At 40.6% G+C, this 536,987-nt stretch overlaps 2 protein-coding genes and 1 pseudogene across 2 annotated transcripts; 1 reads left to right on the top strand and 2 right to left on the bottom strand.

Moving 5' to 3' along the window:
* Positions 1 to 25,795: 25,795 nt before the first annotated feature.
* HS6ST3 (heparan sulfate 6-O-sulfotransferase 3) lies at positions 25,796 to 361,113 on the top strand. The gene is made up of 2 exons (XM_054386477.1): positions 25,796 to 26,352; positions 360,408 to 361,113. Exons 1-2 carry the CDS (start codon positions 25,796 to 25,798, stop codon positions 361,111 to 361,113), a joined length of 1,263 nt encoding a protein of 420 aa, XP_054242452.1.
* Positions 361,114 to 409,201: 48,088 nt separating this feature from the next.
* Positions 409,202 to 410,176, bottom strand: OXGR1 (oxoglutarate receptor 1). The gene has a single exon (XM_054389322.1). The coding sequence runs from the start codon at positions 410,174 to 410,176 to the stop codon at positions 409,202 to 409,204; it is 975 nt and encodes a 324-aa protein (XP_054245297.1).
* Positions 410,177 to 431,025: 20,849 nt separating this feature from the next.
* LOC128973077 (2-oxoglutarate receptor 1-like) lies at positions 431,026 to 432,034 on the bottom strand (annotated as a pseudogene).
* Between the last annotated feature and the right edge of the window lie 104,953 nt (positions 432,035 to 536,987).

Below are 536,987 nucleotides of genomic sequence, written 5' to 3' on the forward strand. Positions count from 1 at the left end.
ACAATTTTTGTAAGCTTCCTACCCTGTCACTTTCCTCTTACAATCCTTAAACTTCCTTTGCTCTTAAAGCCTCTAGGATCTTTGTATTTTCCTCTTTCTTAAAACCCAGTATTTAAAAAGGTTGAGTTTGCTGTAATCTATCAAAAAACCCCAAAAATCCAGGATTACAAATGTCTAATCTGCATTTCCAGAAAGCTGCCTTCCTGTAAACTGCATGAGATCATTACATTCCAACACTACATTCAACAGGCGAAAACCCCGTCTCTTCTATGTTTTCTAAACCTACACATAGCCCTGGTAGAACTCAAATGAGATAAATTTAGCTTCACACATTCCAAGCACTGAATGTAAAACTTAAAAAATTGAAAGTGGTGAATACTTGCAGATAGAAACATTTTGTGCAACAGCTACACTTTCAAATTTTGTTCAAGTTCAATCTGAAATTTCTGCCTCTCCACTCATCCTCAAATAACATCCTGTTGAACACAAGGAAGAGTTATTAAATGAATAATTCCAAAGATGTTGTCTCAATCATTGTATTTTTAACCACAAGTCTTTAAATTCTTTGGCTTGCAAATTCCAGCTATGCTTTTGCTGTTGCTGTATGTAAAACAGCTGACGTTTTTGCTCTGAAAGATTAAGATAATGATGATTTTAAGAAGTAAAGAAAGAAAGAAAGAAAGATATTTTGTCATCTGCCTTCAAAAGTGATTGTACAACACACTGACAAGGTTACATTTATCAAATCATGCAACCACTCCCACTACTTCAACTTAAATTAACACTGCTGGCTTCATTCAGATTATAAATGTACCTTAAACTTAAGCAAGATACCATCTACCTAATGCAAAACAATTTTTTTAAAGTATATTACATGCAGGCCTATAGTTTCAGTTTTTCAAATTATTTTCACACAGTATTTGTCCCATGAAACTTGATAACTACCTGCCCTTCATGCACATTTTAACACTGCCCTCTAAGCCAAAGAGTCAAAGTCATAATAAATGTCTCAGGATATTGAAGAGAACCATGAAGAAACACATGTTTCTGGACATAAAAGGCTACACAATAACATATTACAACTAAATCCATTATCAAAGTTGATTTAAAACTAAATAAATCAGGAAATACTAACAGGATGCAGCTCCAGATTTCAGATATCTGAACACATGTGTATGAGCTACAGATCTCTAAACTTCTATTCTATATCTAAGAGAGATATAGCCTAGCAGCCAGCAAATACTGAAAAGCTACTTAGCTCACTCTAAAAATGCCTATATTTGTCAACTGAATAGCTGTTAACTCCATAGACAAAAATTATTAAATTGACTACAACAAGCACCAAACAGCTAGCTAAGCAGACTCGTATTTGAAAATCAACATTTACCATCCACAAGCTACAGCAATACCTCACATCACAGGTTGATTAAAAAAAAATGAAAGGGAGACATACAGGACAGTTAGAAAAGGAAAGGTTTGTATCACAGCTACTCAGACACCATGCACATGCAGCACAAAATTAATCTGAATAGAGATTAGTGAGAGAATTCAAACTACTGAGACAGAGGAAAGAGGAAGAGTAAACATAAGGGACATTAGTCAGAAGAAGACAGAGTGATGGGGTTATTTTGAGGGATGAGAACATAGGGATTGTTCCAACCATACAGAGGTGGGTATCTGTATGTACAGATAAGCTATGGAATTGCAAGTAACAGCAGTTTACACAATCACTGGTCAGTCAAATCTCTAAGACAGTGAAGAAAGATGCCAGTAGAGAGATAACACTTTATTTTATTACATGATTACTATAGCAGTGCCATGCTTGTGAAATTGATTCCTCTTGAACCTTTAAGGTTGATATGTACACAAGTCCAAGTGCCGGGTTCTGCACTTTGGCCACAACAACCCCATGCAGCTACAGGCTGGGGTTGGAGTGGCTGGAGAGCAGCCAGACAGAAAGAGACCTGGGGGTACTGGTTGACAGTAGGCTGAACATGAGCCAGCAGTGTGCCCAGGTGGCCAAGAAGGCCAGTGGCATCCTGGCCTGCATCAGAAATAGTGTGGCCAGCAGGAGCAGGAAAGTCATTGCGCCCCTGTACCCAGCACTGGTTAGGTCACACCTTGAGTACTGTGTCCAGTTCTGGGCCACTCAGTTTAAGAAGGACATTGAGATACTTGAACATGTCCAGAGAAGGGCAACGAGGCTGGGGAGAAGCCTCGAACACAAGCCCTACAAGGAGAGGCTGAGGGAGCTGGGGTTGTTTAGCCTGGAGAAGAGGAGGCTCAGGGGTGACCTCATTGCTGTCTACAACTACCTGAAGGGAGGTTGTAGCCAGGAGGGGGTTGGTCTCTCCTCCCAGGCAACCAGCACCAGAACGAGAGGACACAGTCTCAAGCTGTGCCAGGGGAAGTTTAGACTAGAGGCGAGGATAAAGTTCTTCATGGAGAGAGTTGTTAGAGACATTGGAATGGGCTGTCCAGGGAGGTGGTTGAATCACCATCCCTGGAGGTGTTCAAGAGGGGATTGGACGTGGCACTTGGTGACATGGTTTAGGAGGCATGAGGTCTTTGGTGACAGGTTGGACTTGATGATCCTTGAGGTCTTCTCCAACCCCATTGATTCTGTGATAAAAAATATCCATTTAATTTAGTTGTGAATAATGTGCAGTCTTCTAGATTACAAAAATAAAATTTGCATGATTGTTGCTTACATGTAAGATACTTCTTTCAGAGAAAATAGTTTCCCTATTAATATGTTTGCATGTTGGTTTGGGGTTTTTTTCCCCTAAGATATATATTTAAGAGGCTTCTGAAAATTCAGTGTATAAACAGAAATACTCAGGAAGACAAAAAACACTCAAGTTGTAATTAGTCGGCAAGGAACCTGCTACTTACCTTCACTCTGTGCTCTTAAATTAACCATTTGAGATATAAAAGCAGCAGCAAGTTTAAAATGCAATCTTCAGTGTTTCATAACTGTGCTTCGTACAAAATTTTTACAGCTTTGATTTCTTTATAACATATATGCAGAGCGAAACAGCATCATCTGCACTTCCAAATCTTCCACAAGCTTGGTGCTGAGTATGCTGCATATTAACCAGACATACACAATATTGTCTGTGTTACCTGAAAACCCCACTCTCATTTACTATAGTGTATCCCATCATTAACTTATGTTGCTCACAGTGTATAATCTCAATGACGTCCAAATCAATTTGAGTTCATATTAAAGAAAACGTTACAACAACCAAATACACCAGACTAACTGCTTTACCAAATGCCTGACCCTAATCCTAACCCTTTTCCTCTAAAACTAACTCTTCTCATCCTGTTCATAACTCGTTTGCTTGTTATAGTCCTACCTCAACTATGAACTGACTTTAAGGAAAGCTGCGTGGTGCTGGCACTTTACATTTTCCTGCATTACAAACACAGCAGTTTGTTGGCCATAATGATAATCTCACACATCAGTTGCTTAATATGTGTAATTAAAGTAATATTTTGGTACATTCTAAAATGGTTCCCCACTACCAGTATCTAATTCTTTACCAGCATGGTAGGCCATGCAGATAATATTGATAATTTACTTACTCTCCATTGTACACGGTTTATCCAGGTGAAGTAGGTAAAGTATGCTAATTTCAACAGACATCTGTGTCACCAAAGCTTTAAATTCCTTGGAAAATTGGTCCAAGCAAGCAGACAAGATAGCTGATAAAAACCCCTGACACATCATCTAATATACCAGTCTTGTTCCAAGGCAGTATCAGTTTATCTAAACCAGTCATAGAAAAAAAATTAGTAACAATTCAAGCCAAAAGTGACTTCAAGAATGACTTCACCTCATTTAGTCTTTTAGTTATATGAAATCTAATTTCAATGCCAAATTGGGCTTCTCAGGGCTTTGTGGAAGAATAGAGACACAACAGCCTTGTGGAAAAGCCTGTTCCACTGCTTACCCAACTTTGTCAGAAATTTTTGCTAAAAATAAAATTCCATGTTTTAACTTGTGCCCATTGTTGTGTTTGGGTTGTTTTTTGTTTTGTTTTGGGTTTTTTTTCCATATTAGTGAGTACCTTCTGGAATGGTCTGTTTCGATCTTCTCTACAACTTCCTAGGAAGCTGAAGATACAAGGTCTGTCCTTAATCACTGAATCATAGAGCAGCTTGGGTTGAAAGGGACCTTTAAAGATTATCTAGTGATGCAGTAAGCACAGACATACTATATCAGACTGCTCTATGTATTGAATGTTTGCAGGGACAGGGCAACTACCACATCTCAGGGCAACCTGTTCCAGTGTTTCACCACACTAATAAATTTTTTCCTTATACCTAGTTTAAATATAACCTCTTTCACAGAATCATAGAATCAACCATGTTGGAAGAGACCTCCAAGATCATCCAGTCCAACCTATCACCCAGCCCTAAGCAATCAACTAGACCATGGCACTAAGTGCCTCATCCAGTTTTCCCTTGAATGTCTCCAGCGATGGCAACTCCACCACCTCCCTGGGCAGCCCATTCCAATGGGCAATCACTCTCTCTGTGAAGAACTTCCTCCTAATATCCAGCCTATACCTCCCCTGGCACAACTTGAGACTGTGTCCCCTTGTTCTGCTGCTGGTTGCCTGGGTGGAGAGACCAACCCCCTCCTAGCTACAACCTCCCTTCAGGTATCTGTAGACAACAATGAGATCACCCCTGAGCCTCCTCTTCTCCAGGCTAAACAACCCCAGCTCCCTCAGCCTCTCCTCATAGGGCTTGTGTTCCAGGCCTCTCACCAGCCTTGTTGCCCTTCTCTGGACACGTTCCAGTTTAAAACCATTACTCCTAATCCTGTCACAACACACCCTGCTAAAAAGGCTGCCCTCATTTTTCTTACAGGCCCCCTTCAAGTACTGGAAGGCAACAGTAAGGTCTCCCTGGAGCTTTCACCAAGTTGAACAACCACCCAACTCTCTCAGCTTTTCTTCATAGGAGAGATGATCCAGTCCTCTGAATCATTTTGGTGGCTCTCCTCTGGACCTGCTCCAACAGGTTTATATCCTTCTTGTGCCTCAGCACAAGTCTCTAGAGCTGAACACAGTACTTCAGGTAGGGTCTAACCAGAGCAAATGGGCAGAATCACTTCCCTCAACCTGCTGGCCTTGCTTCTTTTGATGCAGCCCAGGATACAGTTGGCTTTCTGGGCTCTGGGTGCACATTACCAGCTTGGGTCCAGCTTTTCATCTATCCCCAAATGCTTCTCCACAGGGCCACGCTCAATCCTTTCATTCCCCAGCCTGTATAGATACCAAGGATTGTCCTGAGCCATGTGTAGGACACTGCACTTGACCTGGTCAAACCTAATGAGGTTCACGTGAACCCACTTCTCAAGCTTGTCCAGGTCCCTCTGGATGGCATCCCATCCTTCAGGCATGTAACTGCAACATTCAGTTTGGTGTCACTTGTAAACTTACTGAGGGTGCACTCAGTCCCACTATCATTGACAAAGGTATTAAAGCACATTTAGTTCTTGCTTCCTCAGACTGAATAAAACCTGGTTTTCTCAGCCTTTCCTCAGAAGTCCATTCTAGTTTCCTAAGCATTGTTGTGATCGTCTCCTAGTCTTATTTTTAATGGGGAGCCCCAACATGAGTCCAGTATTCCACAGGTGATCTTAAATTACCATCTTGACCCGCTTGCTATATTCCTGCTGATTTAGCCTAGCACATAGCTGGCCTTCACAGGCATAAGAATTTAATGCACCTGACTGCTGAGAACAATCCCTAGGTCTGTTTCTCAAAACATGCTTTGTAGTCAGTCAGTGCCGAGGTTGTACTGTTGCTGAGCTTATGCCAGCTCACATGCAGGACACTATGATGCAGGGCTTTACCGATTCTGTTTTTGTTGGTCTATCTCTCCAGCTTGCCAAGGACCATCTAATGGTAGCCCTACCCTCCAGATTCTTCTAAACTCCTGCCAGTTTTAATTCACAACTTTGTGGAGGGTGAATTACATGCCACCATCCTGCACACTGACAAAGGCCTTAAATAGCATTAATCAACAGCATCTGCCTCAAACAATGCTACTAGCAGATGGACACAGGTCAAATTCTGCAGCTATTACCATTTTCCATGTCCTCATGCCTTCACACAGAACAGTTCTGAGTAGCATTCACCACCTCAGACTATTCTCAGGTACTTTCTTTGGTTTTGTTTACACTTCTGACCTCAGACCATCCCCACTTGTCATCATTTACAGTATTCGTTCAGGTTTTTTTTTACCTCTCCTGTTGATATCCCACAACTACAATCACAGTTCTTTGTACATCATCTGCTTCTATTAGAGCCTTTCTAAAGAAATGTAGAGGAAAATACAGGGAGACAGTAAAGTAGAACACCATGCTTTACTCAACACAAAAGTGCACCACATACATTTTGCTGCTTCTGTTTATACCAAGCACGTCCCTGCTGCTTTCCTACAGATTTTTAAGTCTGTTGGATGCTTTGTGCATCGCCAAGCACTCAAATAACATTCTCACTGACCTATCCATACGGACAGCACAACCTCTTCCTAACTTATATTCAGTCCCAATTGTTGAAGCATGTCACATAGACAGAATTTTCATGTACCAAGGATTCATTTCTGTCATCTCACTGCCATTTCCTGCATGATGCTTCTACAATTTGTTAGTTCTTGATGATTAACATTCAGTTTACCTGAAGTCCCTTCTAATGGTAGTGTTAGGTGCTCAAACACCTGAAGAGCTGTACCATTCTAAAATAAATGGCAAAATGAAACGGCCTTACCTTGTTCTGAAGCTTTTTACATTTTCTTGGTCTATTGAATTAACACATAGATCTAATACTGACCAACATGTTATAAAGCCTGGTAGGGCTCCAAGATTTTTATTAATGCAGCTATTTCTACTAAACTTCTCTCCAAGGTATCTTCTGGGGTGGCTCATCTTTATGCTTAATTTGTTGGATTTGTTCTTCTCTTCAAACCTCAAACAACTTTAATATTCCTTCCTGTCTAATCACGCAAGGTTTTCTTATTTTGGTAGTCATAAACACATTCTAAAACACCAGCTGCTATGAAACAGTCTCTATGCCATCTGCAAGTATTTAACTTTTTGGTTACTTTTTTTTTATTTTTAGCTAGCATTTCCGTTTTAGTTATTTGTGGGGCTTCTCTCCCCTACAAACATCCACCTTACACACAACTTTAGGTCTGAATATCCCATAAGCTCTTGTTGAGTAGCACAACAAGGCAAATACCTTCACCTTTATAATTCTGTTCCACACTGTAACTCCAGTTCAGTCCATCTTTTCCTTACTTTTAGAACTCATCTACTGATAGAGCTTTCAGGGGCTCTAGACAGAGCTCTCAAGAACATTACAGTGTTCTGAAAAAACTAGTAAGCAATAGTGAAAGAGTGACGTTTTACCTGACTGGAACTTGTCAATATGCTAGCTTCATGGTTGGAATTTAAATACAGGGCAAGAAAAAGTATTAAAACTAGCATGCTGTTCAACTTACCTCCTTGCTTATAAACTGTTAATTCTCGTACAGTTTCCAAGAACTGCCAAAACTTCTCATTACCATCTTCTGCAATAAATTCACTGTTTAAAAATAAAAATGAATTGTCCATAGATTGATTTTGTCCAAAAATGTACCACAGTAAAAATCTTGATTAGTTTAAAAATAAGACAAAATTATAAAAAATAGTCATCATTCAATGACCATCTAACATCTCTGTATCATAGGGTGCCGAACACTGGCATTTTTTTGCTAAAGGAAGTTTTGAACAAAATACTACTGATCTGAACTCAACAACCAGCAGTGAAAGCAAGTACACTAGTCTCCAACACAAACACAATTTGCCATTTTATTTTTCCACAGGTATTCCAATACACAATTATAATTTAAATCAATTCAGCACATGGATTTTATTTAATGGCTAAATATACAAATAAGAACACAGGCTCCATCAGGTTAGAATTTTTAACAAAACCACAGGGTTCTATTGATGAAAGTGTCTACTTAGCTATGTAGGGGAGGTTCCCTATCTCTGAATGGATTTCAAAGATGGGTTAATCCTTACAAAGCAGAAATGCAAGGGTTGATTTATTCCACATACCAAACCGTCCCATTTACTGATAACACTTTCCAGTTTTGTTTATTTTTTTTTCTTTTTATCAGTTGCCTTTTCACCCTGTTACATCTACCTAAAAGTTTCACTTGCTAGCATGAGCATATTGTTCTCTAATCTTTACTTTGGAAGTTTGTCACTCCTTTGATTACAGAAGCTTGAGATCCTCCCTTTAGTAAGAATTCTCCAAAAAGCAGTAAATCAGTTTAAAAACAAAACAGCAAAAAAAGTTTTTTTTTAACACCAAACCGGCAGAGGAGCAACAAACACTAAAAATATTGAAAAAACATTTTTGTTTCCTATTTTGAAGCTATGATTACAAGTTAACAGCACCTTTCTTTAAAAATACGTGTTTTGCTACTATAGAAACACATCTTTACTACTATTTTTATATGTATTACTTCATCCGTGAATGAATGCAAGCTAATGGGGGGGGGAGATGAAGAAATAACTGGGAAGCAGAGATTGTGTAGATTGCCCCACAGCACCTCCTCAACCTACGCCGCAGAACGTCAGTTAGATACAAAGCAATTTAAATAGTTAACACTTAAAAGGCGGCAAAGCCTGGCAACACTAGCCGTAACATTTTACAACGGGAGAAAGTAGTTACGCCTTCTACCAAAGTAGTTTAAAACATCCTCCGACAGAGCAAGAGAAGAGAGAAACATATCCGGTAGTACTTCTAACACACCCTCTGGCAGAGAAAGAGATGCAGTCATCCCGCTCTAACAGGCCACCTTCCCTCTCAGCCCGCGAAGAGCAGAAAGAGGCCCCTCCCTCGTCCTGCACCCTCAGTGTGGCGCCCGCGCCACCCCCCCCCCCCCGCCAGAGCAAGGCAAGAGGGGAGGTACGGCTGCGGCTCCCCGGCTCCCCTGACCCGGCCTCACAGCCCCGCGCGGCAGCCGAGGAAGGCAGCCGCGGGAGGAGGCTGCACGCACCTCGCCTCCAGCAGCAACGGGGTCGCCGGCCACTTCGCCGCCAGCCGGGCCGTCACGGCCTGGGAGGAGACGGGAGCCCTGCCGCAGGGGCACGGCTGGGCACACAGAAGGGCAAAGAGGAGGGCAGACAGCAGAGACGGCCAGCACGCCATGAGGAAGAAGGGGCGGTGAGGGGCGATAGGAGCAGACGCCCCCCGGCGCTGGTCAGCCTCAGCGTGTGCGCGCGCGCACGCCCGCCCCCACAGCCTTGCTCGTACTGGCTGTGCTGGCTCCTCACTATTGGACTACTGGTGAGGCCAGAGACCAATCAGGCGTTGATGCCAAATAAATAGCGGGGCTGTCCAGCCCGACGCCCTGACACGCGGCGGTGGGGGCGGGGCGCGGGCGGTGCTCCCTCGGCTGAGTGGGCAGGCTGCCGCGCAGCTCGCGCCTCCGCGCAAGCGATGTTAGCACCGGCGGCCTGGGGCGGGGTAGTTCCGTTTTTTTATTTATTTATTTTTAATTTCTCGTGTTTTTTTGAATGCGAGTTTTGTGTAGAGCATCTTGAGATTTCCTGTGTGGGGATCTGTCGTTCCTTCCGAGCGGTGCGTTCCGTTAGGCGGGCGCTGTGGATTACAGCTGTGGTGGCTGCTCGCACTTGAGGAGAGGCAGGCAGGGCGGTGTAACCCTGGCGCCAGCAGAGCAGCTGCCTCCTTGACCTTCCCCAAGCTACCGTCTGCCTGTGCTTACGCTTGGTCCGGAATGGCTGTTCTTCGGACTTCAGGGAATTAGAAATAGGATCCTGCTTACTGTGAGCCACTTCGTACAGAATATATATGTTCATACATAGTGGTTGCTGGAAGGGAGAAGTAGTTAATTTTTCTTCCCGTCAAAGTGAAAGTTTTCCAAATTAATTTCTGTTTTGAAATGAGTTTTATTTCTTGCCTACATAATCCTCCCCGATAGAATCATATTATAGAATCATGGAATGGTCCAGGCCAGAAGGGACCTCCAAAGGTCATCCAGTCCGACCTCCCTGCAGTCAGGCAGGGACATCCTCAACTAAACCAGGTTGTCCAGGGCCTCATCGAGTCTCACCTTTAATATCTCCAGGGAACGGGCCACCTCCCTGGGCAACCTGTTCCAGTAAGCCACCACTCTCATAGTAAAGAACTTAGATGGGGCAGATCTGATCATTGGAACTGTGTCCTACCTTCTGCATAACTTACCTTGCAATTTTCAGGCTTGTAGTTTCTAGTTTTTAATCTGCTCTTGAAATGTCAATTTGATTTCCCAGCAAAGCTGCTACACCTTAGAGCTGTATAGCAAAGCTATGAGAGCCCAGTGTGGGTGCTTCTGGAGCAGCACCATGGAATGTGAACTGCTTTGAGTGGTTTGTGGCAAAAAAACCCTCCAAGTGTATTAAAAATAGAGGATAATGCTTCTTCCAAAATGTGATTTGCAGAATTTGAAACTGGAACCTGGAATGCCTTACTGCTGCATGTGCCTACAGTTTGCTAAGTCACTTCTTGCCTGCTTAAAGCTGCTATGTAGGTGGCAGGAGTCATTTAGGGCACTAGTCTAGGGAGCAGGCTTTGGGTTCCCATCAGCAGACGATCTTCTGTCACTCTTGGGATGCAGAGTTCTACATGTAATGGTTAATCTGCAGGCCAGATGCTATGGATGAATATTCTCCCACTTCCTTCTTTCACTTGGTGTATGTATCTGAGCTGACATCATACAGCATGGAATATCCCTTTGGTCAGTTTGGGTCAGCTGGCTTGGCTGTGTCCCCTCCCAAGATCTTACCCACCCATCAGTGTACTCTTGGGGCAGGGAAATGCTGGAAAAGCAGGGCCTGGGTGCTGGTTCAGCAGTAGCCCAAATGCTGGTGTGTTATCAACACCCAGACACAGCATTGCAAAACAAAGCACTAAGAAGATGCTCTGAGGATAACTAACTCCAGCTCAGCCAAACCCAATACACCACTTCAGAAGCTGCTCCTGCTGCTAACGGGTGGCATGGACACAATACTCTGTAGATTAGTAAGTTTGGGCCCATGTGTTTCTTTGCTAATAAACCATGTGTGGGCTCTCTAGCCAAGTTCAAAATGTCTTTGATGGACTTAGTGGAACTCATGCTGCACTTGTTCTGCACAGTTTAGTCTATGACTGTATTATACTGAGCATCAAAAAACCCTGCATACGAACCAAACAATCCTATGGTTGAAAGAGTTACTAATGAGTTGCTTTTTGCTTTGTCTTCAACCAAAACTGAAAACTGCTAAGCATCTTCCCCATATATAGACATTTACCTTGCATTTTTCATAACTCCATGTGATATTATGTATTTGGAATGATTAATGCATCTATTTTACCCTAATCTATCTATTCTGCTTTTTTGTATAAAGTTGCTGCATTACATTTTGGTTGATATTGATACTGAAGAGACTACTATTGTTGCTTAAATGTGGATTCTTAACAGCTTCTATTTGTTTCATCTGTAGTTGTGACAATTTATGATTTGCCATACAAAAACTAAATGTTGGCACTGGTTATAGAAATACAACTAGCTTTGAATTCAGTAGCAAAATAAAGTAGTAGCTCTGAATCAAAGGTCACATAATCTGTGATGAGCTATAGATTTTATTCTTTCTGCTTAAATTCGGAGATCTCCATGTGACAGAAAGAATCTTCCTGCCAAGACACATCTCTCCCTCCTATTTAGGATTACTGCTTTATTAGATGCTTAAAATTTAGGATCATAGAGAGGGTAAATGGGAGGGACCTCAAGAGGTCTCTAGTACAACCTTGTGGTCAGACCTCAGCTCTGAGGTCAAGTCTTGGAAAACAATCCAAAGCTGGTACCTGCACAACCTCTCTGGGCAACACAATCCATTGCTTAAGGTGCAGTTCTGATTGCTCTTCAGAAACAAATAATCTTCCTTATAAAAGTTTTGCATGTTTTTCCATCTTCCCTTAGATTCAGTGTGTTCTAGCCACAAAGGGCCAATACATACTTTAAAAAAAAAAAATCAATTTCCTTATATTTGGACAAAGGCAGATTTCTCTTAAGCAGTGTGCAAACCTAGAGCAGTCTTAATCTTCATTTCTACAGTAGAATTTTATTTAAGTATTCCAAATAACACTTGATCATTCTTGTACGTACATAAGTGTGAGAAAACACCTTAGTTGTCTAAACCATTTTTACGCAAAACAGAAAAACAGTTATAGCAAAATTTAAAAATTATTCATATCACAGCTGTGCAAATAAGAATTTATTATCATAGCAGTTTCAGCGTGAATAGAGGAAGTGATTAATGAATGCTTCCCAGTAAGACGCTGTGATGGTTTGAAGCTGTCTTTTAAATTTTTCCTTGCAAAGTTCAAAACAGAGAAAGAGTGTAAATAAGTCACTATTGGGTGTAAGAAATCAAAATACTGTTTGTTCTAAACACTTCCATTGGATAGATAGAAATGTTTAAGAACTATTACCCAAAACAAAGTAGGCACTCTGCACATTCTGTGTTCTGCAGTCAGGGCAGTTGCTGGGCTGTCTGGTTGCTGTTTCTTCTCTTCTGACTGAAGATAACACGTACTGACCTTGGCAGCTAAGTTAACAACTTTCTGCTTTAACTAACTCTGCTTTCTGTCCAAGGGGAGTCCGGGGGGGAAGCTCCTGGGAGGGAGGCCCCTTTGGGGAGGGTCCCCTTTGGGGAGAAGCAAAAGGAGATGGGTTGTGATTTTCTGTTGATTATATATATATTTGTAAATGTTGTGAATTTTGTATATTTGTACATATTCATTGCATTTCATCATAGATTGTAGATTCTGCTTTGTAAATACAGCTTTCATTTGCTTCCAGACTGAGCTAGCCTGGTTATTGTCGGTGGGAGAGGGAATTTCAGCTCACACTGACACAGACGCAAATGTTTTATAGTATAAGTTGCAGTGAGCTATGTATTTCATAAAAATAGTAGCAATAAATGAAAATAAGTTGAGCTTCATCAGCGTATTCAGTTAGCTGAAAGTAAAACTTTATTTTTTTAACAGACTGAAAACGAGTTTTGAGGTGAAAGGCTCCCCTTCACTCTAACTTGGAGGTAATGTAAATGTCAAACACTAGTCCAAAGATATACCTGTTGCCTGGTTATTAATTGACAGCCTCCAGAGCAGTGACTGCTGGCATCCTTTTATCTTGCTGTGAGATTGGAGGCTGATCTCTTCAGAACCTGTCAATGTCACTCCTGTGTCATGCATTCGGGGTGTTTCCTTGGAGAGATTAAGGATGCTCTACTTCATTGCTTTTTGTCCATTCCACTGAAAATAAAGAGCAACTTGGATTATTTGATTGGCATATATCAATATAGTGGTATGATGTAATAAACAATGCAAAATATATTTTTAGTCTGTTAGCTCTTTGTTTTGATTCACAGGGACGAACAGGTTAAAGAAAAATTGATACAGAAGTAACTTACACCTGGTTTCAATAACTTGCAGAAGCCACTGAGTGCAACTTTCTGACAATCAAAATTTAGGCTGCTTTGCTCTGCCTACACATGCAGCTGCAGTGACAGCAAATGGCTCTCTTCCAGTATGTTTCTTTCCAACTTTTATTAAAAAAGAAAAGAATGGAAGAAATATTTTGTTTTGTAAAATAAAATAGACATTACAGCTTATACTTTAAAATGGTCTGCCTCAGAAATATAAAAAATACACTTCCTGAGCCAGATCAACAAGCTGCCATCTTTGGGGATGTCTGTATTGCATAGTGGAGAAAAGTAAAATGTGGCTGTAATGGGGAATACAGCTTCCTTTGGATACACCAGATCAAGTTTGTAAGAAATGCCACTGCTCTGTTCTGCCAACAGGGTAGTGTGGTTGTACTGATTTCTGAATTGTACTGGCTCCTACCATAACAAATCTGAGCAACTGACAATACCAATGGTTAGAAACAGGGATTATCTTTAATACCACAGGTTTTTCTGGGTGTGACTACTCTAAATCCTGGCTTACTGGGTCAAGTTCATCATGTAGCCTGAGCTGGTACTTCTGATGGTTGTTAACTGGTATGATGTCATATTTATTCTTACACTTACAGAACCCTGTGAGGTTCTCAGGTGTTGAACAGAAGAACATTTTTCCTTCTTTACCTAATTCTAACTTGTGAATCTGTCTGTGTATTCAGTGGAAAGAACACAGGTGATGATAACACCAGTGATAAAAAATTAGCCTGAAATGTACAATAATGCTATTCATTGCTAGAGATTGTGATTCAAATAACAGCCACATACTCTTATTTTAGACATGGTTTGTCACATGCAAATGTTTGGAAAATTGTAACTTCAGTAGATAGAATATTTATGAATAAAGAGTACTAAGTTAAGTATTTTAATTTATAAGCTGATATGTACAATAAAGTTTCTCAGGACAATTAGAATCATAGAATGATTAAGGTCAGAAAAGACCTCTAAGATCAAGTCCAACCATCAACCCAACACTACCATGACCACTAAACTATGTCCTGAAGTTCAAGGTCCACACGTTTTTTTAACACCTCAGACACAGTGACATCACCACCTGCCTGTTCCAATCAATGTCTGACCACTCTTTCTGTAAAGAAATTTTTCCTAATATCCAATCTAAACCTCTCCTGGTACAACTTGAGGCTGTGTAGTGCAGCAGCAACAAAAATAAAAACACTTTAGTGTGAAGGTACAGGTGCATTCATAGAGAGAACAGAGTATTTCCCAGAACAGAGGAATAGAATTTGACTTGCAAGCCTCTCATATATGAATCAAAAGGTGCTATTGCTGCATCCAGGTAGAAAAGATAAAATACCTGTACAACAAAGTATATCAGTGAGTTTTCCCTTTTAGTCAGCTCAGTGAGTTCTGAGTCCTTTCCAGGATGTCTAAGAAAATGTAAGTTGGAAAATTAGCCAGTAAGTTCTGAATGTGCACTCAACCAAGCCACCTTAGACAGAAGTGTGGACTGCAGAACCATGACATACTATGTAAAGTGGAGTGTAGTTTTTCTTTGAAGAAACTCTTCTATCTTTTTTAATCTGGTTCAGACTTGCAATTATATTTTCACTTGTGCAACTTTGCGTGTAGATGGCACAATCCAGTGTCCTTCGGTGAAAGTACAAGCTGGGAGGCAGGGCTGTTCAACACAGCAGGCTGAACAACAGACTAGGCAGGGGTGAGGAACCACTGCCATGCAGTCCCTGTGTGTGATGTGATGTTTGAGCCACAGCAGAAGCCAGGCACCAGAACCAACTGGCTCACAGGCTGTGTGTGGCTGAGCATCGGGAGAACACTATCCTTTACTTCATAGAATCGTTTAGGTTGGAAAAGACCTTACAGACCCAACTGTTAACCTATTGCTACCAAGTCCACTGCTTCACACTGAATCTATTGCTAGTGCATTTTAATGCAAGAAAGAAAAATATACCACACTTCTTAAAAGGATGCTCCCTTCTGCATTATGTTGTTCTGATTTTCAGACTAATTTCAGAGAGGTGATATTTAGGATTATCCCCTGTCTTCTCTGTGGCTGTGACTCTTGACTAGACAAATCTCTGAGCAGCCTGAGGTAGCTTTGAAGCTGGTTGGTCCTGCTTTATGCACAAGTAGAACAGGATGACCTCCAGTGCACTCTTCCAACCTAAACTATTCTGTGACTCTTAAGTGTAATTTATTTTAATTAAAGCTTTGTGTAGCTAAAGCAAAACAGAACAAATCATGCTGCTTTGTTGTGTGAAACACAATGGATTTGTTTCCAGTGGAACAATTTCCAATGCTGCTTTTCAGATTTCGCTGTATCCATTTTTGTCCATCTATCATTTTGGTAATGTTCATAGCAAACTAGTAGATAGGTTTCCTGCCTGTCAGGGCTCATTTCAGCTCACATCCTAAATGTGAGAAAGAATACAAGTCTAAAGATGACAAAAGAAGACAAGTCATCTAAAGCTATTCCTTCCAATAATTTATGCTGAATATCTTTAGAGGGAACATAAAAGTATTGCTTTTGAATTATGCAAATTAATATTTTATGTCCTTTTCAGTTAATCTGAGTATATAAAATTTTCAGGTTTTATGATTTATACACAAGGCTAATTACAATCCATTGTGAAGACAGCTTTAAAAATCAATGTAAAAAATAAGTTACACATAAATGAAAGAGAAGCAAAAAGTGCAGCCACAAGCTATTACACACATAATGAAAATGGATTTATTGCTCAAGTCTTTTATTACCTTCCATTATTAAACCATTAAGAAGGTCCCTTAAGTTTAATCCAGACTGGAAAAGACACCATGCACATAGATATGATATTCCAAGCAAATATATACTAAAGGAACATAATGAGAATTAAAGCTCTCAGAAGACAATTAAAAAATATGTAACCCACATCTCCTGTTACGAAATGCGTACTTTAAAATCTTCATGAACCCTGGGAAAGGCAGAAAATACAGATTTTTTTTTAGTACTGGAACATGCAGTCCTAGGTTTGTAATAGCCTAGCACATTTCTTTGGTTCCAGTGGCACTACCCACTCAAAAATCCAAGGATGTGCTGTCCCAGAGAAATAAGGGGCCACTGAACACTTAAGTAGCTGCAAAGTTGTGGGTTATGTCTATGTATGAAGAGATTAAAATATGCATCTTTCTGGAGCTTTGCACCTGTGTATTGAAGTGATTGCACATAATTAGCAATGTGATTATCAAATATGTTTTCACATACCGCATATAATTAGACTTACAGAAACATACTACATTTAGAATATTTTAATGTAGATAAACTTTGAGAGCAAAAATGAAGTGTTATTAGCAAAATGCAAATTGTTTAACCTCTAATATGCTAGCTTCTGCTGATGCTACTGAAGCAGTGATGTGCAGTTCTAGGCTATGGGACACTGAAGATGCAGGAAGGAAGTAAAAGATGGCAACAGGATTAATGCTAGAAGCATGTCATCTTGATGCATACTCCTTTGCATATATTTGACACTAAAATAAAGTGGTCATGTATCAAGACAGGTACTTGGCAAACTTCCAAGATTATACAACGGTATATATGGTAATCAGATACAACTAATACCTCATCTAACCGTAGAGGAAAATTATGGTTATCTGTTAGTTTGTAATAAAGCTAGGTTTCTCACTGGAAACTTCAGATTTAGTTTTGGTTTTCCATTATTCTTTGATCGTGACTTCCGAGATTAAATGAAGTTCAATCAGAAATATGCTGCTGGTACTGGCTATTCACATTTGAAAACTTCCATTCATACTCTAATGTTGATAGTTATCAGAAACAATTTACTGTATTATATTAGGCTTCATATACATAGGCCTCTTGAAAGGATTAAGATTAAATAATTGGCCTACTTTATCATACTAAAAAATGTAAAGTGAGATCCTGCCTGCTGGAGGCCCCAGCAAACTTTTCCAAAAGAGTCTTTCCAAAGAGTCTTCCTTCCAAAAGTGTAAGCTCCCATTTTCTCCACGTTTTTGCTATACACTTCAGGTTCTCAAACACTTTATAAAAGGAATGCAATTATAAAATGTCTGTATAACTTGTATCCTACTATTTTTTGTCAGTTGGGAGAGTGGATCGTAATTATGTTAGAAATATCCGTATTTAAATAAAATAGCTTCACAGCATATGAAATTCCATGTTATAAACGTCAATATTTTTTTAAAATGCTTGTTAATTCCCAGTTATGCTTTACATAGCCATGGATGAATGTGCAGTAATTGTGCTGGTAATTGTTTTACAGATCAAATTCTGATGTTTTGCTCATGATTAATAGTCTACAAGCCACAGTGTGACTACACTGCTGTGGGACACCTCTGTCCTCTCTTACTCTATTTGAGCATTCTTTTTGCCACAAATGATAAACAACATTGATCGTTTATAGGTACACGCTTCTTCTCACTAAATTACTTCAGCTTAACGTGCCCTTAGACTTCATGTTCAAACAAGCTGCTTTGACGAATCTGTATTTTGATCTCCTGCTAGCCAGAGATTTCCTCATTTTTTGCTAGTTCTTAATCTGAACAAACACTCAAGCAATCTTCGCCTCAACTCTCCTGAATTTACAGTTTATTCATCTCAAACCTGTCACAGTGTTGAACAATTTTTCTTCCTTCTCATATTTCTTCCCTAGTCATTGGTCTGTCACAGACAGGTAGCAAGGCCTACAGATCCTTCCCTCTGCTGAAGGTTAGGGGAACTATTTGTACCTTGACATTCGCTGCCACCATTTGATGCTACAGGTTAAAAATCCCAGTTCTTCTGGTAATTACAGTTCCTAGCATACTTTAATCCAAGACCATAAAACAAATCAGTGCTGGAGGCACATGTCTCAAAACAAAGTTTCAAACTGAGTAAGAGTATCCAACCTGTCACCTACAGTATTTGTCATTTTCTGCACTGTGACTTTTGTAGGCCAGCCATATTTGAGGTCATATGAGTAATTCAACTGTAGCCCCAACGGTGAAATAACTTACATCCCTTCATAAGAAAACCAGATTCCTCTCAGCATTTTCCAGAAGTCCAACTGAACTTTTAACTGATGACAGGACAGTATTTCACTAGGTCTTGGTAGGATAATTTAGAGAATAAATATCACCGTTTCTACATTTTGTGAATACATGAAAAGAAAATATTTGATCTTTGTATGACTATATGTTAGGGAAGAATCACTGATTATATGCCTTCAGGTGCTAATACAATGATAGGTAAATAAGAAAGAGTAAAGAAAAATCCCCAAATAAGAGATGGAGTTCTTCTCAGAAAGGGGCGAATTGTTCTAAAAACTCCTCTAGCACACATGAAGTGCAGTTCCTGAATTCAAACTTCAAAGTAACCAGGTTGGCTTGCTGAAATGAATCCAAGAAAGGTCTAGTAAGAAATACTGGCAACCTAGAAAATGATAACAGTTCTGAACTTGCTGTGATTTTCAGTAAGGAATTGGAGGTCAGTTACAAAAGAAAGGTTCAGACTTGCAGACAGCTGTGAAAGCCAGATAGGGATGGTAGAAGTTGAGCCTGAGCTACCATTTGCAATGCCTTTCTTGATTTTCCATGTGTCCCACAGAGACCAGATGAAAGAGATGAAAGAGTCTGAGATCAAATACTACAGAAATTTTTTTTTCCATCTGGGAAAGGGAAACTTCTTGGAAGATTTGTTGTTGTAGCTACTGGGGCTTTTTGGTTTTGGTTGGTTTTTGTTTGGGTGGTTTGTTTTTTTGTACATCACATCCCAAAGCCCCAACAGATGAACAATAAAAAGGAAGGAGGGGAGGCCTGATGGATCATTTCTAATATTACTAGAGATTTATTTGTCAGAAGACACTAAATTTTCTGGACTTCATACAAAGTTGTGATAGGGATTTGAATCAACTTAGAACATACCTATGCACGGCATGTCTAAAAGTCAGTTCTGTAGGACAAGATAAGATTCAACCTCAAAAACTTTGACAACGTTAGCAATTTGACTTCTAGACATAAGCAAATGTGCTCAAAATAAACTGATAGTGAGGTATGTTATGTTTGATGGGGACTTGCAGCTTAAGACCACCTGAAAGGAAGAAAAAACATTTTTGTGTTATTGTGAGAGGAATCAAATATTGCTATGATGCATATCACCAGGTGGCAGTGTTACACAGTCCTGCAACTCCTGTAAGTTACTGTATGAAAAGTTTTTGGGTCTTGGGAGGAATACTTACAGAGATATAAATATCAGTCTTTTGCTAAGCAGAAAGAAGCATGTAGCAATTTCAGAAAAGACAGCTCTCTCTACATTGTTCTCCTGACCGGAGTCACATCCTGGGAGGAAGTTACAATCTGGGAACTTGGGCACTGTCTTCAACAGCTTACTGTTGAAACAAGGGAATTTATTGCATGCTGTTGGACTGTTCTTTACTGGGAAAAACAAAAGACAATATGCAAATGCAGTAGCAGCACATGATTGACAGTGACTGAGTCTGAAGCATTTCTACTTGTACCAAAGTCTGGAAAAAAAAATGTGGACATGGTACAGATGACATGACTGTGATCTGTAACAAATCCACAAAAGCTGCTCTCCACTCTAGAATGTGCATCATAAATATTGCAGGATTCAGAAGGCTGAGGGCTGGAAGGAATGTGTGTAGGTATGTCTAAGTTCTTCTGTGCACAGAACAGAAATGGGAAAGCAATTTGCTGTGTCTGTCCTTCTCAATGCTTTCCTCAGGCTGTCCTCATGTTGCTGAGAGCATATACAAACAACTCTATGTTTAGGGTCTGGGGGATTACAAAAGCTACCCTGTGTTTCATACTCTTTGTTTTCTTCCTTTGGTGCAGGACCAGCATTTGCTACTGGTCATTTGATATTGCATCTTCCAATAATTGGAATATTGTAACTTCACTCAAATTATTTTCCCACTCACCAGCTCTGGACATATCATGAAGCTGCACATGTCTTTTGAATGGCAACAGCAGCCAGAGGCTCTTTGGGCTAATTTGCAGGCACTGGTCACACCATGCCTCATCCTTGCTACAGTTCTGGTTACAGCTAGGTATCAGCAAGGTTCACTGCTGCTTGCCCCTAATGCCACCCCATTCTCTAGGCAGTTAGCCCCATATGTGGCCCTACATGCTAGAGATTTTCTTTGCTAGCTAACATACTGTAACTTCAGCCTAAGTTTTGTAATGCAACTTGGCTATGCCACAGGGAAGAGAGAAGAAAAATTTTTTCCCTTAAATTAAAATCTGCAAATGTTTAGTGGTGTTGCCTACATAAATAAATTAAAAATATTCAGGAACTTTCTTAGATACTGAGACAAAATAAGGTGATGTGGTCTGTCCTATATTAGAACTATAATCTTGGTCTCTGAGTTCTGGTTGGAGATGATGTCTGGAATAGTTTGACATCAAAACTATGTCTAGGAGTTGTCAGGGAGAGTGCACATTGGTGCATGCCCAAACCTGGTTATAGCAATTTCTCACTCTTTACTCTTCCAGATGCCAATGTTGCAAAACCCAAGAATGATCCCTGGTGCAAAAGCAAAAGATGACCAAGTTTATGTGGTAGAAATGAGACATACCTATAAGCCTCTAGTTTTGGCTTTGATCTAAAAAATCCAGCTCAAAGTTTTCAGAAATGTTCTTTTTCTGGGTAACAACTGTAACGAAACCCAACATGCTGGAGTATTTTTGTGATCAGTTATATGGTTATAAATGAAAGAAAAATTATTAGAATGCTGGAAGTGATTTAAGATGTTCCAGTTGTCCAGGTCAGCATCTTACGCAGGTGGAATGATGGAATATTTAAAGCAGAATATAGTTGATCCTTTTCCTCATAAGGAAAACATGCAGCAGCATGTAAGGAATGACCTGCAGAAACCACCGTGTATAGACTAGCACACATGAAACTGACTGAAAACACTGCTTCTATATTGTCTGCATTCATACTAAAGGAAATAAAAGGGGGTCATACATCTAATAAAGTTATTATATGCAAAAAAGAATGGCAAGCAGAAGAAGTGAAAATTTACAAGCCTCATAATGAACTGCAACTTTATAACATGGACTGGTGAGAGTATAATGCATCAATTCTTTCAGAAGAAAGAATACAGCACTCAATGTACTATTGAAATAGAAGGTTCAGCAAGTGCATATGCTAAAATTTAATCTAGGGGCTTTATGTTATAAACCTAGGAACAAATTAATCCCAGAGAGATGACTGAAGTTAGCATTAATTTAACAATTCTTACCCTTGTGACAAGGGAGACACCTGGGACTTGGTGCACAATGAAAAATTGGTTTATTGGAAATCTCAACTGGCTGCAAGTATTGAAACAGCTTAGGCCAAGCAATGATAAATACTTTAAAGAAACCAGCATGAGGTAGATGTCACTTTAATTTTTCATCAAAAGACCTATTAGATGTTAACCTTGTCAGACAGATAATTACTAAATGAAATAATAGTTTTTGTACCTTTGCTTCATAATATCATTTGCTTACTCATGCATTTTGTACAACCCTTGACGTTGCCACTGCCACGTTTCACATGCCCATTGCTTCCAACTAGCAAATACTGTACTGACCTTTAAAATAAATGGTAAGTTTGCCAGATTTTATTTTTAGCAACTTGGAAAATGTGTTGAGTGTTACCTTGGAATTGGCAAAGAGAAGGGACATACTGTGTTGGAATTGAAAAATAATTTTGTGTGCACATTTCCACATGTCAATACATCTCTGGTAGAAATGCCAGGAGAGCTGGAATGTAAATTTTAGCCAGTGACGGTATTCTCTCTGAAATTGTTACAAGGAGTAGGTCATTTCAGGATTATTTTATTTGAAGGCTCGGTGAACTCTGAGCAACATGTTGACAGCATGGATCTTGGAGAATTTGTGAGAGTTTCTCAAAACTAGTATGTAATTGACTTTGGATTTTTCTTGCAGTGAAATTCTCATTGAAGATTTATAGATGAGTTATATTTGAAAAGGAAAATATTGGGATTGATCAGTGTTTGCAGTTTTTAGGGCTTTGTTTTGAACAAGCTCATGTTCCTGTTAAATCGATGGTCCTTATCGCTTCATTGATGCTAATGAGTTACAGCCATTGACTTCTACAGAAACTAACCGATTTTATGAAAGCTTAATCCCACAGGGCCTTGCATAGTAATGTTGACCTCTAAAAAGGGAACATAAAGTGCTACCAAATGAAAACTCTGTGTTCTCTGTGTAGGCATACTTAGCCTCAGATGAATACCATGAGACTCAATTTCACTCTGGAGACCCCCAATTGCGACTGAGACTAGGACCCCCTTTCAGTGTAACTTGGGATGTAACTGCATCTCCTGTAAGCAATTGTGAAGAACTGGATTGTGGTTGGAAGTGCCATAATTCATGACTGTACATAAAGAAAGGTCCACAAACTGTCATTAAGAATATTAAAATTTGCAAGTAAAAGCCTTTCTATGAAAACTGCATAATACATTAATTCAGGTTGGCCTGCATGTATTTTCTGCTAGTTTCAGAAAAATGATAGCTTTTTAAAAGTCAAGTTTTTAATCTAACCCTCATTGTAAATATTTTTTTCTCTCACACGTCCTTTCTGTCCAGTAAAAAATATTTTTGCCAGTCTTCGCAAATCAGTAACTGTCTTAAGTTTAAATAAAAAGGAATTTTAAATTTAACTGAAATTCACAGTTTCTGTGTGTAGCAAATTTAGCTTTGATCTTTTCATTGAGACGAAGGTACAGTGTCAACAATTTGGTATTTAACAAGAAAATCTTAAATTATAATAGCATTTCTGTATCTTACTAAAAGCATTATGAGAGATACTTCAGTCTGAATCCTTTTAGCAGTGCTCTGATGGCTAATACAAATTTACCCATGAGTCTTACTAGTGCTATTCTGTTACTGAAGCAAGGCTACAGTTAGTGCTGCTTTTAAAAAATACTTTATGATTGTTTGTTACTAATGAATAGGCCAAGGTGATAAAAAAATGCTTCTGTATCTTACATGTGTAAGTATTTACATTTCTCTGGGATAGGCTTCCTATCGCCTAGTAAAAGAGAGTGATTTAAAGGCAGCTTCATTAAGCCCACACTTGGCAAGCACAGGGAGTCTGAAAGAAGGTGAGCATGATTGTGGGCACAACAGAGTCAGGTCTCCCTAGAGAGAAGATGTATACTCTGTTTCTCTTGATGGAAAAGAACATACATGCTTTTCTCCACTTTGGTAAGAGTGCACACCTCTTGTTATTACAGGAAGAAGACTGAACAGGTTTGTTTGACACATATGGAAGTGTGAGCTCATTTCTCACGTTCTGCCAGAGGATGGAGGGGCTGGGCTTCTAGTATCACAAGGTATGGTTCTATGAGGGTGAATTTCACCAGGTTCTTCTCACAAAATTTCACAGAAGATAGAAGTGCATCTGTTTTTGATGTCTTGGCAAGACCCAAGGATTTGCTACTCTCTTTTACCAACATAATAAATGAACAGCGCTGTGACATCCCTGGAAATGCGTCTTAAGTCAGGTGGTATGCTGTTGTTCCTGAAGAAGAAACATCTGGAACATCTCACAATCTTTGAACTTCTTTTGTTTACTGTTTTGTGGTAATTTCTATTATCTCTGGCAAGCTTAAATGGGAGCAGATACTCTCTTCCAAGAGTCCAAATAGCCTTACTTTTGGTATTAAAATCTTTATCTTAAAATACTTCAACTGTTTTTTAAAAAGTTTTAAATAGTTCTGTGGGAAGGCACTACTCTTCTATCAGGCTTCCAGAAGTGGTCTTTAGAGTTGAGCAAGAAAGTTGCATTAGCACTGTCAGATGTCTAATTAATCCTTCAGTAAATAAAGGCATTCTGTAATTAAATAACTGAGATGTGCAGTCAGTTCTAACATTGAATGCTTTGCATATTAATATGCTATAACCCAGGAGCTGTACATGGCTTGTATTTGGATATGTGGTATTTGTATTAGGCTTCTCGAAATACTGAGAAATTTGTTGCAGACAAAACAGTGTGTTTGTTTTTGGAAAAACTCAGCTAAGTGTGACCTGCAATGAAAAATTTGAATGTCTATTTAAAAAATAGTTTTCAATAAGGAAAACAACACCGTTTCAGACTGAGGATTGTTGTAACTATGTGAAAGGGCCTTGAAACTCTTAATTTGTTGTTGAGGAATCCATGTTACTGCCTCAGGGAGGAGAAACTTTTCCACAAAGTCAGTGCATTTGGTACCTTGTGCTTTGAAGACCACAGGAGGGAACAGCGCTGCGGATCATTTAACCTACAATTAATTAATCTGTGTAGTCCGACCAAGTTGTATGAAATACTCAAACGCTGTGGTTATGAACACAGGCTTGAAACCACAAACGGATCAAGACACCTACAACCCCGCACCCCCCGTGCACAAATTAAGGGTATTCAGCCGTTCAGAAGGAAAAAAAAAAAAAAGCTATTTATTTCCGCCTCGCTCCGCAGGTGCCAGTGGCAGCAGCGGCATGCCAGGAGCGGAGGCGGGGCGGCGCGAGGCAGCGGCCGCGTTCTGGAACCGTGCCAGCACGAGCGACTGCACTAGTACCGCTTCCCACCGCCGCAAGCCTCTTCACCTGGAAGGGACCCCTTGTCAATCTCATTGGCTGCCTTCCGCTCCGCCCCCGACGTCTTGTTGGTTGCTTCTGTCTCACTCCCTCCCCACCCGCGCGCGATCGCTCTCCACCCGATACCTAGAGGGGAGCGTGGAGCGATTCCCATCACTCTCGTTTATTCGCTTTCCACGCTCATTGGCGCCAGAGCCGGCGTGCTTTGCCCACCGATTGGCTGCCCAGGCGGCCGACTTTGCCCCGATTGGCTTGCTGGCAGGGGCCGCCCCGCAGGGGGCCGAGCGGTGTGTTTGGGCTGGAGAGTTGTCGGCTGAGCGGAGTCGGGAGCTAGTGCCGCTCAGCAGCGCGTGCCGGCGTTGGCGCGAGGCGTTCCCGCCACGGCGCTTCCCGCTCGGCAGGCGGCTGCCCCTCGCCTCAGCCGCGGGGTCTGGGCGCGGGATGGGCCGCCTCGGGCGGGTTGACGGGCAGCGCGCTGGGCTGGGCTGAGCGGAGCGGAGTGAGCTGCGACCGCCTGCGAGGACCATGCCGTCGGAGAGGGAGCGGGACGCTCCTGAACTGCGGGATCCGACTGGGCCGGCTTCACTGGCAGCGTCTGGCAGCGCCTAAGCCCGCGCCGCGCTGCCCCCGTGCATCGCCATGGACGAGCGCTTCAACAGGTGGCTGCTGCCGCCGCTGCTGGCGCTGCTCTTCTTGCTCATCGTCTACCAGTACGTGTCGCCCGCCTGCCCCGGCGCCGCCTGCCCCAGCCGCCCGCCGGCCTCAGCTTCCCTCCGCCGGGGGGGTCCGGCGGAGCGAGAGGAGGAGGAGGCGGCAGCGGACGCCGCGGAGGAGGAGGCGGCGGCGCTGCCGCGACTAGTAGCCAAGTTCCCGTTCGCGCGGGGGGAGCTGTGTCGGCGGGTGCGGTTCGACATGCGGGGTCGCGACGTGATCGTCTTCCTCCACATCCAGAAGACCGGCGGCACCACTTTCGGGCGGCACCTGGTGCGCAACATCCGCCTGGAGCAGCCGTGCTACTGCCGGGCCGGGCAGAAGAAGTGTGCGTGCCACCGCCCGGGCGGCGACAAGGACACCTGGCTCTTCTCACGCTTCTCCACCGGCTGGAGCTGCGGGCTGCACGCCGACTGGACTGAACTCACTAGCTGCGTGCCCGCTGCTATGGAGCGCCGCGGCTGCGCTGGCAACCGCACCCTCAGGTCAGTGCCGGCCGCGGGGGGGAGGGCGGCGGCTTGCTCTTCGCCCGCCGTCCCGAGAGAGAGGAGAGGTGGCGGGGAATCCCGTCCGGGATGGCCGCAGCGAGGCGGCGGGTGGCGGCCCACGCGTGCTCAAATGCCTCGCTGCGGGGCTTGATTCCCTCCTTCTCGAAATCTAATCGCGCTTTTCCCAGCGCTGCAGGAAGGCTGCCTCCCGGTAAGCGGGTCCCGCACTCCGCAATTCGCCAAGAATTGTCCGTGGCCATCGTCATTTAGAAGTAAACGGGGAAAAAAAGGCTTAGCTTCCAGAGGAGGTTGTAGTTGGAGCTCTTCCCTCCCCCCATTCGCTGCCTGTCTTGCGTTCCTTCGCCTCGAATTTGTGCTGATTCTACTTAGCACGTGTGCGGCTGTTTTTTGTACAGATTAGAGAAACTTGGTTTTATGCAAGTTTGTGCTATACATTTGCCCTTCTCAAAGTTGCTTTTAACAAAGCATTACCCTTTTCGGCATAAAAAGGGGGCTTCTGCAGAATCTAGTGGATCGCTGAAGCCGTTACGTGATGTCGAGTTTGAAGTATCCAGAAGCCCTCCAAGTCTTTCTTTCTTCCTCCGTGATTCTCATTGGCAGATAGGCTAGGTTCTTCGCTACCCGTCGTGTACTCTCTATGTATGCGACCTTCAGGTCAGGAGAGGATGTATGTCGGGCTCTGTGCAGAGCACTAAGTACCAGCAGAAAGCACACTTGATGTTCTCTTGGTGATCGGATGACAGGGGAAAACTTAGGAATTATGTGTGCATGCTCGCTCTCTGCATGTTACCTCATATTGAGCTTTTGGATCTTGTCCGTTTTTAAAATGGAAAAATTGTCAGATGAGTAGATTCAGTAAGTTTGAGGCTTTGTTCTGATTTATTTGCCATTAAATCAGAATTTCAGGCTAATATTAGATCCCATCTTTATTTGTATGATAGACTTTGAACGTGTGGATTGATGTTAAGATTTGAATTCTCTTAAACCTTTGCACTGTTACAACTGTAGCTTCAGCATCTGTAAAAGAAACTGAAAAAAAATCACCTTTTCTAAAGTTATACAGTTCTAAAGACAACGTACATTCTTGTTGTTACCCATATTAATTTGATTAATTTGCTGACTTGAGATTTTCAGTAAGACAATGCATTCATTGTTTTGTGTCTTGTCAATTAAAGCCACGTACAGTGTGACATACATGGACTCGTTTTCACAGGGCCTGTTCATCAACGCAGTAGAGTTGATTATTGTTGTTGAACAATTTGAAGATTATTTGATGTGAATATTGAAGACTCTCCTATACTAAAAAGCTAATCACATTTGGCATGACTCCAGTGATAGTAATTTGACTTTATTGCTGATGATTGTGGACTTGGAGTGTACTTGGAGGCTACTGTTGAGATAATTCATAAAATTTTGTGAAAAATGTTTAGTGAAAGATAAAGTATATGTATTTGTGTGCTACTGGAAGAGAAATGCTGTGAATGTCTTCAAGGATGAAATAACTTTGTGGTAACTGTACAGTCTTAAGGAATATTCAATAAACTTGTAAAAAGGGGAGAGGAGAAGGACAAATAATGCTTATAGAAATGTCTGAAAACACTGCCACTGAAGTTTTTGTTTCTCATGAAGAATATTAGCAGGTAAAAGTAAAACTCAAGTAGTGGCTTCAGTACTTTTAAATAAAACCGCAATTAAATAGATGTGAATCTTTGAATTGAGTTGCAAAGCAGATCACAGGAGTTATTTAGTGAATAATTATTAATTCCTTTCATTGAAGAAAGACATGCAGTGACATTTCACCTTTATAGCTGAATAGTATTTTCTTAAATTTTATTGTTTGGTGAGTGATGGTTAGTGTGACATTTTATTTCTTCATTCATTTTTATGTAAGTGAGGAAAGTGCTGCAAATAATTATTTGTTGCATCATTCTAATACTCATCACTTCCTGTAATATGTCCTGTGTTGGGAAGACACCTTTACAATTTTGCTTTCTCTTTAAATCATGTAGCTTGACTTCAGTTTTTCCAAGAGGTATAAGATGAATCAGATAACTCTGAGGTATGGATTGTCTCTTCTCTGAACATCTGTACTCTTTGTAAAGAGGGAATGAAGCCTAAAATACTTGACGAAAAGTGAAGGCATTTAAGTCTCTTAATGTTTGAACAGAGAATTGAGAATGAGGAGGCTGTGTGCCTAAAATAGGCAAGAAACTAGCAGATGAGTCTAACATTAAAGCACATTTTTGTTTTAAGTCATCCTTTAAAGCTTCTGCATGTATTTGAATCATTAGACTTCTTTGAGAAGCTCTGCTTTTCTACTTTCCAGCTATAGAGTTAGAAAATTAGGCTGAATTGGTTAAACATCTGATAATACTTTTTGTGGCTAGGAGGGCGGAAAGAAAAAACGTACTATAAATTTGGTACCAAGGAGAATGATCTCTTGTGCCATGTATTTGATGCAAGAGAGTGATGTGTATTTCTAAGTTTAGTTTTTGTTTCTTTTTCTCCTCATAGCAGCCTGTCAATTTAACAGTTCTTTCAGATTTCTATATATATGCAGTCTGCCTCATTATGTAGAGGCAGAAAGTGATTTAGAAACTAAATCTCCATATTCTGACAATCTGCCACTTAGAGGCTGGTAATAGTGTAATGTAAGTAAAAATTAAAACAAGAGACTGTTTGTTACGAGTAAATTTTTGCTATTTTGAGTCAGACTAAGTCTCAGCTTTCAATACAGGTCTTTAGAAGGGTTCGTGAAGAAACTAATTGGAATTCATGTGGGCTAGGTGGTAGGGAAAAGAGGGAGTGGGTGATGGTCTTAAGGATTTTAGAAGGTGCGTGAAACACTACTTCACCTCACCCTGGGTTCCTCGTCTTTCATGGGCAGTGTTTAAAGATGTTTCACTTAAGAAATCTTACCAGGGTTTCGAAGAGATGTTGTCTCAGCTTTTATGCTTTCTAATGGTATTTAAAAGTTTCAGGGCCTAAGAAGGAACACAGGGTGGAAATTACTGTTAAACCCCAGCAATTTGAACTTTTTCAAGTCCAAGTGCCATCTCTAACTTTGATGTCACTGGCCCTTTATGTCTGTGTCATTTAGTGATACGAAGAGTCCTGTGCCTATGTCTTAGCTTAGATATTTTAAGTGTGAGAATTTTTTTATTGTTAATGTATTGGATGCTACTGTGAATTTGTAGAAATTTGTTTTTTCCTTTTTTGGTTAGGAACCAAAGTTGTGCTTTTGAATGGCATTATTAAAAAAAAAAAACAAACACACCAAAAACGAAGCAACACAAAAAAGTCAACAACTTTAGACTTTATTTCTCCAAACATTTGCATGTTGTAATATTCAGGATGCCAGATGTTCTGCTGAAGTGTTTACAGAACCAGGCTATTAGTTTTTCATACTAATGTGTACCTTTCACTGTAAAAGTTACTGCATGGAGAGCGAGGATATTGAGAAGAGTATGCAGCTAATGCAGTTCTAAATTACTTTCAGCTCATGGCTTTCAGCTTGACGTTACAAAGCATTAATATTATTAGAGCAATGAGAATAGACTTTTCCCATGAAAATGTGGTTAGGTTCACATGAAAGTTCTTGAATCTGTAGCATAGCTCCCTATGCACTTAAGCAGAAGAGTTATTGCTATGCATTGTGTCTACAACTTGGGTTATTTTCTCTGCCTTACAAAAATGTCTGTTATAATAAAGTAACAGACTGGTGTGAAACCCTGACTGTAAGGAACAGTTTCTTGTGTATTTGCTTTGCCCTCTCTGGAAGCAAATGAAGTTGATGATGCTTGTGTTTAGGTCCACCACTGCAACTTGGTTTTCCTTCAGAGCCCAGAAGCTGAGAGGATAAATTGAGTAATAGAGGCAGTTCTTTGGAAGGTCTAAGACATGCCCAAGACCTACCGAACTGTCTTCTGGAAGGGCAGTTCTTCCTTTCACTGATGACAAAAAAAGACTGTAATAACTGATTGGGACTTGATGTCTAAAACAGACAAGAAGAATTCCACATCTGTTGTGAAGTGTATATTCTCGCCGGAAATAAGAGGCGGAGATATTTATAAAGGTTTAATAAATATTTATTAACACTATATTACAAGTGATATACAATTTGTATTTACAGGTTCTAGTATTAAGTCGGAAAGAATCAACTCTGCAGAATGTGTATATACAGGCACTTTGAACAGTTTGAGGAAATCTGTATGTTTAGAAAGTGAAACTAAATTGGAGTGAGGTAGAGAGAGAGAGAGCCGGGGGGTGAATGCTTGTCGGGAAACGGCAAGCCCACAAACAGGCAGTTTGCACAAACTGCCCCAGAAACTCTATGAAGAAATGTTCTGTTTACTCATTAACTGAAGAAAGTTCTCGAGGTCCTTTTCTTGATACTGTTTTATAGTCCCGGAAATCGTAGCACGGATGTATCGTAATAACGTGATACAAATGGCGCCGGCCGCGTGGTGCCGTGCCGCGTGGTAGCGGCTTCTCTCGGAACAAAGGGTCCTGGAAGATTCCCGGTGATTCCCGGAGGCTTTGCAAGTCAGTTCGCCGTTGCGCTGTGTAAACAAGCTTGCCGCTCCAGGGGAAAACCCTTGTCGATGCGGCCGCAGGATACGGCCAAAAGCGGCTCCTCTGCGAAGCTGGAGCGACCCTTTCCGCGATCTTACGGAGATCGGCTGGGGAGGGTGCCGGTCCATTGGGCAGAAACGGCGACCTGCGGCAATGCGCTCGAACGCTGCTGGTTCGAGTCTCGGGCAAGGCGGATCTCTCGGCGGCAGAAGGCACGAGGCGAACACGGGCACGCACACGGGAACAGGCGCAGGTATTAACACGGAGCACCGAAAAGGGATACCGGGCACGGAACACGGAACATGAGTTGTCCAAAACAACCCCTATTTAACATTTGCCGCACGGACACTGGTCCAGTGAGCATCCTTGTTAAACAGAGCAACTGACCAATGAACTGGTGTTTCACCAAATATAATGTGAACATAACTTGTGAACAAAGCCAAGTATGGGCATGTCGTCGGCGTGCCATTGTCCCGAATGACCCAGGAGATGGTCTACTCAGACAGAGTGGCGCCCAGCCTTCCCCATCCCACTCCAGAGGGGAGAGGGGGTTCCAGCTGAACACATAGGCCTTGTCTCACCACTTTAAGGATATAGCCTTGGGTCATAGGCTTCATTCACCACAACATCTGATGTTGTGGACATGTACAAACGGATGCTCTGCCTCTGTTAGGTTACCAGGTAAAGCTTAGTGTGTGAGTTAGGGCTTGCTTTGCCCGTTGTACTTTATCCATGAGGGATTGAGAGGGGACATTGGAAGTCCTAATCAAGGCACATTTTATCCCTTGCTGGTGTGCCTGCAATATCATTAATAATTACTCATTATTATTTATTACAAGTTTGATTAAACTAGAAAGGTAATCCTTTAAACTACACCTGTGAAAGAACACTGCATTGAAAGTGTTGTCTAATTTTCTTGAATAAAGCAGTGAAACCAATCTAATTCTCTAAACCCCATGAGCTTTATTATCGGTGCAGTTTAGTCTTCGAAACTATTGATTTTCATTAATTTGCTTCCATTATACTCTTCATTTCCTCATGTCTGTTTAACTTAGTGTGTACTGTGTTAGTCTTATGTAAATATAAACCAGTAGTAAACCCATGACCCAGGGAGTTGGGAGAGTTGAATAGAAACTATTAGTAGGAATACATTCTCTACTTATGCAGTCCTTTATTTGACTACTGAGTGTTCTTAAAGCAATAACGGAGCACTATTATGCAAAGGACTCAGCTCTTTGCAGCCATGGTAACTAAGATAATCATAAAAATATAAGAGTCTTAATTAAAAATTACGAGGATAAAATAAAAGAGTTGCAAATGCTTAAACTGAAAAAAGCACAGGTTTTCTACCACACTATGGTGTATTCTTCTGAAATTAACAAACTAAAGTAAGCTCTGTTTTTCTTTTTTTCTAATAAATACAAGGAACAACAAAGTTTAAACAATTTCCTGAGGTCCTGCTACTGTGTGAGATTTTTTTCCTTTAACCCTCTTCAGTGTTGGATGCTTTGAAAGAATCTTGGTAATCTGCTCAAGGGTTTCATTGTCCTTACTATGGGAAAGGGATGTTTCCTTCTCTCAGTGCTTAGTGTGAGTCTTTTTAACTTCAATTTTAAGGCCATTACTAATTCTGTCTTCTGAGAAACTGGGAACAAATCACACTATCACAGTAAATTAGAGGTTGGAAGGGACCTCAAGAGATCATAAAAACCAAACCCCCTGCCAAAGCGGGACCACTTAGGGTAGTTAGCACAGGAATGCATCCAGGTGGGCTTTTTCTGTGCGGTAGACCACTAGGTACTTTGATTCTTTGGAACTTGTCATTCAACCTCCTTTCTTAAAAAATAATGAAATCCAACTAATTCTGTATATATTGTAGGCCATTCTTAGTCTTCCTCTTTTCTGGATTTGTATCAGTTTTCTTGAAATACGATGCTTCATTGGGGGGTACAGTATTTAAGTAGTACAATGTGGAGCAAAGATTATTTTGCTTATTCTAAAAGTTGTGCTTGCAGTTGTGCACTTGGGTGACATTTGCCTATTTTGCAGTTGCCTAACATAACCTGTGTATCTTGGGATTTATACACTATTCTTTTTCTTAAACACTACTACGTGTATAAAAAGACAATGCACGTTTTATGCTTATCCCCACTGGATTTCATTCCTCTTGTTAGTTGTTTTAATTTGTAAAATTTATTTAAATTTTGATTTTTGTCCTTCCTTTCATCATTGACATGTTTTATAAATGTGTTTTGTATTCAGCATCCATGTTGCTGGTGCAAATACTGAATAGAAGGAAATCCCTTTGTAATGAACCTTTTCTTTCACGTAACTCTCAGAATCACTCTCCAGGGAGTTCTGCCCATGCCATGTATTTTTTTTCTAGAATGTGTTTTTTGTTTTTTTTTCCAGCTTATAATACTAATTGGAAATGTTGTCTAAAATCAAAAAGCATTTCCTTCCTACTGTTCCTGTTCAAAGTCAACTATTGCAGTTTAGAGGGAAATTAGACTGATTTGATCCAACTTGATTGAGATAGTAATGCTGTCTGCTAATGTATAACTTAAAACTTGTGACAATAAATAACTACTTCTCTTAACTACTTTTTGAGCTGTACTTGTCACCTGTGAGATTTCTGTCACCTAGCAGACAAATGATTGATGGGAACAGAACTTTTCAGTGTCAGGGTCTTACCTACTCTGGGAAACTTCTGAACCAATGTCTTTGGACTTGGGAAGCTGCTGCAGTAAACCTCAGCAAATTGCCTACAAAAGTGACTGGAACTCATATTTACTGTTAATAAAACAGTGGTCAGCACTAACTCGACGGGGAATTAATTATTCTTATTAACACATAACTGTAATTTGCAGGTAACTGAAACTTAGTAAGTTTTGAGACAGGGAGATGATCATCTGTTGTTGTCCAGAAGAGAACTTAGTGTTTACCCAAGTAAATTTTCTTCTTCCTTTCATGCAGACCTTACTGCTTGCTTTTTAATCCAGCATAATGTGTCATGGACAAATGGGGTTTTGGCTTCTTTTGCGATTTCATTCAGGAAAATAGGCTGTCTAGTAAGATTTCATTTAAAATGAAGGAGTGATTCTCTTTTTTGTGCAGAGGCCAAGCAGAGAAACCCTGAGGGAGAAAAGAGAGTGGAAGTGTCAGTAGCATCCCCTGAGACTGTACAGACATAGAAGCTTTTGTAACCCTTGTGTTATTAAGACGCTTTTTAATTTCTACTAACTAGCTGCCTAATTTAGAGTAATTTCCAATCCTCTTAGGATACGGCTTGAATTCTTACATAGCTTTGCCTGCATTGGTTTGAGGTGGAATGGGAAAAGTTACTGTGTGAGTGGGAAGAGTAGCTGTGTAACACCATTACACAAAGATTTAATCTGTAGACCCAGTCAGTGGCAAAAATAGGGGTAAAGTAGTGAGCTTACTCTTGACTTTTTTTTTTTAAGAACTATTTGTGGAGGGGAAAGAAAAGTCTGTCAGCTCAGATCTAGTGATCACAGAGAAGCTCAATGGGAAGTGTAGAGAACTGATTGAACTGAGTGATTTCTCACTTCAGGTGTTTGGGCAGTTTTCATGTGTTGCCTTCTAAGTCAGCAAGAGTAAAGCGTTTCGTTTCCTTCCAGAGTTTGATGTAGCCATGGTAGTGAATTGAGGTAGTAACATAAAGACTCTGCTGCTCTCTCTGCAGAATGAGACCTAATGAAAGCAAAGGAACCTGTGTTCCTTGATGTATTTAGTATTGAATTCAACTTGCTGCCTATTCTCTGCAAGTATTTATAACCCAGACTTCTAGTGCTAAATTTATTGGATGTTCCTGGCTGCCTTAGAAGGTAACTTAAAGTTGCGTCAAAGTTCTGTTACTGCTGAACAAGGTTTTAAAACACAGTGTAGGAGGCTGATTGTATGAATTAAGGACTAATTTGGACTGCAGTTATGGTGAAATTATTCAGCCTTGAAATAGCTACTAATTTACAGGCAAAAAAATAACATAACCGTCTGGGAATTTTATTCCTACGGCATGGGTTCTGGAGTGGCAAGATCAATAATTCTTAAAGTACTTGTGGTTTGTTACATGATCAGTGCTTGAGATCTTAATATGTATTGACTAAAAAAAAGTATAAAAATATAAAGGGGGTTCTTGTAAGGTTAGGGCCTTTTATCTTCAAGCTCTGAGGACTTTGTTTCTGCTATGAAACTTAGTGTTAGGTGGCCTCTTGTATACCCCTACAAAAATCTAGAGTTTGACTCACAGATTAAAGTCATCTTAGAAAAAGGAAGCAAGAGGAATTGGCTTTTAATTTAAACTTAATGTCTTAAACCCATTCTTTTCTTTAAGAATCAGTGATTTTTGAGAAAATGGTTGATGTAAAATAGATTTTGGACATAGTGTTGCATTAAAACATCTATATGGCAGTTATACATGTGCATTATTGCAGGCTGAAGTGTGTCTCTGAGTGTCTCCAAACTGATAAAGATGCTAAACATGCTGACTTAGTAAGGAAACTTTTAATACCATTTGAAGAATAGTGTTGGCATGGGGAAAGCAATGAACTGAGGCCAAAGTAATGAAGGGAACTGATTGAAAACAAAATCGTGGGATTACTCCCATAGTTATGACCGCCGAAGTTGGCGCACTTTCCTAGGTTAGTCTGAGAACTAACTTAAGGTTGGGGAGAAGGCTGGCCATGTGGTTCCTAGTGCTGTTTGGTACTGGAAAGAAATGGCTGCTTCAGAACGTTAGAGTATGTGGGGAGCCAACCTCTCTGAGATCAGATACTTCATGCAAATAAGTAAACTTCAAAGTAAGGTGAGTGAAAGAAGGAGCCATACTTCACAAAGCCATATTTTAAAATATCATTTGGTTTCACATTTTCATCTACAGTCTAGTAATGTCAGCGGAAAGAGCTTGCAGACTCACAGATTTCCATTTGTAAGATTGGGCACATTATGCTTTTACTTGTATGACCTTTTGGTGTAATGTAGGAAAATTCTCCCCTCCTTCCCCCCCCCCCCCTTTTTTTTTTTTTCTTTAACTAAGTAGCTTGTTTCTAACTTTTGAGGTTTTTGACCTGGCTTTTGTTTAGCTAGCAAATGCATTTGTATCTGTGTGTATTTTCACAATCCAAAGTAAGTACTTGCAGTTTTGGACTTTATTTTCCTGTGTCTCTGCACACAGGCTGTGACTCAAAATATCGGGGGGAGTGGAATAGCAGCTGGTGGTGTTTGCTTCCCCTTAAAGAGGGGGGAAGAAAAGAAGCAACATAGAAATAAACTACGAGTCCAAGGTGATAGCGAAGCCTGACAGAGAGCAGAAAAGAACAAGAGAGCAAAACTAAAGCTAGAGCCTTTCAAGGTGAAGGAAGGATCAAAATTAACAATTTCAAAGTCTGGGGTTTTTCCCAAATAAAACTTAGTTTGCTGCTTAAGCTTGTTTGAGCTTTTGTCTTACATAGATCTTTTGGGTTTTTTTAGCATTGGTTTCTTAAGTCAGATAATAAGACACCTAAATGTTGAATTAAGTGTCTTGATCTCCTACACCGTAGCACAGTAGTACAGTTGTCACGTAATGTTTCTATCCTTTAACTCAACCTTCATTTTTAGTGATGGGAGTAGGACCGTTAGTTTTCCAAGAAGCTTCAAATGTGAGTGATGAATACCTTTTATAACTGCAAAAACTTTGTTTTCACATCAGAAAAGCCTCTCTCAGGCGAAAGCTGTATCTTTTCTGTTGCTGACTTAACAAGGTTCAGATGAGAAGAGTAGCTTTATGAAATATTTTATGTTCTTCTCAGATTTATTGTAGAATCACATTGGTAGGAAAGGACCTCTGACAGTCATTTAGTTCAAAGCCCTGCTGAAAAGTTAGTCTAACTGGAGCAGGTTGTTCTGGGCTTGCCCAGAAATTTTAACTCCAGGGATGGAGAAGCCACAGTGTCTTTGAGCAACCTCTTTCAGTGTTTTACCACCTTCATGGGAAGAGAGCTTTTCTTTTCACTTAGATGAAATTTGATATTTTCCAAATTGTGGTAATTTCTTCCTGTTTTATCTCTGTGTGCATCCAGAAAGAGTCTGATTATGACTTTTCTAGAACTCCCAAAGGAAAATTGAACAGGGTAATAAGGTTTTCCTACTACTGCCTTGTCCTCAGGCTGGACATATCTAGCTCACTCAGTCACTCCCTGTGTGTTGTATTCCCAGCTCCTTGGTGTTACGAAATGAAGAGGGGGTGAGGCAGGGAATTAATAAAAATTAAATTATTTATTAATCCAAAACCCCATCTCCACATAACTATATACAAAGTTAGGAAAAGTTACATATTCCATTTTCAGTTGGAAAATACTTTCACAATTTGTATATAAACAACAGCAAGCAGTTTAAGAGACCATAATTGGGAAAATATAAGTTCAGAAGGAGTGAACTTTGCCCCATTAACAAGAGCCAGGCAATTCCCTGGAGACTCTAAGAAATACTCCAGTTATACTCATGCGGTGGTATTGCAACTGTGAGGCTGCTTCTTATGGTCTCCTGGTTTTGGGAAGCCTTCCAGAAACTGCAATTATAATCCACAATGTGCAATGCAAAATGCCAGACAGAGCTGGCAACAGTGCTTTGCAGCAAGGGAGCACTTTACAGCGAGGGAGCTGTGCAGCTAGGAAGAACACTTTGCCATGAGGGAGAAGCTTTACAGTGGGAAGAGTGCATTCTTTTTGGCTCACTCCCTTTTAATATCTGTGAGAGTAATTATCACAGTATATCAGAGGTTGGAAGGGACCTCAAGAGATCATCAGGTCCAACCCCCCTGCCAGAGCAGGATCGCTTAGGGTAGTCCACAGAAGAACGCATCCAGCTGGGTTTTGAAAGTCTCCAGAGAAGGATACTCCACAACTCCACCTGGGGAGCCTGTTCCAATGCTCTGTCACCCTCAGTGTAAAGAAGTTTCTCCTCATGTTGAGGTGAAATCTTCCGTGTTCAAGTTTGAAGCCATTGTTCCTTGTCCTATCACTGTGAACCACAGAAAAGAGCCTGGTCCCCTCCACTTGACACCCACCCCTCACGTATTTATAGACATTGATCAGATCCCCTTTCACACTTCTCTTCTCCAGACTAAACAGCCCCAGGGATCTCAGACTCTCTTCATAGGGGAGATTCTCAAGTCCCTTAATCATTCTCATGGCTCTCTGTTGGATTCTCTCCAGCAGGTCTCTGTCTTTCTTGAACTGGGGAGCCCAAAACTGGACACAGTATCCCAGTTGTGGTCTCAGCAGAGCAGAGAGGTAGAAGAACTTCCCTAGCCCTGCTGGATGCACTTTTCTGGATACATCCCAGGATCCCATTGTCTCTCTTGGCCACAAGGGCACATTGCTGTTCCATGGAGAACTTGCTGTCCACCAGCACTCCAAGGTCTTTCTCTGTGGAGCTGCTTTCCAGCAGGGCAGCCCCTAACCTGTACTGGTGCCTATTGTTACTTCTCCCCAGATGTAGGACCCTGCACTTTTCATTATGAAACTTAATGAGGTTTGCCTGCACCCAGCTCTCCAGTCTGTCCAGGTCATGTTGGATGGCTGCACAACCTGAGGGGGTGTCAGTCAACCCCCCCAGTTTTGTATCATCAGTGAACTTGCTGAGGGTACTCTCAATCCTCTCATCCAGGTTGTTGATAAAGATATTGAACGAAACTGGACCCAGTATTGATCCCTGGGGGACAACACTTGCCACAGCTTGAGTATTGTGTCCAATTTTGGGCAGTTCAGTACAGGAGAGATGTGCAGGTGCTGGAGCGAGTGCAGAGTTGGGTAATGAAGCTGGTGAAAGGCCTGGAGAATAAATCTTACAAAGAGTGACTGAAAGAGCTGGGGCTGTTTAGTTTGAAAAAGAGGAAGCTGAGGGGAGACCTCATCACTCTTTACAATACCTGAAAGGACATTGTGGAGAGGCTGGTGCTGGTCTCTTCTCCCAGGTAGTGATAGAACAAGAGGGAACGGCCTCAAGCTATGACTGGGTAGATTTAGACTGGACATTAGGAAAATTTTTTTCACAGAAAGAGTGATCAGGCATTGGAATGGACTGCCCAGGGAGGTGGTTGAGTCACCAACCATGGATGTGTTTAAAGGTCGTTTGGATGTGGTGCCTGGGGGTATGGTTGAACCTTGTAGAGCAGGATTATTGGTTGGATTTCGTGATCCTGAGGGTTTCTTCCAACCTGAATGCTTCTGTGTGATTCTGTGTGTGATTATCCAAGTCTACCAAGTCTGGTGCTAAACCATGTTCCTTAGCACCACATCTATGTGTCTTTAAAAACAGTCCTAGGGATGGTGATTCGACCACCTCCCTAAAAAGCCTATGCCAGTGTCTGATGAGAAATCTAAACCTCCTCTGGTGCAACTTGAGGCAATTTCCTCTCATTCTATTAATTGGTACTAGGAAGTATTTTGGGTTTTGCAGCACTGCCTCAGACTTCTTCTTGGATTTTTCAGATTGTTTTCTATTAGTGTATATTCCTTTTTGTTTTGATTAAATGGCCAGATATCTCACACTGGGATAAAGAATTCCATTGTGTTATGGAGCAGTAACAGGCATCTAAATGGCTGCTGGGCATTGCTGCAGAGTAGTAGTAAAATTGATGGACTGCATGTGGGTTGACTGGGAAGACTGTGGTGGGTTGAAGCTTAAGTGTGGCCACACAGAACTGCAGCTTTGATAGGAGATTCCTTTGATTAAGAATGGTAGATGTTTATCGCTCTTTTTTCGTGCACTGCTACTTGTATTTCAGTCCACTATCAAGTAGTTCCAAAGAAAATGTGAAATGCAAACAAAACATAAAATCAAGAGAATTAGAAAGTATTCATAGCGAGAAGGTAATTGTAATTGCATTGATATTTTGAAGAAATTTACAAGCTGTGTATCATGTCAGGGGCTAAATTTGGTACTATACGAGTAGAGCATTTTCACTTCGTGCCATATATATAGATAACAGAAGAGTGTAAAACGCTATATGAGCAAACAAAAAAATTCTCTTCCACAGTCATGTTATCTTTTTTTTCTTTAATGATGCCTCCTATTTATTGTGTCATCCAGGTTACATCCGATACTTTTGATTTACCTTTGTGTCAGCCTGATGTTGCCCACTGTCCCACATCATTGTCCTTCTGATCTTGCCAGCTTTTTGCTTCTGTTTCTTGAGTGACTTGCATACCTTTTGCATTGTACCTACTTGCTTTGTGTACAGAATGAGCTACTTAGAGTAGTGCTCATCTCTGCTTGGCTTGTTTGGTAAGCTGCAGCTCTGTTGAGCTTGCCTGTGGTGCTAAGGTTCAGAGAGGCTTTTGGATTTTTAGGTGTTTGGCCTTGGAAGGGCTAACAGCATTAATAAATTTTAATCTGTCTGTTTTCTTGTTCCCTCTGATCTTAGCAGTACACAAAAAGTGTTAAGGAAAAATAACTGTTCTCCTCTTTTTACCTGAAAAGACAGAGGACAGAAAAGATGCATTGCTGTATAACAGTTCTGTTTCTCCATCTAGTCTCTTATGCAGCTGCCCAGAGGGCTTTTACAATTCCTTCCCTTTGGTTCGCATTCACTTTCTCCTAGGATAAAATACTAAAGCAATTGCAATTTGTCTCTGTAGCACATGGCTCAGTCTTTCACTTTTGTGATGTCTTGGAGAAGAAGATGTTCAAGAGTAGTGTTGACAAAGTTGGCAGAAAAAACCCAGTTGGCAGTACTTAAACCCAGCTCTATAGCATGAGCCACCAGTTTTGTCCCAAGACATGGAGGAAGAGAGTCCTTTCCTGCAGGTGAAGGAAGGGAGATAAGTCCTGCCTTTGTCCCCCTGCCACAGAGGGAAAGAAGGAAGGTTGCTAATGCTTCTGTAACCTAGGTGAAAAAAGGTGATGGTTTAATGGGATTATAAATGTATAAAGTAAATAGGAGAATTCAGGTACAAGTAGGGGCCTATACCCTTCAGGTACACAAAGGGAAAAGTGTTTTCATGAAAGAAGTGATAAGCAAGGAGACCAAATGGAACATCAGTTTTCATCAAAACACAGGAATACACAGGGCTCTATCAAGTGAATTTTCAGTGGATGTTTTGGCTTTGCTGTAGCTGATTCAATCTCAAGTAGTTAAATTTTGATTTCCTCAAAATTTTGAGAGCTAATTTTAAGCAGTTATCTTATGCATTTTTGTTATCTTTTAACAGAGATTTAATTGCTTTCTGTATTTTGAATTCACATATAATATCTGAATTCTTGGTGGTTTTGGTTGGTTGGTTTGTTTGTTTTCCCTCTGCAGTCATGGATTAGAAACAGAAAGAAACAGTGGCTAATGAAAAATGATAAATATTCCAGGACCTGGAGCCCCATGAGCATTGTGGTATATAAATACAGAAGCTGACTCTATTATGTGGTTGATTTCTTCTTCTTTCTCTTTGGAGCCTGTTCATTCTTTTATGGCCTCTTAAGTTGTATTGCTCCCTGGTCAGCCTGATGCCTGCATGGTACTGGCAGTGGCTGCAGCAGTGATTCATGTGGAGACGAAATTGCTAGACACGGTTAGTGAGTATTTCATAGAGCAATTAGTCTGCAAACCTGAAGATGGAGAAGCAAGCTTTTTTATGTGGTTCTGACCATTTTGTGCAGTATCTGATTCAAAGTGTTACTGCCAAACAGTTATTCTATAAAATGTATTTAAATCTCTTACAGGATCCAACACTTCTACTTCTGAAAATCCTCTGTTTGGGGGGTTTTGGTTTTTAGAGAAGATTACTTAAAAGGAAAAAGCATATTGAATGCAATTTGTAAAAATTAAATCCTTGCAAGTGGTATGGAAACTACTTGAAGATGTCTTGGAGAAAATGCATGCACCTATTGAAGAGAGTAAGTCCATTAAAGAAACTGGTGTGGTATAGCTAAGCAGCAGGGTAAGAGGTAGTTACAAAAAGTGGTTTTCACCATTTTTTAAAAGGTTAAGTTTTGTTTGCAAGGGCAAAGTACAGAGATTTATAAATTTTGTCAGGATAGGGTAAAAATGCAGTATAGCTAAGAAAAATATTTATGGAACAATTTACAGAAGGTATAAAATTAATTCTTCTTGAAACAAGCTGGAAATTGGAAACCTGTTAGAGAATGCATAGGGCTAATACTTGATCTCTCCTTCTGTCCTCTGGTAATAAAGCTCTATCAAAAAAGAAGGTTTTGTTTTGCCTCTTGCATCCGTGTTCATCTTTCAAGAAGACTGGATCTAGAACCCTTCATTATGAAGGATGCATCAGTCTCTCTTCAAATTAAAGTGTTAGTAGAAAAATTATGGAATAAGTTGTGGTGGTATTTAAAGGAGCTCAGGAATTAAGTAACCAAATTGCTAAATGTGGGTGTGACCTCCTATTTAGAACTTGGTATTATTAAAAATGAAAAGTAAATTTTTAAAAGACTTCTACTGCTTACCAGTAAGCTTAGTATCTACAGTGGGAAAACAGGAGAAACTATTACATGGAATACAGTAAGTGGATAGTTGCGTAATGCAGCACAGTAGAAATCCATGTGGCTTTTGCAATAGGAAATCATACCTGAGTAATCTTGTAGGATTCTGGACAGTAGCCAAAAAAACTGCTGGGACACAAGGGACATCTGGTGGCTGTAATTTGGTTGGGTTGCCAAGGCCATTCAATAACACTTTCCATCAAAAAGGTCTGTAGCAACCTAAGCTGTTATGAAATGAGAAGAGAGGTCAAGCCATGGGTGCAGAAATATTCTTCCTCTATTTTATTTTTAATATGTTGATTTTTCTTTTTTTACATTTTCTAAAATGCTGGCAAATTAAGGTAAAAGGATATCATCTGGAAAGAAGAGAATACTGAGATAATGGTACTATGAACTGTGAAGAAAGCTGACTGTGAGAATTTGCAGGAGCACTTTATTAGGTAAGTGCTCAAATGACAGTTGGCTTGCTTTGTTGGTAAAGGTATAGTGATGCATACAAACCTAGTTTTACTTGCACAGTATGGGCTCTAAGATGACATTATATATATTCTTCTCTTAAAGAAGTGCAGCAAGGAGGATCCAAGATGCTACAGGCTGGCTGGCTTCACCTCTGTCCCTGGGAAAGTGATTCCATTTTCCTGGAAGCCGTTTCCACCGCATGAAGAATCTGAAGGGGACTGGAAACAGCCAGCACAAAGCTATGAGGAGCAAATTATACCTGAACAACACAATTAACTTTCATGATGAGAGGACAGTGCAGACAGAGGAAGTGGATGTTGTTGGCATTGCCCTCAGCAAGGACTTTCCACAGTGTTACTTGAGTCATACTGATAGACATGAGTGAATTGACAGGGTGCTATAGTGAGCTGCCTATTGAGCTGCAAGTGGGGGCAAGTGATGGTACAAAATCCAGTGGGTGACTGATTATTTGTTGTGTCAGTCAAGAATTGGCAGTGGTGCCAATGCTGTTAATGATTGCTCTTAATGATCTGGATGATGGGACAGAATCTAGTCTCAGCAGGTTCATGGGTGATCCCAAATTGGAGGCGAGAGTTGATTTCCAATTGAGAGTATATAGACAGTCAGAACCAGACTCTTTGCGCATGCACAAAGTGACAGGACAGGAAGAAATGAATACAACTTGGAAAATGGAAAATTTCAGCTAGATGGCAAGAAAAATTCTCTTCCCATGAGGGTGGACAAACACTGGAAGAAGTTAGTTGGAGACACTGGGGCATCTTTATCCTTGGAAATTACTTGGAACTTGTGGGGAAAGCACAAAGCAACCTGCTCTAGTTAGACTGACTTGTGAGCAGGGGTTTGAGTTATATGACTGCCAGAGGTATTTCCTAACCTTAATTACTTTATTATTTGATGCTTAACATTCAGGGACAGGCAGGAATGGCTTTTTGACAGGCTAGGATAAAGATCACTGGGTGCTGAGGGAGCTAGAGTTATTTTAGAGTCATAGAATAGTATAATGCTTTCAGTTGGAAGGAACCTTTAAAGGTCATCCATTCCAACCTCCCTGCAGTGAGGAGAGTCATCTTCAACTAAATAAGGTGAATCAGGGCCCTGTCCAATCTGAGTCACACAGAATCACAGAATTATTGAGGCTGGAATAGACCTGAGATCACCAAGTCCAGCCTGTGACCCAACACCACCACATCAACTGGACCATGTCACTAAGTACCACATCCAGTCTTTCCTTAAGCACCTCCATGGAAGGCAGCTCCACCACCTCCCTGGGCAGTATATTCCAGTGTCTAATTACCCTCTCCATGAGGAAGTGCTTCCTAACATGCAACCTAAACTTCCCCTGGTGCAGCTTCAGGGCATGCCCTCTTGTCTTGTCACAAGTTGCCTGGGAGAAGAGCCCGACCCCCACCTTAATACACTTCCCTTTAGGTAGTTGTAGAGTGTGATAAGGTCCCCCCTGAGTCTTCTCCAGGCTAAACAACCCCAGCTCCCTCAGCCTGTCCTCATAAGACTTTCCCTCCATTCCCTTCACCAGGCTCGTCACTCCTCTGGATCCACTCCAGCACCTCAATATCTTTCTTGAAGTGATGTGCCCAGAACTGCACACAGTACTTGAGGTGAGGCCTCACCAGTACATCCCTAGTCCTGCTGGCTACACTAGTCCTGATACAAGCCAAGATGCCTTTGGCCTTCTGTGCGTGAGAAACGAGCCCACACTTCTAAAAATTTCGCTGAGGAACAAAGGTGGTGGAGCAAAGAATTTTAATTACAACGCTGGGTGCATGCCTAACAAAGCCTGCATGCACACCTTACCGAAATTAACAAGTCATCCACATACTGGAGGGTGGTTGTCCCTTCTAGCATTGGAAATTGTTCCACAACTTCTCTCCAGAGCTTGCCCAGACAGGTTCAGGGACTCTGTAAATCCCTGGGAAAAGATGTTTGCTGAAGATGCTGCTTTCTTCCTGCATCTGGGTCTTGCCATTCAAAAGCAAACAAATTCCATCTGTTTTCAGCCAGGGGGTAGCCCAAAATGCGTCTTTTAGGTCAATTACACTGAACCACTTCCATTCGTGGGAAATCTTGCTCATTAGAGTGTATGGGTGGCATACCTGCACCAACTTATTTGTCACCGTTTAAGGTTTCAGGGCAAAAACTCCACAGGACAGAATTTGGATTGCCCCCCTGTCCCCCCCTTCCCCCTCAAGGAAAAGATAGGCAGAGGAGGTAAGGGGTAAACAAAAGGGCTTGCATGGAATTGGAAGTTAAGAAAGTAATTTATCAAATAATGAAAGGTATTAAGGGAAAAGGGATGTACAGAGAGATTGAGGGAAGGGATATATACAGATTGTACTGGTTTTGAGTTTTAACTGGAGTTTAAAAGGTAAATTCATGAAAGAAAGAGTCTGGAATCAGTTTGGAAGTAAAAGAGGTAAATTTGTAAATTTTTAAACTACATATATATATATGTATATATATATAGCAATAACAGGGAGGGTTCACAAAGGTAAGGGATAAGGATAAGTAGGAAAATATACAAAACCAAGCCTGGATGGCCTTGTATTCCTTGGATGCAAGTGGATTCAGTTGTTTAGAAAGCGTGGATACAGCTTGGAAAAGTAGGCCCCGACCACATGGTCAGTGCAGGAAGCAGCAGCAGCAGCAGATTTCTCTCGAGCAGGCAAGGCAAGGAAAGAGAGGGAAATAAAAGATGTCCACCCTTTTTATAGGCTTGCTGGACAGAAAGGGCAAGTGGAATAGACCACCTTTGACCCAGGGGACCCTTCCTCCTGGAAGGAGGAAAACCAAGTCTCTCTCTGCCCACCTGGATCAAGTTTCTTTTGTCCACCTGGGGGCTGGGTTCTTTGAGCCTCCCATCAAGGATGGGTGTAACCCAGTACAGTCCACCCCTCTATTCCACTTCCACTTTTCTGTCACGCTCTCTTCATCCAGTTGGGAATTGTGGTGAGTATTAGACTTCTTGCTGCAAGTCCTTCTTTATCCTGGCTGTCTCTCTCTCAGGGCAGTCTGTCTCTCCAGTGCTGGTTGATGCAGGTGGTGTTGGAGCTGCGCAGGAATGTGGAGAAGAATCAGGAAACCAGGAAACAGTCTTTGTCTCTGAAGGGGAACTGGGAACAGTCTTTGCTGTAGAGAAACAGGAACAGGCTTGCTGTGGGGCATCGGGAACAGGTGCAGGTGAGATGATGCAGAAGTCCTCTGGATTGGTGCTTGTGGGGGGTGGATTCATGTTGAATCCTGGATGCCACATTGTTCTTAAACCAGGAAGGAAAACTTACAATGACTTATGACTATTACACAGTGATTATATTACATTAATTGGTGTTTCCCTCTGAGGCTATACCTTTTCAGCCAAAGTCATGTTTCGTTGTGGGACACATTGGATATCCCCAGTCTCTAGCATGACCCAGTATGTGTGACCAGGCCCCTCAGCAGAGACCACCCCTGGGGTTGGTTTGCCCCCACCAGCAGCAGGGTGTGATGGTTTGAAACTGTCTTTTTAATTTTTCCTTGCAAAGTTCAGAACAGAGAAAGTGAAAGAATGTAAATAAGTCACTATTGGGTGTAAGAAAGCAAAATAACGATTGTTCTAAACACTTCCATTGGATAGATAGAAATGTTTAAGAACTATTACCCAAAACAAAGTGGGCACTCTGCACATTCTGCGTTCAGCAGTCGGGGCAGTTGCTGGGCTGTCTGGCTGCTGTTTCTTCTTCTCTTCTGACTGAAGATAACACGTACTGACCTTGGCAGCAAGTTAACAACTTTCTGCTTAACTAACTCTGCTTCTCTGTCCAGGGGGATCTGGGGGGGAAGCTCCTGGGAGAGGGAGGCCCCTTTGGGAGGGTCCCCTTGGGGGGAAGCAAAGGGAGCTTGGTTGTGCTTTTTCTGTTGATTGTATATATTTGTAAGTGTTGTGAATTTTGTATATTTGTACATATTCATTGCATTTCATCTGCTTGTAAATACAGCTTTTCATTTGCTTCCAGACTGGGCTAGCCTGGTTATTGTCGGTGGGGGGGGGAATTTCAGCTCACACCGACACACTTTTTATTTTTGGCGCTCCAACTCGGGGCTCGATTGCTTGTGATTTATTTCTGCTCAGATTAGGAAGCAAAATGAAGCTGTTTTGGATTTTGAGTAATTTTATTTCCTCTGTTATCAGTGTGATTGTCTACAGATGGGCTGTTTCCTGCATGATAGACAAGATTGTGAGATATGTGGCATATAAGTTGTTTCTTTGGGTTAAGAACAAGTTACTGAATGCTGTTGAATTCTGTTGTGGTCTTATTGGGCTTAGAAGATATGGTAACTCAACTATGAATCTGCTAGCAGACACATTTGAGTTTGTTACTCCTCTTACAACTACAGAGGGTCTTTGGAACCAGTGGTACCCTAGATATCTTGTGCTAGCCTTGATTTTGTTGTTTCTTGGAATAATCATATGGCTGCTGATAGCACTGTGTCAAGAAAGACATAAGGCTACTTGCTCTTCCGACCTGCGTAGATGTAAGAGGAAACATAGAAAAGCTCAGAGATGTTCGGAATTGGTTTCTGATTCTGATTACGGTGACCAGGAAATCACAGTTCAGGTTTGTGAGAAAGCTGCCGATAGTTTTGACGCAGAGCCAGCAGCAGTAGCTGCGGGACCTTTGCCAGAATCTGAGATAACAGACTCGGGTACACAGGCAGACATAGTTACACAGACAGACTCGGCGACACAGACCTCGATTACACAGGCAGAGAGGGGTGCACGGGCAGACAGGGGTACACAAACAGACACAGCTGCACAGAGAGAAATGGTTGTGCAGACAGACATAGTTACACAGAGAGAAATGGTTGTGCAGACAGACATAGTTACACAGAGAAAAATGGTTGCGCAGACAGACATAGCTGTGCAGGCAGACGCCATTAACGAGGCACAGTCTCCTCCTCCTCCCTCTGCTGCCCAGACGGACGCAGCAGTGGCTGCAGGATCTCAAAGCACACCTCCTGCCAACCCTGCACAGACTCCCTCTGCTCCTGCTAACCCTGCGCAAAATTCCTCTACTCCCTCCAACTCTGCTGTGAATGTGAAAGCCAATCCAGTAAATTTGGTGGCCACTGTAAGCAGAAAGCGTAAAGGAGCTACAGGAGGAGATGCAGATGCTGCAGGAGATGGTGCAGATGGAGATGAGGGTCCTTCTACTCAGGGTCCCTCTGTTAAGAAAGATCCTTCTGGCGAGGAAGAGAAGGTTAGCCTTAAAACTCTGGCAGACCTTTTGAGACCCCACATGGATGATGGAGATGTAGACCCTGCTGAATTAGCAACTGCAGGCAGTGCCTCTGAACTCAAGGAAATTCAACGGAGGATTACAATAGGATTATGGGGACAGCGACCTCAGGATGATGATGATGAGGATGACATACAGTCAGCTAATGCACCCAGACAGGAAATTAGACATGTGAGGAAGGATTACATCAGAGGAGATAATGAGCCAGTCCTGTCTTGGCTAGCCAGGTGTTTTGATATGGGAGCCCCAGCATTGGTGGTAGGCGACAAGTCGGCCTCTCAGTTGGGGATGCTCTCAAAGGATACAGGCATAGACAGGCACCTAGGCAAGTGCATTGGTAAAGTTTCTCTGTGGGCACGCCTCCTACTGGCAGTCTCGCTGAGGTACCCCAGCAGAGATGATTTACCATGGAACCCTAAGCCTTGGACCACAATAGATGAGGGAATCAAGCGTCTGAGAGAATTTGCTGTGAGAGAAATAATATACGGAGATCATAAGACTCTGAATCCTGATGAAATTCCTGTTGGAACAGGCCTTGCCAAAAAGCTCATTAAGCTTGCTCCTCCTAATTATGCTACTATTCTGGCAAGCAGGATTGTGGCAAGAAATTGTGGTGGAGTGCCTCCCACTGTTGGCCATTTCACTGACCAAATGAGGCAATTGGAGGATAGTCTTGCACGTACTTCTTTGGTTTCAGCCATTGAAACTCTGTCTGGAAAGACTGAGAATTGCATGAAAGAGCTGAAGGAGGAACTTAAAACCTCCATATCCAACTGGATGAAGGGGGATGATTCCGATTCCTCTTCCTCCAGATGGATACAAGTTTCAGCTGTCAGAAACAGACGTACTCCAAGAAGGCCATTCCAGAATAGGTCAAACCAAAACAGACAGCAGAGGCAATCACGTGGCAGTATCTGGATAACTCTGCGTGATCAGTTTGGTGAGAACATGAACAGATGGGATGGTCAACCAACTTCTGATCTTTTCAAGAGGTTACGGGAGCTGCAGAGGGGCAGATCCTGAGGTAGCAATACCAGGAGGGTAGCTGTCGCTTCCTCAGTTTCCCAGAACAACTCTGATAGCTCCAACAGTGATCCTAATTCTGGTGCTGGACGTTGTGCCAGCTGTACATGTGGAGGTAATCCCCACAACTAGGGATGCCCTGCCTTCCGCCAGGGGGAGGTAAGGGATAATGGAGATAACAGAATCTATTGGAATGTGTACATCCAGTGGCCTGGCACTTCAAAATTTCAGAAGTACAGGGCCTTGGTTGACACAGGAGCTCAGTGCACCATAATACCATCAAATCCAGGGGGGTCTGGGAGGGAAGCTCCTGGGAGAGGGAGGCCCCTTTGGGAGGGTCCCCTTGGGGGGAAGCAAAGGGAGCTTGGTTGTGCTTTTCTGTTGATTGTATATATTTGTAAGTGTTGTGAATTTTGTATATTTGTACATATTCATTGCATTTCATCTGCTTGTAAATACAGCTTTTCATTTGCTTCCAGACTGGGCTAGCCTGGTTATTGTCGGTGGGGGGGGGAATTTCAGCTCACACCGACACACAGGGAAAACCCATACTGATTTTCCCAGTAGGTTTTTCTGATAGATTACAGGAACTCCATCTCCATCTACTGTTTGCAGCAGGTTGGACTGGGCAGGACCAGACCAGACCCTCTGCTATTCACTAACCAAGTGGCCTGAGCTAGGTGTTTTTCCCAGTTCCTAAAGGTTCCACCCCCCATGGCTTTTAGGGTGGTCTTCAGCAAGCCATTGTAGCGTTCAGCCTTCCCTGCAGCTGGTGCATAGTATGGAATATGGTAAATCCATTTAATCCCATGTTCCTTTGCCCAGTCTCTTATTAGATGGTTCTTGAAATGGGGTTCCATTGTCTGATTTGATCCTCTCTGCGGTGCCGTGTCTCCACAGGACGTGTCTCTCCAGGCCCAGAATAGTGTTGCGGGCAGTAGCATGAGGTACTGGGTAGGTTTCCAGCTACCCTGTACTTGCCTCTGCCATAGTCAGTATGTACTGCTTGCCACTGTGAGATCGAGGAAGGGTGATGTAGTCAATCTGCCAGGCCTCTCCATACTTATACTTTGACCATCTCCCCCCATACCATAAAGGCTTCATGTGCTTAGCCTGCTTTATGGCAGCACAGATGTCACACTCATGAATAACCTGGGAGATGGCTTCCATGGATATGTCCGCTGATCTGTCATAAGCTCACCAGTATGTGGCATCTCTCCCTTGGTGACTTGGAAGTATCATGAGCCCAGCGAGCTAAGAATAGCTCACCCTTGTGTTCCCAGTCCAAATCTGTTCGGGAGATTATAGCAGCCAGAGTGTCCATGTCTTCTCTGTAGTCACAGAGAATTCTCCATAGAGACCCCCACCTTGATGTCCCCTGATTAGCTTGGGGTGGTCTCCTAGGAGGAGGACCTCTATTTCTGATGGCCGAGACCATTCCGAGGAAGGGGAGGGGGAAAAAGAGGTGTCATTACCCTTCTCCAATTCGGACATGGAGGCTTTAATTTCTTTGATGATGTCTTTAGTCATAGTCTCTATGCCTGAGATTATGGACCTCTGATTGACACTGTCCTCATATTCCCTCAAGTCACTAGCAAACTCACAAACAGTTTTAGGACTTCCATCCTGTCCAATCGGGAGCATCCCTCCCAGTGTGCATGCATGTTTTTGAGAGGCACCCTGGGTGAGTTTTTTTACGAAGGACCACTTCATGGGCACCTCATCTGGGTCTAAGTGCAGCTGGCCATTTCCATAAACTATTTCCAGCACAGCCATCTGTCTCAGATACCGAATGCCCTGTTCCATAGCTGCCCATTTAATTTGGGCCCTGGGTAAGTAATCTTTGGAGGGATACTGGCGCCTCACAGCATCAAGAATCTGGGCCCAGAGAGTGTGTGTTCCATCAAGTTTTGCTAACTCTTTGTCCAGACTGAGACAGGAAGCCTAAAAGCTTCACCTTCCTCTTACCTAGATCTACAGTTTCTGTACCCTCATCCCAACATTTCAGGGTCCAGTTTGGTATTGTCTCACCATCTTTCCATGCGTAATTCAGACGAGTTTGTCTTAATTCCTTTCTGGGCAGAGAGGCAATGGCGATGATCTGATCTGAGTCATCCCCATCCATTGGTGGGTTCTAAGATGAGCAGGGTCCCGTCGAAGTGCTTTCTCCGGTGTCCATGTCTGGAACTGATTTTTGCATCTTTTTCTGGTGTGTCGTGACAGGTGCTAGAGAGACTATGTGGGTAGGAGCATCAGGGGTTAAGTGGGAAACAGTGAGGGGACAAACCTTTGGGGCTGAGGCTGGGGGTGGGCCATGGCCCCTGGGTCTGGGCAGCAGTCACTGCAGCCAGACCCCTCCCCCGTTGGGTCCCTATTCTCATAAACATTATCACAGTGCCAGCAATGTTTACAGCCTCCCACCCCTCAGCAATCAGAGCCCATGAAGGAACTCCTTTCACCTGTTGTCCCTCTGCAGAGAGTTCTTAATAGGTTAACACCTCCTCCTCCCCATGCGGCCAGAGCTGATCTAATTATAAAGATTACATTTAAGTCTATAGATATTGTTATAACCATTTTCCTTCAAAAACATTTTTATCTACATGGTTAGTTTCGTAGTATGCTTCAGAAAAATTCTTTGTCAGACAAGTTCCCACTGCCAGGAAAGTTGATAGAATTCAAGAGATACATGCAAAACTTCATTGGTAAAGTTTCTACCCAGTTGAACAGCATCTCTACCATTAATCAAATTACATGGTAAATTACTAGTTTATAGGTCCAAAAAATCCAGCCAACAGCCCATCTGAAAACTTGGACTATTAGAGTCTGTAAAATTAACATCTCTACTTCCAATCTTTTCTTTCCAAACAAGGTAATATTTTTTCAAACAGAGTATTGCTTTTTAAACCCCATGTTGGTAATGCCAAGAATATCTGTACTGGTTTGAGTTTTAACTAGAGTTTAAAAGCTCAAATGGTAACAGATTGAGATTCCTCCCTCTGCTCCTTTTTCCTCGTGAGGTAAAACAAAAAAAAAAGGGTAGGGGAAAGGAGAGGTAAGTTCACGAAAGAAATAGTCTGGAATCGGTTTGGAAGTAAAAGAGGTAAATTTTTAAAACAAAATATATATATATAGCAATGACAGGATTCACAAAGGTAAGGGATAAGTAGGAAAATAGATGGTGGTTGCACTCTTGACCTCGTTGCTCCTGGCAATCTCCAACGCTCCATGGCTAGACAGTCGCCGATGTTTCACTCCCCACCAATACTCTGCTTGGATTATGTGCCCCTTCCCTTACCCAGGGAGGTTTTACCAATTTCTATACCCAGACTATCTCAAGCCTCCCCTTCTTTCTAGTTTTTTGTGCTTTCAAGCAAGGATCATTACAGCTCCTGTTTTCTTACCAGAACTCGTCTCATAACCATCTTTAGGTCCTTCATTTGGGGTACCACAGTCCATTTGGTGGGTGGATTCATGGGTCCTTTAACTCTGATTGTGTGTATCCATCCCTTTTTGTCTGTCCATACTGCAGTTTCTGTGGAAGCAAGACCTGAAACAGACCTTCCCATTGAGGTCTAAGTGTTTGTTCTTTCCACATTTTTATCCTAACCCAATCTCCTGGTTTAAATTAATGGATTTGGAAATCTAAAGGAACTGACTGAGGTAACATCCCTTGAGCCCATAAATGTTATAAAGTTCTCCCAATTGTCATCACATAATTTCTAATGATTTTGTCCCCCACTTCATAATCAGCCATTTCCTTCCCACCTTGTAAATAAGGTAACCCAAACATCATTTTATAGAGTGATACACCAACATCGGATCTCGGCTGTGTCCTGATCTGGAGCAGGGCCAAAGGTAGGCGCATAACCCGTGTCATCTGGGTTTCAATCATTAATTTGGTGAAGGTTTGTTTCAGTATTTGGTTCATTCTTTCTGCTGTCCCAGAGCTCTGTGGGTGCCAAGGGGTATGAAGTTCCCAGTGTATGCCCAAACTGTCCACTAATTGTTGGACCACCTTTGAGGTAAAATGAGTGCCTTGATCAGAATCTGTCCAGTTCACCAACCCATATCTGGGAATTATTTCTTCCAGTATCACTTTAGTTACTACATTGGCGGTTGCTCTGGAGACTGGCACAGCTTCTACCCAATGTGTCAAGTGATCCACTAGAACTAGGATGTATTTCCATCTGTTAACTTGAGTAATTCAGTAAAATCTACTTGAATGGCTTGCAATGGGCATAAGAATATGGTATGTCCCCCAAATGGAACCTGTCTCGTCACTCTCTTACTTAGTTTTTGACATACTAGGCATTTACTAGTTACCTGCCTAGCTATCTGGTAATCTCCAGTACAGCCGTAATCCTGTAAGAAGTGATCACACAAAGCTCTTGTGCCCCAATAGGTGTTAAGGTGCAATCACTCGAGGATTTTTCAGGCTAAGGCTTTTGAAATCAATTGTCTCCCATTCTCCAATTTCCAGAACTGTTTATCATCTTTCCTTCCCCCTATCTTTCAAAGTGCCTCTTGCTCCATAGGAGTGAATACTGGCAATTCCTCCTGTTCATCTTGTGTTGTTACCCTTACATGGAGAACTCTTTCCTCTCCTGCTACTTGCTTAGCTTCACTGTCGGCTAAATTGTTTCCCCTAATGATTAGTGATAGTCCCTTCTGATGTCCTTTTACATGAATCACCGCTATTTCTTCTGGTAATTTTAATGCTTCTAAGACCTCCCTTTACCGTCCCCCTTTCTTGCCAAATTTTTCCAGTCGGGTCTTCCAGGAGGCCTTTTAATTCCCTTTTAAAGTTTCTGACCTTAGTAGAAGTGAATGGGGCATTTACATATCCAATTTCCCCATTCTTTCCCCCCAGGGGTGCCTCCCTTTAAGGGTATAATGGTACTTCTTCATATGGGTCATTTGAATCAGTAGACTCGTCCTCCAAAACCATTACATTTGTCTTTCTTCTAGTTTGAGTATGTGAGCTTCCCAGGACCCTACTTCCTCTCCTTTGGCGGGTGGATCTAGACAAGGGAGGACTAGGGGTTGTGTTAGTGGGTCCTTCAAGGAGGACGGGGGCTGTTGGTGGGGGATTAGGGAGGATGGGGGCTGTTGGTGGAGGATTATGAGGTGGGGGTAAATGTTTAAGTGGTTCCTACTTCTCAGGTTCTGGCTCTTTTCCTTCCTCCACCTTAAAAACTGTTACTGCCACTGGTGACCAAACATTTCCTTTCCAGCAGGTGGCATATTCAATTTCTTCCTGGTTAAATGGCTCCTTATTGTTAACATAAAGGTTGAGAGCCGGACAGATCCATCCTTTGGAGGATCTATATTGTGGCCAAAATAAATTGTCTGGACTGATTTTCTCTTTAGCCCATTCCTCTGTACAATAATTTCTCCTTTTTGCCTTATCCTTATGTCACCTAACAGGACTATCCCTCCAATATGCTAATTGTAACCCCAGAGTACTGTCTGGGGGTATATCCCTGGGTACCCTTTTGCTCCCTTTTCCCCTGGGGCTGGTCCGTTTACCCAACCCCTGCCCCATTTCCCGAGGTCCACTCTTTCCATCACCACTTCATCCCTTCACCAGCCAACTCCCTCGTGGGATATCAGAAATGCGGTTAGAAGGACCCGCTCTGGATTGTCCAGTCCATGTCTCACGCATACACATCCACCAACCTCAGTTACTGCCCAACCCCGGAATACAGTCCTCTTCTTATCTTCATGCACAAGAATTACAGGCCCCTGTGGACATGGGTAACTCCCATCCTGTCCCATTTTTCCTGGGGGATCACAGTCACACTTTATGTTTGCTTTGACCCTTCACTGGTTGGTCTCCTCACAGAGAAACAGAACCACAGTTAGAAGGACTCTGCACTTGCTTCATTGAAATTCTGCATCTCATACACACACTTTCAATCCCCCAATCCCAGCCCCCCGAGTAATACTTAAGAGTCACTTTTCTTATCTGGATCCCATGCACAGAATTTACCAGCTGCTGTGGAGCAATGTGGAACCTCCCTCTTTAGTCCATGAGTTCCTTTAGCCCCTGCTGCCGTCAGCCATTTCTGGTCAGAGAGGAAATCCTGGGAACTGCTGAAATCAGCAGGGTCTGCCTTCCTCGTGGAGACAGTTCACCAGGATGGTGAAGCTTCAGGTTCCTTGCCAATGCACTAAATTGCAAGAAATGAGCCCACAGTGGAGCAAAGAATTTTATTTACAGCACTTGGTGCATGCCTAACAAATCCTGCACGCACACCTTACAGCTCCAAGTGGGGGTTTTTGTAACATTCTCTAGTTACATAAATCCTGTCCTGCAACAACCTAGTTGGCTCCAAGAAGAAAACCCTGCCCTGCAACAACACAATCCTACTTTGCGCTGGCCAATGCAGCCGCAGTTCCTTCCTGAGCGTGTTCGGCAGGGGTCTTTTGGTGATCGAAGGATCCCTTCTAAACAGCCTGTAGCCATCCATTGCAGCATTCCAACCATGCGAGTCATCCCACCAGACTTCCATGATGGCAATTATACCATAGTTCCCCTGGTGTACCATAGTTACTAATTCTTCCCGCTTATTCCCCATACTCTGTGCATCGGTTTATAAACATTTCAGAGAGGGAGTCAAGGCACTAGTTTTTACTCCTGCTATCAGACCATTCTGGGCCATTTCCATGGCTACTATCCTATTAGTGAGCCCTCTGTTTTTATTGTTACATATATCACCATTATCCTCCTCAAGTGGGAAGCAGATTGAAGGCTGCCCTTAGGCTCTTCTCTAGCGAGTTTGATTTCATCCCTTTCTCCTTTCAAGCCTAGTTTAAAGCTCTTTCAATGAGCTCCGCAAACTCCTGTGCAAGGATCCTTTTCACTCTTTGAGAAAGGTGTACTCCATCTGCAGCCAGCAGACCAGGTGCCATATAAACTTCCCCATGATCAAAGAACCCAAAATCCTAACAGTGCCACCAGTCTCTGAGCCACATGTTAATTAGGTGTGTTTTCCACCTTCTTTCTGTGTTTTTCCTTACTGCTTGAGGGATTGATGAAAATGCCACCTGCAAACCTGAGCCTTCAACTAGTTGCCCCAATGTCTTGAAGTCCTTAACTGCCTTTGGACCTCTCTCTGCAACCTCATCATTACCAACGTGGGTAACTAACAAAGATTAAGAATCAGAGGGCTCTACCATAGCAGAGAACTTTCTTTCAACATCTCTAACCTGAGCCCCAGAGAGGCAGCAGACTTCCCTGTGGGATGGGTCTGGTCAAGAAACAAGCCCCTCTCTTCCTCTCAGAAGAGAGTCACTACAGTTACTCTCCTTTTCTTTCTCATTGAAGACGTCCTAAGGTGTGGGGGTGAGTGACAAGCCCTGGCTGACTCATTGGATGGATCCTTGTTTCCATCTTCATTCCCTCTGTCTCCAGAGCCTCATACCTATTCTGTAAATGTATCTGATGGGGAGAGTAGAAAAGGAAGGGAGATGCCTGCAACCTCAAGCAGGAACCTGCTTCCACCTTCCCTCATCTTGGCCTGATGGCAGGAGGGAAGAGGACTTTTCTGTCTCCTGATGTACCTGCCTCAAGGATGGTAGAGTAGCACTCCATCAATCTCCTCAGAGTTTCTGATACTTCATAACGTTTTAATGTCATTTTGTAGCTTGGCCACCATGCAGAGCAGGTCATCTACTTGCACACCTGTTGTTAATATTATCATTGGAGATAGGCCATGGCATTCCCTGCTTCTGTGGCAGTGTTGTCTGGGTTGCTGTGTCTTTTTTAGAAGAGGTTACCACTTTTGACCAAGTGGATACCATCTCTACCTGTTTGCCTGCTGCTGTTTGGCAAACAAAACTGAAGAAACAAACCTGCCTGCACCAATGGCCACGCGCTCACTGCTGTCCAACCAAGCTCCTACCCTCACACGCTCCACTTGCTGCATTCCATGAGCAAGTCTTCTCTTGTCTGTGTGGATGGAACAAGTCCTGCAGAGTGAAAACAGCTGGCTTGGTGAAGACAGCCTGTTGGATGAAGGAAATGCCTTTTGCAGATCCTGTTTCATTTGTGCTTTCAGTTTTTTAATATAGCTAACTTCACTTTTAACAAAACAAAACAAAAAACATGAACCAAAAAAGAAGGCAAGAGTGCTTTTTGTTTATGTGACATGAACAGAGAAATCTGTCTTGTGGTACTTGTATTCATCTGTTTGTTAAATAACCAATAAAAGAAATTTCTTGGCCAAAAGCCTGGTCAAATAAATCTTTAAAATGAGCCTAGTGGGGTGAAGATGATGGCCCATCTACTCAGAGCAGAACACTGGTAGGCAGGAGCTGTAAGGAAGAAGAGTTTGGTTTTGAAGGGTTTGGTTTTTTTGTAAACCATAGGTGGCATGGAACAGGTAACCGGGGAGTGTCAGTCAAATGGGGAAGTACAGAGTACAAAGTAAGATGAGGTGAGCCTTCCCACTGTGAATTCTAATAGTAAATCTGCATTCAAATAACAATAGTACATCTATAAAAGCCTGTCAGCAGCCTTTAAATATGCCATTTCAGAAAGTTCCCAAATTATGCATTTTTGAAAGGGGGATGAGTGTCTATGTTTAGGCCCTATCTGGGGCTAAACTATAGCAGTTGCTCAATCACCAGTGACCCTTCCCCAGTGGAGAAGGGGAATTGGGGAAAAGGATAGACCACCTGTGGATTAAAATGAAAACTGCTATAGTGGAACAATGAAACTAATACTGATGCTAACAAAGTATACAAAGCTATGCTCTGCACAGCGATGTACTGTAAATAGGAAAGTAGTCTTCAGGAGCAGAAGCCCAAGCTGAACGCTTCTTTCTCCTCAACAAACTTCCGATTTTACACTGAGCATGACATTTATGGTATGGGATAAACCTGTGAGCCAGCTCAGGGCAGCTGTCCTGGCTGACACAAAACTGCTGAGGGCCTGCAGACCAGGCCTAGGATTCTGTCCTGGTAAAATCATAAAAATGAGTACTTGGAATAAACTAGGTGTAGTCCTTGTTGGTTGCATTTCTTGTCAGTCAGTCTTGTTAGAAGCAAAGATACTGAACCTTTCATCTGGGCTGGTATGTCTGTCAGAGGTTTGCCAATTCCGGAGCCAAGGCTGCTACAGTTCTGTATCACCAGGTCAAATCAGGGCCTACAACTACTAGTGAGACTAGGCATGTATTCCCACTAGGCACCTGCACAAATCCATGTCATAGTAAGCATGGAAAGTCACAGAAGCAGTGTGGATGTGGCTGATCATAATAACTCTCTCTGTGCTGTCTGTCCAGGAGCTGGCCCCTATACTCCCAGTCTCTTTAGCTGCTGATGTGTGGATGTTTGAGTCCCTGAGGCCTGTAGCTATTCTATAGCTATGTGCCACTTGTTGACCCCCCCTTGCATACACGAACACGGACATACACTTCCCAGTTGGCCCTCAGACCTTATGGTCTCTCCAGTTGTTGGTCTGGACCTTCTGGCCTCTTTGGTAGCCAGGTCTTCCAGTCCTCAAGACACACCAGTGTTTCAATTGGCCACCAGACCGTATGGCATCTTTTGCAATTGCTTTATCTGGAACTCCTGGTCTCTCTAGTGGACAATTTTTTCAGGGAACACCCCAGGCTTATAGCTGTTCAGTGCCTGGCTTCCCACTCAACCTGCTCGTTGGCTAGTTTGTCTTGGTACTTGCTAGGGATCCTCACCATGACTGTCCTAAAAGGACGAGCCCCAAAACATGCCCTAACCTGTGAATATGCAAACCTGAACATGCCCTGGGATCCAGATGGTCCAAGGAAACCTGTACCATATGTAATTAACCTTATAACACACCTGTGAACTGTGTGTACTCTGGCCATGTTTGGATATGCCCCATTCTAGAGGTTCAGTTATCAGGTTTGTCTGTTACCAACAGGCATTAAACTGTCTTCAGACAGCATTTAAACCAGCTGAGATGGTAGGCAATTTGCCTTGGTCTCATCAAGAAAGCAACAAGAGCCACATGCTGCTGGAGTAGTAGCTGAAGGGCTTGTCCTAAGAGGCCACACCTGGCCATTGCACCTGGCCCAAGGCAACCAACACTCTTGAGAGCCCTGCACTGGAAGCAAAAAGGGGAAAAGCCCTGAGAGAACTGAATCTCAGAAGAGCTGAGGAAAGGCTACAGCCTGGTGATGGAGTGTATGAGAGAGGCCCCTTAGGCCTCTCTGAGCTCCAGAACATGAACTGGGAATGGGAGGAGAGAACCTCTTAGCCCTTTCTGAGCCAAGAGCCACCTGAATTATAGTTACAGCATCTGGGATGATACTGGACAGAGGAGCAAGCTGTGAGTACCCAGATAATTTGCTACAGTTTCCTTTTGTGGGAAACTGCAGATCGTGGCACCTTTATTTCCAATTTGAATTGCTGTATTGGAAATTCTCAGATTTGTGGTTAAGTCATTTAACTGCCTTCATATGTAGAATGTAATACCCACAACTGAGTAACAGAACCTGTAAATGTACTTTATAAAATTACAGTGGAGATTGAAGACACCACCACCAGAAATATTAAATATAAAATATATAAATATATATTTTATTACAATGACACATACATATCTTTGCTCACTCTAGTTGCTGGCACCACAGACATGTGGGCCCTATGACGTGTGGTACTGGTCCAGCTCCTGAATGAAGATTTAGTCTTCCTTTATCATCTGAGATACAAGCTAGTTAGTGCATGTGAAAGTGATTTTAAGTAAGTACAGTGTCACTTTTCAGGGGCTGTCTCTTCAAAGGCTGCAGATAATAAAACCAGATAATGCTGTTTGTGGGTTTCTTGTTTTGTTTTGTTTGCTTTTTTTATGTTACTGGTGGTGTGGTTTTATTTTAATTAAATGTATTGTATACTAAACCCATGATGTTAGACTTGATAGTCCAAAACCTGGGTGAAATTCAGCCTTACAAAATTGACAAATTATGATGACAAATTGGCAATTCACACCATGGTTCCTTAAAAAAAAAAAAAAAAAAACAAACCAAACACAAAAAAACACCCAAGAAACCCAAAAAGAACCCCAAACAACCCACCCATTCCTAAAGCAGATGGTTTTGACTACTGGTTGATTTGTTTAATTGTTTATTTATTCCTTGTGATTTAGAAGAGTGAGCGAAGTGTGGGAAAAGATGACAAATTTAGTTGTGAGAAGGTAATCATCAGAAATACCTGGTTTAAAAGAAACTGAGGGAAAAAATCAGTTAAGGATAATGGCGTGGGTGGAATTATGTAAAATTTTTCAAGACAGGAATTCTGATTTTGATATGGGGGCTGAAGGACTTGGAAGGCATAGAGGTGATAGAGTATAATCAGTATATCCAAAGTTCATTTTATGAACACACATGAGCTGAAGTTTAGGAAATGGATGAGAAGGATGTGTGACTATTTAAATGGGTGAGCGATTAGTAGTTTTTTAAATATGTACTGTTGTATTTTGTTCGTTGTCATTTGGGATAAAAGTAAAAGCAGATTTTTTTCTAGGCACCATGAACAAGGAAGCTTACTTCTTGGCTGCAGCAATTCTGTTATATCAAGAGCAAGTTCCCTACCCTGTGAGAATTTGTGCTTGACGTGAAGGAAGGGATGCAAATGTAGAATTTAACTGGTATAAAATAATATAATTTTCTTGTAGAGACTGGGTCCAGTGTTGATTGTCTACATTAAAGAAAATTGTGTGCTCCTTTCCTGCAAAATCTTTTAAGTGCCTCTCAAGCATAGGATGACAGCACTAGCCTTGTGATACAGTGATTTGTTATTTACCACCTCATTTATGTGGCCAGAGAAAGAAGTAAACAGGCAGAGGAAGCTCTTAAAGTTGACAAATTCCTGGCTTTGCTTAAATGCAGAATGGCTAGTGGGTCTTTGTTTTAGGAGTGTATGAGGGAAGGGCAGTGGAGAAAGAAAAGGGACATGGGATGCACTGACTACATTGTAAAGATTACAGTGGAATCAGAGCAGATGGAGGTAGGGCTGTGGGTGTTGCTGAGAGACTAGGGCCTTTCAGGACTGAAACTGAGTGGGGAGAAGGAGAAAAAGGGTATGTCTGTCTCAGCAGTGAAGTTGACTTGAGACTGCAGGAGGCGTTAAGAGTGTCAAGGGTTAAGGCTGGGGCATCTGCTAGATGAGTGACACTCTATATTAACCCCCTCTCCCTTATTCCCAAAGGAGAAAAGAAAGAGAATAAGGGAGAGAGGCTTATGAATTGGGAAAGAAAACTAAACCAGCTGTAATGGAAATAACAATAAAAAGAAACATATTCCAAACTAGTATGGAACCCAACCCTCCTTTTGTCAGTTACATCACCATCATCACTGAGGCTCCAGGTAGGCCCTGGGGTGGTCCTAGGCTAGTCTCAGTGGCCTATGGGAACTGGATTTGGGAACACATGAATTGTGATGAAAAGCAGAATGGACAGAATCCTCCTTGGATGCTGGCCTTTGAGGAAGAGAGCTTGGCCCTTGTGATCCCTCATCTTTATGCTGAATAGGATGTATATCATCATATTTAGGGTCATCCAAACTATACAATTTTCTATGCAGGTGAGGCCTTTTACTTTCCGCACCCTCAACACGGTACACAAGATTTAGCAGTGCCCTTGCATACCAGTCCTTGGTACTAACTATAAACATAAACTGCTAGAAGCAGACACCATCTGCAAAAACATGCCGTTAACTTTAGAAAGTGCACTTACTTAGAAGAAACTTAGCTGGAAAGTAAAATCGTTGGACAGAATTAGTCCTGTTCTAACTCAAACAAGGACAAAGAGGAGTTTTGAAAACTGACTGCAATGTTCTGTATTTATTTTAACAGGCAATTCAATCCAAATCGAACTGCCATCTGTAGAACACAAAGGTAGGGTAGAAACCTACTGTTATTTCCAGCATTTAAAACTAATGTATTTTACCTATATTCAAAAATAACTGAAATCCTTGAAGCACTAGCAGTTGTCTATCCAAAACTTGTGTATTGAGGGACTCCTAAGTTTCTTTATGCCCTAATTCTTTCATACCTTACAGGTACTTGGTTTGTCATGTAAGTTTTGAGTTTCTTGGCCATGGCTGCTGATATAGCACTCAAAATCCATTGAATCAAAATAATCATCATGGAATGCAGTAAACTTTGTGTGGAATTTCTCTGAGCTGCATGTATATGCGCTTTTAATCCTTTCCATAATGAAAAGGCATTTTTGGCTTGATGAGATGTCGGTATGAAAAGTACTTGCACATAAAGTGATGGGCTTAGATACATCTGCTATGGTAAATCCCATTCAGCTGAAGTTCTGAATCTGCAAATTCTGACAGCTTTTCATTCGGTGGTACAGCTGTTAGCATAGGTGCACATGATAGTGATGCTCAGAAATACTACCTCTGAGTTCTTAAATATGTATAAAGCAAAGAAATTCTTTACCTTCATTTGGCACTTTTAAGATAAGCTATTCTGGCTCTTGAAACTGTAATTTTAAATCTTCAACTACAAGGCTTTTTAAAAAAGGTTTTTAAACTTTTTTTTTTTGTTTGTGTCTTTCTCAGAAATGCAGTGCAATCTCTTAGGACCCTGAATCAGCCCGTTTAAGTGGAATTACTTCCTCTATGCATCTTCATCTCTATGCATCTTTTATATTGAGCATGCCAAAAGAGGCTAAGCATTTAAATCCCTGAAACTAAAGACTTTGCTAAAGCATAACACATCTGACCATGATGAAAATAGGAATACCTCATGGTGAGGAAGATAGTAATAAGACTGGAAACCAAATTACTGCTTGCTTCACATGTCATTCAAGTGTGTGAGCTTTTCCATAGTCCTTCTTTCAAACCTTGTTCGTTCTTGCTTTTCCCAGAGGCCCCATCCTGAGACAATCTGCATTTTCCATCCTGAGGTTTTTCCTCAGTGTCCCTGAGAAAATCACAGAATATATATATCACAAGGAATAATACATCTCATTGGAAGAGACCTCAAAGATCATCCAGTCCAACCCTCAAACCAGCATTGAAGGGTCAGCACTAAACCAAGTCCCTAAGTGCCAGGTCCACATGCTGCTTGAACACCCCCGGAACTCCACCACCTCCCCAGGGAGACCATTGCAATGTTTGATAACTCTTTCACTGAATAAGTATTTCTTAATATCCAGCCTAAACCTCCCCTGGCACAGCTTGAAGCCATTTCTCTAGTCACACATACACAGAGAATCACACAGAATCAACCAGGTTGGAAGAGACCTCCAAGATCATCAAGTCCAACCGAACACCCAACTCTAACTAATCAACTAAACCATGGCACTAAGTGCCTCATATCCAGTCTTTTCTTAAACACCTCCAGGGATGCTGACCCCACAACCTCTCTGGGCAGCCCATTCCAATGGACAATCACTCTTTCTGTGAAGGACTTTTTTCTAAGATCAAGCCTAAACTTCCCATTGCACAGCTTGAGACTGTGTCCTCTTGTTCTGTTGCTGGTTGCCTGGGAGAAGAGACCAATCCCCACCTGGCTAACCAATCCCCTGTCACTTGCCACCAGGCAGAAAAGACTGTCCCCTCCTTGCCCCAACCTCCCTTCAGGTAGTTGCAGAGAACAATGAGGTCTCCCTTCAGCCTCCTCCTCTCCAGACTAAACAACTGCAGCTCCCTCTGGCACTCCCCTAGCTTATGTGCTCCAGGCCCTTCATGAGCTTTGTTGCCCTTCTCTGGACACGCTCTAGCACCTCAATGTCCTTGCTATAGTGAGGTACCCAGAAGTGAACATAGTACTTGATGTGTGGCCTCCCCAGTGCTGAGTACAGGGGGATGATCACCTCCCTGTTTTTGCTGGCCACTGTGTTTCTAACACAAGCCAGGATGTCATTGGCTTTCTTGGTCACCTGGACACACTGCTGGCTTATATTTAGTTGACTGTCAGCCAATATCCCCAAGTCCCTCTCCTTGTTCAATCACCTTTTGAGGCTTGACTATGGTTCTGCTTTCTGAAATTGTCTTGAACACTGGCAGTCTTAGCTGCCCTGTCACTTCCATACTTGCCACCTCTCCCTTTCTGTCACTTGTGTTCCTGTTTTCTGCGGTTTCAATATCTAAGAGTGCTCAGTATTTAGGGAAGAAGTCTTTCTTCCCTATCCACCTTTCTTCACCAACTCATTCCCTGGTTCAGTCTTTCTTTGTCACATGACATGAATTGCAAAGAGTTTTATGGTGTTCTGTAAAACGTAATCTCATGAAGAAATGGAGATCCTGAATTCTGTAAAGCATCATTGTGAGTTTATACGTTTAGCATAACGTTAAGTGTGGTTTTAACATGCCTTTTTTCTCTTGTGTGCTTGCCCACAGATGACCGTACTCAAGCATTTACACAAGTTACACACAAGAAATTTGTGTACTAATTGTGAAACTAGGGAATAGTGAAATCAGTCACTACTGTGTGACTTTGTAACTTTGATTAAAGCAGTCAGGTCTTTTATTCAATTTATGTTACTCATATTCCTTTGCACCTCAGGTCTTTCTTTTATCTGTGTCTGTATTTTGGAGAGAAGAGGCAAGAAGTGTATTGTGGAGAAGAAGTAGTTACAAAAGAACTCCTCAGTATTTTGAAATGCATAGGAAGAAATTTTAAGTTAAGGATACTGCAATCTGTATTCTGTTTTCTGTTGTAAGTAGGCAAACTCAGATTTTGGCCCTGTTAAAATAAGAGTAGATTATTATTGTCTTACATAAAGGTGACTGACTGGAGTAAAGAAAGGCCTGGGGAGAAAGGGCCAGAGTACATCTCTGCTGCTGTTTTCCAGACACAGCTGTTCTTAGTATTGTGTAGTACTGTGTGTCTATCTTAAACAAAATTCCTTGCAGTAGAAACAGCCAAGGAGATGCAGGTGGGCAAGCAGTTCCAGAGCTGGAGTGGTATTAAAAGGCTTCTTTGTTCTTCCTAGGAATGTAGGTGAGAAATCTCTTGCTTTATTGTCTTTTCTCCACTGCAACATGTGTACTGCCAGCATTAATGGTTGTTTTGGATATAAACAGCAATGGTGTAATGACACTATAAAACCTTTTTATTTGACGTTAATGGAAGCAAAATTTGTACCTGCAGTTGATGGTATGGATGTGTAATGCTTCCACTGATTGCAACAATTTATCTACTCCTAAATTCCATGAGGAAATGTTGAAATATACAATTAATAAGTGTAGTGAGTGTAAACTTAATGATGCTGACATATCTTACTTATGCAAAAATAACACACACACTATATTGTGGGATTTGAGACTTCATTTTGATTAAACTTGAGAATGATTATATTACCACAGATTGGTCTTGTTCTGTGTTATCTGATGGTCAGTTTTGAAGACACATTTAGGCATCATCCTGGTAGGAGAATGACCACCAGTTGCTAAGGTATTTTACCATCGCTGTCTTAGCATAGTTACTTGGTTTGCACATCTGGGAAGGATTTGGAAAGATTTAGTTCAATCTCATTAACAGACTCTAATTTTGTGACTTTCAGAAAGGAAGGAATGATAATTACCTGTAGTAAAAAGATAAATCAATTGACAGTTGTTACAAACCTAGTGCAGTAGCTCTCCTATATCTCTCATACTGCCCTGTAGCAGTAGTCAGACAGGGGCAGAACCTCCTTTTTCCACCCCCTTTTCTTAAGAAGAGTCCAGGAAAAGATTATGGTTCTGTGTGAGTATCTGGCAAAATCACATGTCATTCTCGGGAACAACAACAGAAATTCCTACTGGCACAAAGGCAATCCATCTAGGTGTTTACTGATGTGCTGTTGATGTATTTTAAAGAGGTAGAACTTTTCAAAAGACTGTTTCAGTGCTGCGAAGTCAAGAAAAACATGAATTCTAATGTATATGAAATAAGAGCCATTGATGTTTGTAGACATGGGTAAATCAAACTCTCTGAAGTTCATCTGTTCTAATATAGGAAATGCTAAGTATGTGTTTGTTACTGTATAGCCTGTAGGCAAACTATTCTCCCAGTGTGTTTTACTGCATGTAATGTTTTACTTAAAATTGCATCAAGTGCCTCTGCTGCATACTTTTGCAATTTAGTCACATAGCTTCTGCAGTCCTATCAAATAACATATCCAACATTTACATCTTCTGGCTGTTGAGTGAAAGGGAAGGGGAAATAGTTCCCTCAAAACAAAGTGTGAGAGGTGGTTTTTTTTTTTTTTTTTTTTTAAAAAAAAAAAAACAACCCACACTTCTTGCATGAAGCAGAGAATGCAAATTTCCACAGCTGGATAAGATTTAAAATCCCGATGTCAGCAGCATCTCCTTGTTTCAGGAGATGGAATGAATGCTTATCTCTTTCTTCCCATATGGCTATGTTGCAATTGAGAAATAGTAATAAATGGGGAGGTCACGTCACTGGGCAATCTTAACTACTTTATTGCTTGTTTCCACTTATCTCAGTGTTTCAGACTACTTGACTCAAATGCCTCATCTGGAAAAAAATCACACTAACAAAACTTAGAATTTCTGCTATGAAGTTTCAAAGGCCACCCTGAGATCTCTACCAGTGATACCAGTAGAAGAAAACTCTTCTCAAATAAAAAAAGTTTGCTGTTATTTGGTTTCCTTGATACAATATGAGGTATACTCACCTCCTAATGGAAATCTTCACACAATTTTCCAAAAATAATTTGCCCGTTAGTCAAAATAACTTGCTTATTACTTTCAAGATAAGGTCTTTTTATTCTTCTCTTCTTAAAAACCTCGGCTAATTACTTCAGAGAGATGACAGAATCGTGGGCTTCAGGTCATTTGATAAATCTTCTACAACTTTATCCTTTCAAGTAGAACCTAAAATGACTGAGGAATAGCTTCTTTAAACATGTACTTCTTTGACCAGCTAATTTGATATTGACAGTTTTCTGGGGGGTGTTGAAATTAAAGATTTACACAATTGGTAGTTTAAGCTGTTTTGGTGAGCGACTAGATGACAGCTGGCAGTGTTGACCTTCAGTGAAATGGGTACTGGCCTAGCCTTCACTCACTTGTATGTGGTATTAGTAGCAAGATAGTAATTGATTAAGGTTATGTGTGTGTGTGTTTGAAGACTATGAAGGACTTATGGTCTCAGCTGTGGTTTGTTTTTTTTTTTTTTTAAATCTACTGGAATTTTTCCAAACCTGCAATTATGAGTATTTCAAAATTTACCCAGGACAAACGTTTATAAACCAGTCCTAACAGCACAAGGGTCTACTGCCCTCACTCTAGTAGGGTTCTGTAAGTGAACAGGCAAGGAATTCTGTTCTTCTTGTGTTGGAAACTATGCATAATGGTAGTTGTTCAAGAGTGCTACGAATTTCACCTGGTTTCTTTCATTACATACTGTAGTATTCTAGGTTTTAAACGATTTTTAAGTTTTTCAAATCTAGCATTTGTAAAACATGGAACAGTGTTCTAGAATGATCTATTTGCAAGTCCACATGAAATCATTTATCCTTTTAGAAGATTTTCTTTTTGTAATGTGAATCACTGATTTTTCAGAGAAAGGTTTGAAAGCTACTGCTCAAAGGTCTGGTTGGTTTGCAGTAGCAGTAGTTATTTTCTTGTTAGAGAAAATTGCAGAAAACATATTTGATCTATTTGGTAAAGTAGCAATCAGATAACTTTTTACCTCTTCTCTTTTGATGGATGTTATTTATGAAATAGAGCAGGAAATAAATCAATGTTGAGATACCAGCTAATGACTAGCTTTTCTGTAATGTTATAGATTATAAAAAGCAAAATATTGGGCAGGGCTTTTTAATATACTCTTTTTATCCGCTCTTTTGACCACAAGGAATAGTGTTACAGTTTCAAGAGCTAATAAATTATAGTACAAATGTTTCTAGAAATGAGCAGTCATCTTCAGAATTGCACCGAGGGCAGGAAGATGATTTTTTTTTTTCAGGATTGCAAGTGAAAGTGAATAGTTATGGCGCTTAAAACGCAGTTCTGATTTGTCCAGTTCCTGAAATATTTAGCCCTTTGTTTTTTGTGATACATTTTATCCTTGTTTGGCATTACTAAGCAAGGCGCTTTTGTAATACACATAGAAGTATAAAACAGATTCATAGAATGCAGGGATTGGAAGGGACTTTTAAAAGTCATCTAGTCCAGACCCCCTGAAGAGACCAGGGACATCCCCAGCTAGATCAGGTTGCTCAGACCTTCAGACCTTGACTGTCTCCAGGGATGGGGCCTCCATCACCTCCCTTGTCAACCTGTTCCGCTACCATCATAGTAAAGAGCTTCTTACTAATGTCTCATCTAAATCTACCCTTACTGGATTAAAACCATTGCCCCTTGTCCTATTTCTTCATGCCCTTGTAGATAGATCCCTCCCCAGCTTTCTTTTAGGTCCCTTTCAGGTACTGGAAGGATGCTATAAGGTCTCTCCAGAACCTTCTCCAGGCTGAACAGCCCCAGTTGGCTCAACCTGCTTTCACAGGAGAGGTACTCCAGCCCTCCGATCGTTTTTGTGGTGCTCCTCTGGACCCTTTCCATCAGGTCCATGTCCTTCTTTTGTGAGGGCTCCAGAGCTGGATACAGTACGTTTCTTTTGATTTCTCTAAGTGGCAATTATAATTTGGATTTGTAGGCTTAAAAGACATTAAGTGTATTTTGTTTCTATGTGGAATTAATCTAGTATACTTCCTAACTGGTGATGGTCTGTAATGCATAACCTTTTACGAGAGTAAAAGTGGTTGAGGGACTGAGACAGGACAGCAGAGTATACTCCAGGGGAAAACAGTCATTTAACAAAAAAAAAATATTAATGATAGAACCTCCAAGAAAGGAAGAAGGCCCCGTTGTATGAGATCTAAAAACCAACCTTGTAATAGCTTGAAGAAGAGATGCGAATAATTCTGGAATTACTAACTTATTTTTAAGTAACATTTTTTTTCAAAGTGATTAGAAATTATGGGTGCCTAACTTCAAACAGGGACTCAGTTTTCAGAGCTGGAGGCAGGAATCAATTATATCAACATTCTTGTTGAGAGGCTTTTAAAGTGTCTTTAAAGTACCCTATCTAGTCTGATAGCTGATGGTTCTGGTTCCCTTAGGGTGCATCTGCAGCTGGCTGGAATATGACATGAAAATGCAGATTTTTGGTTGGAGACTTGAAGTACTTCAGAGTATAAAACCTGGAGGCAGCGGCAGAGGAAGGTGTTACCGTAGGGTGCTTGAAATAGAACTGATTGTCTGCATTTAAGCTATTGAAACTTATTTGTCCCCAAATGTCTTCTAGGAATCACTGGACTGAGTAAAAGTAGCTTTGCTTGCCCGGCTGACATACAGTCCAAGTCCACTTCTGAAGTGGTGTGAAATATTGCAGTATTATATATGTAGGCAGAGAAATAATAACACTTCTGTTCCGTCCCTGTAAGTTTGACTTTGTGGATTTTCTAGGGCTGTATTAATTTCTGCTTCTAAAAGTTGTGTATTATTGATGCCTCAGGATTTCAAGGTCATATTACACATTCAAGATGCTATTGTGATTTAACTACAGAGAAAGGCAATACCTAAGAAGAGAATTCAGAATACCCTATCTTTTGTAGAATCTACAGTTGTTTGTTTGTTTTTTGTGTGTGTGTATGATAACAACTTAAATATCTTTTTAAAATTTCCCAAAATATATAATTTGGCCAGAAGGAAGGAAACTGCTTAAGAGGCAACACTGAGTGTTTCAATGTTTTGAAATCTGCTTTTCATGTTGATACTCGTAAGTGTCTTACTAGCGGAGGCTACATATGTCTCTGTGGAGAAACACAGGCACATTTAGTTTAGTTTTGTACACATCTGTAAGTCCATAAATGTTCCTCAGGCAAAATGCTTGTTATTCTTTAATGCTTGAGCGTTATGATAGTGTGAGTGTTTGCACTTATAAATTACTCGAAATCTAATGCATTCAAACAAGAACTCTAATAAAATGTGAGGTTTGTTTCTAATAGGTTACATTTGGGCCTTTTAAAAACTGAAGGTTAAAATGTCGATACAAATAGAGTAGAACAATATGATGTTCAGGATTCTGATGTCTCCCACCTGCCTGCATAGTACTATAATGAAAGGTACAAGATAGTTCAAGAAGCTTCTCAAGTAATTGTTGATCTATTCCAATGGTAGGAAGGCAGGAATGCTGGTTACAAGAGCAGATTATATTAAATTGACATTACACACCTTAAGAAATGCCATAACTCAGGTGGTAGGTGTGTGCTTAAGTTACACCTTGTGCCCTTGTGCATGAGCAACATGAGGCAGCCTGCAGTTGCATAATCACTTGTGCATTTCTTCCCCACAATCCTGTCTCGCTCAGTGGACAGGTGATACTCGCTTCCCAAGACACTAATCATTCTTAGTCTGGTCAGTCATTGTGAGCCGTAAGCCCTTTAATTTCTGTGTGGACTTTTCTGTGGTGCTCATAGTTGTAATGTTTGATGACTTCACAAAATTCAATACCCTTTTGAAGTCATGGATGATCTGGAAAGCACAAGAATATAGAATGACAGAGTCACAGAATGGGTTGGATTGGAAGAGACCTTTATGGATCACTTAGTCCAACCCCCTTGCCATAGGCTTTGACTAGATTAGGTTACTCAAACCCCACCCAACCTGGCCTTCAGTATTTCCAGTGATGGAGCATCTGTGGGCAGGCTGTTCTTTTGTGATCTCTGTGGTGTTTCACCAACCCCATTTCTTCATATCCAGTCTTAATCTACCCTCTTTTAGTTTAAAGCTGTTGCCTATTTTCTGTCAGCACAGTGTGACAACTGTGCCATTATTAGTGGTAAAAAGCTGCTCTCCATCTTTCTTATAAGCCTCCTTTAAATACTGAAATGACACAATAAGGTCTCCCCAGAGTCTTCTTTCCTCTAGGCTGAACAACCCCAGCTCTTTCAGTCTTTCTTTATAGGAGAGGTTTTCCAGCCCTGTGATAATTTTTGCCCTTCCTTCCCAGTCTCCAGCATAAGACATAGGTCCAGAGGAAGGCCATGAAAATTATCTCCTTTGATGTGCTGGTCACCCTTCTTTTTATGCAGTCCGGGAGACAATTGGCTTTCTTGGCTGCAATCACATACTGCTGGCTTATGTTCAATTTTTCATCTACCAATGTCCCTAAGTCCTCTACAGGGCTGTTCTCGATCCAGGACGACAGATTAGAAGGAAAAGTACTGTGTTTTAGTGATTGAGCCTTTACTTTGCAGCTTATCCCCTAGGCTGGCACAGAACACCATTTTAGACACTTGGAGACCTGCCAAACTTGTTGCAGCATCTGGCTTTTGAAGATGCTGGTTTTGATTGCTTCTATTGCAGACTCACAGGAATAGATTTAGTCTTGCCTGAAGAAGACTCCAATTAAATCACAGACAGAGATAAAAGAAGAAAAGAATAAAAGGTGGGTAAAGAAAAGAGGTTATGAAGAGGGAGGCAAAAGAAATAAAAAGCATTACATTTCACGTTCAGGACCTCTGCCCCTGTTCAATTCTGATTCATCCTTGGGGTGGATATTTCCTAATCAGAGGCCAAGGCAAAGGTTCTCTGAAGATCACAGAAGATGTTTCTAAAGTATAGCAAACTTCCTTTGTCTGGATTTTATCCCTAATCAGATCACTTACTCCAGCATGCAGCTGGTAAAAACTCGTGAGCAGCACAGTGTGTGAACTAGCTTTGGCCTCTCCAGAGCTGGGAGCAGCAGTAACACTTAAGAAAAGATGTGAAGAGGAATTATGTGTTGACGTTACCCTCTCATATGAGTAGGGTGAAAAAGTATGATACATCGAGCTCAGTGACTTTGCAGACAGAAGAATAGTTGGTTCTAAGTCCAGAACTGTAAGCAGTACATCTTGTGTTTCTCTGGTAGTAGGGGGAGCATGCTCAGCAGGGGGAGCCGATGTGCCAGCCACCAAACCCAAAGAACCTTGGCAAGCCAGAGTGTAGCCATAGGTGCTTTGTTTCAGTTGAAAATATATGAAGATCTTGTTAAATTCTAGTTACCTTAGGAGACTGTTACTATCCATCAGGTCTTATTTTTCAAACTTAGAATCACAGAGTTGAATTGTTTTGGTTGGAAAAGACCCCCTAGATTATCAAGTCCAACCTTCAACCTAACACCACTATGGCCATTAAATCATGTCCTGAAGTGCCAGGTCTACACTTTTTTTTTTTTTTTTTTTTAACACCTCCAGGGACAATAACTTTACCACCTCCCTGGGCAGCCTATTCCAATGCCTGACCACTATTTGAGTAAATAATTTTTTCCTAATATCCAACCAAAACCTCCCCTGGAACAATTTCAGGCCATTTCCTCTCATTGTATCACTTGACCAACACACTTTTAGAAGGATATCAGGTTCGTCAGGCAGGATCTGCCCTTCATGAACCCATGTTGACTGGACCTGATGACCTGGTTGCCCTGCACGTGCTGTATAATGGCACTCAAGATGATCTGCTACTGACAGGTCTGTAGTTCCCTGGCTGTTCTTTCAGCCCTTCTTGTAGATGGCCATCATGACTGCTAATCTCCAGTCAGCTGGGACCTCCCTGGTTAGCCAGGACTGCTGGTAAACGATGAGCTTGATGAACACTTCTGCCAGTTCTTGGAGTGCTGTCAGGTGTATGCCATCTGGCCCCACAGATTTGTGAATATCTAAGTGGTGCAGTAGGTCATTAACCAATTAATCTTGGATTATGGGGGCATCTTTCTGCTCCCCTTCCCTATCTTCTATTTTAGGGGTCTTGGTACCCAGTAAAAAAAAAGGTCTTTGTCATGTTTGTATGAATTCTCACTGAGATTAGAAAAAGGCAAATTCCTGACATCCAAGTCATCTTCTATAAAAGTTCTTATTTTGTTCATATCTTAAGGATCTCAAGTATAGACAGATTTTTAAAAAAATTATTAATTTTTTCTTGGGGGTGGGGAGAGAAACATATTTCACAGATTTATTTCCCCCCCCTTACACTGTTTCTTGTACATCTGTGTCTGATTTTGTTGTTCCGCTCTTCTTCCTCAAAATATCCCCTAAGCCTCATACAAAGAGAGTTAGCAAGATGTATTTTATCCTTATTGGTGAAAGCCTGGCAAATTTTATTAGCAGATGATAATGGAATATGATAGGAGTTGTTTAGCCATACTGTATAATCTGGTTTTCCTCTGATAATAAAATACTGAAAGAAATGCAGTGGCTTGAGGAAAGTTGTGTTTAAGGTATTTGGGCCCAAACTAAGATAGATAGATAGATATATACAGAGAGAGCCTGGAGTTAGGAGATTCCCATTAGTGTTGCATTGCCAAATTGGAAATGCAAACCTGCTATTTTTGACTTAATTCCTTGGATACTCCTCGTCCAGTTTTATTGTGTACTATTAAGAATACTGCCACAACTACTTAAGGGAGTGAAAATAATCAATGTCAGAATAAATGAGTAACCATTGCAAACGGATACTTTAGTAAATACTGGATCTGTATCTTGTCTTAAAGACCTGTTTATATGATTGTGTCCTTGGTAATGGGTTTACCTTTAGTTGGGATGTTCTTCTCAAGGTAATTTTGAACCAAAATAGATGTTTTTCCAAGAATTGGTGGGAAGTCCCATGTTTGTATGTTGTCAGCAACTGAAGCAAGTTGCAGAAAAGCATTTAACCAAAATGTCTGTGGATCTTCACCCTATCTCATGTGTAACTAGACAAGATGCAACAGAGAAGAGATTGGTAGACAGAAGTGTTATGAAAAGTCTGAAAACTGTTATACATGTGAAGCTGCAGTTGTGTAGTTTTTTAAATAAGCCAGACTAGCAATTTAAAATCAAATTTCATTGTTCTTCTTTGCTTCCAAATACTAGGTTGAGACATTTTCTCCAGTCAGACAGAGCTGGATGCAATGAGGAGTGTCTGAAGAAGCTGAGGTTGTTCAGTCTGGAGAGGAGGAGGCTGAGGGGAGACCTTATAGCTTGCTACAACTACCTAAAGGGAGGTGGGAGCAAGGAGGGGGCCAGCCTCTTCTCCTTGTTGGCAAGTGACAGGCTAGAGGAAATGGTTACAAGCTGCACCAGGGGAGGTTTAGGCTGGATGCTAGGAAATACTTCAGAGAGGGTTATCAAACATTGGAGTGGTTACCCATGAAGGTGGTAGAGTCGTTGTCCCTGGGGGTGTTCAAGCGATGTGTGGACCTGGCAATTAGGAACATGGTTTGGCGTTGACCCTTCAATGTTGGGTCAAGAGTTAGACTAGATAGTCTTTGAGATCTCTTCTAACCAGATATATATGCTGTGATTCTGACTCATTGTTCTGTTCAAGAACCTCCCTCTTCACCATACTGTGATTCTTGCCACTGTTTGTGTTTTAGCTTCTAAATGCCTGTCCTGATGCAAACGCACATATGAGGAGTATGCTGTTTGTAAGAGTGAAGTGTGAAAAACAGAATGCTCTCTGCAGCCTTTTTCAAAGCTGGAAGGTGTGTCTCTTTTGAGGGCTTGGCAGTGCTTGAATGATAACATGTTGTCATACTTAATTAATAGAAAAATCTTCATCTCCCAGCTCTTTCGCATTTTAGATATTTAGGTTATACTTCTTAGTTTTATACACACCAGCAAGAGTGTTTTCTTTTTGACAATTCTTAAGAGATTCTTGTCTTTGTGTGATTAGGAGTTGCACAAATAACAGCATGAAGTTTATTTTATGTCTGATAGGAATGCTGTTAGTAATCACTTGCAACATCCAGGCATCTTGTATTTATAACATTTTATTATTCCTGTGAGAGTGTCATCATGAAATTATTATGGAAAGGCTTATCATTAGAAAAAAATATTTTCAGATGTGTATTGCAGAAAATGCTTTTAATGCCATCACAACACTTCAAGAAAGAAGCAAGCTTTCAATCTCTACAAGTAAATCTGGCAAGGAAGTAACCCTTAGCTTCTTCAAACAAATTCTCGAGCTGTAAACTTCCCTGAGTTTGCATGAAGAGTTCAGTGTAACGTAAAAAAGAAAACACCTGTTTCAGTATTCTTAGCATGCTTTTGTGGCTTTAAAAATGACTTTTTGTGTTGTAAGATCAAAGAAGTAACTTACTTAGGCACCTTAGGCTTTGCTCCTTTGGAAATCAGCCTCTAAAAAGTGACTGAAGTCATGAAAAGAAAACTCATTGAGAGCTGTACAAAGGTGCCAGAAGCGCTTCTGGAATCACTGGGTGCTGAGAGAGTGTTTAGGGCAGGCACTATTATCCACAACCTACATTTGCCTTGTTTTCCTGTGCACCTGTGCAGCCCAAGCTACATCTCCAGTTACTGAATCTTAATAAGACTAGCAATTCTTATGTTATCATCAATGCTATATAAAATCTAATTATAAAAAGTTAAATTAAATTCCAGTATATAAAACAATATTTGAGAGGGCCTTCCTTTGCTTAAAATACCCGGGAAGGCAATTTGACCAAATAATCCTCTAGGCCTATAAGGTAGGTGTTCATAGTGTATTTGCAGGAAAGAAAACTCTGGTAAATCTTTAGCATTTACTACATTTTAGACACTACTGTATTATAAATTAAAATTAAAATAATAGAAGATGATTGTATCAGTAGTCATCTTTGTATCAATATTGAAGTCCATTCCTGGTGAAACTGGTGTTACTGAATGGAATTGGGTTTTTAAAAAACATCTCAGTAGGAAGTTAATTGACTCAGTGGGCAATAAATTTGGAACATTTAATAGTTAAGAAATGCATTTGAAATTAAGGCTAAGAAAGTATTCCAACAGTTCTGTCTTTTATGTGTTTTAAGTAGCTGTTGAAGACTGAAACAAAATTTGAGCTAGCATTTTTTGTATGTTTTTTATTCAGCATAATATTAACAAAAATGCCTTGGCTACTCTTCAGCTGTTATAGGTACACACTGCTCCCCAACCAATGGACTAAAATCCTCCCTACCTGACTGATAAATGAAAAAAATATTTACCGTACCCTCAAACTAATAAAGTGGGGTTTTTTTGCATGTACATTTCAGTATCACTTTTGTAAGCTAGACTCAGTAGTGAAAAAAGTACATGTCAGAAAAGCAAAGATTTGTTTGACTCATATAATAAGGATTGGTTGTGCAAGAAATTTAGGTTACCACCCTGAATAGCAAAATGGTAAAACTTTTTTTTTTGGTAATAAAATATATTAATATCTGCTCTGAATCTGCCATGGATAACTTCTAGAAATAAAAAAAAACCCCACCATCTACAAATGTTTAGTTGGAAGATTATTGAAATGTGGCAATCTTGCATATTTTTTTTTAAGGGTGTCATAAATTAATTTTATGTATAAGCATATGGAGAGTAAGATTAATCAAAGCCCTTCATGCCTACAGCAGTTTATTAGAGTAGTTGATGTCTTTCAAACTGTTGCCTCATGAATTCCTTAGTTCCACAAAGTTTACACCTTCTAGATCCTTGAGAAGTTAAGGATGCTGAGTCTTTCAGAAAATCTCCTATTCTGACCACTTCTATAATAACATACCCATCACAGGAGCTGCTTTTCTATTTTTAGTCTGCAGTGTTTTCATATATTGGATGATAGATCAAATAAAAACTGTTGGAATGATGTAGTTTTATTGTGTTTACCTCTAGCTGTAAGAAATTTTGGTGGACTGGTTCCCCAGTGCAGTGAATGTCAGTTTAACTACCTGTTAACTCCCTTCTCGTTTGTGGTAGCCTATGGTGATATCAGAGCACGCAGGAAAAACACTCAGTGTATACTTAGCATGAGTTCAAGGTACTCGTAATGTGGAAAGGTAAAGGGAACACTTTGTTCCTTTGTTCAAACTCCTTTGTCATATAGCTGGAGGTAAGCACTTGCTTCATGGCAGTATGAAGTTTGAATAAGTAGTGACTGGTTGCAGGAACAATGTGGCTCTTCAGCTGTGGTTGCTTTTCATGACTGTAGGAGGAAGAGGTTTTTCGACTGAGGCAAAACTCTTGTAAGAACTTATTGGCACTTGCAAGCATTCCCTTTGCTTTCTCAGCTCAATGTGTGTTTGAGCTTCCTGAGACCTGGCTGTGGAGACCTGTACGCTTCCCTAAAAATTAAACTGTGTTGGTTTTTGTTGTTTTGTTTTGTTGTTTCCCCCTCTTGTTTTAGCCTGTGCTAACAGAGATCTACACTATCTGCTCTCATTTATTTCTCTTACAGAAATACTTGCGTTCCCACATCTGGATTATCCTTGTGTGAATGAAATCTCTACTGTCAGTGCAGAAAAAATAGATTATTTTCTTGCACACATGCAAAGCTCAGAATGGCAAGTGATACAAAAGAGATAAGCAGTGTTGATTGTACAGCTTCTGTATAAACCAGGGCTGGTAGGGCTTACTTGGTTCTAAACAGTGCATATGAATCTAGGTGAGAAATCTGTATTAACACTAGCTGGAGTATTTCCATGTCCTCAGTGAAGCAGCATCACTGGCATGTAGTTCCTCCACTATATTTTTACATGCCTGATAAGTAAAATCCCTTATACCTAATTTATGTAGAATTTATCAAGGTGTTCTCTTCCCAGTCTGGGAAGCTGTCTGTCTATGCCCGTGACTTCTAAACAACTAGATGTTTCACTGAATGCTTTCATTTCTAGTGCACCTTTAGCTATTCACAGCTGTTTATGGAAATGTGGTCTTGCAAAGGAAAGGTCCTTGGTGCATGGTACAAGATGTCTTCCTTACTATTTTGTCTTTAAAAAGTGTTTGTGCTGTGGTAAAGCACATTATTGTTCCAGAGATCTTGTAGGTGTTCATAAAGATGGTAATCCTTTGAGCTGCTTTATAGTGGGTATGAAACTATAGTAGTAGACTTTAAGTCAGCATAAACCTGCATTCTCTCAAAAAAAGTCTCATGCATTTCTGTTCTAGATTCCAAAAATGGGTCTGGCCCCCCCAGACCTGCAGACAAAGGCACTCATGCACATGCACTCATATAAGCAAAGCATTCAGCATGTCCCAAATACATACCAGCCCTAATGTAATTACAGAAGTGAGGGTCCAGGAGAGTCCAGGTGCTATGATCCTATGCTACTACTTCTCCCCATTGCATCTGCACCGGTTGGAGGCCGGTAGGTGTGATTCTTCACAGGCATCCCTGTAGGGGCAAGATGTCCCTCTGTCACAGCTGCTTGAGCTTCTGTGGAGAAGTCTCCCTTTTTGTTGTACAGTGGTCTAGCACCTGTCCCTGCACGTTTGGCCAGCACACGTGGGGAGAGATGCCAAACCCCATCTCTATGTACATGAGAGTGAAGGTTCCTGCGCATGCATCGGGTAGGTTTGGAGGGCCACAGGCACTCGTGGGCATACTGAAGTTCTAGCTGTTGTTTCCCAGTTGTCCTGGTATGCTTTCCTAATCAGCCTTGCCTTCAAGATTCCCTCCTGCCAGTTCCTTATCTCAGAGTGGTGTTCTCCCTATGCAGTGGAGAATATTGGTAGGCCAACAATGGACCATTTCCCAATTAACCTGTTCTAACACATGCCGTGTTAACCTGTCGTAATACAATTTCTCCCTTACCTAAGTTACTGTGCCCTTGCCTATTTCTCTTCTCCACCTCCCTCATCTTCCCATAGCTTGTGTAGCTACAAATTGAATTGTTTTTGAGATCTGTCTTATTTAAAACTAGCTATATTTATATTCATGCAGCTGCATATTAGGGGAGGAAGACAGCGTGAGGATACAAAGAAGGCTATGAAGTTATGCCTCTTGTCATGTTTTAGCATTCACCATTACAATCTGCAGTTAGGATGTGCCATTTTTCACAGGTGACATTTTCAGGCAGAGGAGAAGCATGCATATGGAAGCATGAGGCATACAGTCTTTAAGGAGTCAAAAGGCATTACAGAAATTTACCATCCTCCAAAACTTCTGACTAATCTCTTCCTTCACCATAGAGAAACAGACTGAATATGCCAAGGGAAAAAAGAAAGCTACACTCCTTTTCCCAGACAATATGAAGGTTGAGTTGGTTTTGGAGTGCTGTATTTAATGTGAATCCACTTTGGTACTAGAAAAATGTGCATTCTACTTTTTACCCAAAAATTTTTGCTATTTCATCTTTGTTATTTTTTCTTTTTCTCCTTACTTTTTTCCACCTCTTTTTTTCTTCCTGACTGAAATTTGCAGAATCTCTTCACTGATTTTTTTCAATGCCACTATCTTGCTATTTTTACCATCTTTTAAAACGTTTTTCTGTGTCATTTACCTCCCTCACCTGTCCTGTTTTAGTCTGGTTACTTCCTTGCTCCTTCTGTCTCCATGTATGTCCCACTCACCCAAGCATCGATCCCACCACCCAGTCATAGGGTTTGAAAAGCCTACCAGACTGAAGACTTGGTGTAGCTGGTGTTTGAAATAGAAAGCCATTCTGTCTAGAGGCAGTGCTCGAGTGAGACAACAATAACAATCCAAAACTACTTCTCATATCTATCAGAAAAGGGGTGATCCTGTACACATTCAGACTTAGCTTCTGGCTAGTAAGTGTCTGATTAAATATATAACTGTTTTGCACTTGTAGGCAAGAGGTGCTCTGGTGGTTTTTTTTTTTGTCTCCATACGCTGTTGAGCTCATGTTCCTGTGCTGCTCATCCCCTTTGATAACAATGGCCAAGGCAGCAGCAAAAATAGTTTTGTATCTTGCTTCTCTCCATCAGCTCACTTAGACAATTTGGGATTTTCTGTGGGTTTTGCCACTTCCTGCAGAGCTCTGTCAATGGAATGTGCTTCTCCATTGTTTTGCACAGACATTGCTGCTGTTCCTATGTACGTTAATTATATTTCAGGACATTAATTCTATTTCAGGATTTTAAATAGAAGAGATTCCCAGAATGTATGTGAAGTGGCTGGGTGTTTCGAGCTGTGGGCACAGGGTGCTGGGGTGGACCTGGAGGGACGCCTCAGTCCTACGTGTGTGAGTAAAGTGAGTGGTGAATCTTACAGTTGGGTTTGCAGGTTGCTGAGAAGGGAAGATGGCTCAGGTTGGGAGAGTGTTTGGGAGGCCTCTACCCAGAGCTGCCATTGATCTAGAGTAGTGTTTCAAGGGCAGCTGTAAAGGTCAGATTGTGGGGTTTGTGGGTAGCCGTAGCCCCATGGGTGATCAGGTAGGACTCAAGATTGTTGAGACAAGGGAGCAGGAGTCAAGAGGCCTCTGGGACAGCAGCATGGTGCCAGGACAGCCTCAGCCATGCTGCTTCCTACTGGTGGGGTTATCTTGACTGGGACTGGCTGGTGATGTCAAGAGTGCCTTCCCATGGCAGACTAGCAGGGCTGCAGTATAAGGTCTTGGGAACCTGTTCAGGGGCTTGGCAGCAGCAAGGCATATGAGATGTTGTGGCTGGAGATGTGGAAACTTAAGGTTTTTATTTAACCAAATGGGTGGTCAAAATACTGTGGTGGGATGTCATGTACAGTGGTGTAGTCTCTGTGGTTGGAAATGTTCATGAGTGGACACCTCCCTGTGCCATCCGATCAGACTAGCTTTAGGCAGGTTTTTATATCTAGATGACCTCCAGCGGTCTTGTCAAGCCAAAATGATTTTATGATTTGGTGATAACAGCTAGCCATCTGTGTTCAGTACCAGACCTTTAAAAGAAAAAGGAAAGAAACCCAAACAAACCCCCCAAAAACCAAACTAGAACAACCAAACAGAAAAACCAGAAAAAAAAACCCGAAAACCCAAACCAACAACAACCAACCAACCAAAAAAAGCTGAAGGACTCTGACAGGTCACTGTGGGAAATGATCGTGCTCTTTCTTCCTCGGTTCTGACTTGCCAGAAGCAGTTAGGTACCCATATTTTCTTAACTGTGATAAGCCCATTAATGTCAGTCCTGTCTGAGTTTTGATGTTGGCTAAGTTTGGCAAACATTGCAGAAGTCCTACACAACACATAATGGTTTTCACAGCTTGAAGCTTATTTTGTTGACTTTTTATTGTCTTATTTTCTTCTGACTGTCCTCCCTTGTTTGGAGAACAGATGGGTATCTAGTAACTATCCACACACATACCACAGAGGCTTACAATTTTTTAGGAAGATAATAGATCGTTCTTGTTGCCCTTGTTGCTCTTCTGTGGAAACCATTCTAAATATTTTCTCTCTGTATTAGATCTATTGTGTGGCCTTTCGTTTACTCTGATGTCAGGATTTTTAGAGATCTGTTATGGTATGCAGTACTGAAAAGGAGGCTGCACTGATGAATTACATAATGGTTTATATGAATCCCGTGTTATTCTCCAGTCTTTTATTTTTGTTTACTTAGATAAAGTTTGTTTTAAACAGCAACTGCACTTTCAGTTTTATTGAGCTATTCATAGGGGAATTTTAAGTCCCTTTCCTTGTTTGAGAACTGAATTTATAATCTTTAAAAGGCTATAAAAGCTTAAATTTTCACTCCAAGGAGCCTCAGTACTATCAGAAAGAATAAAGGAATAGGAATGTCTTGTCCATTTGGATGTCATTTGTCTTGATAGTTGCTTTCCAGATGCAGTTAAGATTGAAAATAATTCTGATTATAGTGTGCACATTTTCTCTTTTCATAAGTAATTTCTGGACAGAACTCTCCTAAATGTATTGCCATGTGTTTATTGTGGACTTTCATTGTATGCCCTGTGTATAGATAAGTCATCCAAATTCAAGAAAGAGAAGGCATGAGATTCATAACAAAACAGAAATCCACATCTGATTCTTTGAAAATGAAAACTGTTTGTCACAAATCCTGAAGTTTGAGTTTTAATTCAGTGTAGCTACTACTTGGAATCTAGACTGTCTTCCTCCCACACATATGCCTCATTCCTTTCCAGATATGCTAATCACTGTAGGAGGGAGGCAGTAGGGAGGATCAAAAGTGACAGTAACATAAGTTTGTGCATCTATATGTGGTAATAAGAATCCACAGACTTACTTTATCAAAGTTACTCTGAACTAACTTTGTATTCAGCAGTCTTGAACACTCATCTCTTGAGTTTTGTCTGGAGATTTTGCTTAAGTAGGACTTTGAGTATCAAAAATAGAATACAGTATTTATTGAGAAAAAAAAAAAGGCAAAAATAATAAATCCAACCCACTGCAGACCCTGACTAGAAGGGCAGTGAGATAATTCTGATGCCTTATTTTAGATATCTAATTCCGCTTTTCCCCCCCCTCATACTTCTCTATGTGGACTTTTTATCCTAGTACAGATCCTGAAACAGTGAAGCAAAGTATCTGTCAAAGATTTAAAGATTATCTACAAATAGTTGAGAAGAACAAGTCAGGAAGGCGTGTAATATTGTCACTTACTTGGTTAAAACGGTTTTTAGTTGATGTGAGTAAAATGAATTTCAGATTTTTTTAGTATTTTTTTTTGTTTGTTTGAAAATGCCTTCATCTAGTTTGATATTTCTGGAAGGCTGTTTTGAGATTAAATAAATTTAACTACTTTTAAAGTTTAATTATATGTCCATGAGATATTGGATTGATTGTATGGATACCTTAAAGTGCTTCTCAACAAATGAGGCTTTAATTGCATTTCACGTCCAGTTTTGCTGGGACAGAATCCCAGGCTAGCCATTGGCTACAGTTCATCAGTAGTTCTCAGTCAGCTGGGACAGCTGGCTCCAGGTGGCTCACAGGTGTATCCCATACCATGGGCATCACACAGTATAAAGACAGAAGTTTGAGGAGGAAAGGGAAGTCTCTTACTGTGACCTTTTCTTAGAAGTTTATACTTGGCCTCCCTCTCACTCTGCTCCTTCTCCTTCTATTGCTCTTAAGAGCTGCTTATATGTTGTGACTGCTGTACTGTAATGGCTTAGTACAAGGGCTAACCTGCCTGCTCCTCCAATACAAAAGTGAGGGCAAAGGTGACACAAAACTCCATGTTGTGATAAAGAGATGAGAGTTTAATATAACATAAGATATCATAAGCACAATGCATACTTTAGCTAATAATCTAATTAATCTAATAATGCAATGCATGATTACCGTAGCTTAGCATATTTGTAGAAGAAGCAGAGTGAAATACAGGAGAAAGAAGCCCAGCATAAAAAAGAAAACCAAATCCAGCAGCTACCCAACTCCTACCCATCTTGCCACCATGCCCACAGAAAGGAGCCAATGCCCAAGACCTGGAATCCAAAAGCAGCAACAGGAACAGGATACCTCTTATATTGCAATCTGAACTTCAAGCCCCATAATACTTTGCACTTTTGTTTTTGAAGCTGGCATGACTGCAGCATGTTATGAATAACAGCAGCAGGTTCAACTCAACCCATGACATGTACTTTTGCTGGGATGAATACAACTTTATGTACCTGGTACTGATTTTGTTATTAATTTGGCTATTTCATTAGATCTGTTTTTATTTCTATCTGTGTGTCTTCTTTTCCTGATTCCCCTTTTCTGCTGGAGAGGGTTCATTGGGTGACAGAGCAATTGCTGTAGTTTAGCCCCAAATACTGGCTAAATGTAGACAATTTCAGAGATAGCCCTCAAAGTAACAAACTTTATGTCTGTATTGGAAACTCGTGTGGATTGATTGAATTGAGAACCTGCTGTAAATTACTTTGCCTTATTAATGGTGCTCTTTAATTGGATGCAGTGCTCCTCAAAGCTAAATGGTGGTATGAACCTAACTGGAAATGCATTAAGATCTAAAATTGTGCATATGCTTTTTATTAGTGAGTGAAACCAAGCCCAGTTATTTACCTTTGTAGAAAAAGTCAGCAGAGGAGTGCACTTCATCTTATTAGTCTGTCATGTATTATTCCTCCAACTTAAACACATCTCTTCCCCTTTGTCTCGTATTAGACTGTGTGTTTTTGAAAAGAATGCTAGACTTAAGAGAAAAATCTCCTCCTCTGCTCCTACTTTTTCTTACTTAGCAATCCTTTGTTAAAAATATTTTTCTTCCATGATATCTGCAACAGTCTTACTGATATTACACTAAGAACTCTGCAGCTTTTTCCTCTATTTGTGAAATTGCCTCTGCCTCATGTTTCAAAACTCTCCTTAAAACCACACTACATTAATTCCATTGTTTCTCAGCAGAGATGTGTTTTTGTACTGCTCTGGGGGGAGTGCGTGTGTGTGTAGTGGGTGTCTGCCTCAAAATAACTTTATGCATCTTCAGGTGAAGAATTATTTTCCTTGTCTCTTCAGTACCCAGTCAGATCCTTAATTACAAAGGAGCTAGGTGATGAATGTAACCAGCTGCACAAAAGAAAATGCAAGGATGCCAATGTAAACTCTAGGAAGAAATACCTCTCAGAAGCTTGTTTTAAGAGGTAAGTTAGCAGGCTGTGAAATAGTGATGGTAACTTTTTGCTTAGTGAAAGTTGGCATATATATGCTGCTGTCACTTTCCTTGATATCTACCTTGTGCTTTTGATATTTACAGCTGAAGGAAATACAAGCATTTCTGAAACAGCTCCATAGTCTTCATCTTCATCTGCACATTCCATTGTGCAGAACATGAACACAATGGACAGAACATGAACACAATGGACTAGTGAAAGGTTTTGGTTAAGTGCTCTGAATGTTGTAAGTTAAAGTAATTGCAGGCAGCCCACGGGATAAAAGTTGATTGGGAGGTATGTAAGCTAACAGCTATTGTGGGGTTTGTGGAGCAAAAATGCTGTGCTGAAACAGCATTTGTTAATTGGCTAGTGTGTTTGAAGAGGAAATCTGTCTAGCTTTAAGGTGGAGCATTTTTCTTTCATTTGTACTCGTCTAAATGAGAACTCATTATTTAGGTTTAACAGCTAGTAATTGAATTTATGGCTGTAAAGTGTTCCTGAATCAGCATTAGAACACTTAAAGTTATTTATACAGATTTACTGTGTTAGTAACTTTTTTGTGAATAACTGTGCCATTTAAAACTTGGGCTATTAAGGGGTCTTCATTTATATCCACAACAGTAAGAGTGCTCCCTCCTTTTCATTTCAGTGATCTCTTAAGTACTTTTCTTCATTTATACCACTATCTGCTTCACTTGTCACTGTTGAATAGTAAAATTCTCTAGTTTTAGTCAAGAGGCTTTTATAGCAGCTTGTACATAAATATTTTGGTGGCTAATAGTCTTTGAGGAGGTAACTTAAATTCAGTGATAGAAATGAGCTAATAGCTCTCTGCTCCAGAAGTTAATACTTAACTGATATTTTTTTTAAGTTTTAAAAAGTGTGTTTTATTGAAAAAATATTAAATGTTTTGTAGCTTTTATATCAGTTAGTTGCAAAGCCTAAAACCCCTCCTAATATTAATTACTTGAATATTCATTAGTAGTCATACTCATCATTGTAATAATATATCAATTAATTTAGTGAAGTGCTTGCTGTTTTTGATCTATGTGATTGCCCTATACAGTAAAATAGCTGCATTCACTTTAACAAATCCATGTAACCTCCAGAGTAGCATTAAGACATTTTATAAATACAGCAGTAAGATTGAAAAAAAAAAAAAAAAAACAAAAAAACCAAGCAGCTAGCAGTCTGACCTAAGAATATTGGAAAACAAAATGCTCAACTGTTTTTAAGATGTGTTCATGCTCATGGAACCTGTATGAAAATCGTCCTTGACTTCCTTGCATACATAAGAGTTTCCAGGAGGGAATACAGTCAGTGTAGTCAGTGTTTGTTTGCCGGGGCCTGTGGCTATTTGCAGACATCTTGAGGTTTTCTCCATGAAGTGAATATTCAGGAAGCTGTTATGCATTAAGTTTCTTAAATTAGTACATCTGCTTTGACACCTCAGACCTGAGTTCCTGTGTAAGATGGTGGTCATGGATTGAGTTGAACCTGCTGCTGCTATTGATACCATGCTGCAGTCATGATGCCAGCTTCAAAAAATGAAAGTGCTAACTGGAGCAAAGTATTATGGGGTTTGAAGTTCAGATTGCAAGACGGGAGGCTTCCTGTTCCAATTGCTGCTTCTGGGTTCTTGAGTGCTGGCTCTTTCTGCAGGCATGGCAGTGGAACTGGTGGGAGTTGGGTTGCTGCTGGTGTTGGTTTTCTGTTTTATGCTGGTTTACTTTTCCTGCATTTCACTGCAATTCTTCTACAAATAGGCTAAGCTAAGATCATCATGCATTGTATTATTAGATTATTAGCTAAGGTAATTCCATGTTGTGCTTATGACATATATTATATTAAAGTCTTATTTCTTTATCTCAGTGCTGAGTTTTGTGTGTCGCTCTTCCTCTCACTTTTGCATTGGGGGAGCAGGAAGGTTAGCCCTTGTGCTAAACCATTACAGTGGTACATCCTTTTCTGATGCCACATGCCACAGGATTGTCACGGTGTATGCCTGAACTTGGTCAGGCGTGAGTTCTGTTGCATTTGTAATGTAGAGCTGTCTATAGGGAAAGAGTAGGGTAAAGTGCAGAGCTAAGGAAGCAAGATGGAAAGGCTGGATGATTGTGGATGCTTATAACTTGCTGCATAATCAAAAAAAAAAAACCCAAAACTACCAATAACTGAAAAATTCTGTTTCCCTGCGTTCTGTTGGAACATGACTGTGGGTATTAGACTGACAGCTTTTCGTGGCATGCTTTTGAAGAATCTGTTTTAACCTCAAAAGCATGGGGCAGTGCAGAGTTCTTCTCAGCACCTGACAATCTTTTGTGGATCATTCTTGCTGTGGCTGCTACTATTAACCACAAGATGGTGCAGTAAAATGAGTTGCAACTCCTCATGTATTCTTGCATCCAAGTTGCTAAGCAGGAATATTTAGTTACCTATGGTGGGGAAAAAACTTTCAAAAGTTTTTGAAGATTAAGTCTCAGGAGAGTCCATTTTTAGAAACTGGTCTGATTGGTACTTAGCCCTGAGATGCTTTTTCCATTGAAAACTGATTAAACAGAAGAGCAAAATTACCAAACTAAATAGTGGAACGTTTCAGCATCACGTGTTATTGGTACTGAACTCTGCTTTTTACAGATGCAGTATGTGAGAAGGACTATTTAAAATAGATTTATCCATGATTAAGGTAGAAGTTATTGTGATACAGAAACTTATTTTTTTTTGTTCTGGATTCCAAAATTTGAACTCTATTCCTGTATCTCTTATGGCCTTAGCAATTTTTATTTTTGTAATTAATAAAAAAATTCTTTATTGTGTGTTTCCCTTATGATTTGCACTTTATTATAAATTAATATGTGCAGGATTGGAAACAAAAAAGCTAATTCTGGGCCAAACTGACATGCAGGGGTACCCTCCTTCAGTACCACCTGAGGACAAATGTATCTTGTGAGCATGGTTCTGGGGGTGTCTCCTCCTCAGTACCTATACTGCTAGAATAATATGATATATCCCTCTTTTTCCTTTATTTTTTTGTATTAACTTTTTTGTTTGGTTTGTTTTGTTTAGAGCAGAAGATGTGTTCCTTCCCTCTATATAAAAATGTGTTGGCCAAGTTCTCACTGAAGGAAAGCATCAGATCATATCAATGCTTCTGGTCTCTTAGACACTGTTCTAACTCCATCAGAGAGACCCACAGAAACCTGTGTGTTACTGCATTTTCTTTAATGGAGTCTGTCTGTCTTGGACCTTCGCAGTGAAGACAGGGAAATTCAGGGATAGCTGTCAGCACCTGTATTTTCTCGGCTTGAATGGGTCATTTTGTGGGGAAAATACTATTTATCTGAGATTTTAACCGCCAGTGTCTGCAAAACTCATTGCAGCTGTGTCAGTAAAACATTCTTAGTATTGAGCAGTTATTAACCACTCACATCCCTTCTGCAGGCTGCCACTCCAGCACTGCAGACTGGCACTGTTTCAGCATCACAGCCAGGCAAAGCTGTTTGTTGGGTGAATGTGCAATGTGATGCTGGTTTGGGAAGAAATGAAAGCATTTATCCTCAGAATGTGTCTTGAGTGATTAGTGGAGTTGGTTCTGTCTCCAAGTCAGCCCCTACATACGACATGCTTCCCTCAAGCTGTGTTTGTGGACACAAGAAGCTCAATGTTGTAGTTGGTGATAAGTCTATAATTATCTGCATCAGCAATGATGGTATTACTACTAGCAGAACCTCATATTTAGTTGTCCTTCTTGCAGGAAGCAACTATGCAATCAGGATTAGTTCCTCCAAGAAAAGCAGCAAGAAATATCCTCCATACATGGAAAATATCAATTATCTCAAATGACTATTTTTTTTTTCTCCCCACAAGTAAGATAAAACTCAGCTTGTACAAAAACTGCTGAGATTCCATATGTTAACAAGTTGAGCCATCTTTGTAAATGAGACACTTAGAAATCCTTGTCTTTCATTATTATACCAGGAACATGGGTCATTTCACCTGTGTAACTAGTGACAGGATGAGAGGAAATGGGTTTAAGTTGTGCTGGGGAGATTTAGATTGGACATTATGAAAAAATTCTTCACTGAGAGAGTGGTGAGGTGTTGGAACAGGCTGCCCAGGGAGGCAGTGGAGTCACCATCTCTGGAGGTGTTCAAGAAGATTGCAGACATGGTGCTTCAGGACATGGTTTATTGGTAGCTGGGTTATAGTTGGACTTGATCTTAAAGGTGTTTTCCAGCTTTAGTGATTCTATGATCTGGTACTATTTGCAATGCTTTGGTTCTGTTGAACGAAGCTTTATCTAATTTTCTTTGTAGTTTCCCTATCTAATGGCAAGAGTGAGCATGAACAGAAGAGTGGATATGAATGTACAGAGCACTATCAGAGGAGAATGGAGAACAAATGTTATCTGGAAAATAAATCTTACGAGGAGCGACTGAGGGAGCTGGGGCTGTTTAGTTTGAAAAAGAGGAGGCTGGGGGGAGACCTCATCACTCTCTACAACTACCTGAAAAGGACATTGTGGAAAGGCTGGTGCTGGTTTCTTCTCACAGGTAATAAGTGATAGAACAAGAGGGAACAGCCTCAAGCTGTGACTGGGTATGTTTAGACTGGACATGAAGAAAAGTTTTTTTTCATGGAAAGAGTGATCAGGCATTGGAATGGACTGCGCAGGGAGGTGGTTGATTCACCAACCATAGATGTGTTTAAAGGTCGTTTGGATGTGGTGCCTGGGGGTATGGTTTAGGGGTGAACTTAGTAGAGTAGGGTTATCAGTTGGACTTGGTGATCCTGAGGGTCTTTTCCAACCTGAATGTTTCTGTAATTCTGTGATTTACTAGGACTGCTTATGATCTTGCACATGAGTGTATCTCCTTGGCTGTAGTACTAGTGCTTAGTGATCTTAAAGTATTAAGACATATTGACTGCCTTATAAGATCTGTCCACGTTGGAACAGCTGTTGTGAAGGTAGAGACATATTTGACTCCTAATACACTTCGTCCACTTAACAAGATTTTATGGTGATGTTAGGTACCCTACCTTTTTGGCAAAACTTGTAGAAAAATGAAAACATTTTTAAATTAGAAATATCCTGAAAAAAATAATCATATGAGCAATTTCATAGTGTTCCAGTGCCTCGCTGGCATTTTTATTTGTGCTGAACATGCAAAATGACAAGTCAAAACAATTTTTCAAGAGAGAATACACCAGTATGGAGTTATAGAGAATGCACCAATATGGAGTTGTGCAATTTTAATTTGATTTGTTCCTATTGTTGACATCCTGATAAGAGATGTTCAAACCTAAGAAGAGTTGTCAGATACTAATATCTGCTAGAAAGATGCTTCATAGTTGAAGGATACTTTTAAGTTCTGCTCTGGGTGCTTTCATCCTGTATTTCTGCAAATTTTAATTTTCAATACATCCCACACTGCTTACATGTCTGCTCTCATGATAAATGTGATAGTATGTATTTTTTTTTTCTTTTCTCATATTGTGATTGTGCTAGAATTACTTTCTTTTGTGGGTTTTTTGGTGGGGCTTTTTTGGTGTTTTTTTTTTTTTTAGGTTGTGTGGTTTTGGTTTGGTTGGAGTTATTTTTGTTTGTTTGTTTGTTTTAGTGGGTGTATCTCAGAACATGCAGTTATTGGGGAAAATTGAGCAGATGAACTATGTCTTCACATGACCACTTAAAAGTGAGATTTTTTTAGTGTTCTCATGCTTACTTTGTGGATATAAATCTAAGTTTGGTAATACTATTAACTATACCTATTTCTTTGGTGAAACTATATAATTTGCCCTGTTTTATAGAATGATGCCTGAATATTCCATTATGTTGTGATCAGAGTATTTTATTGTTACATTCACCTGAATCTATTGATTTGTTTTCCTCCCCCGTCTTTGCTCTTTATGTGGCTGTCCTCATTACTGTATAGAAGTGTGCATTTTTCTGTGGTGTGAAGTTTTCATGGTTTTTTAGTGGTTTTGTGTATGTGCGTTGCGTTGAGCTTTCTGAGTCTGACGGAGCCATGGCTGCCTGAAGTAACTTCTGTTGTCATATCCCTGGTACATCCATTTCTAGACTGGCTTAGTTGATGTGTCAGCCTGAAAGATGTTAAAAGTATGGTGACTGATCCCTGCCTCATGGTCTGTGAGTAGACCATGAGTATCCTGATCTCATGTCAAGAATTTTTCTGTGGGGTAAACACCTAGTGGAGAATATGCTGTTTCTTGACAGGTAGATATGAAGAACAGAATCTTTTTTGTATACCCCAGAGAGAAGTTTTTCTGTGAACCTGAAGAAAATATGATAAACTATTTCTCTCAGCTGTCTTGCAAGCAGAAACCCCTGAGGAGATGGGTAATTGGATACAAGAAGCATCAGAATTTACTTTTGGTGCATGTGTTTTTTAGCAGGCCAAACTTCATGAAAGAAGGGAAGACCGTTTCCAAAGGGCCAGGGTTTGAGTAACTGTGGTGCGGTTCTTTAAACTCTCCTGGAATTTACTGCAGGTAGGAAGTGCTTTGTCACTTTCAGTCTACATGCTTCTGGAAATGTTTCCAGTAAGATTTATTTTTACAGTGGAAAGGAGCCTTTGAGTTAGGTTTCTGCTTGCTGCACAGCAGGGTGGCAGTTCATTGTTGATTCCAGAATTGTGTAGCCCTGTCTGAGGAAGGAAACTTATCTCAGAAGCTAGCTCAAGCCTGTATTGGATTGCTCCAAACTTAGTGATTGAACTGCATGGCCTCACTGGTGGTTGTAGTTCTCTACCTGTTTTAACTGCTCTTACCGTTGCTTGAGCTGTGAGCTGGTACTCAACAGTCATATCTGTCATGGGAGAGCTAGGTAAGAAAGCAGCTCCCTCACTGAAAAAGTTGTTTAGGGTTACAAAGGACTTGAGGGAAAAAATGGGAACAATTGAGACTGCTTTGACTTGAGAGCAGGTGACTAGTGGTTTATTTTATCTGCTACTGCTGCTCCATGTAAAACAAACTTGTGTTTCCCAACCATGAACCACGTATCACACTTCCACAGCATAAGAAAGAATACCATAAATGTGTGATGTCATTTAGTCTTAACAAGACATCTGGTAATTAGTTTTATGTAAATGCATGGTATCTTTTAGCCTTAACAGGGCATTCTGTAATTAGATTTATGTAAAAGAGAAGAAACACAGGTTTTGTCTTTTGCTGTTTGAGCAAGGTTTTCTAAACAAATGTGACTCCCTGCCCTAAGTACTGTGCTGCTGCTAGACTAATTAATCATTTCCATGCTGGAGAGGTATCATCAAGGAACAACCTATAGCTTTGAAACTTCCTGGAGCTACTACTTGTGTATGTTGCTGAATAATTAAAACTTAAAATCAGCATTTTCTTTCAGTTGCTGAGTTGTGTAGCTTTGATCAAACTCCATGAACGCAAACTGAGTGACTTGCGAAGTAAATAATGTACTGCTGCTACTTTATTGCAACATCTGTACTTGTCTGACTGTAACTAGAGAGGTGCCAACACATTAATTCAATATGCTTTCTACCTGAAATATCAACTTAATTAGGATCATTTATCAAAATGACACTTGTTTCATAAGGCCAAATCAAATTGATTACTGTTGTTTCTGCTGCACTTGGGCCAGCATTAAAAGCAATACTTTCAGAAACAAAGGTGTATAAATATGTCTTCTGTTGCATGAAAATGCACTGCTAGAGGAAGCTCAAACATTTAAACTATTAAAATCTATAAGAAAACACAAAATTTAAACCAGTGCGGTTTCTCAGTCTCTGTGATGATCTTACCTGACTATTTTGCCCACAAATGATAGGAAATAGAAGGGAAAAATTGTCACCGTTTTCCAGATGGGGACTTGAGAATCAGAGATCAAAGCTCAGACTTCCAAATGTGTCCAATCACCTTAATGGCTTTTGATAAGATGAGGAGTTAAGTATTTATCTTACAAGATTCAGGACTCCAGTGACCTAAAGATGAACTGAAGTTAAACTAAGTATTTCATGTTTTGGGAAAGAATTCCTCAAACAACTAAACCATTTAACATTTAAACAGCTAGAATGGTAGTGTTACAACAGTGCTTTTCCAGAGTGTGAATGAAAGCTGTACTTAGCGCAGCCATCTTCCTTTAAATGAAATCCTTTTGGATCTTCTTCTAGGTGTGCTAATGTCATGTGTGATGTGCTTAAAACTTCTTGAATAGCAGTGTCTGAACACTGCCTGTGACCTGACTTGGATGTCTTTAGGATTGTATGTCTTAACATTATGAAGTCAGTGAGTTACTCAGCCCTCCAGTTCCCTTGCTAAGTCATAATCTGGACTATAAAAAGTGGGTAGGATCAGCTGGGGGGATCTGAGTGGTTAACAAAATCTAATAAACCCCCAGGTAACTGACAAAATGGTTCATTGCTGTTCTGAGTAAGGTAGTGCTTCCTCTTTAAAGATGAGGACCTCTGGTGGGAAGGAGACTGTTTGAGAGGTGAGATTTGAGTCTCCTGACTTTGGCTTTCTGAATCTTGATGAAGGTATGAAAAGAAACGTGATGACATCCACCTCTAATAAGATCTTGGAATGGGATATTCATAAGGCAAACATGGGAAGAATAGCTTAGAGGAGAGAAATGTAAGTCAGGTCCAAAACTGGTTTGCAAATTGTATCCAGCAGAGTTTTCAGCATTCCACTTTTCACAGGAACTACTGCATAGTCCTGAGGCTCATCTGTCTGAAGACAGAAACAGTGTTAATAATATGGATGTTTGTGACAGAGTTGAGAGCGTCTCCTGAGATGCTGAAGGGATGGTTTCAGAAATTTCAAGGGAGCTTGATAGTTTGGAGAAGTGGTCTGAAGTAAACAAGGGGCTGAGTTCTGCATTGTTCCCTGCCTAAGCTGATGGCGTGAACCCCACAGATCAACCATGGAAAGAACTTGGTACTTTTCAGTTCTGCAGAAAAAGGTATGAAGCTGTAGATGATCACAGATTGAATGTAATTGATGTCAAGCTCTTCTGCTGGAAGGCAATGTATATTGGGCCTTATAAAGAGGAGCATGCTGAAGAGCAGGCATGGTACACAAAGTTTCTGCTCTGTTCAACATTGGTAAATCCTCTGCATTACTCTGCCTCATTTTGGGCATTGTATTTTAGGAGAGATAAGTACCAGTTAAGCATGATGCAGAAGAGAGGAATAAGAAAACTTGGGGTCTGGAGTATGTGAATCACAGAAGAAATGAAGAGTAGAAATAATTTATCCTAACCTATAAAAATGGGTATATTTATATAAATACTTATATTTTAAAATACTTTTTTCTCTAAGCCATTTTTTCTGTACCTGTCTGGTGGATATCTCATTTCAAGAACTTACAGAGCTATTGTGGAAGACACGTGGATGACATACATTGTTTCCTTTCATGCTTTCACCAAAATCTGGTAAAGAAAAGTCAGATTCATTCCCATCACTGAACTCCTCATCTTTAAAAATGAAGCATTACCTTATTCAGAAAAAAAGTATGGAACTTCCAAAGGAGTGAAGAGGTAGAGCTAGTTTATCCTAACCTATAAAAATACAACTTAAAATCATAGAATCAGCTAGGTTGGATCAACTTAGAAGTAATTTGGGAATAATATTGAAGTGTAGAGAGGAAAGAACTCCATTTGTCTCTAATAGACCTGGCAAGAAGTAACAACGATAAATAGCAATAAAACTTTTCTTTTTCTCTTAAGGATCAGCATGTAACAGCAGTACAAGTTAACTGCTGGAATGTTTTGCCTAGATATTTGTTTCCAGTGTCTGAGGACTTCGGGAACAAAACAGTTTCCAAATTTATTTGTCTGATTTTTGAATTTTATGACCTGAGCTACTGCCTTTTGGGGCCTATGTACAGTCACTTTGGAACAAGCACTAAATCACCTATGAATAAAATACTTGACACTAGAAACCAAATGAAGCAAGTGTGAACTTCGTTTTTTAAGATGCCTTTAAGTATTCAAGTAGTTCTGAAGATTAATTTGTTTTATTTCAGTAGAAACTCAAATAGTCAACTTGTGCTCTCTTAAAACAATAAAACACAAAACCCCTTTGTTGTTCAGTCTTTGTTTTATGTTGGTGACATTGCAATTTGCCAGCATTCTTTTTCATACTAAAAGAAGAGAAAATTGTTGCTACATTGGATTTGCAACTGAAATTGAAAATATGCTTTGTTCTGGCCTATTTATTTTTAATTGTTTCTCTTTGATTCTCTTTGCCTCTAGCGAAATACCACTTCACCCTAGTGAACTATTAAAAGAAGCAATATCTGTGCTGCTTGTTTTGTTTGTTCCATCAATGCATGAATCTGCATCAAACCGTCAAATAGACTTTCCTGTTGCTCTCACATCACTTACTGAATTGCCCTTTTGCTACGTTATTCTGCACTAATGTCTTGTTTACCTACTCTTTTTGCCTTATCGCAGAGGAACACAGCATTTTCTTTGTATGTCCAGTGGCTGCCCCCCGTATCCATTGCTGGAGTGTGTCCAAAGAAGGGCAACGAAGCTGGTGAAAGCTCTGGAGAGCAAGTCCTATAAGGGGCATCTGGAAAAACTGTGGTAGTTCAGCCTAGGGACAAGGAGGCTTAGAGGGAGAATATAATGGAATCTACAGCTGCCTGAAAGGAGGTTGTAGTGAGTTGGGTGTCAGTCTCCTCTCCCAAGTAACAAGTAGTAGGACAAGAGGAAATGGGCTTGTACCAAGGAAGGTTTAGATTGGGTATTACCAAAAAATTCCTTATAAAGGTTTAAGCATTAGAACAGGCTCCCCAGGGAACTTCTTGAGCCATTGTCTTTGGAGGTATTTAAAAGATGTGTAGATGTGATGTTTAGGGGCATGGTTTAGTGGTGGACTTGGTAGTGCTCAGTTTACTATTAGACTAAGATCTTAAAGATCTTTTCCATCCTAGTAATGCTATGGCTCTAGGCTTACGCTCTTTAGTGTGAGAATTAGGACTCTTAACTCCTATTTCTTGAGCAAAAGGGGTTGGCAGTTTGAAAAGATCCCTGGTCTGGCTACTTGCTGGTCTGAAACCTTCCATTGGTTGTATGAGTGCCAGTAAAGGCCAAGTGTGTGATGCACATCCACTTGACTTTGTAGGAATTCTCCAGAATGCAAAATCCATCAGCACCAGAGATTTTAAATGATATGACTGATAGAACAGAGTGACTGAAACATGGGCAGTATGCTCTCTATATTTGTCTAGGCTGCTGTCACTATATCATGAAGCTAGTATCTGAAAAAAGCTTGTGAGGCCCTTTCAGAAGTAGTTACTTAATTTGTAAACAGGAGGGAAGCTAAAAATACCTAACATTTAGTAATTTCATTTCACAGCATTAACCCTTATGTTTATCCAAAAGCCATAAAAGTGCTAGAAAAGATAGCATCCATTGGCAGTTCAGGTACATTTAAACTGTCAACCCTTATCTAGCTGTCTGGTTTCTAGAGCTTGAAGATTGCATGTGAGGTAAATCTGCAATGGAACAGATTAATGTAGGGGACTTGAGGAATGCTGTTTCTTTCTCCTGGTTCTGATAGTGTTGGGGGGAAAATTGTTTTATAAAAATGTGTAGTCCTGAGTGCATTCATCCACTTAGATTTTAAGATGTTTGATTTGGATGACTTGGGGATGTGTGTCCCCGTGTGTCCCCATGTGTCCAGTCAACTAGTAGTTTTGCTAAATACCTCAACCAGATTTAACCATGAAAACTGCACTTAGAATTTTTCTGAGTTCTTTAGAAAACTGCAAACACAAAGAAGAGTACTCTCTTATTGCTCTTACTGTCTGAATCTTTCCTCTTCTCATTTATTTTATGTGGTATCACTCAGTACTTCCTGTGTACATCTGACAGTGACCTTCATTGTGAACAATAAGAATGTAAGGAGCAGGTGGAGTGGAGAAAGACCCTAGCTTGTCAAAATGAACACTGCTTACTAAAACATGAGTTGACAAATGCCAGCAGAGCACTAGGTCTTTCTTTCTGAGTCCTGTTACACATCCATAATGTGTATTTTAGCTTATTTCTAAGGTAGAATTATTGGTCCATCCCTGATGATACACAAACTATGGAGAGTAAGTTGTTAGGAATACAAACTTGAGCATAGAAGGTTTCACCTTAACATGAGGAGAAACTTCTTTACCTTGAGGGTGACAGAGCACTGGAACAGGCTGCCCAGAATGGTTGTGGAGTCTCCTTCTCTGGAGACTTTCAAAACCCACCTGGATGCATTCCTGGGCAGACTATCCTAGGTGATCCTGCTTTTGGCAGAGGGGGTTGGACTCGATGATCTCTTGAGGTCCCTTCCAACCTCTAACATTCTGTGATTCTATGAATGTATGAAATTTTTAAAAAATGAAATTTATATGCAGAGATGTTGCTTTGTATGAGAGGAGAGTGCAATGGTAATCAATTTGATAAATAATTTGATAACAGTTCAGTTATATCAAGAACATCCCATAACAGAAAATCTAGTGACACATGTTTACTGTAATCTCCCATGAAAAGAAGTAATTTCTAAGGTAACTAAAGCCATCAAGCCTGAAATGATAAAGACTGGGATAATTCACTTCTAGTGAATGTAATTGCTGTACTAAAAATTTAGTAATACTCATGTAGTAGGAAAGTAGCTATGATGACATTCATTACTGCTGTGAAAGAAAGTTTATTGTGATTTTATGCAGATGATACTTACATGTAATGTTAATGAAACAGAAAGATAAAAGCTTGGTTTTGAATGGACTCTCAATTTGGAAATAACATGCAGGAACCTATCTACAGTATTTCGATAGAAGGAACTGGATTGGAAGAAAAAGGAAATCTTTGCTCTTACTTAGAAAATGAAGAGGTATCAAGCTAGCTTGAGGAAAAATGAATAGAATCATAGAATCAATCAGATTGGAAAAGACCTCCAAGATCATCCAATCCAACCTATCACCCAGCCCTATCCAATCAACTAGACCATAGCACTAAGTGCCTCATCCAGTCTTCTCTTGAACATCTTCAGGGACAACTCCACCACCTCCCTGGGCAGCCCAGTCCAATAGACAATCACTCTCTCTGTGAATAGCTTCCTCCTAACATCCAGCCTATACCTCCCCTGGCACAACTTGAGACTGTGTCCCCTTGTTCTGCTGCTGGTTGCCTGGGAGAAGAGACTAACCCCCATCTGGCTACAACCTCCCTTCAGGTAGTTGTAGACAGCAATGAGGTCACCCCTGAGCCTCCTCTTCTCCAGGCTAAACAACCCCAGCTCCCTCAGCCTCTCCTTATAGGGTTTGTGTTCCAGACCCCTCACCAGCTTCGTCGCCCTTCTCTGGACACGTTCCAGTACCTCAACATCTCTCTTGAATTGAGGGGCCCAGAACTGGACACAGTACTCAAGGTGTGGCCTGACCAGTGCTGAGTACAGGGGAAGAATGACCTCCCTGCTCCTGCTGGCCACACTATTCCTGATACAGGCCAGGATGCCATTGGCCTTCCTGGCCACCTGGGCACACTGCTGGCTCATATTCAGCCTACTGTCAACCAGCAACTCCAGGTCCCTTTCTGCCTGGCTGCTCTCCAGCCACTCTGTCCCCAGCCTGTAGTGCTGCTTGGGGTTGTTGTGGCCAAAGTGTAGAACCTTGCACTTAACCTTGTTAAATCTCATCCCATTGGCCTCTGCCCACCCATCCAGCCTGTCCAGGTCCCTCTGCAGGGCCCTCCTACCCTGCAAGAGATCAACACTGCACCTAACTTGGTGTCATCTGCAAGCTTACTGATGATGGACTCAATTCCCTTGTCCAGATCATCAATAAAGATATTAAACAGGATGGGGCCCAGCACTGATCCCTGGGGGACACCCAGCTGGATGTGGCACCATTCACTACCACTCTCTGGGCCCAGCCCTCCATCCAGTTCTTGCCCCATTTCAGAGTGAATCTGTCCAAGCCACGAGCTGCCAGCTTTGCCAGGAGCTTGTTGAGGCAGACGGTGTCAAAGGCTTTGCTGAAGTCCAGGTAGACTACATCCACAGCCTTCCCCATATCCACCAGGTGGGTAACCTGATTGTAAAGGAAGACATGGTATTTGCTGTTTTTTTTGAAACATGACTGTCCAGGGCTCATCTGTAAGTATCCTTTAGTGGGCATGTAGTTTGTGACCTCAAAATCAACCTTGAAAGTGGTATAGTTCTATCTGTGTTTTGGGATATCTTTGAACTCTTAGGGTAATTTATCATCACTTTTATAACAAAGCAAAACAAAACAAAGTTGCAAAGCAGAACTGAGCTGACACAGGTTGTTAAGAGATGATGGAATGTATGTTGTGAGTATAAAATTCTCTGGTACACCAAAAGAACGAACCTGTTGAGGAATTATATTAGGAATGAGTTATCTAGACATCTAATAAGGCTTTCACTAATTAAAAAAAGTTTTAAAAATAACCAAAACCCCCCCAAGAACCCAAACTGAATCAACCCACAAAGCACCCAAAAAACCCAAACCCAAACAACAAAACTACCACAACCACCAAAACCCACAAACAAAACCCAAGGTCTTGTCTGTGTCTGCTCAAAATAACAGATTTAGTACCTTGAGAAATTAGTTACATTTGTTAAGTAATTGGTTAAACTGTCTTTTTAGATTGTTGCAGGAATTAAGTAGTTGATGAAGCTTTGTTGAGAATTGGTTGCAAGTGGTGTTCTTAAGTGCTCAGTTTTGGTGTTAGATCTGTTTAATATCTTTATCAATGGTCCGGATGAGGGGATTGAATGCACCCTCAGTAAGTTTGCAGATGACAACAAATTGGGTTGATGTGCTTGAAGACAATAGAAAGGCTCTACAGATTTATGTGGAGGCTTTATGGGCAGGCTGGATTTATGGTCTGAGGCCAATGGTGTGAGGTTCAAGGCCAAGTGCCAGTTTCTGCACAACAACCCCATGCAACGCTACAAGCTTGGGAAAGAGTGACTGGAAAGCTGCCCCACAATAAAGGACCTGGTTTGTATCAGGAATAGTGTGACAAGTAGGACCAGGGAGAAGTGATCATGCTTCTGCACTCAGCACTGGTGAAGCCACACCTTAAGTACTGTGTTCGGTTGTGGGCCCTTCAGGTCAAGAAAGATACTGAGGTGCTGGAGTATGTCCAAAGAGCAATGAAGCTGGTGAAGGATCTAGAGAACAAGTCCTATGGAGAGCAGCTGAGGGACTGTTAAGCAACATTTTTTAGATACAAATGAGTTTTAAACTCTTTCTGAAAGATGAGTGAGCTCTTGATAGGAACCTCATTCTTAATTGTCCTGGTTTGCATCTTTCATCAAGAAGTGAAGTGTTTTGAGGTTTTTCATGTTTCTTCTTTTTCAAGCCCCAGGAGCAGGTGAGGTTTCTGTATCTTGCCTGTCTTGCCAGATGGAAGTTTAATACAGCTCAGAAGTTTCTGTATTTAGGTAGCAGTCACTGCTAGCTAAATTCTGAAGATAGAATTAATCTGGATAGAGATGAGGGATCGCTGTGTATCTCCCTAGAGAAAAACAGTATGAATGTAGCACTCTTCCCTCTTCCTTCCAGCCTGTTCAGTCTTTGCAGTGTAATGTATTTAAGTTTTATTCCAAGACGTATATATGGGACAGTTCTGAGGGGGCAAGAGGCCATTGTTGGCAAGGAGTGTAGAGCTGAAGCAGATGTGTGGAGTGATGTGCCAGTATGATCAGAACATGCAAGCATATAGGTGTTTCTTGATCTGACTGGTGCCCCTACTTTTTTGTAGTTTGAGTGTATGGATTTCCCTTCAGAGCTATATTTGAAAAGATACTAAAGATATGAGGAGCATAAAAGGCATGAAAACAGCAGAAAGACTTAACATTTACATTTATTCCTGGAACACATGGGAACTTGTCTTTTGGCCCAGACCAGATAGTTCAGAGGAAGTGCCTTAGATGCATCAAAAAAAGTGTAAGGGTTGGTTTTTAATGGGGTTGGGGGGGGTGTTGTTTGTTTGTTTGTTTTAAAGTTGAAGTGAGCACTATATTGCACAAATGCTTCAAGGTATGCATGGGTAGTTGAGCGCAGAGTATAGTAAGCAGAATTTTGTCCAGGTCAATGCCACAAGAGATTTTTCTGTCCTATGTAAAACAACTGCTAGGTGCCTTTTTACATGGTATCACAACCATTGCTGGCAACTCATTTAGCACTTCGCAAGTCATGACTTTTTTTTCTTCAGAACACCAATTGGTTGTGGCTTTGCTTTTATGGGGCTTTTGTTTGTTTGTTTGTTAATGTCTTGGGTTTTATAGGGAGCAAGACAGTCTCTAACTCTTCTCAAAGTAGTTAAAGAAGAACTCCGCATAGTATTGGATAGAAATACAGAATATTATTGGAAGTCTAAACAAAAGTGCTATTCATAACTAATACTACAGTGCAAAGCATGTAAAATACACAAAATCCATAGTCTGGGCTTAATACAGAAGTCCATTAAGCCAGAGTTCTCCCTAGCCTCTACCAAACCAGGCCAAAAATCTTAGCCTCAAATGCCCCCTCCATTACTATGCTTCTCTGCACCACCACCCCATTACCAAACAAGTGAGATACAGCTAAAATTTGGCTCACAAGCTCCAGGCCCCTGCCAAGGCTGTTCTATGCCTTGCTCCCCCTCAGTTGCAAAGATAAGGGAGCAGGATCAGGAAGGAGAGAGAGGGAGGGAAAATGGAGAAGCGGGGAAGAGACAGCTTGTGCTGTCCCCTTATAAAGGCAAGATGCAGGCATTCTGGCAATGAAATAAAGAAAGTTTCCGATCCACCTCCTGAACCTATCTGTACCTCCTGGAGGTCCTCTCTATGTTTTTTAAAGGCACCCAATCTCAAACCATGAAAGTTAAAAACTGAACAACCCCAAAACAACCCTACAAACCAAAACCCAACCAACCAAAAAAAACCCCTGGCCAAACAACCCCCTTTTTTGTGCTGGCATTGGAAAGAGATGTGGTATTCCAGGGAATAGCATAGATAGATGTGAGGTAAAGGAGTAGGTATTACAAGACTTATTTCTGATCTGTAGTTCCTGAGAGGTGTTAACTTGAAGTGTTAGTTCTAGTTGGATTTGCTGTTTGTAAAGTACATCTGTATGTGTTTAGGAAGGCCTGGGATCTTTGTTGGCAGTGTATGTCTAAGAGAACGGGGCTATTTAGTCTGGAGAAGAGAAGACTGAGAGGGGATCTGATCAGTGTCTATATCTGAGGGTGTCAAGTGGAGAGTGCCAGGCTCTTTTCAGTGGTTCACAGTGATAAGACAAGGAACAGTGGGTTAAAACTAGAACATAGAAGATTTCACCTCAACGTGAAGAGAAACTTCTTTACAGTGAGGGTGATGATCACTAGGACAGGCTGCCTGGGGAGGTTGTGGAGTCTTTTTCTCTGGAGGCTTTCAAAACCCACCTGGAGGCATTCCTGTGCAGACTACCTTAGGTGATCCTGCCTTGGCAGAGGGGTTTGATCCAATGATCTCTTGAGGTCCCTTCTGACCTCTGATCTACTGTGATACTATGAATCCTTCATGGCAACTGACCATGTACTCTGTATGTGCCTCCACAGTGTGGGCAGAAGAAAAAGAAGCAATCTGGACTCAGTAGTGATGACTGGGGCATTCTGCAAGTTCTGAAAAGGTTGATGCAGCAAATTCATGCTTGAGGTGTATTTGTGTTGTGCAGTAACCATGAAATTTTTCATATGTTTGCTTGACACTTGCAAGTATCCAACTGTAGAAAATGTCAGTTTCTGTAACTAAGGTGGATTTTTGCAGTGGTTCTAGTTAATAAGCATGGCTTTGTGGAGGACAAGCCTAGATGGCTCAGAAAACGTTGGTTTATATTTTTTCTTTTTGGACTGTAAAAAAGGGAACCTAAGGCTTGTCTTAGGGCTCTTCTTTTGTTGCGCTCTTCATCACAACAATTATTGGTAAAATATTCTCAGCACATTTAGCCTTAGTCCATGAGGCTTATCACAGTCAAGTGAGAATTGCCTTAGTTGTAGGTTCCTGTGGAAGGATTTGCAGCACAGCAGCAAAACTGTCAGGATGGTAGGAGATGGGTGAATGAGGTCAATGTGTTGCCAGTCTATCTGAATACTTCCATGCAAATTCACAGGTATGAATCAAAAGCCCCACACGAATGGCATCACTTAAAGTCTTATCAACTATCAGAAGAAAATTCTGTATGGAACCAGTAAAGCTTAGAAAGTAGTTAGACAATGGTTGGTTAAAAGCAGGGTGCTTTGCTATATTGCTTAAATGCAGTTTTCAGGTTTGGAGGAATAAGATCTAGCTTTTATAGAGAGCATATCTCTGTTTACTCTGTCATTGGCAGCTGTGTCATACCTATAGCAGTTTTGAGCATTTCCATTTTGGTATCATGAACTGGAATTTTTTTGGGAGATTCCCTTGCCTCAACTCATGACTGCTCTAGATCTTTCCTAAAGAGAACTGAGTTTCCTTTGATTTTTTTAATATTATTTTGATACGCCTATTTATGATCTACACAGGAATACTTTTTCTGGGAGCTGACATTTAGAAAAATAGCAAAGCTTAAGGAAAAGTTTATTAAAGTTTCCGTTGTTTTTTTTTTTTTAGCTTCTTAGTTGTCTAGTCTGAGTGGATAAACTATGAAGCTGAACGTTTCATTATGGTCAAGCCATTAGTTCAGGATGTTGTTCTGTGTACTGTTACAGCACAGAAACACTTAGCAACTAGAAAATGAACAGTGTTCAAAACAGCAGGCAAGTTAACTCCAATAGAGCATTAGGAATTGTACTAGATAATAACGAGTCACTATTAAAAGGCTATGAAAAGTTACTACATATAAATCTTTAAAAAAATAAAACACTGTTTGTATCTGGAAATTAGAAATTAAGGGAATCCAAAAGTGACTGAGGAAAACTTAAAAGAATCAGTGATGCAACAGAGTACAGGATTCTAGATAATGGGAGGTGGGTGAGGGGGTCCAGAGTTGTTTTTGTAGTTACCTTGCAATAACACCAGATCTCTGTTTGGCTATCAAGTTGCTGGTTTTTCTGAATGTGAATAAAAAGTCAATTTTATAGGTATCCTCAAGTGATTCAGATAAGCCTTTTTATAAAAGCACTGGAATTATTGAATACTGTAATATTGCTTTTGCTGAATAGTCAAATTTGCTGAATTCTGTGCAGAATGTTTTCTGTTAGCCAGACTAGTTGAAATTTGGGGACTGGTGGTGGTTAGTAATAAGGTGACTAGCTGTTGAAAATTCTGCTGGCATATACTTCTCGTTTAAATGAAGCACTAATATATTTGAAGAAAGTTAAAACAACATTCTCTTCTGCATCCGAAGGTGGTGATGATTAAGAACTTTGTCATGCTTGGAGTAATTGCTTTAATTAGCTATTAAACAGGTTTCAGGGTCAATGTGAGAACAGGTTTCTCTCTTTTATTTGATTTAGTAGGAACAGTTAATGATTTTGTTTTTATTATCTTTACTCTCTTCTTTAGAATTATTTACTTAGCACATGGAAGGCAACAGATATTTGCTATTACAAAATCAATTTCATGCCTGACTGAACTATCTCTTCCACCTCTGTCATTACTCTTGGTGCTTGGGGTGTTATCTTAGACTTATTTGTGTTTATACAACTAGATGGCAGTGGGCCTTTCCGATAATTATTTGGGGATTTTGGACCCTGCAGCAACAAACAAATGTTCAAAATAGCAGATTTTTAGGTATGCTTGCACATGATTGTCATATCCCTTCCTCACAGAAAAATGACTACTTAATTTTTGGATAATGTCTAAAGCACGTAGACACTAAACAATTTCAGCTGCGTCTTTCCTTTTTAACAGGGGAAAAACAGCTCAGAGAGGCAAAATATTTATATAGAAGCTTCTATTTAATGAAGTAAAAGTTGTAAGACAGTGTATACAAAGCAAGATTTCACAACTAAAATGTTAACATTTAGGGCTTACCACATTCCATGTATTTCTAATTTATATCTACTGTGTTCATATTTCTTCATTTTTGAGCTGAGGTATCTAGCAATTTAATAGATTACAGAACAACTTTCAAATTCAAAAGTGTGCCCCAGAGTAGATAAATTTAGTTGTCAAAATGCAATGATGTTTCCTCTTGAATGTCTGGCATCTAGAGCTTAATTAAAATATGATATACAAAGGGGTAAAAAAGGAGATCCTGCAGAGGCAAGGAACGTGTACCAAATTTACCACAATGATGAGCTGTGTTTGCAGCAGGTTTTGGTGTTGGGTAAGATGAATTAGTTTTGAGAAACTCCAACAGTATTCAGGTGAATACTCTAGAAGACATGGATTTTAGCTGCACTTCACAAATACTAGGTCATCTTGTGCAATAAAGTAGAAGATGAGGGTTTTTTCCTTTTCATCAAACTAATGTCCATATTTTGGGACTTTAGGATTGTTTTCTTTTTGTTGATGGTCTGTCTGGTGCCTCAGAAATGATTACTTGTACTTGTGATTTTTTTTTGTTTATTTTTAGAGGTGGAAAGTAAGTGTACCTGGTATGAGTAGAGTTGTGCTGGTTCTTGTATTCTAGCAGCCCTGAACTTGTGGGCATTTCAGAATACTAGAATTTTGAGAAGTAGAAAAATTCTGGAGAAGTAGAGAAGCTTGGATTGCCTGGGTTGCGTTGGCTGTTGCAACTGAGAAACCAATAGATCTTTGAGATTTTTAAACCTGTTGCTCCATCTAGGTTGTGGATGCCCTGGAGGTGTTCAAGGCCAGGTCAGATGAGGCCCTGAGCAACCAAGTCTAGTTGAGAGGTGTCCCTGCTCATGGCATGGAGTTTGGAGTAGGTGATCTCTATGGTCCCTTCCAACTGAAGCTATTCTATGATGATTGTTGCTCAACTATAAATTAACATAAATTTTGACATAAATTTCGATTTCTAATCTTCTATGAAGCTTCTAACTTTCCTTATTTCTAAAGCCTATCTACATGATTTGTAGATGTTCATAATGCCAAACAGAGTCTTTTGGAAGACTAAGAATTAAAAACTAAACAACGAATCCTTACCTGAATTGTAAAGGAATGTGTCTATATGAGAAGATACTCCTTTTGACACCACACATATATTGTAGTTGCTTGCTTGTTTGCAGCAAGGGGCTTCTTCCGGGAATAATTCTGATACTTTGTGGTATTACTTTCACTTGGTTTTCTTCCCACATTAGGAAGGTTATTCGTAGAAGAGTAGGAGTGGCCTCTCTTCCAAATAGTTGATCAATATAGCATTTGTAAATGAGCTATTGATAGCTCTTATTTGAGGAGGCTTGGATTGGTTGTGCCAGCACAATACTAGATAGACCATGAGGTTGTTTTACATGATAGTGCTCTTCATGGAATTCTGGTGGGACATACTTCCACACTTCTCCAGTACAGTCAGGTGCAATCAGGAGTGAAGCAATGCTGAAGCAGGGAATGTTTTAGAGCTGCTGTTTCCCTTTGACTGAGAGGTTGGAAGGAAGGAGCAGTAGAAATAGATGTAAATTGTCTAACTTTCTACCAAACATCTTCACTTTCTGAATTGGTTTTGGAGAAATGCCAATTAAGCATTAAATAGAAGGAATCTGAAAATGCAGTAACATGGTAATCATATTAGGAAAACCCAAAGAATTTATGAATCCCAAATAGATGGTGGTTCTAGTGACTGCTATTGGACTTCCTTCTCCTTGAATTGAGCCTGCTGCCTTGGTCGTTGAGGGAAATAGCCAGAGACAGTCATGTAGAGCAAAGTGACAGCAGCAACTAAGTGTTAGAAAGTTATTTGCTATAAATGTTGGTGATGCTGGGTGTGTACTATTTAATTATTTGATTTGGGATGTGCTATTTGTGTTTTATTCTGAAGCTCAGTCTTGATGAAAAAGATTATAATTCACTGACCAGTTTGTGTGTTGTGCCTGAAAAGGCTGAGGGAGACTGTAGTCTGAGGATGGTGAGGTGGAGAGCCAACTGTGAGTGCAAGTTTAATTTGATGGTTTTTACTATGTAACCTTAGACCACCATGGTTGTGGTGACTGTCTTGTCTTAGTTTGAGTGCTTAATGCATAAGCTGTTTTTGACAGCTGTTTTTTGACTTCACGTAACAGATGGTGACACTTCCAAATTGTTCTGTGCTATGATTTTTGCAGTAAATTGGGAATGGAGAGTACTTTTTAAATCAAAACTCTTCTGTGCATATAATTTTGAGGACAAATGATGCTTTCTCTTGTTCAGGAACTCTTCTCTAGGAAGCATTAATGTGTTTAATGTGTTTTCTTTGGAGTTCTGCTGATCGTGTGTGTGGCTTAACCTTTCTGTCATTGCAGCTACACATTTTAAGCAGCAAGTGGCAGAGGTAGAAATCCTGTTTTTATTAACATTAATTTAACAGTGAGAAATTATGTTTCTGTGTTCTATTCAATGGTTGGTTTAACAGTGAAATGGCAATAGATACCCTATTTTATCTATTTATTTGTGGTTTTTTAAGACAATGGCTTAAATTATAAGATATAATTTCACCCTAACTGATTAATAGCAGCCAAAGTCTATATTTCCACACCAGTTGTTCAGGAGTAGAAGCTCCACTGTCAGCTTTTCATAATGAGGTACAAAGTCTGGAACACAAGACAAGAGACTGGAAAAATCCAAATAATTTGCTTATATAAGGTGGCATAGAAAAGCCACAGAGACAGATCTCAGCTTGCACTGTTTTTGAGTTGCAGATCAGTACCACTCAAGGTTGCTCCTACAGAACAAGAAAGCTGTCTTTGTTGTGCACTTAGATGTCCTAGACTGGTAAATGTGCAGCCCTCTTTCTTGTCCCGCTGCAGGATTAGTACATGGGTAAGAATGACAACATGGTGTTAGAGATTAGTGGTTTCCAAAGTGGAGTGCAGGGACATAGCATTTGGGTGCAGTAAAAAAATAAATGGTATTATTAATAAATAAAAGGAGGTAAGTCTGCTGACTGACTCTTCCTGCAATAAATTCTTCCAGTCCTTCTGGGTTCCACTTTCTGGTTTAACTTGGGGCCTGAATGTGAAGATAAGTTGACTAGAACAATAATAATTACCTATCATTTTATTTATTGATACAATAAATCTAACAGAAGTATCCTCTTCCCTTTCTGTCATCCTTTTTTTGCGATTTATCTAATTCATGTGTTGGCAGAAGTCAGGAGCAAAATTTCTTTTGACTTTGCGTGCCAAGATGGCTTTGTCAAAATATTTATTTAAAGGAATGAGCAGTTAACTGATCATTCTGTCAGTGCTTTTAGAATATTTAATACCATTAATGAAATATTTTAATGTAAGTAAGGTTACCTGTGTTGAGGCTTTTTCATATTTTTCAGTGGGAAGTTATTATTTGTGTGTTGAGTGTTAATGAAATTTTGTGAGAGATTATATATATTGCCTGTAATGTGCAAAAAAACCCCAAACCAACAAACCCCAACCAGAATATGGAATGCACCCAACGGTTTTATTGTTTGGTTTGAACTGTTGTCAAGTATGCCTTGTGTCCTTTTGTGTTTGGTAAGATCTCTTCACTTACGACCATGCTTTTGTGTTACTTCCTCTTTACTGTGGCTATTTATTCCTGCCTTTTTGTTATCCTGAAAAGTTAAGATGTGTATAACTTAGGTCATGCTGGTTTTCTTTTGTGTAGTTCAATAGTTTTGCCTTCAGTAGGAAATAAGTACCTGACACTGTTTCTGTGAAAGTTTCAAAAGACTGTTGCTTGTGTGTATTATTAGATAAGAAGAAAGAACTGAGCACACTATAAGCTACCTTTTAAGATAGTATATTCTGAAGAGAATCAGGTCAGTAAAAGCTGATGTCAGGCAAAACTGGTTTTTTATTGCTTTCTTTGTCTAAAGTTTCTGCACAAATGTTCTTTGTAAAATGATGCTTCATCTCTTTTCTCTATTTTTTTGTTCCTGATTTTTTTTCCACACAATTTCTGTGCTGCCTTAGTTGTTCTTAGGAACAGGATAAAGCTGGTGGGTCTGTGGGTAGAATTAAGCTTTATTTTTTAAAAAGGAGATGGTAACATAAGCAACAGCTTATCGTCAACCACCAATCAAAATTAGATTTTAGTAATTCAACTAAATCTCCTTATGCAAAAATTAGTTCAAATCGAGTAGACTGATCAGTGTTGCAAGAGTACTGAATGCCTTGTGAGTTTCTTCAGATTGGTTAAATTGATTGGGCTGGTTATGGAGATTACTTATTCCAAAATCTTATTGGTTTGTTACTGATAATCCCACTGTGTGTAGGTCTTCACCATGTTGCGTATCATACAATCTTACTTCAAGCAAGTTATAAACAAATGGTTACAGAACACAATGTATGTGAACCACACATGGATTGAAGCTGAATACAGAAATCAATGTGAGAATTTGATTAAAAATAGTAACTCTTCTATATAACTAATTTTATGACAAATCTGCGTTAGTACTTGGGGTTCAGTTGAGTAACTGCTGTCTATATGTACAAGTTTCGTTGACAGGGATCTGTATTGTACTAAAACATCTACTTGAACGTTCTTACCTGGTGAATGTCAACATAATGTGGTCTGCTCTACATGATGAACAGAACACCCTAAATCATGGGGTGTAATGACTTAAAGGAAGTAATACAGTAATTCCTTCAAACTATTTTTTGTATACCAAAAACTTGGGTTTAAAGCTGTAGCTACAAATATGAGGGCACAGTGAACTGCATCTATCACTCCCTTGTGTACTGCATAAAGTTCAGTTGTATATTTTCATCAAAGGTTCCTTGTTCTTTTAGAATAAACAGACTAACTTGCACTCAGAGTTATTTGGGTGTTAGTTTGTGATTAACACAGAGTCTGTGACTAGCAGAGTTTATTTAACACCAAACATATACTGACATAATGTAGCACCACAAAATGGTGTATATCAAGAGAATTTTCAAACAAATGACATTAATGTAAGTGTGAAGTACCTGTCATGAAACTGATGTTGAAAGACAACATTTTCTAAAATGTTACCAAAATCAATAACAGAGTACATTGATTACATTGGTGTTTGTTTGGCTTTGTTTTTCTTGAAGGCCTATTGAAGTCCTGTGTTAGCTCTGGCTTTGTATATGGCGTTCTTGTTTTGTGCTTGTTCACTACCACCTGCATCTCCCTATACACAGGTATTATGTGTATACCCACTCACACTCTTGCCTCTGCTTGCATAGAAATGTCACTTGTGCTGAGCTTTCAACATGAATAGCCGGTACATGGTGTGCCAGCTGGCTGGCATCCTTGTGAGGCTCTTCTCCTGCTTAATCCCTCAGAGAGTTTGAGCAGACCTGAACCACAACAGATGTGCCCTGGTGTTACGTCCTGGTGTGTTTAAGCCTGTGGCTGTCAGTGCTGTGTGTGTTGCAGGTTTCCCTGCCAATGACTCTTCAGGGAACAGGGACTCTTAACAAGACAGCTGAAACTGCTCCAATCAATTCTTATACCCCTTTTCATTGAACAAGAAGTGTGTTTTTGCAACTTAACATTAGTACTTATGCTGGTCCCAGCTTCAAAGAAATAATTCATGCCTTACTGTGTGGATATGAGTAGTAACTGTGAAGATGAAGGTTATATCTTGACATCGTAGGTGTCCTGTTACAAAGTACGCTGTGGCTGTATGGGCTGGTAGCTTAAGCTTCAACATTTTGATAAGTACAATCATCCTCCCTGGGAACTGTCAAGTGTCATGGTTCTTAGAGATGGCTGCCAGTGCAGAAGAGAGATTGTCTTCTCTTTCAAGTCCAATCAAAGGGCAAGGAGATGCCTCTGCTAATATAAAGGGGAATGCAGCTCTGCATCTCTGTCCAGTGCCTGCTGTATCACTGGCAGCACCTGAAAGAATAGTTGGGTGTAATGTACCCATTCTCTCTTGGGACTTCAGTACTTGCTAAGTTTCTTGATTTTTAGCCTACCTTCAGAATATGGGAAGGCTCTAAATCTATTCCAGCTGTGTTATGACAGCTTCTTGGACTAATTTTCTAAGCAGAAAAAGTCTCTAGGAATGAGTGTATATATTATTATCCAGCCAGAAGTAATTATGGTCCATCAAAACCCATTCTAAGATATTATGAGATTGTGTCTGAATAGTGATCCAGGGGGCTAAAAAACTGGCAGAAGACCTAGCAGTTAAATTCAAGAGGTTTGCCAAGCATGTGCTGTATGCAAGATAACATGCAAATCCATCATGTACTTGAAAGCTGTCATTTGGTTAGCTCTGTGCGTTTGTCTGTCTGCACATACAGTAAGTTGAATACACAGGTTCTACCTGCTAATGACGTTTTTGAATGTGCACAGACTGAACAGCTAAATTAGTCCTTCTATGACAAGCCAACCTGCTTAGTGAAGTAAAGGCTGTGGATATTTTTTATCTGGACTTCAGTAAAGCCTTTGACACAGCATCCCACAGCATCCTCCTGGCTTGGATGGGTCGATACTTTGCTGAATAGAGAACTGGCTGGATGGCTGGGCCTAGAGAGTGGAGGTGAATAGAGTTCAATCCAGTTGGTGGCCAGTCACTGGTGGTGTTCCTCAGTACGGGGGCCAGTTCTCTTTGTTATCTATACCAATGATCTGAATGAGGGAACTGAGTGCACCCTCAGTAAGTTTGCAGATGCCACTAAGCTGGCAGGGACTGTTGATCTCCTAGAGCGTAAGAAGGCTATGCAAAGGGATCTGGAGAGGCTGAGGTCAATTGTATGAGCCAAATGCCAGGTCCTGCACTTGGATCACAACAGCCCCATGCAATGATACAGGCTTGGGGCAGAGTGGCTGGAAAATTGCTCATCAGAAAAGGCCCTGGGGGTGCTGGTTGATGGCTGACTGAACATGACCTAGAAGTGTGGTCAGGTGGTCAAGAAGGCCAACAGGATCCTGGCTGGCAGGAGTGGGGAAGTGATTGTGCCTCAGTACAAAGCACTGGTGAGGTGGCACCTTGAGTACTGTGTTTGGTTTTGGGCCCCTCACTAAAAGAAAGACATTGAGTTGCTGGAGCTTGTCCATAGAAGGGCAATGAAGCTGGTGAAGGGTCTCCTGAACAAGTCTTATGAGGAGTGTCTGAAGGATCTGGGATAGTTTAATCTGGAGAAGAGAAGGCTGAGGGGAGATCTTATTGCTGTCTACAACTGCCTGAAAGGAGGTTGTAGTGGGGTGGGTGTTGGTGCCTTCTGCCTGGTATTGGGGGATAGAATAACAGGATGTGGTCTGGCCTGAAATTGTGCCAGGGGAGGTTTAGAGTGGATATGAAAGAATTTCTTCACTGAGTGTTCAAGCATTGAAATAGGTTGCCCAGAGAGGTGGTGTAGTCACTGTCCCTGAAGGTGTTCAACCAAACACCTCCATGGACATGGGGCTTTGGGACATGGTTGAATGTCCATGGTGGTTTTAGGTTGACAGTTGGATTCCATGATCTTAGAGGTCTTTTCCAACTGAAGTAATTCTATGATTGTGTAGATATCTCACATATGTCACTGACTTGGGGAAAAAAATTAAGCTTTTTTAAAAATAGCAATATATATGTTATCCAAACATAATTTTGAACCCTTTTAATTCTTTCTCTCAATTGAGACTGAGGAGTCTCAATTACCCCTTTGCTTTAAGGGAAACTTTAAACTTCCTGTGTCTGTGGAACAAATTTGCTTTCTAGTTGGAAAATAATCAAAACAAAGCAGTAACTTCATTATTTTTTGTTTTCCTTCAGGAAGCCTTAATAAGGAACATGTTTTTATTGGTTTTGCACAAAAATACGAAAGTGACTGTGCATCAGGCAGCTTACCAACATTCAGTGATAAATTTAAATTCAGCTCTTGAGAAGGAGGGTGTAGTAAGATTAAGTACAAACACAATGATTTGTTCACATTATTGAAGGTATAAAATACTGTCATGTATTGCTTCCCTCCACTCCTTTCTTCCCTTTGTGTCTCCAGTTACTTATACTGTATTGGAATTTCATTTAACTGCCTTACTTTGTTAATGTAGAATATATGAAGATTTAAAAGTATTTCTTTCTGTGGCATTGTCTACACTGCATATATTATAGGAAAAGGTGCAAACTTGGGACACTGCGCATAAATTACTACGTTGATTCTTCCCTACTTAGTCTGAAAGTTAAAGCCAAGAAATATAATTAAAGCATTGCTTTGCATATAAAGAGCTGAGATAATTCTCTTGATGTCTTCTGAATTTGATTGCACAGCTTGGTTATTATTAGCTTATTATAAAGACTTCCTGTAATGTACAGATTTTCATGGAAATCTGACATGATATACATAATCACCAGTATGTCTTTCTGAAATAGTCATAGATGAAAACCAAGTTTTCTTGGCTTGTTGGCCACAAATCTGTGTGTCTTATTTTGCATGTGGTGAATAGAGTGCTGAAGGCTAGAACAGAATTAAAAGTGTCAGAGGTCTGAAGATGGTCATTACTCCAATGCTTTTTACTTGAGATGTGGTACTGAATAAATAGTTGCACTGACTTAACCCAAAGAGTGGTGACTTTCATTGTTACTGGACAGTCCCTGAGGTATTGTGGTAGTTATTGTGGAGTCTGTGGTGGGTTTTGTTTTTTATAGCTTGGAGGAGTTTTAGCCCTAAAACATGTCTAGTTGCTTTTTACACAAATGAAACTTCTTACGTCTCTTGCAGGTATTTGAGCAAGGAGATTCACAGGATTAGACATAGTGAGGAGTGCCTTCTGTGAACTTTCCATGTATGAGCTTAACTTAATGTTCCTTGGTGATAACATTTGAATATGCACTGAATGGTTTTTCTGTCTCCATTTTCTTGCTCTTCTGTATCTTACAAATTACTGGCTGTTTTAGGCTAAGGGAAATCAAGAGTGAGTTGGTATCACCACAAGGAAAAGTCCTCCAGAGGCTAGAGTGTTCCAGGGGCACAGGCAGTTCGTCCCAGAATATTGTAAGCTGTTCTCTTCTGTTTTCCTGTATTTCTCTATTTAAGGGAGTGTACAGCCAAAGCTCGCTCTCTCTCCTCTCTCCATCTGGGGGTGTGCATGCGCCATTGTCTTTTTGTGGGGGAGAGGCTTTCTCCTGGCCTTGTCTGGCAGTGAATTTCCAGCTACACCACTGGGCCTCTTGAAGCCTGTGGCAGGCCTGGGTGTAGTGGGGGAGTGTGGGGGGGGAGGTAGTTTGGCCTGCTCTTGAGCCTGCTGAGGCTGAGTGGGGTGGAGGTTTCTGGAAGGATTGGGAAGGTTTTTGGCTTGGTAGGCCCAGGTGAGGAACTGATCCTAATTTGTGAATGTATTCCTTTTACCTGAATGCCTTTTGTATATATTTGTAAACAGACTTTCCATTTAAGCTTCCAATCCAGCGTGGAGCATTTTTTGTTTTACTCCTTGAGAAGGGGTAGAATATCTTTTCTGTCCCTTTTCCCTGGGCAGCTCATGGCTCAAAAATAGGACACTGGCGTATCTGAGTTACCTTCTGGACTGAGGAGTCAAGTGTTTTAATGGTTCCCTGGATTAATCTGTTCCCTGCATTTAAAGGCGCTTGCTGTCCTTCTCAGCATCTTTCCTGTTTACATCCATTGTGTGATAAGAACCAGAAGCATTCAGCGTATTGCAGACGTGGTTGCGTGGTTGCTCCTTGAATTTATACCAGGTCTCTGCTGATGTTCTCTGCTCCTGCTGCTGAATGGTTAGACCTCTTACAGATAGAGTACAACATATCTGAGCTCATTGCCATGAAGTATTACTGGGTGAATGCAGCCTGGGGTTCTTTTTCTTGGTTGTTTTTTTTGTTTGTTTGTTTGTTTATTTGTTTTTTGTGTCTTTCATAAAGTTACCTATCCAAGCAAGGATGTTCCTTATGCAGTGGCAGCTTTGTGTCTTTTAGAGCTTTTTGTGAAGGACATTACAAGATGTGTTTGTCGTTAATAGTGCCTGATGTGATTCCTAATTTACTTTCCTTGCATGCAGAACTTTTTTTTAAGGTTTTTCAACCATGATACCACTTTACAAAAGCTTAAGTCTTATGCAGTACATCCTGTTTGTCTGTATAGACATTACTGTTTTCCAGATTAGTTCCTCCCACTTTGGTATAATTTGTAAGGCTTACTGCTTTGCATTTAGACAGATCTTCTCAAAACTTAGTGTCCCGTTAGTCAGTCTTTTGGTGTGAAAAGAGTTTTAGTTGAGAAGTGGCCTTATTAGATTTTGTGTCTTTCTGGGAAGGTTTTTGGTGTCTAATTCAGACAGGCCAATGAATAACTAAATATATCAACAGTCCTGTTAAAATTTTTTTTGTCTCTAATAGCCTATGGTGTTCTTTTGCTTATGCATATAGTTTTCACTTTTGTCCTGCAGGAGTACTGAATCTAAGTACATTGTGCCAGAGTAGCTCTTCAACAGTTGCATTAACCTCGGTGTGCGCTGATCCAAGCCAAATAAAGATTTGCTTCTGCTTTTCCAAATTTGATCTCTGTCACAATTCTCTAGGTACTCTGCCCCAACCAAGCGTTCACCCACTCTGAGGTCTTGATGTTTTTTCCCAACTGAAACAATTCTATGCTTCTGTGTTGTCAGCATGCAGGCCATGGTGTGAACGGCAGCCCAGTTCTTGTATAGAATTTCAACTTACAATTTCTGAAGTTTCTGAAGCCATCTTCTGTGCTGTTTGTTGGTGTGGTTAAGTTCCTCATTGGATTTGAGTGTGCAGTGTGGTTATTCCAGTCTTCATGAATAAATGGATTTGATGGCCCATTGCTTGTAATAGTTTAAGATGACAAGCTCACTTGCAGATACATTTGTATGTCCACAGTTAGGACTAATCCTACTCCTGTGATCTAATGTTTTTCTTACTAGGCTTCAAACCTCTATCTGCTGTACTCTCACTACATAGCTGTCTATACAGTGTCTTCCTTTGAGATTCTGTTTACATCCCTAAAGGAGTGTATGGTTTCCCCAAGAGATGTCCTTATTATGGTCTGCTGGTGGGGAGAATTCCAAACATGGGCCCCCAATATTGCACTCTTGCTCTTTTGCTTGTACAGTACTTTTCTATAGCATTCAGTTGGGCTGGATTTGTTTGATCATTTCCCTAAATTCTCCATTTGCTATAGGTTTTCCCTAGCAATTGTTTAAAAATTTGTTAACCGATACTCTCCTTCATGAAAACAGCAGGTCAAAAGAAATTTTACTTTTAAGCCTCTTTCTACACTTCTCTATTAATTAAATAATTTGATAAGGAGTATCAAACATTGGGATAGTATGCCTAGGGCAGTGGTGGAGTCACCATACCTGGAGTTATTTAAACAGTGTGTGGACCTGGGGTTTAGGGACGTGGTGTAGTGGTGACCTTGCAGTGCTTGTTCAAAGGTTGGACTAGAAGATGATCTTGATGGTTTCTTCCAACCAAAGATACTCTGTGATTCTGAGTATATGTTTTTGAAAGCTATGCAACTCAGCGTGGGTACATTCACATTAGTGTAAAAGGTTAGGGGGATGATCTTTGCTATCAAAAGTATTTTTACACTAGTAATTACAGTTGTGTAGCTTGTATCACTAGAGATGATTTCTAAAATGATTCTGCCAATAGCACATAAGCAGTGGAGTGACAAGTTTTCAGTGAAATTCTGAAGGTCACTGAAGAAAAAGGATCATTAACAGTATAATTGCAAAAGCTCACTTGCCTTTAGATGTATGTCCTTTACCTTCTAAAGAATTGTTCTTCCTTTTCCCCCTGAGTTTGTCTTCTGACATCTCTTTTTAGTATGGCTTGGTGCAACTTCTCTGAAGCCACTCACACCATACACCATCACCCCACTTCAAAATTACTTAGGTTGCATGGGACCTCTTGAAATCATAGCATCATAATGGTTTGGGTTTGAAGGGACCTGTAAAGATTGTATAGTCCAACCCCTTTCTTCAGTCAGGGCTGTCTAGACAAGCAAACAGATGTGGGAAGGCCTAAGCTTCATTTTCTTGCAGCCACAGATAGTCCAGGTTGCAAATGTCTCTATTTTTGGGTTCTTTTTGTGTTACCAGAGTGAAGCATGAAGCTCCTCAACTGTGCTGGTAAGTTAAGGGCTGGAGTCTGCTGTTGAATGTGCATTGTGTGAGCAAAGTTTTTCCTTCCCAGTGATGAAAGCAGTATATGTGAAGTCTGTCCTGGAAATTGTTAAAATACATCTTTTTCCAGCGTTAATGATAATGCTAACAGACTGTGTTTTCTAAATCTCATGGCTGATGCAAGCATTCTTTCTTGCTGCCACAGGAGTCTTTGTATTTAAATGAAATGTGTTGGGTTCCATTGTCAACTTGTGATGCTTATTTCTGGTTTAGCCTGTTTAAGAGTTCGCTGAAGTCAGCGAGAGTGTTTCCTATCAGATTCAATTTATTGAGAGCATATCTGTTCCATATCAGAGGTGGACAGAAGTAGAAGTCACTTCCTAGCAAGTACATTGACTTCAGCTCACCAGAATAACAACCCTACAAGGGTTTTTGTCTTAAACAGTAAATTAAGTTGTTAACCACAGCAAAAAGATGAATGTTGTGACTACTAATAATCTTGTACTTGGCATCTCTTAAGTTAAAAAAAAGGCAGTAACAAACCTTTCTGTAATTAAGGCAGCCTCAAAGAAAACTCTGTAAATCAAGAGACTGCACAAATCATGTGCCTATATTTAAGCAAAAGTGACACAGAGTAGAATTTTTTTTACAATAGATTGCAGTTGTGGTACTGTCGTGAAAGGAAAACTTTCCTAAGGGCTGAAGGATGCTTTTGTATGTACAACAGATAGCAGTGCATATAACATGTCCTTCTGATGACTGGCAGCTTAGAATGAGAGATGTGGTTTGAGCTTTGGATCTTGAACACTGCTTGAGGGATGGAGTGTTCTGTTTCCCTCATCTAAACAGTGACATGGCAGGAGCTTATATCACCAGACACGTTCAGGCTAAAATTTCTGGTAAGGAAACCCTTCATTGGCTGCTATTGGTTAGATTGGTTGCTGTGAGTGAACATCACATGACTTTCATAGTATTTATTAATTTTGGTTAGCTTTAAGAGATGACTATTTATTTGGGGGGGTGGTGGGGGTGGTGAGGGGTGTAGGAATAACAGGTTAGTTAGATGCGCATCTACCAGATTTGTACAGTACAAGGAAAGCTGCGTTTTAAAATGCCTGGTTTCAGAAGTAAAGTGTGTTTACTACTGGACTCAAAGCCAGACTGTGAAATGCTGTTTTGACATGGTATGGAGAGTTAGATGTCTCTTGAACTCCTTGGTTAGCTGCACCTTTTTATTTCTCCTCTCTTCCTTTTTTTTTTTTTCTTTTCGTCTTCATCTTCCCCTTCCTTTTACCATGCTGCCCATACAAGGTGAGTGCAACTGAGATGAGGTATTGAATTGGTCATTTGAGGTATATGTAATAAGAAGGCAGCATGGATAGAAGTAGGTGATAAACTTGTTTCTGCTTTGTAACAGTATTTTAAAATAGTGATAGACAATTAGAACAGTTTGACAAATAGTTGGGAGAGAAAAAAGTGAGAAATGTGGTGATTATGGTTTAGGTGTGCCTTGAGATAAGTTTAAAACTGTTATTTCAGGTACCAGACAGGCTTAAGTATTTCTTAGTGGAATAGAGAAGTCTAAACTTTCATTCCCAGAATTATCCTCAAAGTTTCTTGAAATCTACCTTTGGCATTTCTACATTATTCTTTATTTTATGTGTAGTTTGGATATATTTATCCTGCAGGAAACACTGCTCTTAGGAATAAAAAATGACAATCGACTAGAACAAATTCACACTTGGATGGACATGATCCAGGACATGTTATCCTAGATTTCTGATATGATGAGGTGTAGGTCAAAGACTTGCTCTGTCAGCTGAGTTGTGAAATGCATCTTCTTTTCCCTAAAAAATTCTGCAGCTGTTTCCACAGATGTAAAAAAAATAAGATTCCCCACAGTGTGAGATTTCCCATTCTGTGGGTGGTGAGAGTAGAAACTAAACCAGCACTTTGCCCCTGTTGATGGGGAAGCTGAGCCTGTATCCTGTTCCATACAGTGCCAGCCAGATGACTGGTTGTCATACACCTGCTAGATCCCTTACAGAATGCGTGATGTTCAGAACATACTGTTTAGTGGGGATGTCCTAGTCTGTGTGAGAGGAAAGCTGACCTAAGGGCTGAGCTGCAGATGTTCATGGGATAAAGAAGACACATTTACTGGAAACGAAGTTCTCTTGTTGCATTGCTTGTGCTATGCCATTGTTACACAGGTTGTATTTAGAGTCTTTACAGAACCGATTTTAGATACTGAAACCCCTTTCTCTTCTGCTTTTATTCATGTTCAACTGGAAGGATTTACAGCCTTTAAATCATCTTGATGTATGACAATTTTGCACTTGAATTATTTTCCTTTTTGTGTTTACATTCTAAATGAATGGTTTATGATGTGAATTGTGTAGAAAATACTGTATTTTCTGATACAACACACTTTTTTTTCCCTGTGATATACAACAGGATTATTATTTCAGGTAAGATTTTTTTAAGAGGGCTAAAAACACAAGACACTGAATAGGTGACTTTTAATATATTTTTATATTAAAAATAAAGTTTCCTCAATAATACATATATCATTAGCTGTTCTATAACCTAAACAAAGTCTTTTGGGGATGGGGCAAGTCTGTTCTGTGAATGATTACTTTTAGGACAGTGTTTTGCCCTATGAATAACTAACTCTTATTTTACATCCTTTAATATGTTGTTTTGACTTTTCAGCACTGAAGAAAGATTCTTTTACTATCACCAAATTACCCCAAAAGCCCCTTTTGGGTGTTTTTAGCTTTTTGAACTGAAATGGTTTTGTATGTGATATTTTTATAGGTAACAAAACCTACAGAAGAAATATCCCATATCATGCTTTGTAGGGTTTTTAAACTATTGTTGTTGGTTTTTTTCCTATTAGCTTGTTGAAGGTTTTTCAGAGGTTCTGCGGGCCTCTTCTACAGGTTTGCATATTTGAGTCAATATTGTTCTTTTCTATGTTTTGTTTATAAAAACATACACAGTTACACACATAATAGGGCAGAGAATTGTTTTTGATTGCATCAGAAAGCATTGATATGGTTATTGATAGATGCAAAAGTAAGAAGTTAAAATGAAACTTGGGGTATTGAGTAACAGCTCTAATCCTATTTTCCTTGCCCCTGTTAGCTTCGGGGGCACTGGTAGTGATGGATTTCACAAATTGTCAACAATTATTAAAATCATAGAAGTTGTATTGACTTACTCTAGTAGTGAATGTAGTTCTGCTTTATCTTTGTGAAGGATCATTGTGCATTATGCTGAAAGTTATGTTTGATATCCTCGTTTTGGGATGTTTTGTTTTGCGTTTTTTATAACGTAGAATTATCTGCTACCCTATTTAAAATTTCATGATAGGATCTGTGACTATATTATTTATTCTTGCTAAGATGTTTTTACTGTTACTCTGGTTTTTTGTCAAGTATTTGAAGTACATATTTTTCTTTTAATCCTTTTTCCTTATGCAATGCTAGGATATATTCAGTGGATATCTTTAACTCATTTTACAAAGTTTGACTTAGTAAAAATTTGTCTTCAAATTAAGTATCATATGTTATATAAAATATGTTTTAATTTATACTTGGCAATTATAGCTCTGCCTGGAAAGAGAAGGTTGATTTGATTAATCACACTTAAAGACAGTTATAGTGAATAAAAAGGAAAATGGTTTGACTTATTTCTGACATAATTGCTTCATTTGAATTGGCATCACCTGCCACCAATTGTTGAGAAGGAGATTGATTTAATGTAAAAAAATTGTGAAAATTATGAACCGACACTGACGTTGATATTTTAAATACAGATTTATATGAGGATCAAGGAAAATGGGATAAAACTCACTTCACAATGCCACTACTGTAGTGCATACTTTCTATTAATCCAAACCCCTAAATCACTACTATAACCCTGCAGTAAGCTTATTACTACTATTGTCCCTGCACCTAATACAAATAAAAGAAATTACGCTGTTTTCTGTTTAAAGCTGTCTCACAACATATCTTTGCAGCTTCCCCCCCCCCCGTCTTGGCACTTGAAAAAGTTTCTTGATGCTCACAGTTATGTACTTAACCTCTTGCACAGAGTGTGAGAGCTCCCTTTTCTGGTACTAATCAAGTAACAGTGCCAATTGTGTTGAAATACTGCCTTCTGATCTTCTTTTGGCTTTAAAAGAAAGTGTCATTGCCTTTCAGAATTAATACCATAATTTCAATCCAAATGTCTGTAAGCTTCTTGGATGTTTTAATTTTGGAGGCTTTTCTGGACTCTTGCTTGCAAGGAGAGGGGCCACCTTATTCTTTTGTGTCAGCCTGTTTAGCTGTTTAAACTCATGTATTTCCTTGAGTGAGATGTGCAGGTCTTGCATTTGTACACTGCAGGCTGTCAGCTTTGGAATGAAGCCTTGGATCATGGCCTGGTGGTAAAACCCAATTTGCCAGAGTTCCAGCTTCCTGTGCACCCACCTCCACTTTGCAAGTTCTTTTGAGTATTCTGCCTCACTACTTAGGCTTTGCTCTTGGTAACAAAAGCCTCAGCTGTCTTAATTCTCTTCTCATTCTCTCTTCGGGTGCCTTATACTGTTCCCTATATGTAACAACTCTCATCACTTTAAGTGCTAACTTTTTGGTTTGAGCCTTAGCATATTTTTTTTTTCCTCAACTGTATTGTATTTTTTGAGGTCTCCTGTATATTGTGAGGAACATCTGTTATCTTTTCGCTAACTCTTTTTATTCCAACAATTTTCATGTGTAGGCAATATCAGTGGCAGACTCATTCTCTTGTAATAACTTTTGGAACAGCTGCAACAATCATCTGGTAGTTGCTGCGTGGGATATGAAAAGAGCCCAGGAGTGACTTTAATTGCCAGTGTATCTGTGGCCGCATGGTCTGGGTCTTCAGCTCAATTTCTGTTGCTTTGTGGGATAATTTCCTGTTGCTCTTTTACTTCATACTGTTACTTTGTAGGGAAGGTATTGAATCTTGAGTGGATGTATTTTCTTTCTTGCTCTTCTCCTGCAATCACCCTGTGTTTCCAAATCTTCAAATTCTGCTGCTCAGCAAAGGAAACTTTACAGCCCTGCTCACTGTGTGGCCCCTACTGTACAACATGTGGTTTCTGTTAGGCTAGGGGCTGTCACGTTTGACTGACAAATTGTGTGAACCCATTAGGCATGGTCTTTTCTGGCTTTGGCATGGGTGCTGTCATGGTTGACGTGCCCTGTGCTGTCCTCTGTGGGATAATGATGGCAGATGTTCACCAAAAACTGGAGCAGATCTAATGATGGTGGTCTCCCTCCTCTGTGTGTATTCACAAAGCAGGCATTCATGTCACTTGTACTAAAACAAGACAGGTTTTGCCATGACCAGTAACCATACAACTAACTGACATCATGTGTGTTCTTGTAGCACTGCTAAGCATTGGTTGGATGGTAACTGGAGTGCAATGCTTCTGGTGAACACTCTAAGCCTTTCTTGCTGTATCCTCTAATCCTTCAGATACTTTTACATGCAGACTTAACTGTAATGCTAGAAGTGCTTCAATATGGCTAACTCAAAACTCCAAGCTAGAAATCAAGATGCTGCTCCTAATTTTACATTCTTGACAAAGATGTAGTGAACTTGAGAGTGGGGACAAGATTAAAAAAAAGATTCTCTGGCAGTAGAAAGCCTTTCTCCTGAAGGGAGAAAGAGAAATAGGCCACAAGATACTTGTTTCAATTTTACCAATTTGACATCATGAGTACCTGTAGTCCAATAGATCTTTCTCAATGTGCTTGACCTTGCAGAGGCATGAGGAAGTCTAATTGCTTATAAGGAGGAAGTTTTGACATCCAGTGGATATATTGTCAACCACTTCAGTAACAAAACAAACAAAAAACCCCCAACAAACAAACAAAAAAACACACAAAAAAGCCCCCAAAAAACAGAGAGACAGCTTTATGTCCTGTCTCTGCAAAGGATTTAAGTTATTCATTATTGGGTAGTTTAGGCATACTGTATGCCTTTCAAGTCTTGTCAATCAGTATGTTTTGGCTGGGACCTTAACTGGTCGTGTGTAATGGAACTTTTGGTTCGTGGGCAAAACTAGAAGCATGATAGCTACCAACAACAGTAATATATGGTGTATTTTGTTTATGAATATGTTTTCTGAGTAGTAGGACTGTTTTTCCACCCAGGAAAACCAAGAAAGAGCAGAACATCAAAACCCAAACATCACCTTTCTTCATCTCCAAGCTGCCTGCTCCCTCCCTGAAAGCCCCTAAACACCAAAAAACAATAACAAACCCTGCTAAATCCGCAGAAACCCCCAAATGACTAACAACCAAGCACAAATAGCAACAAATCCACATGAAACCCCAAAACTTAAAGTAGCCCACAACAAAAACCAAACCCCACACTGAAAAAACAGGATCAGGAATTAAAAAGGTGATTAGCATAATTCTCATACCAGTAAAATTGATCCTGAAATCACAGAAAACAGGTTGGAAGAGACCTCAAAGATCATCCAGTCCAACCTTTGACCCAGTGCGTCATCACCTACTGCATTACTACCATTATTAAAAAAAAAAAATGCCCGTAGGAAAAACTTCAAGAAACTAAAGGTCTGAAAAAGATGTAGGAGCAGAACATAGATAAAGCTTAGAGTGGGACGGGCAAAAAAAGAAAAGGAATCTTAATATATGGAACTTGGCTTCCAGCCATACCAGGTCAGAGTTGATCCCACTCAGTTGTGATTGTGCAGTGTTTGTAAAGGGTTATGAACTGTGAATGACAAACAAGTAAATGAAGAATCCTGGACGGTTTGGTGTGGGATTTCTTTTGGGTTTGGGTTTTGGGTTTTTTTTTTTTTTTAGTCTTTATGACCACTTTTTGTAGATTTTCTGAACAATATGTAATCTGTATACAGAACTGTTGTGTGTTGATTAGGAGATTCTAATTTGATACCGTTGATTATAGACATTGTATGAGACAGGGTGAATGGGTGTTATATTTGTTTCTGACCTTTCAGTATATTTGTTTAAAAAGCCACCACTAGAATTAAGAGCAGTTAATTGTGAATTTGCAGCAGCATATAGCACAGAGAAAAATATTTTTTCAAACTATGAATAAGTTTAAATTTTAGACTCATGCCTTGAGGAATTTGTTGCTATGATAGAGCAATTGCAAAAGAAGAAGTGGAAGCTCCTACTACCAGAACCCTCAGGTGTTTAAGAGGTTAATTGCCTTTCATAGATTCATAGAATCATTTTGGTTGGAAAAGATCTATAAGATCATTGAGTACAACCATCAACCTAAGATCACCATGACCATTAAGTCATGTCCCAACATGCCACGTCCACACATTTCTGAAACACAGCAGCCTGTTCCAATGCCTGACCACTCTTTCAGTAAAGAAATTTTTCCAATATCCAATCTAAACCTCCCCTGGCACAATTTCAGGCCATTTATTTGCATTATTCTTTGGTGCTTGCGATACTCTTTATTGATGTAATTCTTTATTTTCCAATACCGTCTGAGGAAATGTACAATCATATGACTTAATCACTGAACTAAAAATGAGGTGAAGTTTTGATATGCCAGTTGAATTCAGACTTGGTTAGAATGATTATGTGGGATAATTAGGTTTCCAAGTAGCATGAAAAGAAGCGTAAGTAATGTCAAATGTGAAGGCCATGTAAGTCAGCAATAAAATGCCATGTCCAACTTCCTTGAAAAGATTATTTGCAGTGCCTTTTAAATTTAAATGTTATCTGCAATGCCATGTTAGTCAGTTTGTGCTGAGATTTGTTTGCAGCTTTGGAAACAATACCACTCTTCTCTATTCACATTATCACTGTATGGGCAAGGCTCACTCTTAGGTGTCAATAGCATTAACTGATGTTTAGACTTGATACTGAAGCCTTGAGTAAGTAAACCAGCATAAAACAGAAAACCAAACCCAGCAGCTACACACCTGTTCCGCTGCCATGTCTGCAGAAATGAGCCAACACCCAAGAACCCAGAAGCGGCAACTGGAACAGGAAGTCTCCCATGTTGCAATCTCAACTTCAAGCCCCATAATACTTTGCTCCAGTTAGTAAAACTTTCATTTTTGAAGCTGGCATCATGACTGCAGCATGGTATCAATAACAGCAGCAGGGTCAACTCAATCCATGACAACTGCGATGTTTCCAACATGTGTCTTGTACAATAATTTTAAATTGGATTCTAAACTATTTAAAGAGAAATGCAACATCTTTATTGGTACTTATATAAAAATGTGAGCCAATTAGTTCATAAGTAGTTGCTGGGTACCTATTTAAAAGGATGGACCTATTTAGCTTCTTAGAGGAATGACATGCTTCCTTTTCTAGTAAAAATGAAAAAAAAAATACTGATGTTAGGAGTAAAAAATGTTGCATCTGTAATTTCTTCCTGCAAGCAAACACTACGTATTTATCATTACCATGATTGCTGATGGGTAACAGATACCAATCTTCCAAGAAAAGAGTTTCCTCCTCTAATTAAAACCCTAAGTAATTTTCACCATTATAGTTTGAATATAAGCTACCCAGTTTTCCCGTTCACTTATTTGCTTTTATTTGGCCTGTCTTTACAGTCAGATATATTGAGAAATAGTTTACATGTAGCTGAACAGGAACTATGTGAAATCTGCATTTGGGTTGAGCAAATTTACTATGTTTATCTTAGCTTAAATAAATTTGTTCTAATGGTAGTGATGAATTTTTAAATGGCTTATTCAGTGTTTAATTATTAAGGGATCTAGTATACTTTGAGAACATTAATATTTGCATCAAATGCAAACCCAGTTCATCTGGGTACATTTTTTGTCTTTCCACTACATAGAATATCAGCAACAGCAGGAGGAAAAAAATGGTGATTTGATTACTTAGAGACAGTAAAAGATTCATCTAAAAAGGCTTTTAATGACATGGTGCATTTTGTTTCCTGTGATATAGTGTGAAAGGCATAGTCACTGTTAGTGAGCACCTCAAGCTGGTGGTCTTTTATTGACCTCGCTGTAGGAGATGCTAAACCAGTGTCAGAGAAGGTTCTCAGAGGAGGTCATGCATTCACATGAAACTTAAAAGGTTTTTTAATAATTTGCATTTATCTTCTTTAATAAGGAGAATAGTCGCATTTTTATTTATGGAAAAGATTTCCAGTTCTAAAGTAGTTCAGTGGTTTTTAGGCAGCCTTGTTGATGAAGACCTTATCTGTTTGAAGAGGAGATACAGTACAGAACCATGTTACGGTGCTAAAAGTACATGTACCAATACTATACCACTGTGTTAACATGGTATAGTACTGTGGAGAGTGATACACGTGTAGAATTACACATTTTCTCTGAAATCATATTTACCATGCTTCTTAGAGAGCCTCACCTTTGGTGTTCTCATTAGTCCATTTTCCCAGGAACCTTTTCTGAAGTGTTTAGGGTGTTCAAATAGTTATTATGGGGAAGAAGGGATGCTTTTTGGCTTATATGGAAGCCATACATACATGTATTAAACTTTCTCAGGTTTATTTAATTTTTTACCCTTAAAACATCTAGTATGTACAAGCATAAAATAGTGTACATTGTTATGAGTTGCATTAAGACTTACAGGAGTGGGGAACATAATTGATTTAAACATTTGTACAACTCCACCTTTTGCAAAAATGATCCCGATAATACTTCTAGTCCATCCTAAGCCAACATAGATGTTCTCCTTTCCCTCATCTTCTGTCCTTACTCAGGATCATCTAGTGTTTTGAAGTGATACCACCTCCACAGTGAACCTCAGAACAACTTATACTTGTTTGAATCTAAGGAAACTATCAGTTCATTTGGTGGCTTTCAGTTGGAAGTGTTGTGCCTCCAGGTGTAAATAGTAAGGTCACAGCGGGGAGTTGCTTCTTGTGAGTGAAGATGAGGTCTGAATGCAAGCGCAAAGAGACAGGTTCATATTTTCTGCTGAAATTACCTTCAGGTTACAGTGTGACAGGACTATAAATTGAGGAGTGACAGACCTGTCCAGTAGTGCACTCCTGCAATGTGAGGGTAGCATACCTCATTAGTAAGTCTTGCTCCTCAGTGGCAGGGAATGATTTCTGGTCTCATTTGCTTTCCTGGTGTGGTTTAAGTAGTATTTAGCTTTAGTCTTGTGATGTGACTGAGAGTGTTAGCAGTCACAATTATCACGCTAGGAGCAGCTACATTACTGTTTGGCACAGCCAGCTGAGAGTAATCACTGAATTTTTGTCAATAGCTCCCAGGAGGTCCTTCAGGGCTGTGTCTGAGGTTGCCTTTCTGGTGCCTCCTTCTTCTCATTATCTTCCTCTGAAAACACTGTTGAAATGGCTTTTGTCTAGAGAAGAAATCAGCCTCTTCAAGTATCTCTTTTTTTTTTAACATGGTGTGCTGCCAATTCCTATCTATAAGATACTTATATCTATTTTTTACAATGGCCCTTGCAATTAAGCCATATATTCTTAATTTTTGATGAGGAATATTTTTTTGCAGTTTAGATTTACAGATCTTGTATGGCCAGTATGCAGTATTTACTCTTTGTTCTAATATGCTGTGTTCTTATACTTGATCCTTACTTCAGCATCTAATGATGTTTCTGTTGCACAAGTCGTTGGTACATCTGTTAATTTTATGTAACCACCATTTAAACATAATTTGCTCATTTATACTTTTTTCCCCTACAATAACTTGAGTTTGAGATGAATAATATTTCAGACTACATGCAAGTTTCTTCATTAAATTCTACTTGATATTTACTGGTGCATAGTCTTCTAACAATCAGTAGCAAAGTCTGCCTCTCCAGAACCTTCTTGCTTCACCATTCAAAGATGAGTCAACAGTAACAGTTGCTTTAGGGTTACGAAGATGATTGGGGAACTGGAGTGTCTCTCTTATGAGGAAAGGCTAAGAGACCTTGGGCCTGGAGAAGAGAAGACTGAGAGGAGATCTTACTGATGCTTATAAATATCTGAAGAGTAGGTGTGAAGAGGATGGATTCAGGCTCTTTCCATGGTGGTGCCCAGCAACAGGGCAAGGGATGCAAAGTATAATATAGGAAGTTTCATCTGATTGTAAGGGAAAACTGCTTTACTTTGCCCAGAATAGCTGTGGAGTCTCTGGTGATACTCTAAAACCTACCTGGATGCATTCTTGTGCAACCTGCTTTAGCTGCAGGGTTGGACTAGATGATTTTCAGATGTCCCTTTCAACCCCCACCATTCTGTGATTCAGTGTTCAAATTAGTATTTTTTCCCTGAAAAACTTCTTAAGATTGAGGCAGTGAGCTGAAAAGGTTTTACATGAATAAAGATTTGAGTGCTTACCATTGCCCAATTTTGATCTGTTTAGATAATGTTTCTGTATCTTCTGTCTGAAGTGAGGAGACAATCCAAAATAAAATAAGCAATATCAGGTGATCTTTTGACACTATGTTTTTCTTTTTTTCTTTTTTTTTTTTCCCCATTTCTTATTTTCATGGCTAACATTCTGGGACCTTCTTGTGCTGTACAGCATGTGGTTTTGTTCGTATTTTCATGAAATAAGCAGAGCCAACTTAAACCAGTCTAAGAAGTCTTCCTAAGGGTCCCTTCCTCTCTGATGTGTTGTAACTCTGCAACTGTATAAAAGGCTAGCTGGTAACACTTTGTCCTGTAAATTGTCAGTTGTTTACTAAAAAGCCAAATTCTGTAGATAAAACCTCATTTTTCCTTAGACCCTGCTTCTCAGAGATGTGAAACAATCCCTCTGCTATTGAAGGATTCAGTGCAGTTTTATATACTCTAAGTTCAAGATTTGAAAAAGTTGCAAGGCTGCTTCTCTGTTAGCATATCTGCTGAAATATTTCAAGACTCATGTAAAGTTACTTCAAGTTGGCTGCTCAGCCCCAAAGAGAATTTTTGAAGCACACTAGATCAGTGGAAACTGCTGAGAAAGTTGACTTTTCCCTTTTAACACTAAATTTTGCTAACTCTCCTCTTTTGAAACATCTTCATTGTTTACGAGTAATATCACACAGTAAATCTGTTTGAAATCTTATTTGAATCTACAACCCATTTACACTTGTAATGGGATACATGCATTTTTCTTTTTAACTTGGGCAATACTTGGTTTCTGTCACTTGAATTTACCAATTTACTTTGGCAGTTCCATTATCTGGATATATAGTTGTGATGTTGCTAGCATGACTGCTTGCATAGGGTGTGAGTACAGTTGCTTTTCTTTGGCTCTTGGACATGCAGTAGAGATACACCATTAATTTTATTTGCTCCAATTCAGTGGAATTAGGTTGTAAACCTGCAAGGAAAGTTTGGCTGCCTTTGTCTGTTCCTCTAGTTCAGTAGTAGAAGCTAAGAGATTCCCTTTCCTCTCGGACAGCTACTACATGATTCTCTATGTTCTTTTTAGCAAGTAGGACTTCCAAACATTGATAACAGGAGTGCAACATGCAGTGCTAACATCAAAGTTCAAAACCTAACTCCAAATCATGATAGTGATTCCTAGCATGACTAAACCATTTTCTTTCTCTTTGCTTTTACTGTTTTTTTTCTATATGTTGATTGATTACTAGTATGGTGCTCAAAAATTTATTTTTATCCTTGTGTTTTCACCATTAATATCTAAATCTCACATGATGCTTGCTTTGCTTTTCTCTTGATAAACTTTTATCACCTATTTTTTCCATATTAAGATGCATGTTCAGTTATGACGGGGAAATAATAACCTGTAACAAACGTACACCTTAAAAATGCTTTTAAATCTTCAACTGTTTTGTTCTCAAATCATCAGAAAAATAAAGTCATAGAATGCAAGTGGTTTTATTTTTCATAACAATGGATAAACATCCGTTTAAGTGCATAATGGAGTGTTTAATGCTGCAGTCATGAAGTATGTGTAAAGTGAACTTTTTCATTGTGGGATTTTCTTTGTTACTGTGTATGCAGGATCCATTTATGTAGCTATTTGAAGTGTTGGGTTTTATTTTATTTTATGTATAAGCATCATGGTACAACATGTATAAATTGAAGACAGGTAATCTATTTTGATGACTAAGGTGCTGGGCTGCCAAAATTTTGGGAACAAAGTTTGCCAGATTTCTAAGGACAGCATTATTTAAAGTTAGGGACAGATTTTTCTTATGAGTGCTTACTCTGCTGTGTCCCAGCATGTACTGAGCTGAATACTGAGAATTTGTTCTTGTGCTTGTAGATCCTAGCTAGAGCCAGACGTTTTTTCCCTCAGGTATGGTACACATGCAGTGCTGCAGGCCACTTGCTCAGACAGAGGAGACCCATCTAGGTGCCCAAAATGTCGGGTTGTTGTCAGTTTGTTGCCCACTTAAGCTTGTTTCAGTGGGTAACTATACGCAGGTACATATCTGTTTGTGCTATTTCTGTTTTATGGAGAGGTGATCCCAGATGTGGGAGGGGAAACTGGAACAGGAACTTCTGGTTAACTTGTTCTTTTTATTAGTTGCCTTTTTTGTTTGTGTGTTTGGCTGTCTTTGTGGGTGGCTTTTTATTTTTGTTTGTGTGTTTTGTTTTTTTTAATTATTTTGGTTTGATACCACTGTTCTCCTCTCTAAATAGCTTTGTTAGCTTTGCCTGTGACCCAGTCAGGAAAGCTCAACCGCTGGCTGTTGCTTCTCCTGGCTGTTCTCTACTGGTTAACTGGGATCTGGGAAGCATTAAGTAAAACTTAGCAGTCTCCACTCTTCTCCTCAAGTGGGACAGAGAAGCTTGATATGAAAGTACAAAATCATATTGTTGTGGGAAGTGGATGCAGCCAGAAATCCAACTTTTACTGTGCTAAAACTCAGCATCACAAGCTGGATCCCATTTTAAGAAATTGTACTGCTCAACTACAGGAGTGAAACATCCATCTAATGCAAGAACTTTTAAGAAGTAGATACACAATGATACTAGATAGAAGAACATTGCTCTCACTAGTGAAAGCAAAACAAGTCCAAATGACCCTTCTCCTCCAGTTTCAATCTAAAAGCTGACTTGTAGTCTGCAGTTCTCTGTCCTGTTCAGTTAGGTGTCAAACTGAACACTTACTGTATTCTGTCTGTATGGGAATATTGGATCTACAGAATGACAGACAGTCAGTAGGCTTTTAGTTGAGCATTCTGGATCTTTAGCTTCATAACTGTTTAAGCTTTAAATACTGCTGCAGTCTGTGTGCTTGTTCTAGACTTTTCTACCTTGCACAAATAATGCAACAGATTGCACCCAGAGATCATAGTTTTTTTGAAGACAAAATATTGGTTAGCTTACTTTCTTTGGCAGTAGGTTAGGAAAGATCTTTATAGATGCTTTTTATTTTAGTTGTGGTAAATCTCTGCAGCTGAGCATTTTTTCCCTTTGAAAATTAGAATAAATGACAGATACAGAAAGCAGCAATGCTGGACCTTAAAATGTCCCATGGTGACTGTCTATTCTCCCTTCAAATTCGTTGGCAGTGGAGTATGTAAATTAAGGTTTTCAAGCTTTTGGGAATGAATTCAAGATGCAAGTCAATAGGTTGCCTCCTCCCCTACCCCCCACCCAGTTCTCTGTATTGCTGAGGGGAAAGTATAATTATTAAAATGGCCACATTCTTGGAGTACAGCTGCTTTATTGTTGCTGCAAGTCACAATTGTCTCTGCACTTGCTGACTGATAAAGTTAGTCCTATTGTTATGGGCACAGAGTAGGTCTCTAGAGCTTTTCCCAAAAACAACTATATTCCAGTCCTGAGTGTTGAAGACTTTTCTGGGAATGACAAAGAAAAAAATATTGGCAGTTTTATTTTCTAGTCTGTGCCCCTTCTAGTCATACTTGCCTCTTTCTTAGCTCCTTGCTGTGGCTTCTGTCCTCTCTTGCAGCAGCAGAGCAAAAAAAAAAAAAAGGAGAATGGAGAGGTTTTGACATTTTTGCAAAATGATTTTATGTTGCTTCGTTACACTTGAATAAGAATGAAATGGAAGGAGGACAACAGGATCACCAAGTCCCTTCAAAAGTGGAAAATGTAGAACTAGGTTTTCAGAGTCTGAAAGTTGTGCTTGAAAACAACCTCTAATTTTTTTCCTTTATTATTTGGACTAAAAACAATACATGAAATCTCATTGAGGAGAAATCCAGTCTGCTTTTAAGTGGAAATAATCTGCATTTATTTTTACATTTTAAACTGTCATACACTGTGTACTAAGCAGGTTGAGTTCCAGAATATGCAGACACTGTATAAGGTATGTTCATATAAGGGTGTTGGACTTGATCTCTTTGGGTCCCTTCCAACCCCTGACATCCTGTGATCCTGTGATCTGTAAATGTTTCAAGCCAGCAGACTCATCAGCAAGAATAATTTTGATTTCCAAATGCTAGCAGCACTGTCTTGTATTTATGAGTCCCTCAGCTGGAGTTAGCTGTTTGGTAACAGCAAACAACCCAGCAAACTGGCTCTTCTGTTTCAGGTTTATTAAGAACAATTAATATCTTGGAGAAAAAAGGGCTTTAAAGGAGGGAATTCTCTCTCTTGAACAAGATTATATGATTGAATAAAAGATATCAGACTTCTGAGAACTGTCCTATGATTAGATGTGTGAATATAGTATTATATGATGGAGTGTAAAACATGTCATATTTTATATAAATAAACCCCAAAATCATAGTAACAAGTCTGCCTTTGATTATATTCCTCCACAAATAAGAAATCTGTGATATAAAACTGAAGTGCTCTGCTACTTACTGCTTTTCACCATGCTGCCAGTGTTCCAGCAGGGGGAGAGGAACAAAAATGCAGGAGTTGAGAGGTGGAAGAGTGGGAAAGCTGAAATGGTTCCTTCCCTTTGGGGTGGGACTGAGGTGATGCCTTTACCCCTGTGAATCATGTTGCTTCCAACTAGTAGTCATGTGTGGAGCAGCCAGAACTGCCTTGAAGCTATTGGTATTTTGAGGTGCTGTGTCCAAGTGTGCTGTTCTGTGCTAGGTTCTTCTGGTTATAAGAGTTGTCTGTCTATTCAAGGCAAGATTTTATTGTAAAGAGATGTTCAATGAACAGAAATAAATGTTCAGTGCCTCTAAATGTCTTATTTTATGATTGAGTGCAAATTGAAGTTTAAAGATTCATATATTTCCACATGAAGTGTTTGGGTGGTATAGTATGGAGAATATTGTAGGCATGGGAGCTTTCCCATGAGATGCTAGAATTAATTTCTCTAATATAGAATTGAAAAGCATAGAAACTGCCCTACCATTCAGCAGCTTTTCAACTGATATCTTCCCATCTCCTTTACCTGAAAGTTAATTTGTCTGTGTACATACATATATGCATTTTGAAAAGTACCTCTGTAATACTTTGAAGTCTGTGTTTTTACTAATGAATATGCAGTTATTTATTCTGGAAGCTGGGTAGTCATTTGGTCTCTGACCAATGTGCTACTTTGCAATGCAGTGAAGCTGGCAATGAATACTGAAAGCAAACTGTCATTTTCTCAACTGGGCTGCACATCACTTCTTGATGGTATTGCAACTCTCCTGTTTTGGGGAGTCCAACTAGATTAAACTGTGCCACATGGCGATTTGGGCAGTAAGTGGACACCGCATGCGCCTGCATCTGGAGTCAGGGAGGGTTTTGCTGGGGACCAGAATCCTGCAGTCGATATTGTTGAACTGTATTCTTTGTGTCTTTCTCATATATTTGCTTTGTATACTAGTGCCTGAGTTGTAGTAAGCAGTGAGGAACAATCAGTGTAAGCATCAGAGCCAAAAATATGTCTAGAAGTGATAGTGATATGTCTAGTAAGTATTGCAGTCTGTCTTCTTGGAGTGTCCTATATATTGCAATTTGAAGAAGATTCAGCTCTTGCTGAAGCAGCAGGACTTGCACCGTGTAGACAATGTCCTTTTGTGATCCCTAGGCTGTTAATAGAGCACAGGAACTTGCTTTATGAGTGAATTTGCTCTTGGCTGATTTTCTCAAAAATTATCTGGAAAGAAATAGTGAAAACATGTTCAGTGCTTAATTTCGTAGTCTCCCCTGAATTCTCTGTGAATTTAGCAGAGACAGTGGCCTGCATCTATGCTTCCAATTACTAGTGCAAATAGGAATCACCAGGGTCACAACCTGATCCTAAAGGACACATCATATTGGCAGAGTCTGATTCTCAGGCTGGTGCCAGAGGCTCACACCTGCTGCATAAGAGTGTGCAGCAATAGGAGGATGGAGGGTAAACATGGCTTTTCTAGGCTAAAAACCACCTAAGCCAGCATTCAATGAAAAGTAGCAGACAGTTTCTTCAGCATAAAAAAGTTTAAGAAGGTTCAAGAATCTGCTGTGGAAGGTACAACAGATCTTCCTAGTTTTGAGCACTCATTTGGAAGAGTGAAGCTCATGGTCAGAAAAGATTGAAAGGGCTAATAGTGATGTTGAGGTTTTTTTTTTTTCTTTCTTGACCTTGACTTTAGTCAAGGTATCAGGGTTATTGAAGTATACTCACAGGGAGAATTTGAAACTTTATGGCAACAGCACTTTATCTGAATAGTATCTCTTCAAGTAAACCAGGTGAAAAGGAGGTTTAGGGGAGTGCAGTTGTGGTCCCCTGAACAGGCACTGATCCAGGGACAAGTAGAAGATGCTGTAGCTTTGGAATTTGTGGTCAGGTTTGGTTGTCCAAACGTGCTGCCTTCTGTACAGAATCTTCCACAGCAAGCTGTCTATATTCACCTCATACAGTCTTTGTCTTGTCAAGTTTATTTTGAAACCTAATGATGGCTAAGAAGAAAGCTGAGATGCGGGATGTGTGCCTGAGCTTTTGGTCTGTCCTGAAGGAGAGCAGAGGCAGACAGAGCTGAACAGTAGTTCTGGAAGGCCTTGCTGGGGCTGATGGATCTGGAGATCAGTCACCAGCAGTGGCATCAAGATGGAGTATTGTGTGGTCTTAAGGAGAGGCTGAAGCTGGTGCCTTTATCCAAAATCTGTGAGTGTCCAGAACAGCTCAGAAATGTACTTGTGTCTAGTTGTCACTGTGGAAGTTCAGAATGGCAATCACAGCTCCTTCTTGGGTGTCTGTGTGGTACTCCACAGGTAAGGAAGTTGTGGTTTGAAGATACCATAATAGTTGGGCCAGAATAGCCCAGAATTGACTGTGGCATGGATATGTGTAATTAAGCAGCTTTTGAGTTGCAAGACACAATGAAGCCACAGTGCTGTCAGCAGATTCAAGTGCTGAACATCAGCCTGGGGTCATGTCTGTACTGCTGCTCTGTTTTCAGGCCTGTGAGTAGCTGCCTGAGATAGATTAGTGCTGGTTCAGTAGGCTTTCTCTGTCTAGTTGCTGTGTAAAACTTGAATGCTATACAATTAGCTGGAGATCGTGGTGGTTTCAAAAAGAATTACTCCCCCTCACACCCCATTTATATTTAATTCCTCTGGATTTTGCTTATTGTTCTTGTTTTCACATCTCTAAAGTAATTATTGCAAGATAAAAAGGCTATAAAACAAAATTAATCAAGCACAAATATGTTAATGGCTTATTGCTTTTTAAAATAGTCATTATCTTATTATTCACAATTGTTACATGTAGGAGTGCTGATGAACCAAAGCACTTATTTACATTAAGTATTTTCAAATTCCACTAACCAAATGTGGGAAACTATAAAAATTCAGTTAACTTTGCACAGGTTATTGTAACAGTCAAGATCTGAAAACTGTTGTTGATAATCTAGTAAGGGGAAGCAGCTTGTACTGCAGCGTTGCACTGATAACTATGTGCTGGTGTCTGTTTTGCGGGGGGAGGTTGTGGTATTTTTGGTGGTAGTGGTGGTGGGGTTTTTTGTTTGTTTTGGTTTGGGGTTTTTTGTGGGTTTCTTTTTTCCACTTGGAATGTGAAAAGAGTGGCTGTGAAAGCATACACTAATCAGACTGTCAGTAACCTGATCGTGATTGGATTCCTAGAGGGTAGGAGGTGTGACTGCTCTTGTTTGAGCAGCTGGAGATAAAACAACATGTAAAAGACTTTATGTGAAAATTAAAGAGTCCAAGTGACACATGATTAATTTTTACATATGCTTCAATGGTGTCCCAGTTGCTTGATGATGATATAATAATGCATTCATTTAGAAAATGGACAAATAAACTTTGTCATATTGTACTATTAGACTAAAATTTTGCCTTAAATAGCTATATTTAACAGCAATATTACTGAATATGAGGTGTTCTCAAAACCTCTCAGATCATCACAAAGGTCGTAACTAACTCTCCTATCTTTATATGAGGAAACAGCAGCAGGTGTTGACAGAGGGTAGTCAATGGGAAGAAGTTGGCACTGGGTAAGGGCCTATTGTTTTATGGAGTTTAGTGAAGATAAGATACAACAAAATGTTTTGCTGTGTATTTCTGCACCTACTTATGATGTATTTTATTCGTAGGATATGAGTATGTTGGAGCAGAGGGATTTTAGTTGAGTCCTACAGTGTCTGTACTGCCTTGAGAAGAAGAGAAAAGTTGAGCGTTGCTGTTATTACTGCCACAGATTTTAACCCTCAAGTGTACGTAGCAGATGTAGGTCACTGCTGAAGCTGCTGGCATTTTCATTTAATTTCTTTTGTGCCTTCAAGTAGTTTAGTAGTTTACTTTAGGCTATAAGTTAATTAACTTGCTCTAATGTATAGATATACAACCTGTTTAAATTACAGGCTTTCTAACTTAAAGGTACTGTTCTCAGGTGGAAAGTTCAGAGTCTGGCTGACTTTTCTGCTCTAATTTTCTCAATCTACTTGTGGGTTACCTAATTGCTTATTGTAGAGACAAAATCATTTCAATTTTGAGTGTCAATGGAAAACACCAACATTTTTTTAGTGCATGAGAACATACTGAAATGAAAGGAGGAGCCTTTCGTCAGGCCTCACTGTGTTACTTGGCTACTTCCACAACCTTTATGTGCAGAAGCAGCATTAGTCTAGCAACATTAGTTTATAGTAGTGGTATCAAAATGCGTGGCATTTCCATATTTTTAATATAATAGAGTGGTAATAAAAGATTTGTCAGTTGGAAGTTGGCACATTCCTTACCAGAACATCTTTAAAAAATATTTTTCCTTGAATAAATGCTGGAGGCTATTGAACATTGTTGATACTTTAACACCATCATGGGAAAAAATACGAAGAGAGCTTACAACAGTGTTGTTACCAGGTACCAGAATGACAGGACTGGATAAAAATATGGTTATTTACAGTGAGGTGCAAAGGCAGAATTGGCTCTAGGGACAGGCAAGGTTGTTGTCCAGAGTGGATGTGTGGACACAATGGCCAGGATTTTGCCACCTGTGCTGTGTAGGAGGAATCCTTAGTCACTTGGCCTGCTGTTGCTGCTGGCAAGACTGGGCTGGGGGATGCACTTTTGTTTCTGCAACAAACAAAACTTGGTTTTCTAACAGTTCTTACCTAGGGAGTTGCTCACTGCTGGCTCTGCACAGAAAGTAGTGATCATCACATGAGGCTATTAAGGAAAGGTAGGATTCTATTTCAATGACTTCACCAACATCAGTAGTAAAGCCATTATATTACTTAGTGATTTTTTAAAACTTATTTATGTAAAAGATGTGGCAAGCCTACACAATTGGTTTTCAGTTAGTTTAATTTTCAGAAAATGAGAAAACTTTTCCAATGTTGATCACAGGGCAGTACAAAAACAGAAGTGTCTTTGCTTGTCAGCAACCAACCAGCAATAATAATAATTGTCATCATCAGAATATTAGAATCATAGAATGCTCCTGGCCAGAAGGGACCTCCAAAGGTCATCCAAGTCCAACCTCCCCACAGTCAGTAGGCACATCCTCAACTAGACCAGGTTGCCCAGGGCTTCGTCGAGCTTTTCCTCCAATATTTCTAGGGAAAGGACCTCAACCACCTCCCTGGGCAACCTGTTCCTGTGTTCCACTGCTGGAGAACTCTGATTTTTTCAAAAGCTTATTTTATTTTAAAAATATATTCTAGATTAAGGCTTTCAAGGAGTTCAAATATTTGGATTGCAGTACAACTAAAAGCTCAGAGAACAAGGATCTTGTCAGCTTTTACCTTGTGCAGGTTTGGTAACATCAACACCATTTCACACACATTTTTTTAGTAAATAGTGCCTGACTTGATCCATTGAAATCAGTCCATTGGTTCAGGTCACGAGTGAGTTAGTACTGGCAGAGCCTGGTTTGGTCTAGCACCTTCGGTTTGGCAGCTCTGCTAATGTGAATGTGCCTGGTTCCTTCTGGGGTGGTGTTGCACCAAAGAATCAGATGCATAGTTTTGGCTGTTAAAGTTCTACCCTCTGTACTAAATTAAAGACTGCATGGAAACACCTGTAATTTAGTTATCTATCCCTGATCATGCCATTCTAGTCAAGGGATGTGAAATCAGTACAGTGATGGAGTGTAATAGTGATGTAGCTTAGCAGCCATAGCAATACGCTAACAGAAGAGCTGAGGTGCTCCCTAGGATTCACTGGCTATAGCAACTAGACCTCCACTGAGAAGAGAAATGCAGGTGCTTACAGTTTATCTGTCTCTACCTGGAACTGAATCATACTCAGTATGGTACAGGGAGTAGATGATTTATAAGGCAAGACTATTTTTACTTAGACTTTTAAAAAGTATTCATTTTAAATGAAGTCAGGATTTGTTCTGCTCATTCACTCTTGCTTTTTAGCAGACTGCCTTTTAGTGAGCATTCTGAAATAAATGTGACAGTGGGGAAGATAAAGCTTTTGTTAAAACTAAAAGGAAACAAAAAAAAATCCCTCACAAAACTGAGAATGTGAACAGTCAGAGAGAAAGGTCATGATCACAACCAAGGACTAGTTGTGGTGCCCAGCTGACAGTGAAGGGAAAGACAGCCTCAGTGTTGTATATGAAAAGAAAAAAAAATATGAAGCTGATTGGCTCATTGGCTCAGTTATTTGACCAGTTCTAAGCACAATGTATTTTTAACTTTCTGTGATAAAATGTGTGTCAAACCATAGAGAAGGAAGGCCCTTTTGCCTAAAGATGGGGTTCATTTCTCATGGTAATTTTTGTGCTCTTGATATCCCTTCTAGCCCCATGAGTATCTTTTACCTTTTCAGAGTCATGTGTTGACGTGTATCTGGTATCCATATAGAGTCCTCCATTTTGATTGTATCATGCTTTTAACCAACACCTTGTAGAAGTAATTCATAATCTGGCCCCACATTTGTGCCGCTTTTGTCTAAGAATAGATGAGCTTTTGTTTTTTTCATAGGAAAAAGAAGGTTTATTGTCCTCTTTATGTGCATAAATTAGCACAGGCTCTTAGGCTTTAGTGTGAAGTTTAACTCTCAAATTCCTTGCCAGATGTACTCCTTAATGTTCAAAGAAGCTTTGGCCAAGAGTCCAAACTGTTCATATCCATTTTATCCAAATGGAACTAAAACCTTTGAAAAGCATCTTTAATTATCTTATTCTTTGATCAGCGGCAAAAGTAGTGGTGGAAATCTTTGTGCCCTGGTGTTCTGTGCATAGATTACAAGGAAACAAGGGTTTTTGACAGGTTTGGTTAAGCATTTAAAGCTTGGAGTGAGGAACAAAACCAGACCCTGGAAGGTCTGTCTTCCTGCCTAAACGTCTGTGATGCATGATTTTCATTGTCATCTAGTGTACAGTGAAGAGAAAGGAAGTGGGTTAGATATTTAATGTTTGAGGAATGCAAAGATGATTTATTTCATGTGGATCACAGCAAAAGTTATCTTTGTATGTGGCCTCTGCACATTCTTATTTAAGTCTGTGCATACTGGGATCCAGATGCCCTAGTGAGAGGACTGAACATACCTTTGGGTGAAGTCACTGTTCTTATAGGGGTTATGGGTGCTATGGAGTTATGGAAATCAGCCTATGAGAGAGACCGCTGTGTGCCCAGGTCTTGCCCTGTGTGGAATGTTCTTTTCTGAGCAGGTCCTGGAGACAACTGAAGCCCCTTTAAGTTGAGCAATATGTCTAGAGTGTTTTGTGAATGGAAGTATAGGCTGAAGGGGACTTGCTTGTGGACAAAATGAAATTATGAGGTCTGAATTAAAGAGAAAGACATAGGACATCCGTGTGTATATGTATCTACATATGTGTGTGTATAAATACTCCTGTTTGAAAGGAAGAAAGATAGACCAGACTACATGTAGATTATCCAAAGCACTTAAAGCTTTGAATTATGAGCCCTTTGTGGCATCACCCTCAGTCTGAGACCTAACAGCTGGGTGGGATTAGTCCTGTGTCTCTGTTTTGGTGCAAAGGACAGGTTTATCTAAGGAGATATCAAATGCCTTCAAGACAACATTATAGATATTTCTTCTGTCTCCTAATGAACTTACTATGATAATTACTTTTTCTGTAAATTCTGAAGTTTGTCATGACAACTCTGCTTCCTGTCACTACAAAATCTGTGTTACAGGAAGGTTTCTTAGCTGTAAGTGCTCATCTTACGATTCTTTGGACCTGCCTTCCAGCTTTGGAAGAGAGACAACCCCACACCTCTATGCAGATACTGTAAGGGCTATTCAGTCTCTGTATAGCCATGCTGTTCTCATCTTCCCAGACTGACTATGACATGTTTGAGGTGGTCCTTCAAGAACAGTGACTACATTAAAGCTCAGGGTACTCTGGAGCTTGATTGCTATTTTCCATGGATTCATGTCTACATCAGATGACATAGTGGTGCAAGATCCCTTCTTTAATCTCAAGAGATTTGATTTCTGGAAATGCAATAATGCATGCTCATTGTAGTTGGTTTTGGTCTGTGTCATGGACTTGGAAAACATTTTGGCAGATTGTCTTGGAAACATTTTTCTTCTGGATCAAAATTAGGAAAGGAGTCTTTCTGGTGGTTATCATCTCATACCACAAGGAGTAAGCTTTCCCAGTAATTTTTCATCTTCAATCCATCCATGATGTTGTGCTTGACTCTTGTTTGCTTGGTTTGTTTTCTTTCTGAGTCACAACATTCGTCTGTCTTTGCTTTTCTCCAGTCCTCCTCCTGTGGAGCCAGGGGCTGGGACATGATTCTCGTGTAGACCATGTGTGGAAAGCAGTCCTTCTACTTGCCCTGAATCAAGCCTTTCAGATGATCTTCCTGCAAATGTGTCAGAAACTAAAACTTCAAAGCTCAGCAGTCTCAGCAGCTATTCGAAAGGTGCACACAAGAAGGCAAGGAACAGTGAAAATTAGTTGAAGTTGATTGAATGTTCAAGAATTATCCTCTCTGGCTAATAGCAATAATAGCCCTTTGATGAGAGGGGAAAAATAACACGTTGCTGTATTTTTAGAGCAAAAGGAAAACCCTAACACTTTGTAGATACTGTGAAGACAAGCTTTCTGCACAAGACTGCATTATCTGGATCCACTGTATGGCCAGAGACATACTGAATGCATCCTTTATTGTCCCTCTGGTTTAATTGACTGTGTAAAAGCTTACAAACTGCAGTTGCTGAGCTTTTTAGTTAACATATTTGGTGTGCTTATTCAGAACTGAGACATCCTGTGCTGAAGTCTGTAGATCAGATGTTTATCTTGCTGAAATGCAGTCAACACTGCTTATAAATTCTACTTGTACAGAAAAGGAATGCAGGCATGAGTACAGCTTTAGCAAATAATCTTTGGAAATAAAATGCCTGAAGCATGATCCTATTGTGAGGATTTGTGCTGTTGCAGTGCTCTTTCTGAGGCTGTTATGATAGAATATCAAAATAGGCAAACCTGGAGCAAAGAATCTGATTTTAGGATGTAAAGAATGCTGTAAAAATTGATTATCTTGTTGCATAGCATCATTGTAGACATGACATTAGCGTAATGTTTTTTTCTTATACTTTTTTTTTTTTTATTTTTCCTGCAGATGCGCTTGGCAACAATGCCTTTTTTCAGGTCTCATTGATACAGAAGTTGCTGTGGCTATTTCAGACTCCCATTTTTTTAAACATCCTTTTTTTTTTGAAGTTGGCTTTGAAGATGAAACTTTCTTGTGTCTTAATTGTTTTTTCCAGTACTGCAGGCTATTACAGTCAAGGTACCTAACTCCTTTTCTGCTCCTTCATGTACTTTGTTGCTCTCATAACTACATTTCTGTACACCAAGTGGGGAGAAAAGGTGGAATTCAGATTAGATTTTTCATATAATGTGATCTAGATTGAGCCCTCTGGTTTATTATAAGCAGTAAGAAGCTGCACTGAATCTGAGATTCGTAATTGCCATTTGTACTTGTAAATCAACAGTCAAGTAACCCAACAGTTACTGAATTGTGTAGAGCACTGTTTGTATAGACTCACCTAAATAACACATGGATTTATGAACATAACTTATAAGTAAGGGGATGTGACCAAGAAGGAGCAATCTGCTGCTTTAATTTCCCTTTCTACAACACAGTCTCACAGTACATTAGAGGTCAGAAGGGACCTCCAGACATCATTGGGTCAAACCCTCTGCCAAAGCAGGATCACCTATGGTACTCTGCACAGGAATGCAACCAGATAGGTTTTGAACGTGTCCAGAGAAGGAGACTGCACAACCTCTCTGGGCAGCCTGTTTCAGTGCTCCATCACCCTCACTATGAAGGAGTTTCTCCTCATGTTGTGGTGAAATCTTCTATGTTCAAGTTTGAACCTGTTGTTTCTTGTCTTATTACTGTGTACCACTGAAAAGAGCCTGGCCCCCTCCACTTGACACCCACCCCTCAGATATTTATAGACATCGATTAGATCCTCTCTCAGATTTCTCAAGACTAAACAGCCCCAGGGGTCTCAGTCTCTCTTCATAAGGGAGATGCTCAAGTCCCCTTAATCATCCTCGTGGCTCTCTGTTGGATTCTCTTCAGCAGGTCTCTGTCTGTCTTAAACTGGGGAGCCCAAAACTAGACACAGTATTCCAGGTGTGGTCTCAGCAGGGCAGAGTAGAAGGGGATAAGAACCTCCCTAGACCTACTGGACACACTTTTCTTGATGCACCCCAGGATCCCATTGTCTCTCTTGGCCACAAGGGCACATTGTTGTTCCATGGAGAACTTGTTGTCCGCTAGGACTCCAAGGTCTTTCTCCATGGAGCTGCTTTTCAGGAGGGCAGCCCTTAACCTGTACTGGTGCCTGTTGTTACTCCTTCCCAGATGCAGGACCCTGCACTTGTCCTTATTGAACTTCATGGGGTTTGCCTGCACCCAGCTCTCCAGCCTGTCCAGATCTTGTTGGATGGCAGCACAGCCTGACGGGGTGTCAGCTACCCCCCAGTTTTGTATCATCAGTGACCTTGCTGAGGGTACTCTCAATCCCCTCTTCCAGGTTGTTGATAAAGATATTGAACAAACCTGGACCCAGTACTGATCCCTGCTTCAGCTATCTGCAGGATAGGTTGTGGCTAAGTATGGTAATGCTCCCTCAAAGTAGTACCATGGTTCCTGCGTGGTTGAAATGGATGCTAAAGCAGAGGAGATAGCAGTACTGTTTGAACAACAGGCTCTCAGCAATGAGTTTGGTATGCACGTGTTTTCACAGAATTAACTGGTTTAGAAAAGAACTTCAAGATCATCAATTCCAACCTAAAACCCAACACGATCTAATCAACTAGACCATGGCACTAAGTGCCTCATACAGTCTTATTTTAAGCACTTCCAGGGACGGTGACTCCACCACCTCCCTGGGCAGTCCATTCCAATGGCGAATCACTCTTTCTGGGAAGAATATCTTCCTAACATCCAGCCTAAACCTCCCCTGGCACAACTTGAGACTGTGTCCCCTCATTCTGTTCCTGGTTGCCTAGGAGAAAAGACCAACCCCCACCTGGCTACAGCCTCCCTTCAGGCAGTTGTAGTGACAATAAGGTCTCCCTGAGCCTCCTTTTCTCCAAGCTAAACAACCCCAGCTCCCTCAACCACTCTTCATAGGGCTTGTGCTCCAGACCCCTCACCAGCTTTGTTGCCCTTCTCTGGACATGATCAAGCAACTCAACATCTTTCTGAGGGGCCCAGAACTGGACACAGTACTCAAGGTGTGGTCTAACCAGTCCTCTTATTAAAGAGCAAGTGCTAATAGTGCCCCTTCCCAGACCTTCCCCATCATGGGAGCAGTAGTAGACAGGGCAGGGCTTGTGGATGGAAGGGGGAGGTGGAAATCTTAGGGTTGTTATTTCTTTCCCATTTCATTGAAGGACATACTGTAGTATGGGATAGCAAGTCACATGTCAGTTTGCTCATTCTTTTTAGTGTTTCAAGTGAATGAAAAAGTCTATTTGATTGCTATATGAGGGTATGGGGGGTTTAGGTAAAGCAGCTATTACTATCCTCTTATTGTTCTAATCCTTTGTAATTGTACAATAGAGTGCTTCTGGTTACAGACTTATGATTACCCAGTTCACTTGAAATAATGTGACTTAAGTGTTTCCTTACTTATTTTATTTGAACTCCTAAAGAAAAATGAGCACTTTTTTTACAATAATTAGTTCACTAGAAATAAATTACGTGAGTTGGCTTTCCTAACTGTAGTTACTGTAGAAAACAAGTACAAGGCAGAAGTGAAAGTTGAATACTTTCATTACCTCAGATTCAGGGTCATTGCATAGGTGACAGCTAAGACATGTTAATACAGGCTAAGAATGAGTTTGTTAATGGGACTAATGCAGATGCAGGGACAAAGCCGCCTCATGTTCCACAACTGTAAGACATATTAATCTCTTTAGTTGATGGATTCTTAAATGAACAGATTGAGTGAATAATTAGGTTGCTCTCTTAAGCCTTAGTTTGAAATATGAATGAGAAATGCTTTGATATTTATATTTGCAGAAGATATAATCTTCTAATTGATTTATTTAATACTTTTATATGGACATAATTATTTAGTATGCTTGTTCTCTACACTTTGGAAAGAAATTATAGAAACAGGCTTACAGTTTTGCTCTTTTTCACATAGCTTTCAACTGCATAATAAGGAGGTGAGGAGGCAAATGAAACTTCTGTGAAACTGCATGATTTCCATTTTTGCTAGCTGTCACGTTTCTGGTGTGAAAGCCCACAGCTATTGCCTGACGTTGCTGGGGAGGAAGACGCAGAGAGATGTCATACTTGGCTTTCCAATTGCCTTTTTACAGTTGTAGTCATGCAGTCCTCTTACAGTTATTCATGTTAAAAGATTCTTAAAATTGGAAGTATGATGATTTTTGCAATGGTAAGCAGGAACAGCTTAAAGACTGTACTAGGCTGCATGTTTGATAGTACCTTTGATGCTTTTCTTGCTGAAACTAGGTATTGTAAGATAGGATGTCAACAATGCTTTTTCCTGGTTTGTTTTCATTTTGAAAAGCCTCACTGGTGTGTTATTTTTTCTGTAACTAAGAAGAATCTTGTAAATTTTGTAATGTAAAGATATCCAGTGATCACATGGGTAGGGTGAGACTTCCCACTATATTCCCAGAACATAAAGGTTAGTGGGCCTGCTTGCTAGTGGATAATTGTGTTTTATATTTACACATGCAGAGTTCAGCAAATGATGAGAACATCGTATTACCCAAATACACTGTGCAGAATTCTACAGCAATGACATTGGAATATTCTTCTTAAAGCTTTATACAAGAGTTTTTCTGAATTATCTTTGTGCTGGGAGGGTTAGGTGCTTCAAGTAGGCTTTAGTTTTTGTTATATTTCATGTTGGTCTTAAGGATACCTGCAGTCCCCATGTTGTCAGCCCTATTGCTGCTCTCTTGCTCTGCTGTACCTATCAGTTCTAGCTTTATTTTTTTTATCTGTCCATTTTTGGCAGTGTTTCAATTTGCTTCTATTTTTTAAAAATTAATTTACTTAAGCTACTGCGCTATTCATTAATGTTCAAAATACTGTTTAATTCATACATGCAAAAATGTTACAATTTTCTGAAAATCAGATTGTCTTGTTGAGCTTGAGTGCTTCTTGGAGTTCATTTTCACAGTATAAAAGATTGTGCTCTTATGTCAGAGTTGGAAGGTTATGCTTGTCTTGTTTTCTGTTTTTCAGCTTCTGTGTTTCAGCCTCAGAACAGCTCTTAAGTCCTTTGAACTTGCTGTAAAACTGTTGATTTTGTAGACCTGGAGCTATAGAAGTGGAGGGGGAAAAGAAATGAGACACATTATGGGAAAAGGGACTTTGTGCACCTGTTAGTCTCTTCTGTTACTGCCTAGGTAGATTGATACCAGTTGGTGTCAAGTTCTTTCCTCAGTGTATTGCAGTTTTATTAGTCTTCCTCAGAATCTGTCCTGCATCAAAATTAATCTACTTCCATTTTTGGTTTTCCTTTAGATACGGATGGGAATGATCAGTGAAATCCAACCTAATGCTGATTATGTTTATACCATTGCACTAATATGATTTGTTCTTACTTCATAAGGGCTGGCTTTTCTTTTGATCTTTTTACTACAGTGGATTTACAAGTTCATAATACCCCAAGCTATTCCAGTTTTTTCTGTATTCTCTGGGACACTAAGTATTGAAGATTTTTTTTTTTTTTCCACCCCTGGAGTTGCTGCCATCTTAGTATCTCTCAGCTTGTTAAATTTGAGGAATAAGCCTAGATTTGGTCTGCCTATTAAGCTGTGGTACAATGAGCATATGTTAATGTCTTCCTGACATCTAATCCAAGAGTTTTCTTCTGTGGGGTTTTAGGTGATAGATTTCTTTTTTCTTCAGTTAGCCACATATAAAGATGTACTATAGAGGTTTGTTTTGTACTCTGTTCTTGTTAATTGTCATTGCCTATTACCACAATTTCTCTTATTTATATCCTCTGAGAAGAAAATAAGACTCAGTATGCTGTATTCTAAAACTGGATGTTGGTGTCTGTGCAAGTGTCACATTATCTTTGTAAAATAAACACACAGCTGATACCATGGTCTTTAGTGCAGTGGTGGTGAATTACCAAGAAGCACTGAAGCTGCTTTCTACCGAGTTAGTAATGGGGATAATTGTTGCAGGGACAGCCTCACTCTGCCTGTGTGCTTTCCCAATTTTTCAGAGAGCAGCCATGGCACTGGAGCACAGGGATCAATTTGTGGCTTTCATGACCTTCAGTGCTTCCTGCCTGCATGGTGTGCACTGAATTTTGTCATGGTAGGGCTCTGACAGCCAACTGATTAACATGTGTGTGGCTCTGTGGAAACAGACAAACTGTTATTGAAATACTTAATCGAATGCTTAATTGAAATGCTTATTTTATGAACTGGTTTAAGTACCTGAACTTAATAAAGCAAGAAAAGCAAAGAAAGAGATAGGTAAAACAATAACAAATAGCACTTCCCGTAACTTCTTCTAGTTGCCTACTCTGCTGTCCATACCATGGCTACCCAGAAGTGGTCTTGCCTCTGCTTATTCATCCCAACGAGCGGCTGAGGGAAGCTACCTATGTTGGGTTCTGATCACTGATCAGCATGGGGTTGTCCTCACCATGGTCTAGGTCAGGGACCAACATAGTTTTGTCTCAGGTCCGGTGATTTGAAAAAGGCTCCAGTACTTCTGAACAGTTGTTGGTCGTTTGGCTGATGTTCCTCCAGGTCTTCAACAGATCTTTTCCCTCTCCCTTGCCAAAATTGCTTTACTGTGCCAGGTGACATCACCAGTTTCTTGGTCTGAGTGTTATATGAGTCTCTGAACCTAATAGTACTTTGAATGATATCATATCTATTCCTCTTGATTATTCCTGAATTTTACTGTTGGGCAGTGGTCATTAGGATTATTTCTTCATGTTACTTCTGGGATGCTGCCATCAATAATATCCAGGCAAACGTTTACCTTCCTTCCATCAGTCACACTCAAAGTCTGTTCCCTTTCCCTTACTGCTGGGAAGTGATAAAGAAGAAGAAGAAATAAAGGAAAGAAATAAAACCTTGTCTCTGGCAAGGCCACAGTGTCAGAGGCATCAATCTTGATGCATCCATAATTATTTAAGTATTTGGGTTTTTCTTTGGAAAGGCTTCACGGAGTAATATAGGATATAATATTTTGAGCAGATTGAGTGAAGGAAGAGGAAAGGATGTTGCTAGGTCATGTAGGAAAAAAATTAGAGGGGCAAAAGCCCATTTAGAATTTATGCTGGACACTTCTGTGAAGGGAAGTAAAAAATGTTTTTATAAATATATAAATGGCAAAAGGAGGGGCAAGGACAACCTCCACTCCTTATTGGACATGAGGGGAATATAGTAACAAAAGACAAGGAAAAGGCAGAGGTACTTAATGCCTTCTTTGCCGCAATTTTCAATCGTAGGATAGGTTGTCTTCAGGACAACTGGCTTCCTCAGCTGGCAGATGGAGTCAGGGAGCAGTATAGTCCCCCTGTAATACAGGAGGAAGAAGTAAGGGACCTGCTGAGCCACTTGGATCCCCACAAGTCTATGGGACCAGATGGGTTCCATCCTAGGGTGCTGAGAGAGCTGGCAGATGAGCTGGCCAAGCCACTCTCCATCATTTTGCAACAGTTCTGGTTCACTGGTGAGATCCCAGATGACTGGAAGCTGGCCAGTGTGATACCCATCCACAAGAAGGGCCAGAAGGAGGAGCCAAGGAATTACAGGACTGTCAGCCTGACCTCAGTGCCAGGCAAGGTTATGGAACAGGTCATCTTGAGTGCAATCACACAGCACCTACAAGATGGCCAAGGGATCAGGCCCAGCCAGCATGGATTTAGGAGAGGCAGGTCCTGCCTGACCAACCTGATCTCCTTCTCTGACCAGGTCAGTCACCTGGTGGATGCGGAGAAGGCTGTGGATGTAGTCTACCTGGACTTCCAAGGCCTTTGACACCATCCCCCATAGCAAACTCCTGGCCAAGCTGGCAGCCCATGGCTTGGACAGGAACACTCTGTGCTGGGTTAAGAACTGGGTGGAGGCCTGGTCCCAGAGAGTGGTGGTGAATGGTGCCACTTCTGGTTAGCAGCCAGTCACTAGTGGTGTCCCCTAGGGATCAGTGCTGGGCCCCATCCTGTTCAATATCTTTATTGATGATCTGGATGAGGGGATTGAGTCCAACATATAGTAAGTTTGCAGATAACACCAAGCTGGGAGCAGGTGTTGATCTGTTAGAGGGTAGGAGGGCCCTGCAGAGGGACTTTGCCAGGCTGGTCAGAGTCCAACAGCATGAGATTTAACACATCTAAGTGCTGGGTTCTCCACATTGGCCACAACAACCTCATGCAGCACTACAGGCTGGGTTCAGAGTGGCTGGAGAGCGGCCAGGCTGAAAGGGATCTGGGGGTACTAATTGACAGTAGACTGAACATGAGCCAGCAGTGTGCCCAGGTGGCCAAGAAGGCCAATTGCATCCTGGCCTGTATCAGGCATAGTGTGGCCAGCAGGAGCAGGGAAGTCATTCTGCCTCTGTACTCAGCATTGGTTAGGCCACACCTTGAGTACTCTGTCCAGTTCTCGGCCCCTCAATTCAAGAAAGATGTTGAGTTGCTCAAACTCAAGACTGGATGAGGCACTGTAGTGCCGTGGTCTAGTTGATTAGATAGGGTTAAATGATAGGTCGGGCTTGATGATCTTGGAGGTCTCTTCCAACCTGTCTGATTTTGTGTTTCTGTGATCAGAAGTGGCTTTGCTAGATTTTTAAGATTTATTGCTGTGTAATACTGAAAACCTTACAGCTTTTCATGCCTGTCCAGACAGGACCAGACTGCTACAGGTTCCTCTGATTAGATTTACAGACTTATTAAGGAAGCTCTGCAGACTTCTGTCTGATACAACTAGTATGATTTTATTTCATTGGCAATGTTGCAATATACTTTTCAATGTCGTGGGCAATGGTGTTGCAGCATATTTGAACTATAATATATATTTTTATTGTTTTTATTAATAGTATATTTTCCACTTTTTGCTCTTGAAGGGATTAGCCACTCTTATTTTAGCATTTTCCAGCATGTCTCAGGCTCTAGGCTTACCCTTTAGGCTTCATTATGAATGCATGCCATGCTTACAATTACATTAAACATAAGCAACAAAATGCTACATGAGTTAAGCTGGACAATAGCCAGCTTCCTTTTGGGGAACAACAAAGTCAAGGAGATAAGAGCTGAAAATTAAGCTAGATATTTTCTTATCAAAACTGGGGGGCCAGGCTTCTGTGGTTTTTGATTTTTTAAAAATCTGTAATGCTAGTTTACAAGAATGAAGGTTTTAAAAATTGGTGCTAAGAAGGATTTAAGTATAACTTTTAAATTAAACCATGTAATGCAATTCAGTATAGAAGACAGGATTTATTTATTCTCATTGTAATATTCCAATAAATCAGTCTTACTCTCGTTTATAGTATGTGATCAGAAAATCTATGCCTGTTGATGAATTTCTGTACTATCACTTGATTTCAAGCTATCTGTCTTTTTAAATGAGCGTGATCTGCTTGAATAAGGAAAAGGGAGCATTACTGATCTGTCACTGATACTTAGTAAAGTCAAAGGTGTGCAGCATGCGTGCTCTTGACAATTCCTGAAGGGGATATCCTAGGAAGATAGGTGTATGCTTTCTATAAAGAAAAGAGTAAAAATTAACTCAAAACTCGCAGGATGATTTTGATCTGTTTGGAGATCTTTTGTACATTCCTTCTTCTGTGACTTGGAGTGCTGGAGGTTTAAGCCCATGTTACTTTGCTCGAAAGTCCTTTTTTGTGGAGCTCTACATTTGCATCTGTAGTTGGGGAGAGCAGAGAAAAATGGTATTCTGCATCTTGCAGGAAGAATGTTAATTATCTTGGATGAAATCTTCATACAAAAAAAGTGGGTTTAAACCACTGCTTTCCATAGGAAGTTGGTAGCAAAGGCAAATACATATGGATTACAGTTTGCTGCATCTAGAAGAAATGCAGTGTGAAGCTCCATATAATCTGGAGAATATTTTTTCAGTTTGTTTTTCAATAATGGTAGATGTCTAGATAACAAATAAAAGGTATGATGTGAAATTGTGTTATAACTGATAGAATTGATTGAAGTGAATTAGAATCATGGTATTCAAGGCAGAGAGAATAAGAAGTCTAGTAGCACTCTGTTTTTTTGAAGACTTCATTACCCTTTGTAGAGTTACTGAGAGTGTAACCACGGGTTTTTGAACATGTATGGATCGATATGCTGCAAGAGGGATCTGTTACCAACCATCAAATGATACTATAGAATAGAAGAGTTACTTTAAGTACCTCTGTAATTCACAGTTAATAAAATGGTGGTGTTATGGGGCAACTTCAGTTTAAAAGACATTTAGTGGAAAATGTGTGCAGTTGGACATAAAACAAGCTATTGTTGCGAGAAAATAGAGGATAATTTGTTGAAGCAAAAAAAAAAAAAGTATTGCATTGAATATATAAGTCAATTCTGGGTTTTATTTTGATGGATAAAGATGAACTAACCATTGGACTAGAAGCTGATGGTTGTCTAGGGACCACTAATTCTGACCTGATTATATTTAGAACAGGCAGAGAGGACAAGTGAAATAATAAATTTGCGTCAAAACGGCTAATTTCCCAGAACTGAGAAAAACTGTTTTTGAAATTGTCTATGAGGAAGAAAATTGGGAATTCCTTTAGAAAGAGTAGGAAAAGGGCACCAAGGAAAATAGAGGTGGGAAATAGTGAATTTTAACCTTTTTTTTTTTCTCAAATGTATTCAGATCAAGAGAGATTAGTACTATGTTGTAGGTTCGTGACTAGAAAAAGGTAGAAAAATTTCAATGTTAGTTTAAGGGGAAAAGAGCAAGACTGATAATTAAATGTTTTTCTGTGTGGTGCATCACAGGATGTTCCAGTGAGATTACAGAAAGTCCTCATCTTTTCAGATCTTTTGTAACAAAGGACAGTGGTGATAAATGGCATAGACTTATGGTACAAGAATTATTGTTACACTTGCACCTTTGCTAGGATGAAAGATTGAGAAAATCCATAGAAAACTGTTGTAGTCAGTTATGGGACTGATGAAAAAGCATTTAATCACTCAAAAATGGTTTCTTAGTATCTTACCTGTCCTTAACAACTTCACTGCTTTTGAGATAAAAACTGCCAAGGCAACACTGCTTGCTGAAGGCTTTTATGGTTGTCACAAGATCCCCACCTTGAAGGCCTACAGCTATGGTTAAAAAAAAAAAAAAAAAGAAAATTAGCATAAAAAATTTTAAAACTTTTAAGAACTGCTAGTATTTTGTTGCATCAACATAGCTTGGCCAGCTATGAACAAATGCAGAACAAATCCTGACGAAGTCCACCTAGAAGACAACTCGGAATAACTGTACTGTAGTTCTGCATTACATTTTGAAATCATAAATTCATTATAACCCTAGGAATTGGGTTCTGTGGGTAGACTGGAGTCAGAGATACAGCATGTCCTGTTCTCATACGGATTATTTTGTCCTATTACACAGGGTCTGGAATTTTTATTTTGGGTGTGTAACGCATGCCCATCCTTAAAATCACAGTGGCTTTAGGTGTTCACTTCACCAGAAGAAATTAAAAAAAAAAAAAAGGAAAGAAAAATAAATCCAAACCCCCAAACAAACAAAATATATAAACCAAGCTAAGAATCTGCTTATAATGCATCTGTGACAGCTCTAATGAAGGTAATAAAATACAGGATCCCCAGTGTGGTGGGATGGTTGCAAATGAAATTATGGTGTGAGCTTCTTAGAAAAATAGAGGACAATTTTCCTGCAGTTTGGCAAACAATTTAATCAGCTGTTACAAGGAAGCATTGGGAGGATTACTTACCACTAATACAGCAGCCACTGTTTGTGCTATTTTGAATGATCTATTTTTTTTGTTCAAAGTAATGTCAGATCTGTTGGCATGTAATTACTGATGCTAATTTTTCTTATCCTTTCCAGTCTTCAAAATTAATGCAGGGGAAGAAAGCACATCTTCATGTGAAGTTTTATCAAACTTGCTCAAATAAAAAAACCTGCAAGAGATCATTGTTTTCAGGTGATCCAGTAAATGAACTCAGTGTGTGATTCACCTCATGCTTATTTAAGTCTTGCACGTCTACAATAGCATGAGTGCATTTTAAGCACTGTTTATGTTCTTATGACTAACTTGTTAATAGTATGATGATGCAGTGGTAGTACAATACAGCAGTGATGCAAGGTATACTGCACTAAACCTGCCAACAAGATAAATAATCATGGCCAGTAGATCGAGAGAGGTGTTTCTGCCACTCTGCTCTGCTGAGGCCTCACCTGGACTACTGTGTCCAGCTCTGGGGTCCTCATCACAAGAAGGACATGGACCTGATAGAACAGATCCAGAGGAAGGCCACAAAGAAGATCAGAGGGCTGGAGCACCTCTCTTGTGAAGACAGGTTGAGAGAATTGGTGTTGTTCAGCCTGGAAAAGAGAAGGCTCCAGGGAGACCTTGTAACAGTCTTCCAGTACCTGAAGGTGCCTACAAGAAAGCTGGGGAGGGACTACTTACAAAGTCACTAGGACAAATGGCAATGATTTTTAAACTAGAGGAAGGTAGATTTACATTGGACTTTAGGAGGAAGCTTTGTATTATGAAGGTGGTAGAACACTGGAATAGGTTTCCCAGGGAGGTGGTGAAGGTCCAGTCCATGGAGACATTCAAGGTCAGTCTTGATGGGTGCGTATGACCCTGCTTACTGCAGGAGGGTTGGCCTAGATGACCTCTAGAGGTCCCTTCCAACTCAGTGCATTCTATGATTCTATGTGTCATGGTTTGAGGCAGGTGCCTTTTTGAAAAAAAACAAAAACAAACACCTCCCCCCCCCCACCCCCACCCTCCCAGCCTAAAATCCAAACAAAAAAACAAACAAAAAACCCCAAACCAAACCAAAAAAACCCCAAAACAAACTCAGAAAACCATGGAGTTGAGTCCTCCAGGAGTACCAGAAAAGTCCAGGAGGTGGACCCTGGAAAATTGTAACTTTGTTATTCAATCCCACAATTCTGCTATCTCTTTATAAATTGGCAGCAAGGCCAACTTGGTCTCTCTTTCCTCCCTTTGGCTCTCTGGAGGGAGTCCTTAATCTGGTCAGATCAATTCAACATCTTTATCAATGACATTGATGAGGGGACAGAGTGTCTGCTCAGCAGGCTTGCTGATGATACCAAACTGGGAGGCTTGGCTGATACACCTGGAGGCTGTGTGGCCATTCTTGCCACAGACTGGGGAGCTGGGCAAAGAGGAACCTAATGAGGTTCAACAAGGGTAAGTGCAGAAGGAATAATACACTGCACCAGTACAGGTTAGGAGGTAATCTGTTGGAGAGCAGCCCTGTGGAGAAGACCCTAGGCATTGGGGTGGGTAACAAGTTATCCATGGGTCAGCAATGTGCCTTTGTGGCCAAGAAGGCCAATGGTATCCTGGGGTGCATTAAGAGGAGTGTGTCCTGCAGATCGAGGCAGGTTTTCCTCCCCTTCTACTCTGCCCTGGTGAGACCTCACCTGGAATATTGCATCCAGTTTTGGGTTCCCCAGGTCAAGAGGGACAGGGATCTACTCAAGAGAGCCCAATGGAGAGCTACCAGGATGATTGAGGGACTGGACACCACCTTATGAGGAGAGGCTGAGACACCTGGGGCCATTTAGTCTGAAGAAGAGAAGACTGAGAGGGGATTTGATGAATGTTTATAAATATCTGAGGTGTGGGTGTCAAGCGGGAGGGGACAGGCTCCTCTCAGTTGCACCCTGTGATAGGACTAGGGGTAATGTATATAAACTACAGCACAGGAGGTTCCACCTCAACACCAGGGGGAACTTCTTCACTGTGAGGGTCACAGAGCACTGGAACAGGCTGCCCAGGGAGGTTGAAGAGTCTCCTTCTTTGTAGACTTTCCAGACCCATCTGGACGTGTTCTGGCGTGACTTGCACTAAATTCTGTGGTCCTGCTCTGGTAGGGGGGTTGGCCTTGGTGATCTACAGAGGTCCTTTCCAACTCCTAACATCCTGTGATCCTGTGAACATGTGGAAGTAGGCCTGTTTATGGCCTTCAGAGGCGTAACTAATTTTCTCCTACACAATTATGGCTGGCTTAGGCCAGGGGGACAATGAAAAGGTGGGGAGAAAAGGTGCACTGGGATTTGTGGTTTACTCTGGCTGCAAGAAGGGTTTTTTCGATTTTCATGTATCATATATATGTATTGGGTGTTAAGAATTAAGATATTTGGTATTTTCCTGTAAATTTTGAATACAATTTCTGTATTTCTCTCTGATTCAATGAGAGTGTCTTTATTTCACTTTCCTTTAGGAGTAAAATTATTTCTGTCCACTCTTTAAACTAAGACACTATGATAAAAAGTTCCTCTAGCCCAAGTTTGGAACAAGACTTCCTTCATCTTTCCTTCTGCAACAGGGAAGAATATCTGCTATATACACATTTTTTCTTACTCTGGGGTAGATTATCTAAGGATGGAAGCATATTAAAGTACTTATGTTTTTCAAGGACATTTTTAAAGGTTATCTGAGAAGTATGATGAGTACACAATGATGACTTGGTTCTTACATGGTTTTAGTGCAGCATATTTACAAAAGTAACTATGATATTTGTGAACAGAAAGGCTTAATTCTGCAATAGGTGATAAGAGTTTGTACTTTCTTCCTAAATTCTCATAGGAAAAACCTAATCTTAAGTCATGGTGTTGTTGAATCAATACAAATCATGGCAATTAAAAGATAACACATGGGCTTATCTTACTGCTTTGTGGCACACAAATTTGTTCATTTACTTATGAAAATAGAATCCAAAAATACTGACTCGACATTGGCTTGTAGGTTTCCTAATTTCATAAGCTAATATAAACCACTAGTTTATGAATGCTTTTGTGAACTGTTGCAAGACAGTCAAGATGGTTGTGACTGCTTGAGGTTTTTGCAGGATTATTGTGGTTGGACTTGATCTTAAATCAGTCCAACTGATTTCCAGTCTAAATGATGCTATGATTATATTTTATGTAAAATATCAATTTTTACTTCTGATTTTTTTAATTTTGTTTTCCCATTACAGCAGTTAACTAGATTTTGTTGAATGCTGTTGGTTTAGTAATCATGAAAAAGTACATCTAGGTTATAGGGAAACAGATTTGAACTTCAGTGGCATCACTGTCTTGGCAGGCTTCATAAACTATCTGTTTTGGTTCTGGAGATTCATTTAGATGAGTTTTCCTGTTTGATATGAGAAGTTCATAGCTTTTTATATTTCACTGTAGTTGAGTATGAGAATACTAATGAACACTCACCTAATTACCACCACTTGTTACCATTTGGTTATTGCAACATCTGTTTGCTGGCCTCTTTGCATTACAGTTACACTTCATAGGCTTCAGGGAGAAATATTTAATTATTTATGTCATATTTTACTGTTCTATCAGCAAGAGATACACTTGGAAATGTCTGCCAAGCAAACTGCAGAGATGACTTTTCTTCCTCATTCCAGCATGTGCTTTGGTTCTAGGTCAGTCTTGAGCCTCAGGCAGGGAGTAGGACAAATGCTCTAGTGCCACTTCAGATGGTAGGCACCGTCATACCAATTCATCTATATTTAACCACTCACCTGTTGTGCATACATCTAAATCTTAATTAGATGTACGCTTTCGCGTGTCAGAAAAAGATGATCCGATTCTGCTCTCTTACTGTTATTCCAAAGCTCAGGTCCACTAATACCTCTGATTTATTTTTCCTTCCTGCAGTCTAACCTTTGATAGTACTACATGTCTGTTGGCCTTCTGCCAAGTCTGTTGAAACCTTTGGCCATCTACCCCTGCCAGTTTCACAGTCGATTCTTTGAGTCACTGACTAGTGCATTATGAAAGTAAAAGAGCAGCTTGATCTCTTCCAGTCTGGACTCCCAAGGAAAATTACTTTCTTATCTTGCTAATAGGAACAACAGGATGTTGCATTTCTGTGCTTATAGTTCATTGCAACTGTGTAGAGAGTACAGATGGCTGGGTGGAATTTCTGTTCCTGTCTCAAACTGCATATAAGTCCAGGCATTAAAATTATTCTATTCTCCAAGCAGACTCCTAACCTGGGATCTGTAGGACAAGGCAGGAAGATGGTTGAGATTTTAATTTTTTTTTTTTTTTCTCTTGTGCAGATTGTTTCTGGGAGAGGGAGGTAAGTTATGCAGCACCTACAGATAACATTTGTTCTCACTTTCTTGTTTACCTTCAAGTAGCATCTCTGTAGGTTTCAGTTTTGTTCTATTAAAAAAATAATAGTTTTTGTTTACTTTCACTGTACTGGGATGCTATTTCTGGTGAAGGACCTCAAGAGCTGTGTGTTTGTCAAACAGTAAACTTGGTCATGTTGTTACTATCAACTTCTGGTTAAGCGATATGTAGCTCCTTTACACATTATGAGTTACCAGCATCTCAGGTCATCATGACAGGTAAAGAAAATTGTGGCCTCTCAGTGAAGCTTAGATTTGACAATACCTGCTGAAAGCTGAACCAGATAAGAAGAAAACTTAGATATATCAGAAAAACATTCTTCCTTCTCCTAAGCAAGATAAATGGGAGACGGGGTTCAGTTAACTGTGTCTTATCATCTGCTGTTCTTCTGTAAGTCTGTGTTGTGTCATTCCCGTTCTGAATGGTTATGGTGTTGATAGTAGCTTGCACTTATTCTGTAAGACTTGCAAGTATAATGAGAATTAATTTGAAATCTTGCTATAGATGAGCTGCAGGTGATAAAGTCACAGAAAATCTTCCTGGAATGAACCATCAATTCCTGTCCTCAATCCCAAAGCAGAATTTCTGTTTCCTGACAGATTAAAAGCAGGCTATGTAGACACCACAGCTAGGGTGATGATGTCCTTCCTAAGATGTTGCATCATTCCTTAGACTCTTCCTATTTTGAAGATACTAGTGTAAGCATATTGATTATTTTGAAAGTTCAAAGTTACAGATCAAGTCAAGGAGGATGTAACCCAAGTGTTATATTTGTTGTGCTGCAGTATGTAGAGTACACCTCTGAATTTTGACTTTTAACTCTGAAGGATCACCCCTTTTATCAAGTTTGTCCATTCAGTATTGGGCTTCACTAGTTTTTTTTCACCTCTGCACTGGATTGTCCCCCTCTGGCTGTATATAGAACAATGAATATTGTCATTATATACAATATATAATATACAATATTCATTGTTATTCAATATCTTTCTTTTGTCTATGAGTCTGATGTTTCCTGTTCAAAATTTTTATTATTTTCATTTATTTTGATTAATGAATATCTCAGTATGTGAAACCCAAAAGTTACAAATGAGAATGTAGACACATCTTCTAAAGAAACATTGGCAGTTACCTGTAGATACTTTTACAACACTAGTGTCTGTCTCTAGCAGTAGTGTCTATTCTATCCCTGAAATAAATAGGTCCAAAAGGCCATAACTGACAGGAATTTGGGTTGATTCTATCAGGTGTAAACTGAGCTGTTTTACAGTTCAACTCTCTCACATTTGTAGAAAATGACATCATTGTTCCTTTGCTAGAAAGGAGTTCAGTTCCTAAAGTTGTTCTCCCAGGTAAACCCACTGGTAGTCTTCCATACTTTCTGTAGTTTGTAAAGTTTTATGAATGTGGTTAACATTATTTTGGCATTTTATAAGTGAAGCAGGCAATTATTTTCCCTTCACGTTTTCCCTAATCTCTATTTCTGAGGTTTGGGAAACTTGGTACATTATTTTAATGGAAATTCAGTGAAATTTAGAAGAGTTAGAGAAACTCAGTTCTTTGACACTTGCTTGTATAGGTGGACATAATATAGGGAACCAAGTGTTAACTCCAGACTAAATGAGTTGTAAACCCCTGATGACCAGATGCAATGGGGTGCTAAAAGCTACCTAGTACAAAATTTAGAGTGCAGAAATAGTGAACAATTCCTACTTGCAGCATATATAAATATGCACAGGAAAGAGACAACTTGATTCAACTGCTGAAGCACATAGTTTTATTTTGAACACTTTGCTTGCTATGCATTTAAGGAAAATATTTAATAAGCCCCCTGAAGGTGGATCAATTAATGTGTGCACAAAGTTTTGCAATATAAAGCAAGGTAAGTTCCATGTAGCTAAAATCATGAGAAGATGAATTAAATGCTACTTTACCATGTATGGAATAGCTCAGGAGATGTGTAATTTGGAAATGTCAACTTCTAAGTAACAGTTTCAAATACATTAGAAAATACTTTAAAATGGCTGCCAGAGATTATAGTTGAGGATGAGATTACTACTGTGCACCTAAATGATCTGCTTATGTCAGTCCCCGAGCAGCTTAATTTCAAGACACCAAAGGTCAGGCAGGCTGTAGTAATAATCTAATATCAATTGACTGCACGTTTCTGGGAGATTTAGCTGCATTAAGGCCTGGTTGCTGTGAGCAGGATGAATTCATTGTTACTTAATTGGCATAACTTGAAGCAGCATCAGCCATTTGATGTGACTCATACAATGTCATGGAGTAGCCAAAGGTAACTAATCCTTGGTCAACTGCTCTAGAAACTTGGAATTACAGCCACTGTGGCACTTGAGCAGATTTGTGTGTCCCACCTAATAAGAATGCAGTTAAAAGGGCATATAGATTAGGTGTCAGGCCATGGTTCTGGAGCAGAATTAGATGTTGAATTCATTCACTTTGGTTGGTTGTTTTGTGCAGATGACAATTCTAATAGCAGTATGAATCACTGCAAAGCTTGCCTCCCTCTGAATGTTACCATGATCAGATTGCATTATGAATGTGAATTCACTTTGAGGTGCACAGATATCTTTATAATATTAATAGGAAAAAAGTGTTCTGAACATGACACCTGATAGCAGCTTCCCTGGAACACTGAATGAACATTTAAATCTCAAGACCAGAGGCTTGTTTACAGTTTAATTAAAGAAAATGAACATTAGTAGTGATATTTATTAGTATTCACTGTCTTGGAGAATTTACAGCAATTAATCTTCATATTTCCTTGGGGAATAAATGATAATTTGAGGATGACTAATTTGATACAGTAATTCTACATATGGTTTTGAAATTTATTAATTGTATTTTAAAATGCTTCTCATTTATTGCCTGCTAATCTAGTGAAGACTTATCTTAAGAATAAAACTTCTGGTCTCAAGTGAGTATATTTGTCCCTTGAGTTGGAGGTTAAAGCACATATGTTGTGGAAGAGGCAGCCTTGCTGTTGAAATTTGTTTTCTCCCTGTCTCCTGATGATGTGAGGCTGTGTGAAATGGGAGGAGCTCATCTCAGCTCAATATCTCTTACCAAATAGTTTTGCCTAACAGTTAAACTCACTACCCCAAACAGAAACTAGAATAGCAAAATAAAATAGATTTCTTCCTGGTTTGTGAGTTAAATTAGCTCGTGGAAAGATACAAGAGCTGATGTGAAAGGATTATGTGAGTGGAGGAGGAGGAAAATTGTTGCTCTTGTTATGTTAGCTGTTAGTTGTGGTATTGCTGCTGTAGTCTAGGCCAGTTTAACCAAAGCACTTCTGTGTGAAGACTGGTGCTTTCTAAAAACAATATCCACTTGTTTATATTGGTGCTGTCCAAAGTATTAAGTCCTGTTTGTGAAAGCAGGAGGATCAGTTCAAAAACTCTGAGGAATCACAGCAGTCACTGGAATACACTCAGTCCTCATATTTCCTCATCTTCTTTCAGGGATCATGAATTCCATTTTTCAAGTCATTAATTTCTTTGAGGCTTTGGGATCTTGGAGATAGCATCATTATTTTGTTGAGCAGGAGTATACAGAGCTGAGTTTTGTTAGCAAACTCAACTTGGGGATAATATGAGACAGTGTATGGATTTAACATGATATATCTTTGTGGGGGGACGGTACCACAAATCTGTCAGGAAATTACAGTTGGAATCTAAGACAGATCTCTGCTATGTACTGTTCAGCATATTCCTGAATCTGGAAAAAGGATAAATAGTGAAAAGACATAATTTTTTTGTCATCAAATAATTAAAACATTAAATTAAACCTGAACAATTACAGAAGAATCTCCTGATACTCAGTGACTGAGCAGTAATGCCACAAATGGAATTGTATCAATAAATTCCAAGTAGTGCACAGGGGATAAAACTCTTGCTGCTCGCACAGTGAAGGGCTGTAAATTATCCATTAGCACTCAAAAGAGGTCTGGAAATCAGTGTGACAGGAAGCTGAAAATGCTGGTGCTATGCTTAGTACCAGTCAGGACAATGTTAAAAATTATTAGGAAAGGAGACAAGAATAAAATGAAAAGTGTTTTATAAATGTATTGCCCACTTACATAGCTACAGTACAAGGACAGACTAAGTAGACAGGGGCTTCCCAGCTCACAAAAGAGGTGACTGAAGAGAAACTGATTTTTATATCTATATAAAATTTTTTTTAATGCATTCAAAACCTGTAAGTATCTTGGAGAACACTAGACTAGGGCATCTTTATTAAAATTAACAGGAAGCCTCTCTAAAATTAATCATTTTCACACTGTACCTAATCATTCTTTTGATCTCTTTGCAAAGAAGAAACATCTAAATGTCTGCTGAATGGATTAGGTTGGGAGGATAAATCAAGGACTGATAAACATAAGACTGTGTATAGATTCTACAGTTTCAGAAGTCTTTAAAACACAGATGACTGAAAATTTGAGGAGTGGGTTGCATGCTTCCCCCACATTTTAAATGCCATTTTCTTCAGCATCTCCTAAAACTGCTGTTAGAGTTGGTCAGACTGAGATTTAGTTTTATTTAGTATAGTTTGGCTTATACAGAGATTAAATTTTTAACTCCTGCCTAAATAGTTTCCAAATAGCACTTAGCAAATGGAGCAAATAGTAATTGTAAGCATCTCTGGTGGTCCTTTGTCCAGACCTTTAAGTCCGTATGATCTGTAGTGTTGAAGGCGTAGCAGAAATAAAGGGCAATTTTGACAAGAGGACATTAATACAGTGTTTATAAAAAGCTTTGATTCTGGTGAGTAGTGGATTATTAGGAAAAGCTACAAACAAAATTGGTAATTTCAAAGAGAACACCTCAACCTCCCTCTAGACACTTCTTCTCCCCACTTCCTTACCTGCAATCTCCTCACTGCATGTTATACATAGTCCCATTGTTGAGATGACAGACAGTGCAGAAGTGCAGGGACAGTGTGATGGTTCATTAACTTTTTGCTCCTTGTTACTTAGCTGCTCTCGTGCAGCCTCTTCCAGTGGCTGCAGGAGCTCTACCTGCTCCAATGTGGGTTCCTCCATGGGCTGCAGTCCTTTTCAGGGGTTGTTCCTGCACAGGTGTGTATTTCTCCATGGGCTGTTTCCTCCTCAGAGGTGCTCCTATTCTTTTGTTGTCTTCTGTCGGCCCCAGCTTGGGCATCAACTCTTGTTTCTCCTTCTCTACAGTGCCTCTCCTGCCCCTAGAGGATTTTTGGAGAGGCACCCTACATTCCTCTGATTTGTCTAGTTGTGGTAGGTGATGGGTCTGTTTTGTCTGTTGCGAAAGTGGCTTTGACCAGTGCAGAGCAGTCCCTGACCACCTTTTCCACAGGTCACACTTTCAAGTTCCACTTCACCTCCACTGCTTGTTCCCAATACATCCACCACGTGCCATGGCTCTTATATTTGTTGTGGCTTTGCTAGCTGACTCTCAACAGGATTGGGAGAAGTTGCCCTTTCCAGTCTAACCTTGGGTCTGCAGAGCTGGTATGTTGCTAAGATGCATGAGTTTTAGTTTTGCAACCTTGGGATGGGAATGAGTAAGGAAGGCTAATAAATGAGGAAACTCTTCTTCTAACAGCTCATTTTTAACATGGAAAATTAGCTCTGGTTTTGGGATGCTCATATGAAATTGTTCCTTACCATAGTGCCATAGTGACTGGGTTTTTGGTTTTGGTTTTTTTTTTTTTGTTGTTGTTGTTGTTTGGTTGTTTTTTTTTTTTAGGGAGCTCTTGCAGTGCCTTCTTTAGTTTCCTGGCCTCAAATCTGATGAGTAACCTGATGAGTAGCCAGTTGCTCAGTTCTGGAGACAACTGAACATGCATACAACATACCCTACAGATACTTAGGAAACTGTTATGTTCAAAGACCTGCGAATTTAGGAACTGCATTGCAGGGAGGGGAAGAAGAGTGGAGGTTGCATCAGGCTTTTGGTTTGTGCACCAAAAATCCACTACATGCTCTTGTTCTGCATATATTAAATGTAATGTTATTCTTAAAGAAACAGACTTGCATGTAAAAGCAGAAGTATAGTGACAATTCCTTTATCCAGATATTCATGCAAAGGTTAGTGCTTCAATATTCCACTCCTTTATTTTCTTCTAATTATGAAGTTTGTCCCAGCAGTATTAGTCACTGATATTTAGTGTTGATTTATCTAAGTAGTAGCGCATAGTAGGAGATAGAATCTTCAAATTATTTTAGTATCTTGCATTCATAATTAGCTTATGAAAGCAATTCAATAGCTTAGGTAGGAGTGGACACACTACATACAAACTTAAATCTTATATTGAAATATTTCAAGTATGTTATCAGAATTTAATTGTTATGTATATCACTGGGATGTTGTCACTTCTCAACTGTATTTATAATATGATGGTAAAAAAGGTATTGATGAGACTAGTTGTTCATGTAGCATTTGTTAGTAGATTAAAGGCAAATGTTTTAGGTTCTAGTAAGTGGCACCTTATTTTCCTTAAAGAGAGACGATTAATAATATGAACTCGGAAAACCTTCAGTGTCAAGATCTAAAAACATATCCACCAGAAAAGAGTAAATGAAGAAATGGATAATGATCTAGATATGCACTGTGCTCAAACTTGTTCATGTGTTCAGAAGTGAGTTACTGTGTCTCAGTGATGCCAGATGGTATAATGTGTTGTGGAAACTGAAAAGTAATAGATTAAGAAAAAATCTGGCAAGCCTATTTTCTTCTGGCCTTTGGTGTAATTGTGTGCTGTGAAGCATTGAACCAGGATCACCTGATATTTACAGAGAAATAAATCAGAGTGATTGGCACATTCTGTGTGACAAACTGTCACAGGATTTTGATTAAAATATTTAAAGTAAAATTAAGAAGGTAGTTGTGAACAGGAGAGAATATTCTTCAAGGTTTTCATACATTACTTTTCCTTTACAGTAATCTATCACAAATGTTTCTAGGTGCCTTTCACAATCCCATTGCTAAATTTGTGAATTAATTCTATCCAAACCAGCACACAAGCCATGACTAAAACTGTCTTCTAAAAGTCCAGTGAATAACACTGAATCGCTCTACATCATCCAACCATTAGAGAAAGTGGCTGGTGTTCTTGGGTGAGAATTTATCTTGTTCCGAGTGCCTTAGGATTTATTCAAGTCAGTACCCTGAGATAAAATTTAATCATCACCAACCATCTGACTGAGCTACATGCAACATAGGTGCTTTGAGTAATATTTATTTTCTTATGAAGCAGTGGAGGCAATACACACTTTGAACTGACAAGTGGGGTTTGAAACTTGGGTAGTGTATTCTCCCATTTCACTGTGCTAATGCTGTATAGCCTTGAGTATGAGAAAGATTATGGCACTTCTTGGAATGGGGTAGTAGAAGGTAACTGTTTTCAGATAGTCTATTTTCAAATAACGTTTCTTATTTGTAATGTTATGCAGCATTCATACATGTGATGTTTGAGGTTTCTGGTGCAGGATCAGCAATTGGTTCCACTTCTACCCGAACAGATACAGAGATTTATAGGCTATTTTTATATCCTTGACAAAGCATTGAAACTATTAATGTCTTTTAAAATACACTGTGCACACTTCTGTGATTATATGCTTGCAGCCACTTTGGGAGCAAATGCAAAAACAAACAAACAAAACTAGCAACAACAAAACCCAAAATGAAACAAACCACCACAAACCAAACCAACCAAACTAAACCAAACCAAACCCCAGAAAACTAGACATGCTTCCATAGTAACATGAAATTGTGAAAATTTATAAGCAGGGTACATTCCTTTGACGTTTCTAGCACTACTGACTCAGACATCTCAGCAGGCTTAATTTATAAAGTAACCCTCAAGAATTAAATGGACCAAATTTGTTACTCAGATGATTCACTGCATTGCTTATTAAGTCCTGCTGAGTTTTATATACTTATTTTTCAGAAAGTAGTAAAAATTCTGCATTCACTGAAGGAACTGTTTATATCCATCAAATACAGATACTTAAACCATACAATGTTCTATTTAATGAGCTATTCTTAGGGTACTTGGTTTTATAACATACTTGTGTTTCACTGGGGGATGACTTCCATGTGCTATAGAATTATGAAATCAACATGGCTTGCTAATATTTATAAATACATATTTTTTTCTCCTACTCTGTAAATAGAAGTTGTATTTCTATTGTGATAAAAAATTAAGTACCTTTTTTGGCATTTTACCTTGTTTCTACTGGATGCTTAGAAGCAAAAATACAATTCTTTATTGTTCTTGGTACAAAAAAACCCTTGAAAACATTCAAGAAAATATTATTGAAAATACGAAGACTTTACAAGCATCTTGTCATCAGCCAAAATTCCCATCTCATTCATCCCAGAGGGTTAGTCATGGTGACTGAACACACATGTACTGTTTGCTAGTATTCGTTTTGCATTCTTGTGAGTCATTTGTGTAGGACAGCTGCATCCTGCAACAGATTTATTTACCTTGCAACCTTCTTATTTTCCTGATCTGTGGTTCTTTGTAGCCATCATTGTAGGAGTAGAGCTTGTTTAATTCTGTGAAGATGGTGACAGCAGTGTGCCATGATCTCATAGGAATTTGGAGAGGCAGTGCACATGGATTCTTGAGAGGATGGAGTTGCCCAGATCTTCATATACACAAGCCATCTTGAGCAAGTGGCTAAAGAAGTGTCCATGGTGTTAGAACATGGTGACAAAGCTGTCAGAATGAGGAGAGCTGGGCAGGTGTGTATGTGGCTAAGCTAATTGCTGGCTTTCATAATTTGCATAAACAGTACCTTAAAACATACTGTCTGCCACTGCATCATTTAATAGTGATAAATGGTCCAACACATACACAGATGTTTTTCCAAGGTGGTATTGACTTTTTATTAACCTCTGTGAACTGTTTGGCTGGTATTTCCCACAAGAACATCTTCAGTCCATTCTGAGATTTGTTTAAAAGGCTGTCTGTTGATTGGAGTGAAACTCAAATATGTTCTCTCTCTATCTGCAGCTGTTCTCACATTATTTCAACATCATCTTACTTTCATTAAGCAAAAACTTAGATTTGAAGAATTGGGATAAAAAGAGAATAGTTCTAGGTGGTATCTGCCTTTGAACAAAACAGAACTCCATTATGTTACTGTGCATGGTATCTGCTTGGATGCAGTTCTGATCTCCCAGCCTCTGAAAGGTTGTAGGAGTTGTTAGCATTATCAAAACTCACATATAATAATCAGATGAAGAGGAAAGAGCAGAAATTAAAAACATTATGCTCTTGTATAAATCCATAGTGATCTTGCTTCATGGGAAGGAACAACTCTGTGAAAAGATTTTAAATAACAAAGAACTCTTCAGTTTAGAGAAGGAATAACTGAGAAGATCTAGGAGTGAAGTACATAAAAGTGAATGTCATGGAGAAGGGATACTTATTTGCTATTTCTCTTCATACAAGATTGAGGGAATATCCATTGGTATCCCATGATGATCAAGTGGTAGCTTTAAGACAAATAAAGGGAAGTCATTCTTCATGATGTGCATAATTAAATTGCAAGATTCATTGCTGCAGAGTGTTGTGAAGACTTAAAGTCTGAATGGGTTCTAAAGCATTTACAGAAATTCCTGATGGATACTTCCATCTAGGGCTATTAAGCATGATGATGGGAATTGGGAATCCCTAAACCACAGTTCATGGTAAGATGAAAGGTTGTGTTATGGATGAGATCCCAGTATCTGCCTTTCTCATAGTCCAGGACTCCTACTGGAACAATCTGATGGAGTTAACGTTTGCCTCTCTTTTTCCAGTGCCCCAATAAGGCCTCATACTGACACAGCTTCAGAAAGTTGATCAAATAGTTTAATTTATCAAAGTGACAGAACAGATTCAGAATTGCTGGTGGTAAATGTGCTAATTGCGAGGTGATTGAGCTCAGAATTAGTAAATCCTGAGTAACAGCTGACAAAGTCAGAGATGCAAATCTTTGCAATACATCTTACCCATAACGCAACAAAGTCTTAGTATGACAACTCTGAACAATATGCAATAAACACTTAGGATTGTGTGCCAAGCAATCAACTAGGATAAGGAGGAACTCAATATACTTAAAAATATTTCTATTGTTACTTGTCTTTCATGCTTGCTTCAAGAAAAAGGGATCTTCTGAGCATTTATAAAACCATGTTCTACCTGGATATGGAATGATTGCCATTACCTTTTGTAATATAAGAACAAAGAGTTATTAAATGTCAGCAGGTGATAGGTTCAACATAAACATAGTTTTTCACATGAATTCATAAAATGGTGACATTTTTCACCAGAGGATGCTTCTACATGCTGAAAGTCTTATTGTGTTGAAAAAGACAAGTCGGTGAAAGAAAAGTCACCTGAGGGCTATTAAACACACAAGATACCATCTCTGGTTCAGGAAATCCGTGAGCTAACATGTCCACTGAAATTGGAAGGACATACTAAGGAGAAAATGTTACAGGGTTTGTCCTATTTTTGTGATTTAAATTTCTATGACTGGGCACTGTCAGAAACAGGATAGCAGACTAAAAATATTTGGTCTTAGAGAGCATCTTCGTTTAGTTGAGTAATAGCTGCATTGCATTTCAGAAGGAAAAGGGTTAGTCAGCATTATTGTCACTAATTATTTACTTGGATTTTCACACCAATTTGCTGTTTTTTTTCTTCCCCCCCATATATTGACAGTTACACACGGAACATTCCCAGTGTAGAGTCCTTGGCTCTGCCTCACATAGTTGCTATTTCAGTTTCCTTTTATTTCAAATAAAGAGTTTAAAGTTGGAACAGCAAAATTTCACCTTTTTCTAAGAATGATTCTTATTTGTTCTTTGCTAACTTTATCTATTTCTACGTGATGTTAGGGTCTACTGGGTTACTCTAAAAATACTCCCCTTTCTTGAATACAAGTAGTTCATGAACTCCGCAGGACTCAGTAGCATCTTCCCGTATTGAGTAAAGGGTTCTCTTTCATTCCTAGCTATCCTGCTAAGCTTGCGATAAGAGTTTCCTCTTCTTCCATACACAGCCATTGGTTTTTAATCATAACCAAATTTTGAGTGGATTCTCCTCTACTCTTTAAAGAACTAAGAGCTCAGTCCAACCAAGGCTCATAGATATAAGGTAGGGCCTGGGAGGAATTTAAATGTCAGTCTAATTGTATCATCCTAATCTTTGCCAAACTGCCGTCAAGCCCCAAATCCTTAAGCACTTTTAGCTAATGTAGCTCCTGTTAAACAGCCTCAGTGCCTAAAAGTCTGCTTGTGCACACTTGGCAGTGCAAGCAGCTTTAGCAGAGAGGATTTGGGTATTTTTGAATCTGCTTCTCTCTGAAGAGCCTTCATAGTGTATACAGATCACTCTGTGCCCAAGTGACAGAATGGATGATATACATGATATATTGGCCTTGATTTCCTGAGAAGCAGAAGCTCACTCAGAGTATAGCACTTCTGAGGTAAAACAAGAGGGAGCAGTTGTGCATTCTCTGGTCAAAGCCCATTCATACCATTCCTTGACAAGGTAGCCGTTGGATGATAAATAAGGCAGGGCAGTTAAGGAGCAAGAACTTCCTTCACTTCTCAGAGACTGGCAGATCTACTCTGCTCTAGTGAGACCCCACCTAGAGTACTGTGTCCAGCTCTGGTTTCAACATAAGAAAGACATGGACCTGTTGAAGTGAGTCTAAAGTAGGGCTGCAAAAATGATCAAAGGGCTGGGACACCTCTCCTGTGAAGAAAAGCTGAGAGAGTTGGGACTGTGCAGCTTGGAGATGAGAGGGCTCCAGGGAGACCTTTTTTGTGGCCTTTAAGAAAGACAGGCACAATCTTTTTTGCAGGACAATGAGTAATGGTTTTAAACTAAAGAAGGGCTTTAGATTTAGACTAGGTGTAAGGAAAAAACTTTTTACAATGAGATTGGGGAAATACTTGACAGAGGTTGCCTTGAAAGGTGGTAGAAGTGTAATCCCTGGAAACATTTGAGATGAGGTTGGATGGGGCTCTGAGAAACCTGACATAGTTGAAGATGTCCCTGCTCATTGTGGGGTGATCAAACTCGATGACCTTTGAATGTTCCTTCCACACCAAAGCAATCTATGATTCCTACCAAGTGCTGTTCCCTGATCTTACTCTTTTGCTTTTTAAGTTGTGCTTACCTTTCTGCCTTAGGAGCAGAAGGAACCTCGTTCTCTTCCCCTCTGCCTGTGCATACCTTGGGTTTTTCTGTAGGGAATGTGTGTATGTTTTTTGGAGACAGGATGCTCTTGGTCCTCTGTTAAACCATCTTTGGACTTCAGGTAGGGGAAGTCACATCTCTGCATCTATATTAACATGCACATAGTCAGTTCTAATTTAATCTTTCCCTGAGTTTCCCATCCTGTGTTTACTTAAAGCAAATATTAAACCAAGAACAGAATTTTCTTTAAGATCTATGAATTTGATATCATCCTGAAATTACAGCAGTGTGCATTCTTAGCCTAAAAAACTATTGCTCTGTTCTATAATGCATTAGCTCTATACAACAAGTAAGAACTGTTACATTACCTTAGTTAACATAGATTAATTCCTAGCCAAATCATAGTATTAAATTATCATTAGGCCTGGTATTAACCATAAATACTGGTTTAAGCTTATTTGTTTCTAATTGGTGCTTTTCTTTACATTCCCTTTGCTAGGGACCTACCCTGCAGCTGATTGAATATTGGTATGGAAGAATAGTCACATAAATGTTTTATGATCTTGGAGGAACTTTGTCTTCTGATCTATAGCTAATGTTTCCTTTGCTTTGTTTGTCTTTCCTGATAAATGGAAAACATCTCAATCACATGGGTCTTATGTAATCTCATGATGCTCAATTTCCTTTCTTAAAGAACTTTTCCATAGCTTACCCTTTCTGTTTTACAGCTGAAATAACCCTCTCACTTGAGCAATTGCTTTCTACCCAACCCCCCTTTCCTTTTTCATAAAGTTGATGATGTTCCTTGAAGGAGCTGCAGGACTTCAGGAACCTCACATTATTCAAATGCTTGGTGAGAAGAAGCAAGTCTACAAGGCAACAAAGTATTAATGAATAAAAAAGCAAAATCACAGTAGTTCATTTCTTGTAAGCTGCTGTGCTTTATTACTCACTCTGAGAAGTCTTGTCTATATAGTCTTCCAGGTTCTGAGATACACGGTGGAAATGCATTGATTTTATAGGTAAATTTATCCTTTTATATATATATATATATTTAATAATGTGAAAGCAGCTTTTCAACAAGGAGTACATGTAACAAAAATAATTTGCCAGTTACTGTGTTTGAAACTGAACAATTCAATCATAAGAGTTATTAAATAATCAATAGTCTTTGCCAAGACAGGTGGTAGTTCTAAAAATAAGTCATGTGAACAAGATCATTTGATTGAAACATTTGTCATACAGTTGTTTTTGAGTACTGTGCTGGAAGATGAACATCACTTTACTTTATTTCTGTCCCTCTACTTTAATGCTTATTTCTAATAAAATGAGTTGTAACTTTGAATTCTGCCGCATTAGAGATGATTTATAAAGCTGTTTCTGTTTCATATGGGTAAACTACATCTAAAACCTAAAAAAAAAAAAAAGAAAAAGACCGTGGTAAGGCTGTTCAACTCAAATTCTTTAATTTTTTTTAGAATTTTAAGGTAAGCTTATAGATTTCTGTTTCTATCAGTAACCATTTCTGCATTTCTTTTTTGAAATTTTATGTGTTCTGTGGAGGGAAAACTGTTTCCCACCTCAAAATAAGTACAGAGAGAGTGAGGCCATCATACAATATTCTGCAAATTTCGTATCTCAAGAGGGAAGTCTGTGATGGGACTGTGGATGGAATGGGTACTCTGTAAGGGATGTCACAGCTACCGCTGTAATTACTGAATAAGCTTTTGGAGTGTGTTGAGACAGAACCTCTCCTGTCAAACACCATTGCAGTTATTAAGCAGATCAATAAGCAGCGTTACCTCTGTGGATTAGAGTAAATTTCCTATAGTTCTGCAATGCAGCTAGGTTTTCCTACACCTCAGGGTTATTACAAAACTAAAAACTAGGACTAATTTGACTTTATGTAGTTTATCTAAGTTCTGAGTTCTTCATGATGATGTCTGTTTAAACCAAGGTAAATGAAAGGCAGTTCTCTTTGAATCAGCAAATAAAATTTAGTTGCAGTGAAGACTTTTACATACCCTTAGAGTTTGCATGGGCGATGACATTACTCAAACCCACCAGGTATGGTGTTAACTGCATCTCAGAAACTGTCTTAGACTCTCAGTCTTGTGTACAGTGGTTGACAGTTTGAGGGAATTGCTTCTTAATTACAGGGCTGTCCTTGATAACAGTGAGGAAAAAAATTGGTTTGGACAGTATCGATTCCAAGCACTTCTGTTTCTCTTTGGGGACATTGCCAGCCAGCAAAACATTCACTGATGGTCAGATAAAACAGCTTAAGTTCACCCCATGCTTAATTTAATCAATAGGAGCCTATTCACATTGCAAAATGTTGGCTATGTTAATTTAGCCCTGGAAATGTCATTATCATGTGTCTCTGAGGTAGAATGGAAAACAGGTTTTGGTTAAATATGTATACGTGTATCCAAATCTCTTATTTTCCCCAGTTGTGTTCTAAAGGAGTGTAGTTTTTTCATATTAACTTCAGCGTGTTTTATCCATCTTCATTAGCTGCATGTAATGATTTTCTCCTTGTAAACATTTGATTTGAAACATTTGATTTTATCAAGAGCCATGTGTCATCCCTCTGATATTACAGGGAGAACTGGAAACAGCTGTTGTGGTCTAACACTGGGTTTGGGTTTCCAAAGCCTTTGATGCAAAATTTCCGCTTCAGGATATTTACCAATGTTACTCACAGATTCTGTAAGGTCAAAGAGTAATAGTACAGCTTCTTAGAGAGAAATCAGGATAAAGTGAGATTAATTGCTTTGTCTAGGGCCACCAGTCAGCTCAGTCATGTGGTCCAATAGTAAAGCTTCACAATGGATAGAGCTGAAACGTTTTATGTAGGTAGGCTATCAGTCCAATTATAAACGTTCATCCATGTGATGTATTTTCTCATTATCTAAAGTGATCAAAATTCAGAATAACCAATAGTGCAGGTTTGAGACACAACATGCCACAAACAGATAAGGATTCTCATACAGGTACATCTGATGTTCAAGATGCAATGTCCAGTTTTGGCTTTTGGGTTTCTTTGATTGGTCTTGGCATTTTCTGAGCTCTGAACTTTTTTGCTTCCTATAGTAAGAACACAGGATAGAAAGCGAAACATTTGAGAGTGTATTTTGGGGACCTGAAATTCCCTGATCATATTACTGTTACTTTTATGCATGCTGTGGCAGCAAGTCCATTAACAAAACAAACAGGGACCAGGGTGGGAGCTGGTGAAATGAATACAGAATATAGGCAGAAGCAGGTAAGACTGCAATGCAATTTGTAGGTTAACACAGTGCTTGAGCTAAAATCTCTTAGAGGTGAGAAAAATCAGTGAGCTAATAATAATTTTATTTGTAAGCATAAAAATTACCCATAATCTTAACATTTTCTTCCAAGAAACAACATAGGAAAGAAAAAAGGTCTGTGGCTAGGTGGGTGATATCACAAGCAGGTATGATTGTATTTTACTGTAATGTCTAGTGGAGTTCCTTAAACAAGTGACATGGCTCAGTGTCAAAAATCAAATGAAGGTCGATTTGGCTGCAGAGCAGATCTTGTCACTTGTGTCAAGATGCAGTACAGGTCAGCATTTATGACACTTCTTTCATAGCTGTTTCCAGCACCTGATGCGATGAGGAAGGATATACAGAAGGCAGCAGGATAAGTTTTGTTATAGACTGTGTCTATAAAAGAGAATTGATGTTTTAAAAGGGAAGAAAAAATACTCCTCCTTTTATGGTTGTCTTCCACATAGTTATTTTTTTTCTAACCAAGTAGAGCCTTTGTATAGTGACTGGCCCTGGGGCTTGTAAATAATTTTGAAATTCATACAACAAAATATCTTGCATGCCACTAGGAGCTGTTAAAGAAATTATAATTGAGTGGTGTCATAGTGTGCTCATCTTTCATTTTTTTCACCTTTTAATTTCAAGCTATGCATGAAATGAAAATGAAGTAATTTATTTCTCCGTGTGATCCATTTCTTTCTTCTTTTTAACTATGAAAATTAAATTAATGCTCCTTTTTGGCTCTCGTCTACAAATTTCAGTGTTACATCTGACTTAAACTACATCTAGTAGCATCACATTTAATAATAACAAAACCTTACAATTGCAGGAATGCTATATAATTTAAATGTGATTTTAAATTATCTTTCTCTGGTCAAAAGACTTGTTTCTTTGGTAATAAGATGCGTAAATGAGAGGAAAAATACTACATTTAAAATGCTATTTTATACATAATTTTTGTAATGAAGTTTATCATTGCAAACATAAATGAGCATTAACCAGAAATTTGTATTTTGAATGGCACTGCATGCTTTAATTAAGCTGTTAGTTAAATGCATTTACAGTTCTGTTTTTCTCTCATAATCCTCCTTTTTTTTAAAAAAAAAACTATATATATTATGCTACTCCTCAGTTTAAAATACTCATGTACTAACAATTTAACCTGGTAGTAAATATGGTAGCAATCAACTATCTCTAGTGGTATTTTCAGCTATTTAGTGTTCTAGTCAAAAGTCAATGTCATTATTTCAGAATGCCAGCTATTGTTCAAACATATAATATTTAGCTTGTGGAGAAGCACAGATTTGAAAACAGAGCTGTTCTGTTTTTATCTAACATTAAGCTGCTGTTCTTGGAAATGTTTTGCTGCAAGAAAAGGTGCAGACCAGTCCCCCATTTCTTGCTCTACGAATGTGCAAAGTTTTGTTACAGCTGCCTTGACAAGTTTTCTGCAGTGGTTGCTGGTGCTGTCATACATAGAAGCCAAACCACAATTTTGTATTTGTTCGAAGGAACTTCTTGTAAGCAGGTGTTAGGATTCACATTTAGACAGCTGGCTTTTTAGTTAAAATGTTGTTTTCAGTTTTTCATTCCATCACATTTTTCTGTGCCCTCTTAAGAGGAAAAAAGAAATTCTGGCTAACCGAGAAGCAGCACCTCTTTCTATTCTTTCTTAAAAATAAAATCCAAACCAATACAGTGAAGGAAGGAAGAAATATTCTTCTCAGAAAATTGTTTACACAAAATACCATAGTCAGAAAGTGATAAAGAATAACTATTTTTTTAGCAGCTGGAGAACATCAGAATATAGTCTTCAGCTCCCTTAACGTGTTTTGTAATGCTGATTCCCTTTAAAGTAGCCTTGCCAATGTACCTTAAATATATTTTAGAATTATTTTACCATGAAATTAGTTTTTCTCCATCATTGGCTTAGTTGAATCCTTCTTTTTGATCTATGCTGGGACATTAGAAGTGAAGCCATGGCTGCACATACTATTTTAGTAGGTTTCTCTCAAAATGTTTTCTGCAGTAGACCATACCCATTGAGAGCAGAGATTATTATTTGAGTAGTCTGGCTGCTGTGTAACTGACTTCTCCAGCTCTCACCATGAGTCTTACTTAATTCACATACTCTATGCTTCTGCCACCATGTTGTATTTACATATTTATTAACTGGAGGAAGAGCAGAGAAGAGAATTTCAATCTTGAAGTGCAGAGCAGCAGGAGGCTCTTCAGGCTGTCCTCCTGCACTGCTGGTCATCCCTTAGCTTGATTTTCAACTCCAATCCCTGGATTTTCCTCCGTAGTAAATAACTTGCAAAATATTGCCTGCCACTTAAAGCCTTATAAACTAGAGAATGGAAGCAGTTTCTGGTTGGGGGTTTTTTTTGAGAAGGGTTAAACGAAGCACTTTGAGGAAATAAATTGGTCTGAGTAGTCAATTTCGCTTACTAATATTTCAGTATTCTTATCCCATTATTGTCTGTTGTCTGGTTTTTGTTGTTAGGGTTGTGTTTTGGGGTTTTTTTCCCCTATTCACTTCCAGGTAGCTCATTTTATAACCTTTATTATTGTGTTTGTAATGTTTTACCTAATAGCTGTGGAGGAAAATTGTTTTAAAGGTAGTCCACAGCAGAATTTGTGGACTAGATACATGCATATAGGAACGTGATCTTTTATTCTTGTGTATGCTTAGCACTACCTGTGTTAGTATAGTAATTTGAATATCCATGAGGGCCAGGTTTTCCATGACTAGTGTTTCAAGAACAGAAAAAAAAACCCCAAACCTTAATTTTTTTAGTGATCTTACCTGGGCAGCACATACAGAAATCGCCACAGCTCTGCAAAGATGTTCTCTTTGTCTTTACTTCCTCCACCACTGCAAGGGAGAGACTAAAATTCAGCCTCTGTTGAGAATAACAACCTTGGCTCAGACATACATCAAAATTAGTTGGGTAAGTACGGAAGGCTATTTCTCTGAGCAGCTGTAGGCAACAATTTAGTAGCTAACACCTAGGTACTGCAGTGTCGTGTTGAAAGAAGAGCAGGAAAGTGGTTAAGAAGGTGATGCTGACTTGTCTTTTCATAGGTATTTGTGGAACAGGAAGGTAAATTGACATAAAAATTAACATTGTAACCTCTACTTATGAATAAAAATGCTGTTAGTGACAGATACTAGCTTCATGTAGTGTTTAGTTTCATGGTTTAGTGGTGGATTTGGCTATGATAGATTAATAGTTGGACTCAAAGATATTTTCTGACCTAAGCAAATCTGTGATTCAGACATCTAATTTTCACTTGAGTTTGTAGTCCCATTTTGGCAGGATCTACTTAGTACCATTGCCTGTGTTCTAAGTACAGGCATTTCTTTCAGAAATGCTCAGCCAGAGATCTCCACAGGGTGTGCTTGCCCCATGGCTCCTTTCTGGAGGCTCACTTACCTTTCCTTATCAGGAAAGCTGAACCATGTCCTGCAAACTTAACCTGTTTATGATCCATTGTAGTGCTGAAGTGTCACCTAACACATATATTCAGGAATTAAGAGAAGGATGGTATGATAGATGTAAATTTGTTCCTTACATTTGACAGTCTGTATCTTATTATGAATTTAAAGACGTGTATTTGTACCCTACAGTTTTCCCACACTTTAATATTTTGAGCATCATGCATGATACATGACTTAATACTTCAATAATTTGTAAATAGATTTCCATTTTTTGGACAGCCTGCTAGTGGCAGAGCAATTTGTCTGCTGTCCAGCAACTAAAATGTGACATAATGCATGAATGTACAATTATTTTTATTTATTTATTTTAAATACTTATTCATATCTTCAGAAGATGTGCACATCAGGACAAACAGCTGGCTGGGTGCCAGCGAGGTGCTGCCTGTAAGGTTCTACTTTCTAGATACCTCTGCCTGTCACATGTATACTGCAGTGGTGAGCACAGGAACTGCAAAGAGTGATAGTGCCCTGTGTTTTGTTTCTATGTCTACTGCCTGGACAGACTCGGCTTCTGTGGTTTTGCACATTTGTGAAACCTCTTCTACAGATGTCAGGTGTGTCTGCAGGGCTTGCAGGCTTGACATCCTGAATGCTTAGCTACAGTTGCAGAGCACCTGGTTTGTGCATCCAGGAACAAGAAGCGTGGATTCATTTTACTGGGGCTTTGACTTGCTGTTTGAATAAATCAATTCTACAAGTAAATCAGCTCTCTGCCTCTTGAGTTAGTTTTTCAGTCAGTTCAAATTAATCATCTTTCCGAACCTGCTCAGGCCTGGTTCTTCTGTGGTTCCTTTGCTTTCACTTTGCCAATTGCCCTGGCAACTCTGCAGATCTAACTGCCCCTGGATTCCTGGCCTTTCAGTTTAGGTTTCAGGTGTTTTCCCACCTGTCCTGTGGAAAAGAAAATGCAGCAGCAGTAGTTGTTCTGCCTTCTCCCAAAAAGTCAGTGGTTTCTGGAGTTTGTGGCCCTTGCTTTTCACCCCACCCCTCTCCTCCTGGCAAAGGGGAAGTACGGTCAAATAATAGCCCAGGAATGAATGGGCTCTCTGTTCAACTCTTTCCAGCTGGAGAGAGTTGTATCTCTGTATGTGAGGAACAGTGACCAAGCAATGTGTGCATTGCTACCGGCCCAATTTGCTGAAGCTGTAAGATGGAAAGCAAAGCAGGGCAAAATTTGAGGTAATTTTTCGGACAGTGGCAAGAACTGCCCAATAAGAGAGTGCACCGCCAGGTGCCTGGCTGCTTCTGCACCCTGCTGCAATGCCGTGGCACGTGGGCCAGCTGCATGGCTTGCATTTCAGGGGCTGACTCCTTGGATACCTTGGCCCTGTAATGTTGATATCTCAGGCATGGTTCTCAGCTCAGTGTGATTATTCCCAGGAATTTCCAGGTGTGAAGAAGGAAATTAACAAGTAAATAAACCCCTCACTCCCCCAGCCTTTGGCACAGGAGAAAATGCAAAGATTTAAAGTCCACAGATAAAACGTTAAAGATTCTAGTACAGCAACAGCTGGGTTTTTTAGAAACTTTTATTTATTTAGGATAGATTATTTGTTTTTAGAGGGTCACAGAAGGGAAAATTATTAACTCAGCTCACCTCTCTTCTCACTAAATGTATTTTCTTACCTATACATATTGATCACCTTCTTTTCTGTATCTTCTGGCGTGTCAGCTGCCGTGTATTGCAGGCAGAGAGTTAGGTTCAGCTGATCACAAGGAAAACAAAGCTTCTGTGAATATTTGAAATCATTCCTGTGCATACTTGTTAGCTTTCCTGGGTAATGTAAATGTAGTAAGCTGTTAGTGTTGTTTTGAGCCTGTCTGAACAAATTTACATGGAGGGAAGAAAGACAAATCTACCTGGACTGCACCCAGGCAGAATGAAGCACACTAAGGTATTACAGTACTGTGTAACATCAGACTGTGAGTAATAAATCAGCTGAGTAAACTTGGACTGGAAGGGGAGCAATACTACATGAGCTAACAAGTATTTGTTTTGTTTTTTTTTTTTTAGGGTTTTTTTCTTGCTTAATGTAACCTGACATACACAAGCTCACTAAGTGAACACTCATGTGTAAGAAGGATGTTTATCCAATTTAATACTAATTTGAAATATATTGTTAAGTGACTGGGTGACAGGTGGCAGGTGAAGTTCACTTTTTGTATGAAATGTTAAAGTGGGAGAGGTAGAATTATCCTAACTTTGTTTGTGGCAGTGAGCTTTGAAGTTTCTGTTTCTGTTGAAGAAAAAAAAGCCCTGCTTGGCATTATAACAGGTTAATTCCATAACAGCTTTATCTCTATGCTCGAGTAGTCAAAGAAATAGAAAATTGGGCGTGATTATGTGGAGAATGAAGAACAAAGCAGGCAGCACTGCAGAAACCTATGTATGAGTCATATGGTTTTGAGCCCATGTCTTGAAAAGAAATGAATAGAGCTGCAGAAGGTACGATGCAGAGTAGTAAAAAAAAAGTATGGAAGAGCTTCTGCACAAGATTAAATAAACCAGGACTTATCATCCTTGGATTTGCTGGATTGGACAATGGAAAGGATAAGCAGAAATTGTAAAGGTAAAGAGCAAGTGGTATTTGTCTCCTGACAGATCTCAGAGGCAACAAGTGAAGCTAACAGATGAAAGGTTTAGAATATGGGGAGATGCTTCATGTGTTGCTTGATCAAGGATACTGTACGTTCCAGATGTTTATGTGGATTTAAAAAGCAAAATGAAATAGAGTAAAATGGAATAAAAATGTGTCACAAAACCCAGAAATCTCTTAAAGCATAGAGGTAAAATTGTGAATCAGGACGGTGCTGGTCTGCATATGGCTGAGAGCATATCCCTAGAACATACCTCTACATGATCACTTGGTCCTTCTGCTGAAGATCCTGAGTAAAAAGACCCTTGGTCTGACTTAGTAAGAACGTTCTTCCATTTCCTTCACTGCGTGTGGGAAGCTAGAGTTCAAAAGAGCAGTGCAGTAGGTTCATTCAGTTGTAACAGGCATCTGAACAAATCTTTACAGTGCACCAGCCCTTCAAGGATTCTTGTCCAGAGTCTTGTCATCTGTTGCTTATGTTCATTATCAGAAATTAAGCTTCCTTTCTCTGTCCTCAATAATGTAAAGGCTGTAGGGCATATTAGTCTTGATGTTTAGCTATTTTTAAAATTTATTTAATTTCTTTTCCCCCATGGATTTTACACTCTGAAAACAGTGCAGGCCAAAGTAACATAACTCTAGAAATATGTAATAGAAGATGTGTGTGTGTGCAGACAAGCTTTTTATCACATGATAACAAGAGGAAGGAAAATTTCAACAAGTGTAAGAGAGGGGGGAAGAAAGCCTGCTGAGATGTGAAATGAGATGGAAAGTGATTAAAGCAAAGGGAAATCTGATTAAAGATAAGGAATTCTGATGATGTGACCTTTCATGCTAGCTGCATCTTCGATGGCCAATGCAAAGTGAAGAAAAGGGTTGATCTAAAGGGCAGCACAAGCTAAGGCTGGTTGCCACACATCAGTAAAGGAGTTCAGAAACAAGAAAGCAATTTTGATTTGTACATTAAAGCAAAGGAGAAATAAAAGGATATGAGAGGGATCGGTAGTGTTGCAGCACTCATCTTTGTCTGAGGGTTTCAAAGCTGGAGAGCCGTGGCATGGACATAACAGAGTTTCAAGCAGACAATTTCATTACAGCTGAAAAGTGTAGCAGGGGCTTGTACGGAAGGTGTTAGAGGGGCAGTAGTGAAATGGGGACAGTTTGCTGTCCACGCTTTAGGTTTCAGAGACTAAAGCTGTATTTCAGCACTGAAAGGTGCTGAAGTGGTTCCCAAATAAGACATTAAATTTGCCTCCACTGACTTGGCTGAAAAGCTGTGCTTCTCCCCCATTAAATGACTTACTGAACACTGGATATGCAACTGTGGCATGAATTTGTGGAGAAAAGGGGACAGAGCAATCTATAGCTGACTGAAAGCCCAAGTGTTTGCTATTGTACATTTTAGGTCTCACTCACTCCATTCTGTTCTGAAAGAAAAAAACCTGCTCTTAAAGGTTGCAATTTCATGCAACCATGATGTCCCCAGGCTCCTCTGGGGGACCTGCAGGATCCCAATGGGTGCTGGTTGGTGTTTTCCTGACTGAAAAGCAGAGGCAGGCAGTGCTGCAGGGAAGAACATACATCTTTACTGATCTGTGGAGGCTTGGGATTCAGCTGCATTTCATTTTCAGTGAACTTCTTGGGGGAAATAATGAAATAAAAATCCAGTTTCTCTACTGTTATATATTTTTTTTTTCTTCACAACTCAACACATATGCTTTCTCTAAGTAAGCTCCCTCATGTGGCAGGAATCCATGACTCAAAATTGAAGGTGGATTTTTTTTTTTTTAAGATTCTGACTTGATCCCTTCCTGACACAAATGGCCTCCCATTGTCTTCTGCATCCTAAAGCTCTCTTCTGCTATCTCGTTTGGCTGGAAGCCAGCAGGATTCCTGGAGTAGTGATGCTGGCCTGGCTGATAACAGCACTGGGAATAGAGAGTGTTGTAGTGTGGTGGGCTGAAATTCCCCTCCCAAATTAACACCACCAGACTAGCTCAATTTGGAAGCAAATGTAGCTGTGTTTTACAAGCAAAAAACGACAGTCTACAATAGAATGCAATGAATATATACAAATATACAGTATTTACAGTATTTACAAATATGTACAATTAACAGAAATAGTATAAAACCCTCCTGGCCAAAGCCAGGAAAGCTGCCCCTCCCCCCCCCCCCCCCCCCCCCCCTACCTCTTCACTGCCTTCCCCAAATCCCCCTGGCAGAAGGAAGAAAGACAAGAAGCAGGGAGGTTGTTAGAACTTACCTTTTCAAGGTCAGTATGCCAGTATGTTATCTTCGAAAGCAAAGCCAGAAGAGAAATGCAGACTGCCCAGCAGAGAAACACCGGACAGACTAACAGACAGACAGAGACTTTGTTTTGAGTACTGACTGTTAAACATTTCTATCTCCTCAATGGAAGTGTTTAGAATAATCATTCTTTTGCTTTCTTACATCCAATTGTGATTTATTTACATTCTTTCACTTTTTCTGCTCGAACTCTGTGAAAAGAAATTAAAGGCATAGCCTTAAAACCACCCCACAGGAGGGGGTGATGTTGGACAGCTTTCCTCTGCTGACGACATCTCTAAAAATGCCTTCCTTGTGAGGGAAGTCAGCCTTCGGTGCCTTTCAGCCTTCAGTGAACTGCCATCAATCCTTTCTTATCCCTTCAGGCTTTCCATTAATTAACAGATTTTCAATTGTAAATAGATGGTTCAAAAGCTTTTCGTGTGTTATCCTCAAACATCTCTAGTATTCATATGAACTATTGTCTTTTTTTCCCCCTCAATCTGAAGTTGATTATTGCAATACTAAAGAATCTTTTCTTTGTGGATCTTCTTAATGTCTTTTAAATGCTTTTATTTGGATGCTTCAATATGGTATTATCCTTTCCTGCATCCATTTCTTTCAAAACCTTTTTCAGCTTTGGGATATTCCCTGAAAAGGTCAGGTTTTCCATCTCCCTTTTACACAGAAAAAAGTGATCCATGCGTGGGCCAGCAAACTGTCTGTGGGGAATTAGATCCTGAAAATTTCTGAGAATATGAGGCCATCTGATAATGCCGAAGTTTTAATCTAGGTGAAAAATGGTCAACAAGCCACACACCTGAATTAGACCCAACAAGTTCAAACCATCCAGAGAGGTTATAGAGCCTCAGTCTCTGGAGGTATTCAACACCTGCCTGGATGTGTTCCTATGTGATTTATTCTAGATGATCGTGCTCTAGCAGGGGGAGTTGAACTAGGTGATCTTTGGAGTTCCCTTCCAACCTCTACCATTCTGTGATTTTGTGAAATGGAAGACAATCAGGAATGGCTGTGTCGGAGAAAGCCAATAACATCTTCTTTCCAATATCCCACATCTGGTGGTGCTGCACAATGAGCATCTGTACAGCACTGCAGGGATTTATTATGCTCCTTTTATCAGATCTGTTTTCATTTTTTACTCGCGTCATTTTATGCGAATGTAATCTCATTTCAAATCCCTCTAAGCTTTTTGGATAACGGATACACATATGTCGATATCTTTTCCATATGTTTATATGTGGAACAGCTTCCCTGGTTAATTATGCGTGGTTTAGAAATAAGACCAACTTTATTAATTTATTAAAATAAGATGTTAAAATTAGATCTTTATTATTTTAAATACATTACCTTTGCCTGTCAGTTTAATTCTTTATTACCTTGTTCTTCTGTGATTATAGAATAGAAAACAGTCAATGCATTATCTCTGCATGGGTTTTTTACATACCCTACATGGCTTTCTTCTGTCCTTCCTATCTCAGATTTCTTTAATGCCTTAAATACCTCTCTGTTTTCTCATTGCTCACTTCTCAATTTTACATACTGCCTGCTGTTGCCTTTTGAGATAGATGACAAGAAATACCAATTGTTTCTTCCATGTTAACAAAGTATAGTGTGATAAAACTAGACAAAATTAGATTTTATTCATTTGCCAAGAATGATCAGTTTCTTGGTAAATACATTGTTTTAAGTGCAGAGAAATTGTGTGCTCTGTTACACAAAAGCTCATGGAAAAAGTGATCAACAAACCTAGATAATTTGCTGAGGAATTTTAGGTTCTTTGATCAGGTTTTTAAAAAGGTGTTCGGAGAGCTCTGTTTTCATGGTGATCTGGAAACCCCAGGCGGGTTCTGTGGCAAAAAGGATGATAATACATTGCACTGATGTTGATCAGTTTAAGAAATCTGATGCTTCAAGGTGTGGGGACTCTTCTACCACACCTCCTGCATGTACTTTTAAGACTACTGCTGACCAAGTGTTGCATAGTTTCATAGGCATTCCTAGGGAATTAGATGGCACATATGGTACTATTCTGATGCTGCACACACCTTTTCTGTCTTAATTGCAAGCTTGATTGATCACTGCTGCTTTTATGCCTGTCTCCTTGTTTCTCCAAGACACAAAGCAAGTAAGCTCTGCCTGCTGCCTTTGTCCATGACTCCTGCTGATTGCATCAAGCAATACCTAGGAAGGATTGCAACTTTCAAAGCACGAGTAGTAGCAACTTGCTGTGTCAAAGAGAAGTGAACTCTTAAATTAGACCTTAAATGTACGGAATGAAAGGGAGATACCTTGTTATCAGTACCTTCAATGCTCTTCCCCTCACTTTTCTCTATAGTGATAATAAAAGCCTAAATTTACTTTCACTAGTTTCATTTGAAGTCAGCAAACCATTTTAGCTTACAAAATTGTAAAAACACCTGGTAAATTATAGCCTGAAATAGGTTGTTACCTTTTAGTAGTTAGAATCAAGTGCTTTTGTATTTACTAAGGCAAAGTATTATGTGGAAGTGTAAGTGGTATTTCTGATTATAGAACTCCTAATTTAATTTCATGTTATCATCTGATTCTTCTGCATGACAAATCTGTCTTCTGTGTGAACACTGGGAACACTGATATTTACTTTATGTATTTAATTCTAACAGGCAAGAAACTTGCTCGTAATTATTTCTGCAGCATAATTTTCACCTATGCCCTACTTTGAGCAGTTGACAATATTTTCATCTTATACTATGCAAGACACATTAATTAGCGTAGTGTAGTTGGCTATGAATCATGTCTTGCTGAAATTGGTGACTGTCATGATATTCTGAAGAGGTGTGAAAGAATCCAGTTAATGAAATAGCCATTTGGGCATCCTTATTGCTCCCATTTAAGTTTTTCTTTCAGCAGTGGCAATAAAAGAGTCTGTGGTTGGCAGGTTGATCAAACAGCTCTTCTTACATGTAGCGTGTAAAGATGTACATGCAGACAGTTGTGAAAAACGTTATCCAATTGTTTCAAGAAAGTAATGATCACACAGGATGGTGATTTTCTGATATATGAGAAGGCAGTAGAAAGCTGCTGACTTAATACTGGAGCTAAACTGGTACTATGGAGACTAACTGACCCAGCTATTTTCTTTCCTCACTTTGTTTCTTTGGTTCTCTCCTGAATATGGTTTGTTCAGAAATGACTTCACCTATTTGAAAGTGCTCATTGTAGTATACAAGCATTAGAGAATCATGAGATGGTGTGAGCTCCTGAGATGATACAGGTTTTCAATTCAAGATGAAAACCCACTGGTTCATGTCACACAACTTACACATTTTAAAACTCTGTGCCCAGGCATGCAAGTACTGTAAAGTACTGCATTGCTAAGGCTATAGGTACTTATACAACGGGACAGAGCCTCAATCAAACTCTGATCTTTTGAGGATATGTTAAAACATGTTTGGCTTAGCATCATCTTTTTCTTTTTTTTTTTTAATCTGTATTATTGTAAGAAAAATCTTTGAAATTAAATTTCAGAGAGACAAATGTGATCTGATTCACTAAATAATGTGTTTACTTTTTCAACAAGGAAATAGATTTTTCTGAATTTTATTATTTGAGTTATGTGCTGAAACTGAAAGTCAGGAAGCAAAAGAATAGAGGCATGTATTTGATCAGTAGTTTCAGTAGATAAGATAATGCATATAAAAATTAATTTTTTTGGTTGTTGTTGCTTCATTTTACACTTAGGATGTTACAGAATAGTTGCACAGAATACAGTATTTTTTTCAGGCAGTACCAAATGGGGAGTAGGTGTGAAGGAGACTATAACCCTTTACCTTCACCATCTTCTCAACATTCTCTCAACGGCATTTGTTGTAGGTGCTTCCATGTGGCTTTGCACTTGTGTCTGCCATTGCTTTTGACGTTAGATCTGTGATACATATATGAATTAATAATGATGAAGAAGAAAAATGCATTCCTTTTCCTCTATGTCTTATGATTATGGTTACTAATATTTAATAGGCAGAACGATTAATAAAAAGATTAATAACTTTGTTAATAAAAAGTCCTGCAGAAAATACTAATAAAATCTATTTGCTGGTTCAAAATATTCGGTTGTGGAATAGATATATCACCAGCAGGAACATGTAACAATTTAAACAATATTAGCAAAAAAACAGAAACAGCAAACGGCAATTTAAACTGTAAAGAAAAAAAAAGAGCATCAGCAACATGCCGGCTTTGCCCACAAAGGGGGGAACTCTAGAATTCTCTAGGGCAACAGACCTTTCAACAGATACTTATAAAAAATCAGATTTGCTAGATTATACTCACTGCAAATCACTTCAGTACATTCAGTGGCCACGTTTATAATCCGCAGATTACAGTCCCACACAGCACGTGCATGGATTTAAACAAAACCAAAATGGCATCAAACGTGAAAGCTCAAAGAGTACAGTTTCACTTCCTGTTGGCTTTTACAGCTTGTTGTGGAGCACAGACATGGAGAAAGCTTTTATCTCCAAGGGCTTTGTAGCTGAAAGCTTTGTAGAAAAGTGGTTGCTGCTAAGGCTTGCAGGGCTTGTCAGCTTTGTAGCTTTGCCTGTTGTGAAGAGGTTCTTCAGCTGCATTTTTTGCAGTGGTTCTTATTGCTTCTTCCAATAAAACAAAATTATCCCGGGGTCTTGGCTCCTCCAGGGTTTGTCTCTCAGCCCGGCAAGACAGATCTGTCTGCTCCTGGGCTTTACAACTCATTACCGCGAGGGGCACTTGCATCTTTCTGAGTATCACAGTCTCACAGTATATCAGAAGTTGGAAGGGACCTCAAGAGATCATCAGGTCCAACCCCCCTGCCAGAGCAGGATCACTTAGGGTAGTCCGCACAGGAATGCATCCAGGTGGGTTTTGAAAGTCTCCAGAGAAGGAGACTGCAAAACCCCCCTGGGGAGCCTGTTCCAGTGCTCTGTCACCCTCACTGTAAAGAAGTTTCTCCTCATGTTGAGGTGAAATCTTCTATGTTCTAGTTTGAACCCATTGTTCCTTGTCCTATCGCTGTGAATCACCGAAAAGAGCCTGGCCCTCTCCACTTGACACCCACCCCTCAGATATTTATAGACATTGATGAGATCCCCTCTCAGTCTTCTCTTCTCCAGACTAAACAGCCCCAAGAATCTCAGACTCTCTTCACAGGGGAGATCCTCAAGTCCCCTAATCATCCTTGTGACTCTCTGTTGGAGTCTCTCCAGCAGGTTTCTGTCTCTCTTGAACTGGAGAGCCCAAAACTGGACACAGTATTCCAGGTGTGGTCTCACCAGGGGAGAGTAGAGAGGTAGAAGAACTTCCCTGGCCCTGCTGGACACACCTTTCTTGATGCATCCCAGGGTTCCATTGGCTCTCTTAGCCACAAGAGCACATTGTTGTTCCACGGAGAACTTGCTGTCCACCAGCACTCCAAGGTCTTTCTCTGTGGAGCTGCTTTCCAGCAGGGCAGCCCCTAACCTGTACTGGTGCCTGTTGTTCTTTCTCCCCAGATGCAGGGTAAACTGAGGCATGGCACAGATTCCAAATTGCAAGGCAAGCAAGGCTTGGCTTTAGGCTTTGAGGATAAGGCTTGTGGCCTCTCTCCCAGACCTTGAACAAGGCAAGGCAAAGAACTCACTCTTTGGGCTAGTATTTATAGATTTTCTGAGACAATGATAGCCAGTGACAACAAAGATTAAGAGACAGAAACATGCTACTTTAACCTATAGAATCAGTTTTTCTCCAATTGTGGCCAAAGGCACATGCACCTGGCCCACTTGGACCCCAGGGCATTTTCAGACAAACCTGGGCAACTGTGAGCAATCTCCTGGAAAAAGCAGACTTCCTGGTTCCTGCTCCATTGTTCAGGGCATATCTGAGGCTTTGTCACTTCAGGTCAGTATGCAACAGGCAAGGCACAGTGCAGTATAAACATGCTGTAAAGGATAAAACCCACAAGGACTCATCCTAACTGCTGAATGATTGGTAGTTGTTAAATGTTTACTCGTTTGTAATCTGTTTATATTTGCTGAATTTAAAGAGGTAGAAGAAAATTTGAATGACATCTGTATTCGTCTGTTTTCCCAAGCCTGTGCATTAAAAATTAGGATCCCCAAACAGCATGGGAAAAATGGGATCCCTAAATGTAATGGTATTGGACAAACAGATATATGGGCACCAAATGAGTTGAAACAACTGATTTTATATGCATCTGGAAATGTTCAGTAGCAATAATTGGGAAAACAGCAAGAACCTGCTGTAGAGGGAGCTTCAAGTCTAATGATTTAAAGGAACGGCTACATGTTCTTAAAGAGTCTTAACGGTCTGTTAGCACAGGTATATTACAGTATTAAGTGTTCTTGATTCAGCACCCAAGGGCTTGTGCAAACATTTCTCTGGTGAGCTTTTGAAGCATTAAAGTGAATGTGTGACAAGGAGACAAAGGCAATTTGAATTTAATAGCTGCTAACAGTTTGAGAGGAGAATACCAAAAAATAATGTAGAACAATACAGCCACATTCTGGAGTTAAATTCTTGCTAGCTGTTTAAGAAACTACCAAAATGATGGATATAAATAGTTAAACATGGTAGTATTCACATATTTTGGAAAGACTGTAAATAACAAAGGTGTATTTGAAACCTCAGATTCCCTGGGAATTGTCTGAACAGAAGTGTCTTGGTTTTACCTCCTCCTCTCAATCTGGTCTGTGCAATCCTCACAAACCTCCCCAACGTTCTTTTGTAGCACTGCTTGGTTTTGGATGCACTTATGTGACAGGTTTGGTACTTGATCCTTTTCAGTATGATGAATCAAACAACTGTGGTTAGATTTATTTGTAGCTAAATATAGGCAGTCTTGTGCTCCTTTCTGTGCACCATGCAGTGACTCGGAAGAATAGAGCTGTGGAGGACTGGTGCAGTAAATATCTGGTAGTCTTGCAGCTTCTTCTGTCAAATGGAAGGCAGCTAATTTTGTAGTTTTTGGTAACTGAATGCAGCTGAATTGGTAACGGTTTTGGAAACTACAAAAGCCTTCTTCACAGATAGAAATAACAACCCTATTTTAATAGAATGTTTTGCTAGTCCTGGAACTCCTGGATATAAACTCTAGGTAATAGGAGGCAATGGCAATCTAGAGCAAATGAACAGGTAGTACAGTGGCTCCTTAGGAGGGGGAGAGATACTGAAACATGAAGTGAGTTGTCTGCACAACAGGGAACTTATTTTTTGTAATTTTTCTGGATCTATATTTTATTGCAATATCTGGTTGTGAGTTAGATTTTGTCTTTCTGCAGTTCTGCTAAGACCATCATTAAGTGTGGAGCAGTTCATTTGATTTTCTCAACATCTGACAAGATAATTTCAGCCTTAGGGGAGCTTCTCTAATCTGTACCCTTGATGACTACAAGACCTAGAATTAATGTGTTTCAACATTGCAGCACTAAAGCTTTACACATTTGACTCACTGGACTGAATTAACAATCTGCAGTTGTGGGTATTCATCCTGTAAGGAGTGAAAGGGTGCTTTGTAGTGGTAACATGACAGGTGGCATACTGAAAACCAAAGCTAAATAAGAATGCATCTCTGCAGCTGGAATGCTTTTACTTCGGATTCTGATAGAGTAGGAAGAGAGGGTTGTGACTGCAGTGAGCATTCAGTGTGGAGTGTGGCTCTGAAACCCAGTGGCTGGACATTCATCAGAAAGAAAGGGCTATATCTTTGTTCTTACTGCTTATTGCAGTGTCCTGCTTCCATCTGCTTGGTGACCCTGAACCTGTTTTCCAACTCAACACCACATTTTAACAGAAGCCATTAAAATACCTACTCTAACTGAAAATTTGGGATCACTGTTCTTCTAAGTTGGTGAAAGCAGACAATGAACTGGAGAACTATTCCAGTCAATACAGGGTATTGTTAAAAATGTAGGAGAAAGTCTTAGTTCTCTGAACTACAATATACAAAGCTGTGCAAGCATGGATTCAAACTGGGAGTCTGTCCTTCAGTGAAAACTTCAGTGTATACCACAAAGCAGATGCCAGGCTACAGCAGCATACACTTCTATATCTCCTTTTTCCCAGTATTTCTTGCTAGCTGGTTTACTTCACTTTAGGGCATGTAGGACCTGAGGATGATGGGACGTGGTCGCTCTTGATATTACCCCACCCGAGCAATTTGTGCAGCTCTCATGAAAGCTGTCACTGGTGCTCACCAGAGCTTCTGTGAACATGGAGCACGCTTGGCCAGTGTCAACTGTTCCATCTTGCTTTCTTCCTATTTCAGTAGTAATCATCAGAACAAAACCAAAGTCATTGCAGGACAGTGAGCTTGGAAAGTCCATAGGAAGTTTTTGCTTCTCTGCATGATTCCACTAATAGTAATTCATAGCAATTTGGTTAGTCTCATAGAGGTAAATAACTTTGCTGCCAGCTGAGATATTTGTTAGCTGATTCAGCACTTTATTGCTTAAGAAGTAATCATCTCTTATCGATGTGCAGACTAACACAGTAATACTTTTATCTATGCTAGGAGAATGGTTTGTCTACATAGGGTAGTTCAGGAAAACTAATCCAAATTGATTTTTAAAGTAGATTCATTAAATTATGTTCCATCTCTTTGAATTCACTAAATGGCCAAATTTAAGTTAGTTAAATTAGATCAAATCCTTGTTTAACCTTTCTGGTTCAGAATTGCAATGGCCTTAATTTGATTTATTTTAATTCACTTAAAAATTGAGATGAAGCTAGGTGTGCTCATTTATAGTTAAAATCGGAGACTTTGATCTAATTTAACTAAAGAACTTTAAAGCCCAAGACTTGGTTAATGGGGATTCAAGTTTGAGTGTCAAGTGAACAAGTATCTGGAAAAGATGGAGTTTATTACTGTAAAATATAAATGATGTCTGATGGAATTAACATACTCTTGTTGTAGCTGAAAGTCATTTGCGTCCTCAGTATTTCATACATGAATTTAAAGATGAAAGTGAGCACTAATATTCGGCAAAAAATAAATTAATGTTATCTGCTAATAAAAATCCTACTATTAATTTATTGTAATTTGAAACTGTGTATGCAAAATATGTGATGGTAGAGCTATCCGAGCTTGCCTAACAATAACAACCAAGAGTTATCAGATTGTATCTAACATCAGTATCACTGATACAGTGTTACTGTATCAGTGTGGTGTTTATGCTTTATGTAGTATATCGTTTAACCTGCCTACATTTATATTGTAAAATATGATGTGTGTTACAAGCCAGATCATACAGGGACTGGTAACAATATGTATGTGATGATTCCCTCATTCCGGGTGCCTTCCGCCTCTGACACTCTAAGTGGCCAAGGCAGCTGGCCTGACCTTGACAGGACCTTGCAAAGCAGAAAGGCTAAATATTTGGTTACGTACACTGGGAGTGAAGTGAGGTTTCTGATGTGGATTGTTAACTAAGGTATCAGTCAGACCTAACTTTGTCTCAGCCAGTTCTTTCCTGATTTATGTAGCACACTGCAGTGGCGTATTGCTTATTTATCACTGATAAACTGTTCTTGCACAAAACTTTTTTTTTATATTCAGTCTCTTACTGCTGTGGGCTTTTGATAACATTATGATTTATATTTACTGATGTTTTGCCTGACAGTGGCTGAATAACGATAAAATTCCTGTTGGTTTTGGGTGGTCAGATGAAAACTTAGAGCTACAGCTGATGTATTAATCAATGCCATTCATTAAAATGCTATGGGTCAAAGCAAAAAATTGATATAAATGTTATTTTGTTATCTTAGTAAATGGCGTAAAGTATTTCCTGTGTTTCCTTATCACTGGTAATGCATTAACATTGGCTTATCCTCCTTCATAGTCCGTTGCTAATTGATAAATTATTTTGATTTGTGTCGGTGTTTTGGTTGGTTGGTTTTTGTTACTGCTGTGGTGTTGTTTGTTTTGTTTTTTTTCCTTTTTTTCCCATTTTTTCCTCTTTTTCGCAAGGCTTGTATTATCTAGAATCAAATTAATCTTTGTGGGAGTGGACCTTCATCTTTTCTGGATTCAGTTGTTTGCATTTCTTTAAATGGCTGGAAAACTGCCTTCTGAATTTACTGATGATTTCAGAGCATTATCATTCCACTGCATAGTGACAAAAGCAGTTTAAATTTACAGATTATTTTTGACATGGAAAGTTAATTGTACTGGTAAATTGTACATATTCTTCTCACCTAAGCAGATAGGTTGCTTGTAGAGTCAAAAAATGGAAGCAAAGCAAGCATAGTATGCAATGCATAATTGTTATTATCCTAGAGAAATACACCATGGTCTCTAGAGCCAAGATAACAAATTTGTTGCATTCATTATTCAACACCTTAAAGGTATGCAATGCTGCAAGAATAAGTTCAGCTAACTGTGGAAGTAGATTTGTGTTGAAAAAGAGTAAAAAAACTCTATAAAGATGTTTGTTTGACAATTCATGCTGATTTTTTTTTTCTTAAAATAAAATCGTTGAATGGCCCTCTGAAATTCAACTCCCAAGCTACTTTTTTTCTGGCTTTCTAAAGTGTTGGCTAATCAATTAGAAGCAGTAGGATATGGATTGCTGACAAATCAGGCATACTTTGCAATGAAAATGTACATATTAAATGTTCTGAGGTATAGTCTGTGTGCTAAAGCTTATTTGTTTTGGAGCATTCTTTGCTATGAAATTATAAAAATGAAAACGATGGTCTTAAAACACAACAATTAAAAGGTAAAAAACCAGGAGCAATATTCACTCTCTGAGCGCACATCAAAAGTGGTGAACGTCTCGTCAATTCACCCTTGAGTCTTTCACTATTTTTCTTTGCAATGTTCTCCTAGCAGACTGTGATTACCCTCAAGTATTGATCATAGAGTTGGTGTTACGTGTTAGAAAAATGCCCTTTTCTGTCTTCTGGTGTTTGATGCATTTGCAGGCACTGGGTGCAACTTTTCCATGCTTCCATTAAGGTGATAATATGAAATATTTTGTTCCTTACTGGAATCCTAAGGTATGAGGTGTAAAAGGCAGGATTTCAGTAACAAGGTGCTGCAGGGGTACTCCTTTGTGCTAGTTTAACACAGTCTTTTCCCTACAACACAGAAGTAAGAGAAAAGTAACACAAACACACAAATACATCTGTGTTGAGGTAAAGAGTTGAGAGTTTAATATAAATGAGATAGCATAATGCACAATTACCTTAGCCTATTTACAGAAAAAGCACTGCAGAGAGCAGCAGCAAGCAGAAAGCCAGTGAGCAGAAAATCCCTCAGGGAGCTACTTCCCCATCCCTCCCTATCTGGCTACCGTCCCAGCAGGAAAGAGCCAACACCCATACCCCCAGAACCCAAAAGCAGCAGCTGGAACAGGAAGCCTGTCATGATACTGTCTGAACTTCAAGCCCCATAATACTTTGCTCCAGCCAGCACTCTCATTTTGAAGCTGACATGGGCAGGATGGTATGAATAGCAGCAGATTAGAACTGCTGCTGTGTAGGAGGAGGCAATGAACTGTCCTGTGTAAGAAAAGCAGGTCAAACTTATTCTGAAACACCCCATAGTGGCCAAAACTTTATCCAACTAGAGGAGCATAGGGTGCCTACGCTTAGACATGTTTCAGTGTCCGTAGTACTGCTTAATTTCTATGAGTAGGAGACACGTGAGGAGATATGTGAGGACATATCTGGAGAGGTGTGTTGGGAGAATGGGAAGGAGGAACGGAAGAGAGGTGTGGAAGAGGACATCATTGGAGATGCAGCTGGAGATACTCTCTTGGAAAAAGATATCCCTTGGTAGAGGAGGGACACTCTCAATAGGACTGTGGCCTGTAGGCAACTAGTACTTGGAACTGGATGTAACCCATACTGGAGCAGATACACCCCCAAAGGGATCCATGGAGGACCCACATTAGAGGAGGTGCATCTCTGAAGGAACTGCAGCATGTGGAGAAGCCACACTGGTGCATGAACACACTCAAAGGGTCTGTGACCTGAGTAAGAGATCACAGGAACCTGCAGAGGAGCAGGAAGAAGCAGTGAAAGAAAACTAAAGTAGAAATTACTTGTACAGTGACCATCTATTATGGCTGATACTGCTGGCATGATCACTATATAATTTTTCTTAGCCAACTAAATATTTCATCCTTGCTCAAAATAATTTTTGTTTTTCGTTTTGGGTTTTTTTCTTTGTTTTGTTTTTAATGGCTCTTTTTTATTTGGTTGGGGTTTTGTTTGGGATTTTTTTTGTTTGGTTTTTTTTTGCTTTTCCCCTGTTATTCAACAGGGGAAAAGTCTGGTATTCAGAGGTTTACTTCTGTTGGGTCTATTCCTATAAATTTACCTTAAGGAAAATGGTTTGGGCTGATAACTAGAGCGGGGTAGATATAGGCTGGACATTAGCAGGAAGTTCTTCACAATGAGTGTAGTGAAACAGTTTGTCCAGAGATACGGTGGCAGCATCATGCCTGGATGCATTCAAGGTACAACTTGATGGGGCCTTAGTTGGAAATGTCTCTGCTCACTGTAGGGATGTCGGACAAGATAACTTTCAAGGGTCCCTTCTAACCTGATGCATTCTATGATTCTATGGCATATTTGGATTTTTTCTTTTTTTGTTTTATCTATAGTGTTTTCACATAGTGGTTTTCTTCTTTCAGTACTTTGCCTCCATCTCTCCTTCTGTCTGCAACTGGTGATAGTGTTTTGTTCTGTTTTCATTAAATATTACCCTGTTTTTCCTTTAATTACAGGAGGTGTTCCTGTTTTGTCAAAGATAAATTTGCTAGTTCTGTTTGTGTTGGTGTTGGGAGAAATGCTACTGCTTCATGTCTTCTGGTTAATTTATCTCTTAGTTTTAATGCTAATTTGGTTAAGAGACGATTAACAGTATTCCATGATTCTTATTTGTTTTTTCTGTCCAGAGCCTATTTTGACACTCAAATTAACGTTTTCCTGTTTGTTATATATTTGCACAGAACTTAAGTTTGATATTTTTCTATACTTTACCAGTGGTTTTGGTTCTTCAAAAATCTTTCAATAATTTCAACTCGAAAAATTTCACGGAAATTTAGGCAGATGAGGCAATTAATTATGAAAGTATTCTTGAAACTTACGAAATTAATGACAGAGGAGTTTAAGAACCAATTTTTAAAGCATTTCAGAGAATTTTTAATGATATAGTATATTATTGTGTAAGTGCAGGTGATGAAGGTGTCTCAGGTTTCAGTGATAAATTATTGGACTAAAGTCTTTGACCCTTTTTTTTCCCCTGTGAAACAAAACAAGAGGGATCCAGTCAAATATTTTAATAGTGAAACAACTACATGCTGTTCAAACTATGCCTTTCCTGCCATTAGCCAGATGGAGGATGGTCAGCACCCTCAGCCCACTGCCATCCCAGAGCAGTTAATGACTGGTGTACCTTGTCTTATTGATGAAGACCATGGAGGCCGCTTTATATTTCTGTCAGTTACATGTTTGTTGCAGATATGCTTGTGAATGTACACTGGTACAAAATATAAACTTCTGGGGATGGAGATTCTTCAGATTGAAATGAGTACATAGACTTATGTAAGTGACAGAGGCTGGAAGAGAGAAACTGTGAATGAAACGAAGCTGTTGATTACCTACTTGAGATGACACCTAATCTAATGTGGAACTTTACATATCTGGGGAAGCAAGAAGGAGTTATTTTCAAGCAGTGGCAAGACTGTCTCCTGAATAAATTGCAAGTAATTCAGTTATGGGGTGTGTGAACAGAAGTTGTAAACAAATTCCAAGGAAACTTAATCCTGTCTGGGTGCAAAGAGGACATTACCTGTGAAATGAGGGCGTGCTACTAGGAATGGGCTCTCTGTGGTTAAAGCTATCTCTTCAGGCACAGCATGCAGGAAGTCTCATAGTTTGTGTTGGAGTCACCTGGACAAAAAGGGAGAGAACGCCTTCAGATTTTATCTCAGTTTAGGTGGACTATGTTATTCTTCTTTCAGTTCTTTTTGTTTGTTACAGCTATCTGTAGCTGCATTGACTGCTTTGGATATGGTAAATCAGTACTTGGGTTTAATCTCAGCCTACTTTGAATAAAGAGAGATGTCAACAGAGCTAGCTGAAAATCAAAATACTCAGAAAATTTACAGAATGTCAAGAGCCATGCTTATTCAGCTCGTTCTTCAAAGTGGATCAGAGCTGCCTTGAGCATCTGCATCCTGTAATTCATTACTTGCTGTGGATGTGCCTTCAGCAGCTTTAGACAAGTTTGACATAAAGTCTATAAATACAGCTGTTTTTCAACAAGTCGCAAAACACAGTCAGCAAACTTAAAATCTAATAACTTAGGGTCCTTTTGTTTTGGGTTTTTTTGTGTGTTGTTTTTTTTTTCCTTTTCTCTGCAAATAATGGTGTTCAGAACAATGTTTCTGAGTTTAGGCTTAAATCCCAGCCTTAAATCTGAGTCCCATCTGTACATATTTCTGAATCTGTACACTAAGCCCTGAAAGTAATTTTTTATGTCAAGATTAATCTTACTTCAGAAAAAAATGTGATTTTTTTTTTTTTCTGTAAGATTTTTATTAATTTCTCCTGCACTTTTTGAGTAGATGGATGCTGGGTCTTTCTAGCATGCATTTTCATGCTTCATCTCCAAGTAACATGATACCAAGTCAAACCACAAGCAAACAAGAAAGCAGACGTGTAGGAGATTGTCCAGAGTCAGGACACGGACTCAATATGAGTTAAAGTCCTGCTCAGCCAGAGTCAAGACACAGGCCCAATATGAGTTCAGAATCTTGCTCCTTTATGATTACAAGACACAGGCTTTTACAGTATTATGTGCTGTCCACGCAGTAACATTAACCTGCAATTGGCTAACACACATTGGTGACGCGTCCGTTACTGGACGCTGATTGGAATATGCTATCGGCAATGTTTTTCTGCCTTGCAGCTTCCGCACCTGGCTTCATCTCCTGTTTACTGCTCTGCCAAGCTTTCTCTTATCAGCCTCTCAAGGACAAGTCAGCCTGTGTATAGACAGTATAGCTTGGCTTGTGCATCTCATGGCCTTTTATCTTCTGGCCATTTCTCTACACAGACGTTTCAAAATGATGCAAATATGCTTACAAACATGCTGAAGTGATCTTGTTTCAAGCTTGAATTAATTTTCTCAAAGGCTAAAGAAAATACTCGTGTTTCAGGCTTGGGTTTTTCTGTTCTGTGTGAATGGTACCATATAAGCAGACTGGCAGATTTTTGATCTTGGTAAAATTTGAGATACAAATTGTAGTTCTGTTCAGTTGGTATAATTTTCCAGTGTTCCTCAGGGCATTACAGAGCTTCACATAGTATTTGGGATGGGAAGGGACCTAATCCAACCTCCTTACTAGAGCATGACCACTTAGAACACGTCATAAAGGAATGCATCCAGGTGGGTTTTGAATGTCTCGAGACTCCACAACCTCTCTGGGCAGCCTGTTCCAGTGCTCTGTTACCCTTACAGTGAAAAAGTTTTTCCTCCTGTGCTCCAGCTTGCACCTGTTGTCCATTGTTCTATCATAGGACATCACTGAGAAGAGCCTGGCCCTGTCCTTCTGACACTCGCACTTCCCATATTTATAAACATTAATGAGGTCACCCCTTACTCTCCTGTTTTCCAAGCTAAAGAGACCCAGATCCCTCAGCTGTTTCTTGTAAAGGAGATGTTCCACTCCATCATCTTTTTTGGCTCTTTTTTCAAGCAGTTGCCTGCCCTTCTGTAACTGAGGGGTCCAGAACTGGACAAAATATTCCAGATGTGGCTTCACCACGGAAAGTAGAGGGGAAGGAGGACCTCTCTGGACCTACTGGTCACACTCCTTCTAATGCACACCAGGATGCCATTTGCCTTCTTGGCCACAAGAGCACATTGCTGGTTCAAGGGCATCCTGTTGTCCACTGGGACTCCTAGGTCCCTTTTCCCAGAGCTGCTCTCCGCAGATCAGCCCCCAACCTATACTGGCCCATGGGGTTGTTCCTTCCCGTATGCAAGACTCTACACTTGTCTTTGTTGTATTTCATTACATTTTCCCCCTCCTAGCTCTCCAGCCTGTCCAGGTCTTGCTTAATAGCAACACAGCCTTCAGGTGCGTCTGCTTCTCCTCCCAGTTTGAGCTTTCAGTTCATGAACGTTTTATTAAGCAAGACCATAGCCAGAGAAACTGATACAGTTATGTTTTGGACTGGAGTGCAGTGTTGTCAAGGGCAGCAGTCTCATGCTGTCTTTTGTTGACAGCATAAGTCTCTGCATAAATGTGTAGAAACTTGGAGTATCTTTTTATTTTATGTAAATTAAAAAAAAAAATCATTATTCCACTATGGTTTTATGACAAAGCAAAGGACCAGATGCAACTCCTGTTATCGTATGTGACCATGAGCCGTTTTCTCAGTTTAATTTGAGTTAAATCATCTTTCTCTTAGGAAGGAGATTGTATTATATCAGATCCCTTTTTTCAAGTTCTAAAGGTCTGAATAGTGGAGGAATAGGAAGAATAGCAATTGGCTGCTAGTGCTCATTAACATGTTTTTCCTTTTCATCATGATTCAATTAAGCTTAAAATAACCCTCTTTTATTACTGCTCGATTTGGCAATGTCAGAGGGCTGGGGGTTGTTTGAAATTTAGCAAACATACTATGATTCTAGAAATACTTTTGTTGTTTTGGAAGTGGTAGGGTTTTGTGTTTTTTTTTTTTTTCTTTTTTAAGAAGAAATCATTACACTGGTGCTTTACAATTTAATTTTTTTTCCCAGGATATACTTAGTAGATACTCTTACCACTTGCCATGGTGATTTGCTGTGTGGTGAGGAGCTGAATGCTGAGATCAGAGATAACATTGGTAGCATCACGCATGTGTGGTTATGACAGCTGACAGGAGAGCTCAGACATTGCGACGAGGGCAGGAATGTCCACAGAACTGCTGCTGATAAAGATTAGTGGGCAATACCCTAATTTCCTCCAATGAAGGGTGAAAGTAAAAGGTTATCTAAGGGTGCCTTAGCTCAGTGAAGTCAAAGATATCTTTTTGCTGTGTTTTGCCAACTCCTGTTCCCTATCAGTCAAGGTATGAAGGATATCTCTTTCTGAAGGCAGTGTATGTACAGTATTCTTCAAATATTGGGATAATAGCATTTAGATAAGCTGTATTTTTCATGTGAATTTCTGCTTTCTTCAAGCACTAACACAGGAAGAGAAGGGTTTTGGTACAATGTACCTTCATTGGGTGGTGACAGGTTTGAGAACCATCAAGCATACTGAAGCAAAAATCTGTCATCCTTGTAGCTAGAGCTGACTGAAGGTATTGGGAGGACTTGGGCAAATAATGTTATGACACGTTTGGCTTTGGCAGTGTCTGTTTCTAAACAACTTCCTGTTTCCATGCAATTCTATGCAATTCAAGAGCTGAACCTACTTGATATTGACAGGTAATATTTTAATGGATAGATTGATTGGACTGGCAGAATGAATTAGCCATCAGCTTGACAGCCACATAGCATTATGTTGTGTATCTGTTTACTCAGCACTGGGTGAAATGCAAAGGTCTATTGAAAATCAGATTTCCATGCTGCTTTGTCAAAGCAAATTTAATCACAGCCAGAACATGTGGCATCCATCATTTCCACTTCAGAAGGCATCAACAGGCACAGATCAGCAACAACAAGCAATGCTGCCACTGCTGTCTTTGACTCACATGGAAAATTAAATTTTACCATAGATTTTTGATAAATGATGCCGTTTCAGCCATCAAACATGATTACTTAAGTGTTCTCTATTAAAGTAATCCCCAATAGCTTTGTATCTAGAAGCGAGGTCTTACTCCATTTGGCTCTGAGTCAGTCCTCCTGATGTGAGATGGGCCTATGGATATTGCCTTTGCAGATCAGACACTGCTTTCAGTTTGTTTTAGCTTGTAATCTCAGATGTGCTTGGCTGTCTGTTTTTACCTGTTTTTTTAGTGACCTGCTCAGCTACACACTATAATTTATTCTGTGTTTTCACCTGAAATTTTACATTAACGATTGAGGAGATCAGGGCAGCAAAAAATGTTATAAGAAATTTAAAGGTAACAAGTTGAACAATACAGAAGACATGTAAAGATGAAACCAGCTGCTTTGTTCAAGCCTCAAGAATGGCAGAGAGCATTTTAAGCTTTCCATTTACATAAAACGTTGCAAAGTATTCTAAGTATTAGTTCCACACGTTTTACTTGAAGTTTTCATCTCCTTTAGTTTCTCACAGGCAGTGAATCTATTCTAGTTTAAGAGCTAATTAATCCTTTTTTTCAAGGTGTTATTTTTTCCCCTCTTCCAATTCCATTTGGAACAGCCAAGCACATGTTTTGTAACACTACCACCTCTTGTCATTATTCTTGTTAAATTTTAATCTGATGTGCTAATATCTCTGTAACTGAGTTCGAAGCCATTTTCTTCCAGTATGAATCTATCAACACAATTTTTCTAATTTGTACTAACTGAGCTATGATTCTTTAAGATTGTCTCATGTCTTATACTGTCTCTTGTAATGTCCTTAAAAATCATCATTTATTGAGAAGAACTCATAGTCAGTAACAGGTCTTCTGAAAATTGTTTCATATTTACAGTTTTGAATTACAGTACTGCTCAGTAATATCTTGCCTATGGAGTTCAAATAATGCTTCATGTTTCTATGTTTCCTCAAGCATCAATAATCAGCTTTCCCTTATACTGTTGCTATTAGTGGTACCAGTGTTTTGAGACAAATGTCTCAATATACTTTTTTTTTCTCCCTGCTTGAAACAAACTGTTGCCTTTATCTTCCCACCGTTAAAAAGTTCATATAGGTGCATAGTGAATAACCTTTATATGCTGATTAAAATGTGAACTTTTCTCCACTGATGTAAAACAGCATCTTAATTAAACCATATGGCCATGTTTGTTTCATGTAATTTAGAAGTCCAGACTTGACATGTCAGTCTGAACTAGTTGGCCAGTTTATCTGAGGCAATTCACTCACAGTCAAGGGGAAAAAAACATACTCTAAGGGATGATACACCATTTTAAGACAGGCACCTAAAAAAGACAAGGTAAGTGACCTTCTTGAGGTATTCTTTTCTTTTGACTGCAAAAGGTGCCTGGGATGAGAGGTGCCTGGACATCTGGGAATATTAAGTGGTAAACAAGAGGAGAAAACAAGCCAAACAAGTTCTACCTCTCTGATACAGAGTGCAATACAGATCTAATGCCACATCTGCTGGGACTGTACAGCTGTATTGCACACCTGCCTTTGGGAAAGCTGTAAGAAGCTGTGGGTGATGCTCATTCTGTGATTTGTATTGATGTTACTCAAGTGCTGCACAAGGGAAAAGTGCATTTAAAGGCTCATGCACCATAACTTGTCCGTTGCTCTCCCAAGGCAATAATGTGCTCCTGAATTTTCTATTATTTGCACTTGGACATCTGTTTTAGAGACACTGGTGTAGAGTGACAATTGAATACACACAGGAACTAATCAATCTCTAAGAGTGCAATGGTTTTGTCTTTGTCAAATTGGTTTATTTCTGTTTTCCTTAGAAAAATATGAAGCTGATGAAGTATAGCTTACCTTTGGACACTAAAACGTATTTCTTCCCAAAGGCTGAGAGATGCTGAAGATTTATGACTTTTTCTGCTGCCTGATTTGCCAGTCTGCATGATTTATGATGAGCCTGTTCATACAGTAGCTATCAGATCGTCCTTTTCAAACCAGTGTCTCCTGTTAATAGTCAGTGCAATCCATAATTACTTGTGACTGGGCTCGACTCTTATCTGAGCAGATTGATATGCATCCACAAGGCAGCAGATCTTGCTTCTTGATCCACTTTCTTCTGTGTAGGTCTTGTAACCTAAAGGTACGCTCAGGGTGATAACAACTTTTAGAGGCCTGAATTTTAGACATCTAAATTAGCTAAGATGAAGGTTAGCTGTGTTGTCTGACCGTTAGTAACAGGTGAAGTGTGGGCTGGGACAGCCAAACAGAATCCCAGAAAACATCTGGTTGGAAGAGACCTCAAAGGTCACCCAGTGCAACCTTCGACCCATCACTGAAGGGTCAGTACTAAGCCATGTCCCTAAGCACCAGGTCCACACGCTGCTTAAACACCCCCAGGCATGGTTTCTCCACCGCTGCCCTGGGCATACCATTCCAAGGTTTGATAACCCTCTTTGTGAAGAAGTATTTCACAGTATGATTTTTCCATTCCCTTGCAATAGCTTCCATACATAACCAGCCTAGTTTGTGTGCATCATGGTCTTGCCCAACATGAAAATTAATTGTCTATCAGTATATGCTTGAATTGAGTGTTAGACTGCTGCTTTGGGAATTAATTGTGAGGAGAAACTGCTTAGTTTATGTATTAGTTTGCTCCATGCCAGCAGAATTTGATCTTGGATGCTGAAGTGACTTGTTAATGCAAAGTCTATAAACCTTCATCTGAGCTACAGTAACTCTGGACTGTGTAGAATGGTAATGGACATGTGTGCTTAGAATTGCTGCCTTGCCTGGCATATTTTGTATATTTAGACCATGTGTGTTTTTATTTGTTTTGTTTGTTTGTTTTTAATTTGATATGAGAAAAATGTAGTCTGATTTACATACTTCAGTCATTTGTATCCTGAGAACAGCCTAATTAGAAATGTCTGGAATAATAAGTTGAGGCAAAAAATTAATTTTGATCGTAGCCATCCACTCTAGCAAAGAAGTATGAGTGCTGCTTGCCATTTTTTTAATAATGGGGTAAAATAGAGATAATATAGCTGAATGGTATTGATAAATAACTTTATTTTCTGGCTTATTCTAAACCAAATAGCATTTTCTTAATTTTTCATCACAAAATTTCTTTTTGATATTGCAGTGTCCCTAAACTACTGTTGATTTCATGACACTTCAAAGTTTCATGAGTTTTACTAATATAAATGAAAAAAAAAAAATAGAAGTTGCTATCTTACATTTGGTAACTGCTTTATATGCAGCATAGAAAAGAGAAGAATAGGCTTAGCTGGTGTCTTGAACAAAGTGAATATTACTCTTTCCTGTCTTTTTATTCAGTAAAGAAACTTGAATGAAAACAGTAAAGAAACAGTTGAACAACATGATGTTGGGACCTTGTTTAGAACACTGTTCCACTCTACTAAATCACAGGGTTGTTTCAGCATTTTACAAAGCTTTCTCTAATCACATAATCTCAGTCATTTAAGCAGCAATGTAACAGTTTCTTGTGCATCTCGTTCTTGTATGCATACATCCATCAAGTTTTAAATTATATGCAATCTCTTTACAGCAGTTTAACAAGGGAGGAGTAATGCATGAACCAGTAGTAAACATTTCCAAGCCAATGCTTCTCAATTATCACTTGGCTAAATATACTTTAAAGACCAGGCCAGGCCATCGTGGTTTTCTCCAGTGACAATCTCATAATTGCAGCAAATACAATTTAGACCACATAGTTCCGGACGAAAAGATGGCTAGGGAAACCTAGAAGGGGGAAGATCTGGGACTGGAAATAGCTGCTTGATTGCTCATGGAAGCCTGTGTTTGTAAGAAAGCAACATTTTGCTCTCTCTGTCAGTTTGAGCTTTTTTTGTTGTGTTTTTTACAACACAGGGGACAAAGTAGAAAACTTTAATGAAAACACACATCTCTTGTAGGAGAGAATATCGAGACTTTTAATATAAGTAGTGACCTCACTGTAGCATGACCTGCATTACTGTCTGTCTATAAAAAGGAAAATAAATCTCTCTTCAACTTTTGTTTTGGCAATTACAGACCCTTGCAGTTCAGAAGTCTGGGTTTTGGTTGTTTGCTTGCACCTGAGTTTTTCCCAAGTGATTGGTCTTCATTTTGGAGTCATACTCTCTTGTACTGGAGTCTTTTCAGAGAACTCCAGAGGAAAGGTAAAGAAGTGTCCATCACCAAGGTACAGGCACCGTGAGTTGGCGTGTGAATTAATTAAAAATCAGCTTCCAACTCATCTTTTCCTCCTGAGTAGTTTAATTTGAAGGGAAGGTACTGTACCTTGCTCTGTTTCCAAAAATTTGTTTGTGATGACTGCTACTGCACATACTATTCTACCTGTGCCTTGTCATTGTTTCTGTATTTCCTACATAAGTTCATATCTACAGTTTTTCCTCAGCTACAGCATATAATTCAGACATTATCTAGACTTGATTTTATTTTATCTTTGCTAAACACAGGAAATCGCAAGGTTTCCTTGAAATCCTCCATACTGAGTCCATATACACTGTCACTTCTGTAAGCTCTCCAGGGCAACAGCTCATGAGTAACCATCAACCTAGTTAGGCCTAGTATGCTGTGAATTGCCTGAGATGATCCAAATCACATAGAAGACCTCTTCTTATTTCAGCTGTTCTCATTTCTTGTCTCTTTCAGTTGGTATCTGCTCTTTTCAAGGGCAGTCATTTAGCTGGGCTTGAGCCCTCTTTTCCCTACACAGCTGTTGGAAGCTATTTTCATTTCTTGGGAAGCCATGGCTTGCTGAAATGCATTGTACAGTTTCACTGTGCTCTGCACTGCTCTGCCTCAGGTCAGCAAGTCTTCCAGAAATTTCTGGATTGAAATGAGGATAATTTCTAGCTCTCTTGACCTCCAAGAACCATGCTTTGGAAAGGCCACAAAGTGGTGAGTTAAGTTTTAGTGATACCAAATGGCAAAACAAGGTCTCCTCCAGATGAAGGCTTGTCTTGGTTTCCTTATTTACATTGTGAATAAAGCCTTGAGCCAGACCTTTGAGGTAAATATGCATAGATCTTCCTTCTATAATAAGCTCCCTGAAGAAGAGAAAAAGCTTTTGAACTCAAGCCAGATTTTATCTGAGTCAAAGCTACAATAAGTAACTTCTTAAATCTAGAAAATGCAAAGTATCTAGATAAGACAAAATGAAAAGAATGTGCAGCATTTGTGCTGATTTGAAAGATCTGCTACCCACTGTGTCTCTTCAAAAGGTTTTTGCTTCCAGGCAGTTTAACAGCTCTAAATAGCAGCAAATGCCACAGTGACTTCTCTAATACTGAGAAATTTGCTGCTTTAGCTATATCTGAGGTCTGGGTGTTTGTTTCTGGATCTGGACAATCTCTACTCAATCTGCAGCGTCCCCAGGCTGAGCTGACTCCCTTTTGTTCTGGCAGGCGCTGCAGTCTCTGGGAAGGTAGGTCCTTCTCACCTTCCTCAATATTTTCTCAGAAGGGTAACTCCTCTCCTTCCTTCTGCCTTAGTGGTTTCTTTTTTTCTTTTGAAGGATCATCACATGCTACACATGCTTGTAAAAAAATGTAAGCAAGTGTAGACATGTATTTGAGCTTTCCTGTTTCCTAACATGTACTTTTCCTGTACTCCCTCTTATACCAAAATTAAGTTTATACCAAAGGAAGGCAGTGTCAAAATTATTTCATAGCCTCAGAAAGATGAAATGCTTAAACTCTTCTACCTTGTCATGCTGTCTGTAAAAAGGATTATGAACCTGCCTCTAGGCATGAAGGATCTCATATGTCTATATCTGGGCCAGCTTCTTTATTCTGGTTGTTCCAGAACATCTGATTTGTCCACAAAGAATTGACAGTTTGGGATGTGCCACTGAATTCAGAAAAGGACCTGCCAAGATCATGTGCTTTATTTAATAGAGATAGTATTTTCAGTCATAGCCACAGCTACCTTCTTATAAGAACATAAAATGTCCCAAACTACTACTTCCATCTTAAAGTCAAACATACTTCATCAATTATTTTTTTTTCAAGATCACAACATCAAGCATTCATCCCCATTCATGAATGGGTAAAATCCACTACTGTCTTGAGAAGACTACTGCATATTACTAGCAACCATGTATGCTTAGGTGTCAAAATTTGTCCTAATAGATCACAGGGGACATTAGATAAGTTGGTAACAATTTCCTTGCAAAAACATCTTTCTCATGTGCATCATACCTTCTAGGATATAGATGGCATGGAAGTCTTTCTATCTGAGTGTTCTAAGGCAACATTATACAGAGATGGTGTCTAAATTACTGCGAGATATTAACCTTATAGACTTTCAGTTTAACTAGAGTAGTCTTCATTTTCCCTAAGTTCATTATTCACTATAGCTACAGTTTGGCCAAATACCCTTGCTATCATTTAAACCGTACTGTTTTACCCTGGGAGGGCAAAGTCTTTCAGTTTTAATTTTGTAGGCTGAGTAGGCAGAAGCTAGACCAATTTTTAGGTCAACGATTTTCAAAATAAATAACTTTCTTCTTGTGATGATGCATGTCCTGCTAGGATATGTTTTCCTGCCTTTATTAGAGCTCCAGACTACTCCTGCAGTTGGTTGAGAAACTGCTCCGTGTTGGGTATCTGCAGAGGGTCTATTTGGTGGTTTACTTTTAACTTCCAGAAACCATTTCTCCATTGCTGTGGGTAATGAGGACTTGAGTAAAACTCTTGAGATCTCTACCAGAGAATCACAGAATGTTGGGGGTTGTAAGGGGCCTCACAATATCATCTAGTTCAACCAACCCAACAGAGCAGGATCACCTAGAGTAGGTCTGTTTCATAGACACTCATGGACTCAAAAGTTAAGCCTATGCATCATACACACAGGAAAGAATAAGAGTCATGTTTAACAGTCTCAAAATCCATGTATAAAATTGATACTTCTATAGAGCAGCAGATATCTGCAGTTGGAATCATCAGACCAGTTGCATCCTTGAGGATGTGTGTGTGTGTTTGCCCAAAATTGCTGCCTTGCCATACAGCACTAGTGATAGATAGCTTAGTGAAGTGATCTGTCGGTCTTTGAAAAGGCAAGAAAAGGAAATGAGAAAAGGGAGCCCTGATGAAAAACTACTTGTCATATCTTGCAAAAATGATTGATGGTTCAAAAGGAATCTCACCTTCTACGAATGAATATAGAAATGCACAAATCTGAAATAAATAATATGTTGTGACTTCAATGTTGCTCTTTCCTGGATTTCTCTGTTGTTTTCTTCAGTTTCTCACTCACCTACCCACCCCTTCCTCCTTGTGGTTCCCATTTTACTTTTCTTCCCTGTCAGCATATGGTTATTCTTTATCATTTTAATGTTCTTTGTGGCTATCCCATATTGCTATTATTTTTTCCTTTGTACCTCTTCTGCCTTTAGTTTGTTCTTCTCTTTGTTCTTTAGATAGCCAGAAGAATCTTGCTCCCTGCCTCTTTTGCAGCCCACATACTCCATGGGGACTTTTCTCCACTATATCTGCATCTTTGTTGTTCTAGGCCCACATGCTGAAGCAGGCATCTCAAGGGCAGTTGCATTGGCTCCCATTCCACCTGCTGTTTCTAACTGCTTAGGTTGAAGGAGGACTAGGGATTTTCAAGGCTTCTTTTCTGACTCTACCTTCTGTAGCCCATGAACTCAGTGCTTTGGGTACCCTCTAGTGATGTTCCCTTTCCTTTTGCCATTCCAAAAGCACCATATTATACAGAGTTCTGTAGCATTCCTACCTATGCCTCTTGAACTTGTGTAAGACTTAAATCCTTTGAGGATAATGGCATGACCTGGAGTGTGACCTGCTAGTTGGATCTAGCTCAGTGAGGCCTGGAAGTACAGCTATTCACTTGTCATTAGCAATTATAGAACTGCAGAAGCTTTTGAGTGTGTAGTAGATTAAAAATAATAATGTAGACCAGAATCAGCAAAATTAATACAGCATATAATTATGAGCTGAACAAAAGTTTTAATAAAAATATCACATTTTGCTTGTACAAGTATATTTTTGAAAATGAGAATATATTACTTGAGTATCCTAAAAAAATAGTATGGAGACTGTGAACTTTCTCATCCTGTGGCACCACACCAGAACTCTGTAAAGCCTTTCTCCACTGAAAATAACTGTATAATTTTGTATTAGATAATCATAGTTTAGTATCCAACTGGTACAGAAAAAATTATTAGCAATTATTAGAAATAATAAGGAACAGTGCTTATTATGCTGTTACCTCAATTATAGCTTTTTATGCTAGTTCTTACATCTAAATACAGAGGTAGGTATTTATTTTAGTTGTGTAACACTTGGAGAAAGGTGGAGTAGTTTTTGTTTGGGTTTGTTTGTTTTGTTGTGGGTTTTGTGTGTGTGATTTTCTTTCTTTTACAAAATGCCTATAATCTCAGTGTGGCTGTTATTTTCAATGAATCCATATTAGTTGAATGCTTATGGAATGTTCCTAATATAAAATACAGTGGATAGAGAACAATATTTTAACCAATTATAACAATAATTTGTCTATAAAATGTTTTATTTTATACTAGCATATCTTCAAACTTGTCAATAATTACAAGGGTATAATATAACATTTGTTTAAAGAGGTGCCTGGGGAAAAAAAAAAAGACTGTGAAAGTGTTTTACTGTATGTATCCATCCCAAATGAGTGGTTCATTTGTAGATGTCTTTGCTGTAGATCTCTGACAGAGGTGCAGTAATCTCATCTACATGTTCTGCTATTTAGGGTGTGTGAGGTGTCCCTGCCCATGGCAGGGGGGTTGGAACTAGATGATCCTTGAGGTCCCTTCCAACTCTGACAATTCTGTGATTCTACAATTCTAATTCACAGAATCAACCAGGTTGGAAAAGACCTCAGAGATCATCAAGTCCAACCTATTACCTAATACCTAACACCTCCTGAGAACTAAACCATGGCTCCAAGTGCCACATCCAATCTTTTTTTGAACACCTCCAGGGATGGTGACTCCACCACCTCCCTGGGCAGCACATTCCAATGGCCAATTACTCTTTCTGTGAAGAACTTTCTCTTCACCTCGAGCCTAAACTTCCCCTGGCACAGCTTAAGACTGTGTCCTCTTGTTCTGGTGCTGGTTGCCTGGGAGAAGAGACCAAACCCCTCCTGGCTACAACCTCCCTTCAGGTAGTTGTAGACAGCAATGAGGTCACCCCTGAGCCTCCTCTTCTCCAGGCTAAACAACCCCAGCTCCCTCAGCCTCTCCTCATAGGGCTTATGCTCAAGACCTCTCCCCAGCCTCATTGCCCTTCTCTGGACATGTTCAAGTATCTCAATGTCCTTCTTAAATTGAGGAGCCCAGAACTCGACAGAGTATTCAAGGTATGGCCTAACCAGAGCTGAGTACAGAGGCACAATGACTTCCCTGCTCCTTCTGGCCACACTGTTTCTAATACAGGCCAGGATGCCATTGGCTCTCTTGGCCACCTGGGCACACTGCTGGCTCATGTTCAGCTGCCAATCAGTACCACCAGGTCCCTTTCTGTCTGGCTGCTCTTCAGCCACTCTGACCTCAGCCTGTAGCTCTGCATGGGGTTGTTGAGGCCAAAGTGCAGCAGTTGGCACTTGGACTCGTTGAATGCTGTCATGTCTGCCCATCTCTCCAGCCTGTAAAGGTTCCTCTGCAGGGCCCTCCTACCCTCTAACAGATTGACACCTACTCCCAACTTGGTGTTGTCTGCAAACTTAATAATGGTGGACTCTATCTCCTCGTCCAGATCATCCATAAAGATATTGAACAGGATGGGGCCCAGCACTGATCCCTGGGGGACACCACTAGTGACAGGCTGCCAGCTGGATGTGGCACCATTCACCACCACTCTCTGGGCCCAGCCCTCCATCCAGTTCCTAACCCAGTGCAGAGTGCTGCTGTCCAAGCCATGGGCTGACAGCTTGGCCAGGAGTTTGCTATGGGGGATGGTGTCAAAGGCCTTGCTGAAGCTGAAGCAGACTACATCCACAGCCTGCCCCACATCCACAAGGCAGTCACCTGGTCATAAAAGGAGATCAGGTTGGTCAGGCAGGACCTGCCCCTCCTGAATCCGTGTTGGCTGGGCCTGAGCCCTTGGCCATCTTGTAGGTGCACTGTGATTGAGCCCAAGATGACCTCTTCCATAACCTTGCCTGGCACTGAGGTCAGGCTGACAGGCCTGTAGTTTCCAGGTTCCTCCATTCAGCTCTTCTTGTGGATGGACATCACACTGGCCAGCTTCCAGTCATCTGGGACCTCTCCAGTAAGCCAGGGCTGGTGGTAAATGATGGCCAGTGGCTTGGCCAGCTCATCTGCCAGCTCTCTCAGCACCCTAGGATGGATCCCATCCAGTCCCATGGACTTGTGAGTATCCAAGTGGCTCTGCAAGTGTCTAACTGCTTCCTACTGGGTTTCAGGGGGACTGTACTGCTCCCTGACCCCATCAACTGGTTCAGGAGGCCAGTTATCCTGAAGCCCTCTTGTCTTACTGTTGAAAATGGAGGCAAAAAAGGTATTTAGTACCTCTGCCTTTTCCTCATCCTTAGTCACAATATTGCCTTCCATGTCCGATAAGGAGTGGAGGTTCTTCTTGCCCCTCTTTTTTCCATTAGTATATCTATAAAAGTGCTTTTTATTGTCTTTCACAGAGGTGGCCAGTTTAACTTCTAACTGGGCTCTTGCCTCTCTAATTTTTCTCCAACACGATCTAACAACATCCTCAAAGATACCTCGAGATACCCGCCACTTTCCAAAGGTGATATCCCCTCTTTTTTCCACTTAATTCAGGAGATGCTTGCCCATCCAGGCCGGTCACCTTCCCCAGTGGCTCATCTTTTGGCACATGGGCACAACCTGTTCTTGTGCCTTCAAGAGTTCCTGTTTGAAGTAGGTCCAACCATCCTGGACTCCTTTGTTGTTAAGTGCTGCTTCCCAAGGTATTATCTGGGTTAGTTGCTTAAATAAGCTGAAGTCTGCCCTCTGGAAGTCCAAGGTAAGGGTTTTGTTGTTGCTCCTCCTTGTTTCCCTGCGTATTGAAAACTCCACTATTTCATGATCTCTGCACCCTAGACAGCCTCCTACCATCACATCTCCCACCAGCCCTTCTCTATTTGAGAACAGCAGGTCAAGCAGGGCCTCACCCATGGTAGGCTCACATAACAGCTGTGGCAAGAAGCAGTCCTCCATACATTCTAAGCGTCTTCTGGACTGCCTCCTCTCTGCTGTGTTAAGTTCCCAGCAGATGTCTGGCAGGTTAAAGTCACCCACAAGAACAAGGGCTGGTGATCTTGGGATGACCTTCAGCTGCTTGTAGAATACTTCATCTACCTCTTCATCCTGGTTGGGTGGTCTATAACAGACTCCAACCAGGATGTCAGTTTTGTTAGTCTTCTCTCTGATTTTAACCCACAGGCACTCAACCCTTTCATCCTTAACCTCAATTTCTCTGGTGTTGAGAGATTCCCTAATATACAGGGCCACCCCTCCTCCTCTTCTCCCTTGCCTGTCCCACCTAAAGAGCTTATAACCATCCACTGCAGTGCTCCAATCAAGTGAATCATCGCACCACGTTTCTATAATGGCAACTACGTCGTAGTTTTCCTGGTGTATCAAGGCTTCCAGTTCCTCTTGTTTGTTACCCACACTGTACACAGTACAGGTAACACCTTAAGGTAGCCAGCCATCTAAATAACATGTGCTAGATCTTGTTAAAATTAGCAAAGATAGAATGGGAATCTCGTAGGAATGAAAGCCTACACACAAAGCAGGTGAAGAGAAACTCAGCTTAAGTTAAGAAAAAAGAAGCAATGGAGCATGAGCAAGTCCCTGTATTCTGTGATTCACTTTACCTGTGCACATACAAATGGTGTGGTATGCTGAGGTTCCTTTGTGTTTCTGCCTCACACCAGCTTTTCATCTCAGCAGTTCTTTACTACTGTATACAGTCAAAGTAAGAGGTGTGACCAACATTCCAACAAGTGGAGATGAGCTTTTATCCATCTCAATGTTGTTCTGTGAGTCTGCACATGGAACACTGATTGGATTCTGCAGTGTTGTAAGGCTGTTGTGAAACTGGAAAGGTGTTACAGAGGGCTGCTGCAATAAGCAGGATCTAGTCTGCACCCCGTGTGAGTAATGTTGAAGGAATTGTGGGTTTTAGGTTGTGAAAAGAAGGCTAGGAGGACTAATAACAGCCTAGAAATGCAGTTGTAGATATGACAAGGTGGTCTAAGTAATGCTGGAGAACATAACAAGTGGTAATGGCAGAGCATATATAAGGAGGTGAGGCTGAACTTCAGATAAAGAACTTCAGTAGATGGGTCATGAAGCACTGGGACAGATCACCAAAATAGATGATGAAATCTCCGTTCTTGAAGGTTTTCGAGACTTGATTAGATAAAGCTACATGTAACCCGATAGTACAAAATTAATGGTGGTCCTAGTTTGAGTGGAAGGCTTGGTTACATGGTCCAACAACATAATTTCTATACTCTTTTTGCTCTTCCTTTTTAGAAGAAGACATTGCTGTGGTGGCTTTATTTCCACCTCACTCTCAGCAGTGGAGAACAATCTTTTGCCACTTGTTTGCAGTCCCAGTGATTACACCTTAGAATGTATTAATGCAAAAAGATGAGGAAAAAATGGCATTATCCCTCACCTGGAATGTCCATCTATTTTGGTGTTAATATTGCTCATTTCTAAAAGAACTTGTAACTTAAGGTTTTTTTCCATTGGTGGTAAGAAAGGTTTCAGACCGTATGGGGTAATTGCAAACTGTATGGGAAATTTGCAATCACAAATTTGTGACTTTTAAATGCAAGGTAGCAGGAGAAAGTGGTAGCTGTTGTCTCAGGTCCTGGACCCCCCCCCAACATTTATGCCTTTCTGTGTGTGCTTTGAAGCAGGCTGATAATCAATATATGGTCTGAAGTGCATATGTTACCAATTTACTTCAGTTCCTATCAGCCAGGGGACTACGGGTATAGTAACCACGAGTATTTAGAACTTGTCCATCAAACGTTGTGGATCCAACAACTCCTCTAACCATAGCCTACATTAATCAGTAAAATGAAACTTAACAGGTCTCTCTTTACTAATTAGAGTCTAACACAGTGTCATAACCTTTGGAATTCCTAGGGAAGGTGTTCTGGAAAGAAGTGGAAATATAGTGATTGTCTTCAAAGGGCTTTTGTGAAAGGTTTTGAAATTTGTCTCCTTTTAAGCCTCAGATGACAAAATTAGTTCTGGGGAAAAAAAATGTTTGATAAAGTTTATTTGGAAAGCAGATGCTTGCTGAGTCAGAGTTCGTGGGATTAGAATATTGTACACACTGATTATATCAGGCAGCAGCTGTGGCTCTGATTCATGTGCCAGGTTTACATAAAAATTATATTTCTTCTGGGACCAATCAAAAACACTAATATTTGATCAAGGAATTACTAGTTGAGTCTTTATTAATTGCATAGTGAGATGTTCGGTGACCTTTATTTAAGATGATTCTTTAGAGACTAAAAATTAGCTCATCTAAGTAGGTTTCTTTTTGAGTAGACTAACCTCAGAAATATCATTAGGAACTAAACATCTGTTCATCAATCAAAAATTCTTTATGGAAAGGGCTCTTAGTTAATACTTCTTCATGAAGTCAGAAGAGACTTCTAGACGAAGTAAGTACACCAAAATAGCAAATTTTGCAGAATGCTAGAGTACATGAAATGAAAATTAAGGATATATCTCAACTCAGTACAAAGGTAAAGATAGGACTTCTTTATGGAAGATAGAAGTAATTAAATAGCTTTTTTTTTTTTTTGAGTTATTGAGGGTATATAGAACATGTTATGCACCATTTTCATAACCTCTGGAAACCTGAGAATAACGAGTTCTATGAAGATGGATTTTTGCTGTAGGATTTCACTTAAGGTATTCTCTACGCTTGCTCAGGAGATTTCATTAAAATTACTTCAATCTCCACTTGGTAAGTCTGGATAATATATGAGGATAATTAAAAAAAAAAAAAAAGTCTGACAAGTGTAGGGTAGGCAATTGGCTACAGAAATGTATGAATGATGCTGTATGCTTAGCTCTGACCTCAGCAAAGCCTGTTGACTTCAGTGAAAGCTTTAGTGCAACCTGCAGGTGAGACCTAAGTAAGCATTCTTTCAGGCTCAAGTATATTTTGGGGAAACTTTGCCAGCTCTATTAACCTGTCCAAGTATGAATTTGGAGTATTTCCACAGCATTAGTATCCTTATAACTGTCATAGGAAAATAAACATTCCTTGTTTTATTTTCTTGGGCTCTTTGTTTCCTTTTTCATGAACTATTTATTGGTTTGCAAATTTACTGTGAGCTCACGAGCTACCTAAGCTAGCAGTCTGATTGGATTGTGTTTCCTGTAGAGTGAGCAGAAATGGGATTCAGAAGCTGATCGAGGTGGTTTGGAAATCATGTCGTCAGCTTTTAACATTTAAGTTACATTTGCATGAAATTAAAATATTATTATAAAATAAAAAAAAATCATCTTGGCTTTGCACACTGATTTTTATTTTATTTTTAAGCACCTTTCCAAAATTACATACTTTTGAACAAGACAGGTCATGGGGAAAGTTCTGTCTGTTCTTCTAAATGAAGTTACAGAATCACAGAAATGTTCCTGACTCAGCAAATTGGAGGGGCATTTTGCTATTTTATTCCACTTGTCAGTCTCCAGACAGAAAAATGAACAGAAAATGCGGAGTTTTCTTTCACTAGAGGAATGCCTCTGTAATGAAGGTGTTTCCAGTGTCTGATAAATTGTGAAATTTCTTTTTTTTTCATTTTTCTGTTTCGAATGCATAGAAAATATACCATTAAGCATACAGTACCATGCTGAGAAACATTAAAACTTGTAAATGTACTTCACTTTACTGCTCCCTCCTTTTGCACATCTGTATATTGCAGTCCTTAAGAACATGTTTCCAGTGAGACTTATTTTCCATTTGGTATGCGTGTTGGGAAGTGAGTGAAGGCATGTATGGAGTTCAGCAGTTTCAGGATCCAGGATGTGCTTGCCTTTTCCCCTCTTTGTAACACACATGTTGGTTTTATAAAGGTAATTTCTCTTCATTTCGTAGCAGCAATGCAGGAAGGGCAAATATTTTTTCAGTAGTGGAGGCAATATTGCTTGTCAGGATCTTAGCTACTCTTGCGTTTCCTTGCAGTAGGAATCTACCATCTAGGAGGAAGACACAATACTCGTTGCCGAAGGATGGCACTGGCTGCTGAGCAGGCAACATGCAGTGGAACTCTGCCCCAATCAGTAAGACTATGTGTTTTTATAAGCATGTCATCCTTATGTTTTATAGCCTTATTTTGAAAAAACAAACAACCCAAAACAAAACAACACCCCCCCCAAACAAACAAGCCCCCAAAAAACTCCTACCCAACAAACAAAAAAAGCAAACAGAAAACAACAACAACAAAAAAACTCCTCAAACCCCCAAGAAAACAAAGAAACCCCAACCAACAAAGAAATAAAAACCAACCACAAAATCCTGTCATTTATTGCTGTGTTTGGGTAGTGTAGTAAACGCAAGTTGTCAAAAATGTATGCATTAAATATCTCTAGTGATGCATGGATGTGAAAAATCTGATTATCATGGGTCTTTGGGACCTAGAGATCAAATCTTTTCAATAAATAAATTGTTTGTGTTTGAACTCTAGACAATTTCACAATAGATACATGGTTTACTAAACTATTAATGCTTTTATTATGGTGCATCTGCACATCTTTTTTTCCTATTTATTCTTTGAAGCTATAAATTCTATAAAAAGGAAATACATTTTAAATACACCTGAATGAATAATTAGAATGTTTCTCTGTGTAAAAATATAAACATTGTGACCACAAAGATGACTATATCAACCTTCTTGTTAGTAGGGGGTAAGGAAACAAGAATATATCTGTTGCTTCTTGCAAGTTTTGGGGTTTGTCTTCAAAGAAATCAAAACCAAAGTTTTGGAAGAGACAGGTTTTTAAAAATAATTGCAGAATTTCATCTCATCCTGTTATGGTTGGTCCTAGCCTCTTTTCATTAAAAGACCAGTGGATTGTAAGCAGGAGTTCACTTGAATTTCCCTTTAGCCACATCATTGCCTGCTGAGGCTTACAAACACGCATACAGACTGATGTCTGTAATGCCACAGAACTTAAATTAATCACAGAATCATAGAATTGGTTTGGTTGGAAAAGACTCCTAAGATCAGAGTCCAACTGTTGACCTAACACTACTATGCCATTAAACAATGTCCCAGAGTGCCATGTCTACACATTTTTGAACGCCTCTCTGGGGAGCCCTATTCCATTATCTGACCATTCTTTCAGTAAATACATTTTTCCTAATACCCAATCTAAACCTCTCCTGGTGCAGTTTCAGGCTATTTCTTCTCATTCTGTCACTTGATACTAGGGAGAACAGATCAATGCTCACCTCGCTGGAAGCTCCTTTCCAGTAGCTGTAGAGAGCAATAAGGTCTCCCCTCAGCCTCATCTTCTCCAGACTAAACAACCTCAGTTCCCTCAGACACTCCTCATAAGATTTGTTATCCAGGCCCTTCACCAGCTTTGTTATCCTTCTCTGGATGTGCTCCAGCATCTCAGTGTCTTTCTTGTAGTGAGAGGCTCAAAACTGAACACAGTATTCAAGGTGCAGTCTCACCAGTACTGAGTACAGAGGCACTACATGACACTTGTTATACTTTAAAATAATTGATATGGGTTTATTTTCTGGTAAAACTGGGAGAAGAAATTAGTGAGAGAACCTTTTTCATTTGCTGCTTTAGTCCAAAGCTGTCCCAGACCTTTTTTCCACTTTTTTCCTGAATTTTTCTTTATCCCATCTAATGGCTTTTGAGTTCTAATTAGTAACTGCAAAAAATAGCTCCTACTTTTATCAAGAAATGAGGTTTCTTATTCTGAAAAATATATATTCAAGCAGGTTTATTTTGCAGTGCTGTACAGATTGTACCTCAAGAATTCAGTAATTTAGTAAGGGAGGAGACAAGGAAGAAATATTCTTATGAAGAGAAGGTGCTATGAGGTTTCCTTATTTTTATCAGTTCAGACATGCAAGACGTCAATTCCTGTTTTGTTTGTTTAATTTCAACCAGGGAGTTTAATCATATTTCAATGTCAAGTTATTGATGGCATGTTTATAATCTGATGCATTTAAAATCTGCTTATATTGTAATCGTTGTTGCTTTGTTAGTATACCTATCAATAGAGAAATCTAGTTATGCAGTTCTGAAGAAATTTTTTTTTACTTTCTATGTATTGTAAAAATAAGACACAAAGACTAGTTCAGTGCTAACTCACACCTGCAAATCTCTGACTACAGTACCTCATCACTTCCATTTCAACAGCTTCTTTAGCAGTGTATAATTCTGTAGGATTACTCACTTTGCTTCCTGTTTCTGTCATTGAAACACTGGATCTGATTTCTGCTCTGGTAAGTGGGTTCATACAGAAGTCAGGCTCCTAACTTCAAAGGTTTTGGTTAAACTTCTAGACTTAGCTTGCAAAATACGTGCCCTTCACTTATTTTTTAAATGTCATTACTAGTCCACTGAATTAGGACCACGCAAGTGTAACTCTTGTGCATGTCATTGAGTAATGCTGAGCAGAGCTTTGGAAGAAGAACAATAGGATGCTTACATTCATGAAATCCTCCTTGCATAAAACCATTTACAACGCAATGCCAGAATAATTATATAAGTGCTATGTTGGGACCCAGTAATTGTGTCCCTGCAACTCCTAACAGCAAGAGCTGGAGCACGCCACTTCTGCATTCAGCTGTCTCCTATCCATGCCAAGTCCACGTAAGGATGCCTTTGAGTGCTTCTAGCAGGATTTGAAGTTGCTTGCCTATGTGTTAGTGACATACTGAGCTCCAGGCTGAGCTTTGGCTCATGGGATCACATGCAGTTGCAGTTATGCTTTCCAAAAGATCGGAGAATCTAACTTTCATAGAATCATAGAATTGTTTCAGTTGTAAAAGACTTTGAAGATCATAGAGTTCAACTATTATCTAAATCTACCAAGTCTGGTGCTAAACACGTCCCTTAGCACCACATCTGTGTAGCTTAAAGATCTCCAGGGATGGGGATTCAAACACCTCTCTGCGGAGCCTAATCCAGTGTTCACTGTCTCCTACAAGGAATAAGTTTTTTCTGATATTATAGAATCATAGAATGCATTGAGCTGGAAAGGAACCCCAAAGGTCATCTTGTCCAACCCCACTGCTGTAAGCAGGGACATCTTTAACTAGATACAATCTAAACCTTCAGGTAACTGCCTTTCAGGTAGTTGTAGAGAGTGATAAGGTCTCCCCTGAGCATCCTTTTCTCCAAACTAAACAACCTCAGTTCCCTCAGCTTCTCAAAAGACTTGTTCTCCAGACCCTTCACCATCTTTGTTGCCCTTCTGTAGATCTGCTTCAGCACCAAAATGTTTTTGTTGTAGTGAGGGCTCCGACACTGAACACAATACTGAACGTGTGATTTCAGTGCTAGGTACAGGGGAACAATCACTTCCCTGGTCCTGCTGGCTGCACTATTCCTGATAAAAGTCAGAAGGCTGTTGGCCTTCTTGGCCACCTGGACACACTTCTGGCTCATATTCAACTGGCCGCTGATCAACAGCTTCAGGTCTTTCTCTGCAGGGCAGCTTTACAGTCACACTTCCCTAAGCTTGTAGCTTACCATGGGGATGTTGTGACCCAAGTGCAGGACCTGGAACTTCACCTTGTTGAACGTCATACTATTGGTCTTGGCCCACTGATCCAGCCTGTCGAGGTCCCTCTGTAGAGCATTCCTACCCTCAAGCAGATAAACACTCCCAGCTTAGTGCCATTTGCAAACTTACTGAGGGTGGAACTTTACTGATGTCCTTTTCTTTTCTTGTGGTGTCCAAATTGAGAATGTTTTTAGAAATAATTAGCCATCTCTATTTAGTGTGTGCATCACTGAACTCCAGTGATATATGCTGTAAGGTATGATTGAGGAAGTGGTTTGAGATGTTTTCAATGTAATGGCTTAGCTGTTTCTTTGAGGAATGTTTTTATTCAGCTATGTTTTTTTGCATGACAATGAAAAGTTAGCAAATGTAGTTTTAAAGACTCTCTGAATTTATTTACCTCCTATTTTCATTGAAGAGATTCAAAGCTTGGAAGGTAGCTGTCTTTAAAATCTGTAATATAAATATTGTGGGAGATTATAGTTCCAACTAAAGCAGAAGTCTGCTAAAATGACATGTTTGGCAGAGAACAAACAGAATAATGTCTGTTTGTGGGGCAATTCAATTCAAAATAGAAAACTACACTTCTTTAATGTTGTTATTCTCTATTCAGAAACTGTAGGCAATCAAGTGTTTATCTTAAATGCAAACTTAAATAGCTGTCAGCACTTTCAGAGAAGTTAGCTGTATGTAAGCATCTCATCTGAAGATTTCTTTTTCTTCCCTTGTAGTTTGTGTCTGTTTGTGAGTTACTGTCCTGGTTTGAGTTAGAACAGAACTAATTCTGTTTAGGGATTTTGCTTTTCAGCTCAATCTCTTCTGAGGAGCTGCACTTTCTGAAGTAATGGCATGTTTTCACACACAATGTCTCCTCCTAGTAGTGATAATTCTTGATGTTTATAGTTAGTACCAAGGATTGGTAAGCAGGCCAAGGTCACTGCTAGATCTTGTCTACTGCATTGGGGTAGAGAGTAAAAAGCCACACCTGCAGGGAGATGCAGACAGGACAAGGGACCATGAAAGGACTGATGTAGTATTCCAGTCCATATAAGTCATATTTAGTATAAAGCTGAGGGGTCACTTAGAGTCAAACTCTCTTCCTCAATGGCTGGCATCTGAGGAGAATTCTGTGCTTTCTGCCTTTGTTCCGAATCCATGAGTTCCTGAATATGGTTCCAGAATCCAGTTCCTGAATCACAGGAATGGTAGGGGTTGGAAGGGACCACTGAATACCATCTAGTTCAATCTCCCTGCTAAAGCAGGTTCACCTAAAGCAGGTTGCACAGGGTTAAGTGCAGGTGGGTTTTGACTATCCTCAAAGGAGACTCAACAACCTCTTTGGGCAGTCTGTTCCAATGTTCTGCCACCCTTAAAGTAAAGAAGTTTCTCCTTATGTTCAGATGAAAGTCCAAGTATTGCTGAATGGATCCAGTTCCCATTTGCTGCTGAGTCCAGTCTGGGACTTCTCCAGTGTCTGCCCACAGCATCAGTGCTGAGGTTGATGTAATTGCAGTCAGGGGGACTGAGTTCTATATTTTGTATCTATCTGTAAATATTTAATTTTATCATTATTATTTCTGTTAAAGCTGTTCTAGTTTTCTTTTCCTAGTTTGCTAGTCTCTCTCTCCCTTATTCCCTTTGTCTTCCCTGTGGGAAGCAAGAAGGGTTAATACAGATTGTCTGTCACTTATTTAGTGGCCCACTAAGTCCTAACCCTTAACAGTTACCCAGATAAAATTGTGTCCAGAATAAATAAATATGGATGCAGGTATTATAGTACCAGTAGTTTAAAATAATGTTAAAAAAAAACAGTGGTAAAGTGGATTATAGAGATTTTCTCATTTGAATACCAGAGTCATGTATAGTGTAATTTTTTTTCTGGCCAATTTCTTATCTGTCTGCAGTTTGATCCTTTCTAGTAATGCTTCTGAAAACTAGTTGTTGTAGCCCAAATACTCACTATTTCTTTTTTTCCTAATTTCTTCAGTTCTAGCAGGATGAATTTCCTCTCTTGCTTTTCAGGAGTAACAGGCTTCTCTGTGTCTTGATTATGGTAGGCATTTTCATGGTGTAGAAAAGATAAGATAATCTAACTTTTCTAATACCCTTACCTTTTCCTGTACTGTCAGAAACAAGAACGTTTCTGTAAATTATTAATCATCTCCATTTAATAAGGCCATGTCATATTTTCTTGTGAAAACAGATGGGAAGAGCTGCCTGTCTCAAATCTGAAATATTAGGTCTGTAGAAAGTTAAGGCTAAAGCAGATTTTGGAAATTATTTGTCCAGTTTGTCACAAAGCAACTTCCATTGTGGAATTTCTTCTGCTAGCAATTGTAGCTCAAGAGGCCTCTCAGGTATCTGTCCTTCTGGAGGATGCTTGATCCAAAACGGAAAGGATTCCACAGAGCTTGCTAGGCAAAATTATGCTCAACAGTATTAATGGTCCTCAATGAAGCAGAGCTCTGAAGAATTTGGTAGTGTCTATTTTACATAACACAGATTGTTCCCATGGTGTTGGTGGGAGCAATCTGTGTCATGTAAATTAGACACTACAAAATCATGCTGAGCCTGGAGTCATTTCTTGTTCTACTTCTCTTTTTTGAAGGCAAGCAGTTCTCTCCATCTTACACAGATTGAAGTTGTATGGATGTAGGATAGTTAGGCTTAGGAAATGACAAAGGATGGATGTCTTTGTCTGCTGTATCTTCCTTTTAGTTGTGTGATAGCATTGTGTTGGGCATCAAGTGACTTGCTAGCAATCCCTGACAGACTTTTCAGTAGTCCAAGTGTAGTCTCGTCAGCCAAATTCCAGTAGAGACCATCTGTTTCTTGTAATTGACTCTTTGTTGCATTTTTTGCACTCCTTATTTTATCATTATTAGTATCTGGAGACTGGGCAATATACTGTGTAGTATGGAGCCTGACACTGACTTGCTGCATGCTAAGGGTCAGAGATGCAGATATAATACATAAATACATCCAGAATGCAATAAGACTATCTTCTTTAAATCAAAGGTATCTTCTTTAAATGATAATGCATTCTATTTGCCATTTAATAGATGGTATTTTTCATTTCTGTGCCCACTGCCCCAGAGCTATAGTTTGGCAAGCGCCCATGAACAGGAAACAGTGCTTGTATTTGTTGTGCATTTAATAATGTTTTGTGGTTTGGAGTTTTACTCTAACGTCAGAGGAATGCCTTGGCAGAACAGTTCTAAAATACAGTGACAAACTCAAATCAAGCTTTCTCGCTTTTTCCAGTTTGTGTTAGAGGTGCTTGTGTTATGGAAGCAGTTAGATAATCATAAGTGATGTAAGCATAGTGTGGTGCACACAACACTCCTCTGGCTCTTTCCTCGGGGACTCTGGCACGATGAAAGCCTAATCTGCAAGAAAAATTGTGAGTATTAAAACAAATGAGTAGTTGCTGTGCTCCCTCTATTCTTCACTTATGACCCTTGTATAGCCTCCTAAACAAAAGGAGGTAGCAATCTGTCATACAAAGTATTGTTGACATTCCCAAAATGAGCTTCAACCTCCTCCTCTTTTTTTTTTTCCTTTTTTTTTTTTTTAAACTTATTGCATAATTAAAATCTCTTTGACATCCTGCTTACGGTCATATCCTGTTGCAGGAGTGGTATCCATCTGGCTTACAGCTTACAGAATTTTATACACTTTCCTTTTATCAGACACTGCTGGGAAACTCATGACCTTAAATGTCACCATGTCTACTTTTTCAGCCCCAACCAAGTGCAGTGATTGGTAGGCTGCATACCAGTCACTAGTGGTGTCCCCCAGGGATTGGTGTTGGGCCCCATCCTGTTCAGTATCTTTGCTGATGATCTGGATGAGGGGATTCAGTCCAACTTTAGTAAGTTTGCAGACGACACCAAGTTGGGAGCAGGTGTTGATCTGTTAGAAGGTAGGAGGGCTCTGCAGAGGGACCTTGACAGGCTGGACAGATGGAAGGGGTCCAACATGATGGCATTTAAAAAGTCCAAGTGCCAGGTGCTGCACTTGGGCTACAACAACCCCATGCAGAGCTACAGGCTGGGTTCGGAGTGGCTGGAGAGCAGCCAGACAGAAAGGGACCTGGGGGTACTGGTTGACAGTAGGCTGAACATGAGCCAGCAGTGTGCCCAGGTGGCCAAGAAGGCCAATGGCATCCTGGCCTGTATCAGGCATAGTGTGGCCAGCAGGAGCAGGGAGGTCATTGTGCCCCTGTACTCAGCTCTGGTTAGGCCACACCTTGAGTACTGTGTCCAGTTCTGGGCTCCTCAGTTTAAGAAGGATATTGAGACACTTGTATGTGTCCAGAGAAGGGCAACGAGGCTGGGGAGAGGTCTCGAGCACAAGCCTTGTGAGAAGAGGCTGAGGGAGCTGGGATTGTTTAGCCTGGAGAAGAGGAGGCTCAGGGGAGACCTCATTGCTGTCTACAACTACCTGAAGGGAGGTTGTAGACAGGTGAGGGTTGGTCTCTTCTCCCAGAAAACCAGCACCAGAACAAGAGGCCACAGTCTTAAGCTGTGCCAGGGGAGGTTTAGGCTCTTTCTTCACAGAAAGAGTGATCTGGCATTGGAATGTGCTGCCCAGGGAGGTGGTGGAGTCACTGTCCCTGGAGGTGTTCAAAAAAGGATTGGAAGTGGCACTTGAAGCCATGGTTTAGTTAGTCATGAGGAGCTGGGTGATAGGTTGGACTTGATGATCTCTGAGGTCTTTTCCAACCTTGTTGATTCTATGTTTCTATGATTTGGTTGTTGTTGTTTGATTTTTTTCTTTTGAAAGGTGTTTAAAACAACTTATGTTTTGTAGGTAGACAGGTATTGATTTTTGACATGTTATGTACATGATAAATGCACTAGCAAATGAGCCATTAATTTAAGGTTGTTTCTGAGCATATCACCTTTTAGCTGTTTTAAGTGTTACACATCCTCACTAGCCAAGAAATGCAGGCTCTGTCTATTCAGAAAGGATGCTCACTTTCCAGTGGTGCACGTACAGCCTGCAAAGAGCTGCCTCTGCCTGTTCAGGGTGTATTGGAGTAGGTACACAGGCAGAGGACCACTGCACAGCATACAGGCAGTGAATACAGTGAAGCTGCCATTTGTTGTGCATGTGCATTATGTGTACAGTGAGTTTGGCACAGCTGGGAGTTGCAGTCCTTGTGCATGTCAACGTTGTTTATTCAGGAGGTCCGGTTCAGCCAGAGTAGCCTGTGCATGTATGGTAGGTCTGAAACGTCCTGGATACTTCAGAAATCCAGGCACATTTTTTTGTTGTGTTTGGTTGGTTGGTTTTGTTTTGTTGTTGTTTTTGTTGTGGTTAGTTGTTGTTCTTTCACTGAGGCACAAATCTCCCAGAGAAAGAATATGATGAATCTGGGGGAAGTACACTCTGTATTTTTTAATGTATTGATAGTATTCTTGTCACCAGGCTAATACATTGAAAGTAGTTCAGAAGAAAGCTATTTGAATGTTGTGAGCAGGTGAGCAATGGTGTAATTTAAAGGTGGGCTGAACATCATTGGAAACAGCAAGGAGCAAATATCTCAGCGAGGTACTGCCCTATGAAACCTTGGATGTTTTCAGAAGTTTGTCTTGGGTAGGGGTATGCCTCTTTTTAACTATCATGCATTTATAAAGATCTATTTATGGAAATCCAAGAGTTGCATGAATAAATGAGATGGCATATTCCTTTCTTCATCTCATGAAGTACACTATCAACATTTTAGAGCCTGTTCATAAATTAATAATTACTTTAATCAATAAAAATAATTACAGTGCTAAGAACATTTCAACAATGAATGCTTTCATACCATTTTCACTCCTTTTTAATTAAAGCGTGACAACTTACATTTACCATTTTCATCCTGATAGCTCTAAATGGTTAAATTTGTCATCTTTGACTTGGCTTTAATTGTTAATTCTTTTACATGGTTCATATTTCTACTCATTATTCAATTTTAAACTGACAAATATTTTGTCTCAGAATCTCATATTGTAAGAATATCTTTCACTTCATAATACTAATTTTTAATATTTCATACTATTCAAAATAAATGCAAATAAATATATGAAATACAAAAGCAAATATGAACTATTGAATATAAATACATCAGAAGACCAATTCTTTTCAGTTTACATGCGTCTATCTTATTTCAGTACATCATGAAATATTAATATAAATGTGTTGCAGATACAGAAATTGCTAAAAGACCATAACGAGCTTGCAAAAGCAGCATACAAACTTAATTTTTGTGCCTGTGACATAGTCTTAATTTAAATGATCTCTTATTATTTTTTCAAACTTGCTCTTTCAGGAGATTGCATCTCATTTCCTTAAACATAACAACTTGCTATGGTGTCCTTGTTCAGCCTATCCTCCACATCTTACTTTACTAATATTTTTTTTAACTTGACTGTGTGATTATAAATTTCTTGGCACAATAAGATTTGTTTGCCTTACAAATGTGTGTTTGTTGTCAGTGCTATAGAGAATGGTGTTGTGCCTGGTATGTAGGTAAAGGAGGAGGAAAATTAGTATGCTTGAGTTGCCCATGTTCAGACATATAGGACTAATGTTTTTTAAAGTCCATGCTTTGTAAAGTATCGTATTCATTTCAAAGCTGTGAGTACTTCCAGGAATAAGCTGAGACAGAGCACTTCCTGACATAGATTCATGCTGTCTGAATTGAAGCATGTGATTGTGATTGGTACACCAGGAGTGCAATATCTCTTTGTACTCCCAAACACCATAATGGTTCCTTTTAACTCCTTGCTGTTATTTCTGCCATTGTACGCCTTTGTTACAAAGCTTCTGCAACATCTTTCTTTCCTGTGGGTCAGAGTCACTTGTAGACTGCTCTGTGTGGTAAATAAGAGGTGTATTTGGGCAAATACCAACATGGTCCAGTTGCAGTGCCTGTCAGATGGTTTTACCTATCCTAAGGATAATTTCATTTGACCTTAATGGTTTTCCACCATTGTACAGTCTTCCTACATAGTCAAATACCTCCTCCTGTGCCCGTCAGAAGTGATCACTTATAGCCAGACTGCTGCTTCAGGATTTTGTTAGGCATCAGTCTGCAAACAGATCTCACCATTTGGATCCAGCCTCCATGAACTACTCTGTATGCACGTGGAGGGGGAGTAAGTGAAATGTGCAAATGGAAACTAATTTCTGCAGTTGTATCTCTGGAGTGCTTGACTTAAAATCATCATAAAATGTTTCAACAAAATGTTGTGCATTCAGTTTCCAGCACTTTTGGAAGATCCTTTGGGAAGAAAGCAGCAAATAAGCCAGTACATACAAAGATCCATGTAAGTACTGAAGATTTGAGATCCACTGATTTATTAAACCCTGTTCAGCATGCATCCTTGTGAGTTGCATTCTCTGAATAACTTGCCCTTTTCCAGTAGCTTCATGCAAACTGCCTTCCTATGGTAGAAATCTGAGTTCATTCCAGCTCTGGAACACAGTGTGTTTCTGGCTGTGCATATCCCAACATTGTTTTACCAAAGCATTTCTCACAGGTCCTGCTCTCTTTTTTTTCTCTCTGCCCAATCAATTTCTTTTTCAGACCATTTCTGTGTCTATTCCAGCATCGTCTCCTTGGAGGTTATTTGGGCCTTGTCTGGTCACTTCTGTCCTCTTTTGGGTGCCATGCTAGTTGCACAGTGGATTATGCTGTGGTAGATTGCCAAAGTGCTAATAAAAAAAAAAAAAAAAAGGGAGGAACAAAAGTATAAAATTTGATTATGGCTACACTTTGTGTTTTACCTTGTAGGCAATGCCTCATTGCAAAATATGTTTGTAAGAACCATTTTACTTGTCAATGTAATTAAGATTGGTTGATGTATAAGATTCATATTAGCTTTTTGCATGCAGCAGATTTAATTTGCAGTGTATTAATTGCACTTGGTGTGTAAATGTCATATTGCATCCTAATGGCAAAAATTATTTTTAGCAATTGTTAACTGTGTGGGTCTCAGAACAGAGGAAATGGTGTTTTTCAAGCCATTTATACAGTCAACTTTTCACAAGGAATGTGGACAAGCTTTGAACTGGGTTGTGTATACAGACAACTAAAAGAAAATCGATGATTTTTATATTTGCTTTTATTCATGAAAGAGAATATGGTTGTTATGAAATCCAAAGTGGCAGTCACCTGTAGTCGGTTGCTATTTCAGTTTGAATTGTAATCGCTTTAACGAAGCAGCTATTTGCAGTTTATCACAGTGAGAGGGGAGCTCAGTTACCTATGTTCCTGGCATGTGTTTTTGACAAGATGCTAAATACTTGAAATATTGTACCTAAATCCCATGCCAAAGTGCTTTTCCTGTATTATTTCTTGAACCCAGAAAAATAAGATACATCCAAAATGTATCTTGAGCAAATATTTGCATTTGGTGGATTTATCATCTGCTGTTGGCAGCTACTTCAAATTATTTCAAGATATCTGAGGTCTGGGAATAATTTGCCATGAAATGATACATCTTTTTCTTTGGGAAAAAAAAAAGGCATAAAAAATAATTGCTCTATAAGATGTAATGTTTATGAGGCCATATCAATGGGTGCATAATGTGCACATGGTGAGAACTGTGCATTTCATGTTAAATACAAGAATGGCTGTGCACTGGGAAAGAATATTTAACAAATCAAGAGAACTATAAACGACCATCTGCTTTGATCTCCATTTTTATTTGCTGGATTAACCTACTGCAATATTTTAATGGATAATGGATTGCTGTTCCATCTACTCATTAAATTTTTCATACCATGAAAATACGTTATGAAAAAAGGTTCCTTTCTGTGCAAGGAGGGGACGGTTGTTGGGGAAGAAGAGAAACAATATAACATGACAAATGGCATGAGCTATACCTTTCCTATTAACCTTTGCTGTGATTACATTTTTTTCTTGTACTTGCCCCTGTCTTCAGCACAATGGTCCTTATGTTGCTGTAGGATTACAAATGATGAAAAAATAGTGGAGTCCTGTCATTGTTCCTGCCCCCCATCCCGGCCTTCTTCTGCACTGCAGGTAGGAGAGTAAGTGGTGAAAGTGTACTGTGTTCTGGTTAGTCAACTGTGAACACAAACCTGCTGTGTTGTTGCTGCTTAAATGTTAATTTTAATAGAATTATGGAGTGCTTTGGGTTGGACCTTCCAAGATCACGTAGTCCAACCCCTCTGCCATGGTCAGGGACATCTTCCAGTAGATCAGATTGCTCAAGGCCCTGTCCAACCTGACTATGAACACTTTGTATAGCTCCTAGGCTGCTCTGACCCTTCTCTTTGCTGAGATTAATGGAGCTGACAGGCTGAGTAAAAGGAAGCTTGTGCAAAACACTTTTCATTTCTTTCTATTTGGCCTCTTTTGTGCCAAATGGGCAATGGAGAAGGAGGGCAATGGCAATGGAGTGTGCATGGTTGCCTGTGTGGTGTGGGACTGGACCTCAATTTTATTCTTTGCTCCAACAGCAGAAAATATTTGAGTCTCTTAGTTCTGTAAACGTGTGTTAGTGCTCTGCCCATTTGAGTAAGCAGTGTGACTTTGTTTTGTGAGATGTTTCCATGGAGTGTTGTTTAGAGCTAATGCAGCAAGTACGTTTTTATCTGTCACAGATACTAATTCTGCACTGGGGAAAGCCCTTTCCATGAAGGGTAAGTCCTGGGGAGGGGTACAGTTTTAAAAAAGAAGTGATGTTGAGTATTGTGGTGTTATTTTTAAAATAGGAAGATGGCTGAAGAAGAATTTACTGCACTGTTACTCTAACACAGATACTCACTTACAGAGGCCTAACAGCTTTTTAACCATTCCTGTGTGATTGTGGTAACGGTGCAGAAGCACAAAGCAAATTACAGCCCAAGCCTCAGAATCTGACGTTTGCAACATAAATGTGTTGCAGAAAGATAGTTTGAATACATTGTTTAAAAGAGAAAGACATCTGCTTCAGCTGACCCATCAACCATGGAGTATACAGAGGTGATCAGCCCTAAGCTAGTATTTTCATAAAAATTCCTGTTACCTCACAGTCTCATTCCAGAGTGGAGGCAGCCTATTAAGATCTCATTGCTAGGCTGAATGCGTGGTTCAGGTTACTGTTTTGCCCATGTGCACCACATTTGTTTACACTGAATTTCATTTTCCATTTTATTGGCTAATCACTTGGTTTCATGAGGTTTTTCAGCAGTTCTCTTCCCTCACAGCATAAATTGCAGGCTCCACAGTGCTTCTGCCTAGGGCCAGACTGCTTGGTTATCTGTGTTCAATTTCAACTATCTTGTCATCTGACTCACATATTTCTGAAATAAAACCTTATCCTTTGATACCTTCTCTGAGTTTATTTAGTTTTCTAGGTACTTGAGCTCATGCCCTTTCTCTCATTGCATTTTATCGTAGATTGTAGATTCTGCTTTGTAAATACAGCTTTCAACTGCTTCCAGACTGGGCTAGCCTGGTTATTGTCGGTGTGGGGGGGAATTTCAGCTCACACTGACACACTCATTCTATTGGAGAAAAGGATATTTAAAAATTCAGGGGCTGAAATGCTCCTTCCCAAATTCCCTGCTCTGTGTGACAGCATTTCCCTTTCAGGGAAGCAGGTTTAGTTTTCATTTTACTTATAAAATGTATTTCCTCCTCTTTGAGCAGGCAAGGCTTGGCATGGTTATGTTATTCATCTTGTCCACCTTTTTATTATTTCTGTCCAGACTATTCTACTAGGCCTCTGATAGGAAGAGCAAAAAGCTGAAGATTAAAAGAAGAGTCCTTCCTTAACTCTGAGGACTTCAGTAGGATACTTTTATACCCCATGATTATGAGGAAATCACCAACCACCTTACAAAAATCAGAGATGGCTGGTCTTCTGGTTGCATCTTCAGTTCTGTAGTTAAGATAATGCAGAACTTAGAGTGAGAACCTTTGGCAGTACATAACCAATATCCAAAGGAGTTGTATGTGTGATGAGGCTTTTCAGTACAAACATCCTTGAAAACTGCAGAAGCGACTGCGTGCCCTGTCATGTCAGAAGGGCACAAAGTGAGCTTATGCCTGACCTCTAGTACTCTGCTTCTCCTAAAGTCAGTGTTAAATCAGTGCCACTGAGGTGATTCTGTAGGTCACCACTCGAAGTCAAGTACATTTTTCCTTTTTTTTTTTTTCAATCCACTGAAGCCCCCATGAACTTAATGACCACTAAAAATTTTAAAATTAACTTTAAAATGATGACAAAAATGTTGACCTAGTTTAAAGATGTTTGCAAGGCTGCACATATCAGGTGATATTTCTCTGTGCAGTTATGACTTCTTTTTTCAGTCAACAAAACTTTCAGAAATATGTAATACTGGATTGCAGTAGAGAAGATGACTGATTAAAGGAATGTTACCAGCTTTCAAAAATAGAAAGATGTCTTGGTTGTTGTCTGGTACAACTGATGCAGACAATACCATTCAAAAATACTTCTAACTGAAAATGAAGTGAGTTGTCTTTCATCTACCTGGTCATAAAAGTTATTCCTCAACTTAGAATAATTATGAAGCGTTCCTGACACACTCAATTGCAGTGAATTCATGGACTTCACTAACAATGGTCATAAGAAGCACTTTGGTTATTATTTAGGGAAAAGTCAGTTAAAATTGAGGATTTCTAGTTATCATAATATGACACATGCTGTCTTGAAAGATTTGGAACTAATACAGAAAGTATATTTTATCTGTCACAGATATTAAGAAAAAAAAATGAAGTTCTTAACATTTTACAGAAAGTGGGTGAAGCCCACCAAATGTGCAAGATTTCTGATGATAGTGTGTCCTTTGTGGTTTTACATACACTCCAGAAACTAAAAGAAATATGCTGTTTCCATACCCAGGCTGTCGGGGATGGGTCCCACTGTCAGCTGTTATTGAGATTTGTAACATTAGACTGTAAAATCAAGGTTAATCATCCAAAAGTCTCATGCTGCATGGTGGTGGCTGGCTTGGGGAGTCTCCCTTCTTTTCTCTGTATGTGCACAGCTGGACAGGAGTTACATCAATTCATTAAGAGCCTCTAGAATTTAGATTATGAAGCCAGGAATATGTTGAAAGCTGAAGTCACATCAATAATTGAAAGTACTTTACAAATTTTTGTATCTTATGAATCAGTAAATGAAACATAATATAGTCTTTCCACATGATATAAATGAAATACCAATTATAGTTTAATAATTATAATTCTTTATTCTGTGCTTCAGCATTATCCTATTAAACCTTAGCTTTGAATCACTTAGCCTGACCTTTTTTCAGTACCTGAATTATGGTGCATTGCACAGGAATGAAACGCTTATTTCTGAGATTCTACTGAAAAGGAAAAATTAGGAAAATGCATAATATGCATCATAAAATATTTCCTCAGCAGCGTTTGGTATACCATTTAAAATTTGCTTTTCAGTCCCTTAGCTTATCTTTCCTTATCCTTTTATTTTAATGCAAGAAGTATCTCTTTATGGGAGGTGGAAGTACCGTGAATTCAGACGAGTGTTGTGTGCTTTTAGTACTGTGATTTTCAGACTGTTCTTAGCATAACAGTGGATAAACTTATGGAAAATAGTATGGTTTATACTGCTCTCCAAGTCAGAGCCAAGTAACAAAGGTGTTGTGGGGTTTTTTGTTGTTGTTTTTTTGGTTATTTGGGGGTTTTGTGGGGTTTTGGGTTTTTTGTGTTGTGTTTTTGTTGGTGGTGGTGGTTTGTGGGTTTTTTGTTTGTTTGTTTGTTTTCCGAATTTTTTCTGTCTTTTTTTTCCCCCCCCCAGCCAGCACATGACCTGTTAAACTTCAGCTGTTTGAGAGCAGGAAGTAAGAGAACACCGTGGGGCCATTTCAGAGTCGGTGCACCTTTCCTACTTTCCACCCCAGAGGAGGGACAACTTGGGGCTGATATATGCAATAAAAGTGTTTCTCCAGATGGTTTTGATGCCCTGTTGTGCTTGCCCTGAACCATCTCTCCACCTTTTGTCCCATATTTAAGACATCTAGTTTGATGACAAGGTCATCTTAGCAGGTGCCAATTATCTTTTCAGGAGGGAGGCATTCCTGGGTTGTGTATGACATTTCTGAAGGCAGATTGTTTTGTTGATTATGGGCTCACCCCTCTTGGGGATAGTTCACTGTAGGGACTGCTCCTAGACAATGTACTGGACAAAAAGGGCACAAGGTTCATATTCCTCTTTTCTGTGCAGTTCTCTGAAACTATCTAGGCAGGCTTGACTCTCAAGTATGGCTACATGCCTGGCCATTGCCTGCCATGGCCTGCCACTGCTTACTCAGTTTCTTGCTGTAAAGACCTGTTGTTTATTGCAACACAACCATTCCAAGTGCTTCTAAAGCACACAAAAATAATGCTGTTCAGACCAGTCTGGTCTAGATGGCACTAATTGAAAAGAAAATGGAGCTACTAATGGGGCAGATAATCAGATGCTGGCCCTCATATTGCAGTGCCCACAGGTCAGGTGGGATTCTAAGTAATGCACTCTGAGATTTATGTGCCATCCTTTGGTGTAAATCATAGAACACACCTCCTTCCTTCTGTCCTTGAACCTGAATTCTCTTTTGAGAGAGACATGCTTCCCATATGACATATCTTTAACGTCTGCCCTAGGCTGCATAGCTATTGTATGTGTAATCACTCTTTTAGCTGTTTTTGAAATGTGGCTTAATCCATTTATGGAAGGGGGGTCATGGGAGAGGTAGCTGTTACTCAAGGGAGCTGCATTTGAGAAGGCTAGAGATCCTCTCCAGGCATATATTTCTGTTTCTGTTTTTCTTCTGCCTTTCAGTAAGCTTTCTGAAAGAGAATAACAATGAACACAATGCATAAACAGGAAAAACACTTGTGTTTTTAATCACTGTGATGTTGCAGGCTAAGGATTTGCTGGAGTGGTTTAGTGTATCTTCTTGTCCACTTGTCGGTCCACCCTGCAGACAGTAAAGTTTGAATTCCTCCTGCAGCTGAATCCTTTTTGTGATTGTGTTGCTTTTATTTTGTTAGCCTGATCGAGCTGGATTTCATGAGGTGTTTGGTGTCCATTACGCTATTAATTTCCTGCTTAGGTATTTAGACAAAGGCTGTGTGTCAATGTGAAGCATTACACCTGCATAAGCACTACATTTTTCACTTTTTGCAGGTTTAAGGAGTTACGTACTTCATTAGAAAAAAAAAACAACACAAACCCCCAAGGATATTGGGGTAATTTTGAGATGTTGTCATAATAACAATGACATTGGATTCTGTTTTTGTGTTTTTAGCAGCCTATCTTGCAGTTTGTTGTGGGCATGAATTATATTTATTCTTAAGAAAATCCTTTAATCAGATTTAAATGTATCAGGTTTGAATTTGATCTTGTCTTTTAGCAAGACAATTCAAGTATAAGCATAGTTTATCATTTTAGTAATTTATCTACTTGTCCTTTCTCCTTTCCTATCTCGTGTCCTTTACTTACTGCATTTTTGATCCTTCTGACTCTTGTATATTTGTTTTCAAAGACTATACTTTACCAGAACTGAACAAAGTGATTCAATGCATGTTTGCAGTGGTAATGGTTTAAAGCAAAAATCAACAGGTTAAATTGAACCAGTGGGTTGACCTATTTTCTCAATACAGAAGTGAGGGGGAAAAAAATAACACAGAAAAAAACTGGCTTGAGACAAAGAGAGTGAGATAAGAGTTCATTGAGCAAATCAAAATACAAATGCACAATTGCTTTAGCCTATTTGCAGAAAAAGCACAGTGGAAAGCAGCAGCAAGCAGAAGCAAGAAAGCTAAAATCCCAGGCCAGGGAGCTACTGGTCCATCCCTCCTTGTCCCGCCGCCATCCCAGCGTGAGAGAGGCAATACCCAAAAACCCCAGAACCTGAAAGCATCAACTGGAACAGGAAACCTCCCATATTACAATCTGAACTTCAAGCCCCATAATACTTTGCTCCAGCCAGCGCTTTCAATTTTGAAACTGGCGTGAGGTGGGATGGTATGAATAGCAGCAAACCAAAACTCAATCTAGGACAGCAACCTATAACATAATATAAAGATTTACTATTTTAATTAATTTTCAGATTCATTCTGTTATCTTTGCTGAATCTCTACATGAAGCAGAGATTCAGTGAACTATCCAATATAAATGTCACTCTTTTCCCATTAGAATGGTTTAATGAAGAATTCAGAAGTATGAGTGATTCAAGTCATTTTCTAAGCATTATACATTGTATGCAATAGTGTTTAATACTGTACATTGATCTGAGGGAAGTATTTCTAATGACCTCAGGCATCCTTAAATCTTGATTGACTAGATGGAATTTTTTTCCTTAATTTGCAAATTTTGCTGCCTTTATTAATCTGTCTTTGAGAGAGAAATAAAAAGGTTTTCAAATGAGTTGTTTCATGGATTGGCTTGAGACATTCTTCCATGTAAAAGGTCAAAGTGCCAGCATGGTGCATTTAATATTCTGCACAGGCTCTCCACAAATGCATCTGCAATATAAGCAAAACACTGGATTGCTGGAAATGGAAAAAATGTTTCCATATCTGTATTCCTTATTTTATGTAAGAAGGCTGTGGAAGGGACTTTGGTCTCAAACTGGCATTAAAATCTCTCTTGGGAATACTGTGCACTTACGTACTTAGATAGGCCTTGTCTCGAGGTGAAATCTTGATATGGGTGGGGACAGCTTATGATCAAGCCAAATGAATTTTGCTTCATCAAAACTCAAAACAAGTGCTATGGTATATTTTCATTTCAGTGAAATGTCTATGAATGTTTTCTTCCATGAGGCACCTAAGTCTGTGTTTAATGTCCAGAAGACTTCCAAGGTGGTGCACAGTTGTATACTTTCTCAAATATGAATTACCTTAGATAATGTGAAGGAAAACGAAGGAGTGTTTCTCTGCCTGTGACCAGGACCTGGGTAACAGGATCTGCAGCTATTTTCCATTCTGCTTCTGTTCATCCTTGGGTTCACTATGCTACAGCTGTAGGATCTAGGTTATAATTTAGAGGAATACAAGCTACCAAATGGTCATTCGTGTCTATGTCAGATACCTGTGTAGTCCTGCTCAGTATGTCCTTTTAGTGGCCAAACCTTCATTTTGGTGGTAAAAATTTAGTAAGTATCTATGTTACAGAGTATCTTTAGAAAAATACTTACACAAGCTAAAAAATCCTTATTGCTGTATTTCTTATATTGCTTTAATACAAGGAAGGTTCCTGTTGTTTAGAGTACAGGGGAGTATTTTTTTCTGGGAACCATCCTGAGTTGCACCAAAGGGGAAAATTTGTTCTGAGGGAGTGTTTCCCGTCCAGGAGTGTTTCTCATCTATCACCTTCAACCTGTTGTGTAGTTGTTTATGAATGTCCAAGGGCTTGGAGGGCTTTTTCTCATGTACTCTAAGAACCAATTAAGTCTATCATGTAATTTCAACATGCAGGCCAATTAATCAGTTTGGGTCATTGCTGGCATGAGTTGTATCTGAATTGGTGTTCTAGAGGTAGAAGACTAGATATTGAATTATTAATGCTTTGCAGTCTCAAGTTTCCTGACTGAAGTTATCCTTCCCTTCCTCCTGCTTCCTGCAGAGGTTTGAATAACATACATGTGCTAGATCAGGTCTGTTCTCAACTGGCAATCTGGGATTTATATTCCCCTTTCCTGTTCTTCTTTCCTTATATCCAAATGTTTACCAAGTCAACTTTTTTGATTATTCTCAATAAGTCTCCAACCGTTGTCTGCTTTTACATGTTGATATCTCTTCTATTCCCCAAAGGAATCTGTAGCTTTGTAGCTGAGGAACCAAAGACCAAGAGTATGCCCGTATGTTTGGAGATTTATTTTTATCTCGCTTTATTTCTCTGTGGAGTAGTGTCTCTAGAGGAGCAAAATGTGGTATGCCACAATGGAAATTTTCTTCCATTATTAGTTCTTTAAGTAACAACACTACAGGTGCTCTGTTTTGTAACAGGTCAATGTAGTTACATCTTTGAAGTCTTATAACTGAGAAGGGAAACATCACATAAAGACAAAGTCTGCCTTCATATCAGCGACAAGGAGAAAACATCTTTCAGCTTAGATTTGTATAAAGCCTGACAAACATAGTTTGCAATGATTTTACTTTCAGGGAAAAGCCTTTTCAAATAAATAAGAACTTGCAGCAGATTCAGATGACAGTGCCTCTGTAAAAGTCAGATCTGATTTTTTGCCCTTTTCTTGACAATGATTATAGTAAATGACCTGAATGTGGTCTGTTGCTTTGAAGTGAGCAGCTTTCAAATGCGCTGTGGACACTCCTTCTTTTCACCTTTTGAAAATCAAACTAGTAATATTCCCATTCCCCTAAATGGGAGCTGTACACATGGCTGCTAGTGTGTGCTTTTCAAACTGTACCCCTGCTAGCATGCTTTAATGTACTTAGTAGTTTATCACGTAACATATGCCAAGTTTGTTTCCCATGATTTCTGTTAATGCCTTTTCAATAACTGAACTATATGAATAAATAGATGTTTATTATGATTAAAAGAGTAACCATATATTCTAAATTTATTGAGTGCTGACTGGAACTTTTTGGTGGGAAGTTGGTTGGGAAAAATTGCTGTCAAACTCATTTACCACAATTGCAAGTAGAAGTGCAGTTCCTTCTGGGAACACAGGCATTTGTATAATCTGACTCTGTGGCACTGAGCTATGCTGTATGTAGTGTATTTATGATTGAACAGAAAGTTTCAAACAGCAGCCTGTGAAATTGGATTTCAGATGTAATGTACCATAAATAAGTGCTATAAAGAATGCCTTTAATGCTATAAATCAGTTTTTATTGGTTTCAGCTATCTCATTCTGGTTATTGTATTACACACAAAATCAATGGGAATCAAAGAGCTGGAATATATTTTATTTTAATGTCCCATCTCCCATGGAAATGGCATATGAGCCCCTAGATCACCTTTTAGGTAGGCTGGGTGAGGCTTATAAATTATAGGCCATGGGACTATACTCACAAAAAGATCTGTGTAAATAGTAGCTGTGCGAGACTTGAAATGCTTTGGTACAGCACTTCCTCCCTGTAACGGTATACTTGCTTATCTTTCTGAATGTCCGTTGCATGGTTCCAGTAAATTTACCAAAGTGATTTGATTCCTGTAGCTGTCTTCTAGAAAAATGCCATCACAAAGTTAAGTGGATGACACCACCGCTGCATCCAGAACTAGGAACACTGTGAGGGTAGGAGACCTGATTTTTTTGTACATTTAAGCATTGCCTCCTGTGGAGATTTGCTTGATCCTGGGAAAAGAGCAAGACTACTTCTATCAGCAGTTGTGAAGCGTAAAATACACTGTGGGCTCTGTTTAGGAACACATTATTCTAGTGGAAGGAAGGAAGGTCATGCATTGTGATTCTATGAATAGACTTTTAAAACCGGAAACAAATCATACTGTCCTGGGAGAGTGAACAAATAGGAATAAAACCTCTTTTATAACTAAATAACACCAAACTAATTTAAAACATTTGCTATACTCCTCTGTGTTTATTCTTTTCTCGTATTAGTATTTCAGGGTAGGGTAAACACACACCCTTGGAGCTCAGTTATTTGGAGTTGTAAATCTATGGCAGAGAGTAGAATACCTGTATTTACATATATTAGAAACCTTCACTGTGTTAAAGGTGGAAGTACAAATATGTTCCAGTTGTATAAGAGTGGTAAATGTCTCCTGATTTATTGCTCTGCTTTGTGAGGTTACATTCAGGCTGGACGTGAGGAAGAAGTTCTTCCCCATGAGAGTGGTGAGAGCCTGGAATGTGTTGCCCAGGGAGGTGGTTGGGGCCCCATCCCTGGAGGTGTTTAAGGCCAGGCTGGATGAGGCTCTGGCCAGCCTGATCTAGTGTGAGGTGTCCCTGCCCATGGCAGGGGGGTTGGAACTAGATGATCCTTGTGGTCTCTTCCAACCCTGACTGATTCTATGATTCTATGATTCTATATGCTCATCACTAAAGACAACTGAAGTAAAGTTTTTTGATAGGTGAGTTATTTACACCGTTCTACACAGCAGCTTCATGTTTTCCCTTGTCAACCCAAGCTGGTGTAATTTATACACCAGAATTAAGAGAAGAGAGTACAGAAAGAGGAATGATCACTGTGGGGCTTGGAATAGTATGTAATAGGTTGGTACAAGTCTGAATACTAGTATGGAGGTAGGGTATAGGAAGCAAGAGAGCTGATTTACTCATCTTTGATGACATGAATAGTGTTAAAATGCCTCTAAGTCCAAATTGCTCATGTTGACTTACACCTTCATCACCTCACATTGGATTTTAAGCTTTCATTACAAGGGCTGAATGACACATTTATAATTTGCAATAGTATAAGCAGTTATTGTCACTGAAGCGCAAAGATGTGTGGCTTCACAAGAAGGGAGTGTTAATAATTTACGTGTAGACATATGTGGTTGTCTGTGGGAGTGGGTTAAAGAGACAGGTGTCAGACCTGGCTGCTTAATAGGAGTGTAAGACTTGAATGATACCAAGGAGGCAGAATAAAATGCCTGATTGCCTCAGAGATGATTATGAAGTTTCCTATCTCTACCGTAATTTTACAGATGGTGATTATAGAAGACATACTGATTTTATGCAAAATACAAGATAATTAAAACGTTTGATTGATCCACAGGCCTGTGGTCAATTTGCAAGTAGCTGCCGTCCATGCCATCATGGGCATTGCTCATAATTATGCCCTTGACTCAAGTAATGCTGTGTCAGACATAAGTTTAGATGGTCTTCTTGCCACTACAGGTTTGGGTATGACCTAGTATCTGGGATGATTAAGTCCAAATCAGGCAATAATTTTATTTCCCTGATCCAAGAATGAAACAGGAAATGTCCCAGGTTCTTTGGGTGACATGCAAAGCAGCAAGGGTAGCATGTTGTCTTGCACTGGGGAGAGATGGGTGAGAAATTTGCTGAGGATAAGATTAGATGGGTAAATGAATGACTTCAAGTGCTTTGGGTTATATGGGCAACGAATTTCCTGCGTATGTAAGAGAAGCATAGGAAAGTGGATTATTTGCTTTCTTCTCCTAAAGCAGAGAACTTAGGTAATAACATCTGAAATATGCCTCATCCCTACTTGCTTCAGGTGCAATTTCCTCAACCAGTGAATAAAACAATGCTTCATAAGGCCTGTGTGAGCACCACATGGAGTTATACATCAGCAATATGGTGTTATGGAAACACTATCTGTTATAAAAAGCCGGGAACAGACATGAAGAAATCTGAAGTATAGAACTAAGAAAACCCCCACTCTTTCGTAAAATCATATTTGTCACCAAAGGACATGATGAAAAAAGTATAGTTTTGCTATATCTAGAAAAATTATGAGATATGTATGCACATGTGGAATCTGATGCTAGGTTTGCACATGTTTATTCTGCCCTTGGTGCAGGGAAGAGCAGTTTGAGCTGTGCAGTGCCACATCTTCCTGAGCAGGGAAAACCCTTATGCTCAAAGCCCTAGCTGGACACTGTGCTGGAAGGTGGGAGATGTGGATCAGGCAGGGGACCCAAGTGTCTGCTGTCCCCAGAGTGTGGTTCCAATAGCTTACCATCTATCAAAAGATAAAGTGATAAACCAGAGAATTTTTTGAGTTAGGCCCTTGAGTAGCTTTAAGCACGAATAGCAGCTAGTTGTGATTCCTGTGGTCTCTAGGATGAGAAGTGAGTCAGGCTGCCACCATAATTAGGAACAACAGAGCTTTGGGTACCTCATCCCCCATGCATGCTTTTTATGGTCAGATCTGCCGTGGTCTTAAGACTTTTAGATCTGTCCATGGATTTGGAACATCCTTTCCTTTTGCTTCTTGTAGATATGAAACCAAGAAGAGCAATATAAAAGACACAAAATGGGTATTTGAGCTCATTCTGATGGAAAACTGTTCTTGTTTCATCATTACTGTTTCATTTCCCTCCCATATGAACACTGACATGCATTCTGATACTGCTGGTCATGAAGAAGTCAATGATTTGCCAGTTAAAGAGAAGAGATGGACAAAACCAAACCAAGAGAAAAATGTAAGTGACCTCAGCAAACCCCATCTCAGATTAACTGCATGGGATGTAGCACCATGCTGTTCTGTCTGTGCTTCCAGAGCTGGGCTGAATACTTTCCAGGGAGTTCCTTGTCAGGTGGTTCAGTGGATTAGGCATGGCATTTGTACTGGGTTTGGCTCGAATAGGTTTTTGAGGGTTTTTTGGTTGTTGTTGACTGCCAGGTCATGACTAAACCATGTCATTCAGCACCACATCTATATGTCTTTTAAATACCTCCAGGGTGGTGACTCAACCACTTCCCTGTGGTGGGAACAGGGCAGCCTGTTCCAATGCTCTACAACCCTCTGAGTGAAGGAAGTTTTCCTGATATCCAACCTAAACATTCCCTGGTACAACCTGAAACCATTTCCTCTCATACTACCACTTGTTGCTTGGGAGAACATTGATCCCAATCTTGCTACAACCTCCTTTCAGATGGTTGTAGAGAGTGATAAGGATTCTCCACAGACACCTTTCCTCCAGACTTAACAACCTCAGTTCATTTGGCCAGTCCTCGTAAGACCCTTCACCAGCTTCATTCATCTTCTTTGGATATGTGCCAGCACCTCAAAGTATAGATATACAATGTAAAGAAACACAGCAAGTAGCCCAAAACCAAACACAGCATTTGAAGTGCAGCCTTACTGAGCACAGAGATAAAAATCACTTTCCTAGTCCTGCTTGTCACACAATTCTTGATACAGGCCAGAATGCTGTTGGCCTTCAGCCAATATGAAGTCCCAGCAGGTCAGTCCATGTCTTGAGAAGCAGTGACAGCCAGATGGCAGAAAGCTGTAGGTGCGAGGCTATAGCATGAGCTCACGCTTCTAGAAAGGCTTCTGATGGAACAGTGCCTTCTAGGAAGCCCCCAATTTGCAGTGCTACACAATCCCACAGCCTCTTCCCTGCTTCATTAAAGCTGGCCAGCTGTGTCAAGCATGTGAAGCAAAAAGAAATAAAAGGCTACATTAGTGTGGTTAATGCATGAAGGAGCATATGCTTTGATGTAGAAATACAAGTGGAGTGGTGGCAGGGTCTCTAAATAAAGCTGGGGGGTGTGATATCTACAGGTGTGCTGCAGAGGGACAAATGGATGAGCTGATGAGCTGTCAAGGTAGGCATTTGCGAAGTGTTTCAAAACACTGTGCATCTTGGATTGAAAGTGTGGCTGGTTAAAAAATTGCAGGTTTTGTAGAGTGCAGTTTTTCAAGGTGTAGCTGAAAACTGCTGTGCTAAGAACAACTTAACTTGATGTCTGTGGGAACAATATCCTGCCGTTAGCTCCCCCATAGTCTCTTTTTCTTTGCCTGAATTTGCTGCTACCAGCTACAGGAATAGAACATTTTCCATAAAGAGTACAGTACTGTTTCAGCCAGCTATACTGATAAAATAACAAAACCAAACAACCAACCAAACCATAAAAACCCAACCCAAACCAGCAACAAAACAACCCCCAAATAACACTGTTTCTGCTCTTTCACACCCCTGTGCTATGCTGGCATGAACCCTTTTGAGGCCATACAGTCATCTTGGTTAAGGACATGAGCTGGCTGAAAAGTAGCCCACTGTGATGCCCCAGCCCCTCCAAAAATCCATAAAGTTTTTCAAATCCTGAATCAGCTTACCTAGGCACACAAATGCCTGATCCAGCACAGTTTGAGGGAGAGGGGAGAAAGAAATGTCTTGTTTTGCAAGTCACAGAAGTGGATTTTTTGTTGTTGCCTGAGCCACTCTGCCTGTTCTTTCTGCCTATTCTTTCTCCATCTGTTTTGAGACAGTTTTAATGAGAGGTGCTCTGCAGAGTATTTGAGTAGATCTACTCCATGATTCTGCAGGGTGGCACAGATCAGACGCTTTGCTTCTGAGCAGGACACCCAATTTTAGTTGGCAGTTTTTCCTTTTTTTCCTGTTAACTCAATGTGGTGCTCAAGAGTGCAGGGTAGCCTTTCTCCCCTCCGCCCCCTCTTTTCATCCTTTCATCACCATTGACAGTGCACAAGAAAAGATGTAAAAAGAGCTTCTCTGAATTCTCAATCAGATAAGGCAGAATGCCCAAAATAGAAACACTGGTGTTGAACTAAGAGACTCAGCACTTTCTCCTTTCTACTCTATTCTTTCTAATTTCTAATCTTTCTGTTTTCTTCTTTCTCTTTTCTGAAAAATAGAAATATAAAATATTTCTGGTACTACTTCACATGTAAAATTTGAACATTATTTGAATATTGACAGTCTTTATCAAAATCACTACTTGCCAGTTGAAGAGAAAAAGTGGGCATAACTAAACATCACTAGGGCAAAATTTGGTTCTTCAAGTGAGTGTGGATGCTAAATAAGCATTAAGGCAAACAAAGAATTTTCCAGGAGTCAGACTATGTAAATCATAGAATCATAGGTGTTGGAAGGGACTTCCAGTGATCATCAAGTCCAACCCCCCTGACAAAGCAGGATCACCTAGGGCAGGTCACACAGGAATACATCCAGAGAGGTCTTGAAAGTGGAGAAGGAGACTCCACAACCTCTCTGGGCAGCCTGGTGCAGTGCTCTGTCACCCTTACAGTAAAGTTTTTCCTCATGTTGAGTTGCAGCTTCCTGTGTTCCAGTTTGTAGTCATTGCCCATTGCCCTATCACAGGACACCACTGAAAAGAGACTGGTTCCTTCTTCTGAACACCTACCCTTCAGATATTTGTACACGTTAATAAGATCTCCTCTAGGTTTTCTCTCTTCTGGTCTAAACAGCCCCAGGTCTCTCAGCCTTTCCTTATAAGACAGGTGTTTCAGTCCCTTAATCATCCTCATAGCCCTCCATTGGACACTTTCTAATATATCTGTGTCCCTCTTGAACTGGAGAGCCCAGAACTGGGCACAATACTTTAGATGTAGTCTTACAAGGGCAAAGTAGAGGGGGAGGAGAACCTCCCTTGACCACAGTTTTATTAATGCTGTGTGCTGTGATGGAGAAGCACTGAACAAATGCTGTGGCAGGTTTCCCATTGCTGGATGTATGTGATTGGAGCATGCCCTTTCTGTTGTGTGTGTTTCTCTGGCTTCGATGAATGCCAGGACAGAGAAACATGAGCTTTTACATTTTGAAATGCTTGAGCAAATGCTAGTAAATTTGCTTATTAATGTGTTACAGTTTTTCTTCAAAGTCAGCTAAGAGGAAAGTGTAATCCAAATGACTATTTCTGTGTGTGGGATAAAATAAAATGCAGAGAAAATAGAAAATGCCAAAGGGCTCATTTGGTGGTAATACTTACAGTCTTGTGTAATGTAAACAAATAACAAGCCAAGGCTAGAGTTCTACTTAGGAACTGGAACTTTGCAGGCATGTCATATTGAGCTATTTCACACTTGAAACAAGAACTCTCACAGCTTCTATTCTTTGTCTGCCTTAACCTGCTAAACTGGGTTTTGCTGAGCTGACATTGAGAAGGAACATGTGTTCAGCATATCTCCTTAGATTGAAACTATCCCATCAGACTTTTCTGCAAAAGCATTTTGCCTTAAAATTTTCCTTCAAAATGTGGTAGATTGATAATCACACCTGAAGATCATGCTGTTATTGTTCAGGAAGAAATTCGATTAGATACAACAAGGGCATGTGTAGAATCTTACACCTGGGAAAGAATAACTCCATGGACCAGTATAAGCCAGGGGCTGATCTGTTGGAGAGCAGCTCTGGGGACAAGGACGTAGGAGTCCTGGTGGACAACAGGATGCCCACAAGCCAGTAATGTGCCCTTGTGGCCAAGAAGGCCAATGGTATCCTGGGCTGTACTGGAAAGAGTGTGCTTTGTAGGTCAAGAAAGGTTCTCCACCCGCTGTACTCTGCCTTGGTGAGGCAGGAATGGTGTGTCCAGTTCTGGGCCCCTCAGTTAAAGAAGGACAGGGAACTTGTAGAGGGAGAGTTATCTTTAATTGAATTAGAGAAGGCTATGTTTTGTCTTTGATTTAGAAAAGATTGTAAACATTCTGTAACTGAAAAGAAAGACTAGGCAGAATTTGGTTGGATGTGTTGGAGAGCTTATTTACTAATATTAATCTATTGTATGCTTTGATTAAACACGTCAGTAGAAAAATAGCCAATTAGGATATGACAGCTGCTTTAGAAAAGTATATGACTTGACTGTGTAATGAAATAAATTGTCTTCACTTGGAAACATCGTGGCCTGAAGATCGTGGAGATTGTGCTCGTCGCTGTCATTAGGAACTGTTTGAAAGAGTCCGGCACAGAGTCACAAAGGTGATGAAGGGACATCTCCTTTATGGGGAAAGCTGGAGGGAGCTGGGTCTCTTTAGCTTGGAGAGAAGGAAACTGAGGGGTTACCTCATTAATGTTTATAAATATGTGAAGGGCGAGTGTCAGGAGGACGAAGCCAGGCTCTTGTCAGTGATGTCCAATGATAGGACAAGGGGCATCAAGTGCAAGGTGGAACATAGGACGTTCCATGTGAACATAAGGAAAAACTTTTTCACTGTGAAGGTGGCAAAGCACTGGAACAGGCTGCCCTGAGATGCTGTGGAATCTTCTTCTCTGGAGATATTCAAAACCCTCCTATGTAACCTGTTCTAGGTGATCCTGTGCTGGCAAGGGGTTTGGACTCAATGATGTTTCAAGGTCCCTTCCAATTCCTAACATTCTGTGATTCTTTGTAGGATCTGAAACTAGTACTCTGCCTTTAAAACGAAAGGATTTAAAAAAACCCCAACCCTAATTTTGAGATTTTGATTGTTAATTTTAGTTTCATTGCTTATTTTAATATATTTATTTATCAGACACAGACTTTGGAGTTGCATGCTTCACACCACAGTTATAAGGTATATAGACAGCCTGCCTGTTTTTACACACTTCACTGAAGTACCTGCCTTAACAATGCAACAGAGGAAGATAGGCCCCTTCAGGATTAGTTAACTGAGATGTGAAAGACACTTTGGAGGTAGTTACAGGGCTAAATTAGTCACCTTAACTTAATGATTAAGCTTTAGTGAGCTAAATCGGTGCTTAGCTCTTTGTTTCATGTGAAAAGAAAGATTGCTGCAAATGATTTTAACTCCAAAAGGAGTTTTTAAAAGAATTACTGAAGTTGCAGGAAAATCCTCAAAGGAGGTGGCTATACTAGGCATGGTTTGCTAACACTTTAAACAAAATACTCAGTCCCTCATAAGTCCTCTGAGTCTATAGAGAGGATTGAGAGATACTGTAATTTTTTCTTTAAAAATAGATTTGTTTTATGGCCCAGTAGCAGCAGACTCTTTCTAATAATGTGCATGACAGGAGCTATTGGATAGAGGCTCATACAATCCTCTGCACTCTATGTGCTAATAAAACGTTGAAAAACTCCAAACAAACAAAGCTTAAAGTTTAGGTTTATGGAAGGATAGAATGCACTTGCTTGGGGGCTTTGTGAAGCATGATGACAAGGGAATGGCCTGTTTAAGGGGCTGATGGGGGAAGGACTGCACATTTAAATCAATAGCCATGAGTTTATCAGTGGCCTCATTAGGGCAAGGGTGTTGTGTTTTGCAGAAAACTGCAGAAGATACATTTTCGTGAATATGAAGGATGATGGAGATGCCATTTAAAGTCTTTGATTGCACTTTCCTTCTCTGCATAAGGGTTAACCAGCTAAATGGTGCTCCAGAGAGAAATGGCACGGTGAGTCATTAAGCAGAATGAAAACATGACTTGTGCTGTGGTCAGGGAGTAGGTTTGGTAGGGGAAGGCAAAACAGATGAAATTGATGTGCACAGAGTACTTGTGGAAACTCAAATAATGACAGACACCAGGAAGTGTGAGTCAAAAAAGTTCTTGAACAAGCTTTCCTTATCTGTATTCTGGTGGGACTGTAGGAGGCACCATGATGTGATGATAATGGATGGGACTGATCCTGGCAAAGGTGGATATAGGGGATATATCAGATATAAAGTGTAAGTGGATGATCTCAGCTTGTTATCTAGTCACCTTCTTGTGGGCACTGCCAAGCGAGTGAGAATGAGAGCCTTTCCAGAGGGCATTTCTTGTCCATCCTCACATTGATGTTAGAGGTGATTGTGATAAATTGCCTTGTGGCATGCTTCTCTCCATCTCCAGATAGTGCCTTAAAGTAGGTACCAAATATACAGATGTATTTGTATGAAAGTATTCTGCTCAAAACATGGAGTAAAATTAATGGTTTTATACAGAGTTATGCAGGCTGGGAATGTGCTTGTGTGATTTAAACACTAAACTTCACAAAACGTTGTATTTTGTAATATTTCAAATGAAACAAATGTGACTATTCCACATCGGAGGTGAGGACTAAAAATAGGAACCTGAAGATAAAGGAAAAGATTAAAACATGACAAATTCAGTAGAACTGGAGATTTTATCTATTGTCCTTCAGATCAAGTGAGAGAAAAAGAAACGTGTATCTATATGTAATAGAGGGACGTTCCAAAATTGTATAGTTGCCTATGGTTCCTATAGAAAATAGAAGAAAATTGTTGTCATGACAGCTGTAATGATCCATCTGCAGAAAGGTAATGCAGCAGAGTGTTCTTATTTCAGACATAACCTGATTTGCCCAGCATGGGTTTGAAATAAAAAGAAATCCTTCAGGTTTGTATGATCCTAGATAACTGAAGATAGCTGCTGTTTAGTGCTTCATCTTCTATTTCCTACTAGGACAATAGTGACTGACCTTAAACCTTTAGTATTCTTGCTTGGTAGCACCGAATTGCTACTGAATGTGGTAGGCCTGCTGAGAAATGGTAATAGAAATCCTGAGGGAACCTTTCTCTTCTTAGATCGAGGATTCATTTTTAATGCCCAGTTCAAGTATTCCTGTTGCCTGTATTTCCATACTTAAAAGCAGGCATCTGATTGCTACTTTTTAGCAGAAAAAATTTATTAGCATGCCTAAACAAGTGTAATGGATTCAGATAATTAACTTTCCTTGTCTTTTTTTTTTTTGCTATGTATGGAGGAAAAACCCAGGTGCTGTGACTTCAGGTAGTTAGCTCAGTAGCTGACTGCAGGTAGTTCAGCATTTCTGCATTCTTCAAGTAGTGGTAGTCCTCCTGATAAACCCACAAATGTGTTTTATAACTTTCCTTTTTTTTTTTTTTTTGAGAACAGGATGTGGTAAATATAGTGCTGTTTTGGTTTTGTGTGGGTTCTTGTCTTTGGTTTGGTTTTTATTTTCTTCTTTCCACCAGATTGACTACCCTTGAAATTCTTTGCCAGTTGCTCTCTGGCCAGGAGAAGATAAGAACTTCGTAAAACTCTGTGGTGAGTTGACCCTGTCACAATGTCAGATGCCCATCAGTCTTCCTCCTCAACTGGACAGGGGAGAGAAAATATGATGAATTTCTCATGGGTCAAGATAAGGACAGGGAGAGATCACTGTCACCAGCAAAACAGACTCGACATGAGGGAGTTAGTTTATTACCAATCAAATCAGAGAAGGGTAATGGGAAATGAAACCAAATCTTAAAAGCACCTTGCCCCCACATCTCCCTTCTTTCCAGGCTTAGCTTTACTCCCAGTCTTTTCTACATTCTGCCCCTATCAGTGGAATGGGGAATGAAGGTTGTGGTCAGTTCATCCCATTGTTTCTGATGCTTCTTCCTCCTCAGAGGAAGGACTCCTCACACAATTCTCTTGGAGAGTTCAATCAACTTCTCTAGCATGAGTCCTTCCCAGAGGCTGCATTTCTTTATTAACTGTTCCAGTCTGGGTCCCTTCTAGGAAGTTAAGTCCTGCCAGCAAACCTGCTGTGTAGTGTGGCCTCCTCTCCACAGGTCCTGCTAGGAGTCTGCTCTAGCATGGTCGTCTCATGGTGTCACAGCTTCCTCTGGGCATCCAACTACTCTGGCATGGGTTCCTCCACAGGCTGAGGTGTATATCTGCTCCACTAGTGAGCTGCAGGGGGACAGCCTGTCTTACTATGGTCTTCACCATGGGCTGCAGAGGAATCTCTGCTCTGGCAATGGGAGTATCTCTTCCCTCTGCTTTGCTGACCTTGCTGTCTGCAGAGTTGTTTCTGTCTCTGGCTGCAGTTTCCTATTGCACAGGGCTTTCCCCCCCTTCTTAAATATGTTATCAGAGGCACTACCACTGTCACTGGTGGGCTCAGCCTTGGCCAGTGGTGGGTCAGTCTTGGAGCCGACTGTCATTGGCTGTTTTGGACATAGGGGAAGCTTTAGCATATTCTCACAGAAGCCACCCCTGTAGCCCTCCTGCCACCAGAACCTTGTTGTGCAATCCCAATGCAACCTCCAACAAACTGAATAAGTACAATTTTCCTTTAATAAAGAGCTCCTTCTGCTGGTGGGAAAATATCCACATACACTAAACCCAGCAAATAATGTACAGTCTAGGTTGTATGAGGGGTCCAGCCTGATTTTTGAGATATTTCTTGTTAGGAAATGCATTATATGTAGCTTTTCACAGAAGGCCTTGCATATGCCCTAATGCTGTTGTCCTGTGGCTCTTCACTGATACTGTCCCACTGTCACACACACGTAATATGAGATCAATTATGTTTCTCAATATGTATTAGTCTTTAATGGATAACAACATGCAGCCTTATATGTGTTAAAGGCATAGGTGTTGTAGTTTTGTTTTCAATAAAATGCATTTTATGCATCATGAAATAATGCAGTGAAACTAATTGTGCTGAAAGAAGTGTGTTTCTCATGCACTAAAATGGAAAATTCATTCTGGAGTAGCAGCCCTGTGTAGCAAGCTGTGAGGGGGTTCTGATTTTTGAGACTTTTTTCCCAGTACTGAAGTTGTTGGTAGTGCTGCACTAACATGATTTGATATTCTCAAGCAGCATTCAGCAAATTTTGATAATGGAGCAAGAAGTAAAGACCAATACGACAACAATATTAATTTCCTTCTTTGATGACTGAAAATTTTTAATTTTAGTGAAGTTTATTTTCACTTAACTAAGTGCTTTCCATTTATTTTTTTTTTATTTTTTTACTCTCTGTGGTACTAACTAACATCCTAGTAATAGGATGCTGCTGTGTCCTGAAATTAATGTTACCTGTGATGGGGGGTTTATTAAAATGTGGGAAAATCCAAGTGGGCTACACCTTCTTCTTAACCCTTCGGATGGGAAAACCTAAAGACTTTGGGCATACAGTCATGCAAATAATGTAAATAACGTGCATCATCTCTGGAGCTGCTGTAAAAACAACAAATCTTTTGTGTACATTCTTGTGTGAAATCCTCAAACAGTAATGAGATTCATCTCTGATGCTTAAGTTTTGTGGTACCAAAGTACACTTTGACTGAACAGAAAATAATTTTTTATTTGTTTTCTCTGAAAACCTGTTTTCATGCAGTGTAGCAATACCAAAGAGCATTTCCTTCCTTTGTTCTTGACAGATGATTCTGATGTGGACCAGAAACGAGCTCTCACTTTCTTGGAACACTGCTGTTGGGTTCAGTTTAGCAGCTTGATCAGATGTTTACTTTGGATGGTTAATCCTTCAGAATTCTTCTTTAGAATGCTTGGATCCTCCTTCCTGCAGCACTGTCCTGTTGGCTCATGAGAGCATAGGCACTTCTGGGGAAGAGAGGAACAAAGAGGTGGTGTGTATTGCGGTAGTTGTTGTCCTTTGAAAGTGCTGTTTTCTTCAGCCACACATACCTCTTTCTTCTTGAGGAACAAGGACTTGGTACTATTTAGCTGAAGAGCCCAAGACAATCTGGCCAATGTAGCTTTTTATATCCATTTGGAGTTGTCACTTCTGTGGAGAACTGTTTGTCCTGTTCTGCAATGTTCTGTTGCAAGGCAGTGATCAGGGAGTTTTATGAAATGTTATTACACAAAAATAACACTATGAAAGTATCAGACACACTTGCTTAGTCACTTTTGGATGCATCAGCTCCAAAAATCAGTTGGTGGTTTCTGCCTATTTGTATATAAGATGTTCTTTGAGAAAATTTTCATGCAGGCTGAGCTTTTAGTACTCCTACATAATTTAAAAATACTTAGTTCATGCAACAGTACTTTGAAACCAAATATAGTGAACAGGCCTGCTTTGATGCTTAAAGCTTTCAAGACACATTTAATTTCTGAGTAGGCTAATGCACAGAGCATGTTAAGAATTCCTCACATTTCTTGATACGAAGAGATATTTTGTTTTATATAGAACTGCTAAGTGGATTTTTTTAATGGCAAAAATATTCTCCCAATCCATTTAGTTCTCTTTTTGATTTTCTAAAAAATTTTTAAAAAAATTTTAATAGAGAAAGGTGTACATCAAACAACCCGTGGGCACAATGCAACTGCCCCCATCTAGTGTCAGTGAGTCACTGTAGTATACCCTGCCTGGCCTTCAGCTGCCACTAGAGAAGGACATGGGTCTCCCATAGTTGCTGCATTTTATCTGCAGCTCTCTGACAATGTCTTGGAGAAGCTGGACTTGGGCTGTCACTGAGGGTGCTCAGCCATGGTTCAGCTCAGAGCAGGAAAAGCTCATTGAGCTTTCCTCTGGTGATTCCTTCCAGATACTGTTGAACATTTGCAGCTGTAGCTATGCTGTACTGTGTCTCCTGCAATAACATGATGTAGATACTCAAAATAGGCACCTACATTTAATAGGTCTGTTTGACCTTGATTGCTTTGCTTTGTTTTCTCCATCTGTTTGGATAATACCAACTGTTCATTTTTCAGGAATATTGTGAGGATAAATTATTAGTGAAGCACTTAAGTACTTAAGGGATGAGTAATGTTGTAAAGTCTATAAGGAAATTAAACATTCTGTCTTTCCAGCAGGATCTGAATATTGTTTACTAAATGAGGTACAGGGTCCTACACAATATGCTGAATAGAGCTGTGCATCCAAATGAGGCAGAACTCCTGTCTTAGGAAAAAAAAGAAGTGTGAATCAAGACTTCTGTGCTGACTGTGTAAGTGCCTATAAGCACACAAAACAGAACAAAATTCAGACAGTTTACCATAATTATGATACTTCCAACTTTTTAACTGTTGACTTATGGCTTTAATGTGATTTTTAGGAGGTGCAATATTTAATGGTATTGCCAGTTGCCTTACATAAACACACACACATACATACATGTTATAACCAGCTCTGTTAATGCTGGACTCTGTAACCAGAATGTGCAATGCATCCAAATCAGGGATTCAGGTTAATGTTAAAAAAAAAAAAAAAAAACTTAATATGTTGACTTATAGGGATATTTTTTTGTTGTCGGTTTGTGGTTTGTTTTTTAGCATCTGCCTTTTAACATGGCATAAGAAATTTCTAAAGGGTTCACCACTCAATTAAACTTTTCTATTAAATGCTGGGTGCAGAAGCCATATATTTAACAAGTTTTCCACTCTATTGCTTTACTGTATAAATAATATGTCTTCTGGAAATTTCTAATACACATCAGGTATTCATGATGAAAAAGCACATTTGTACTGCCAGTTCAGAGATAATTACTTGCCATTAGGTTCATAAGATCATAAATTTTATTAATTTCTATCATCTAAGTTGTCAACTTTTTACATTTTTTCTGCCCCTGACTGACAAACAGCAAATAATTTAGTCTTCCACCAAAATTATGACTGGCAAATGAAAATTTCATTGAAAAAGCACAACATCAGTTGCACTAGAAGAACTTTTAAAAATTTTCCAATAATAATTCTAATTCTGTCACCAAAATAAATTTAAGTGACTTTGATGGAGCTGCTCTTATTTAGAGGCTTCCCTGTTGTTCAAGAGTTGTTTGTTCAAAATGCGTTTGTACACATAGTCTTGTAGTCACTTCTGCTGTTTGAGAAAATAATAGAATTTACCACCATAAAGAAGTTTCTTCTCTAAATTCTGTTACTTATGTGACACAGAAATGTGTACAAATTTGATAGGGGATTCAAGAGTCTGGCTTCTTGTTAGGCAAAAGGCACCTATTTCGGTGTCAATTTAGTTTTGAGATGCTGTCCAGCAGTAACAGTGATGATTTCAGTGATGTGTTGTCTGTAACTTAATTAGAGACTCCCACAAAACTCTGTTGCCTCATTCATGGTAAGATTTGTGGCATACTGATACACAGATGAATAGAAAATATCTTGAGATACTGAGGAAAGCTGCTAATTTGGTTATTATATGGGAAAGATTTTTCTTTTACCTGAGATCTGCTCACCTCTATCCATCCAAATAAAGTGCCTTTTACTTTCTAGAGTAAGTGAAAGGACTTTTTTTCCCCACTCATTTTTTTGTGTCTGTATGTGGATCTGTTTGTGCTTGTGACGGCATAAAAACCTTAGAGAATCCTAACCAAACTGGGAGAAAATAAGCATTGACAAAAATTTATATTCCTAATAATGACTTGGGATAGATATAATATCCCCTGCCCTCCAAAAAACAAGCAAAACCTAACCAAAACCCAAAACCAACCCCCAAAACAAAAACAACAAGCAAAAACTTCAAATATTTAAAAGAGCAATACAGAACTATGCTCAATATATGTAATTTGAAATCAGAAAAGTTAAAGCAATCCTTGGCTATGTCTGTCATGTTTGTGTATTAATCTGTCAATGGAAAAAGATGCAATTCAAGGGGAAAAAGAACTAGCACCAGAGAAGCAATTTTCCAGTGACTTAGTCACTGGCTAAGGTTGCTTAACAGGAGAACCTTGCCTTTCTATCAAAAAAATAAAAGGTGAAAAAAACTAAACCAGTAACATCACTTTTTCTGTCATTTGGTGGTAAAGTTTTAGAAGAATGTGATCCAGTTAATCCCAGAATGCCTTCCAGCATATGAGTGCTGACAAGATTTAGAAAAGAAAGAATGTCCCCTCAATGTGTGTTAGATATTAGTATTGTAAACTTGGCTTTATGCTAGCAGGAAAATACACACATCCTCACACTGAGATGAAATGGTTTGTGAAATGTCCATGCTATGCATTGAGTATTTGAGAATACCTTAGTAAACATACAGTTGGTGGCTTTTAATGTGTATTGTTGACTTCAGTTAGAGTTTACTGTGTATCTAGTAAATGGGAAAGTGTGGAGTTGCATGCATAATGCAAAATAAATGTAAATGCTTTGAGGAACAAAAATTGCGTCTGATTCCCTAAGATATTTTAGTTTGAAGGTCCATGTAACTGCAAAGATTTTGTTAATACAGTGTTAACAGATATAACTCAAACAGACAGACAAAGGAGGTAGACATCCTGTGTCCTGGGGACTAATACTCTTTTCCCTCTTTTGCATTACCCCACTGTTAGTGTAGATAATCTTTCTAACATTTTCAGTATCTTTCCTACAGCAGTGATTGGTGGCTGGTTTATGTAGAAGCTATAATCTAAGCCTGGACAAATTTATTTCTTTTTGTGTGTGTTTCTGTGAATTGCTTTGGAAATCTTAACTTCTCAGGATCCAGATCACTGAATTCTGGGCTCTAGGAAGCAGAAAGCTGGTTTAGATTGTTTGTGGAGAATGTATACAAATATAATCTAATGCATTTGCTTGCAGTTTTGTTAACTTTCAGCCTTCATAGTAGGATGATACATTTCATTTAGGCATTTTCAGTTTCCATTTTCTGAGTCTAAAGTTGAAACTTTTCTTTGAACAAAACTTGTAGGAAGAAGAGTAACAAAAGAATGAAAATATGTAGCTTAAATAAATTTGAAAAAAAATAAAGAAAGAAAAAAGAAAGTAAAAAACAAACAAACAAAACAGGTGGGAGCTAGCAGCTCAGTTTCTGTACTTTTAGTTTACCAGAGTCCTAGCTTCATCTTGTGCTTGAGTTCCTGGCAAGTCCTGGTCCTGGCTGTGGTTCTGGAGCTGTTACAATCCCCACTGAAAACAATCCTCCTGTATCCTCACTGTCTTGCAAGGAGCTGAAAGACCTCAGGATCTTGAATATCAAGGCAAAGTTGCACTGCCAGGAAGTCTGGGGTTTTCAGAGTCCCATCGGATAAGTTGGCAGAAAACCAGTTGAGTTTCTGCCTTCCTATCTTCACTCAGGATTTTGTTTGAGTCATTTCCATTTCGGTGAATCTTTTTCCAAGAAAAAAAAAATCTAGTGATGTTTCCAGTGAAAGAGATTTCTGTCCAGTTCTCATATAAATTTTGACTAGCAAACTAAACTGAAGCTGCTGCTTTGATGAGTATTTCCCACTTTGTATATTAAGCAGAGCTAGCCAGACACTGACGCTGTGCTGCCCTTCACTCCCAGTTAAGAGGAGGGGCAGCTTACAGTCAGATAAATTGTTATATTGCTACTAGGAGCATCTATGGATTAAATGTGACTCTTCTATAAATTCATTTAGTTCAAGGAATCTTTCAGAAGCCACTTACTTTAAGCAGGCAATTGATTTGTAAATTATGGGAGGGCCATTAACCCATATTCTTTCAAGAATATGGAATAATGTGCTGGAAATAATCACTCTGCTTTGCAAGGTGTCTTCCAGTTTGGTGGAAACAACTAATACCCAGTGGGTTGAGTGTGTAAGTAGAGGAGAAATGGAAAGAGTCTGAGAAATCCTAGAATGGTTTGAGTTGGAAGGAACCTAGTTACAACCTCCCTGCCATGTGCAAGGGCACCTTCCACTAGATCAGGTTGCTCAAAACTCCTTCCAACCTGTCCTTGAACACTCCAGGGAGAGGACACCCACAGTCTCTCTGGGCAACCTGTTCTAGTGTCTCACCACTCTCACGGTAAAGTATTTCTTCCTCTTACATGATCTAAAGCCACTCTCTCTCAGGTTGAAACTGTTACCCCTCATCCTGTCACCATACTCCCTCTCCAGCTTTCACGGAAGCACCCTTTAGGCACCGGAAAACTGCCACTATAAGGTCTCAGCAGAGTCTTTTCTTCTCCAGGCTGAACAACCCCAACTGTCTCAGTCAGTTCTCATAGGTGAGATGCTCCAGCCCCTTGATCGTGTTTCTGACCCTTCACTGGACATGCTTGAGCAGGTCCATGTCTTTCTTATGCTGGAGGCCCCAGAGCTGAACACAATACTCCTGATAGGGTCTCAGAAGAGCAGATGGGGAGAAAGAAATGGGAGAGGAAAGATACCACAAAGAAAATCGTTGTCCAAATTCTCACAGCTTAATATTCAGACATCATTCTTCTCAGCTCAAGGCTCCAGAGGGCCTTGTCCAGGTTTTAAGCAATGGTGTCACTTTCTTTCACTGAAGCAACAAGGGCATGGGAAGCCATTTGTACCATCTGCTGCATAAGTGTCAGAAAAATCAAGAGGAGCTGATTGGGGTCAGATCCCTGAGGATGTTTGTGGTGAATTATTTAAATAAGTACCGGGCTTGGTCTTGAAAGCCTGCATAATCTTGGCAGCCCAGCTTTTCAGGAGGCAGTCAGTAAAGGGAAGCACAGCTGACTACTCTTGCCAAAACATCAAGATATTAGGTAGGCTAAGTCTCTTAATATGCCTGTGCTCCTGCAAATTAAATGGTGAAATAAAAGTCTGATTTAAATGTATTTTGTACAATCTACAGTAAGTTTTACTCTGTGAGAAAAAGTCTTAAGACAAGTATGTCCAAAAAGAAGCTTAAAGATTCTCTAAGTGTGCTGATTAAAAGTCTACCAGCAAGGATCTTTTTTTTAGCTAGTCCATGACTAATTACCTCACTTTAGAGAACTCAATCTGCATCTCTCAGTTTCTTTGTTGTGATTTTTTTTTTTCTGGGGTAGTTTTTACTTTTCATAAATAGACGTAGTAGGGAGACATTAAAGCATGAGGTGAGCTTATTTGCTGACAACTGCAACCTTAAGTATATTGTATATATATATATATATATACAAACTCAGTGGTTTGTGGTTGTTGTCATTGTTTTATGATGATGATGATTATTGTGTTTTTTAAGACTTTACATGTGGTTTTGCTCACTACTTTGCAAAACTTGCAGTTCATTATACTCCCACTGCTTGCCTAGAAAGGAGAAGAGAGAATACAAGCAGCAGATCCATTTGGCTTGAAGAAAAGTGTGGAAATTAAAGAAGGCTTCTGAAAACCTGTGGTGTTACAGTTCTGTGACATCTTTTTCTTAGTGTATGACAACAAGGACCATCCCAAACACTTCTAAGTCTAAGGAAAAAAAAAAGTAACAGGGAGAGAAAATTAGGGACTGTTATGTGTCTGATTTATAGGAGTGACAGCAGCATATAAAGTATCTGCCTTCCTGCCCAATAATCCAGCTCTGGTCAGAGCAAAACCTACTTGTCACAAGATTATGTGGCTGTTGTTTACCCCTAAGCACAAATTACATCTGCCTGGTCAGTAATGAATGTACATTTCTTGTTTTGCTGTATCCACACAACTTTGATCTTAATGAAAGCTGGAAGCGAATATAGATCAGGGTGTGTATGTATGTGTGTGTGTGTGTGTAGAAACAGGGGATGATTCTCTATTTGCCTGTAGAATCTAGTATTTAAGGAGACTGTCCCTTGTGGCTAAGTTTTGTGACAAAAAATAGGAGAGTTTACTGTGATGTTTCTACAAGGTCTGTGGGTTTAGATATAGGCAGCAATTTTTCTGCTTGCTTCCTCGTGCCTTTGCCTCTCATAAAAATGAAGAAAATGGAATTTAAGAACAAGTTCTTTCCCAGCCCAACAGCTAGGCTGTTACACGATAGAACTATGTACTTGGTTGGTTTTGTGTATTTGCTTTGCTTTGTTGTGTGTCTCCTGTGTAGAATGCTATTTGTGCTTTAAGAAACAGAAAATGACAAGTGCTGGTGAACCTGATGAGCTCTCAAAGCCCTGAAATGGAAGAAAGCAGGACGCTTGTACTAAGCACCGACATGCTGACCTCAGTGTGTCGTTTCAGTGTTTTGAGCTCTCTTTAGCTCATGTCAGTGTAAAAAGATTAAGGTGCTCACGTTCAAATCTATGGGAATGATACTGCAGAGATTAAAAGACTATGACAGTGTTTTATTTGTCATCAGTGTACTCAAAGCAGATTTGTTCAAAGAAGCAGCATAAACAACAGAGCTATAACAAGATTTCCCAAATCATTAGTTTCAAATAAATGGCATTTGATTGTTTTGAAATTTTGCATAAACTTACGAAAACCAAAACCAAACCCCAAAAAAACTCCTTTGCAGTTATGAGAACATGTAACTTAATTTACTCTGCTAATGAGAAAAAGAAATGCCTTTTTGGAAGAATATGAAAAATAATTACATTAATTTTCTTACATAATTTTAAAATATTAACTGATTACTTCTATGGCTTTCTTCTGTTTTCATTCTGTTCTAGGGCAGTTGCCTTCCTTTAATTTTTTTTTTTTTTTAACAGTTCCGTATTCATGACAGGGCACTAGGTGCAAAGGTTCAAGAGTTGTGTTATTCTTTTGAGGCCTAGTATCTGTATGCTGAGGAGGTACAAACAGTTTCTGAATGCAGTCTGTTTGGTAGCAATAGCACCACAGTGTCTGCCTCTTAAATGCTTGCATCTTTTAAAACAAAGACCTTCCTTCTTCCTTGGAAGAACCTTGCTAGATGAAGAAGGTCTCCAAAGCATTATTCTCCCACTTGATTGCCTTGACTGAAGCAGCATAAGCACATATTTATCTGCTGACCTTCTGTTTCTGATTCCTGTATTCAATTATTTTCTGTTAGAAAATAATTGAAGTAGAAGAGACACCAGTGAGAAATTCGGAGTGGAGCTAAAGAAAAATGATACCTGCTCCAACTCTTCTTTCTGTAAATGTGGTATGAAGGTGTGGTTATGAGTGAGTATATTATTTTGGTGTTTTTTTTTTTTTACAAGATAGGATATGATTGGACAGTTCAGTGTGGAAAAATTGTGTTCAGATTTAGTTCCCTTTTGCCACTGCTGGCTCACGTTAAATCAGATCAATGACCAACCTCCTATGTTGGACCAAGTCTGTGGGCAGTGCCACGAACTATTGCAATTTTCAGAGAGACACTTTAAAAAATAATCATTAAAAACTCTGAGAAAATTCATCACAGGGTTTGCTAATAGACCACAAGTATTTTTTTGTACAGATTCTACTAGTGCTATACTGAGCTAATTGGCTTTAGGTATTATACCACTGGCAGTGGAAGCTGTTCAGTTCCATGGCTGGATGTTGCAAGGTTGACATAAGAGTATTTGAATTACTTTCCAGTGTCTTCGGCCCTGAAATAACATCAAATGTTAAGTTAATTTCCGGCACGATTATAAACATCCATGAAAATGTTATATGAAAGCTTAGGATTGGAAGACTGTATTTGAAGGAAAAAAAACCAACAACATCCCCCTTTATCCTCCCCCCAAATGAACATACATTTGGGATTTATATTAGAAGAAATTTTTTAATTTGAAATGAATATTTTGTATCTAAAGGTGCATTAATATTAATTTTAAAATAATTCTTTTTTCCTAGGGTGCTCTTGGCATATGTCATAATTAATTATGGAAATTTATGTCCAGTATGGCAGGATGGAGCCAGGTCTACAGTAACCTAGCTTCACCTTTTTTTAAATATATAGCCACATGGAGTTTCCAGAGGGGGGATGGTGAACTTTTGTAATTAATTTTAGTGAAGATCTCTTGAATCTTTCTTTACAGAAGAAAGTTTACATAAAGAATCTTTTAAATTTTGTTATTTCTTTTCTTCTTTTTTTTTTTTTCCCTGAAATTAAAAAAAAAAAATCTTACCTTTTCCTTCAGTTTCATCCTTTTCCATCTACGTTTTTTAAATTAGCTTTTTGGAAAATTAAATTAAGTTTTTTTTCTGTAATGAGCATGCTTTTCATTTTCCTTCCCTCACAAAAAGTTTCTTCAGCTCTTTAACTTCTATATAGAGGTATGACAGGGCACTTACTGAAGACAGATAAACATACTTTACCTGCACTGAGCAACCTTAGGACATGCCATTGATTTCTGCTAGGGAAACTCGGGACATGCTACCAACTCCTTCTACTTTCTGAAGCAACTCCGAAGATGACCCTGTGAAGAGGTTGTAATCTCTTCACACTGCTACCTATATCATCTTTTATCACTGCTGGCAAAAAGAAAATAATAATGAAAAATGACTCTCATCTGACAAGTATGTAGAGACTTATCAGTTATATTATTAATTTTCTGTTTTCTGATGAGAGTTTTGCACAAACCTGTCTATTAATCAAATACATAAAATTAATTTTGTATGTGATGGCAGCAGAACATAATTTTCCCCCTCATTTCTTCCTCCCACTGCATTTTTCTGTAGGGCTTCATTTCACATCTGAGTACTTTTTCTGTGCATTTTTGAGCTTTGATTTGGAGAGGGAGATGATATTTTTTATTAGCTCACCTGACAAATGGAAAGAAAAAAAAATTAAGAAAGGATAAACTTCTGAAAATCATCTCTTATGAAGCTTCTGTCAAATTATTGAATGACTTTTCTCACTTGTGTTGCTTCATGCTGGATCAGCAGGCAGCAGTTTGTTGCCAGAATGCCTCATCCTCTGCAATGATTTTGGGATGCTTTGCTATTCTGAGGTTCTCTGAAATGTATTGTGAAATACTCAATGAACCTTGGCAAAGCAGGAGTGAACATGCAGTTTTTCAATAATTTCTCTAGGACTGGAACAATGAACAAGAGAGATGTTTGTACTGCTCTCAGCATTTGTAAATGTTCAATTTTTAAATCAGACAATAGATAATTTTAAGAACTTGCATTGTTTTATGTGACTTTATTAAAGGAGAAATATAATGGTCACTTCATTTAAAAAAAAAGTGAAACTAGCTGAAAAGTGTGCTGCTCCAAATTTGTGGGTGCAAAAATTTTGAAATAATTTTGTAACAGAATAGCTGTGGGTTTATATGCACTTTGTATGGTGGTAAATAACTACACACAGTGAAATGAGCTTTATACCCCTTTGCCCTCTTTTAACAGGGACCCACAGCTTGTAATACAGATGCTTTGGATGTATATTAAAAAAAAAATCCTGAAAAGAAAAGGAGCTCTGTGAATCAGACTGTACAGTGATGACTTTATTTATAGCCTAGTTTATTTACGATTGTAAGTAAACTTGACTTACACACACAAGAAAGTGTGAAATATCCAAATTAATTACAGATATAAGAGCCTGGGGAAAACAGATTTTGAGAGCATCGAAGGTGTGAAATGAGAAACAGAAAAGAATGGGGGACTAGGCCATTTATGGATTAACAGGCTAAGGTCATTTAGCTTTCAGAAACAAGGTGCAAAGGCAGAGCTGCTGTTGATTTTTTTTTCCTAAAATAAATCCCATTTATACTGAAAAGAATTATAGACACATTAAACAGATTAAAATCTTCAGGATCCCGCTTGCATGTGCCTTCTCAATTTGTCTAGCTGTAAAATACTAGTGCTGCTTTCCTTCCACTGTGAAATGGGCAACAGTGTGGTGTGCCAGTTTGCAAATCCTCTCCCACCATATGGATCACACAAGTTCAACAGAGCTCTAAGTTGTAGACATCAAACTCAGACTGGGCCTGTGAAATACTCTTCAGGTTTTATGTGGCAGTGATTAATAGCCCAGTCAGGATCTATAAACACCGTGTGGATTAGACTAGATGTTAGGACGAAATTATTTACAGTGAGGGTAGTGAGATACTGGAACAGGTTGCCCAAGGAAGTTGTGGATGCCCCCTCTCTGGAAGTATCACAGGGTATCAGAGGTTGGAAGGGACCTCAAGAAATCATCGGGTCCAACCCCTCTGCCAGAGCAGGATCACTTAGGGTAGTCTGCACAGGAACACATCCAGGTGTGTTTTGAAAGTCTCCAGGGAAGGAGACTCCACAACCTCCTTGGGCAGCCTGTTCCAGTGCTCTGTCACCCTCACTGTAAAGAAGTCTCTCTTCGTGTTGAGGTGAAATCTTCTATGTTCAAGTTTGAAGCTGTGTTCCTTGTCTTATTACTGTGAAGCACTGAAAAGAACCTGGCCCCCTCCACTTGACACCCACCCCTCACATATTTATCCACATTGATCAGATCCCCTCTCAGTCTTCTCTTCTCCATACTAAACAGCCCCAGGGGTCTCAGTCTCTCTTCACAGGGGAGATGCTCAAGTCCCCTAATCATCCTTGTGGCTCTCTGTTGGATTCTCTCCAGCAGGTCTCTGTCTTTCTTGAACTGAGGAGCCCAAAACTAGACACAGTATTCCAGGTGTGGTCTCAGCAGGGCAGAGTAGAGAGGTAGAAGAACTTCCCTAGCCCTGCTGGATGCACTTTTCTGGATACATCCCAGGATCCCATTTGCACTCTTGGCCACAAGGGCACATTGTTGTTCCATGGAGAACTTGCTGTCCACCAGCACTCCAAGGTCTTTCTCTGTGGAGCTGCTTTCCAGCAGGGCAGCCCCTAACCTGTACTGGTGCCTGTTGTTACTCCTCCCCAGATGTAGGACCCTGCACTTGTCCTTATTAAACTTCATGAGATTTGCCTGCATCCAGCTCTGCAGCCTGTCCAGGTCACGTTGGATGGCTGCACAGCCTGACAGGGTGTCAGCCACCCCCCAGTTTTGTATCATCAGTGACCTTGCTGAGAGTATAAGTGTACAAGGCCAGGCTGAATGGGGCCTTGAGCAACCTGGTCTAGTGCAAAGTGTCCCTGTCCATGGCAGGGAGACTGAAACTAGATGATCTTTAAGGTTCCTTCCAATCCAAACCATTCTATGGTTTTGGACAGGGCATACAGTGAGCCAGAGAGAAATCATGATCATGGACATGCTTCTTGCAAAGTAGCTGAAGAGTGAAGACTCTCTTTCTGGACCTGCCTTCAGCTCTTTGCTCCTAGTGGGGTTGCAAAGAACATGATGTCTGATAGACAATCATGGTGACTAGCATGACCCAGAAAAGCCACATGGCTCTAGGACAGTCCACTCCTCAAGAGTATCAGTTTCTTATATGCTACTGATAAAGGCCTTGGTAGTATATTTGGGGTGCATACATCCCACTTTAGGACCTCACCTTTAATCTTGGGAGAACAGCTAAGGAAATAGCAGCATTAGTGACTTGATGTCATCTTCAGTCAAAGTCTGTACATTCAGTGAAGCACAACCACTAACAATGCCCTATGGCAGTGGATGTCCCACAGTTCTCTTCACAGCAGGCACCTTGCAGCTGAGGGTGAATGAACCTGGACTGAGGTATCTGACTTACAAAGTGATGTGCGTTGCACCAAAAGGTTCTGGGATTTCCCCTCTGATTCGGTTTAGTAGAGAATGGTTATATCACTGTTTGTTGGGGATTAACATACCAGGTAAGTGGATGATGAGGCGGGCTGGAAGCTGGCTGAACCACTAAGGTAAGAGGGTTGCTGTGATCAGTTGCGCAAAGTCCAACCAGCAACCAGTGGTGTGCTCCAAGGATTGATGCTGGGGCCTGTACTATTTAACATCCTCACTAATGACCTGGATGATGCAACATGATACACTGTTGACAGGTTTACAGCCAATATTAAGTGAGATGGTTGTTTTTTACAGCAGTGTTGTATTGCCATTGGGACCTTGATAGGCTGGAGATGGGATTGACAGAAACCTCAAAGCTCAGCTAAAGGAAATGTGAAGTTCTGTAGTGATCTGAATTTGACTGTCTATTGTTGGATGACATTGTGTTAACAGAGAGATAAAGATTTGCTGTCTCATAACTTAGTTGCTCTACTGCAGCCAATACACCATACTCCTCCTGACTTCAGCATGCCAAACTCATAGCCTCACAGTATAGCTTACCTGGTTTTCATCTTTAAGGCCAGAGCCTTAAACAAAGCCAATCGATATTTTCACCACAAAGAGCTGAGAAAAAAGGTTGTGCCTGTTGGTATTCCTAACCACTTCCAGCAAGTAACTCTTGAGGCTTTTGACCTCAAATGAAGTATGTCTTCTCTGGTGGCTCCCTATGACTTGAATTGGTGTCTCCCTCAGTTTTGATCTGTTCCTCTTTAAAAATATTGTGTACTGAAATCCCTTGTGGAGTTCAAATGTTAAAGAGCATCCTGTGCTTCACCAAGCAGACTGGAAATGTTTTCCAAGTTATTCCGTTGCTCTGCAATGGGAAGGAATGATAAGCTGCAGTTCAATGTCAAGAGATTTCACAGCTCACTTCAAAGAGGAGGAGATTTTTAGAATGGGATAGTCTTTATATTTTAGAGTTTGTTTTAGATAGGAAAATAAATCTCATCTATGGCTGGAATTCTGGGGAAATGAGCAGAAATTCTGAAAGAGAAATGCTTCTGCAAGCAACATTTATTCAAGCTGCAGATTTTTTTCCCCTTTAGATGCTGTAACTTTTTTGAGGTTCAAAAAGGTATTGAACAAATTAATGAAAGAAAAACGCACTGAAGTTGAAAGTTGTCCCCTCTGGATTAGAAAGTGCAGGGATCACATGTTGGTGTATGCTAGGAGGGTGTCTGTGCTCATACTTAGAGTGTGGCCTCCTAATACTGAGCTCTATGGACTCTAACTGGAAAAAGTTCGGAGGAGGGCTGAAGCATCTATTGAACACAAGCTGAGGGAGTTTTGGGTCTCTTCAGCCTAGAGAAGAGAAGGCTTTAGGGAGACTTTATAGTAGCCTTCCAGTACCTGAAGGAGGCCTATAGGAAAGCTGGAGTGGGACTTTTTATAAAGGTATGTGGTGAGAGGACAAGGGGCAATGGTTTTAAACTAGACCAGGTTAAATACAGATTAGACATTAGGAAGAAGTTCTTTATTTTGAGGGTGGTGAGACACTGAAAAAGGTTGTCTAGAGAAGCTGTGGACACCTCTCTGGAGCCATTCAGGATCAGGCTTGATGGGGCTCTGAGAAACCTGGTCTAGTGGGAAGTGCTCCTGCCCATGGCAGAGGGGTTGTAACTAAATGATCTTTAAGGTTTCTTCTAACTTAAGCCATTCTATGATTCAGTCCTTGTGCTGTTCTCTGAAGTGAACCGGTCCTACTAAAATCTGAGTCCTGGCTGTGACTTGCAATGGCACAACATTGTGGAAGGTGCTGCTATTTGGGCTTAAGCATTGATACTATACCCCAGACCTCTGGATCTGTAGTGGGATCTGTGAACACACTAGCAATTTCATCCATATGGATGCTGGGCGCTGCCTAGGACTCAGGTGGAATGTTAAGTGAACAGTATCAACTGTGCTACGTATAAGCACTTGCTCTTACTCTGCCGATAAGGTGTAAGTATTTCAGATCGTGATCTATTTCTTGAAAATAGGATGGTTCCCAATATCTTTTAAAATACGTCTGGTTTTATGGAGGCCATAGGCTGAAATCTTGAAGGATAATTTCATGTACCAGCATTGAAAACACTGGCTGATGTAACTTTTGCACAGAACAAACAACAAAAATTGCAAGCAGAAGACATGTTTTGTGTAAATATCAAAAAATCTCAGTAAGGCCAGCACAACACAGGTTAAAATAACTTTCTGGTATTGTTTTGGACTTGCATTTACATTTATTAATCAATCTGTACAAATAGGAAAGAAAATAAAATTAGAAGATCATAATTGTAAAGCAAGGTTTGAGAGGTTTAGTTTGAATAGTGGTCTGTAGATACAATTCTAAGCGCAATCAGCTGCCGTTATACTGTCAATGAGATATTTGACTATACACAAACACAGACTGCTGCAATGACAATTTTATACCCTATTGTGCAACACCAATCAACCCTGCTCTTTCAAAACAAGACAATTTGTTTTGCTGTAAATACAAAAAGAATTATACAAATGTATCTTTCTGCTTTATTATCCTGGAAACCTCATAGATCATATGAAATGTTGGGTGTGTGGCAGTCCAAGGAGAAAAGCAGAAAGAGATGGTATTTAATTTGGCTTCTTGCTATGTTTACCTCTGTCTGTTGTGAGATTAAATTGTCATTTGTGCAGCTTTAACAACGTTTTTATTCCTTTTGAAGTTTGCGAAATACAGGTTGGATGAATTGCACTATATTCCCTGAGTTTTCTCAGTGTTAGAAGTCATTAAAAGCAATGCAGTAGCTACTTTAGAGAGGAAATACAAGAGAAATGTTACCCATCTCAGGAAACCAAAACTCCCCTTGCTGAATGTGACCTAGAGAAAATAATAAAAACATGTTTAAAAAACATGTTGACTTCTGAATGCTTATGTGGATCTTTGTTGTTCTTGGGTTTTTTTGTTTGTTAGGGTTTTTTGTTGTTTGTTTTGGTTGGTAGGGTTTTTGTTTGTGGGGTTTTGTTGTTGTTGCTGTTTTTTCTATTGGAAATCCCAGAATTTTGTCCAGGAGGATGCAGTATACCCAGAGTTATGCCAGTGACTTTTAGCATCTTAGCCTCAGCTCACAAAGCAAGTGGACGTTCATGGCAGTACACTTATCGGGGATCTTTGGGAAGGTTGATGGTTGAGATGGAAGTACCATTGCAGAAGTGTTCGGGGTCAGGTATTCATGTGTCAAGAAAGAAATGGCTTCAACAAGGAATAAAGGATAGAGTAAGAAATGGCCATTACAAACAACTGAAGCCATCTTTTTCTTTGCTTTTTGATTGGTTTAATAGCTTTTCTCAGTTTTTGTTTGGCATTATGCTGTATTTTGTCTTTCACTTGCGGCCTTGTCTTTCACTTTGGACCAACACAGACTATACCTATGTCACCAGCTGCTAGATGCTTGCAAAGCAGATTGCATTTGGCCTCCAAGCGGTTGAAATAGAGAGTTTCTCACTCTGTGTTGGTGCAAAGAACAGAGTGGATGAGAATAACGAATGCAGAGCAGTGGCTCCTCAAGGACATATGTCTGTTGGCCACAGAAACAAAAAGCCCACCCCAAAGTAAAGCTAGATTATCAGTAATCACAATGGGATAGATTTGTATTTCCTTAGCTGTTATGTTAATCTCAGAAAAGCATGGCTTAATCCTGCACAGAGCACCAGTAAAATTGTCCCAATGGTTGTTGGCTTTTCCTCCTACCAAGAAAAGTTTGTTTCCATGCAACAGGTAATTTTCAAAAGCATATTATTCTGCAAAATTTCTGATTATACTCTCCTAATATTTGCAAGTTGCATATAATTAAGTAGCATTTGTAGTGTATGCATAACTGAAATTATTTTTACGACTATAGAATTACTACCAACGTAGGATTCTCTACTGTCTTGGGCAGGATGTCTTAAAGCTTTACTCCTTTGTGACTGGCTGTCATCTGCATATGAATTGTATTGCTGGAATCTAAGGGATTTCCCAGCTGTATTTTATGTTACATATGTAAGTGAAGAACTGGAAAGTGTTGGTTTGTGTTGGTTTATAGTGCTGTGAAAAATTAAAAGACTTCAGGTTACAGCCATGATTTTGTTTAATTTTTTTGCCTTTAATCCCAGACAGCAGTTTCTGATTTTTAACTGACTGCTGGGAAGAAGGAAATACATCTTAAAAATTGAAAGAATTGCTCTTATTGCATTCTGGTTTTGCTGGGACAGAATCCCAGGCCAAGTGTGGGCTGCAGGCCATCAGCAGTTCTGATTCAGCTAGGACAGCTGACTTGAGTTGGCTCACAGGTGTATCCCATACCATGAACATTACACTCATTATAAAGGGGAAAGTTTGCTGACAAGAGGGAAGCCTCTTGCTTGGGTTTCTCACCCTGCTCCTTTTCTTTCTACTGCTCTTGAGGACTGCCTTCCTATTTGGTGTGACTGCTTCACTTTTGCTGGACTGAGGATACCTTTATATACTGTGTACTGATGTTAATATCAGTCTGGCTATGTCATTAAATCTGTTTTTAACTCAACCTGTGAGCCTCCTTTTCCTGATTCTCCTTCTCTGCTGGAGAGGGGTCATCAGGTAATAGCACAACTGCTATAGTTTAGCCCCAGATACAAGCTAAGTGAAGACAGATAGGTTTGAAGTGGTAGAATATTGAAATAAGTAGGGTGTTCTTCTAGTGCTTTTTCCTAGAGCTGGATGCATTTGTGAACTATGGCTTTGCCTTATTTTTCTAGTGTTGTCAAGGCCATCACTTGTGTGAGCTACTGCAAAGGGAGGAAAATAAAACAGGTTTGAGAAAAGAAAAGAAAGTAAATGTACCAAAGTGTTCTGAGCTCTACAAATCAGCTATAAAGTAGATCTAATTATATCTGTGCTGTTTGGTGCTTTTGTAAATCCACTAATGTTGTTCTATTACTCTTATTTGTTATATGGCATTTCTAATATAAGGAAATATAATAATTTGAGGGAGTCTTATAGAAGCATTTACGTATGCTAGGTCTAATTTTTCTTTTGCTTAATGTCTGAGCAAAATTGCATAGCTGTAAGGAAACCCAAAATGTAATTCTGTTCATGTGTTTGTAACTTATTTATATTTACAATACCTCAAAGGCATAGTCATGATACAGCACCCCCTTGCTAGAAGGTCTGGATAAATGCAGAAGAGGAATATTATTTCTGCCCCTAAGAATTAGTGAGCATTGCTACAGTTACTATTACAGTACCATGTGTCAGTCAGTGCTCCAAATGGTAATATGATAAACAACAACCTTTTGCACAAGCTAAGAGTACTTTTTGAAGTTGGGGATGATGGAGAGCCATGGGAGGAAATTTGAAAAGCAGCTTTGCATTAAATTGCAAGTGTGCACAGGGCTTAGTGATCCCCTAAATAAATAATTAAAAGGAAAAAAAAGAAGTTAATTCTGATGTTCAAATTGTAGGTCTCAGTTGTATATTGTAGTGGTTATCAGCACAAACAAGAAAGGAAGCATGCCATGCCTGTTTAGTCATGTTGAACCTGTATTGGCAAGTTGTGGGGGTGCTCTGTGGTTTGAGTTTTATGTCTTTAGTAAGCTACACCTGGCTGAGTTAGTTGTTGAGATTCACATTATAGGTAATACAGAGAAGCACACACTTTGGGGGCCCAACTTATCTGTTCTCTTTTAAAAGCTGACTTGGGGGCAGGGAAGGTGAATTGTGTCCTAAGAGGGCATATTTTTCTGTGATGAAAAGGCAAAAAATGACCAGCTGAGTCTAAATGGCTGCAATGTAGACTTATATGCTGCAGATGTGTCTAGAGTGTGAGGTGGGATGAGTCCCAGCTGATGAGACAGACGGGAAGCAAAAGTTTCATAGGAGAAGAGGTGGGGATCATGGCAGAGCCAGGCTCACTAATTTCTCTCCATGGAAAGTAGGACTGAAAGGAAGAGAGAGACCAATATTTTTCATTTAGTATTTTTCAAATTAAACAGAAAGTTTCAGTGCGGAGTGAGAAGTAGAGACAAGAAGTGCTTTGGGATTTTGAGGAACAAATCCTGGACATCAGAAAGCTCTCTGAGAGTGTCACTGAAGCTAAAATGAAGGCATTAGAAGGAAGTAGAGGATGACTGAGCGATGATGATGCGACACTGTGCTTGGCCCCACAAGCATCTGCATTGACTTGGAGCTGAGGAACATGAGCTCCTCAAGGGGAGAAGACCTAAAAAGGCTCTGAACTTAGTGCACTGAACTGTCCTTCAGAGCTCTACTACACAGAGAAGCCTTTGTTCTTACTTAATTTCTGTTTTTAGCTCTCCAGCTACATAAACCAGTTCAGAACATTCACAAATATCCAGACAGAGGCATCTTTAAATCAGGTGACAGGTCCAGAGTTTGTGTAACATCTGTGCAAAGGTTTCCTGGCTCTGTTTTCATGACAAGCCTTCTTCTAAAAAGCCACTTTGAGCCACATCTTCCATCTCACCACTTTTTTTTCTGTTATCTGTGCTCAGCCATCAAGAAAACAGAAGCCAGGCACACATCATGGTTGGACAGCAGGTAAATTTCCTAGAGATGGTAAAGTTTGGAAAATAAAAGCAGGTGTGATGAGTGGATGAATCAGTGGTGGTGAATGTCATTATGGATGCTTTGCAGTGTATCCTAAAAGTGCTTTGTACAGTAAAAGCAGGCACAGAGGAAGCAAATATTGGATACAGGCACAGGGACTGGCAGCATGGGCTTTGTAAGAGAAAAAGAGAGAGAGGACTGAAAGATGAAGTTTCAGCAGCTCTGTCACTGGAGAGGCACGATGGTGACCTGAATGCTGCTAAAATGTTGTCAGACCTAAGACACTATAAATCACATACAAAATGGAAGGAAGGAAGGAAGGGTGAGGAGTAGCACTGGTGGTGCCTTGAAAGGGATAGTGGAGCAACAGAGGCTTCTGAGAGAGAAGCATTGGATGTGGTTGGGGTGAATGGGCTTTTGTGAAGGTTGAAGTCATTAGGAAGAGTATGGGGCAGCTCATTAGTGCTCAGGTAGATAAACTGCTTCATGGCTAAATTTTTACTGGGATTTCTGCTCTGTAGTCATTAGTGATTGCAGTCTGTATTGCAACAAGTTTCCAAGATTTATATAACTTATAACAACTCTAACACAGCTTTTTGGTTTGGAAGAACTTTAGGAACGATACAAATTAGCCTGATTTTGTTTCTCTGTAAAGATGAAAATAAAAATTAAATTTTCTGTGAAACTAGGCAGGAATGTTTACTTTTTGTTTTTCTTCCAGCTTTAGTAAGTGTTCCTTCATTGGGATAGTCTGCAGATACACACGTAAGCTGTTCAGGCATTGAAACAGGCTGCCCAGGGAGGTGGTGGAGTTGCCATTCCTGAGTGCATTAAAAGTGTAGGCATGGCACTTCAGGACATGGTTTAATGGACATGGTGGTCTTATGTCAATGGTTGGACTTGATTTTAGAGGTCTTTTCCAACCAAAACAATTCTATGAGTCTATGACAAAATAAGAGAAAAGCATACATAATGAATATTTTTCCCCCGCATATCAAGTTTTCCTTCATTTCCCTTACAACCTTTCTCTGTATGATTTAAGTATTTTTTTTCTTCTGCTGTTGATAGTCATTCCCTGTGCAGAAGCTCTTCAGTAGGCTAACATCTACCAACTTCTGAAATCAAGCCTTTAATCTTTAGTGAGAGAGGCCTTGAAGGGAGATTGCACCCATAATGAAAGTAAGGAAGACTGCCAAGTACTTTTTTTTTGTAATTCAAGTGAAGTATTTAATAAGACAGCATTAACTACTGAGATTAGAACTGAATCTTTTAAAATAAGTTAGGCAAACATGTCTGGTAATATAAAGGCTTAAAGATGGGCAGAGAGGTTTTTCTTTCTGGAAGTCTTAAGGGATGCCTGCTTCTTTCCCACTGTTTTGAGGAGTGCTTTTCTAGGCACCTAAAATAAAGTTTGCAGGTTTGAGAGTATGGGTCCTGAGAGGTTTTTCTGGTTTCTTGAACTAGTTGAAAGCTGAGAGTAACTTTCATTAAAACAAATTGTTGTCTCTATTGTATTAATGGGTATTAAAGATGGCTGCAAATTTTTCATTTTCGGTAGGTGATATTATTCATGGAGTGCCTGTAATGTGCTGCTGCTTATCCTGAACAAATACAATTAAACTATATTAAAATTCCATGAGGAAGTTTTAAATACAACTATTGCTATGTGAATATTAATAATTCTTTCCACTTAGGAGCAGATGTTCACCCAAATGCCTTTCTCTAGCACATGCTGTGTGACATTGAGCTACAAGCCACAGCAAGCAGCGCACACGTTTGGCACAGGTTTGAGCTATTTCATGAACCGACACTCGTGCTCCTCAAGTTTTACTTGATTCTTTGTCTTGTAGGACTAGGAGTATGGTCACATAGGTTCATATAGTCATATATTGCTAGTTCCTGTGTCACTAACACAAACACTTTCATGAGTTTGGAAGACTCATCACATGGCTTTGAGTGTCAAAGGTGACTTTTCAGAATGGTGCATCCCATGATGTTTGAACTTGAAGCAAATGACATAACTTGTGCTTTGCTATGCCAGTGTTTTGCTGTTGGGAAAAGGCCACTCAGTGCCTATGGGATATTTAGGCTGCTCTTTAGAGCATACTTACCCAACATGACAGGAATGAATTTAAAATCTTAGCTGCTCAAGGAATCTTACTTCTCTTACCACCTACATGGATTTATCCTGTGCTGGAAAATAAGAGATTTGGTAATTTCAGTTTCACTTTCAAGCACAAAACAGCAGGAACGTTTAATACAATTGGCTTTAAATATAAAGAGAAAATAGAAAATTCCTGGCATAAGATAAATTTAGCAGTTTAAAATCATAACTTGATGACAATGGTTTCCACATTAACTCAATCAAAATCCATTAATTCCCATTCTTCCTATGGAAAGTACATGAAAATGGCTTTGATAACGTATTTTGTAGCCACAGAAAAGGGACTTACAAACTGGCAGTTCTTGAATATGGTTGACTTCAACCCTGTTCAATGGGGTTTGTGGTTTGCCGTGAGGAGGAATAATAAAGTCAAAATCAGATGAGCAGCCATACTGCTTTCCCCAGACGTCTTCTCAGGGTTAAATCTGGCTTCATTCCCCTCCTTCTCACTGAGCATTAAATACAAAGATGATGTGGATGGTGCTGTTGTCACCTGAATATTGCATTGCTCCTGGAACAACAGCCTGGGCAAAACTGCTGCTTCAGATGTGAACCTGATCAAAGCAAGATAATGGATACATGGAGTATTAGCTACCATGCTGATCTCACCTTTTGCTGCTATTTAATGCTCTAGATGCGCCTTATGTAAGAATGACTGAGTAACAACTTGGTGTTATTTTTGCAAATGTGAAGCTGAGAAGGGGGACAAGCAAGTGAGAACTCTGAGAGAACAGTGGTAGTAACATATGGAACTTAAAAGCATGTCTTACGAAAAATATACTTTAATTTTCCATATTTATGGGATGCAAATGGCATTATGATCAAGTAGCTGCTGCTGCACTGCATCTCTGTCATGCTATGTGGGAAGATTTCCCAGCTGGCAGTACCGGCAGAGATTATCCACCAGAAGAAGCCAGAGTGATGGCAGGGATGAAGGTTGTAACTGCCAGCTGAATACTTTGTCTGAAAGTTGCATCCTGAATCAACTAATTATAACTTTCCATTCCTTTTCTGTTCACCTTCAGGCAATAATCATTAGGGCTGTATGAGTGTGTTTATATTTACTGAGAAACAGCAAACTTAGTGTTTAAATCACAGTGTGATTTAAAGTCTCAGAAGCATTTGAGTGCATCAAATAATTGTAGCTGGAGAAAATCCAAGGCTTAATTAGAAATTTTCTCTTTGTTAATCCCATAACTAATTTGGTGATTAGGGCATTCACCCTGGATGTGGGAGAAATTTATTGAGTTCCTCTTTCTCCCCCAGGGGCACAAACCCAAACTTTCCAAATCTAAAATATGCCTAAGTACCGGATCTCATCCTCCACCTTTCCTACCAACATGTTTTCACTTTGGATAAGAGAATGGTCACTGACACAAGGACTAGGACCCAGATGGCTGCAATTCAATCACCTAAATTAGGGAGTATTTTTCTTCTTGTTTTTTGATTTGAGTAAAGTTTTAGGACAAAAAGGCACAGCTCCAACAAAATATTAGGGAGAGTGTTTTAGGCTGTTATGTGATAACTCCAGGAGAGTTACTGAGAAGAAAGACTTTAGCTGAAATTCCTGCTCTGAGAGAGTTAGATGAGGAACTTCAGTCCAATTCTTTTGCCTTTAAACAAATTCGTGTTGTGTGACAATACTTTCAGCTGGATAAAGTTCAGAGACATCTTCAGCTACATCCAAGAAGAGTGTAATGGGTAGTTTGCAGCCAGTATTGACTTTCTCAGTTGATTCATTACAATCCTGTCTAACTGTTAAAGGTGGGTTAAATTATTTTGGGTGGGGGAGAATAAATGACTGAAAAGATGTAGGCATTGAATACTTAAAGTCTTCCCTGCATCGTCTGTTATATGTGCTCTCTTTTCCCGTTACAGAAATAAACTTTATTTCCCTTTCTTCTAACTATTAACTCTTTTTTGTTGCCTCTTTTGTCCCTTGCAAACTATAACTTGTGTCATAACCTTCCTAGTGTTACTCTCACGTGCTGGTGCTGTTCCTCTGTTCTTATCCTTAAATAGGTGTCCTTATCTAAGATTTCTGTATAGGTTGGATTTGGTTGGGTTTTTTTTTTTATCCTGAGGTCACTGAAGAGCTCTAAATGCAGTCACATTGTTTTATCACTGTTCTCTGTACCTTTCCTCTGCAACATCAAAGTTTGTTGCAGTTGTATTTAGTAAGACTCTTTTAGCCCTCCATTGTCCTTTATGCTTCTCTCCCAGAAGACCCTTTCCGTGTGTTCCCTGGGTAGGTTGAATTCCACTTTTCAAGACAGTCATTCTCTTTTCACTGATTCCTTTCCTTATAATAGTAGGTTCTTTTGCTTTATTCCCAGCTTCACTGACCTTAGTTCCATTTAGTTTACCTAATTGTATCTCATTAATAGCTATAAAATCTAAAGTATTTACTTCCCTGGTAGCTTCCTTTAGGAAGCTTTAGGAACAGTCTTCTTTAGGAACAGTCTTCTAATGTACCTCCCAAAACTTGAACTGTCCCCTAAGCATTTCCACTGATTGTATAAATCAATCCCTTGCCTTCTCCTGAAGGGGTAGCTCTCTACCATGACTTCAGCCACGTTCTTCACAATCTTGATTTTCAACCAAGTCAAAACTCTGCCTACCATCTCTTCCAGAAGGTGAAAGTAAAAAAAAAATTGCCTTTTTTTGTCCTCTCCATTCCCCTTTTTCTTGCCTTCTTCCTCTGCTCCCACCCTTTTTTTTTTTAGCATGAGATGCAACATTCCCTTTTTTCTATACAGATAATGTAGTTTCTGAAACGTGGACTGTTGTATGCTTGGGCTTTTTACTTCGTTTTTATGCTTCCTTTTTGTGTGTAGAAGGGTTATGCTGTTGGATGGTGAAATTATTTCTTCATTTGGAATAGGTAAGGATTTCAGCCAAGAAATTCTTAGTAATAAAACATTGTGTTTCATTACAGTTTCCAGGATAGTAGTTTATTAAAATATTCAGTTTTAGGTTGGATTTCATGTTAGCTGTTAGTAATTACATTCAGTTTAAGGGCAATGAAATGTTAATTAAAAATCTGAATTGTAGGATAAATTAGGAGAATCTGGCTAATTAAACAATGTTATCATTTGTAATGGTTCCAGTTGCACAGTGATGCAATTTAGATAAAGAAATTTTAAATAGTTATGGAAGATAATTATGTGTTGGTGTTTGCTCTGTAAAATCAGCACCACACAGGGAAATGTCTTTGAAATCAATGCATCTAAAACATATATGAATGGGGGGAAAAGCCTGTTTGGGACTTACAGTTGTGTTTGGAATGGCTGTCCAATTACAAGTAAAACATTCCATCTTTCCTCTGGATGAAATTGCCTTCTCCAAGTCTTTCCTTCATCCTTGACTGGTCTTACAAGCTATTTTTCCAATAGAAAACAACCTCTTCCCCAGTCCATACAGGCAGTAGAAGGATACTGTAGCTATTATGACTGTCTTCAAACAGCTCTCATGTTTCTTCATGTCCTGAAATGGTGCTGCTGTACAGGGCAAATGATGTGCCTGGAAATCTCACCCATTAATTCTTCTGCCCAGATAGTTTCAGTTATACATACATTCTGAGGAAAGTGACAATTCGGGAAATAAGTGAAGACACTAGTCTACAAACTCTTCTACCAAACTAATGTTGAATATTATGAATAAAGCCATAGACTAATGGATCTTTTTTTTCTAATCAGATAAACACTAAGCAGTCTTTTACATCTGGTTTGAGTCCTGTAAGAACCTGACCCAGTCTGGAAATCCCATCCCTTTTACAGGTTTGATTAAATGCTTCTGACTTCTTGAAAACACAGAAGCCAAAATGTTTTTCACTGTGTAGAAGCTGCTACTGTTTCCTTCTGGTACCAAGCCAACAGCGGGTGTACAAGTTAACACAGAAGACATTAGAAGTGTGCTAGCATGAGTTAGTTTGAAGAGAGGTAAGGCAAATGCCACATTAATTCTGTTCTCTCCTAGAGAGTATAATCTTTGATGACTGATAGAAGTGTTTTGAAAAGAGCATTTCAGATAACAAAGCACTGAAGAATACTGATGAGGAAGTATTTCACCTTTTCCTTATTTTTTGTGAATTCTGTGAATGCTTCAGTTTTACAATGTTATGCAATGTACTTTGTTACCGTAGCTGATATTTTCTTTTTAATATAAAAATATTAGTCAGTACTTCTGGATAATGTTTTAAATGAAGAATCTCCGTACTTCTCTCCATTTTGCTGCTTGTTTATAATGAGATTGATCTACCAAAGATGATCAATTTACTCTTCCAAGAGTATGACCATCCTTGGTGTTCTCTAGTGTCCCATCTGCAGTTTTAGCTCTCATTATTTGCATTACCAATGCTTTTTATTGGAGAGTAGGGAGTTCACCCTGTTTTAGCTTTGATCATGTCTTGTTGCTTGACAAGGAATTGCTGTTTGCAGGTGAGTCTTAATTAAAAAGATGACATTTCTAGAGAAGAGTCAGAAGGCCTTCTGCTAACATAAAGACAGAGACACTTGCTGGTCAAAACGATGGTATCAAAGAAGGCTTTTGATTAAATAGCACTTCAAGAGGGAAACACAGGAATGGATTACCTAGTATTTACATCTAGTACTAACACTGGAAAACACATGTCAAATAGTCCACCACCCTACCAGGGCAAAATCATTTGGACTTCTTTGTCCACTCTTTTCTCTTTCCCAGAATCCCTCCTGCCCCACGCATGGGTATGACTGCCTGCCAGGATTTAGTCCATTATGATACAAACCAAAGCTGTAGGTTTTGAGTTAGGTGAGTTAAGTCAATGTATTTGAAATTTGTGATACTAATTTGCTCTGGACTCAGACTTGATAGTAAATGCCAAATTCCTGCCCAGAACAAATTTTACACATCACTTCATTTTTTCCTTAGTTATCAGAAAGTGGGTGAGTGAAGGGTCAGAGTTGATTAAATTTGCAGATAGTCTGTACCACAGGTTTTGGTTTGGTTTTTGTTTTCAATTTAAGGCAGACATGCTCAAGAGTCAAGAAACAGAGCTATACTTTTTTAATGTAAAGTATGCTGTATTTATTTAAGATAAATGAAACAATGTAATGACCACAAGCCCTGCTTAGTTAAGGATTCATGCTAATACAAGGAAATGGGATTTTCATATCTTGTGTGCTTCTCCCAGATTGCAGTGGGGAATGTGTCTCTCCTGACAGTATCGCCTTTTGCACAACTGTTTAATATTCATTTTGGCTTAGGTAAGGTGGCAGGTTGTCCTTCCCAACCTCCAGTTTTAATTCAGCAAAACAGCAAATGGGGCAAAGTGCCCTGTGGGTGAAAACACCAGTTACCATCAGTCCTTTAGTCTCTTTCAAGAGACTGTCATATTCTATGGTACTTTCTATAATGTGGTTTCTGATCTGGAGATCTGAACAGCAGCCCTCAAAGATGTCAGTATGGTCACAAGACTTTCAGGTATAGCAAATAAAAGCTGATTGCAATTGGTAACTTTTTGGAACATGCTGGTTTGCTTAGTTGTATGGGTGTAATCCAGGCTTGTTCAACTGACTGTAATTACTCTGAGTTAATGAAGCAGCTATTATGCTTTATGAAGCATATATTTATAATTTTAGTGTCAGAGATGGTTGGGAAAATCAAGAAGAAATGCTTGAAGAATTAAAGATTTTTAAATTATTATTATTTATTATATTGTAGTCTTTATAGTGCTGCTGTATAGAGGAAGGGACAGGGTAGCAAAATTACAAACTTCATTATCAACAAAACCAACCAAACAAACAAAAAACCATCAGATATTAGGGATATCTTTAAATGGTGAGGGTAATGAGAAACACTGGAATGCACAAGGTGACACCACAATTTCCACAGATACCACTGAAGGTTTTTAAGAGTGTCTGTCAGGAAGACATTTATGCATCCTCCTGACTAGGTGACCTTTTGAGTTACTGATTTTATTCATCACACTTGATACATATACAGGTAGTTCAAAGCTACAGAGGCAGTTCAAAGCCATAGATTTCTGATAATTTCTCCTTTTGTGGAAATTCAGCTGAGGCATGGATCATGAAGTGTTTGTAATGCAGCTACTGTGTCCATTGATATGGAACTGTCAATGGCTCCATGTCTCAGTGGAGGCCAGTGACAAGCGGAGTCCCTCAGGGCTCAGTCCTGGGACCAGTCTTGTTCAACATCTTTGTTGGTGACATGGACAGTGGCATTGAGTGCACCCTCAGCAAGTTTGCTGATGACACCAAGCTGTGTGGTGCAGCAGACACGCTGGAGGGAGGGGATGGCATCCAGTGGGACCTTGACAGGCTGGAGAGGTGGGCACAAGCCAACCTCATGAGGTTCAACAAGACCAAGGGCAGGGTCCTACATCTGGGTCGAGGCAATCCCAAGCACAAATCCAGGCTGGGCAGTGACTGGCTGGAGAGCAGCCCTGAGGAAAGGGACTTGGGGGTGCTGGTAGATAAGAAGCTCAATATGAGCCAACAGTGTGCACTTGCAGCCCAGAAAGCCAACCAGATCCTGGGCTGCATCAGGAGAAGTGTGGTCAGCAGGTCAAGGGAGGTGATTCTCTCCCTCTACTCCACTCTGGTGAGACCCCACCTGGAGCCCCTATTACAAGAGGGATATGGACATGCAGGAACATGTCCAGAGAAAGGCCACAAGGATGGTCAGTGGGCTGGAGCACCTCTCCTACGAGGACAGCCAGTGTTTCTCTTTACCCTCACCATTTAAAGATATCCCTAATATCTGACCCTTTTTTGTTTGTTTGTTTGTTTGCTTTTGTTAGTAATGAAATGTGTAATTTTGCTACCCTGTCCCTTCCTCTATTCAGCAGCACTATAAAGACATTATAAATGCTGTTCAGTCTGGAGAAGAGAGGGCTCCGAGGTGACCTTATTGTGGCCTTCCAGTATCTGAAGGGAAGCTACAAGAAAGCTGAAGAGGGACTTTTTAGGCTATCAGGTAGTGACAGGCCTAGGGAGAACGGAACAAAGCTGGAAGTGGGTAGGTACAGGCTGGACATAAGGAAGAAGTTCTTCACCATGAGAGAGGTGAGACCCTGGAATGGGTTGTTCAGGGAGGTGGTTGAGGCCCCATCCCTGGAGGTGTTTAAGGCCAGGCTGGATGAGGCTCTGGCCAGCCTGATCTAGTGTGAGGTGACCCTGCCCATGGCAGGGGGGTTGGAACTAGATGATCCTTGTGGTCCCTTCCAACCCCGACTGAATCTATGATTCTATGATTTGTAGAGGACCATAAATGAGTATGAGATTAGGCTCCTAAATCCTGCTGTGTTAAGACTTCGATAGCTAGAGTTCAAACCCAGAAGTATACCCAGTCTGCTGACTTTTCAGAAGGCTGCCTTATTGTGTAAGAACAACTCACTTCTTATTAAGGTTTCACAGTGCTTAACTCCAGTGGCTTGGGAAGATTCAGGCCTTGTAGACAGTATCAGATAAATTCAGGAAAGTGGTTCATAAATCTTGAAGAGATGCCCAGTAAACAAGATACGGACAGGTCTGAAATGGATTTTGATGGCAGGCACTTTTACATTTTTGTTCATGGTTAGAGCTGTCAGCCAGAGGGTGGGGTACACGGGTAATGGTTGCTGATCAACCTGGAGAAAGATGACCTAACCTTCTAGAAAGGAAATTGTCCAGACTAATAAATCTTGAGCTGTCTTCAGCAAGAGTCTTCACCTTTTGTGCTGTGGAAACTGGGCCCAGGAAGAATTCAGGTAAGAAGAAAACTGATTTAATGGGTAAGGAGGACGCTGAACTGATCTGCTCAGCTCAGGAATCCCCAGCATATGGTTGTAAATTACACCATTACTGATAAAGGCCAAATACAGTCTTGGATCCAATTGACTGAAGATGCCTCCTATTTGCAGGTGGTACCTTGCTCTCATACTGAAGGAAATAGATGCATATTTTTTTACAGGTGTAGACTCCCTCTGGAAGTGCGCAAGTTGTTAAATTAATAGAGGCAAGAAGATCCTCCAATTATGTAGATTTTATGAGGAACTTACTTGCCCAAGGGTAGAAGTGTAAGCATGGTGGGCAGACATCATCAGGGAACTGGAATGTCATGTGCCTTCTGTTCCCAAGTGTCTCTCAGTGCCACCTTGTATATATTTGCAGTCTGCTCCAGTGAGGCTTAAAACCTGAAAGGTTACAAGAACCACTAACTTTCTCAAGATGTCCTGACAACTTGTAATTGAGGAAAATACACAGTGTTAGTCTGGTCCCTAGACTTTTTGGCTGCGTGGCAGTAGGATAAATTTTTAACCAATAGAGTTCCTATTAAGAATATTTTTTTCAGCTCTGCAAGGAAGAGTGTCTTTGTGTATCAGTTAAATCTGAAGGCTTCAGTCAGGCATTCACTGTAAAGCAATGTACAAACTAACTCAAGTTCAGACAATTTTGACAAGACAGCAGATGAGTAAAAGGACAGAATGCAGGTAGAGACAAATACTGAGGTCAGTTATCATAACTTTGAGGTCAGAGTAGTCATATTTAGTAATGTATACGCATGATAAGACTTGCTGTTAAAGAAAGAACTGAAAGAAAATTGAAGCTCCTAATTTCCACACTGAGTGCTTCCCAAGCCTAGAAGAATGGAGAAAGTCAGCAGAAGGGTTAAAAAAAGAACTTTATAAATGCATAGCCAAAGCTGCTGGTAGTACAAAGGAGGGTGAAAACTCAGAGTAAGAAGCCAAATGAGATTTTAAACATTTTTTTCTTTTAGCAAACAAAATCCTTTTACCTCTTTTTTTTTTATTATTTGACCTTTCCTGTGAATATTTAGAACAGTGGAAGATGAACTGACAAACTACATACAGAAATACTAAAATTAACCCTCTTTTATTAACTGATTTTTTCACTACCTTGTTTCAGTCATTGTCACTTAAGATTTCAGTTGTAACAGTGTCTAATATTTTCCCACAGCTTTATGACTTTTTAAAATTTGAGCGCATTGAGCATTGAAATTCTGTAAGCAGATCTCTGATATTATTAAATTGGGCTCTTACATATGTGCATCTAAAGAAGGACAATATGAACCTATATTAAATTTTGGTTGAGTCGTGCATGGAAATGCCATGCCATTTTCTCTTCTCCCTTAAACAAGGAACTGCAGCACCTGTACTTCCTTGCCATAAATCAGTAAATCAGAACAACTCTGGCTGTGATACCTCAGGGTGAAAAAGTAAGACTCATTTGAATGCCACATATGAAAATGAATTATGTACTAATGAAACTGAGGTTTTCGAGTGTGCTCTGTTTATGAGCTAGGGTGCTTCCAGAAAGCGTTCTGTGTTGGGCAGTATAACATAAGGTAAATATTGCACAGGTCTTTTCTGGCATTTATTTTAAGGGAACAATGTGGCATTCAGTAGCATTACCAAAAACTCTGGAAAACAGATGGATTTATGTCCATCCAAATTTAGGGATGATGCTGACCTCTTCTTTGTGAGGGGAGTGAGACCCACTCTAAGTACTAAAGTAGCTTTATTAAAGCCATTGAAAGGTAATTGGTAGAACTATTTGGTTTGATAGAAAAAAGAAATAATTAAGATGGTTTGTATCATTCCTCAAATGGTCAAATTACCTAATTGTTCTTTGGCCAGGATGGACTTTCACCCCTGCTGGTACTAAAAACTGGTGTCAACCACAGTACTTCTCATGAAAGTTGTGAAGTTTCAAAGCAACAGATCAGTGGGATGCTGAACACGACTTTGGGGAACTATTTTTATGGAAAATGAAAACTAAATGATAGAGGAGAAGGCAAATTAACTATTTAGAGTTGTAATGATGCATGGACCAGTGCCCCCCAACGTTGTGGGGTGCATTTTGAGTGATTTCTTATATTCAGTCAGGGCACTAGCAGCAAAATCTTAGGATAAGTAGTAGGTCTTTCCTGGAGCACCTTTTTATCTTTACTTTGGGCCAGTCTCTGTGACTATGACTTGCGTGTGTTTACATGAAGCCTTTGGAAAACTGTTCCAGGTTCCCCAGGAACCTGATGCCACCTTTTGATTGAAAAGCTTTGTTCAGATAGTATCAACTTTTTTTTTGAAAGTGCTGATATGATATATGTAAACACTACAGACTAAACAGTATTTAAGCTTCTTCAGAAGGTAATTTTCAGAATGTTCAGAAAGGATCAAAACTGAAATCATTACAAACCAGAACTGAACCATGCAGGAAATGCCACAGAAATTAGAAGAGTGAGCTGACCTAAATAGAAAAGATTTGAAGTCTTTAATGATAGCTTAATGTAATACCAATAGTGATGAAATAAGCAAGTATCTTTCAAGTAGTTTGTTTTAATCTTTTCTATTTATTTCTAGGAGACCAAAGAAGAGGAAAAACTGTAATCACTCATACCTGGTTCTTTCTAACTGAAACGATTTTTCACACCCAATTTTGAGTCCTCTCTTTGGAAACCCAGAGTACTTTTCATGCAGAATATTAATTCAGGCATTTTAATCGTTAACAAGCTCAAATCAAATGATTCTATTTAATTTTTATTATGCAGAAAACAATGCTTGATATATTTCATGTTTGCTTATTATTTTAGTGATGATTTGTGCCCTTCTCATTTGGATGAAAATGGGTGCTTAAAAAAAAAAGTATAGAATTTTAAATAAGATTTTTAGTGATGGCATTTATTTTGTCTTTATTACTGTAGTTCTGAAAATGTCTGTTTTTCACTTTGTAGCAACAAATTTACTCAGTTTCAGCACTGTTTCTATACACTGTTGGATTGAGTTTTCTGGATATCTATGCTGCTATCAGTCTAGAGGTTTCAACAGTGTGTCCCAACAGATAAAATGTCAAGATTATGCTTGCAGCCCTTCAAATGTACCTATGTTCTCTTGATGTGACAGTTATCAGGAGGGCTAATAAAACTGGCTAGCAGGCAGAGCTCAGCCTCTTCCAGCTACAGCCTGCAGGAGCCTTCTCACCCTCTCTTCTCTTGAGCCTACCCTGATAGGAAGCACCAAGCAAACTGGAGGACTGTAATAGCTTTACAGCTCAGAGCCTGTTGAGATCCATCTGAAAGGTCTATCAGTTGCTTACCCCTACCTACCACTGCATACTCATGAATACTTGTACATATTCTTCCTTTATTTGTTTTACTAGGTCTCCCTTCTTACAATGTAATTTGTATTCAGGTGTTGGGATAGAAAAACAAGCTTTTCAGCTTTCTCAATTCAGAGTTGGTTTCTTAACTTTAGATGAACTTGTGCAATCAAAGAAAATAAGCTCTTGACACCTGCTACTGGTGCTGAAACTAAAAGTAATTAAGGAAAAAGCTCCAAATAAAACCTAGAAAATTGTAAAGAAGGGCTTCTCTTCATTTTAAACACTAAGTTAATTTAGCATGTTAAATGATTGTAAGATACAGTGATATGTATGAAACGTTATCAAACACCCAAATTTTGAATCTCTCATAATTGTATGATTTATTAATTTGTCCACAATTCAGCAACATATGTTAACTTTTAAAATACATTTGCATTACTTTAACTGTGAGCTTAAACTTGAATAGTTTTTCAGAATTACCCATTAATTTATCACCAGCTATGTCTCAAGGAGAGAGGATGTTCTTTCATGAGATTTTTTTAGGTCGTATATTTTTGTCCATCCCAACATGATGATGTGTGGAGTGACTGTTATGCTTTGGGCACTTTTGTAGCACTTTTCAGTTTATGCGGTGTGCAATGTTTGTGTTGTGACTATAAACACCATTATGATTTCTGTAAGCATTTTGTCTTCATGAATATAATATAATCAAATTTGTATTTTGAAGCCTATAAAGTGACTACAAGAAGAAAATGCTATGTTATTACAATGGAAAGGCAGCTGTCTCTGATAGATGGTGTACTGAAACATGTTTGTTTGATTTTTGGAATGAGTTAGTGTCTTCATTGAATACTCCTTTCTATACACTTTGAGTATTCAGATGGTGGATTTTTATTTATTTACTGAAAAACCTCTTTCAGTTGGCTGTTATTGTAGAAGAAAGTTAGCTTCATCTGTTCTGCAGTTCCCTTGTTTTTTTGAAGTTTTTTTTTTTAATAGTTCTGATTTATGACCTGTGACCTGCTTTTTTAGATGCTCAGAGTTGCTTTGACTGCATACTTAAGTTTAACAGTTGTGATCCTCAAGGTCTTCAAGCACTTGTTCTTGTGTTAATTTACCTGCAGGGGACTATTAACTTGTCTTATTAGCTTGAGGTCATTATTTCCTATCTGAATGAAGTGAAACTCAATTAGCATTCTCAAGTGTTTCTAACTTTAATTTGGAGAAAAAGGAAGGCAAGGAAAAAAGAAGACAGAACAAAGAAATAGAAGGCTCTGGCCTTTACACAGATGCAGAGTAGTTTTCAGTTAGAGCAATGCAAAGCTATCATAACAAGTTTTATATTGCAGGGCTGATTTAGGTGCACTTACTCCTGACTTCAGCGGAGGTGACAGCCTGTCGGTAGGTGTCTGGGGAGCCTTTCTGCTGCTTTTATCAATGGGTGGATGATGCCATGTGCATTGTTCCTGTAAGGCATTTGTTCTGGGTGGTGCTCAGTGTTTCCAGGACCCAAGAATAGCATCCATACCTTGGTGCCTGATATCTTATAAGGTGTTGTGAGAGTTTAACACAGAAGACATCCACTGTGTAAAACAATGCCTTAAGTTAAGAAACTTAAGTGCTGCAGTTCAGGCTGTGTCTTGAATTCAGACCCTTTCCAGGCTCAATTACCAGCTTTGAGTCATTGAAAGATCCTCCACGATCCTCTCCAGAAGTACTGGTACTGTTCTTTGGAAACAGATAAATGGTGCAGTCTTGGGTTTAGCCTAAAGATGTCCGAAGTGATGGGGAATTGGCTTGTCTGGGTTTGAGGGTTCATTGTTCTCTTTCCTTTCTTTGATTATTAAATGAAGTGTTGTAAAATAAGGATGTATTGAGGTTGAGCACAGATGAGTGAACAGTCATAACTCTGAAAAACAGAATAGTTTGGTTACTCATTCAAAATTCTGGGGTTTGATGCCAAGTATCAAGCAGGGTGTTTTGTGTTGAGCGCATAGAACATGAAGACATGGGTGTTTTGAGGACCTGACTCACACATAGGTACCTGGCCTACTTGAAAGTACTGCTATAGATGCCTAAATCCTTTTATGAGGCTTATGCCAGGGAGCCCAATCGGGAGTCTTGGCAGCAGAGACAGGGAGGGCACTGATGTGGTTTGGGTATTTTAGGGCATGGAGAGGTATGTACCTGGAGGGAAGCATGAACACTCTGTGTACATTTCTCTTTTCCATGGTTTTTTCACATTAAATATTTGGAGACTGTAATGACAGATACAGGTTAACTTGCTAGTTCTGTAGGTTTGTAATGCCTACACTTTTATTTTTAGCCTATAAATGAAGTGGAGTTGATGGTACAGTCTATTTTAGGAAGCATGGTATCAATAGTTTCATCTTAAGTCTATTTTATCAGCTACTGTACTCCTCAGCCTTGTCATTGTGCCATTTCTGTACCTATTGCACATTTATTGCACTTTACAGACCCAGAAGCAGTCTCCCACTACCAGAGTGCTCTACATTAGTTATAGCTGGCATTTCAAGGTGTCTTGACCAGCAATATTTTTAGCTAATTCAAATACCAAACAGGGAACTCAAAAGCAAAATTAGTTTCATCTGCAGTGGATGTAACAGCTGATTTTTAGATTGTGGTCCTAGTGGATTATCTGCAAAAGGCTGATTCTGTTATGTAGTCCATGGAGTGTTGTGTGGAATTGTGTTCCTCCAATAAAGAGGCAGCACCACTCTTTTCCAGGCAGTGTATTGCCACACAAATGCAGTTGGGTAAGAGTTTTTACTATACTCCTACTGCACACATTTAAATATTTTGGTTTTAATATCTTACATTTTTTTCCAGTTTTTGTTGGAAAAAAACCCCACTACCTGAGGTTATTTTCTGTTTGACAGGACTGAAACAGTGTTAAAGGTCTTCATTTCTTTGTAGCTGCCTTCAAGAGATTGCTCTCAAAATGTTGGGTCTGATTTTCATTACTAACTCAACTGTTTTCACCTCTTCAGGCAATGGAAAGTTTCCCATCAAGTGCAAGTGATTTAAGGCAACATTCAGTATCCTGATGTTTGAGAATCAGTTGATTGTGTGTAATTAGTCACTCAGGAGTGCATCAGTAACACTTCAATGAGCAGTTTCTCCCTGTCATCATCAGCAACCTCCATCTTCAAAACTGATGCACGATTTTGAGGCAGAAGTGCTTATCTGGAGAACTGAGGAACAAATGGGATATATAACATCCTATCTTAAGGCTACTGATTTGAATCCAGCCCTAATAATGAATAATGTTGTGAAGTTCTCTAAGTATCAAATGAGAAACTGTAAATGAGAGTGAAATTAGTTGGATCCAGGGTGAAAAGAATCATAGTATGGTCTGGGTTGGAAGGGACCTCCAAAGGTCATCTAGTCCAACCCCCTCTGCAGTAAGCAGGGGCATCCTCAACTAGATCAGGCTGCCCAAAGCCCTGTCGAGCCTCACTTTGAATACCTCTGGAGATGGGGCCTCAACCACCTCCCTGGGCAACCTGTTCCAGTGTTCCACCACCGTCATGGTAAAGAACCTGTTCCTAACATCCGATCTAAATCTGCACTTCTCTAGTTTGAAGCCATTGCCCCTTGTCCTATCACTACAGCCTTTTGTAAACCATCTCTCTCCAGTTAGATTGCATAGCTACCTGGCAGGCACAGGCACTCACCAAATGTTTGATTTCTATACTGCTGTGTGTATGGTGCTGGGCTGACACCCTGTAAGGAAAAGTGAAAAAAAAAAAAAAGGAGATGTATGTTGTCTCCAGAGAAATAGAAAACAGTGTGATGTGGAAATAGAACAAAGTGCCTCTGTGGGCTGAGGGCACAGAGATGGCTTTGGTATTTCTTGAAGTAATGGCACAGATATTTTGTATCATGTTGTACCCTTTGTGCATTTACCACCATGACCGTTGGGATACCAGCTGTGAAAAATTCTCAAATTCTGAAAATTGCTTTTTCACAGAGTGCCTTGATCTATGTGAATTGCCTGCCAGTTCTTCCACATGTACTAGCAGATGAGGAATATTGATGAGATGTTAAGCTTAATGATGTTAACGATGACTAAGCAGCAAGAGCATTAGCAAAGAAGGGTGTTGGGAAAAGTACAAGTATCTAGTTGCGGAACAAGAGAACTGCTGTCTGGGAATATGAACCCTAAAGATTTGCAGAGAATGCTTAGAAGATCTGAGCATGAGGACTGTGTTTTCCCTGGGCAGGATTGAGGAGAAGGGGTGAGGAAAAGAGTGCTATCCTGACCAGAAGTTGGGACCAATCTCCACCATGACGTGGAGCTCACATCTGTCAGTAAAATGCTCCTAAATGGTAAGGGAAGTATGAGAGTGACATACATTTCAGCATCCTGCCACAGGTCTGTGTGTGCAGAGAACTTCATACAGGCATTATAGTGTTAATCATGAGAGACGAAGGTGTTCACCTTCAAGGAGAAAAGTGTGCTTATCACAATTGTGGCTAAGAAGGCAAAGGAGAACAGAATGAGTGCTGAAGATGCAGACTGGGTAAGGTATGGGTTGATTTTTTGCGAAGTAATCCTATAATGGGAGTGTAAAGGGATAAGAAAGTAATTGCCCTTAGCTAATAAACGATATGGTAAACGGGTATTAATAAAAATGCTAGTAACCCTTTGTTCATGAAAATTGCCAAAATAGGATCGTTGTACTGTTTGAATATATATTTACAATAGGAATGTACAGTCTCTGGACAAAATACAAACAAGTATATGCAAATTAGGAGGTAATAACTTGGAAAGAGAAGGTCCCCGGGAGCAGATAGCACTCAATTACAGCGGGGGGAGACTTGGTAAGAACCCTTGTGCCAAAAAGGGCAATGAATTGATTACTCACAGCTGGTTATACCCACATGGGGGATGCTGCTGCTGCTGCTGTTTTAGCAATGAAGCTTTGGGGCGCTCTCATACGGTGCTGGCATGGCAGATTGCCAGCAAGGAGAGTGCCACGTTGTCCCAGGCTGATTTGTCTGCAGCAGACGGTGGGCAGTTAACGACGCTTCTCGTGACGGGCGCTTGCTTGGTTCCTGGGTAAACTGAGGCACGGCACGATTCTAATGGCAAGGGGAAGCAGGCTAGGTGGATCCGGCTTCTAGGCTCGTGGCTTCTCTGGCTTGCTGTGTTTGGGCTCGTGGCTTTATCCCAGGCTCTGGACCAGGCACTTGGGGCAGGGCAGGGCGACTCGAGGCAGCAAAGCTTGAAGCAAGGCTTGAAGCAAGGCTTAAAGTAAGGTTTGAAGCAAGGCGAAGGCGACTGCCACATCAGCCTGTATATATACCTGGCCAGAGATCGATTTGGGGCCAATAGGGACAACTGAAGCTAACGTGTAGCTGCCAATGGAAAGGTGTTCTGCCAGGCTATAACCTTAAAAGGCAGAAACAAAGGCCTTGTTTTGTGGGAGCAGTGGTCAGCATACCTGCTCTTATCCCAGGTAAACAACTTGTTTACTAGACATGCAGGGGTCCTATCCCCTTGGTTCCTTTTCCCGTGTTGCCCTGTCTTTCTGCAGGAAGGAGGGGAGAGAGAGGGACTATGTCTAGACATCTTAAGGCCTCTCTGGGTTTGTACTTGGTCATGTCATGGGCCTACCATGACAGGGAGCCTGCTCCCAAGAGGTAAACCAGAGGACCCAGAGGAAGACAAAATCCTAGAGCTTATCCAGACCAAGGAAATCTTTTGAGCCCACTGGTGCAGCAAAATGCTACATGAATACATTCAGGAGAAGTGCCTCTGTAAAGGCCACATACATGACTGTGACATCTGCATACTGGAAGTGAAAGATCTGTTCCTATTCTGCCTTTGGTCTCTCCAATTTCTTATGAGGTTTTCCTCCTGAAGAGAGTGGTCAGAATAAAGTGAAGGTAACTTTTGAATCGCTTTCACAGTAAAAGCTATTTCCCATGTGTCACAAGTCAAGTCATGTCACAAGTCAAGTCATTAAAAAGGGGGAAAACTAGAGTGCAAAGATAAAAATGGGTGTTAACACCTTAAAAAGAGAACTTACGAAAAACTGTACTTAACACCTGACCACATTCTGCTTCCTTTATTCTCCCTGATCATTTCTGCATACATCCACTGTTGTTTAGCTTCTTTGTACTAAATACCTTACTGTATTCAAAGGGATCTATAAACGGACATTGAAACTTTTAGCTTAGAGGACAACAACTGCTGAACAGCTATAATTGTGATACCGGAGGCTGACTTGAAGATAGCACTTAAGATATGAAAGGCATCTAATATATCTTCCAAAACTACCTTCTGTTTGCATTTTGCTTTACTAGTGACTAGTGCAAGTTTCCTAAAATACATTCCCTTGGAACTCTTTTGTATCGTCATGAAACGTACTTCGATCTAGTGATGCTAGTTAAAATCTCAGTTATACTAAGAAGACTGAATCACTGGTAAAAGAAGAAAAGAGTCTGGGTAGAACAGTATCAAACGTGTAGAAAATATCATTCATTTGTAACAGAAAGGAAAGATTTTTTCTTAAATACAAGAACTGACCTGTTCTGTAGCTGTGCTGTCATCAACTTCTCAATGAATGCTATTTCATTTAGTTCATGAATATAGATGGCTAATTCCTTGGGGCAATTGGTTCTATTAATACAAAGTGCATGCACAACCATATGCAGAACTCTGTTCGGTTTCTGATGGTTTGACTTTGTTCACTAGAGGGAAATGGCAACCTCAGAAGGAAAGGATGCTGACAATGGAGTTCCAAAGACTGCCATAATTTTACTTTAGTAAATACAGGCTTTTAAAGAGAGTGGTAACAAATGTATGTACTTGGGCAGTTGATTTGAAAACTTCCACATATCTTAATTTTGAGGCAGCTGGTGAGAGAGTTTTTACTCTGAGTTCATTATGGAAATTACTATACAGTGAGATTATTATTATTATTATGCTTAAATTCAAGTATTGCACATAACGGCATTCCAGGCCAACTGACAACAGGAGAAGCTGGGAAACTAACCTTGAGAAGATAATCTCAAAATAGGCAGCAATAGATTTCCTTTGTATGATAAAGTGTGAAATGGGAGAAACAGCAACTTAATTCTCACTACATCAGAAAGCAGAACAATATCATCTGTAATAGCAAAATGCAGAAACAATGAATCATGAATGAGTAATTAAAATACCAGGACCGTTGCAAGACCTACGTAGTAGGACCAGGATACCTTTAAATCTTTTGGCTCCACAAAATATAGCACTTTTTGGTAAATGTAGGCAAAGCTTCCTACCTACAAGAAAAGTTAAAAGGCATAGAAACCTACTAGTGGGAAGCTGAGGGACGAACTTCCGTGCTTTCAAGTGGGAGCAGAAGAAATTTCTCATCTGTGGCTCTTGAAGACTCTGTGTTTTTCTCTCAAGTGACAAGAGGTTCGGCTTCCTGAGCTGTTGCTGAGTAGATTCCATCTTGAGTCAGCAGGTTGTACAGAGAAGCTATTGTTAACATCTCTTGTATTTGAATGCCCTGTACATTTTAGCTGCCTGAATGCACTGACACATACTTTTCCTCCAGATTTTCTTAGCTGCAGCAGAGGTCCCACTCAGCTTCTGAAATGTTTTGTTTGTTGACTGGTGAAAACTGAAAAAGAAATTTTTTGGATCATCTCTTCAATTTCCCTCTTTGTGCAACATTACATCCCAGAAAATATACTTAAGTAATTTAAATTATGTAATTGATGGTGTTTTCATCAACTGTGATTACATGCTGGTTATCCTATCTTCATTATGTATCATTGGGGAGGCTTACTTTAGATGAAATATAGTTTGGTCTGCTTGCATGGACATCTCCACTGAGTGTAGTACAAAGTCTTCTGAGGAGAAACTGTTCTATGGAGTCCTTTCACCCTCCCTGAGAAAAAACACCAAGCCCTTTTGTCTGCCTAATGCAAATGACCTGAACATGATGCAGTGCTTTTGGCAATTCTTATGCCACTGTTGCTCACATAAGGCCATGGACCTAAAGCCTTCATTAGAGCTCATGTCATTTCTCAGTGATACCATGGTACTTGGCTGACCAAACACTTCGCTTCCAGTTCCAATAGCATGCACTGCAGGACACTGTAGTGACAAAATCTTATGCCTACAGTGGGTGTGCTTGGAGGAACCTTTTGATCAAATTGATACTGTCTCAGTCATGCTGCTTTTCTTCTAGAGAAGACAATAGTCAATACAGTATTTCTGCCAGTCCTTGCCAATGTGTCTGTATTTTCCACAGACAGCCAAGGCTCTGAGCCTGGCCGTGAGCTGGAACTGATTGGACAATATCATTGCATTCTGGGACATGAGATGACTACTAGTGCATGGAAAGCATGTAGGTGAGGGGGCCAGTTTTCAAAGTCTGCTCAGGAGAAATAGTGCTCTGTTCCTGCCTTCTCTGTATGACCTTTTGGGAGTTGTTACCAGTATACTGGGATGGCTACCTTATGAAGTCTTTAAGTTCTCAGCTTTTTCAAGTTAATAGCTGCTCAGCATGATGGAAAAGTGGTGGAAGAATTGTTCAAAGCATGACTGGATGCACGTGTTACCTAATCTATTTTAATTCTTAGGTGTTTTCTGGAGCTGTGCAACTTCTCTGTGGACTAGAAGATCAGTTAAAACTGGAATAGCAAAGAGCAGTGTCTGCAGCAGCACTCAGCATAGGCCTGTACACTTTCCATACGTGTATAGCAGACAGTATAGCACTGTCTGGACCCCAGCTGAAGGCTGTGAATACTGCTGTGTGTTCAAGAGTGGACTGAATGGGACCAAGGGAATACACTCATGAGGTATCTTGAGGTACACCTGCTGCTCACAGCGGCTACTTGATGGTTTATCAGTCTTGGTGCATTCAGCTCAGGGGAAAGCAAGGGAAGGTCAGGAGAACATTAAATTTTAGTTATCTGTGGCTCTGCAATGAGATGATGGGAGATGGTGGGAGAAAAAAAGGGCAAAATGTGGCAGGTGTGAAGGAGACAAAGAGCAGGACTGGTTAATAAGGCCCTGAAGGATGAAGAAACTTTCTAATCTTCCATAAGTGAGATATGACAAGCTTTCTTTCAGGAAAATTCATCTATCGATCCTATTTCTGGGCTTTGGGCTGAAATACTCTGTTCAGAGGCTAGCTTCTCTTTTTCCATCTCCTCTGGAGTTGCAACATTCCTTGCCTCAGGGGGTCTTCACAACCAGACCATTTCATTCCAGGATACTATCCCAACTTCTGACACAAAGTACTTGGGCCAGGCTCTCCCCATGCCTGGTCCAATGTGAAGGTTCCATCTGGCTTCCACAGACCCACCACAGAACAAACCACAGGAGTCCTTCAGTCAAGCTGGGCTGGACAGGCAGAGGAGAAAGGGGGGGGAAAGTGAGAAATGGCAGAGGGAACACCAATGTTGGTGTATGAGAACAACATCCTTGGTGCTGGATCAGATATCCTCTGCGGCCAATACTGGAGCAGAGGAAATGTGAGAGGGAAGGAGTGACAGAGAAACTGCGATATATTGATCACACACTGCCTCTGTCATCATCAGGATGGGCAGAGAATCAGAGGACAGGTGGTTTGGCAGTGCTGGATACTGGCTCAGTGTTTTGATCTTTCCTTGGGAAAGAAGGTGAGGCTATTTTGTATTTGCATGTGATCATTGTGGTTTTAGTAATACAGAGAGATGGTCATTGCAAATGCAGCCTTTCTTCTTCACATGAAGGTAGACCAAAGCAGCAGGGTGCAGGTGGCACCTGGGAGGATAGCCTTTTTGCCCTCTTGGGAGGAATTTGCTTCAGATTAAAGGACAGAAATTAAGTGAATTACTGAATTCAGTAGTAAGATTTGTGGTGATTTTAATTCTCTAGGTGTGAAGCCTGGTGGAGGAAACCACTGAATGAGATGCCTTAGTGGAAGAGCTTGTGTGTTGCTCCTTCTCTACAAGGGAAGTTCCCTAGTGAAGCACTAATACCTGTGTGGGAAACCTTTCCTAAATGTTTAAGCTTTGCAAGCTTCTTGTGTGCCCAGGACTGTCTGTGCATTTAGCAAAGTAGATCTGGATGTGCCTAAGGTGAGAGGGCTTGTCAGCTGTTACTGTCTGTAGCTGGGGAAGTTCTTTCCAGTAAATGAGGGGTTTCATTCTGCAAGGAACAGCTTGAGAGCTCTGGAGCTTTGGAGCAGTTTTATATGGAAGGAGAGTTTGTTCCATGTGGAAGTCATTGGTGATTAAAGATATTCTGGAAGTAAACAATGAGGACCAGCATTTCTGTAATGTTCCCCTTGTGGGAAAGGGAATGACAGCTGTAGTTGCTTTACACTGTTCCCAGTGTAATCACTATCACATCAGTGCATTGAGCATTCAAGTGCCTTAGCAATGTCTTCTTCTACTAACACATATTAGACTGGGAGACAGATGTTTATGTCATATTATTTTATTCCTCATCAATCAGCAGTTTCCCAACCATCTTATTTTTAACTTGATTATTTACTAATGAGCAATAAAACCCAGAATGCCTAGGGCAATGTTTGCACAGTGGGTTGTGAAATAGCAACACACATACTTGGCTTTATTTCTTGTCATGTTTTCCACAAATCAAATCCTTTCCTAATGTTGATGTCCTTGTTTAAACCTAAATCATAGCAGAGTATTTGCGTTCTTTCAGTTGTTTCCTTTTAGTTATGGTCACAATGTTTCTGTCCACTGAAGTCTTCGCAGCTTGTAGCAGTCTTGGAGACCAAGCCTAATAATTCCCTAGAGGCTACATGTCGGGATGCTGGAAATGCATTTCTGATTTTTTCTGGCTTCCTTAGCCTACGTTAATTCTGATTTGTTATGAAGTGGATCAAAGCTAATAGGAAGTGAAGCTTCTTTCAGTTAAAATAAGTGAAGAGGTTGAGGTGAAGGGGTCCAAATATGCCACAAGGCAAGATGGCTGTTAAATTTCAGTGACACGTGCAAAGCTCTCTAGTCTTGAAACACACTGCTTCAGAGCATCTATCCACTCAGGCCTGCCTCTACAGAGAGACAAAAAAGGCTTTTTCTGTCAGTCTTAAACAAAAAAGTATTTTGGCTTTGCACCAAATATTCATATATTAAATAGGAAGGCAGAGTTGTGGGAACCAAAAAGAGGACATGATCCAGAATGTATGAATGATGTTAAGAGGAGTAAGGAGAAAAGACAGACTCCATTAATGTGAATGACTGTGGGGAGAATGCCTGTAAAGCCACTGGCCATCAAATCTGTGGAAGAAGAAATAAAGAAACCAGTCATGTTTGTAGGAAGCAACATGGTTTTCTTGAAAGCTGATGTAGATGACAGAAAAAATGGGAGCATGTATGTGTTGAAAGGGAATGAAGAAATCTGGGAAGCCAGATTTGAAGCTATAATCCTAAAAACACAGCTCTAGAATAAACTAGCCATTGCATGACAGCAAATTAAAAATAGAGTGCCATACAAACTGAATTGTCTTTTCCTTTGCTAAGGTTCCAGTGTTTCAAAGGTATAGCATCAGAAGTATGGCACCTTGCTACTTCCCAGAGTACACTGACCTGTCTGTATTTTACTCTTCCCATGTTCCCTTTCTTGGAGGGAAAAAAATAAATCCTGCTGTGGGTTGGTTTTCTTTAATAATTCAGTCTGTTGCAGCTTTGTGCACCTGCTGCTGAGGGCAGCATCAGTGATGCGTGCTTCACTCCTGAGCAGTGTGGGCTGTGCTCATTTGTGGGTCTTCCTGGCGTGTATCACAGCCTTTGGTTTGCTTCTGGAGAAAATCCAGTGGCTTCTGGAGAAAATCAGTTGACTTTATCTTGGCTGCATTGCTTGTCTAAACTGAAATATTCAATGGCTGTGTTAAATTCTGAAAATGTTTAAGCTAATTTAAAGTCTGCCGTAACAAGATGGATGATTTTGTTTTCTGGGTGAATTAGTTCAAAGTAACAGGAAAACCAGAGAGAGTAGCTAGTGGTTATTTTCAGTGTAGGTGGCTGCTCCTCTCCTTTGTTGACTGTAACAGTGTTGAGGCTTGTCTGCATTCCATTGCAGCTAAGCAGACTTTTTTTCTTTTCCTGTTACTGAAATGGATAAAATTCCGGCACATAGACTGGCCTTTATTTTGCATCTTGCACAGTCTTTTCCTCCAGCCAAGGAGTGTAATGCGTCTGCAGGAGGTATTTCATCTGCTCAGGATGTGATCCCTACTTTGAAAGTCTGAGACTGTGTTATCAGAGAAGAGTTATATCTTCTCACCTTCAGGGACTTGTTATTTCTCATCTGTATCATTGCACATTTTTAAGGTGTAAGGAGGGAAATAACACCCAGCCTACCAAAGCCCCTGTGATTAATGCTGGATTAGCCTGAGTAAGTGTAAGGAGGTTGCATCTCCTCTTTTGAGGAAAAGATGAAGGGGCAGGTTGAGGCCAGTAGATGGATAGCTGTACTCTAAGTGGATTAGCTCAGTGTAACTTGCAGCAAGGCCAGAATATAAACAATACTTGATAAACCTGGCACTGGGCACCAGCTAGCAGTCTGTTGTGAGAGGGTAAATCTAAACTGCAAGGATATACCTAAGCAAGGTCAGTGTTAAAATTGAGGGGACATCTTTCTTCTCTATTTTATAAAAAGAAATATAACTTCCCAAAAAGGAAAAAAAAGCAAGTTTTTAAATTTATTTTTTAAAGTTTTAGAGTTCCACCCCTCTGGCTTCAGGTACATTTTGCAACCACAGGGAAAGTTTTTCTCCAAGTTCTGTATTTTTATTACCTGACTATAAAAGACCTTAAGACCCACTTTCATCTATTCCTATAAAACTGGCTAGAATAGGAAAATCCCAGTATCTTCCTTGTAAAGTGATGGTGTCTCCTTGAAGTCTGCCTTGTCCTCTGGTAGGTAGTGGTTTTTTTCAGTACACTGCAGAGAGTGCATTACACTGCCTGCCTAATCTGCAGTAAGCAAGACAAAAATCTACCAAGTCTAGAATTTCTTGGTGTAGCTTGTCTGCTTCTGGTACCCTGCTCCTCATTACCAAGCTCTGTTCTAGACTGGGAAGAAAAATGCTTGCACTTCAAAATTTTTCTCAGTGCATTTGAAAACTCTGAAACATTTATTGTTTTAATCATGTTTAATAGCACAGCTCCTCATTTTCTTGCCCTTTTATTGCTGTTATAGTAATGTAGGCTATGACTTCATTTGACTTTTCTAAGCAGGCAGTGTCACCTCTAGTCAGCATTTAGATGGGCAAGTATCTGAGTGTTTGGGAAGCATAATGGCTGTTCTACACATGATGTATCCATCTAAAGACTGAGAATATGCTGGGAAATGGTTTATCATAACGTATTCACTCATCAAAAATGAGTATTTTTAAGTGACAATACCAGTGCCAGTAAAACCTTACTAAAACAGTTTAGATCAAAACAGGAAAGGCAATCCACGGCATGTGCAATAACATGGTCCCTAATGCCCTCACTGGGTAAGTGCATGAATTCATTATTCAGGTCTTCCACCTCTGTTCTTCTACATGGCAAGAGAATAGCCAACCTCCCAGACCACTGTCTCTCCCAGAGTACTTCTTCCATGATGAAGCTCTTCCAGCGCATATTAAATTCTTCGATGTAGCAGTTTGGCTCTTGCAAGTGCTAGATGAATAATCTGTTTGTCTAAAGATTTATCACCTTTCTGCATGTACAAGCTCTCAGCTGGTCTTACAAAATAGGATAGCTCCAGCTGGTAGGGCTTGGTGATCTAGCCTAGAATGATAGCAATGTGAAACAGAATGGAGAAGGCTTAGGCTATGCCCTTACTATGAATTAGACAGGGAAATGACTTGTTCAGGCCACCCTTGCAAAGTCCACAGTAGAGTGAAACTGATTCATGGGCTTTTCTCAATTTTCCATGCTAGAATTGTGCTGAGTTGTAAGAATTATGAAGTGTCAGTGGTGTGGGGGACTGAAAAAGCATCTTCTTACACATTGTAATGTAAGGACAGATTATTGTACCAATATAGCTATTTCAGTTATGGCTATTTGTGAATTGGTGTGGATTTACAATACGGTGGCTAATTTCTACAAAAGTGTCTCACACAGTTTGTTTTTCATTCCTCTTAGAGAAATGGCTAGATGTGTATAGAAGAATATCAATACAAAGTGAATTTCATTGATACAACTTTGTTTGGTCAAATGAAAGCTGATTCAGTTCAACTTCCCAAAATTGTTAACTGAGGCCCCTGATACAAATTCACATTTGTCTGCATGTCTCTGCTGAAAATTGCAGCCTTCATTACCCAAACTCCAAATTCTTCTGAAACTGAGGCTGTACCACAGATTTCACAATATCATTTTCATCCACTAAAAAGGGGGGGAAAGTTAAAGAATTATTTTATGCTTCCATTACTTTCAGCTCAGTTTTGTCACGTTCCAAAGGTTATGGACTTCATTATACTGCAACAGCAAGGTTGCAATCTGACCTTGGAATTTAATTAACAATACTGTTGACGATGTGCTGGCCAGCACTGGAGCTTTCACTGCCATAATTCTCTTGGTTAGGCAGAACTAAAAGGAGGGAAAAAAAGAGATGCTAGACACGGAGGAAAGCAGGTGTTACTAGAATTACACACAGGGAACTGTTGAGTAATAGATGCAGAATTTTTTAAAGCCAGTTTGCTTTCCTCCTGGCACCTCACTTTTATCATAAACTGTTGTGTAGTGTCATGGAGTTCTGTTAAGCAGATGGTGTGCTTTGCCTCAGTGGTGTCTTCTTATTGCTTGTGGATGAAGTGATTTTTCTGTGTAGTTAGTTGAAGTGCAACTTGAGGTTCTTTGGCACCCTGACCTGTTTGGTAGAGTCTTAAAATTTAAGTCATGACTAACTTATTGCTCATTTTAGTTTGTACATGCTTAGCACTAGGCATGCTTCTAAAAATACAAGTAAACAGAGATATCTAAGTGCACCTGTGGAGGTTTTCAACAATTTTTTTCTATGTTCAAGGGAAGGAATTGGTATTTTGTGCCAGGTGCAGGTTCTATGAGGCCAGCTTTGCCACACTAGGGATAATGAATAAATCTATAGAACTTGTAGAGCTTTTTAGGATGTACGCTGGACAAACATCTGTCAGGAATAATGTAAGTATGGGAGGATGCAGTGAATGACTGTCTAAGGCGTCTCCACCAGAACTTGCATCCAATTCCTAACGGGCTTTCTTATCAGCGCCTCAGATGGCAAACAGGTGGATGGTGTTGATCTGATTCTTGAGACTTCGAATCATAGGATTTAAGACCCAGACTCTGGGCAGCTGCAGAGGAAATACTTGTCTTTTTTCTAGTCCAATGTTTAGGCTTCCCAGGGAACTCACAGGATACAGCAAGTTTTACTTTCTTTTGATTTTGTTGGGGTTTGGTTGTTTGGTTGCTTGGTTTGGTTGGTTTTGGTTTGGTTGGTTTTGGTTTTCTCCAGTTGGTTTGGTTGGTTGGTTTGGTTTGGCTTTATTTCCCAGTTGTTTTCTTCTTTCTGACAGCCTCACATCTCTGCTAGTTTTTGGTCTAGTTCAGCAAAAGCAGATCCTTCTTCTGATTGGTTTACTCTGATAGTCAAATTTGAGAACTTCTATGTGTTGTGTTGGAAATCTGGTATGCTACCGACAACCAGTGAAATGGAAGAGCACTGGCTGGGGTGCTGGCCTTGTTCTTTCTGCATCACTGGAAGATTTCTAGGAGATTGCCCTGAAGTAGCATCACTAACTTGTATTGTCTTTTAAAAGGGTTTTAGCAAATTGGGCTGATGTGATCTGCCTTTAAAACTTCCTAAGCAGGAGATCTTTCTAAACAGCCATTGCGGTACTCCTGCTACATTTTAGTACTGTTGAATGAGATATTATTAATATGTACCCTACTTTTCTTACCATAAATAAGTGAAAGCTCTCCATCACATACTAAATTCCCTTAAACATTGTGATCAAAGGGATTATCAATATGTTAGTCTCAAACTTGCCTGACATTCATTTGAATTCTGCTGCTCTAATAGCATGCTTTAAATTATTACTCCATCATTCAAGCTACAGGTAATTTTTTGACATACATATTCTCCATTCTTTTCTAGTGTGCTTTTTTTTCTCCCATTTTTACCACTGTTGTCTAAACTGTTTGAATAGAATGTCATTCATTTGTATCATTACTGGAAACACTAACTGTGTATCTGTCACACACTTCCCATACTAGCAGTAAAGTCAAACACTTAAAGGACGTTTAAAGGAATAGTAACACATAGATTTTCTGCCTCATACAGGACACAGATAGTGTCTCCCTACATAAGATCACTGCAGGGAGGGTTTTCCAGAAAAGCCTTTCTTTTAGTCTGTTTTCCTTCTGCCCAGTTCTTCCAAGGAGAAGTTGTTGATGGTGTCCCAGTGTGATTAGTGAATAGAACTATATTGTGAGCACCAGCAATGCTTCATCTTAGTCACCAGCTATATATCAACATTTATAAAAAGATCATCTTGATACCTTTTCAGGACAGCAAGTGTTGTGGTGATTTTATTTGATTTGCACTTCTTCAGAAAGGATAATTATGACAAATGTTTCCATTACCTATTGCTAGTGCTTTGGGAAAGGAAGAAGTCTGTGATTGCAATTAGGTCTTGTAGATATCAGGGGAACTTTAGCTAAAACTAGGTGTGCTTTACTGTTAACTGTTTCCTTGCAGAAATCAGTACTCACTGCAGTCTGACTTTTCTGTGGATAAGGAAGATGCTGAATATTGAACACAGCTTTTTGTGACAAGTGGGCACAGTATCTCAGGTGATGGCACTGCAGAAGTCGCACAGGTTTGAACCATGAAGCTTATTTGCTCAGTTCTCCTCTAGACTGCAGTTTGTCTAAATGAAACTCTGACTTTCCAGTTTCTATCAATTCTGTCTTTGATCTTCCCAAGGTGATCCTTCTCAGACAAAATCACTGGCTGACTACCTCCAAGCTTGCTGCACCACTCACTAATTATGTCATGTTCTCCCTCTCTGGTAAACACTCAGCTCCCTCCAGGAGGAAAAATTCTCCAATCTTCTGTCACTCACAAAATGGTTTATTTTTTTCAGGGAAGATCACTCATTGCTAACCTACCTATGTTATTTTTTTCCCTGCATGGACATGTTGTTGCTCTCAGCCACAGTCAGTCAGAAGAACAGAGAGAGCTCTTCACTTCAGCTCCTCTTTCTCTTCCAAAATCAGAGATACCATAAGGCATTGCACAAATAAAGTAAGTACTGTCCTGGAGGTTGCAGAGTAGGAAAGGTTCATTTGCTTCCCATCTTTTGCATCAGCAAGTCATGGCAATGTAAATCCTGAAGCAACAAGCCTGTCTATGAACTCCCCCAGTCAGGAAACCTGTAGTAGCTTTAGATATTGGAGCAGCTTCCTCATAATTATTTGTAGCATTTGAATTAGGAAATCTTTTAATTCACCTGAATGAAGCTTGACTATATCGTTGGTTGAATTTTTAGATACTCTTAGTCATACACAGTAGTGACAACACACCAGTAGGCAGTACTAGCCCCAGATGGACTATTTGTATTGTGCCGTCTGATTTGTATCTCATAGTGTATCAGGATGTGGTGTTAAGGCATATGACTGGAGAACATCATCATTATTCTTGGGTAGTAAAGTAAAGTACTCTAGTAATCAACTCTTCAAGCTCTTGTGACAGAAAGTGGTTGAAAAGGACTTCACCTGGGAAAGTTTTTTGAAACCCCTATGTGACTTAGTCTCAGTAGTGGCTTACTATCCTCTTCTTTCTGAGAGTACAGACCTGCAATAAAGCTCTCCACAGCAGAATAAGCAGAGTAGATAACCTTCATCAGTTAGTTTATACATCTACAGTCTGCCTTATTTTTCAAAATTACTGCTTTCTTGATAGTCTGGGCATGGAATGAGGGGCTTCTAATATTTACATGGGAAATAACATAAGGTGATTCCCATTCACTTTCTGGTTAACACTTAGTGACTTCTTATCCCATGCAGACTAACTACACTTATCATAAAGTTTTCCATATATCTCAGTCTCTGTTCCTAAGGCTGAAAATATTTTGCCACCTTTCAGGTGGCTGAGATGCTTGACTACCTTTCCTTATTATTAATGGCTTTTGTTCTTCCTCTACTGCAAGACTGACCAGCACTACAGATTAGTCTGGTTTTCCAAAAGGGTCAATTACATTTTTCATTTGCCATGTTTAAAGCTTCACTTAATTCTCTCAAGCTCTATGTCATGTCAAAATACACAAATTGTTGAGATTACAGTATGCATACCTATCACTTTAGTTGTACTTTACTCACCTACTTTTGCCAATCATCTAACCAGTATGTGACTATTTAAGTGTCTGCAATGACATGAAACTATTCAGTGTGACCAGCTGCATGTAAAGATGAATGTGTTTTAAGTCTTCTGTAAGTACTCCTCAATATTAATGCTATGCATGTGCATAACCTCCTTTTACCTTGAACCCCTTCAGTAATGGTGGCTTTTAGTTAATGTTTTTATGTACTTTAACAGATCTTCTGAGTGCAGACCGCTGTTACTCATTGTTTCCACCATTGTACTTCATGAATGTACTTAATGAAGGATTTGCAAATAATTTCAATATGAAATGAGTAAGATTTCCTAAGACCACATCTATTTATGTCTTGTTGTACCAGGTCATGAAGGAATGTAAGTGGGGAGAACTCAATAAGGTTGTCCTACTCTTTTCTTGCAACATGAACTTTGGACGTGCAAAACTTGCATCCAAGACTTGCGACGCGTATGAATCACTCAGCTCTACATTTTTACTGATTAAGAAACTGTAAAGCAGCTTGCAACACACTTATCATGATTAGCTCTCTGAAACTCCTAACACAATTTTACAATGACTTGCATGGAAATACTCTGTAATAACACTGAATTGTGTTGCACAGAGCTGAACACTGGAGCCTTCCTACAGAGTGATGAATGCAAAGGAGCCACATCATTTTGGGGAAGATTATTTCAGGTCCTTCAAGTCAGATGACTTCTCACTTTTTGATTTACTCACAGTGCAGCTAATGTTGGCCTCTTTGTAAGAGCTGTTTGTAGGCTCAAAACAGGCACCATTTTAACAACTTACTCAGAAAATAAAAAGCAAAAGAATTTGTAGAACGTATTTTCTCTTTTGCAAGTAAACTTTATATAGCAGGGTCATGGCTACTTTAATTGCAGGCTATGGGTGAGGCCCCTCAGTTGCCAGAGGGGAGCACAAAAGGGACTGGTAAGTCAGGGAAGAGAATTTTGGCACCATTAAGGCCACTAAGGCTTACTGGGTCTTGACAGCTCTTCAGTGATTGGCTTCTCTTAAAGCCAACAATTCAGCTCTGTGGCAGTGGGTATAGCTGACTAGAAATAAGAACCTTAACTGAATTCTGGGGTTTTTTTAGGTAATAATGTCTTTATAAAGACATTTTTATGTCATTTCAGCTATAGCTGAAGCCACACACCTGGTGTCATGAGATTTCTGTCTGGTGTGACACAAATCTAAGGGGAACAGCAAGTGGTCAAGAGTCTGTGAGCCAATACCTTCCTATTTATGTGTTTCTTTGAAAAAAAATAAAAGAAAGGAAAATTATCTTTCTCAAGGGATTTCCTATCCAAAGAACAGTCAAAATTCTTTACTGAACTAAAAGAAAAAAAAAAATAGGCTGAGGACCACAAGGAGTTCCCCTCCTCACTGCAGGAGCTACCTACATCCAAGGGCATGAAGCAGCCAGAAAGGGAAGAAGCATCTTTACAAAGGCTTCTGTCTCTTTTCAGGCTGGGAGAAAGGGATGGGTAGAGCCAGGACAATGTTACAGCACTTTAAAGGAGACGATGGATAATTGTTCCTGTCTTTCTTCTTATTCTCCCTCAGTCATTTGTCCTGTAGCACTTGAGGAGTTGTGATTCAGTATTGGTTCTTTGAGCAGTTTCTGATGCAGCATGACTACATTCCCTGTTTACAGTCAGTAAACAGTATAGTCTTGCTCTCAGCTGTTTCTGTACACTGGCAAGAAAAAAAAAAAAAACAACCAAACACAAACATTCAAGCTGAGTGACCTGCCGAAGTAACCTTATAAATTTCAGTGACTTTAAAAATTTCATCAACCTTAACCATATGTGCTGAATGCCCCCAAGAGCTGCAGGTTAAGAAGGACATTCAACACGTAATTACCTCAAAATTGACTTTTTCTGCTTAGTGCCCAGGAGTCTATCCGTGCCATGGCTGGCTGGCTCCCACTCAAGTCATATTCAAGTGATGATCCAGCATGCAGCATGCCGGTGATGCAGCAGCCACCGCTGAGCCCACTGAAGCATGGGACAAGTTGCGGGCAGGGTGGGGGGTAGTTAGTAAGGAAAGGTTAAGTGCTCCTCGTAAGTCTATATATAGTCTTTCACCTTTTGATTTTTATTTATGAAGAAGAGTTTGCAAAAAAATGAAAGACCCCTTTTTTTTTTTTTTTTTTTAATGGACACTTAATAGTCCCTCTGCAAACAAACCATTCTGCATTAAGCTTCATGTAAAATTGCAGTTTTGCTCATGGTGGCAGCTGGGCAGACTTGGGTCACACTTATGAAAAAAAATTGTATTGGACCTCATTTATTTATAGTCTAGTCCTGAGTGTTGGTGTTGACATCAGGGCATTCAGTATCTGTATTTAAGTTATGGCTAGCAGGCCACTTTTAGAAACAGAACTGTTAATGTGTGGAAAGTATGCTTAGATAGTGATTTTCTGGAACAGACTGGTTTTTCCTACTGGAAATGTTAGGTGAGGTGATCATGATCCCTGTTGGAGTGGAAAATGGTGGCTGAATTAAATCCATCAACAAATTTAGAATTATACTAGTGCAAACAGAGCTATCCTGGGTCTGATACATGGTATTGCATGGTAAAGCAGTAAGGAGATTACTAAGGGTAATCTGTTTGCTGTAAGGCATTTATGCCCTCTCACCAGAGCAGAAAGACAGTATCTCTGTTATGTGGAAGTTCCTCCTGGCTGTGAAGCATATTTTGCTGTAGCAAATCACTTACTACCCGTGTTACGAACTGGAAATAGTGAGATTGGGAAAGAAATTCTGTGCTTATACCTAAAAATATTGATTCTCTTTTGTATGAGAAGTGTGCATCCAAGTTGCCAGATTTTGGTCTCTGCAATGATACTACAGCTAGGATTCATCTGACTAAAAATAGATGTCTGCATCAGAGTTAGTTGTCTGGGATCTTCTTGTAGTCTATACGGAGAGCAATACACACTTCTAGGGTACAATTCATGATCCTAAAAATATGCTTTTAGGCATCAGAAGGGGTCAGATGACTTATGACCCTGAAGGGCTGGTTTCTAGCTATTTCTTTGGCTATTAGTTGATGCATCTGCAGGTGTCCTATATAGATCAGACCCTTGAGGGCCTGATGAGGAAGACTAAGAATTATTCCTAAAAGCAGTTGATGCCTGAAAAGAAAACAAAATCATGTTATGTTTTAAGTCTTTGTAAAATGTCTCATAGCCTGTGACCTTCCTTAAGACTTCTAGGAAGGCAATGGTGCATGAGAGGACTCAGTGCAATGCTATGCTGTGTTTCTTTCTGATCACTGATAAAGCTGGGAAGATCAGCATTCATGAGAAGTGCCAGAACTTGTCCCCAGCTAGGCATTGTTTTTTATTCCTACCAGGTTTGTACTTAATAACATTCATGAATTCAACTGCTATTGTGATAATTTATTGATTAAATTCAACGTTTGTCTCAGTTTTTAAACTTAAGTAATCTGTCATCATCTGTAGAAAAACACTTTTCTAAGTATTCTTCAAATCAAACTTTTGTATCTTTAATGTAGTTTTTTTCTGATAAAATGAAAGAACTTAATTCTATGCTTGCATTACCATCCAGGAACAGGCCTTTCTTCATACAGAATATTCCCTTAGGTAACAAGTGGTTATCACTGTATTCCTTCTCCACACTTCAAATACCAGGAACGATAATCTAGTATAAGTAGCAGTGATACAGAATCAATTAGCTGTTTTTACATTATATGTGCAGGCTCCACATTTCTTGAAGTGTCACCAAAAGACAAGCTTTAGTAAAAAATCCTGTAATTAAAGTAGGAGTTCTGCCTAATGTGAAGTGCTGGCTGCTGTTTTATCAGCATAATGAATAGGACAAGAAGAGATTGCCTCCATAATCAAACTCCTGTGCTGGCTGAAGTTCAGCACTGTTTCAAACCAACAGCAAAGCCTGTAGGTAGTCATCAGTTGGTGGAATTGGCAATGTCAGCACTGTAAATTAGCAAGCACTCTGTGTTTTCAGAGCCATTGCAGTGCAGCAGAAACAAAGGTCTAATTTCCTGAAATTTCTCATTTTAGTGCTGGAAGGCTGATTTTAATAAAAGAACCATGCATCCTAAAAATTGTAGTGCCAAATTACAATTTATTTATCAGTGGTTCCTCTAAATCATGATGGGTTTTGTTCCTCATGCTTTTGTACTTAAGAAGGAGAGGAGCATTCTAAAAGATGCATTTGTAGGTGAGAAGATTTTTTGTTGTTGTTTAAGGAGAACTATGGGGTTTTTTTGGCATGTATTCTGTCTTAAGGTTTTTTTATTTCATTGATGGCAAGGTTATAAATCTGAGGAACTGGCTTCTGGTCTGTCTTGTACTCAAGCAGACAGAATGTATATTTCTCTATACTTCATCTATTTTCTGGTAGTACATATAGGAAAAATGTTTAATGGGTGCCATAACACTGCACATACAGGACAACTAGGTGAGCAAGACCAGTCAGCATGGGTTTATGAAAGGCAGGTCCTGCTTGACTAATCTGATCTCCTTCTGTGACAAGGTGACTCTTGTAGTGGATGAGAGGAAAGGCTGTGGATATTGTCCTACTAGAGTTTAGTAAAGCTTTTGAAACTGTTTCCTACTGCTCATGGCTTGGACAGCTGTACTTTTCACTGGGTATAAAATTAGCTGAATGAGCAGGCCCAAAGTGTTCTGTTGATGGAGTTAGCAGCCAGTCACAAGCAGTGTTCCTCAGGGCTCTGTATCGGGACCAGTTCTGTTTTACTTCTTTATCAGTGATCTGAATAAGAGAATCAAGTTCACCCTTAGTAAGTTTGCAGAAGACCTCAAGTTGGGAGGGTGTTTTCATTTGCTCAAGGGTAGGAAGGTTCTGCAGAGGGATCTGGACAGGCTGGATGAATGAGCCATGGCCAATGATATGAGAATCATATAATGGCTTAGGTTGGAAGGGACCTGAGAGATCAGCTACTCCAACCTCCCTGCTATGGGCAGAGACATCTCTCAACCAGTCTTGGTTTCTCAGGGCCTCGTTCAACCTGGCCTTGAACACCTCCAGGAAGGGGCCATCCACAACCACTCTGTGCAACGTATTCTAGAATCTCACCACCCTGATACTGAAGAACTTCTTCCTAACATCCATTCTAAACCTATTCTCCCTCAGCTTAAACCATTCCCTCTTATCCTATCTCTAGACACCCTTATGAAAGGTTCAACATGGCTACTCTTGGGTCACAACAACCCTATGCAATGCTACAAGCTTGGGGCAGAGTGTCTGGAAAGCTGCTATGCAGAAAATGGCCATTGTCAGCTAGCTGAACATGAGCCAGCAGTGTGCTCAGGTGGCCAAGAAAGCCAACAGCATTCTGGCCAGTATCAGAAATAGTGTGGCCAGCAGGAGCAGAGGTGTGATCGTGCACTTGTGCACTACTCTGCACTGGTGAGGCCACATCTCAAGTATTGTGTTCACTTTTGGGCCCTTCAAGAGAGACATCAAGGTGCTGGAGCATGTCCAAAGAAGGCGGCGAAGATGGTGAAGGGTCTGGAGCACAAGTGTTAATGCAGAGCAGCTAAGGGTTGTAGCCAGCAGATTGCAAGGATAGAAGATAGCACTGTGTCAGCAACAGTTTTCTTTCCCTCACATGAACTTTTCAGAGAGCAGACTCCTGTAGGTGTGGACCAGGAGACACTGGGGTGGAAAAGAGCAGACAAAATAAGCGAGAAAAGCTTTTCTGGGGTCTGGAACATTAAAGACAAAAATAAAAAGATCAGAGTGGGTCAGATGGAAAGGTGCTATGATTCCCAGTGTGGTGACTGTCACTTTTTGTACCTCATTTGCATATGCATTACCTGATAAATTGTAGTGACTTTATTCTCATTGGTGGCACGATTGCAATGCAATATAATTTGCACCTAAATTAAGATGCCACCTTTTTCTAATAGAGAAAATCAAATCATCCTTGAAGAAATGTGCATAAATTTATTACAATTTCACGCCGTATGATAGAGTGCTAAATCAAGACTGAAACCCTCTGTACCTTATTAAATGAAGCACTTTTAAAAACACAGGGTTCAGCTGCTACTCTGTCCCTCTGGGTCTTGTGAAACACTGGAGGAGTGAGGTGGTGCACCAGTATGACAGTTGCCATCACTCTGCTGTCATTACCAAACCACTGGCAGCCCTCCCATGTAGAGGAGAACACACTTTTTGAGGCATGATTAGAGGCAACAGGGCGGTTTGCTTGACTGACACCACTGAATAACTTTCCAACTGCTGTAAATGAGAGCTTAATTATCCTTTAGTAAGGTATAGGACTGTGATCGAAGAGCAGTGTGGGATCCACCAAGAACACCTGCTCATTTTGTTGAGAGTCCAGCAGTGTCCCCTCCAAGTGAAAATGCTACACTTTCAGCATGGAGAGAGAAAGGAAGAGAAGCAATTTAGCCTTGGGTTATTTAATCTATAAAACCTACTGAAGCTTTTCTTACTTTGGAGGGAGGTGGTGTTTTATAACAGTGAAGATGTCGGTGTGTAAGGCTGTAGTGCTGTCATTCAAGAAGTGAAAGACTCTTAAGGAAGTCACAGATAAACTTAGCATGTGGACTCCACTGAAGTGTTTGACTAAAGGATATTTTCCAGAAAATCACACAGTCTTCATCTGAAATTTCAATAAATGGAGTATCTATCACTTCCTTTGGTAGTTTGTTTCAAAGGTTAATCACCCTCTCTTGCTAGAAGCAGAGGCATTAATTCTCATTTAAATTTATCTAACTGCAGCTTCTAGTCATTGGTTCTTGTTATGCCATTCCCCATTACATTAAATAGGCCTTTAATATTGGCATTTTCTCCCTGAAAAGGTACAGCTTTGCTGTAATCAAATACCTTCTCAGTCTTCTTTTGAAAAGCTAAACAGTTTTAACTTCTTAAATCCCTCACTGTAACACCTTTCCCCAGCTCTCAGTTTAACATCACATAGGTTCTCTAGTGTTTTATTCTTTTAAAAGGAAAATGACAGAATGCTACATGATATTCTGGTTATTGCTCCCCTTAATGTGATATTTAGAGGTAAACTTATCTTTCTTCTAATTGTTGCTACATTTATCCAATCCAGGATTACATTTCCTATTTTTGCTGCATTGTCTGCATCACATCTTCACTCAGTCCAGCTTGATTGCTGTTTTTTGAGAGAAAAAAGATACCATACCATTAATTGTTAGAGAAGGGGAGAGTTCCTCTTTATTTTCCTATCTTTTATATAGTCTTTAAGAAACTACATTCCAAAAAAGAAAATAAAAATGTAATGTGACAGTCCAGAGATTACAGAAGGAATGGGCACTTTTAATGGCAAAAAAAAAAAAAAATCTACTGTGTTATGTGCTTTTGCTTTATTGCCAGTAGGAGACCTGCTAGAATCATTTGTGCTTCATCTTCAGCTAATTCTCAAGCCCAGTGTGGAGCAGCCTCTGAATTTGAGGTCAAGTTTTCAGAAATAAAGCTCTGATATAGTGATCATTGATATAATGATCTTTGAAAGCACCCTGTGCAAAAGTATCAAGAAGCCATTTGTGAAATGATTTGGTAACACCTAGGGACACTTTTATAAAGGATGTTTTTATACTTCTCTAATTATAGAACAGACCATGCTGTATGACATGTGTGAACTCTCTGCAGCCAATTGTCCTTCATGTCAAATCTGCTTGTCTTTTGCTTGTCAAATTGTAGCATTTGGGTTATTGATCAGTAGTTCTAATCTGTTCAGCTCTCAACAGCACTTTATCAAAGGTATTTCCAGGTTAGGTGACTGTACAATGTTTGTGTGTTTTTCCTCAGTTAATCTGCTGGGAAACTTTGATAAAGGTGAAAAGGTCTCAGATTGTCATGTCTATGCATTTCACAAAGTGAAGTAGCTGGGTGAAGAAGCTCTGTTTAGATGGTCTGTACAGTGGCCTCCCTGTGCAAACAACCAGGGCAAAGGCGTTCAGTGTTCTAAACACAAGAAATGGATGCAACTGGAGCTCAGGCCTTTGCCCAGAAGCACAGCTTCTGTCCATGCTTGTTGATTCCACAAGCTCATGTAGGGCATTTTGATTCCTTTTATACAATACACACCTATAAGGCATCCTTTTCCAAACTGAATTACATGTTGTCATGCTCCTTCCTAAGCAGTACTCCAACCCTAAACAGACCTTTATAGGATGCAATAAGAGTACATTTTATTCTGTAAGAGGTAGACATGCATACATGCAGAAAAAAGAAGGCTTTCAGAAGAGTGTTCTGGAGTCAAATAAAGCATATGGAAGTCAAGAAATGCTAGAAGACTGTTTCATGCTGGTTTAATTTAGTTTTTTCATGTGTTGATTTATAATCCAGACATTACTGACAAGTGCCTGTTATGTATATTCACCCTGACTTGAACTTCTTTTGTGATTATAATGAAATTGTGCACAAGGACCAGATCTGTGTTACGAGGTGGATGAACTGCTGCATAAAGAATTCTTCATTCACTGGTTGTACTGTGCTATCTTAATGTTTTTTATTTAAATATTAAGTGTGCTGGGTGGGGGACAGGGAGAAGATGGGACAAGGTGCCAAAATACAGCACTTGATGCAAACTCTCTCATGCAAGTCAAGTGCTGAAGATGCCTTTGCATCCATGAGAGGATGCAGACCATTTCAGCTCATGAAGCAGCAGATAACTTTGCTAGTGCGTAGACCAGTGGCCAGACTGAAGAACTGTGAGGTTCTCTTGTACCTGAATCTCCTACCTGCCAGCAGAGAATTTCTGAGAAGTCCCCAACTTGGAAGCATGCTCTTAGTCTTCCCTTGACCTTTTTCTGCCACTGCCCTTGCCCTCCCCGAGGTAGTCAGCCTGTGTGCATCTGAATGTATGTTTTACAGAAGAGGTATAACATGGCCAAATTTGACTAACACTTCAACATGCATGTGTTCCTGACACTAGGGTAGCATCTGAGTGTGTTTTGTTGCTCCAAAGCATGATCATGTTCATGATTTTCCATAAAATGAATTATAAATTCTTACACATGAACTGGACAGTAGGCAGAAGAGATTTTTTCCCCCCTCCAACACTGACTCTTCAAAGAGAAAAAAAAGTAATGAATGTACTAGTGTTTGAAAATCTCAGCCTCAGATATTAAAATTTGATTAAATTGTGAGCACTGAAATTATCATATGAAAGTGTATCACTGCTTTAATGGGATATAATACTGCCAGCTGTCAATAAAGTAACATAAACTGGTACATATAATTTGGTATTGCATTATGTAAAACATGCTGAAAGAGTCCCACTGAGTCCTTTGTGTTACAACTTTCTTTTAAGTTGAGTTCCTTGGTTTTTTTGTTCCTTTGAATTTCAGGCTAGTTACAAGAATTATGTATGACATAAGCCCTGTTTAATAATTGTTTTTAAGATTCCTGTGGTGCTTCCCAGCCCTGCTGAAGGTTTCTTGTATTGGATCTGCAGTGATGAGAGAGTCCATCTGACATGGTTTAATCTTCATTGGGAAAGATACTGTATCAAAACAAGAAGTTTAGGGTTCATGATGCTGTGCCCTTTTTGATATTCCAGATAAATAATTCCATTTTAATCTCACAGTAGGAAAACAACTTATTGAGATTTAATGTCATATACATGGATCTGTACAATGTGTTAGTTATTTGTCAATCTGATGGAAAAGCAGAGGAGTTTGCTTCCTTTGATTCCAGCCATGCTGTATTTTATGACTGACTTTTACTTGTTTTGCTCGTTCCACATAAAATCTGTGATGATTATACATCAGAAAGCATTTCATTATTCCATCCATGCAAAATAACTATAGTCAGTGGAGAAGCAACAGATTTCTGCCTCTTGCAAGCATTATGGAATTGTAATGCAATGGAGTGGCCTGGATCAATAGTTCTCTCTAGTAATACAATCTGCTGTCAGATAACTTCCAACAGTTTTACAGATTTAATGAACTCCCTGGGTTGCTGATAAAAATATAATGTAAGGAGGAAACTAAAACAACATCATGTATTAGATAGAACCTCAGGCAATATTTTATGACCATCATTTCTTCAGTTGTATATTTTTAATTACAAAGCCAGTATGCATCAAGCACTGTCCTGAAATTCTCCACCAGTGAAATTAATCTTGCTCTTCTCAAGTCAAGGGTAAGGAGACTTCATGTAGGGAACTAAATGAGAATTTCAAGCTCTGTGTTCACACAGCTTTGGTGGTAGTATTTCAACCTGTGAGCTGGAGAAGAAGCCATTTCTCCTTGTGCACTCTTTGGGGCCATTAACTCTTTTGGAGGAACTTCTTTTGTCTCCAGTCCTCTTCTGCCCCATCCACAGTAGGATGTTAATTCCCATAGATTTTTTTGGAACTAAGGAAGAAAGAAAAAAGCATGAATCTGTTACCAAATCAATGAGAAGAAGTGTCTGAACTACTACTAAAAATGTTAAGGTGTAAGCAACGCCTTAAGAACTTAGACCTGTTGTAAGAAGTGTATCTACTACTTTGCTACAAACTATTTACATAAGACACTGTGTAGCTGTAGAAGTAACCTTAAGTATGCCTAGGTTTGAGTACACTGATACATGATAGGAGAGTAGAAATGATAGGAACATGGAAAGCTATGTAAATATCTTGAAGAAACATTAACAATTACTTTTCCCTCTAGAAAAAGGTCAATAAAAGATTGCCATTGTCATACAGTAAGAATTTTTTGTTGTTGTTGTGGTCGAGGGGGGAATATTTATTAATTACCCTCCCAACAATAAAAAACTATATGGCAAACAGGTATTAATAAAAATAGTAACACTTTATTAATGAAATATGCCAAAACTCATTAAATAGGATCATTGTACAGTTGGAATATATATTTACAAAGGGAATATGCAGTCTTAGGGCTAAATACAAATTATTTTAGGCAAACTAGGAGGCAATAACTTGGAAAGAGAAAGTCCCCAAGAGGAGATAGTGCTCGATTACAGCAGGGGGAGCCTCAATAAGAACCTTGAAACCCAAAGGGCAATGAATTAATTACTCACAGCTGGTTTTACCCACATGGGGGATGCTGCTGCTGTTGTGTTATCTTTGGGGTGCTCTCGTACAGCGCTGGCACGGCAGATTGCCGGCAAAGAGAGTTTACCGCATGGTCCCAGGCTGATCTGGCTTCAGCGGATGGCAGGCAGTTAACGACGCTTGTCGCAACGGGTGCTTGCTTGGTTTCTGGGTAAACTGAGTCACGACACGATTCTGGTAGCAAGGGGAAGCAGGCTAGGCAGATCCGGCTTCTAGGCTCATGGCTTCTCCAGTTTACATGTATATGGCTCATGGCTTTATCCCGGGCTCTGGACCAGGAGCTTGAGGCAGGGCAAGGCAACTCAAGGCAGCTTCTGCGAGACTGGTCCAAGTAGGCTTGAAGCAAGGTTTGAGAAAGGCTTGAAGCAAGGCAAGGGTGACTACTAATTCACTTGTATATATATACAAATTGCCAGAGATCGATTGGTCCAATGGGGCACTGAAGCTAACGTGTAGCTGCCCAATGGAAAGGTGTTCTGCCAGGCTATAACCATAAAGGGAAGAAACAGAGGCCTTGTATCTGGGGAAGCAGTGGTCAGCTTACGTGCTCCCACCCCAGATAAACATCTTGTTTACCAGATAGGCAGGAATCCTGTCCCTTTTGTTCTTTTTCCCATGTTGCCTGTTTTTCTGCAGGAAGGGGGGGAGAGAAAGGGACGCTGTCTAGACATCTTAAGGCCTGTCTGGGTTTGTACTTGGCCATGTCATGGCCCTACCATGACAAAAGTAAACAGGAACTCTCATGCAGGTCTCAGACATGACACAATACTTTGTCTAAAAGTTAGGAAAAGCAAATGTAGCATCAGTGTGACTTCTGGACAGACTGAAAAAGACACTCTGTGGTTGTTCTTATTTTTCCTGTTTTCTTTGCTCTCCAAATGAAAAAAAAAGAAAGTGTCATTGTGACTGCTTACTAAATTTCTGTTATGTGTACCTAGATTTCCTCCCAGTAGTTTTGATGCAGTTCCTCAGTGATGCTAAGCCATCGTTCATGCTTGACCCTAAGGGAAAAGTTAGGCCTTGTTCCTTTCTCATTGAATGGTCAGAAAGATCAAATTTCAAGACACCATTGGAGAATTCAGGTGTAGGTTGGCACTTGTGGCCAGGCATTGGGACTACCTGAGATAAGGTTATCTCCAAAAAAGCAGGGGACAAGGTTATCCAGGAGCCATGGAGGCTTCCTGGTTAAGATTCACATCTAACAGGAGGCCAGATGGAGAGTCAGTTTCACAGAAAGCAGTAGATCTCAAAAAGCAATTTGGCCCAAGTGCTCCAAAAACCCCAGTGTCTCATCTCTGTACTGCAAGCAAGCCCCTTTACTTCCACAGCAGTTTGGTGACAAGGGGATCCTGAGGACCCCCACAGTGAGGAGAGTTGCACAGGAGGTTGCTGGCCCTCTACTCCATCCATTAGGTTGACAGTGGCCATAAAAAAATGAGACGTGTTTATGCCTGATATGCAGAAGTGTCAGATATTTCTTCCCTGAACGATCTAACTTTTGGCCTATTTCAAAAGACCAAACTGCTGCCTGCACTGAGCTATTAGAGGAACAATGTTCATGTTGACACACTGCTTACTATCATATAGGCTTGATTGGTAACATTAGCAGAAAGAAGGCAAAATTTATATAAACAATTTATTTCTGTTAGAATTATTGAAAAAGGGAAATATCTCCAAAGCAATATCAGCAAGAGATTATATTTATGAGAGTACCAGGATTCCTGGGGAAATGGTGCATTAAGTAAACAGGAACCACACTGTTTTGTTACTGTGCCTTTTGCAGATCAGTCTTTTAAACCAGTCTGGATCACACTGGCCCATAACAGTTGAATTCTTCCCTTTTGGCTTAGATATATTTCCTAGCAGAAAACAGGGGAGAAGAAGCAGAAGATCAGAGTGAGTGTATACAGTAAATTTTCAAAGAAGTTGTTTACTTAATTCTCCTTACTGTCTCTGTATGATCCAAGGTCCTGGCAAATCTTTTTATAGGAAATTATTTTCTGTTGGACAGAGGGCATTTCATGAACACTGTTTAAGTTTTAATTAAGAAACCTGCATGCTACTTGGGACAATTTCTAGTCCAAGTCATTCTTGATCAGCACTAGAAGTTGTTATGCTTTGTGACCTGCTACTTCATACAAAAGACCTCGCATAGCATCACTGAAGAACTGTAAGATTCCTCAGTGCTAATTGCATTTGATTCACATTGAATGATCTTGAGGATTTACTGGTCTTTAGATGGGACTTGGTTTGAAGTGACATTGTATTTTGTTGCAAACAGCTTGTTGGTTTTGAAACACCTTAGAGGAAGTAGTCATATTTTGTTGAAAGATGGAAAAGGAACCTGTGAGACGAATATCAGCTTTTAGCTGATTACAGTAAGCTGAATGCAGTTGGTTTACATGTCTTTTCGGAAACCGTATTCCAGTATTTCCATAGGAATAGAGATACTTCTGTGATAGTTTAAGGCTATGCCTAATTTCTTTTCATAGAGTTCAAGCAGAAAAGTAAAAGAATGTAAATAAATCACAATTGGATGTAAGAAAGAAAAATAATGATTATTCTAAATGCTTCCATTGGGGAGATAGAAATGTTTAAGAGTCAGTACTCAAAACCAAGTCAGTCGGTCTGGTGTTTTTCTGCTGGGCAGTCTAACAGAGTTCTTCTGTGTCATTCTTCTGCGTTTCTCTTCTGGCTTAACTTCAGAGATAACATATTCGCATACTGACCTTGAAAGCTAAGTTCTAACAACCACTCTGCTTCTTGTCTTTCTTCCTTTCACCAGGGCAGTCTGGAAAAGGCAGGGAAGGGGGAGGCAGGGGGGCAGCTTTCCTGGCTTTGGCCAGGAGGGTTTTGTGCTGTTTCTGTTAATTGTACATATCTGTAAATATTGTAAACACCGTATATTTGTATATATTCATTGCATTCCATTGTAGAACGTAGTTGTTGCTTGTAAATACAGCTTCATTTGCTTCCAAACCAAAGTAGCCTGGAGTTGTTAATGTGGGAGGGGAATTTCAGCCCACCACACTGCAACATCTTTCAAAATAAAACAGGGCTTTTGGTAGTATGAACTGTTCACTATTTACTGGCCCACTAGCTTGGATGGGGAGTTACATACCTTCCCTGATTAAGTTCTGGTCGACAGAGAGATAGATGTAGAGAATGAGACTGGCAAGCCACAATACTGCAGGCAAATGGGCATAATGCCTTCTCTTGGACACAACTTCTCTTTCATCATCATTTTCTGTATTACATTTTTATCAGTCTTCTCTTTTTGTCATATAGGAACAGTTCAGCCAGCTGGATAACATGACCATCTGGTCAGCTTAAATAAGGAAGCCTACGACACATCTACCTTGTGCTTCCAGAATGCATTGATCCATTAAGCATCAAAATGTAAACTGTGCTTCTTCACAAGTGTTTAATAAATATATATGTAGATATAAACTGGTAACAGTCATGTTGCCAAAGGAGAAAAGAAGTTGGAAAAATCTATTTATAATGGCAAAAGTCAGGAAAAGTGTCAGTCAATAACACAACAGTTGAACTACTATCTGTGACTCGGTCTCACGAATTGCAGTTGTTTCCTGATAAGGAGCTTTACAGAAAGCATGATTATTTAGGCCTGCCTGAAGAGTTATGTGGAATAACCCTTCTTAGCCTTAATAAGCAATCAGAAGACCCAAAGGCAGGAGACATGACTCTCAGGATTTCTCTTGCTCTAATCAAATCATCTGGTGTTATGGTTGGGAGAGAAACTGTTCTTGAGCTGTTACCCATTTAGCAAGAACTCCTGGAAGTGTAGGGCTTTTTTTCTTAGATCTTTGATCCTGTTTGTAACCTCCGTTTGACAGGCTTACTCTTAGTAGCTTCTTAAAGCACATCATTAAAACTCATTGTAACTGTCAGAAATATGTTTTTTACACAGAGCACATACTTTGAGTCATGAATATGACACAATCCCCAACAGCATCCTTCTCTCTAAGCTGGAGAAATACGGATTTGATGGGTGGACTGTCCAGTGGATAAGGAACTGGTTGGATGATCACATCCAAAGAGCAGTGGCTAATGACTCAAATTCCAGATGGAGACAGGTGACAAGTGGTGTCCGTGAAGGGATAGGTGCTATTCAGTATCTTCATCAGTGATATAGACAGCAAGATTGAGCACACCCTCAACAGGTTTGCAGATGATACCAAGCTAAGTGGTGTGGTTGATAAGACTGAAGAATAGGATGCCATCTAGAGGGACTTGGATAGGCTGGAGAGGTAGGCTGAGGAGAATCTCATGAGGGTTCAATAAGGCAAAGTCATGCACCTAGGTTGGGGTAACCCTCAATATCAATACAGGCTGGGGGATGATGAAATTGAGAGCAGCTCTGCAGAAAAGGACTTGATGGTTGTGATGGTTTGAACAGGTGGACAGGAAGCTGCACATGAGCCAACAGTGCACACTTGCACCCCAGAAGGCAAATCACATCCTGAGCTACATCAAAAGAATCATGACCAACAGGTTGAGAGAGGTGATTCTGCCCCTCTGCTCTGGTGAGATCTCACCTGGAGTACTCTGTCTAGCTCTGGGACCTCCAACAACAGAGACATAGACATGCTGGAGTGGGTCCAGAGGAGGGCTATCAAGGTGATCAGAGGGCTGGAACACCTCTTCTATGAAGACATGCTGAAAGAATTAGGACTTTTCAGCCTGAAGAGGAGGCAGCTCTGGTGAGACCCTGTAACTACATTTCAGTATCTGAAGGGGACTTATAGGATGGCCATGGAAGGATTGTTTAGAGGTGCTTATAGCAATAGGTCAAGGGGCAATGGTTTTAAACTGGAGCACACTGGATTTAGGTTAGACATAAGGAAAAAGTTCTCTACAACAAGAGTGGTGAAATACTGGAACGGTTGCCCAGGGATGTGGTTGAGTCCCTGCCCCTGGAGACATTCAAAATCACTTGACGTTGCCCTGGGCAGTCTGATCTAGTTGGAGGTGTCCCTGCTCAGTGCAGGGAGGTTGGACAAGATGACCTTTGAGGGTCCCTTCCAGCCCAATGTGATCTGCAGATCACAGTATCACAGTACATTAGAGGTTAGAAGGGACCTCAAGAGATCATCAGGGCCAACGCCCCTGCCAGAGCAGGATCACTTAGGGTAGTCCACACAGGAATGCATCCAGGTGGGTTTTGAACATCTCCAGAGATGTGCTTTCAGTCTTGCCTGGCATTCTGAAGCGAAGCTTGGCAGCTGCTGTCACAATCTAATGAACAACGTTTCTGAATATCAAATGTAACACAGAGCTCTGCGAATGTGGTGACTTGCTCCCAAGAAATGTCAACTCTTTTGCTGTGCAGAATGCCGCACGCACAGTTAATGCAGCTAGCACCCAATATGTAAGTTGTAGTCCGCAGCCTAAAAATAACTTTTATAGGTGACAAAAAGCAATTATACTCAGTTGCAGTATTAGTGGATAAAAATATCACCTCCATGTACAAAATGTCTGTTCTCTGCTGATATCAGCATTTTATAAAAGACAACTTGCGTGTTTCTTTTTGATGATTTTCTTCTTGTAGCCCTAAGGGTGTCTACAGAGAAGATTAAGACAAAGAGGGGTTTTTTTGCAAAGCAAATATGCAATCTGCCATACCTTTCTGGGGATTTTCACAGAGGAACATGGCATGCCTTTGTCCAGTAACCCTACTGGAATACCTAAACTATGTTCCTAAAAACCAAATTTTGGAATTTACCAAAATGCAAGAGAAAGACAAGGATTTGCGTTAACAAAAATGCAGAAAGTTTTTAAGCAGCAGGCTTGGTTGGATTTCACTACACTGAACAGATTTCCTAATTGTATTTTGTTAGTTCAGTCTTGTTTTCTTGGCGCGACAGTTTAACAACAGATTTTTTTTTTTTTTTGAAGCAGGAGTTCTCCTAGGAGCTCTCTTCAGACAAAGTCATATTAAATAACAGTTTATGAGAGTTTATTAGATAAAATTTGGAGATGATTGATGATATAATTGCTACTGGTTGTCCATAGGATGTCTCAAGCATTCAACTTTTTCTGCTGGGAATTCTATACATAATGCCACCACTACATAGAAATCAACAAGGCAGCTCAAGTGTTTAAATGCCCCTTTTAACAAAAATATTCATGGTGCACTGGAGTTCACTAGAGATGAGCCTTTATTGAAACATCTGTTGCTCAACTTTTGGTCTGGGTTGTTTTGGTTTTGTTTAAAAATCCAAGTATATATATACCATGGCAAAGAAACAAAACTTTTTTTGGCCTTTGATAGATCTGCCCCACAATCTGATAAACTCTGAGTATAGAGGGGGGAGGAAAATGCAATATTCAGTAAAAATGCTATATTTCAAAATACTTGAGATAGGGCATACACGTGTCTTCATAGTCGGGTATTAACTATGTCTGTGTCTAACTTTGAACCTTAGTCCTTTGTCCCAAGAATTAAAATAGCACATATGGAGGTGCACCAGTGCGTCTCTAGTTTTCACTGGTCACATTATAGTCTACTTCAGAGAGGGAGGGTTTGTAGAGAGTAGCTACTGCCTGTTGTAATCAGCAGAATGAGGTAGACACAGAAGCTACAGCTGGGTCAAACCAAACTAAACCAAACTCAAAATACAGCCATATAAGAACATTATAGGAGTCAATGGGAGCTTCAAGCAAAATAAACTTGGACTCTTCCCTGAAAATAGATTTACAGGAAACAGCATAGAAAATAGATTCAGGTATTCACTGCTCTTGGATGGGGCCTCTCACTGAAAAATGAATGATAAAAGGTATGAGAATCAGAAATTATGTAAACTTCCTGTTTTGAATTTTTAACATTTAGGAAAAGCTACCTGTGCTAAATAATTCTTTTTTTTTCAAAGCACATTTTACAGTTCAGAGCTTAAGGACTGTCCTCTGTCCTTCTTCTGAAGGACAATTACAATTACAATTACTGTAGAAAACCATATTGTCGTGATTAGTTGTTTACTGGTGGCTCTCAAAGCACTAACTAAAAGAGCTAAGAATCATTATCCCTGGATTTTCAGTGAGAAAACAGTCAAAAGATAATGAATAGACCAGTAAAGGACAACTGGAAGAGTATAACAATGGCCAAACTACGAATAGAGCTGAAGTTCAGCCTCATACATTATCCAGGAGGCTATTCCTCCTCAGTTATTGTTTTATAATAAGATTTTCTTCAGAAGATTAATATTCAGGTTATATCATTTAGTTCTGTGTTTTTCACTGACATGAAGAACTGCATATCATGGCTGTTATATTTAATATAGTACTTATGCATGTATTTAAACACTGGGCAACTGGGCCCTTGAAGGCCAGGGATCTTTACCCTGATGTTTACAGACTGAATCAAACATTTGCTACATTATATTCCATAACGCAGAACAAAATGATCTATTGACTTTTTCCCTTTCCATGAAGGTGACTATGGCAAAACCAATATCATAGTTTGGTCATTTATACCAATGGCAAATATTGAGTCAGATTTGTCTGTCAAGTTGAATTTGCCTTTCCTGTCATGTATGCTATTCTGTTTAAAACAAAATAGAGGTCTCTAATCCAAATACATTTCATCACAAACTAGGTAAGACTAAGCCAGATTATTGAATCTAAATTGCCATTTAGAGATGTCTTTCCTTCCCCCTTGAGTGCAGAGGCAACTTGTGGTGACCAGTACTCAACCTTGTGTGTCTTGGGAACTCCAGACTAGGTAGGAAAGGCATTTTTTGCTGTCCAGAGAGAGGGAACATATCTCTTTTATTATGTATAGATAGTTAAATTTATCAATAAAAGAATATGCCAACATGTCTTCATCAGAGGTTGCTCTAGCAGGTAGCATTGCTGGGGCCTGGGCATGCACAGAAATGAATCGTTCAAGAGAACATTGGTTTTATACAATGTTCTGCAGTATGTCCTCAGAATGCGGAGAGCTGACATGTAGTTTGAAAAGGTCATTTAAAACTATAGGTAGTTGGAAATTATTAATATTTATTACTTATCTAAAGAAGTTTACATGCAGAAACTTACTCCTTAAAGGCTGTGAGCTGTGATAAAGTTCCTGTTCTTATCCCTTAAGAACGTTTCCTCCTTTCTCTTCCTTGTTAGAATTTCCTCTGCACATCAGGGTTTTTTTCCTAGTTTTGCTGAATGATTTGGAAGTGAGGGGAAATTATATTACTATTATTATTATTTGGAGCTACACAATTATACTATTAAGGTTAATGATGCCAGCAATTAAAAGGCATCCAGTTATTTGGAAACTGTCAGTTGGGACAAATTGTTCTTTAATGTCTCTACACATGGATTACTTTGATGGGACTGTAGGAAATTGGTAGGTCAGTGCAATATTTCTTGTTGTTTTTTGCTGTCAGGAAGCTTTCCCTGCTGTCCTTGAAAAGTATTGTAGGAAAGTATAAACCACATTATACCACCCCTTATCTTTCTTGTAGGTATTAGTTACAAATATTCTCATTAACTCTCCGTCATTGAATTATGGGCCAGCTATTTATGGTACAGAATTATAAATTGTCTGGGACTATTTGTGCTCACGGGTTTCTGGCTCTGAAATTTGCTTCCTTTTTACAAAACTGTTAGTTGGAAAGCATGTCTGGATTTCTAGAAGATGAGTGGCTTTGTCGTGTATGCTTCCTAGACAAAACTTTCCCTTTCTGTAAGATATTGCATTGCTTGAAATTTGTTATGGATTTAAGAACTGGGATTCCTTAACCATAAAGAAATCCTTCAGGAGTACCAGAGAGGTGCAGAAAGTGGACACTGGAAAAATGCAATCTTTTGTTATTTCATCCCATAGTTCCTGCATCTCCCCTTTACAAACAGACAGCACAGGCTATTCTGCCCCTTTTTCCTCCTCCTCTCCTCCCAGCATGCGTGGGCTCTTATCGCTCTGGTTGGTGGGGGCGTGGGGCCTGGTGCAGGGCAAGCTGATTTGCTGGCTGCGCGATGCAGCCTGGTGCAGCAGGGAGAGGCCTTAGGGCATTGAGGCCTGGGGTTTTGGCCTGGTTTGGGGGGAAGTTGGGGAAAGCTTGGGCCTAATGAGGTTCTGTGGTAAGCCCAGACTGGAGAACTGGGCTGAGGTTGACTATGGATTTGTGTATTTTACATGTTTTTGTACTGTCATGTATAGTTGTGTATAGCATTTCCATTTAAATTTCCAATTCTTTCCAATCCTGTGTGGAGCATTTTCTTTTACTCCTTTGGGGAGGGGTAAAAGAGCTTCTGTCCACTCTCTAAGATTACGACAAATTTCTTTTCCTCATGAAACATAACTGCAGATACCAGGCCAGTTGCTCAGCTGTGCTCATATGGAGCTACAACTCCACATGCAGCCAAGAGGAAGAAATATCTATAAGCTGAAAATTTTGCAACCACCAGTTTTGATAAAGTCTGTAGTATTCAAAACCTAGGTGAGAACACTGGTGTTTTCTGCCAGCCTAAGCTCTGTTTTGACTGTTCACTAGGCATCCTTTAGTGAGCATTGTAGTGATACCTGCAGTCTCTGTCCCTGGAAGATTGTCAGATTTGTTTGGGGCAATTAGACGTGACAACATCAACATGTAGAGTATAGTTTGTATTCCCTGTTCTTAGTAAAGAGAACAGCTGGTTAATACTGGTAATATATTGAAATGAACACACATGGATGCTCAAATACAGTTATCTGGGGAATCATTGGCATGATTTTATGATGCTGCTCTCACGCCAGCTAACAATTAAAGGCTAAAAAGAAGGTTTCATTTGTTTGCAGTCTCAAAAAGCTAAAACGCAATGAAAGATCCATATCTTGATCAAGTAAACACTTCAGGTTAAAATGCTGTTGGGGTGCTTGAAGTAACAAACGGCATAAGAGAAAGTACTTAAAACTGCACTGCAAAATGTGAACCATAACAGCATTAGAGAGTAGATACTCTCCTACCTATTCTGTGGTTCATTTTTTGTTTTCCTAAATAATTACATAGTTCAACAAAATTATCAAATGAATATAATTTACTTAGACTTAATATTTAATTGCTTGTGTGAAACAAGTATCCAGATTTTTGCAACAACTTAGAGAAAAAAAAATCCGCAACAACTTAGAGAAAAAAAATCCACAACAACCCAAGCTGTATGTCTTCAGTACAAGTGAAATACAGTGTTTAAGGGGGAATGCAGGTAGGAGTTTTGAAATTAGAGCAGCGTTAATGAACTGCTGATGAGCTTCACTGAGAGCCTATACAAAGCACCTAATCACAATGACTCAATTTACCTACTGGTAGGAAATGGGATACTTGCTGGAATGACTCCATTTTTGTGTTGCTTAAAGGTGTAAATATGTTTTATTGCATTGTCCTGCAAAGTAGAGAAGCTGGAATGGAATGGAATGGAACCAAATGCAGAAAGATTTGGAGAAGCTCTGTTTCATCTTCCCTTGCCAATCTTTCCTTTCACTTTAAAGGAAAATAAAATCTCACCTAAGAATCTTATACTTGAAAATTGTTTGTTTTAAGCAAGGAAAACGTTCTTTAGAGTTTTTGTGTTTGTTGCAAATATGCATCTGATCTGGAAGAATGTCTCTGAAACTAGTTCAAATCTGAATTTTACAAGATATGAAAAATCCTTCTACTTTTAATAGGAAATTCCAAAAATTATTTCTTTCTCAACTGCTAGAAAATGTACACTATTAATTCATTTTTATTTTTTTTCTAAATGATTACATAGTTCAACATAATTACCCAATGAATATTGTTTATTTAGTCTTAGTACTTAATTGCTCATGTGAAACAATTATCCAGGTTTTTACACCAACTTTGAAATCTGTTTAGGAAAATAAATACAGTAATTAGAAACTAAAAGTCCTGTTGCTCAGTGTAATAACTACATTAGTGTTAAGCAGTAAAGTGGAGCTAAGCTTTGTGCTTTAATTACTACCTTTTTTCTTTTTTTTTTTTTTTTAATATGTATGTGCCCCATGCCTACTTCCTGCCTGGGGCATCACATTTGCAGAAGCTGGTCCTGAGACTGTCTCCAGCCAGTTTTGTGTGTCCAGCATGATGTATAGTTCATAAAGAACCAGGTGACTGATTACACTGGTAGAATGAAAGGGTAAATGAGAAAACATTTAACTAACCACAGGAAACCTAATTATAATAAAAATTGAATTATGTTTTCTCCTAATTTCTGAAATATTTTTGGCATGGGAATTATTTCTGCATCACTAGCAGAATTGTTTCTTACATATACATAAACTTTTTCAGAGTTGCAGGTTTCAGTGTCAGATGGGAGAATCATCTCAGTCAAAGGCTCAATTGCAGAGCTGCTAATTCTGGGTGCTCTAGGGGTGTAGCCTCTCAGCTCGGTCTGTAACAGTACACTTCTCAAGCATAATTCTGAGTTGAAATGTATGCCTAGATTTTGGGTTTTCTAGCACAATGAGTTCAGATCTGAACCTTGTACCTTGGGTGAAACTGTGATTTAGGTGCAGGAAATAGTTATATAGTGATCATGACTCCTACCAAATGAGCATCTATGAGGATCCTAATAAAATCTCATTCATTTAGCTAGAGTGATGTTTTTAATGAAGCCGAACTGAACTCCAGCTAGGTAGTAAAGCATGTTCAACACGGCACTGAAGAACAGTAAATCAGATGTGGTGAGCTGAGGGATGATTGTGTCATAGGTGCAGGATGTTTCTTAAAGTTACTGGTGAATGTTGAATGTTTCCTACACTGCTTCTGAGTTACTGTCCTTAAGACTGCAATGGTAAATTCTGCTCAACAGCATTAACCAATCATAAGACGGATGAGTAATGTCACTATGGCATTAGTACTTAACAGTTTGGTTAAGCCAATGTAGAAAGATCAACAACAAAAAAAAAAAAAAATAAAAGGGCTTGATCTAGAATATGTTAACTTGTGTCTTAGCCCCCTTTCCTCTGCCAACAGCAGCATCTATTTTCATCTCAGTCAAAGCAAAACCATAGTATTTGTTTTTGCAGGGAGTGAACACTGAATTGCCTGGAAAGATCATTTCCTGGTGGAATGGTTCCTGGGTTGAGGAACCAGTCATCTTCTCTGCTTCAGTGATATCAGTGTGTGGAAGAAGGAATTGCCTGTTGACCTTTCCAAAAAGTGAAGAAGGCCTGACAGCAAGTGTTGCCAGGCTCCGTGCTCCCCTGACCACAGGACAGACATTTCATGTGGTGCAGGAGGCTGTAGGGTGCTCACTAGCAAGAATCCTGACAACATGCAAGAACACAGGCCACTAGGAATTCCCATTCATGCAGGAGGTTGGACACAAGCCAGGCTGAAGAAACAACATATGGGACTCTGTCAACCTCAAGACACTGTTTCAATATGTCCCTGCATCAGGAACCATCCTATGACTATCCACACAAAGGATAAAGCTCATTCCAGGAGGGCAAGAGTCCATGTCAATAGAGGGAATGCGTCACCCATGCAAAAAGATAAATTGAGCTTTATATTTTTACTCTGCTGCTTTTTTCTCTTTAACTGCTTTTTGTTCAGATCTGAGGATGCTTTCACTAGTTCTGAATCCCCTTGGCAATGGCTTGCTAAAATCTATGAACAGGGTGTAAGAGCAGATTGTTTTGGTCTCATAAAAGACACAAAACCCCTCCACACCTGCCATGTGCACTGTTTGTATCAGAGGTTATTGAAGAGATTGGCCACACTTCAGTATCTTCATTGAACTTGATGCCACTTTTATATTTCCTTGTTCTATCTCTCAAGTTTCAGGGGAAGCCAAATTCCTCTGCTAAGGGGAGTCTGTGAAGTAGTTGCCAGTAATAAGACTTGAGCTAGAGGGTGACAAGTGAGCTGAAGAAGCCCAGCAGCAACACTTGTAAGAATAGTGTGTCATGGAGATCATTTTAAGGCCTTTATTGATTAGGGGAAGATGAATGTGTCTTTTAATGGTATTCTTGGTGTATCATTCATCTTCATAGAGCCCTACCAAGCTGCCTTCAGGTGCTTCACTGAGAGCACCATACGTCATAGCCTGTGGCTGTACACTGATCAATTACACAGCACCAAGCTGCTGCTGAGTGCTTCCCTCTTCCTTCAGGCTCTTCACCAAAAGCCTGCTTGCTGCACTGACCCAGCAGCAGGCTTCTGCTGAACTTCACTTGCACACAGCTTCCCTTTGTTTTCTTACATCTCTTGCAGGACTGATTAGTTTGCTGCGGTGACTGAGTAAAGCTGCTGAAAATTATTTAGACAGTAGTAGGAAAGCAGCTTGCCCCTTTTACATAATTAAACATAATTAAATTGCTTGGAAGTGATGCTTTCTGTTTATATTTATTCTCACATAGGCAAGACATGCTGCAAAACAAGCATTAGGATTACAGCTGTCTCAATCACTTGGGTTGATCAGGCATGATTCCCTATATCATGCTGAACCCTTCTTTCATGGTCACGAGGTAGCAGGCCCATTCCTGAAGGCAATCCTGAGCAAGAACAGCATCCAGTACTACACAAAATTTGTCAAACAGATTATAAGCATCTGTTTTAAATGTTAACGTGTTTAAATAAAATCAGATTAAAGAATATTTTAAACTTGGCAAACCATAATTTCTTCCGTACAGTGCTTTTCCTTTTATCAGGGGAAGTTTTGTGTTTCCTATGGCGTGAATAAACAAATATTGTGCAGAATGACTTCATGAAGAATCCATACTGCAGAATTAAAACCATGTGATGATACACAATTTTTCTTGTTAAGACAGCAGGGTAACTCACATGCTGCAGTTCAATGCTTCTTTATATGCAGTAAAAACTCATGCTGGCAGTTCGATAGCCAATATGTTTTGTATTGTTGCTTGCCATGACATAGAATTGAGGTTGTTTCTGAAAATCTTTTAGTTGAGTGCTCTGCATATGGAAAATACTGGCTATGCATGCATTCTGGAGGCACATCTTTTTGAGAAAAATGTCAGATTTTTTTCATCATTCCCATAGTCTTCATTCTAATTCATCCACAAGCCACCACGAGTTACACAGATGCATTTATTTGTACATATTTTGCGTTAATGTAGCTCTGAGACATCTTTTTCATGAGGGAATGAATTTAGTATGAATATTTAAATAAAACTTTCCTTACCTATGAAAGGTAATTAGCTGTGGAGCTCCCAGAAGCGTGCTGTTGAATTACAGTTAATGACTATGAAAGTATCAAGATGACTTTAGAAATATTAAACTGTTTTTGACAACCTATATTCATATTGCATTATCAATAATTATTTTGAGGTGTAAGTTAAATTATGGAAGCACTCAAAACATTGTACTTCTTTCACTTTTATAATTTAAAAATCTAATTGCAGATCTTAAGGGGAAAAAAAGTAATGTTTAATTTTTTAGAAACATTGAATTCACTTGGTTAATTGATTTAAAATATTTTTAAATGTGGTTAATTTAGCATTGTTGAGAAAAGGAGCAATTGTGCAGTGGTTCACGTGTGATTAAAGTGTTTCAACTCATTTTTAGGTGTGGATTTATCACCCTAATGACCTGGTGGCTAGTGGCAAACTGTGCCTTTAATGCAATAAGGCATAATCGTTCTCCATGGGATCAAAGGTATCACACTTAATATACATTGAAGATGTGTAACAGGATCTCCATGCAGTCTGTGACAGCATGGCTTGGGTTGGAGTGGTACTTCCTCAGTGCTAGTTCCAAGCTGGTTCTGGTCACGCTACCCTAATGGTGAGTGTTTGAGGCTCAAATTCAGTGACAGCATCAGTCTCTGCTTTTTTGAAAGTGCTTTTCTGGCTGTTGAACCTAATGAGGATAGCCATGGCAGAAGGGACCTGTCTGACTGGTGGAGGCTCTTTCAAACAGCCTTAATACATCTGAGATACAGAGGTGGCAGCATCCTTCTCTTTTCAGCTGTTTGTTCTGATGCTTGCCAGCCTGATCTGACACTGACTTCAGTAAGGACATATAGAGCAGAGGAGCATGGCTGTCTTCACTACTCTTGACCATCACAACTTCATCTTGGCGCAGGAAGGACTGACATCCCTCCCTGGCACAGACCGTGGCTTAGGGATGAGCCTGTTTCTGACATGGCAATAGCAAGACAGCCAGGGAGACTTTGAAGAGCATTGCCTTTATCAGTGACTGATTTCTCTGATGTTTCTCCAGTTTGTTCAGATGGCAACAATTTCTCTTTGGGACCCTCTAATGGCCTTGGCCATTGGTAGTAGTGCAGAATGTCTTCCCATCCTGTTCTGCAATCTTGTTCTGCAGCTTTTTTGGAAGGAAGGCATTTGCTTCTGCCTGAGGGCTTTTTCCATTCACTATTTCAGCCAAAACACATGTAAAAGTATATGTATTTCAAATTTTCTTTCAGATTTTTGCATTCCAGGGGACAAAGTTTTTCAGTGAAAACAAACTCAGTTGCCTAGGAACAGCCCAGAGGCCCACTTCTTATCTCCAGATTTAAAACAATAGCAGGAAATGGGACTTTCCTCCACAAATACTTCCTTAGCGTAAATAAGGACTGTTGCCATCAGGACTCTCTCTTCTGAACTTACCTCATATTTCTGTTCTGTAAGGATTTTTTTCTCATGAATATCTCAACAATTCAAGCTGCAAATCTGCAGACAGTTACATAAGGTTTTCCTGGTGGCACGTTTATTAATCTTAGCTGCACTGCATCTCTCCAGGTGGGCAGTTTTGACATATTTGCATTATCAATCTAATCTAAAGCCTTCTGACACAGCCAGACTATCTGAGTCCCACCTAAGTATTTAAAAGCAAAGGTGGTCTATTTCTTACAATTCTCAAGACGTAAAGAGTTCTTGTAATTATGAATTTTTCTGTGCTTCTGTCTGTAAAATGACAGGTTGAGGAAAAGTTGTGCTGTATTTTTGCAGTTTGTCACATGCTTCAGAACTATTCTTATCTCTGACAAAAGAAGTAAGTAGATAAAGAAAATGTTCAGTAGTCCTGGTTTGGCTTTTGCTTCAGGTTTGTCTGCTGCACTCACAAGCTTCCCCCTGTAAGGTGACAGTTTAATTATTGTAACGGGCAGATGTGATTATGGAGTGCAAGATGACTTGTCAGGTATCCAGGCATAATCCCATGTGCATTACAGGGAAATGCAAATCTTAAGTATCAGTTCAAAAAGCTGCATCATGCTGCACGTTGAATGGCTTGCTAGGGCAGAATACCTAAGTGGTGGCTCCGTCATATCCTTGAACTTTTTCATCCTGTGTCTTCTCCAGGCTGCCCAGTTTCACATGAGGGGAAAGCAGAGCTTCTTATCTACAGAAGACCTGTGCTGTCCTGGCCTAGAGGCAGCACACGCAGGGAGGGCTGAGAGAATGAGTGGGCAGTAAAGAGCCCTCTGCCAGTCTCCAGTGATACTCTGTATCCTTGGCTTCTGCAGTTCTTTCCGGTCCCAAGACCTGCCAGTAAACAAATTAAGGAGTGGTGTCCTATGTGTGGCTTCAAATCCCCACAGAGTTTTGAATTCTTGAGAGCAATGCCTGTTTTCTTTCAGCCTATACTTTGGTTTTACTCTAATTTTGCTTTTGTTGTCTGTTCTTCATGCAGCATCAAAAGCAAGCACTTTGGGAGAGGGCAGAAGCCAGTCTTTCAGAAGTCCAGCAGGATGTATTTTCCTTTGCTGTGGAGAGGAGATCTTTCATTTCAGTGAAAGTTTTCAGCCTGAGAGTAGAGAAAGAATAAACCCTAGTCCCAAGCAGGACTCCCTGTGCCTGCTTTCTGAACCAGCCAGTTCAGAAACAGAAGGCACAGGTTATACATTCAGCAGTGTTTCATCAGTTTTATAGAAGCATGTTAATTTCTGAAGTAATTATGATACTACAAAGTGGTCTATGGTAGAAGGTAGATCTTGGTAGATGTCACAGAGCCTATTAGGATTAATTTCATTGGCATGTTTTTGCTTCATCAGCAAGATGAGCAACGAATGACAGAAAGCCTGCCCTCAACTCCTAAATGTTGCAGTGCTCCAACCAGGACTTAAGTCATCATCTCACAGATCTACAGAACTCTCAGAGCTGTTGCTCAGTTTTCTTTGTGCTGTTTCTTTCAGTCATCAAAACACGAGGTGGATGTTTTCCTGATTCTCCTCCTGACAGAGTTCTCAGCAGGCTGCTCGTCCAGACTGGACGTGGGTGATCTCTGTGCCTGAAAGGATAATTCTGTGCAGTGAGAGGTGGTGTCTTCTGGGGCCAGCTCAGCCTGCATGTCTGTCTTACAAGCCATTTGTGATCTGAATGGGTGCTGTGCTCAGTTCCTGTAGCAGCAGGAAATGTGATCTCTTTGCTTGCAGTGACTCATTTGAGTAAAAATCTTTCCCCTCTAAATACTTCTTTCATCAGCAACAGTCAGGTTTTCTTTCTTTTTAGTTTTATTTGCTAGTGTCTTCCCAAGACTGACTGACTTTCACCTCTGTGGCACATGGAAGTTGCATCTATTCCAGTGTGCCTGCAGCAAGAGCTAGGACAAGAAGACTGTGCCTTGCTCATTCCTGGGTGTATTTTTAGATATCATCCCTGCTCCTGTGTGGGACTAGATTTTCCAAAAGGTGCTGGATGCTTTGAAAAAGGAGCAGGTGCCTATTCTCATACTGACTATGTCTCACCTCATGCTGAGGCTGGATTACTGCAGTGCCCAGCAGTGCCCAGGGCCGTAAGGTAGCACGGTATCTGGTTTTTTCTGCAGCTAGAAGAGGAGTTGGTAGGACCACATCAGAGTGCTGCTAGGTTTTACATGCAGCGTTGTCATCTGCCCTTGTCTATACAACTGCACAGCTTCTGAGCTTGTGTGAGAGACCACAAGTGGTAGAAATTTAGGGCAGCCACCAGTTTCCTCCTGGTGAGAAGCATTATCCGTAAGGAGACCAAAATCGGTTGAAGTGGTGACCATGTGAACTTCTTTGCATTGTCAGGCAGTAATTTTCTGTCATATAATTCTGTGGTTATTGGGCTTTATAGCTTAGCAATACAATCAGGTTTCACATGTCAGTTAATGGATTGAATGTGCACGCAAAAAAGGCTTGAATTGGAACAAACTTTTCAGTGTCAGAAGCGTGGAAGGAATGAGATGACTAGTCGGTTCTCCCCGAGTGTGGTGAACAAAAAGCTTGGGGCAAGGAGGGGAAATAGCTCAGCCAGTGAAGCAGCCTGTTAGCTAAGCTTCTAAGCTTTTCTTCTGCCATTACATAAAAACATACTGCTATGGCTGAGAATTATTAACATCCAGTTGTGTGGCCTCTGCATACCTGCAATCAAAGGGAATGGAATAAAAGCAGATAAATCACTTATCTTTGTGATTTTATCAGAAAAGAAAATGCGAGCAGGTGTTCATGCTGACATATTCTGGTCTATGACCTTTAGATTAAAGGATTTATTTTGCATTACTCCTTGCTTTACAGCTTTAAAGACATAGTAATGAGGTACTCTCTGTGCATCCTCCTACTCAGAGAAGCTATATTGAGAAGTACAGCTGCAGCCAGCGGGGTGTTAATCACCACTTACTGACAAGCAGGACTAACACAAGCGATTGGAGAGTGTGGTAATTTTCAAGAGGACGTCTGCTCTCACATTCCTGTCTTCCATTAGTAGGGTAACATTGGAAACACTCAAGCCTTAGCTATTTAACCACGGAGAAAAGATTTATGTAAACATATGTTATGCTGTGGTCAAATTAGCCAAGGTATTAAACTGACAAAGATGACTCCGAACAGCACCAATGGCAAGAATGCAGGAGAAACACAGCGGTCTTCTGTGAGATACAGACTTACCTCCTCCCACAGCCCATGATGGTGGGCTTGGTGAGCTATGGGCTCCTAATATGAACATGAGATTTCCCTGCACTCTATCAAGTTGAAAAGGGATTTACTGTCTTCCTGCTCCTTGCTGCTGGCTTTGACAGTAGGGAGTTTCACTGTCTAGTGTTGTTTCAGAGAACCATCATTAGAACAGTGATTATTCCAGATAATAATTAAATCCTTGTACCAGGGTCCCATCACAGTGTTGTCTCCTGCAAATTATGTCATCTTCTGGCTCTTCACAATTTGCCCACTTGTTCAGTTGCAATTTATTTTTTTTTTAAAAAAGCTTCCATTAGGGATAATATTACAAGCACAAAGGACTTCATTAATTGTGGATCTCTATTCCTTTTTCCAGTATTACTCAAAATTTAGATTGTCTTGAGTGCCAGGGGACCATCATGATGGATCCAAGTGACTAATTGCAGCAGGATAAGAGGTTATTATATCCCAAAGAATTACGAGTCTCATAAAATATTATTAAAAGTTAATGTGCTTGATTTTTCTCTTAATTTTTTTCAAATAATTTTACTATTACTGCATATCTGACAATTTGCAAGAGGGTAATCAGAAAATATTTCAAGGAAAATGTGAATGCATAGCTTTTGGATTGTTTCATTATGTGTTATCTTACATTTGGTATGACTTTTAAACTTAATTATCTCACAGGGTGAATGGTGATGCACTCAGTGATTTGCCAGACACTGAAATATTAAAATATAATGACTCATGGTGGAACATTATGTATCCAGATATTTTCAGTGTTAATGCTTACCTTTTAAAATATTTAGCTCCAAAGCATGGATTGGGACTAGCTTTCCACTTGTTGTAATAGTTCTTTAAATATGAAGGAAAATCCCCATCTTAAAGAGAAACAAGAAAATGACTAAGGAGCTTTGAACCTCTCATGTTTCTTTCTCTGACTTCTCTTGGCTTACTCTCACCTTTAGGAGCTAGATGGTTACATTTATCAAAAGCACCTCTGATCCAATTGAATAAACATTTGTTTCTCACAAAAAAAAAAAAAACCAAAAACCCCACACAAAAAAAACAAACAAAAAAAACCCAAACCAAAGCAAAAAAACCCCAAAACACAGAAGTCTAAGAAAAATTTGACAAATAATTTTGCTTTTCTGATGTTTTTATTATTTATGTATGTAGTGGATGTTCCATTTTTATTCAGAGAATGCTTTTAACCTTTTTATGACCAAGTCTTTTGATTTGCAAATTGGAAGAGACAATAAAATAAGCAACCAACTTAAAGCATTTAGTGAGCTTCTTTCCTACAGTTTTACCTTTAAAGGGCAGGGACAAATAGGTTAGGCAAGTTAACATTTTCACCTGTTTCAAACCTGACATGTAAATATATCAGATGTGCTAGGTATAGACACAAAGCAGTGGAGTGGTGCCTGCCTCTGACTTCATGCCAGTCTATGCATAGTACAAGGAGAATACTCTGGGTATGAATATTCAGCAGTCACTCATCTACTGTCTCCTCTTTAGTCTGGGTATTATGAAGTGTTGTAGTTTAAGCCTTTCCCAAAGCCCAAATGGAACAGATTTAGACTTCCTCCCCCTCTCCCTTTTTCCTGGTAGGATAAAAGCAAATTAGGCAGGAGAAAAGAGAGGTAAAAATCATGAAATAAATCATTTGGGATCAATTTGGAAATAAAAAAGGTAAGTTTAACAAATTTAAAAGACATTTGAGTAACAAAGAAACTTAAAAAGGTATAAGGAAAAAGGTAAATAGAAAAATAGACAAAACCAGACCCAAGTGGCTTCGTGTCATGCAAATGTGGATTTTCTTTGGATGCAGTTCTTAGAAGTGTGGAGGCAGCATGGAGGCAAGCCATGCGGTAGCTCAGGAAGCAGGGGCAGCAGGGATGCCTGTCAAGCATGCAAGGCAGGAGAGAGAAAGAGAGAGAACCAAGAAATAGACTTGCTGCAGAGGAAGGGGGAGTGGAATCCTTGACTCCAGGGACCCTTCCCCCTAGGAGGGGGGACCAAGTCTTTCTCTGGCCACCTGGGTCAGGTTTCTTTGTCCACCAAGGAGGGGCTAGGTTCTTTTCACCCTCCAGGGATGGGGATAACCTGGCACAATGAAGTTAAAGTGACTTTTTTGTCTGTAAGTAGTTGATGCCAGTGGAAAGATGTGTTGATGGATCAAGAGTGACCAGAGACATAGGGAAGCTGGATGCAGTTTTTTCTGTCTCCCACAGGCTCCTTGTGTGATTCTGAGATTACTCTATCTCTCTCTCCAAAGGCAGGGATGATAATGTATTCCTGCTTGGATAGGATAACATATCCATTCCGTGGGCTTGAAATACTGTGGTGGCTGGATGCATACAGATGGCCAGATAGGTCGAGCATGGTTATCAATTTTAGCAGCACACAGGGCACCAGCAGAAGCTGCTGTTCATTCTGGAGATGTTGCATCCCCCCAAAGACAGTTTCCTCTATATGCTCCTGCTTTAATCCCTTTCCCTTTCACCAGAGCTAGTGTCCATGCTGTGATGGAAGTAATTAATGTCAATCATTCAGGGGACAGAGAAGGTGGCCTGCATGGGACCTAAGGGGAATGTCAGTTGCACAGACCTTCAGCAGCAACAGATTTCTCTCTGCTGGATGAATGTTGATACTTAGGAGTAGGCAGGTAAAAATAGATCCAGAGGATGGATAAAAGACCCCTTTTACAGCAGCTGAAGGATATGGCAGTTTAAAGCAATAGCTTTTTGCTTTCTGTGACAGCCTTGCCATGTTTGAAGTGCTTATGGAGAAGGTATTGCTTTGGCTTGCCTCTCAGCCTGCAGGTTCTTGGCTCCCTTATACTTACAGTTTATAGTTTGATGTCGAACTGAATGTGAAAAAAAAAAGAGCTGTTTTAGAAAGAGTGATGAATGCTAGTGAATGAGGGTGAGGTTTCCTCAGACAGAGTAGCATCTGAACCAGAAGAGAGCTGACCTGCTCTTCCCCAATGTATAGATTCGTCTAGGGTCTGTTCCTGGTGCAGAAGGCTCTTGCAGTGGCTAGCATCACAAAACTGTTGTGTCAACTTTGTGAGGAGGAGATGCTGCTCCAGGCAGTGTTTGGAGCATTGAAAGGCTGCGTGATCACTCCTGCATCAGTTTAACTGTGCTTTCAAACCTGCTTTGTACCAGCTTGGTACTGTTGGTTATGGGTCAGCCTCACTGTCAGTGGGAGGATTTGTAATGCCTGGTATCATGGCAGCTTATCATAGTGGAGGGCTGTACTCTGCTGAGATAAATTACAATGCCAGCAGGCAGGAACTGATGCCAGTGATTAAACTGATCACCTGCTCTCAACACTATTCAGGAAAAAAAAAGATTAGAAAAAGAAGTTTGCAAGTGCAAACTTGGCAACAAATAATAAAAGAAAATACAGAGAAAAAAATCCCCCCTTTTTTATTTTTTCTCACTCTATTTTATTTTTTTTTCTGTTCGGTTTCATTCAATTCTGTATCCAACTCTGAGGTATTACTGAAGCAGTGTACGCTCTGCTGAGCAGCCGAGTGTTGCTTGGCAGGTGTCACCAGGTGGCACTGCTTTCAAAATGTCATTGTGAGCTAGGAAACATCGAGATTGGCATCTCTTTCCTGCTGACATTTTAATACACCTTTCTGATGAGGGCCTTGCTGTGTGAGAGGCCGGAGAGTTTGCTTTAGACCGATATCTTTGATTGAAGTTGCTCCCTGGGAACAGGGCATTGGGGTTTGGCTGAGTGTCTTGAAAGAAGGATCACCTGCATGTTATTTATGACAATCTCTGCTCCAGGATGAGTGTCTAAATGTAAATTACTCAGTTTGCCTTTAGAGTATACCCACTCTGATTTCTCCTCCCCTGAGAAACCAGTCTGCAGGGCACTGACATCTGCTAGCATTCAGAAAAGAAATAACACATGTTCCTGGAAGTTAAAAATGGAGGAGACATGCTGCATTTTCCAACATTGTTTTTCCCTCTGCCAGTGCCAGTGCTTGTTCCCTGTACTTAGATCTGGATATTCTTAATACAACTCCCAAGTAACTTAAGCAAGTACAGTTGACATTGTTTATAAGGGGAAACAGTGCCTACACCATCCAGGTATGTTCTATTCTGTTTAATTTACAAGGGTTTTAAATTATTGTCATGCCTTTCCTTACTGTTTAGCCATTTATTTGTCCCTAATTGATTTCTTTCTCTGCTTTGTTTGTATGCTTTAAATGCTAAAGTTTTAAATTGCATCATTTTTAAGAGACCCCTTGCTACAACTGCTGACATGCCCTCTACTCAGTGCTGGTGGTACCACATCTGGAGAGGCCACACCTGGGGCAGTATGTCTTCCCAGTATAAGACATGGGCACACTGAAACAAGCCCAGTGAAGGGTCCATAAGATGATTCAAGGACTGGAGGACTGGGTATATGAGGAGAAGCAGAGATAGCTGGAACTCTTTGACCTGGAGCTCAGAAAGCTCCAGGGGGAATCTTACTTACATGTACAAATAGCTGAAGGGATGGTGCAAAGAATGCAGAGCCAGGCTCTGGTGCTTAGTGACGGGAACAAAAGCAGCAGGCACAAACCAAACCACAGCAGGTTCCCTCTGAACTCAAGAACACTTTTCCACTGTGAGAGTGACCAAGCACTGGTACAGGATGCTATGGGAGATTGTTTGGTCTCCGTCCTCAAAGATAGTCAGAACCCAACCCATGGTCCTATGCAAATTTCTGTAGTAGACTTTCACTGGTCAAGAAGCAAGAGTTACTATAGCCCAACTTCATAAATTTGCTCTTGTGCTGTTAACATTTTGCTGCCATTCCCTTCAGTGTATTAGGCTCTTTTCCCAAAACATCTTCATTAATTCAGACATTGATACACTTAAGTCAGCAGGTGTACCATACATTGGGATACTTCTGAGTGTGAAGTGACAATTTTCCCTCTCCCCTCCCCAAAGCGTATAAAATACGAAAACCACTTCCTATATTATTCCATATTTCTAAGTCCTCTATCCCATGCAATGTTATTTCAGATTATGTTTTTGTTCATGCATTTCCATACAATTTTCTTTTTTTTTTTAACTAAGGTCCCTAAGTATCTAAGTATTGTTTTTGTGCAGTTACTCAGTATCTTCCAACTTGATGCCACTGTCACAATTAATTACTGCACTTGATATATTTTCTTTTAAAGTATTTAATCATAGTATACTAGAAAACATTTCATCCAATAACGCTGATCAAAGTAGCACCCATTATAAATTCCTCCTTGCAGTATTTAGAGGCTTGACATTAATTTCTTTTTATTCCCCATCACTTAATTTATCAGTCTATATGGCAATGTCAACAGCTGAGAAAAGTTAGCACTTCTTTCATGGATTTATGAGACAATATTAACTTTTGCAGCAGTTCCTACACATTGATTGCACTCCTGTAATACCTGAACTGTGTTGATTGAAATCTTCTTGTACTGGAATCTAGGTACAGGATCAGAAGCCTAATTTCCACCCCTTGTTTCTAAAACTCTTGGTGTCTGAGTGTACAATTTATGGTCAAAAGTGATGTCACTTACCAAGCTCTTGTTAGGCTCAGGCAAACAGCCACTGTATTCCTCAGTGAAATCCTCAATGGTTTTGGTTCTTATCGGAAGCAGAAGGGACATGATAACCCCACACTTACCATGCATGCACCAAACAACATCCTAATGCCCTCTGCCAAGTGACAGCAATGAACAGGTCTTGGCAAAATCTCTGACACAAAAGAAGTTTAAGGAATTAATTAGGCCATCGTTTATTTTGAATGATATGGCAGTAAACCAATGACTCAATGGATCACTGGGCAGCCACACTTACAAAGCTGGAGAACTCAGCACAACAGTGAAACAGGATAAGTAGCAACTTTTTAAATGCCAAACAGATAACCATCTTTTTAAAAGTCAGTGTTTTGTGAAAGAAGTGTCTTTTCCAGTAATGTAATGCACATAATTAGGGGAAAATGTCCCTGACAGCTGGTCATCAAAGATTATGACTGATTTCCAAATTGCTCACCAACTGCTAAAAAGAAAGGAGCATTTACTAAGTGCAAATAATTAAGTACTGAGTGTGATGACTGAGTTTTATTTGATCTAACCTCTTTGACATCAGGGATGGGGTAATGGTGGCTGTTGCAAGGGGTTGCAAAGCAAAAATGAATATAATGGTATAGAGCTCAGCTGGAGTACATCTTTAGTGACAAACTCATTCCATGTCTCGCAGACAGCTCTTGGAGGGGATAAATCATCTCTGGAGGTACACACCACCTTCTCTTGACTGCAGATGGAACTAAAATGCCTAATTGAAACGAGGTATTTAACATTGGGTGATAGCAGGTGAAATAAGGTCGTACCCTAAAAGCCTTGTGAGAGAAGGCACATATCAAACATCAAAAGGCAGTATGCTAAACTGAAGATACTTGAATGTGCTTACACTAACCATTTTCATCCTAAAAGCTAGATAGGAGAGGCTAACATTTAAGAAGTATCTCAGAAGAAAAATCTGTGCTTAAATATCTGTAAGTTACATATTTTCTCTCTTGGATAAATGCTCCCATTCCCAGTGCCAGATCCCCTAGAGGAAGAGTTTTATCCACATAATTAAATTAAAATAAAATGTCACAAGGGTGAGGAAAACCAGACACAGCTGTTCTCAAACCATGGAAATCTGTGCTACTCTATAGGGAACTGGCAGAGTGCAATCCCAAGGCTTCAGAGTGAGGACATTTAAGCCAAAAACAATTTACAGAGACCAGTTATTTCAGTGCTTTCTAGCAGAACACACACATGGCAGTTCTGAGATCACAAACGGGAAGAGCAAGACTGAATTTGGCCAACACAGTCTATAGATTATGGCAATAGGCTTCTACTGCAATTTACTGAAGGTTCAAGGGGGAAAAAAGAGATTCAAGAATTCAGTAGTGTACTACAGACTTCAAAGACCACAGAAAATACAAAAAAAAAGAAAAGATTTTATAGAATTACTGGCTCCAAAGAATCTCCAAGCCTTTGACTGTCTGAAAAAAAAAATATATCTCCAGTCACTGAAAAAGCATAAATCAACCATCAGATATAATCTTGTTCATAATCATTGGTCTTATATTCCACAGACTCACATGATTGCGTTTTGGGTGTATTTCAATATTTTAAAGATAGGAAATATGCATTTTATCTGAAAAATTAACTGAAGGGTTCTGCTTTGAAGCAAGCTGCTGTGGTGAATGCACCATATGCCCAGAATTATGCTCCCAAATACCAGCAAACTTGTCCCAACATGTTTTGGCAAGTCCCTCCTTTCAGTAGAGGAGGACAAAGGCCCAGGCGCCAACCTGTCTCCTAAGGGGTAAACAACTACATGCACCCATCGCATGGCATGCTCATGCTCTTTCCATCTAAGGGCGTAATTCTAGCTTCACCCTTTCCATAGGGTAAAGCAGGCTGTTGACAAGTGTGCCCATTGGCCAGATCCAGCCTCGAGAAATCTGTAAGTACTACTCCACTTGTTTACCAATTTGCTCTCTCCTTTTGCTTTCTCTCACTTTGCTCGACCTACGTTAGCTTGCAGCCCCTAAATCTTCTCACTCCCACATGCAAGCATATGGGAGGCCTCTGCAACACGGAAAGAAGCCAGCTCCCCGAGTTGCTCGAGGAACCAGCAAAGGAGATCCCTTCGCTGAAGCTACGAAAGCCAGCGTCGTAAGCCCAGTCACGTCTCTGAGAGGACTGGAACCCTGAGGGTAAGCTCTAGCCCAGAGGGGGAAGGACTAGCCCGAGCCAGGCAGTCCAGCTGACTAGCAGCAACGCGCCTTGCGTGACCCCGTTGTTTGCAGGAGTTACCGTTACCAGTCCACAGCCCTAAGTCATCAGAGTAATGTAATCCGGGATTTCCCGAGAGAGAGACATCCTCTCCTTTGAGATCAAGCCAAGGACTGCATTGTCACCTTAATGGGAAGCAGTCACCGAGAATCGGCATAGTCAGCTCACTTCGAGCCAAGCAAGGGGGAATCGCCGCATAACCGTGCCCCTTCCCCAAAGCCTGTCTCCGGGATCGGAGACGGCCGACCCCACCCACCGGGAACCGTCACCCCGACCGCAAGGGCTGACCCCGAAGGAACCGGCCCCCACCGCGCAGGAGCACTCCCCCGGACCGGCCCTCCCAGGCCGATTACTGCTCAGGGAGCCTCACCAATCCTGCCAGCTCCCGGCCGCGGCAGGTGTGCCGTGGGACCACCCTGCCAAGGGAAACCGCCTACCGGCGGAAAGTCACCCCTCCCACAGCCGCGGGACGAGAAATAAAGCCTCACCGCTCCCGCGGAGGCGGAGGGGAAAGAAAGTCCCCCTGGAATGGCGGCACCGACAGTCAGCAAGCAGCCAGAGTAATCCAGCAATTTGCTTCGCTACAAACAAAGACACAGTGCATCTTTTCACGTGTGCAACACTTGGTAACATTCAGTTCAAAGCGCCCGCGCCTAGCTGCAGGTTACTCCAGCTTGAATTGCCTCTTGATAGCATTGTAAATATCTCTGTATATAGATACAGCCGCCAACCGTCTTGTCGTCTCCATCTAGTGGACAAGCAGCGGAACTGCACCTTTTGTTCCCTTAATTAGAAATTAATTCTGTAAATATTCTAATTGGGTCAAATTGTATATACTAAACCAGTTATGGAATATATTTTCACAACCATGCATTAGAATCAATATATAAGGTGATTAATTTGTTATTAATAATTTTAATAATTGGTTAAAATATAATTTTCATAATTCATAAATTAATAACCATTCCTTCTCCTATTCACCACAGCTGCTTTGCCCTCTCCTCATTTACCCTTCATGACAGTGTTGCTTGAGAAGTCAGGGGCACAGTTTCTTCTTGGGTTTACCCAGCCTTTCACCTCCTCTTGCAGGTTTTTGGATAGAAGCAGGGCTCCCATATAGCCTTTGCTTCTCTGTTCCTGTCAGCTGTGGTGTCTCGTTCTCACAAACTCTCAAGATCTCGAGCAGTCGTGTTTCAAACACAAATGAATGCGAAACATCTCCAGAACTGAAGCAATATTACAATAATTACTTGCTTACCCATATTTGCATCATTTATTTGCCCTTTGACTGAATAAATCCCTGTCAGAGAAAATAAAGCTGTGATTACTTTAATTCAGAGCATGTACAGTCCACTCATCATCCAGTTAATTTACTGTGCTCACAACTGTCTCTCTACATAATGAATTAGCTAATAACTTTTTTAATATCCACAAATAATTGAAGTCCTGGTTCAGCAAGGCACTTAAAGCCTGTCTTTATTCAGCAAAGTGCACAGGCCCTTCTTTAACTTTGTACAAGGTAATAATGGCAACAAGATATCCAGCTGACCCCTCATACCATCTCATTGAGCTGTTATTTTTGTCTTCAAATATAAAGCAGTAAGCTGATTTTAGAGTCAGTTTTTCTGTGTAGCCTAGATGTACTTCTTTTTAAAGAATGGTAATGTTACTCATTGATTGACTGCCAGCCTACTGCATCCGTATGTCCTCTGGATTAAAATATAAAGTTTTATATTATCTGTGGATGTATCAAATATTCCTTTTTTGTTAGATTTTTTCCCCCCTATCAACTATTTGGAGATAGTTCTTGTACTCAAGAAATGTATTTCCTGATGAAAAATAGATGGACAAAAATAAGCCATGTGGTGTGAACATCTTTCTTTTAAGTATACATTACTTGTGTCTTAGTTATTCCTAGTGTCTGCCAGTAAGTGATGGCTCCAAAAACACATTACTGCCTTATTAATGTCAGTCACCTCCACAGGTGTGTTACTGTGGATGTGCAGGACAGCTGCCTGTTTTCGGGGAGTCTGAGAGGCCCCAGGTCCCATTCAGGGAACACAAGTGGGGAATGCTTTGCTTCAGGATCTGTGCAATGAACATAGCATATGCAGATATAAGCAAGTGCTATACCAAATAGACAGCTGCTTTTGTCAGAAGCTGGTGGTGATGTGTAGAAAGTGAAAAGTGCTTCTTCAATTCTTCTTCCGTCTGAGGGACTCGAGCTTGCCTCTCCCACTGCCTATGAGACTGTTGCTGCTCTCTGGCTCCTGCCTCTTTGAGGAAGGAATTTGTCCCCAGTCTTTGATTTGGTGCTGTTGCGTGCTAACCCAAAAAAGAAATCAAGAGTCAGTGGACAAAAATGTGAGGATATGACAATAACAGGAGTCGCAGAAAATGCTAAGTCAAAAAAACCTAAGTGGAATGTATTGCAAAGGTGATTGTGATAGTAAAAGTGATGAGGAGATGTGACATTCTGTACCCTGAGCAGCGTCTGTGTGACACGCTGTAAATAAAATTTTGGACTGTGTGCTTTCAGATGGTGATAAAAAGAAATATTGAACAGATATCTCACTTGCTGGGTGTGGCCCATTCTGTGCACTGAAGAAAGCAGGAGTCTTGTGGAAAAGCAATAATTTTTATTGCAAATGCATACAGTATCATAATGGCAAAATAAAACTGCACGTATAATATCTGGCATTTTCTAACTCTGAAGACAATTTTTCATACATTCGTTTTCTCATGGAATTGATGTCGTATTGTTATGAAATATGTTGTACATTAAATTTTATGTGTGGTATTCAACATATAAAGCATTTATTATTTCAGTTGTGTCATTTACTTTCTTCTCTTCCTTGGAGTTTTAGCACACTAGAGTGAAATGTATATTATGGGGAAAGAATTGAAGAGGTTAGGTGAGTTAGGACAGAAGCAGCAGAAGTGCTCAGTGCTCAGGACAGCAAAACTAAGCAAATTGTCCTGGTGTGGCTGCACACTGATAAATCCAAAGTATCTCCTGCACGGTTGTAACAGGCTGGTTACCAAGACCGCAGTTAGACAACCGAGTCAAACTGACTTTAGATCTCCTCGTACTTGCTCAAAAGCAGGGTGGAAAAATGATACGAATTACTACTCTGGCATAAACTCACTGTGCCTATTCAAGCTGTCCAGAAGGAGTCAATAAACTGGGGTTTTCCCACAAGACTTTGTGCCAGAATATGTGAGTTTGCTTGGCATCACTCTGTGCCCCATCTGATATCATCTCCCCTCTCACTTCTGGCATATGTGAACAAATACAACCAGCATAGGCACCATATCGTGTACTCTAGCTAATTTGCTTTGCCAGTGTTTGCCATGAGTCATATTTGTGTTGCCAGGCCACCCAACCACATGCAGACCTGGTAATGAATGGCAGTGGAGTGGTCAGGAGGGGGTTAGCCATTTTTCAGCCTACCTGAAGATCTCCTCAACTGCTCTTTCTACATCATGGGCTCTGTGGGATGCTCCTCTCCTGTATGATGGTCCTCAGCAGTTGGTTGCTGCATTTAGTCCCTTTCCATGGTTCATTTCTCTTTCATAACTGACATGCTGTTTGATGTTGCTTCCTACCAACCCCTGGTAATAATATATTTTCCGATAGTCTTTTTGTAAATTAATACAAACTGTTCATTTTTACAAGTAGAAGAGAAAGAACTGCTGTTCGTAACACCCATATTGCAAGATCCATTTTTAAGAAAACAGAAGATAGATTTCTTATTGAAGTTGAGAGAACATTTTCTATCGCAAGCACGGCATCCAAATTCTTCTTTACATTTAGGACTAAAACTGTACAGATCTTTTGTTCTTTTTGGTGGTTTTTGTTGCTTTTGTTATTGTTGGGTTTTGGTTGTTGTTGTTCTCTAGGTTTTATTCTGGTTTTTTTGTTTGTTTTCTTTTGGTTTTTGGGGCTTTTGTTTGTGTTATGTTTTTTTTTTCTTTGAACTAACTAATTAGCATGTGAGATATTTCTCCCATCAAAATTAAAGAAAAATAGCATGAATGTGTGAATGGATTAAAGTAGCACATGGATGGCTACCAAAGGTCCATCTAGCCTAATACCTTGTCTCCAGCAGTGGAGTTGTTCAGGGAGGATAAGAACAAGGCAAACACGTAATGGGCTACCCCTGAATATACTCAGTCAAAAAAATTCAAGGCTTGAGAATTCTTTCTTAGTGGAGTTACCACTGTATTTAATAGCTCTTGATGGGTTTACCTTTCATGAACTAGTTGAGTAGCTTCTTGAACTCCTTATTAATGCATTTTTTTTTATTTGGTGATTTTTTTACATAACATGATTCTTCTAAAGCCTTTTTGGAAAACAAAAAGCAAAGTTCAGGCTGGGTTTAACAGAACAAAATCCAATTGCAATGCTTTACTTTGTAACTGCTATGGAATGCCCATCATTGAAAGTTACACTGGGATTTTCAAAATCATTACTGCCTCTCAGATTTGTTAAGAAAGCCTAACCTGACAGTAATGTACCTAATGCACAGGAATCTAAACTGATCTGTTGGAGAGTCTGTGTATCTGGGATGTAAAAATGGAATGGATCCAGTTTCAAGGATTCAAAAATCCTGATTAAACAGAAGTCCCTATCCCGGTAGCTTGCAGAGGGAGAAGCACAAATGAGAGCAGCACTATAAAAACTGCCTGTGGGGAAGTAGCCACATACCTAAATCAATGCATCTCTGGGTGGGACCTTCTCCCCATGTGCCCACCCTCAGCCTGTCTTTGTGAGTCAACTGCACAGCCCCATCAGCAACCCTAGCAAGTGATAGCCACAGCACTGCATTTGGCAAGGGTTTGAGTGACACCATCCCACTCCCACTCAGTTTTTCTCTGCAACCAGCTCAAGGTGCAGAGATACTTGGTGCAGGAGCAACTAGACTTAACCCTAGACAGGATAAGTCAATTTTCTTCTCTACTGGCCCAACCAGTCCCTTGCACATGAAAAGGCTCTGTTCCCTCTGCAGCTCCTCCAGGCATAAAGTGATGCGACTGTTCTGTGAGAACACAAAGAATGGAAAAAGAAGTAAAGAAACAGAGATGAGAATTTAAAAAAGGGGGGGGAAGTGCCAAAGAATGGGAGAGAAGCTGGATGAAAGGCGCACCTGCAGTAAGTGAGAAACAGCTCTGATGAATCACAACATTGTCTTCCTAATTTCAGTGTTGAGATTGTGCTCAGGGCTCTCCAATTTAAGAATTTTATCCCCAGAACCTTTGCCTCAAGGCATTTGGTGTGGAGTTTTCATTAAAATAATGCATGTGAGGATTTTTAGTTCAAGGTTCAGTCTCAGGGTTATGTGTGTTTGTATTGGTTTACTGTTGGTTTGTATTCAGTTTACTGGCCTTTTTACAATAAATGCAGGTGTGTTTGGGGATCACATAAGAGGCTTGCACTTAAGAGTGAAAAACTGTCAAGAAACTTGTGCATTTTCTCATTGCCTGGTTTCTTACTGGCAGGAGAGCATTTGCTGTAAATGTCTTTTCCTGTTATCTCAAGAGTACTGGGACAAAAAGTAAAACCAATTCAGTTAGGGCAGAGTTATGACTGTCTTTATGAAGTCAAGGAGAAGGAGAGCCTGTACCTACCAGCTGCACTGCTTCCAGCAAGGCAGACTGGGGTGTTTGCCAGTGAAAGCTTTGGTCTGGGGAGGAATGCTGGACTTGGGGAGGTGGGTTTCTGGCCTCTGAGCAACATGTCTCCTGGGGACTTTGTGGACACTGCCCCCAGCCCTCACCTATGGGCCACACTTGGATGCTGGGACAATGAATGAGGGAGATTGCCCATGCCAGCTTACCCCTCTCCCTGCAGCGGCCCAGCTGCACTGCTGAGCTTTATCCATTAATGCTTAGGGAATACTAATGTGAACTCTTAGCTAGTCCCTGCAAAACTGCTGTGGATCCCTGCTGCTTTTCTGAGTGTGATTTTTTTTATTATAAATTTCTGCCTGTGCTAATCATTGTTCCTAGCAGTGAGAGTGGCATTACTGGAAACAGCATGGAAAAACGTCTGAAGGTCTGAAGTGAATTATTTTCAGAGCTATGGTTTGCATGAGAATGCTGGTGTATTTATTAAGGCCATGGAGCAAATTAAAGTGTCACAAATAAAGGTCTTTGTGCATGCAACCTTCCATTCCATCTAGGCAGAGATGTAGCTTAGACTGAACATCCAGCAGATGCTATCTCAAGATGGAGAGCGAAGACCCAAGTGCTAAACAGCACTTGGTGAGACTATTGGCATGTATAGTTTTGTCGTATATGAAAGAATCCTTGCAATTATAAACAAAAATATTGCCTTAGAAAAAGCCCATTTAAAAGAAACATCTTCAGAGCAAAAAGCAGGAACAGATTAGTTTGCATCCTTTCCTTTTTCATGGCTATATTTACTAGGCAGGTAGCACAACTTCAGTTGCTCAGAAAATGAGAATGAAATTTCTTTCTTCAATTCACAGGTACTAATTTATGTAAAATTCTGTAATATTCAATACCTATATGAAAACTAAGGCTGACCCAGACTAAGTAGTCTACTCTGTTAGATAAAAGATACAAACATTGAAATATGTAGAAAAATGTTAATGAAATGACATGTTTTCCTGTTTGCATCACTGATGGACTGTGTTGACAGTAATATTCTGTATGAAAAAGAAAGCCATTTATAAAGTCTATAAAGGAATCTTGATGAATGTTTCTTATTCAAATGTTTGGGTCGCTTAGGATACACATCAGCAACTTTGCTCCTCGTTAATGCAGAAATATCTTCCATAAACTGTTATCATCCCATTTCCCTTAAAGTGAGATAAATCTGTGACCTGAAAAGTGCTCTTCAAAGGGCAAGGAAGAAACCTCAACTTGCAAAGACAAAGTTGCTTACCATTTTTCCTAGACCTTAAGCTCATTTTCAGATGGGTTTTGTTTCTGCTGCTTGAATTCCCACCCAGTGTCTGCACAGATGTTTGTTAATTTCCATAAGAGATACATTTGAAAATGTATCCTGCACACTGTTCCCCTGGCCTTTAGTTCAGAAAGATGCTAGATCACGTTGAGTCTCAATGTCAAATAACTCTGTGGGGAAAGACTAGAAAGCTTGACCTATTTGCATATGTGAGGGTGTACAGCAGCAGACTGCTGCACAAATGTAAGAGCAGAAAGGTTATTTTGCATTCATAAAATTGCAATGCTGATAGCCTGGAATTCAATAAAAGAAATTCTTCTTGGGTTTGCAGCAAAAAAAGGAAGAAAAGAGAGAATGTCGGCCTAGAGTCTGTGGCTAGATTTAAATAAGGGTTGGATGGCTTCATGGTCCCTAACAGCATTTATATATAAATGAGTTGAGATAATAAGGCTAATCAAATGTCATGCTTCAAGTAGTCAGTTCATAGCCTGAAGTGGTTTTCCTCCACTGTTACAGATGTGCTTCATTGATTAGGATTTGTCCATTCTGGGGGATGGTTGCAGAGCCAAAGGTATTCCCGATGACTCCCCACATCCAGTAATATTTATGGAGTCCCATCAGCACCTTGGGTATTTTATTTACCTGAATGCACAAGTATTGCATTGTTATTGACATCTGTTAAACATGACCACATCATATGGCACCCATGCTGAGTGATCAAGGAGATGCACTGGAGTGAGTTAGCAGATTGGTGGTTTTGTGCTGTATCAGCAAGGCTGAATTCACATAATCACTTGCTAGTTTTCCAGAAAGGTAAAGAATCCTCATAAAAGCTGGAGGCTAGAAGCCTAGGCTTCTTTGTTTCATCTTATTGCCTTCTTTCTCAGAGCATAGCATCCACAGCTAATCGTGGTACAGTGCAGTGCAGAGACTAGCATGTGCAACTGCAGCACAGGAAGTTCACCTCAACATGAGAAAGAACTTCTTTACTGTAAGGGTCACAGAGCCCTGGAACAGGCTCCTCAGAGGGGTTGTGGAGTCTCCTTCGCTGGAGACTTTCAAGACCTGTCTGGATGCGTTCCTGTGCAATCTGCTCTAGGGAGGTTGGACTAAAAGATCTCCTTAACATCCTGTGATCCTGTAATAGAAACCTCACAGAGCTACAAATGAGTTAAGATGAGGTCATGTAACACTGCCTCCATAAAGCATTCAGACTATTAAAGCAAATATCAAAGTATCCCAACACAGATTTGTTTTCCATATCTACTGGAAGCTGAGAGGACAGTGCAAATAACTCTAACACCATTTGTACCTTAACTTTTATGTCTAAGGGTTGCATTCACACAAAGCTGAAATCACTAGTGGTGGCTTACTTTGCTCTGACCCTGCAAAATTACGATATAACATAGAGCCAGCCTGCATCTTGGAAGCTGCCTTGCTGTGGCATTGTGAGCTGATCTCTGTCTATATGTAAAAGGTCTCATTTTGCCAGGTTATTGCAAGTAGGTAAACTTGGAAACATTTCTGTCAAACTTGTCTGCATGGCAGATACATAATGGAAATTGTACTTAAAAGAAAAAAAAAAGCCTTTCAAATTACAGGTTTCCTAGTACAGAATTCTAGCATAAAGTAAATTCTAGTTGGTAATAACTTTTTTCTAAAATGCTACGGTAACTGAAGACAAAAGCTTTATAACAGATTTTTTTGAAAGCTAGTTAAGCTTTTGTAAGCTTTGGGGAGGCTAAGAGGGCCCCCTTGTGGACATTGTATGTATATTTCACAGTATCACAGAATGTTAGGGGTTCGAAGGGACCTCGAGAAAGATCATCGAGTCAAACCCCTTTGTCAGAGCAGGATCACTAGAGTAGGTCATACAGAAATGCATCCAGGCAGGTTTTGAATACCTTCAGACAAGGAGACTCCACAATCTCTCTGGGCAGCCTGTTCCAGTGCTCTGTCACCCTCACAGTGAAAAAGATGTTCCTTGTGTTTACATGGAAACTCCTGCGCTCCAGCTTGCTGCCATTGCCCCTTGTCCTATTGTTGGTCATCACTGACAAGAGCCTGGCTCCATCCTCCTGACACTCGTCCTTCACATACTTTTATATATAACGAGGTCACCCCTCAGCCTCCTCCAATGTGAGGAGACCCAGCTCCCTCAGCCTTTCCTCATCCATCATCTTTGTGGCTCTGAACTGGACCCATTCAAGCAGTTCCCTGTCCTTCTTGAACTGAGTGGCCCAGAACTGGACACATACTGCAGATGTGGCCTTACCAGGGCAGAGTAGAGGGGGAGGAGAATATATTCACACACATGTTCTAAATGGGCATGGAAAAGAAACATTAGGTCAGTAGGCAGGGAAGATGGCAATTTTGCTTGTACCTTTGACTTTGTTTCACATAGCAAAGATTTCAGGGCTTGATGGGATCTTGTCAAGAATTTTAATGAAAACACAATTTGCAGTGTAAAATGGGAAGTCAGTTGTCTGTTTTAGAGATTTTTCAGGGGAGGTTTAAATTGGATACAAGGAAAAATTTCTTTACTGAAAGAGTGGTCAGGTGCTGGAACAGGCTGCTCATAGAGGTGATGGAGTCACTGTCCCTGGAGGTGTTCAAGAAGCGTGTCATGGACATGGCACTTCAGGATATGGTTTAATGGCCAAGGTAGTCATAGGTTGATGGTTGAACTTAATGATCTTAGAGGTCTTCTCTAGCTGAAACAATTCTGTGATTCTATGATTCAGCTGAAATACCCCATCATCTGCTTACTTACTGTCTTACTGAAAAAAATGTACAGTTACTTCACAAGAAGAAGAATGTTGGGAGAAACAAAGCTAACATTTTTCTCTTATAGCTGAACAGTTTCCTTAGCTTTTGTGAATTGTTTCAAGGAATAAATAGGAATGACCACTCTTACGGTGTTTTCATTAGTGGTATCACCTGAAATTCTTTCATATCCATATTGTCATATTGTTTACCTTATGGGAGGCAAATCACAAAAGTTATGACTAAACTTAGATGTTTTAGAAACTCAGCATGCAGGACAAGAAAATGGTTGTGATGCCTAGATTTTGTGATGATCATTTATAATTTGTGGTCATTATGCTTGATGTCAGAATTAATAAACCCTTGAGGCAAAGCTCAGAGAGAATAAATTGATGTACTTTCAAAGGGATTTCAATTACTGGGCCTTTTTGTTGTTAATTACTTTATTAATTGAGTAGAATTACTGTATTGATTCAAAATGCATTGCAGTGAAAAAACCCATAGAAGGTTCATCCAAGATTTGGAAGAGAGTGTCTGCAAATAAGCTACTGGAAATCAGAGACAGCTCAGATGGGGAGGGAACCTTGGTAGAAAACATTTGTTTCCCATGAAGCCAGCTATTGAGGAACACTGGTGTTGCCTGTGCTGCTTGTTTTTTTTTAAACAACCATTACAAAGGCCTTATGTTGTTTAAATTATTGAATAGGCAGCAGTTCTGTATCCCCATCTCTTCACATGGGAGCTGGAGGAGTGCTCTGTTGTCCAGGCAATAACCTGCTCCAGGGAGAGTCTTCCTGAAACCGTTGCTGACAGCTGGTCAGAGACTGCAACCTGATAGTGAGGAAGATTTTGTGGCTTGTTCTGTGTTCATAAGGGTTGTCCCGAACTGCTACCTGTGATTATAAGCATCAGACTTGATCAAGAGGGTCCCTTCTCAACCTGCTTTCTGTAACCCTTGGAGGCTAAGTTGGAAAACCAAGCTCGAACTCCATGTCTCAAGCTGTGCTGTCTCCAGGTTTGCTCTTCTCTTGTCCCTTGCCTGTCATCACCTTTCTTTTCTCTGATTAGTCCATGATTTCTCCTGCCATGGGTCATGCCCTTAGATTGTCTATCCTGTTCCCATGACATCTCTCTCAGAAATGCAGGTTCCTCCCTACACTGGAGCTAGAGGGAGCTCTGGGAGGAGGCAGGTAGTACAGTAGCACACATACATCTTTATTTCTTTTTCCCTTTGCACAGTAGCATAGAAAAGGCAGAAGTAGGAGAAACAATAATTTTGAGTAAATATGATACATGTCCAAGATTTATTTGTTTGTTTGGATTTTTTTGTTTGTTTGGTTTGGTTTTTTGTTTGTCTATTTAGTTTTGGTTGGTTGGTTGGTTTTTGGAGACCCAGCAGTGATCTATGCACAATAGGGATGAGATGGAATGGAGGCAATGTGAGCAATGGATTCCTCCTGGCCACAAAGGATTTATTCTTTCTGGCACAAAGGTATGTATGGTCTTACATAGAGTATCCTTAAACAATCTTACAACACACTATGTGTAGCTGTGATATTTGAGCAGTATTTACACCAATGCATGCTCACACACCAATTCTTACAAGGTGCAATGTTTTTATTATGTGTGTGCTTGAAAGAACACTCAAATTCCTATTATTTGATTTATTATTACATTTTTTTGTTTATATTTCTTTCAGCAAGGCTCTTGCTACTTCACTCCTTTCAGCAATTTAAAGAACACTTAGAACAACTGAGTTTGACATAATTTAGGCAAGGAACAAAAGTCTCTGGAGGGAACTTGTAGATTTGTGTCTCATCAATAAATTATTTACAATTTTTATCCAGGTTGTCTGATGGAAAGTGGCAGATTTGTTTTTCCATCAGATCACTTAATTTGAACGTTTCTATTCCAGACCTCTTTGATCTCAGAGAAATTGTCATTTCCCCATCTTAACTGTTCCCTGTGTTCTCACACATGACAAAGCTGGGGCCACCATTATCAGCCTTTAGGCTGAGGGATGTACGTACCCAGCATCTGCCTCTGATAAAAGAAGGGGAATTCACTGTCAATAAAGTATTTGATAGAGTGGTATCTGCAAAGTTATTATTCAGCAGAGAAAACATGAGGCTGAGCATAAGAATTGTCTGGTGAGCAAGAAACTGGTACAAAAATGGGACATGCTGAAAGAGAAACCTTGTTTGAGGGGAAGTTACTGTATTGGGTTTTCATGGCAGGGTTTTGGTAGCAGGAGTGCTACAGGGGTGGCTTCTGTGAGAAGCTGCTGGAAGCTTCCCCTGTGTCTGATAGAGTCAGTGTGAGCTGACTCCAAGATGAATGCATGGCTGGCCAAGGCTGAACCCATGGTGTGCCTCCATGGTAACATATTTAAGAACAACAAAAAAAGTCATAATTGAAACTTCTGCTGGAGAGAATATTGAAAATATATGAAAGAAACAACTCTGCAGACACCAAGGTCAGTGAATGAGTGGGAGGAAGTGCTCCAGGCACCAGAGGAGAGATTCACCTGCAGCTGATGATGAAGAACATCATAAAGCATGGTGAGCCCATGGAAGACCCCATGCCAGAGCTGGTAGATAGACCCAAAGGAGGCTGTGACTCCATGGGAAGCCTGCACTGGAGCAGGATCCCGGCTGGATCTGTGGACCCATGCAGAGGAGCCCTGATTTGACCACAGCCTCCATCCCCATCCCCTTGTGCTGCTTGCAGAGATGAGGTAGAGAATTTAGGAATAAAGTTAAGCCCGGGAGAAGGGGGGGGTTGAGTGAAGGTGTTTTAAGATTTTATGTTATTTATCATTATCCTAATCTGATTTGATTGGTAATAATTTAAACTAATTTCCCCAAGTCAAATCTCATTTACCCATGATGTTAATTGTTGAGTGATCTCTCCCTGTTCTTATCTCAACCCCTGAGCTTTTAATTGTGTTTTTTTCTCTCCTGCCCAGCTGAGAAGGGGAATGATAGAGCAGCTTTGGTGGGTACCTGGCATCCAGCCAGGGTCAACCCACCAAAATTATTAATGTATTTCTTCTTAGTTCTGATTCTATTTCATGTTTTCATTAGTGATGTTGGCACAGAAAACTGAAGTATGTTAATGGAGTTTGCTTAAGACCTTGAGGATTTCAGCAGAAGACGTGGAATGAAGTTTTGGTAGTGCAAAGTGCAAGATCTACATTTGAGGCCTGCAGAAACAGATGTCCTCTATCAGCTGAATGCTTATCAGCTGAAAGAGAGAAGCAGAAAGACCTCTACATATTAGCCAGTAACACAGTGAATATGAGTTTCCAGAGTTATGCAGCCCCGTTAAAAAATGAATGTGATGTGAGGCTATGTCAGAGCTTACACTGCCAGTGGAGATAAGGAAGTATGGGGCACCTGTGAGGCCTCATGTGAAATTTGCCCAATTCTGGCCACATACAGTGAAATGTGAAGTTGTGCAAGGTCAAATGCCAGGAAGGACTACCAGAACCAATCTCAGGAGCTTCTAGCATTTCACAGAGAGCCTCCTATCAAAAACTATCAGGCAGACTTAAGGTGTTGGAAAACTCAGGGTGCATTTCTTGGCAAAGTGACCTAAGCATGACCAAAGGGGTTTGGGGAGCTGCAGTATGGTCACTTCTGGCTTGTCTTGTCAGAAAAGACACTAGCAACTAGCTCAGCTGTGTAAAATGAAAGCCAACGTGATTGCTCTCTGATCTCCAACTTAAATGATATTTCTTCTTGTCTGATGTTACATTTACAAATCCTCTTGATGTATTTGCAGTGTTTAACTCCAGAACAGCTGGATATAAGTACACCAAGAACAGGTTTATTCTGGGATTGAAGCTCATGTTCTTAACCATAAGAATCAACCTTCAGAAGCTCTTTCCAATGGAGCAGTATCATGAGAAGGATATTTCAAAAGGGGCTAGGCTGCTTTATGAAGGGAATAATATAGTGCTGTTATCTATGCTGTGAGGAAAGTCTGGGTTTATTGGATGGACCATTCAGTGGATAAAGAACTGGCTTGATGGCTGCACCCAAAGAGTGGCTGTCAATGGATCCATGTCCCAGTGGAGGCCAGTGACAAGTGGAATCCCTCAGGGATCAGTACTGTGATCAGTTTTGTTCAACATCTTTGTTGGTGACATGAACAGTGGCATTGAGTGCACCCTCAGCAAGTTTGCTGATGACACCAAGCTGTGTGGTGCAGAAGACACACTGGAGGGAGGGGATGGCATCCAGAGGGACCTTGACAGGCTGGAGAGGTGGGCACAAGGCAGCCTCATGAGGTTCAACAAGACCAAGTGCAGGGTCCTGCATCTGGGTCGAGGCAATCCCAAGCACAAACACAGGCTGGGCAGTGACTGGCTGGAGAGCAGCCCTGAGGAGAGGGACTTGGGGATACTGGTGGATGAGAAGCTCAACATGAGCTGTCAATGTGCACTTGCAGCCCAGAAAGCCAACCAGATCCTGGGCTGCATCAAGAGAAGCATAGCCAGCAGGTCAAAGGAGGTGATTCTCCTCCTCTACTCCACTCTGGTGAGACCCCAGCTGGAGTACTACGTCCAGTTCTGGAGACCCTATTACAAGAAGGCTCTAGACGTGTTGGAACGTGTCCAGAGAAGGGCCACCAGGATGATCAGAGGGCTGGAGCACCTCTCCTATGAGGACAGACTGAAAGAGTTGGGGCTGTTCAGTCTGGAGAAGGGAAGGCTCCGAGGTGACCTTATTGTGACCTTCCAGTATCTGAAGGGGGCCTACAGGAAAGCTGGGGAGGGACTTTTTAGGATGTCAGATAGTGATAGGACTAGGGGGAATGGAGCAAGACTAGAAGTGGGTAGATTCAGATTGGATGTTAGGAAGAAGTTTTACACCATGAGGGTGGTGAGACATTGGAATAGATTGCCCAGGGAGGTGGTAGAAATCTCATCACTGGAGCTTTTTAAGGCCAGGCTGGATGTGGCTCTGGGCAGCCTGATCTAATGTGAGGTATCCCTGCCCTTGGTGGTGAGGGGGAGGGGGGATTGGAACTAAATGATCCTTGAGGTCCCTTCCAACCCTAACAATTCTATTATTCTATGAAAGGGCGCTCTTGCAGCTCTGGGAGCCTCCTTTTGTTAAATAAATCATCACACCATGTTTTCTGGGTAGCCAAACATCCCTAGCTCTTATGTGGTAGTTTTAGGCTATGCCTAGAAAATTTTCCACAGATCTTGAACAGAAAAGTAGTAGAATATAAATAAATTACTATTGGATGTAAAAAGGAAAATAATGATAAGGTCTAAATAATCCCATTGGACAGATAGCAAACATAAAGTTAAATCTGTATACTAACTCACTCTCTTTTCTTCTTCCTCACTCTGGCAGATACTAACTTGTGCCTCTGCTGGCTTTGCTGACCTCGAATGCATTCTTCTTGTGGTTAAGTAACTAACAGCAGCTCTCTGCTCTTTCTCTTGTCCAGTGTGCAGGAAGAGGGAAGGAGGAGGGAGGGGGAAGGTATTAGTAGCCCCCTGGTTTTATCCAGGGGGGTTCTTCTGTTGTTTATAAATTGTAAATATATGTAAATATTGTGTATTTTGTACATATTCATTGCATTCAATATTTTAGATTGAAGTTTTGCTTGTAAATACAGCTTCATTTGCTTTCCAACTGAGCTGGTCTGGCAATTTTGTGTTGGGGGGAGTTTTCAACCCACCACACTCCTGCTGCTGTCTTTTCTTCACTGGCAGTGGGTCTGAGTTTAGATGCCTGTGTTTGAAAATTTGTGCCTAAATCTTAAAGGCCTTAATGGGAAAAACATATATTAGCTCTAAAAGCACACAAGTATGCATATGCTACTCATGTCCATTTTCTAAAATACTGGGATTAAAACTATGGATAGCTACAGCATTTCATTAGTCTAGTAGCTGTCCAAGATCTAGACGGTACCTGTGAACAGAATTAATTTCTTTAGGGACATGTAGTTCCTGCACTGTCCTCTCCAATTTCTAGAGAGTATACTGAATAAAGTAGCATTGAAATAAATATTCATGAGGTTGCTCAATAATTCAGGGCGTGCTAATTCAGAGTGTTACAGCCCCAGTTAAAAGTCATGCACAAACTCCCCCCCCCCCAGCCTCATAAAAGGCAAAGCACATTCCCTGTACAATGCCTAAGGGTAGCTAGAAAAGAGCAAGGGAGAACAGATATGATCTCATTGGCGAGCTGCTTCTGGCTGGATGTGTTTTCTGAAAGGAATGTAGATTTGTAGAGAGGTGATTGTTCCTCTGTACTCAGCACTGGTGAAGCCACACTTTGAGTATTGTGTTCAGTTCTGGGCCCCTCACTACAATAAGGACATTGAGGTGCTGGAGCATGTCCAGAGGAGGGCAACAAGGCTGGTGAAGGGCCTGGAGCACATGGCCTGTGAGGAGTGTCTGAGGGAGCTGGGGTTGTTCAGTCTGGAGAGGAAGAGGCTGAGAGGAGATCTTACCACCCTCCACAACTACCTCAAGGGAGGTTGGAGTGAGGAGGGGGCCAGCCTCTTCTTTTTGTCAAGCAACAGGACTGGAGGAAATGGTTTCAAGCTGCAGCAGGGGAGGTTTAGGCTGGATGCTAGGAAATACTTCTTCCCTGAAAGGGTTATCAAATATTGGTATGGTCTGCCCAGGATGGTGGCCATCATCCCCGGAGTTGTTTAAGCAGTGCGTGGACCTGGCACCTGGGGACATAGTTTAGTGTTGACCCTTCAGTGCAGGGCTGAGGGTTGGCCTGGATGATCTTTGTGGTCTCTTCTAACCAGTTGTATTCTGTGATGACAAAAGATTGTGACTGTCATGCAGAATCACAGAACCTCAGGAGGTCTCTAGTCCAATTCCCTGCTTAGAGCAGGGTCGCCACTGAGCACAGATGGGATTGCTCTAGGCTCTGTCCAGTAGAGTTTTCAAAACCTCCTCCAAGGATGGGTAATTCTTGAAAGGGGATGGAGAATATGGGACCAGAGGAAATCCTGTGTCACTTTAATCTTCAGAAAGGCAAGAAGGAGGACCTAGAAAACCACAGGCCAGTCAGCCTCACCTTCATCCCTGGAAAGGTGATGTAACAGCTCATTCTGGAGGTCATCTCTAAGCACATGGAGGAAAAGAAGATTATCAGGAATAGTCAGTATAGATTCATGAAACTGGGTAGCTGAGGGGAGATCAGTGGATGTTGCCTACCTTGGTTTTGACAAGGCTTTTGACATTGTCCCCCAAAACACCCTCATAGGTAAGCTTAGGAAGTGTGGATTAGATGAATGGACAGTGAGGTGGATTGAGAACTTGGCTGAATGACAGAGCTCAGAGGGTGGTGATCAGTGGTGCAGGGTCTAGTTGGAAGCCTGTAGCTAGCAGTGTTCTCCAGTCTTGTTCAGCATGTTCGTCAATGACTTGGATGAAATGACAGACCATTCGCTCAGCAAGTTTGCCAATGATACAGAACTGGGAGGAGTGGCTGACACACCAGAAGACTGTGCTGCCATTCAGAGAGACCTGGACAGGCTGGAGAGTTGGGCAGAGAGAGGTGAGCCTCACAAAGTTCAACAAGGGCAAGAGCAGAATCCTGCACCCAGGGAGGAGTAGCCCCACACAGCAGTACAGTTTAGGGTTGACCTGCTGGAAAGAAGCTCTGCAGAGAAGGACTTGGGAGTGCTGGTGAATAAGTTAACTGAGAGCCAGTAACGTGAAATCAGAGCCAAGATGGCCAATGGTATTCTGGGGTGCATTAAGAACAGTGTGGCCTGCAGATTGAGGGAGGTTCTCCTTCCCCTCTACTCTTCACTGGAGAGGCTGCACTTGGAGAACTGTGTCCAGATTTGCGCTCCCCTGTTCAGGAAGGGCAGACAGCTACTGGAGAGAGTCCAACAGAGGGCCAGAGGGATGATTAGGAGTCTGCAGCATCTCTATTACAAGGAAAAGCTGAGAGACCTGGGAGTGTTTAGCCTGGAGAAGAGAAGAGGGGATCTTACCAAAGCATATAAATATCTAAAGAGTGGAGGTCATGAAGATAGGTCTGGGCTCTTCTCAGTTGTGGCCAGTGATAGGACAAACAGCAACGGGTACAAAGTAGAGCACAGGAGGTTTCACTTGAACTTAAGTAGAAACTTCTTTATTTTGAGGGTGACAGAGCACTCAATCAGGCTGCCCAGAGAGTAGAGTACCTCTTTGAAGACTTTCAAAACCCACCTGGATTCATTCCTGTGCAACCTGATCTAGATGTACCTGCCCTAGCAAAGGGGTTGCACTAGATGATCTCTGGATTTCCTTTCCAAACTCTACCATCCTATGACCCTATAATTCTGTGAAGGATGCACAGCTTCATTGGGTAAAGCTTTCCTAATGCTTAATTATTCTCATGGTGAAAATTATTTTCCATGCATCTTGCCTTTTTTCACTTTATGACCATTCTCTCATTATCCCACCATGTATGTCCATGAAGAGTTTGGTTCCATTTTCTCACTGACCAACTGCTGTTTGATCCCCACTTAACATCTTAGATATTTGAAATTATTCCTTAAAATCTGCATCCTCACAAATTTATGTTATCTTATGTCAAGAAAAGCAGTCTCAGCACTCCTAGATTCCTTTTGCAGCATTAAGTCCCAAGAATCATGTTCACTAATGATTTTGAAGGGCATGTAAATGTGTGATATGCAGAAAACATGATTATAATTTTAATAGTTATTAATTATTTTTTAAAAGTACAAAATTACATATTCTAACTCAAAAAGCCCTGCACCTTGAAGACTTCTTCCTTAAACAGTGTCCAACCTTCCTGAACTTCCTGGGCTTTCGGGACTGCCTCCTAAAGGTCTCTGTTGACCAGTCTCCAAAACAGACTAAAGTCTGCCTGTCAGAAGTCCAAGGTGACAGTTTTGCTGACTCTTTACTCCTCCAACAATTGAGACTCTATCATTTTGTGATGTCTATGCCCAAGATGGCCCCCAACCACTACATCACGGACAAGTCCTTTTCTGTTCACAAACAGCAGGTCCAGCAGGGTGCCTTCCCTGGTTGTCTCCCTCACCAACTGTGTACTCCCAAGTCCTCTGCAGGACTACTCTCAATCTCTTCACCCCTCCAGCCTGTGGGTTGGTTGCCCCAACCCAGATGCAGGACCTTGCACTTGGCCTGGTTAAACCTCACGAGTTTCACACAGGCACACTTCCCAAGCTTGTCCATTTTCCTCTGGATGGCATCCCATCCCTCAAGTGTGTCGACTGCACTACCACTCAGCTTGGTGCATTCTAACACTCTTACTGCCTCTGAGAATGTGGGCTTCGGGATAAAACTGGGAAGCCTAAGGCTACAGTACACATAATGCAGATCCTTCTTAACCTTTGTTTTGCCACAGCCTCTGTTGTTTACAGAAGTGTGCTGCCAGGCTTTCTTTTGCTTGGTATTTCAGACCTTTCCTTAGAAGCATACTCATTTCCAGGACTACAGCTTCTAACTTCTTGTCTCAACTTATGACATAAACTTGACCAGGGCTTTTACCTTCCCTGCTACCTGGAAAAAACAGAATGTGGATGGGTTTCTGATACACCTGGCTTTTTCAGTTGCTTTGGTTCTTCTTTCTTCTGCCTATTAGTGTCTTCCAAAATATTCTCCAGTGACAACTCTTCTCCACCTCAAATATTCTTCCTCTCTGCATCAGCTTCTATGAGTGTGCTGCTCTCCTTTTATGAAGCTCATTTATCCCTGCACATAAAGTCCTGCTTAACACTTTGAAGGAAGAGGCAATAGCTTGTTTTTCCTCCTCTCTGAGATTCTGAGTGCTGCAATGAGCTCTCCACATGAGAGCGGGAGCAACAAAAAAGATGCCATTTATCCTTCTTGCCCAGGAGACCCTACAGTTTTTGTTCTTGATGTGCAGTTATCCTTTGCATATTTAGTAAATCTGCCTCAGCTGGGATGTCTGTTCCATGGTGATAGAAGAAGCAAAATGCCCTGGTTTGGGATCACCTCTACTAACAGCACAGTCTGCTCCTCTCAAATTAATTTCTAAAGCAGAGCAATACTATTGGAGGATTAATGTAAGATTAGAGTATTTATATTAAAATACCTTGTAATGTGAAAGAAATACATGTTCATAGGTTATAACCACAAATTCACTTTAGCTTTCTAGTAATTAAAGTTTTTCTTTTCCTAATGCATATGAAGAGACTGGACTGCATGTGAGTGGGACTAGAGCCTTACAAATTTCCAAGTGCTTTATAATTCCACTGCAAACAGTAGTGTGCAGCCCACACTTCACAGTGGTGCTTGTTCGGACCCTTTCATAAATCATCAGGCCTTTGTCCTGACCATCACAGTATGGTTTAGTATATGTCCAAAAGATCAACCGTCCCATAATGGCAACTTCAATAATTTCAGTAGATTATGTTCAAAAGGAGACTGTTTGATCTGGGGAAGTTGCATAATTTTCCTTTCAGGAGCTAATGCCATTACTAGTGAGCTGGTGTTTGAAATGGAATCCAAAGTGTTCATACATGCCTATGTGTTTATATAGACAGTCACAAGATACACTGGCAAATACAAATGCACACTGTGCATTTGCTATGATTTTTCTTCATTGACAGCTACAGATTACAGTGTAAACTTTTACACATGCATGCTAATATAGATGATAATGATTTAGCTATAGATACAGATTAGATGGAATTTGTATGGGGTTTAAATAATTTGAAATGTTTTGTGTAAAGCGTCTTCTCACTGACACTCCAGTGTATTCTGCTTGGCTAGCCTTTAAGCACTGAGGCTGCCTGTGATAGCAGTTTGAGTAATCGATGAAATGAAGACAATAAGTCTGTGATGAGTTTGCTTTGTCAAACAGGGTAGCAGAAGCTATTACTTAATTCTTTACTGAACAGTGGAGTTTAACATAGCCATGTAAGCACGAGCACAGGTGATGCAAGGGTGTGATTTACACCAACAAGAACAAGGGCATGCCTGTTTCCAGAGTGGCTCAGGCATGTTCAATATAGAGCTGACATAGTACAGCTGAAGAGGAGGAATACTGAAGGCCATCCCAAACTTTATATCTTTATGAACTGCTTCTTGTCTTATTATGAGCTGACTCCTCAGCCATTCCTAGTGTGATTGAACACTGTGTGTTAGGCACTGAGAGCTCTGAAATGCTACTATGTTTAATCCATAAATGTCAACATCTCAAAACAATGTTTTTAATATTTTCCAGCTGAAACAAATGTGCATGACCTATGTATTTTCACTGAGGTTATTCTAGAGACATGACATCCTTTTCCCTAAAAGAGTAAGTTGTGCCACGACTGCTGTGCAGCATCCCCCAGTCCCCTGTGTAGTGTTGTAACAGTGTCATTTGGACAATGCCCAGAATCAGACAGAAGTCTTAAGGTCTTCCAACCACAGACTAGTTAAAACAGTGATGGAGAGTCATGAACAGAAGTTTAAACAGAAGGTTGTAAACTGTGGGCGCAGCAGGGATGATTGCACTCTTAGTTATTAGTGTCTCAGAAACTAAATGTGTACCAGGCTGCTGCTAAAGGTTGTCTGCCAGATGAAGAAGCCATTCAGTCGATAACACAGGAAGGTGACACTCTGAAAGATGCACAAACCATAAGCAAATTAATCAGGATAATGGAAACAGATGCAAAAGTCACAAGGAGGAGCAGCAACAGACTGGTGAAAGTTTCTCACCCAATCTGCACAAGGGAAGCTGCAGATGTTGTGCAGAAATGTGCTGTTCTCCTTTCCCTGCATTTGCTTCATACTCCTGTTTATTGCACATTGAATACATTTATATATCCAGGGATGAAGTGGAAATGATTGATGCAAAGGAGATATTTTTATTAATTGTTGTTGCTGTGAGTCATACCTGACTGGGACTGTCTGAGGAAAGACAGAACTGTTATTAGACATATAAATAATTGTCAAGAGCAACTTTCAAACCTATTTGTTACCACATATTAATATCCAAAGTTATTCAAAGCGGGGAGGGGCAGCAATACAAGGACTAAACCAATGCTATGTCTCTGTCAATGCAGATGTTGGCATTTGCTTCTGAATCTTTATTTATTTTCGTTTCTGCTTCCTTAGAACTTCAATCATTTTTTCTGTCACAACCCCTCAGTGCCTGCTGGATGCTGCAACAACACTATGTTAACACTCAGAACTGATGAATGAGAGCTTGGGCTGCTTTATCTTTATGACATTAGTGAAATGTGTCCACTCTATGTCCTATGAGTTGGAAAGCAATTCCTAATATGCTCTCATACATGCCAGGTAGAACCAAGATGAGATGAACATCCAGTCTGAGAAGGCTGTGCTTAAAGACAGTGCCTTTCACAGTGGAGCTATACTGCAGAGCACACAGGAGGCTTTCTGGTACTTTCCCCTCTGCAGGATTAGTGAAGAGAGGTTTTAGAAATATCTATCCATAGATGATTACACAATCCTTGGGTTCGCTGTTGATGTGTGTAAGTAACTGAAGTGGACCAAAGCAGCTGAAGAACAATTTGATCATGCATGAGCAGCAGCCAGAAAATTCAAACTCCAAATTATTTCAGAAATGTCATCTGATACTAACATAAATCATGGCTTCCAATGTGATAATGAAAACGCATCCTTGATACTTCCTATTTTATACCCTTTCACCTGTAACCTTTCTGCTTCAAAGAATTCTTGAAACAGCTGTTTACATTAGTTCAAGAAATGACCCTGTAGGAGAATACAGTCCATAGTTTGACCTCATGACCTTATTCCAGAAAATATGTTATAGATCCTGTAGGTAGGGAACTCAGACTGAATAAGGACAAAGCATTCAGCCCTGTTTCTTTTTGCTTTGTCTGCCCCTGGGAATACATCGTCACTTTTAGGGGTATGTGGGGAAATACTTATTTTTGCAAAAAACCTGAGGTTTATGGAGAAGTTACGGGGAGTCTCTAGGAGCTGAAAATGAGTCATATCTGAAAAAGAAAAGTAATTATATTGGAGGTTGTTACCAATTTTGAGATTTTTCATTTTTCTGGAATTGGTTGTTGTATGCACTGGCCTTCACAAAGTCTGGATTTGTTTACAGGGTAACTTGTTTTCAGCAAGTTTGCCTCCTGCTTACTTGCTTCATCTTTCTCTAGGCTCAAGAAAGAGTACTGAGATCAGACTTTTATTAAAAAATCTTAGGACTCGTGATTTATTAATGTATTGTCTGCAGTCAGATGAGTCATGCAAACTCACAAGACTGTTTTTATACCAGACCATGTGTTAATTTTAGTCATGAATCTTCTGCTGGTTATTCTAGCTGCCAGAAATATATAAATATTTTGATTTTATGTTGTCTTTATGATATCACTTTGCTCTGTAATTCAGGTGAGTTGTTACTGAATAAACCATTTCTCAGTAAAAAACTCAATCTGTGAAATTCTACTTGAAACATCTTCAACTGCAGTTCATTTCAGATTGATGTAAATAGATGTGCAAACTGAATCCAATAGCTGAAAGATGAACTGACAATGTGAATTCTGAAGTTATTTGTTGCATTTAAAATCAGTATTTTTTTGCTGTCTCTTTTGTATTCTTGATAGGTGAGGTTGAAGAATGATAATTTTTATATCAGCAAATGCTTTTGTACTACATGAGTATAACTAATTTCAATCAAGCACCAAAATTAAGTCACATGAATGGATTTTGGGTGTCTCATTATCTTCCCTCCAACCCATTTAATAATGGGGTTCTTCTTAAGCAGGTGGCTCATGCCAGTCTTCCACATGGTGTTATTTTTAGCACTTGCAACACCCACATGAAATTGCTCATACTTGTCTTATATTCTGACCAAACACTATATGGATTATCATCGTGTGCTTCTTGTGCTTCTGAGACATGCATGTCTCAGTCCAGAAGAGAAATGGCAAGATTATATAAATCTCTTTTCCTGCTGTTTCTGATGTTATTGAGAGTTAACATTTTGAAGTAGAGGGGAATACACTCCACTTCTACATAAGTAACTACCAGTGAGCAGGTGGTACAGTTGACAGGTCAAAGCATTTGCATTCCGCTACTTGCAATGTTTCCTTCCTTTCTTACTTCCTTTCATCTCTCTCTTTCTCTCTCTTTCTCCCAATTTATCATGTATTTTATTCACCATGTTTATGAAGCTTTAAGCTTTTTACTCTCTCAGAAGTGGCCCCCTAAAGCACCCACATTACACTTGGAAAAGTGAAAGGGGTGGTAGCAGTGGTTGATAATTGTTTTATTGGAGATTCAAAAAGTGAAATCCACTGAATCTTAAAAGTGTGTTTACTGATATGTTTCAGGAACTTCTATTACATCACGATGCTGAGGGATCCAGTTTCACGGTACTTGAGTGAATGGAAGCATGTTCAGAGGGGTGCAACGTGGAAAACTTCCCTTCATATGTGCGATGGAAGAAGCCCAACACCAGATGAGCTGCCTACCTGTTACGAAGGTGATGACTGGTCTGGAGTCAGTTTACAGGAGTTCATGGACTGCAGCTACAACTTGGCCAACAACCGCCAGGTGCGCATGCTGGCAGACCTCAACCTGGTGGGGTGCTACAACTTGACTTTTATGAACGAGAGTGAAAGAAACACAATTCTTCTCCAAAGCGCCAAGAACAATCTGAAAAACATGGCCTTCTTCGGGCTGACGGAATTTCAGAGGAAAACACAGTATCTCTTTGAGAGGACATTCAACCTGAAATTCATTTCCCCTTTCACCCAGTTCAACGTTACCCGAGCCTCCAATGTGGACATTGGTGAGGATGTGCGGCAGCGGATAGAGGAGCTAAATTTCTTGGACGTGCAGCTGTACGAATATGCAAAGGATCTGTTCCTGCAGCGCTTCCAGTACTCCAAGCAAGAGGAGCATCAACAAAACCGGCTAAAGAGGCGAGAGGAGCGACGGCTGCTGCGAGAGCAGAGAGCTCACCAATGGCCAAGGGAAGAGGCAGTAGAAGTAGCTGTTACTGAAGATTACAATAGCCAGGTCGCAAGGTGGTGATGATCCTCCCATCGTAACTAACCGATGAGAGGATCAGAGAGTTTGTGCAGCTTGGCTACCTGGGAATTCACCAAGGAAGGCCTACTGCTTTGGTAAATGAGACCATAACTGACAACTACCCCTCCTTGTCTCAATTTTTCTTGGTTTCTGCCAATGAGATTTTTTTTTTTTTTCTCAATAGGCATTGTGTGGTGTTATTAAATGGCAGTAGAATAGATTCCTGTCCAAAAAGACTTCCTTTAAAGCCCTAAGCTATGAGTATGTGTTGAAGAGAAAGCTATATCCTTTGTGTTAACAAGTGTACCCTATACAATGTGAGCTGCCAAAACTTGTACCGACATGAATGAAAAATTGGGGAAACATACCTGGTTTGGTTCCTCTGTGACTTGAGAGCTGGTTTACTTTGTACTGTCCTTTGCAACTGTTGTGCATAGCTTTCTAGTGAATGAAATGGAGGAAAGTACATTGCCCTTCTCACTTCTCTATGCCATGTTTTGATTAATGGAAGAATTTGCTGAGGTCATTAAAAAGAAACTAGGAAAACGTGGGATTGGGGCATTACTTGTTCTATTCTGTTAGCAAGCAGTCAGAGATGATTTATAAGTGAAGTGATTGAGGGGTTAGCTTCTTTCTCCACAGATTTTGAGAGTACCAGAGCTAGTCAGGTAGCATGTGGCAATGGGAAAGCCTTGAAAAATGAGGTCCACATGGCAGCTGGGCACACATCACAGAGATTATCTGGCTGGAGGCACTGGAATCAGCCTTTGCATTCACAAAAGGTGAAATGGGACCAAGAAAACTACAGGGATGAAGACAGAGAGAGCAGGAAAAGCTTAAATATTAGTGTGACATTTTCCAGATTTGCTGGAAATGCCTGGAGGAGATACATTGTCTGTGAAGGTAGGCAGGTTTATAATATTGCCTGTTAAAATACATTGATGCAAGTGAATACAATTCTAATTGGTTTTCTCTCCAAATACGGTAGTGGATAGAAAAAAAAATCAGCTTTCATATTTATAGGATGCAAAATGGATATGTGGAAAGTCTTGATATTTATTACTCTGTATGGAGATTTTTTTTTTGTAAATTTATTGTTTTCATGATGAGAGATCTGTATGTGTTTTTCTTCCTTGTCTAGAAAAATATTCAATGGGTTCTTCTTCCACGTGTTGCATTCTTGTGGCTAAACTCCATCTATTTATTCCAAGATTTTGTGTTGTTTCATTTGTAATAGTGTAATTTTTAAAAGAGGATCCTGTGCACCATAGATCTTTTGAGAGAGTTTTTTTCCTTCTTCTAGCATAAATGTAAAGTATTAGGAGGAAATTTCTCTAAGTGCCTCAACGTGGCTTCTAAATTGAGATGCTGAAAGTATATTCTTGCATGCATGAATGGCTTTTACCTTACAGATTTGCTAGTTAGAAATCCTGGAGTATCTGATGTGGATGCATATTTTTCATTTATTTTCAAAATTTGAGATTTTTATCCAGATTCACAGAATGACAGGGCTTGGAAGGAACCCCTGGAGATCATCTAGTTCAATGCCCCACCAGAGCAGGTTTACCTAGAGCAGGTTGCACAGGGCTGTGTCCAGGAGGGTTTTGAATGACTCCAGAGATGGAGACTCCACCACCTCTCTGGGCAGCCTGTTGCATGCTCCACTATCCTCAAAGTAAAGAAGTTCCTCCTCATGTTTAGATGATACTTCATATGTTCAAGTTTGTGCCCTTTACCTCTTGTCCTGTTACTGGACACCACTGAAAAAAAGACTGGCCCCATCCTCCTAACACACACCCTTTAAGTATTTATAAACGTTGATAAGATCCTCCCTTTGTCCTCTTTTTTCCAGGCTAAAAATCCCCAAGTCCCTCAGCCTTTCTTCATAAGAGAGATGTTCTAGTTCCGTTTGCTCTACCCTCTCAGGCAAGTTCCCTGTCCTTCTTGAACCAGGGAGCTCAGACCTGGATACAGTACTCCAGGTAAGGCCTCAACCGGGGCCTTCTTATCTGCAAGGGCACATTGTTGTCCACCAGGATGCCCAGTCAGTAATAAAAATAATGCTACGGAAAAAAAAGAGGCCAAATTTGAAAACGTATCCCTTTGTTTCCAAGCTGTTGGTGGGGTTTTTTTAGTGCATACAGTATCTTCTCTTCTTACACTTTTCTATGCACAATACAGGATACAGGATCTAACAAACCTGTTGAGAGTTAATGCATACAATAATACATTAAACTTAGAATATCCTGATGGCTGTGAAGAAGTGAAGGGGGTTACTGGGATGATGCTTCATTATTAATGTAGCTTATTAGCAGTATGCTGCTTTATGATTGCTTGTCAGTGTGCTACTTTTTGGGGTGAGTAGCAGTAGGTTTTGGTCCCTAATACCTGTTCCACTGATGTATCATGTTGAACTCCTCCCATCTCTGCATTCAGAAGGGAAAACACGGGACTGCAGATCATTGTTCTCCTGCCTGAGCATGGCATGCCTGCCTTAGAGAAGAGTGAGGTGCTCTCTAGACTCCCTGGACAGAACTCCTTGGATTTCCATCGCCAGGAAGAGGCGTCGGACACCTCGCCCTGTATGGACACCTGCCTTCAGACATGTAAATGAAAATGTTTATGGTCTAGGACTGAGGCTCACTCTGGGTGTCTTCGCTGCAGGACAGCAAAACCACAAAGAGCTAAGCCTGAGTGGTATTACTGCAGCTTTAGCACGTTGCAGGTAATTCACAGTGATCCGATGCGTACCCACTAGCACTGGGCCTTCAGGCTGGGCTGGCCCTAGGCCTGTGGAGGGAAGGAGCTTTCTGGTTGGTGATGCAGGAAGGACGGGGAGCTGTGGCATCTCCTTGACCCTTGGCCTGTTGCTTCATCTTGTTGCAGATCTTGCAACAAGAGAGGAGAAGGATGCCCTTGGCATCTGATTCTTTACGTCTAGGATTTGCAAGTGTGTTCCTTTCTGTGTTTCCATGAACACAGATGGCTAGGGGTGCTGGGGGAACCCCAAAGGGCACCCCAGCAGAGGCAAGGTGAGCAGTGATGCAGGGCTTATCACTGACGAGTGATGGGAGAGGCATGCCACGGAGGCTTGGCAGGACTGTACAGGGGAGAAGACAGCTAGGTTGCAGGAAAGATGGAAAGCCAAATTCACCTTAAGGAGGATAAGTGAGGAGGTAGAATCAGTCCCAGTCCATCTTTTGTTGTAAAGCATCTCTTCTTCCTAAGTACAAAAAAAGTCCCCTTTGTCACATCCCTACCGTTTCCCTAGCAGGCCACTCATGGCAATGGGGGCCTCATTTTTCATTTAGGAAATGAATTGTTATCTTTTCAGGGAAGAGGGGACAGAACTCAGAAATTGTTCCCTGGAGCCTTAGCAGTGAATGTAAGTATCCGTTTCAGCTGTCTAAGCATACCAACCATTCTCCAACTATTCCTTCTGCCTGACACAAAGCAGAGCCTAATGAGGAAAATCAAAGCAGTCTTTGGGTGGTTTACATTAGCTTTTATTAGTTTGGCAATACCTTAATGCAATGCCTAACATTTTTATTAGTCCTTTCCCAGGAGACAAGATAAAGGTCCTGAAGAGCAGTAAATGTGCTGTAGTATCTATGTTAAAGGGATTTGCCTTAACACTTAGGATTTATTTAAAATTGAAGTTGGTTTGTTGTTTGGGGTTTTTCCCTGGAGCCTGGGTAGCAGATAGCCCTGGTTGTGCAGCAGTAGTTGAGGGGGGAAGCAGCCAGTGACTAAGATCTTGCCCATAGCCCCTGGGACTGAAGGATCCTGCAACTCCTTCCCAGCTCCAGCACTAAACCCAGCAAACTCATTGCACCAGCAATACTGTTTTTCTTAGCAGAATTTCTGAGCACATGACAAATGTTTGGAAATACTTTCAGGCTGACTTCTAAGACACAGGCTTGCAGCTTTTTTCCTCTTGGGCACTCCACCCAAAATAATGTAACGCAAAAGCAAAATAAAGGCCCTGGATCATATCCCTGTTATTCCAGGTTTCCCTTGCTCTGACAGAACAGGCTTCACTGTAATTACACTGGCTCACATAAGATGTTTCTTTCAAAACCTTTGTGAGCAACAATGCTATAGGATTTCTGTCCATCTTCCTAGCATTATTTTGTTGCTTAAACAAGGCAATTTGGCTTCTGCTACTGTGGTGCTGAAACAAATCTTACTCTTTTGTAATGGAGATGTAATTGCTAATCTCTCCCATCACATCCTCAGCACAGGCTGCCTTTTCCAGTTATAGTTCACTGTAGGCTTGGAGCAGAGAAACATCCAGTGTCATTAAAACTTGTTCCTGGTAATTTGATGTCTAGTCCAAGAATGTAGCCTGTTGCCTATGGGCCATACTTTATTGAGGAGTGAAAATTTGTCTGCTCTTTCCTGCTCATCAGTGCTAACAAGAGAAAACATTTTCACCACAAGGAAAGAAAAAATCCCACCATTCCTAATATTGGGTATTCTTTACTGCAGTTTTGTTATTAGTGAGACTGCGATATCCTTGATAGCTTCTCTGCCGAGCATGCAGTACTTACTTACTTGCTGTTCACTAAAAATGAAAGCACAGAACATGAAAGTGATGTAAGTCAGACCCAGAGCCAAACTTCCTAACTGAAACATATCTGTTCAACCAAACCAAATGGCAGGTCAGATCATCTTTGTATCTGGGGATGTTTCAGATTTGATGTCCACTGCTAAACAGGGAGGTTTCTCAACCTGGTCTTCTCATTAACATTTGCTTCCTTCTGCTTCCTCCAGGGTTCTTGTTTCCCACCTGCCTTCTTGCATCAGTTATGAGCACCACTACTATAAAACTTATTTAACTGATACTTTTTCCCCCTACATTGTTGTTCCCATGATGTATGTGCAATTATTTTTTTTTGATCTGCATAAGGAATATCTTGTCTCCAGACTTGTGGAGAGTACCCTGTACAAGATGAACAGTTACAATAACGTCATTCTGCTGGAGCAGATTGCTGTATCCTCCCTACATGTGGCAAAAGCATGCTCAGAAAACGTACCTGAGTTGCACTGAAACACTTCTTTCTAATATTTTCTTTGTTGAAATTTTGTGGAGGGAAATGGTTTCAGTAGCCAAGGACATTTCCTTGGCTTTCTTCTTAGCTCTGTGATTTCAAATAAATGTTGGAAGGGAAAAAGATAAATTAAGAGTTCCCATCAGTTGCCATATTTAAGATGGAAGGGTAAATTAATAGGCTGTAAATTATCTTATTCTTTAGAAATTCTCTTTCTGTTTATGTGCAATAATGTGTGTGAACTCTGCTACTAAGAGATTGTATTGTGAGAAACCATATCTAATTTTATTCCTATTTACAAGATAGTTTGTAGACCTAGGGATTTTCATTGATGTAAAGCACAAATTAATGAATTATTTAATGTGTTTAACCACTGTGATGTCAAAAGCAACTGTTTTCACATATTTGTTGGTGTTTTTTCTGTAAAATGCTACTCATCAAGAAACCTGTAAAAATGAGGAAGTTTTATTGAATATTGTTGGGTCCATGATTTACTTATGAGCAACAAATAAACATTGTTTGCATTTTTGAAACACTAAAGGTTCCATCTTACCTGCACAGCCGTAAAAAATACTATAAATGCTTCTCTTGGGCCAGTTTCAAAGGTTAGTAAAGATCCACTGTGATTGTAATGACATTTTTTAAACAAAATGCACATAGAGAAAAAGCATGTTGATATAACTTAGTATTTAATTATATTGGGGCCTGATACCAAATCTTTTGATTCCAGTTGACTTTGGTGGGATTTATCTCAGAATGAATTAAGATAGGAGAGCCAGAGTCACCAGCACTAATTCAAGTGACCCCAGTGTTAGAATTTCCATACTTGGATTGAATTTTAAGTATGCAAATAGTGTTAGTGACTTCATGGGACTTCATTCCTACTCCAGTGACACTGAGGATCAGTCCAAACTATTACAGAATCATAGAATCAGTCAGGGTTGGAAGGGACCACAAGGATCATCAAGTTCCAACCCCCCTGCCATGGGCAGGGACACCTCACACTAGTATAATCTCAAGAGCTGCTGTGAAGAAGGATGAGAAGCTGCAGTCTCTCGGTGCTCTGTTAGCCTCATATGCATGTCCTTATATCTTCTAAGGGTGTGTGGACATTGAGAGGAACTGGTTGCTTATTCAGCCATACTTTTTCATGTAATACAGTGAACCAGGACAGGGGTAGGAGCAGGGAGGAGCAGAACAGACCTGAGTCAGGAGGAAAAATGATGTCTTACAAAGTAACTGAAGTCCTCCTTTAGGTCTGCTCCTTCAAAAAGTAGTCCAGGCCCCTGTTCCACGTCTGTTTTATCTGACCAAAACTTTCTCACAAGAAGAGCTCACCTCAGTGGGCCCATGATTCGTCAGAACATCAAGGCAGAGATGCAACCTACCGGTGGGCTCGTGACACTCAATTTTCCCAACAGCAAGCCTTGCAGACATGCCACATCTCTGCAGGTAACTCTGGTTAAAAAGAAAAGGCCATGCTGTGGCATTTTAAGATGTAATGACCATGACCAATGCCTTTTTGACAAAGTCAAGCACTCTCTGCTGAGTGCTGTGTTAAAAAAAAAGAAATACAGCCTGCACAAGAAATAACTCTTGGGATACCACAAAGACAGCATTTCATGAGGGCAGCAGGAGAAAGAAAGTGCCCAAAGTTTCTGGTTAGTTTTATTTTCTTAATTGTTCTTTACAGTACCTCAGACTTAAACAGCTACTATTTAAAAAGCACCATTATAAACTGGGGCTGTTTGAGCCTGTAGGAATTAGTACCTCTCTAGGTAAGTGTCATCCATTTGTTTATTTCTGTAGAGCCATCCTCTCTTGGATGGGGAGGATACAGTGACAAGGGCTGAGGAAAAAGCCAAGGTACTTGATGCCTTCTTTGACTATGTCTTTAATGGTAAGACCCAGCCTTTTGAGATGGAAGGCAGGGATGGGGAGGAAAATGAAGTCCCCATTATCCAAAAAGAGATGGTTAGTGATTTGCTATACCACTTAGACACACACAAGTCTATGAGGCCAGTGGTGGAAGTGCTCAGCAAGCCACTTTGCATCGTATATCAGCAGTGCTGGCTAACTGGGAAGGTCCTACCTGACTGGAGAGATCTCAGCTGGCTGGCCTGCAAATGTGACACCTGTCTACAAGGAGGGCCAGAAGGAGAATCCAGGGAACTGTAAGCCTTTCAGCCTGACCTTGGTAAGGTGGGTAAGGTGAATGGAGCAGATCATCTTGAGTTCCATCATGCAGCATGTACAGGACAACCATGTGATCAGGCCCAGTCAGCACAGCTCCTGCTTGACTGTTCTGATCACCTTCTACAAGATGACCAGCTTAGTGGATGAGGAAAAGGCTGTGGATGTTGTTTGCCTGGACTTTAGTAAAGTCTTTGACACTATTTCCCACAGCATCCTCCTGGAGAAGCTGGCTGCTCATGGCTTGGACTGGCATATTCTTCACTGGGTAAAGCCTGGCTGGATGGCCAGGCCTAAAAAGTGGTAGTGAATGAAGTTAAATCCTGTTGGCAGCTGCTCACAAATGGTTCTCCCCAGGGCTCGTGTTGGGGCCAGTGATCTGGACAAGAGGATCAAGTACACCCTCAGTAAGTTTGCACATGGCACTAAGTCAGGCAGATGTGTCACTCTGCTTGAAGGTAGGAAAGCTCTGCAGAGAGATCTGGTCAGGCTGGATTAATGGTTTGAGGCCAATGATAAGAGGTTCAACATGGCCAAGTGCTGGGTACTGCACTGGGGTCACAACAACCCCATGCAATGCTACAGGCTTAGAGAAGGGTGGTTTGAAAGCATCTGGGTGGAAAAAGACCTGGGGTGTTGGCTGACAGCTGGATGAACATGAGCCAGCAGTGGCCCATAAGGCCAGTGGCATTCTGGCTTTTATCAGTAATAGTGTGGTCAGCAGGACTGGAGAGGTGATTGGCACCCTGTGCTCCACACTGGTGAGGCTGCACCTTGAGTGTTGTGTTCAGCTTTGGGCCATTTGCTTCAAGAAATACACTGAGGTCCTGGAGCATGCCCAAAGAGCAACAAAACTGGTGAAGGATCTAGAGAGTGAGTCTTATGAGGAGTGCCTGAGAGAACTGGGATTGTTTAGCCTGGAGAAGAGGAGGCTGAGGGGAGACCTTATTGCTCTCCACAACTACCTGAAAGGAGGTTGTAGTGAGGAGGTTGTCAGTCTCCCTTCCCAAGCATCAAGTGACAAGAAGACATGGCTTCAAGTTGCACCAGAGAAGGCTTAGGCTGGATATTAGGAAAAATGCCTTCACCAAAACATTTGTGAAGCACTGAAACAGGCTCTCCAGAGAACTGGCTGGAGTCACCCACTCTGGAGGTGTTTAAAAGGCATGTAGGTGTGACACATAAGGACATTGTTCAGTGGTGGACTTGGCAATGGTAGGTTAGCAGTTGGATTTGATCTTAATGATCTTTTCCAATCTAAATGGTTCTACAAGTCTGTGGTTCTAGATATGTGATTGTATGTGCATCTGAACTCTCAATGTATCACAAGGCCTTAGGATAAGGCTTATAATGGTGAAGAGCCAGTTACAATTATGCATATACCTTGCAACAGAACTGTGTTAGATACCCTTTTGTCATCCCTTTCAGTGTTATTAATATCTCCATTGCATGGTTTGTTTTTTATGCCACCTGCACCAATGGTAGAGTAATAACTTTTGGGGGAAGCAAAAGTGTTTCTCTGGATTGTAGTGGTTGTATCTCATTGCTTGCTTGGTTGCTGCTGTGAAACAAGCTTAGTTGCTGGGATTCAGATGTCAGCCTTTGGAAAGTAATAATGTTGTTGGAAACCAAACCCTCAGAAGCTGATGAGTGGGCATGAAGGCTGGGTCCTGACAGTGAAAGCCAGACGACATGGGGAATTCGTACTACTGGGGTGCAATTCAGGCTGCTAAGCAGAATCATCCATTGCTGTTTATGGTGCCCTTCAAGTTGCTCACCTGACATTAGAAGGCTGCAGATCTCAAAATAGATGTTCTTGTCATATGTGTAAACCCTGTGTAGATGTCTTGGATACCTTCAGATCACTAAACAACAATCTCTGTCCTCGAGACTTTTAGTTAGGAACTCAAATAGCTCTCAGAGTGTTTGTAGCATTTGGGAGCATCACTTGAGGCAATGTGTGAACTGAGAGTTCATCATCATCACCAGTTGTGAGCACAAAACTAAATGCACTGTGGGGCAGTGTGAGTGACGGAGGACCAAAATGCATGCTGTTGAATTTCTGGTTCGACATTCTGGTGAAAGCAGTTATGAAGCAGGGACAGTCAGATGGTAAATGAAACAAATGTATGTATTGCTGATAAATATTACTATATAGCAAAAGGAGAAATGGATTTTTCCACCAGAAGAGAGATGGGTTTTTCCATATACATGGTTACATTTCAAGAAAAACTTCAGAAAATTGCACTGCAATGTGCAGTTTATGCCACAGCCAGGAGTGAGACTCAGCATTGCTGGACTGTATTACCTACAGCTAGGGAAAGGCTTCGGTTTTTAAGATTCCATTCACATTTATTTCTCTTTTACCTATGATGGCTATACAAGGTGTGACACCTTTCAGCATTGCCTAAGAAATTTGTGAGCATGCTTCTAAAATTCTGAACATGGCCAAGTGAAATTAGACAATATGGAGGTAAGCCAATGACTTATAAATCTTACTGTCCTATAAAAGCACAGTGTGCTGAAAACATGTAATGGTGAGAATAAATTAGGGCCTGCCCTGCTCAGAGAAGAAGGCTACTGCAGCAGTTTGTCCACAGGGTAAGCAGCTCACCACTTCACACTGTGAAACATACTGACAGAATCTTTCATACAACTTGAGGTCACCTGGCAGCCAGCCTCCTCATGCAGCCCCTGGGGACCTCCTTACAGGCAACAGAGGCAAATGCACTTTTTGATCACAAACACCTGGCCTACTTTAGACATTTACAATGGCCTAATAAGAATCCCAGAAATGGCTCCTTCTCCTCTGTGCTTATAGCAGGGGAAAACAATCCCCAAATGTACTTTAGAGGTGGTAGAGCCTCAGCTGTGACAGAGGACAAGGGGGCAGCACCTTTGTTTTGGAAAGACTGCTTGAAATGGCAGTAAGGCTTCCAAGTGGGTAGGTCGAGTGATACTGGAAGATGCGACAAAAACAAGAGGGGAAGAATTATGGACCACAAGAAGCAATCTGGGGACCCTCTGTACAAAGATGATGATCCAAACCACTGTAATAAGTGAGGTGGCAAAGAAAGAGGAGAGAAGGTGGGAGGTGTGCAAGCATCAGAGTCAAAGAAATGAAAGACAAGAGTGGATGTAAAGATCTCCTGAAAAATCTGCTTCGCTGTTGTCCTTTCAAGGAAATAATTGGCAGTTGACTTTGGTGGGTTTCTATATTGCTCAGAAATCTTTATACAGAGTATTTATTGTATCCTCAGGCCTAGCATCTTAAGGCAAGGTCTGTGGGGATCATATGAAACCACTCATGCTCTGCCAAAAGCAGGCAAGGTCACTCAGCAGTCCCCCTGAGATGACAAACAAGCAGCCTCCTACCACACAGACATGCAGAAACAATGTGAGGTCTCCTTTGTCTATTTCAAGTTTTGCATCGTTTGCTGCTTCAGCCATGAGACTGGAAATCTGTAACTGGTGATGTTCATGATAAGCAGAGGTGACAATGTCACAGCTATGGAAGTGAGAAGCTTTCTGAAGAGCAGTATGCAGGAATATGCATGCTAAGAAATGGCTGGGTGTTAAATAGGAAAAACTACACAACTCGAAACAGGAAAAAACTAAACTCAGCAACAAAACAAAACGAAGCCTTATCATTACTATAATTAACACTGAAGTCTGACTGGCTGGCAGATGCCTGGTGTTATGGTCAGGACAGAGTTTCAGAAAAGAGATTATGTGAAAATCAGCACAGCCAAAACAGCATGGACATTTTAGAAGGATTTAATGCTTCACAGCTCCAGATGTGGTGCTGGGGAGTGGTGGGGTTTACATGTGTGTGTATGCTTGTGTCTGCACATGGCTCTGTGTGCACACTGTCTGTCAAAATGCTGCTCCTGAACACTTGCATACAATTTGGATTGATGCCTACACTCTAGACCCACATGCTTTGGTTTCCCAATCACAGAGATCTCAGCCATTCATCTGCCTTTGTTTGAGGGAATATCATTATGTGAGGACTGGATACAGAGAAATGATCCTCCACACAGCACAAACTGTTTTGATAAGCAGTCATACGATATTTAATCTTTTTTGTTTGCCTTTTATTAATCAACTAGGCAACTAGCTCAGCAGGTCATGGGATGAATAAATCTTGTGGTTCTGAGCCAGGCTTGTCTTTGCCAGATCATGTTTTAAAGAAGCATCTTTGTTTATAAACTCCTGGCAGAATTTATCAGTCAACATTGTTTAGGCAACATTTTAAACTATTTAAATAAAATACAAAATGAAATAAGTATCTGAAGGAGTGAATAGGTAAGAAATAAGTATTTCTGGTACTCCTCAGCAAAACAAGCCCTCTTGTTGAATCCTGGGCTTGGGTAATGCAGGCACTAGTACAGAGTGATTCATATCCTGAAATACCTACCTAAACCTAGACATACTAATCTGCCTTTTTCTTTCTGTGTACTACAAAGGGAGGTAAACTGAAGTAATTCAAAGCAGATTAATGTTATTTGTAAACTCTAACTTGTCTGCTTTGATGTGATGCCCACTGGACAAATCCAGGCTTACAGTGACCTCTTTAATGTAAATGAGAAATCTCCCTGGCTTATCTCTGACAAAAACATTCTAAAAAATTCCATTAAAAACAGGGGTTTTGAAAGAGTTAAACTAGGGCAAACTAGACCTGCGTCCTCTCTCTGACAGTGGCCCAAATGGCTTCTAAGAGCTGGAAAACACCTATGTATGATCAATTGTCTCCTGGCTGCCAATCATTTTTAGGTCAAGGACTTCTTGACCAAATGTAGTATCTTTGAATTTAACAGGGCCTTTCATGAGGTATTTGAATTCTTTGAATTTACCCAATTGCTCCTTGAACTTAAATATTAACTTCTAGTACCTTTTAGTTTAACTGTCATGAAAGTTTCATGAACACAACAGGAAACTACCTCTTTTTTTATTGTGTCAAGTTGGACAACTCCTAGTTTCATTTAAACATGCTTAGTTCATGCACTGGAACAGATACTGAACAACAAATCCCTGATTGTCTTCATGGTTCTCTATCATCTGTATCTCTCTCTTCTGCATCTGTACCAAGCAGAAGAGCCTAAGACTGTTCAGTAAGCATCCTTCCTTGATTATCCTGGTTGACCTTGCCTTCATCATTTCTTATTCTGCTACATATTTCTTTGGAGATGGGAGGACAAGGGCTGCCCAGAGTGCCAAATGCACAAGCACACCAAGGATTTGTATGGTGAATGTGAGTGCTGTTTTCCACATGATTTCCTGTTCCTTTCATAATGTTTCATAGAATTCAGGTTTTGATTTTTTTTGGACCAGTTCTGAGCACAAATCTGAAATTTCCATAAGATTATCCATTCTAATGGCAAGATCTCATTTCCAAGTAGTAATAGGCAACTCAGAACTCAGCACAGTGTTAAAACTGGGGTTTATCCCCCTGCTATGCCTCACTTTACGTTTATCTAGAGCTGAATTTCATCTGTCAATTTCTTGCTGTCACTCTCTGTCATCAGGATCTTCTCTGATTCACACTCAGCCCTTGTATTTTGTACCCTGAATAATTTAGCAGTGATTCTCCAGCACAGATTAGTGTCCCCAGAGCTCATTCTGCAACCTGCATAGGCAGTGGGGAAGCAGACCTTGAGGCAAGCTGACATAACATCCCAGTAGCAGATATAAAGGCTTCATTTGACTTTCCAGGCATTCTGATGAAAGTGCTGAGATGTATGCTGCCATTCTGCTGCACTCACCATGCAGCTGAAAATTCTGTTTTTATTAGTGTTGAAATTGCTTTTCACACAGGTTACTATTAACAGAAAAGTATTGCTTTTTCGTTCCTTCTTTTAGCAGAAAGTCATGCTGAAAGGGTGTTTAAGCCTCTTTCTCATCTGTATTGTCAGATTCTTTAAAAACTTTTGAAATTACATTGCTGATTGCATCTTTCACACACAAATTTTGTCACAGAAATTTCTTTCTTTCTAGCCCACAAGCAGATCCCCTCTTCTCCTGATCTCTCTGCTGTAAGGATATAAACGAAGGCATACTGGGTGAGCTGGCAGTGAAATTACAGAAAGCTGAAAAGGTCAGAACCTTAAATCATAGATCAGAAAAGACAAAGAATTTCAGATATCTCACGGCAAATAAGGTACAGGGAATGTGATGAACACTGTGTATAACACAGCATGAAACCATATCCAGAAAAATGTGAAGTGCTGTAAGCTTCCTCCTCTGATTTAACTCACTCCAACTGCATTTAGAAATTATAGCAAACCATGCATTGATATCCATGTTATTACTTACCCACAGCAGGAAGCAAGGCTGAGCTACATGCAGAGGTTGTCAAAAGGGGTGGGGGCTGCTTTTACTTCTGCAAAAATCTCATTAATTGTGTTCTGGTTTGGAAGCTCAAAAAATCAAACTTGACAACCTAGCAGCTGCCAGAAAGGTATAATTTAAATAATTCAATGCTTATATTTTAATAGCATGCAAGAATTCAGGCTCATTTACTTGTTTGGATATCTGAAGTAGGGAGATATGGGGGGGGGGGGGGGGGGGGAGGGGGTGGAGGCAACCACTCTAGAAGCCATAAAAAATGAAATCAGCCAAGATACTTTGCTATGAACCAGTCTGTATCTGTGCTGGGTTTACTCCAGGACCATTCAAATGACCCAGAGTTAGTGCTCAAGGATACCAAAGCCATTTTGAAGTAAATAACCCCAATTCCTTAAACCTTCATTGTGAGCAAAGGCCAGTTTCATAAACACATCCCACAGAAATCCTAGATTAGGAGGAGAAAAGTAGCAGCTGAAAGTGAGGTGAATATTTTTCTCCTCATTGCCAGTTACCACAGAGCGGCAGGAAATGGAGGTGAACAGGAGATGGCTGGAGAAAGGAGTATAGGATAAAACCATCCCTTCTGCTTTTCCCTTATCTCTGCAGAGGCAGCAGCCATCTGGTTCCCCTCTGCTGGCAGGACAGACCCAGGTTTACTGGTTTACAGCAGGGCTGAGCTGGGGAAGAATCAGGTTAATGGATTTTGGCAGCATTGTGGAGTGTCCTTCCCCCTCCCCACCCCCCCACCCCCCTTTTTTTTTTCCCTGTAAGGCTCAAGGACAAGAATTTTAACATTTCTTATTAAAATATAAGACTTCTTATTTATGAGCTGCCTCTGAAGCTTCAATATCCCGGTGTTTAGCCCAGCCTATAAATAATACAGCAGTATCAGGAGATGCATTTCTAGGCCAAGGCTGTAAATATGTGGCGAATATTGATACACTCTCTCTTAAAGCAGGAAGGAAAAATTGCCTCTCCATGGGTATGGGGTGACTCTGGAACAGAGTTGGAGGGTCAAGAGTCATTCCCTCTGCCCAGTGGGAAATTTGGGTTCTGGTTGTTTCATGTACCTAGTGCACTGCATCGTCTCTTAATGAAAACCCCACGTAAGGAACCTCAAACTGACAGATCTTTTAAGGTCTACAAAAACATATCTGACTTTGCTTCTCAGTGGAGAGTTAATTTAAGACTGTTAATTAGTGATGTACAAGACACCTTGCCTAAAACCTCGAGTACCTTCTCGATGGGGAGGTTTTGGTACAGCAGGTGAAGGATCAGCATAGAAAAAAAAAATCACACATGTTGTGCCTGTGCACCACCCATCAGGGGAGTCCCTTTGAGATTTTTGAAGTATAAACCAATATATCACTGGAAAAGCAGAATTAAAATAAAACTTCCCAAGACTACCTCAGTCAACATCTACCCTCATGCAGCTTCATTGAAGGGAAGAAAGGCTGCAGGGATGTTTTTCTATCTTCTTTCCTGCAGACTAAAAACTTCTTTAGGCCAGCTTCTCACAGGCACAAAATTACAGTGGACCTTCTTGCCAGCCACCTGCTTTCTAGTTTGACTTTACAATTCATCACAGTGAAGGAGAGGGAAGGTGCCTAGACCCACTCTTGGAGAGGAAGATCACACACAGCAGAGAGGAGGGAAGCTGAGAGGGTCTTGTATGTACAGATACGCAGGAGGCAAAATCATTTTTTTCATGAAAAAAGAATTCACAATAGGCAATAGTTAACTATACCCAGTACTTTCAACCATGTGGAGACAAAAAAACAGGTAGGCAGCAGGAGTTGCTGGAGGGCTGGTGATATCAATTATTGACTTCTTAATTCCACTGCAAAAATGTTTTTAAAGAGGTCTGTAGGGCCAGTGATGTGGTCTTGAAGTGCAGTAATCAAAACAGAGTAATCTCAGGTACCACAAATGGTATTTTCTAGGCTGTAATTAGATCGTAAGCTCTCTGCTGATCCTCTCTTCTCAGTGCCCTCCCTTTCCTAGCAAAAAATGTTAACCCCCCCAAAAAACCTTTGTTCAAATAATTAAACCTGTGCAGACCCCCATCATTATCAGAAATGGTATCATTAGTGCATGTGGTCATGTAGCTTTCAACTTTGCATTCTAGATATTAGTCAAGTGACTAAATCCCTGATTAAAAAATAAAATCTGAGGGACTAAAGCTTCTCTCTGTCAATGCAGAGAGCATCCCACAGAGCAATTACTATTTAAACTCCGTGGTAACTTTCATGCCAGGAGGCTAGAAGAAAATCTGTAGTCCCTGAGAAACTTATCAGGGACTTAGATAGGCAAGAGAGACACCATCTCTTTCTCTCACCTCATCAAAGACGTGAGATAAATCCCAAAGAGCTGCATGTGTTAACCCCAACACTGCTGCAGTTATACAGGAAGCAAAAACGTTGCATGAATTCCTCCCTCAGATTTGCTCTCTGTGCCCTGCCACCTTGTAAGAATTGCAATCTTTTCTCTGGACAAAGATTTGTCAGCTGTTATTTTTAATCTGCATCATTAGTGAGAAGACCAGTAACAAATTATACGCTGCTGTGTGTCAGTGAGTTCCTATCAGAGGTCATCTGTTTGTGGGGGTTGCAGGAGTCCCACTTGGCACTTCCAAGGACTGCAAACAAACAGAAAAAGAGAAAATTGCAGACTCTTCCAGCAAATCCACGTTAGAGCAAGTGACAGCAAACAGTCTAAGGTCTGCATCCTAACACACTGCTTTACCTGGTCCTCATCCTTCCCTGCATTATTGTACTGCATCTGTGCTTAGCTAAAACCCCATCCTTAATCCTGCCCCACTTGGAAGCATCTGTGTGACCTAGCTCTGGCACTGTATGTCATGTATGCTCATGTATGTCAGATGGAACAGGACTGAGGCATAAGGGTGTATCTTCATATTACGCTTGATCTCCTCTAACAAGGACGAGGCCAAGTTTGCTCTCCCCTGCTTGCATGTCCTGACCTCTCCTGCATCGAAGCTGCAATCACGTGGCCAAAAAGTATATGGCAAACACTGGAAGACCTGGAGAAGGGGTTCAAACTAACCCCTACTTCCTCTGTAGGTGCTACAGTGACTGATACCAGGGAAGAAGGGGTGAGGGAAGGTTGGGAGTATCTCTTCAGCAGCAGCATCTTGTAGTGAGACTGCAGCAAGCACAAACCCTGCTGGTATCCAAGGGTGCATTTGTGTTGACCATACCACAGTGGCTTTGAGTGTAAGCTTGCTAAAGATAATTGGTGAATAAGAACACTGATAAGAAGGGAAAGCAGATAAGAGAGTGTTAACAGCTTCTGTTCAAGTAGGCTTGGATTTTTGGTTATTCCCCTTTTTTTCAATTTGGAATATTGTGGCAGTTTAGGCTGGGTGCCCCCTGCCACTGCTACATGAGATACACCTCTGGTGTCCCAGGTGCCCACCCAATGGGGTGGACACAGGAAACGGCGTATTTCTACCCATAAATCCTGCGCCCTATAAATCCATCTGCAGAGTCATTCTCTTCCTCTTTCTTCCCTCTCTGCTCCCGTGGGAGATGCTCTCTTATCGGGTAATGCCGGGGGAGTATCTCAGGCCCCTGAGGCCTGACTAGGCCTAATGCCAGGAGGAGAATGGAGGGGGGGCAGTCTCAGACCTGGCCAGCCTGAGACTTGCCTAGCAGTGGGAGGGGGGAAGAAAGAGCCCTGGGGGTTTTGGGTAGACCCTCAGGTAGGAGGAGGGAAGGATTGGAAGCCTCTGGGAATTGTGTAAGGGACTCTCTATGCTTTAGGATGTTCTTTGCCACTCTGCTTTGTAGTGTTTTTGTTGCTTCACCAATGGCTTTTCCATTTAAACTTTCCATCACTCTCCAATCCGTTTGTGTGTGTCATTCTTTTGTCCCTTTTGGGGCAAGAGATGTTCTGTCTGGCCTCAAACCATCACTTCCAGTGTTTGGGTTTGCTTAGCTAGATACATGAGCTTTGTCTTTTCCCTAGGATATATCACTGAAACGGTGTTCCTTTTTCATTTGCTCTACACATGACACCTTATCTTCTTGCTCAACTTGCAAGATATTTTCTCAGGCTCTCCAGGTGACTATTTACCTGTTGGAACATTTACATTGGTGCTCCAGTGTGGGCAGCTGGTGTTGGCAGCTTTCCTTAGGGACCCAGTGGGCCAGACTTTGAACTTTTCAGCTTGAAAAGATCAGACCATTACAGAAACTGACAATTTTTAATTTGATATCTTCTGTGGGGAGCTGAATGGTACTCACTGAACAAATAAATTAGTGTGAGACTGACTGCTTTAACCAAGCTGCAGCTGTCATTTGGGGAAAGAAGTAAATTAATTCCAATAAACAAAGAGAAATCCTTGATGCCCTTCTGACAACACTAGGATCTTGGTGAGGAGGGAAAGAAATTTAGCTTATTAATTGTTTAAGCCTTTGGCAAACTGACACAGTTTATCATTTCTGTTTGGGTAACACATTTTGCAGCTGTGTAGACAGAGGAGACTCTTAGCCATCAACAGCCCCTTTGCCATGCCATGATCTGGTGGGACACTGCACATGGGATGTCATCCGCTTAGGAACAGTTACAGTGATTTGGGTGGTTCATGGGCACAATATCTCACACAGGAGGCAAATTAACCTGGCACAGAGAAAGCCACCTGTGTGTCATCATGTCCATGCCAAAAAAGATTATGGGAAAACTCGTATCATCAGAAGCATCTTGCTTTTTGTGCAGGGGAAGAGCAGAGAGAGGGCCAGGAGGGTTGCTGCAAACCCTGGCAGATCCCTCCTACTGTGGCTGCTGACAACTGTGTGCCTGCTGTGCAGGTGATGGCAGCACCAGCTGTGAGCAGCCAAAGGCAAAAGTAGAGAAACACTGCTCTGTTTCTCTAAGGCTCCAGACTTCTTACTGACACGAGGCTCAAGAGAAACCATCCTGTTTATTCCATCTTGTGCCTCTGAGAGATGGCTACATCCTCTCAGGGGTGGTAAGTCCTGCTCTTGGTGGATTGCATGGCAAATGAAACAAGGTAAAGTGTTTCCAAGATGCCTTCATTTGCAGTGAGCTTCACAGGATTGTTTTGTCAGATGCCATTACAGACTTTCTTTTACCATTTGTTTTTTAATGAAATCTCAGCTGTAAAGGTGATTAAAATCAGTATTTCTCTTGTCAGACTTCTAATGGCCACAGTTGTGTGGCTGTAAGATGAGTCACTGGTGTCTCTGTAGACACTAAACATAGAGGAGTAGACCACTGGTGGAAAGGCCAATGCCAAAGCAGTACATCATATCAAATGCAGAATATTTCTGCCACTTCCAGCCACTGACACAACAGGTTCTGTAATGCACACACTAACATGCCTAGAAGCTGACACTGCTCCTGAAGTGGCACTTAGAACTCCAGGTTAGGTGTTGGTGGGGAGCACAGAGGGTTCCAGTGGGACCCATCACATTAAGCCCTCAAAGACCCAGTCTGAAAAGCCAAAGAGAGAGCAGCACCCAGAGCCTCTGCCTGCCCTGTGCCTTGGCATCTAGCCACAATAAGGCATCTCTTCCAAACTGGGGTGCACCACTCCCTGTTCTCTGGTGTTGAACATGTGTGTATGCATCTAGAAGACCTGCACCTCTCTTCTTTACAAATGTGATAGGAGAAGGAATTGAGATGAATGTATAAATGTAGGCTGCAAATCCTTCTGGCCCAAGGATGTTTGAGCCTACTGAGGTTTCTTCCCAAGAGCCTGGTGGAGCAATACTTCAGCTTCAGGCAGAGTAGAGCTGAAGCCAGAGGATGAAGGTAAGCAACCTTTACTCAGCTGAGCTGTGGAACTGTAAAGGAGATCATAGACTCTCAACCCAAAGACATTCGGGTACCTGTGTTTCCAAGTGAGAGTGGTTAGCTGAGGCCCATGGATTTATTTAGATAGCCTTCTTCAGTTCATCTCTAGGTGGAGAGTGTTTTTGTTTCTAACCACGTGGAGTTTTTTTGCTACAGAGATCTTTCTTTAAATCTTAGTTTACTTTCAAGTTAAAATAAATTATCCAGCCCAAAGAGACAGGTTTTCTTACAAACAAGCTGCCATTTCAAAGTTTATGTTCAGTATGTGGCTCTCACACTTCAGTGTCATTTCAGGGATCTCACTCTATCTCCAAGAGTGTGCATTAAGCAGTAGCAGACACAAGATCAAGGCTTGCAGGTGGATCAGTCTAACATGAGATATGCCTCAAAAATGTCAGGGAAAACATCATTACCATTCTTTCCCATGAGGATCAGCTTGAATATGAAGAGGACTGATTCCCCCTCTCCTACCAAATATTAAGGTCTGAATCATATTGTCTTATGTTTACACACTTTATCCTAGGTGCTTATTTACTGCATGGAGCCATCTGTTGCAGCCACAATTTCTGGGGCCCTGCTGAGGCACAGAAAACAAATTTGGGACCATAGCTCTGTAACCTGCCAGAGGTTTTGAAGGAGGATGTGAGTCCACTCTTGGCACTGAAAAAAAAAGTCAAGACCTGGCCTTGAGCCGGTAGGTCCAATGCAATGGCACTGCATCTCCTGTTTGGAGAAGTCCAGCATCTAACAACTCTTCTGATAGGATGCTTGGGAGGAGAGCTATGTGGGAAGAAGATTTAGGGCTATGGAGGAGTTTGACTGTTGGAAAGAGAAAAGGCTGTAGTGGTGAGGATAAAATGGTGAAGTACGATGCAAGGTGTTTTATTTTGCTTTGCTTTGTTTTGTTTTTCATTTACATAATTCATTTTCTGTTTTTTTTAGAGACAGAAGCCTTGTTAGGTTTAGGCCCTCCCAAACCTATACTTGGGTTGATAGAGAAGCTGTTTTTTACCATAACATGGCTCTTATCAGAACACTATAATAAAACAAACCATTCAATATTTCCTTTCAATAAAACTGGAAATAAGACTTCATGTCCTGTTCTCCAACTGGCAAGATATATCACAGGATCACAGGATGTTAGGGGTTGGAAGGGACCTCTGAAGATCCTTGAGTCCAACCCCCCTGCCAGAGCAGGACCATAGCAATGAGCACAGGTTGCACAGGAACGCATCCAGACAGGTCTCCAGAGAAGGAGACTCTACAACCCTTCTGGGGAGCTTGTTCCAGTGCTCCATGACCCTTACAGTAAAGAAGTTCCTCCTCGTGTTGAACTTCTTGTGGAACTTCTTGTGTTGTAGTTACATCCACTACCCCTTGTCCTATCACAGGGCACAATGGAGAAGAGGCTGGCCCCTCCCTCTTGACACCCAGCCCTCCGATATTTATAAATACTTATTAGATCCCCTCTCAGTCTTCTCCAGTCTAAAAACCTCCAGATCTCTCAGCCTTTCTTCATAGGGCACATGCTCCAGTCCCTTAATCATCCTTGTAGCCCTCAGTTGGACTCTCTCAACTAGATCCCTGTCCCTCTTGAACTGGGGAGCCCAGAACTGGATGCAATATTCCAGGTGAGGTCTCACTAGGGCAGTTTAGAGGGGGAGGAGAACCTCCCTCAATCTGCTGGACACACTCCTCTTAATGCACCCCGGGATCCCATTTGCCTTCTTGGCCATAAGGGCACATTGCTGACCCATGGATAACTTGTTATCCACCAGGAGTCCCAGGTCCTTCTCCACAGGGCTGCTCTCACATTGGGTGTAATTTCTATTCTTTAAACCGGCATTCAAATTTGTGCAATCTGCCAAGCAGGTAATGAATATTGAGATTTCTGGGAAAATTACGGCAAATTGATATGTCCTAAGAAGTAATAAACATTGTGTTTTTAGGGACAAGAAGTATGAAGACAGAAAAGCCCTTTGAAGGGGAACCCTGCAGAGTTCAGCAACAGAATAGCAGGTTAAAACATAGGATGTTTTGCCTTTCATGTCATTAGGTGGTCTCGACATTGATCAACACAAATACACACAGGCTATTATGTTGTTGAATATACTCAAGAGCTAAAAATGCCTTTCCTGGTGCCAGAGCCCTGCATGTGGTGAGGTCTAGCCTACCTGTTCTCTTTGTTAGGCTACTGCTGAAATGGTGGTAAGTGAACATGGTGGCATTTTCTGCTGATGATTTCTGACAAGAGAAAATTTCCTCTCCCTTCCTTACTTATCCAAGCTTCAAACTCAGGGCTCAGGGCTTGATTTACGGTTGATCTAATGAAAACATTTTGTCTATGAAATAGTTTAGGGTGTCGGAGGTACAGAAATGGGCTATTACTGTTTTCATTTGCACAGTAGTTATCTACTGTTTGTAGCTCATAGATCTTCCTCTGTGGCCAGATCTTAAGTGTGCCACACACACATGGTATTACAGGCTCTCCTGCATGTTGTGTTCTGAAATGTTATTTTGGAGATGATGCCACTCCTGGGTCTAAAGCAGCAGCTTGAAATCATCCCACAAAATCCTCATAGATGTCTGAATGTATTATGTGAGCAGGAATTACTACAGCCATTAAACATAGGTAATGCCAGGTGTAGATTTGTAAGGCAAGGTCCAGGCATGGTGGGTAGAAGCTCTGTCACAGCAGGACATGAGATAGTGGCACAAGAGAAGGATGGGTGGGCAAGAGGTTGTACAAATAATGCCTGCCCTGTGGCTTACACTTTAAACCCAAGAGAGGCTGGGTTACCCAGCTCATGTCTGCATTGTCAAACACTGTTCTCTCCTCCAAAACCAGGTTAACTTTATCTATGCAACTCATTAGAAGCTGCCTCTGGACTGTGCCAGCTGATGGGGCTATCAGACAATAGACTCAGAAATGCAAGGCCCAAGACCTTAAACAGCTGGTGAGAGCAGTGCATAATGTAGAAACTCCCCCAAAAGATACATCATCACAGAATCACAGAATCAGAGAATGTTAGGGGTTGGAAAGAACCTTGAAAGATCATTTAGTACAAGACTCCTGCCAGGGCAGGTGCCTGTTCTGAAGAAGACAGTGTTCAAGGGTAAAGATTTCCACTTCTCCCTAGAGTTTCTGCAGTTACAGCTTAGCAGCAGCTACAATGAGCAGTGGTGATCAAGGAGTCTGGGTCAGAACCTTATAGAAGAGTCTGATGAGGAAAGAAAGAGCAAAGCTGGCTTCCTTCAGCTGCTGGTCATCTCTGACTGGCAGCAAAATGAGTCTGACTAGAGCATGGCGGGGCTGCTGCATTTCAAGAGTTCAGATTTCCTTAGATCAGGTGATAAAGCAGAAAAGCTGAAAAGCGTCTGGTGTCAAGATTCCCTTAGCATAGCTGCTCTTCTTTTCTAGGGCACGCTCTCCATTTGTAGGCCATGCTCTCTGTTTGTTCTTCTGCTTCCCACGGACTCATCCTGCTATCTGCACACTGTCTGAGACCCAGAACCTCCCTGTTGAGACTCGTCATCCTGTCTCTCATCTGTAGAGACCGGAGATGTGGCAGAAACCCACTGGCAGGCTGTCGATTTTTAGTGTTGCTGACTGTCTAAACATTGTGATTTGAGTAGTGAACTCAAAAATGTAATGTGCTTTATCTTCTCTGCCTTTATAGACATTGCCATCCCCTGACTGAAACAGATCTTTAAATAATATGTCACCTCTTGTGCTTTCTTAGTGGTGTGAGACTGCAATGATATCAAATTCACCATCTCTCAGAAACACAGCTGATAAATTTTTCCTTTAATTTGCTATCACCTGCACTCACTGTGGCTTCCCCAGTCTAAACTGGGCACGTGCTAAATGCCACACAATGTAAGAATTAGGTGATGTTGGGATGTCTTTCCCTCTTGTTCCTTGCAGGGAAAACCATAAGGAGAAGCAGAGAAGCTGTGTGTTATGGAGGCTTCTAGCAAGCGGTGAATGAGGATGCAAAGGTGATTTGACATCTGCATAACCTGTACATGTCAATGTAATGGAGAGATGTAATGGCCATTTTACTTGCTAGTGATTTTGTATTAAATATGCACAAGTAGTGTAAGTGCTACTGATGGAGAAACCTTTTCAGTGATGGGTTACTGCTTTTTGAAAAAGTTACATTGTATTCAGCTGAGACTTAATGTACTTAAGTTAAACCATGCCTTTAAAATGTATCTAAGTGTAAGATTTTATGCTGGGTGCAAACAGTGAAGAATTTGCAAAGAGATGTGCCTGCAAGCCCCTTGGGCTGAGCAGTGCAGGGATCCAACAGCAGCTGCTCAAAACCAGCAGCCAGCAGCTGGCAGGAGGTTTGGTCAAAGGCAGAAGAGGTGGGTGGGTATTTAAGTCACTTTTATGTAAGCTACTGGCTCAGAAAGGTACTTCTGAAGATACAGCTCTGGTAAATTATGGTTGAAAAATAATTTCTGTGATATTTTATATTAAAATAAAACCAAAGCTTGGGATGGTCCCACCCAGCCAAGATGTACTCAGGAATCATGCACATCCATCCATGGCTCCCACTCACCATGCAGGTGAAGAGAAAAGACTGAGCTGATCCTGGAAGAGGTTTCAACACAAGAGAAGGGCTGAGGGTGCACAGTGGCCTTGATGCCATGTAGAAATCCCTCTTCACTCCAGGGTCACTAGCTGCAGTGATGAATTTCCCACTATGCCACATCTCATGCACTAAGAGGAGCACGAGGAAGGTAACAACACCCCCTAATAGACACAGCCATGGTGACTGTGCCCCAAGCCTCTTCAGCTCTCTCCAAATGTCCCTCCCAAATAGGGTGGGGGAAATAAGGAACTACAGAGCCCTAGAATGGTCCAGGACACTGATCTGACCACCACCATCAACCAGGCTTGTGCCACCATGAGTCAAAGCAGGAAATGGGTGAGAAAGAGGAGTAAAAGACATCTCAGTGGAAGCTGAAGGGGCAAACAGGTGACCACAGGTTCACGAAGCAGCTGAACACCAGCCCTGCTGTCCCTGCTGCTAACTTCATATCCTACAGATGATGTAGGCTCATGCTGTCTGCAGTGCTCGGTGCCTATACCTGTGTGCACACATAAAGCTGACCCCATTTCTGTTCATCTGCTTCTTAGGCAGATGGCTGCTCACTGGCATCCCATCCTGTGCCCACAGTGAGAGGCTGGGGTGCTGTGACCCTTCAAGGCAAGCAGGGACAAGCAAGAGCATGCCTTTCAGACCTGCATCAAACTCTTCATCTTGATGAAGGTATTTTTCCTGCCTTTCCATCTTGTGCTTGCCATCTCAGGGGAGCATCCAGTTCCTCCCCCAAAGCTGCAGCTGTAGGGAGAGGAACTTGCATTCTCCATTTTCAGTAGGACTTACCTTTTTGTTTTCATTTGGTTGGTTGGTTGGTTGGTTGGTTGGTTGGTTGGTTGGTTGGTTGGTGTTGTTTTGGGGGTTTTTTGCCTTTGGTTTTTGTTTGGGGTTTTTTTGCCATTTACATGTGATAATCACATTGCAACCTCACAGCTGCTGCTGAGGTAAAGACAGTGAGATAGGAAATGCTGTCTCTGATGGTTGTAACACAGGGAATCCTTACAAATGGGCCTACTCATTTAAAGTTGTATATGTCTATGGCTATGAGCTGTGACAGGTAAACTGCAGAAAATATGTACTGTAGAAATGTTTAGGGGCAGAACTGTTGCTTGATCATGCTGCTGCCAGTTCTAAAAATTTGTATTAGGATACAACAAATTCTTGCTATAAACTGTGGGTAAAGTAATCTGGATTCTTATTAATAGCTTGCCTTAATAAAAGAGGGAAGTGTGGGAGGTAAAGAACTAAAGAAAAGTACATGCATGCCTCAGATACCTCTTCTTAGCAAAAGCTTGTTTAAATGTAGAAAAAAAGAGAGAGGAAACAAGTCCTTATATCCTCAGGGGGGCTGGCTAGAAGCTGGAAAGGGAAAAATCAGATGCAGCTGGTGAGTGAAGGGCTGAGACATCAGGTGAAGCTGTTTGCAGTGAGCTAAGAAGGATTTAGAAAACAGTCTATGCTTTTGATAAACAGACACATCATCACAGAGGAAGAAAATATGCCAGAAGAAATTCAGTTTAGGAGATATCTTTTAAGAATCCCCGTCATTGCTTGTGGAGAGGATGCTGTTTTCTACAGTGGGGGGACTTGGAGATCCCTGCTCCCCACTCCCCTGACTACCCCAGCAATGTACTGCTACTGGGTCCTGCAACACTTAGAGCCTTGCCCACAGATTTATGCCCAGCAAAATGGCATGATGAGCCTTTCTCCTTCCCACTCCCCCTCCTAGAACTCAGACTTGTGCCCACACCCAACCAATGTACAGCTAGCCTGATGGTGAGCAAACTAATCCCCAAATCATGCCCTCATTTAAGCTGACCTGGTTGGCATTTCAAGTATCATAATCTACCTTTTATAATGTGACTTTTTCTCCCAAGTTCTTCTCACAGTTCTCCTGACATTGATTTTTTTTTTTTAATTATTATTTCAAAAGTGACCCAAACATTTAAGTCCCTAGCTTTTAATTTCAGCTCAACTGCAGTCCTCCTCAGATTTGGAGGAGTACCAGGCACTCTTGTCTGGGCAAATGTTATCCATTACCAAGATAGCCTTGATAGAAGTAAATTATATAAAATTTAACCTGGTAATCTCAATGGAAAATGTCTTTTTTTCACCACAAATACAAGAAATACAGCTATAGCTATATCTGTATCACACATCAGGGCTGGGATCTGGCCCAGCAGAGCTCTCAGCCTCTAATTGCTGTATCCAAATTAACAGACAGCCAGACCCTGTATCTCAGCTGGGAGACAACCACTAATGGCAAAGAGGCACTAAAGCACTTAAACCTTCTCTGAGCCATGCCTAATTGTGCAAAGGCTCCTCTGCTGGCCATGCTCACAGAGTTTAAATGAATAAGTTTTGTTATTGTTGTGCTGAAATAGAAGGGATTTACATTGATGGGAGGAAGCTTCGTGAACTGCTCATCTCTCTGTGATAGTCATCTAGCCACTGATCTTGGGCTTTCTTCATCCAAGACGATAGCATAAAACACCATTAAGATCTGACTTTCCAGTACACTGGGCTAAAAATGCTTACAGCCAGACATAGATGAGAGGTGGTTTGTGGTTTAAGAAGCTCTTTCTCACCTCCTCTTATTAAAGTTGGGAGCCAGTCTGCCTAAACTGGGATTAGAAACTGACAGTTTTGTAATTGCAAATTAAAATTGGACAGCAGAAGCTGTACCCACCCCTTGGCCATTCACTTTGTCCTCTGGCTTGTCAGAGGTGGCTGTTGCTGAGGCAGAAGCATCAGAGCCACTCATGGAGCAGCACAATCACCTCTATCCTAGTGCACCAGGTTGAAGAGAAACACACACACAAAAAAAATACAACAGGTGCAAAAAGGCACCAGCACTTATTCCAAGCATTGTGCCCTCTACTGAGTACTAGCCATCCCTTCTGCCAGGACCATCTACAGTTCAATGGGGATCTGGTGCCAAATGCATGCCCCAGAAGCCACCCTTCCCAGAGGAACGGGCTGCTTTAGGATCTCAGGAAAAGCAGTATCCAGCTTCTGTGAGATGTGTGAAGAGAGTCTCTATCTCCAAAACACCTCAGCACCAAGAGGAGTGGTCACTAGCATTTTGAAAACTGAGAGAGCCAAATTTCCCCTTCTCTTGTGAAAATTGTAACTGTCCATGCCATCCGTCATCTAAAGAAGGTGACCTTGTCGCATTATGTGCTTCTGCTTGAAAATGCATAGACATACCAGTTCATAAGGGGACAGAGGTATTTCTTCTTACTTGGACTGGATCAACCTCTGGATGTGTTTACAGCAGCCCAATTCTTCCTCTGCTGGAAAGAGAGATGCATAGAGCACCACACCTTTTGTGAAGGCTTGTGTGCAAACTGTGCTACTTCCAATGCAGGATTATACTCCTGACAGCTACCTAGCCTCTCCACTGAAGTTTTAACATTACTCCCTCTCATTGCTTTTGTGGTCTGGATGGGAGGCTTTTTTTTTCTTGTCAAGTACCCATTGCCCTCAGGGACCACGTGGATTTCAAGCTATGTGTGAAGGGCTGACTTCAGACAGCAGTGAGATTAAACAAATAAACAAAAAAAAAAGAGCAGTTTGGGCTCAATGGTGTGCCATACAGACATATGATATATCAACATACAGAAGTAGCAATTTCATAGCTCTGTCCTGGTACCATAGAGGGATAATAGCTTTGTGCCGAAATTAAAGACTTCTGCTTAAATGAAAGCTTTATCTTTGGGTTCTTTTCCAGTTCTTTGTAAAATGACATTGCTCTTCAGTATCTGTCTTTTAATGAAACACATATAAAAAACAAAATTCTATTTCATTTCCAAGAAGAGGCTTTTTAAGTCCTCATCATCCTTGAGATGCTGAGAAAGTTAAGTTTCTTTGGCAGGCAGGTCCTTACTCTCACGTTTTATGGGGAGCAACTACCTTGTTGCTCCTACTCCATTTTCTCCCAATTTGTTGTAAACCTGAGCAATCTAGTTCTTGCTGTGCTTTTCAGGAAGGCTGCCTGGTGAGAGCACTTGCAAGGGGAGAAGAAGACAATTTGGGATAAAAGTCTTAAAATCAGCTTCAAGCCAAGCTGCTGACATGAGTGGGAGTGGAGTGTATTTGGCACTCAAGTGACGTGACCACCACCTCTCTGGCTCTGAAGGAACAGCGAGTGAATCATAATTCCGGTCGTATCACTGGCTGTCCCTAGAGAAATCTAAAATTATCTTGCTACTGGGTATCATTGCTCCTCATTTTGCTCTTTAATTGCACTTCTTGCATTTGTGCCAGTAAAACCCCAATGCCTTCCCCAGAATTAGCCATTGAAATCGAGATCGATCACTCCAGTTGCTCCAGGAAGGAGCTGCACTGGGTCTTGCTTGCTGATGCTTCTACGCCCTGTCATCACCCTGCTCCCTGTGTCTCACTGCTTCTGCAGGAGGTGGAGAAGGAGAGAGAAAAGAGGGCAACCTTACAGGGTCCATGTATTCACAGGGCACATCAGTCTCCTCCTGTTGGTGCTCTGAGATAGCATCCTTATCTCCTGAGGTATGATTAGCAGATAGCTGTTTGCCTTAATGAGTTATTGCCTTGGTGGCTAAACATGTTTATGAACAAATAGTTTTTGGAATGAGCTGAGGAGTGAAGAGTACAACATTATTGTTGGCAGATGACCATGCTTTCCGTCTCCTACCCCTCATTCTTTAGCAGCACTGACTTTTCTGTACCCACTGTTTTCCACCCCTCATGCCCCACCCACAGAATCCCAACCACACATTGCATTGCAGGCTGTCAGTGTGTGCCGCCACAGGGTTGGAAGGGACCACAAGGATCATCTAGTTCCAACCCCCCTGCCATGGGCAGGGACACCTCACACTACATCAGGATGGCCAGAGCCTCATCCAGCCTGGCTGCAAACACCTCCAGGGATGGGGCCTCAACAACCTCTCTGGACAACCCATTCCAGGCTCTCACCACTCTCATGGTGAAGAACTTCCTCCTCACTTCCAGCCTGAATCTCCCCACTTCCAGTTTTATTCCATGCCCCCTAGTCCTATCACTACCTGATATCCTAAAAAGTTCCTCCCCAGCTTTCTTGTAGGCCCCCTTCAGATACTGGAAGGCCACAATAAGGTCACCTCGGAGCCTTCTCTTCTCCAGACTGAACAGCCCCAACTCTTTCAGTCTGTCCTCATAGGAGAGGTGCTCCAGCCCTCTGATCATCCTGGTGGCTCTTCTCTGGACACCTTCCAGCATGTCCATATCTCTCTTGTAACAGGGGCTCCAGAACTGGATGCAGTACTCCAGGTGGGGTCTCACCAGAGCTGAGTGGAGGAGGAGAATCACCTCCCTTGACCTGCTGGCCACACTTCTCCTGATGCAGCCCAGGATCTGGTTGGCTTTCTGGGCTGCAAGTGCACATTGACAGCTCATGTTGAGCTTCTTGTCCACCAGCACCCCCAAGTCCCTCTCCTCAGGGCTGCTCTCCAGCCAGTCACTGCCCAGCCTGTGTTTGTTCTTGGGATTTCCTCGACCCAGATGCAGGACCCTGCACTTGGTCTTGTTGAACCTCATGAGGTTGGCTTGTGCCCACCTCTCCAGCCTGTCAGGGTCCCTCTGGATGCCATCCCTTCCCTCCAGTGTGTCTGCTGCACCACACAGCTTGGTGTCATCAGCAAACTTGCTGAGGGTGCACTCAATGCCACTGTCCATGTCACCAACAAAGATGTTAAATAAGACTGGTCCCAGGACTGAGCCCTGAGGAACTCTGTAATAAATAAAAATGAAATTATTTGTTGATCATATGTGAGGACCCTGACTGTTCTCTGCTTACCCTTTCCTAGACAATCTGTTCAAGCCAAAATGTGAAATAGCCCCCTTATCACCTTTCCAAATACCAGAGGGCTTCTCCCCACACCGGTAAATACCTGTGGGGCCAGAGACAATAGGTGATTATTGCTGTCATCAGGGCAGGGGAAGAACGTTTCACACCTTGTCTCCTCTATTCAGACCTCTGCTCATGAGACACTGCCCAAGCCAGGGCAGAGCTGTGGGGGAGCTGTAGACCTGACCCACAGCAGGAGAAACTGAAGGCCCTGGAGGTTGATATGGGCTACGAATACAGCTAGGGAACCTCCAGATTTGGCAGATTGGATTTGTAGATTCTGTTAGTGCTCTGACAAAGAGCTCCTCATCCTATCTGCTAAATCCTGCAGCCAGTGTTAAAGGAGCAGGAAATCTGGGGCAATGAGTGTTTAACTGTGGGGTTCAGACATCAGATCTCTGAATTTGGGTTGTTTGGCACTTCAACTAGTTCCTGTATCAGACAGACAAAAAGCTCAAGTTCAAATCACAGCAATAATGAAAGCAGCTGAGCTGGGATGTCTAAAAAGCCACTGAAATATGAAAAACAAGATTTAAGGAGTGGATACTAAATATGTAGCTGTTACATAATGTCTATCATATACATTGCTTCCCTCCTCATGGCAAGGAGAAGAGTTTCACTGGCCTGGACAAATCTGCTGTGCCGTAGCTAGTGGAGAGTTTCAAATTCCTTGACTTTAAAATGTAATGAACCACCTACTCTATCACAACAATAATTGTTTTCTACATATTTCTTACCCATAAAATACGTATCTAATCCGAAGTCTTTGTAATAAATAGAAATGGAATTATCTGTTAATCATATGATGTTAAGTTTAAATGATGTTAGATTAATAATTATCTTTTATAATAGCTTAATAGTGGAATGTAGGTTGCTTTGCTTATTTGCCAAGACTTGTAACTAAACTACAACAGACAGCCTTGTGTATCATAGGCAGCTTTGTGTATCTGTCAAAGTCCTGTATTCTAACATTCCTAAGCCGGATCCACGACTCCTTGCTGGATATCTACGCATATGCAGAATGATAAACTGGCTCCGAGTATGCAGAACAAGAGATAAGGAACTGAAACAATGCAAAGAGACTGAGATGATGCTGAACTCCTACCCTATAAAAGGAGTCTACGATACTGTCAGTTGCGAGCCGTTGAGGAACAGGAGATTCCCCGGCTGCCCAGCGCTGGTTTTGCTCACTTACCAAATAAAACTTTAAATTTAACCACATAAAATTGGAGTGGTCATTTTTGTCAATTACAGACTCTGCTTGTCACTGCCCTCCACTGGGACATGGAGCCATTGACAGCCACTCTTTGGGTGCAGCCATCAAGCCAGTTCTGCTTCCATCTCGTGGTCCACCCATCCAACCCATGTGTCACCAGTTTGGAGACCAGGATGTGGTGTGGGACAGTGTCGAAGGCTTTGCTCAGGTCCAGGTAAATGACATCAGTTGCTCTCCCCTCATCTATTAATGTTGTCACCTATTCATAGAAGGCCACCAGGTTTGTCAGGCAGGATTTGCCCTTGGTAAACCCATGCTGACAGGGCACACTTCATCAGCTCAGACTCTGAGCAGTGATTTCTTCCATAGCTTGATACCAAAATGTCCCTAATTGAGTGCAGCAAAACCAGCAAGAGGCAAGAGTGTTGGGAAGAGGGAGAAACAGGTCATTGCTACAGGGGTTCATGATGCCTGCTGAGATTAAGGCAGGCAGATCAGCCCCTGCTGTGCTGCTGTTATCCATCACACTAGTGGCACCAGTGTGCACAGCTGTCCAGGCAGCTCCTTAGATTTGTCAGAGTAGGAGTATGCAAGTCCCTCATCCCGCTGGTGAGAAGAGCGGGGCACACAGGGGTGCAAAGTGCAGTTTGGCTTGTAGGAGCCCAGTGCATAAAAGGGAAGCAAGAGTGCAGCAACAAGGCTCATTTTTGCTGTTGATTTTAATCCACCAGCAATTTTAAAGGCAAGAAGGGCCTCTGTATTGCAAACTATAAAACTGTATCAAGAGATCCTTCCAAGAAGCCTGTAACTTCTTGTTGAGGTATGACATGGCCTTTAAAAGGCATCCAGCCTTGATTCAAACACGTCAAGCCCTGGGGAACTGACCATGTCTGCACACCTCATTTTGAATCTCAGTTAATTTAGCTTCTGTTTCCTGCCCAGAGACTAGCCAAATAGGATGAATATCAGGAGTTTCTCAGTATGTTTGATCCCATGTTGTCGTGAAGGCATCACATGCCCAGAATTATGCCTCCAGATATCAGCTAACTTGTCCCAACATGTTCTGGGAAGTCCCCCTTCCACACCCTCCTTTCAGGAGAGGAGGAACAAAAGGTGCAGGCGCCAGCCTGTCTCCTAAGGGAATAAACAACTGCAGGCACCCATCTCAATTAGTTGCCTATGCTCTGTCCATCTACGGGCATAATTCTAGCTTCACCTTTCTATAGGTGGAAGCAGGTTGTTGGCAAGTGTGCCCATTGGCTAAGTCCAGCCTCGAGTGTCTATAAGTATTGCTCCATTTTGGTGCCACGTTGCTCTCTCCTTTGCTTTCACCCATCATGCAACTCACGATTGAGTAAGCTATAAGCCTTTCACGCAAGCGTACTTGGAAGCCTCTGCGAACATGGAAGCCAGCCCACGGAGTGTGCATCGAGGACCCGCAAAGGATGACCCCGTTGCCAGAGACGACGTAGACCCAGTTGAAAAGGACTGAGGGAAGCCCCCAGAGAGGGTAAGCTGTAACCCAAAGGGGGAAGGACTAGCCCAAGCCTGGCTGTCCAGAAACACTGCAAGCTAATTAAGCAGCCAAATAAGCAGAAACGCATCTTGCGTGGCCCCCGCAGACCACGGGAGAGAAAGGGAGCCGCCCTCTGTAGCCGCTCTGCAGCCCGTATCAGGGCAAAACACTCAGGGTTTCCCCGAGGGAAAAGAGAGCAAAGATTAGCCTCTCCATTGAAGTCAAGGCAATGACTGTACCATTATAATTTAAATGGAAGCAGTCGCCTAGAGAAGCGGCAGTCAGCTCACCTCGAGCCAAGCCGAGGGGGGGAAGCATCGCGTCACCGCACCCCCCACCGGAGACCTGCCTACGGGAAAACTGCCCTCGATCGTAGGGCCGAGCACCGAAAAGACCTGGCCCCCCTGAGCCGTCCTCCGGCCAGGGAGTCGCACCCCTCCCCGCAGACCGCGGGAGGAGAAAGCCAACCTTGCCCCCCCCACACACAGAGCCGGGAGGGAGAAAGAAAGCGCCGCCCGAATGAGGCCAACCTCGGGCAGAAGCAGATACCCAGCGAGCCCGCGTGATCCGGCAACTTGTCTCGCTGCATGTAGCTTCATGTGTGTAACATTTAGTAACGTTCTATTCAAAGCGCCCGCGCACAGCCGCGTGATATTTCCAGCTTAACCTGCCTCGTGATAACGTTATAAATATCTCTTACATAGCTCACAGCCGCAGGCGCTTTGTCGAGTCTCCATCTAGTGGACAAGCGGCAGAACTGCACCCTTTCGTTCCCTTAATTAGAAATTGATTGTAAATATTATAATTGGGTATAATTGCAAATACTAAATCAGTTACGGTCTATATTATTACAACCGTGCATCCGAATCAATGTATATAAAGTAATTAATAGAATATTAATAATAATAAACAATAATTTCATAACTCATATTTTCATAATTCATAATTAATAATCACCATCCTCCATCCCTATTCCCCCTCTCCACGACACATGTTTGCTTTGAAACCTGCACTTAACATTCTTTTGAAGTGTGGTTACCTCAAGTGAAAAGTGATCAGGTGCTGATCCCAGTGATGCTGCTTATAGGAGTGACATTGCTTTCTTGCGTACAGCAGAAATCCTGGTCCACTGCCTGGTGACTGTGCTCACTCACAATCCTTGATGCAGACAGATGGGCCAGTTTCATGGCTCCTCATTGCTTTTTTGATGCTGATGGGGAAGGCTTACCCCCCTTCTCCACTGCTTGACTCCATTTCTTTCCCTACACTCCCCACCAGCTTGTGCAGGCTCAGTTCTTATTCAGTCTCCTAAGTAAGATTCTTCAACTGACTCCAACAGCAGAAAACTGCACTGGCTGAGTTTTTTCTGAGGTATTTTTCTGCACTTATGTGAGGGAAAGTGGCTCACAGAGGGTCTGCCACTCACTGGCACAAAGCAAGTAGCTGGAGCAAAGGGTGAGGAGAGGACAGAGGAGGGCTCGAGCAGATGTGCCCCCTTGGTCCCTGTGCATGGGCTGCGCTAGTCCTTCTGAAGGAACTCTGCCTCTTCACAAGCTCTTATGTGCTGGAGATATAAGCTTGTGAGCAGTGATGCTAGGCCTCAAATGATACTATTTTTCCACAGTGACATTGTCATGAAGATAGGGCTGACTTGATAATCCTTGAGAAACAGCTGTGTGAACATTTCTAAAAAAGAAAAGAGGTCAGTCTTTCCTTGAAAGCCCTTTTAAATGGGTCATGCATCCCTATTTTGCAAATGCATCATCCCCAATGGCAAATACGGGGTGAACAGTTTCATTCCTATACCCAGAGAAGGAAAAATAGTGACAGTGCATCACACTGACAAATCACTGTCTATAGGGACTTGCCAAAAAATATGTTGTGAAGATGAGTCTGTCTCCTTTCATACATACACAAAAAAGCTAAACTGATTTGTTCAGTGGCTCAGCAGTGAAGGCAGAACAGGGTCCAGCAGCCACTGAAAGAACTTTCCTTTCACCAGCTGTTTTTTTCCACCACAAGCTGCATAAATCTGCAGTGAGATGTTTTTAATCAGCCAGGATTTTGTATTGAACCATCTTGGACAGCTGCAACAAAACCAGCTCATTTTCTAACTCATAAATGCTGAGAAACTTCTTGAGCATCCTCTTGCAAGAGAGGATAATGCGATGGATGTGTTGTCATCATCAGCTATTCAGAAAGCATTGCACCTGGATCCTGTCTTTACAGACCCCTCAGATAAGACAGTGATGAAAAAGATGAGTGCATGTTTTTGTATGTGTGAAAGCCCAGCTTTCAGAGCATTAAACCTGCCTCCTTGTGAAGAATTTCCTAAGAACTGTATGTCACGCTGTTATTCCTCTCTTCATCTCTGGATAGTCGGTGACTGACCCCTTCCGCTTATTTGTTCCAGAATGGTGGCAGCTTTATTTAGGCGATAATAGGAGCACTGTGCTGTTTTATGAGGCTGTAATCCAATTCCCAAGTGGATGAACACTCTTTAAGGCCATGTGGTTTATCCTGTCAATCCAAAGAATTGAATTAGTGACCAGAAAAATAGTTGTGTTTCTGCCTATGTTGTTATGCTCCAGTTCTTTGGTATTTGAGCTAAATAAATGTTCAAAGTATTTGTGACAAGAGACAAAAGAGCACAGAGAAAGAATGGGAACAACAGTGAGGAACAAACTGTTCCTCCAGAAGGAGCTGGAGCAGGGGATATTTTGTTGTTTAGTTCTTAATTATTTCAGTAATATCCAGAGGATATTCCTCATCTTTCAGGCAAGGACTGCACCTTCAGCTAAAAAACCCTGACTCTGGGTTAGATGCCATCTAAATAACTTTCTCAGGCCCAAAGAGTGGAGAGGTACAGGCTATTCACAACTAGCAGAGTCCATTCTGTAGCTGAAAGTCCCATGTATAAAAATGTTCCAACTTGCACTGTGTAAGTTCAAGGTTCCTTACACACTGAGTAGCACAGTCTAGCTCTGATTTTCTTTTTCTGCTTTGCTTTGTGTTCCTGTGTGCTTTTGAAAGGGATCTTGAACTGATTTTCCTGTTTTAACTGCTAGAGTTTTTATATTAATGTGCAGGTTGTACAACTATGCATTATGCAGCAAATAAACACCTTCCTGGTGGCTGCATGTGCAAGCTGAACTTTGCAGCCCTCAGTAGTGTTAGTGTGCATAAGGTGCGGTGCAGGATTGGAACCACAGCCTTTAATCAGAGGGATGTTTATTACCTGACAAAAAGTGCTCCCAGTAAAACAAGCTAGGAGTAAGGCCAGGCTTTTACAGTAGATACATGAATTCACTGACTGTCCTTGATGTTAATGTACGTTACAGACTGCAAGAAATACACTCTTGAGAACTATTATTCTTGCTGTCTTGCCCTGAGGCTTTGTGCATCTCTGCTGGCAATGTTTGTGCAAGCCCAATAGGAACTAGTCTGGATTATGTCTATAAAGAGTAGTTTACCTTAAACTTTGCATAGATGGTGATTGTGTTTTAGGGCCAGTTTTATTCCCCAGCACTGGTGGAGAATGTTTTCTGCTGGCCATTACTGTAGTGTTGCACTCTGATACTGTCAGGCATAGACATCATCCATCACCTCTGCAGTGACCTGAGTGCAAGATACTCCCTCTAGGCTTAGCAGCAGGGAGGGCGGCAGGGAACTGTGGGAACCAAAGGTTAGCTGGCTGCTTCTCAGTCTCAGCTCCTGGAGACAGGTGAATTTTGAGAGGCTGGGGGAAGTTGCTCTCTAGCTACTGCAGAGGGAGACACAGCACATGTTTCAGCCCCAAGGTTCAAGTCAGAAGAGTAAAAATATGTAGGGAGCCTGCAGTGATTAAGACTCCATTTTGCGAGTGTGCAGAACACTGAAATACTAAGTAAAATAACTTTTTTTTCCTTAAAAAAAAAGATAAATATGACCTCTTGCAGTACACTTAGATATTAACCACTGAACACATGATTCTGGTCTCCCTTTTTCTTCCGACTGCTTGAATGTTCAGGATCACTAAACCCTGACAACTCTTAGGTCCTGTTGGGAGAAAGCATTCCATAAATGTACTGGCAGTCATTATTTAATAGTTTTAAACAGACTTATCAATCTGAAAAGCATTATAGACTGGAAAAGTTCTATGTTAAAATGCTTACCTATGGAATATACATGGAAGTATTTACCTAAATACCAATTCTGTAAAGCAGTTAAATATTTCTGGACTACAACCAGGTTTCAATATGAGCTGTCTTCCATATTTACATATGTAGTTGTAGCCTCACTTTAGACCATAGATTTTCTTGTTTGGGCATTATTGTGCTGCTCACTCATACTTACAGGAGTGTTTGAGTGCATACCAGTGAACCTAGTATCAGTTTGTCCTAATGTGTTTATTGTGACTCTCTGGCCAGCCTCCAAGTTCAGTTTCCTACCAAAAGTGTAAGATCTGATCATTGAGGTAAGTGTGAGTAAGCCTGGTCATGGTCCTTAGTTGTTCTGGATGGAGGTTATGTGCCCAGACACTATAGAATCATAGAATTGTCAGGGTTGGAAGGGACCTCAAGATTCACCTAGCTCTAACCCCACTGCCATGGGCAGGGACACCTCACATTAGATCAGATTGCTCAGAGCCCCACCCAGCCTAGCCTTAAAAACTTCCAGGGACAGGGCTTCTACCACCTCCCTGGGCAACCTGTTCTGGTGTCTAACCAATCTCACTAGATCTGCTGTCGACTTCATCTTTTGCTGGTTGCTCATTAGTACCTAACCAACGAGCAGTAGTCTCCCAAATTCTTGCCTAGGAATGCTTTAGATGATTTCTTTTTCGGAGAAAAAAAAAAAACAAGAACAAAACCAACAACAAATTAAGCAATTGCTTCAGGACCTAATTAAACTCAGCATTTGGTTTTCTAGAGTAGCACGAATCATGAATTTGAAGACAGGATTCATTTCACCTCTTGGTAACAAATCTTTGTAACTGATGTGCAATTTTAGAGGCAGACACAGGTGCTTATTCAAATAATAGTCACAGATAGAAGATACGTACATTACTCATCCCATGACAACTGCAGGCAGATTTAACAAAACATTTCTTTGCCTACAATAAGGTAAATAAACCTTCTTGCTCTGAGGAGTGCTTTTTGCATGGTACTTTCCACACACCTGAGCAGCATATTTTCTGATAAACAGTGCTGCAGGTGATTGCAAAGCCTGTACAAGGAACAAGTGTTGGTGAAGCTGTTTAAAGGGATGAAAGACGTTTGCACTAGCTGGGAGCTGTCCTGAATTGGTATTCATCACTGGTCTGGTCCCTTTTCCATCAACCTGTGGTGAAAAGCCTATGCCCAAGGCTATATCCTTAAAGTGGTGGGACATGGCCTACGTGTTCAGCTGGAACCCCCTCTCCCCTCTGGAGTGGTAGGGGAAGGCTGGGCGCCACTCTGTCTGAGTAGACCATCTCCTGGGTCATTCGGGACAATGGCACGCCGACGACATGCCCATACTTGGCTTTGTTCACAAGTTATGTTCACATTATATTTGGTGAAACACCAGTTCATTGGTCAATTGCTCTGTTTAACAAGGATGCTCACTGGACCAGTGTCCGTGCGGCAAATGTTAAATAGGGGTTGTTTTGGACAACTCGTGTTCCGTGTTCCGTGCCTGGTATCCGTGTTCGGTGCTCCGTGTTAATACCCGCGCCTGTTCCCGTGTGCGTGCCCGTGTTCGCCTCGTGCCTTCTGCCGCCGAGAGATCCGCCTTGCCCGGGACTCGAACCAGCAGCGTTCGAGCGCATTGCCGCAGGTCGCCGTTTCTGCCCAAAGGACCGGCACCCTCCCCAGCCGATCTCCGTAAGATCGCGGAAAGGGTCGCTCCAGCTTCGCAGAGGAGCCGCTTTTGGCCGTATCCTGCGGCCGCATCGACAAAGGTTTTCCCCTGGAGCGGCAAGCTTGTTTACACAGCGCAACGGCGAACTGACTTGCAAAGCCTCCGGGAATCACCGGTAATCTTCCAGGACCCTTTGTTCCGAGAGAAGCCGCTACCACGCGGCACGGCACCACGCGGTCGGCGCCATTTGTATCACGTTATTACGATACATCCGTGCTACGATTTCCGGGACTATAAAACAGTATCAAGAAAAGGACCTCGAGAACTTTCTTCAGTTAATGAGTAAACAGAACATTTCTTCATAGAGTTTCTGGGGCAGTTTGTGCAAACTGCTTCTTTGTGGGCTTGCCGTTTCCCGACAAGCATTCACACACACACACACACACACACACACACACACACACGCTCTCTCTCTACCTCACTCCAATTTAGTTTCACTTTCTAAACATACAGATTTCCTCAAACTGTTCAAAGTGCCTGTATATACACATTCTGCAGAGTTGATTCTTTCCGACTGAATACTAGAACCTGTAAATACAAATTGTGTATCACTTGTAATATAGTGTTAATAAATATTTATTAAACCTTTATAAATATCTCCGACGCTTATTCTCGGCGAGAATTTACATTTCATAACAAACCTTGCCGCTGAGTCAGTAGTCATACTCAAAAATGCTGTCTAAGTGGTGAGGCAAGAGATGTCAGTGGTGGCCCTAGTGAGGCTCAGTGTCATCAGTCTATGTCAGAAAATCCTCTACCCGGCAAGTGAGGATGGCAATCACATGGTAATGTTTATACAGATACATACTTCGTGACAAATGACCACTGCTTCAGAAACGAAAGGTGAATAATAAGTAAATCTTCATCTTAAAATAGAAGTAAAATGGATCACCAGCGAACTATGAAGGTAAACCTGAAAATATGTTACTCCAGGGAAAAAGAAGAGGTTTCTGGTGCATAACTTTTGGGAGGAAGGGAGAGATGAAGAAGCTGTTAGGAAGCTGGCTGTTGATTTCACAGCAGCTGTGAGTGGTAGAGTGACTCTGCAGACCCTGTTCCCCTGCATGAACTGTAAACTATGCCTCTGAGCAAGGGATACCCAGGCTGAAGTGCCCTTGGTCTCATCACACTGAACCCAAGGTCTGGGCTTCTCAGTATGTTTTTTGAGGGTGAGGGAGTCACCTCCAGCATAGCTTCCCTATGTATACTATACACTGGAACAGGTTGCCCAGAGAAGTTGTGGATGCCTTCTCCATGGAAGTGTTCAAAGCCAGCTTGTGTGGGGTTTTGAGCAAGCTATCTATTGAAATATGTTGGACTAATTGCTCTTTGAAGGTGCCTTACAACCCAAACCATTCTGTGATTCCCTGCTGTTATCAGCATAGAGATGTGTAACCTGTGGATGTCCAGGTGCCTGGAAATGAGATTCCATGGGTGATTGATACCACCTGGCTTGGGAGGAAACAAATAATTTTGGACATGCTTGTCTCCTTCCGCTAACTGGAGGCAAGACCCAGTGGATGAGCTCAGAACGTGGTTCAGAATTGTGGATGGATAAAGACAGGAGCTGTCCTCCTCCAACCTTCAAGGGTGCCTAGGGGAAATTAACATTTTGGCCACTGATTTTCCACCCTCTGAGCTGTAGGACCACATTATGTTCCATCCTGAACAGATGGATTTCTGTGTGTGATTGCAATGAACCCTGCAATCTGATGGGCTGAATTGCAGAGGGGTCACAACCTGGAAAGCTTGTAATCTCGCAGGAGTCCCCAGGGTGGAAGAAAAACACAAGTCTCTTAGGGAGACAACACTGCAAGGAATATGGAAAAATTTATCAGAATGACCTGTACCTGTGAGCCCTTTAGGGTGTCCGAATAAACTTAGATTATGAAGACCTAGTACAGATTATGTGAAAATTGATCTTGTGGGGAGAAAAGGCTATCTCTAAACTCCTCCTAATTTGTTGCTGTGCTTGGTAGGTATGTCTCTGTAAAGAGTAAGGGTAGTATTGAATGGACAATGTAAAAGCAGCTGGATCAACAAGACACAGTGAAAGCTTCATGACCTGAGGAATATGTCACATATATCGCTCTACAGCTCTCTCCTCTCTGTTACCTGAAACTAGCTGAGGAAATTTTACCCAGTATGATTGCTAAGAAAAAGAAATATTTAAATTAAACAAAAAGAGATGACAGAAAGGCACTTCTGGGTTTTTTTTCCAGAGGAGAAAAAAACCAATTCCTTTATAGAATCATAGAATCAACCAGGTTGGAAAACACCTCAGAGATCATCAAGTCCAACCTATCACCCAGCACCTCATGACTAACTAAACCATGGCTTCAACTGCCACGTCCAATCCTTTTTTGAACACCTCCAGGGACGGCGACTCCACCACCTCCCTGGGCAGCACATTCCAATGCCAGATCACTCTTTCTGTGAAGAACTTTCTCCTCACCTCGAGCCTAAACTTCCCCTGGCGCAGCTTGAGACCGTGTCCTCTTGTTCTGGTGCTGGTTGCTTGGGAGAAGAGACCAATCCCCACCTGTCTACAGCCTCCTTTCTGGTATTTGTAGAGAGCAATAAGGTCTCCCCTGAGCCTGCTCTTCCCCAGGCTAAACAGTCCCAGCTCCCTCAGCCTCTCCTCATAGGCTCTCCTCATAGGGCTTGTGTTCGAGACCTCTCACCAGCCTTGCTGCCCTTCTCTGTTCAAGTGTCTCAATATCCTTAAATTGAGGAGCCCAGAACTGGACACAATACTCAAGGTGTGGCCTAACCAGAGCTGAATACAAGGGCAGAATGACTTCCTGCTCCTGCTGGCCACACTATATTTATAATACATGGGGCAAAAATAATCACCTGAAGAGGATGATACAGCTCAATATAATGTAGGAAATATATTTAAAATAGGTCTGAATAGAATGCTCTTTGTATTCTAAGTAAGTGAATAAGCCTAAACTTCTGGGAAGGTGGGACACATTCAATTTTGATGTACAGAAATGAGCCACACAGTTGTCTTGAAATATCAACATCTTAAAAGCAAAATTTACATCCAAATTTGCACAAGCAAATACTCTAGACTTGAATAACCTACCCTTGAATACACATCCAAATCCATTTTAGTACAGGACATTATCATTTCTCAAACAAGCAAATACAGCTTGTTTCCATTGGCACAAAAAAAGAAGCTGAATAGCCAGGTGCTACTGATATTAAATATAAATAAAACAACAACTTAGAGACTGGTTTTCAAATCAGGAGTAAAACCTTATTAATTTCTATACAGCAGAAAATTACATCTGAACAATGTCAAGCTTTTGAAAGCTCCTTCCGAAGTTTTGCACACTGCAGCAACTACTTTTGTAGCAATTGCTTTTCTGTCCTGAAAAGTGATTTCTGTTCAGCCACCTTCTGTCCCCAGTGTCAGACTATATTTACCTACAGGAAAGAAAAGGAACAAGTAAAATGTATATACATACCCAAAGGAAGAGCTTTAACTACAACATAGCACTGTTATTTTAACAGAACTGTATTTTTGCATTTGGTGCTGCTTTCCTGTGCATGTGTATCTCCATATGTGTGTTTATCTGTCTCTCTGATATACACAAATGACAACCAGCTACATCATTTACATTTTTATGACTGAAGCCCTTGATTGGATTTTCATAATGCCAGGAGGACCTACTCAGGATCAGGTCTTGCTGTGCAAATACTCATTAAGACATCTGCCCCAAAGAGCTTGTAACACTAAGCAGATAAAACGTGGAGGGGAATTAATTAGGTGAAGCTAAAGTGACTCTCTGTGGTTTGATGGGAGGGTCAGTCAGCTACAGAACCAGAAAAAGCACTTGTGCTTGCTCAGTACGTTGATTTATTGGCGAATCAGCAGCACCAATCTGGATTATACTGGGCTCACAGCCAGACTGTCCATTCCTTTTGTGCTGGTGGGTGGCAGAATGTCCTCAACCTTGGCTGAGCTGCACAGTAATATTATCCCCTCACAGAGAAGACCTCTCCATGGCATAAATCATCTCTGGTTTTCTGCATGCATGCTTGCTAGGAATTCTACGCAAGACTCAAGTGAGGAAAAGATTTTGCTGTTGCTGGAGTTATTTTTGAAGCAGTTATTTTTGTAGTCTGTATTTTTGCTACAGGCTTTGTTTCTCGATCACATGTAAAAGGAAGGGCAGGTATAAAGAAGGTCTTAAACCCCTAAGTCTTTCCCAGTGGGGACATCACAGTCTACTGGGAATGTCCAAGGAGTGGTGAGCTCTGGCACATAGAACTATAGAATTGTCAGAGTTGGAAGTGAGCTCAAGAATCATCTAGTTGCACCCCTGCCTGCCATGGGCAGGGGCACTTTCCATTAGATCAGGTTGCCCAGAGCTCCATCCAGCCTGGCCTTGAAAACTTCCAGGGATGGGGCTTCCACCACCCCTTTGGGCAACCTGTTCCAGTGTCTCACCACCCTAACATCTAATCTAAATCTTCCCTTGTGTAGCTTGGATCCATTCCCCCTAGTCCTATCACTACCCAACATCCTAAAAAGTCTCTCACCAGCTTTCTTATAGACCCCTTTCAGATACTGAAAGGCCACGAGACATCTCTGCATGCCACCTCTCCCAGCTTTGAGTGTCAGCCTTCTGCAACGCTCTCCCAAAATGCAAATATCTCTGTGTCTGAAGTCCAAGCCCTAAATGTGACCATAATTGGACAGGGAAGGAAGAAGGTTACCTTGAGCTCTGGATGCAGGTGACATGAAATGTGAGGTACAGGGATATCTCTGAACCCCCAGCCCTCTCAGAAGCTAAGGTGCTCTAGGTGCTAGGCTGAAAATCAGGCATGTGCTTTTACTCAGGATAAAGAGGCTTGGTTTGCACTGATGTCTCTTACACAAATTTTCTACTGGTTTTGGGATAAGCCAGGCCACCACTGCAGATGTACTCATTTCAGTGCCTCTGTGGGTAGTGGAGGAGAGAAACGGTGGTACAAATACAGCCATTTGTCCTTTTCTGTTGTTCCCATGTTTCTGCATCTCTGGTGAGGAATTGCCCAAGTTGCCAGGAGAGCAAGTTAAATGGACTGCTTTCTTAAGCCTCCTCAAGTCAGTTTTGAAGAGCAATAGGAACTATGTCTTGTATTGTGGCTATAGTACGCAGCAATGACCAAAAAAAGCTGCACAGTGGTGTGATTGTCCACTGTACCTCCACTGGTGAATGTACATAAAATTCAGAACTCCCTGAAATCCTCATTTCCTCCTGTTGCACAAACCCATGAGTTATTTTGGTGTTGCTCCTATCTCTGTGATGCTGGCCCAATATGTGACAGGACTTTGAAAAGGCTTCAGGTAAGAGATTCAAAGTTTGAACACAATTTTTGGCTAACGCCAAACCCCCTATTTCCTGCTCTCAGCCTAGTGCTATTTTGCAAGTTAAGTCACCCTTGTCTCCATTCCTCAAAGTTTGCATATGCAAACCCATGAGCAGCCACTGAAGCTAATGTTTAGGTAGGTGGTTTTATGAAGTGGAAATCTGCTGATGGATCTGTGGGGACATTCTAGATGGCTGTTTGCATTGGATTTTTACATATTCAAAAAGTAAGGTCACTGGCTGTCATACTTTTAAATACAGTGCTTAATAATGGTATATTTAACTGAGGTTCAGGTTTAATTCTTGGGAATGGACACAGTTCATAAATTGTCAGAATATGCTTCTCCACTGCTGCGACCAAAGAGCATTTTGGACGTCCATCTTAGTGTGGCTACGCTTCCAAACCAGATGTAAGCAGCTGATTTTGTTTTGTGTGCAGTGCCTTCACTCCCCACAGCTGTGCTGGGCATGTGGAGCCATATCCTGCTCTTTGTGGGATCTGCAGAGGAATGCTAGAGCAGAGGCTGTCAGAGAGAAAAAAACCACAATATTAAAGAAGCAAAATGTGGTGGGGTATGTGTATGTAGAGTGTGTCGTATTCATTCAGAGAAGATGAGAGTCTCGTCAAAGCTAAGATGGGTTTTCCTCCCTTCCCCATTTGTCCCTCATAAACTCCCACTCATGACAGACATACAGGTCTGTAGCAAGTTCAGGCTATTTGCTTAGATAGGCTTGGACTATCTGCTGGGGTTCTTAACTTCCTAAAAATAGATGTTTCTATCTCTTTAGAGGAGGAGATCAAATCAAGTGCATATATTGTACACCTGGCAAAACTAACCTCATTCCCTTCTTCACTGGCACAGTTGCTAAGTCCCTGAGTTCTAGGCTGCTAACAGGCAATGCCTGATAATCTGCCACTGTCATGCTGCTGGTATCACCTGGGTTTCTCCTTGAATGAGTTTATTCTGTGTTTGTGTAAAAGGTTTTATCTTTTTTTTTCCCAGTCCAAGGATAGAGTGCCTGACTGCAGATCCACTGTTCTGAGGGCTGGCTCAGAGGGCTCCATTTACACCCCAGTCGAATCTGATCTATGGTCTTATATGTCAGTGGTCTAGAAACTTAGAATCATGAACTATTTCAATTGGAAAAGATCTCTAAGGTCAGTGAGTCCAACTGTCAATGTAATACCACCATGGCCATTAATCCATGTCCTGAAGCATCATGTCCACAGGTTTCACAGGTTTCTTGAACACCTCCAGGGATGGTGACTCCACCACCTCACTGGGCAACCTACTCCAATACCTAACCACTCTTTTCAGTAAAGAATTTTTTTTCTAATATCCCATCTAAACCTCCCCTGGCACAATTTCAGGCCATTTCCTCTCAACCAGCCCCTGCCTCACTACAATCTGCTTTCAGGTAGCTGTAGAGAGCAATGAGGTCTCCTCTCAGCCTCCTCTTCTCCAGACTAACTTTTCCCAGTCCCACTTCTCTTGACTGAGACACTTAATTGGCTAAGGGCTTTGTCTGATGGCCAAAGAGCTTTGCCTTTCCTATCCCCGGGTGGCTTGGCCCCCAAAGCAGAGCTTTGAGTTTTAAATCTTTTGTTTCAATGATTCAGAAGTTTTGGTCTGCCACACCTGCACAGATCATTCCAGGCAATGATGCTATAGAGAAGATGTTCCAGGCATCTTATATTTAAAAAAAAGTACATAGCTTGGATGCAAGAACAAATAGATGTGCTGAGTAATTTATCCAGAAAATACCAAGTAGAGCTGAAGGAGAACTAACAGAGCTTTATTTAAAGTTGAAAGCAAACCCAGCTCCTATACTGTTGCAAAACCAGAGGTAATTCCTTTTCTGTCTCAAATACCAGAAAAACCACAATATAGATGTTAAAGCATGATACAATTGGAGTTAATAAAATTCCTGTGTCTATATGCAGTAGAGACTTAAAAGATAATCTATCCACATGATTTTGTTCAAAGAAAACTTAATGGTTTGTTGATAGGGTACTCTAAACTTAAAAAAAAAAAAAAAAAGCCAGGATGCTGTGTTCAGCACAGTCTTCTCATGGTAGATGAGTTACTTCTGGTGTCTCAGCAGCAAATGCTTGTGAGCAGCAGCAGTGTAAATATGGTAGACAGGGTGGTGTTGCTCTTTGGTAATGAGCAAAACAATGCACAGCATGTGGGATGGGAAGCATTTTCCTTGTATTTTTTTGAATGTTTGCTTCATGCAACATCTCTCCAGGCCTGCACTGGGTGAGCTTCCCTCTCCACCTACAGAACTCATCCACCATTCATGGATGAATAGTGCTCACAGGGGAGATCGTGCTTCACTGTACATAAGTTTTAAAAGTTACTTTGATGAATACCTAGGAGCAGATTAAAATCAAATTGGCTTTTTCTGCAGGAAAATGGCTTTCTCCTCCAATTTCTCCCCATGCTTTCCCTTCACAGCCCATCTTCTACCCTATCCCAGACAAATGCTGTTCTTTTCCTTCTGTTGCTCCTTCCAATGACAGGGATGGAACTTTATCCCATTTCATTCCCTCCAGATGTTGCTTGCTGCTGCCTGCTGCTTTCCACAAGCTGGCCATAAGAATGGCAGTGAATGGGCTCTCCATGACACAGAGGACTCACATACTATCTTCTGGTTCCTCAGGCATGTGTTTAAGGGAATGGTAGTCCAATGGTCTTACTCTGGTGGTCACTTGAAGACAGGCCATGTATAGAGAAATTCATTAAGAAGAAGGGTTGCATGGGAGCCTTGCAGGAGCATGTGTTGCCATTGGTTAATGAACATTCTGGAGTGGAAAGGAAGAGTAATGAACCATGAAATAAAGCTGTTATAAAAGTGTATTGGAGGATTCACTCTGTGGTCATGCTTTTGGGCTCTGAATGTTGTGTTGCAATACCTTTGTCTTGCTGTTGGCTGAGGTGCCTCAGCTGGTCCTGGCATCTGCAAGTGGTGAGATTTTCCTGCAGGCCTTTTTTTTTTCCCTCCTGCAAGACTTCCCATATTATCTGTCAAAGCTGTTCCTCACCTGGTGTGACCAAGCACAGCTTCACTGAGCAAAGAAATGTGAAAAAAGTACTTTTATTGTCCATGGATTGCAGAGAAGGACTTGGTATACTGATGAATGAATAACTGACATAAGACAGAAACATGCACTCTAGCAGCCCAGAAAGCAAATCATCTCCTGGGCTACATAAAATAAGTGTGGCCAGCAGGTCAAGAGAGGTGATTCTGTCCCTCTACTCCACTCTGGTGAGACCTCACCTGGAGTACTGTGTTCACCTCTGGAGTTCTCAGCACAGGAAGATGCTGACCTGTTGGAGCAAGTCCAGAGGAGGGTCACAAAAATTATCAGAGGGATGGAAGACCTCACCTATGAGGAAAAGCTGAGAGAGTTGGAGTTGTTTAGTCTGAAGGAGTCTTTGGGGAGACTTAATTGTGTTCTTTCGTTACTTAAAGGGGGCATGAACTTTTGGGTCTATGTCTGATCTACTTACCTTTTATGATCAGTGGACAAAAACAGGCACTTCTAGGTCTTGATTCATCTTGTCCAAATAATTAGGTTAATCACACTCTAGAAATGCTTATTTCTGTCTATTATAATGGTAAATTATAAAGGGAGGACAAGGGGATTAGCTTATGTGCATAGACATACCCTATCAGTGTCTCCAGGGAGAAAAGATAAATCTCCTATGGGTCTAAGACAGGTGTGGTGAACTGTCCTCAGGAGGGTCATACCACTCTTCATTGCTTAGGAAAGAAGTCAAAGGCAGGCACCAGTCTTAGACTAGACACTTAACTTCTAAGTTGCTAAAATTAAATTAAGTTACTCCCACCCTGAATTTATATATGCCACTAATAAGCAACTATTTTTTTCTAGAAATGTAGACTCTTCTCCAAAAGAGGTATCAAGGATTCAGGAAGTAAATGCAGAAAATTTTCTGATAAGTTTCACACTGATTTTTAATGTTATTTTATTTAAATATTTTTATTTTAAATTACAAGTTTTCTCTTTTGATAATCAATTTGTAACTCCAAAACACAGAACAGATTCACTGTCCTTTGGCTTTGGCAGGGTAAACCTGAGTATTCTGATGTCAGGGAGAGTGTGCATGGCTGATTGACAACAAGTTTGGACCCTTCCTCCATAACTCTGCGATGTCACCAAGCTCTTCTACTTCAAGTTCTTGTTTGGCCGAAACTTGAGGAGTGAGATGATTGCCTGCTGGAAGTTGTCTCCTGTCACTACGTAGAGCAGTAAGTTTCCAAAAGTATTTAATGCTGCTAAAGGTTTAGATATAATCAACATCAAATAGATTGTGTTCCTCAAGTGGCAGCTAACCGGTCGTGCCCGGAGCTCCAACAGAATCCCTCGGAAGATGTGGAAGGGAAGGAAGCACACATAGAAGACCACCAAGAGGACAACAGCGAGTCTGCGAGCCTTTTGTTTGTAGAAAGCCCGCGTGTGGGGACCGGTAGCCAAGGTGTAAATAATAAGCACATAGCACAGAGTCACTGTCAGCAAGGGCAAGAAGAAGGCCAAGGCAGTCAGCAGCCAGTTGTACCAACGACTAGTGTCAAGGTCCTCAGCAGCAGCCAGATCCAGGCAGATCGTCCTGTTCTGCATATGCTTCGTGGCAATCAAGATGCCCAAGGGACTGATGGCCAGCAGGGAAATCATCCAAACTACTATGCAAGTCACCACTGCCCATGTCCGGTTTTGAAGAAAAAGGAATTTAATTGGGTGGACGACTACAAAAAAGCGGAAGATGCTGAAGCAGGTGAGAAAGATAATACCGCTGTACATGTTGAAGTAGAAACAGAAGTGAATAAACTTGCACATGAAGTCTCCAAAAATCCAGTTATTTCCATTAGCAGAGTAGTGTATGAAGAAAGGGAGTGTGGCTACATATAATAGGTCAGTGACAGACAGGTTTAACATAATTATGGTGCTGCTTTTCCAGGGCCTCATCTTGACAAAGTAAACAAAAATTGTCACTATGTTCCCTGGGAAGCACAACAGGAAGATTAGGCCATAAAGGATGGAGAAATAGAGTTTCACCTGTAAGAAATCTTTACCTTTGCAGTTTGGCAATTGGTCTGCACAGCCTGGCAGAGAAGTAAAATTGCTGGTGCATTCAGATACCATGTTTGCAGAGATGATCTTAAGGCTTTAAAAAAATCAGATGGTTTAGTTTTAATTGATTTGTTGGGAAAATGCATTCAGTTATATTTTTTGTCACTGCAGCAAATGTTATATGCTTGTCAAGGCATAGCAGAGGAAGGGAACAGGGATTTGCTAACTGCTACCCAGCTCTGACTTAGATAACCCCACTCAAATATCTGATTTCACCTTTCCCTCTTCTTTATGTTTAATTTTTATAATGATTAGTTTCACTCCTATCTGCTGCAGGAATAGGAAGCACACAGAAAGAATCTGGACTTAGATTTTGCAGAACTGTGAACTAGTATTATCCTTTCAGAAAGCAGAACCGTACCCCTATCTTATGTTCATCATCTGAGCTAATCAGTATTTTGTGCTCATGAAACCAAAGATGCTGTTCTGGTTTCACGAAAACCAAAAGATGTGAAGTTCAGATACAGATCTCAGTGCCTAATGTTCCCATAACCTTACAATCAAGGCTTTTTTCCCGATATGATCTTATTCTTTTGGAATCATCAAAGTATAAACTAATATAAATGCTTTTTAAATTTTATTTTTCTTTAAATTAAGATTTATAGTGGCATAAAACTAATTTAAATTATTAAAGGTTGTTTCTCAAAGTGCAGAGGGAAGATGGAAAGCACAGATTATTGAGTGAAAGTACTGATCTTGCTCCTCGTTTTGGGCAAATTGGAACTAGGCAGACTTGTGTCTGCTGTAGTAAATTTGGATCTCTACACAGTGAGCTCAAGACATAACCTCTCTTGTTAGTTTTTTAGCTTGAAAGAATGGTAACCAAGGATGAAAACCACCTCATCTAACTTCTGATGTCAGAAACTGAGATGCTTAAAGTGGAGCCACTCTTCCTAAGCCCCCTTTTATCACCAAGGGAGAGATGTAGGTTCCTCCAGAGCATAATGTCTTCCTATAAGTGAGGTTTCTAAGATCAATTTTTATTCTTTTGGCATAACTATTTCTTTCTACTGATGACAAAGGTAGCCTAAGGTGACTAGTTCAGACCTGGATATCTAACTTTCAGATGCCTCAAGAGAGGAAAGAAGCATATCACTCTGGGTCTTCTGGATTTCAGGTGAGCACCACTCCATCAGATCCTAACCTAGTCCATCTGAGAAAATATTCTTAAATGACTTCACAAAGTGAAGCTCAAATTCCTCTGTCTTTTTCCAGAAACACATTGACCATGCAGGATGAAGTCACTGCACATTATTGGAGTTTTGGAAATCTTGCGTAAAGAATTAGGGTTTTTTATGTGATTCAGCATTTGGCATGTTACCTGTATGGATGTTTCTGCATTATCCCAATGACTGGTAGAATACAACAGATTTTCTTTGACAAAGCTTGTCATTAAAGCTGGGACACAAAAGGAATTATTTAATCATAGCCAGTCAGAAAGGTGGCTATCACTTCTCTACTCATGAGCAGAGAAATTTGAACAGTCTTTCCATAATTTAGTTAAAATGCCAATGCTTTTCCACGTGGATGTTACCTCTGGTATAAAAGTTTTGCAGTTAAAGATGCATTAGGTAAAGGCTATCAAGCTTGTTTTAAACAAATCCAGATGTACATTCATAAAAAAATAGCTAGAGATATACAGGTTTTCTCTCTTTTCTGCTGCCCACCGATACCACTGTCACCTACATTTATGTCTCTCACTGGTATATTTTAAGTCAAGTTATATAAAATTTTATAGAATATTTGGTTCATCCTCAGTTTAGTTTTCCTGTACTGCTGATCAGTTCTTCACTGCAATCTTGAACCCTCCAAATTGAAAATGGAGAAATAGTGCTTACCTGAAAACTTGCAATTCTGCTTCTCCTTTTGATACTGCTTTGATCCAAGAGCACTATAAATGAAATGTATTTATGTCTTCCTTACAGTGAAGTCGATTTTAGTATGGCTTTGCAACTATATACATTCACTGCCTGGCAGGCTGAGACTCTGTGTGGTCATAAATTAGGAGATTGGTAAAAAACCTCAGTTACTGTCTCAGGTATCTGCTCTTAGATCTGTGTGGCTGGATGAGATCTTTTTTGCCCTCTGTCATTCAAGCTGTCTTGTCTTCAGTGGGCAGAGTGTACTTTGCTGGCAGCAGTTCTGCGTGTTGGGATAGACTTCTAGTATTCAAATCTCAGCAGATCACATTTAAATTAGTGTGTATGTGTACATGCATGTGTTTATAAAAGACATTTCTTCTGAAGTGAAACCTAATCACCAAGGTGAGTAAGGCATGTTGCTGTTTTAAGGTCAGGTGGAAAACGTGACGACGTGCTGTCTTTGTTAACACCCAATGACACATAAAGTACGATTTTCGTTTTATATAAGAAATGTAGCTTTCTTTTGGCACAATGTGATTTTTCAGAAACTGTGGCATACTGCATACTTATTTTTGGTGAACAAAATATCTACAATTAGTGTCGGCTCGTTATTACTGGTGTAGCTGAAGTTGCAAACTTGTTTTCTTCCGAGCCTTTGCTTTTGGGCTTCGTGATTCACAAGAGCTGCAATTTTCAATGCTTCTTGAACCAAAAGACTGTTCTTGAATAAAAGTCTCATTATCATCTTTAGCTCAAGGAACAACATCAAAAGATATTATTATTTTAAAAGAATATAAGTCATAGCATCTTGCATTTTGAAACTGCAGGCTTCAGTCCCTGAGCTTACAACTTAGTCCATGCAAAGAGGCCACAGCTGTCCAGCATGGCTGGCAGCCTTTTGGCCTTGGTGCATTTTATAGGTTCTACTCCCAGATGAGGCTTATGATCTGTTATTAAATGAGCAAGATTTCATTCCTGAACATTGAGTCTGTTAGTGTAGTTACTGAGAACCACACATATATGAATATTTTTTGGTAGACTGTCTTGATTCTCCTTAAGTGCCTGTACCACAGACATGAGTTAAGAGAAAGCTATCTGTTTTGCTAATCATACTGCAGGGAATGAGTGGTAAAGAGGAAAATCAAGACTAGGGCAGCAGTAATTTCTGATAATTACAACATTATCTATCTGTTACCGTTAGGGGAAGGGCATCATCTCTATTCTCATCTGACCAAACTTTTCTCTAGGTCAATGCCCACAGCACTTTTAAAAAATGTCTGAAGTTTCTCAATAATTGTAAAATACGCTGTCATGTACCAGCTCAGGGCTCAGCAACTGTTCAAATAGCTATTACCCTGTTCCTAGACACTGCATGTGTCATTAGAAACCATTTGTATGAAGCTGTAGTGTTATAAGCACAGGGGGAGCTAATTATAGTTAGGCATCATTTAATGCGTCCACTACTTAATCCATTATATCAGTGAGAATAGAAAACCTGTGCTGCAGTGGCTGGTATTTATCCTTCCTTGGCAGCAGCAGTCTTATGTAAAGCAGAATTGGGCTTTCCCAGCACCACGACCTGGAACTGCCCAGGATTCAGGGCACTGGGTTCTTGAGGAAGCACTGGGGTCATCTCTGAGTATCAAACTCTGACCAGGAAAAGAAAACAAACTACCCAGTTTCAGACCAGTTTCAAGAAAGTGTGACTAATAGAAGGTTGTTCTTGCAGAGCTGCTCTGGAGAGCAAGCTACTTTCTTTATCTTACCCAAATCTTGTCTCATCATCAGCTGTAGAAACCACATGGTTCCTGTGACCTTCCAGCCTCCCTGCACGCATCACCAGGATTTCAGGAACTCCTCATTACACAAGGCCCTTTAGAAACATTGGATTTGATTGTCGACATGCAACTTGCCCAGGGATTTTGGAAAATTATGGCTAAACTAACAAGGGTCAATGGTGAATATTTGATTGGAATTGCTTCCCTGGCATTATGTAGGGATGCAATCCTTGAGCAATCTGGTCTGATGGAAGATGCTCTTGCCCATGCCAGGCGTGGAAGTTTGAACTAGATGCTCTTCAAGGTCCCTTCCAGCCCAAATCATACTATGATTCTAATTTATCCACCTCATATCCTTTTAAATCTAAAATACAGAAGTGGAGAACAAAGTCCAATACTTACATTTTGCTTTGTGGCTGTTTGCAAACAGTGTCTCTCCTCTGAATGGGCTGGTCGTTAGCTTTTTGGGCATTGGAGCAGAAGACATTGTAGCAGGGCTTTTTGTGGAGTCTCAGCATCACAGCTGAACTTGACTCTAATTGGGACTCATAGGCATGAGGGCCCACTCCTCCTCCTCTACTCCTCCATTGCAGAGGCCATTCTCATCTCATGAAAACTCATCTAAAATCCATGGGCACGAGTGAAAGACTCCTTTCATAGTCAGACCTTTGGACATGACAGCATCCAGTGTGGTGCAGTAGAAATGGCAAGGATAACTCTGATTAATAATTATGCAGAAAAACAGGCAGTTTGTTGGGCAAAGGCTAGGCTCCAGAGTGTTAAGAGCTTTCATTATACATTTTAGTTTTGGTTCAGCAAACATATAATCTTTCCATGGGCTATTTCCCTTAGCAGACATACATTTGTTTGGCTGACATTACTCTGTGTGTGATTGAATACCTAATTACAGTTGTTATCAGACCACCATTGGAAGATGCTCAGTTCTGTTGAGAATGATAGCTTGTGTCTTCATCACGCAGAGAGATCAGCTCCAACTCTCCCTTCGTATTTCTCCCCTGAGACAGACTGGTAAGGGTAGCATTTCTTTAATCCCTAAGTGCACAGTAGCTCTAAATTGATCATAGTTAAATGCTGCCAGCCAGTTATGTAGGTAATGGAGTCTGTTAATGAAAACTTCTGGAAAAGAATATTTTACTTTAGGAAAATTACATATATAATCTGGAATATAAGCAGTGCTGCTGCTATATCAGCTGAGCAGAAGTAGTTCGATACAGTTCCAAAAATAGTCTGTATGGATCTGAGGCACTATTTCATGGCAATATTAATCCTTGAAGTGAACTGGTGCTCATCGACTACAGGCTGTAGGAGATAGAACCTGCTGCAGCCTTTAGATGAGCACTGAACTTTTAGAAGGTGAGCTGCCCCATGGGGAGTGGAGGGAGGAAATACAATGGGGCAGTTTGCCTGCTCAGAGACAGTATGTTCTCAAGTACCTTGGTACAGCACAGGCAAGACCATAAACTGATGAATAAAAAACACTGCAGGAGTACCCAGCTATGAAGTGGCCTTAAACGCAGCAGCTGTGCCAGTTAAAAGTTCTCCCAGCAGACTCTAAAAGCCAAACTAACCTCATTGGAGATGTGACAACAGTTGTAATTGTTTCAGGTAATGGGGCATTTCCTGAAAATGACCCAGCTTAGTCAGTCTGAAAATGGAGAGGACCAATTTGCTGCCTTGTTATTTTGGGTTTCTTTAAGTTGCAAGATGAAGCTGGCTCTAAACTCCTGTGAGATGAGAGGTACATCTGTGGCTTCTAGGATTGTGTCAGTGCAGGATTCAGCAAAGGATGCTGTTAATGTGGCCTCTAGCACACATGCAAGTTTTCAGTCATTGAAGATATATTATGTTGTGGTGCTGTTGCTCTTGTAATTTGCTTGCAGGATGCTGTAGCACTTGAAGGAAAATCTGCCCTTTGCCTTAGGCCACTTCAATAAAGCTTTGTCTTCAGGAAGTGACTTGTACCGTCACAGCCTTCTACACACGGATTTAATACGTGCAGCCAAAGATGAGCTTTCTATTAGCCAGATACCATTCCCTCAGCTAACACGAGCCTTTAGCTAATGCCTGGGTCTTTGCAGAAGGACCCTGGGTTGCTTCATTACTACGCTGGTCTCCCTCCAGGCCCAACTTCCACCTAATGAAATTCCTCCTGTGCTTTGGAAATGTTCCTTTCCCAGTGGGACCGGTGCTAAGAGGAGCATAAGGAGGACGGGGAAGGGAGCTCAGCCATATACACTTTATATTTTAAAAGCATCATTTCCCTCCTAAGTTTATCTCTTTTAGTTCTTTTCTTCACACAATCACTAAAGTGAGATACATTTTTTGCATTATTAAAGCTTGTTTCTGATAAATATCAGGTAGAATTTTACTATTATAAAGCAATAAGCAGAAATAATTCTCAAAGTGAAATTAGGAGGGTGCTTGACCACAGTGACAAAACAGAACTAAAAACCCAAAATTAGATGCTCCACAAATTGTCACTTGACTCTAGAGTCAAACATCTTGTATTTTTTGGAGCACTCTCACTTACTCTCAGGCAGAGAACTGTGCAACAAAGAAGACATTCAGGCTCCCTGTCCCAAACCCTTACTATTCCATTTCTCTGGGTAGAGAAATCTCTCTACTTGCATGGGAGTGTGAAGGGTGCTCCCCTGCTTGCTCTGCTGGCCTCACTCCCAGATTCATGCAGCTTTCCTGCATTTGAAAGTCTCATGCTTTTTAAATGATGCATAAATGCTGAGTATTGTTATCCTCAGGCAATTAAATAGCTCTCCAACTATTCAGACAGGGTGGAGACACAGATTGTTGAAATAGCTTTCAAAGAGATAATTCATACAAACTGAGCCTGTGGAATTCATACTTCCATGTTTTTTTCTAATTAACCTCTTTCTTCTGGCTATTTTGTACTCAATCTAAACCAATAATAAGAAAGGGAGATGCTTTTCTCTGCAGAAGCTTTCTTTTGCATTGCCTTTCTATGCTGCTTTTCAGCAAGAGCTTCAGGGTCTTTCCTGGGCTTTGGTCATATCTCCCTCTAAGCTTTGCAGGACTTGAACTACCACAGCATCAGGCTTTAAACTGCTATGTCATATTTGTCTCCACCAGGGCACAAGTTCCAGCTAAAATATAATCCCAGGATTACAGAACATATTTGGTTGGAAGAGACCTTCAAGATCATCTAGTCCAACCTTTGACCCAGCACTGCAGGGTAGATACTAAACCACGTCCATAAGCACCAGATCCATGTGTTGTTTAAACACCTCTGGGGGTGGTTACTCCACCACTGCCCAAGGCAGACCATTCCCATGTTTAATAACCCTTTCAGTGAAGAAATATTTCCTGATTTCCATCCTAAACCGCCCCTGGCATGGCTTGCATCCATTTTCTCTAGTCCTGTTGCTTGCCACCAGGGAGAAGAGGCTGGCCCCCTTCATGTTCCAACCTCCTTTCAGGTAGCTGTAGAGAGAACATCAGCACTGTGTTAAATCTGAGTGTTATTTTGTTGATTTGAAGGCAGAGTAGTGCATTGGCTGCATTCAAATGCAAAAATTGTGGAGTACTGGAAAATCAGAGGCACGTACTGCAGAGAGTAACACTGCCTTTTGCTCTTTCTACCCAAGCAGGGAGCAAGCAGAAAGCAGTTAACCTTCACAAGCAAATGCTCTGTAAACCCAGTAGTACAGGAGAGCTGGCACTGCCTATTCTAAATACTGTGAGAGAATCACAGAATCACAGAATCAGTAAGGTTGGAAAAGATCTCAAGGATCATCAAAGTCCAACCTGTCACCCAAGACCTCAAGACCATGTCACCAAGTGCCATGTCCAATCCCCTCTTGAACACCTCCAGGGATGGTGACTCCACCACCTCCCTGGGCAGCGCATTCCAGTGGCCAATTACTCTTTCTGTGAAGAACTTTCTCCTCAGCTTGAGCCTCGAGTATTCATCAAAGCTTACAAAAGTGGGGAAACAGGAAAGAAATCACATCACCATGGGACAGGAGATTACACTTCTCAAGAAAAGAGAGTTAGAAGAAGCTGTGTGCTTGACCCTGGGTTTTTGGTTTTTATAAGGGAACAGTGTAAAAGTTGGTGATAAAATTAAACGAGACAATGTGTTAAAGGATATTAAAAATGCAATACCCTGCATGTTCAGGCTGTTTGGTGTCAAGCCAATTATTTTAGTCACTACTCTGCATTTTGCCAACCTACAAATCTCCTGCTGCCTATTGGCATAATTGATGGTCTGTTGGAACTGGAGGAAGGAACTGCTACCCAGGCTTTTGCATCACATTTTGTACATCATATTCTAAGGAGGCATAAACTGGTGCGTTTCCATTGGCTTTGGAGCCAAGTCAATCCACCCCAACAGAGTATTAATACATTGGTTTTCGTGGTACAGTCTCTGCAACATGACAAGTGCAACAATCCCTCTCTGAGGGATTATCTTGGTGCACGTGATGCTTGTCTCTCCTGAAATCCTCCATCCCATTTAAAGGGGATTTGCCCTGCATTGCAAGAGGTGGGGTAGACAGAAACTCCTCAGGACATGCAGTCCATCTGCTGCCGTATACAGGGACATATACTTGGCAGTCCCAGTAGACATTTTTCCAACCTCTTCTAAAATCTTCTGTCCACCAAACTTCTGTTCTGCTTCCCTGTGCCCACAGGAGGTGTGGACTCAAGTCTGACAACTTCCCAATCCAGTCATAGTCATAAGCATTCTGCTTTTTTGGGTGTAAGTCACATGTGTGAAAGTTACGGTCATCTTTCTTCCAGTGGTGTTTCCCCTAGAGTGAACAAGCTATTCCCACAAACTTCTCTTCTCTGGTTTTGCTTTTTTGAACCTCTGTTCTGCTCCCTGTCCAGCATGTCCCCCTCCTTCTTGAAGCGCAGTGTCAGACCAGACATGCCACCCCAGGAGACATGTTACTAAAGCAGAAATGTTACTCATCCTGCCTGGCAGGCTGTGCTTCTGTTTCTATGTCCCATTCTGCTGTTTGCCCTTTTCACTACAGCACAACGCATTTGACTGATGTTGAGCCTGTGACCTGCGCAGCCCTTCGATTCTTTACTGCAGTACTGCTGCCTAAGCAGAGAGTCCAGATTTGTGAAGCTGTGACTACTTTCCTCCAAACATAAATTGTGCGTTTGTCCTCATTGTATTGCATCCTGGCTTTTTTCAGACCATTTCTCCAATTTCTGTAAATTGCTTTGAATCTAATGCTGTCTGCCAGCATGCCAGCAGTCCCCTCACTTGTCATCTGCATGCTTAGAGGGTATACTTTCTAGTCCATTGCCCAATTCACTAGTGAATATAATAAGGGTGAGCTCACTGCATAATCTGGATTTTATGGAAAATTTTGTCATGCTAAACATCCTAGAGCTGGGCCTTGCCCTTCTCTCATAAAAATGCCATCAGTATTATCTGTGCCTGGAGAACCAGCTTTTGTGGACACCTGAGAAAGAAAGCAAAATACCAAGTTTCATGTCTCATGTCCCACTCCAAAGCATTTTAAAGAAAAAAAACATCCCATCCCAAGAAAGGAGATGGATTATGCTGGACCATCCTGATGGATGATGCAGGAACCTTCTCCGTCCATCACTGGCTCCCTTGTTTTCTGTCTAAGACTGACTGGCCACCTGGATTGATAGCTTGCATGTTAGCTACTTGGTTTCTATCAACATTTTTTTAAAGATTCAAGTCATTCACATGGAACATTTCAGCAATTTGAAGGGGAGAATAATTCTGTCAGAAATGTTTTGATTAGCTGAAACCAGCATGTCTGATTTTTTCTTAAATAAACCAGGTACAGAGAAGTCAGTCCTAATTCAGTGAGCAAATGGATCTCTCTTGCATTGTGCAGGGCCATTTTTCCTAAATCTCTCCCTCAGTGGTTGGCCTACACAGATAATCCTCAGCACTAACTTGGCAGCAGAGGGATTCAGCTGAAGTCTGCAGCACAGCTGATCTCTGTGTCTGTCCAGATCCCTCTGTAAAGCCTTCTTCCCCTCAAGTAGATTAACACTCCCGCTTGCCTGCTAATTTACTCAGGGTGCACTTGATCCCCTCACCCAAATCATTACTATAGATATTAAAAAGAAGTGGCCCAAATACTGAGCCCTGGGGAACACCACTTGTGACCACCTGCCAACTGGATTTAATTCAATTCACCACCACTCTTTGAGCCCTGCCTCCCAGACAGTTTTTCACCCAATGAAGCATGTGCAAGCCATGAGCAGCCAGTTTCTTCAGGAAGATGCTGTGTGAAGTAGTGTCAGTGACTTTAGTAAAGTCCAGGGAAGCATCATCTTCAGCCTATGCCTCATCAAGCTGGTGACCTTGTTATAGAAGGAGATCAGAGGAGTCAAGCAGGACCTGCCTTTCATGAACTCATGCTGTCTGGGCCTGATCAACTGGTTCTCCTGTATGTGCTGTGGGATGGCACTCAAGATGATCTGCTTCATAACCTTCCCCAGTACCAGAATCAGGCTGACAGACCTGTAGTTCTCTAGATTCTCTTTCTCACCCTTCTTGTAGATGGATGACACATTACTAGCTGTGATCAGTCCATTGGTACCTCCCCAGCTAGCCAGGACTGCTGATACATGATGAAAAGTGACTTGATGAGCCAACTCCCACAGTACCTTTAGAGGGATCCCATTTGGCCCTACAGACTTGTGTGTGTCTAAGTGGTGCAGCACATCACTAACCATTTCCCCTTTGATTATGAAGGCTTCATTCTGCTCCCCATCCCTGCCTTCCAGCTCAGCAATTGAGAACAATTGCTCTTACTATTAAAGACTGAGGCAAAGAAGGTATTAAGTACCTCAGCCTTTTCCTCAGCTTTTGTCATTGTTTCCCCCACATCCAATAGAGGATGGAGATTCTCCTTAGCCCTCTTTTTTTTTTTTTTTTTTGCTAATGTATTTATATAATCATTTTTAATTGTCTTTTATGGCAGTAGTCAGATTAAGTTATAGCTGAGCTTTGGCACTTCTAATTTTCTTCTTGCATACCCTCACAACATCCTTATAGTCTTTCTGTCACCTGGCCCTTCTTCAAAAGTTTATAAACTCTTTTTTGACCTGAATTCCAGGCAAAGCACTCTGTTCAGCCAGGTCAGTCTAGGACAGCTCACTTCTGCAACTTTTAGATTTTCTTCTTGAAAAGTGCCCAGCCTTTCTAGATTCCTTTGTCCTTCAGGACTGCATCTGTCAACCAACCTCCTAAACAGGCCAAAATGTGTCCTCCAGAAGTCCAAGACAGCAGTTCTGCTGACCACCCCCTCCACGCTTCTCTGAGAATGCTGTCAATAAATTGTATATCAGAAAGGGCTATACAAGTAACAGGAAGACGAGTTCACCAGTGATATAGTTTACTCTTTCTTTGAAGATCTTGTTTGAAAGCTGCTTTGAGTGGCATTTCACCCTCTACTACCTCCAGTGCCTCTATTTCATCTGCCTGGGAGCAGAAAGTTTTAGGGTGGAAACTTGTGCCAGTGAGATGATTCATTTCATGGACCTCAGAAAGACAGCAATGAGGAGGACTTACTGTACAGTTGAAGCTAGGTGTGTGGTTTAAGCTCTTTTAAATCAATGGAACAGCTTTCAATTTCTCCAAAGGCCTCAAAAATGAATAAGTAAGAGGGTCCCAGAATAAAGGTCATCTCTCTATATTTCAATATCTTTAGTTCATGCAAGGAAAGGGAATTTTTGTATAAAATGTAAAAAGGTAATATAAACTGCTCCCCTAAGGCAACTACTTAGTGAAAGAGCACAGCTGCCGAGATCCATCTGTTCCTTACCAAATCCAGCTTCTTAATTCCCTGCAAGAGAGTTTTTCTACTTTTCACCTGCTGTAACAGACTTTTGTGTAATAATAACAACTTTCTTCAATAAATATTACTTTTTTTTCAAGGTGATGAAGGCAGGAGATTTTTGCATGAGATAGAATCATAGAATTGTTTTGGTTGGAAAAGACCTCTAAGATCATTGAATCCAACTGTCAGCCTAACACGACCATGGCCATGAAACCATGTCCTGAAGTGCCTCGCCCACACATTTCTTGAACATCTAACATCTATATCACTTGAAGTAGTTCTTGCAGTTATCACATCAAGGACAGGTAGATGAAGTATTGATAACCACAGGGCAGAGAAGTCTACTTGAAGTAGTCTAGTAGACACCAAATGCAGCACCACGCCAAATTCCAGGCACCTCTCCTTAGCCCATGCCAGCCTCCAGTAGAGCTATCTTTCACATCTCACAGTTCAAGTCAGATTTAGAATATATAATTTAACTTCATTTGGCATGGCTGTATTTCAGCATAAATGCTTCTTCACTCCCAGTATTGTGCTGTGAAGATCTGTTTGCAACGAATCCTTCTCTGGGCACATCTCCTATTTAGCCTTTGATGTGACAGCTGTGGAGACGACTGCCTGTAGTGCCGTAGTGCTCTGTCTCAGGTAGTTTCATCAACTTACTTGATTGGAGAGAGAGACGCTGCAACCCACAAGACTGTGTGGGACCTGTAGGTGGAACTAATCCAGAACAGAGGGGCAACTTTCTTTAAAAAGCCCACATCTGTTTCAGGAGGAGACAAGAAAGATAGTGCAGTGCTTGTGATAGCAAACATTGCCATGCCTGTCTTCCATAGTACTGCCTTTAATTACCCTAGTTATGGGAGGTGTCCCAGCTGCAGTAACGCCTCTGAGAGCTCTGTTTCTTTGATAGGCCTTCTTTGATTCCTACTTCTGTCAGCATAAACAAGTTGCATTTAAGAAGATCAAGTCCTTGCTTAGCATTCAAAAATGGCATTTAGCTCACACAGATGATTTCAGGGTCTTAGGCCATCTTTGTAGATCTGGGACTAAATTAGAAAATAAACTCTGAATTGCGTTGGCATCCCTAGCACCAGGCTTGTTGAATCAATGTGAAAGCTTGCTTTGGAGAAGTCAAGTATGTGGTGAGAAAATCTTTTCCCAGTGCCCTTAACTGCAATGCATGGAGCTCCCTGAGACAGTCACGCTCACCTGGAAAAGAATCTCTTCTTACCTATGGCCATACTATAGCAAAGTTTGGATAAACCTGAGTTTCAGCAGTGGACAGTGGCCAATAATAAAAGAGAGAGAAATTTATATCCTGGGTTTGCTGGGACTGAATCCTAGAGCAGCCATGATCTGAAGGCCATTAGCAGGCCAGCTGACCTGAGCTGGCTTAGAGGGGTATCCCATACCATAAATGTCACACTCGGTATAAAGGGGGAATTTTGCTAAGGATACAAGAGGATCTTGTTTGGGCTCCTCTTCCTCATTCTGCTGGGTCAGCTTGCTGTGCATTTGCTGGGCTGAGTATTGCTTTACGTTGGTATTAGTTTTGCTGTCCCATTAAATCTGTTTTCAGCTCAACCCGTATGCCTCCTCTCCTTTTCCCAATCCCTCTTCTCTGCTGGGGAGGGGTCATCAGGTAATGGAGCAACTGCTATAGTTTAGTCCCAGATACAGGCTAAATGTAGGTAATATACCATTTGGTGTTACTGGCTAAACAGTCAGAAGGGGGTGAATTCACTGTTGCCCTGAAGTAGATAAACTTCAGTTCCCTATATTTATCCATTCTGTTTGATATGCTTAATTGGCTCCCATCACTCTTTGTAAGATAACAACTGTAGGGGCAAGATTAGCTGTGTTGGATTTATTATTTCAATGTTTAAAATCACATAGCCACTCTAGCTGCATTTGTTTTACAATTACAAACCAGAGGTTGTCTTTTTTAAGAGAAATTTAGAACAATGCTCCCACCTTGCTTTCGCAGATGATATAAACATAATTTCGTTCTTCCTTTTCTGGCTCTCTGCTGCTTCTCCAGCACAGAACCTCCTTTTCTAAATCAGACGATCATACACTTTTCCAGGGTGATCTTTTTACTGGAAATGTTTTGTCTGCCCTCTAGTGGGAATTTGAATTATAGCACCTGCAGAGCCCCGCTGCTCGAGTGTGGGAGGCTGGAGACACTTGGTCACAGCCTGGAATTACTGCAGGACCTGTCTTCAGGCTGTTTCCAACAAGCACGATGCACCATTGCTGTCTTTCCCCTCCTTCAGAGAGATTCAGGTTTGCATTTTGGGAGGAAGGATGTGAGCTATGTTTGCTAGGATTTTTTTTTCTGGAAGAGGGACAAATTTATATTTTTATTGTTTTTTGTTGGCCAAATATTTAGCTCTTGGAAGTAAGCACAGCTGTATTATTCATGCTGAGTCAAAGGGAGGATGGAAATTTAGAAGATGTATAATAAAACTACATCAATTCCATTTTCCCTTCTGCCAGAAGAAGTGCTGACATCAGTATCTGATAGCATAACATAGGCTGCTATATCTGAATTAGGGTGTGCTGGGAGGGGCTGGCCCCAGCTCTGAGATGTGTTAGCTGAACCCCTGTGCTCTCCCATTGTCAGCAATATACATAGTGAGCAGTAGCACTCTGCTCCTTGAGTGAAGGCAACTTGCTAGTTACAGAATCTTTGCACCCCATGGAGAGCAGCCTTGGGGGCACTCCCAAAGAAAGTGTCTAATAGCTCCATCATCTGCAGGTCCAGACATCACTTTGTACAGTGGCTGACACCATGAAAGTCCTTGAAAATTAGAGGAGAGATACTGGAATGTCACAGAGTATTTTTGTGCTACTACCAAAATACCTTGTCATGGATCCACCAACAAAATACAGATTCTGCCAGAAGCATGGGGATTTTCATGAGAGTACCCTGGGATACTGCCAAGTAGCTTATGCCAGATGGGGGCAAAACACAACCACAAAGGTTTTAGCAGAACTGTTAGAAGGGACAGAATTCATTTCCTAATGATTCTTCCAGAAAGATGATGGGTCTGGAGCAACAGGCTGGATGCAGTGAAGGGAGAGGGAAGGGCCAAGTAACCTGGTATCAGGCTTGCTAGTTTGGGTAGCAGGAAGTGTGCTGGAAATGCAACTGTATTTGGTGAAAATGCATGAAGGAAAATGTCTCCAGGAACTATGATTTGCTTTATTAGTATTCAGTATGCTGCTGTCTGTGAACAAAGTTGTATTTCTTCTTTGCCTTCTTTCACTATTTTACAAAGTAAAAGAAAATCCATAAAATAATTTGGAAAGAAAAAAAAAATTCTTTCCCCTTCAAAAAGACATAGAATGCTCAGAACTTTGTTTTCCTTGTAAGAGTGAAGAGCATCACCATACTATATCTTCCAGGCAACTGTTTACTTTTGGCTGAGAAATCAGTGATATCAACCATTCTGGGGAGCAAGGAAATTAGGGAGAGATCTTAAAATATATACCACCTTTTAATTAAAATGCTTTTTGAAGTTCTAGCAATGATGAATTGAATATACTCGGCATTACATTTGCCTGCAGCAGCCTTGAGAAATCATTTCCCCCCTGTACGCTTTAAAAAACAAAAAGGGCATCTGAGCTTTAAATTTTGTTTTGAAAGACACTTAGCTCTTTGTTTGCCAACTTCACTTTTTCTCCTTTTAGTCACCAAACTATAGCTCTGACTAAAAGCAGAATTTTTTTTTTCTTCTTCTGCTTTAGGAAGTATCCAGCTTGCTCAGCTCTCCATTGCAGCACACAGCAGGCCTACAGCATCAAGTCAGCAAGACATCTTAGTCAAAAGTACTGCTCTTTTCCAGTCCCTATTCAGGGTAAACTTTTTATTTTTCTTCTCCTAGACTTACTTGTATGCCCTTTATATTGAAGTGGCATCACCTTGCCACCATTGGATGCTTCTATTGTCACACAACTTAAGGGAGCTTTAAGGGAACACACAAAGTATTTTCCTCTACATCTCATTTTCTGCTTGCAGGGAAAGGCAAATACAGTTTGGAGCTGGCAGAAGCTGAAAAGCAGTATTTTCATTTGTGGTTTGCTGCTTTAATATTTAGGTTCACTCAACCTGTGTTTGCAGAGTAGAAAATATTAACAGATGGAGGCAGTCATTCAAAGTTTATTCTGCTCACTTAGCCTTATCAGCAAAATGACAGCATCTATCTGAGGTCTAAATGACACAGTGGTGAGCCTGGCACTGTGCTCTACTTCATGTGTGGATCACTACCATACAGTTACATTGTACAGCTAATGCAACTGCATCCCAACTGTGCATACCATTACAACAGGATTAAATTGCAGCCTTGTCTTCCATCAATAGCTGACACAGACCTTGTAAGAGTAGACCATTCTCAAGCTATTTTTGCCTTTCTCTCTGCTAGCTGTTTACCAAGCTATTTGTTTTGATGCTGCATGAAGTCTGCTTCACACTCTCTTCTTAGGTGTTCAGTATGACATGAAGTTGCTTGAAAGATAGGTAGATACAGCTGAATTCTGATGGATTTTGCAAAGCTTATTTTATGCAGACTATTACAATTGGTATTTTTGCTCTCTGGGAAGTTTTAGCACGAGGAGGGCCGTTTGCTTTCACATGATTTGAGGAGAAAAAGAGGGGGAAAAAGTGCTGATTCCCTCCCCAGACAAGGGTAGAAAATAGCTCTGCTGCAATCTCTAACAGTATGTGAGTCACTATGAAGAATAAGGTTCCACATGCCTACAAAAGCAGTCAGCAATTATGAAATTTCATCTTTAGTATCATCTGAGCTGACATCCCCCAAGAGGTTTACCTTGCAAAGTTATTATCTTGGTCCCTCTGTGGTCCCAGGTAGAGAGCAGCTTTCTGGTAAGTACTGGAGTTGACATGACTGTCTTTGCAGACAAACCTGCTAGAGACTTTTGACAGAAGTCTGCTTACTGGAGTGTAACTATGCCGTGAATTAGCCTGCAACAGTGCAGTAATTTATGTAGCTCTGCTGTCACACTGTGTACAGAGCTTGGAAAGTGACTCCCATTTACTGCAGTTGAAGCACTTATCCTTGTTTCAGCAGTAAACTTAACAACTGCCAAAAATAGAAGCTATCGAGATGTCACCCTTCACAGTAAGCAAAAGGAATGAGTCACATTAGATGATGATCTCTCAGTCCTGCTGAGCACCTGAGCAGTCCTCCAAGCTTTTAAAAATGCCTGCATTGAAGGCTGAGCTTTTCTCCTTTTCTAGAGTCAGTCATGCTAGTGGAAGAGGTGAATGCCCTTCTCCTGGAAGTTCTTGCCCCACCAGCAAACTACAGCTTCTGGGAGCATTCCTGAATCTACTTTTACACTGTAAAATCAGCTAGTTTAGCCTAAAGGAGGAGGAAGCAAGAAAGTAGCCCTTTTCCAGGCCACTGAAGCTGCAGAACTGTCACTCTTCCTGTTATAGGTAGAAAGCCTTGACCACTTCCATTTCACACTTTTTACCTTTAGCTGCTCCATTTTATATTGTATGTGTAGTTGTGTATTGAAGAGCTTCTGCTCATGTGTGATAAGCTCGACTTGGGCATGAGAAGGAAGAGCTTCTGAGAACAAGAATTAAGAATGCTCTGAAAAAGGAAAAAAGATAATTTTTAATCCACTTCTTCAGATGTATATGTGTAAGTCGCAGATGCATCCTGTGCTTTTACCTATGTGGAAGAGGAAGAAAATTTGTGCAGTATATTGGTACCTTTTGCACGCTTTGGGGAGCTGGGAAATTACAAACCTATGTCAAAAAGATTTATTCATGTGAATGTTCTTGTGTATTTTTGTAGCTCATGGATTTGAATCAACCATGTGTATGTGAAACTGGGTAGCTTGGCTATTATTGATCACCATCTAGTGGCAACTTTAAAATTCACACTTTGACTTTTCCCAGATGCTTAGAGATGGCTGTAACTGCTGCCAAGAAAGAGCTAGCCCAGAATTGCAAGCTCCATTTAGAATCTCTCCTCAAAAGAGACAAAATGGAAAAACAAATTTGGTGCTAGGAGGTTCCCTTCATGTGTTAGCCCCCAATGCTTTTGTTTGTCTCTTTGCAGCTTTTAAAGCACCTTTTTTCCACATGCTTAGACATGGCTGTAACTGCTGCCAGGAAAGAGCTAGCCCAGAATTGCAAGCTCCATTTAGACTCTCTCCTCAAAAGAGACCAAATGGGAAAAGAAATTTGGTGGTAAGAGGTTCCCTTCATGTCTTAGCCCCCAATATTGGCTTTTGTTTGTCTCTGTGCGACTTGTAAAGCACCTTTTTTCCACATGCTTGGACATGGCTATAACTGCTGCCAGGAAAGAGCTAGCCCAGAACTGCAGGTCCATTTAGATTCTCTCCTCACAAGAGACCAAATGCGAAAAGAAATTTGGTGCTAGGAGGTTCCCTTCATGTGTCAGCCACCAATGCTATTGATTGTCTCTGTGTGGCTTGTAAACCACCTTTTTTCCACATGCTTAGACATGGCTGTAACTGCTGCCAGAAAAGAGCTAGCCCAGAATTGCAAGCTCCATTTAGACTCTCTCCTCAAAAGAGACCAAATGGGAAAAGAAATTTGGTGCTAGGAGGTTCCTTTCACATGTTAGCCCCCAATGCTTTGCTTTGTCTCTGTGCGGCTTGTAAAGCACCTTTTTTCCACATGCTTAGGCAAGGCTATAACTACTGCCAGGAAAGAGCTAGGCCAGAATTACAAGCTCCATTTAGACTCTCTCCTCAAAAGAGACCAAATGGGAAAAGAAATTTGGTGCTAGGAGGTTCCCTTCTGGTGTTAGCCCCCAATATTGGCTTTTATTTGTCTCTGTGCGGCTTGTAAACCACCTTTTTTCCACATGCTTAGACATGGCTGTAACTGCTGCCAGGAAAGAGCTAGCCCAGAATTGCAAACTCTATTTAGACTCTCTCCTCAAAAGAGACCAAATGGGAAAAGAAATTTGGTGCTAGGAGGTTCCCTTCATGTCTTAGCCCCCAATATTGGCTCTTCTTTGTATCTGTGCGACTTGTAAAGCACCTTTTTTCCACATGCTTGGACATGGCTATAACTGCTGCCAGGAAAGAGCTAGCCCAGAACTGCAAGGTCCTTTTAGATTCTCTCCTCAAAAGAGACCAAATGGGAGAAGAAATTTGGTGCTAGGAGGTTCCCTTCATGTGTCAGCCACCAATGCTATTGATTGTCTCTGTGCGGCTTGTAAAGCACCTTTTTTCCACATGCTTAGAAATGGCTGAAACTGCTGCCAGGAAAGAGCTAGCCCAGAACTGCAAGCTCCATTTACACGCCCTCCTCAAAAGAGACCAAATGGGAAAAGAAATTTGGTGCTAGGAGGTTCTTTTCATATGTTAGCCCCCAATGCTTTTCTTTGTCTCTGTGCGACTTGTAAAGCACCTTTTTTCCACATGCTTGCACATGGCTATAACTGCTGCCAGGAAAGAGCTAGGCCCAGAACTGCAAGGTCCATTTAGATTCTCTCCTCAAAAGAGACAAAATGGGAAAAGAAATTTGGTGCTAGGAGGTTCCCTTCATGTGTTAGCCCCCAATGCTTTTCTTTGTCTCTGTGCGGCTTGTAAAGCACCTTTTTTCCACATGCTTAGGCAGGGCTATAACTGCTGCCAGGAAAGAGCTAGGCCAGAATTACAAGCTCCATTTAGACTCTCTCCTCAAAAGAGAGCAAATGGGAAAAGAAATTTGGTGCTAGGAGGTTCCCTAGGTCGGAAGCGAATGAAGCTGTATTATACAAGCAAATCTACAATCTATAATGAAATGCAATGAACATGTACAAATATACTCTATTCACAACATTTGCAAATATGTACAATTAACAGAAAAACACAACAAAGCCCCCTGGCCCGCAGAGGGGCCCTGCTTCTTTCCCTCTCTGCCTTCCCCATACCCCCCTGGCAGAAGGAAGAAATTTGGTGTTAGGAGGTTCCCTTCTGGTGTTAGCCCCCAATATTGGCTTTTCTTTGTCTCTGTGTGGCTTGTAAAGCACCTTTTTTCCACATGCTTAGACATGGCTGTAACTGCTGCCAGGAAAGAGCTAGCCCAGAATTGCAAGCTCCATTTAGACTTTCTCCTCAAAAGAGACCAAATGGGAAAAGAAATTTGGTGCTAGGAGGTTCCCTAGGTCGGAAGCGAATGAAGCTGTATTATACAAGCAAAACTACAATCTATAATGAAATGCAATGAATATGTACAAATATACACTGTTCACAACATTTGCAAATATGTACAATTAACAGAAAAACACAACAAAGCCCCCTGGCCCCCAGAGGGGCCCTGCTTCTTTCCCTCTCTGCCTTCCCCATACCCTCCTGGCAGAAGGAAGAAAGACAAGAAGCAAAGAGATTGTTAGAAACTTAGCTCTTCAAGGTCAGTATGCCAGTATGTTATCTGCAGAAGAGAAACACAGACAGAAAAACTGAGAGACTGCCCGGACTCTGTTTTGAGTACTAACACTTAAACATCCCTTAAACCCTTCCATCTCTCCAATGGTAGTGTTTAGAATAATCATTATTTTGCTTCCTTACACCCAATTGTGATTTACTTACATTCTTTTACCTTTCTGCTCGAACTCTGTGAGAAAAAAAAATTAAAAGCACAGCCTTAAAACTACCATATATATATATATATATATATGTATATATATATATATATATATAAAACACTTCTTGTATATAGATGTGTGTGTGTGTGTATACATGTGCATATATATATATGTGTGTGTGTGTGTGTGTGTGTATGCCCACATAATCTTGTATTTACCATGTATGTCCTACTCTGGTACTCCTCATCCTCCCCTAGGCCAGCTCTGAGGTTTTGTCATTCAGTTTTCACTGCTATATACTGAAGTTCATCAGGTCCATCTCATTCGAAGGGGCTTTCTAAACATGCAGCTCAGTGGTTTCAGCAACTATGACAATTTCTGCTCCATTTTGCTGGTGCTGTAACAAAGAAAGCACTACATCAGTGACAACACTGAAATCAATGGAAGTTGTTCTCATGTCCAGACTAGGCTCTCCATGTTTCTATAATCAATCGCAAAGCCCAGAGTAACAGAATTCTGCATTTCCCAAATGTCTTTGGAAGCAGTCTGTTTGGGTGGTTTTAATTTCACCTTCAGGGTGGTTTACAATCTTTTCTTTTCACTCCTCTTTCTTTGCTTGCTAAGAGAGGAATATATAAACCTGCTCCCAAGACAGCTTTTTGACAAGTGCTCTGCTTCAGGGAGAGGGTGAAGCTAAATGCAATTCTAGCTACCATATCTACACACCTGCTTTTGCAGGAGCATACAGAACCAAATCTATCCTGGGTGTGCTGGGATTTTCTTGAAGGGATTCCTTCACAGCTTTAATGTGATTTCTGACTTGAGCATTTAATTGTCATTCCCAGGCTGCTGGACATATTTGCTCCACTTACACCCTGAAAGAGAGAGCATGGCCTGCTGGAAGTTACCTCTGATTATGACATAAAGCAGGAGGCTGCCACATGTGTTTAGGGCAGCCAGCAGCCGAAAGATGATACAGGCAGAGTGGATTTGCTTTTCCATGTGACAGCTGACTGGACAAAATTGTAGTTCAACACGAACCACCACAACACATGGAGTGGAAGGAAGCACACACAGAAGACTACCAAGAGGGCAACAGTGAGTCTGTGAGCCTTTTGTTTGTAGCAAGCCCATTTAGCCAAGATGTAAATAATGAGCATGTAGCACAGAGTCACTGTTAGCAAGGGTAAAAAGGCAGTCAGGCCAGTCATCAGCCAGTTATACCACCTGATGGTGCTCAGGTTTTTTTGTGACTCTTCTGAGGAGATCAAGAAGTTGATGGGGCTGCCAGCTGCCAGTGAGATCATCCAAATGGCTATGCAAGCAACTGCAGACCATAGATTCCTCTAACTGCAGACCATAGATTCCTCTGGATGTGGAAGAACTTCATAGGGTGGGCAATCACCATATACTGGAAGGCACTGAAGCAGGTGAGGAAGAGGATGCTGCTGTACAAGTTGAGGTGGAAGCTGAAGAGGCTGAACTTGAACGTGAAATCACCAAAGATCCAGTGCTCCCCATTGGCGTAGCAATGTATCAGGAAGGGAAGGCTGGAGAGGTAAAGCAGATCTGTGAGTGCCAGGTTCAGCATAATTATGGTGCTGCTCTTCCAAGGCTTCATCTTGAAGCTATAAACACAAATTGCAATGACTTTTCCTGGGAAGCCCACCAGGAAGATGATGCTGTACATAATGGGGAGATACAAAGTCTTCAGACTGACATCAACATCAGTGCAGTTGGGAAAATCACCTTCAGTGTCTTTCCAGGTGGTAGGGTTGGCTAAGATGTCATTTGTTGTGTTCATGTTTTTCCTTAGTGCTTAAGGAGGAGAGATATGTTTAGTGCTCATCGACTGACAAGACCTTCTCTTAGGTCTTTAAAAATAATTACTAATCAAGTAATTCCTTTCAGCTTCCCATCCACATTGAAGTGATTTTACTGAATAAGGAAAGGCCTTGCTGCTTTGACAAGAAATGATCCTGATCTAGAGACCTTTTATCATATTTATATAGAGATAGATAGATAGGTAGATAGATAGATAGATAGATAGATAGATAGATAGATAGATAGATAGATAGATAGACAGATAGACAGACAGACAGACAGGTAGAATTTTCTTTAAAAATACATCCTGTCAGGAAAAAGTCTGCAGAGGCACAATGAAGCTGTAATGTAAGGTATTCTCAGCCCCACAGTGTGTGGCACATATATAATGTCCATTTTCTGCTCTGACCAGGAGCCAAGTGGAGCAGAAGGACAGACTAGTCATGCTGTACTACTGAGGAATGCCCTGACCATAAGTGCCCCATAAAAGCTATTTGCAGCCTTGTTAATTAAGTAAGAAACACAGTGGATGTTGAAATGTTTTCATATTCTTTTTGATATTGGAGCTGATCAACATTTTTCTCCCTGCTCCTTGGAAACAACCAATAGAGGAATATTTTGCTCTTTTAGTTCATTTGCAGGCCTGAAGCTGCAAAGAAATGGGTTGGTTTTAGGCTTCTCATTAGCTCCCATGTGAATTTCTATCCCTGTAAACTTTTTAAATGATGTTTTGCTTTGACATTAGTTTTAGATAGAAGCTTGCTGTAATGTCAGAATAAACTCATCCAGCTTTGCAAAGCAGCCATTTGCAAGATACAGTATGGGACTTAGGCAGGATTCAAGGGATGTAAAGATAGCCCAGTACACAGCTTCTACAACAGAAAACATAGGGCCACAGAAGCACGTGGCACATAACTGCTAATAGGGCATCCAGTAAGTGCATTTGTGTGAGTCCCTTTTTTCTTCTAAAGTAAAGTAAATGTTTAGATTAAAAAAAAAAAAAAAAAGGCTTAGCACAAATACCTAGCATATTTTTTTTCAGAGGAATGCAACATCTTAAGGATTATGCCCATCCTCAAATTGTGGTGGCCTGGGTCTGTTAAAATGGATTCTACTGAATCACCGTTTCTATTTCTTGTTCCACTCTGAATTTTCTTGATGTAGCTTCTACACACACTCACTTGTGAGATTCTCACAGAGATGGGTTAAAGCATTTGAATTCAAATTTGTGTAGAACATTTGGTTCAGACATACTTAAAGCACTTTGAAAACTGAAGCTGGAGCTTGAAAAGACATGTGCCAAATGCTGGCATTTGTTTTTAAACAGCAAAACAACTTAAAACCTCATCTCATGACTGGGGATGGTGCAGAGGATGGTTTGGGTAAATCCAGTGGCACTAATTCAGGTAAGAAGTAATGCAGCTATACTGTCCTCCCCAAGCAAGCTTGAAGCCTCTGGTATGGCTAATGGTTAACCAGGCTAACAGCAAAGGCAGCAGCAGGTCATGGCGTGCTGTCTGCTGCTGGAAGCACCAGGGCTGTGCACACTGTGGTGTTTACAGTACACAGCTATTAAGTGAGCTGAAGGGCACAGCTGGGTGCTACCCTCTGCATCACTTTCTCTGTGGCTTTGTAGGACTATCATTTTGTCAGCAGCTTTTTTTCCACCAACCAATGTGCTGCTGCAGCAGATCTGTAGGAGCTGGAGAGCAAATACGTATGACCTCTGAAGAGTGCAGCAGTAACAGCTGCTGCAGTCCCTACTGGTAGTCACATGCTCTCAGATGCTTCTGGAGACGTCCCCTTTGCTACTACTGAGGTATCTGAGACAGCTGGGTTTGTGTTGAAGTACTCCCTCACAGGCCAGACCATCCCCCAAAGCCCTGCACTGGTTATGGAAATAGGAAATGGGGACAAGTATTGCAAGAAAATCACATGGGTGTGGGGGTCTTAGTTCTGAAATAGCCTAAGGTTATATCCAACCTAATGTGGTTACGACAGGGGCAAAGAGAGGAGACAGCAAGTCTTTGCTGCTGGCTTTATTATTTTGCTGTCTGAATTATAAATAGAATTTAGAGAAAATTTAAATCTAATTAAGGAACAGTTTGTACTGTGGCAGATTTTATCACACTAAGTAATTGGCCATAATGGGACTTCTGCAGCCCAAGCTGAGGACAAATGATGTATGCTATAGACGCATAATGAACTTTAAACAAATTATCCAAGAGCAGAACTTGTAATAAAAGAGAACTAGATTATTGAAATAGAAACCCTCTTTCAGTCTGAAGGGTGGTGGCGTCACTGCTCTATTACAAGGTATTCTTTACTGGAACCAATTGATTGGGGTCACTTTAAAAAATGTTGTGATTGCATGTCTTTAATTGCAGTCACGTATGAGGGAAACTTGTCTGCTCCTACATTGTGATAATTTAATTACAGCCTGCTGGAAATAAAAGTCAAATGGCTGCAGCCATGGCAAAGTAACCTAATGCCTGCAATTGGACTATATTTCACAGAGATGTGTTGCTGAATAAATTAAATAAGATTTGGCTCGCGGTGTTCTACTCTTCCACTGGCTCACATTTAAAAGACGTAAATGATATATTTAAGGATGAAGATCCGAGACCTCCATTCTTTGCTCTTTATAATTCAGGGAGGTATCTCCACGCAGAAAGAGTATGTGGATTTAACCTGAGTATTGGATGCATCCCAGATAAATTTAATTTGTTCCATGCTTCCATCATCTCATAACCATTTGCTCACCTCTTTCCACTTTGCCCTGCTTTCAAGTTCACACCTTTAAATCAAAATATGCGTTTTACTTTTAAATCTTTGGTGTTGTCTTCTCTCCTCTTTATAGCTGGTTCCTTAAATACCCTACTCCAGCTGGCAGAGTTTACTTTTAAATTCGATGGGCTTGTGCAGTGAGACTGTCTAGGAAAGCCATAGCAACCCACGTGGGCTATTGGGTAGGTTGCTGGAACATACTGCCTGCGTTCCTAAGTCTCTGCCAGATGAAGGTGGCATGGGCTCCACAGTGCTGAGCAAGAACAGCTCTGACCCCTCTTGCCTACTTGTGGGCTAGCTGTCACATTCTCAGTGGCAGGGCCGTGCTGGTGTTGACTGTCCTTCCATCTGGCCTCTCAACCTGTGCAAGATATGGGGACATGCCCTATGTCACTCACAAAATCAGTTGGGACTGCCTGTAACCTGCCTGGTTTGGCTGGAGTGATTTGTTACACCCAGCCCTCAGCTAAGGAGGCAGGCCAGAAGCACTCAGGCTGGAAGAAGCAACACCACTGCAGTGCCTGCCTGCAGGAATATCTGCTCCCTAAGTCCAAGAGCACAGCAGTACAGGAGAGATGGCAAATGGGTGGAGAGGTGAGAAGGAGCATGGTTTTGGACTGGGAAGAGTTACCCTGCAGAGGGCTTGGTGTGCTGGGAACTGAGGTCAAACCCTTGCCTCTCAAGGAGGATGAAGGTACCCATGTTGTAGACAGGTGGAGATTGGTCTCTTCTCCCAGGCAACCAGCAACACAACAAGAGGACACAGTCTCAAGCTGCACCAGGGGAAGTTTAGGCTCGAGGTGAGGAGAAAGTTCTTCACAGAAAGAGTAACTGGCCCCAGGAACGTGTTGCCCAGGGAGGTGGTGGAGACACCATCCCTGTTCAAAAAAAGATTGGATGTGGCACTTGGAGCCATGGTTTAGTTGTCAGGAGGTGTTAGGTATTAGGTAATAGGCTGGACTTGATGATCTCTGAGGTCTTTTCCAACCTGGTTGGTTCTGTGATTCTGTGATGTTTGCCAAACTGGGTGCCTGGTAGGTCCTGCTTCCCGTTTTGCAGAGAGGAACCTGGCTCTGAGAGGAGAAGGGATTGTGCAATTGAAGCACAAGCAACGTGTTGTAGCTGGGAGAGGAGTCTAAGACCGTGTGCTTGTGAGGGCAACCTGGCCAGAGGAGGGCTTTGCTGGAGAAAGGACTTCATGACTCTGGCAGACAACTATCCTGACCATATTACATGGGTAATAGACTTTTCTCCTGGTGTGATTTATATGGAGGTCAGAGGAATGAAGAAGCCTAGGAAGGTCTGAAAAAAAATACTCAGCCTGATGAGTGATCCAGAGCATTTTACAGGTCCCAAAAGATTTAGGCAATAAAGCAGAAGAAAGACCAGTACATCCTTGAATGTGATGACCAGATCTGAAAAAAGGGGCTATCAGAAATATCCTCTCCATTTTAGGCAGGGAAGCAAGGGCAGAGATACCTTCTGGGGTGCCCTGTGACAGGGGGGTTATTTCCATTGCACAGTGAACTGCAAGGAGCATGGACTGACAGGCTGGAGAGTCGGTCAGGGAGAAATTTAATGAAATTCAACAAAGGCAAGTGTAGAGTCTTGCACCCGGGAAAGAACATGGACCAGTATAGGTTGGGGATTGACTTGTTGCAGAGCAGTGAAGGGGAAAAAGACCTGGGGGTCCTAGTGGATGAGAGGCTGACCATGAGCCAGCAATGTGCTGCTGGGCCAAGAAAGCTAATGCCATTCTGGGGTTAATTAGAAGGGGTGTGGTTAGTGGGTCAAGAGAGGTTCTCCTCCTCTTCTACTCTGCCCTGGTGAGACCACATCCGGAGTATTGTTTCCAGTTCTGGGCCCCTCAGTTCAGGAAGGACAGGGAACTGCTTGAAGAGTCCAGCACAGAGCCACAAAAATTATTAGGGCAGTGAAACATTTTCTTTACAAGGAAAGACTGAGGAAGCTGGGGCTCTTTAGCTTGAAGAAGAAGAGACTAAGGGGTGACCTCATTAATGTTTATAAATATGTAAAGGGTGAGTGCCAAAAACCCACCTGGATGAGTCCCAGCATGATCTGGTATAGGTGATCCTGCTCTGTCAGGGAGGTTGGACTAGATGATCTTTCAGGGTCCCTTCCAGCCCCTAATATTCTGTGATTCTGTAATCCAGATGTGCCCAGGTAATTATGCTGAGGATGTTGATGATTTTATGGTATGACTTAGCTTTCCACTCTGCTCTACCTTTGGACACATCAACCTTAAGCATGAAGATTGCTTTGGGACTCCTAAATCCAAATACTCAGAAATAAACAGACAGCTGTCAACATATCCCTGAGTAACAGCTGGTATGAGCAACCACTGTTTGTAGGAAGAGTTGAAACCACTTTTTACCATGTGACTAGCTACCAGACTGTTGTAATTTCAGTACTCTGTATCATGGAAACCACATTCTGCAAAGTGCAAATACACCATTTGCAAAGGGCATATGGAAGAGTCGTGGAAAGCCCAGGGGCGTGAAGCTGTGTGTCCTCAGGTGTCCCAGTTTATCTCTACACACATAAACTAAGAACTCTCTGCATTTCATTTGTAAGTTCTTGACAATGTATAAAGGCTATCAGGTTCATTGCTCTGCTTTTTGGGGGGGAGTTTTTTGGGGTTTTTTTTAATTCATTATTTGATATTTGTCTGCTCTGGTGTGGTATTTTTGAGAAAGAATGAATATTACTTTGGCATTACAATTCCATTTTTATTAAAATGGGGTAGTTACTTGAATACTTCTCAGGGTTAGTGTTTGCACATCAGGAAAAGATTCTGAAAAATTCTGAGGAGCTCAGAAAGAGCTTCAGGAATGAATGTGGTACTGGGAGATGCTGTGACACGCCTTGAGAGACTTCGAGGGGTTTAGGGATTCTCTTTGGTTAGTTTATTTGAGAACAGATTTAAACAAGAGTCAATGATAGATATGATCACACCCATGGGATAAGGCTCCTGGCATCAGCAAGGCTGGAGCTATGTCAATCCAGACTGGCAGCAAAACATTTCTTGGTAAGGGTGGGTAGCTACTAAAACAAATCCCTCCAGTAATATGGTAGACTCTTCAATCCTGGAATTTTTAAACCAACATTTAGTGTCTTTTGCATAAATATTCGTACAGTCGCAGAGCAGAATGAGAAGACACCATCATGCAACTTTTCAGGAGAGATTCATAGGTTTTAAAGACTGGAAGGACTTCTACAAAACCTAGCTGGGGCTGCATCTCCAAGGACTTGTACATCCTTGTACAAGACAATACAATTTAGCTCGGAATTCTCTGTATCTTGTATTTAACATTCGGTTTTTTTCTTTAACAGGAGGACAATCTTGGTTTGAAGAGCAAGAGAGATTCCTCTTATTCCTTTGATAGCATGTTCTAAAGGTAAATCATGTCTACAGTTGAAATTATGTCCTTAGACTTTAATATGACTTATTTTTGGTTCCAGCTTTTCAACAGCTTCATACAAGTCTCTGCTATAAAGAGAAAGAGGCCCATTTAGTAATGCCTGATTTGTTATTGTGGAATTATTTAAACATTATCAGCTAATCACCTTTCGTACTTCTTCCTGATTAGTTTAGCAGCTTAGGACATCCTACAACAGCCTCTAGGTTTCTCCAGCCTATTCCTTTTCCTTCCATTGACTTTCTTAGGTAGAATATGAGGTCTTCCAGCCTCTATCCTGGGTCTATGCATCTCCAGCAGCATGGGACCAGACTCACAGAAATCGCAGGCATTCTCAGTGTGCATGCATCACTAAGCTGCCCAAGATTTCTCCTAAGAATCTGATGAGGGGAGTCAAAGGTGGCCTCTTCTACACACTCAGGCATCCTGAGCCCTAATATTTGCAGTATTTGGGGAATCCTATCCTTTGGGGGATATCTGTACTTTCATCCATTGATTGGATAGGTATTCCTTTTTTACAGTAATTGGAGAATCAAGTGATGCTTGTGGGCCCTACCTGTCCTTCAAGAGGGAGAGAAGAGAGGAGAGATCATCATATAACTGAAAAATAAAGAAATGGGGGAAATCTTCCTCTCCACCATCATTGTGGAAAGATAGTAATGTAAAGAGATGTCCTGGGCTAAGAAATCGTCACTCAGGGTTGGAAAGACAGGGAGAAGAATTGCACTAAACAGAGTTTAAGGTTCACACACAAAAAACAAAAAATTTTGTTGCTGCACCAGCAACAACCCAACAAAGAATGTATTCTTCTGCCCACCTTTATCATATAGAGCAGTGACATCATGCAGCAAAGCAACTTTTTTCACACAGTGTGATGAAAGAAAGCCTTCATAATGCAAGCCTTGTCAAGGTATCTCTCCTGCTTTTCAGGTCTGATTATGCTGTGCTATGTTGTCTGCAGCTTGCTTACCAAGATCATGGTAAAATTTGTTAAGATGATTCAGTTGTCAGAGGTCACCTCCTTCTGTCAGAAAATAAATGGGATCACCTCTGCTGTCTTTCCCAGCAAAATCTCTTTGCTTTTTTCTCCTTGGAAAGGGTTTTTCTTAAATAACAGTTAGCTTGGATTCTTTGCTCAAATGTAAACGCTCTTTAGTAGTTATTTTTACACAAATTCCACCTGGTCCATTGTGTAATCTCCCTATACACAGTTGTGAATCATTTCCATGCCATGCAAAGAATGTCTTTCAAATTGCATTGACTTTGCCATGATGCTTTTAACTGAAGGCTTCAAAGATGTTATCTACCTTTGCCAGATTTCATGGTTACTGATAGGAGGTTTTCAAAAGTGTTACAGGCATCAATGGGGGTTGGATATTAATTGTCCTCAATTCCTCTAATAAATCCTTCTTCTGACTTTATTGGCCATGTCCTTCCTTCCTCCATGTTACTCCCCTTTGTTTCTTTTTGCAGCTGAGTTGTGATACTCGCAGTGGGGACATTTTAAGGGCCTGCCTTAAATGCATTCATCAGTTGTCATCAGAGTGACTTAAAACACACACAACACATGCATGTATTTTCATTCACACCCACAGATTTTCCTATGGGAAAAACTTTCCTTTTCCTTTGATCCTCCATAAAATTCCCAGGATGCAACTGTCCCATGAGAGTTGGCAGCTTGGCAATTTTTGCCACAGAAGCACGTACACCATGTGCTCTTCCTGCCATTCATTTCCCTTCCTGTACTGAGGACTTCCTTCCTGTGCTCAGTGTGAAACTCAGACTGCTGAAATGTAATGCTAATGCCTCTGTTTTGTTCTCTTAGTACAATATCTTTGCCCACAGGGGAGTCCTGGTGTGTCTGCAGGTCCTAGCAGGGTAGACGATTGCAAGCCAGATGCCTGCTTACCCTTCCCATACATGGCAGCTCTGCAAGACAGATGTGTATATTCCACAGACTTTATGCTTGATCCCGATTTATTTTCCCAGGTGTTGTAATTATTTACTGGAGTAAAACAAATGAAGAAAAAAAAAACCTCTAGAATGCTGTAAATATCCATGGGTCTTTGCATAAAAAGATAGGCAATTGGTATATCAGTCTTTGGGATGTTTTATTTGCAGAACTTTTTCTTTCTTTAAGTTCACTGGGCTATGGCAAATTAGGCAACTACTGCAGAACATTGTTTATTTTTTCTAAAGGGATGAGTTATCATAGATAATATTTGGGGGCCCATAGTGAGTGCCTTAACTGGAAGTTCAGGTTTCTTAATTTTATTCTCTGCTTTCACTTCAGCTTTCAAGAGTTTAACTTTTTTTTTTTCCTATATGTGTCTCATAATATTGACAATGCCCTCCTGCCTTGTTTGTACTACACCCTGTTAAAGGTTTCTCTTATCTTTCAGGGTGGGTCTTCTGCTGAGGGTAGGTGTTACTCTTGGATCTTTCTGCAGGTCAGCTGAGTTATTTCCTCATTCCCATTCCCTTTATCGGGTATTCAGTGTGAGTTACTTATATGTCTTGAACTACTCATAGTAGTTCAAGATAAACCTACTTCTTCTCTTTAGCTGCAGGGGTCCTGTTTAGGCAAAACAAGACCAGCATGAATGTGGAAAGGTGAGGAGAGAGTGGTGGCCAACAGAGGCAAGGAAGTGAACCATGAAGCTTATTGGGAAGGTAGGAGAATCAAGGTTAGGAAGCCCATTAACTTCTCATGGTGAGTGAATGCTAGTTTGGACAGAAAGCAAACACTGCCATACCTTTGCTTCTGTGTCCTTTCACAGGAAGACAAGAATAAAGCTCTTGTATATGACATCCTTGTCATGCACAGATGCCAGTTACCAAATGCACAGTAGAAGAGCAAATGATGGTACAGGTCTAGGCACAATGGTCACCTCTTGCCAAACATTTCTTAGTCCTACACAGTGCGTGGGCCAGTCTGCTGGTGTCTGCGTATTCTTCTCCATGCATGTTCAGCTGTGTCACAGGCCAGCTGGTGTTCACAAAGGCCTGTACTTTTCCTTATTCTCTCTGTGGCTGCCTTTTTGTAGCTAAAAACTAAAAATGTCACCCAGTCAAGTCTTCTGAGAAGAATTTGGAGAACATAGTAAAAGAAACCTTTTCTCCATAAAGCCAGCCAGGCAGAAGAACAGGCCACCCGGATAGGCTGTGCAGGTGTCACCCCTGGGGATTTTCACGTCTCTGAGTGTGAGAGAGAGAGAGTGGACACAGCTCTAAGAAACCTGGTCTGAAACAAATGCCAACCATGCTCTGAGCAGCCCATTGCACTAGAGGTTTCCTGATGTCCCTTCAAACCTTCTTGATTCCAGAATCTTACAAATCTCTGAAGTATGAAAGCTGTAAAAGTGAAGAGCAAGATCAAATAGAAATAATTTCAAGAGGAGGAACTATCCAAGTATGCTACTGGTTAAGGAAAGACATATCACAATATAGCTAAGCTACCCTAGCCTCATCCATCTTTTATCCACAGCTGTGGTGGTAGGGCCAAACAGGCCCAACACAAACCCAGAACAAGTCCTGACATGTCCCAGCATGATCCCCCCCCTCTCCCCCTCCCTCCTGCAGGGGTCCAGGGAATGCAGGAAAAATACAAAGTACCCAGGCATCAAAAGGTCTGGTAAACAAGCGATATGTCCTCCCTTTGTGGTAAACAGGCATGTGCACTGCCCGTGCTTCACCTAGACTAGGCTTATGTCTTCATATGGTCATGGCTTGGTGAAATCCCACTCTATTGGTTACCAATTGGCCAAACTGATTCTCGGGCAAACGATAAAAGCAAAGCCAAATTGTAAACAAGTGCCTTGCATTGCCTTGCCTTGCTTAAGATCTGGGAAGAGAAGCCAAGAGCCTTGCAACTCAGAATCTTTGCTGTGCCTCAGTTTGCCTGGAAAGATGCGAGTCCCTTAGCGTAAGCTGCATTGAGACTGTAGTCAGCCTCTTCATGTCGTAAAAGCCCAGGAGCACACAGAAGTGTCTTGTTGGACAGGAGGGACAAAGCCTGGGTGAGCCAAGACCCTGGGAACTGTCCCCTTGCAGTGATAAGTCACTTCCAGCTTAAGCGCCCACTCCTCAAACCCAGACCTCGCAGCAAAGAGTCAAGAGAAACAGACTATTGGTGAGAGCCTGAAACCTTGGGACAGCCTGTGAACCCTGGGAAGCTTTGAGAGCCTCCTGCTGCTGTGCTGCGGGAGCCCAGACATGGGGTTGACGTCCCTGGAGGTGCTTAAGAAGAGACTAGATGAGGCACTTAGTGCCATAGTCTAGTTGATTAGTTAGGGTTAGGTGATTGGTTGGACTTGATGATCTTGGAGGTCCCTTCCAACCTGGTTGATTCTGTGAGACAATCCTGCTGGCAACCAGCACCCGTGAGCAGCCCAAAAGCCCTTACTGGCTAATGTACAGCAGCAGCACCCCCTCCATGTGGGTGGAACTCCCATTGCTCTGTGTAACCTGGACTATATTGCAGCCCCAGAGAGAATTCCAGAGAAATAATATTATGAGGAATTGGTTATCTCTATAAAGCCTCTTTGTAAAAGGTTCTATCAGTCTTACTGCTGCCATTTTGGCAAGGTTCCTGTCAAGCCTACCCCTAGTGGACAAGTGGCAAAGCGCCGCAGCAGATTCTCTTTCCCAGTGTTATTTTCCTGGTTTGCTTAATAGTGTTTAAATTGTTAATATTGCCTATATACTGTACATATCCATTGGAAATATACTACAGCCATACACCATACCTATTAATATGGTTTTTTTTTTAATTTTTCATATTAATAAATAATAATTAATATTTTATATCATATTTGCCTTATTAATAAATCATAATTCATATTCATAACAACAGCTAGAGTTCCATTTACCAGTCAGGCTTGTCTGTCCTAGCCTTATTTCTCAGTAGTCTTGAAGGCTGCAAAACTGAATTTGTAAACTGAAATAACTTAATTTACATATTTTATTACTCCTCAATATTCTGCAGTTCTTTATATTGTTTTAGTCACACCTAGGATTTGGGTATGTATGGCTGTGTGCTTATGTGTGTGCTTGGTTACCCCCAGCATTCACAAGCAGAAAAAAAGAAAAAAAAAATAAAAAGAAACTTGTATCCTGAAATTACTCATTTGACTTGAATTGTAGGCTGAAAAACAGTTTTATTGATTAATTTCCAATGAACAAATTGTCAATTTTAGCTTTCTTCCAGTCCTGCATTGTCGAACAAGGCTAGGAGCACACACAAGAACTGATGGGGAATTTCTGAGACCTGTGTTCACAGATTAAGTTGTCATCTGTTTTCCATATCAGAATGTTTCAGTGTATTTTATTTCAGTTTGATTCCACAGCCTGGATTCTCAATCCCTGTAGACTTCTCTTCAAGGTAAGAAGGGATTTGGTTCGCTAGTTATGTATCCCTAATTCTTGAGAGGTGCCCCTCAGATTTTGATTTGCTAGGTGTACTGCTTTGTTCACACTATGTATTTGTTCATCCACAAGGAGTTTGTGTGATTTGCTAACGTTTACTAAAATAGTGACTCTCATTCCCTTTAATTGACAATACAGACCGAAGAATGCTCAGTCCGGGCAGGAATGCTCAGTCTACTTCTACTCATGTCATCATAACCCAGGGAACTCGATGGGCAGCAGTGGGACAGTGATACATCAGATCTGCAGTTGCTGGCCATGATGGGCAGTAGATGTCACTCCTGCCTAACATACAAATATTGGTTTCTCCACTGAAAGGACAGGTCCTTTCTAAATATGTATGGTCAAGGGGCAGGGAGAATGCTGATCATAATTGCTACTGAATTAAACCTTTATTTTCAGATTTAAAAGATGTCTACACAGAAAACCATAGCTTTTTATGGTTTGGAAGAGACCTTTAGATATCATCTAGTCCTATGCCCCTGCCATGAGCTGGGACATCTTTCACTAGATCAGGTTATTCAGCCCCCCAGCCTGACCTTGAATACTTCCAATGGTGGGACATCAACAGCTTATCTGTGTAACCTTTTCCAGCGTCTCCTTATGTCCAATCTAAACCTACCTTCTTTCAGTTTAAAATCAATTGCCCCTGTTCTGTTGCTAGACATCCTGACGAAAAGTCTCCATCTTTCTTATGAGCCCACTGAAAGGCTGCAGTATGATAATTCTTGGAGCTTTTGATTTCCTAGGCAAGGTATTGCACCCACACCTTGTTCTGAATTCCTAAAGAAAGGTATATTGAATTCCTAATAAAATGTATATTTCTAGGGACGAATTTGGCACCATTGGGGGGGTTTTACTCAGTCTTTGAAAAGTATATTGGAGGCCTGCTAAATTATGGAGAATTGCCTGCCTCATCAAAAACTTCCCATTTCGATACATTAACCAGTGGGAACTTTAAAGTAAATTTGGTTACTGAGAGGAAAGTTTGGGCACTGAGAGGCTTGAAGGAGAATTTCTAGGCCAGCCAAGGGTAAAACCTGCAAAGTTGCAACCCATGGGAACACATGTGCTATTTGTTGTTGTTTTTTTTTTTTTCCTTGGTAAATGAGAACCAGGTTCCCTGAAAAGAAATATTAGTTGCTTTCTCAGAGGTAACAACTCTCACTGTACCTCACAGTAAAACTCACTTTTTGGCAATATGTGGAAATCACAGTAGTTTCTGACTTCTGGTGTTGTTCTGGCTTGTGGCCACAGACCACAATCAGGCTGTCTCTCAAATAGTGACCATTTTAAAGACTTTTCATGTAAGATAATTTTCCTACCAGATAATTTTCCTACTGTTTTGACATAACAACTACATAAACAATTCCAGTTGTGTCTGGATCCCTAGAGTCTCACTTTACAGGACCAGAAGGTGTGTATAAGTAAAAAAAGAGACCAATTATCTTTATTTTATTAATGTCTGTCGTGGATATGTGATTTCAAGGGCGAGGCAGAATAAAGGAATTACACAACTGGGACATCACTTGACAGAGATGATGAAGGTGAGATATTTTGCTAATATACATCTGCCACAGACTCCTCCCGAAGCATTTCCTGGTTTAGCTGGATATCTTTAAAGTCTTTTCCAATCCAAACTATTCTATGAATCTCCCCTTATAACCACTCCAACAGAGAACTCAGTCAAGCATTAAATGCTTGTTTTTAGAAGAATCTTTGAAAAACCTAAGCTTTATCAAATTAGCAGTGTTATTAATTACCCTAATGAACACAGTGACAGGGAAGTATGTCAGATTGGCAGTTCTTGAATTTCTCCAGAGGAAGTCAGTGTATGGCTTCTTTCATAACCAGCAAGTTACATCCACTGCAGTGGCACTGGGTAACTGGGGTTTATTTAAGAAATAGTGAGACAAGTTTTACTCTGCTTTCTGAAACACCCACTCACTTGCTCATCCCAACACTGTGGTCACAGTGTCTCACTATCCATTTCAGCATGGAAGTTGATGCTGTCCCAGGATAGTCAAGCAGAAAGTCAGGCTAGTTCATGCCATGATGCTGCTCTTCATCAACAGTCTCGGGCATTATGGACCACAAGCTGCCTGGTCTCCTGCATCTTCCCCCACTGCTCGGTTATTCTTCCAGGCAAGACCTGCACTGGCTTTTCTTTCTAGCACTCTGAGACTAATTTTCATGGTCCAAATAGCCTGTGTGCAAGAGTACAATGTGTGATTGGCCGCCTAACTGCAGGGTTTGTCTCATGTCTGGTTATTAATTGGAGGGTTCAGGGTGAGCCATGTTTGTTCAACTCAAGTGGGATGAAAATTTTCCACCAGCACATACCTACTGCAACTGGAAAGCAACCGTCTTCAACTTGAGAATTTCAGAAATTCACTACCCACACACTCACACACCCAGCCTTCTGCTGCCTGTTTGCATTCATAATTAAAGTTATATTGTTCTTGTGTTTTTCATCTTGCCTACCATTTCAAGCATAGAAACTTAGGATACTTGATTTTAGATCCTTTGCTATGCTCTGAAGCCTTGCCACTAGATGGTAATGTTTTCATCCTTAGAAAACCAAAACAAACAACAAAAACACCCACAACCTTCCTTTGAAGGCACAGGCTCAGGCATGAATTACTTCTGTAAGTTATTTATGTTTTTATGGAGGAATCAGAAAATTACGGCTGCTCTGAAGTAAAGCCTTTGATTAACAGCTCACTGCACACGTGCCTATCAGGAAAGCAAAAGATGTGGGAGGTTTATGATGGCCTAACACTTTCCTTTATTGTGAGCAGAAGTTTGGTAGGACAGGAAAATTGGGCTTTGTAGTCATATTTTGAATCGAATACATTATTACAAAACATCATGCAAGGGTGTTCTTTTTTATAGTTCTTGGAAAAGAACTGTTGTACAGGAAGATAACGCCTCTATAAACACCATACAATCATAGAATGCCAGGGGTTGGAAGGGACCTCCAGAGACTGAGCCCAACCACCTCGGCAAAGCAGGACCACTTAGGGCAGGCCACACAGGAACACATCCAGGTGGGTTTTGAAGATCTCTAGAGAAAGAGACTCCACAACCTCTCTGGACAGCCTGTTCCAGTGCTCTGTCACCCTCACAATAAAGAAGATTTTTTTTCTCATGTTGTGATAGAATTTCTGTGGTTGACTTTTACATCCATTGGCCCTTGACCTATCACTGGGTATCACTGAAAAGAGACTGGCTCCATCTTCCTGACAGCCACCCTTCAGATATTTGTAGACATTGATAAGATCCCCTCTCAGACTTATCTTCGTGAGACTAAACAGCCCCAGGTCTCTCAGTCTTTCCTTGTAAGAGAGATGCTCCAGTCCCTTAATCATCCTTGCAGCCCTCTATGGAACTCTCTCCAGTAGTTCCTTGTCCCTCTTGAACTTGGGATCCCAGAACTGTAGACAGTGTGGTCTAACTAGTACTGAGTAGAGAGGGAGGGAAAACCTCCTTGACATACTCTTCTTAATGTACCCAAGTATACTATTGGCTTTGTTGGCAACCAGGGCACATTACTGTCCCATGGATAACTTACTGTCAACCATCACTCCAAGGTTCTCTGCAGAGCTACTGTGGCAGTTTAGGCTGGGTGCCCCCTGCCACTGCTACATGAGATACACCTCTGGTGTCCCAGGTGCCCACCCAATAGGGGTGGACACAGGAAACGGCGTATTGCTACCCATAAATCCTGCGCCCTATAAATCCATCTGCAGAGTCATTCTCTTCCTCTTTCTTCCCTCTCTGCTCCCATGGGAGATGTCCTCTCTTATCGGGTAATGCCGGGGGAGGGGTATCTCAGGCCCCTTAGGCCTGACTAGGCCTAATGCCAGGAGGAGAATGGAGGGGGGGGGCAGTCTCAGACCTGGCCAGCCTGAGACTTGCCTAGCAGTGGGAGGGGGAAGAAAGAGCCCTGAGGGTTTTGGGTAGACCCTCAGGTGGGAGAAGGGAAGGATTGGAAGCCTCTGGGAATTATGTAAGGGACTGTGTATGCTTTGGGATATTCTTTGCCACTATGCTTTGTAGTTTTCTGTAGCTTCACCAATCGCTTTTCCATTTAAACTTTCCATCACTCTCCAATCCGTTTGTGTGTGTCATTCTTTTGTCCCTTTCAGGGCAAGAGATGTTCTGGCTGGCCTCAAACCAGCACAGCTACTCTTCAGCAAGTTAACCCCTAACCTGTACTGGTGCATGGTGTTATTCCTCCCCACATGCAGGACACTGCACCTATCCTTGTTGAACTTTACTAGGTTTGTCTGCCCACACGTCCAGTCTGTCCAGGTCTTGATCAATGGCAGCACAGCTTTCTGGTGTGTCAGCCACTCCTCACAGTTTTGTATCATCAGCAAACTTGCTGAGAGCACACTCTGTCCTTTCATCTAGGTTATTGATGAATATGTTGAACAAGAATGGACCCAGCACTCACCCCTGGGAAACATTACAGGGTGTTACAGGTCTCCAGCTGGACTCTGCACTGCTGATCACAACCCTCTGAGCTCTGTTGTTTAGCCAGTTCTTGATCCATCTCACTTTCCACTTTTCTAATCCACACTTCCTGACCTTTCCCACAAAGATTTTACAGAAGACAGTGTCAAAAGCCTTACTAAAGTCAAGGAAGACAAGATCCAGTGCTCTCCCTGCTTCTACCCATTCAGTCACACCATCTTAGAAAGCTATCAGATTAGTCAAACATAACTTTCCCTTAGTAAATTCACGTTGGCTGCTCCTGGTAACCTTATTTTCCTCCATGCGCTCAGAGATGACCTCCAGAATGTGCTGTTCCATCAACAGTTCATGGTGGAAGTGTCTACTCTTACCTACATGATGCTTCAGGGAAACTCTTCCTAAGTACTGGGCAGCTGAAGTGCTAGGGTAAGGACTGTGACCTGTCCTGAGAAGAGACAGAACACTGTGAGACCTCCATGGTGAAGATCAACCTCAACCCTGAGGGTTCCTGCAGGCTACAAAAGACCCTAGGACTGACTTGCTAAAGACCCACTTTGCCTGGGGTAACAATGATGCTACCACCAGCTCCATTTCAGTACTGTTACTCTGTTCTTCACTTTGACTTCAGCATAAAACTGGTAAAATTGACTGAATGCGTAAAACTGATCAAGCATCACAAAAAAGCAAACTAATAAAACGCTTTCCAAAAAATTACTGAGAAGGTAGTTGCCTTGAACAGAAAAAAATAAACATTTTTTAACGGTCTCCAGGCCACTTGCAACACTTTGGGCAGTGTCCAGGCACCACAGCAGTTCTATATGAACACTTAACAGATTATATTCTTGCCAATAATTGTAGGTCTTTCCAATCTCACACTACGTTTTTGTTTTTTAAAAACCAAGATCCTGAAACATATCTTAATCCTCTTACTTTTCGCATACAGCGTACACTCAACAAGTAAAAAAAAAAACTAAAATATGTTGTTATTGCTCCCCTGGTCACCTGGAGCTGAATGTAGTTGTAGACCCCTTACAACAAGGTGCCATTGGGTGACAAATGAAAGCACGAACCCTGTTGCCATATAGCAACAAGATTCCAGAAATGCAGAGATTTGTCAGGCAGGATTTGCCCTTGGTGAAGCCATGCTGACTGTACCAAATCACCTCTTCACTATTCTTCTGTCTCAGTAGTGCCTCCAGGAGGATCTGCTCCATGATCACAGAGGGCACAGAGGTGAGACTGACTGGCCTGTAGTTCCCTGGTTCTTCCTTCTTACCCTTTTTGAAAACGGGAGTTATGTTTCCCCTTTTCCAGTCTGTGCAAGTCCCAGACTGCCAGGACTTTTGGAATATAATAGAGAGGGGTTTAGCAACCTCATCTGCCAGTTCTCCTAGTACCCGTGGGTGTATCCCATCAGGTCCCATGGACTTGAACACTTTCAGGTTCTTCAGGTGATCACCAACCTGATCTTCACTTATGATGGGCAGTTCTTCCTTCTGGTCCCTGCCATTAGCTTCCATGACTATTCCAGGAGTGTGGCTGGAGACCCTTGCAGTGAAGACTGAGGAAAGAAGTCATTGAGAACCTCAGCCTTTTCCATGTCACTTGTGACCATTTCACCTGTTTCCTTTCTGAGGGGGCCCACACCTTCCCTAGTCTTCTTTTTGCCATTAATATACCTGTAGAAATTCTTAGTGCTCCCTTTGACCTCCCTGGCTAGATTCAATTCAAACTGTGCTTTGGCTTTCCTAACCAGATCTATTGATGCTAGAGCAGCTTCCTTATATACCCCCCATTCTAGCTGTCCTTTCCTCCACTCCTTGTAGAGTTTCCTTTTAAGTGATAGCGTGTCCAGCAGCTCCTTGCTCATCCAGGCAGGCCTCCTAGCATTCTTCCCTGCTTTTCTCTTTGTTGGTATACATTGCTCCTGGACACAGAGGAGGTGGTCCTTGAATACTGACCAGCTGTCCTGGGACCCTCTTCCCTCTAGGGCTTTGTCCCATGACACTTTGGCCAGCAGATCCCTGAAGTGATCAAAGTCTGCATGTCTGAAGTCTAGGGTTGTAAGCTTAGAATACGTCCTTCTGGTTGCCCTGAGGATCTTAAATTCAACTGCTTCATGGTCACTGCAGCCAAGGCTGTCTCTGAGCCTCACATTGGTTACCAGCCCTTCCCTGTTGGTGAGAACAAGGTCCAGCATAGCACCTTTTCTTGTTGGTTCCTCTACCATTTGGAGGAGGAACATCCAGGAACATCCTGGATTGCTGGTGCCTTGCTGTGTTGTCCCTCCACTATTTTCCCTGCTCAAAGGCTAACATCTGCTTAAACATCAGAAATAGGTTGCCTTTCAGTAGGCACCCAGACCAGTATTTTCAATGAAAGTCAAGAAAATGCTACAAAAGTCCAAATAATATTACAAAGGTGCAGCTAGAATGGAACTATAGTTAGAACACTCTGGTCATTTGCTCTCTTTTAAGGAGTTTATGCCCTTCTAATGCTGACAACTGGATAGTTTTAATCAGTACTTTCAAATCACTAAATTGTTGACCAGCTCCATAGCCTTCAATAGCAACTGACGTTCCCAACATTATATTTTAATGCCTGTCTTACATTGTGAACTTTATGTATCATGGTTTGAAATACTTTTCAATAGGTCACTTACACTGAAATATTTTCAAGGTAAAAAGAACATTTTACAGAAAGATATTGCTAGCTGGTTTTAATCACTGTTCACCAAAACCTAGCCTGTATGGAAAGTACTGAATTGTTTTTCACTGGAGGGATTCTGTGAATCTGGAGTTTTCGCTGGAAAACTCTCTTGGTGCAGCCTAGGTTTTTAGCTTCTGTTAAAAGGACATGCTAAAAAAATTGGAGCTGCTGCTATTGCACCAATAATTTATCTGTTAAAAACTTAGTCTGAGGTTGGGGCTGTTCAGCCTGGAGAGGAGAGGGCTCTGGGGATATGTTACAGCTACATTTCAGTATTTGAAGGGGACCTAGAGGAAGTCTGGGGAAGGACTGTTTAGAAGGGCTTGTAACAATAGGGTGAGAAACACTGGTTTTAAACTGGCATGGGGTTGATTTAGGTTGGGCATAAGTAAGAAGTTCTTTAGAATGAGAGTGGTAAATTACTGGAAAAAGTTGCCCAGGTAGATGGTTGAGGCCCCAACCCTGGAGACATTCAAGATCAGACTTGATGTGGCTCTGGGTAGCCTGATTGAGTTGGAGGTGTCCCTGCTCGCTTCAGGGGGATTGGACAAGATGACCTTTGAAGGTTCTTTCCAACTCAATGCAATCTGTGAATCTGCGAAAATCAAAAGGGAGCATTAGTGCTACGCTAATGAATTCCCAAAGTGAGCTAAGTATTGAAATTAGTATTAAGACTGGGGAAGGAATTGCAGAAGAGCTAATAGAAAAACAGAGTGCTGGAAGAAGTGCTTGTTGTATCCAATGGTATACCCAGCAGGTGATTAAATACTGTAGCAGAGCAAAAGCCTCATGCTGCCAAGGGCATGCATTTGTTTCCCCCTGCAGTCACGACCAAGTAACTTGGCAGGAGCTAAAAGGATACTATGCAGTTTATAGGATACTCTGACCTTCACAGTCCAACTCATCAGTAGGCACTGCAGAGGCATGGGTGGCTAAGGCCAGCTTGACACCAGATACATTTACCAGAGTCATGCTGCTAACAGAGCACAGTATTTTTAAACAACATCTCTATACTAACCCAGCTAGATACAAATGCAGAGCAGAAGACCACGGTGCTACTGATGTTCCTCACTTAGGACAGAAAGCTGGAATAACAAACACTGGTCTAATTCTGGAAAACTCCAAGGATCCACCACAATTTCTGGGCAAACAACTCCAATGCTTAACCACCTTCACAAGGAAGATTTTGTTTCCTTATGTACCACTGGCATTTTCCTTGCTGTCACTAGTAACAGTCAACCCTTGTGCTCTGATGAGTGCCTTGGAGAAGGGTTAGTTTTTCCTGCCTCTCTCACCAGCCAAACTCTGCCTCTCCTCCTTGCACCGTAGTCTGGCTGCTCACTGCCACCCTGACTGTCCCACCTGTGGGGCCTGGCTGATATTTTTCAGTATTGAAGCCCCAATGCCTTGCTCCTCATCCTATGGGGAGGAGGCAATGGAGACCCTAGGGAGGCCATCACTCCTTCTCGGCCTTTATAAAGTACACCTCTGACAGCCTGCTCCAGCATTTTTCTGTCATTTTGTTTTCATTTACAGTTCAAGTACTAAAAGCTTCATTATGATGCCATTAATTATTTGTATTTCAATCTAATAAACTTCCTTGTCTTCCACCTTGACATTTATTTGCTGTTAATGCACAGGCCAGAATTGTTGCAGTTTATTTGGCCCAGGTAAAGGTTATTTGGCCATGAGCAAAAAGTAGACATAGGTTCTCACTGTGATATTTGCAGCTGTAGCTGAATTTGGTTTATGACTCTGCATTGCTTAATTGCAAACCAAAACAGCACCACTATCTGTTATTTCCATGTTCTGTGCACAGTGCTCATTTGTGCACACTTCAAACCATGAAAATATCCATTTAGGCCGTCACTTTCTACATCTTGATAACAGAGGGATGGAGAAACTTGAGACAACACACAAATCCCCATAATAGGAATAAAATAATTATAAAAATAAATATTATACTTTAATAGAGATTGGTCTGAACAGAATGTTTTTCTTTTAACCAGTTATTGTGGTGCATTACTAATGGTTTCAACAGACTGAAATGGAGCTGCTGAAAACGTTATGAGGTTTGCAAACATCTTACGTGTTGGGCCACTGGTTAGACATGTAAACAGTTCGTCTGAGCTTTCAGAGCTGCAATAAATGTGCTAAACCATGGAAAGAGAGTCAGCTTGCACGTATCAACCATCATGCTTCAGCAGTCAGCCTGGTTTTTTTTTTAGACATAAATTAGCTTTTCCAAACAAAGAAGAATTTGTCTATTACCATGGGATAACGCTGTCACTTGATAAGGTTTAATTTTATGGTTGTTATAAATAACTTTGTTGTGATCAGTCTTCATCCTCATTTCAGCCTGCTTTTTTGGCAAAGTCTTTGGCTTACAGTGAAGGCAAAGCAAAGCACAGGAGCACAAAGCTCTCTCTCCACAGAGCTCATCAGAAGACTGGAATTTCCTCACAAAGTATTTGTATGAATTTCTAGATTTCATAGCAACTGTTTCCAGACTAACAATATAACATTGGAATGAAAAAGTAAAGTCACAGACAAAGCCAAAGACTGGTGCATGGAGAAACATAACAAAAATATATTTGGAATACATCCTTTTTTTTTTTTGTAAAGTAGACATTTTGTACTTTTGTAAAGTCTTTGTTCTCCTACTATGTCTTCCTCTTCTGTTGCTTCTTTTGTACACTGCTCTTCAAGGTTCTTGACAACCTGATCAGGCCATCACAGTATCTTACGCAGCATTTCTATTGTGCATTGCTCTCTCACTCTTAAGTCATGGCAGATTTTCCTTGGTAGCTGTCAGGAGTGCAGAGCCAGCTGTTCAGCTGTGTAGCAGTAACAGCACCAAAATAGCTGTTCAGCTCAGGACTTCCAGACACATCAATCTCCATAACAGGCATTAGGAACCATGCGTGACACCGCTCTAGAAAATTACTGCGTGATTTGATAGTTGGCACCCAAAATAATGTTTGAGCACTGGATAAACCTCATTAATCATTAGTCATTAGTGACCTGTCTGCAGGACAGCAGGGGTTCTGCTGTGACAAGGATAGAGCCATCGTTGCTCCCCACTGGTTCCTGGTGGGGAGGTCTGTGGTGGAAGCTGTCTCACTCACCCCTCCTTCCCCAACCTTCTTTAGCTGTGACAACTTTTATTCACCTAAATTCTAGAGCAAGGACATTCATCCTTTGAAGGCCTGCAGGACAGCCTGGCTCCCAGGCATACCACTCTCCCCATTGCCCTCTTTCCCACAGCCATACACATATGGAATTTCTCCCACTCCAGGTGGCCTCACGCCTTCCCACAACTCCCAGGAAAGGGAAACCTGGATTCCTCCAAAAACTTTCATTTCCTACCTTTGCAACAATAGGAATGAGAAGAGGTGATGCACTAGGACGAAAAAAGTTTCAGTGGAGAAAGATCACATTACTAAGGTCTGTTTTTCTCCGGCCACATCGTGCTTTCTCTTTCTTCTCGCCATGATTACCCTTCTCTAGCCCTACTGAATCCAGTGCACCTTCACAGGTTGGACTCAATGATCTTTGAGGTCTTTTCCAACCTTCTTGATTCTATGATTCTATGATTCTTTGCACCCAACAGAAGGAACATCAGCACCTCCAGAAAGCCTAATGAAAACCTTTATTTGTATTTTGCAGGCATGGGTAGACTAAACTCCTTCATGTCGATCTGTAAATGTCCCGTTGTTTCCTCTTAATCTCACACTAGTGGTTCCCACAGTACATTGACAGGCTTTCGTGTGCAGCCTAACAAAGTAATGTTTCAACTCATGTAATTTGTCTTCTCAAATGTGACATTATTTTGCACTTAAGTCTGCCTGATTAAAGTGAGCAAGGACATAAACGCTACCTAAGGTCTCCACGCTGCACTGACTGCTGTTGCAGGGTGCTCCAAATCCCCCCGCCTTCCCTCACTGTCTATCAGCAGAGGTCTGAATAGGAGACAAGGTGTGAAACGCTCTTCCCCTGCTCTGATGACTGTAATAACCACCTATTGTCCCTGCCGGGTATTTACCGGTGTGGGGAGAAGCCCGCTGGGATTTGGAAACGGCATATTTCACATTTTGGCTTGAAGAGATTGTCTAGGAATATATAAAGGGGTAAGCAGAGAGCAGCCCTGGCTGCTCTCAATTTCACATGGCTCACCCGTGTTTCGGGGCCTGCTCATTTCGGCTCTGCCATTTTGGACGCTCATCGCTCGCAGCTCCTGCTCACTTCTCCCCAGCCCGGCCCGCCAGCCGTGGGACCCGCCTGCCACTGCCAGCCTGGGACCGATCCTGCTCGGGAGCCTGCCAGCAAAGCCGTGACCCTGCCTGCCGGGGACTTGCCTGCCGTTTCGCTTCTCCCTGGGACCGATTGCGTACAGCCTGAGCCTCGAATTGGATCACAAATTGACAGTTTCTGGAGCCTGTCAGCACAGAGAGTGAGGTAGGGACTATCTCCAAATTCCTACTCCGATTTTCGTGAGTAAACCCAGCCTTCTCATATCTCCCTAAGGGTTATTGGTCGGCCTTAGGTTTATAAGTGGGTGAAGCTATTTGTGTCTTAGCCTTTTCCAGTCTCTGAACTCTCTAAATTGTGTCAAAGTTGCCGTAAGCATCCTGGAAGGGTTCGCGACCGAATAGAACCTTTAAATAATTTTTTATCAGTTTTCTACATAGTTTTGAGGCGGGGTTTTGGGAAAATAAAAATAACTATATTTTTATAATTCCCGCCTTGTTAATTTAACCCCAAACTAATACACCTGCCAGAGCTGGGGGACAAAAGGAAGCAGGCAAAACACCCTGTGAGCAGCTCAGCTGCGCTGTGCTTAGCATAGCTCTTCTTCCAGACAATGAAAGAGACTTCTATTTTTGCTTACATTCTTATCCGTGCTGTGCCAGGTTCACGTGTTAGAATCTCTGAAATATGTGGGTGACGTAAACACCTTATTCAGATTAAAGTATTGATATGAAGTTGTAGGTAAGCATAATACAGCCCACATGTGTTGTAGTGCAGATAACTAGAGCTGTGCATCCAGGTACTGAAACGCGGTGAGTTTCCATGACGTTCAGTGTGGGTGACATTAAAAAAACCTTCTCTGAAACACAGGGAAGGAACAGCTTTGTGGTTTTCACTCTTCTGGATCTGATTTGCCATACAGCCCCATAAGAGTTGTTGTCAGTAGCTTAGCTACATTTGCTTGTTCTTCCACTGTAGTAAAAGTGTATATTTTTATGTATTTTACTGCTTAATATCTTGGGTGGTGGTATCTTCAAACACCACCCTTACTTATTTACAAAATATATTCACAGGTTGTGGGTTTTACATTTCACATATAAAGACAGTTAAATGATTTAAGCAGAGATCTAGCATTTCCAATACAGCAATTCAAATTGGAAATACAGGTGCTGTGATGAGTGGTTTTCCCACAAATGGGATTCTGTGACAGATTGGCCAGGGACTCACAACTTGTTTCTCCGTCTGGTATCTTCCCAGATGCTGTGCCTATAATTTGAGCAGTCCTCAGCTCAGAGAGGGCTAGGGGCCTCTCTCTTGTCATGCCCAGTCACTGGACTGCAGTCTCTTTCAGGATTCAGTTCCCTTGGAGCTTTTCCTCTTTCTGCTTTGGTCCAAGTGCAAGGCCTGGGTGAAGTTGTTGGTCTGCTAGAGCAAGCCCTCAGCTGCTACTCAGGCAGCATTTGGCTCTTGTTGCTGTCTGTGTGAGAACAAGGCAAGTTGCCTGACTTCTTGGCTGGTTTAAATACTGTCCCAAGACAATTAATGCCCTTTGGTAACACAGAACCCTGATAATTGGACGAATAGAATGGGGCATATCCAAACATGGCCAGGGGCACACACAGTTCATAGCTGCGTTACAAAATTAATCGCACGTGGTACATGTTTATCTGGACCCCAGGAAGTGTCCAGGTTTGCACATTCAGAGGTGCTCACAAGGTTAATCACATGTGTTATACATTTACCTTGACCATCTGGACCCTAGCAACTGTCCAGGTTAGCACATTTGCAGGTGCTTAGCCCATTGTCTGGGCTAGGGGCATGTTTGGGAGTTTGACCCTTCAGGACATCCACTTCCCTAGTTTCTCGTATCTGCAGTAAACATACAGCTTTCTTTTTCTCCTCAAGATTTCACCACATTGATCCAGTGTAAAAAACTTGCATAAATATATACCTGTGACAAGGTGGCTTTCCAGTCTGCCTGTGCTCAGCAGGAATGCTGAAGGCACAAATGGCCTCACCTCAGTACAGCTAAAGAAATAATCCAGGTTGTCTTCATGGGGGATGGAAAACTGGACAAAACAGTCAGTAGTGTATAAGCTGCAATCACCTCATCCTATAGCAAGCAATTTCACTTGATCTTAAAACACCAGTGACTACTAATTGATGAGGCCAGATTTGGGTATAATGAGAGACCAGATAACCAGCTCAGGTATGGACCCTCTCATCACTGGCACATAAACTGAGGCCAAAGTAATTTGGAGGAAAGGTCACAGCTTGGGTTTAGTAGCTGACCTTGGAGGGCTGCTGAAAAGCGAATGCAGGCACATGAACAGCTATTTTTTTCCCCATCTTTTGACAACAAGAGTGCAAATTCATGTGGTTTGGCTGATGGTCAGCTTAAAAAAACAGCTTCACCCTGTCAAGTCAGTGGTGCTGAGGACAAGAGGAATCTACATCAAACAGACTAGAAAAGCCTTTGAAATTTGCATTCTGTATTTTATACTATAAAATCTAAGCTGTAATATATAACCTGCTGATAAGGACAGAAAGATTTCCAATCTGAAAAATGCATAACTACATGTGTGCAAAAGACAGCCAGATCTGATACTTATTAAATATTATCACAGAGCTGAAGGATCTTAGCTGAGTATTAGATCTTCAGTGTGCTGGAATTTATGCAAACATACAAGAGACATTCTGCAACTTACGGAATTAAAGTGTTCATAATGGCTCGATGAATGGCAACAGAGGCGTGGAAAAATTATGCTAATATAATTTAAAGAAGTAATTTTAATGCTGAAATAGAAATCTGAAATAGACTTTATAGGATTCTCATAACATTTTCACTGATTTTGTATGTGTATATATCAAGGTACTCAGCAGGTGAGCCTGATAGGAGACTGTATCTGTATTTTATGTAGAAACCAAGCAGTGTTGCCTGCCATGCATGCTCTAACCAGTGGGATGTAAGGTCTGTTCTTTCTGCATTTGTTTTTTTCTTTTATCTCTTTACCTCACCCTGGACATCCTCCTTCCATTCATTCTGTATTTAATGAGAAAGCTGTCACATGGGAAAAGACAAAATCTTCTTCTCACATGTTTTAAAAGAAAGCAGCAGTAGTAGGATTTTGATAGCCCTTCAGGGCATCATTACCCAGGAGGAGGTAGTCTGATGATCCTTTACAATGTCAAGGTCCAGATGGAAAAAGTCACTGCCTCTTAAATCTCTTTTGGGTTAAGACTTGACACAGGTACCAAGTGGTTTACACAGAAATGCTTTCTATGTCCAGAAACACAAACCAAGGCCTTTGGGGAACTTTGAACTAGAAGAGCAAAGTGATTACAGACCACAGGCATCTCCAGAGTGACACTGAAGCTCAGTTGGAGGGCATGTGCAGGATCTTTTGTTTGGCGCAGCTAAATTCTGCCCTTGTCTTTACAGGTTGTGTCTGGACCTTAGAAATTTCAATCTCCAGTCATACAAGACTCATTAATATAACAGACTAATGACCTGCAAAATTTCAGTTTAAAATGCCTTTGGAGAGTTATAATATACATTTAAAAAACTAACTGAAGATTCATTTCCATTCTGGTTTTACTCTCATAACCCATAAAGTAGAAAGCATTTCATATAAAAAGACTCTAAACCAAATCCCCTTTTCTCATTTTAATTTTACTCATATAATCTATAAACAATTTTATATAAAGAGACTGCAAAATGCATGACTTTCTGCTTCTTTGCTATGCTGACTTTTCATAGTGGTACAAATTTCTAAGATTCTGTAAAGAAGGGTCTATACAAAAACATTGATACTATCTTAACTATTATGCTCTGACCAACATTGCAGCAACAGAGAACACCAATAAAGTACTGCAGTGCTGTATAATTGTCTTATTAATTGGAACATTATTTACAGAGAGGGCTGCCTTCACAGCATGCACCTACTTTCTGAAATGCTTGCAGCACTCAGGACACAGCAGGTAGCCAGCATAAAAGTTCAGTTAAAGAACCAGTAAAATAGCTATCCATATAAGTGCAAGTTAATGAATTGAGTCCTCCTGGCAGGAAAACTTGGATATGAGCAAGCGTTTTCACACTTAAAGAGAGGTGACCTTAAAAGCCTGTCAAACCTCAAATGTAATGCAATGTTCATGATGATGGTGGTGGAGCCCTTTAATTTTTAGATCAAGAACAACCCCTCTTAGTTATTCTATTAAAATACATTGTATGTTATGTTATAAACTGGAAATGAGACAATAAGAAAGAAAACTGCCCTTTTGAATGTGTAGGGCACCACCTCACATTTAAATTAACTGCTTACATAGCACTGTATATACTAAACCCTGTCCATGGCAGTTGTTTATGTAGTCCTTCTTTGATAAAAGTTCTCCAGACACCATGAAAAGCAGCTGCCATGCTCTCTCTATGCCCTTAAAAACTACATTAGTGCCAATTATTCAACCAAGCATTTCATATTTTCAATGTCCCAAATAAAATCCTTTCAGCTGGCAGAAGGGAAATTATGATGTCTGTCCCTCTGCCTTTGCAATGTTCAACAGACTTAGCAAATTCACTCGAAGAAAAAGAAACAAAACAAAAACCACCCACAAAAAGCATGCAGGACTTAGAGCTTTGAAGGATTGTTTTTCCCAAGATTAATGTTTCATTATCATATATGAAGTATAGCACAGCTTACTACGTCAATACTTACATTTACAGATCCAGTGCTAAGTTCATAAACTACTACGTGGTTTATTCAGCATGGGTACACAACACTGGCTTTTTAAAGAGTATTAGGGCAGTCGATACTTTCACAAAATACCTGGAAAAGTCCTTTCTATAGTTTACTTCCCAAAATATCTGATATTTGCAGACTTTTGGACAGATTGCCCTTCTTGCCAGACCAACCTAGCTCAGTGCAAAGCAGGAAGATGTTTTTTGCTGTTAACACTGAGTTGCCATTAAATCAAGCTTCCATTGTGGGCTTTTTTGATGCGTCATTCATGATGCTATAACTTGCTCTCAGTTCTCAGAAACTGAAGCCAGTTTCCTCCTTGGCAATTATATGGTATAATAGCAGCCTGGATCCCAGTTCATCTGCAATGAACATTAAAGCCTTTAATGTTAGGTACTCAGTGGAAAACAGAGCACTCTGGAGTCTAATTTCCTCAGCAGATCTAGTAAATTCTCTTTTCCTACAGAAAAACCCCACTGAAAATCAACATTGTATTTTTAATTTTTTTTTTTCCTCTGGTGCTTTGAAGACAATCAACTAGTTTGCAGTTTTTAAAAAAGCATCTGTTTGTGCAACATATCCCATCCATGTCTGGGTACCTATCTGAGACAGGCCCACCTCTGCTTTCATCACTTTGTGCAATCCAGCTTCCATTGCTCTGCAGCTCACACTTGATTTTGGCTGGGTCCACCACCATCCATCACCACTAAACCCCTGTTTTCCCAAAGGGATGACGTGCCTAGGGACAGACAGCAGCAACATGCAGGCAGCTTTACAGGCACTGCCAGGTTTTGGGTCCCCCATATGCATTTGAGAAAACATACAGTGCTCTCGGAGAGCAGACAGCTGGAAAGCAAGGAAATCCAAGGTCCTGACTTCTCTTTATTTCAAAGCCCAATTATTCTTTTTTCCCTACGGAGAAGCTACATTAACTTCAGCTTTCTGAATCGCATTCAGCTGAGACAGGCAATAAGCACATTACTACAGCAGTTTCAAACACTGGTGGCATTTCCTTGACTTTTGCCAAGTATAGAACTATTACATATTGTTTCTAGATTTGTTAACAGCCTTCCCCTGAAAGCCAATTGCACTCCAGCAATCTTTAAGGTAGCATTTTGCATTAGCTAACACTGTAAATAGTAGTATTTTCCAATATGATCTTCCTTTCAGAAATGATACTCCATACCAATGATGCCTTTTTTTTTTCCACTGAGCAAAAGGAATTATAAAAGACTTAAGGAAAGATATTTTAACCTACCTCAGTAATGTAAACCCAGAGATTTACGTGGGTGAATAAGTTGGATTAGTGCTCCCATAATGCAGATCAGACCAACTTATATTTGGCTAATTGGTGAATCAAATTACTAGAAGCTTGCATTTCAAATGCAACTCTGATGAAAGCCTAGTGGCTTTCTACGATAGTGTAACTACTTCGGTGAACAAAGGAGACCAATGGATGTCATCTATCTGGACACAGTCCCCCACAACATCCTTCTCTCTAAGCTGAAGAAATATGGATTTGATGGGTGAACTGTCCAGTGGATAAGGAATCAGTTGGATGATTGCATACAAAGGGTAATGGGCAACTCGATGTTTAGATGGAGAGGAGTGACAAAAGATGTCCCTCAAGGGTCTGTATTGGGACCAGTGCTGTTCAATATCTTCATCAATGATATAGACAGCAAGATTGAGTGCACTTTCAGCAAAGTTTGCAGATGATACCAAGCTAAGTGGTGTGGTTGATAAGACTGAAGGCAGGATGCCACCCAGAGGGACATGGACAGGCTGGAGAGGCAGGCTGAGGAGTATCTCATCAGGTTCAACAAGACAAAGTGCAAGGTTCTGCACCTAGGTTGGGGCAACTCTAGATATCAATACAGGTTGGGGGATGATGAAATTGAAAGCAGCCCTGCAGAAAAGAACTTGAGGGTACTGCTGGACGAGAAGCTGGACGTGAGTTAACAATGCACACTTGCAGCCCAGAAGGCCAACCACATCCTGGGCTGCATCTATAGAAGTATGGCCAGCAGGTTGAGAAAGGCGATTCTGCCACTTTGAGATCTTACCTGGTGTACTGTGTCCAGCTATAGGGCCACCAACACAAGGGAGACATGGAGCAGGTCCAGAGCAGGGCCGCCAAGATGATCACAGGGCTGAAGCACCTCTCCTCTGAAGACATGCTGAAAGAATTGAGGATGTTCGTCCTGGAGAAGAGAAGGCTCAGGGCGACCTTACAGCTACATTTCAACATCTGAAGGAAGCCTACATGAAGGACTGTTTAAAAGGGCTTGTAGAGATAGAATGAGGGGCAATGGTTTTAAACCAGAGCAGGGGAGAGTTAGGTTGGACATCAGGAAGAAGTTCTTTACAATGAGAGTGGTAAAATACATGGATGTGGTTGTGGCCCCATCCCTGGAGACTTGATTTTGACCTGGGCAGCCTGATTCAACTAGAGGTGTCCCTGCTCACTGCAAGGGGGTTGGACAAGATCATCTCTGAGGGTCCCTTCCAATCCAATGCAATCTGTGAATCTGTGAAAGAAATGTTTTTAATGTTATAAAGCTACGGTCCAGTCCCTGTCAGAGATGACCCAGACTCAGGCAAGCCCAGAGCAGGCTGGATTCATATCATGGCTGTCTACTGGGCTATACTCTGGCACTAAGCTTCTAGTAGCCATCTTCTCCTGTTTCTTTTCTTATTCGTTGTCAATGACAAAAACATTTTCTGGTTGCTGTAACTGTAGTCCCTCTTCTTGTTTCTGATAGTCATGGACCAAAGTTTGAGTTACAAATGTAAAATATGTGTTGCTGAAACGTGAATTCATACCCTTTTATTATCTTTTATGATTTCTGGAAGCTTTGCTGGTTCTAGTGTTGATTCTGATTCATAGTATATCAAACACTATTTATGTTACCTAACACCAGGACACACAGATGGTATCCATTTAACTAAGTCAATTGGTTACACCCGTTTCAGGCTATCAATCTGACACCTTCCTGAAGCATCATTAATTTATTTTTTTAACTCTATTGCATGTTAACTCTAAGATGTATTGCATGCCCAGTTCATGCCTAGGGATGAACCCCTCCGATGAGCTCATGGCTTTCACCAATGGCTGGGCTCACTTCTGCAAACTAGTTCATTCCAGGCCATCATGGACAAACTGCACCAAGTGTGAATCCTTCCATCCTACATAATTTTCCAATACTATCCCAGCAGGTGTCACGCCCTCAGACATGCTGTACACACATGCACCTTTGTGTTACAAAGCCACCACTCTGGCAAGCTGCAACACAGGTGGTATATTACTTCAGACATTTTGAACTGGGAAAAAACATTTGAAAGAAAACGTTTCCACTGGACCACATGAGATGAGACAAGCTGCAGAACAAGAGCTGTGTAGCATAAATCTGTGCTTGCCACTTGGCCTCGGTGCTGAGGATTAGCTCCTGGCTCTCTTCTCTTTAGCAGTGTAGCCACAGGGTCTAAGTAACTTTCTCCAGCCCTATCACAGCTTGAGTTGTAATACCATAATCCTATTATTCTTAATATAGCTCATGCTTACAAAATCATTGTAAAATTCAAACATCTTCCACCTACCTGTCTTCCATCAGTACCCTTTCAGGCTCTTTGAAAGATAAGGTTCAGCATTTCTCCAGAATAATTTCATGTTGTTTTAGATCCATACAATGCATCAATAAATGCATTCTAGGCCAAAGAACACATATTGAGAGTTTTGATTCTTATTTCTTCAAATATCCTTTATATTTGAGGAGATTGTAGGTTGCTTTGGTTGTGGTTGTCACATGCATATGGGTATGATATAGATGCTGTATTTGTAATTACCAAAAAGATAGAATTTAATAAGCATTTCAAGAGCTCTTCATGTGAAATAATAAATCAGACATCACAGGCCCAACGGTGTTTTCTTTATACTGTAACAGCCAGAGTGAATTCAATTTGAAAAAGCACAGCCAGAAGAATTTGGACAAACACTTATTTACCCTGTGGTGTACAACTCTCCAGTTTCACCTGAGACTTGGGGTCTATTTTGGCATTCAAAGAGCACAACACACAAGCACAGAGAGCCTTCCAGGTGCTGTTCTGGCACTTAACAAGGCAAGATCCTAAAGAATCTGGTTTGACTGAGGATATTGTTGCATGCTGTCTGGTACAAAAGAGGCATTGATCCATTCTCAAGACAGATGAACAGGGGCAGGGAAAACATCAAGACTGGGGAGAGACCTTTTACACCGACTCTGGTCAGTGCTGCCTAGGATTTCAGCCTCCCACAGGAACATTATGTTTTTACCCTGCAGTCACTTGTGTTTAGAAAAGGAAGCAGAATTCTCATGCAGGACATTCTGCAGCCATTTCCAGACCAGTAAAAGCAATTACCAGGGAGCAGAAGGATTTTGGTGGCATTCTCAGATCTTGCCAAAGAGTGGCGCAGCACATGCCAGCAGTAACTCAGCAAACCTAGCCATGCCGTTCCCTCTAGACCTCTTCTCTTAGCAAATCTTGGAGCATGGTATGCATATGCAGCAGTCTAGCTAAATGTTCTCATACAAAGTCACAAAGTTGAGGTGTGATAACCTAGATGAGTTTTTAGCACCTCCACGCACTACCAAGAGCACCAAGGATGGTGGCTTGGGCTTGTCCCTCAAGGTCTTCCAGCATGGAGCTGGGCACTGAAGGGTGTGCTCCCCCTTGGTGCTGAAGGAGATGGAGGCCTGGTTAAAGTCTTTTGAAAGATGGTTGTAGGTGTCAAGCAGGGCTGCCTGTCTCAGCCATGTAGAGCATAGGCTACAGCCATGGAGGTAACATTCATACTTACAACACCTACATCTTGGAGAATTGCATGGGAAAGACATTCTAAGACTCCCGATGATCCTCAGGTATGATTCCAAACTTCTTGGACCTACCATGCTAAACATAACCAACATATGCTACAGCAATGGACTTAGACTATAGTGAATATTGTTGCTTTGTTGTCTGACAGTAATTCTCTCCTCTTTTTGTCCCTGGTAGTTCTTCTCTTGATTGCTGTTGTGAGACCACTGCTATTTTAAAGAACATGGAGGATGCAAATAAAGGGTTGGTTGCTTGCTTGCCTCCCTGGTACTTTGAGGCATTTCTCTTGTGCTTAGTGCCCATCAGTAAAGCCTGATGTCATAGAATCATAAAATCAGCCAGGGCTGGAAGGGACCACAAGGATCATCTAGTTCCAACCCCCCTGCCATGGGCAGGGATACCTCACACTAGATCAGGCTGGCCAGAGCCTCATCCAGCCTGGCCCTAAACACCTCCAGGGATGGGGCCTCAACCACCTCCCTGGACAACCCATTCCAGGGTCTCACCACTCCCATGGTGAAGAACTTCCTCCTCACGTCCAGCCTGAATCTCCCCACTTCCAGCATTATTCCATTCCCCCTACTCCTATCACTACCTGATAGCCTAAAAAGTCCCTCCCCAGCTTTCTTGTAGGCCCCCTTCAGATACTGAATGGTCCATCCACTGGAACTAATTTTCAGATATATTCTGTGGCCCTAGGAGACACTTTGCACATTTTAAAAATTAGCACTCTATCCAAAGCTAGGAACATTGCCAGCTAGTCAAGCACCACTAAAAATTATCCCTTTTTTATTCTGCCTAGCTCAGTACTCCACCTTCCAAAGGCAAATTATATGCTTTGATTTCCAATATTTTCCCCATTCTGGCTTTCCTGCCCTATATTCACTATTGAATTTTATTCTTACTTGTTCAGACCACTGCCCTGCTACAGTGAGATACAGGAGTTAACTCTTCTAGTGTTCTTTCTGGTTTTTGGTTGTTTGTGTGTGTGTGAGGTGGTAGTTTGTTTTTTTATTTATTTATTTTAATCTGTAGGAACAAAACAGATGGGAGGAAGGAAATGAGAAAAAGAAGGTAAACACAAGCCTAATGGAACACTGGGGAGAAAGATGAGGGGAAGGAGAGAGACAGATTAGTAGCCATCAGCCAGAAGTCAGCTGAAGCTGAACTGTATACATGGGCTGTTTACTTCACTGCTGTCCCAGAGTGTGTGAAAGACTGAAGTCATGAGGTGCATCTGTTCTGCTTTTTGCTACAATTGCTTTGCTTCCTCCAGCTCTAGATTGTCTTAATCTCTGGAAATGCTTTCTCTGTTGTGTAGTGGTTGTTGCAAACAGAAAGAGGGTGAGCAGAAGCCATTCAAGTCCATACATTACATATTTAATCAGTTTCCTCTGATGCAAGACTTATTGCTATAGGCATGCTTTCCATTTTATACATCCCTCCCTTGGGCCACATCTAATTCCTCATATCGTGGCTGACATTCAGGCATTTAAATTACAGCTATCTTGCCTTGCAGACTGCAGTGATTTTCTTGGCTTTAGAGTATTTGCTGTCCAGATGGTTGCTGTCAAATAAGAAACAGGTGGCATCACTGAAACATGGTTTGCCTATAAATTTCTTCAGAAAACAGAGTAACGTTTCAAAATATTCTTAAGCTTTATGGTCTGTATTATTAAAAGGCTTTTCATTCCTAGGTAGTCTACTAACCTCACTGGGACATGGGGAGAAAGAGCCTTGAAAGAGTCTCTGTGCAATTTGAAGACAACTATTTCTTGGGTTTGCATCTTCTTTCCTCAAAGAACTGACACTCCCTTGATGAGTTTGGCTCCCACCTCGAACTATTTTATTCTCCTTTCATTGAAATCTTTCTCCGGCATTCCCTCCACTAGATGGTACTAGGGCAATGCATTTGTCTTCACAGACTTTCCCAGTGGTGATAATCATAATAAGAAAATGTCCCTTGCATATAAAGCAGAAAATGGTCAGCCTTTTTGGGGTGCAAGAAACTTTTGATGAAGACCATTAAACTTTAAAGGTGAAATACCCAAAATTTAGCAAAGAAAACAGGTGGTCTGAGCAAATACAGCTTGCTCTTGCACCTGTTACAACATTCTTTATTTGTATATTATCATGATAATTTTCCCATAGTTTTGGTTTTATTTGTCCTCTAATATTGTTACAGAAAAGAAATGGTAAGAACTGTATTAAAATTAGATCCTAGCACTATCTTTTCCCAAAAGTTACATTTAACAAAAAAAAAAAAAAAAAAACATTCCTTTGCCTGTCCATATCAACACTTGCATAGATTTTTTTACTTCAAAGCAAAGCAAAACTAACCTTTACAACTTATACAGCTGAATCCAGTAACTCATTGGTGTCACAGGCAGCCAGCAGCCCAGTAAATGACAGTGCCCTTGCACATCACAATAGTCATATGTCTTACACTGATCTTTTCAATATCAGGACTTTTATACTTTGGGACTTTTTCAGGTGGAAGGCTGAGTGAGACTGTAGAGAGATGAGCGAATCTATATATTCATAGTTGTATCAGGATTCTCACATTCTAGACTTGAGTGTGATATCAAATCTACAGCTACTTGAGTTGCAAGATTATGCAAGTGAGGTGGGCTGCAACTCTGCCTCAAGGAACACAGAATTGAAATAAGGCTTGTACAACTTGTCGGCCAAAAATGCTGTAGAGTAATAAGGAAGCAGGACTCCCAGGCTGTGCTGGAGGCTTTGACGGCTCATCCAAAGAGAAAGAAAAGAAAAGAAAGAAAGGGAGAAAGAGAGAAAGAGAGAAAGAAAGAAAGAGAAAGAAAGAAAGAAAGAAAGAAAGAAAGAAAGAAAGAAAGAAAGAAAGAAAGAAAGAAAGAAAGAAAGAAAGAAAGAAAGAAAGAAAGAAAGAAAGAAAGAAAGAAAGAAAGAAAGAAAGAAAGAAAGAAAGAAAGAAAGAAAGAAAGAAAGAAAGAAAGAAAGAAAGAAAGAAAGGAAAGAAAGAAAGAAAAGGAAAGAAAGAAAGAAAGAAAAGGAAAGAAAGAAAGAAAAGGAAAGAAAGAAAGAAAGAAAAGGAAAGAAAGAAAGAAAAGGAAAGAAAGAAAGAAAGAAAAGGAAAGAAAGAAAGAAAAGGAAAGAAAGAAAGAAAGAAAAGGAAAGAAAGAAAGAAAAGGAAAGAAAGAAAGAAAAGGAAAGAAAGAAAGAAAGAAAAGGAAAGAAAGAAAGAAAAGGAAAGAAAGAAAGAAAGAAAAGGAAAGAAAGAAAGAAAAGGAAAGAAAGAAAGAAAGAAAAGGAAAGAAAGAAAGAAAAGGAAAGAAAGAAAGAAAGAAAAGGAAAGAAAGAAAGAAAAGGAAAGAAAGAAAGAAAGAAAAGGAAAGAAAGAAAGAAAAGGAAAGAAAGAAAGAAAGAAAAGGAAAGAAAGAAAGAAAAGGAAAGAAAGAAAGAAAGAAAAGGAAAGAAAGAAAGAAAAGGAAAGAAAGAAAGAAAGAAAAGGAAAGAAAGAAAGAAAAGAAGAAAGAAAGAAAGAAAGAAAGAAAGAAAGAAAGAAAGAAAGAAAGAAAAGAAAGAAAGAAAGAAAGAAAGAAAGAAAGAAAGAAAGAAAGAAAGAAAGAAAGAAAGGAAAGAAAGAAAGAAAGAAAGAAAGAAAGAAAGGAAAGAAAGAAAGAGAAAGAAAGAAAGGAAAGAAAGAAAGAGAAAGAAAAAGAGAAAGAAAGAAAGAGAAAGAAAAAGAGAAAGAAAGAGAAAGAAAAAGAAAGAAAGAAAAGAAAGAAAGAAAGAAAGAAAGAAAAATATATATAAACACCTAGCTATTAGGGCATGCTGGTATGTGTCTCAGACTTTTAAACTCAAGAATAACTGGTTTATTTATTTTTTAAGAAAAATTTGCAGACTGTCTGCAACCATTAGCTTCTTTTCTCTCTGTGTGACTGGAAGGTCTGAAACATTTTATATACCTCTTTTTCACATCCTCTGACTGTAAGGCCTTCCTGAACTCTAGAAAAACATTAGAAGAGACAAAAGAAAAAGATAGCATATCATTGTATCTTACAACTCCAGAAAGTTTTATTGGTTATTAATGTTACAATAATGTACGACATTCCTCAAGAAGCTTTAGGTTGACAGTATCAGTCTCTGTAAGATACTTTGGGGGCATTTTTAAGGAGGAAAAATGGGATTTTCATAGACCTTGTTCTTTTAGGATACACATTTCAGAATTCTACTATGAAAGTTCACTTGAGGGAAGATAGTTTCAGTTAGTTTCACCAGCACTAAAGCAAGATTAGTTTTTCCTTTATTTATTTTTCAAAACTGGTACCATTTTCATGCAGGTAAAGAGCTTTTTTGCCTGCTAACAACTCTTTACTTATGACTGACAGGAAGTTGAGCTTTTCTTTCCTCCCACTAATACCACCATTGTATGTGCCTTGTTAACCAGTATTGTGTATCAGTCACAAGCTGACTCCTTTGTGTCTTTGTAAAGTACCAGTTTAGTCAGCATTATCTGCTGGGGAGACAATGCTGCTGGTAAACGTGAACACACAAATCCTGTAGCATTATAAGCCCCGAAAACACTGGTTCACCCAGAAGCCCTGGAGCCTGGGAGGTGGTGAGGCTGCAGCTGTAGAGCCGGCTGTCCATCAGCAGCTGGGCACTGCAGAGTCCGAGGGTGCGGGCAGCCAGCCAGGACAGGCACTGCTGCCAGGACAGGCACTGCTGCCAGGGCCAGCCAGGGAGCAGGGGCGGCTGGGAGCTCAGGCAGTATCCGTTCTGACTGCCAGTTGGGTTGCTTGGCTGGAAAAGAAACTGTGTCATCCAGATCTGCCTGCCAACCTGCCTGACTTGACTATGCTGATATCTGACCAGACTGACACATTCCCAGCATCTATTATGATTTTTGCTTGATCAAGCTTTTCCAGTAGTAAACTGATTTCTCTGCATTAAAAAACCAGCACCAAACCCAAACCCCGTGGAGTGCACAGAATGTTGCAGCTCACTTGCTGGACCTTCCACTCCACAAGGAGTCTACAGCTGTGCATACCTGCAGATGTGAGCTCCCCATAGGTCTCCAGGCAAACTCGAAAAGGGAAGATCAGATCAGTGCAGTCTCTCCTTCCATGTTTTCCTGCCTGACTGATGGTCAGCAGAAACACCCAACCCCCACTGCAACAGAGAGGGGGAGGGCAGCAGCTCTGTGGGGGTTCTGTGTCTTTGGATGAAATTGTCCCTTTGTTAGTCCAAAATAGCTCAAATTGGGCAGCTTTCCAAGCATGCAGTGAAAGACGTCTGTTTGAGACAGTGCTTAGAGAAGGCTGAGGATGGAGGACTGAAAAAGAGGTGCCTGCCTGGCTGGGTTCCCACCAGAGTGATTAATGTAATGTTGCTGGAATTTTACTGCAATATTAATGAAGTGTTAGGGTGCCTGGAGCACTGGAAAAACATCTCTGGAAAACATTACTAAAAATCTGAATTGGTGTATTGGGTAACCTTTCATATTTTTTTCTTCTTCGCCACAGAGTCCTTATCGTGCCAGAGGAAGGCTATAAATAATAATGAGAAAAAGCAAGACTATGCAGGTACTGCTCCTTCCACCTCCCAAAGGATTGGTGGCCCCATCGCCAGCAGGGTCTGTGTGCCAACAAACCCATGGTAGCCTTGCCCAGCGGCTATGAGGGTGGCTTAAGGCTACTCCCGTCCAGCCTTTCTGGACTCCCAGTCAGTGCTCAGGGGGCAGGAGAGACGATGCCAGTGGAGATTTGCTTTGCGGAAGAGTATTGGAGTCTGACAGAGAATAGGCAGGGCTGGTTTAGGGCTGCTGTTTGCATTGATGAAGCTTGCATCTAGGACGCTTGGTGTAAAATATCTCTACTTCTTTTTTTTTCCCCCCAAAGCCATTATCTCCTTTTTTTCTTGGCTTTGTCATGCCACCTTTTTTTCTTTTTCTTTTTTTCCCCCTTTCCCTAAATCTTTAACTGCTCTAATCTATGTTTTAATCATCTCATTTTTTCTTATGGTAGCAACCGTGGGTTGGGGGTTTGTTTGGAGAGGGAGGGATTTATTGCTGTTTTGTTTGTATTTGTTTTTCGGTTTTTGGTTTTTTTTTTTTTTTTTTTAAACTGCTGTACTTTAAACCAGCCTTGACTGTCTGAAGCTTCCAGTTGCTAAGCGACTTTTCCCCTCCGCCCCCTCCCCCCCCTCCCCCCCCCCCCCCGCAGCCTGGTTGCCATAGCGCTGCCAGCCTCGGCTATCAAGTAGCAGAGAGCAGTCATTACTCACCGAAAAAAAAAAAAAAAAACCAAAACCCTACCAAAAACCAGGGCTGCACGGGCAAACAAACATTTTCTTTCCCTTTTAATTCGTTTTGTGAGCCAGCAGGAGGATCCCTGTGCCCATTACAGCTGCGGCTGCATGCTGTGTTATTTTCTTGTGGAAGTTTTGGGTTGGTCTCTGCGTTAAAATAGGATGGACTGCAGTGCTGACTCATGGACACCTGTGACATGTTCATGGCAGCAACAGATATTTGCTACAGATATACATTCTAACGAGCTGTTTTTCATACCTGGGCAACTGGTATCACACCCTCCATGACTGCAATTCATCCCAGTGCCATCGGGCTCTGCAGCTCTGCAAATCTGAGCATCTTTCCTTAGAAACTAAGCGATACTGTTAGAGCTTTTCTCTTGAGACATTTTTTAGTAACAATAACATCATACTTACATAAAATGTCTGGAGTGCTACCATAAAAAGACAAGAAGAATACACAGTGGTTAAAAATTAGCTTTTCTTTTCAAATGCACTAAGCCAAATCTCTACGCAGCCAAATCTGTATGCAGAATTGTATCTAGAGAAATAGGAAGCCTTCTATTTTTAAAAGAAAAATCATATCCCCACTGGCTTGGGTGAGACAAAAGTTAATATCAGCCCTAAAACATGATAAACAAGAAGGAAAACCTGACATCTTTCTGCTCTAAAATGGTGAGCTTTCTTGACAATCAGTTTACTGATTGTCAGGCTTTACCAGCTGGGTGCTAGAGGGTGTCATAGAGCGTTGAAATACAGACCCAGTGTCTCTAATCAACCATGCCATTGATCATATCCAGAAAAAAAATTACTTTTCTGTAAAAATGAAAGTGTGCAGGCTTTAAAATACCCTCTAATAAAGAACTGTGTAGTATAAGATTACCCATGTGAGAATATAAATCATACGAGTTAAAGTATCAACTCGAGCTGGGGGAAAGAGGCTTTACCACCAGTAAATGTTACAAGTGGTAGTTGGGTTGGACGTGGAATAGTTACAACCGTTCTGTGACTTTAGTTTCCATTTATCTCAGCAAAAGCCTCCACCTCCGGTTGTCAATATAAAGCCTCTCTTAACATTCAGTGAACTTTCTTCCCACATTCTGCAGTCAGTGAGATATTGTGATAATAAATGCAGTGAGGAGCTAGACTCTGTGTCCTTACATGCCCTTCCATTTATCCAATCCAGCATCTGCCTATTTGAACGACTGCATCGGATACAGGCAGAGTGCCAGCTATTAAAATGTTACACCTACCGCCACGGAGCTGCATTGGACATTTAGTTTTTCCCTCGTCCTTGAAAAGGACTCATTCCTGAAGTAAAAGGAGTGTACTTAATGACTCCTTGTCTTCAATTCCCTATTTACCAAACTATCTGCTCCCTGATTTGCTACTTTGCATTCTTCATGCTATTCTTGGGAACATAAAATATCATTTTGCAAGATAAGTCATTTAAGAAAGAACCTTTAGCAACTGTATGGAAAACTGATTTCAAACTCCATTTCTGCTTTGATGAAGCACGCAAATAAAATACTGTGATAGAAGGAAAATAAAAAAGGACTATTTTAAAAGTTCCCTTTTTTAAAAAAATCAGATCTCACCTGATACAACTTCAGCTAGGGATCCCTGTGGTCAGAATCCAAATAGGAGATGAGGTTTAAATAAACTGACATTTCTTACTGAAAAAAACCTGCAAAAAATATTCTTAACTTTACTACCTGTTGTTCTAAAGGAACTCAGGACTTCAGAATGGCTGTGTTCAATAAATCAGGAATTGAAGGTCTGTGGACGGACATTTTTGTCCTGGGAATATTGATTTAGGGGAAAATATTGTCAGATTTATTATGGGAAGACCCTTGCCTAATCATAGAATTAGGTGATGATCCTTAGATTGTTTTAGATCCAGGTTTCATTTCAACCAGAAGATAAATTACTGGAATAAACATTAAATATCCAAATTAAAGATATTATTGCCTGTGTTCCTTGATGTTTGAAATGGCAAGAGAACAAATTAAACATTAACCTAGTAGGACCAAGGCATCTCTATTTGCATGGTTTTGGCATCTGAATTGGGCAATAACTTCTCTATGCTGAAATTATGCAATGGTTGTTAGTCAGTCTTTCATTTCCTCAAGCATTTGTGCACAGATTACATCCTTGTATTATATTTTATTATGACTCATTAAAATGCTAATCGATGAAAGTATGCTATCACAGTTCCAGGAGAGATCTACATCACTAAATAGGTCTTCATTTTGATGCCTTTCTCATACCTAACACATCAACAGCTTTCTTTCCTAAGTCTATCAATAATGTTTGCTTTGTGCATTGCCAGTTTCACTGTACCTGCTTTATGTGAGTCTACTCATTCTGATTTCTTTCCAGCTCCTTAACTTTCTCTCTCAACACTCTGAATCTGCTCTCAAGGTAAAATCACTGTATCACTGTTCAAGAACTCCATGAGAGCCACCTCTTCTGCTGTACAATTTTGATACTTCACCTACCTATCCATAATTTTTTTCTTCTATTTGCATAAAACTTTTCAATTCCAGACCTTCTTGTTTGTTCTACGTATTTTCTCTTCTGTGTTGGGTTTGTATGTAGTGGGGGAGGGGCTACATGGGTGCTTCTGTAAGAAGGTTCTAGAAGCTCCCTCAACTCCAAATTCACCTCTGGCCAAGGCCGCATCAATTAATGCCTGTGTGACAGCATTTAAGAGAACTCCTGGGCAAGTGATTGGAGTGGAAGAGAGGAGAAGGATGTGATAGAAACAATTTTGCAGGCACCAAGGTCAGTGAAGAAGAAGAGGGGTGGTGTGCCAGAGCAGAGATTTTCCTGCAGCCTGTGGTGAGACAGCAGGGGAAGCCTGTACTGCTGCAGCCTGTTACTGGGAGGACTGAACCCAGCTGAAGGAATGCATGCTGACATAGTTCAAAAAGAGCTGCAACCCTGTGAAAAAGACTCACATCATGGAAGTTTGTAGAGGACTGTCTAGCATGGGAGGGACCCCGTGCTGGAGCAGGGGAAGACTGTGAGGAGTCCTCCCTCTAAGGTGAAAAGAGTGGCAGGAACAACACATGACGATTTCATTCCTTGTCCCCCCTGAGCTGCTGCAGAGGGAGGAGGTAGGAAAATGAGCTGAGGAAGAAGGGAGAGATGGAGGGAAGGTGCTTTTAAGATGTGGCTGTATCTCTCATTTTTCTGCTCTTATTGGTAAATTATCATTGCTATTGTTGTTTAAATTGATGTTTTTTTAACCCAAGTTGAGTATGATTTTTGCAAGTGACTGTAATTACTGAGTGAGCCCTTCCAGTCCTTGTCTTGATCCCTGAGCCTTCTGTTATATTTTCTCCTCCCCGCCCCACTGTTATGGTAGGAGTGAGCGAGCAGCTGCATGGTGTTGAATTGCCCACTGGGTGGACCTAACCCATGACATCTTCCTATCTGACTCTCCAATCCTGTCCTAAGCACTTATTTGTATTCACTGCAAACAAAACACCACCACACCTAACTTGTTTATCTGAAAATGCTTTTGCCATCTATAAATTCTGAAAGACAAGATATCAAATTGACCAAATAGTACATTGTCCATACAGCTAACAGACAGGACACTTAACTTTCTCCCTTAAAGCTGTTAGGTAATGGTAATTTTACATCAGCAGAATTTCCACTTTGCTGAATCTTAGTTACTCTGGAGCTAGAATGAGACTGGGGGAAAATGTTATTTCTTACCAGATATATGTTTTCTACCACTGATCATACATTGGCGTTATATTGATGATTTCCCCTGCCACTCAGACTATTTCTTGAAAAAAATGTCATGTAACTGTGGTAGTTTCAGGCCGTACCTAGAAAACTTTCCACAGATCTTGAACAGAAAGTAGTAGAATGTAAATAAATGACTATTGGGTGTAAAAAGGAAAATAATGGTACGCTCTAAATAATCCCATTGGACATAAAAATTAGATACATAAACTAACTTTCTCTCTTTTCACTTCCTCTGTTCTGGCTGGTGCTTCTCCTGGATTTGCTGACCTTGGCTGTGTTCTTTGTTGTGGCTAAGTACTAACAAAGAACTCTCTGCTCTTTCACTTATCCCTTGTGTACAGGAGGGTAGAGGAAAGGGGACAGGGAGTGGGGAAGCTATTATTAGCCCCCTGTTTTTGTCCAGGGGTTTCTTGTGCTGTTTATAAATTGTAAATGCCTGTAAATACCTGTAAATATTGTATATTTTGTATATATTCGTTGCATTTCATCTTAGATTGTGGTTTTGCTTGTAAATACAGATTAATTTTCTTCTAACTGAGCTGGTCTGGCAATTTAATGTTGGGGGGAATTTCCAACCCACCACAGTAACATTACTTCCCTCTGGTAAAAGTTCAAATTTCTATATCTTAACTTCTGGTTTTTAAACATTTACATTAAAATCTAAAATGTGAATCCATATAGTCAAATATATTTTTCTTTATTTAGCAAAAATGATTGAGAAGGAATACTCAGTTTTAATTCAGAGGTGTGTTTTACCTCTTTCAAAGATGCCACTATACTGTCAAGAGGAGTCATTCTTGTCCTTTAGCTCCATCAAAACAATTATGTTCCTTTCCCTTCGACTTCTTATCAACTCACTTCTTTGAGTTAGTGGTTTATTTTCTTGTGTCCCTAGAGTCTGGGGCTACTGAGACAGGATTTTTTGACTTCTTTGTGTTTTAACTTAAGTCATGGCATTAGTATGCCCCAGGTTTATCTGATCACAGGCAGTAAAAGCAAACAATGACCATCTTGAGAAATGAGAAAGTTGGCCTGTATAAAAGAATTGCTCTTACCCTCATCTGATAAGAGAGCCATAACCGGGATTTGCTGAATCTGGGCTACCATGATTTAGTTTATATAGTTGTGACTGAAGAAGGTTGAGGCAATCTGGCTGCTTTCCAAGTAAGTTAGTTGATCATCTGAAGTCATTTGCTCCCATTCTGGTTGATTACATTAGTTTTTTTAGGAGTAGCATGTTTGTCTGTTGTGCACCTAGTATAACCCAATTTTTCTGCTACCATAAGGCATTTTATCAAGTACACAAATCATGCTGAGTACTGCGGTGTTTTTGAGCATGTGCATGCACATGTAATTCTAACACACAGCCTCAAAAGAAAAACCTTTGTCAGAATTGTAGATCGCTGGATATTCATTATTCACCATTGTTTGGATTTCTGTCCAAAACATTTTATTATCCTTTTAGTCTGATAGCAGTTTTCTACACCATTGTGCAAGCTTTAGTGTTACTTAGCAGTTATTCTCACCTGAAAACAGAATACAGGCTTCTTTGTCTACCCAAATTTACACTGTTTGCTGTTCGATCTAATCAAAGCAAAGTAAACACCATACATTTTTATCCCACTACTTCTCCTTCCACTGTGCTCTGCAAATAATAATGCAGTCCATACTGACAACCGGAAAGAGAAAAAACAAAACAAAACACATCCAGAAGAGGTTAAATTCCAGTTTGAAACAACCTGTGATAGAAAACAATAATATCTATTAAAAGTAAATAAGGATCTCTAGCATGTTCTTGGATGTTCTGAAGGTCTGGCTGGCATCCATGGGTGCTCAGATGGTGCTATGATGGAAACATTCATAAATTAGTGGATAGATAAAAACTTTTTTTGTTGTTGTTTTGTTTAAGCTTTGTATAAAATGGGATTTCTTTCTCAAGTAACAAACAAGTGATGAATTTCCTATTAAAATTATGGTGACTTTAGGTAAGCAGTTTTCTAAGTGCATTACAGGATGAACTTTCTATTCTATTTCTAGAAGATACCTGTCTCACATCCTACATGTCCATACTTTTCAATTGAAGATACTCAAATAGAATTTTAATTCTTTTTTCCCCTTTACAGAGAAAAAAAATGCAATAGCCCATGGCTTCAGAGATAAATGTAGTTTTGTTGCTGTTGCCATGTTTTTGTCTCTTGTATCATTTTTTTTCCCTCTTAGCCTAATACCCTATTCTCTTGTAGATTTGTATTTCAGATTTTAGCCAGCGGCATAAAGTGCTTCTCAGAGAGCCTCTTGAAAGTTCTCAGTCCATTCCCTGAAATCAGCATGAACGTTCTTGTCTCATGGGACTCCTAGAATAGATAAAAGCCTGCAAGGGCATCTACAAAGTGAAGGGGAAATAAAAAAAAGCACCCCTCCAAAAAAAACTCAAGTTGACTACAGCTCAGACTGCCTTTTAACCATGGGTGAGAAAGACCATTCTCTTATCTCATAATTAAGGCCTCAGTCCAGCTTTTACTGAAAACAACGTAATGTTTTCCCCAGACTTGAGTCAGAGCTGCACCAGTCCCCAGCATTCTTCTACAGTACCTGGCATTAAAGCAAGCACTTATTTGTAGTCAGGCCATGGCCATACCCCAAATCATTATTTCCTTCCCAGACTAAGCAACTGTCAGGCAATGTTTTGTGCATGCAGATTTCTTTAACACTTTTATTATTTATCAAAGCTTTAAGAGTATGGCTCATAATTTTCAAGATGCCATATGCACGAGGCAGCCTGACTTTCATTGCAAGTCATTTGGATTTTCACATCAGGTTGATGCAGAAGGAAGAAACTTACTGAGTCCTCGAGGTATGATTTGCAAGTAGTATTATACCTCTTTCTTTTTGGTCTTTTTGTGGACATAAATCACATTCTTTCCATCTTGTATCATTCCATTGGGACAAGACAAATCTCAAATTTAATTTAACCTATCGTTTTAAGTTCTGTCTTGTTATGTAAGATTCATTGTTAGCACAACGAATACCAAACAGCACCCATTTACTTTTAATATAGGAAACAGAACTAAAATTTATACTTGTTATTAAATAAAATTTATCTGCACTGTTTACATGCCTGTAAACAAGGCCTTTCATAAACAGATCAACAGCTTTTCATATCCCTGAATGTATTGTCCACAGGCTGTGATATACAGAAGCAACCAAGCTCCTAACTGTTAAGTTTTGGTAGAAGTTCAGATACTGCAGTGTCAGCTGAAGGCTTTGAGGATCTGGTCATAGAGAATATGGAACATACAAATGCATTCCACAATATACACTTCAATTCCACTATTCCCTTGTCCTGGAATACCCTACAATGAGCCTTGGTTGTTGCTTAACAGCACCATTATTCGCATGTCACTCTGACCTGGGCATGAAGGCTTCCTCATTGTGTTCAGTTCAGGAGTTCTGAAGTTGCAGATGATGATGAAATAGTAGGGGAAATGTGTGTTACGTCCTCCACCTGCAATTAATTGTGTACAGAGCCTGGGCAGTGACTAAAGACATTTCAGAGAAACTATTCAAAGCCTTGGACAACAAAAATCCCAGGAAGGGAATTTCTGTTTGAAAGCTTTGGGAAAAATTCTTGCTCTCTCATTTTAGCTACTTAAGTGAAATACATGAATGAGAATGCAGACTCTTAATGTTTCCTGTATGATATTTCCAAAAAGGAATTCGTATCTCAAAAGGGCAACACAGACAACTGGATGTTTTTAAGGCCAGGCTGGATGTGGCACTGGGCAACCTGATCTAGTGGAGGGTGTCCCTGCCCATGGCCCAGGGGGGTTGGAACTAGGTGATCCTTGGGGTCCCTTCCAACCCTGACAATTCTGTGATTCTGTGAACTCCTTTCACTTTCCTCACAGAGATCATGGGTGACAGCTTTCAATGGAGGCATCTTATTTAGATGCCTTCAACCAGATGGTGTGAACTTTTCTGAGTTTACTATGTGCATGAAGTGGACTTAACTGTTGAACTAGAATTTGCAGGAGATACAGGATAAACTTCTGCTCTCTTTCAGTAAACCAAAGCTGGGTCTTCAAACTGAAGGCAGAATGAAGCTTCCTTCACCCATTCCCTATAGTAAGTAAAGGCAAAACATATTTTTGCTCCACCCTGAAGCAAATTAATATCTCGTCTGGAACTGTGTAGTTCAAAAGCTTTTGCTCTTTAGAATTGGTACAACTGCCACATTGCACATTCAGCAGAACAGAAAAGCCTGAAGAGAATCTGCCAACAGAGAAGAATCAGGATTCTTTACATATTTGTGCACACACTGTATAGGCTTACTTACACCATAACTGTCTCACTTCTGTAGGAAAAGTGCCTCACCATTTGCTGTCAGTGAATCACAGAATCACGGAATGTTAGGGCCTAGAAGGGACCCTGAAAGATCATCTAGTCCAACCCCCCTGTATCATGGTAGGGCCATGACATGGCCCAGTACAAAACCCTGCCAGAACAGAATCACCTACACAGTAGGTCACACAGAAGGCAACCAGGCAGGTTTTGAATATCTCCAGAAAAAAGAGACTCCACAACCTCTCTGGGCAGATTGTTCCAGGGCAGAGTGAAAAAGTTTTTCCTTATTTTCATGTGGAACCTCCTGTGCTCCAGCTTGCACCCAGCCTTCAGGTTTGTCAGCCATTCCTCCCAGTTTTGTGTCATCAGCACACCTGCTGACAGTGCACACTGTTCCCTCATCCAGGTCAGTGATTAACATATTGAATAGTACTGAATAGGTCAGTACTGTTTGCCAGTTTGCCAGAGAGAACAATCTTTTCAAAATAGCAGTTCTGTCCTCCCCTAGAATCTCTTTCTGTGATACCATAATTATAAATACTTCAGATGTTTTTCACTCTATAAAACTGAGGCAGCAACATTTTAGTTTTCACCATGCCCAGGACTTCCAGAACACAGGGCTCCTAGAAGTCACAGATTTGTTCAAATTAGTTTAGATATAGCTGTTTAATCTTTGACAACCTCACACTAGGAATTGACAAACTACTTTCAGCAGCAAATTAACTGTATTTTCAGTTCTTTAGTAGCCTGTTTTTCTGAGGCTAGTAAACACTTTCATGTTAAATGCAAGATATGCCACTTATTTAGAGACACACGAGAGTGCTCTAAGTAGATGCTTTGAATGGAATTTAAACTAATGTATCTATTCTAGTATGTTTCAAAATCATAAGAATTCTCTGTAGTGAAGTTTCGAAAAGCTGGTGCTGCCACTGTAATCCAGCTCTGGTTGAATACTGTGCAGCTAGGATTTTTACTCATCCAGCTGCTGCTTGGGCCATGGTGAGCCAGGGCTGAGGTCATCTCCCAGCCTCGGCCCATCCCCACCAATGGCCAGGGCTGGGGCTGCCCGCAAGTGCCCCCAGCTGCTTTGCTCCTGGCTGGGGTTGTGGAACAGCCCTGGCTGGCAAGGCCCTGCCCTGCTACCCACCCATCTTGAGGAGCCACCTCCGGTCTCATTATCTAGCCCCAAAGAGCAGCCAGTCCTCCTTTTCTAGAGAGGGTCATCATCTCTGTGTAGTAGATGCTGATTGTCTTGGGCACACAGAAACAAAACTAACTTTGTGCTACTTTAAGAGGATTTCCTTCAACATGTTCCTTTCCACAAACCTACTGCTATATGCAGTCATCGTCATTGCTCTCCAGTGGGTCAAAACAATGCAAATCAGTATCACAGTACAATTTACACTGAGAATTAATTTACAGGAAATGAGATTTGCTACACATGTTGAGGTAACTGCTATTTCACCAATGATCTAATTGGACTTGGCCATTTCACCTCTGTTAAAGAATGGCCATTTCATCTGGTTAAACGGGCACTGGAAATCAGCTGTTTTAGAGATGCTGCTGCTCTGATAATCTATGAATTTTCTCTCGATCCTGTTGTTCAAAAGGCCAAAACTCAAATGTCATTAGGGGGCATCATTTTTGGAAGTAAATGTGCTGAGCAGTGGGGGCACACTTATTTATTCTCTCACTCACTAGCATATAGATGAGAAAACATGACTGGCAAAGGAGTGTTCAGTAGAGAAACAAAGGAGAAGAAACATGAACATTTTGGTTGGCAAATGTCATTTTCCTTTGTATGAGGTTTTGGCAGACCTAGGATTTTGTATTAGAAGTGCTTTGGATTCAATGAGCTGCGCAGATGGACTAAGTACATGTAGAGAATACCAGGCTATAGGTAGCTCCAGGTCTCCTTTCCATCCTATTACTCTCATGAAGGGTCACTCATAACAGCTAGTATATTTGTTTTAGTTAGAGGGTTTGCGGTTTTTTTCCCCCAGTTACAGCCATTTGACAAATCCACAACATGATCTCCCTCCTCATCTGTCCCTGTCACACCACAAAACCCTGACAAGGAAGAAGGCAACACAAAACAGCAGACGATAAAAATGTGAAAGGGCTACAGCAGTGCAGTGAGAGCACCAAAGTTCAGAGACAGAAAAGCAATGCAATACTTTAGGAGAAGAGAATACATTCTTTATATGGACAGTTTTATTCACCCAGACCCGTGCTCTCATACAGTTTTTATTGATCACAGAAGAGTTTAGCATACTAGCAGGAACGCTTTTCCACATCCCCATGGGTATTCCTAAAAACCCAGCAATATTTTACATTTATTGGGGTCAAGAGTATTGTTACATGTAGTCCCACTGCAATACACAAGTTTTAGCAGTGCTACTCACCATTAATGTTTCCACTAATGAATGCAGTAAGGGCTTAATAGCTATAAATAACAGATAACAAAATATGGATGGATTAGTTTAAACCTCATCTTAAGTTCAACAAACCAACAGTGCCAGACATATCAAGACAATTTTAATGTCTCTTCAAAAATATTGATCATTGCATTGTTGATTTTTTACAAAGTCTTCAGTGTGACCAAAACCTCTATATATTCACTTAAATTTTATGAAAATGCCACAGAAAAAACTTTTCATTCTATAGGATTTCTTTTCAAGGGTCAGGGTGATGATCTTTTTCTGCGTTCACTTCCAAATAAAACCTACAGTCAGCATCTGAGGATCATTAAGGTTGGAAAAGACTTGTAAGTTCATCAAGTACAACCATCAACACAATTTTCTTTACACAAAAAGTGATCTCAAGTTTGGATTCTCAATCACATGCGTGGAAATTCACCCTGTTATCCCACTGACCACAGCTGCATTGTTTCACTTAAGTTGAGGCTTCTATCGTGGACCTACTGGATTGCTGTTGTCATGGACTTGTTTCCCTGTTCTAGCAGACCTGGTTGGAAGTAATAAGCTAGATCAAGAACTTTCTAAGTCCTCTTGACACTGGCTGGCTGTTGCCCTAGTGAAGTCTCCTTTCTCATCTCCCATTAACTGCCAGTGCTGATATCTTCCTTCCTATGTCCTGTCTTAGGCTTTGTAACCTGCTCCTGGGGCTCCCTTTTTCTGCTTCCCATCCAAAGGAGCAGATGCATGGTTCTTAATTACACCATGAAAAAATCTCATAGTGGACATCCCTTTTTCTCAAGCAGGAAAGCAGTAGTTTTTGCTCTTTGTTTAGTAGAAGTGTGGTCCTATGTAAGCTTTTGGACTAAACTTCTGCATGTAGTGTTGTCTCAAAACGTTAGGAATTACATTTGTAGGTTAAGATCCTTGTTACCTGAGAAAAGCATCCTTATTTCTAATCACTACCCTAGAATTAGTGCTTCTGAAATTACCTTTTTTGTCTCCAGTCTTGGTTGCATTCACCCAGTGCTGTTACTGAGAACCACTGAATCTCAAGTACGGTTATTGCCTATCTCATTAGGTCAGTTTCATATTTAATTATTGAAAGAAAGTTGTGTTGACATTATAAAGCTAGGCAGTTTAGCATTTGCCTCTGCTTTGGTTCTCTTGGCAAACTCTGACCCTTGTGCTTCTCCTGACACAACAGCTTTTTTTTCAAATAGTGAAAAGAGATGGTCTGCCTTAGCTATGTGGAGAAACATCAGATCTCTTTTTATCTTTCTCACTTATGTCCTATGTTTTCTGCTTGACTTCACTGGCTTATTGTAGTTCTCTTTCGAAACAGTGACAAGACATACACTTAGGTTAGGAGTCAAAAGGGTGTTCAACTTTCCTCAAAGAAAACATGCCTAGAATGACATCAATTTTGAGCATCACTTTTATATAACTAATACTGCTTAAAAAAAGCTGTTACAAAATGAATGTGAAGACCTTTACATTTACAGATAGGTCACTTGGATTTACAGCTGCCTTGTTGTGCCTCTTGTCTCTTCACTCAATAAATACAGAGGTTTTGTTCAGTGCTACTGTCAACACTTCCACAAACTCGTGACAGCAGTTCTTAGCACAGGTGCCTTTACTACTAAGTGAGCTGTCTCTTCTCCTGTGTGTGTGTGTGCCCTCTCAAATGTGAGGTCTGATAACTTCAGGGTGCTAATTCCACATTTCCTCTTTCACCTTGTGTACCAAACATACTGCTAGTCTGGGTATAACTCTTCTCCTTAGTAGTCTGTGAACACAAGATTGTTTTATCAAAACATCATTAAAAATTAAAGCAATTTTTAATCATCAAGGGAAAGGACAATTTAGAAGAATTTGTCATTCCCCAAACTCTGTAAGGACTATACAGATACCCAGTTTGGCAAAACCTTGCCATCAAAGAAGCCCGTATCTTCTGCAGCCTTCCAGGTAGATGCTTGTTCTGCACAAATAGCTTCCCAGATCACCAAAGAAAAATGTCTCTGTCAATTTAGATTGTTTTCCTGTTCATTTCCTAGAGTTTTTGACCTTGCTAGTCAAAAATGATTTGGTAAGCTCTTCAACAAATAGGTCCTAACTTTCTGATAGTTGCTGTGCTCTGTATCAAATTGCAAGGGCTTTGCTAAATGATTGCCGTCTTCTGGTCGTGTTCCCAGCATGTCAATAAATTGCTACCAGACTGCTAATTGCTACTATACTATCTGGCTGCAACAATGCTAACAATGAAGGCAGGATCCTTGTGTTTTCAGCCTTAACAAAGCCCTATTAAAAACAGAGATCAGAGATGCTTAGGTACTAGAAGAGTGGAGGTCAACCTTGCATACCTTATATGTATATATGCATCCCTCACAAACAGGATGGAAGGGAGAAATCTGAAAATAAGTATTATGTCACAGGAAGGCAAAAATCTGACCATTACTAAACCGAGTAATTCTGTTCCTTCCTAAGCCAAATCACCAAACACAGAGCAACGTAATAAAAAAAACCCACACACCCCCACAAAACAAACAAACAAACAAAGAAAAAAACCACCAAAACTCCAAAACACATTATTAAAGATGGAAAACTGAGTTAAAGAAGAAAGACAGTAACACTGTATGTACAGCTATGCTGCATAAAGAGATAGCAGCAAGCAAATTCAAAATGAAGCAAATGAGCTACTACCATAGTTTCCGGACAGGCCATTATTAAGAGTGATTTGCATGGCTGCAGGACAGATCAGTGGAGGGGACTGAGGGAAAGGAGCACATCTGGCCTGGTAGTGTCAGCTCATCAAAAATAGTTTTAGAGAACAAGTCGGCAGAGCTAGCAGCACAGAGGACCTTTAAATAGGAGAAACCAATACAGTTGTTTGTCTGGGTCTCTGCTACCTCTTGAAAAAAAACCCACACACACACAAAAGAAAGAATTAACCTACAAAACCTGGTTTCTTTCGTTCAAAGTGGTTGTTAGCTCTCAGAAACTGAAATAAAACCATCCCTTGGTTTTACGTTGTACCCTACCTGTACAGTGTGGCTTTCTCTTTTCCACCTGTACCATAAATACAGCATTGACATTTTATTTAGGGTTGTTGGGCCTAATACACACAGCACTTGAAAGCGACACATTGCATCCGCATCTCCATTGAGCCCGATCTTCAACGACCTAAGCGTCATGGGCCGGACGAGACGCATGTCGGCAAAGAAGCTAGCACCTTTATGCCCTTAAGGCGTCGCCCCGAGTGCGGCCGAGATGTCACCCTCACGCAGGCCTGTGACGCCCCTGAGGCGGCGGAGACGCGCGGCACCGATGGGCCCGGCCAGGCCCTCCAGGCCAGGAGCCATGCCGCGCACAGGCCTCGCCGCTGGGGCCTGCTGGCCGCACCTGATGGCGGCTGGCGAGGCTGCCTCACAGCGCCGGCCGCCGCGGGGGATAGGAGCTCCGACAGCCACAGCCTGAGGGCAGCACTACTCCAAGCTGCCAGCCACACCGCGCCCCGGGGCTGGCTCCGCGGAACTGGAAAGGGCACCGGGAGGTGGGAAGTGGGAGACGTGCCGCCGGCGCCCCGCCCGCTACGGCGCCGCCGGGCGCCAGGAGGGAGCGTGCCAGCGCTTCGCAGACAGACCGCCCCTTGTCCCTTCCCTCCTCCCGCACGTCCCCAGTGGGAGTGTTTGGGATCCGCGGCCCTCTGGGTCCCGGTGGAGGTGGTGGAAGGCGTGGCCGGGGGCCATGCTCACCAGCGCCTTGCCGGGGCCTTGAGCAGATGCAGAAGCTCCTTCCAGGACCGGCACACCGCATCGGCCGGTCACCTTCTACTCCCTGAGAGGGAAGTGCAGAACAGTGTCGAAGGACGGGACTTTCTCCCAGCGCTCGTCTCTGAGACCTCGGTGATGGTCGTTCTGGGTGGCAGAAAGCGCCACCAGCCCCTCCGTGACCGGCTCTGGGGACTAGCATGTGCTTGTGTACGGTAAAACCCTTTCCGTAGGGAAAGCGCTTTGTGTCCGTGCTAAATCTCCAGGACACACGTTTTGATAAGCGAGAGACTTATCAAGCCAAGATACTTACAGGAGCCAAAAACCCCACTGGTGAAGTACAGATGCATCCAGTATAACTGTTGGGCAAGTCATTTATCAGGCGTCAGGATAATGTCACTTGTCAACAGCGGGCTTTGAAATGTTACCTTCCTCCCTCCCCATTAATTTTTTAATGTGCAGATTTTTTTTATTTAATTCTGACAAACAGAGCCTTATATCTTGTTTCCAATGTGATTTATTTCAACGGCTTTATGTATTGCTCTTCACTGCTTGTCTGACAATGGGAAAATGGAGGTTCTCACCTCAGCTTTGTACCAAGGGTCAGGTGCATGCGGTTGGCTTAAATCTTTAGATATGGCAGTTTATCTCTTCTGAAACAGAACAGGCATGTTCTGTGATGATTTATCTTGTCTGTATGCAGTGAACCTTTGTAGACCTTTTTTTTCTTTTAGCGTATCCCCTCTGTGTGATACTGTGCTTGCATACATTTAATCCCATAAAGTGAAGGTATTTGACTCACTCTGAACAGGTATCTCTCATGCTATTCAGAAGATTGGGAGTCTTGCTGCTCATTGAATTACAAACCACTCAACAAGACGAGGTAGATGTTTACAGTTGGGGACAGTTAGCAAGCTGGCATAGGCTGGCAGCTGGTGACAGTGTTACTCATTGCCAAACTTCACACTTTTTTACCTTACCCTGCATGCTAACTAGCTTGTTCTTCCACTGAGGGGTAAGGAACCTCAAATTACCCCATACACCCCACTGCCTGCATCAACACCACATCCTCTACTTACATATTGTGCTAAAATGTGTTACTTTTTAATGATTTTTTTAAAAATTTGCTATTTTACAATTTCATAGAATGTCTCCATGGTCTTGTGTTGAGCCAAGGAACAAAGCTGTCTCAACAATTTATCTACCTTATCTGCACCATTCCTTATTTTAAATATTATTATCACGTTCTCTTTTAAATGTCTGCTTTGTGAAATGAACAATCCAAATAATTTCACTGTATTTGTGCATGTTTTTCCATACTAAACATTCCAGTTGCCTTCCTCTCAATACCCACAACCTCTGGTTTGTACCATGTTCCATTGGCAGATGGTGCGATCACTTCTGCTACATGTTTTAGTACAAGGCATGCACGCTATTTTTTTGTGCATGTTTTTCTCAGGCAATCTAATGCCTTATTTCTGAATATAGTTGTGGATTGAAGAAAGGCTTTCACTTGAGCTGTCCTTAGCAGTAAGCAGATGTCCTTCCTGAAAAAGAAGCCCAAATAATTCCATGTTTCCCTTCACACATGCATTATCTAGTGACATGGAGCTTATCCTGACGTTGCACTATTTACCTAGCTAGGGTAAGTCCCTCTGATATTCTGGGGTCTTTTCAGGACTTGACCTAGCCATTACTGCTTGTGGCTTATAGCCAACTCTGTAATTTGAGGAAATTTTTAAGTCAAAATAAGCTTTCGCTAGTCCTCAGCTTGCCCGTTCCCTGCTTTATAGAGTCATACGTGTTAGCATGAGCTAGGCTGGGGAACAGCTAGGTTGAAAACTAACACGGGGCCTGACCTGATCTCCCGTCTGACAGAGTGCATAGCTGTGAAAGCAGCTGTGTCCACAAAAGGGTGGCAGTAGTGCAGAGGTGGGAATGAGTTGCAGAGAGTGGGGACTACTTCTTTAAGTGGCAGTGCTATCTTTAACTGTCGAGTGCCGTTTGACTTACAGCTTTATGAATGACAAATTACGGTTTTGTTAGAACAACTTTTGTGCAGAAGTATCTGTTATCAACAAACAGACTTGAGCTGAACATCTCAGCTGAAGCCCCCCACTGTAGGGGTATTTGCTATGTCTGCCTCTCTGTGCCCCTGAATTCTTCTTCCTGGAATCTTGTCAGAAGGAAGATTTCAAGAACTTTTAGCCATAAGTTTGTGTTAGATATTGTTGAAAATGAGAACTGAGGTGCTGCATTAAAAATTATATTGAATTTGGTTTGGTATGTATCAAATATTAGATACATAGCAGATGCTATTAGAAACTTCCAACAATAGGCATATGAAGAATCATTAGCCTTTAAAACCTCGAGGATGAGATCACAAACACACAATCCGATAAATCACAGAGGTAGATTTTGGAAAAGCTCATGGTAGAGCAGCAATTTGTTTATACTCTGACAGGTCAATTGGATCAGTGTCAGACCTTCTGTAGGATAAAAGATTTTGCTTTTAATGTATGCTCTTCCCTGAGCGGCTTCTGTGCAGCCTTTATATCAAACACATCTGGTCAGCTTCAGGATTACAAAAAGAAAATCTAAAATAGATGAAAAAGCTGAAACAGAATTATTGCAGATTTGTCATTGAAAGATCTCCAGAGTAAAGTCTTATTAACCTGATTTAAGTTCAATTCTATCCCAATCGTTTCTGAATGTTCCTAGTATACTCCTATAATCTCAGATTTAGTCGTATTTCCTTTCGAGAGAACATTCCCTAATCCATAGCTTTCTGAGGGAGACTTTAAAGCTAATGTGATTTTACTACCTTTTCTAAAACCTTGATGAAGATTGTTTAACCACAGAAACAGTGAAAAAGTTGGGAAATGTGATGCAGATAAAGAATCTTATGATTTCAATGACAGTAATGCTGCCGCAACTCCTATGAATTGGTCTGATACCATAAATCACTAAATTTATGAAAGCCTTCCCTGCAATGATGTCCAAAATATTTGTAGCATGAAAAGCAGGTTTATTAACATAATAATAAGAAAATGCAATTGAGGTAAAGAAGAGTTGATACTAGTCTATTGTCATTCCAAGCAAAATACAACATGACTACTTTTGGGGGGTGTTTTAACAGAGGTGGAAGTGGTTTCTTATGCTTTGTACCATTTACTGCATTTATGATTACTAATAGATAGGGAAACACTTCATCTGAGTAAATTCTTCTTCCTGTGCTCACTTTCTACTGGAACACCTCATACCACCATCCCTTTGGTTCTTCACATATTACACATCAGAAGTTCAGATGTAACCAACAGGCAGATCAAAGATATTTTTCCAGATAGTCTCTGTACTTTGTTAAAATACCCAACCCCAAATTTGGCCTTTATTTTCTTTTAGGTCACCTTTGGTAGGAAATCAAGCTTCAATAATTAAGAGTTATCTTCTACTTAGGGTTTCTTCTTTTTCTTTAAATGATGGTTTCTGCTGCTGTAAACCAAAAGGGTGATAATTAATGTCTCCTAGTGTTTATGCCTGCTGCGATCTACAACAATGAGCTGCTATTATTCTGTCTGCTAATACTTGGAAAGGATATTAGTTGGTCAACTAATCCAAAATACATCAAGTAAAGATCATTGTCAGAAATGCCTGAAATGGAGATGTTACAGATGTTTGAAATAAAAGGTTTTCAATATATTGGATTATCCAGTCCATCTGCCAAGACTGTGCCTTGCCATGCAATCTCTAATGTCTCACACAACTTCTAGGACACTGTAAATATTAAATACCTTGTATTCCTTGAAATACTTCCTGTTGTCTGGAAAAACTGTTCCATCATTATGGTGCTAGGTAGATCTGATCTGGTCCAATTCAGTGGGACTTCACAGCCATATGCTAGTCTTCCTGCTCAGATCCATTTACTAGCCTAGGTCAGTCTGAGGTGGTTGTTAAATTAAAACAGGCTTCCTGTAGAGAACTAGACTGCAAAAGAGCCTAGAATAAAAAGCCAGGCTCATCTCTATACCAGAGGGATGAACAAAGAGAGAAAATAAAAGGCTGGGGTTGATTTTTTCTTTTGTTTGATTTTTTTGGTGGTTGTTGTTGCTATGGGGTTGGTTTGTTTTGAGTTTTTTAGCGGTTAATCTGCAATTCTGAGTCTCTGTATGGTTTCTTCATGGGGACACGTTTGTCAGATGAATGCAGTATGCTCACTGTTACTCTGTTTTCTGGTAGAAATCCAGAAGGCAAAGGCCACTGGAAAGCTCCCAACATCTAGATTTCTGTCTTTGTTTGCATCGCTTCTGGCAGTGGGATGGCAGAGAAGCTTCCGTCTTTAGTGATTTGGTGGAAGGTGTCTCCTAACCACCTGGAGTACCGTGTACATCACCCTGCTGACTGTCATGGTGCAGCCCTCCCCCCTGTAGTTAACCACAAATGGCATGGGCTCTGCTGTGCTCTTTTTTTATTTAAGTTGTTCCCTGCTGTGGGCATATCTCAGAAGCCATATTGCTCCACAGAAAGCAGAAGACACTCCTCCTGGCAGTCCTGCTGCAGGTGGTAGAGGATCCCTTCCACCCCTCAGAAAATCTTCTTTTACCATTTCTTACTGTGTTCATCCTGTATGTATGTATGTACATTACTAACAACCTGTAGATACCTGGTTTTAATAAGCCCTGGCCAAATTGTCATCAATCAGTCCTGTTGATTATAGGCAATAAGTATGAGATAACAATCTTTGAGTATTTAAAACAGAATTTAATCCTTGACTAGAAATCCTTCTGGTCTGGCAGTCTGTGAAGTCTTAAACTTTTTGTCATGCTTCCTGTAAACAAGACTGAAAAAGAAATTAATTCCCTCATAACATGTAAGGGAGGAAAACCCAACATTTTCTTAAGGAAACTCATGACTGACTGCAGCCAAAAGTTGAATATATTTGATCATTCCATGAGCCTTCTAAGCCAACTCCTTAACTAGATTGATATATTTCAGTGGGATGTTGAAATGTTGAACGTATGTGGGAGAGATCTACTCTTTACAATGCTGGGGACCAGGAAACAGTGTTGTTCACAGTGCATGTGTAAAAAGCAATTAAAGTAAGTGCTTTCTTGCAATCCGTAAGGTACTGATAAAAAAACAAAAAAAATACATTTGAGAACATACATTGCTGTAAGGATCATGATCACGTTCAATCCACACCTTGAATATTTGACTTGTATCTCAATTTCAAATGCCTGTTGAATCACCGTTTCCAAAGTAAGAACCAAGGTTCTTTAAGAAGTGAAGGGGTAGAGGTTTTCAGAGACATCCGTCTCTTTGTACAGCTGCTTTCATGAACCAGTGCTCACAAGCTTAAATGCCAAAATGTAGGACCTATAGTAGGCAGAGTGTGACGCAAACAGGTTCAGTAATCACATTGCTGATCCTTTTTCCCTCAGTGCAGTTCCTTAAACTATGTTGTAATAAGAAATGTTAATGTAGTATGCTGTTTGTTGTATCTTTTGTCTAGTTGTTTCTACTTGCAGTCTATATTTGTTTAATGGAGATCAAAATGTAATACCCTGCTCCTGCTGATCGAAGTTGCTAAAGAGCTGATTTCACTTTTGGATTAGTCAGTGCATGTAAACATCTCTTGCTCTTTCCTTACCTCTATATCTCACCATTTTTTCCTTGTTTAAAATGTTTAAAATATGTTTACTGTCACTACACACTTTTAATAGGGTGCCTACAGCTGCTTTCCTAAGAAATTATTGATTGTCTGCCCATCAGTTGTGTCGTTTCAGTCTGCTCTAGACTCAATATCTTTTGAAGCCATGGTTCAGTTTCACATGAACTTGTCAGAGGGATTGAAAGTTGAGATGTAAAGTTTTCATGAGTTGTAAGGAACTAAAATTTTTGCTAGGTAGGCAACCACGTCAGCAGGCTACTGTTGGATAGGCCCCAGAATGACTTTGATCTGTTCAGCTTGCCTGATAGCTAGCTAACACGTGTGTACTGGACTGCTGGTCAGGATTCATGCAGCTTGGAACAAGCCCAAGCACATGGCATGAATCATACTCCCTTGCAGTCACCCTTTTGCTAGACTAAGCAATCCAAAACCCTTTAGTTTCCTCTTGTAACACAAGCTCTCCATTCCCTGGATTATCTGAGTATCATTTGCAACTGCTGGAATTTCAGCTCCTCTCTTTTAACCATGGGTGGGCAGAGCTGCACATGGGAGTCCAGCTGAGGTCATATTAGGACTAGGTGGTGTTGCTTTGACTCCAACAGGAATGTCTTGGATGATTTAAGACTCATTCTCAAAAGCAGCAAGAGAGTACTTACATTTATTGCAACAAGTGTGTTTGAGAATTTGCTGGGGGCAAGAGGCCCTTTTTTACTCACAATTAACTTTTTTTTTTTTCACTATTGGGTTGCACTTGAGTGAACTACCTTCTGCTTCTGTACATCTCCTTAAAATGCCTCTGTGACATTTCTTCTTCTGTACATCTTCTCAAAATATCTTGAGCCATATGATGACTTTGAATTTCTGGCTAGTGACAACAGCTTCCATGAGTATCTCTAGAACAATGAAGACAACATGTCTTTGTCTAGGACAATCAGGAGTTACTAACTTAAACTTTTCCTTCCTTTTCTTTTCTTTGCTTGATGTTTTACGCAGTAAGATTCTGTGAAATACTGGAAAGCATTTGAAGACTGCATTCAGAATCTGCCTTTTAAGGGACATTAATAATTTCTTCACTTCTCCCTCATTTACTTTTAGGAATAACCCAGCAAATTTTGCTGCTTGGCCATCCATTCCTCTGTACCCTGCAGGAATAATGGTATTTTTGAACAAGCTGTTACAGATGTTAATTTTGTGATGTCTCTATGTCTGATAAGAAAAGGAGAGATGAGTGCAAGCAAGCAGCTGAACGAACTGGAAGACAGAAAAGAGAAAGTGAAGATTTTCTGTGTGATGGCTGTAGATAGGGCCAAATATTTAAAGTTGGGCATTAGAATTTAGCACTTAAATGTATGTTTGAACTGACATCTCTGGTTGCCAGTCAGTGTTCTGGTAAGTGACCTTCAAAGCTGTGTCACAAGAGAGAAACTGTCTTCTGGCCTGTTTGAAGTTCAGCTTTCTCAAATGCACTGGTGAATTTTTAGCTTGAATCCTGAACATGTATTTGAAGTTTGCTCATCTTTGCTTTGGTTGATAAAGAGAAAACAGTGAAATGAAAACGGGTTTGTTTTGTTTTGTTGTGTTTTGTTTTGTTTTGTTTTTACAAGGAAGGATTAATTTTCTTACCTAGCATAAAAGTATTGAGTTATGGCATTTCACTTGAAGGCCAGTTTTCAGTAATGAAAGTGTTTTTCCTTTTATGTGATAAGAGGGCTGGACTATAAAGCATTTATAAAAAAGAGTAATAGAAATTATATTGCTATAAAGAGCTACACCGTGTGCTTTTTGTTGGGATTGTTTTGTAAAACTGACTTGCTGGAAGTAATCCACAAACAGGCTTAAAAATAAGCCTCAGAATTTTTTTCTGAATATCTCATCAACAACAATAAGGGAAACATTGTGCGTATTGACAGATGACTCCTTGTGTCAAGTATTCACTGCAGTTTCAGAGTAATTTCAATTTCAAGTGTGTTTGCAAAATGTCTTTGGACCTTTTGGACCCACTGCAGTTGCAATTATTTTAATCTATCATCTGAAGGCTTCCCATGATTTCCATTCATTAATGTGAAAAAAGCAATCGACCACATGCATTTAGATAACCAGAGCTATGAGGAGCATCTGTTTTCCAGACATCCCTGTGTTGTACGTGACCTATGGTCTGATTTGGCTGAAATCTGATAGTGTTGTATAATTTTGCATGCCATCATTAGTACGTTCCTCTGAGGGGCACTGGAACAGGCCCCAAGCCTGGGAACAGCATCTTTGGGTGATCTTCTTGCTCTTAAGGAAGTTCCTTGCAGAATCATGTCCAACATGTGGAGTAATGCCCTCAGGATGGGCACACAGTATTTGGTGAGCAAGCACAAGCTGGCCTGCACACTGAACTGCACAGTAGCTGTGTTAGTGCAATTATTAGCACATCACATAGCAAAGCAGCTGAGATTCAGTCAACCACAGCAACAGCTGTCTCAGTGGAGGGATTTGCACAATGGTTTCCAAATACATGCAGACATGTCCCTCCTTCTAGCTGCATCAGGCCTACTACAGGTACAGAGAAAATGGAGGCTGTGTGTATGTCCACAGGCAATGTGATGCACTAGGAGCAGATCAGTAGATCTGCTGTTAGACACAGAGCATTCTACATCTTTGATAAATGTGGTCTGAAGTTTTGACAGAGTAGATCTAATGTGGTGCTCTGGACCATAAATGTCTGTAGCTCTCATGCAGTTAGGAACTATCTGATGTTAGATTTGGTCATTGTGGTTTGGACCCCCACAAAGGGATGGAGCACATTTGGGAAGCACCTGGCATGGGGCTTGAGGTTTAGCTCTGATGAAAGAAATCTCGTTTATGTATACAAACCCCATTCCTGTTATGCAACAATGTGCAGTAAGTGTGAACAGCTGGAGAACTGGATTCAAAACTGCTTTAAGGGTCCAAGTCAAAATGCCAGTGTAGACACAGCCTAATTAATTTGCTAGTTATATTTGGTCACTTGTTCAACATTTCCTTCAGATCAACAAGATCTGTACAATTCAAGTAACTTAAACCCAGTGTCATTCTTTATGCCTTCTCCTGAAAGAACACACAAAAGTAGCTTGGAATTGAAGAATGGGCTATAATGAGATGGAAAAATCCAAATATTTTATTCCAGTGGCTTCCTCTGGAAAGAAACATGAGTTATATCAATATGAATTTTACTTACATTGTGATGCTCAATAGATTATGTATTTAAACACCAAAGAAACAAGCAAAGTCCTGAGATGGAGGATACCACTGCAATGTGACTGTTTACACAAACTTAGATTGTTATATTTTTGTGAAATTTTCCATGTGGTGTATACAGGAAGTTGGACAAAGAAAGTGATTTGGATGTGAAGCCTACCTAAATCTCTTGAATGCTTCAGTGCCTCTACCTTCACAAACTTGGGAAAAGTACAGCAGCAGAAATTTTTAAAATATGTATTTTAATTAACATTGTAAATTCTAATCAAGACTGGTGGTTGTGCCCAGAATGTAAGGAATACAAATTATATTCACTGACATTTAAACATGAAAAAATCAACTATAAGTCAAGTTTAAAGCGAATCCTTTGATCTGTAATTTAAACAAAATCTGTTATCATCAGGATGACACTTCCTTAAAACAGAAGAGGTGATGTCAGGCTGATTTCCCTAAAGACTGGTGGATATATCACAAAACTCTTCACCACACTTCCACCAGACATAACAAATAACTCAGATGTATGGCCAGCAAGCAGATGGGGGAGCATAGGGACAGAAATTCCTTCTTGAACGTGCTGCTGCTTTCATTGGGTTTTGGCAGAGTGATGAGACAACGAATGCAAACCTGCAATATTTCACTACTCAGCACTGCTCCTCTGTGAGTTAAGATCTCAGGGGTCTCTCTGTCCATCACCTTTCATAGCTATGTAATTATTTTTAAAATATGTATTTATTTTTGCATACAGGTTGCGTGAAAATGGAGTAATGGAATAAATTTTAAAGAGGTTTACCAACATTTAGTACCCTTCAGTGAAGTTCAGAGGTAGTGTTGTAAACATTGCTCGTAAGTCTTAACAGAAAACTTCTCAAAGGGGAACTAAAATTTTACCTTCAGTGTAAATCCCCCAATGAAGACATTAAAAAAAAGTCTATGTAATGCTGTAATAAAATAAATTCCAAAATTTTATCTCATGTTTTATTAACCAGGAGTAACATTTGTGATTTGATATGGGGCAAATCTAGGTTTACATCATTATACATAAGGATAAAAGTCTGAGCATCTTTAACGTGTGCTGTCTACAGATCTGGTGCCAGAATTATTGTATTGAAGTCACCACTCCAAATGACAGCAATCTAATGTGTTACCAGCAAAACGAGTATAAAAGGGAAAGATTAAAAAAAATAGCATCATAAATAATCTTCTATAGCATTACTGAAAACAATTTGCAGCAACAGTTCATTCCTTACTCAGAAAAGCTGGAGGCTGCAAAGGTCTCCTAGATTACCATAGTAACTAAAAGAATAATTCAAAACTGCCTTTTAAGAGTTGTAAATAATGCAAGTGTACTATCAATCACTGCTCATTGTCATTTCACATGGTCTAGAAGACAGTTTGAAGAAAAATGTGGTATCACAGTTCCTCTTGAAGGAATCCCAGCATAATAAAATGTGTCCCAATCTAACCCTTTCTCTGTTGTTTCTTTCTGGATCTGTCTGATGAGAAATAAGAACTTGTACAACAGGCATTGTTTACATCTCTCTTTGAGAGGCTGAAATGATTGTAGACATCTACTTCTCTGTCTAAACCCCATAGTTATAAAGCATCAGACTCTGTATGTGCATATGCTGAGCATTGAAGGATCTACTGGAATTGTGGCAGTGCTGGTACACAGCTGCAAGTCACATGTATATAAGGGCCTTCAGTGTTATCTGCAGGAGTGGGAGGACACAGCTATGTGGGTGCTGCTTTCAATAATGTTAAAAAGATTAGTGGAGAAAATCTTTTGGATGGGGATTTAAATACAAGGATCAAATGGTACTGATGAACAGATTGCTATAAGTAAAAAGGGACATAAAATTCCAGTCTTATGTGTTGGAATACAAAATACAGCAGTTCAAGAAATTCCTGAGTAACCACATAGACAGCCTATTCTCTCATCTAGAAAGTAGATATTATAAACAATTCAGAAGGAATAGGAAAGATATGGCTGAGGACTAAATGGAAACTTGGAATTCTGAGCCAATTCCCCAATACTATTCTAATTCCATATGGTGCTCAATGATTTTGTAGAACACAGTAAAGCAGTGGCATGTGATTTGGAAGAGCAAATGAGTGTGTGCTTAAAACGCATTGTACTTTAGTCCCTTTCATGGTTAGGTGTGGAATTTCATAGCATTCTTTCCCTTTAAAATCAGATGTTTCTGTGTCTCCTGGGTCAATGTCTCTTTGTTGTGGTCGTCATGATAGGGATGGAAAAAGAACTTTCTGAGAGCAAGTTGAAAATTATTAGCAAATTGCATAGAGTACAGCTTAGAAATTATTTTCTTTATCCAACAACCTACACACATTTTCATCTCATTTAATTACTGGGGTGGTCCTCTTCAGATACAGGAAAGAAACAGATGCAGTTTACATCCTTAAGACAGACTAGTATGTTTTGGGATCTGGACAAAACTGTTTTATTTTCAGAGCCTTTGTCATTCACATTTACCTTTCCCCTGGAAAAGTCATGTTTTCTGGAATATATAATTTTCTCCATGTTCTCTGGCTCTGGATTAGTATATTGCTTGTTAGCTTTTTTCTAGGGCCTAGAACTAAACTCTTTCTTTTGCTTAGGCTACTCTTGAACCCAGGCAGCCTGATGCAGTGAGAACATACACCCATGGTGTGTGCGCCATGGCTGCTTGGCCATAATCCAGGCAGCCTTTATGTCTTGGGGAAAAGTGTTGTTGCTGCCCTTTTTCTCTGACATATGAGGTACCATTGCAGGAAACTTATACATAAGATGCATTTTCTGAATGGTGCTATTTGCCACTAACCTTTACAGTATTTATTGCAGGCACAGTGGGAGCAAATAGGAAAATCCTCTAGCACAGAGAGGTACACCCATAATTAAACAACATAAAAAAAAGGGATGTTGTGACAGACAATCTGTTAATATATATTCAATGCAAAGAATTAATTTCAGTAGAGACCATTAAGGCATGCATCTTTGCCTCTGAAAATATGGGGACTTTGCTTATGGTGCTGTATTGGTATGAATTATACAAACTCTGTGATGGCTCAGGCAGGGAAAAAGTAAAAGAGATACAGTGTGTTAGTCTTACATTTAAAATAGACAAGACTCATATTAGGTGGGCATAGCATAGGCGTGAGTCTTGGGAGAAAACACAGTTCATTCTAATCAATAACAAATAAGAGGGCTTACTTTAATGTAATGTCAGACTTGATAGCATTCTTGTAAAAGAATATAACCGTTAGCCTATTAAATGTTAGTCTAACATTATATTGAATTCATAGCACTTACCTTCCACTTTGAAGAGGCAAAGTGCTGTGAAGTATTGATCATGTATCAAAAAGATAATACTATTTTAAAAGATTGTGGTCGACTTTCTTTGTTGTAGGAAAGACTATATCAGTCTCCCAGCTTTTGTTTTTGTCAATGAGAAACAAGCTCAAAATTGAGATTTCTGCTGAGTTAATTATTCCATGTAATCCTCTGATTTTTCCAAATTTGTTAGAAAGATTTGTAACAGAAATAGTTCTGAAACAACCCCCGTAATCTATATACAATGCATTTTTTTAATTATCCAGCAATTTCATATCCATTTTGCATGACTCATTTTTTCCTATGGTGCCACTTCTACTTTGTATTATAGTTCCACTGAACTGAATCTCCTTTGTGGAGGACTCAGGTGCCCCAGAAAGGTAGATTATGGTAAGTAAAATAACAGAAGAAGAAGGGCTAAATCCTGCTGACCTTTGTTATTAACTGGGAATTCATATGGTTGCAATTTTTATCTGCAGCTGATATTTACAATCCAGTTTAAAATCCATCAAAAAGGAACATAAATATTCTTACATAATTTCAACCCTACCCAGATCCTTTAAGATGTATTGCTATAAAATAACCATACCTTCAAAGACAGGTGCTTAATCTATAAGATTAGGTAAAATGAATGCATATTGCATATTTATATGCTATCTAACATAACTTCTGCCATGTCAAACCACAACTGAACTTCCACCAGTGAATTACAATGTTTTCACAGCTTCATTTTTTAAAGTTATTTTTCTGTTTGTTTGGGTGGGTTTTTTCTCCCCAAATAAAGCTCTATTTCTGTTTTTAAAATGAAGAAGACTCTAACCAGGGTAAACAGATGACTTCTACTATTAAATCTGTTGAGTTATGTTGTGTTTTTGGAGTTTTGTTTGGTTTTATTTTTGGGGAAAAAAAACAACCAAACAAAAGGGCACTCAATAAATCATAGGAGAGAAAAGCCAAAGATAAAGTAATGGGGATTATATACTGAAAATATGTGTCTCTTCAGTTCTGTAAAACACACTATAGACAGCCATCAATGATGCAAAACCATACATCCAATATGCTTAAGACACCAGTCGTACCCTACATGCTGAAAATTTGGTCCAGACTAGCCAAATTGCAATTAGAAATAGGATGCTGCCAAATCAGTTTTGTTGCATATGTAACACTAGTACAGGATGTAAAATCAAGTAAAAGATATCCTGTTAGTTAACCTACAGATGCATTGCTTCTTCCCAGTGCAGTGTTGGATTTATCCACAAGAAAGTGTTTATATGAATCATACATTAGTGGTGAATTATGTAGATCTGTAAGCATGTATCACTTTCCCATCTGCAACTTTGTATTGACCTCTCTATTGATTTGGAAATAAAAACTCTTCTGGTTTTGCTCTCATCAGTTGCTCACTTCCAGTTCCATGATCTGCCAGCACGATTGTCTCATCTGCACCTCCTGGCTGGACTCTCTGAACCTTTGCTCTCTGATTGCACCATGTGTGGCAAGACCCAATTCAGATGGGAAGCAGAACTGGGACACTCGGTATTGCCTGGTTGCAAACCAGCCTTATTGCAGCTGGGACAATTCCACTGTACATTTTAGTGTTTTTTTTTATTATTATTATTTCATTTAAATTTATTTATTTATTATTTAAATGAAATAGCTGCTTTTTGTTCTCAACACTCATTTTCCATGTCAGAATTTACACAATTTACTTCGTTATGTTATGTTACTTTTGCACCTTTGGGCTTCCAGAAACTCTGAACTGTTTTTTCACTCCATTCTTGAGACTCAGGTAGCTAGGAACGCACCTATACTTGTCAATGCATTGCATGTAGAAGGAAATGAATTATTTAAACATTATCCATTTGCAGCAGTGCTGCATAGGTATAAAACTCTGACATAACTTCTGTGAAGTTGTGCCAGTAGCTTTAGGGATCTGTTAAGTATTCATTGAGCATATCCCTATAAGAGTCATTTGCACATTTAAAAAAATTACTATAGTTTATAAGCCACTGGATATTTCAATACTTTGCTCTGTATTTCAAAGGATAAATTATAAAAAATATTAGTATATTTTTGCTAGGCAATTTTAAAACCAAAATCCTTAGACAGCTATTATTCTTAAACATTCAGTGGGATAAAAACTGAAAGTGTATATTTAATTGCAGTAAGTCTTTAGTTTGGGAAAAAAAAAACCAAAAATAAATGTGTGTACATAAATTTGCCTCTGTTCAGCAAACCACTTAAACATACCAAGGCTCCCCTGGAACTTCGAGACACACTTAAGTGGCTTTACAAATAGCAACGAACTTAAACAAATGCTCAAAGTGCTTTGTTGAAACAGAATTCAGTGATGCCATTCCCACCCTGTAAATTATTAAATAGGTGTAGGTGAAACTATAAAGTATGAACTTTAGCAACCTTACTAATGAGTCTAAGAAAACTTATCTGCTAGGAAAATAACAATAGTTAAATATATGGGCTCCCTTTTTACAGACTTACACAGTTTGGCTCCATTTAGGTAACTAAAAAAAAAAAAAAAAAGGCATGTGTAGAAACAGGTACACAATGGAGTTTTGCATAAACCAAAAAATATTATTTAAAAAATACAACTTCCCTAGCAGATGAGCATCTTCAGCATTAAATTCTGCTCTGATTTAGAGGATGTCATGGCAGTTGGTGTAACTAGTACAACATCTGACCTCTTGGTGCTGTAAGTTTAGGGGATATGGCCTGGATGTAGATCCTATTTTAACACAGATCTGATTGGATTATCACCGTGGTCTCTTAAAAAGCTACAGGATAAAACATGTGAAACATGGTCTCCTACATATGAGTTGCTATAACATTTGGATCTTAGCTAATGCTAACTCTTATGAATGACACATAAAGCATTAAAATGGAAAATACATACCATTGGTTAATTTGACCTAGGGAATGTTTGCTGAATAGTTAGTATGGGAAAAAAAATAGTTGACAGACTTCAAGGAGAATGGTTACTTCCTTTTTAAAGCTTCTTAATGCAGTATGCCCTGCTCCCAAAGGGAATAACTCATTATCAGACTTTATAAGGAATAGTTAATTGTCACTCTAAAAATTACTCTGTTATGTATTTCTGATTAGAATCTGATTACACTCTATTTGCCTAAACATGTAATGGCAGCACCAATATTCATCTGTGAAGCTCTAAAAGAGCTAATTACCCAAAGCTTAGACTAATTGTCAGCATAATGGACAGAGAACAGGGCTTTGAAGTAAGAAGTGTGAAGAGAAGCTGCCAGTTACTCAAAGATAGCTAGTTGGATATGTAGATAGCCATGGTTTCATTAGCATGTAAAGCTTTTACTGGACAGAAAGCCATGCTGGTTAAAACAATGAAATGAGGAAATGGAAAATCAGTTTGTAAAGACTCAGGTGGGAAACAAAGAAATTAATGGCAAGGATTAACAGTAACAAGATTTTTTTTAAAAGTTACATGTGGTATTGAGCAACTAAATTAAGGGCAGTAAAAGGCCACTTGAAGAAACGTTGGAAGGAAAAGAAAAAACCACAAAGAATCTACATCAGGTATACATTAAATAGGGCAATTAAACAGTACAAAATATTTTTGTTTGGTATCTGGAGCAAAGACATTATGTATCCATGTGAGAAATAGGCAGAGAGAATAAATATCACCTGCAAGAAAGCAAACAGGACAGAATCTGTTCATATTAAAATTTAGTCCTAACAGAGTTAGATGAGTGTCTGTCTTCAGCTGCTAATAAGGTATTTCCTCAGTTCATGGGTAATTCCAGAAGAGTATTGTCAAAGTTGCATCAGTTTTGAAAAGCTTGAAAGGACCTATTGAATAATGAATGATTTCATTCAGAACTGTAGCAAAGAGATTGATAATTTGTGATCACATTAACAAAAAATAGAGGTTATAATATAATTAAGGTCAGTCAACATGGCATCCCAGAAAGCAGATCTTACAATTTTTTTTTTTCTGGGAGGGGTGTCTGCTGCTTCACTTAGTTTTAGAAGTATGTAATTCTGAGTGCTAATGACGACTGTGTTCACGTAACAGCCACTGATCTCTTCAGAGCTTTTTAGTCAATATCACAATAACACTTTGATTTAAAAGAACTTCTACTGTACAAAATTAACGTTACATGGATTAAAAGCTGACTCATGGGTTAATCTCCAGATGTCATTGTTAATGAGAAGACACAAAGAAAATTATTGTGAAGAGGGTGTTTTCCTGAGAGTGGTTTTTTTTTAATCCTAATACTTGTATCAATTATCTAGACAACATAAAATATTACAATAAAGTTTTCAGATGAGAATAAACATTGGAGAGCGTGCAATGCTTTTGCCAGTGGAGCTGAATCATCTCATTGAGAATCACAATGCAACAAAAAGGCAAATTAAAAGGGCCAAATACAATGTATTATACATGGACTCTGACAACATTAGCTGTATTTATAGGGCCAGAGACTCAGGGTAAGAAAAGAGTTCTACAGTGTGAGGCATGAGAAATGCAGGGCATGTGGTTTATCAGAAACTGAAAAGAATTAAACTGACTGCTATGTATGGAAATGAGCAAAGGAGAGAGCTCATTCAAGGATGGCTTTTCAACCTGGATGTCAAAGTTCAATGCTACACAGTGGCTGGAAGTTTAAAGTTGGATTAAAACAAACTTTAAATAGAGATGGCCTGCTAGCAGCAAATGTAACTGGTGGAGTCGGTTACTGGGGAATGTGGAGGACCCATGTGTCATGGATTGAGTTGAACCTGCTGCTGTTACTCATACCATGCTGCAGTCATGCCAGCTTCAAAAATGAAAGTGCTAACTGGAGCAAAGTATTATGAGGCTTGAACTTCAGATTGCAACATGGGAGGCTTCCTGTTCTGGTTGCTGTTTCTGGTTTCCGGCTTCTTGGGTGTTGGCTCTTTTCTGCAGGGATGGTGGTGAGACATGTGGGTGTGGGGTAGCACTGGTTTTGGTTTTCTGTTTTACGCTGGGTTTTTCCCGTGTATGTCACTGCACTTCTCCTGCAAATAGGCTAAGCTAAGGTAATCATGCATTGTGATATTCGATTAATTAGATTATAAGGTAATATAATTATGTGTTGTGATTATGATATCTTATGTTATATTAAACTCTTGTCTTATCTCTTTGTCTCAACCCTGAGTCTTGTGTATGCATTTTTGTCTCACTTTTGTGTTCGGGGAGCAGGCAGGTTAGCCCCTGTGCAAAACCGTTACACCAGGCTTACTAAGCAGGTGAAAACCTAGTTTAGCTTAGTTTCAGGTTGGATAGTCAGAGCACTGTATGTTTCAAATAAACTAAACAGGGCAAGAGGATGGCCTTAGCATTGGCAATTTGCATTGATCCATGCTGTTTAATGACTACTTAAGGCATGGTATAGTTAGATGACAGCTAACATGCTTGCAAACAATACCAAGCATGCAAACAGACACCACCATCCTCTGAGCTCACGGGATAACTGTGAGAGAAGAGTCATGTGTCATAGTATGAAGATGTCCCCCTGCAGTCCTGCTGAAGGATATGAGCACTGTATTGCCCTGAGCATATTCATTATATTTGCAGACAATGAATGCATTAAAATATTGTATGTGTCTTGACTTCAGCTGGTTGGCTGTCACAGCAACAGACGACTCCTCTGATGCACAATAGCCCAATTATATTTTGTGGGTGTCAGGTTATCTCCCTCTGACACATTGGAATGAGTCTCTCCTAGAGATGTAACACTGATGGGGAATCATATGGAGAACCTTCTTTCTTAGATGCTTGTCTACTATCACTTTTTCATATGGTAAGCAAAGTGCCAAAGAGTTCAGCAAATTTAAAAATGGGAAATACTTTGCTTCCATGTCAAGGGGATCCTATGTTTCTTTGGAGGACAGGGCATGGATTTTTGCTTAGAATTATCTGGAGGTATGGCACCACTTCAGATTAAAGAAGAAGATGGGCTCTACCATGCCTGTGGTCAGCCTTAGTTTATCCTTTTATTTGAGTATAGCACACAATGTACATGAAAAAAAGTGTTACAAAACTCGTGGAGAAGCAACTTATAGACTTAGTTTCCTTGGATGATGGTACTGCTGAAACTTGAATTGTATATGGAAATCTGATGCTCTAGCATTAAATAATAAAATATTTGTTCAATTAACTTGCATGAGTTCATAGGCTAAGTTTTATATTTTCTCCTTACTGTAAAAAGCCACCCCAAAATGGAAAGAATGAGTTACAGCACTGGCTATGAATCCTAATGGTCTCCGTATGTATGTATAGGTGCCCACATATAGGAAAACCTCATACTCAGCTGAATTTTTCTGTTCTTTAAAAAAAAATGAGATAGGGTTGAATTGACTTGACTGCCTTTAAAACAACAAATTAGTCTCAACTTGTGCAGACAGGCATAATGTCAGTGAAAACATGCCAACTTTCCCTTCCTGCAGCATGTGAATATATAGATAGTAAAAAGGGTCTTTTGTAAAGTTTCTTTTTACTGATAGCCTTGCAAATTAAGAGGCAAAAAGAATTAATGTCTGAGTTTAGGAGTTTGCCGTGATCTAAAATAGATTGTTGGGCTTTCGTGGCACCTACTATTATTCAACTTGTATTCAACACAGCTATTCAACACAGCTTGTGCCAGAACGGGCTCAAGTTATTTCACTTCATTCATCTTCCCTTGTATGAAATTTCCAACTTGATTTGAGGCTCCAGAGAACAGGACTGCACAACATACATATTGTGTATGCCAGATTTCTAGTGTCACGTAAACGTCGAACAAATTCCTGGAATCCCAATGTTTGAAATTCACGTGTGGAGACGCATGAGGGCACTACTGGGCGGAGGATGGCTGCCAGTGGAAGACTGATGTCTGCTGGCACCTTCTGCAGGCTAGCTGGTATGATGCTTCTGGACTCCAGGCAGGGGACATGACTGGTGGTGTCAGGGCAAGTCCCTGATGCACAGGTGGTGCAGAAGGGGAAGGGAGAGTGGAGAACAGAAGAACAGATCTCACACTCTGTCAAAAGATTTGAGATCAGCTTTTTAAGTTTATGCAAAATTTCTGATAAAATTTTATGATTTTATAAAACCTGAATGGCCCTATTCATACACCTTGCTTTAATAGTAAAGATACCTTCAGTCTTTGTGGCATTCTTTTAGTAAAAAGTAATAATACAAATAAGACAAAAAAAGGGGAAAAAAAAGCCCGCAAATATTAGAGTTAATGGTCTTGCATTCTCATGAGCTTTCTAGGTGGCACTTTCCAGAGTAGGATAATATTGACTAAGCCTCATTAAACTGATTTGGAAATTATTTTTTAAAGGAAAATCCAAAATTAATGATCCATGTTCTAGTGTCAATAAGCCACTTCAGAATGTACATTGACAAACTATTGCTACTGAAAATTGCTCTCCATTGGTTGAGAGTATGCAAAAGAAAAAAGATGAGGCTGAGTTATTGGCAGGCACTTAGAAAGGCATGAAATTCACACAGGGAATAGCTGGTGAAATAAGGGTGCTGTTGGCACTTAAGCCCCTACTCAATGAGTTAATATGAAGTTGTCATCAGAACAAGAACAAATCTCCTTGAAGGATTTATTGGCAAATACAACACTATGTATGTCACCATTAATTATTCTACTTTCTTCATTACTGTTGAGGCTTGGCCAGTCCACAGTGTCCTATTGCAGACAGTGCATTCAAATGTCTAAAGGAAAGCAAGAAGAATAATAAATGTTTGGGAAAATATGACAGTTTGAATCAAGTGAAGTCTGAAGGGAAAAAATAGCTCATGGTAGCTTTAGACGTATATGTAAAAGATTGTCATAAATGGGATAACATGAGTTCTCCTCCACAATCATAAGAGGAAGACAAAATTCAGTTGGGTTAGTTTGCAGAAAGAGAGTCTTGAGCAAAACTAGTTAATGGGCACAACAAATTACCTGAAGAGAATAGGTGATTCACTTAAGGATTTTAAAGGCAGAATAAAACACATGTTGTATTTGGTTTGAGATGTATGTAATCCTGCTTTACTCTGAGTAGATGCCTAATAAAAGGCCTCAGGAGATCCTGCATTTTATGGTATCAGCTGTGTACTAAAGTCTTACTGATGGAACGTCCTGGTGAGGCTTTATGCATATTTAGCATTTTTTTTTCAATTCTGCTTTCTCTCATTTAATGAATGTTTTAAAAAAGAATGTGCCAGGAAAACATTTTACAAGCTTCCTTATCTTCCTTCACAGCACTGCCATTGACCAAGAACAAAATCATACAAATGGAAGAAAGGAAGGAGTAAAGATTTAGGTGTTGCTGCTCCTGGTCACCTGGGGACTGCTGTCCTGGGTCAGGCTGGAGCAGCAGCCTGATTTTATTTTCTTATTTTCTTCCCCCATTTTCAAAGCCATTCTCTTCTTCTATCAGCTGGAGGAGGATGCTTATTGTACCTGGCAGCCTCCTCAGCCAGGCTATGGCTGGGCTTTGTGTTTATTCCATTTATTGTATTTCCCTTTCAAAATAGAGCAACATTAACATACTTATTGGCTATATTCAAATGTCTTTATCCATGGGGTCACCTTGAACAGGCTGGTTAGAACTGGTTTCCAATTAGCCTTAAAATATTAATTCAATCTGCTCATTGCTTTAAAAAATGCATTTTCGTCTCTTTTTGAGCCTTTGAATGCTGAAGGAGGTGGCTAAGTTGAAAGGCTCACTTTCTCAAAATGTAACACATTTTGCAGTAGCAGAAATCTGAAAGTTCAGCTGCAGATTCTTGCCGATCATCTCAAGGACAGACTAAAGGAATTTAGTTGAAGTCGAAGTGCAGATGCTGATTCATTCCCCTCCCCGCTATATTGTGATGCAGCAGTTTGGTTCCCTTAGGTTGAGGCAGCTGTGGCCTCACTCCTATCAGTGCCTAACCAACTCCTTGTTGCCTTGGAGAGTCAGCTCAGGGACCCAAGATATGTCTAGAAACTAATTCTGCGGTTTGTCAGGCAAGGCTTCAGCCCTTTCAGCGCACAGAGCAGAGGTTAGCCGAATTCGTAGAGGGCAAAGGGGCTGCCGTGAACGCACATTTGGAGTCAGCAGAGACCCAACAGCTCATCTGAACTTCACCTTTGCTTCACCTGGCAGAACACAAGCACAGTTTAACAGGCTCGAGGAAACCCGGGAAGCAGTACAGCTCCCCCTGTCTCTGGCTACCTATATTCCGTAGTTTTTAGGGAAAGGTATCAACCCTCCCTTGAGGGAGCGCGGCTTGCCTGAGGATGGGGCAGAAGTACCACGGGCCTGTGCTGGCCGCTGCCGGCAAGGGGAGAACGCTTTTTAGCCTGCGACCGTCAATTAAAGGGAAGAGAAACTTAAAAAATTAGGGTCAAAACCTGGGAAGAATAAGCTCTAGGAGCCAAACCACGCGTATTTTTCCATCAGAAAATCACCTGAAGAAACGGTGACACTCCGTAACTCCAGCAATAAAAATCAAGCAAAACAACATACCTAAAATCCACTATTTTGGCCCCTCTGCAGCACTCCCCTTTCCTCCCCCTGCCCTTCTTGTTTTGAGGACGAAACATTCAGGCAAAACGCTGCGGAGCCAGCCCGCACTCCCAGCGCCGCCCAGACCACAGCCCCAGTCCCAGCGGCCGCGGGACAGCGCGAGGGGCGGTGCGGACTACGGCGGGCGGGCCCGGCCCGGCCCGGCCCCAGGGCGGTGCGGCGCGGCGCTCGGCCCCGGCAGGGAGGGGCTGGACCGCCCCTACGCGAGCTGCCGCCGCCGTCGCGGCGGGAGAGGTGACAAGCCGCTGCGCGGAACTGTCTTTGCTGGGGTGGAAGAAGTAGGTGTCCCCGCCCGCTCCTGTCGTCCTTTCGCTCCCCGCTCCGAGGTAAGGCAACCGCCTGTTCTGCCGCTAGCCTCTCCGCGCCGGCGTCAGTGCCCGCCCCTGCACGGAGGCTGTGGGGCCACGGCGGGGGGACCGCAGGTCCCGCGGCGTCCCGGTGTCGCCCCCCGCCACTGCGGAGCTGGGCCTCGCAGGGACGCTGTGGATGCAGGGCGGCGGGAGTTTCATTTCTCCGCCGCCCCTGGGAGGAGCAGTCGCGGTGGCAGTGCCGGCGACCGCGGGGGAGCCTCGCGGCGGCGGCCCGTGGCGCCCCCCTGCTCGGGGCGCGCCCGGCCGACCCGCTGCCCGACCCGCCGCACCTGGTCGGGCGGCGGCCGTCCCCGAGTCCTCATCAGTCTCTGCGCCTGCTGCTCCTGCCGCCGCTGAGGGTGCGGGAAGGCGCCCCGAGCTCGGCAATTTGTTCGGGTGCAATCCCGCCCCCGCTGGCAACGCCGCTCACTTCCCTTTCGATTTCCTGGGGGACACGGCGCGGCGTGGGACGGGGCGGCGGGCGCTGCTGCCTTGCCCCTTGCCTCCGGTTCAGCAGTAATTTATGGTTTTGTTAACTCAGCATTTGGCACGGCGCGCTTGCGGGGAGCAGCGGCGGGCGGGAGTCCTAAGTTTTTGTTACTTCTGGGAGGAAAAGGAAAAGGGCTCAGTGGGGCCGTGGGCGCCTTAGCGGCTTCCTCTAAAACGAACCCCCGCTTACTCCCGCCGCCTCAGCGTTGTGGCCGGGTGCTCGCTGTGGTCTGCGGGCAGCAATGCTGGGCCGAGTTGGGGCGGGGGGGGCAGTTGCCATCCGTGAAGGTTAGCGTGACAGGAGGGAGAAACTGTCAGAAATTATTTATTTTTCCTTGCCACTAGTTTTATGCGGAAACCCTACATATTTATTTCCTGTATATACATACATGCATATTTATCTATGTATACATGGAGTGTATATAGATGTTTTTTCGGCTATGAGAACATTGCCTAAAAGCTCCCGTTGCCAGATGTTTTGTTTTCTGGTTCTTTGAAGCATATTTGCATTTCTTCTGGGAAGGGAACAGACAGCAGTAATATTGCTGAATATGTATTTGAACAGTAGCATGGAACAACTTGTGTGCCTTTAATTCAGCTGCAGAGGAGATCCATGTGGGATTAATATATTTAAGCAATCATGTCACACTGACGTATCTTGTTCAGACTTGTAGATTTTTAAAGCAGTGTGGACTTGTAGGTAGTAGCGGAAGTGTAATTAATTTTAAACATGTGACTTGGCCTGGTGCTTACGATTTTAATGTGATATTTATACCTTTGTAAATATACATAAATCTAGCCATCTGTCCTCTATTTTTGCTTTGTCTGCATATACTACACAGCACAAATGAAAAAGGTTCCAATGGCATAGGCTTTAGGGCCTTTAAACTCTTCCAGGAAATGCTGTAAAGTTACTGTCAAGGACTAGTTGAAAGCTTCTTTCGTATTTGAGTAGGCTTGGAAAAAAAGACTACTTCAGCATCAGCGATGCCAATTAATAACTTGTGTTTGGTGTTAATTCTATTTGCATGCATCCAGTACAGGTGATACTGTTGCTGAAAGGCATATAATTCTTCCTGCTATGGACAAGGCCCTTTTGTCAACCGTGTATGCTTTTAGAGGGTGTATGAACCCTGGGTAGAGCCCTGTGGTTTCTCTTTCCTGTGATAAGGTGGCGGCCAGCCAGTGTTGCTCATTGCAGATCTTAGCAATAAAATTCTGACACAGGCTGGAGCCCCAAGTTGGGGCATGTCAGTCGTTGGTGCTTGCCACAGTCACTGGCATATGCTATGGCTCACCTATGTGGGCGTGAAATTTGGAATAGCAGTGAGCTACAGAAATGATTTCTGCTAGTGTCTCTGTCCATCTAGGGTCACTTGCAGGAGAGTGGCTGTACAGTAATGTATTCCTATTATAGATGGGCTGTTTTGCTGTGGTATCCCTGCTGTTGCCCCAGGTGTGGTACTTCTGGATTGTGCAGGTAGATGGGTGAACAGCATGACATGTGGCACCTCAATACGCTCTCCCTCTCAAACTTAATGCTTTATGCACTCTTCTTGAAGAAATCACCTATCCTTAGGCATCAGCAGGCCTGCCAAAATCCCAAATGTTTGGTATTGGTATGTTTGGGATTGTGATGCTAAAATCTTTGTTTGAGCATAGTTTTCTTAAATTTGGCATTTCTAGATTAACAGTTGTGATAAGATTAAAAATAAAGTCTACTGGCTGCTAACACTTGGTGGGTGAAATTTTCATCTCTTCTGCTACAACTGCTCTGTAGTGTCTCTTCTGGTGGCAGATTCTCCAGAACTGTAGTGTGCAGTACTAAATAGATCAGTTCTTCTACCTATTAACCTAGGAATTCTTTAACAGTAGTATACCTACCATAACAAAAGAGGTACCTGAATCCCTGTGTCATTGGCTTATGACTGCCATTTTGGGAACCTTCTTAGTCTTGCTCTTTCTTGGGTTCAAATCTCTGTTACAAAACACTGAAAGAAGTCCTGTCAACAGTTTATGGCAGGAAGAAGAAAAAGCATGTTAAATTGGTATTCCCATTGCTGCCTGATGGTGTTAGATGTTTTTGCATCCTCTGGGTAGCTCTTGGAATCTCAGCAACACTGGATGATTATTTTACTCCTTATGCTGCTGAGTAAAATTATATAGCCTGATTTATTTAGGTTTGGCATATTCTCACTGAAACTCATGCCCTGCTAGGTGAATGAACAGCCTGTTTGTTTATACTGCCTTTCACTCCACCTCCCACTTTTAATAGGCCCTCATAGGTCTTATTGTGGTTCTACTGGAAGACTTCAGAATTTGGTTCAGCCTGCCAATAAAAACAGAAGTAAAGAGCCATGAACCATATTAAACTTGTTATCAAAGAAGATATTTTCATACTGTCAGTTAACAGGGTAGAAATATTGCTTCAGATGGCTCCAGCCAGTCCTACAATCATGTTTACTGCTCTTGTATAAAAACAGCTACCTTCGTCTTTGCGAAATTACAAAGTGGTCTGAATGGCTTCTGAATCTCACAGTGTCTTTCTTCATGTCCCTCTGTGATAATTCAGACTCTCTCTGTCTACTTATTACTCCTTTCCTGATGTCTATTACAAATCAGATCTTTACTGGATCACTTTTCCCTAGATGAATTAATATTCATTTTCTCAGAGGCATCCAAGAAATAAAATGCTTGATGGATTTTTATTTTTTCACCCTTTACCTTTCTTCAATATTCTCCCACGTTCAATTGCAACTTCATGTAAGTAGAGCTAGTTAGAAAGTGATCATTAAAATGTCATTGAAGTGAAAGTCAGGAAGGGTGTTGATCAAAAATGCTTTTCAGTTTCAAGTCACTCATTTCTGGTGAATCAACTTGAAAACAAAAACAATCTGTTTTTTACTGCTGATATTTCTCCTGTACTTTTTGCTTTCTTGACCGTTATGACTGGATTATTTGCTATAGCTGGTTTTGACACAACTCACTTTATGCTGTCAGAGAAACAGTATCAAAACACTCCACTAAATCTGGAATAAAATGTAGTTGGTATGACTCCATCAGCTACAGGTATGAAAGAAGGGTAGACTTCTTCAAAGAGCTCAAAGTGTTTATCTTGCAGTGGTGCACCAACGCTTCTGGCTCACACTGGGTAACTGATGACAGTGATGGCTGCTGGGGACTGTTCTTCTGCAGAGCCCAAGGCATTTCTTTTGGTGCCTAGGCCTGTGGCCACAGAAAGCAGCAAGACTGTGAGCGGATGTTTGAGCACTGTGAAGATGCAGCCTGGAAGATAGGAGGATGATGGTATACAACTATTACTGAGGAAAGACACAGTGGTAATCCAGTTTTCTAGACTGGAAGGCTTCTTGATTTGCCTGCAGTGTACTGAAGCTGCAGGTCACTCTTTGCTTACATTGAGCTGAGACAGCAATGCTGCCATTGAGTAATGTTCCAGTATGAAAGTATAATGTCAGTATAAAGTCCAGAAATACTTCTGACCTATGACCAGTTGGGATCATGTATCTTAAAGCAACAAACCCAGGATCTGTCTGTGGCTGCAAACTGTTGACAGTGTTTTCTCTACTTATCACCAAATTTCAGATTTGGGTTTAACTTCAGTAGTGGATCATTTTGATAGTACTGCAGCTGTTTGTGCTGAAGGATAAATAGATGTGTTGTGTCTCCACATGGAGAGAATTTGAGACTGTTTCATCTGGTAGTTTGACACTGGTGCTAAAAAGTACCAGAGAGAAGGAGCTGAGCTTCGTGGGGCTTTACAGGGAAAGGATGGAGTGGTGGGGTAGCAGCTTCCTACTGCTATTGGATTGAACTGCTGCTCTTGCTCTTAGTTTATCCAGGAAGGCCGCGGACCATTCATCATATTTTTGTGGGCCCTCATGAGCTGTCCTCGCCCCCTGGTGAGTGACAAATATTTTATGCCTCATGGTATGAAGAAGGAGGTTTGGAGGTACAGGGGATGTACCTTAAATGTACTCAGCTTGGGTTGTATAAGCTGCCTGTTGGTGTGTTCCTTTAACTGAAGGAGCTTTCTAAATGCTTAAATGAGAATGTTTCCTTGCAGTGCTATATGTCTGCATGGACATCGTTAGCTCTGGTGAAGACTTTAGCATAGGCTTTGATGCATTAATTATTCTGGCCTTTATTTGCCATTCTCAAATCTGGAATTTCTGTCTTATGTGTGTATATGATGAGATGTGAAAACATCAAGGTGATTTTTGGAGTGTGTCACTGGAGCAGTGGGTGTTAGGACCTGATAGTATTTTTGGCCATTGCTAGTGGTACCAGTCAGTGGTTCCCTGAGCCTTCAGGCCCCTGCCCTGCTGCCTATGAGCTGGAAAAGATTTTTGAGTCTTGGAGATTCCTGGTCTTTGCTCTGCTGGGGCTTTTTTTCCTGATTCCTAGGAAGCTGGACATTCTTCCACTTGCCTGAAGGAGGCAATACGCTTTCCAGAACAGCAGTACTGGAAACTTCTTGTCAAGGGTCGTATCCAAAATATGACCACAGATTGGACCAGAGATGACCTGTAATGGTGTAAGGGAACTATGAGGAAACTTTTTTCATACAAAACATGGAAAGATGAATTTTGGAGACTTCAGTATGTTTAGCCTTGTCAATATATCTGTTGAAGTTCCCAAAATTTATCATTCTGGGACATTTTACTACCTTCTCTTGTTAGCCTTGCTAAAGCCATGTGTTTCTTATAGTCTTTAAGTGAGTAAATGTTAGCTTTGGCTTTTCAGATTAATGAAATCTAGTTAAGATGCCTTACTTAGAGGCACCTTAGATTTCATGTTGCAGAACAGGTGAACGAAGTAGTTCCTGCTGTCTGCTTGTGTCTGAGTCTTAGACTCAGTATAATGAGAGGGATGGGGTGAAAGACACGGCATTTAGATCTCATCTAGACAGTTTTGGGTGATGCAATGCGTATCAGATGTTTCATCTCTTGGGATTGTGTATTGCCTGTTGGCAGTTAGAGGTAGGTCTTGCATCACTCAGTTCATTCACTTAATTTCGTAAAGCTTTATGCTCTTTGCTTCCTGTTTGTGGTGGAGTGTATTTCTCCTGCTACTCGCACCTTTAGAAGGTATCTTATTTCTCTAATTCTTTTCCTAATTCATTCAAGAGCCCATACCAGTTTATATCATGGCAGATGAAGTGGACTGTGCCATCTTGATTGCTGGGTTCCAGAGGTATGGACACACTGTAAGTCTTTGTGGTGGTGCAAGCTGTTGAGCCTGGAAATGGTTAGACCTGGATATGCATCCTGTGGGAACAGTGGTGAGTGTGGACAGGAAAGGTGAGAGTGTAATAGCTGTAGTGGTAAGATTAGGGCACATTCTAGCAGAAGGAGGTGGTGTTGGTGGCTTCAGTCAGTCGTTTTCTTGATATAACCTGTCCTTGGTATTGTGAATTGGAGGAAGGGGGAAGAAAAATCAATACCCTTTCTGAGCTATAAAGAGGCCTCTTGACTAATAGTGTGGCAATAACTGGAGGCTAGAGCTGGGTGGAGCTCAGTTCTCTCTGGTGAAGCAGCAAAGTAGTTTGGTCATCTGAATTGTGGTGATGGCCCTAGGGCTGACAGGAGGATTATTACAGCATTGTTCTCACTTTCTAGAAAGCTTACCTCATTGTTCTTTACAAGTTTCAAATATGATTGAAGCATTTTTCTTACATGGTATGAGCAGTGCCAAACCTGCGAGAGCTGATCCCTGCTGCTGTCTCCCTGCTGGCATCTGCTGCTACAAACAAACTGGAAAGGAGGAAATGACAGTTTGTCTAGAGCTGTGCAGAAGGCATTTAGGATTGGGATGATGAGTTTTCTAAACAGGAGGAATGATTGAAACTGCTGTGGTTCCTTACTTTGGCATGGTTTCATCAGTAGGTTCATGGTTATTTGTTGCTTTCTGCATAACAGACTGAAAAAAGGATCAAAATGAATGAGGTATCCTTAAAGGATTCTTAGGATGTTTTTTTGGAGCTACCAATACACTTTGAGTTATGTTGTCTCAGAAAAGATATTTTTGAAGATGACCATAATTGGAGGCATCTACATCACATTTGCAGTTTCGAAGGACCTATGAAGAACTCTTCTAGAAAGTAAGCACTGGTAATTTCATTTTGTGTTGTTAAGTGGCTTGTCATGGAGATCTTTGTAAAATGAAAGTGCATTAAATACGCAAAATATCTGAGAGGACTGAAATAGTGCGGGCTAAAATTCTGTGCACCCTCCAGTGCAGGATCCAGAGCTTTTCTGTTCAGTTTAGCAATTCAAATAATCAAAAGAAGAAGATGCAAAACATCTGAATGATATTCCTGTGTATATGCTGCCAACAATGAAGGGAAAAGGTAGAGATGAAAATCCCTTTAGCTCATACCTTGGGAACTGAGAAGATGGTCAGTGCTCTTGTCAAAGGTGTTACTTCTAGCTCAGAAGAAATCCTGTTGCTGTGCCTAGATTAAGTGAAGAACTTCTGTTATGAATAGAGGCCTAGGCTATGGGAGCTGAGCTTTTCCTCTGCAGTCCCTTTTGCCTAGTACTAGCTTCAAGCAAGCCAAAGGTAGCAGACAGGATGTCTTCTAATCTTATTTTGGCTCTACTGATGTGTTTCAGTGCTAATATTTTATTGTTATTAGAGAAAGTGTTAGAAAGCTGGATGCTATTCCCTTACAGACTTCCCTACAAATAAGTCTCTGTTGCATTTTTGGCCCTCTAGTGAATGGAGTCCTGTGTACATTTTTATTTTTCAGACATTCTTTCTGCAATTTACTTCATTTTTGAGGTGGTGGGATTAAATCTTGACATGTGCTGCTTGAAACGTGCTGTTGCCAGATCAGGGTTTTGGATGCCATTTTATCCTATGTTCAGTGCTTCTGTTAGAGGACCTTTTTTCTTGCTCTTCATTGCTTTTACTTGTTTGCTTATTTTTCCTGCGTGAAAACAATTCTTGTTTCTTCCTGTGTATACAGCTACTTGTTTTTTGTTTTCTATTATGTGGCTTGGGAAAAATGGAGGTTCATGATCATGTATTATGTGGTAATTAGCCAAAGATCCACATGTAATGTTTAAAAACATTATATAGATAAGTGTTCCTGTCACTTCATGGTAATCAGAGAGCAAGCTGAAACAAAACAATCTCATTTGAGTTGAAAATGGAAATTTGGTGCAAAACTCATGACTGAATGCATGTAAGTCTGATGTTTAAAGAAATACTTGCTTATGTGAACACAAACTCATAAACTTCACAAAACAGAGCTGCCTGCTACCCAAAAGACTAGTTTCTTGCCAGCTATTCACTTGGCATAGCTTTCTCCTACCTGTCATGCATACTTCATAGAAAGAAATAAAACCCTGTACTTACATACTCCAGGCCTTCCCTCCTTGCCAAAGTAATGTTTTACTAATTCTATGGAGTCCTTTGCTCATAGATACGCAGGTTATTAATTGCTGTAAAAGGGTGAGGGATTGAATCCTACTCTTACTGATTAAAAAAACCCAAAACAACCAAAACAATCAACAAAAATTATCCAGTTGGCTCAAATTTTCTGTGGAGTCTCCTGGAGCCTATTTTCTCTGCTTACAGTGAAGATTGCTTGCTGATTTTGCTGCATGCCCCTGAGCATGTACCCTGCAGACTCAGGCTGTTAAGTGGCAGCTTGTAGAGAAATGCGAGCTAACATCACCTGTTAAATAGCAATGGGATGTTTTGCACCTGTATTGCAGGGGTGTGCAATAGGATAATGTCAACGAATTTAAGAGTGGAATGAATTATTTTTGTGCTAATTGAAGATGGGAAAATTCAAAATGTACCTTAGTTTCAGTGGCATCTTTTCCCCTTTGGGTTTATAACAGAACTTTTGGATTTAAAGGATAATTAGAGAGTCCTCATTACATCACTGTTTGGAAGATTTATTTGCAGCTGTTACTTGAATTTTATGTGGGATCTGGGATACATTGGAGGCTGATAACTGAAGCTTCATAGAAGATTAAAAAAAATACACGGTTTACCTGCAGAAAACCTAATTGGAATGATTTTTTCATGTAGTTACATGAAATATTATTTTTGGCAATTTAGGAAGTTTTTATGGGACACTCTTGCTCCTGTGTCTTCCCAGTAGGTTGGCTGTTATGGGAAGCCAGCAAATTGACTGGATAAGGGTCAGGAGTTTGTCATATGTATCTTCCACCTATGCTCCCTGAAACTCAAGAAGGTTTTCCTATGCTCAGGTCACATTGTGGCTGAGGTTAGTAGGTTCTCTGACAAGGTGATTTGTCAAATGGTTTCCTCCTGTTGTGGGTTTGAATAGGAGCTAGTCCAAATAAGAAGCCAGAACAATAGCTTTGGAGGAAATTAGTCATGGAGGCATCTGAGGAGGAAGGAGCGTGTTTTTATCAGGAATGGAAGAACTTCCCAATGTACAAGGATCTTGCTAAAGATAATTTGGGCATTAGTGAGTAGTGTCAGATTATACCTTTGCATTGTTTCCATCTGGGTATTAAAGATTAGAGGGTACAACACTTGCTCTATTCTTCATTTGACACATTTGAAAAATATTCTTTATAAAGACGTGAAGGCTTAAGCAGCTGGAGTGAGAGGCTTGGGAGCCTTCTATCAGATGATTTCTTGGTCATGGTGGATGCTGTACCACATAGCAGGACATGAAGTCAGTTGGCAAAGAGGAGGATTTATCTTGAATTTAGGACATTTGTTGCTGGCTTAAATAGTGCTACCTTATGCTTCCCTGTGATTGTTGAAATGTCTGTTCTGAGCGGAATTCAGCAGTTGAAGAGAAAGGGTTCTTTTACATTCTGTTAGAAGACTTGGGAAGATCTATTCTGGCATGAATGGAGGAAATGGTTTAAATTTTTGGATGGATACAGGTACCTAAAGATACGGCATCTAAAATGACGCTAGACCGTTTTATATCTGAGACATCTGCACAGGACTGGCAAATATAAGCCAGAACATAACAGTAACCCAGTCTTTGCAGCAGTAGCTACTGGAGGCCAATGGGAATTCCCTAGGTCATCTAAGAAGGTACGAGATGTCTGGGTTTAGATGACTAAGCTTTAAACGTTAATATTTCAGTACTTTCGAGATTGGGTATTTCAGATGAGCAAACTGCAAACATCTTTTTTTTTTTTTTTTTTCAGCTGTCATGAAGCAAAATTTAATCACTTTCCTGGAAGGAAAAAACTTTTGCATAAATCTGCATTCTAAGAGTAAGACAACATAGGTAGTTTGACAATTTATTTTGCCTACCTTATTTTGCCAGTTTATATTACCTATCTTATATAGACAGAGTCATCAAGATATTGATTGTTTTTACCAACCTTCCCTCCCACTAAAATTACCCCCCTCCAAAACCAGAAGGAGAATTGAGAGGAGGAGCTGAGCCTGACTCCTTCTAGGTTAATTTGGTGTCAGTTGTTCAGAGGAAGAAAGCGTGAGTGAGTGCAAGGACTGATACTCAGTCAGGGGCAAAAAAAAACCCTGGAACATGTTCAGCATAGCTTAGAGAACAAGCTTATGTAGCTTATATAGCAACATAGCTGGAACATGCTTATGGCAAGCTGAGGATTTGCACTAAAGCTGTAACTGTACATTGTCAAAGTACAGGTGTTCCTTAGCTATATATTAATGTCTTCAGTTATTTCAAATACTCAAAAGTGCTATCCCGTGCATTTAATTGTCTAAATATTTGTGTTCCTGATAAAGCTGCTTCTGTAGAAAGATTTCACCTTTTATATGTTTAATGAAGGACATGACAGAAGGAGTTGAAGGGTGACCATTTCAGGTAACCAATAAGGAAACACATGCTTTTAGGGTATGATGAAATCTCTTAAAATAGCTACTTTAGGATAGGATGAATCACAGCCCACAAATGCCTATTTCTCTTCAGTGACTATAAAGAGAGAGGGGGAGTAGAGTGACTCAGTGAGATGTGGTTGTTTATATTTGGTCAAATATATTTTGAGCTAAGCGCATAAGGCTACTATCCAGAGGCAGCTCAGCTCTCCAAGGCACCTAGGATATGTCTCTCAAATGTTCATCTGCAAAGCCTGGTCAGAGTGCACTACAGCTCTCCTCTGGCTGGTGCCTTCATCACCCTTTCCAACTGGAAACACCCTGTGAAGGAACAGTGCATGTGTACTCACTTTTCAGTCTGATGGGGAATTGGTGTCATCCCAAAATAAAGTCAGGATGCAGACTGGATGTGTGCCTGAACCCATGTGTTTGGATCTCACAATTTAGACATGGCTTAAATTCCCTGTGCAATGAGTGGAGAGAGAGAGAGGGAGTTTGGAAGGCCTCCAGATGCCACCTTAATTTTGGTAAGATTGAATCCTAACATGTAAGTTGGAGATACATTTGCTTCTGTGGTGTGTTTTCATTTCATAGTTCTCTCAGCATATATGATGAAAATAGGATAGTCTTTATTCATGTCTTTGCATAATCAGTTGCCAGTTTTCCTAGGTTAGGAAAATGTTGGGATGTCTGCATGTGTGCTAGGAAGTTAAAACAATTGAAATCCTGGACTTAAAGTTCTTAGAGAGTGAGTGAACTTTAAGAAGACTGAGTGAAGTATTTTGCAAAGGCTGGCATCAGTGCTATTATGTGCAAATAGCTCTAGGTGCCTAGTTTTAAAATCTTGGTAGCTGCCTTGACTTTTCTTTATGCTGTCATTCAGACCATAACTACCAAGGTTGAATTTTGCTGGTAGTGGCAATTGTGGGTAGTTACTAAGAGAAGAGTCTATAACTGACAGATGAAATGTTTTTGCAGTTCTTCCTGCCATTGCTGAACTTACCAAAATGTCACTGTTGGTCACGTATGAAAGTCTTAAAATCATCTTTCTGCTGTACTGAATGCCATGTCATGCTTGATGTCTTTAGTGTTAGACATATTCCACACTTGCAAAACTTCTTTAAATTGAGACATTTTTTGTTGTTTCTGTTATTAGACCTAATCACTGTGATTGAAGAGTAAAGAAGGAAAAACAACTGTGCAGGTTCTGCATGTTCCAGTTCTCTTCCTCTATTACTTCCAAAATAGTGCACTTTTCTCCGAAAGTTACATCCACACCCTTCAGAAAATTGTGTGTAAAAATAGTCACAGTTGGCAGCGTTTAACCCTTGATTAATTATAGGTGCATGTCAAGCAGAGCAGGTAGTGTTTTGTTAAGTTGGGAATTTACCTTTATTTTTTTAACTCTTTGTTTGACATCTGAATTTTGAAGCTTATCTAAGATGATGGAAAAACCCTCATGGTTTACTTGCTGTATGCTCCTCAAGTGCTGTTTTTCCAAAAGATCATACATGTTCTCCTGAGCTTTTTGATTTGGTCTAGCTGAAGGATTCACAAATGTGATTTATTTTCAGCTCCTGCTATTGAGTTGAGGGGCTTCTGATCTTCTTGGCAAGGGAGGAACTAAAACGCAATAGCCCACATGAGGAGCTCGGTGGCCATGTGGTTGCTAGTTTTGTGTCCATGATTTGAGAGTCCTAGGAACAGTATCTGGGAACACCACAATCCCTTTGACTGCTGTTGAAGCTCTTGCAGTGATTGAAGACTGATGTATGCACTGTGAAGCAGTGTTGCTGAAACAGGGTTGTGCAGGCAGTGCTGAACCTGTACGTTCGGGGCAGGGATTATGTTAGTGTCTTGTCTTGGGTTTGTAGTGTGTTGAGTTTTGCAAGTTTGCTCCCTCTTTAGAAGCCAACTAACAGACCACAAAAGCTCTTGGCATGTGTTGCAATATGACCATGCATGTGTGGTCCATGGAGAGGACATCTGGCTTCTCTTGACTAGTGGTGCCTATGCTGCTTACTCTTCCCAGTATCTTGTCTGGATTGGGCTCTGCCTTCATCATTGTTGTAAACTTCTGCTCAACCAGACCCAGGATTTCCAGACTCTAGCTCTTGAATATCTTTGTGTCTGTTTCTCTGTTATTACTATCCCTCCTGTTTCTGCCCAGGTTTGTGTCACATTTTGGTCCCCCTGACCTTTCTCATACTCCTTCTACAGTGTGCACTCAAGCACATGTCTCCTGCATGCCCATGGGGCACCAGCCGAAGGGTCATAAGAGCAACAGGTGAGGTTGTCTTCCTGCTGTCAGATCCAATGTCTGGTCTCTGGCAGATGGGAGCAGCAGTTACAGGGGAAATCCTGCTAATCTCCTGTAATTTGAGCCCATTACATGCTAAGTCACACTGTGGGGCTGGTGTCTTTCCAGCCACATATGAACGGATGGCTGGAGGGAGATGGTGGACACTTACTGCAGAACATTTTCTGAGGTTTGTACAGTAGGGACCAGGAAAAAAAAAACTCCTAAAAAAGGTGATGTGTCTTGTGAATTCTATTAGGTTTTAAAACTTTGTCAAATAGGGAAATATTTTTCATAAGTATAGCAAAAAAACATGGCCTTGATGTAACAACAACAACAGAAAAACCCCAAACAAAACAGCAAGCATAAAAAAACCCAAACAAAAACCCATCAAGAACAAAAAACCCACCCAAACCAATTCAAGAGCTAACCAATCAAAGAAACAAATAAAAAAAAACTGAAAAAAGCAAGGGATCAGCACTCTTGACAAATTTCAAGACTGCCCTGACATAAACAGGAGAACCAGAGTCCCCTTTTGAGTGAGTTATGAGGGAGGCAGAGCAGCATGTGTTTGTCGAGGCTGTCTCAGAAATGGGCAAACTGTGTTTTGGCAGAAAAGTAAATAAATCCTGCAGCAGATGTCCAGCATGGAAAATTTTTAACACAGGCAACTTGAGTTTGGCAAAGTCAAAAGAATGTGGAAAATACCAACAAGATGCACCAAGTTGTCTTAATAATGGGTAGTTACCACCTCTGTTCCCAGGGTCTCTTGAAACCCACCAGAATCAAACCAGTTTTGTTTTGGAGCGGTTTGTATCTTTTTTGTTATTTATTTATTTATATATAGGGCAGAGCAGAGGAGAGGGGAATGATTTAGCAGAGAGCGAGGGCTGACTGGCAGGAGCCTCTTTGGCTGGAGTTTATTTCAGCCATGCCAGGAGGGGGAGGGTTTTCACAAATTGAGTAGGAGATGGTGGAGCCCAAAGGAGAGTTTTTGCTTGCAGGATAGAGGAATAATGGATTTTTGGGAAGCTGTGTTTATAATATGCAAAACAGTCCATAGGAAACAATAGGGCCTTGGGACAGAGCTGCCAGTGAATGAGAGCTTTGTTTTCCTCTTGTCTATTCATATTTCTAAACTTTTAGTGGCATTTTAAACATGCTTTACACATTTTTTTTTTTAACATAATGGCTTGAATTGCATAAACTGCTGTCTAAAGTGTTATTGTACTGCAGTCTTGATCCTTTTCTGCATAAAGATTGACTTTCAGCTTAAGCTCCTTTTTTGTATTTTTTCTTACTTGCAACCCTTGTACAATAATCCTTGGGTGCTTTGTTCTCTTTTCTTTAAAAAAAACCTCATGAAGATTTGTGGGATAACTGATTGACAGCAGACCTTGTGTACAAAACATATTGAGCTGCCCACAGCTTGACTTGAAAATGTCAACTGGTATCATAGCCCTTATGCCAGAACCTTGATACAAATGAACATCAGCTGTAAGCTAATCACACGAACCGCAGTTTACATGCTGCTAATGTGATTTGCCTGCCACCGATATGAGAACACCATCGTCTTGGTTTTGTTTTCATCAGGAAGCAGCCCATGCCTGCAGTCCTGTCCCTAACAACTGGTCTCAAGTACTCAGAAATGTGTGTGTGTATTGCTGTTAAATGCAAGCACTGCACATGCAGTATGAAAATGAGAATATTAATGCCGGAATCAGAGCGTGTTTTCGCTGTGTGTTAAAATGCAGGATAGATGGTCTGGTTTATGGTGCATGGCTCACCTTTAGAGCCAAAACAGCATCACTGCAGTTTTGGAAATGTTTGTGCAAGCATTTACGATTAGCAAAAGCTTCGAAAATCCTTGTGTGAGAAATGGTTTAGCTGCTGTTACAGTGGAGAGGAAGGTTGCTGTTTGCTTTTGTTATTTCGTGGAGATACTGCTTTACCTCACCAGTAAAACTCCTTCCCTGCGAGGGGGAAATTCCTGTTTCATCAGTATGGATGCGTTGTTTTTACACATTAAAGTGCTGTGTTGCTGTGTCAATCATCCCGTTAGGATCAGTTTAAGAGCAGTAGGGCTGACGAAGCTGGGTGTGATTGGCTGCCATGTGCTGGGAGGGCTCTGGGAGAAGGAAGGGCTGCAGTGTTTCGGCAACAGAGTTTAGGCTGTGTCTTTGCTTCATCATCTGAGGAAAAATCCCCAGATAAGGCACAGGGCTTCCTCAGCACAGAGGAAAAAAATAATAAATAGTAATAAAAAAAATACGAGCTGCTCATCGTTTCATGTGAAAATGACTTGCCATGATGCAATGGGGAAGATACGGCTGTTTGTTTATATCAGATGTTCCTGTTCACGTTGGGATTGTGCCGAATAGACAGGGCTAAAGAAGGTAGGAGGATCGTTGTCTTTTATTGAATGTTTAAAGAGTTTGCTGCAGTATGCTGCATACTGTATATGTGTTGCTTGAGGGAGTCGGGGAAACGACGCTTCTTGGGTGAATATGTGCTGTCTGGGTGCGATAGGTGGATTTTTCTGGTAACTTGTTTTCAAAGGGAATTAATTTCCGATGTAAATAGCTCTCTTCAGAAATAGAACATGAGTATATATGCATATTAAAATAACACAAATGAAAAAAAAAATGGGTCAGTGTGTTTCAGAAGTGCTGTTACCCTAATTGGATTTTTAGCTGGATTGTTGTCGGGCAGTGCTTTGTAGCTTTCAGAAGGAGGAGGAGTTAACCTGGAAATCTGTGAAGTTTATTGCAGATATGTTTGAAGATTTAGGTGAATTAGAGCTGCTGATCTAAATAATTCCCTCTCAGAGGCTTTACCTAAAGCCAAAACTGCCTGTCTTAGATTTGTAGGAGCCATACAACAAGATTACAATATTTTACCCCGTTATAGAAGTGGTTTTGACTGCACTGTGATTCTTTCTGTTTTTGAAGGCAAGCTAGGAGATTTTTTTTTTTCTATTGTGATTTAGCTGAGTGTTTTCCCTGCCATTTCCAGGTCTTTGTCTCGGCAGCAAAACAAAACCTGTACACACAAACAAGGAAAACAAGGTTAATAATGTGCTGCAATTATCTGATCTTCATGCATTTTTAATGAGAGAACATGCAGCTAGCAGAATAATTTAATGACTAGGCTGGCTTTTAGAGCAGTGATTTCACTGTGCTGAGGCACATCAACTTTCTTGCTGAGGAGGAGCCTTAAGAAGGAATGGAAAAGATTTATGTTAAGTGCTCTATAGAGAACGAAAGGATTATTTAGGCAGAAATCAGTAAAATTCTAGAAGAATAGAAAAGTTATTAATTGGAAGCAAACTTTGCTGTCATATTGCAGGAGGGATCTGAGGACATTGCCTCATCCTATGATGTGCTGAAGCCTCTTCAACTTTCTTAGACTGCCATATGCATTGATGGTGCTCAGTACCTTTCAGGATCCTACCCAGTTAGTGACCTGAATTAACATATTGTCTTGGGTTGTGTTATAGCAGCATCATTCCATATGCACAGTATATATATATATTTCTTAGATTTTTTAAAAATTATTATTTTCAAGACTAACATTGAAACAGCAAGAAAATATAATCCTATGTTTTGTGTAATATTTGGTTACATATGAATATTTGTATTCAAATAGGATGCTGGTATAAAAGTTTATGAGCTGAAGGAAGACTGAAGATCAATTTCTTAAAACAGAAATTAGGTAAAAGAATTTTTTGCTGCCTAGGAAAGATTTCAGTGGTGTAAGTTTGGGGGAAGTTTTAAGTTTTTTTTGGGTTTTTTTTTTTTTTAGCCTAGAATCAAGTTCTACTAGTTGTAAACCGTTGCATTAAATAGGCTCTTCTAGAGCCCCACCCCCCTCTTCCAAGGACATGGGCTCAAAGCTCCTGATGTCACCTCTCCAGGTTCCTCACAGCTGACGCTGCTCACAGTAGGTCGATTCAGCTTCCCTGGCTAAATACTTGCTGAAGGTCTGCAGCTAGGTTGTTGACACGTCTTCAGTTCATGAACAGGTTATTTTTAAGTGCTATGCTCTTCTGAGTATTTCAAACTCTACAAACAAGTAAAACGCATGTCACAGTATAGAGCATTATTATTAAAAATCCAAAGAGTATGGATATGCATCGTTATTGATGTTTGAATATGTTCTTTGTGTGCATAGTGTGTTAAGCATGTGAGGCAAAGATTGGTAACTAGAAGCAAGTGAAATAATATTTTTTCAAGCTATAAAACATGAGCTGAATTTTTAATTTTTGAGGGTAGAACCATTTTCATGCATAACTTTCAGAGAAAAATTATATGAAAGCAAGAGACAATCTCAAAACATGAGACTGAAAAGTTAAGTGACTGGTTTTTTGTACGTTGGAGATCGCAGTGTATAGAGTTGTCCTCCTTATGTCTGACTGCCAAAGCAAAAATTTGCATTCCTCACTCAGTCAAATAGTTTGTGTCAAGCTGTTGACAGACAATCAAGTGACAAAAGGATTAAAAAAAATATTTCTTACTCAAGGTGTATGTGTACTAATACTTCATATAGATAGGTAAGGGCTTTCATCTTGGAGGGTGGAGGTAGTAGTGAATATTCTCTATTTACATTTATTATGTAAATAATTTATAATAGAAGTATTTTGGACCAGATCCTGGTATCTTTTTTCATTTAGTAGTATGTTTTCTGTTTAATTGCTCTATGGATTTCATCAGAGCTGTTATTGTGGTAAGGTCTTATTGTGTGCAGTCTGTTTGTTTTCAAGGAATAATTACTCTGTTTAGAATTAGTTTATTTTCCTAAGTTAGGATTTTTTAGTGAGATGGAGGTTCTGTTTGACTATAGACTATTTATGGTGTCAAACTAAGTTCTTCATTTGAAAGTTGCATGTTTTATAGCAATCAAAGGTAATTGTGTGCTACAAATAATTATTTAATTTTTTTTTCTTTTAACGTTATGTGGGATTTCAGGCACTGGGGTCTGGTAACTCTGCTCTGAATGTTCTTCCCTGTTGCTCACGCGTATGTCAGGAATAATCTGTACTATGTTTATTTGTGAAAAGCTCTGTAAAACGCTCAGTCTTTGTGGTATTGAGAGATGAGAAAAGGAATGAAATTCCTCAGTAATGATTTCACATAGGGTTTTAATTTCCTAAATCATTAGCTAGACACATTACGAAGATGTAAATTTCTCAAAATAGCTATTAGTGATACATTGTTTTCTAATGTTACTAGAAAATTCTGACTTGCGAAATTTTTTGGGTTTTTTTGTCTTTCAGGGAAAAAGGAGTTGTTGAGTTGTTTTAAAGCCCAATGATAATCTCCTTCCTCCTCTCCTTTTTTTTTTTTCCTGATGAGAATATGACTGTTAGAATATTGTAGGAAAAGGGAATAAAATAGCATACTTAAGAATTTGTTAGTATATATTTTCTCTTTAAGACTGCTTTCCAGACTTTGATTGTGAAGCTAATTTGATATGTTGTTTAACAGAATGTGTTATGATTAACTACTGTGAATCAGTGCTATGTAACTGATCCGTAAACAAGTTGAAATTATAGCCTGAGGAAAATAAAACTGATTTCAAGAGGGTGTCAGTGCTGAATACTAGTTCAAATAATAGTAGTATTAACTGCTTGACTAATTAGTCTTCTTATACATTATTATCAAATGCAGTGACAGTTGCTGGTTATTGATATACAGAGTCCAAAGTCTTCTTTTAAAAGCAAATTTTTCGGCTCTATCTGGGTAAGGGTTGCATGAGGAGAAAGAAATCATGCAGCCCCTTTCCAAAATTAGCAAACCTCATAATCTCCTCCCCTCCCCCTCCCCAATTTTTTTTCTTCCCCAATTATTCATTTTCAATAAGGCCATTAAAACACCGATCTTTCCCTCTGATGGTGCTGGTGATGTAAAATTCTTAGTTCAGTATTTTGTGCACACTAATAAAGGAAAACTTTGGGCCTGTGAAAACTGAAGAGTAAAATCATTGCAACTAGCACAACGAAATACTAATTACTTAGGGGACTGTAGGTGCTGGTGGTGATTACTAAAGCTGTTGAGAGCTGCCAGTGTGTGGCTTGCCCTTTTGCAGAAGACGTGTAGGATTCTTGGAACTGTAAGTCTGGCTAAGAACCCATTCATAACCAGGTCTGGACTTGTGATAACCTTAAACTTTGCAAGTTTACAAGTTTGAGAGCTCTGCAGTAAACGAAAAGGATGATCACAAATGTTCACTTTTTTCCTCTTTTCTTTCTATCTTTCATCCTCACCATTTTTATACCTAGTTGTATGTCCACAAATACGAACACACCTATGTAATGTATGTACACTCATAATTTTATTTTTTTTGAGCACAAACCCAATAACTAATATATTCAGTAGGAGGGATTTAGTGGTACAGTCATTGCATAAAGAAATAGATAAGAAATAAGAACAGATGGCTCATATCAGAATCTATTAATTTCTTCTGGTTTAGATCAATAATTTTTTAGCAGTTTCTGAGTGGCTTATAAAGAGGGTTTTGGGGAGGTCTGTGTGTTACACATTGCTAAACTCGTAAATAAAGACAAGGTCAATCTGGAGATTCGCATGCTGTAAAATCTTCTCTCCTGCTGAGAGTACAGCGCCTCTGACAACAGGCAGAATTAGAGAATACAATCAAGGAAAAATACAGAAATGTTTTTCCATTGCAGTTTTAATGGAAGGAAGGTAGGACTTGGTTAGAAGTGCGCCTTTTTTTCTTCTTTCTTTTCTTTTTCATGTGTGAATTCTGGAGGCAACTTTTCAGTATTTTTGTTTGTGATAAGATACAGGCTTAGCTATTTATTTATTTATAATTCTAGTGTTCTTGAATACCAGGCTTGAATACCTTTTTTTTTTCCCTGAGGACTTTTATGCTTAGTTGTTAATATTTTTTTTTCAAATACTTTGTTATATATGCTTCAAGTATACTAAACAGCTTATGAATTCCCTGAATCTGTCATGATTTTTGCATTTTATAGGTGTTATGGGCAGTGTTCTGAACTTAGTCCAAAACTAACCTTAAAATGCAGAGTGGCAAGATTTCTCTTAGTTTTCAAGTGCTCAGTATGATGGTTTTCAACGCTAGCTTTCAGCTTGTTTGGTTTACATGTTAAAAACTGTCCTCTGGCAGGCCTCTGTTGGAGGCTCCTGATATCAAGGTGGGGGGAAGCAGCTGCCTTGTTAGGATAGAGCCTGCTTTTAGTCCATTTTGATCTTTTTTTTGGGTGCTCATTACCACTTTTCAAATGGTCTGTGGTGCTATTAGCTATGTGTGTATTTCAAGCCCACAGCTGTGCTGGTTTGTCAGCAGACCTCTCTGGCTGAGCCTCTGGTGGGACAGGCAGCTCCATTGCTGGCAGCAGCAGACCTCTGCACCCAATTGATGACTCAGGATTTCAGCACTGCTTTGCTTTTATTTCTTCAAAATGCTACAATAACATGCATGGGATTTTCCTGACAGCTGTATTCACCCATGGCACAGCATCCCCAGCTACAGCCTCTCACAGCCATGAGGAGACCAGCACTGGTTTTCCTACTGTCATCTCCTTGCCACGCAGCCCAAAAGTGATGGGGCCTGGGGCACCTCCTCCAGCTGGTGAGAGGTTTTTGCAGAGGAGGACGCCGGTGTGTGGGCTGTCTGTGCGAGGGATTGCAGTGCTGCAGACCTTATTGGCATGCTGAACATGCGCCGGCAGCACAGCGCGACGCTGTCCTGGAGCTCTAGCGCTTGCATTTAAAAACTTTTCACTTTACCTGTATTTTTTTTTTCTTCCTTCTTTTGCAATTCCTCTGTGTACTTTGACTCCTCTCTGCTGATGCTGGGACATGCTTTAGGACTGTATGGCTTTATTGCCATATTCTTAAGGAGGGGGGCAGGGAGGTAACCAAAAAAACCATGAGATTTTCTTTGCCACAGTGGTGAGGGAATGAAAGAGTTTGAATGTGGCTGCACTGATGTGTTTGTAAAGCCAGTGTTGTTTTCTTCTCTCTTTTTTTTTTCTTTTATTTCCTTTCTTTTCTCCTTTTTTAAAGTCCTCATTTAATGCTCATGACTTTGTGCAGTGAGGCCACTTTCAAAGGCTTTGGTATCCACAGCAGCAGCTCTTTGAAGTGGAAACACCAGTGGGGGACATGCTGGCGGCTTAATCCTTGGTGTAAAAGGCCCTAAGTGTTAAGAAGCCACAACATCAATCTCACAGGGAGATGATGGAAAGCAGTATGTGAAACTAAACCCAACCCATCTCCTGGATTTGGACCTCACCCATGGACCTGGAAGTTGGTTGACGCTTCCATAGGACATGAAGGATCTAGTACCCCTCCTCCAACTCTCTCGCTCTTTAGTTTTCCACTCTCTTTCTGTACCCCCTTCTCTCCCTGGTCTTCGAGCAGTACACAGGTACTGAAGGGCAAGGGAGTGAAGCTTGAGGACAAACACGTGTTTCTACAAGGGCTTTTTAAAATTTATTTTTTATTGCTTTCCCAAGTTGGTAAATCATCCGTATGGAGCACAGAGCAGGTGATGCAGTTGATTGCGTGATCCACCAGTCCTTTGTGGGCATGTCTGTCCAGTTAAGTCAGTGGCTTCTTGGTGGCCCCTGGAGATAAAGCTGTGCCTTTATGTTCTGAACTGTCTTTGGGAAGTGACTGTTTCCCCTTTGGCATGACAATGAAGGAGATTGTGCTTTTCAGTCACCAGTGATGTGTTTAAGTGCCTGTAGATAGATGGAACAAGTTCACCATCTCTGAAATCTGTTTGTTTGAAATATGAGATGAAAGTGTTGAGTTTCTCATGGGAAGGCTTGAGGATCAGCGTGTCCCTATAGATCCATAGCCAGTCCTGGCTGCTGGGCTAGAGTGCTTGTAAGGAGTTGCTCTGCCTAGGCACAGAAGGTGAAAGGGTGAGTTGAGGGCAGCAGCACGTGCCTTGACTGGTGCATGACTAGCTGCTAGTCACCAGAGGTTAGAGGCTTCTGAGGAGGACTTTTCTTCTCAAGCACTGCATTTAGTAGCCAACAGTGATTCTGATAACTATTTAAAGTATCTGACTTTTAAGTTAAGTTATTTTAAACTTGTTGATAATCTTCAGCTTCAGTACCTAACCTGCCATTTAATTTCAAATTCTGTTTGCCATATGCAAAGATAACTCTCTTGTATGATTTCCCAGCTCATATTTTGGTGAGTGCCCCCTGCCTCCTAGTCACAATTTAGTTAGGCCTTCATCATCAGTCTCTATGAATCGCATACTCTTTCTGTTGTCAAAAGTCTTGGCATGCCTCTTCATATATGTAAGCCTTTCTATAGTGCTGATGGTACTGTTGCTGTTCTTCACCTCTGTTCTAGCTCTGCAGTAATCTTTGAAATGGGGGATGGAAGATCTGTACTTGTTTTATGGCTCAGGAGTTACATGCTCTGTGACTATGTAGTAGTGCGATTCTTGTCTGTTCTCCCTCATTATTTCCAAATGTTTTGCTTGCTTTATCATAGTCAGCTTATGAGAGTTTTGCTGAAGTTTTCTTTGAGTTACTTGTAATGTCCACAAGGTCTTCCCTTTGTAGTAATGTCTTGTTTGAACCCAGCATTGTGTATTTCTTATTAGTTTTGGTTTTTCCCTCTGGCTGCATTATTTTGCCAATCATCATGTTAAACTCTTATGTTATTTTATCATCCAGTGTACTCATTATCATGAGATCATTTTGTAACTCTTCACAGTTGGCTTCAAGAATGATTGCAAAAATTTTTAACTGCAAACTATCTTTGTTTATGGTTGTGTTGCAAGGCAGAGGACAAATGTGTTGGTAAATTTCATTATGAAAATCACAGTAGGTTTTTAGTAGTAAATGCATAATATTTAACCACATGAGTGAGTTTGGCTTGTCGCTTTTGTAGAATTTGTTGACCCTGAACTTTGGCTCTGACTTCAGTCTTCGTGCTGTTTGCAAATGTGTAGCACTTTTAGCTACCCTTTTAAATTAAGCTTCTTTTAACGTGATGACATGAATCTTATGGTTGAGAACTAGGTCCCACAAAAATCATCAAGTTACAAAGGTGAGATGATTAATTCACTTCTATTTTGCTTAATTTTGAACTTGTAGGATTTGTATTTTTTTAGCTCTTCTCCACAGTAGTCAGAACTGTATTCTGTAATAAAAACTGACAGCTCCCTATAAACATCTTGTAGGTGATAAGGCTTTATGAAATGCACTTGATGTTTTCAAGATTCCAGTGAAATGTGTGAGAGGTAGATGTGTTGCAGTAGGAGTATGTAGTGGGTCCTTAAACTTGAGGGTAAGAATCAATATAGAGCTGTTTGTTTGGTTTATGGTTTTTTCTTTTTTTTTTTTAATCTTAAAGGGAAATGAAATTAAAACAGACTTAGTAGGAATGGTCTGCTTTGGCAAAGATAATTACCTGTATCTCAACACTCTTAGCCTCTAGACCCCAAAATATCAGCACAGTTTCTACTTAGAGGCAAGATAAACATGATGGCTTTCATCTTTGAAGTGCTGCACTGGAAGGTAAAAATGATTGTCTTGAAGTATGATTTTAGAAACGGTAGGAAAGTTTCCACTTTTTTGCCTTAAAAATACTAAACATTTTCATTTGTGTGGCTATATTTACTCCAGCACTACAGTTACAGGATTTAGGTTCTGTTGTGCCTTGTGCATCAGTAGGATTCATAGAATCATATAATCAGTCAGGGTTGGAAGGGACCACAAGGATCATCTAGTTCCAACCCCCCTGCCATGGGCTTGTTCTATAAATTTTTTTTTTCCTGGTGGACCTTGTGCTTCTGGTGAGTGTTTGGCAATAATAAAGCCAGAAAAAAAAAGGGACCCTAAATCATTGATTTCCATCCAACTTTACAGAACCATAATAATCAAAGCTAAAAAAACCCAAACAAACAAAACCAAAAAACTACTTTCAACCTTCTTATTAAGTACATTGCATGAACTTTGTTCTTAAAAAAATTTAAAAGCATAAAACACAGTTGCATCCCTTTAGTGTCTTACTTTTCTTTCTTTTCAGAGTATAATGGTGGGGTGTTTTGGTAGTGGACAAGCAGTTCTGTTCAATTGCTGTAGAGTGGTACCGTGGTTAATATTATTTCAGATGATGGGCAGAGCGATAAATGTGAGGGTGCTTTCTTCCAGAGTCAGTGCATTATAATAAAGTAGGTAAAGTATGCATTGCAACCCATAAAATTGCAGAGGATTATTGGAAGGCCTACTTCTGACTGAGAAAGAGTTGGTTAATTTTTTTAAAAATTTCCCCCCTCCCCCTGCTGTTCTGGCTTGGGTTTTGCATCTCACCTCAATCAGATTTGTCCAGGAAAAGTGTGAAAGGGAAAGAAGTACTATCAAGTGTCAGGGGCCAATGTGTGTACATAGACTGGAGGTTAGATGATCTCTTACTTACAAGCTAATAAAATACTGCATTAAAATGAAGCGTATTCAACACAAATTTTTGAAGTAATTTTTGCAGAGTTGTTTTTCTGGAATAAAAATGTGTGTAAGCATAACAGCAACAGTCTACTTTTCATGTTTATACATGGACAAATTTTTATCTTGGAGTGTTGTTGTTGATGTTACTGATTTGATCAAATCCAAAATATTTTTGCTCTGTTTATTGAAATACAAAAAAAAGTGACATTATCTTTAAAAACTAGTGCTGTTTATCAAGGTGAGATTTATGCAGGATTAAAAGAAGTCTTTGAATTATGATTTAATACAGAAGTTGCGCAAGGCAGTACAAGTCACATAGTGGAAAACAAAATGTGGCTTTAAACATCCATTTGGGATAAGCTTGAAGTACAGCAAATGAATTAAACCTTTGAAAAGGACAAAACTGTCGAGACTTATTTTAACCAGTCCAAATTTTCCACTGCGATGTGAGGAGAAAACGTTCTCTTGCCAAAAGCCTGTAGCTTGTACTCAGTGCCATAAGCATATCCACTGCTGTGGAAGTGCTGGTGAGCAACCAGGCTATGCTTAGCAGTACTCTTGTCCCCAGCAGGAAAGAGAAATCTCTGCTGTTGTAACAGGTAAGCAGAGATAATAGAAAAAGGTCTGGAAATGTGTTCTGGCAAAACATTTCTGGGAAATTTATTCCATTTTCATTGCAAATATATTGCAATTCATTGTGTCAAAGGCTGAAAGAACTCTTTTTCAGCATTCCTTTTGAATCACAATTGACACTGCTCCTGAATAACTGTGTACTTACCCATGGCAATATTTCAGTTATGATGATTCAACCATATAAAAATAAAGTACCAAGGTCCGATTGTTCCAATATTGCTAAAATACCTCCACTTCCCTCTCGTTATTTTAACCTTTCAGTCAGAGAAGGCATTGAGATGCTGAAATTTCCTGAAAGTTTTCAATAAGAGAGTAGGAAAGACTTCTTTTTGCTCTTGCTCTCTTTCCATATTAAATAGCTGAGTTAAAATAGAGGGACTGTAGTTTAAATATTGACAGCAATTTTTATTTAAGGCAGGGACATACCCAGGTCTGAAACCTAGGAGTACTACACTAATGCTGCCTAGACAGTCAGTATTGCTGCCTGAATCCATCCCCTTTTGAACTTTTAGGCTAAAAGAAATGAAAAGGAAGGCTCTGTACATTAAAATTGCTTTCACAAGATAGTGGCAGGGTTTATGTTTTGTTTTGTTTTGTTTACTTATTTATTTTCCCATCTCTTCCCTTCCAGAAATCTGAATATAGTTTATGTCCTGTTTTACTGCTGTGGGCAACGGAACTATGCACATGGCAGAAAAATGAGTACGAACTCATCTAGAGTCCTACTGTAGTCCAATAAGCTTTCTGGGTTTGTTCCTGTGTATCCTCCCTGTGTGTTAAGTACTTTTTCTCCTGCTAATTCTTAAAAAAAAAAAAGTTTGTGGTTTTGTTGTTGTTTTTTTTGTTTTCTGAAATGAAATTATTTTAAAAAGCAACTTTCTTCAAGTGGCAACGGGTGGTGAACTTTTTGGATCAAGAGAGACGTGTTACGCAAATTAAAATAACAGATCGATACGACCCATTTTTATTGGGTCAGTGCTTCTTAATCAGTGCTCAAGCAAAAAGGAAGGTCAGTAGCAGTACTGCACAGCAAACCCAAAATTCTTCATCTTAGAGATCAGAGAAAAAAAGTGTTTGCTCTGGGAGGGAATATCTGCAGACAGTTACTGCATGCTCCTTCCAGTTGTTACTCCACTATTTGCCTCGGGATTAAGTAGAAGTTTTCAAGATTTCCAGGAAAACAGAAATTCAACAGAACTTGCAAGTACACTGGGAAAAGCTCTTGGTTTCTCTGCCACCAGTTGCAAAAACAATTTTAGAGAAAAAGGAATTTCTTTCTGAGCTCACGATTCCTATTTGACAAGAGGATAATAGTCCACTAAGTGCAAATTATTTTTTCCCAGAAAGAGTAAATTTCCACAAGGCATTGTCAAATACAACAGAGGTAGCCTCTGAAGTTCTAAATGTTGGGTTTGGCAAGGTTTTTTTGTGGACAAATAAATAGTGTGAATTTTGAAAAGAACATCTTTTACTGTCATCTTCACACTGAGCTTGATTAGATATTTTCTTTACTTGCCTTAGAGGACTAAAGATAACCAGGTAGGAAGCAATCTCTCTGTTCAAAACACAAAAGAGGAAACCTGCCTTCAGAAGGGACCACTAACCTTTTCAGTACTACTACTTTTTTTTTTTTTTTTACTTCACTTCCCCCCCCCCCCTCGACCCGAGCTGTGCAAAAAAAAAAAAAAAAAAATACTGCTTTCTCCTTGGCTGGGAAGGGTCTTTCAAAAATGACTTAGTGGAAGATTTCAGCTTCTGTTATATAAAGCATTTTCTGTCCGAGTGTTGACATGGCAACATTATTAAAAAAATAATTAAATTGCCTTTGAAGGTACTGATAACAATCTGCTATTCCATAGGTGACTTTAAAAAGATGGAACAGCAGCTTAAGTTTAACTGCTGTATAATATAAGGTGCTGTAACACAGATGCTTAATCTTGCTTTGCAGTATGTTCTGTGAGATACCCAAGAAGTAAAGCATTTGGGTATGTTCTTCTTCGTGGGGATTTCTTTAGTTTTGGAAGTAAATGAAACTTGTTGCATGTTACATGTGCACTACTAATGGATGGAGAAAGGGGAACTGAATCATTGTGATAAAGTGGACACTAATGAAGCCTTGCTTGGGCAACCCTCTGAGAAGTAGACACTGTGTTGAGGTTTTTATTCTTCCCTTTTGGAAACTTTTCCATTGTGATGAGTTGATGCTTCCAAAGTGTGTTTGAGATGGTCATGAAATGCACTGGATTTGGCAAAATGTGGTCAGAGTGCCTCAACCAGGCTTCTCTGGGCACACTGTTGAGTTTTCTTCCTTCTCTGTTGGATTGCTAAGAAAGCATTGCATTTGAGAATGCTCTTAGGTGATGCAGCTTGGTGTGCAGAAGGAGGGGTCTTGGAGTGGTCTTTGTATTTCTTTCTGTTTTGGTAGGCTTTTCTCCAAGCTCCATTTTCACTGGAAGTAAAAGGTACATTCTGTCTCTTAGTTTAATGCATTCAGGGGTAATAAAAAGCCAGTAACAACACTGAACAGATTTTGTGATCAGTCATCTTAGTCCCCAGCTCCATTTGCTGTTTTCAGTTTTTCTTAAAATCTCTGAAGGCCGAAAATGTTTCCTTCCATATCCATGCTCCTCTCCTGAGAGTCTAGGCTTTTGTCAATGATTGTGAAAACCAGTCAGGCTCCCTCTCAGTCTCCTACTTTGTACGCACGTGATGAAAGACGCTTCTGAGAGAGCAGGGTTCAAAAGGGGAGTGGGCAAATCAATGCAAGAAAAATCCAGTAAGACCTATTAAATACAAAGACATCAATTAAAAGTTGCTGGGAGTAGATTAATAGAAACTACCAAGCTCTCCCTGCCCTGGTTTTGCACTCCTCTGTATACAACTGGTATTGCCTGTTGTTGGAGACTGGATATTGGGTGAAGTGGACTTTTTGACTGACCTTCTAAAAAGTTGTATTTGTATACTTTGATATTCTGTTCTGAAGGAAAATATAAATGGAGAAAACAACACAGAAATGCAGTTATTTTACCGTAGATACGCTTGGATTTTGTGCAGGGAATCTGTTCAGCAGAATGGGTTTAGCGCTTAAGAGGCAATAAGAGTTAATAACGTTAGATAGTGCTCTTGCTGCCCTTGCCGCCCTTGCCTTGGAAGCTTTGTTTGGATGTGCCATGCAGCTTCCCAGAGCTGGGTAATTTGTTGGGGTGTATTATTAATAATGCTGTTGGCAGTCTTAAACATGCCTTCAGTTTGGCAGTTCAACATATCTTAATTTACATTGAGTCCCTGGTTTAATTCAGGCCTATCTTTCAGTGCAAAGGGATGCTGTTTGTTACGTACCTCAGTAAGAGTTGTGCTTTCCTGTCTGGGCATCGTGACACTGGAGTAGAGAAAACAGAAAACTGACAACAGCCTGAGTTCCTTTAAATTGCACACCTGTGTAAGAGCATGCTATCGGTCCCTTGGCAGGTGAGAAAAGTAATTTGATCACACATTCCCTCCATGCCAGCCTGTAAAAATTTCACAGTATATAAGCACACTTTTCTATAAATATTTTTACAGTCCCAAGGAAAAAAAGTATATAAAAATACAATGCATGTCTGCAGCAGGATGTGAGTAGAAGCTCCTAATGTACCGGGGTACCCTTCCTTGGGGAATTGGGATTGACTAATAGCTGTTACATGGTGCACTCATGCCAAAAGCAAAACATTTGTGTCCACAAGAGGCCAAGTGAGAACGTCATTGCTGCTGGGGATGATTAACTCTGCTCACAGAGGCACAGAAAGAGAAATTGCTTTTGCCCTCTTGTCAAGGTGGGAGCAGAATTTCGTGTATGAAATTTATGCACCTAGAGGAGACATGGAAACAAGAAGTGCTTAAGTTACGGATTGTGAGAGAAGGTAAAGGCCAAGAGAGGAGGAGAAGGTTAAGTAGAGTGGGATAAATTATTAAAAAAAAAAAACAAAAAGAAAAAAAAGTTTGCTGGTAGAAAACCCCCCTGTTTTCTGCAATTACATTTTAAGCATAATGAACATTAGTTTTATCAGCATGACTTCGAAGCACTTTGATGTTATAAAATACTCTTGTGTGTTCCAGTCATCTGCAGACTTAAAGTTCAGCAGAAATATTTTATGGTCCATTAGCACAGTAGTACAGTGGATCACTGAAAAGGTTCCAGGCTGTGCCTGTTGTTTCGCAGTCAGTAGTACACCTTCCTCCTCGCCTGCTTCCCTGAGGACAAAGGACATTAGCGCTGCTATATTGTAAAGCCAGCTTCAAAGTGAATCGGCAGCTTCTAATAAGAAGCTCATTGCTACGCTGTAAATAGTATGGGACTGAAAAGCCTGAACCTGGCACATTAGTGATCTTGACAAGGAAAATACGGCTCATTTAGCAGAACTTGTATTTGGAGGTCATGCTCAGTTTAAATAAAACAGGCTGGTGTTTTCTAACCTGTCCCTGGACTTCTCTCAGCTTAGCCGAAGTAGTTAGGATTGACTCTAGGTAAAGTGTTCATGTGAATATCAGTTGGCAGGTGTTACCCTCTGGTTGTATAACAGGCAAAGAGAGATGTTGCAATAGTTACCTCCAAGTCGAGCAAATAAAATAAATAATGGTTCTTTTGTAAATCAGGGCACTTTTAACTTCAGACAAGGTCAGGTTGGATTAATACAGGAACTGAGGTTAGAGTGTTAGTATTTTTTGGCCTCTAGCCACCTGGCTAAACTAGTAGGATGCTTCTCTCCTATGGCAGTTCTAGCTTCTTTCTCAGTTGGGCATTGTGGGTTTGCTTGATGCCAAACG

This window comes from Indicator indicator, chromosome 1 (genome assembly GCF_027791375.1).
Source record: "Indicator indicator isolate 239-I01 chromosome 1, UM_Iind_1.1, whole genome shotgun sequence".
NCBI classification, from domain to species: Eukaryota; Metazoa; Chordata; class Aves; order Piciformes; family Indicatoridae; genus Indicator; species Indicator indicator.

What these genes read in the sequence shown, in the direction of transcription:
- HS6ST3 (XM_054386477.1), top strand. Translation starts at nt 25,796, where the DNA reads ATGGACGAGCGCTTCAACAGGTGGCTGCTGCCGCCGCTGCTGGCGCTG. An exon ending in GCTGGCAACCGCACCCTCAG is followed by an intron (nt 26,353 to 360,407) that starts GTCAGTGCCGGC and finishes GATATGTTTCAG; the next exon opens with GAACTTCTATTACATCACGA.
- OXGR1 (XM_054389322.1), bottom strand. Translation starts at nt 410,176, where the DNA reads ATGGTATCTGAATGCACCAGCAATTTTACTTCTCTGCCAGGCTGTGCA.